Below are 576,716 nucleotides of genomic sequence, written 5' to 3' on the forward strand. Positions count from 1 at the left end.
TCACAGCATCATCGTTGTATAATCACCAAGTTACCTAGTAACTTTGCAGAGGGTCATATGTGAATCACACAAAAATCAAACAGATTCTAAATCACTTCAGAATTACTATGCCTCATGCCTTTTTTTTTTTTTTGTCTCTGATAAAGTGGAGGCACAGGGTGCTATTTTGGGTTATAATTTTGTGACAAATTAAATGGATGGTATTTCCCGTAGGGTATGGAGCTCTCTTTTTTCCCTTTGGATACTGGTGGATTTATCTATCTCATCTAATTTACTACTAACACTTCAGGATCTTTATTGTGTATTGATTTGTTGAATATAAAATATACATTTTGTTTGAGCCACACCACACTTCTGTGACAATTCAGAGAATTTGATTAATAAAGTTGAGTGAGGTTAAGAAACTGTTTCATGTCATTGAGAAAGCAAAGAGCCAGCACTGAAACTGTCTGTCTTCCCCTACCGCATAGCTTCTTAAGGGGTGGAGGAAGATTGAATAATACTAAAACACACAGGCAGCTTTTAAAATGTGAAAAACTCATTACCAAGGAGGAAAAAGGAGCCACCAAAAACAGGAAATCCTGCTGAATGCCTCAGCTATAATCTTCCTCACCCTGAACTCTTTTTCAAATTGAACAATATAGTAGTTAAAAATGTGTCCTGCAGAAAAGCTATTGAGGGACACTGTAAAAATGAAGAGCATTCCTTAAAAATCTATAATTTCGTTTAATATTCAGTGCCAATTTGAGTACCTGTCTATGTCCTATGGCATCTTCTGACTCAAAATTAAAAATTGGTTGTAATGGAGATTTTAAAAAATATATAAGATTAATCTACCCCCTAACCACAACATTTACGAGATTTCCCCCCCTAAGATCAGTATCTGTAAAAATGTGGGTAGGGTTTGGGGAGTAGGAAATCTGGGAGGGTGTAGAATAGAAAATGTAAGTGATCTTTTCATACCATTTGAATTTAATATATGGATGTATGGAGGGAGGTGGTTTAACCATAAGTGGGAAAGTGCAGACCACCAATGGGTCCTTTTCCACAATGCTGTCTGATTCCTTTAAAGTTAAAATTTTATTAGAATACCATGAATCCAATCAGGAGTTTCAGGGAATAATTCTGTTTTTGTTTTTTACTGGAGATTTGAAGTTCTGACTACACAATGCTGAAGACTTGGTTTAAATTGAACATAAAATTGTTTTAGCAACTCCAGTTGCAGGACATTCTCTTTCTTTGGCTCACCTGGCATCAGTGTGAATGTTTGACGAGCTTTGTCCAAATTCTGACTCTTCTCACATTGACTCAGTTTCTATCCGCTAGAACAAGGTGACCTGCCAAGATAGAAAGGACAAAATGCAGTGACTCACAGACATGTTTTCTCTTTTATTTCTAAACAAGTGCAAAGACCATCGATAAGAGTGAGTTAACCCTGTTATCGGTTTATTGTGAGGCAGTCCTTCTTCCTTCCTACTATACCCACCCACCCCCAATCATAAACTCTCACCCGAGAGAAACAATCTACAAAACTTTTAAAGATATACTTGCTGTTTTTTTGTTTTGTTTTTTAAGATTTTATTCATTGGGACGCCTGTGTGGCTCAGTCAGTTAAGCGTCTGCATTTGGCTCAGGTAATGATTCCAGGGTCCTGGGATTGAGTCCCGCATCAGGCTCTTTGCTCAGTGGGGAGCCTGCTTCTTTCTCTGTCTGCCGCTCCCGGTTTGTGCTCTCTCTCTCTCAAACAAACAAATAAATAAATTTTTTAAAAATTAAAAAAAATCCTTTAAATATTTTATTTATTTGACAGAGAGAGAGAGAGCAAGAGAGGGAACACAAGCAGGGGGAGTGGGAGAGGGAGAAGCAGGCTTCCCACTGAGCAGGTAGCCCAATGCGTGGCTTAATCCCAGGACCCTGGGATCATGACCTGGACCAAAGGCAGACGCTTAATGACTGAGCCACCTATGTGCCCCTTACTTGCTGGTTTGAGTATAGATATTTAATCTTGGAATTATTTTGGTTTTCGGATGTTCAGTGAAATTGTTACTGAAGTATACACTTTTCTTGACAATTACCTTTAAGACAATATAAAGTGTTTCATGGTACCTAGCCATAAACAATTCAAATATGTTTTAACTTAAAGCCTTCACTGACTGTTTTCATCTCAATGACACAGAGAAATGTATTTGGATCAGAGAATAATTTAAATTAATAATGTTTAATTAGCATGATAAGATATGTGTAATCAAGAATTATATCTTTCATTGCATCCACATTTATTAAATACAAATGAAAATAATGAAGCTTATCTCTTCCATAGATAAAAATGTCTTTGAGAAAAATGGTCAGTCCATAGCTGCTGTGATATAATAGTATGATTCTATTATTTTCAAAAGTCTGGAGTGAGATTACCTGTCAAGATGGCTAAAATTAAAAAAAAATAAATAACAAATGTCAGCAAGGATGTGGAGAAAAAGGAATTCTCCTGTACTATTGGTGGGAATGTCAATTGGTACAGCTACTGTGGAAAACAGTATGGAGGTTCCTCAAAAAATTAAGAATAGAAATACCATATGATCCAGTAATTCTACCACTGGTTATTTACCCAAAGAAAGCAAAAACACTAATTTGAAAAGATGTATGTATCCCTATGTTTATTTCAGCATTATTTACAATAGCCAAGATATGGAAGCAACCTAAGTGTCTATTGATAGATGAATGGATAAAGAAGATGTGGCATAACACACACACACACACACACACACGCACGCACGCACACACGAGGAATACTACACAGCCATAAAAAAATTAAGATCTTACCATTTGCAACAACATGGATGAACCTAGAGGGTATTATGATAAGTGAAATAAGTCAGAATGAGAAAGACAAATACCATGTGATTTCACATATATGTGGAATCTAAAAAACAGTACAAATGACCAAACAAACAAAAAGCAGAATTAGACCTATAAGTACAGAGAACAAATGGATGGTTGCCAGATGGAATGGGGATAGGGGAATGGGTAAAATGGGTGAAGGGGAGTGAAAGATACAGACTTCCAGTTATGGAATAAATAAGTCACAGGAATATAAGGTACAGCATAGGGAATATAGTCAATGGTATTATAATAGTGTCATGTGGTGACAAATGATAGCTACACTTGTGGTAAGCCTACTGTAACATACAGAGATGTTGAATCACCATGTTGTACATCTGAAGCTAATGTAACACTGTGTCAACTATACCCCAAAAAAAGTCTTCATTGAGATTAATCTTTTGTAAAAGTCAGAATGTGCCTTTATTTTATTATTTATTTATGCAGTGGTTTCCCATTGCAAATGAAAAGCCCCAAGCTTAGTGAATTTGAATATTGTAATGGAAAGTAAGGAAACCTGCCTAACTTTTGCTCTGGAGGGAGATAATGTCTTATTCTATTAGACAATCAGCAAAGATGCCCTGGGACCCAAAGAGAGACTTATTTCTGTCTTCCAAAGCTGCTCACTATAAATCATTCTTGAAACGAAAAGGTCAGTCAGTGCCACTGCTGACAAGACATGCAGAAAATTGAGAGACTCATGGAGAATTGTCTCCCAGAACTGGTAACTGCCAACGTGGTATGATTTCATGGGCCTGGCTAATGTACGGACTTCTACCCATCTTAGCTTCATCCCTTCAGTAGATAATGTTCATAGACATCCTACATTTTCCTTGCAGCACCCTCCTTCCAACACATCACCTAGAGTTATGTGTTGTCACTATCAATGTCTCCTAAGTCACTGTTTTCAGCAACCATGGTGACTTGGCTCACTACTAAGTCTTATTCTTGCTCTCATTTTATTCCTATTGTCTTCATTCTGCAGAATATACTACACAATGAACTTCACAACATTTTGATACTTTACCAGATTTTCTTCTCTCTGGACATATGATTTGAGATTGTTGAAGACATGAGGCATATTTCTTTTTTTCTCTCTTTAAATAATGAAGTCTGTATTCATTTTGTGTTTCTTTTTGTATCAGAGTAAATTATAATAGAGGAAAAAGATCCAAGCATAGATTGAAAAGACAAAGTTGAGGGTATAGGCATAAAAGTAGGCACCTTGGAAATAGGAAAGAACCCAGCTGCATCTGTAGTTTCTTTTTCAATATACATTTTTCAGTCTCTCTCTCTCTCTCTCTACACACGCACACATACACGCGCGCGCACACACACACACACACACACACACACACTTATCTTACTGAGTTTACTTGATGACAAATATAGCAGGAATTAAATGTATTCTCTATACCCTGTATTGCAAAATACTTTGTAACTTCTTTTATTTTATTTAGCAGTTTTCATCTTGCTCACAAGATTCAAATCCAGGTAAAGATTCAGTTATGGTACAGCCTTTTCAAGCAAAGATAACTCAGTCTTTTGTGAGGAAATATTCTTATTTTCAACAATTTGGAACCCTGTTTTGTTTGTGTCTCCTGCTAACAAAAGCTCTCCCCTCCCATCCTCTTCCCAACATGCAGGCAGAGGTTGCACCCACCTTAACATGGCAGAAGTTGGGGCCACTCTCTTCTATGTTCTTGATGCTCTTTTCTACAGAGGTGTTGGTCTTATTGGTTGTTGCCTGCAGGTGTGAGGTTCCTTTACTATGCATGTGGTCTTTTTTCCCCAATTCAGAGTCCCTTCTAGGTCCTTGTGGCATCTCTATATTCCCCCACTGGTCACTCAGGAGCTCCTGGGCCTCTGGCACACCGTGCACAGGCTATGGGAGGACTGGGGCACCCTTTTGGATACATCACTGAATGCCTCCCTTCCCAATCCCCACTGTACAGTTTTTTGGCCTGTTGACAGAGCAGCAGAGCATGGAGCTCTCCCTTAACCTATTTCAGCTTTCTATGGGCATTTTGAAAGATCTTGTTCTCTTTCCCTTTGCCTGAGGCACAGGGATGGCAGTGTGGCTGTTCTAGTTCTGACAAGGAAACCAGGTACCTCTTCAGTTTTAAATGCATTACCTCTGAGACATATACCTTTTTTTGCCTGGCAAAAGACTTTTCTGCTCTTCCCTCTTCCCTTGCATCCTATCCTGTGCCCATCTCTCTAGAGCTCAGTAAAACTCTAGGACTGAAGTACATCAGGCCTATATCCTTATATGGGAATTGGAGTTTAGGGGATTTAGAAAAAACCTTATCCTTTTAAACAAAGCGTCAGTTTCAAGAATCTCACAGGGGATTTAAAAAATCTAATTTTGGAAATCAAAAGCTGAATGTAGACATCTCGCCATCTTGTATTTCTGTTTTAATTCAAAGCTTCCCCAAGATATTGGCCAAGGTTCCACTAGCTGAAGGGGGAACAGCATAATATACATGGAAATGTGAGAAAGGAAAACACCTATTAATATATTTTAAAATATTCCCATAAAATCAGATCTGGCTAATTTAATCAAAGGAAACATATTAGAAGGCTATTGGGGTCCCAGAAAAACAGTGGGAGGCTGAAGGATAAGCATGAGAATGAGCAGGAGCCCAGGGTGATGCAGAATACCAAGATGAAGAAGGCAAGGCAGTATGGATAGGATGCCACTATTTAAGATTCAAAGGCCAGGTGGGAGAACATCAGAGGGTGAGCTTAGTGGGAGTCTGCCCTCTGCTTTTGCAAGAAGTGGGAAGAGGTGGCATCTGTCAGTTTCAGCTTCTATAATGAATTACATGCAAATGGATTATCCTGTCACTAACACAGCACAGTTAGTGGTGGTTCTGGAGGTTGATCAACCTTCGAAGGAAGAATTAGGGTGTTGTTAGGAGTTTTTTTTCTTAGGAACCCCTAAATGATAAATATATATGACACCTAAATGAAAACCAAAAATAGGTGCGGAGGAAAGGCTAAGAAATAGAAGGCAAGGTCTCCAAAAATAAGATCCGTCTTTGCAATTCTATCAAGGAAATGTGTAATTCTGGGGTTTGACGCTTGACCTTGGCCCTAGCACACATACCACAGTACTTCTTTCCCTGCTCCTCTGCTTCATTCTTTAGTTTCTCTCCTTTTCTGTGTAAATGGCCCCTCCGCAGCAGCCAAGTTCACAGGTCTTCCACTTAAGTACAGTGCAGATTTACCAGAGCCTCTTAAATCCAATTCTAAACTGCCAGGAGAGAAAATTTATTTGGCTAGCTTTGTGTATCCACACCTAATTAGCTATGAATCCAGGTGGAGGGGGTGGATGCAAAGGACTACATGACACAAACCCTCTTGTGGGTAGTGTGAGGCTGGCTGTGGTTCTGAAAAAGCAGGGAATGGGACATAGAGTGGGAAAACAGGTTAGAGGTGTATCGCAGGCCAATGGTATTTCAAGGTGTGACTATATCGTAATTTATTTTACTAATCCTCTATTATTTCATCCCCATTTTCTCCTATTATAAGCAAACTGTGATAAAAATCCTTGTAACTAAGTCACATTCTTTTTTCCTCCTTAAGATTAATTCCTAGAAATAGAATTGCTGGTGCAAAGCATCATCACATTTTAGAACTTTCGAGGTATATTGAAATTATCTTCCAGAAAATTTGTGCCAATTTATGCCATCTCTAGGTACTTAAAAGTACTATTTTTTTTTCTTGTATTCCCACCTGGGTGTTTTAATTTGTTTATTAGATATATTAAAATAGTTAATGCTTTTAATTTATATGCCTTTCATTCCAAATAAGAATGAGATTTTTTTCAGAAGCATGTTAGCTATTGTGATTCTTCATATCTTTTACTTCTTCTTCTATTACTGTTTTAGTCTTTATTTTCCTATTTTAAAGACTCTTAAGGTATAAAAGATAGCAATCCTTGCCATATATGTCCCAAATATTTCTCCTGGTTATGGTGTACCTTTTGAGGTTTTATATCTATCTATCTATCTATCTATCTATCTATCTATCTATCTATCTATCTATCTTTTTTTTTTAAGATTTTATTTATTTATTTATTTGAGAGAGAGAAAGAAAAAGAGATATAGAGAGAAAGCACGAGCAGGGACAGAGGAAGTGGGGCTCAATCCCTTGACCCTGGGATCATGACCTGAGACAAAGGCAGATGTTTAACCAACTGAGCCACCCAGGTGTCCCTATATCTATCTTTTTTAAATGTATCTATGAAGTAGCTTTTTTAAACTCATGATTATGTGATGTAACTAATTCAAAATTTGGGCAGAAGGAAATTCTTTACAGAGTTATTGGATTTTGTTCTTTGTGGAATATGATCATCTGTTCTATATTTTTTAATTTAATTTTTTTTAAGTAGGCTCCATGCCAAGCATGGAGCCCAATGGAGAGCTTGAACTCATGACCCTGAGATCAAGACCTGAGTTGAGATCAAAAGTCAGATGCTCAACTGACTGAGCCACCCAGGCTCCCCTGTTCTATTTTCTGACTTTAAGGAATGGAGTGGCTCTTGGCCAAAGCCTCCAGACATTAAAAAACAAACAAACAAACAAACAAACAAACAAACAAAACCAGGGTGAGTAAGTAGGGGTGTAACTTTATGCACAAGTAATGTTGTTGATTTGTTTATAGATTTGGTCACATAAATCCAAGGTACAGTTGATCTATGCTCATTTTATTTAGTCACTTAGGGATAGGAGAAAAAGGGAACAAAGGGAGTAGCTGATAATGCAGTACCAATTTTTAGTGTATTGTCTCTGTTTCTAAATCTCCCTTCAATTTTCCAAATGATATTCAAAGGTCAAGATTTTGTTGAGAGCTGACTAGAATCAACTTCTGTGTGTTAGATGGAAATTGGCTCAGAAGCTAAAGTGTAGTGGGAGGTATTGCTTCTTTTTCCAAGAGATATTTGGCTGAGAGGCTGCCAATTTATGTGCTATGACGCTTTTCAGATAAGAAAATTAGATTATTTTATCTTTGGCTTTAAGGGATAAACATCCATCTCCATGCTTTCTAGTTCTGTCTGAGTGATGCCATAAAATATATCTTTCTATGTTTTATTTTCGTTGCCACCTGACAAATATAATTTCATTTTTTATTGTCACAATAAGGTTTACTCTTCTTGATTTTATAACTTATCTAGCACAAGCTGGATAAAGAAGTATGAGGATATAGTAGTTTAATTCAAATTGTTATTAAAGTTCACTAAGGACAGAACTTTCCAGTTGTACACTGTCCAGTTTATAACTGGTGATGACTTTTTCACCAGAAGGATCTTCTAATGCCTCAAATAGAGCACATCCGAACTGTGAGAGATAGACCCTAAGGTGAGCCTCATTGAGTCCTGCTCTCCTATGATCCTCTCCTTTAGAATGTCAGCAGGATCTGTGACTTACATTTTAACCAATGAAATATAGCAAAATTGATGGGATTCCACTCCCTTGATTAGGTTATATTGTATGGCAATGATGGGATGTTTGTCTTCATTAAATTATGTTATGCAAGACTATCTTAACATAGATTCTAACATTGACCTTGAAGAAACAAAAGGCCATGTTGTGAATTCCCTATGGAGAAGGCCACATGGCAAAGAACTACCTTTGAGACATGCAGGCGGCCTCCAGCCAACAATCAGTAAAAAGCTAGAACCTCAGTTATACAGCCACAAAAAAATGAATTTTGCCAGAAACTTGAAAAACCTTAGAAAAGTAGATCTTCCCCAGTCAGGCCTCCAGATGACAATGCAGCATAGTTAACACCTTGATTGCAGCCTTGTGAGCTCCTGAACAGAGGACTCAGCTAAGCAATGCCCAGACTGCTGATCTACAGAAACTTTGAGGTAATAAAGGTATATTGTTTTAAGCTTCTAAGTGTGCAGGAATTTGTTACAGAGCATATAAAACTCATACACAAATCTAAACTCAGTATCTTTTTCAAGCCTCTTGTATTTTCTTTTTATTAGCACAACTATTTTTCCAGTGAAATTCATCTTTGATTTCCAAAGTCAAGGACTTACAAAATCTTGCTGATTTCATGTCTAAACCATATCATGTGTGATTCCACTTTTCCATTTTTCTTTCTAATTTTCTAGTTTATACCATCTTTCCTTTCTACCTAGACCACTGAAAATCTTTTCCTTCCTTGGGCCTTCACTGTGTCTTTTTGGTACATACCCAAAGTTGTGCTTCCCAAAACACCTTCTACAGATACCAGTCCCATGAAATGTCCATTAAAGTGCAAGCTTTGAGAAGGGAAGAAAGGTGGCTGTTTTTCCCACCCCTGTGTGCCTGATGTAATAAGCATGTACTTTGGGAAATAATGAGTAACAGATCAGAACATTTCTGGCAGAAAATTGAGGGTGTTATAAGAAAAAAAGCCTGATAATTTTCTTGCTTCGGGTTACAGGAGGGGGTATAATAAATTATCTTGCCACTACAAGAGTTTTCAGAGCTGATTCGAGATGGAGAACAGATGTAGGATAGAAGTAGATAGACCATACATCCCAGCTTAGGCTCTCCTTTTAACTCAAAATCATCTTGGTTGAGATGATAAATTCAGGTGGTGGGTGGTGGATGAGGTGCTAGTGCCCTAGATCAGATAACCAGTCAGTTTCCCTAACTCTGGCCTCTAGCACATGCTTCTCTTTCAAATATAAATGAACTGGGAAGAAATTTAGAGAGTTGTGAGGCTGAATACCCTTGATTTTTTTGCTGTTCTTAAATCATTTGTCAATCCTTTCACCCAGATTGAAAATCTCAAAAGGAATCCAGACCCATGTGCTTCCGATTAGTATGCACGTGAATTATCCAAAAGTTGTGTAAGCACCATTAGAAGTACAAAAACCTTCCAAAAGTTTCTGTTTTATTTTTATTTATTTTTTTCTGCAGATGGTGTTGGGGAGAAGGCATTAGGGGCATGGTAAAGAAGAGTAAAGAGTATTTTGAGTTAGAATCAGGATCATGAGGAAATCTCCCTAAAATGGTAAAATTCATAAAATAATCAAATTAGTCTTAAGACATGAAATCCAGGTTGTTCATATTGATATTGTGTGTGGTGCCATATAATTGCCTCATTTTTTGAAACTAATCTCTGCCTACAATATATATCCACATATTTTCATAAATATAGCATTTCTCTATTTCTATATTTATATTAATTTGTATAATATTAGATTTCAAAATTCCTTCCAGATTAGAGTAGAAATTATTTTAAATGTTTGGTCATATATCGAATATTAATGTAATCTTTGCTCCATTAAATGAGTCATGGAAAACTTTCAAAAGCAGAGAGATCAAAGAGTGTTAAGCAATATATAGAATACCAAGGTTATCACTCTTTGTCTGAAGGACTGAAAGATTATATGTCAAGTTCTGATATGTGTGCAGTAATACCTAATGAGTAAATTTGAAATTTATGGCTGTATAAAAATAAAAGTTTATAAGCATTGTTACCTTTTAAGAAGCATTGCAGGTATATCATACCATACAGAAACACACACAGACTGATTAGTTGTGCTCAAAAACTCCCTTTTGTCCAATTCTTTGCTGAGTTCAGTGTTTCATCCCTGCCTAGAAGTACTTAGTATGCCAGTGTGCCTGGAACTCAGGGTGTGGTCTTCCCACCCAATGGCTGTCAGTTAAAGGGTGTGTTTGGTCCAGATTTAATTCATTGGATCTGTGTCTATTTAAGTATAATGGCAGATTTCATGTATAATGAGTACAATGACTTAAAATTATGCAATGAATTACCTTATGAAACATTATTTCTTAACGTTCTGAAATTTGATGCCAGGATACATCCAGGTTTGGAGCATACATGTCTCAGTTCATAGCTCTCTGTTCTAATTTCGAGCTCTCACTGACTACATTCAACATCTCTTATTCTGGCACAGAGAACCCACCACCATCATAGTAGAATTGCAATGAAATTCATGCTTACCACATTCCATGAACAGGCCAGGATTTTATAGAACATACTTCAGTCCTCTGGGAAACATGTTTATTTTTGGGTTTCTGAGCAGATGCATTTCTGCAGTTGAATAGCAGCTTGCCAAGAAATTTCTGAAATCTAGCTGTTTTAGTAAGAAAACCCAAAATAGTGGTATAAGTTGTTGACCATCTGTTAGTGTCCTTATAGAAAAGATTGCTGTCTTGGATGGAAGGAAGAATAAATAAATTCTTATATTCTGTCCAGTCCTATGATTCTATTATTCAAGTATCGTACTAATTCGTTACTTCATGCAATTTATTATAGTTTATTTTGGGACTAGCTATGAATAGATTTGTGTTCTTTGGGATGCATAAATAAGCTTCTCAAGGCTTGTTTTCTACCTTCACTAGTATGTCTTCATAATCTCTGATGTTCAAATGTCTTTAGAGGAGAAAGGAGATAATACTTCCCATGTCGTGTTATAAACAAGGCTTAAAATAAAAATCCTTCAAGGAGAGAGTATACAGAAGTTTTAATGTTCACTAAGGTAAAGATGGTTGGTTTCAGAGCCTATTTATTGAGCAAATTATGATAGCAGACACTAGACACCCCCTGAAGGTGTGAAGAGGGACACCTCAAAGGAGAAGAAGGGCCATTGAGAATAGAGGGTGGGGAACTTTACTGTTTGCTTTAGAATTGACATGTTCAGTCTCTCACCTCTATCAGGTGGGAAAGTATTACAATCCGTTCCCAACTTTAGACTTGTTAGTTAAGACAAAGTACAGGAAAGTACTCATAAGTGGTTAGAGGGCTGTATTATTTCTCTCTTCAAGTGTTGGAATTCTTTTCATTAGGTAAAAAGGGGCAATCAATCAACAAGTATTTAAGTTTAGTACTGAATTAAATGCTAAGGAATTACAAAAGGGTAACAGCCAGTTTTAAACAGCACAGAAGGAAAGGGAGAACAAAACCGGTATTAGTAAACTCTGATTTTTCAAGTAAAATAATACCATAGGCATAGGGGAAAATTAGTTTCTGTTCAACAGGCCATTTATGACCCTATTAGGAGATGTTTTAACATCGTTTCTTAGTATTTTGAACAAAATATTTGTACTCCTTACTGAAAATAGCTTGATATGAAGTCCCAAAGGAATCCTGTCTGCCTCAAAAGTTGCTTTAGGAGTTTTGAGTTTCTGGCTTCCTCCTTCCAAATGCACAGTGGATATATATTCTAATTCAAAACACAGATTTTTGAGAAATAAGCTATTTCTCTTCCTCAATAGTGAATTTTTGCCCAATTCTTTCAATAGGAGGTAATTTGCTAAATTTAAATACCCAGTCTCTTAATTCATAATTTTAAGTGGTGAAATATAAATTAATTACTTGACCTCTGATCCCTGATATACTTAATGTAACTTCCCTTTTCATAAGTGGAGGCATGAGTACATATATATACTGGCCTGCGAGGCTACCTCTAGCCTTGTGCTAGTCTAAAAGGCCATATACTATGACTGTTGAAAGTGTGACCTCAAACTCCAGCTCTACTACTCACCAGCTGTGTAACTTTCAGCAAGTTGTTTATATACTTTAATGATTTAATTTCCAGGTCTGTAAAACAGGATCATGGTGGCAACCACCAGATACAATTGCTATTGGGAGTAAAGAGTGAACGTAAAGTTGACTGCATAGCACCCTGCCTGTGGAGTACTCTCTATAACTGTTAGCAATTTTTCCCTATTATTAATTCAAACCCTTCCCAAATTTTGGTAACTACATCATTTTTTTCTAAAACCAATTCTCTGTTTTTGCTTAATAAAATGTAAATCTTGCGTACGTAAGAATTATAGACTGAATGTCAATTTGTGACCAAGTACAGGATATACTGGGGCTATTATGGGTGAATGCAGTGTGTGCAGGTAACCAATCTAAACAATTTAGAATTTAATGTGGGTGTTAATATTAATTTTTAAAAGTTCAAAAATAGAACTGGTATAATAGCAAATATTTTAATAAATGCATGCCTATTGCTCACAGTGGGTGCAAACACTTATCTTGATATGTTAACAATTTATTGAGATAAAGTAAATATATATAAAGAAACTCTGTGGGAAAGTATGTTTGATATTTTTTAAAAACCCTCAAACTAAGTCAATGATGTCATTAATTTCATTACATTGCATAAAATTCTGAAAAAGTGAACGAAGGATTGAAGAAATAAGGGTCATCAATTTTTTAATCTCTGGGCATTTCCATCATTATACAATATGCATTATTATCTCCTGTCTTAAACATACAAACTTTTAAAATTCTATGCACTCTTCTAATAATCACCCCCTTTCTCTGTTTTTCTTTTATGGTTAAACTCCTCTATAGAGCTTGTCCTAACAACTCCACTGAAAGCTAATAACCCCCCACATTGCTGAATTCAATGCCATTCTTCCTTCTTCATCTTTAACTCAGTTTATTACTTGGCTTCCACTTTGTCTCATCTTTCTGATTGCTAAACACTGAAATGCAGCAGGTTCTGGCTTTATGTATTCTCCTCTCTCATCCTTGTTCCCTAGGTGTCTTTAGCCAGCTCCCTGCTTTTAAAATCTCTGCATACAGATGACCCCAGATTTAGATCTCCAGTCCTATTAATCACAGGTTTGTCTATTCACCTACTTACTTCATGTTTCCACTTTAATAAAACATAGGAATTTCAAACTTATCTTGTCCATCATAGGACTCTCAGTTTACTTCAGACTTCCTCTTCCTATGGTTTTCTCCATCTCAGGAAAATGGCATCTATTCTTCTGATCACTTTAACAAAACAACTTTAGTGTTATCCTTGTATATCACTTTTCCCTCATGCTTCAGATCTAATTCATGAGTAACTCCTTTGGCTCCACCTTGGAAATATATCCAGAATTAACTACTTCTTACCACCTCTACCTACCACCTGAGTCTATGTCACCACCATTTCTCACCTGGATTATGAAAATAGCCTGTATGTCCTCCCTGAGTCTGCCTGACAGTTGCCAGGATGATCTATGTAAAATAAAAGTCAGATTATGTGACGCCTCGGCTAAAACTTTTCAGAGGCTTCTCATCTCACCCTGAAAAGCCAATTTTCTTAGGATACTGTCAGTCTTGTCTGCCAGCATCCCCACAGGGAGGGAGATCCTTCAACAAGCCTGATAGGAAAAGCAGATTCTCCAAGTTGAGTTAGTAGAAACAGAATGTGTTTTTGTTTTTTTTTTTTGAAACAGAATGTGTTAACCCAGTGATTTTAGATGGAGATGTATAAAGTTGCTGAGTCATTGTGAAACAGCAGAGGAGATACAGGAGAGGAAACTGCAAAAGGTTTATATTCTTGTAGGAATAAGATATGCTAATAACTCAATGATTTTGATTGAATTAAGTATATAGTAATTACTAAGATTGAAAGACATACTCATCATCCCTGATTACCTTCGTTATGGACCCCTAGTATTCATTATATCACAATGAGAAAGGCCATATGCAAGTAATCAGTAGCTGAATAACAAGAAGTCTAGATCATTGTACTTTGGGAAAAGGATATAGAAGGAGCTGGAGATGAATTCCGTGCATAGATAAAAGATGAGACCATAAGACGGTTTGGGGTCTTACTTTTATAATTTGTTAGGTAGGTACATGGCAGTGATCAGTGAGGGCTAATTATTTCCCACTATTGAGGCTCTGTTTTCCTGAGCACTCCACCAAATGGTCTGTGAATGATGAATTTTTCCAGTCTGGCTGGTGGGAACAGCACTGCTCTGGGCTCATCTGTTAGCATAGTATATATGGCATGTTTTTATTGTACATGTCCTCTTTAATTTCTATCAGAAAAGTTTTATATACATTTATTTTTGGATTTATTCCTTGGGACCTCACTCTTTTATATTCTCCGTGATAGCTTTTAAATTTAATTTCTAAATGTTTGTTGCTGGATAAAAATGGAGTTAATTTTTTAAATTGATTTTGCATCCAGTAATCTTTGTTTAAAGCTCTTATTAATTCTGATGATTTATCTGTAAGTTCTTTTGGGTTTTATATGAACATAATCATATCATCAGCATATGCTGAGAGTTATATTTCTTCATCCCATTTTTTTATATTTTCTATTTCTTCTAATACTTAAATGCTTTGGCTGGGACCTTCAGTACAATGTTAAATAAAAATATGAATAGTATTTGTTCCTGGTCTCTAAGGGAAAGCTTTGTAGAGCTTTTAATGTGAATGAGGACATTCTCTTTTATCCCAAAATTGTTAAGAGTTTTTTCTTTTGTTCTGTTTAATAATGAACCCATGATGAATTTTATGAAATTATTTTCCTGTATTTATTGAAACAAGTACATGGTTTTGTAATTGGGTGACTTACATGAACTAATTTTCTATTGTAAATCAACTTCACATGTCTGGGATAAACCAACTTGGTCATGATGTAGTATTCTTAATACATTGCAGGATTTACTTAGCTAATATTTGGTTTGGGATTTTTGCATGTATGTTCATGAGTGAATTGACCTGTCACTGTCTTTCCCATTCTATCATCAGATTTTAACATCAATGTCATATTGGCTTCATAAAATGAGTTAGAGAGTATTTCTTATTTTAATATTCTTTGGAAGAATTTATGTCATATTGCTAATATTTGTTCCCTCAATGTTTAGTTAGAATTCAGTGCTGAAGCCACCTTTATCTTGTGTTTCCATTTTGGAAAGAATTTTGCGAAAAATGATGTAATTTCCTTAACCATTTTAGAGAAATCTGGGTTTTCTATTTCTTTTTCAGTTAGTTTTAAGATACATTGTGTTAGGAATTTGTCAATTTTATTTAAATTTCAAATTTATTGGAATAAAGTTGCTTTTAATGTCTTACCTTTTTCTGTATGTGCAACGATGCATCTGTACCTCCTTTTTATTCCTAATATTCCTAATATTGACTGCTTTTGCCTTTGCTTACTTTTATCAGTCTCATTAGAGGTTTATCAATTTTATTAGTCTCCACAAAGAGCTATAATTTGGTTCTTTTGATTCTCTCTCATATATGTTTTTCTCTATTCTTTTTAAAAATAATTTATGCTGCTCTCTTTATTTTCCTTTAGTTTATCTCTTCTTAGATGGCTGCTTAGCATTTATTCTGAACTTTTGTTCTTTTCTAATATCCTGGAAATTGAAACTTAAGGACTAATTTAGTCTTGTCAAATAAGTCTTGATGTGTAGTGCTTTCATAATCATTCTGTTCCAAATATTTTATAATATTTATTATGATTTCATCTGACTCATGGGTTATTTAGAGGTGATTTTCTTTCAAACATTTTTTTCTAGTTATCTTTTTGTTTTGATTTTTAACAAAATTTCATCATATACAAAGAACATGATCTACATTCCTCAGTTCTGTGAACTTTTTTGAAACTACTTTTGAACCAGAATATGGTCGGTTATACAATATGTTTTGTGTATGCTTTAAAAACTATAAGTTCACAGTTGGTGAGTATAGTGTTCTATATATGTCCATCGATTGACATTTATTAATTATGTTTTTCAAATCATCAGTATCATGTTAATTTTATTTCATCAGCTGTTCCTTTAGCTGTGAGAGCAATACATTAAACTCCTCCATTATTATTGTGATTTTATTTTTCCTGTTTTTTTCCTCAATTTTTGATTGCCTATTTTGGGGCTTTGATGGTAGGTACATACAGGTTTAAAACTGTTATAACTTTTTGAGTGGTTGAATCTATTAACATTTTCTAGTGACCATTTTAATCTTTCTTAATGCTTTTGGTATTATTTTTATTTAGAGTGACATTACTACCTTTCTACCTTCCTTTTGCTTAGATTTTTAAGTAGTGTATATTGTTTTTTAGAAAGCATTTTACTTCCAAGTTTTCTGAATCTTTAGGTTTCAAAGGTGTCTTTTTGTTTCTTTCACCTCATGAGGCTAAAGCATTTTATATCAAATGCAACCTAATTGCCAAATGCCAATAGCAATGAAAACAGGATGTAGAATTCTACTTTCCTCTCTGGATCCCAGCTTTTTACTCAGTGCTGAGAATGCCTTTTAATTTTACCAGTTCATTAATGATTCTTAAGAATATGTATTTATTCAGGATTATTAACTGGTTTTGTTACCCATGGGAGAGTCTGCATTGTGTGAATAGAGGTCTCAGTCCTTGGATTCCCCACAAAAAGATTTATGTGAGGATCAGAGCTCAGAATAAAGATGCCAGAAGGAAAGTAGCAAGCACAAAGCAGCTTATTAAAGTGAAAGTACACTCTCCAGGTGGGAGAGCAGGCAGGTTCCAGGATGTGGAACTGGCCTTAGGTTGTTTTGAGATTGGATTTGTCTCTCTGGGCTGGGAGCAGCTGTGACATACAGTGGGGTAGTCTCTAATGGAGGGTGCTTCCAGTCATTTGGGGGACTCCTCCCACAGGTTGGGAGAGGAAGTTTTTGGCCCTACAAGGTTTGTAGGGAACTGTCATGGCAGCCTTTCTCCATGGGGGGACTGAAACCACAATGCAAATGCATTTTACTGAGTCTAAGGGTTACCCTGGGGCAGAGGTAGAAGAGCAGAGTGCAAGCTCCACATCTGTGGCTCTTGATCACTCAGCCCCAAGGTCTTGGAAGCCACAAGGTCAGGATGTTGTGTTTCTGGACTTTTCATGTGTAGCTTATTTATCACCATCCTACCATCCCTATCATTCCACTTCAAGACCTTGGGACTCTGCCTGGGGGAGTTCCTCCCACTGCTTATGTCTACCTACCAGTTTCAGAGGGATGATCCAGATAGCTTGCCATGTTATAACAAATTAAAATGTAAAATAGTAAAATTTTAATCCGCTATTAAATCCAAAATTAAAATCTACCATTTTATGATTTATAACTCATGAGTTATAGGATGTGGTTATTTATATGTTAAATAATTACATTATTGCTTATTGATGGTATTTTAATTTTTCTTTATTTTTTATTAAGATGTACTTTACATTCAATAAAATTTACCTATTTTAGTGAATAGTTTGTGGTTTTGACAAATACACAATTTTGTATTTTTTGGCGTAGTTTTTTTAGTGTGACCACCACTGTCATAAAGATATATAACAGTTCCATCACCCCAAAATATTCCTCTTATCCCTTTGTAACCAACTCCCTGCCCTGCCTCAAACTTATGATAACCATTGACCTGTTTTCTATACCTGTAGTTTCACTTTTCTCAGAATTTCATATAAATTGGCTCATCCAGTATGCAACTTTTTAAGTCTGGCTTCTTTTTACTTCATGTAATGCAGTTGAGGCTTGTCTGTATTGTGTGTATTGTTTTTACTCCCAAATATTATCTTGTTGTACAGATATACCACTGTTTATTTATCCAGTCACCAGTGAAAGGACATTTGGGGAGTTCCAGTTTTGAGAAATTAGAAACAAAGCTGTTACAAGCTTTCGTATGCATATTTTTATGTAAATAAGACTTTCATCCTTGGAGTGGGAGTGCTGGATTGCATTATAAGTGAATACTTCACTTTCTAAGTACTGTTAAGCTATTTTCTGGAGCAGCTATGCCATTTTGCAGTCCCACCAATCATATATGAGAGTTTTGGTTTCTCAATACGATCATCAGCATTTGGTACTTATTGTAAGTGCTTCTGTGTTTTTTTTAAGTTCTTATTTAAATTCTAGTTAGTTAACGCACAGTGTAATATTAGTTTTAAAGGTACAATATAGTGATTTAGCACTTCAGTACAACACCCCATGCTCATCACAAGGGCACTCCTTAATCTCCATCACCTATTTTACCTATCCCCCACCAACCTCCCTTCTGGTAACAATCAGTTTGTTCTCTATAGTTGAGTCTCTTTCTTGCTTTGCCTCGTCTTTCTTGCTCGTTTGTTTTGTTTCTTAAATTCCACGTATGAGTGAAATCATACGGTATTTGCCTTTGACTTATTTCACTTAGCATAATACTCTCTATTTCTATCTATGTCATTGCAAATGGCAAGATTTCATTCTTTTATGACTGAGTAATATTCCGTTGTATATGTGTACCACTTCTTCTTTATCCATTCATCAATCTATGGACACTTGGGCTGTTTCCATAATTTGGCTATTGTAGATAATGCTGCTATAAACATTGGAGTGCATGTATCCCTTTGAATTAATGTTTTTGTATACTTTAGGTAAATACCTAGTAGTGTAATTGCCCGGTTGTAGGGTACTTCTACTTTTAAATTTTAAGGAGCCTCCATACTGTTTTTCAGAGTAGCTGTGCCAGTTTGTATTCCTACCAAGAGTGCAAGAGGGTTCCCCTTTCTCCACATCCTCATTGACACTTGTTTCTTATGTTGTTGATTTTAGCCATTCTAAAATTTCATAGGTGTGAGGTGATATCTCATTGTAGTTTCGATTTGTATTTCTCTGATGATGAGTGATATTGAGCATCTTTTCTTGTGTCTGTTGGCCATCTGTTTGGAAAAATGTCTATTCCTGTCTTCTGCTCATTTTTTAATTGGATTATTTATTTTTGGGGTATTGAGTTTTGTAAGTTCTTTATAGATTTTGGATACTAACCCTTTATCAGATATGTCATTTACAAATATCTCTCCCCATTCCATAGGTTGCCTTTTAGTTTTGTTGTTTCCTTTGCTGTGCAGAAGCATTTTATTTTGATGTAGTCCCAAAAGTTTTCCCTTGCCTCATGAGACATATCTAGAAAGAAGATGCTATGGCTGATGCCAAAGAAATTTCTTGTCAGTGCCTTTGATTTCAGCCACTGTAATAGGCATATAATGGTATTTTATTATGGTTTTAATTTGTATTTCCATCATAAATGATGATGTTAAGCCTTTTTCATATAATTATTTGTCATATGAATATCTTCTCTGGTGAAATGTCAACTTGAAAATTTTTCCCATTTTGTGTTGGGTTCATTTTCTTACTGAGTTTTGAGGGTCCTTTATATAACCTTGGTGTAAGTTCTTATCAGATATGTGATCTGCACATACTTTCTCCCACTCTGTGGCTTGCCTTTCCAAAAAGCAGAATTAAATTCTGTTGAAGTCCAAATTATCAATTTTTCTTTTATAAATTATGGCTTTGGGGCCACAGCTAAAAAATATTTGCCTAACTCAAAGTCACACAGATTTCCTCCTGTGCTTATTATCTAGAAGTGTTTTAGCTTTAGATTTCACATTTACATATTAATTCATTTTGATTTCATTTTTGTCACATGAGGTGTAGTTTCTCCTTCCTTCCTTTTTCCCTTTCTTTCTCCATCCCTTTCTCTCTCTGGATATGGACATCAAATGGTTTCGGCACCAATTGTTTCTGCATTGAATTGCACTTGCATCTTTTTTGAAAATCAATTGTACATAAAAGTGTAGGTTTATTTCTGGAGTCTGATTCTGTTCCATTATCCTATAAATCTGTTCACTCACCAATACTGCATTGTCTGGTTTTATAAAAGGATCTTGCTATCAGGTGATATAAGTTCTCCAGTTTTGTTCTTCTTGTTCAGAATTGTTTGCCTATTCTAGTTCCTTTGCCTTTCCATATAATTTTAAAAACCAAAAAACCTGCTGGGATTTTGATTGGAATTGCATTAAATTTGTCAGTCTGGGGGGCAATTGACATCTTAATAATATTGAATCATATAATCCATGAAAACAGTGTCTCTTTCCAGTTATTTAGCTCTTCTTTTATTTTTTCATCACTTTTGTAGTTTTTATCTCTTAGATCTTAAACATATTTTGTTAGTTTTATGCCTAAGAGTTCATGTTATTTAGTGTCTTAGGTATAAATAGTACTGTTTTAAAATTTCAACTTTTAATTTTTCATTAATGAAGTATAAAATATGACTGATATATTTGTACATTGACCTTATATCCTCATTTATTAGTTCTAGTAGCTTTTTTGTAGATTCTTTGGTATTTCCTATGCAGCCAATCTAGAACCTTCAGTATGATGTCGAACAGAAGTAATGAGGGCAGATATCCTTATTTGGTTCCCGTCTTAGGGGGAAAGAGCTAGTCCTTTACCATTGTGTGATGTTACCTATTTTTTTCTTAAATAGATATGCTTATTAAATTAAGGAAGTTCCCTTCTATTCCTAAATTACCAAGAGGTGTTCTTTCTATCATGAATGGATATTGAATTTGTTTTGTCAGTTTGTTTTTCTGTACCTACTGAGAGGATCGTAAGATTTTTTAGATTTTATAATATGATGAATTACATTGACTGATTTTCAGATGTTTAACCTGCCTTGCAATCCCTTGCTAAACCCCAATGTATTCATGATTTTTTATTCTTTTTATATAGCATTGAATTTGATTTGCTAAAATTTTCTTAAGATTTTGCAGCTATGATCATGTGGGATATGGTGTGTAGTTATCTTTTCTTATACTGTCTGGATTTTGGATTTAGGGTAATGCAGGCCTCACAGATGAGTTGGGAAGTATTCCCTTGTCTTAAAATTTTGGGGAGTTTGTATAGAATTGGTATTATTTCTTTCTTAAATGTTTGTACAATTTAATGGTTAAGACGTGGGGCCAGGAGTTTTCTTTGTGGGGAGATTTGTTAATTAAATTAAATTAAATTAAATTAAATTAAATTAAATTAATAGATGTGAGGATATTCTGGTTGTATTTTTTCTTTAGTCAGGTTTGAGTGTGTCATTTAAGGAATTTGTTTATTTCATGTAAGGTTTTGAAACTAGTGCTATGAAATTGTTTATTATATTTTCTTATTATCTTTTCAATGTGTGTAGGAAATGTAATGATGTTCTTTCTCATATTCCTGATATTAGTAACTTGGTAACTCATGCCTTCTCCCTGTTTTTTTCTTAAACTAATTAGATTTTACATCTTTTACATCTTTTTACATCTTTTCAGAAATCTTTATACATCTTTTCAGAAAACTAGCATTTGGCTTTAGTGATTTTCTCCATTGTTTTTTTATTTTCAATTTTTATCAATTTCTCATCTATTCTTTGCCATTTCCTTTCTTTTTTTTATAATGATTTTTTTATTATGTTATGTTAGTCACCATACAGTATATCCTTAGTTTTTGATGTAGTGTTCCATGATTCATTATTTGCGTGTAACACCCAGTGCTCCATGCAATATGTGCCCTCCTTAATATCCATCACTGGCCTATCCCTGTCCCCAACTCCCCACCCCCGAAGCCCTCAGTTTGTTTCCCAGAGTCCACAGTCTCTCATGGTTCATTCCCCCTTCTGTTTACCCCCCCCTTCATTCTTCCCTTCCTTCTCCTATCAATCTTCCTACTTCTTATGTTCCATAAATGAGTGAAACTATATGATAATTGTCTTTCTCTGCTTGACTTTTTTCACTTAGCATAATCTCCTCCAGTCCCCTACATGTTGCAGCAAATGTTGGGTAATCGTTCTTTCTGATGGCTGAGTAATATTCCATTGTATATATGGACCACATCTCCTTAATCCAGTGATCTGTTGAAGGGCATCTCACTCCTTCCACAATTTAGCTATTGTGGACAATGCTGCTATGAACATTGGGGTTCATATGGCCCTTCTCTTCACTATGTCTGTATCTTTGGGGTAAATACCCAGTAGTGCAATTACTGGATCATAGGGTAGCTCAATTTTTAACTGTTTAAGGGACCTCCACACTGTCTTCCAAAGTGGCTGTACCAACTTGCATTCCCACCAACAGTGTAAGAGGGATCCCCTTTCTCCACATCCTCTCCAACATTTGTTGTTTCCTGCCTTGCCAATTTTTGCCATTCTAACTGGCGTAAGGTGGTATCTCAATGTGGTTTTCATTTGAATTTCCCTGATGTCTAATGATTTTGAACATTTTTTCATGTGTCTGTTAGCCATTTGTATGTCTTCATTGGAAAAGTGTCTGCCCATTTTTTGATTTGATTATTTGTTTCCTGTGTATTGAGTTTGAGAAGTTCTTTGTCGATCTTAGATACTAATCTTTTATCTGTAGTGTCATTTGCAAATATCTTCTCCCATTCCGTGGGCTGCCTCTTAGTTTTTTTGACTGTTTCCTTGGCTGTACAGAAGCTTTTTATCTTGATGAAGTCCCACAAGTTCATTTTTTCTTTTGTTTCTCTTGCCTTTGGAGATGTGTCATGAAAAAAGTTGCTGTGGCCGATGTCAAAGAGGTTGCTGTCTATGTTCTCCTCTATGATTTTGATGGATTCCTGTCTTACATAGAGGTCTTTCATCCATTTGGAGTTTATCCTTGTGTATGGTGTGAGAGAGTGGTCAAGTTTCATTCTTTTGCATATAGCTGTCCAATTTTCCCAGCACCATTTATTGAAGAGACTGTCTTTTTTCCACTGGATGTTTTTTCCTGCTTTATCAAAGATTAGTTGCCCATAGAGCTGAGGGTCCATTTCTGGGTTCTCTATTCTGTTCCATTGGTCTGTTTTTGTGCCAGTACCATGCTGTCTTTGTGATCACAGCTTTGTAGTATAGCTTGAAATCCGACAATGTGATGCCCCCAGCTTTGTTTTTCCTTTTCAACAATTCCTTGGCGATTCAGGGCCTTTTCTGGTTCCACACAAATTTAAGGGCTGTTTGTTCCAGCTCTTTGAAAAATGTCATCGGTATTTTGATCAGGATGACATTTAAAGTGTAGATTGCTCTGGGTAGCATAGACATTTTAACTATGTTTATTCTTCCGATCCATGAGCATGGAATGTTTTTCCATCTTTTTGTGTCTTCTTCAACGTCTTTCAAGAGTGATTTGTAGTGTCTAGAATATAGATCCTTTACCTCCCTGGTTAAGTTAATTCCGAGATAATGTATAATTTTTGGTGCCATTGTAAATGGAATGGATTCCCTAATTTCTCTTTCTTCAGTCTCATTGTTCGTGTATAGAAATGCAACTGATTTCTGAGCATTGATTTTGTATCCCACCACATTACTGAATTGCTCTATAAGTTCTAGTAATTTGGAGGTGGAGTCTTTTGGGTTTTCCATATAGAGTATCATGTCATCTGCGAAGAGTGACAGTTTGACTTCTTCTTTGCTGATTTGGATACGTTTTATCCCTTTTTGTTGTCTGATTGCTGTTGCAAGGACTTCTAGTACTATGTTGAATAATAATGGCGAGAGTGGGCATCCTTGTCGTGTTCCTGATCTTAAGGGAAAGGCTTCCAGCTTTTCCCCATTGAGAAGGATATTTGCTGTAGGCTTTTCATAGATGGTTTTTATGAGATTGAGGAATATACCCTCTATCCCTACACTCTGAAGGGTTTTAATCAGGAAAGGATGCTGTATTTTGTCAAATGCTTTTTCTGCATCAATTGAGAGGATCATATGGTTCTTGATTTTTTTCTTGTTGATATGATCTGTCACACTGATCGATTTGCAAATGTTGAACCACCCTTGCATCCCAGGGGTGAATCCCACTTGGTCATGATGGATAATCCTTTTAATGTACTGTTGGATCCTATTAGCTAGGATCTTTTTGAGAATTTTGGCGTCCATATTCATCAGGGATATCGGTCTGTAATTCTCCTTTTTGATGGGGTCTTTGTCTGGTTTGGGGATCAAGGTACTACTGGCCTCATAGAATGAGTTTGGTAGTTTTCCTTCTGTTTCTATTTTTTGAAACAGCTTCAGGAGAATAGGTATTATTTCTTCTTTGAATGTTTGGTAGAATTCCCCAGGGAATCCGTCAGGCCCTGGGCTCTTGTTTTTGTGGAGGTTTTTGATCACTGCTTCAATCTCTTCATAATTAATTGGTCTGTTTAAATAATCAATTTCTGCCTGTTTCAGTCTTGGTAGTTTATAGGTTTCCAGGAAAGCATCCATTTCTTCCAGGTTGTATAATTTATTGGGATAAAGCTGTTGATAAAAGTTTCTAATGATCCTTCGTATTTCATTGGTGTTGGTTGTGATCTCTCCCCTTTTATTCATAATTTTATTAGTTTGGGTCCTTTCTCTATTCTTTTGAATAAGTCTGGCCAGTGGCTTATCAATCTTATTTATTCTTTCAAAGAACCAGCTTCTAGTTCTGTTGATCTGCTCTACTGTGCTCCTGGTTTCTAATTCATTGATCTCTGCTCTAATCTTGATCACCTGCCTTCTCATGTGTGGGTTAGGCCTGATTTTCTGTTCCAGCTCCAGCTTCTTGAGGTGAGAATATAAAAACTGCATTTTAGATTTTTCTATTCTTTTGAGTGAGGCTTGGATGGCTCTGTATTTTCCCCTTAGGACTGCCTTTGCAGTGTCTCATAGGTTTTGGACCGATGTGTTTTCATTTTCGTTGGTCTCCAAAAATTGTTTAATCTCCTTCTTAATTCCCTGGTTTACCCAATCATTCTTGAGCAAGATGGTTCTTAGTTTCCAAGTGTTTGAGTTTCTTCCAAATTTTTCCTTGTGATTGAGTTCCCCTTTCAAAGCATTGTGGTTTGAGAATATGCAGGGAATAATCTCAGTCTTTTGGTATCGCTTGAGACCTGTTTTGTGACCCAGTATATGGTCTATTCTGGAGAAAGTTCCATGTGCATTTGAGAAGAATGAGTATTCTGTTGTTCTGGGATCTAGTGTTCTGTATATATCTATGAGGTCCAACTGGTCCAGTATGTCATTCAAAGCTCTTGTTTCTTTGTTGATTTTCTGCATAGGTGATCTGTCTATTGCTGACAGCGGAGTGTTGAGGACCCCTACTATTAATGTATTATTATCTATATGTCTCTTTATTCTGGTTAAGAGTTGGCTTGTGTATCTAGCTGCTCCCCTGTTGGGGCCATAGATATTTATAATTGTCCTATCCACCTGTTGGATACATCCTTTAAGAATAATATAGTGTCCTTCTGTATCTCTAATTACAGTCTTTAGTTTAAAATCTAATCTGTCTGATATGAGAATTGCTACCCCAGCTTTCTTTTGAGGTCCATTGGCATGAAAAATGGTTTTCCATCCCTTCACTTTCAGTCTGGATGTATCTTTAGGTTCAAAATGAGTCTCTTGTAGACAGCAAATGATGGGTCATGTCTTTTTATCCAGTCTGCAACCCTGTGGTGTTTTATGGGAGCATTTAGGCCATTCACATTGAGAGTGATTATTGAGAGATATGATTTTAATGATGGCATGTTGCCTGTGAAGTCTTTGTTTCTACAGATTGTAAATTTCTGTTCTGTATCACGCTTGGGGCCTTTTTACTTTTATAGAACCCCCCTTAATATCTCTTGTAGGGCTGGCTTGGTGGTCACAAATTCCTTCCGTTTCTGCCAGTCTTGGAAGGTCCTTGTCTCTCCATCAATTCTGAATGACAGCCTTGCTGGATAAAGGATCCTTGGCTGCATGTTCTTCTCAGTTAGAGCTTTGAAAATACCTTGCTAATCCTTCCTGGCCTGCCAGGTCTCTGTAGACAGGTCTGACGTTATTGTGATATTCTTCCCTCTGTATGTAAGGATTTTCTTCCTCCTGGCTGCTTTCAATATTGTATCCTTGGATCTAATATATGCAAATTGCATTATGATGTGACGTGGTGTAGGTCTGTTCTCATTGATCTTGGGAGGGGTCCTCTCTGCCTCTTGGACACGAATGCTTGTTTCCTTTGCCAGATTAGGGAAGTTCTCAGCTACAATTTTTTCAAATATCTCTTTTAGACCTCGCTCTTTCTCCACACCCTCGGGGATGCCGATAATTCTGACATTGGAACGTTTCATTGAGTCAGTAATCTCCCGTAATCTACGTTCTTGAGATTGGATTTTTTTGAGCCAAGTTTCTGTTTTTACTTTCTTTTCTAACATCCCATCTTCCAATTCACTGATTTGTTCTTCTGCCTCATTTACCCTGGCCATCAGGGCATCTAGTTTAGACTGCATTTTATTCATAGCATTTTTAATTTCTGTGAGATTCGCTCTCATTTCCACCCTTAGAGATTCTATATTCTCGTTAATATTTTTGTTAATATTTTTTTCAAGCCTTCACATCATCTTGACCATTGTTACTCTGAACTCCATTTCTGACCATTTGGTTATATCCATATCCATCAGTTCTGTGGCAGAGGCCACAGTCTCTGTCTCCTTGCTTTGCTGAGGGTATCTCCTCCTCGTCATTCTGATGAGGAGAGGTTGCAGGGATGCACAGAGCCCAAATTATTGACCAGGACCCAGGTAGTGTGCACTTGTTTTATAGGGACCTTAGGGATGTGGGCTTCTTGCTTTTTCAGCCTGCCTTCTGGGGGAGGGGCCTGCCACGCTGATACTCAGGCAACCCTGTTTGGGTAGAGTTGCCCAGTCCTCTGCAAAAGGGGATGGGGATGGGCACAATGTGAACCAGTATTTCCCAGTTTTTGTTCTCTGGTGGCTTTCCCTGGTGGTTTTCTGTGCCTCTTCTGAGAGTCAGAGCCATAGTGGCCATATCCTAGCCTCTGTCTCAGAACAAAGAGATAGCAGTCCTCTCTCCACTGAGCTCTCCTGGCCACTTTAACTCTGTTTCCGAAGGTGCTGCTAAAATACCCCGCAGCCAGTCTCCCAGCCCTCACTTCCAGGACTGGCAGGTCTCTGTCCTTTGTGCTTCTAACACCACCAGCCGCCCCCGGTTCCTGGGCGCTCCCGAGCTCCCTGTTTCAGTGTGGTTCGCGCGCTCTGGAGTGCAGGTTTTCCATCTGGTTGTACGCGCTCCCGAGCTTCTGGTTTCAGTCTAGTTCGAGTGTGTGCTCCAGAGCTCCAGTTATCAGTCTGGTCGCGCATGCTCCCGAGCTCCCGGTCTCAGTCTGATTTCTCACGGTGCCGGTCTGGGAGTCCACCCGCTACCCAGTGCAAGTGGCTACTGCTTCCCGGCGCCCAAGTGCGTCAGCTCCCTCCCCCTTCCGTTTATCTTCCGATATCTGTGCGCAGATTCACAGCTCCCCGCTTTGTACCTCAATACTCAGAGCTGGAGATGTTCATTTGTAGAGATCCAGATGTACCTTCCTACATCTCAGGCAGATTTTGTGGGTGTTCAGGTTGGTCTGGTAGATATCCAGCTTGATTCAGGGGACCAACTGAAAAAAGGGTCCCGTATCCTCTGCCATCTTTCCCCCCTCCTTTCTTATGCTTGTTTGGGTTTCATTTGTCTTTTCGTTTGTCAGTTAAGTCAAGTTGGTTAATAATGTTGTTCATGTTTTTTTTTAATCCTTACTGATTTTATGACTTATTCTTTTGATTATTGAGAGAGTTTTGTTGAAATCTTAGTAATTGTGAATTTGTTTATTACGGCTTTCAATTCTATCTGTTTTTGCTTCATATACTTTGAAGCTCTGTTATGAGGTGCATAAACATTTAAGATATTTTTTGATGAATTCACCTTTTTGTAAATGTAAGATGACCCTCTTTATTTATGGTATTATTTTTTACTTTGAATTTTATTTGGACTATTACTAATATAGTCACTGTAATCTTCTTTTGATTAGTATTAGCATGGCATATCTTTTTTTACTGTTAAGACTTAATTTCTTGGAGCAGTTTTAAGTTCACAGGAAAATTGAGGAGAAAGTACAGAGCTTATTCATATACCTCCTGTCCCCCACATACATACAGCTTACCCCATTATCAACATCACCCACCAGAGTGATGCATTTGTTACAGTTAATGAACCTATAGAGACACGTCATCATACTCAATGTCCATAGTTCACGTTATAGGCCGCTCTTGGTGTTGTACATTCTATGGGTTTGTACAAATATATAATGACAAGTATCCAACATTATGATGTACCGAGCATTTTCACTGCCCCCCAATTCCTCTGTGTTTCATCTATTCATTCCTTTCCCCCCTCCAATCTCTGATAGCCACTGATCTTTTCACTGCCTCCATAGTTTTGCCTTTTCCACAATGTCATACAGTTTGAAACATATATATATTTTCATCCTTTTACTTTTAATTTTTTGTGTCTTTACATTTTATATATTTTTTATAATAATTTTTTATTATATTATGTTAGTCACCATACAGTACATCCCTAGTTTTTGATGTAAAGTTCTATGATTCATTACTTGCTTATAACACCCAGTGCACCATGCAATATGTGCCCTCCTTAATAACCATTACATTTTAAATAGGTTTCTTATAGGCAGCATATAGATGACTACTGTTTTTTATCCAGTGTGTAAATTTCTGCTTTTTAATTAGGGTGTTTATATCATTTGCAATAACGTCTATCTGCTGGTCTTTTCATACCCTGTGCGCAGGCCTTTGCTGGCACCATGGGAGAGTAGACAGTGCCAAAACTTGCTGGAGTACTCTTCAATAGCAACATTTTGCAGCATAAAAAAAAGTCTGAGGCAGTAGTGGAGTCATTGTGCTTTCTAGTAATCTGTCATACTCACATTAGGAAGCAAATTCTTTTAGGAGTAAATAGTTCTGTAGGGTTCTTGGAAACATTTTATGGTGAGGAGGAAGTGGAAGGCCAAACTGTAGGAGGAAGAGAGGATATGGTTTTTCAAAAGTGTAATCCTGAACTTCTTTCTAATTAGAGTGATTGAGGTTTAGGTTATTAAAATGAAAAAGGAAAAGAGACATGACTGTATTTGTTCCCATGTAAGACTCTTAGAACATTTATCTAAATTTTGATAACAAAACTATCATTATGCTTTGAGTGCAGTTTTAACTTGTTACTTTTACTAATAAAATATAAATTACATTTGTACCATTAAATAATTTTTTATAATATAGTTTTCTGTGGATCCATAATTGTCTGTTGTATAGATATACCATGATGTATATAATAGTCTCTCTCTGATGGGCATTTTAGACATTTTTCCTATTTAACAACAACAACAACAAAAAGTCCCTGCTAAAGATGTTGTTGACCATATTTTTTAAAAAGATTTTATGTATTTATTTATTTACTTATTTATTGAAAGCACAAGCGGGGGGGGGGCAGCAAAGAGAGAGGGGGAGAGAGTGAATCACAAGCAGACTTCCCCACTGAGCACAGAGCCTGACCCTGCACTTGATCCCATGACCTTGAGACCACAGCCTGAGCCAAAATCAAGAGTGGGCCACTTATCCGACTGAGCCACCCAGGAGCCCTGATGACCCTATTTTTATATGCATTCAAGGTTATTTCTTTAGGATAACTTTCTAGAAGTAAAAGCTAAAGCTTCTGAAATATTTATTGAATACAGGTTAATTTTATCTGAATGTAAGAAGTCAAAAGAAACCAATGAAATTTAGTGCAAGAACTGTAGCAGATAGGTCTTAGAAGTTTTTTAGGTTTGGGTCTGTAATTTGCCTGACATTAGGGAGATTTTCCTTTTTAAAAATACATAATCCTGGGCTCATAACTCTTCTGTGTTCTTTCAAATTCTCTTTATCTTAGATGAGTTTCTGTTTTTCTGATCAACTCTTAAGCCTTGGTCTTTGAAACTTGACTTGTTGTTCTTACTTTATACTTTGTATTCTTTTGTCCTGTGGTAAATTGGAAACTACAGAAACCAAAACAGGCAGGCCTGCTAATGGCATAGACACTTCAGGAGTAAAGGTTTGGATTACCCATCAGGCAGAGACATACAAGCAGAAGTGTTTGCTGAAGGCAGAGGGAGGATGAAATGGGAAGTTAAGGAAGGAAGCTGTAAGTTCACCTGGGATCACACGACCAATTGCAGAATTTAGAACCAAGCAGTTATGTTTGTTTTCTGTATATTCTTTTCCTTTTCCCCTTTCATATTCCTCTCTATATAAGATAAATGTTACTAACAGTGAACTCTGTATCTTAGTATTTAAGTTACAGATTTATCAAGAAAAGAATATAACTACAAAGGAACAAACCTCATCCAGAGATGGACGAATTGGTTTTATGTCTTCACTTTTAGTGAGAGAGTAGGAATATCTTTGGTTTGGCAGAAGCATGATGCTATTATTTTTAGTCAGAAGGTAATGTAGGTTAAAGAGATGAACTGGAAGCTGAATCAACAATAGTGTATACATGGCTAGATTGTTTGTTGTCAGCTTTGCATTATTCCCAAGTTTAAGGAATTGTATTTCCCAGAGTCCCCTCTTCTGGTGTGCTGACCTCATGTGAGGTACTCGTGTAAGATTTGGAAGACAGGATGAAAAGTTCGTTATTCTAAAGAGGTGTGGTGGCCAGATGTAGTGCAGATCTTCCCATGAGCTCTTTGAGGTCATGGTGACCTGATAGGGCAGATTTATAGAACTCACTATGAGCAACCATTTCATAGTTGTCACAGCCAGATGTGGCTTCTCAGACTTCTCACTAAGCTCTAGCTTCTCCACTGTGTTCTAGGTCTTTGGGCTGAAATCATTAGTAACTGAGTCTGTGACTCTTTGGTTGCAATCTCCAGACCTTCGCTCCTCCAGCACCTCCCACACTTGTGCAAGCTCTGATTCCTATATTAAATTACTTTTATTATGGTAATTGCAGTGGTTCTGTGTTTCCTAATTTTTTCTGGATTGCTGCATATACTAAAATTCAGTTATTCAGTGGATTACTTATGCAGAAATGGGCAGATTAAAGCTGTAGAATCAACAATCCATAAACAAGTCTTAATAGGTGGAAGAATTTAGTATACAGCAAAGCTACCAATTCAAATAATAAAATAAAGACTATTATTTAATAAATGGTAATAGGTATTTGCTTAACTATTTGGAAAAATAGTAACAGACACTTAATAGTTTTCATAAAAGTAAACCTTAAATAAATTAAGGAGTTAAATAAAAAATTGAAGCTAGCAGAAATCAGGAATAAATACTTGTCTTTTGGGAAAGAAATGTTTGTGTAGCACCAAAGCAAAGGAAAATACATTAAGAAAAAGACTAATAAGTTTAACAATATGAAATTTTAAAATTTGAAGGTCAAAAATATATAAGTAAAAATAGAAGGAAATTTGAAAATGAAAAAATTTAAACATCTATATCAAGAATTATAGCTTTACAAATAAATAACCTGATGGGTGAGTGACATTAACTGTAAATTTAGAAAGAAAGATACATGGCCTAAAAATTCCTTAACATAATAAGGAGTATAAGAAATAAAAATCAAAATAGTAATATCTGATTTTTTTTGCCTCTTAAGCAAGGCTTTTATAACAATAGTACATATTAGTAACAAGGATGTGGTTAAATGCTGGTAGTAGAATTTTAAACTGACACTAATTTGGTGTCAATAAAAGGGCTACTTTTGGTGATTAGTAAAAAGAACTTCTAAATAATCATATAGTTTGATTCTCTATTCTTCAAGGATTTTATATCAATGAAGTAACTTCAAATATACAAAAATGTTTATGCACTAAAAAATAATCAAATAGTATTTGTAATAGGAAAAAGCGGAAACATACTAAATGATTAGCATTAAGACACTGGTTAAACACTTATGAATTATTGCATGATAAAATACTATGCAACAATTATATATAATGCTGTCAAATAATATTTAATGACATAAAATGTTCAAGGCATAATGTTAAAAACCATGATATAAAAAGATGATATACATTAAGATGAAAATTTTGTAAAAATTTGGGAGTGGGTTAGTGTGTGAATATGCATAGAAAAGAAAAAGATTGAAATTATTGCATCATATGGTATTTCTATCATTAATTTTTTGAGTAACCTCCGTACTGTTTTTCACAGTGGCTGTACCAATTTACATTCCCACCAACAGTGCAGGAGGGTTGCTTTTTTCTCTACAACCTTGGTAACACTTGTTATTTCTTGTCTTTTTGATTTTGGTTACTATGACAAGTGTAGGATGATATGCTGAAAATTTTAATACTACTAAGTAGTATTGAGTATGATTTTATTTTTATATGTTATGATTGCCTATATTTTCTTTTGTAAAACAACAAATCTTAACTATATAAAGCATGGGCCCTGGGTTCAGACAGATACACATTTGAATCTTGCATTTATTATTTATATGCCACTCTGTCTAAATTTTTGCCTTGCATTGATTATTGTTTTGTATTTTATGTAAGGATCAGCCAAATTTTTCTGAAAAAAGCAAGATAGTAAATGTTTTAGGCTTTGTGGGCCAAGAGGCAAAATTGAAGATATTGTGAAGATAAGTATGTAAAAAGGGAGAAAACAAATTTCCACAAATTTTTATTGGCAGAACTAAAAATACAATGATAATAATGAAGTACAGTTATTTTTTGAACTATTGGTCCACTTAGAAGGATAATGGCATTTTTTCCTATGAATAACATTTGTTTAATGGGGATTCAAAGTTAGTATTCTCTATCCATCAAAATTTATCGTAAAAGTACGTCTGTCAATGTTGATCTGTAATGAGACTTCCTGTGTTTCCCTTTGAAAATGTCTTTTTACACAGATAGGTATTGCCAAATGCTGATATCTATCTATGAGCATATAATTTTTTTTTAAAGATTTTATTTATTTATTCGACAGAGAGAGACAGCTAGCGAGAGAGGGAACACAAGCAGGGGGAGTAGGAAAGGAAGAAGCAGGCTCACAGCGGAAGAGCCTGATGTGGGACTTGATCCCGTACGCCCTGAGCCGAAGGCAGACGATTAACCACTGTGCCACCCAGGCGCCCCAATGAGCATATAATTTTAATTAAGCATCATTGTTGTCTGGAAAGCATTTATGGAATTCCAGTAAATTCTTCTCCACATTTGTTTTTTAACATGTCATTATATTGCCTATTAATCACTTCTAACTGAAGGCTAGGTAGAAGCTCCTCAATTGCACAGTTAAATGGATTTTGAAATATGGAAATTTCCTTCTCGCTTGCATTTAGGTCTGAAAAACACATCTGGAACCGTATGTAGTTTGAGGTCAGAACATTTATCTGTTGTGAATCTATATTGGACTGAATATTTCACTTCTCGTTTTAACTTTTGACAAAACAGATATATAAGAAAGCTTGACATTTCTTGTGATTCAAATAACAATAGTTGTCATTGAGTTTTACATATAAGTGCTGATTTTCCTTATAATTTAAATTAATTAGGAAATGTATTCAAGACTGCAGCAAAAGCTTATTTTCAAAACCATTTAGTGTTCAATAATAATGGCTTAGAGTGATTCTTTTTTTTTTTTTTTTAAGAAATACCTCAGTCTTGGCCCTGAGGTCAAAATATTTCAATTAAATATTAACCACTGTTAAGCCATTGAACTTCTGTATAGTAGGACAAGTCAGGTTATTCAGCTTCTACTTCAACAAAAATTCATTTGAATAATGGTCTAATAAGTCAGTGCAGCTCACCATTGATACTACTCAATCAATGAAGCATGTAGATTCAACTATTTTCTGCGAAGTACTTGCTGATGAATATTACAATGAGTAAACACTTCACAGTTTCATAAGATTTATGAATGTATCCAAATAGGCCTTTTCTGCTTCACATATATTTTTACTACTATCAGTTATAACACATCTTAGCAGATTCAACTTCAGGTTGTATTGAATTAGTGTTTTCCCAACTGCTTAGAAAATATTGTCATCTCTACCTGTTCCAATGCCAACAGTTCATAGAAGCTAATTCTTTAGTCACTTCAAACTCTGGATTAACTCTTGAGTCATCAAAAATCCAAGAAAACCATTTGAAATTATTTGCTTTTTTTTCAATTGACTATTGATATTGCTTCTAATGACCAACTTTGCAAGCAACCATTATCATGGAAAGGCTAATATTTTTGAACAAGTTTATTTTCTCTGGACACATTTCTTCACTTGCTACAATCAAATATGGTAAATGGCTTCCCAACAAATGAGCTGCTCAGAAGTTTAATTTGGTTGCAACTTCATTCTCAATTTTTAAATTTTTATGTAGGAATTCTGTTATGATGAGATACTCCATTTTAAGTTTTCTAATTTTTCTGATACTTTCCTATGAGTTGAGAATATTGTGAGAAGTTCTTAATATGGGAATATCAACTTATATGATATGATATGATATGATATGATATGATATTAGCATAGCTTTAGTGTCACTGCATTGTAAACACAATGTTTTGCCATATAACTCAATAACAAAGTAATCCACAGTCCATTGTGCCTTAAAAGCATGGCCCTATATTTGAAGTCCACTTTTCTCTTTTTGTTTTAACATGATAGGTATGCACTAGTAATAATAATAAAATAACATGTTGCAATATGGTGATATGCATGGCACTCAAAACAATGCTCCCTGTGATTTGTAGTACACCAAATAACACTGTAAAGCAAGGGGAGTACTACATTCAGTCTCTGTCACAACTGTTCAACTCTGCATTGTAGCAAGAAAGCAGGTATAGACCATACCTGAATGGATATGTCTGTATTTCAATAAAATTTTATTTGTGTACACTGAAATTTGAATTTCATAAAATTTTAATGTGAAATATATGAAATAATATTCTTGTTTAGATTTTTTAAAACCATTTTAAAAAGAAAAAAGCACTCTTAGATCATGGGCCATATAAAAACAAATGCTGGACTTGGCCAGAGACTTTTGTTTGCTTCTCCCTGATCTACTTGAGTCAAAATATTTTCATTCCCTATACATTCCTGTTTCTTTCCTAGTTGCCTTTTTTGACTTATGCTATCTCCTCTACCTGGAATGCCATCCATCCATTGCTCCTTGCCTCCCTTCATTTTTACGATATTAACTGTTACAAGTCCTTTAAGATCAGCTCATTTCTCACTTTCCTAAAACTTTCTCTGATATGCTCTCCTCCCTTAAGATTTCCTCTCTCATTTCCACAATAACCTGTGTATAGCTATTATCGATCTTTTATCACTGTATTAGAGTTTTCTGTTTATGTATTTTCTTCCCCAATAGACTAGACAACTGAGTACAGGAACTATGTGTTTTTTAAAAAATTACCATATTATTCATATCTGTACAAAGAAAACGGATTTACATGTATGTGTATATTAGACATATATATAACTCATATGTATATGTGTGTACATATATTTGTATGTATGTGTATCTGTATTATGTATATGTGTATATTTATATTACATATATTTGTACATACATATATGTAAAAGTCAGTCTGTTTTTATCATTTCTATAAAATGAAAATCTTCAGCATCATAATATTTTGAAGTCATTGCCCATGCTTAACCTTATGAAATTTAGAAAACATTTGGACATTTTTCTTTTTTTGAGCCTGTGAAGTTAACTCCTGTAAGGAAAGCCAGGTTAAGAGCAGTGCCAATTTCATATTTTCCAAGACTTAATTGAAAAACTGTATACAGATGTTTATCAAGCCAGTTATGATTATTGGGCCATTTACATATTCATTTAAAAGAGTGTGGTTTTCTTCCATATTTCTTTGTGTCTCCATTAATATTTTCCTTTCTAAAAAACAGGCTATATTACTGGGCACATTTTAACACCACAATTAGTCATGGATGTGGTGATTCATCAGGTTGGCTTAAAAAGCGAAAGTAGACTTGCCCTTCCTGAGCGCTGACTATTGGCAACTCTCTGTTTCCCACTCTGAATCAGACATGTATTTGTTTGAGTAATCAAGAAAGAACTGTCTGTCTTGTGACCTTAAAGGCTGGTGAAAGGGAGCAACTGAATGTTTTTGGTATAGTAAAGTTAGCAGAACAATGCAAATCTGTAGACCAGAGACTGCTCTGCTTGGCCACTTACACTGGGCAGACTTGAATGTCACACAATCCTCTGATTGCCGGCAGGATTTTTCACCCTCTGTAGAAAACCATTTTAATATAAGCAAAATGGACTTCAAGTCTTATAAAAAACAATTCTTAAACTCTGTGTGCATCTTGTTGAATTCTCTACCATCTATTAAGACCTGCAGTCTTTCCAAAATGAGCATTCTGAATCCTACTGAGATAAGAGCTGGTAACAGCTTTACAGGATGGATGCCATTAGGGGAAAAGCACATCAAATAACCCTGCTGGGGAATGAATGAGTCAGCCTAATGCAAATTTAGGTGAGGCAATCGGACCACACAGAGGGGATGTTGAAGGCATTTCAAAGATGTGAGAGAGGGGTGATAGCCGGTGAGGCCAAGAAAATTGAATGAAATGACAGATCTGATGACAGTAAAGCTGAATCTGGCGGAAGCAAAGGATTCACTTTCTCATAATGGATTAACTCATCCTATTTGCCTCTTCAACAATGGGTATTTTAAAGACAGCTGTTGGAGGAAGTCCAAGTATCCAGTTTTAAGGATGCCTATTAGAACAGTTACAAGAGAGTGTCTCTCTCTCTAATTTTTTTTCTCTTGGTAGGGGTATGCAGGAGGTCATTCAAAAGCCAGAGAGAGATACAAATTACAATGCACAAAAACATCCCAGCGGACTCCTCCCTGCCCTATGTTTGACATTCTTAAAATCTATGTCCCAGCTCTTGAAATCTTTAAACAATCTATAAGGTTTTTTTGCTTGCCCTGGGAAACCTATTTCATTAGCAGAGCTTTGTGAGTTACACACCTTTTCTGACTCATGTTCCCAAGTGATTATATTCGAGATATGATTTGGGGACAGTTATGTATGCTGTTCTGATATCTTCCTAAAAGGAAATTATTTTGGAAGTAAAGTCACTGATAAAATCAACTCAGGGAAATGCACTTTGTAAATATTAAAATATGAGCATTATTAAAAGCCATGCTGTAAAAATACCAATTATTTTTCCTGGATAGCAGTTACAATAGAACAATGATATATCTTTAAGGGGAGAGTGAAAGGACCTCAATTTGAGAAATGTAAGGCAGGAAAAGTTTTAAATTATTATATTCAAGAATATTACCTAAGTGGTTACTCAAAAGACCATTCTCTATGTAAAATAAAACACAGAAGGCCAATATGAAGGCAATGGAAGTTAATGTTATCAAAGGAGGCAAACATAAATCAGGTTTCTTTCCATATCCCATCATGGAGGAATCTCCTTTTCTCTTGGCTTCCTGTTTTCCATGTAGAGAAACTTCCTTGAATATGCCAGTCCCAGTTCTAGCCATCCTGACTCATTCCTTCCCAGAGGGGTGAGAAATTCAGGGCAGACTCAGCCCTGTGGGAATGGCCTGGCGAAGGCCTGCAATTCTCCAGCTCTGCCTTGGACTCTACTGGGTCCAGTGCTCTCATCAAGGGTCTAAAAGTTGGAGGATATTTATGACTACAGATCTAAAGCCAAGTTCTTAAATCCACCTTCTTTGAGACTGCTGGTCTGACTCACCCTCTATCTCTCAACTGGTTCTGAATTTAGGTAGGAAAGGGAGTAGTTATTTTTGGATCTTGATAAAGCTCCCATAATTGATTATGAAACACAATTATGTGAGATGTAAGAGGTGTATCTAAGTATCCATCAGAAAAATTAAATAGAATTTATCTTTCTGAGAAGAAGCAAAACCAGAAAAATAATACATACCAAATCCCTTCATGGTTATTTGTTTATAGTGATGTATGACATCAGATAGACGGATGCATGAAAGAAAACAGCAGAGGGAGCATAAGGCTCCACTTGGATGAGTACTAGTTAACCAGAAAAGACCTGCAACATCAAAAAAAGCCAGAGAGGAGAAAAGAATTATGAATCTCACTCCTCCCTCTCCCTTCCACAAAAGAGTAACTACAAATATTTGAGGGAAGCATGGCCATAGACACTGTGAGGCTATGGAGTGAAATCAGATATCAGACTAAGGATAACTGATTTCAGGATTTAAATTAGGATCAACCACAATAGAGTATATGAGATGCCATGAGGCTATGTGTCCCAGTGGGATAGAGGGGGGAATGTTTCGTGGGAAGGACAGAGCTTCCTTTCAGAGAAAAGGAGAAAGAACTGAAGGTTTAGTTACAAGAAAGCTGGAGGCTGGAGGGAAAGAAGGGCCAAATAATGGGAGCTGAAAATGTCTTGATCAAAGACAAATAGAGCAACAGAAATGCAGATCTCTGCTGAAGTAATATTTTTATTTGGACTAAGAAAGAAAATGTGACTCCTTACCTTTTCTTACTAAAAATTGAGCACTTCTGGGGCGCCTGGGTGGCACAGCGGTTAAGCGTCTGCCTTCGGCTCAGGGCGTGATCCCGGCGTTACGGGATCGAGCCCCACATCAGGCTCCTCCGCTGTGAGCCTGCTTCTTCCTCTCCCACTCCCCCTGCTTGTGTTCCCTCTCTCGCTGGCTGTCTCTATCTCTGTCGAATAAATAAATAAAATCTTTAAAAAAAAAAAAATTGAGCACTCCTCTTCAGAAACCCTGCTTTCATTATAAAAGCACTTGGTGAAGACTTCAGAATGACAAAATCTTTAACTAAAATATCCAGTCCTTCTGTAGCTGCTTTGTCTGACAAGCATGTCTTCTCTTCATTCTCCCTTTCTTCCACTTCTCATTCTCCACCTGTCACCATTCCACCATCTTCTATCGTCCACTTCCCACCCCTCCACCTTCCACCCCTTCACTGCCACCACCCCTATGGAGGTAGCTAACTCCTACTCATTCAATATTAAGTGTAATGGCATCTTCTCCAGAAGGCTTTCTTCAACCCTTTCAATTACCCATCAGCCTTACATTGCCTCCTCTCAGATTCAGACTTGCTGGCCCAGTGTTTAAGAACTTGAGCTGTACAGCCAGAGAGACCATATTTAAAAATAATCTCTGCAGTTTTTTTGTCTGTACAATCTTGGGCAAGTTATTTAACCTTTCCAAGTCTAGTTTCTTCATCAATAAAATCTGACAAATGATAGTATACATTCCATATAGTTGTGAGCACTAAACAAAATAATGCATACAGAGCCTGGCACACTGAAAGAACCCAGTAAAAGGTGGTTATTACTACTGACCAGTAATTCTCATTCTCTAGCATAGCACTTACCACATTGCATTTCCAGTTTCTGTGTGGACGTCTATCTGCATGTCTGTTTGCATGCAGACTGTGAACTGGAAGTTGAATCCCCAGTGCTTGGTACAAGTGAGACCCCATGAAAGTTTGTTGAATGAATTCAGAGTAAGCTTATCCCATTCTCTACCATAAATGATGCTGATATCAGTGGTTGTATTTCAGAAAGGGCATGCTAGGCAAAAATCTGTCCAAGTCAAACTATATCATTATCTACTCTTTCAAAATGTCTAAAAACAGAGATTCTCTAATCTCCTTTGGTAAGATTCTCTGGTCAATGTTTTCTCTAAGTCAAACACACACTTTAAAATGAAAGTTTATCACTTAATTTTTTACATCAGTGGAAAAAGAAAAGAGCTGCCTTCATTCCCAAGAGCTGCCTTCATTCCCTATAAAATAACCTCTCATACATGTAAACATTCACATTGGCTCTTTCTCCTCTTAGTAAAATAAACCTATTTCTTTAACCTTTTTAAATAGTCTTTTCCCTTCAAGCCCTTTAATAATTGTGTTCTGAAAAATACTGAGTCACAAAGCATAAAAACAGTGAAAAATTTTATGAAGCTTCAAAAAAGTGGTACATCTAACACCTGAAGAAAGGACACCCATTTAAAAATAGAAGAGCCACATTTATTTGGAAATAATGGTCTTCAAAACATTATTATACTGGTGAATAAAGTCTTAGTAGTTTTAGCCAGTTTTACTAATTAAATCCTTCTTTCTTTTATAAAATATATTTCCAAAGGATCAAAACATTGATGAATTTAATATATTAAGAATCTTAAACTATTTCATCCTTGGACACATTCACTACATTTCTAAAAATCTGGCCCAAAATCTAAATTGGTACATCCACTATGGAAAACAGTAATGAAAGGTCCACAAAACATTAAAAATAGAACTCCCAGATGATCCTGGGTATGTATCCAAAGGAAATGAAACCAGGATCTCAAAGAGATATCTACGCTCTCATGTTCATTGTAGCATTATTCATAATAACAAAGATATGGAAATAACCTAAATCTCTGTAAATGGATGAGTGGATAAAGAAGATGTGGTAAATGTATGCAATGGAATATTACTCAGCCAAGAGAAAATATATAAAATATTTAAATCTTGCCATTTGCCACAACATCGATGAAACTTGAAGGCATTAGTTAAATGAAATAAGTCAGACAGAGAACAACAAATATTGCATGATATCACTTCTATGTGGACTCTAACAAAGCTGAACTCATACAAACAGAGAGTAGAATGGTGGATACCTGGTCTGGGGGTGGGAGAGATGGAGAGATGTTGGTCAAAGGGTACAAACTTCCAGTCACAAAATAAGTAAGTTCTGGAAATATAATGCACAGCACAATGATTATAGTTAATAAACTGTATCATATGCAGATCTTCCTCAACTTACAGTGGGTTTATGTAAGAATAACCAATAAGCTCATCATAAGTTGAAAATATCATTAAGTCAAAAATGCATTTAACAAAACTAACCTACCAAACATCACAGCATAGCCTAGCCTACTTATATTCACCTATTAATTTGACAGAATCTGCTAACCTGAAGCCTATTGTGTAAGAAAGTGTTGAATAACATATGTAATTTATTAAATACTGCACCGAAAGTGAAAAGCAGAATGGTTGTATGAATGCAGAATGGTCATAAGTGTGTCTGTTGTTTACCTTGTTAACCATGTGGCTGACTGGAAGCTGTGGCTCACTGCCACTGCCCAGCATCACCAGAAAGTATTGTACTGTGTATTTCTAGCCCAAGAAAAGGTCTAAATTCAAAGTCTGAAGTACAGTTTTACTGAATGTGTATTGCTTTTGCACTATTGTAAAGTGGAAAAAGCGTAAGTTGACCCATTGTAGTTTGGGGACCATCTGTGCTTGAAAGTTGCTAAGAGAATAGTTCTTAAATGTTATTATTACAAAAACGAAATGGTAATGAGCACATGGGTGGTTCAGTCGATTAAGTGTCTGACTCTTGATTTCAGCTCAGGTCATGATCTCAAGGTCATGAGATCAAGCCCTGTGTCAGGCTCCACACTTAGGATTCTCTCTCTCTCTCTCCCTCTCTCAGCCCCTCCCCCACCTAACGGACACTCTCTCTCTCTCTCTCAAAAAAAAAAAGAAAAGGTAATTATGTGATGTGATGGAGGTGTTAGCTAACACTATGGTAATAATCATTTTGCAATATATAAGTGTGTGAATATCAATATGTTGTATACCTTAAACTTCCACAATGCTATATATCAATTATATCTCAATAGAGCTGGAAAAAAATTTTAATAATAAAGCCCTTGCCCAAGAAGAATTATCAGTAGGTTCATCATAACATGATTCAAACTGTGAAAAGTTAGAAACAAGCTAGGGAAAATATCATATAGGATAAGAAATAATTTGTTTCAGAAAAATTCTTATACAACACAACCTTTCCTATAGGATGAAAGGGACAGTGCCTTAAAAATGATTATGTATGCATTTAAAATAATATTTTAAGACTTATTTTTGACACTTGAAAATATTTGGGGCACTTGGCTGGCTCCATCAGAAGAGTATGTGACTCTTGATCTTAGGGTCTTGAGTTTGAGTCCCATGTTGGGTACAGAGATTACTAAAAAAATAAACTAGAAAAAAGAAAATATAATGATAATGTAAAAGCAAAAATGGCTTATCAGATTGCATATTCAATTTGAAAATTTTGTTTAGAATATTTTTTTCAATGTTTTAAAATAAATACATTGTGGTAGGCATTTGTCATATATATCTGTGGTTTAGGACTTGAAATTAAGCTTCAATATTATGCGCTATCTTGACATCTCGTAAAATGAGGAGAAACTTGAGTGATTGGCCTAACTTCAAGTTCGCCTCCCCATTCTGCTTTCATAGATAAGGTCCCCTAGCCAACGTTATCATGGATTAGCAATCCTTCTTATCACCAGGCACAGTTCCTGCTGATCCCTAAGTAGTGGGCTTCACTTCTTTGCCAGCCCACTACTCAGGGATTATTCAAATAAGCCAATCACATCCTTCTGCTGAAACTAGGAGTCACTCTGCCCTCTTGATACTACAAAGCCCGCCTTCCAGTGTCCTTGCTTATTCATTGTTCCTGAGTGCAACCCTCACGTAGACTTGTGGGCACGTGGAGTTCCCTCTCCCAGGCTGTGAGTGGATGTGATTAGTAAACTGTTGATCTCATGAGTCCAGTGTTGGGTACCAGTGTTCAGCCATCCCTGTAACTATAGGGAAGAAAACCCTCCCTTACTAACAATAGGGTGAGTAGTAGGTGATCAAAATACCACCCAAGAATTGTTAATTGAGCACCCTTTTTATATTTGGTGAAATTCTCACCAAAATACGAAGTGTCAAAGGCAGAAGCCCTTTCTCCAGCTTCTTTGTAGCTAGGACATATGTATATGAAAAGGTTTCCACCCATTTAGGTGCCTGAGAGTTTGACTTGGAACATGAGTCATTAGGCTTTCAAGGCAATGTTCTCTTGAAGAGTGTGGCAGTGGTGGTATCTGACAGTGTATGTACAATACTGATGAGGTTCTCCTATTTGGTACCAAACATCATTATGCAGAGTTGCAGTTTTTGTGAAGGTTGCAGTGTTACAGCCAAGATAATGGCAAGAGTGTCATGATTAGATACTGTTTCATGCTGGATGGCTTTTCACCTTGAGTCTCTGACCCTCACAAATCCTGTGAGGACCCAATATCATTTTATATGGTTCTTTACTATTCGTAGTAGCTCAAATTGGTTCTACTATTCACAACTTAGTACTCTGACCAAAATAATGAATGGCATCAGAAAAAGTTGCAGGCAGCCAGAATCCTTAAGGAAATGGAAATCTGAGATTATATGACCTACTTACATCTGAAGGTTTTGAGAATAAAAATGTTACCAGTTAATGGGATTCTACTATCCATAGTAAGCAGTGTTAAAACAAAAGAATTAGTAAATTCTTCACCTGGGATTACCTGCAATGACAGGCTTTAGGAAATAAATGTCCATTTATTCTTGTCTCGATGCATTCAAAAGTAGATAATTTCCTTGATGTTACAAAATTATCTTTTACTTTTTTCAATAATGGAGTAGTTGTAGTTGAAAGATACAAAATTTTATCCTGAGGGTCACCAAATTACAAAGTCAGTTTAACTTGTAGTCTTATTCTCATGTAAAATTTAGGATATTTCTAGGGGCGCCTGGGTGGCTCAGTCATTAAGTGTCTGCCTTCTGCTCAGGGCGTGATCCCAGAGTCCTGGGATAGAGCCCCACATCAGGCTTCTCCGCTGGGAGCCTGCTTCTTCCTCTCCCACTCCCCCTGCCTGTGTTCCCTCTCTTGCCGGCTGTCTCTCTCTCTGTGTCAAATACATAAATAAAAATCTTAAAAAAAAGTAAAATTTAGGATATTTCTTAAGCAAGATGGAAACCTTTGAATTAAAATAGGGCCAAATGAGAGTAATCAGACCATGAGAGTACAAAGACCCCCAAGTTCCACAGAATCTCCTCTGTAAGTAGAATCAGCCTCTTCCCTCCATCATGAGCATTTCCCTGGCTTGCTTGGAGACTTGTAATAAGCTTGCTGAAGGGAATCCACTTCTCCTCACATGTGCCTGTACCCCCTCCCACTGCTGTCATATAACTGGAGTCAGACATCAGCATGTCTGAAGGGGCCATTTTCCAATAATATAGGGAGGGGAAAGTTTATATACCAGATAATTAGAAATACTTTAGTAATTCGTGAAGGCAAAAGTTTAGGGAATGAATTCTGAAGGGCCTAGACTAAGGGAGGGAGTTAGTTTCATGTGTGTTCATTTTGCAAAAATTCATAGAGCTGTTTATTTTGTTATATATGCCCTTTCCTGTATGCATATTTCATTTGAACAAAGTTTGTAAACATCAGCAAATCGGCATGTTCAATCAAATCTGAACATAATAATGACCCAAGTAAAGCTTTGTCTTGCTTTTCTTTCTGCAAATTCCTCTCCAGTGACTTTTGAATTCACCTTTTGCACATATCTGAATTCTTTCTGACAAACATTAATGAAATGCATCTCCTTTTATAGGTGCTGGCCTCCGTAATTGAAACAAAGCAGTTCTTTCTAAGATTTGAGCAGAAAAGGGTTCCAGACGTACAAGCAGTCTCTGCCTCTCTCCTCAGGTGTCTTTTCCTCCTGGGACTCTAGTCCTTGGATTGCTGCTGCTGCTTTTACCTCTCGACTTTCTGCCACCCTGCCTCCAGCACACAGAAGCCCTTTCAGTTGCTTCCACTTAGAAAACCTAAGACAGGCTGATATTTTCAAAGTAAATTTTCCTAAATGGAATGAAGAAGTACAAATAGAAATCTGGAAAAAAAAAAATTAAGCCTGCATTGAAATAGTTAGGTTTCTAATACAGACCTCTAACTATTTGCTCTCTATTCCCCTCCACCTCACCTCCATCACTTCCATTTTCCTACTTTTTTATACGGAGAAGGGTTGCTAGTAGGTGACCTCAGTATTTAGCATATAGCTTACAACATATCAGGATAGGATCATGGTGGAGCTAGAGGGGGAGTGAATATTTCTGAGGGATCCTGACTTGAAATCAAATGTAATAACTAATGAGGTTTGGCTTATCTCATAGACTGAGAGTGTTGTATTCATATGATAAATAGTGGCATAATGTTGGGGGAGAAACTAGTGTTGTTGGAAGTGTAAATGAAGAAGAAGGGTATAAATGTTGACTTTGGGTAGCAAAGTATAGTTAATGGACACATTTCGTATCTGTGGCTGACCTATATGTTTTTGAATACCTTTTCAATATTATGGGAAGCTGTAACTGTATTTCCCATTCTCTTCTGCACCGAGGACTGAGGCATATGATTCATTCAGATGCATCCGTAAAAGTAATTAGGTAAATTAAAACCATCACTTTGGGGCAAAAAGTAGAGAAATGAGTCTTATTTTCTCATGAAATAGACTGGTTCTAATTTGAGAGTGTGTTCTCAGTGTGGGATCTTTATAAACCAAAAGACAGGTATGGAACTAGGTGAAAAGGAAGCTAGATTTTATCCATTTCTGAAGTTGGACAAGGTTATGAGAAAATTCATATGGGCACAAATTCAGCTTTATAGGTATCCCCTATAATACTTACTGCTTTACAGATCGTAGAGGTTCAATGAAGATTATTTATATGATTATTTTAAAAATCACTCAAGAACGTTGGCAGATACTCCTTGTCAATGTTAGTTTGACAGGATATACGTTAATGTATATTAAACCAGCATATACTGAAGGAGTTAGCAGCGTTTGTAGTTTTAATTCTGCAATGTGGGATAAGGAAAGGGAATGTAGGGAAAAAAAAAAAATCCCACCCCAGAGCTGGGAAATATTTTGAATCTGACATCACAATTAACAGGAGGAGAAAATGAAATTTTCCTTAAGCGTGAATTCAAAATTCCACAGGTTCTTGCCAGGCAGGGGCAGTCCATGGGCCAGCTACAATAGTTGTGTTAGAGCCAAACCCAGAGATAGAAGAGATAAGAGTAACATGGGAGCCAAATCTGTAGTTTAGAAAAAGCAGAGGCTTTTAAAAGGAAAAGTGTGAGGTGCCCAAGAAATCACATTTATTGTCAGAATAACATTTGGCACTTTGATAAATTAAAATATCACTTGACTCCATGTACTGAAAGATAACAGATTACTCCAACCTGTGCCCTTCATAGTAAGCCATTAATCAAAATCTCCAAAGGGACACTCAGAAAGTCAGAGATTTTTTTTTTTAATTTCAATTAAATTTTATGCTTAAATACTTGTGGATATCAGACTTTTAAAAAATGTGTACTCATTTCCCATATCTTTGTGAAGGACAATTTTTTCTTGTCAGCATAGAGATGGAGAGAAATTGTCGTTCTTGAAATAATGTTAAGGAGACCATTAGATAAATTTAAGTTAAAGTAAAATGTGGGGACTGAGGCTGACTGACTTAGCCATGTTTTCCCTTGCTTCCCTGACCCACTTCTTTTTCATCCATTTATTTTATTTTTTTTTAAAGATTTTATTTATTTATTCGACAGAGATAGAGACAGCCAGTGAGAGAGGGAACACAAGCAGGGGGAGTGGGAGAGGAAGAAGCAGGCTAATAGCAGAGGAGCCTGATGTGGGGCTCGATCCCAGAACGCCGGGATCACGCCCTGAGCCGAAGGCAGACGCTTAACTGCTGTGCCACCCAGGCGACCCCCTTTTCATCCATTTAAATGAGACTAGTCAACTAATAAAGATTTTGAAAAGAAAATCTATCTCTACCATTCATTTTGACTCTTTCACAGATCAAAGGGTGATATTTACCTCAGGTTGTTATAGGTTGGAGGAAAAGCTTCCTGTAAAATGGTGTATTTGATTGGATTCAACACACTTGGTGAAAAACATCATTGATCTCTAATTGGCCCACGCAGTCTCAGTATGTCCCCCATCAAAAAAATACCCCCCCCATCTTGGATGCTCAGTGATGGGAACCAACAGAAGGTGAAAGTGTGAGGCAGTTGTCTAAATGAAAAGAGTGAACTGTGCCATCCTTAGTCCTGCTTCCAGATTTTTCTGGAAGAATGCTTGAGTTTTGACCTATTCTGTTGTATTGAGGTAAACAATTTTATTCCCTTAGTTGCTTAAGCATACACCCAAGCATAGAAATCTATCTAGTCCCAGTTAGGGCCCTGCTATTATGGGTTTAGTAAGACTAAAGTCATGTTTGCCGTTGAATTTTATAATTCTGAAATTCTCACAGCCTGCTCTGATTGTCCAGTCACCTCTGCCCTTGATCTGGTCTGTTTCTGTTAACGTGACACCTGGCTTCCCCAGGGGTGGTCTGCTCCACATCTGAATCATTCAGCAAATATTTATTGATCAACTGCAAGAAGCCAGACTCTGTGCTGGTTTCTAAGGATGCAGAGTTAAATAACACTGCCTGTCCTCTTCAGTTACCCACAGTCTGGTGGTGTGGAAACAGTGATCTAGTCCTTTCTCGACAAATTCCTTGGTACCTAGAAGGCTTAAAATGGTAGTTTTAACAATGAACTGAAATACAGAAAAAGCGGAAGACACATCCTAAAAATGATTAATGAGATGGCATTACAAGTCACATGTGAATATTTCTGAGTTGGATTAGAAGACTTAAAAAAGACAAAATTTTAGCTTAAGTTAGATTTTGGTCAACAGTTTATAAGAACCTGTAGAATTCTCAGTTCCACCCAAAATCTGAGACTAGCTTTGTCACTTGGTAGAGATTTCCTACCTGGTCCACGTGATGATACATTTCATTCCCTATGGTTCTTGCCCTAGTCCCACCATAAGATAAATAAACATCATTCTCTTTTATCTCCAAGTATTCCTCCTTTGAGTTTTATTCTACATTGAAATGACCTTGTGATGTTTTCTCTCCCCTTCCAGTACCTTCCCCACCAACGACAGCTTCGTGCTCTTCATGCTTCTCATAGGTTGTCTCCTATTTTATTAAGCCCACCTAAGTGCCATGATGAAGACACTTAAAAAGTCTTTTACCCTCAGTTCCTCATGTTTAAATAGGGGCAGCATTATTTACTCATTGTGGTATTTTTATTAAGGTTTTCTGATTTTACTGTTAAAGACTGGCAAATACCATAGCAGTTAGCTGCCATTATTCAAGTAGTCAATTATCATAATATTGAAAGCCCACATGTTGGGTGACCAGAAGCTATGTGGTTTAATTTGTTGGTATTTCTATGAGTAGTTCACACGTAATGTCACTATATTTTACATTTTAAAATTCCAAGATGCTTGGTGATATTTGTGTCTAAAATAGTACGGGGAGTGTAACCTATAACCTATATTTAATAAGTGCTTGCTGATTTATAATTATTGACCTGATGACTTCTTCATTTGCCTGTAGCATCTATAGTCTGGCACTTGTGTTAATGGTAAAGAGATTCACTATAAAATTTTGGTGGCAATGAAAGAGAATAACGTTTTTAGTATTATATAATAAAATGGAAATGCAACATTTTTAAGCTTTATAATCCATACTGTGTTCAATTTAACTTTTTGGCTCTGTAGGTTACAAAAACCCAAATTTCCAAGTTGTAGAAGGGAAGATTTCCATATTTTTTTTATCATAGTCTTTTATACAACTAATACATAAGAGTATTCTCATTGTAAAGTTTCATCAGTTGAGAACTATATTTTCAGCATTTCTTCAGCACCCCAGCCCTACTTGCTTTCCCAAAGTATATTATTAATAGTTGATTGCATATCCTTCCAAAGCCCTTCCTAGGCATTTATGCAAAGTGACACAAACTTTCACAAATGGTATAAGACTTTATATATTATTTTTGCAAGTTCATTAAAAAAAATTTAGTGTCTTCTGGATCTTGCATGTAAGCATATACATTTTACTTATAATTATTGCATAGCAGTTCATGGTATGGGTGTATCATAATTTAATTAAGCCTCAGTTGATTAGCATTTGGATAATTGCCTATTTTTTGCTCTTAAAATAATATTTCATAAAAGTTGCTGTTCATACTTTTTTTTGCAACCTGTTTTATTTATTCAATTTTTATATACCACAAGTCTCAAAAAGGTAGAGTGGACCCAAATCTTTTTTTTTTTAAATTTATTTATTTGAGAGAGAGAGAGAGACAGAAAGTGAGTGTGAGCAAGCAGGGGGAGGGGCAGAGGAACACAGAGAGAGAGATCCCATGGAGCCCTATGCCGGGCTTGATCTCATGACCCTGAGATCATGACCTGAGCCGAAACCAAGAGTTGGATGCTTAACCATTTGGGTCATCCAGAAGCCCTTCAAGTCCTTTTTTAAAAACACCTTTATTGAGGTATAATTGATATGCAAAAAACTGTACATATTTAATGCATATAATTCAATGAATTAGAAAGTGAATAAACAGTTGTGATAACCATCACTATAATCATGATAATAGACACATGCAGCACCTCTCAGAGTTCCCATGTGTCCTTGTGGGATTTTTGTTGTAAGAACACTTAACATGAAATCTACCCTCTTAACAAATTGGAAAGAGCACAATACCATATTTTTGATGCACATGTACAAATGTTTTTCTAGAATAGATATTTATAAGTGGAGCTAATGGCCCAAAATGTGTAAGCATTTTTAATTTGCATAAATCCTGCCTTTAAAGTGCTGTTTTTTGTACTTCGACATCTGATTCTCTAATATATCTGAAATAATGTCTGATCTCCTCCCAGAATCCTTGACTGCCTTGCTGACCACATTCCTACTATAATCTGAACTTAGAAAAGTTCCAAAATGTTGCAAAGGATCTGGGAAGGGCATCTAGGGTCATCACTTTGAACAACTCTGCCATCTCCATTTTTTTGTGTTCATAGATGGATTCATAAGAACTGAAAAAAATCAAATGTGCTCCTTCTAATGCTAAACATAAGGAATTTCACACTGTTTCTTCTACTCCTTTTGGAACTTGCTATGGAATTCAAATATAAGGAAGTTACTTTCTCTTTTCTGACGGATAACGGTGGGGGAAAATCCTTTTATCTTATATTTGGCTGTAGATATAAATGTAGATATGTAGAAAAACTTACCTTTTAAAACCAGAGAATATAGATTTCTTTCATCACCATGGAACATTTATAAAAATGCCTAAGATCATTTTTAAGGTAACAGAAAATTTTTTAAATTCCAAAAAGTAGAAATTATACAGGCTGCATCCTCTTCTCTCAAAGCTAATTTTTTTTAGGTAGATGCTCAAGAAAGAAAGAAAGAAAGAAAGAAAGAAAGAAAGAAAGAAAGAAAGAAAGAAAGAAAGAAAGAAAGAAGAAAGAAAGGAAAGGAAAGGAAAGGAAAAGAAAAGAAAAGAAAAGAAAAGAAAAGAAAAGAAAAGAAAAGAAAAGGAGGGGGAAGGAAAGGAAAGGAAAGAGAAAAAAGAAAAGAAAAAAAAGGAAGCAAGCAGTGGATGCTATTTATATTGACATGTTTGTTGAGGTTAAAACTTTATATATTAGGTAACATAGCCTTGAAATACATTTTTTTAAATGGGTTAAAAATAGAAAAGAAAAAAAAATAGAAAAAAAAAAAAAAAACAAGGCAGGGTTTTACACAAATTTCCAAGTCCTTATTAGATTAAGATGGTTAAAGGTAAATGGATATAACATTTCTTGAATAAGTTGGGCTTATTAGGGTGTAATATAAAGCAACATTATTCTTTTCCCATAGTCTCTTCAAACTCAAGCTCAATTAAGCTTTGCCTCACTGTCGAATGATCTCTCAGGTGGGTCACTCAGCCACAAAGACAGTCACAGTTCAGTAGTGAAAATGCCCAGTCCAATGCAATAATCAGAACTCCAAATTTCATTTGAGGTAAGGCTTTCTCCCTTTCCTCAGACACAGGGTGGGTGGTGCGAGGTGGGGCAGAGCAGGGGACAGTTCACCCCACACAGCCTCTCCATATTGGGGTCTTTTAGGCAGCTGTCCTATGCAGGGGCCCTTTTAAAACTTCTCAAGTAGGCTCCTTCCCAGGGAACTACTTAGCTCTTGTCAGGCATCCTTGTCCTTGTGGTTTTTTGGCTTGAGGTGAGGGAATGCAAATGAATCTTCTCTTTAAACTCTTCAATACTTCATTCTTTAGTCACTGAAGGTGTAGGATCACAGAGGGTGTATGATCTAACTTTCATGGGGCCTGAAGTTGATTCAGTTTTTCGGGGGTGTTAAAGAATACAAAAGAACAAATGCAAAATTAGGAATGAATGTGAATATTTACTAAGAAGGTGTAAAGAAATCAGAACTAATGACAAATTTTAAAAAGCTTGCAAACACCCTAAACTTCACAAAATTAAAAGATAGCATTAACTGCCTCACACCAATTTTCTGGTGCAGTGAATTAATATTTAACACCCTTTTAATGGACAGTTTTTGTTGTCTTGGGAGGCACCTGTGCAAGTGAGGGGGCCCTGACGTTTAATCTTCATTATTTTGCAGTAATCCACTGTGACCTGTTAATGTTAGAATTGGTTTATAATCTGTTGGAATATATCATCTGGTCATCCAATCCCTTGATTTGGGATGCTAGAACTCTCAGCACCTAATCTATTGTTCTCAGCCTTTAGGATCTCTGTTGAAACAGACACTTTTAGTGGTAATATATAATAATATATGGGATCTGAATAAGAGGATTATGTTAGTTTAAAAGACTAAATCAAACTGTGCCCTACAGACAGAGAATAAATATCCACCTTTCAAACCATGGAAGCTATAAGATATTGTATGGGTCATAATCTCTGACAACAATGCAATAAAACTAGAAAGTCATTATACAGGAATGTTAAAAAGGTCAACCAGTCATACACCTAAGTTATTTTCCTCAATAACTGTTGAGCCGTGAAGGAAATAAAAATTTATAATTACTCAGAAAATGGTATTAATGAAATCATTACATATAAAGATCTATGGGATAATGTTAGAATTGTAACTAGAGATGAATTGAAATTATTAAATATTTTTATTATTAAACAAGAAGAATCAAAACCAAATGCCCATTAACTAATTAATTAATTAGTAGTGACTACTTCTCACAAGGATTTGATTTGTTTTCTGAACATGCATAAGCTTTGATATCTAGGCATGTTAAAGAATCATATAATCAAGCATATATATTAGCCTATTTATATGGCAATATTGGTTCACAGAAGAAGACTGAACTGAAAGTTAGGAGAAGCTGGGGGGAGCGGAAATGTTTGTATTTTGAACTTATTTTATTAGACATTTCCTGCTCATGACTTGGTGAGCCTGGCACATGCTTGTGTATCTGTAGTCAGTACAGAAGTTTCCTAACTTCATTATGTTTGGCTTACTTTATACTTACGTGTATATGGGATTGGGGGGTTTACAGTTGGAGAGGGAAATGTGTGAGCCCTTGGACACTTGACATAAAACTTCTCATGGAAATGTTTGCAATAGTTCTTGGTAGAAACTTCAAGAAATATTAAGTTACAAGAATACTGATTGATTTCCTGTGGTTATAGTATCTTATTTTCTAGGCTTTTATTTTAAAGGACAGGGGCGCCTGGGTGGCTCAGTCCATTAAGTGACCAACTCGTGATTTTGGCTCAGGTCATGATCTCATGGATTGTAAACTTGAGCCCCACATGGTGCCGCGTGCTCAGCAGGGAGTCTGCTTGAGATTCTTGCCCCATGCTCCTCCCTCCACTCGTGCATGCGCGGGCATACTCTCCCTCTCTCAAATAAATAAAGAAATCTTAAAAAAAATTAAAATGGATAGAGACAAGCTAGAGACAGAAATATTGACTATCTTTTGTTTTCTATTTTTGCTTTGCATGTATTTTTTAGTGCTTTTTTGTTGTTTTATAATTTTAAACAAAGGTCCTAGGTGGGTTTTGCTTGCACAGAGAAGAAAGTACATCAAATAGAGGTCTTTCATAGTATGATTCATTTTAATTTGGGGGACTTCATTTACTCATCACAAAAATGTTTTCGATAATAATGACACTTTCTTTTAAATTTAGACACAGCGTGGGGCGCCTGGATGGCACAGTCCGTTAAACGTCTGACTCTTGGTTTCGGCTCAGGTTGTGATCTCAGGGTCATGGGATCAAGCCTGGTGTTGGGTTCCCTGCTTAGTGGGGAGTCTGCTTATGACTCCCTCTCCCTCTCCACTGCCCCTTACCCCTCTAAAATAAATAAATAACCCTTTTTTATTTTTATTTTTATTTATTTTTTTAAAAGAGTTTATTTATTTATTTGACAGAGACAGAGACAGCCAGCGAGAGAGGGAACACAAGCAGGGGGAGTGGGAGAGGAAGAAGCAGGCTCATAGCGGAGGAGCCTGATGTGGGGCTCGATCCCATAACGCCAGGATCATGCCCTGAGCCGAAGGCAGACGCTTAACCGCTGTGCCACCCAGGCGCCCCAAATAACCCTTTTTTAAAAAAGTTAAAAAAATGAATTTAGACACAGTCTAAAAATACTGAAATAATTGTGTTCTGAAAAAGTATTATCCAAACATTACATTATTTAACAATGCTCCTCTAATTTCAGCCAAACCAGAGAATAATGATTTATGGATTTTGGAAAGTTCTCATACATAGTTGGTGAAAGTGAAAATTGGTACAGCTTTTGTGTAGTTGCCAGGATTTCTTCACCAAAATGTAGAACACATTTGATAAAAATCCTCTGACAAAAATAACCACGAAGACAATATACAATATATGGCATGAGAAGCTTATTGACATGATACTCAATATATATTACATGTAACCTTAATGGCTTAGGGTTTTTTCAATGTTTGTCCTTTAAAAATTCAGGTTGTCTTTACCATAGCCAAAAGTTTTATTTAAAATATATGTAGGTTCAAAGTTAACTTCTTATTCCCATAACACTTAACTGGTTTTGCCTACTACTCTATAAATAACCCACAAAATTGCACCTAATTTACATTTGGAACCAGAGTTTAATAAATCTAGTGCTATTGTTTCTACTGTGCTCAAATAATTATTTCCATTTACTCAAATACAGTAAACATCAGGCCCAAGACCTAGACTTTTGCATGAAGAGAATTTGGAGCCTCTTTTAATACACAACAAAATTTGAAAAACTCCAGTTTAAAAAAAAAAGCAAGATATGGTGAATTTTTATCAAAAATCCTATCTTTCAGATATTCAAGGACTCTTGTTATACATTTGGTATCAGAGATGATTTATTGATTATTTTAGTGGGTCAGTAGCATTTCCTTCATGCAAATTTAACATTATTTCTATAAGTATCCTTTTTCATAAGAAATTTAGAGTCATAATTACATTTTTATTTTTTTTAAGATTTTATTTATTTGAAAGAGGGAGGAAGAGAGCATGAGCAGAGGGAGGGGCAGAGGGGCAAGCAGACTCCCTGCTGAGTGAGGAGCCTGATGCTGGGCTCCATCCCAGGACCCTCAGATCATGACCTGAGCCTAAGGTCGATGCTTAACCAACCAACATCCCCAGGCACACCCCATAATTATGTTTTTAAAAATTCTTGATTTAAGGTAACAATCTTGAAAAATAAACCCACAACTATATTTTTTACAAACACTTCAAACTCTGAAAAAGATGAAGGCTAAACAAAGAACAATACTGTTATGAGTCATGTATTTATAAAAAAGGAACTATAAAGTACTATTACACAGGCACATGCTGTCTAATTACAAAGGAGACTCATTTAAGGCTAGAGCGGGCAAAAATGCTCACTGTGCCGTTCCCAGATTGCCTCAGGGTATAGCTTTCCTGTGTGACGTGGCAGGTGAGTGTGAATGAGACCCTTCCTCCAGGTCACCAGAGCACAGTGGGAACAAATTTCCTTGATCTGGACCGCAGAGGTAGAAATGGCTAAATGAAGTGGGTTCATAGCCTTTCCTCCCAACACCCAACCAAAAAAAAAAAAAAAAAAGTTAAAATTCAGCAGCAGCTTAACAAGAAAATTTGTACACCTTCTCTCCATAAATATGAAAAGTAGTTACCTGGAAGGGAGATAGGGAGAGACAGAAAGCTTCTTTCAAAATATCATGCCAGTCTTCCATGCAGAACCCTTCAGTGGCTTTCCATCTTCCTCAATGTAAAAGCCCAAGTCCTTAAAATGTCTTCCTGGCCTCTCTAGAGCCTGACTCCCACTAACCTTCTGACTTCATTGCCTACCAGTCTTGACGGACTCCTCATTCTGCTTCAAACATGCCAATCACTTTTCCAGTGCTGGGCCTTTGCATTTATAGTTCTTTGGCCTAGAGAGTTATTCCCTTGGATAGCATGGCTCATTCCTCTACTTTCTTCAAGTCCGTAGTTCATATGTCACCTTATCAGAGGTCCTTTCAGACCACCCTATTCACAATACTAAGCCCTGTCACTTTCTCTTATGCTTACTTCATTTTTCTTCATCATACTTATATCACCTAACTTATGTATGTTTTGTTATTTATTCATTGTTGTCTCATTCCCAGTAGAAGGTAATCTTCATGGGTTAGGTACTTTGTCTGTTTTGTTCACTGCTATAAACCAAAAAATGGGCTTGGCACAGAGTAGACACAAAAAGTTTTTGAATGAGTGAATTCTGGTGTGGACAGAGTTCTAGCCCTGCTTCCATTCTGCAGAAGCAATCCTCTGTTAATAGCGTGAATCCACAATGTAATGACATTCTCACCAACATCTTCCACAGGAAGAGAAATGGCCTGACCAGGCATCCTTGGAAGGCCAAGAGAAAAAATATAGGAAATACTTTTGAGTACATAAGCTCTCATTGTATGATCTCAGCAAAGGCAAAAAGGGCCCCAAGAACCTGCTCATTTCTAGGGATTCATGCTAAGGTGGATAGAGAAGGAGAAGTTTGCAAGAATGAATACATCCTTGGCTGGATACAGTGTGCCTTGCTATAGTTTCTTTTTTTTTTTTTTTTTTAAGATTTTTTTTTTTTATTTATTCGACAGAGAGAGAGAAAGCCAGCGAGAGAGAGAACACAAGCAGGGGGAATGGGAGAGGAAGAAGCAGGCTCATAGCGGAGGAGCCTGATGTGGGGCTCGATCCCATAACGCCGGGATCACGCCCTGAGCCGAAGGCAGACGCTTAACCGCTCTGCCACCCAGGCGCCCCGCCTTGCTATAGTTTCTTTAAAAGTATTTCAGAAGGAAATAAAATATGTGACTTTGAGCACTGCCTTTCCCCCTCTCTATAGCCTCAATATACAGAAAACAGAGATTTCAGATCTCAGAATTAGACTCAGAGTATCATACCAAGAGAGGAGGAGAGTGGCTATCAAATAGATTTTACCACACAATATCTATTGTCATGTTAAGAAAGAACAAGATGCAGAAATGTGATCCATCAATCAGTAGCTAGATAGAACTGTATATAAATGTGGAATATGGCCTAGAAGAGACAAAAATGATAAACTCCATCTGGAGGAAAATGCCAAAGAATAGAAGACATCCTAATGTGAGTGCTCTGAGTTTATTAAAAAATAACGAAAAAAAGGGTGCCTGGGTGGATCAGTTGGTTAAGCATCTGACTCATGATTTTGCCTCAGGTTATGATCTCATGGGTCATGAGATGGAGCCTCAGGTCTTGAGATCAAACCTTGCATAGGGCTCCGTGCTCAGCGGGGAGCCTGCTTTTCCCTCTGCCTGCCGCCACTCCCCCTCCTTGTGCACTCTCTCTCTCTGACAAATAAATAAATAAAATCTTAAAAAAACAAATAAAATAAAATTTAAAAAATATTTAGATCTCAACAGAGATTGAGATAGGAGGCTTAAGAGGCCAAGAAGGCCACTCTGCTCCTTTGCTTGACTTCAAGGCTGTCACCATGAGCCACACCTCGGAGAACAGCTTTGTGGGTGCCATAACAGAGTACTAGATGAGAGGAAGTCTCACAACTCATTTCATAAAAATTTTCTCATTTTACAGATGAGAAAAGTGAGGATCAAACTTTATAAAAAGTGACTTGCACAGTCCAGGACGGTGATTTCCAGGTCTGGTCAACTTCACCACCATGTGCCATGCCAACCGCTTGGCATCCTGTTGTCACACAACCAAATCTTTTATTCACCCCTGGTATTCAATATTGTTGTTGCTGTTGTTTTCCTTCTTAACTTGGTTTCTTCATCTGCTGATTCTTTAGCTGTGGGGTCCTGAGTCTCGTACACTGAGGAGCCAACTACATTAAATAAAAATATGGCCATAAACCGATTGCCTAACCCTACTCTTAGTCCAGCTCCCAAGGTGAATGACCTTGTCGGGTTTTACTCCCACTTTTTACTGGGGTGATCAGTATCACCTCAGCTATTTCTAAGCAAGTCTGATGTTCCAGAATGCAAGGAATATAGAATCTAAGGGAATGACTGATTCTCTGGGACATGTTTCTGTGTGCACAGCTTGTTCTTTTCAGTGACCTCCCCATGAGTTTCTGGAATGTGAAGACTGCTTTCTTCTGAAGAAACCACTGGCCTACATACTTCTAGTTCTTAAAAAATTGTTACAAGGGGCACTGCTGTAACCAGCAATATAAACTCTTGGACTCTTTCATAGTTAGCTTTCTGCCTGTTCTTTATCCACCAGCCTGAAAAGAGTGGTGCAATTTTGTGAGCTAGCTAAATAAATTGAATAAACGAACAAATAAGTACACTGAAGAATAAGCACTAAACTGTGAACCTAGTACTTCCATAATAGACTCCTTTCTGTCGCATGACTTTCATCAAAAATACCCTTTTTCTCCTAACCATTCCACATTTCTAACACTCTAGTCTTCTCTTAAACCTTCCTTACCTTTCCTTTACTTCCTCTACTTTCTCCCCTTTCCTTCTTCTCTCTTCCCACTCACATTTTCTTCTTTCAATCCTCAAACAAAAGAGCAATTTTAGTCATTGAAACATACTGATGCTGGGTTGCTATCAGTTAACAATCCATAAATAATATTTAGGTGTAAGCTTTGACATTTTGCTCGAATTTCCTCATGGCTATCATGAGGAATAAATCAAAAAGATTTTTTTTTGTAGTATTAACAATGAATGTAGAAAAGCAATGAATATGTTGGTGTTTGTGTATGTGTGAGAGTGACAGATACAGAAACAAAGGTAGAAAGAGACACAGAAATTTCAGATGAATATTATTTGGCAACATTTAAAAAAAAAACACAACAAAAACACCAAAAACCCAAAGGACGTTAGCAAGATCAAAGCTGTGTGATACATAGTGGAGTTCAAAGAAAGTAACAAAAGATACCAGAAAGTAATTTTTAAAATCATATAATTACATAACAATGATTCTTTTGTTTGTACCAACCTTTCTAGTTATGTTTTGATGTGAGTGACAAGTGATGATTTCCTTAAATTTACGCCCACCCTGTTCTCAGTATGTGTTATGTGAAATCTGTTTTCTGGCATGTTTTAGGAAGAGAGGTAGAGGAGTCAGCCTGGCCTCAGAAAGACGTGTGCCATTTCCCACTCCTGATCCATCAATTACACTGGTCAGGTGGCCTCTCCCCATCTCTGAGGAATGCTGGGGGATGGAGGGCGCATCACCAGCATCTGCCGAACCTGGGGTAGTTGAAAACTCATTGGTCTTGGAGTCCAGAAAAACTGTGTTCCAATCTACCTCAAACTCAGTAAAGGAGACAACGCTTTTTATTTTCCATCAAAAAGCATACTATACTTCCTCATATTTCCAATCACATTTACAATTATGCTATAACACCTAACTTTTAAATGGACACCTTTTGCTGAAGAACATGTAAGCCCTTGGTTTATCATTATTTTTGTTGAGAGCAGTGGTGTTCTATCCAATAAATAACATTTCCAACATGGATCTGAGGCAAAACCGATCATAGTTCTCTTCTTGTTTTCCTTGCTCATTCTTTCCTGAATTCCTCTGCTACTGCATGTATCTTATATATATGATCTATCTATCTATCTAATCTTTTGTATAACACACACACACACACACACATACTTTTTTCATGCTTATCTCATATGCCAGTTATTCTCAATTTTCTTACCCTGGACTAAACTGGAGGTAATTTGGAGACATTTATATAGGACTTGTTGAAAAAATTTATTATGTATTTTTTATTTATATAATTATAAAAATACAGCATATTAATGAAGAAATTGAATATTATCTTTATATAAAGATGACTAATATTGTTGTTTTTAAAATGAGAAACAAGTTTGCTTTAGTGAATCTGATTTTTTTGTGTCACATTTTTATAATTGAAGTGTTTCTAGATTTCCTATTCAAGTCTTATTAATGATGCAAACTCTTGATAATTACCATCGATGAGATACTTTTTTCGGTGCAAGTGTTAAAAGAATTAAAACCATTAAAATATTTTAACAGTTAAAATTATATTTGAAAAATTTAGCAATCTCTTTATTTCTCATTGACAACTGTAACATTGAAATTTCCTTTGCTAATGAGGATAGATTTTTTAATCCAATAGAATATTTTTTATATAAAGTATTTTGAGATAATGACAAAGCTCTATTTTGGGACAGGCCTACCTATATGTCAGAGAAGCTACCATGTAGCCAGCACATCAACTGAAAACAGAAAGAAACATTTAATATATGGGAAGCTAGAAATGTGGGGCCACTGCCCAGAGCTATCCCCTTCCCAACATCTCATCTGGCCCCCTTTCTCTTCCTCCTCTCTCCTAACCCTCTACCAGGTTCACCTTAAGCTATTTGGCATTGCAACCCTAACTCCTCCTCATAGCTCTTATAATGGGTTGAATGGTGGTTTCCCAAAAGATATGTCCATTTCTTAATTCCTAGCTCTGTAAATCTTACCTTATTTCGAGAAAGGGTCTTTGCAGATGTAATTAAATTAAGGATCTTGAGATGAAGTGATCATCCTGGATTATTTGGGTGGTCACTAAATCTAATGACAAATGCCTTTATAAGAAGCACACAGGAGAGATTTGACAGACAAAAGATGAGGAAGTAATGGGATCACATTTAGAAACTGGAGTGATGCAGCCACAAGGCCACAAGTCAAAGAATGCCACTCCTGGCCTTGGGAGCTGCCCGAGGGTTGAGACAGACAGGATAGTATAGCATGGCCCATGGACCCTCTTGACACATTGTCCTTGGGGTGGCCACATAGGGCTATTAGCATTCAACTCATGCTCTAGTAGTGATGCAGTTTCTTCTTACTAGGATTATTGACAATTTGTGTTAGAAAGAAAAATTATTTTCTATAGAAAATATCCATAGTTTTGGTAGGAAAAAATATAGGTTTATGGTAGATCAGTATCAGGAAAATCACCCAGCAGAAAATATTCCCAAATTTATTTTGATTTTTATTAAAGCACTCCTTTAGCATAATACCGAAAGACCCTGAAGAGGTGGTGGATGGTGGTGGAAACCCTTCTATGTTCGGGTTTAGAATTATCCTAAATTCTGGGGCACCTGGGTGCCTCAGTCGTTAAGCATCTGCCTTTGGCCCAGGGCCTGATCCCAGGGTTCTGGGATTGAGCCCTGCATCAGGTTCCCTGCTCCGCTGGGAGCCTGCTTCTTCTTCTCCCACCTGCCCTGCTTGTGTTCCTTCTCTTGCTGGCTGTCTCTCTCTCTCTATCAAATAAATAAATAAAATCTTAAAAAAAAAAAAAACTATCCTAAATTCATATGTTAGTCTATTTGAACTTCATTTTTATTAATTCTCTGACACATTACTTTTTGAGACATATCAAGTTTGAGAAATTTTCTTCAGCCCACTTCATATCACCATTTGCTCTTTGCAGTTTCTTTGCACTGACACTCTGTTTCTGCCTCCCGTTCCCCCCACCACGTGCTTCTCCTTAGGTAATACTCCTTCTGCCTCTCCTAACAGCCTTTGTGCCAACTTTTCTGAACTTTGTACTGGAATAAGGATATTTTCCCAAGGTGGCCTATTGTTCCAACTTATTGAAGAATTTTATAAAGAAAACACCAAAGTAGACTGCTTGGTAATTTAAAATTCGTGATTGGTTAGCTTTTGGGGTTCCTGCACTGCAGTGATCGTCTTGTAGATTCCACAGTTCTTGGGGCAGAGCAGTAGAGAGGAAAACAGATTCCCTTCTTCTAGGCCAAAACGTGGGAATGTTAAACACAAGCAGAACATTCCTGGGGTGGCTGCCTAGGGTGACAGAAGTGACAGCAGTCACAACAGCAGTGCAGAGGACATTCGTTTCTAAAATTACTGTTGTATGAACATTGCTGGTGGAGTCCTCTGGTCCCATAGAATACTGCCTGAATTGTAGTTGAGAAGTACTAGGACTGACCCTTTGGACATAAGTAAGCATTCTTGTAGCTTCTCGATAATATGAAGGATAAGCCCTTGGAGGAAGCTAGAACCTCTGTTCACCCTGGTGAGTGTGATTCATTTTACTTTGGTTAATTGACAAGACACATAGTGTGACCACAGCTCTAAGTACTGTCAGTGTTCCATTTTACAGATAGAAAAACAAGGCACTAAGAAATTTAACATCTTGTCCAAGGTCACAGTTAATAAGGCACAGTCAGAATCAAACCCAGGCAGTCTGGCTAGACAGTCTGTTTGAGAAGATTTGTTTAAGTCCAAGAATAAGTGCTCCAAGAAATGAAGAGACATTGTGAATAAGGTATTTACTTGTTAGTGTGAGTTGGTGTCATAGTGTGATGGAAAGGTATCTCTGGTGTCTCACAACAGGCAAAAGTCATACAAGAATATCTTGCATTCAGGGGCACCTGGGTGGCACAGCGGTTAAGCGTCTGCCTTCGGCTCAGGGCGTGATCCCAGCATTCTGGGATCGAGCCCCACATCAGGCTCCTCCGCTATGAGCCTGCCTCTTCCTCTCCCACTCCCCCTGCTTGTGTTCCCTCTCTCGCTGGCTATCTCTATCTCTGTCGAATAAATAAATAAAATCTTTAAAAAAAAAAAAAAAAGAATATCTTGCATTCAGTATTGGAAAAGTTGAAACTGCCTTATGTACACAAGATTGAGATAATATTTATTTCAGGAAAATATTTTGAGCCTGTTCATTTTTGTACCCTGAGGTCTGGAAAACCTGACATTCTCTTGCCTAGCTAACGTAATCTATTTTAGCATCAGTGTTCCCCATTTTCTAATAAAATTAGAGTTTTAGGTTAAAGAGAAGTATTTATCAAAGCAAATGTTGTTTTTACTGTAATATCGTTTAATTTTATCAGACTGGTATCCAAGTTGCCCCTGGCACATAAGCTCTGTAGATTGTGAAGTTTAGGAAGGATAAAACCTATGGCTGATGGGTATTCTTGAGAAATCTTAAATCTCAGCTAATATGTTAAATTTTCAATCAATTTTTGGGAACATATACAAAGTGCTCTTCATTGCCGTTAATGTCTAGGAAGCAAGGTTGTGGCTATTGATCCCTAATATAAAATTGAGAATCAATTATTTAAAGATTGATTAATGCATTTATTGGGGGGGAGAGAAGGAGCATGTGCATAGTGGGGGGAGGGGCAGTGGGAGAGGGAGAGAGAATCCTCAAGCAGACTCCCCACTGAGCGTAGAGCTGATGCAGGGCTTGATCCCAGAACCCTGAGATCATGACCTGAGCTGAAATCTAGAGTCAGACGCTTAACCTACTGAGCCACCCAGGCACTCCGAGAATCAATTATTTAATACAATATACATGAATTTTTCTTTAAAACTTAATTGTAAGTAAGTGATTTATGTCTGTATCCTCTTGGGGAGAGTCTAGCTCATCAAAAAGGTGGTAAAATTTTGTACGTTATTTTTAGAGATTAAGGATTAAGTCCAAGCTAAAATTGAGTTTGCTCTGGGTCAGCCAAAGTTGTTTGAAGAGAGAAGCTGCCATTTAATTAAAAGCACCAGCAGGTGGAGACACTCTAATGTAAGGATGTTCTCAAAATCTCACAGTGTCGCCTCTTTTCAGAACTTCAGGCACATCTTACCAGGAATTTCCCCCTGGATATGATACTGGCATTTTAAAGAAACGTACCCCAAACAAAACACCATATTTGTCAACCCAGAAACTCCCCAAACCTTGTCATTTGGGATTTTTATGGAGGCCTCACTACCTAGGTATGATTGACTGAATCATTGGCCATTCATGAATGATCTCAAATTCTAGCTCCTCTCCCCTTCCAGAGAGCTGAAAGTTCCAACCTTCTAATCAAATAGTTGGTTCCTCTGGCAAACTCAGGTGTGATTGAAAGGGGATTCTTATGAATAATTGAAGACACCTTTATCTCTTTCATCAGTTAGGAAATTGGAAGGGTTTTAGGAGCTCTGTGCCATGAACTGGATGAAGACCAAATATGTATTTCTTATTATAAATCACAATAAATATGACAACCTCCTGCTTCTTTTCCTCCTAAGTCACCTACACTCCTGTTAATGACCCAGTTCCAGTGTTGCCTTCCTCACTGAAATCTGCTCTGCTCTCAACTTGACTCCCTTCATGCATTCCCTCTATTAAGGGCTTAACACGCTACATGGTAATTACTTGTTTGCATGTCTGCCTGTCTACCCATCTGGTGAGCTTCTTGAGTTCGTTGGCTCCTTGTATACCTTGTAAACATCAGAGTCTTTTTAAAACTCTGAACGATTGATTGTTGAATGAATGAACACAAGTTTGATGTTTTCTGCATATTCCTGACACTATTATCTGGTGAATTTGCTGAATCAGCTCTACTTGGTGACCATATCAGATTATCGATAGTGAGGGGACTTTTGTATCAAGCCACAACTATAGGTATCTAACATAATTTATTTATTATTAATTTTCCTTTTCTCACATCACTCACTTATATTTGGAAATCTGTGTTACAAGGTATGTGAGCAAAATAGCTGAGGTGTATCTTTTAATATTAACCAAAATCACCAGGTATCAGACTTATTTCCATTTATAAGATTCATGAAGTAAGAAGGTATAATCATTTTATTGCCTTGTAACCAGAGAAAACTTTGGGGCATATGTACATGCTACATTTCTGAAACATGATTTATTCTTTATAGTTTGGGACAATATGTGAGTTTGATGCATTTAGCTTCTAGGGCAAATTCTAAGCTTATAACCACAAATCTTCCAGTTTTTCTATTCATTTAAAATGACTTCACCAGTCTTTTTTTTTTTTTTTTTCATTTAAGATATTTGGGTATTTTATGAGATTAAGAAGAAAAAAAGATTTGGTTAGGATCTCTAGTTTCTTTGAAATGAAATGAAACTTAGAATTTGATAGCTGGTCTTAATTCATCTTGCCAGATAAATGTGTGCTGCTGATAAGTAAGCCTATTTTCTTCAAGTGAGTGTAAACGAGTGAAGAAACATGGTGGGAAATAGTGTTCTCGTGTCTATTCTGACTTTTAAAAACACATCTCTCATAACATTCTTTAGCCTTCTTCTTGCCTTTAAAGATGTGATTCATCAGACTTTACGTTTGTTCAACAGAATTGATGGAAGTCCTTGCGGCAATTATGTATCTCAACTACGCATCTTTCCACTTTAGCTTACCAAAGCTAAAGCTTTCCACTTTTATTACCTGAACAGGAAAACTGAGTCATATAAAAGGGTCAAAAACCAGATTCTTTCCTAATCAGAGACCTCAGAGCCCGAACGTGTGCAACTTGGGTCCTGTCCTTCTGGAGACAAACTAATGGGAATAAACTTTTCCATAGCAGAAGAGACATCATGATTTTTCCGTATTGCTCTCCAGTTTCTTGAGAATGTGCTTGAAGAAGGATGTTGAACTAAACTCTAGATTTCTGTCTTCTATTTCAGATACATTCCATGCAGATTATGGCATAGTGTAGGGTATACCACTCAGCCTCCCACACACTGTGATTCATACGGAAACCCCTTTTACTGGCTGCCAACAAATCAAGAGCTTGGGCTAGCAGGGTTTGAGAGGGCACAGATTCAGCGTGAGCTGGGGCTGGGCAGGAACACAGTGTGCATTCCAGGTTGGCAGAAGTGCACGGTTTACACGGTTTACAATTGCAAAGGAAGGCAGAACCACTGGTGCTGAAAAACAGTCCAGGAGCCTAGTAAATACTTGGTAAATGAGGCCCCAAAAGCACACAGTCTCTCTCTCTCTCTCTTTCTCTCTGTCTCTACGCATTTCTTTTTTTCTTTCTCTCTTATTTCCCTAATATGTTTTCGAAGTTGAGACATTAACTGTACAATTTCTGAAGTCCATTATTCATTGTGTAATGGGCAAGCTCCTGTGTTATCCTTAGCTATGTCTGCAGATACATACTGATCCACGCTTAAACTTGTAATGCTGAAGCGTGCGCTCGTTTGAATCGGCATTGCCATACAAGGCAGCTTTGAATTCCTCGTGGTAACCTTTTATTACTCTTTTTAAGTTTCCCAAGCACTGCCAAACATCTTGAACTTTGTGGAATGATTATAAACTTTATAAACATAAACCTCTGATTCCACTTTGAAATCTGTTAAAGAATGCCGAAATTATATTCACAATGAACATTTCAAAATCAAAGACCTCGAACACTATTTTGATTACCTCAAGCCTAGAAAATATTTGTTGATATCGTTGGAGATCTGATAAATGGGCCTTGCAACAGCTGTACTGGTTTTCAGGACGATTATACAACCCAGAAACAAAGACTGGGCTGCAAAGCTAGCCTGGGTGTCTGGGTTGTTTGTACATGCCTCAGATATTTAGAAAGCTGTCCCTTTAAAATCTCCAAAACATTTGTTAGAAAACTTCATAATATAAGTATGTTTCCCTTGGCATCTCAGTAGGGCAGTTCTTGTTTTCAGCTCAAAATATGAGGGATTTGGTTCAGAAACAGAAAGGGTTTTGTCTTTAATGGGCTGACATGGGGCTGCTGCTGGTTGCGTGACCCAGAATCAATCCAATGTGGAGCAACTCTGTAACGTGAGAAGTTTCTCTACAAGATGGGCTAAAGCAAATGTGCATGGAAGAAATCTCTGGAAGGGCAAACAAGCAAAAGAAAACTATTTTTATGTGGTCCTGCTACAATTTATATGAAAGGGAAAAGACATGGATTCAGTATGGCAATATGGGGAGGCTGGATTGACAAAGTTCAAATGCCAGTTCCCCTTCCTAGTTTTGTGGCCTTGGTCAAATTACACAATCTCATTGTCCTCAGTTTCCTTATCTATAAAATGATATAATAAAACCTACTTCTGAGGGAGTGAGTGCATATATACAAAGCATTCAGAACAGTGACTAGCTCGGCTGTTCAAAAGAATGATAACGCAACTTTAAAAAGAGACTAAGAATGAACTTTGTTTGAAACAATGTTTCAGCTAAAATTTGCTCTCACATAATAATGTTTGCCCCAACACACACACTTAGGAAAGGTCATTCTAAAGCTATTAACTCTTCCTTTGGTAAAATGTAGATTAAATACTCTGAAAAAGGCTCTCTGATCGTCCCCCAAAGACCTTTTGCCTAGAGATAAGTAATAGAAATTCCTATGTTCGTTCTATAAGAAGCAAGAATTATCCTCAGCCTTCAGTAAGGATACTGAACCGTCCCTCCGGGATGTAACCCCTTGCAGCAGGGGCTTAGCTGGATGTGCTTACTCTGTCTTACGCCACTATAGGGCAGAGGGGAATCCTTAATAAATATTAAATGGTGATGATGATTTCACAATAGTGCCTTACAGTTACCTCATAGATTTTGCAAAACTGTACAGGGAATTTCCTGATATTGGAAAATACTGGGTAGAGTGCCATTGGGTAGAAAATGAGGTGGGGGTGTGGAAAATCAATTCAGAATGAAAGTACTTTAAGTCGCTGTGGTCCTATATGGTCCTCCAGCTTCTCTTTCCAGACCCTGTGATAAGCCCATGAGCAGAATTTCGTTTGGAACAAGGAAAGAAAGGGAAAATGTGTGTGTTTGGGGGGGAGGGGGATAATGTACTATATGACTTGGTTAAGCAGGACTGCCAAAACTTTCACACACCCCCTTACAATTCACGCTTCCCCCCCCTTTTTATGATTTCATTTAATTTATTTGAGAGAAAGAGAAAAATCACTAGCAGGTGTGTGTGGGGGGGTGAGGGACAAAGGGAGAGGAAGAAGCAGACTCCCCACTGAGCAAGGAGCCAGACGTGGGGCTGGGTCATGACCTGAGCCAAAGGCAGACTCTTAACCGACTGAGCCACCCAGGCACCCCCAATTCACTCATATATGCTTAATTACATTGAAGGTTTGATCTCTAAATTTTATAAATTGCAATTCAGAGGAAGTAACTCATTTTTAAATGTGAGAAAAAAATTGTAAGAAATTGGGTAAATAACTGATTGTGAATAGTATCGCATACCACTGTTCTCTGATAAACTGTAAGTATTGACAAACTCTCAGGCTAATCTTCAGATTTTGTCTCTACATTTACCACAATGGATCAAACACCTATCTCCTTTATAAGATACGAGATTATGAACTTCTTGAAGGCAAAGCCTATGTTGTACATAGTTTTACATCCATAGTACTTGGGAGCTTGTGGATGTTTAATCAACCCCCTCTCAATCTTCCTTAAATAAGTGATTTTTTGTTTCATAACACTTGGAGGATAAACAAGCCTTTGTGTTCTAAATTCTTTCCCACTAAAACCTTAGCAACACTAAAGGTGTTTCTTACCTTGGCAACTGGAGTGCTGAGGATTCCATTTGTCCAGCATAGGAATTCAAGAACTGAAGTCTCCCAATAGGAATACAGGCCTTCCATTTGCTCCAGGACTGTGATCCTAAACTCCAGAATGTACTGTCTTGAAAACAGTACTCACCAGGTTTTTTGAGTCAGGATTATTATGAGTGTTCCTTATGTTTATAAACTCTACAGATAGAGTTTATGGACTTATGTTTATTAAGACTGCACATTTATACAAATCTTTGAGCAAAGGGAGAGGAAAGGCAGATAAAAGGATGAGTTAATAAGTATGGTATTTGTAAAAATAACATTTTGTAGTATATGGAGTAAACTTACATGTTTTGCAGGATTTCTCCTTTATGGATCATCTAATTCTGATCAACAGGTCTTACAGATACCAGGGCTGCATAATGAATTACCCCCGAATTTTGTGGCATAAAATACCTGTTCATTATATTCATGGCCTCTATGGTTGGGAATATGGACAGGACATAATCGGTTCAGCTTGTTTCTGCTGACATCGGGGGCTTTTGCTGGTAGACTTGAGGCTGGGGAATGGAATCATTTGAAGATTCATTCACTCGTGTTTGGAAGTTGACGCTGCCATTGGACAGGGAGCCTCAGTTCCTCTCCATATGGACCTCCCCACATGGAAATCTCCAAGTGGGCTACTTTGGGCCTCCTCACAGTATGATAACTGGGCCCCATCCCTTGAGATAGGCTAGAGAGGTCATAGCAAATTCAGTTTTCTCTCAACCTAACTCCTTCATAAGGAGATTTTCCCATTTTTGTCACTGCCATTCTTCCAGTTGGCAGGAATGGGGTTTTGGGCTTGTCCTTGACTCCTGTCCTTCAATCCCATTGTGACCAGGTATTTCAGACTTTGTTTTTGCAATGCTTCTTTTTATCTATCCACTACTCTAGGAAAATAATGAAAATAACCTGTTATTACAGAAGACTTTTCAATGTCTCAGTCACTTTAGGATCATTTCTATTGTCTTCTTTCAAGAATAGGTTTTCATTACTTTAATCTTCTGTTCACCTGTTTGTCTTCTCCATGAGAGTATGAGGAATTGAGAGCAGAAGTCTTATTCATCTCCAGTTTCCCAATATCCTAGTCAAGGTATGTTTGTAGAATTAGCAAATGGTCTGCTTTATTTATCTGTACTAGTTAGAAAAGGGTAACTCTCATGAAAAACAATCTTAATCTCAGTGGCTTAAAACAATAAATGCTTACTTCTTGCTCACATTATGTTCCATCTGTAAGACTGTGGAGAAGAGGGCCTCCTTTATCCTTTGGCTCCAACATCTTCTAAGGAATCTTGAGTTTTAATGGCCAAGCTAGAGGGCTCTTACAGTAGATGCTAGGAAATACAGTCCCACTGGAGATAAGTTTGGTTATCATCTAGCCAATGTCACACTATCCTTTCAACTATATACTTATTTAAACCATAATAGTTATCTTGTAGAAATGCTGGCCCTACCCCCACCCATTTTATTTCCATTCTGTTCTCTGCCTCCCCCCCGCCGCAGACCTCATGTGGGGAGATTTTTAACTTTTTTGTGTATGTTGCATGACTCTGACCTCTAGGTATAAACTGGTTTGCCCAGTGTGAGACAATTGGGGTCAGACTTTCTTTTGGGGGAATTTGGAATCAGAACCTGGTAGCACTATTAGGGAGGAAAAAAATTTTCTCTACCCTTTTATGTTCTTTGGCTGATAAATCGGTATAAGACAGATTAATGGGAAAAACAAACTCAAATACAGACATGTGGGAGCCCCATAAGAATATGAGACCCCACAGTCAGCCAGGCAGTTGAGGTTCATATACCACCCAGAACTAGGAAAGGCGTAGGGAGTCTGAGACTTCAAAGAGGAGGAAGACAAATTACAGGAGAATGGGAAGAACAAATGCTTTGGTAAACGAATGTTTGCTGTAACGTTCAGAGACAATGGGAAACAGAGAGGAATTTGATCTCCAGACCATGCTGAGCTTACCCCCAGCTTACCACCTGGGGGGTATTCTTTGTAGTTATCTCTGGTAGTAGCTCTCTTCTGGAACCAGGCACTCTATCTAAATTCTTTTAGGCAGATAAGGGGAAGGTAAAGCTTTTCCCAAGTCTTTGGGTTTTGATTAACTTCAGCTCAAAGTAATCCACATGCCAAAGTGGCATTTGAGGGGAGGCTCATTCTGAACCCCTTCAGCACTAGGCTCTAATAGTAATTTCTTAGGCAGTGGGGTATAAGTGATTCATGTGGGAGATTTCACAGCCTCACTTCAATCCACTCAGGCTTTTGAAGAGGATCCCAATTCTCACATGTTATGATAAAGGCCAGTGCTTAGAATCTTAGAACAATTAGAACCTCATTATAGCTATTATGCAGGCCCTTATTATCTAATATTTTTAATGGCTTTGACCTCCGCTTGCTATTTATACATTCTCTGATCTTGAATCTTATTTTCCCCATTTGGCCACATTTAATTTTATGTGTTAGAATTCTTCTATTCTCTGTAGAACATAAAGCACCATGAGAACAGGGATTTTGTCTTGTTCACTACTTTGTTCCCAGTGTGTGCAGCCATTCCAGACATATAGCAGATGTTAAATAAATATTGATTGGCTGTGAGTGAGTGAGTGCATGAATAAATGAATGAAGTAATAGAGAGAAATGGACAGGACAGAAGAGAAGAGAAGAGAAATTGGGTAAGATTGAGGCTTGGGGGCCTTGTGGAGAGAGAGCAGCTGGAGGAGTAAAGAAAAGAAGCAGGAGGGAAGAGGGAATTTTAATAGGTATTGCTGAGGGCAGTGTACTATGATCCTTGTTATCACTTTTTAAAAATTCAAATAAATTCTTCTTTAACTTACTGAGCTGTATTTTTTCTACTGATCCATTTTTCAAAAAGATGACCAAATGAATTCCATATCAACTAGTAAAACTCTTATCTAGTTTTCATGACCTGTTCACATGTCACTTAATTCATTTTGTTATTCATCGTTTTGGAGGCATATATCATGTGTTAAGTGCTCTATTGGGTTCCAGGGAAAAGAACATGAATAATATTATATTCCTGCATCCAATTAGGGCAATGATATAAGTAAACTAGTACTATAGATCAAAACCTTTGTGGGAGCACAGAGGATGGGTCACAAACTTAGTAGGGTGTGAGAGTGTCATAGATCAGCTTCTTAGCAGTAGCTACCTTTGCAGTTATGGATGTATGAAAGAAGTTGCTAACTTAAAGAAACTATAAGCATTTGGGTATGGCTGAATAACAATGTGTATGTGTGGACAGTTAGAAAAAGAGGCTGGATCACTGTTAGATTTTTAAGTAGGAGAATAGAAACTCCATCTTTGTATTACACTCTGAGAGAAGAATAGAGAATGGATCAGAACAATGTTTCTCAACGTGTGGACCCAGATATGAGCATCAGCATCACCTGGGAACTTTTCAGGAATGCAGATAATCAGGCCCCAAACAAGACCTACTAATTCAGAAACTCTGGAGAGTGGGGTTCAGTAATATGTATTGAGCAAGCCCTCCAGGTGATTTTGCTGCATACTAAAGTTTGAGGACCACTGAGTGAGCATGAGGGTGAGTGGGTGAGACTATAGGCAGGAAGGCACGATAGGAACTCACAATAGCCCTGGTGAGAAACAGTGAGATCATCAACTACAGTGTCAGTTATGATATTAGAGAGGCAGGCATAGACAGATTCAAATAAGTGTTTCAGATGGTCAGATAAGTCAGCATGTTAGGGGAATCAAGGAATAAGATATAAGGGGGGAGAGAGAGAGACTGATAGAGAAGGTAACAAAGACCTGTGACTTGAAATGGATCAGATATATAGAATGAGATGGAGTGGGGAGCAAGCCAAGCAAAAATTTAGTAACCAGTCACTGCAAGAACAAGAACTTCACAGTATCTTTTGCTGTGACTCCACATCATCTTGACCATTCTCTGGCATTCTGCCTAAGAAAGATACCCCAAAGGATGCCCCTGCCTCATCTCACAAGCCAACAGAAACCCCAAGCTTCAGAACCAAACAGCTGCCCAGCAACCCTGTACCCTATAGCTAAAGAATTTGAACTCTAAATAATCATTCATCATAGTGGCCCATAGATTCTGAACTCTAAATAATTATTCACCATAGTGTTGAGTCATTTGCCAATTCAACAGCCATTACCCCTCTTCCTATATCAGCAAATTAATTTTGTTCTGGGTGACCATGTGCCCAGCCCTTTGGGTATGAATTATTATGGGATAAGTCAACCATACCTAAAGCTTCCCTTTTTCTCTGAGCAGGTGACCTAGTTCTAGCCAAGAAATGGAAGGGTAGGTAAGTCTGCTGGGGGATCTTGGTTAAGATGTTTCTCCTTGTTAAGAGAGTATACTACCCTTTTGTCCCACCTCTGCTTTACACTTTGGGTGCTGTTATGTGAAGGATTGGCATTTGAAAGAAAGGACAAACTTGAGAATGGAAGGCAATGCATATGGAATGGCAGAGCAGAGAGATTAAAAAGAGCCAAATTTGGACTAGCCTATGTCTTGTCTTTAAGCCACTCTTAACTGTGCTTTTAGTTACTTATAGCCAAAAGCATCCCTAATTGATTATTCATTCTTTTCTAGCAAACTATCGGAACTAACTGTGGTATGTCTCTCAGCTCTGTTTACTCCAGGCATCTAGATTTTTTGGCCTCATTTGGAAATCTGATATCCATTCTGCTTTGTAAATCCCTTAATCTGGCCCTATCCCTTCCCACACTCCCTAACTTTACATTTGTGTCCTGTGAGCTCCAACTTCTGTGAACTGCAGACTTGCTGTATTTTCAACTGCTTCATCTCCTTGTTCCAACTGACAGCCAGTTATCCCTCAAGCTGTTTCTTCTGTAGTATTCTCTAGTAGAGGCCAGTTATTTTTACTCTCATATGGGCATTCCAGAGTGCCTGTGGTGTCATTGTCTTCCTCGTTCTCTGTTGGCATTTCCACTAATTCTGTTTTTTCCCCCTAACAAAATCACAGCTCTTTGAAGTATATATAGTGAATGGCCTTGGACTTTACCACCTATTTCTACCCTTAGTTGTCGTCTTGAATCACATTCCAGGATACCCCTTCACATTTTTTGATAACTTTTGGCCTCTGGCTTATTCTTCTCTCAACCATTTTCCCTATTGTTATTCTTGGTGACTTCAACATATTTATAGATGTCTGACCTACACTTGGGCCCATTATTTCCTAGACTCCTCAAATCCAACAATCTTGTCCTCCATCCTGCTCAGCTATAACTGTGAGGAGACGAGAAACAATCAATGGGACTTGGCCAGAAGGTCTCTAGACTCCTAAACCCAGCCCTCCTTTAAACTATACCGTGAGGCCTTCACAGTCAGTATTTGTGGGGGCATCAACTCTAACTTCTCTGCATTCAATAATGGCAGACTCTAGTAAAGGTAACTGGGTGCAAGTTGTTTTGTTATTGTCTGAAGGTCAAGATATTCTGGGGTGAGAAGAGAAATCAATAGCAGCCTTCATAAATGTCAGCGTAAAATGCCATTCAAAACAAGTATAAAAGGTTAATGATATCTTGTTTTGAGTGTTTCAAAATACATTATCAGATTAAATAGAAGCTACAATGACATGTTGTTCCCCATGAAGAGACAAAATAATTAGCTAAAGCTATTTAAATATTTGATAAATATATGAAAAAAAGATTCAATTAATCAAGCAAGTATGTGTTCAGGTTATGTGCTCAAAACACACCCATATACCCCAGCACAGTGGGTCCTTTTCATATCTGTGAGTATTCAGTGCAATCATCAAAGTTGTCATTGAGCATTTAAATCAGGAGAGGTCCGGAAAGGGCAGAGCATATCTAGTAAGAATCTGTGGTAAAATGCTATTTTATGGAGACATTGATGGAGTCATATGTTTTCTGAGGAATTAAGTGAATGCCCAGAAGACAAGTTCAGATATGCCAGGGCATCTTGAGACAAAGGCTTAATACTGATCTTGGGTTATAGTGTCTCTTTGGTAACCATGGTGAAGCTGGATGAGCTTAAACACTGCATGTTGGAAATTCCTTAAGAATGAGTCAATAATGAATCTCTTGCGGGTAAAATTGTGCCGAAATACTTCAAAGTCAGATTTGGAAATCTATGCTCGAAGATTTCAGAGTAACAGATGAGATTGGGTGCATTCAGGGTGGTATGAGTAACAGAAGTTTCAGCTAGAGTTCATTAAAGAAAAAACCTCACAGGGCCTCACTTCAGAAAAAAAAAGAAGAAGATACTCTACAACAAATAGAAAGGCTAGTGTGTCTCTTAAGCAACTCATATTTCTTAATGGGATCAAATAATTGAAATCCACTGATTTGTTAAAATTATTACTGTATCCAAGGGTTACAAGCAAAATTCTGCTTGGAGATGAACAGGATGTGTCTAGTTTCTGTGAATGAGTTCATGATTAATCATTCTAACATGTCAGATTCTTCCAATAAGGATGATAAATATATTACCTCACCTCACCTCAATATTCTTCAACTACTGATGTGTCAAAATCTTTTGAACTTCCTGAATCGGAAAAGAAACCCCTCTGTTCTCAAGTACCCACTGCAGAGTAGGGACTAAGAGAATTAGAAGTCCCCACCATACCTTTTAATATCCAAGATGGTGGCTTCTGCAGAAGGGAAAAAGACATCTTATTCTCTGTGGTGCCTTTATCGTGGTTCATATTCTGGTATTCTCTTCCTCCCAGTCTAGTCTTTCCAGAGCGAGTGTCTCTACTGCTAACTGCATAGACATGGTTGTTAATGCCTTCTATATTGACTACAGAAAGGATAAGCTATATCTCTGAAAATTAGAACTTAAATGGTATTTGGATGACAGAGATTTCCATTTATTGAGCCTTGAGAAATTAGGAAACAAAAGCCTTTTCTTCATTATCTACTTTTGAAGAAAAACAATGCATGAATCCAGATAAAAGCATTTATTACTTCCCTATCTTTTCTTATTGCAAGGAGAGGATTTAACTTTGGTCCCTGTACCAAGTAAACCATTATTTAGAATTGAGGACAATGCAGAATATAAAATGATAGTGGAGAGTGAGCAGGGGAGCATAACCTAAATGCTAGAGAAAAAATAAATCTTAGAGACTCTAGTAACCATCTTACTCTCTTGTTATAGGCCAAAGTATTTAAAAGACTTTTTTTCCCCAAAAAACCAAAACCTGATTAAAAATTAAAAATAGCAATCATTCTCTTGTATTACATACATTTCATTACAGTTCAGTTTCTTGTATTATAAGACCAAACTGAAAATAAGTCAGGGTAAAGAGTCAAACCCAGTGTATTTCCCAGGCAAAGTACTTCATTCTTTTAGGAAATGCCTAACATACATGCAGTCAGTATCTTGGGTAGTGAGTGATGGATTTGATCAATTTTTTTGGGCCTCTAACATCCACCGAACAGCTTGATTCTGCCTCAGGAGAATGAAGGCCGTGCAGGCAAACATGTAAAGAGTGGCCATGTTAATATGCAGGGAAGGTGTTTCAATTTATTCCCACTTAGCCATGCCTGGGAAAGTTAACTTGTTCAACTTTGTGGAAAAAATGATATAGAAAATATATTTGTTGCCATTTGAGATAAAGGTAAAAAGAGCAAGCATAAAGTGATATTTACAGATAATGATGGAAATTTGTGATATAAGCATTTAAAACTGTATGTAGGATTAGATTACCTCTTTAGATAAGGTGACATGTGTTCAAGATACTTTTTCAAGGCTGAGGAAGGCATAGTGTAGAAGGAATAAATGTGTCTATCTGTATGTTAGTGACAGTATGTGAGTGGTGGTATGGAATTTAGGAAAAGCACTATCAGCCAATCAATCACGAGCTGGGGAAAAAAAAAATCCAAAGCAAATTATTCTGAGTATGTGTCATAGAAAACCACTACTCCCACTATGACAGAAATACCTCAGACTGGGGAAAAAAAAAAAAGAAATCTCATGATCTGCTAAACTAGGAAGAATTAATCTACTACAATTCCACATTTGCTTCCTTTTTCAGAATAGATAGCCATGAAAAAATTGTTAGAAAATAAAAAAAAATTCAAGTATGAGCATAATATTTGTTAGATTCACCTCAAAAGAATATAGCTTACCCAAATTTCAGTTAAAATGACACTTCTCTTTTCTGAAAGATAAAACTCCTGCATGAATTGAAAACCAGCAACTTAAATTTGTTGTTTGCTTGATTTATTTAAAAGTGTCATAAAAGGGGCACCTTGATGGCTCAGTTGGTTAAGCATCTGACTCTTGATTACAGCTCAGGTCATGATCTTAACGGTCTTGAGATTGAGCCCTGCGTGGGGCTCTGTGCTGTGTGGAGCCTGCTTGAGATTCTCTTTCTCTCCTCTCTCTGCCCCTCCCTGCTCACGTGCTCTCTTTCTCTCTCTCTAAAAAAAAAAAAAAAAAAAAAAAAAAAAAATAAAAAGTTTCATAAAATGTATCCCTTAATTACAACGAAAAGCTTAGTTTCCTGTCTTGCCAGAAAAAGCTTTTATTTTTGTTTGAGGCTTTATTCGTGGAGACAGCGCCCCCTGCTGTGATAAATGCTCAACTGCAGACGGATTTTTTTTTTTTTTTTTTTTTTGCTCTCTCAGGGAAAGGATATGAAGAATAAAGGTACAAATGTTGAAGTGAAAGAGACTTTATTTTGAATATACGTATCATTCATTCAGTTTCATTTTTATAGTGCATAGGTGTATATGGAAGTATATAGGGAAAAATAAACATTAGAAGTATCTAAGGATGGAAGTGTACAGGCAAAGAAGACATTCTATATATACCCTTGAACAGGTTTAGAAGCACCATACGACAGTATCCATTAGAAAAGAATAGGTTCATGCAAAAAAATCTATCCAAACCATGGTAGGCAAGCGCAATCAGTACAAGTTATAGTTTCTTGGGTACAAAAAGTATACATGTTCTTTGGATTGAAAACATAAATGAGTGGCCTGGCTTTTATATCCAAGTCAGAAATCATCTATAGAAGTAAAAAGTGGATGCCACATGTGACAATAAAGTATTTAAGGCCACAGATAGAGGTCACCAGCTTACAAAGAGAATGCTGAGAGGTAGGGCAAGTTAAAAAAAAAAAAAAGATAGAGAAATGCAATAAAGCCACCTCTTCCTAAATAAGAGGAAATGCAAAGGCATTAGAATGATAACAGCTCTGTACTCTGCTGCGTTTCTCTTTTCTTTGTCAAAAGAATTCACTATCACTACAAAGTTCAGTGAATAAGATAAGGCAATAAACGCAGAGCCTTGGCATTAGGGCAAGTTTAATTTCCTTTCATTTTACACAAGAGGGGAAAAAGAATATAGAACCAGCAATGCACACCTTCCCACTCAGCACACTGATTTTTAAGTGTTCATATATACTGTTTGTTTGGCACAGGGGGATAGGCATATGAAGATTAATTAAACTCAAGCTTCCACCTCCAAGATTTTACATGAGGAAAGCCAAGGAAAGATAACATTCTTTACTGTTTTAAAGATCAAATGCTTAAAGCAGGTTTTAAAAATTGAGATGAAAAAAATTGATAAGGAAAAACAGCAAAGAAAGATACTGAACAAAATCTCCTGGTTTCCTTTACAGTTTCTTTTTTTCCATTTATTTTTCCAAATTGCATTTAAGAGTAGAAATGCAGACCATTTAGGATAGCTCTGGCTCAATATTGCTTGGTACTTTCCTCTTAAGACATCATCTTCTTACACTCCACTGAACAGAAAACCATCCCTTCTACTGGCATGAACTTCTGCCCGATGAGACACTTGCTGCAGCATGAACACAAAAAGCACTCTGTGGACGCATGCCAGCTGAAATTGTTATAGGTCACCCGCTGCACTTCAGGGTCAATGGCATTGTGGCATCCTTGACATACCTGTTAAGTTGATTACACAAATAAGAGAAGAGGATGAGTGATCAAACTGTGATGGTAATATTTTCATGTTAGAACAAACAATACCTTTCTTTCAGATGGCAAATTGAGAATGACCACCTCAAAAATATGTAACTGAGAGTGACCTTCTAGTTAATCTTTTAACAGTGGCCAACCACTGTTAATGGATGTCTATAGGCTGAGCACTATGAGAAATAACAGATGAAGACCAAACAGGTGATTTGGTGCTTGTAGGATATCCCCATGGTGTCCGAGGCAGAAAGTCTTGATGGCGAGTTTCAATGCAGTTTCATTCTAGTGAATTATAAAGAAGTTTTATGATTTTTCCTTTAATACCAAATGCTGGTGAAGATGTGAAACAACAGGAACTCTCATTCATTATTGGTGGGAAAGCAAAATGTACAGCCACTTGGGGAGACAGTTTAGCAGTTTCTTAGAAAACTAAACATACTTTCATCATACAATCCAAAATCGTGCTCCTCCTTGGTATTTACCTAAAGGAGTTGAAAACGTATGCCCACAGAACTTGCACATTGATATTTATAGAATCTTTATTCATAATTGCCAAAATTTGGAAGCAACCAAGATGTCCTTCAGTAGGTAAAGCGATAAATACGCTGTGATACATCCAGACCATAGAATATTAACCAGTGCTGAAAAAGATAGGAGCTACCAAAGCATGAAAAGACACGGAGGAACTTTAAATGCACATTGCTAAGAGAAAGAAGCCAATCTAAAAATCAACATACTGTATGATTCCAACTGTACGACATTCTGGCAAAGGCAAAGCTATAGAGAAAATACAAAGATTAGTGGTTGCCAGGGGTGGGATAGGGAGGTGGGAGAGAGGAACCGGTAGAGCACAGCAGACATTTAGTGCAGTGAAAATATTCTCTACGATATTATAATGATGGGTATATGTCATTTGCCCATTCTATACATTTGTCCAAACCCACAGGATGTACAACACCGAGAATGAACCCTAAGGTGAACTACGGGCTTTGGGTGATTATGATATGTGAGTGTAGATTCATCCTTGGTAAAAAAAAAATGTAGCATTCAGGTGAGTGATGTTACAGTGAGTGAGGTTATATAGAAGTGTAGGGGTAATATGGGAAATTGCTGTGTCTTCCTCCCAATTTTGTTGTAAACCTAATACTGCTCTTTAAAAAATAGTCCTAAAAAAGATTCTTCCTCACTCATTAAAGCTTTGAAGTGGTAATTTTACTAGTCTTACCTCTGACACATGAGATTATTAATATCACTAATTTCTAGACAGTATGAAATGAAAATCATATTCAAAATAATTAAGGACTCAATTTAAAATACTGACAGTGTTTGAGAATAATTAGTTTGCACTAAAAATATAACTTATAGTTAATTGGCTTCTGTTCTAAGTCATAATTTATGTATAATCTAATATTGTAAAACATTAATACTTATATTCTGTGGAATTCAGTGTATGTTGTGTACAAATAAGTATATGGCACACACACACATCCACAGACACACATAATTTTCTTTAGCTGAACATGTATATTAAGAAAATAAATGAATAGCCCTCAATATTTTAGCAGAAAAAAAAAACTACCCTATCAAGACTTCCAAAACACTAGATAGTCCATAGGCCTTCTTGTTTGTGCATTTTCTGAATGAATGTGACTATCTAAAGTTTTTGAGTATTTTTTATAACAAGTAAAGAAAGCAACACATTGTCCTGCATTACATAAAAATGCCTAAGCTTCAGCACTTTTGGTTTCTTAATGTGAATCCCTGAGAGAAGAGGGTAGGTCATTAAGCCTGAGCCTTCTTACTTGAAAAGACCTTCAAATGTGGCTGCTGTTCAGTGGGAAAACTGGTTTAGGATGTGAAGTGAGGCCTTGTTACAAATATCCACTTCAAACGTGCAATATACTTTCTATGCTTTTTTTTCTTTTAAGATTTTATTTATTTTTGAGAGAAAGAAAGAGAGAGGCAGAGGGAGAGGGAGAGAGAGAACCTTGAGCAGGCTCTGTGCCCAGCATGGAGCCTGACACAGGGCTTGATCCCAGGACCCTGAGATAATGACCTGAGCCAAAATCAAGTGTTGGACAGTTAACCAGCTGAGCCACCCAGGTGCCCTGATTTTCCCTACTTTTTAGAGCTACATGGCTTCTAGTTACAGAGATTATAGCTGCTTAAATCCCATGTCAACCTAGTGTTTAATGAGAAGCAAGGGAGATATTCTCTTTCCATGATCAATACGTGGCTATTCCTGAAAACAACAAAAATGGGTGTTTAAATTACAAATGTGCTCTTAATTTGTAGCTGTATCATGCAAGCAATTGCTTTTGCATATATTCATATTTTGTAGATTTATATTTAGAATGTTGTCCTTTGTAGTTTACTATGTTTCATATTAATTTTTCAATATTTTAAATTTGTTTGTGTAAAATAGAAGCATTTCCCAATTTTTTTTAGAAAAAATTGCTTTTAGACCATGCTTTTAGACCATGACCTATCTTCTTTATCTCAGCCCTCTAAAAATACTTGTGGGTCTTTTTATATCTTTTGAAACTCATATTTTTATTTGTAATTTTTAAAAAGGATGACTATTATTCAATTATATGTAAAATTAAGGAAATTGCTTAGGTTAAAAAAAACCCTAATGAACACACTGAATGGTATAGGAATTTAGGGTTTGTAGTTTCATAATAATTTGTCATTCATCCCAAAGTCTGACAGTCCCAGCTAAAACCTACTGCCCCTAATTCTTTATAAATCTGAAAGTTGCCTAGGCCTCCTTGAGGGTCTGGGAGATGATGTGCTTTACCACTTTCTGCCTGGCATTTGATTCTTTCTGGGTTCTTAAACTTCCAATATTTTAATTTGTTCTGATTTCCTTCAATTTCTCCTCCCTCTTTTAGTTTATTTGTATACACAACGTGAAAAAACTCACAACACTTATTGTAATCAGCTTTCTAGCAGGAGGTTCCTGTGAAGTCTCAGAGATGTGAATTCAGGGGGTGGCCATTTGAGACCAGAATTCCAGAGACCATTCAGAGACAAACTAAGTGTATTTCCCACTATCCTCTAAGGCATTTTTTTCCCCCACAGAAATGCCCTGTTTTGAGTTGAGTTCTTGCCGTCAGGTCTACAAATAATTTGTTTGAAGATTAAAAGATCTAAGCAGACTGATGCCCTGAACTAGACAATCTTCAAAATTTTATATCATTTAGTATGTGGCATGGGTAGCTCTTTTTGCCATTAGCTGACTTGTGCAGGCAATGGAGAGAGTTGTTCATTTTAATTTTATACAAAGGAGAATAGTACATCTTACTGAGAAAGTAAACTTTCTAAAAGAAATCATGCCACATTATAAAGCTGAATAATTTAGAGACTTTCTCTCTCTGTTTTAATAAAATCTCTGGTTATTCCTTTCTATTGGTTAGTTACAATGTAATGAAGAGAAGCTTGTAACAGTTATCTAAAGCCACTCCATCTGTTTAAAGCTTTATTCTGTAAGTGTTTATTAAGTATCTACTGTGCTGTTCTAGTGTTGGAAATAGAAAACAAAGCAGACAAAATTCCCTGCCTGCATGGAATTTGCATCCTAGTCCTTGAGAACAAGGTCACACAGCCCTACCATAAAATACACATTATGATAACCATCTACCTTTAAAGAAACTGTAGCAATAATATTCAGAGAAGCGGTTTTTAGCTAAATAATGTACCAGGTCACATGGTGATTCATTATCCTTTTCCCGGGTATAATTCATTATCCTTTTCCCATGTTGATCCCAAAGCAATAGAAGATAAAGAAGTCACTTGAACATTTCCTAAGGGCAGACACTGAGAGCATGGAAATAAAAAGGAAAGCTCTATCCACCAGCTGCTTATAGTCCAGGGGAAGAGACAGAGGGGTGGTACTATTTACACATGGATGTGCCCGATGGGAGCACAGAGAGGCATCCTAGCCAGAGAAAAAGGGGTGAGCTTGAGACAAAAAAAATCAAAAAAGGTATTCCAAAAAAGTTAGCCTCCACTGAGTCTGGGGGAACATATAGGCATAGTCAGGTAAAACAGGGAATGGGAGGGTGCATCAGACAAAGGAGTTAGTGAGTAGAAGACCAAGAACGGTGCATACTAGAAAACAAGTAACTTGTTAAATATAATTTGCGTTGGGTAACTAGTAGAAGAGGGTGAACAGGCAAGAAGGGGCTGGATCTGTTAAGCAAAGGCTTAATGATTAGGTTTGCATTTCAGAAAGATTATCTTCCATCATTATGGAAAGTGGCTTTGGACAAAAGGAAGAATGGAAGTGGGGAGACCAAATTTGAGGGCACTATAATAATCCAAATGACAAAAAATAAAGGTCTGAAGTAGAGTAGTTGTAACTGTGAGGATATGAGATTTACGGATGAGGCAGAATTGATAGAAAATGACAAATTATACTCAGGGAATGGATAAAGGTTGAAACCTGGCACTGGCATAAAAACTCGTTACCTTATTTCCTGTAGTACCACACTCCTAGAACAATAGAAACACGTCACTGTATTCCTTAGCCAGGAGCCTGCTTTATGTGATTGCTCTGGGGAACTTTAGTACATATTTTCTTGCTTATAAAGAAGTAAGTGTCTATCATTTTAATATCTCTTGGATTAAGATCTTTACTATATATGGTCAACTTTCTTTATCTACCCTTTATCTAGATTGCTTATCTCTTGGCCATCATGCAATAGCAGCTCTGTGTAAGCAGGGTAGAGTCAAGAAAAAAATATACTCTCACATTAAATATTTGAATGTTTGGCTGATGCAAATAAATCTAAATACACAGGTCAAATTTTGTTATAGTCAATTCGATGAGAGTTTAAGAAACAGGCATCGTACAATCTCCAGGTTAAAAAAAAAATGAAGCCACAGCGGGGGGCTCTAGGAATATGAACAGAAACCATAAACACTCAGAGCTAAAGAATACAAACAGCTCCTAAAAATCTTAATGTAAATGGATTAGATGAGAACCAATCACTCTCATTCCCATTAAAGCACTTTTTTTTAGTGGGGATTTGATGACTAAGTAGCACTTAAAATCTATAGTGTAAACTGTACAGATAGAAATCTTGAGGTGGCTCACGGTCAATGCATGTTATTGTTTTTGAATTACCTGGATTTTAACACCCTATGGTAGGAATCACAGGTTTCCTACTTAAGCGTAGTCCTTTCTGTTTCTCATTGGTTTAAATAAAGGCATAGTGTCAAGTCCTAAAGCAAGTCAAGGCAACCATACCCCCAGGATGCTTCTTACCACAGCATGATTCTTCACATAGCAGGGCTTGCACACGGGCTTGTCATTGACCATCACGTATATTTCCCCAGCGAGGATGTTGTCACAGTCAAAGCAGCAAAAGTGTTTCAAATGCCAATTTTGGTTTTCTGCCTGGGTGTACTCATTGCTGAATATCAGCTGGGAAGAGGGCAAAAATAAGATGAATCATGTATTTTCCTTTTTGCTACAAACAACAAAGCTAGGTTCTGTAGACCAATAAGGGATTTAGATCCACAAGTACAAATCAACCCACTTTCCTGGGCTCAAAGCCTGAAAATAATCTAATGCTTAAACTCGGGTTGTTATTTAGTTTAGTCCAAATCAATCTTCTAGGTTCCTGGACAGTTTTTCATTAGTCAACACAGTTAACACGGACACTCCAAATAACTGAAGTTAAAAGTTGTTTTTCCACTCAACTCCTCTGCATGTAAATAAAGAGACTGATGCTTGGTTAATTCATGTGGCCTTTCTGCTAAGGATGGCCTGGTTGAGGATGGTAAGGACTCTATGGGGGCACCAGAAGGAGCCTGCCTGCGGGAGCCGCAGAGAACGTACCTCATCACAGCCAGCACATCGTGGTTTCTCACTGTCACAGTAATGTCTGCCACAGTACAGCTTCCCATTCTTCCAGAAATAAATCATGTCAACCAGGAGTTCGTGGCAGGTACTGCAGGTGAAACAAGCTGGGTGCCACAGTTTATCATAGCCGGCCCTTTCAGCGTAGATGGCTGGGTCACCTTCCTTCATACTCTGTTTGCAGCAGTAGCAGGACTGAAAGGGAAGCCGTCCAAAACAATACGTCATCGTAAGACTGGCATTTCTCATCATCAGTGTTGTAGGAATTCAGAGAAACAACTTCCAAGAGAAAGAGTTCCTACTAAAATTAGTAATTTGGCCACAGAGACAATAAGATGTCAGTATTTCTGGGAAACGGAATTTCTTGGCTTTCTCCAGGCTCTTCAAACCTAATTCTTGTGCCCTGCTGGTAATGGAGCACTGTTTCCTGAATTAAAGTCACTTACAGAAAAAGGGCAACAACAATTTTCACCCTAATTTTAAGTGGTTCTCTCAAAATCATTACCTTAGAGCTTATTAGTACCTTTTCTCTCTCTTTTTTTTAAACAGGATTAACTAAGCCTTATTGGTTAATGTGCTAATTGTATCTATGAGAAATGTATCACACACTAAGTTTAGCTCTTATGTTTTTTTCATCTGTATCACAATTCTCTTTTTACTTTCAAGGCAAAAAAAGACTTCAATTTCCCTAAGAGAGATTTTTAAAAAATAAGATTTGATTATATAGTTGACCCTTGAACAACACAGGGGTCAGGGGTGCTGACCCCACACACAATAAAAAAATCTATGTATGACTTTTACTTCCTCAAAACTTAACTACTAATAGTCTACTACTGATCTGAAGCCTCACCAACAACATAGTTAACACATATTTTGTATGTTATATGTATTATATACTGAATTCTAATAATAAAGTAAGCTAGAAAAAAGAAATTATTAAGAAAATCATATGGAAGAGAAAATACATTTATATTAATACTATACTGTATCAAAAAAAAAATCTGTCCTTAAGTAGACCTGGACAGTTCAAACCCATGTTTTTCAGGGTCAACTGTATATCCACATAAATTTAAATCATGAATTTTAGGCATGTTCTCACAGAGCAAAACTGAATTAACCGAAGCGTATATTATTCTCGTTTATAGGGAAAAGATAAACAACACAAAAATTTTGTTTACATATTCTAGATGAGTATGTTGCTATTCTAGCACGACACTGATGCTGCCTACCATGCATTCATAAAACTCACAATTATCCTTGGCAACAGATAATCAGGAAACTTGGCTTTAGATAGAGGTTTCAAACATGATGATTCGCTAAAATAAACCTAAACTATTTCCTTCACTTACTCCTTTTGGAAACAGAGGAACAGCCCCCCCCCCCCCAAAAGTGTTCAAAGAAAGAGAAAGAACCTGTAAAAATAGACCAATGGGGCCAATGCCATGAGGTCTGTACTTACATACTGAGTTCTTCTGTGTTCGGCCGATGTGTCCTCCATGGCCCCCACGGCTGCTGTGGTGCTCCTGTCCCCACCAGGGATGTACATTCGGTTGGGGCCTTGAGCATCCATCTCACGGGGAAGTTTGACATCTCCTACTCCCAGAGCTTCGCTCTTATATTTCTTCACAAACTGTTCCATCTCCTTCACCTCTTTGGGAGACAACTCATGGCACTTTGAAGGGTCCTGGTCATGTGCGGGGAGCTGCTTGGCCAGCTGCTTCTTTCGGTACTGTGCCCCCTCTGAGCCTGCCACTGGCTGCTTCTCCTTGGGCAGCATCTGCATGTATTGCCTGGCCTGAACCAGAAGGAGACCACTGTTACCTGGGAGATGCACTGGCCATCAGACAAGCAATATTTTATAACACACATCAGAAGCAAGTTACTTAAGAAAGAAGGGGGTTTTATCCATTTGAAACAGACTTTATAACATAAATATCTTGAGATGTTAACACCATCAAAAAAGGTATTGTAAATAGATTTAGTTCAGTAAAAATAAATACATTTTTTTCTCCATGAAATTAAACCTTTGTTTTCAGTTTATAAGAAGATTTTGGTTACTAATGTTTACCCGTGCTATATCTATAAATGTATAATTGCAAGAGAACACAAATTTTTAGAAGGCATGTTTAAATGTTTAGAATTGCCTATGAATCAGCAGCATTTTTATCATTATATAGAAAAAGATATTATCACAAGATTCACTTGAATGATTTAACTGATCTTCTTAAAAGACTTCCAAATGTCGTATTTAGTTGTAACAGTAAAAAGAGTTTGACAAAAAATTACTTTTTTCCCCCTTACATAGTAAAGTATACAGTTCTACATTTTTGGAGTTCTAAAAAAATGACAGAAGTTCTATTCTTTCAGATATTCTTTGTTATCTTAAGAGAAATCTTGTCAATAGTAAGCTAGAAGTTACTAGATAGATACAAAACATGTTTTTCATATAATTATTAAGAATGTTGGACCATTCCCTCAAAAAGGTTAACATACCTCAGTAGTTAGGAAAATTCTATGAGGTATCTAATTTTACTTTCAAAAACTGATGGGAGTTGGAAGTCAAAGTAACGGGAACCCCCCAAAATAATAGACTTGAGGTTGATTAGGTCATTAAAGGAACTGCCCTAAATAAGTAGCTCCCCAACTTTAACAAAGAGACTGCCCATCCCCTTATTATTTACCAATGCCTGATTCTGGACAGGAGGAGCCCATTCATAGGTAACTGTATTGATGGAGACATTCTTCTTGGCAGCAACTGGATTGGTCAGTATCATAACATTGCGTTTATACATGGGAATTCCATCTGATTTTAGCTTTGCAATCAGGGTGGTATATTTGGTGTCTTCAAAAAGTTTTCCCACTTTTCGATCCTCTTCATTGCTCAAGAGGACATCATGTTCTTCTTGGCCACACTTGCAGTTACGACATATTTTTCTATAATTTTGGAAATAAGTTGGCAATAACTAATTATACCTAATCAATAAGTAAGTATACTCATACATTTATAGTTTATAAAATACTTTTATATACATTTCATATAATGGTATGGAAAGGCAAGCTATTGGGTGGTGGTATTCTAAGTAGCTATCCATAAATTTAAGCAAGGAAACATAAAAATGTACCTTCACATTATAAAACTTTAAAAAGTTAGATTTTGATTAAAAAGTATACGCTCAAGGGGGCATATGTGAGCAAAACCTCATCTGGTATTCCTCATTTTCTCAAATCGAGAAGTAAATAAAATCACCAAAACCCTATTACAGCAAGATTTTATTTTATTTTATTGCATGATAACATTTCATAGCCATTACCTAAGTTTTTTGTTTTGGGGTTTTTTCTAAGTTAGAGGGAGGTTGACATAATTTTTCCAATCAAGGACGATAATCCTAGATGCAGCTTTAGCTTTCCTCATTTCCTTTCCTGTCCCCTCGCTAATTTCCTTTCCTTTCCTTTCTCATTTCCTGTTTATTTTCTTTCTTTCCTTTCCCTTTATTTCTTCAAACATTTAGTGACCACCTACTATGTGCTTCCATATTATAAAAAACCAGATAGATGAAAGTCTCTGGACTTTCAGAGAAATGAAATGAAAGATACCACTAAATGAAAGATACTGCCCCCCTTCCCCAATCTGGTCTAGCAGGTAAGCATTCTTTCATGCAACATGTACGAATGTCCATGTGCTAAGCAATGTACTTAGCTAACATAGTTATAGTACTTAGCTTAGCTTATAGCAATGTATTTAGATTGATACACTCTATAATTGCATTTGTGATAGGAAAGAAAAGTACAGGATACTTTGAGAGGGTCTAATTTTGACTTGGAACTGGTAAGGAAAGGACTCCATAAAAATATTACTCCGTAAGAAACTAACATTTAGATGAGATCTGAAGGATGATGAAACAAGTATGAAGTATGTGTGTGTGTATACTTGAGATGGGGTAAAGAAAGGAGAAGAAAAGCCTCCAAACATTGGATAGAAAGAGTATCTGTGGTGGTCCTGAATTAGGAAAGAGCTTGTGCCCTTAGGTCCCATGATCAGAGAAGGCTGGCATGACTGCAGTGAGGTAAATAAATGGTGAATGACAAGGTTGGAGAGGTGGGCAGGCATTAGACCATGCAGGGACTTGTAGGATACATTAAAGGATTTGGCGTTTACTATAAGAATAAGCGGGAGGCACTGAAGGCTTTTAGGTAATGGAGTAACACAATTAGATCTATCATTCTCAAAAACTGTACTACCTATTATATGTGAATGGATTAGAGGGAGACATAATTGGAAGGAGGGAGACCGATTAACATGCCAGTGGTGCATCCAGTTTGCAAAGTAACATGGATCCTACTACTACTTCACAAGTGGAATTAATATTTTGGATGGTTATTGCTGTGGTCTAGGTAAGATGTATTATAGCTTGGACTAGAGTATTTAACAGTGGAGATAGAAAAAATAATAACAGATTTAAGATTCCTCAAAGGTAAAACTGACTAAACTTTGTGGTTGATTTGGACATAGTGATGGTAAAGGGAAGGCCCAATCTGTCAAAAAAATGAACCCAGGTTTCCAGGATGAATAAGCTGGTAGAAGGAACGTAACTTATTAAGAGAATAAATAGAAGAACAGATCTGAGGTAGCTGGGGGGAAGGCTGATCAAAGTTCTCCAAAATTCAGCTATTGAAAAATTTGAAATGCCTACAAAACAGTGTAAAGATATCACGGAGATTGTAGGATGTGTAGATCTGGTGTTAAAAACTGTAGCCTCGTAGAAAATATAAATTTGGGAGTAAGGGAATGACACATTTGCATATAAATTGAACAGATGACTTTCACCTCCTGGGCAAGATAACAGGGAAAAGGTGAGGACTCAGGAAGGAATCTGGCAGAGAAGCAGAAGCTGGAAAAGGTGACTGAGGAAAACAGAGAAGTAGAGAGACTTTGTGGTGTTAAAAACATAAGCTGGAAGGGCAATGACAGTATATAAACCAAAGGGAAGAGTCTGAGAGTTTAAAAAAACATTGTAATATCCTTACATTGTTCAGGAAGATACTGCAGATATAGATTAACATTAGATGTTGTTAAGCATGCATACTAAACTACCTGGATAACTAAAGAAGGAAATATTACATATAATTCCTAAACTTAGAAAATGGAATGATGATATAAAATGCAAGTAATTAAACAGAAGGCAGTAAGAGGAGAAAAAAGAAACTTAGAAGATTAGGACATGTGGAAAGCACAATTAAGATGGTTAACATAATCCAAATATACCAATAGTCACAATAAATAGACTCAATGCTCCAGTTAAAAGATAAAGGATTTCAGGTTGAATAATAAACAAAATCGAACTATATGCGACTTAGAAGAGACACTTAAAATTTAAGGACAAAGAAAGGATGAAAGCATAAGGATGCAAAAAGATACATCAGGCAAATTCAAACAAAAAGTAAGTTAGATACCTATATTAATATCATACACTTTAGACTTCAATGCTTTTTCCTTTAATAACTATTAAAGAGAATCACTGCATAGTGACAGTTTAAAATCACCTCTATGATGTAACAAGTCTAAAATTAATATAGCTTAATGACCTAACTTCAAAATATATAAGCAAAAATAACAGAACTTTAAGAAATAAATAGACAAACTCATTATAGTAACACTAAAAAATCAGAAATGAAGATTTGAATAACACAATAATCCTGATCAAGCAGACACATAAAAAACATCCTATCCACTGAGTGCAGAACACTTCTTTTTGTGAACAATTGAAACACTTCAGGAAACTGAACGTATACTAATAGACCAAGTCTCAAGAAATGCCCAAGGAATCACCATCAACCACATTATCTGAACAGAATATAATTATGTTAGAAATCAACAGCAAAAAAGGAAGAAATCAGAGAGGGAGACAAACCATGAGAGACTCTGGACTCCAGGAAACAAACTGAGGGTTACAGAAGGGAGAGTGGTTGGGGGTTGGGGTAGCCGGGTGATGGGTATTAAGGAGGGCACGTGATGTGATGAACACTGGGTATTATATGCAACTAATGAATCACTGAACCCTATATCAAAAACTAATGATGTACTGTATGTTGGCTAACTGAACATAATAATAATAAAAAAGTAGCTAGAAAGTACTTTTGAAAGACTCCTAAAAAATCCAATATTGAAACAATCACAATAGAAATTAAAACAAATAACATTTTAAGGAAAAAAGAAAACAAAACTATTACTTCCTGAAATGCAGAACACAACCGAGGGGGTGCTTAAGAGAAAAGGCATAGCTAACATGCTCAAGTTAAAAAGACAAGAGTAAGTTCAACTCAGGAAGTTAGGAAAAATGAAGAATAAGCCTAAAGAACGTGGAAGGAAAATAAAAATATCAGAAACTAATAAAACAAATGTTTGCTTCTTATAAGATGCAGGGGGGAAAAAAGCATTCAATACATTTTAACATCTCTTCTGACTACATTTTGCTTAGTAGTTTTAGCTCCAGAAGGAAACTAAACAGAATTTTAGGAAGGGTTTCTGGGAAAAGGCCCATACTCCACATACATTATACTTAGTGCATTTATTTTAGCAAGAAAGCAACCTTGCCATCACTTCACTCATACAGTTCTCTGGGTAGTAATCAGAGAAGTAAGAAAAATCAAAGAAATTGAAGTTATAAGGATTCATCAGAAAGGAAGAATCTAAACTGCTGTTAATCACAGACACTATGACTGATTGTATAAAAATGTATTAACAGTAAGACTTTAGTAAGTTTTCTGGATTTAAAATTAATAAATTTGGATTTCTCTACATTGCTATATTAGGAAAAAACTAAAAGTTCTTAAATGAATCTCTTTGCCAAATAACAAATTATTAAATAATTATCGATTTTTGTGTCTTGTTTTCTTAAAGTGAGGTATGCAAACTAAAAATATTAGGTTTGAGTCGTGCAATCCCAGAGAGAGAGAGAGAGAGAGAGAGAGAGTCAGAGAAATGGGAGGTGAGGAAGCAAACTCATTTCCTTGTGCACACATTGGTCAGAAATCTTTGGGGCGCCTGGGTGGCACAGCGGTTAAGCATCTGCCTTCGGCTCAGGGCGTGATCCCGGCGTTATGGGATCGAGCCCCACATCAGGCTCCTCCGCTATGAGCCTGCTTCTTCCTCTCCCACTCCCCCTGCTTGTGTTCCCTCTCTCGCTGGCTGTCTCTCTCTGTCAAATAAATAAATAAAATCTTTAAAAAAAAAAAAGAAATCTTTATTTGGTAAGAATGTTCAGGAGAGTTTGCATATTCTAGTTCAGCTATAAAAGCCTCTTGCATCTGGTTATCTCATACTCCCACCCAGTGGAAAGGAGCATATTATTCTACTACAGTATGTTCTTCATTCTTGTTCTTCAGTTAACAAAAACAATATAATTATCCATAAAACCATCACATTGCTTTTGGCTCAAGTTTAAAATCATACCTTCCTGAGGAGAATTTAGTTCTTTAGGGGTGGGAACTTAGTTCTTGATATAGATAAACAGATCCTTACATGGCTGTGAACTAGGCCCTGCATCCTAATAATTAGCAAATGATTGACTAAAGAAGGAAGTAATAAAGTTACAAGGATATGTGCTGAAGGACATAGACTTTGTTCATGTTAATTATCCAGTTCTCGCCAGAACAACATGTACACCATAAAATAAGGGGAGTTAGATTTTAGAATATGAAAGACAAAAAAGTATGTGAAATAAAGTCTGCTGGTTTCTAAAGCAAGAACTATGACAAGCTGTAGAATAAATAAGTTCTATTTACTATGAAAGTATTATACATAAAAAGGTGTATAACCAATGTTATAATAGCCATCTCTATACTTTTTCTTATGACTTGTCCTGGCTATTCTTGGAAGATTTACATTCCGAGAATATCTATTTTCCCCATCTACCCCTTCACCCACCTAACAGACCTTTATTAAGCAGGTAAAATCAGGTTAAAACAATTTACCAATATCAGCAGTGATGAGGGAAAAAGAAGTTTTCAGTTTTCTAAGTGGGGGAAAACCCATGATTGATTCATGATAGCTTTTGAAATCACAAATACATCATAAACCTCATCTGCATTCTCGCTGCAACATGGTGGCAAGCAGTAACAGAGCACTTGGCAGGAGTATGACTCGAGGGCTGCAAGGGTTCTTTCAGTTCGAGTTGCCATCACTAAGCAACTGGAGTGACCACGTCACTTCGAATCCCCTTACCTTAGAGCTCCATTTCTAAAATAAAAAGGGATAGCTACAAACCACAGCTCAAGAAAGAAGCCTATACAATCTGGGCCAGGTGCCAAGAGCTATCCATTAGAGAAATCTAGGCTATTTACTACTGAAATCTATGCTATGAACTAGTTCAAAAAAATTGTCTTAAATAATTTGGGGGGTACAGTGTTTTATATTTGAATCACCCGTATTAAGTTGGAAAATTATTTTTACGAATATCTTTTAAGAAATTTATATTTTAGTTTTATTTTTAAAAATATTTATTTGAGAGAGAGAGAGCGAGCATGTCAGCAGGGGAGGGACAGAGGGAGAGAGAATCTCCAGCAAACTGTGCTGAGTGTGGAGCCCTATGTGGGGTTCCATCTCACAACCCCAAAATCATGACCTGAGCCGAAATAAAGAGTTTGACACTTAACTGACTGAGCCACCCAGGCGCCCTCTTTTAAGAACTTTTTAAGTCATTAGGAAGATATCCAGTAAGTTTATTGAGAGGAAAATTTTGTTGAGGAATCGGGGGAAAAAAGGATATCATAATCTTGGTATCAAAGAAAAGGCATGAGAATAAGTAGGATGTTTATTATGTAATTAATTTCAACCTAAAATAAACCAGAGTCCGTCCTTCTTAAGAAAATGAAGAACTTTAAAAAAATTGATTTTATGTTAACCTAAAACAAAAATGGCATGGGTGAGCATAGTACCCATGTGCTGGGGCTATGTTTGTAAGGTTTGTTTAATAGCTTTCCTCAGATGCTACACCAGTAACTTTTGATGATATATGCAAATAGTTTGTTTATTACATTTAGATGAGCTATACCAATTTGATAGCCGTTTTTGAGGTAGTTATAAGTTAGTTGCCATACTTAGCACAGTTGCCAAATCTCTAAATCTTCTAACCTGTCCTTCCTATAGAGCACCTCTCAAATTCTCCACAGGATGTTAATAAAAGTTACATTGGGAAGAAAGAAGGGAAGTGAATTCAGAATTAAGTTTATTTTTTAAAGGGTCTTTTTTATGACTTTTTTTTAAAAGATGGAAATGTAATCTGATAGACTGGGAAGCTCTAAGTTTTGGGGGGGAATAGGGTTATTTGTACTAAAAAGTTTTTGTACAAAAAGTTTAGGGTGTTAACACATGTAAAGGTTAGAGTGCATGACAAATCGAAACTGTATACTCACATTTTTACATTACATTACAACTTTGGATTTCTTGAGTTAAATCCAGGAGAGGATGTATCAAAATTTACCAAAAGCACTGCCTCAGAAAAATACATAGATTTATAGTTTCAAGCTGAAAGCAGTCAAGAAACTATCTTTCATCCCCCCCAAAGGGAAATTATTTTTGTATCACCCTTTGTAAAAAATATTATTTTTACAAGGCAAGTAGTAGCAACTGGAGTGCTTTGACATGCTGCCAGCATTCACAGTGATTTAAAGGTATGGTCATGGCACTGCTACAAACCATATTTTAAAAGGGTTGGAAGCTGCTGTTTTATAACAGGGATATACTTATATGGACTTAAGCGTGGGCCTCTGTTACAGGATTCCACACAAGGATTAATCCATTTATGGTGGGAAATTTTTAGTTTTCAGCCAGCCCTAAACCAATCAGAAATTCTCTGGACAGAGAGGTATGCTATATTCAAATAACACTTTTCTTACAAAATGCTACTGTCTTATTAGAAGGATTTATCAAAGATAAAAAACTAATTGTATTACTTATATGATGAATAACTATTATTCTGATGATATTACTATACTTTCAGTATGAAATGATTGACTATAAACTCAAAATCGTGGGTTTGTGTCTTAACATCTCATAAATATTTGTTAGCTCTAGATATTATTTGGAACTGTGCCCAGAAGACAGTAGCTCTTATTTAGTAAGTATCAGGCATCCTCAACCTTTTATTTTTCTGTAGTCTTGCCATTACTGATACAGTGAAGAAAGAGAGTGCTCACAGTTAAAGCATCATTATCCACAAAGACGTGTATGTCACAAAAGCACCACACTGTAGAGAAGACAGTCTGATGCAGCCCCCAAAGTTCACTGATCATGAATGCGTGAACATGGGTTCTAGGTTCTGTTCTGCCATGTAGAAAGTGGTGATGAGGAGGGTTTTGGCAAGCTTTGGGTACAAATTCCAGCTCTGCCATCTATAAGCCATGTCTTTGGTAAATCATTTAACTTCCCTAAATCTTTGATTTCTCATATATAAAATGGAATACTATCACTTACCTCAAAGGGTGTTATGAAGATTAGTTACAATCAGGGACATAGAGTGCTGAGGTAAGCAGAATTCTTTTTTTTTTTTAATGTTTTTTATTATATTATGTTAGTCACCATACAGTACATCCCTGGTTTTTGATGTAAAGTTCGATGATTCATTAGTTGTGTATAACACCAGTGCACCATGCAATACGTGCCGTCCTTACTACCCATCACCAGCCTATCCCATTCCCCCACCCCCCTCCCCTCCGAAGCCCTCAGTTTGTTTCTCAGAGTCCATAGTCTCTCATGCTTCATTCCAGCAGAATTCTAAGATGGCCCCTCCGACCTGCACCCTCTGGTGTTAGCCCCATGATTATGTTATTATGTATGACAAAGGGAGATTATCCAGGTGTGCCAAATCTAATCACATGAGCACTTTAAAAACATAAATTTTCTCTGGCTGGGCACAGAAGAGGAAGTTGGAGAGATTTAAGGCAAAGAAAGGATTCTAAGCACTGTTAGTGATTTTGAAGACAGAGGTGGCCCTGTGCCAAGGAATGTGGGTGGCTTCTAGAAGCTGGGAACAGCCCCTGACTGACAGCCAACAAAAGAAACAGGGACAACCTACAACCACAAGGAAATGAAGGGAATTAATTCTACCAACATCACCAATGAGTCTAGAAGCAAATTCTAACCCCAGTTTCTAGATTAGAGCCCAACCTGGCCAAAACCTGACTTCATCCTTTTCAAATTATAAGCAGAGAATCCAGCTAAATCTGCCTTGATTTCTGGCCTAAAGCATAAATGGAATCCATTAATAAGTGTTGTTTTAACCTGCTAAATTTGTAATAATTTTGTTATGTAGTAATAGAAAATCATTACAAGTGCTTATTAGTGTGTGAGAGCCCAACCTGGCCAAAACCTGACTTCAGCCTTTTCAAATTATAAGCAGAGAATCCAGCTAAATCTGCCTTGATTTCTGGCCTAAAGCATAAATGGAATCCATTAATAAGTGTTGTTTTAACCTGCTAAATTTGTAATAATTTTGTTATGTAGTAATAGAAAATCATTACAAGTGCTTATTAGTGTGTGACACAGGAAACTTCCTAAATTATATTTCTTGTTAATATCTAATAGGCTCAAACAGTCATTTTAACTTCTTTGGGTTTTAGGTCTTTGATCTAAAAAATGAGGTCTGACTAGTTAAGTTCCAAGTTCTACTCTAAACTTCCATAAGTTTAAGAATTCATTATTTTTAGTTTTTTTTGTAACACACCTTGTGAACAGGCAATCATGCCTGCTGGATCTCTTCCATTCACTTTCCAGATCCATTCTGCAACCTTCTGCACAGTACCCTGGGCCATGCTCTCGGAGGCTGATCTGTAAGGACTGCAGCAGTGGGCTACCTTGTCCCCAGCAATGGAAGATGTAGCAGGAAATCCGAGTGATGAATAGTGAGGTCTCAGGATTTATTTCCTGACTTCCTAACAAGTGTACAAGGTGCTAAGGCCAAAAATGACCACTTACTTTACTTGGGGGGTGTGTAGAAGCAGGGAAGAGGGTGCCAAGGACTGAATTGTGCCCCCCTCCCCCAAATTCATATGTTGAACCCCTAACCTCTAGTGTGACTGTATTTGTAGATAGAGCTTCTGGGAGGTAAAGTCAAATGAGATCATAAGAACAGGGCCCTAATCTGATAGGACTGGTGGCCTTATAAGAAGGGGAAGAGAGAGATCTCTCTCTCCATATGCATGCACAGAGAATACATGAGAACACCGAGAGAAGGTGGCTGTCTGCAGACCAGGAAGAGGCTTCTCACCAGAACCCAACCGCGCTCTGGTACTGAACTTCTTGCACTTCCAGAACTAGAAGACATACATCTCTGTTGTTTCAACCACCCAGTCTATGGGATTTTGCTATGGGAGCCTGAGCTGACTATGACAGGGAGTAAGAAGAATTCTCAAAGGTAATGCTTGTACTGAGACTTAAAGAATAGGAAGAACTTTTTGTTTCATGAAGGTAAGATGTAGGGTTTTTCCAGCTAAAGGAAACATACCAAAAAACTACAGGAATTTCAGGGAAAGCATGTACCTCAGCGGTTGAGGCACAGCATGGAGGGGAAGTGGGAGAGGAGACTAGACAAGCAAGGAGGAGTAGATGTTGAGGTTTGAGGCCAAAGATTTTACCTAAAGGATCAAGCCCAGTGGAAAAGCAATGAAGGTTCTTAAGCTATTGGGAAGTACACAATAGTATCCATTTTCAAGACCATTCTATGGCTGGGTGGAAGTCAGATTGCTAAAACGTGTAGAATAATTTAGCTCTGATTTTCACAATGTGCCCCATGAAGCCCTAAGGGTCCTAGAAGTCAAGGGTTACCATGAAGATGGAAAAGAAAGCTAAGTGGACAGGATCCTGGGACTCTATGTCCACTTTAATCACAGCAGTTCTATGGCCCTAGACCAGACCTGGAATCTTCATTATACTGAGGACAACAAGCCTAGCATATTTTACTCCAGTGACTGTACTGAAAATGGCTCATCTGGAGGTCAAAGACACCTGCCCTCTAGGCTTCCAGTTACGGTAAAAAAGTCGGGAAATTATCAAGAATTCTGAGAGAGAAATGTGTCTGGGTTCATGCCAGAAAGAAGACAGAACTACTAAGTAATACCATCTGGATGAACTGTATAAACCCAAGTGAGGTTGGAGGCTGTGGCAAAACCCTAGTCTTTTATGGCTCCTAACAGAGTAGTCTCAGAGTATACCAAGGTAAATAAATGGAAACATTAAAATAAAAAAGTGATTTTCATGCCACAGAAATCAGCTCTTCTCTGACATTTTTATCTGAATTCTCAGATTATATTGATCTGCAACAGAAAAATAATATAGCACATACAAGAATTACTCTAAACTAACCTTCTGCTTTAGAGAAAAGAGGCTATTCACTTCGCAATGAGCTTTAAAAATCTCATTAGCAGTTTTTGGCAATTGTAGTCAACCTAAAAGATTATTTTGATTGTACAGTAAGAACCATGCCCAGCAGAGGGCAGTGCAACTCTCTACACAGCCCACTGAGAGCATAATTAAGTGGTGTGCACCTCAGGAGCTGAAATATTCTGATCCATGAAATCTATTTTGTGTCTAGTGACTTTACCTTTCAAAACCATGACAGACATGCTGCTATGTCCCTTGAAAAGGTGGCACAGGGAAGAGCCATGAAAGTCTTGTAATTAAAAACCTCCCTGGAAAATTTTAACTCCCTACAAATTAAGAACTGTACCATCATTTCTTGGCAGACTGAGGTTTTTGTTGCCTTCACTATTTAAAACAACTGTCTTTGTTTCCTAAAACTTAATATCTCAAATTTTATTTGTTTACATTCTCCTTTAACTTACATTGTACACAGTCCTAATAGTGGATGAAATTTTTTTATTCTAGAGAGTTTTATATGGAAATACGCCGTACAGAAGTGGTTCTCAAGTGAGATTTATTCTAACAAGGCATCTGCCATCCTAATAATGTATAGTTGATGACTAACTTTTTTCTTCTAACAATAAGGTGCTGATTCTAACTTTGAATAGATTTAGAAACTACCATTATAATCCTTGACAGGCATTGATGAACAACATTTATATTCTTCATAAGGAGAGGTTTAAAATACCAATTTTTAGGTTAATATGACATACTATTACTTTAAAATATGTAAATAAGATCTACACAAAATTCACCTTTTTTTTTTGTTTTCAAAATTCACATTTCTGATCCACTAACATTTGTCTGCCATATACATGCACTTGATTCAAGCCAAGACAATGGAAATGAATTATTATTTTTTTAATTTAAGTGTTTATCGATGTTTCTCAGTAGTAAATATATAGCTGAAAATTTCGAAGATCCCTTAGGTTCAAGTGTATGTCCTGACAACTAGCACATGAATGCTTAATTAACCATATTTATTGTTTATTGCAAATACACAGATAAGATGTGCAAAGTTACCAATTTTTAAGAAAAGAATAATAATTATAATAAACAGTGACAGATTACCATAAATTTATTTGCCACTCAGAAAAGAGACATATTCAGTATTCTAGACTCAAAGGAATTCTGAAGGATAGCAAATAAACAATCCAAATATAGTCACTATGGTACAATTAGCTCAGTCACACTTAGTAATAGGAAGGCAAAATAGATGTCTTTTTATTTATTTCTTAGAAAGGAGTATGACAGATCTACAACTTAGCAGCGATGCTAGAGACTTTGCAAGAGATCTCTGCTGCCTGAGGAAGCCTTGTCAAAGAGCAGAAATTATTCATGTGGTAGTAGTTTTTAGAACTTTACCTCCAGAAGTGTAGTTCGAATCCTTCACATTTTTCTTTGCATTTTAAACAGGGGGCTCCAAATCCTTGCTCATGACCTAAGCCCATCTGTTAAGGAGAAAACAATGTGTATTATAACAGTTTTAAAAAATCTTAAAATTCAATAAATTACACTTCTAATTCCACTTACCACTCCTGTTGATATAATTTCAAACAAATCTTTTATGAGTATCACATTGTTTGGTTAATGATGACACTTAGATATGGATATGGGGACTGGAAGTACCTACACAACATACCTTTAATTCTTATTGCTTTTTTTGAAAAGCACCAGAATACAACTGTGTAGAAGACTATAAATACTGCAAGTTGCAAAAAGTCAATGGATTTATTTCTTTGGCCACTACACATCCTGTATACAATAGGAACGGGGAGTAGAGAGGCAGAGCTTAGAAAGCAAGTCTGCCCCCAATTAATATATTTTACAGTAACCAAGCATATGAAAAAGATTTTAGGAATTATGATTAAAATAATATTATTTCATTTTATCATTTATTATTCATAATAATTACAGGTTACAGAACTTGTTTAAGTGCAAAGTGTAAATAAGTGGTAGAGAAGTGATCTGGGTCCAGGTTTTTCTGACTCTGAAGCCTGTGCTCTTATGCCTGAGGTGGGAAGAGAGGGGGTGTACTATTGCCCTTATTATAGCAGACTATTTTTTAATCATATTAAACAATAATCCTTGGGTGCTTGCTGAGACATGACTTAATAAACAGAAAAGGAGGGGGTGCAGATGAGGGAAAGACACAAGAAGGTAATGTAAGCTCTTTTACCCAACTATTGATATTAGAGTAAAAAAGATCAGCCCACTTCATATCAGCACATCGACAAATCACCAGTGACCAGGCTACTCTCTATTTTAAATATCACATCAGTGATTGCTGACAAATTTGTTACCATCTAGTGCCTGGTGTAGGAATTCAAGCTGGACAAATAATAGATTTTCTACCAGGGCACCCTTTTGTAACTTTACCAAGTTGTGTTTTTGCTATGCGATCTAAATAAACCACATTGTTACTTGTTCCTTGAAAGATCAGTCTGACCATGCCCTGAAGCCTTCCTTTTTTTCTCAAGAAAATGACCACATCCTCTTACCACAACTAAGGTCTACCCAGCTGCTCAGAGGAACCGACATTATTTTTAAGTCAGACCATCTCAAGCATATTCTCTAACGGTGATAAAAATCTGTCCAGCATTAACTAAACTTCATCACTTTTGCCATGTCCCCATTACCAATTTTAAAAAGGTTTTGAAGTTGTATATAAATACTAGGTGACACTTTTTCTTTTTTTCTTTTTTTCTTTCTTTCTTTCTTTCTTTCTTTCTTTCTTTCTTTCTTTCTCATCTTTCCTCCTTTCTTTCTCTCTTTCTTTCTTTTTTGGCATCAAATTGTTTGTCACTGATGATCACAGCTCACAGTACAGAAATAAAGTGGGTTAAGCAAAAAAAGAGAACTGGTTGAGTTTTCTGGTCTTTTTTTTTTTAAGATTTTATTTATTTATTTGAAAGAGAGAACATGAGCAGAGGAGAGGGGCAGAAGGAGAGGGAGAAGCAGGATCCCTGCTGGGTAGGCAGCCTGTTGCAGAACTCGATCCCAGGACCCTGGGATCATGACCTGAGCTGAAGGCAGATGCTTAACTGACTGAGCCACCCAGGCGCCCCTGAGTTTTCTGGTCTTAAAAGTAATGTAATTAAAGAGTTTTCTCCATTACGATATCCAGACTAAAATGAATGGCAAATCTAAAAAAGGGCATTCTTTTTAAAGCTCTTTCTAGTTTTCCATTAAAGGAGAGTTAACAATCCTGAATTCACCTGGTAAATGGATTTCCCTTCATAGGGTGTTCCATGTATTCCTACCAAACTCTGATCCCAAATGAAAATTAAGATGATATTATTAAGGCTTAATCATATAGCTCAACTTAAATCAGCTTTTTCTAAACTCTCTTGTATATAATTCACAGTAAGAAATACATTTTATCTCATGACAGAGATATGCATACACACATTAAATTAAATGTGCACAAATTCTTACCTGCCTTCAAATCTGAATCACCTGGACTGAGCAACACTGGCCTTAATAAAATACTGCAAGCATACTGGAAAAATATCATCTCATTCTCTAATTCTGAATGGAACTTGGAAGCTTAGCTAATATAACTAGAACCCCAATTAGTCAGCAGAATTTTACACTAAGGCCCAGTGCAGTTCATTGTTGATTTATGAAGTTAGCATTGGAAAGGGGCAAATTGTTTCTTTCCTACCTGCTTTTTATCTTCTTAAAATAGTGATCAGTTTACCTACTAGAATTATTAAAACTGGTGATGTTTCATGAACGTGTCTTCTAAAGTGGCCCACATATTCTTATTGTTGGACAGGTTTAGGTATCCCCCTGGTGTAAGAAACTAAACTAAAATCGGGAAACTAAAATCAAGAAGAGAGCTGTTCTGCTCCTGATCGCACAGCTAGTCCAAAGCCTGCTAACCTAACACTCCGCGTTAGGCTGGTGCCCCACTGTGCTGCGGGCAGACCTCCGTAGAGCATCAGCTGCAAGCCCTTCAGTCTTCTAAAGATTCCCTGGCCCACTTCTGCTTCAAGGAAAAGGACTACAAGCCTCTAAATGTAGATGACTGGGACCTTTAGAATGGGAAGACATGAATCTTGTCAGGAAGGCTTGGGGAGGCTCTTGTCAACAAATGATGCTCGAACTGAGCTGAAAAGATGAGCAGCACCTAACTCGGCAGAGAGAGGAGGAAGCACATTCAAGGCAGAGGGGACACCTGATGTCAAGGTCAGTGGCAGAAGAGGGCATTGTTAGAGCTGGGACACCTTAGAGCACTCGAAAGATGATAGGATCAGACTTGCAACAGCCTGAGTGGGTTTTTTCCCACCTTTTCTTTCCCTTTTCCCAAGGAAGAAATAATCTTCTGAGGATGAGACTGGTAAGGAAGAAGCATTAGAGAAAAGCCATGCAGGCAATGGAGGGGATGAGCGGGGAGTGGGGGAGGAGGAGCACCCCTCAAGCTCCACTAGCCACGCCACAAAGGGGGGACCCTTAGGGAGACTAGGAACCTGACTGAAAAAAGCAGTCATTTGAAGAAACGGCTCTGCAGCCTGTCCCAGAAGGCTCAGAACGCACTGCTCCAGTGTTCTTTCTGCAAACGAAATTTCCATCTAGGTTCCTTCCAGTACAGTTTATGACTACCTGAAGAAAGTGTACCTTCCACCTTTTCAAACACACTTTCATTTCCCCAAATGCTCAGACACAAGGAGTGAGGGGACTCTGAAAATATCACACACAGCAAACGAGTAAATGAAAGAGAGTGGAATGAGATCATGGCAATATGATACACCCTCCTGCCATAATTCAATGCAAGCAGTTCTAATTAAAAATAAACATACAAACGAAAAATACACCTAGTTTTCAAAACCATTGTTCGCAGCTAAAGTGATTAAGAGAGAGTTTCAGACTGGGAATGAACTTGTTCTCCTAGAGGAATTTCATTAAAGAAATTATTTTATAGCTATAAGTGTATAGCTATAAAGCTTAAACTTCCGTGAAATCCAGCAATGAAGATCTCTAACCTATGCCACTTCTTGGGTGAGAACTTCTTCATATTCTTACCCTCTTTATCCACCTCTGTTAGGATAAAAAAGCACAATGCCACTAATAACACAGATACGTGGTTCACACTCTGGTGTTTTCCCTAATGTTTGCCCAGGTCCACATCTAGAACTCAATGTGTTCTCTAATCCTGTTAAATCCAATTTATAGGATAAAATTGCACCAGAGCCTTCATATCCCTACTGGTGTGAGGCAAATTTCGTCTATAGCTGTTTCCACCACAACTTAGGCATTTAGGCATCTGCTACCCTTCCCTTCACAAGTCAAACATATATCAGATGAAGGAAAGTGTGCTCATACTGCTCACTAATAAAATGGGTTTCAGAGCCAGAGCTGCACCAGGCACAGTTTCTTGGGGCCTATTTCCAGGCCTTTTTGGGCAGAATTCACAGGAGCTGGGATTCCCCAACTCTTTCTTTTCTTTTTTTTTTTTTTTTTTTAATGATTTTTTATTGTATTATGTTAGTCACCATACAGTACATCTCCGGTCCCCAACTCTTTCTAGTCTTAGTTCAAGGGTCTGGAACGCCATCACCCTCAGCCAATTTCTCTTCCTCCTTCTCTTTTGTGTTCAGGATTCCCTGAAGCGCAGGACCCCAGATGCTTCTCCCTACACCTCTTCCAACCCCGTTCTCCTCAGCACAGGCTGCACCTTCTGGTTAGCATCCTCATTTCCTCAAGAGCCCTGGCTGGGACTCTTAGATATCCAGATCGTATAGGTTAGCTTCTGCCCAGGTGTCTGGGGTTAAGAATTCTTGGGGACGGGAAAGACAAGGAAGGTGTTATTTAATACCCAGGGTGTGTGCACGGGAATGTGGGAGGAAGTGGTGGAGGGGAAGGGGAACCCAGAAAGTACTAGCCCCTCAGCTTAGGCAAGTGAAGCTAAGTGAAGTCCAGGTCCCTGGACTAATACAAACACTAAGATATGTGCTTGTATGTACTAATATGTTGTGAGAATTAGCTACACCAGCTATTAAGGAAATAAAGAAGATCTACATGGCTAAATAGAGAACTGAAAATGCGGAAAGAGCATTGAAGGGAGTCAGGAAAACTGTGATCTGGTTCCAATGTGTCACTGCCAAGTCCAGTGATTTCAGAAGTCTTTTTTCTTCTCTGCGCTTCTTCGTGTAAATAATGAAGGAATTGAGTTAGATCAAATCTAACAAGCCTTTTAATTCTAAAATTATGACTGCAAATCAGGTTTCAGATTAACTTGATCTGAGTGTTACTTGGCATGGTCTTCTCAACATTTAAACACTAAATAGTCCTTTGAGAAAGCTAATAGATTATTGGCTCTTATAGGTCAGAATCATTTGGAATTCAGTTTGGAAGAGTAGTTTATAAAGGAAACAAAAAATTTAAGTTCTGAGGGATAAGACACATTTCTGTTGGGGCACCTGGGTGGCTCAGTCGTTAAGCATGTGCCTTCTGCTCAGGTCGTGATCCCAGGGTCCTGGGATCGAGTCCCACGTCAGACTCCCTGCACAGCGGGAAGCCTGCTTCTCCCTCTCCCACTCACCCTGCTTGTGTTCCCTCTCTCGCCGTGTCTCTTTCTGTCAAATAAATAAAATCTTAAAAAAAAAAAAGACACAGTTCTGTTGCATGTAATTATTTTAGCAGCAAATGTGATATGGTATTCCCTGCAGAGTCAACACTTGGTGCCTTAAAAACACATGTTTTTCATAAGCACACAGGTCCAAAAGCTCTCTACTTCACGTAATTTTAGTAACACATTCTGGCCAGCATCAATACAAGGATATGACAGATTAATTTTTCTTCTTCAGTGTCCAAAAAACCAGATCCTTTGGATTGACTATATTTGGAAAACTACAGTCAGACTTTAGGAATACCTATCAAAGTCCTTTGAAAAAATAAAAATGACTCTATAGTATTTATCCTGAAATACTAGTCCTAGACAAATAAGATTTTTTAAATATCCTTAACTATACGTTCCAGGTATTGAACTTACATTACCATGATCTATGTCTCAAAACACCCCTTGTCCCCTGTTTATTCTAGGGAAAGAAATGGGAATGGAATCAATTTCTCCATATTCATAATTTCAGGTAACCAGATAGGTTGGCAACATTTCAAGTGACCCTGCTGACCCAGGAAAGGGTATTCAATATCAGATACTTTAAAGAAAAAGGAAAGAAGGGTAGGGAACATCTGGTATTTCAAATACGGTCTGAGTTGATTTGGAGATAATTTGAGTCTGGAAGATATTATGTAGTATTCAGGGTGAGATCATCTGATTCATGCTGTTTTCATAACCAAATTTCCCTCTGGAGCAAAGAATCATATGTGGTTACTAAACAAGCAAGTGTTACTAAGACTTCTTTAATCATTTTGGAATGAAGCAGACCAAGGTAGATTATAGGAAATATACATATCTTCTCTCCCTCTCTCTGTACATGTGCATGTTATTTACCTACTTCACACATACGCAGACATACATATATTCATATTACACTCTTAAAGAAGCATTTAATCTTGTTCATACAAATGAATATTTTGAACAAAGGAAACATTTCCAAAAAAATAATTCCTCTCAGCACATGGCTCTTATAGAAACTTGGTGTGATCTGGGAAGTTCTCCCCACCTGAATCAATATATTTTGATTCATTGGTGACACAAAAGTTCAAATTGTTTTAGAATTTTTTGTTCATTGGCTGCTTCCCAATCTCTATTTGCAGTACCCACCCCCAACCCCCAGAAAAAGGTTAGGTTACACAGAAAGCCAGACTTAAATATAAAAACAGAGGGATCCTTCAACTTCTATGTAGTTTGGCAAATTTTTTAGATGAGAATACAAAGAAATAATTTATTATGATTAAGAGCTACTATTAAGTGTTTCTAATAAAACTGCTGTATCTTTTTTTTTTTATTGCTCATAAGAACAAAAACTTTCCATCTCATTTAAGTTCGAAATACATAAGAGGAAGAATGAAGAAAAAGTCGTCACCACCCACCTGGTCACACAAACTGGGGCCCAGAGTCCTTGTCCCTGTCTAGCCATGCTTACTGTGCTCCAATTCTTGCTGGTCTCTCCTCTAAAAACTCCATGGTTTGTTCCCCTCAACTCCACTCCACTGCTTAATGTTCACACTTCCATCATGTCAACCTGGGACCACTCTCCTTGCTGATCACTCCCTTTGATGGTGTCCTATTGCCAATCTCAAAATTATTTTAATAAAACCTAAAGATGATCAAAATATTCCCCTTGTTAGATGCTTTTACTGAGTTAAATGGATTCCACAAGTCTTAATATGGCAGAGAAGGCCCTGTTCAATCCACACCTCTCTTGTTCCTTCCATTCCCTTCCTCACAAAGCTCTGCTTCCCAGGGGAGCTCTTCCCCTTTGTTGGATCTCATTCCCCTTCTCCTCCATCTGGCAAAATCCTACTTTCTACAGACCCAACTCAAGCATTAGTTACTATGCGATGCCCTTTTTTCTCAGCCAAATGCTAAATCCCCGTCTGTCTATTATTTAGACCTTTTTTACTATGCTATGACTGTTTATACCTCAGTTTACCCCATTAGAGTACAAGTTTCTTGTTCATATTTGAATCCTGATGCTTGCCACGGAGTCCGAGCTTGACAGAAATGCCAGAAAGTTTTATGTATTTAATACTTGTCTTAATTATCTAAGGACCCTTAACATAGTACTTTTATCCTAGGAACTCACATAGTACTTTTACCCCAGGAACTCCTATTGCATTTCAAATAAGGAAAAAAAAAAAAAAAGAAGCAGCAGCAGATCTGGTAGGGATGGTTATTGCCTGGCATGGTTCTAAGGTGCATCATCTCATTTTATCCTCACAACAACCCTATGAAAGTCTCTGAGGTACTATTAATTATCATCTATCTGCATTTTCATCCAGATGAAGACACTGAAGCAGAGAATTTTTAACTTGCCCTGGGTCAGCTGCATTGCAGAATGCCCATTCTTAACCATTAGTGCCTAAATGTAGGTCATGGACATGGAAAGATCCGGGTTAGATAACTATTTCATAAGTTAGTTTTTTAAAAATAGAAAGAAATAGAATATTTAACTTGAGACCAAGGATTATAGCTCAAGAATAGAATAATCAATTAAGAGTCTTTAGTTGTCCATACCACTTATACAGAAGCAAATGGGAATAAAAGTCTTCATTGTAGATTCTAGGATTCATTTCCACATTCCTTCAGTTTTTCAGTGCCATAAGTACAAAGCCAGAGCCCTACATGAATCTGTATTACAAAATTCACTGCGAGCCAAATGGACCAACATTCTTTTTTTTTTTTTTCAAAGATTTTATTTATTTATTCAACAGAGATAGAGACAGCCAGCAAGAGAGGGAACACAAGCAGGAGGAGTGGGAGAGGAAGAAGCAGGCTCATAGCAGAGGAGCCTGATGTGGGGCTCAATCCCATAACGCCAGGATCACGCCCTGAGCCGAAGGCAGATGCTTAACCGCTGTGCCACCCAGGCGCCCCGACCAACATTCTTTTTGTTCACACAGTAGTAAACCGTCACATAGATTATTGTGTTAGGAAAGAAGGAAACAAGTGATCTTTCAATCTAAATAGTTTATAATAAATTCTATTCTGGAGGTACTGTGTCACTCTTCCTGGAACTTTAACAAATTAGATAACTCCCACTCAATCTGTCCCTACATTTCTTAAGGCAGTGCCAGTATCCGGTAAGCAACACAGGGACTGTCACCAAGGCAATTTGTCTACTTCAGTCTGAGATGTAATCAGGTGACAGCAGATTTCCTAAGACATCTATACAACTTCAATAAATGTGGTAAATTTTTGACAAAGATCAGAAGTAGATCCTGCTCCTTTTTTCTAGGAAAAAAGAATGAATTTTAGTTCTGGTAGGATACCTTGAAACATTTCTAATTAAGGTTTTTCTTAATGAGCACTGATGATTGTGATGGTGGAGGTAAAAGTACCTCAACGACCATTTGTCAAGCTGTTACCACTGCCAGACACAATACATACACCATCCCATTCAATTCTCCAGACAACCTATGCGAAAGTGTTATCTTCCTTATTTCACAAATAAGGAAACTGTGACTTGGACGGATTGAGTAATTTCTCCAAGACTGCCCAGCTAGCAAGTGGCAGAACTGAGATTTGAATCTTAGCAATTATAACTCTGAATTCTGAGCTCTTAATTCCAAAGTCATCATTTTTTCTTCTCCAAAATGAGAGTTTGAAGATAAATAATAATTTAAATAAGTAATATTCCTCATCTGTAACTTCTCTGGAACAATAGGTTTTGATCTGAAAGACTGCCTTTTCCTCTCTAGCCAGGAGCTCCTCCTTCCTGGACAAATGTGAGACTGATTATAAGGAACCTGAATGTCTGCACACCAGCTGCACGAACACTGAAAGCCCCAAGGTGATTATTCACACATGCAAGAGGGCCGCAAAAGAATGGGGTGTGAGTCAAGCAAGATCTCCAGGGTCCTGATGCAAAATAGATTTCTTCCAATGTTATATCAAGAGAAAAAATATTTTAAAAGAAACAATGAATCCAAAATATATTTATATCACCCCCTGGAAAAAATAAAATAACTAAGACAATGAAATACAGATGAACAAATTAAATCTCAAAGTTGGAAGACCCTTATTCAAAATATGTAGACTTGACATTAGTACTGAAAATTATTTGCTATGTTATATATCTACACATTATATAGAAGATACCATATAGTGGCCAGGGATAATATAATGAGGCAAAAATTGAAATAATACTTTTCATTTTTTTCAAATCACTGAATTTCTAGACTTATAATGGAAAATGTCTGTATTGGTTACAAATTACCCCTAAAACTTAGGGGCTGAAATAAACATTTATGATTTCACAGTTTCTGTGGGTCAGGCCAGCTCGGAGTGGCTTAATGAGGTGGACTGGCTCAAGGCCTCTTGCCACATTGCAATCAAGGGTCAGCTAGGGATGCAGTCACATCACAAGGTCTGAATGGGGCCAAGACTGACTTTAAGCATACCTATAAGGGTGCCTCACAATATAGCAGCTGGTTTTTCTCGGGGCAAGTGATCCCAGAGAGAATGAGAGCACCCAAGACAGAAGCTGTAGCCTTTAATGTTAGAAGGGACATACCATCATTTCTGCCATGTTATACTCTTTGGGAAGCAATTGACCACATCCAACTCACACTCAAGGGGAGGGAAATACACAAGGGTATGAATTCTAGGAGTTGTGAATCAACGGGAGCCATCTTAGAAGCTGCCTTGGGGCACCTGGGTAGCTCAGTTGAGTCAGTTAAGCATCCAACTCTTGGTTTTAGCTCAGGTCATGATCACAGGGTCGTGAGACTGAGCCCTGCATTGGGCTCTGTGCTCAATGCAGAGGCTGCCTGAGGTTCTCTCTCTCCCCCTGTCCCTCCCCCTGCTCCCTCTACCCCTCCCCCTGCCCTCTCTCAAATAAACAAATCTTTAAAAAAAAAAAAAGAAGAAGCTGTCTTCCACAACCTCTTTTCTGTTTTGATTTTAAATCCAAAGACTAAGTGATTTGTGATGATACAGACATATTACAAAGGGAGGGGATATATGGTGTGCTTATCTACCACTTGTCTTTACTTTTTTCCATTTCAAATGTTTAAATGTCTCTTCACCCAAACAGTCATAGTGAACAGAGCTTTGCTCCTTCCTTATAAATATTCTTATTCCTCTCAGTTTGTTAGCTGTTCACTTAGGCAGGAGCAGGGAACAGTCTTCCAGAAGATAGGGTAGAATATGATTTTTAGTCTCTAAGTCTTATTTTCCATTGCTCTAAGCATATATACATACTTCTGTAATACATAAATACACATACATACATACATGTGCTTTAGAACACAATCATAAATTAGAATACAAAATGTCAGGTTTGATTAGCAAGAAATTTTCAGAAATCTATTTAAGAGAAAAATTTCACTATTTTTACAGTATGCCATAGTCTTCCTTAATAAACACATTAAAAATGGAAAAAAGATTTATATAAACTTTATTTTATTACATAAATCTGATGATGGAATTAAGTAAAAGAAAAAAATTACAGCACTTCTTTGGGATGTCAGAATGCAAATTACTTGATTCCAATTAGGCAGTATTTATAGTCAGCAGTCCCTAACTACTTTTCCTGTACTGCTTACCTACTCAAAGCCTAATGTATCCTCACAGCATTATTAGGGAAAAAAATAACTTAGATTTTTAAAAATCTACGCTTATTTTAGGTAAGCAAATGATTAAAAAATGTATTGTGTGTTCAATTTATGCTAGTCCCTTATAAACATTTTTCAAACTGCCTATTATCAAATTATTTTTATACTATTGCTTAAAGGAAGTTGCTTGAAATGTTCACCGATAGAATACCTCCTCTGCAGACTCTACTCAAAAAAGGCGTTATCCTCAATCTGTTACTTTGAGAAGGACAATCCAGGCTATAAAAATGTCACAATTAACAGGTTATGATTGCTGCTGAAATGATTTCTTAATTAGGACTGGCTGAGCTCTGGCTCCATGGAAGGACTCTGCAGTGGCATGTGCTTTTATACGCAGCCTCAAAGCCTCCCAATTATTAGCTATAAAAGGGATTTTAAAAACCTGATTCCAAAAGGCATCTGTAGTAGTCTCTTAAAAGAATTTAGATCATAACAAGCAATCCTAATTTGGTCTTGTGTCACTACCTCAAGAGCTGACTCTAAAGAGTGTATCCCACACATGGCTGTATCTTGAGAGGCTTAAATTAAGACTCTGTATATTCTAAAACTTGAGTGTTGCCATCATTTTTGCCAGGCCTAAGGGCTATAATATTATTTCTCTAGGAGTAACTTGTTATAACAGATGAGTGAGGGCGTGGGGAGGGTGACTACATACTTGGGTTATTTATTGCCATAAACTGCTTATCTAATCAGAGCACATGCAGGAAGAGAGCAGTAGAGGTGTGTTTTCACAGAGCAGAGAATGAAGGGAAAGGGTTGTGGTACTGGCTGAGAGGGCCATCGAAGGGGCTGCCCAGGGGAGCAAGAGGATCCAAGGGAACCTGAAGAGTCAAGCCCAGTGGAGAGCAGACATAGAAAAGGAGGGGAGTGGGGAGAATAAAAAGTACAAAAAGTCTTCTCATTTTCTACTTTTGCCCCAGATTGGCATTCAGGGGCATTTAGAACAAAAACAAAGTCTAACAGCACAGACAGGGGTCTTGGGAAGTGGGAAAGGCAGGAAGAGACAAAGGAAACCCTACTTCCAGATGCTTCGTGCTTATTTACTTACTATCTAGTCTTTTCACACCATCCCTTAATCTGGAAAAAAAAAAAAAGAATTATGTTTACATGGTGTGCTGGGTGACCAAAAGAGCCTTAACTAATTTTTGACCCATTTTTTGATGTCTGATCTATTAGAGAAGTGGTTTGGATTTACATGGTTTTTGTTCTATATTTAGACTACAGGCCAAAGATTTCTGCACTACAAAAGGTACACAGACATCATTTTAAATTTGTCTAGGGTTCAGGGGAAAAACACATGCATATATCACTACCTTTTTACAACTAGGATCAAATGTCAGGCGCAGATAAACTTAAGTTTCCTTAATTTTGATAGAACGAGTAAAGAAATCAAAATTAGATTTGACTAGATTAGAAACAGGGACCATTCTCAAGTGACCAGTGACGTCAGGGAAGCTACAGTGTCCTGATTCTTTATTTTTTTCCCATGGACAGAGGACTACGAAGGTAATTCATTTTCCAAGTTAGAAAAGCCTTCTCTAAGGCCCTTCCCATAGCTTTCAGTGTGGGAGGCTGAGAAAACTTACATTCTAGCAACAGAGGGGGTGTAAATTATGATCGACTGCTCAACAAACTACCCTTAAATATACTGGCTTAAAGTAGCTTATGATCATGATACGCTGCTCATGGCTTTTCAGTTTGGCATCTTGGGCTGGGTTCAGCTGGATGGTTTTTCTAGTCTGAACTAGGCTCACTACAACTGCAGTCACTTTTCAAGTCAACTCAGGATAGCTGGTCTAGGGGAGCCTCAGCTGAGATATTTCATCTATTCCATGTGGTGTCTCATCCTCCATTGGGCAGGTGGGCGGGGCTAGGCTACTTCCATAGTAGCAGCAGGGTTCCGAGAAAGTCGTTAGAAGTGAACAAGGCCTCTTGAAGTCCACACACACAACATCACTTCTACCACACTCTATCGGCAGCCCAGAGTCAAAGGGCAGGGAAAAAGATTCTGTTTCTTAATGGGAGTTGTTGCAAAGAATTGTGAACATTTTTTCCAATTTACCAGAAAATCTCTGAGGAAGATTCTGTTTAGGAAAACATACCCATTCTACTGGACCAGAATACCTAGTAATGTTAAATCAAGTGCCGCCTCTAGAGAACCTCATTAATATAGCTTTGAATCCTTCCCATAGTGACTAACACATGGTACCTACTCAAACCAGTACTGGAAACGATTATTTAAAAATTTTTACTTTTATCATAAAAAATTAAGATCAAAACAATTTGAAAATTATGAACAGGAAACAAATTAAGTGCAATAATTTAATAGATCCCAATTATTGCACTTAAAGTACTTCTTTGTCCTGAACAAAGCACCAGGTATCAATAATATCCTGAAAACATGCTGTCACAAAATTCTTGATGATATATTCAGGTGTCTGTTAAAGGGTTTGAAGTTCTATGCAGAATTTTCTTCCTTCTAGGTTGGATTTCTTGATAACGATCATGATACATCTATTAATTGTCTATGTGCAGGCACCATACTTCGTGCTTTAAAATATTCATCTCAATCATCCTTACACCCTTGTGAGACAGATAGTTGTAACCCATTTTCTGATCAAGATCCCAAGGTTTAGAGTGTTAAGTAACTTTGCCAAATTCACCCAGCTTGTAAGCGCCAGGGAGAAGAAATGAACCCAGGATTCTATAGCTGATAACTGCTGTAATTCAACTTCTCCAAACATTTACTTATTGATGCCAAAGTCTAGTTAACTAAACAAAACTGATCAGGGAACATTAACAGCATTAATAATTAACACTGATTAAGCACTTGCTAACTGTGCTAAGTGTTTACATGCATTGCTTTATTTAATTACACAATAACCCAATAAGGAAGTATTATCCATGTTTTATAGATAAGCCTCCTGAAGCTAAGAAAGCTAAGAAACTTGTCCAAATTTCTAGGGGAGTATCAAACCTCTGTCTGGAGCCATCAAAGTCTGTTTTGCAGCCTCTAAAGTCCCTAACTGTGCTCCAGCAGAGTGGGCAACAGTGGGCCACAGGATGACCCTATTCTCTGGCTTGACTTCATCTGGTCCATGAGAAAGTACCAACAAACATCTCTATTGTTTTTACCTGTGACATCTTAAAAGCAATATGGATATTAAGCCATCAAAATCTGTCTTGCCTCTCTTTACCTTTAATTTCTGCTAATTTCTCTTGGGTTAATTTTCTGTTCTGCTTCCACTGGCACAGTCTAACACATAGCAACATTTGAATATTTGTGAAACCTATTTTCAATTTGTTGCAGTAATTAAAAGATCAGAATTTGTAACTCCTCTTAGAAACTTCTGGCAATTTGCCATTTGCCAGAAAAATGAGTCCTACATTTCTTCACATGGAGATCACACGACTTAGGTGGAATGAATTTGAAGAGGTTGGAGTCTAAAAGCTAATGACTTGAATGAGAAAAGGATCCTCTAAAAATCAAGTAAGGGATACTGCAAGGTTAATTTTCCTTTAAAATTTTTCAAAAGAGCCCTTGAAATATCAGCAGTCTGTGATACTGTGTAGAATATCTTCTGAGCATAGGCTCTGATACATGAGAGATCTTCAGGAAAGCATACTTCAGCCCACAAAATTCAACAATCCCACATTGGCATGTGGGCTAGACTGAAGTAATGACCCCAATTCTTCATGGTCAGATAGCAGTATTAAACATTCACACCCTTGCCATAGCTCACAGTCACTAGAATGGACTTCTTTTTGACTTTCAGTTTGAACACATGGCTGTGGCACAAGCAGAGGCTTAAAATGTGTTTCTACAGTTGGGCATGCCCTCTATTGCTCCAGCCTTTGCTTAAGGGATTCCACGATCTAGAGAGTATGAAAGGTATGTGGATCAGAGTGGTCCCAACCCACAACCTGGAGCCAAACACAGCCTACACAAACTAGACCCCAGTTTAAAATTTCCTCCTCTACTTCAAGAGATGATACAGTGTAATAAATAAGAATCAGGGTTGGGATAGAGAAATAGCTCCTTAACAGCAGGCTCCCTGACACCACTTCCTCAATTCAAACCTGTAACCAAGGAAAATTAGAAATCACTGAAGATCATGTACCTTGGCTTTATTTTAGAAACATCAAACCGAAAATGTTAATGGTGTGAATAACAAAGATTTACTGCCTTTTCCCTTTTCACTGACTTTCCCCCTGATTCATGCTATTTAATCTTCCTGCAGTGCCTTCTTTGCCTAATGAAACCTTATTTATTCTATAGGAGTTAGTTTGAACGTTGTTTCCTCCATAAAACACTCCCAAATTCACCCAAGTTTATTACTTCTGCTCTGGAGACTTCATAATAGTTGTCTGTATTCCTGTGATTGCAGTGCTACTCGGAAATGTGTCAGTCTGCAAACTATTGGTTATCAGTCTGTGATGAGACATATAAAGTGAGAGTAAGCTATGAGGAATTATTAGCAATTTGACAGTAATTTTATGGCTGATGGCAGTTAATAATTTTTTAATTGGCCTTGTCTTTGTCTTTTTTTTTCTTTTAGTAATTCATTTTTATTGTGTGTGTGTGTTTTTTTCTTTTAATATTGGTCCATGACAGATTCAGAATTAAAAAAAAAAAATGGTTCCTCACCACAGCTATTTTGAGCAACCCTATGTTACAGCACTTACTTCATTCTACCCAGCACTGCAGTTAACTTACGTATCTGCCCTACATGTCTGTTCAGTTTGTCTGCCTGCCTTCTTTTATAGACCAAAGCTGACATCACAGTGTTTTGGGGATACACACTCAACAGGTGATACTTATAGAAATGGAGTTTTTGTAATCCTTCATTTAAATTGCCCTTTTAATATTCTCTATGAAAAACAGAGGGTAACTTTGTTTTGGTTAGCCCCCAATTACTTTTATTGTAGTCTTGTACCTCATAAAGGAAGAAATATTCTTTACCTTTACTTTGTGACTCACTCTACCAAGACTTTCAGAGGTTATACTCATAGAAACTAAAATCCACCTGACGTATACAAGATCATTTTGCAATGAAACATGCTATCACTTATCTTCAAACAAAGCCAGGGCAAGTTCACTGTGGCTATAGACTTATTAATGGACTCAGCACTAAAGCATTTGTACTGGGCTTCTTTTGGCCTCTTTTTGGCTGGGCTTACTGCTTAGATAAGAAGCTATGCAACAGACCACCTGAAACCTCTTTTACAGTTTTGCATGGTGGTCAGCACGTCACAATAATAAACACAGGTTGAATCATTCATGATTTGAGGATGATCCAGTATTTCAGATATTAAATATATTTGTTAGCAGCAGACTCGCTGTCATGTGGTAGATGAGATCTCAGCAGCCCTCAACGCCTGGCTTCGCATACAGCTTCCCCTTCGTGCCTTGCTCAAACCCGAGAAGTCCTGCATTCTTAGCAGAATACCTAAGGACCAAACTGGGAATCTTAAACTATGCTCTTCTCCTTTTTAAAAGATGCCCAAAACAAAAGCAGAAATACCTGGAATCATTTATTTTAGCTATGAACTACTCAGTACTTCCATAGATGTTTTCAAAATATACCTCCTGAGTTTCTTGTGGTTCTTTTTTCTATCACCTTCTGTTCTTTCCTAATATTTTTGTGATAGGCAATGAGTAGTGATTATAGTAGTTGATTGAGAAGGAAGGAAGAGAAAAGCAATTAAGAAGTCATTTTAGGGGCACAGCATGAACTGACATTAGAAAATTATAGTCTTGCATACTCTTATATCTCTAATTCCAAATATGACTGGAGCTCTTTTATAGGAAAGTCAAAGACTGGAGCTGGATAGCTGAAAAGCATAACCTCTACATTTAATCCTCTAATAACAATGCTTAAAGCAAATTTTAATACATGGACATTTACTCAAAGGGCAGGGGTGAACTTATCAGTTACCAAGTTATTTTTCCTTAAAATCTTGAAAATCTATGATGTTTTGAAACCTGTTTTCAATGTGGTTAGTCTGTTTCCCTCTCCTCAAAAAAGTTGATTTCATAATTCATAATTTATATAATGTTCCCTGAATCTCACCACCTTGTAAAGAACAAAATAGTTTCCTGTAGGTACTGTATATTAATGATCTAATAAGCATATTTTAAAAAATCATAGTTTGATGGCAGGAGTTACCAAACAAAGACTAGTAATGACTGCAAACAAAACACAATCCAGGGATGCCTGGGTGGCTCAGTTGGTTAAGCGGCTGCCTTCGGCTCAGTCATGATCCCAGGGTCCTGGGATCAAACCCCACATCCCCACATCAGGCTCCTTGCTCAGCAGGGAGCCTGCTTCTCCCTCTGCCTGCTGCTCATTCAGCTTGTGCTCTCTTCTCTCTCTGACAAATAAATAAATAAAATCTTAAAAAAAGAAAGAAAAGGGGCGCGTGGGTGGCACAGCAGTTAAGCGTCTGCCTTCGGCTCAGGGCGTGATCCCGGAGTTCTGGGATTGAGGCCCACATCAGGCTCCTCTGTTGGGAGCCTGCTTCTTCCTCTCCCATTCCCCCTGCTTGTGTTCCCTCTCTCGCTGGCTGTCTCTATCTCTGTCAAATAAATAAATAAAATCTTTGAAAAAAAATAAAAAATAAAAAAAGAGAAAGAAAGAAAGAAAGAAAGAAAGAAAGAAAGAAAGAAAGAAAGAAAGAAAGAAAGAAAGAAAGAAAAGAAAACACAATCCAGGAATGACTCTTGTAGGGAAGGCATTTGTAACCAGGAAGAAGACTTAGTTTGTGTAACTTTATAGGTATAATGTAACTAACTATAGCCCTATCCATTTATGAGCTTTTTCACATTCTAATATATAAAAGCTGCTTTCTCATTCCTTTTACATTTGCCAATAAGATAAATAAATAAGAATTCCTAATTACAAAGTTTGCAAAACTAGGAACCAATACTATGAATTACTACTAAAAATGCCCCTTCTCTATGTTAGAATTCTAGTGTATTGCTGACTTGTAAGCAGTTTTATAATATATTATATTATATTAATGGGTATAATCCCAGTTGTGCTTTTGATCATTTATTTTGATATTTACTTTTTTGTTCTATCATTCCTTTTAAGAGTGTAAATTCTATGACACAAGGTACCTTACCTTTTCTTCCCAGACTACACTCACAAAGTCTAGAAAACTGTTTGGCACATGAAGTACTCATTATTTTTAAATAAATCATCTTACTTTGGGAGAGACAACTTTGAAAGACAATAAAAATTCCATTTTTTTTTCCTGTAATTAAATACCAAGGAAAGTGATATATCACACCTAGGATTATGTGACCTATGCTAATGGAGCAGTTTATTATGCATTTGAAACTTCATACTACACATTTAAAGTAATTAAACTTAATGTCTTCAAGTACATCACAAATCTTATAAAGGTAAATTAAGTAAAAACAAGTTGGAAATAGCTAAGATTTATTAAAAACTGTTTATAGGTTTCCTCATGGAATTCACAGAACTGCATAACATTACACACTATACTATTTTATTAAAATCACACATATTTATATATTCTTGGCTTGTGTGATTTTTAAGCACTTTGGGATTATTACACTTGTTAGACTACTATTAATATCTATCAAAGTCAAAGAGTCCCAGGGTTTGAAGAAATCTTAGAAATCACTTGGTTCTCTTATTGATTTTTATAGATATGGAAACTGAGAACCAAAGTGGCCAACATCACAAAAACTAGAGTGGACCAAGATCTACTAACTCAGCTCAGAGTGATGTCATCAACATCATACTGATAAATAGAAGTGAGAAAGTTGATATACTACAGATCTCTCCATACACGACAGGTCTTTACATATACTGGGGGCTTACTGACCTTTATATTTTCTGAACACACTGTGGTAATATGGTTTGTAAAAAACTTATATTCAAATTAGCATGGAGCCAAGCTGTATTACTACTTATAGTTCTCAGAACAAACAACATCAGAAGTAGTTCTCTTTTGCCAATTTATCATTCTCTTCCTACTAAGTAGGCCTCTCAGAGTAAACCTTGTTGCTCTCTGATGGTCCATGAAGTGAATTCCATGCTCACAAGGCTGGTATAATCCCAGAGCTCAGGGAGAGCCTTGCGAAATAGTCGATCAAACAGTAGTTTCCCACTGTTTCTTAATAGATCTTCTTACATCGAGAATGGGAAATTTAAAACAATAATGTCAACAACAAAAACCAGTTCTCCTCCCAGCACTGATGAATTTCTTTTTTAAACTGCGCTATTCTTAGCTATCTGGTCTGCTGTTCCAGTGGCACTCTGACCACTTTGGTACTGGGGGAAAGAAAGATTTAGCCTATCATGCGATGTATGAGGCTTTCTATCAACTCGGCTTCAGCAGGTAGACAGACTCTTCTACAGGCCAACCCACGAGTGCCTCAATACAGTTCCAGATGTCACTGATATCCCAAAGCACAGAGCCAATGCAGGGTCACTATTGTTCAAGGACCATATTAAGTAGCTAGGAGGCAGCAGTACCATTGTTCCCAACAAAAGTTGGAAAGTTGGAAGAATGCTAGAGGCTATGGTCCAGAATATTATTGGAGCTTGTAAAATGTCATTGCCTGTAAAAGACTCTGAGAGAAGTCCCTTTTCACAATACGTTTACTTTATTTAGACTTTGTTTCTGTCCAAAGAACGTCTGGGAACTTACACTAAAGGGCAATTATACAACACGGATAAAGTATAAATAAAATATAGAAAACCAGTAGGATGGTAATTTTATTGGAATAGAAACCACTTCCTCCAAATAATTACTTAAAACAAAAATTTTGAAATGCACTTTAGGTTATTTCTCTTTTTATATTAGGGTAATTCATTTAACATATATTTAGTAAACAAGGCAAGGATGTAAAAGGACTCAGGGGCTAGATGGCGTGATGGAGAAGCATGGTTCTGAAGACTATGGTTCAAGATCATAGTTAGGTTAATCTGAAACTGCCAGAACCTATCTAAGCCTGCTTCTTTTGTCCTTAAAATGAGGCTAAGGTCCACTTCATAAGATTGCTTTGGACAGCAAACAAAACTATACAAGTATAAATAGGATAGGAATTCACTGCTCAAGGAGCTTGCAATCTAGGTAAGAAGAAAATCATAATTTAGAGGGAGAAAGGAATGAATGTCCTAAGAGTTACAGATAACACAGTTTGGGAATTCAGAAGAAACAGATATTGCATCTAGCTAGGAACAAGAAGATTTCCTGGAGGACAGGGCATGGTGGGGAGGAGGGGAGTGTCTTGAAGGATGAGTAATATTTAGTATTGTAGATGAGAAAGCAAAGTCAAGGGTTGAGGTGATGGTACACAGTAACAGCCAGCAGAGAGATAAATCCCCAACTCTACTTCACAGGAGAGCATAAAGGAACAAAATCAATAGAAAACCTACTACAGTTCTATTCAAACCAATATTCAGGGCCAGTTAGAGAAAGTGACTTTTCATATCCAATTAATGTAATGAATCACCCCATGGGTTAGCAGAGATAAAAGCCCAGCTGAGGACCACTTCACTTTCTTCTGTACTTGTTCTGAGAGACAGAGTAACTGGCTCTAAGGCAGAGCCCTGGCAGTACCTTGCCCTCCCATTACCCCCCAGCTTTGCCAATGATTCTCGCAGCAAGAATGGCTTCAAGCCGAGAATCCAACTGTAGATTTGAACATCCAGGTCACCATTTACTTGCCTTTTCTGCTTCAATCAAGGGCCACCTAAGAGAAAAGTATCGTTCTAATTCCTAATGGAAATAATCTTTGTGGTTCAGTACTCTTGCCAACTGCAATCACGTGGTTTCACTGTGTTTCTCTGGCTAATGACAGAAGCTTTTAAAACAAGTTTGGATGCTGAGAAACGGGATTTTTCATGACCTGTAATTGTAAAAGTGCATCTCATCTTTTTAAAATAAAATTAAAGAAACAAGGAAGAGAGTCCTAGGAAAAATATGTAAGGCATTAGGAAGGATCAAAAGACAAAGGTTAGAAAGGAGGCGAGAAATGAATAAGGAGTAAAATTAAAAGCTCTGCAGCAATTCCAGGCAGCCTAAGGGAAATTATGGGACTTCTTTCTCTCTGGTATGTTTTTAAAGGGAAAAAAGTGATTCTCATGGGAGAGTAACACAGAAAGGAAAGAGGAAAATAGCTGGCTGTGGGCCATGATTTACCGTTCACCACAAAATGAGACTCTGTTTCTGCTTCTCAAAGGCCATTGTTTTTTCCAAGCAGACATGGGCTCTATTACACAAAGTCAATTATAACGAAGAGACATAAAACATAAGGAAGATATCTAGACAAATAACTCAGAAGACAGGGCACAGACATAAAAGTCAAATTCCACTCTAAAATATTATTAAAACAAAAACTCTGTATAACCAAACTAGCTTCACGTCCTAGCAACAGCTCGCCTGCTTCAAACAAAACAAAATATACCAAAATCTAATTATAAAAATCCCTTGTTTTTGTGATGGTGGGTTTTAACTGGTAATTACTCCAAATCTGTGCAAATGATATGGACACCCAAGTTCTCCTTTTATAAACCAAGAATCCTATAATAGTTTCATCTGCCTAAGTTGTTATGGAATAAGGACAATCCTCTTTAATTCTTTTTACACAAAATGTTAATGGGGAAAAAAGGTAACATTTTTCATCTGCCTGGGGAAATTCGTCATGAAATCAAGAATATAAGGGTTTTAGAAGGAAAAGAATGCCACGTATCTTAAAACTGATGCCAAAACAGTTTTATTTAAATGGTTATGTCTTTGTTCCAGCTTCTAACCTGGCTTTTTTTAAAGGTACATTCAAACTATTACTTTACTTGTATACCCAAGCCAAAAAGAAGGGAGACTTGAAAACTAGCTACCAAAATAAGGTGAGAAGGCTCTGTGAGTAGATCAGAGATAAAATCTTATAATGTTTTCTTCTTCCAGTGTGTTAGAAAACAATTTCCAAAAGGAATGCAAGTTTCTTTTTGAGATTATGGCTAAAACTATAAAATCTATTCCTGGAATCTCCAAACCTTTTGTACTGGGAAACTTTTTGTCAAACCTATAGAACATCAAGCCTGTCAAGGGTCCTACAAAGGCACAGACAGTGTTATGGTTGGCAGTCAAATTGGACATTTTGGAGGTCTTTTAGTAGTTTCCAATTTACTGGTTGAGGACTCTGCCCTGAGAATCAGCAGCAATGACAAGGTAGTGAAACAAGGATTTGTTACTGTCATGGGATTGTAAAAGCTTTAAATTTATTTTATAGAATCCTTTTTCTCTGGGGTAAAGGAAGGAGAGGAGGAGGATTAGAGAAAAGGATAAGATTCTTGGATGAAAAGATAAACTAAAGGGGAGATGAAGGAGAAAAATTATACCATATATCAAGGACATTTTTTTAAAATCATAACCCACATTTTAAAACTAAGGAAATTGTTTATAAATAATGTTGGAATTTTTCCCTTGTAAGGACATTAATTCTTAACTTTGGACTTTCTCCCTCAGAATTACTCCTTCTTTGTCTCAAATAATTTCAAAAATCACTTTTAAATGTTGAGTCTCCCCCCCCTTTAAGTACACTTCCTTTTTCAGAGCAGTTTTATGTTCACAGCAAAACTGAGCACAAGGTATGGAGTTCCCATATAACTCCCTGCCCCCCTATCTCCCACATATCCTCCCACAGTATCAATATCCCACACCAAAGTGGGACCTTTGTTACAACTGATGACCCTACATTGACACATCATTATCCCCCAAAGTCCAGAGTTTATTTTAGGGCTCATTCTTGGTGTTGTTCATTCTATGCATTTTTACAGATATATACTAACAAGTACCTACCATCATAGGTAGCATACAGAATAGTTTCACTGCCCTAAAAAATCCTCTGTCCTTCACCTTTCATCCTTTCCTCCCCCAAAGGGTGCTGACTCTTAAAAAGTAGTTTTTGCATCAATATTTATAAGCACAGTCAAGATCTCCCAAATTTTAGACAGGTATTAAATCAAGCAGCTCTTACCGACTGGAAAAAATAAGCAGTGTTCAGCAACAGAAGGCTAACTAAGCAGCAAAAAAAAAATGCTTTCCTAGTGGCAAGAAAGATTAACAAAAAATGTTGTGTCATTTAAAAGCTCAAGAATAAGAAACCAAAAGGGAAGAGAATAGAATGCAATCATGTTACTCTTATAATTTACATTATGTTTTCCTGTCCTTAGATTCCCTTTTGAGTGCCGGTTGTAGTCATAAATGATAAACTGTTTCTCTACTGCAAGTGTTTATGTTTCAACAGCTTCCTAACCTAATATTTTGCATTAGGCATCCATTTTCAAAAATCCTATTCTGGGCATGAAACAGAATTAATGCTCAAGTCAAGAACTCTGTCTCTATTAGAAGATGAAATAACAGCAATACTGGCAACCATAGTGGGCAAGAGAAGAAAATTAGGTTCTATTTTTTTTCTTCTTTCTCTCTCTCTGCAAAACTTCCTTCCCTATTTGATAAGGGACAGCTAGCTCAAATTTACCGCAAAGTAAATAGGAGCAATTCCCTGGAATGAGACCTTTCACAAAGAATGTTAACACTGGAATGTGACATCAGCATTCCTTCTGAGTCACAGTCTGGTGCCCACCCCTTTCTCCCAGGAGACGTGAGGCTCCCATACGAGGGAGCAGCTCAGGTAGGGCTGTGGGTCCTGAAGCCCGGGGGGGGGGGGGGGAGGCGGCAGAGGGGGTGCGGGGGGGCAGCCAGGAGGGAAACGTCTCCTGACGCTAAACCACTAGTGACAATCGCCGCTTTGGGGCTAGCCGCCGAAGAGGAAGAACGTTTTCTTTGAGAGATAAAGCACTAAGAGGGAGATAGTGCATGGAAAGTCAATAATGAATTACCAAAAAGAAAAAAAAAATCACATTTCACGTTATCACCAGCCGCGAGTACGGAGGAAGTGCATTAAATCAGCACTCACTTTTGAGAGCCATAGGCAGCCAGGGTGGGAGGGGAGGAGGTCTGAGCTGTCAAAGTCACATCAGTGCTCCTAAACCACAAAGGCTTAATAAAGTTGAACTTCCTGAGACAGGAAGAAGAAGTGTCACGATCTCGCCCGAACTCGCCCTGCCCTCATCCTTTTCTTTTGGGGAGGCACAGGCGCAGCTGAAACGTACTAAGGCAAGTTTCAAACACCCCAACCGTTGGACGTGGTTAGACAGGGAGAAATGTCCCGCGCCCGCTCTCGCTCTCGCTCTCGCGCCCGACACTCCGTCGCTCCCGGATTTCAGGAATTAGCGGGGCTGCCAGGTACCCTCTCTACCGGGAGAGGCGGGTACCTGGGTCAGCGGGACCGGAGACCCGGAGCCGGCTCGCGCCGGGCGTCCCGTGCGCCCCACCGGCCGCCAGCAGCCAGGGGGCGGCGTCCCGCGCAGGTGAAGCGGCTGCTGCCCGCCGCCCGCGCCCTCCTACCTTCTTCACTTTGGCCTCCAGGTCCATGTTTGTGTGTCAAAGGAGTTCCTCCTCCCGTCCAGGATCTCACGCCCAGGATCGCCTGGCCTCCGGCTTCGCTGCGGGTACTGGGGGAGGACCTGCGGGGACTCCAGCGCCGCTGCCGGAGCCACTCGTCCGGCGCCGTCAAACTTCCGCCGCCCAGTCCTCCGCAGCCAGCCTGCAGCGGGGACCCGGGAACAAAGAGGCCCAGGCAGCCAATGGCAGCGGGGCAGCGCCGGCCAGCCGCCAATCACTGAGCGCCGCACGCACCTTCGCGGCCCCAGCTGGCCGCAGGCAAGGTGAGGGGTGGAGTCTCGTTCCGGTAACCCAGACCTGGTCTCGGTAGATGGACTGTGCTTCTGCAGATCCTCTAGAGAAGAAATTGAGGCCCACCCAGCCTCCAGCTGAAGATGAGGAAGACCCCATTTCATTCTGGCAGCTTGTACCTGTGTTTGCCTGGGACCTTAGATATGTGTGCTAGAGAGTACTTATCTCACTACTTAGCTTCTTGGCTTATTTTCAGAGCAAAGAGAAAGACATGAGATTGTGAAGACTGAGGAATTTCTATGATGGGCATTGCACCCCAGTTTCACTATTGCGTTGTAGAGGCGGCCGTTTCTCAGATGCTTTTCTACATAATCCCAAACATTGGCAAAGAACCTCATCTCATAGACTTAATGTCTATAAACAAGATTATACATGTTTTCTGAGCATTTAGTTGTTCAAAAACAGGCATGATGTGAATCCCTTCAGAGACAGGTTGTATCATTCCTTAGGAAGTAGAGGCTTGTCCTTTGTCCGTGCTACATGAAATGGTGTCCCTGCTGCTCTCTTGCCTTGATGAAGTTTCATAGATATAACAAGCAGCACTAGCGCACCAGAGCTAGGATTCATTTCATGGCCTCATTCCAGAGTGATTACAATGAATACCATCAGATTGGTGGGTCTGGAAGGGATCCTAGAGATTACTGAGTCTAGCTTTCTCATTTTCCTGGGAACTGAGGACCCCAGAGGTGTGGGGATCTGTCCAATTTCTTAGTGTCTTGGGGGCAGAGCTAGTGCTCATGAATCTAAGCAATGCCTCCAGCATGTTTGGAAACACAGACACAATATATTGACTAAGTAAAAGAGAAGAAAGAAAAGAGTCCATTCCTTTTTCAGTTTGTGGTAATGACAAAAAATTATAATGCACAGACGAGGTGACCTAATCTGGCATCTATTTTTAAAAAGAAATTCCCCACAAATGTGGATATCTGGGTACAGATGTCTCTTCCTTTACCTCTGAAAATTTAGTAACTGAAAGCAGCCAAAACTCATGCTAGTCAACACTTTCAACCCTTTGCTCACTTGGCTCTTTGTTAACATCATTCAACAGAGCATTGATTTATAATGTGCATGTTTTCATCATCCTATTAATAAACTAAAAATGGAATGACCAAAATGGATCATGACTTTTTTGTTCTAACTCAGTTGAAGTAAAACTTTCCCATCCCATTTTCCCAAATCATCCTAAAATATTTGGGCCCCTACAAAGTGAACAGAAGGCTTAACTATGACAAGGGAATTTGTCTCTTTCAGGGAGCTTAAGAGATGGAAAATGTCCAATAAAACAGTTTAAATAAGGCATCAAACAAATGTCATGACATAAATTTTGGCTTATTTGGTGGGATTTTGGAGATGACACTAAGAAAAAGATCTGGAGACTTTTTTTTTTCCAACCACCAAATGCTGCCTTCTCCCTCTCTTCCCAGCCCTCCCAGCCTCATTTTATCTTTGTATCATTAGCAAGGATGGAAGTTGATTTCTACCTGGAATCTACTGTACCAATATTATGGAAGCTAAAACAGAAGTGGATAAGCAGTAAGTTAGGAGGATTAAATTATGAGTCTTCATTTAGCAAATCAAGTGTTAAGCTAGAGAGATATTAAAGAGTTAGAACTGGCACTCTTGACTAAATGTAATTGATGACAGAAAAAAAATGAGTAGAAAACAGCACACATGTTTCTGGTTTGATCAACTTATGTAGATGGTTCAGGAAAAGACAATATATGATGAAGGGCAGGGTTTTGTTTCCTTGTGCTTTCTTTGGGGGCTGGTGGAGATAAAGGGTTCAGTTCTGAATATATTGGGGTTTGAGGTTGGGATATGAAGCAAAGTATCCAAATAGAAATCTTAGAGATGAGAGCTGGACTGAAATGGTGATTTAGGACTCTACAGCTTACATAGTTAAATCACTGAAAGCCATGGATAGAGTAAGATCAGCATGGGAGATGGCAAAATAAAAGAGAGTATCAATGACTACAATTGAGCAAAGCTGAGTAAGAGAAGTACAGAAGGGAGATGAGAGCCAATTAGAGTGTAAGAAAAAAATTTCAAGTAGAGTTCTAGCAACCAGGAGAGGAAATTCAAGAAGGAATTAGTCAGCAATGTCAAATTGTAGAGGAGGGTTGAATCCCTATTAGATTTAATAAAAAGAAAATCATTGGCAAACTTGGGAAATGCTTGAAATAGGATGAGGGCCAAAGCAAGGCAGTAGCAAAAGGTATGGAGAATTAGAAAGGGTAATCAATGATATTAAGGAGGTAGAGAATATTGGAATTGATTGGTTTGAAAGGAGGGAAGATAAGGAGTCTAGAATGACTCTTAGGAATCCATTTGGGGTGAATGGTATGGTAGGGTAGATCTAACTCACTCAATAAGGTAAGGAAGAGTAGAAAAGGAAGATTGAGGAAGATAATGGGAATTTTGTATGTGGATTTTTTGAGGGCAGTTGGAGTGTCTGGTGATCCAAAGAAAGATGTGGGGTAGAGATTCAGATGGCTGATTATAAAGACATAGGCATACATACATACACACATATACATATAAACAAGTACACCTAGTAAACATACTATAACCACTAGGGAAAGGAAAGTTTTCTACACAAGTGAGGTAAAATTTCAAGACACAGATGATTACACCTCTCTCCTCAATTAGTGATGTTGTCCCAGAAGTTCTCTTTAGAAATGTTAATCATTTATTAACACATGTTAGAGGAATTCCTGTGCTGCTGATATAGCTATTATTGCTCATAAGCAGCTTGTATAGGATTACACATTGTTCTGTAGGGATAAACCAGCATATATACCAACATATATACCAACACGTATCAGAGCAAACTCTTACCTGTAAAATTTTTTAAATTGACCAAACATTGAGCATTGGCTAAGTTAATAATGGATGATCCATATGATAGATTTATTATAGTTTCTAAATGATAATACTTAAGAATTTTTGTAATAGTGAACAATTATTATGATATGGTAACAAAATAAAATATAGAATTATATATACACTATGCTCACAACTATGCAAAAATACTTTGCACAGAAAAGGAACACGAGGAAAATACACTAAAATGTCAGTAGTGGTTTGTCTTTGATTGGTGGGTCCATGGGGATTCCTTCCTTCCTTTAAAAAAAATTCCATGATGAGCATGACATATTTCTTAATGGAAAAACCTTATTTAAAAATGTTATTCAAAGCATTTTAGGAAGATGGGACAGTGACAGTGTAATTTTCAATCTTTCTGAAAACCACATTAAAAAATAAAACAAAACAAAAAACAAATTAACTAGTTAGCAAAACCAAAAGCCCATGGGCAAACTTTGCAATGAAACTAGGTGTTAAGGTATCTGCATAAATCCCCAAAATACAGGCCATGAGGACAAACCACCAAGAGCCACAAGACATGTATGTGTAAACAATTTTCTTGGGGGAGTGAGGGAAGCAATAGGGTGGTGTCTGATGGACAGAAGAACTCAAGGTTTTCTCCACTTATTCATTTTATTTTATTTTTTTACAATTATTCATTTTAAAACGTGGCTGGCCTTTTATAACAGCAATTGACACAGTAAGAATGATTAAAGGGGCTGAAGCAATCTCACCCTCATGATATTTCAACACTGACCCTCTAGGACTCCCTTGTAGAAAGACCTACAATAAGAAACTGTACTGGGGAAAATCAAAATTGAGTAGGATGGGGCAGATCAGATATTGAAAAGTGAAAGGCTAAAGGAGCACTCTCTAACATGGTAGCCTCATGACCACATGTCATTATCTAAATGTCAATTAATGTAATTAGCATAAATTAAAATTTAAAATTCAGCTCCTCAGTCACACTAGCCATATTTTAAGTGCTCAACAGCTGGGGAGGGAACAGCATCAGGAAATCCCAAAAGCACTGCTGTATTTTTAACACTTCATAAAAACAAGGAAAGATGGAGCTCTCTGAATTGGGGCACAATTTTCTGAAAATTGTCTGTTTGTAAAAGTTTGGGAAAATAAATATCACATAAAAAGGAGCAATAGTAAATTATCAAGGTCAAATTAAATACAAAGTTATTATAAGAAAAAAGAGAAAATGGAGCAGAATGATTTCCCTATAGACAATGAAAGAACATCAGAAAGATGTGTCCACAAAACAAAACAAAACTGTAAGCGATTATTTCAAAACAAATTAAAGACTTTAAAAAGTTAACACGTCAGGAGAAAAAAACCACACAAAGCAGAATTAGAAAAACTCAGAAAAGAGGTGATAGAACTCAGAAAGGAATTAGAAATGAAGAAAACAATATTACAAAAATGAGGACTAAATGAAAAGGAATATAAGGGCAAAACTGATGGTGCCTGAGAAAAATAGGTAAAAAAAGAAGTTTTTTGTCCTAAAAAATCAAAAGGAAATAAAGGAAAAAAGAGAAAATATTCTAGAGACAGTATCAAATATTAAAAATAGGATAAAACGATGGACATATGAAAGGAAGGAGTCCCTGACGAAGAAAATCAAATCAGAGGAACAAATACTAAAAACTATAATTCAAGAAAACTTTCTTGAGTTCAAAAATATATATTTGGAACTAGATACTGAGATCATACTACATCCCTAAATTGAGTCAAAATAACCAAAACCAGGACATATTTTTGTTAAATTACTGGACTTTGAACACGAGGGGGAAAAAGTCCTTTGGATATCTAGTTTTAAAAAATACACGACTTATAAGAAGAAGAAAATATATTATCATCAGAATTCTTCTACAGTAATCTAGATCAGAAGAAAGAGTAACATATTAAAGATATTCAAGAAAGATAGTGTGAGCCAAGGATTTTATATGAAGTGAGTTTCAAGTTTAAAGAGCACAAACTGTATCAACATAGAACTCAGGAAATAGAGTTCTCGTGAGCACTTCCTGAGGAATGTTCTGTGTGTGTATCTAAGTCTGAATCTCCCTTTTCTTTCTCTTATGAAGAGACCAGTCATTGAAGTTAGGGCCCACCCTAATCCAGTATGACTTCATGCTAACTAATTATAGCTGCAAAAATCCCATTTCCAAATAAGGTCATATTCTGAGGTTTCAGGTGGATATGAATTTTGGAGGGACACTATTTGACCTAGTAAAGTGGGGCAACAAAAGCAACATGGCCACAATAAAACTCCTACTTGGAAAACACGTAGATGTTCTTGCTGATAGTCCTGGTCAACAGCTATCACTAACCAGACATGGTGAATACACTTCAGAGGATTTGATCCCAAGTCACTTTGTAATCCCCAATCTTCAAGACTTCCAGCTAAAGCCCCAGGTATTATGGAACAAGACTCTCCCACTATGATCCGTCCAAATGCCTGGTCCCCACAGTTTCTAAGCCTACTAAAGAGACTGTTTTATGCAACTAGCTTCGAGGTGGTTTGTTATAAAAGAATAAATACTACAGTAGCTTTTGAGTAGGGTGCTGCCAAAACAAAAACAACAACAAAAATCTAAAACGTGGCATGAGCTTTGGGCAGAAGTGAGAAGAAACTCAAAGGGACTGGAAGATACTAGTTGAAAATCTTATGTGAGTCCTTTCCCATCTATGTGGTTGACAACTATTTTCTTCCCAGTTTGTCTTTTAATTCCCATTATAGGATTTTTCACAGTTATGATAAAGTCTAATTAAATGATTTCTTTTTCTTTTATGGATTGAGCTTTTGGTGACAGGTCTAAGACATTTTACCAGGCCTTAAGGTCTGAAAATTTCCTTCTATTTAATTTCTTAACATTTTATAATTTTATTTTTACATTTAAGTCTATAATACATTTTAAATTAATTTTGTATAAGATGTGAAGTTGGGGGAAAAAAAGAAAATCTAAAGGGCTTCTAGGAAGCAGCTGAATTTGAAGGACTTTGAGGAGGCCATCAGCAAGGGCTCAAAGAAAACTATGCACATGTTACTAGAAGATGGAGAAGAAGAAGCAATTGTTAAGCAGTAGCAGATAGTTTGCCAAGACTATTGTCTGAAGTGAGGCAGAAAACGCTAAATCCCTAGAACTTGATGACTGTGGAATATTGAAAATGCCACCTGGCTTCTTTTTACTGCCTATGATAAAATGTGAGAGGAGAGATGAACTAAAGAATTCTGGCACTGTTACATTAAAAAGGACTGGTACTTTCTGGGTTGAAAAGTAAAACTGTTTCTTGTACCCAGCATTTCCATAAGGCAAATGACTTTTAAATTAAGAATTAAAAGAAGACTTCTAGAAAAAGATCAAATCTAGAGTGGTGTGTAGGAGCCTTTGTTAAGACTTCAGAAAGATCTAGAAGAGTGACTCATATGTAACCTTTTACAGACAGAAGGCCCCTAAGGATCTTAAGATTATGCTTCATAAATCTTCTCCTCCATTATGTCTGGAGCTTTTGCTGGAAGACCTGAAACCTAGGGGTAGCTCAATGGTTGGGAGCTAAAATCATCTCAGGTTACCTTCATGTGTCTGGTTGGTGATGGCTGTTAACCAGGACTACTGCAAGAACATCTACAAATGGCTTCTCCATGTATTCTTTCAACATGGGTTAGTTTGTACGCTTCACATATGGGTTCCAAGCTGGGTTCCAAGAATAAGTATCCCAAGAAAGCAAGGTGGCAGTGAATGGCATTTTCTGAACTAGCCTCCTAAGTCTTATGGCATAATTATCATCAAATTCTATCAGTTAAGGTAGTCACAGAGGTCCAAGGGGACATAGACCTCACATATTAGGGCCAGGGGGACATAAACCTCACTATGCAATAGGAAAAAGTCAATATCACATAGTAAGAATGTGGTATAGAAGATATTTTTGTGGCCATCTTTGGAAAATACAATCTACCATAGGCATAGATTTTAATACATAGGAACCGGTTTGGGTCTTTACCTCATCTATCCTCAATTTAATTGCCTGCTGTGGGCCACTGTATTAAAATAGCCAGAGATAGTAAAACCTTCCCCCTGCCATTGGGCTGATCCCAAGTTACTGTATTTTGAAATGAGGGGTTTGGAGAGGCAGTCAGGCAGGGAGTACACAGCAGATAATTTGGTGAATCACAGGAGATTATACCTCCCCCATTTCTCTGACTCCGTCTGAAAGCACCAGTCCAAGCCAACATATTACATTTAGTAAAAGACAAAGTGTTTAGTCTTCATAATCAGCAGACCTTCTACTACTTTTTATTTCTGGCTACTGGTGGAAAGGGCTTCTCTTAACAAAACTGTTGATTGATCCCAATGGACCCTTTTCCTCTCAGATGAACCAGCTTGGATCCTAGCTTGTTTCTCTCTTATAACTTATTGGAGGCTGTAAGGAGTCACCAACACCTCCAATACCCTGACATTTGCTGTGGAATCTTCCCAAGTTATAGCTTTGGTGTACATGCCCTGTGTCCTAACAGAAAACTGAAAAGAAATTTAACCAAGTCTCTTAATATCATTTTCAAAGGATTACTATCTCATCGTAGCCTCCCTCATCCAACAGAATCACATTTTTAGGTCTTTCCTTTACAATATACACTTTCAGATAGTAACTTCTCAATGTCTTGTCATTATCTAGTTGCATGTGATAGAAACACAGTCTGAACTAGTTCAAACCTGTTGGGTTTATTGACTCTATTAGAATTCTCTCTTCTCTCTCTCCTCTCCTTTTTTTCCCTCTCCTCCTCTCCTCTCCTTTCTCTCTCTCTTTCTGGCAGCACTTCAGATTCATTCTCTCAGGGGTGCGTGGGTGGCCTAGCGTCTGCCTTCAGCTCAGGTCATGATCCCTGGGTCCTGGGATCAAGCCCTCCATCAGGCTCCCTGCTTGGCAGAGAGCCTGCTTCTCTCTCTCCCTCCCTCTGCTACTCCCCCTGCTTGTGTGCTTGCTCACTCGCTCTCTCTGCCTCTCTGTCAAATAAATAAATAAAATCTTAAAAAAAAATTAATTCTCTTAGTTTCTCCATATCATGGAGGATGTGCCTACAGACGTTTCCAGGTCACATCTTTCATAACCAAATAAACGAAGATGGTTCTTTACAAGTTCAAGTTTGAAAAACCCTGGGAGTGATCTATGATCAATCAAATTTTCTCTTTTTACTAAAATGAGAGTCGTAAGTATCATTATTTATTTCTGTCCCTTATAATCTTAAAGCAAATACTGGCACAAAATACTCATTTTTATACCCTAGGAACAAAACTTTTGTTGTTGTTGTCATTTTGATTGAGAAAACTCCATAATATTGTACCAAAATGTAGTTAGATTTATTTTCAACCTAAACCTAGAGCACTGAATAATCCCATTTGAATTGCTGGATGAATTTAGAAATGACGTAAACCGCAGAAAGGAAAGATATCGTCTGTTTCTCGCACAAGTCACTGTGAAATGTTAACAATAATGCTAAGTATATGCTCACTACTTTCCTAGGCAAACAAGGAAAATGTGATGTAAAAGATAGGATTGTAAAATAAAAATATGAGACTTTATAGCATTGCAGTTTATTGAGGTAATTGGCTAGGAATCCCTGTGTGTCTTGGAATGGAGAGTCTCACATCATTTCTAAAACAAATATTTCCTTGTGGGCAAATGCAGGGAGTGCTGAGTGATATTTGTGGAATTATTGTCTACGCAACATGCTCCCTGGGTAGAACAATACCTTTAGGAATAAGCAATTAGGGCTTTTTTGGTTTTGCTCAGTAATCGAAACAGCTGTGGAAACATTCTGTGAATAAAGAACCATGAGCATTGCCATAGACTGAATGTTTGTGTCTCCCTAAAATTCGGTTGCTGAAACCTAACCCCCAGTGTGATAGTATTAGGGGGTGGGGTCTTTGGGAGGTGATTAGGCCCTGAGGGCCGAGCCCTCATGAATGGGGTTAGTGTCCTTACAAAAGAGATCCCAGAGAGCTGCCTTGCTCCTTCCACCATGTGAGGAGGACACAGGAGAAAACTGTCAACTATAAACCAGAAAGCAAGTTCTCACCAGATACCTAATCTGCCAATATCTTGATGTTAGACTTCCCAGTATCCAGAACTGTGAGAAATAAATTGTTTAAGCCACCTAGTCTATGGTATTTTTGTTATAGCAGCTGAAAGGACTAAGATAAACACTGTGCAAAGTTTAAGTAAATATCACTGTCTTACATTCTTTTAGCAATTGTAGCAATTTGTTTTCTAAACAATGTGATTATCGTTTTCCAGTAAGTAGTTCATACAGTGCTATAGTATAGAAAAAGAGAAGTTAACTTGTGAGACAGAGTGCTATGTGTAGTTGCTACAAACTCAAAGCTCATAGACATTTTAATTGCACATTAATTATAACAGAACACCTAGCTTTGATTACTACTTAATAGTGAAACTGTAATTTTATTTTATAGTAAAACATTCTTCTATACATCATATTGTCATTTAATAAATTTTCTTACTTTAACAATTTAAACAAGATCTCATTTTTTAAACTGCTTTTTTCTTGGGTATACCATTTCCTGAGAGCCCAATATGTTACTGCTAATGGAAATGTTGTACTTTTGAGATTGCCTCTTAACTGTAATATAAATATGAGTCTCTGGTAAGTCTCAGTGTGGACAAAAGCTACTAATTTATTTTTCATAAGTTGAATCAGTCCTAAAAAGGGATGGCACCAGCCTTTTGGTGACTATTTTAGTGTAGTGCTTACTATAATAGCTGGGTAAAGAGGAAAATCAATTATAGTTTTGAAAGAGATACAGATTTTGTTCACTTAAAACTCAGGTTTTTAATCCCTGGATAAAAACCTAGCCTGGAAATCATCTGAAAGGCCTTTGCTTCTACCATAAGAGGATGTAGTAACTCTAGGCACCTATCATTTAAACAAATGGATTAGTCAAAATAATGATGTGAGAGATTCTCCAAATAAGGCCAACATGTTCTTTTTGGATATGTGGAAAGTAAATTGTGCAATAAAATTTCCATCATATTTTATCTGTTCTTGCTAGGTCGCAGAAGTTGTATAAGTATTCATATGCATATGAGAAATTCCAAGAATATCTAAGGCAAATGAATTTATACTTGTTAAGACTTAATTTCTCTGTAACCTTAAAAAGTGAAGACCTATACATATCTAAAATATGTATACAGTTAATTTTATCCTGTTCCTTCTGCATTTGGTGAATTAACAGAAAATAAACTGTGTATTTCATGTTACATTTCACTGCCCACAGCAGACTAATAACTCCATTCAATTTAATTCAACTCAATTTATTTCATACTGAGAGCTCTTATCTCTCTTAGTTAATATTATACATAGCCCAAAGATGTAAAATTACTTTCTTTCTCTCAGGTCCTAGTAGGAAATAGTTAAATAACAATTTATTTATTCAGTTAATGCGAGTTATAAATGATAGTGCTATAGACTTAAAAAACAAGACTTGTATAAACATGTCTACAATAGCTCTCTTCATAACTGCAAAACACTGGAAATAACCAGAATGCTCATTTTCATTGAGGAAGATAAGTTGTTTATATTCACACAATGGAATGCAACGTTTAAGAGGAATGGACTATAGCTGGATGCATCAACATTGATGGATCTTATATACAATGTTGGGTTGGACAGTTAGGTAGCTGCATTTTAAAAAAAGGTACAGTTTGGTCTAGTCATACTATACACTGATATAAACTCAAAGATGTAAATAAAATCATTTGAGTACTGGAAAAAAACATAGAAGAATTTCTTATGAAATTAGATTAGGAAAGTACTTTTGTAACTTTGATTAAAAATCTGAAGCTATTTTAAAACAGACAAAACTAATTATAGTAAAAAAAAATTTTTTTTGTGGCCCAACTGCCATACTCAAAGTCAAAAAGATAAATGGCAAATAAGAAGAAAATTTGTTACATAATTTTAGGAATTAATATGCTAGGAATTGATTTTTTAAATGTCAATAATCTAAGTGAAAAAAATATGCTCACAGAGAAGGCAAATGACCTTAAACAGAAGAAAAATATATACAACTTCATTCAATGAGACAGTTCCAAATGTAAATAGAATGATGTACATTTTTCAATAATTAGATTAGCAAGAATCTAAGTTTAATGAGACAGGGATACAGGAATTTATATGTCATTGGTATGAATATAAAATAGTGCATCCTTTCTGAAGGGCAATTTAGTAATGCCTGTCAAAATTACAATCATATTTCCCCTTTAACCCAGAAGTCCCACTCACAGGAATTTATCCTGCAGGAATGCATGCACACAGAAAAATAACATGTTATAATCTGCAACATTGTATTTGTAAAAAGTTAGAGAATAACCCATTATCCATTAAAAGAGGACTGGCTATAGAAACTATGATCGATGCACACCATGGGATGTTATACAGTTTTCAAAAAGAATGAGAATGTGCTCTCTGTACAGAAAGATCTATATGTGGTATTAGGCATTTTTTGAATGAAAAGGGGGGATTAAGAGTACATAATACAATTATGTTTACTTATATTGGAAAGATCCAAAAGCAACTAATGAGTGATTAACCATGGGAAGAAGGTAGAGGGGGACATAGGATGGTTACAACAGGGGAAGAAGTAAGATTTTTCAGTATATTGTATTATACTGTTGTATTGTTTTGATTTTGGAACTGTGCACATTAATACCTACTCAAATTAACAGACCCATGAAAGTAAGCAGGAACACAGTACAGAAGAACAAATACAGTGTGATTGCTTTTATGTGAAGTTTAGAAAAAGACAAAACATAAGTTTATTATTTTAGCGTATATACATGGATGATAAATACTGTGAAACAAACCAGGAAATGATAATACAAAATTCAGAATAGCTATTGCCAGGTATTGGGAGTGGGGAAGGAAGGTATACAGCAAGGTAGATGCAACTTTAGACAGAGGGAAGGAAGGGAGGGAGGGTGGGAGTTTGGGAAGGAGGGAGACAGGCAGGCAGGAATACGAAAAGGAAAAAGAAAAAAGAAATCAGTGAAGGCTACAGGAATTCAGTAAACCTTCCTGGAAGGGGGGGGACTTAAACTGATTCTTAGGATGTGGATTCCAGTAAATGTAGTTCACACCGATGTATTGTTTTATAGCTTACAGAATGTTGCATATACATGATGTCCTATTGAGTCTGGACAGGCAGAGAGAGATGAGAGCAGGGATCCAAAATGAGGAAAATAGCATAGCCAAGGCACAGAGAGTGAGAGGGCCCATTTTGTGTTACAAGACCTTGGGGCATCAACCTAGCTGGGCAGTGGGATTGGGCCTTAATGAGTAATAGACCAATAGATTCATAAAGTTTGATTATAATGGGATTGGTAGTTTATCTGAGAAGCCATCAAATGTGTGTTTGTTTGTTTACAAAGAGAGATCCAAGAAATATTTGACAGTTGAACACAGTAGCACTTTTTAGGCCCTGCCAAACATTGGCACTACCTTTGAGACTCATCACTGACAGTCATCTACAGGACTAACACTGCCCATTCCGGCTGCCCAGGCAGGTTTGTTTTTGATTACTTAGGAGGGTGTTGTTTAATTTCTACATATTTATGAATTTCCCAACTTTCCTTCTGTTTTCATTATTTTCTAACTTCATTCCTTTGAAGTTGTCTCTTTGACATCTATATCATAGAGGAAAAAGGAAGAGGGAGTGGGAATTGCTTCAGATTAAGGGAGACATGACAACCAAAAACAATGCATGGTCCTTGATTAGATCTTGCTTTGAAAATTAAAAACAGGGGCTCCTGGGTGGCTCAGTTGGTTAAACATCTGCCTTCGGCTCAGGTCATGATCTTAGGGTCCTGGGATCGAGTCCCGCATCAGACTCCTTAGCATCAGGCTCCTTGCTCGGAGGGGAGCCTGCTTCTCCCTCTGCCTGCAGCTCCCCCTGCTTGTGCTCTTTCTCTCTCTCTCTCACACACACAAATAAATAAATAAAATCTTATATATATATATATATATGTGTGTGTGTGTGTGTGTGTGTGTGTGTGCATATACACACACACACAGCTATAAAATATGTTTTGGTGACAAGTAACAATATTTAAATATAGATTGGGAAATAGATGACACTAAGAAGTTTTCTAAATTTGTTTGGATGTGTTGACAGTACTGTCAACATATAGGAGATGCTCTTATTTTCTGGAAATGCAAACTAAGGTAGCTGGGTGGAAGCAAATAATGTTTATTATTTATTTTATAATGGCTTAGGAAAAACATATTAAGGAAACAAATATGGCAAAATGTTAATTATGTAGGGGTCTATGGGTGGTATTGTGCTATCTCTACTTTTCTGTATTTGAAGATTTTCATGTTAGTAAAAATTTAAAAAACCAAATTATATATACACATATATATTATATACACATAACTTAATTGCAGTAGAACCTGTTGGAGATAACGAAGTCATTACAGAAAGAATATCTGCAGAAATAATTAGAAGAAGGCAAAAGTTTAAGAAATAGACATTTTCCCCCAGCTTTATCTAGTTTCATCTTTTCTCATTCTAGGGACAGAAATTTTTTCTCTAATTTTTTTTTTTAGAAGAAAGATAGTTTCTAGAATCAGAATAACATGATGGAATTTTTTAAAAGAATATTCCGTTCTTGGGGCGCCTGAGTGACTCAGTCGGTTAAGTGTCTGCCTTCGGCTCAGGTCATGATCCCAGGGTCCTGGGATGGAGCCCCAGTCGGGCTCCCTGCTCAGTGGGGAGCCTGCTTCTCTCTCTCTCTCTGCTGCTACCCCCCTGCATGTGCTCTCTCTCTCACTCTCGCTCTGGCTTTCTCTCTTTCTCAAGTAAATAAAATCTTTAGAAAAAGAAAGAATATTCAGCTCTTTCCAGTCTGCTTGAGAGTCTTACTAAACCTTATATGATCTATGTATTGGGCTCTAGTGTGTCCTAGGCAGATACCTGGTCCCAATTCTTGAAATAGGGAATATGTGTCATTCATGTATCATGTGACAATGTTGCCAATTCAAGAGACTACACAGAGGTCAATAAACCACAGACTGGGAATTATTTGAAGGACTAGTCTGAACTTCAGCTCAATCAAGAGTGTCAGGCATCCAATAAACCACTGCTGTCATGAGGCATCTGTCTTCTTGCTCAATGGATGTCAGGGCTGGAAAAACTCTTGTAATGGCAGCTAAAAGATACTTGAAGGCACTGCCTGACAGACATTGCAGAAGATATTGGAGAACCCTGGTGGCAACATGAAGGAAAAACAGCTCAGCACAAAGTTAGGGTCTTCGAGTATGCAAAACAAAGTAAATGGAAACAGCTATTAAAAAAGAATGAAATCTTGCCATTTGCAGCAACACGGATGGAGCTAGAGAGTATAATTCTAAATGAAATAAATAAAGACAAATACCGTATTGTTTCATTCATATGTGGAATTTAAGAAACAAACAAGCAAAGGGAAAAAAATAAACGAGAGAGAGAAATAAAAAAACAAACTCTTTTTTTTAAAAAATTTTATTTATTTATTCGACAGAGATAGAGACAGCCAGCGAGAGAGGGAACACAAGCAGGGGGAGTGGGAGAGGAAGAAGCAGGCTCATAGCAGAGGCTCGATCCCATAACGTCGGGATCACGCCCTGAGCCAAAGGCAGACGCTTAACCGCTGTGCCACCCAGGCGCCACTAAAAAAACAAACTCTTAATTGTAGAGAGCAAACTGATGGTTACCAGAGGGGAGGTGGGTGGGAGGGGGGATGGGTGAAACAGGTGATGGGGATTAAGGAGGACACTTGTGATGAGCACGGGGGTCTTGTATAGAAGTGCTGAATCACGATATTATACACCTGAAACTAATATCGCATAGTATGTTAACTAACTGGAATAGTAACTTAGCAACAACAACCAAAAAGAAACTAAACTAGTCCTCTCTGAGTCCCCTTTATTTCTCTGACCTTTCCACTTAATTTTTCTTTTCCTGGTCTTTAAAAATATTGCCATTCCTTAAAGGTTTTTCCATGCTACCTTTTCACTTACATGGTCTCCCTAAATGACCACTTGCATTCACCAAATCATACTTTTAGCATGGTTTTCTCTATGGAGCCCATGCTCATATTTCTAACTCCCTGCTGGCTATTTCCATTTAGAGTGCTCTTAAACTCAACACGTGAAAAGAATTATTGCCAAAATCTGTTCATCCTGTATTTCTTATCTTAGGAAGTGGTGTCGCAATACAGTCAAGCCAAAGGACTTATACTTCAATAAAGTATAGAGGTACAAAGAGTCTTGCACACTTAGCATGTAAAAGAAACAGGGAGGGATAGGTGCTGGCATAGGAAAATAAAGACACATCTTAGAGTAGAGTGAGGAAAACAGACCCTTCATTGTTTTTTTAAGATTTTATGTGTTTATATGAGAGAGAGAGCATGAGTAGGGGGAGGAGCTGAAGGAGAGGGAGAAGCAGACTCCCCGCTGAGCAGGGAGCAGGATTGCTCCACGTGCAAGGCTCCACCTGCTGGACTTCACGGGCTTCACGAGGGGCTTGATCCCAGGACGCTGAGCCGGAGGCAGACGCTTAACAGACTGAGCCACCCCAGGAGTCCCCAAAACAGGCGCTTTAATGTGACAGAGGAATGTATATTCTGCTTTGGGAGTTTTGAGGAAGGAGATTTCACCCAGCCTGAGTGGGAAAGATTCAAGATGAAGGATTTATAGAAAAATTACTATCAAGCTATGTATTATAAACACTAAGAATTTGTCTGTGTTAAGCGCTGAATTGTGTCCCCACCAACACTTGTAAGTTGAAGTCCAACCAGTACTTCAGAATGTGACTGTATTTGGAGATGGTCTTTAAAAACCTAATTAAGTTAAAATGTGGTCATTTGGGTCAGCTCTAATCCATTATGACTGGCATCCTTGCAAGAAGAGGAAATTTGGACACGGATACAGAGGAAAGATGATGTGAAGACACAGAGAGAAGAGAACCCTCTATAAGCCATCGACCCTGTCAGTACCTTGATTGCGGATTTCCAGCCTCCAAAACTGTAAGGCCATAAATTTGTGTTGTTTAATCTACCCAATATACCTAGTCTGTAGTACGTTGTTACAGAAGCCCTAGCAAACATATATTCTGATTTCTTTTTCAGGATAAAGCTAAGACCTTTCTAAGTAGAGGGAAGAAAATGTGCAAAACAACTAACAGTGCAAGATCATAGTTTAGTTGGGAAACTGTAAGTAGGACCAGATTACTGGGCCTGCTGTGGGGAAGAGACTTGGGGAATTTTGAGGAGTGAGGCTAGGGAGACAGGAAGCGGCCAGCTCATGAGAAAAAGCTTGTGTGCCAAATTAAATAATGGAGATTGGGGTGAAGACATTATGGAACTGAGGGAAATAGCATTAGAAGAGATCTCGTATTGTAGTTAGCTCCCTCAAATCAAAGTTAATCATTGGCGTACCACTTAGTGCTTCATCTAATCCAGTTTTCCATGTTAATAACTACTATTTCATGATGACACTTACCAAGTGTCCACTAGATAAATATTTTTAAGAACTACATTGATCCTTTTCTCTTACAAGATGTTTATCCCCCAGTGCAATCTAAATATTTCTTTACTGAATTTTATGTCAATATTCTTTCCTCCACTCCTTCATTCCAAGATTCAATGCTTTACTATCTCCAGGGTTTATGTTTTAACAATACGTGGAATTTGGGGTCGCCTGGATGACTCAGTCGATTAAGTGTCTCTTTGTTTCGGTTCAGGTACTGATCTCAGGGTCTGAGACTGAGCCCTGCATGGGGCTTCATGTTCAGTGCAGCGTCCACTTGAGACTCTCTCGCTCTTTCCCTCCCCCCACTCACTTGTGCACGCACTCTCTCCCTCTCTCTCTCTAAAATAAAAAAATCTTTAAAAAAAATATCTGCAATTTGTTACAGCAAGTCTGGTGTGTTGGTGCTTGTATAAACTGGATTTAGCTGGAATATTATTACTTTTTAAATTTAGTATCTCTGCTTCTCAAGTCTTAGTATTTATTTTGCTTCTTTGTAATTAAGATTAATTTTCCTGATATCTAAGGCATGGGTGGCAATTTATTTTTGTTGTTCTATCTGCAATCTCCCTATTAGCTTTTAATTCTTTACTCTCCCATGGATAGAACAGAATTGTTGTGCTGTAGTAAAATAAGGTGTAGGCTCCGTGAAGGCGGTAGCTGATAGAGTACCTGATCACATAGTTGACGATAAATGTATTTTGGAGGGAAAAATACAATTTGCTCTTAGCCATCGTTCAACAAATCCTTACGAGGCAGTTGTTCTTGAATTAGAGCATTACCTCAGAATCCCCTGGGGAACTTTTCCAATACATACATGTGCTAGTTCCTCCCAATACCAAGTCTGGATTTGGGAGAAGGGGAATGGAGTGATCCGGGCATAAGTATGGTGAAAAACTTCCAATGTTATTTTGATAAACACTGCTAACTGATGAGGGCAGAAGCTGTTATTCCTTTTGTCTCAGTTAAATCCCTCCGACCTGAGTATGACGATGAGGAAATATGTTAGGTAGTGGGAGATATATTTTGGAAAAGGGGATTTTGCCCAGAGCTTTTCAATACATGCTTTAGTTGCTTGTGTTTCTAAGAATGGTCTCCAATGAGATCAATGTGCTCTGTAGACTTATCTTAAAAATGGTGGTTCTGGAAGGATGGGAAAACCACTAGACTTAGAATCAGAAACCCAGGATTTTATTGCTAGCTTATTAGGGTTTTATTGATAACTTATTGTACAATTATTAGGTTTGAGATCTCAAGCAAAATAGATAACTCTCTGAGCTTTAGTTTCCTCACCTGTAAAGTAAGAGTAATAATGTCTGTTTGAAAAATATAAGCATTCAAGGCCTGTTTTGACTAACTGTTGTACTTGAAGAGTACCACTTACCACTCCGACCTTGAAGGCATGTGTTTTCCTTTAAAGTAAAGTACTATTTATGGGGGAAAGGAGTGTGAAGCTCTTGGTAACAGACTTTCAGAGTTAGCTGTCTTCATAACTAAAATTACTGCAAATTGATTTCTCTCTCTGTAACTCAAATCAAGGTCAGTTGCAATGGCTTTTGGAAATGGCAAACTGCCCCTTTACTACCCCTTTAGGACATGGCAAGTCTCTACTATCTTTTAAAGCCTTCATGCTAGCAATCTGATAGGTTTGTAACCACTAGAGATTTTTTTTTTCTATGTCTTTCTCCGGGAACATTTTTATTCCAGACAACAGAAACCTAGAAGCTAGTTTGCTCTAAACATGAGAAAATGATAGAGATTACAGGGAATATCATGGGCCCTAAGATAAAAAGGTACTGTTGGGCTTCATTAGGGTCCTGGATCAAGAGCTGGAAAGCCACAGGAGCTGAGACATGCCATAAAACATGAATATCCTACATGTTTGGGGTGCTTTGCAATGATGACTCCCACATAAAATAAGGAATATGACACAGAAGGACAGAGAAGTTGATCCATTGAAAAACAAGGACATCCAAAGTCTTCAATATTTGGCTGTCAAGCCATGAACATTAATATTCTTTAAAATTTTATTTTAAAATTTACTTTGAATTTTTTATTTATTTTAAAATTAACGAATACATTACTTAAATATTGAAAAATAGGAACAAGTAAATAAAATCTCTCATTTTCCTATCATCATAACACAGAACTAACTGTTTTTTGGAGCATGTTTTCTGATGCATTCCCCCCCTCCGGCTGACAAATACCAACATGAGGGTAGGTAACCTTGGTTAGGGATTGGAGTTGGGGTACCCACAGGAACTCCTTCCTTATAAAGACCTATGTCTTTGAATTCCTTCCTTTGTGGCATTCAAGGGAAGCTGCTATAATTTAAACCTTATTTGTTTGTGAGGCTGCTCTGATCTATCAGTGAAGAAAGACATTGATGTTTGACTGGAGTGGTGTGAATTCTTATAGAAGATGAAGGGAATGCTCTCTTAGGATCCAAGGTAGAAAGAGTGTCAGCCTACTGGGACAAAGACTCTAGGATCCCAGCCGGCACTAGGCAGTGCCAGAGAGTGTCCACAGGACAGTTGGCAATGAGACTTCCCAGGGCCTTAGAGAAATATGCAGGGGAAACAGTTCCACCAACTATTAAAGAGACATAGGGTGAACTCTTTAGATGGATATTTACGTAAAAAATCAGAGAAAAAAACCCGAGATAGAAAGGGCAAATCCAGCAGGATAGAAGTTCTAAGAAAACCAAAAAGATATGTCAGGAAGAAAACTATCAGACACAATAGAAGTAAACATCTCAAATTAGAAGAAGAGACATAAGAATTCAGATGGAAAGAATATGTAGGGTTCAAAAGAGGATGTAAGAAAAAATGACCCACACCTACACACATTCCAGGGGGATCAGTTACTCCCAGAAAGAGAAAAAAAAAATCCTGGTATCAATAGTTCTAGAATATACATCTGCAATACCTGGAAAATTCGAGTCACAAAAAATAATTTATCTAAGCTACAATAATAGATGGAAACAAAATTAAGGGATGTCTTTCTGATCTTTGAATCATGTTCTGTGTGGTAGAAATGATTCATGCTTGCTTCTCTGATATAATGGATGAACCTCTGTCACTTCGTCTGCCTCTCCTAAGGCCGGTGGTAAGGGAGGTGGGGTGCTTTTCATTTTACACAATTGAAACAGAAAGATCCTCACCATCAAGGTAGAAAATAAATGGGACTTTATTGAAAAAAAATGCAAATAAACCCTTTTGACTAATATTTCTCTCTTAGAGTTGCAGATCTTTCTGCACTGTCCTGCAAAAAGAAAGTAATTAAGAGCTCAAGAAGAGGCCCTAAAAACAATAAACAGGTAGTTAAATAAACACTTGCACACACATGTTCATAGCAGTGTTATTTGTAAATAGCCCAAAGGGAAAAATAGTACCAATGTCCATCAGATAAATGGATAAACAAATCACACACACACACACACACACGCACCCCGGAATGTTATTCAGCCATAAAAAGGAAGGAAATACTGATACATGCCACAGAGTGGATGAAACTTGAAAACATTATGCTAAGTGAAAGAAGCTAGATACCTAAAGTCACATATTGTGTGATTCTATTCATATAAAATATCCAGAATGGATAACAGAATGCAGATTTCCAGAGGCTGGTGAGAGAGGGGAAACAGGGAGAAATTGCTCAATGGGCATGGGGTTTTACTTTGAAATGATGGAAATGTTTGGAACTACATGAAATGGTTGCACAGCATTGTGAATGAACTAAATGTCACCGAGTTGTCCCTTCAAACAGTTAATTTTATGTTTACATGAATTGCACTTCAGTAAATTATTAAGAAAACAAACGAATCAAAGAAACACTTGAGACAGACTCTAGGCAAATTTCCTTCAATCTCAGAAAGCTACGTTTCATCAGACAATTTCACAGGAAAGTTTAATCCATTTTTGCCTGATGTTTCATGAGAACAAAACTTCTTTCTCCAAGGACAAATGCATTACCTGTTCTAATCACTTTGCACTAAATGTTATCTCTGTGGTAGTAGAAATCCTATCGGTGGTTGGCTGGAAGGTAGAGGTTTGATTGGATATAGCATGAGAAAAATTTCAGGAGATGGAATGTCTTGTATCTTGAATAAGATAGTGGAAACATGGATGTACACAATTGTCAAAAATGCATCAAGCTGTACACTTAAAATCAGTGCATTTTATTAGATGAAAATTATATTTCAGTAACTTTGATAAAAAATCTAAAGGAAATAAAATAACCATGCAATGCATTATTATGGTGACACTTATCAGGAAAAATAAAACTCAGAGATACTAAAACATGCTACCTCTGATGACTGGGATTTGGGGAGCAGTGTTGGGTGGGAAACAATTGAGTTTCACTTTATATACTAGTTATTATATTTATTGTGTACAAATATCAGGGTTGGCTTTTGTTTGTTTTGGTATTTTAAAGCCAAGAGAGGGAATCAGGGTGAGAGTGGGGTGGGAGGAGGAAGGGCTTGGATACAGAACTTAGATGGCTGAGCATCATCCGTGGTTCTTGCTATTGAACTGACAGAGCATTTGGGAAGGACACAATTTAAGAGGCTAGGAGCTATCGTTGTTCATGACGGGGCAGCCTGCTCCTCAAGTCAACAGTTCTTACCTGCTTTATACATTAAGTCCAGCCACTGTGGGAGGGAGCCCATCACACTGCCTGTGTTTGAGGATCTCTCCCACTACACAGGCAACAATCACTCCATAGGTACTTTGAATCCTTGCACTTGGCATAATTCTGCCCCTATTTGGGCATTTTGCTGCTACACTCCAAGATACCGATGAAGGTAGGGGCAAGCTGAACTTTTGCGATGGGCATGGGACCTCTAGAACAGCTGAATTTGGGGATTAGGGAAGTCAATATTCTTGGTTTATTTAGGAAATTTTAGACAACCAGGGTAATTTTAATGATGTGTGAATTTCTAGTCAAGAAGTGACTTCTTCTTCTTCTTCTTCTTTTTTTTCAGAGAGAGGGCCTGTGCACAAGCAGGGTTGAGGGGGCAGAAGGAGAGGGAGGGAGAGAGAATCTTAAGCAGGCTCCGTGCCCAGCCCAGCATGGAGCCAGAGGTGGGGCTCAATCTCACCACCCTGAGATCATTACCTGAGCCGAAATCAAGAGTCAGATGCTTAACTGACTGAGCAACTCAGGGACCCCAAGAAGTAACTTTTTCAAAAAGGGCAGCTTTTACCCAGGTGGCAGGAAACCAGTGAGGGAGGAGGTGAAGGTTATAACCTAATGTTTTTGATGTTGCTGGTGTTTATTGATTCCATGTCGAGCTCTATTCATTGGAGCCAACATCATAGAAATAAAAAAAAAACAAAACCCAGAACTCCTAGAGTATTATTGGCACATGTATTTCACACTAATTCTTTGGATTGAAGTATAAAATAAAATAATTGTTTGCTTTTTTTTAAATTCAAAGATAATTTACTCTAACCACTAAATCTTTAAATTCGATACACCATGTATCTTGATGTTTATGGAGCCCCTTTCTCTGAGACGTAACAATTGAACAGTTTTATTTCTGTGTGTAGTATAACCTGTCAAACCTGGCATGGAAGTTCTAAAGACAGACTGTAACTTTAACGGTATGAAAGAGTTTTGCTGCCACCTAATGGAAAAGTATCATATTTTTCATTATTCTGCAATAGACAATTTTCTTTTTACCTCATTGAATATTCATATAAAACTGTATTCATTATTTTATCAAATATATTTCAGCTGTAAGTGGTTTTCATTTCTATTAATTTTATTGTTTTTGGGGTGTGCGTGCTGTGTATGTATGTTGTGGTGGCAATGCAGGGGGTATGATAGACTATAAAATTAATTTAAGTTTTAATCTAAGCATCATGATTCATTTTCTATAATTTTGTTTAAGCAAAATTTGCTAAAGGTTTAAAGATATAATAGATGGGTTATGAATATTGAGCTTTTCTGCTCGGTGAACTTAGGCAATTTGGATAATTCTATGAGTGAAAAGAATTATTATCCATAATATGAAAGAATGCTAAGGAAATAAACAGGAAAAACATATATGTATAGATAGATAGATAGATAGATGATAGATAGATAGATAGATAGATAGACAGACATATTTACCTAGTGAGTTAAGCTATTCAAAGTTGCTTTTTTCTTTTTATAATCTTTTACATTGTACTCATTTAAAATACTTGCAGGAATTGCTTTTTGCCTCTTTTGTTCACTGATGAATGCCTGGTGCATTCTAAGTGTTAATAAATGTTTGCTGGATGAATAGTATTATGTGATTACATAAATTCTGGAAAATACAGGAAAGAAAAACAAATGACCACAACCTTAACCTATGAAGGTTGTAAAGGTTTGATTGCAGAATATCTCGTCTACATATCATTCTGGAATATTCCTCAAATCCTAAGGATTTTCTCCCATTTCCAGTTTCCCTTTGGGCTCTATTATTTCTTTCCACTCCCTGGAATATAGTTGCCTGATATATCAACACCCTTTCCCCAATAGACCCATAGAGCCTCCTGGCCACCATATTCCTTTATCTTCCTCAAATCTATCATACCTAAATTTTCAAAAAATACATGACTTTGAAAAAATATCTTTTCTTCTCATTTTGAAGAGACAGATGCTGAGATTTATGGTTCCTGAAAGACGTTGACTAGGAAGGTTACCTTAGTTTTTAGTTTTTAGTCTGCCACTGTCCCTGGAAATTCTTTACACTTTAAAAAAATGCATTCTTTCCTTTATTTGTTTTTAATTAAACTAAAAGGAAGGAAGCATGGGGTATATCTCAGGAGTGATATTTTTATGTCAAAAATACATTAGCTTTAGACATTGGTGAAAAACTGAGACCGTCATAAATACGTGTGATCATTACCTATTTTGAAAATTCTGATTTCCATATAACAAGAATTTTCTTTTCTTTATTGAGATGTAGTTGACATATAATATTTTAGTTTCAGGTATGTGACTTCTTTACTTTATGTTGAGGGCAATTTTATAAAGGAATTACAAGGTGGAAGGACCAAAGTTCTAGTTACCTTGACATTTCTCTTGAATCCCACATGTTGCAGAACCTAAATACTTAGGGCTTCCCTGGGATGGACCTTTATGAATGCCCTCCATTCCACCTTCTAAAGATGCCTGGCCAGTCATGTCTCCTCTCCCACTCTGCACTCCCTTCCTCAACACTTTCCATTCGAAACTCTACTATATTCTCTTGGGATAACTCTACCACTTCCCACAGGAAAGGGCTATTAGAGCCTGGATCCACCTGAATCTGATACCCTGGGGCTCAGTCTAATGGACATTGACATTCATCACTGCTCAATTTCATAAGAGACAGTGAATACAGGTCCATCTATGAAAGTTTCCTTTTTAATTCGTTCACAGCAAGAACTGTGGGTCTGCTGGCCTCTTTAATAGCGGGCTTATTATCCTACGTATCTTTTGCTAAAACAAATGGCTAGGAGTAGTTATGGGAGGTTAAAATATAGGCTTTACCATTCAGCTGTGCAAGAAAATTTTCTTTATTTTGATATATTTCTACACGCCTGCTATTTTTGTGCTGGGAAATTTGAGGGATGAACATAAACATCAATTATAAGTAGCTCATACTCTTCTGTCTTAAAATGGTCTCTTTGGTTTAAATTTAGCATCTCCTACATTTAATCTCAGTCTTTCATATATTCTCTTCTTCCTTTCACAGAACTTACCTCAGGGTCAAAGAGGAACATCAGCTTTGCACTTTCCCTTTATCTGTGGTTCCCATGGACCTTGGGTTGGGTTCTTTAAACATCAAACCCCACTCTCATAACTTTAACCACGTTAGTCTTTTGATGACACATAACTTGCAGTTCACTGGGGCCTTTCATGAGGACTCCATGTCCACTGCTACCACTTCTAATGTGTCCTCAGGTGGTGTAACTTGTGTTTTGTTCTCTTGGTATTGACATGGTATGGAGATTGCTGCTCGTGAACTTGGTCACCTCTTCCATCTGACCAGGTCCTGTCTTGACTCTTTCTGGCTATATGTATCCCCTAAGGTCCAGCTATGACTCCAATTTAATCTCTTAACATGGGACATTGACCTCAAAGCGCTGTGCTAGAAGTTAATTTCCTACTCATCCAAACCCCTCTGGTAAGCTCACACATGGGAACTACTGGATATCTTCTCTGTTATTCAGGAAACAAAGGGGAGATGTGGAAACACCCTTTCCCATGTATGTAGATCCCTTTCTCCACCTTTGCTACACTACTGTTTCCCAAGTGTGAGGTGAAATACTAACTTAGTTGTTCTTAACTTATTTGGAATTTCAGAATTCTTGTCAATCACTGGATTGAGGCCTTTTCAGGTACCTACAGCTTTCTTATCTTGGACTTATCTAAATTTCTCTTCTTTTTCCCTCCACTTCCCATCCCACTTCTCTACCCCATCCCCAACACTCTTCTTCCCAATCATCTATTCAAAACCAATAGGCCCATATGAGCTTCAGGATATTATGTGATAACCTTCTCTGCCTGTATCTTATAGGAAAATTTTATATTCAGACCTCTGAGCTTGATATGCATACGCAGACTTTAGATTTTAGACCATTCTTTACTCTTGCAGTAAAGCCTGACTTTCAAGAGTATTTTATTGCTGTGGACTCAAAAATTTAAACTTCAAGCTTTAGAAAGAAACAATGACTTCTTTCCTCTAAGCTCTTACCACTCTCTCTTTTTTTAGGACATTGAACCTTATGCCTTAGCCTTAGTAGTAGAAAGAATGGTCTTTAAAGAAAGGAGAGAAATAGATTAATACAAGAGAAAAATATGAGGTATTTCAAAATGCTTTCATTTTCAAACTTTTATTTATGTATTTCTTAGGGCACAGAAGAAACCATATTGGGGAAGGATATGTTCCACATTACCAAGGCTTTGGGGTGCCCTTGATATTATAGGTCCCTAGTAATATGGTGAAGAGATGGGCAAAATCACAGAAAAAGATCTGTTTGCAGTGGTTGCTACTGCTGTTACATGGAGAATGGCAAGGCCTGGATTTTATTGTTTTGCTTTTGAATAACATTCAGATAGAAGATACGGATGGGTGATATAAGAGTATGGATGTATAGCTAATTCTGTTTATATTATATCTTATATACAGCTTCTGTTATAATCATAAACACAATTTTGAATTGAAATATAAATAAAATTTAGTGATAATAACAACAATTTTTCTTTGTATAATAGTTGACAAAATATTTTCATTCATTATGTCATTTAGAAGCTTCAAAACCTTTTGAGTTCAAAAAATAAGTCCTATTTCACAGATGAGGAACAGAATCCAGGGGGGATGAAGTGCCTTTTTCACATGTGTTACTAATCAGTGTCAGCTCATGAATGGTGTTAATCCATATGCAGTTGTCGCTATTGTTGTTTAAATCATTCCATAATACTTCTACTAATAAATAATATAGTTAATAATCATAATAATAGCTTTATCTCTTTCCTACATGACAATCCTTTACCTATTTGAAGGTTCTTATTATGTGTCTCTGTCTTCTCTGGTTGTCATATCTATCTTAATTTTGAAAAGAATGAAAGGAGGTAAAGAAATCCGGTAGGGAGGGGATATCCAATATGGGTGAAAGAGTCATTATCAAAGGAAGAAGAGTAACAGGAGAGTGCAGAATCAGGAAGCTGAATCCAGAAGTTCTACTTTGAGGGCATTATAACTGGACTTAGAGTTATTTTTCTTGATTTTTCCCTCCATTAGAACAAGCCAAATAGAATCCTAGAACTGGGAGTAAAATGGCAAAGGTAGAAATATTCAGTGCTGGAAATCGATAACACCCAGTGGTGTGATGGTAAATATTTAACCACCAGTTCTCAGTGGGTAACAAAGGCCCTTGTTTTTAGTGTTTGCTGATTTTTGTGGTGTAAATACTCCCATGATGGCCAGTTTCAACCTACTGAAATGATGTCAGTGAACATGGAGTTTGGAAGGGATGCTAACAATTGTCTGTGAGCTGGTATAAGCCAGTTTAACAAACCATTGGTAGGTTGATCACAACCCTAAAATGCTACCTAGCCTTAGCTTTGAATATTTTTAGTGTCCAACATTACCATTCCACTATTCGACAGTTCTAATTATTGTAATTCTTTTCCTGATCTTGTTTCTAAAATTACCTTTGCTCCACTTTAACTCACTGCCCTAGTTCTCCTTGTTTACTCTCATCTTAAGTCTTTTCTTCTTCAGGATATGTATTCTTTGCTCATTAAGTCAATACATATATGACATTTCACAGAGGCCAAATCACCCTGATAACTTGCTTTGCCAATATTCTTCATCGTTACTCTTCTTTATGAATTTAATATTTATACCTGACCGCATAACACAGCTCAGCAGAACTCATTTCTCTTTAAATAGATATTCCTAATATAGACTAAGTCTGTATTTTTTTCTTTCTTTTAAATTAATTAAATAATTAATTTTTAGCAGTCACATGATATAATTTGGTTTTACTTTTGAGCTTGTGATCAACTGTCAAAAATCCCCTTGGTGTTTTTCATGAGGATAGCTGTTTTTACATATCTTCCCTGTCCTAATCAACTGAACTATGGAAAGTTAGCCTGTAGATTATCTAGCCCAAGCTCCTCATTTTAGAGATGAGGGAACTAGAGATCACAGAGGTTAATTTCTTTAAATAAGACTATAGCTTTTTGGTGATAAAGTCAGGTTTAGACCCAGATCTTATGGTTCCTAAATCTATACTCATTTCCTTGTATTCTATTATTTCCTCTTACTCTTAGAATACTGTGTGGTAGGAAGACCAAGGTCTATTAATTCTATTTGACACATGATGAAACTTGGAGTCAGGAATACCAAGTGATTTGTCTAAGACACATGGGCAATAATGGCAACTGAATTTTTGAACCTAAATGCAAAGCTGTTAAATATCATATTTTTCAAGTATGGCCCTTTACATTAGAGTATAGGATAATTTTAATTTTGACCCTGTGATCCAGTTTTAACTATCCCTCCCATTTTCCTATCATTTACCACAGTATAAAGCATAGGCCTCTGTCAGCCAGGGTCCTGGCAAAAAATAGAAGCCAACTCAGATGGTTCAAGAGACTTTAACAAAGGTATTACATTGGTTTTCCTGGGCAGCTATAGCAAATTACCACAAACTCAGGGGCTCAAAACAAAAAAAAATTCATTCTTTCACAGTTAAGGATGCCAGAAGTCCAACATCAAGAGTTGGTTCCTTCTAGAGGCTCTGTAGGAAAAAACTGTCCATGCTTCTCCCCTAGCTTCTAGTGTTTGCCAGCAGTTCTTGGCACTCACTGGTTTATAAAGACATCTTCACATAATCTTTGTGTATCTTTCTGTGTCCTCTCCTCTTCTTATAAGGACATCAATAATTGGCCTCAAGGCTCACTCTAAATCCAGGATGATTTCTTCTCCAGATCTTTAATTAATTACATCTGCAAAAATCCTATTTCCAAATAAGGTCACATTCTGAGGTGCTGGGTGAACATGAATTTTTGAGCAACACTATTTGACCCGTTATTGGTACCATTTATGAAATTGTGGGTAGAATAAGGAAAGAAGCAAGAATGAGAAGTCGTTACCAGTCCTAGGCTTGAAGGGGCAAGAAGAGAAAATTGTGTCCCAGGACCTCAGTGAGTAGGAGCAATGAAGAAGGGGACTACTGTGGGAATTCTAACTGTAGAGGGATGTAGCCCCTGGACTCAGAACAGGTAGAGAACACGGTAAGGAAACACTCCAACCACTTATTTCTTTCAGTCTCCTATCTCCTTCAAATGATTCCCATTAGCCACATCCAACCAGAAGCCAGATATATTAGTTTTCTCTTATTGCTGTAAAAGTGGCACAAACTTGGTGGCTTAAAACAATTCAAACTTCTCATCTTAGAGTTCTATAGGTCAGAATTTTATAGACGGCTCACTGGTTTAAAATCAGGATGTCACCAGGGATTGTTTCTTTTTCTTTCTCGAGGCTCTAAGAGAGAATCCACTCCCTTGCCTTTTCCAGCTTCTAGATGGCGTTTATATTCCTTTGTTCATAGCTCCCTTCCTCCATCTTCAAAGCCTACAATGACAGATTGAGTGTTCCCATAGCATCACTCTGATCTCTTTTGCTACCTAAGGTAACCTATTCACAGGATCCAGGAGTTAGGATGTGGACATCATTGGCAGGGGCCATTCCTTTGTCTATCATATCAGTGGACAGTCAGTAGCATTCAATCTCCTGGGCACAGTTGAATCAAGATTATGGGGGAATGAAGCTTATACAATTAGGAGGCCATCTGTAGGAAAAATAATTCAAAATTGACTTAGGCACAAGGCTTAAAAGTGGTAACAGCTGAGTGTCCCTGAAGCTGAAACTTCATTAGCTTCCAAGTAAATCAGCCTCTGCTCCTGGGCACAGAGCAGGGCAAAGCAGGGCAGAGAACGACCTGGGGTGGGGGTGAGGGAAATGGGCAAGAATCAGAACAGCATGCCTTATAATTTCCTCCAAATAGCTGGCTTAAAGTTTGACTTGCTTGGAATCTCCTGGCATTCCGCCGGTGCTTGTACTTCAGAGTGATATCAATCTTCTCCAACCAGTCATAAATAGCTAATATTTGATCATTTTGTTCAGGAGGATGGCACGAGAGAGGGTCAAGAGCCCCCTGAAATTGACTTTTCCCATGCCTTCATAGAGCTTGGTTTTCACCCATTTTTTCCTCTTCCTGCATTTAGGCAAATGTGTGGTAATGTTATTGGGCTTGGGGCATTCCCACTCAATACTGTTCTTTACCTTTCTCTCCAGTCTTCCCCCCAGATAACCTGTAGGTAAGTTGGTCACTCAATAATCCAGAGAAGGTACCACTGAACTTTAGACTTTATAATCAGAAGTTCAGGCTTATTGTGTCGCCAATGGAAATCCCATTTAGCCACAGTCTATTCAATTCTGAATTTGCTTTTTTTTTTTCTTGTGACTGTGTAGTGAATTTGACACAGAATTTTCCTTCTAGACCCCCTTAGTTCTAGGATTTTACAGTGTAGTCATATGACAGCGTGTCAGCAGTTCAATTCCAATATCTGCCCCAACACTACCCAGGGACTTTCTAACAAGAACTAGCACTGTTATTAGTTGTATTATTACCCAAGTAGAATAAAGAGGAACTACATGAATAAGAACAGAGAAGTGAAGAATACCAATTGCCCATGTCTTGGTAGTTTAAAAAAAAAAAAAGGAGTAAACTCCACTGTAGAGTTTACTCTATGAAAATAGATCTACTTCCTGAAGAAAGTTTTGTTTTCAGGGTATTTTCTTACTTTATTTATCTCTGTAAGTCAGATGAACCCCCTAATTGCCAGAATTGTACCAACCTTCCAATGGGAGTTGCACTGAAAACAGAAAAAGTAAGAGAATCAATCATACTGATAGATTGAAAATGTTAACATATACAATCTAATGATGGACATTCTGGCTGATGTTCTTTTTTCTTTCTTTCTTTTTTTTTTTTAAGATTTTTATTTATTTGTTTGACAGAGAGAGAGACAGCCAGCGAGAGAGGGAACATAAGCAGAGGGAGTGGGAAAGGAAGAAGCAGGCTTCCAGTGGAGGAGCCTGATGCGGGGGCTCTATCCCAGAAGGCCAGGATCCCGCCCTGAGCTGAAGGCAGATGCTTAACGACTGAGCCACCGAGGCGCCCCATGGCTAATGTTCTTTATCAGTTTAGGTCTGTTGAAAGGGCAAGTCATAAATACCAATAATGAAGTTAGGTGTGGGTCATTTCTAAATTCACAGTATGGGTTCTGTTTCTTATAATCTATCAACCAATATCTTCACTTGATATTAATATCTTAAAAAAGAGAAATTTCTAATTTTATGTAGAACATTTCTTAGATCATTTTCTCCAGATACCTAAACAAATATGAAAGGAAATGGTTAGCAATGTAGTAAAAATCAAAGGAAACTCAGGGAAAGGGAACTTAAAATGAAAGTAAGGTTTATTTGAAGTGCTGGAACTTTCCAGAAGTTCATTGCTTGACTTAATCTTGTCCATGGAGCACAATTTAATCTTTGATTCAATAGCGACACCAACATAAAATGCTTCTTTAACATGTCCTATGCAAATCTTAAATACTGAAAGACCTGCCTTATGACTCTGTCATTTACTAGCTGTGTGATCTTGGGCAAGATACTCAAATTCTTTAAGCCTCTAATTTCTAAGATTTAAAATGGGGATCATATTGTCTTAAAGTGCTGTAAGAATTAGTGGTAATGTGTGTAAAATGCCTATTACTACAGGCAATTACGGTGTAGTATTAAAATATTACATATTGCATAGAAATTCATAATTATTTTGTGTAACTCTTTGCTCACATATTTACTTTTGAATAAGAATTAGGAGGATGCCTGGGTGGCTCAGTTGGTTAAGCGTCTGCCTTTGGCTCAAATCATGATCCCAGGGTCCTGGGATCGAGTCCTATATCGGGCTCCTTGCTCAGTGAGAAGCCTGCTTCTCCCTCTGCCTGCTGATCCCCCCGCTTGTGCGCTGTCTCTCTGTTTCTCTCTCTTTGACAAATAAATAAATAAAATCTTAAAAAAAATAATAAAAAAATAAGTAAGAATTAGGATTTAAAACTAAACTCTGGCAGGGGAATTATATACATTTGTTTGTTAATGGAGGTGATCATTTGGGGTGAAATAGACAACATACATCTTTCTCAATCTTTCTCAGTCAAAGGGGTTTTCCTTTGAGGATATGGTCTGCAGGTGTTTATTAAAATGTGTTGAAGGAGAAGAAGACAAGAAGGGCTCAATTATAGCTACATTTTACATGGCATATCCTATAATTCTTAGTCTTCTAACTCCTGGACCACTGATAATTTTTAAAGTACTATGTGGAAGGATAAAACTATTTCCAGCAATATTTGGTGTAAATTGGAAGTGTATAAATACTTAAGGGAAACAAGTGTATGAATATAGAATCATTTAGTGAATGATAGCAAAGAAAGTCACTCATTGATTTTCCAGATTTTTCTGAATAAGGAGATGTCATAAAGCTATATTTTAGTTTCTTCATCTATAAAATGTTGGGCGGGGGTCACAAATCTCTTCTTTTCAGGTTCCACATTTATAATACTTTGTGAAGTTCCTTGTGGCAGAGTCTCCTGGATGTCACCGAGATCAATTCTTTCCTCTTTTATTAAAAGGACTCCTGAATTTCAGCAGGGTGCCTTGTTGCCTGGCTAGCCATTGTTTCCCAGGTTCCTTCACAGACTTCATTCTGACCAGAAGGATGGGAGAGAAAGTGATGTGTGCCACCAGAATCTGACTGAACAGGGACAGGAACAGGCACATTGGCCCCGAGATGGAAGCCCTCTTTTGAAAGTGGCAGATGGTTCACACCTGTTCTGAGACCTCTTCTCTCTGTACGACTCTAAGAGCACAAGATAAATACCCTCAGTTAAGCCACTGTATTTTAGGTCTCTGTTGAAGAAGCTTAGCCTATGCCCTACTCATTCAACCCATCAGAGGAACACAGCATAGCCCAGAGAAAAAGTAGGCAGTTTCTAGATGAACGTTGCATGGGGTCTTGACCACGCTGAGTGCACACTACTGACAGCCAGTGGTGGCAGCGGAAAGGTCAGAGATCTCTAAACATTACAGAAATTTTTGAGCAGCAGTTTCTAGATCTGAGCTGTGCCAACACTAACTGTCTTAGGTCTCAGCAGCTATTGGAGCAACTGCTCCCTCCTGTTGCTGTGACTTCAAGATGTAGACTGACAGCAGTATTAATATCTCTTTAGTCCCAGACTTTGCCCTGTGGCTTCTTTGGCATGGACCGCCCAGAATTATGCCTCTCTGCTCCTGATGCATGATCCCCCAACCGACTTGAACTGCTGACTTTGTAATTGTCCTTGGGAACTGGCTGGGAGTGCAGGTCCTTGTCTGTTTTCTCTGGCATTAAATATTAGGCTATATTTAAGGGGGTTACTTTTGATTGGCTCAAATTTCATTGAAATTTAGGGAAACTTCTGTAGAAAGTTTGAGATTAGTGAACCCAGACACTGGTAATAGTCCTGCTGATCATGTGCACCAAAGGGAAATTTTCTTGAAACAATGGAAACCAGCAACATTAAGTATTTTGCCAAATGACATGTCACAGGAATCCCATGATGTTTCAGTTTATTTCCACCTGTTCGTTACAAGTCTTACGGAGGATTTGATTGATTTACAAGCTCATCTTACACTTCTGGGCTGATGTGCTGGTTGTACCTCAAATACTTCTTCCTGGCTGTTCTTTCCAAATAGCTCTTCTGATCTCTCCAAAAATAGGTCCTCAGGGTTTTTTTGTGTGTTTGTTTGTTTTAGTCAGATGGGTTGCCTCCATGACCCACTGTTTTCTATCTAGATTATTTGATACCCAAACTTCTATCAAAGAAAGCTTTTTGAAAATAATCAACCTTTAGCAAGTGAAATCTTTCCTCCTCCTTGACCTTCTTCTTCTTCTTCTTTTTCTACAGATGTTCTTGTGCATCTCTTAAGGCAAATTCTTCCTTTCTTCCCTCCTCATAGCAAGAGACTTTGGTCCTGGCATATATACACCCCTGCATATGCAACAAATTCCCTGTCTTCACTTGATGTGAGGAGCACTGGGTAATGTATGGAATTGCTGAATCACTATAATGAACCAATATAATGCAGTATGTTAACTACACTGGAATTAAGAAAAAATTCTCTGGCTCTCCAGTTTGACTTTTGTCATAGTATCTCTGAGAATGGATACAGAAAGAAACTCTGATACACACACACATGGGATAAATATAATAATTATGTAAATATAAAAATTATATAAATATATATATCAAACTACTTGGAACCAATTATCTCAACTGGACTATTTCAATAACCTTCCAATTTATCTTCCGGCGTTCATAGTTGGCTCTCCTACAATCTATTCAAAGCAGCCTGGGTAATCCTTTGGAAATGTAAGTCGCATCGTGTTTCTCTTCTGCTCAAAACCTTCTAATACTCCCAGCCACAAGAGCAATGCAGATATTTGAAGTACAATAGACACATCAGCCTAGAAATGTAAGATGAGCTTGTAAACCAATCAAATCCTCCGTAAGACTTATAACTGGTGGAAAACAAACTGAAAAATTGTGGGATTATTGTAACATGTCATTTTGCAAAATACTCAATAGTTGCTAGTTTCAACTGTTGCTTCTAACCAGCTTTCTTATTATTCTTCAAACACACTAAGAACACTCCTGCTTCAGGGCCCTTACATGTGCTGTGCTCACTGCCTGGAATGCTAGTCCTTCAATAATCTACATGGTTTATATTTCTTCACTGAATTCTCTGCTTAAATGTCTTTTAGTTTTTAAACTTCTGTTCTTTGAAGATTTTATTTAATTTTTTATTTGAGAAAGAGAGAGGGCACACATGCAAATGTGCATGTGTGGGGATTGGGGAAGGAGCAGAGGAGGGGTAAGAGGGAGAGAATCTCAAGCTGACTCCTCCCTGAGTGTGGAGCCCAACATGGGGCTCGATCTCACAACTCTGAGATCATGACCTGAGCTGAAACCAAGAAAGAATTAGAGGCTTAATCGATTGAGCCATCCAGGTGCCCCTCTGCTTAAATGTCTTAACAAGGAAGCCTATGCAAGGAGGCCTTTCCTGACCACTTTTTCAAGACCCTCTTCTTTCTTTGTCCCCCCCCCCACACACACAGCCTTTGCTTGTCACTCTTTCTCTCCATCACAGCAGAGAATTTATCTAATTTGTTCAATTATCCACTCTTCTAGTGCCTAGAACAGTACCTGACATGTGGTTAATGATTAATAGATATTTAACTCATTAAAAATAATTGAAGACTAGCAAAGTAGTTCCTGAAAGACATATTCTTACTTAGTCTACCAACCAGAGTTAGACATTAATTAAAGGCTTAAATAATTATTGGAAAAGAATTTTCCTTCAATTACTAAACTTTTGTTTAGTACCCATTGTGACATAAGAGTCTTTACTAACTGGGGATTTAAAGTAGAATAGAATATATTTCTGTCCTCTAGGAAGGGCAACACATAAAACTTGTGTATTATTTTATTTGATACTCAACATTGTTATAGAGATAGATAAGCTATTATTGACCCCATTTTTCAAAGAGGTAACATAAATGTAGAGTGCTTAAGTGACTTGCCTGAAGTAATACAAATTAGTGAGAGGTCCAAGCTTGGCTAGTAACTAGTTTGCATTCCTTGGACAACTGTTCAGAGTTCCAAGCCTTGTCTTCTTTGCGCTCTACCACTCTGCTCTTCTGCACATCCACTATAGAGGCAAGATGGCTCACAGGAGTGAGGAGAGGTTTATTCTTCCAGATATGGATAGTTAATGATACACTTTTGAAAATAGAACAACTAAAATTTCAGCCCCTAAGCCAGTAAGCATTGGCGGGGTTAAACACATAACTTCTAGATCTAAGTAGTTACTAAAATTGTTTATTTTCCATTTATGCTATAAGCTCAACATAGGTTATAGGAGGGTTTTGTCCATTGAAGTCACTTGGGACCCTGGGTTAACGGAAGCTCTGTTTGGACACCTGCTTCCGTGATCCAGAGGCAGACGAAAAGGAAGTCTATAGAGCCGAGCACCAGCAAGTAGATGTTTCAAATCCTCCCATTTTGCTGACCAGAAGTAGTCTCATGGCCACTCCAAACTTCAGGTGAGCCAGAAGTGTAGGAGAATGGAATATGAGTGAAAATGGTGAACGTTGGTACTGATTATCACACCCACCCACTGACAAATACACACACACACACACACAGATGCTTGGTATGTCACTTTTTTTTATGGGAAGATGACTCACTTGTCCTCCCAAATCTTTGTGGTGAGACTGGTGTTTCCTACTTGTGTTTATTTGTTGACTTCTCTGGAAAGGGGTTGTAAAATCCAGGGAAACTGAACCCAGACAACAATGACAGAGAAACCATTTATCTTTTCCCAGGAGCCTTCACCCATCAGTAGTAATTTTGTCCTCTTATTGCACATTGAAATTTGTGCTTGCTTTTCAGTTTTTTAACTGATCCCTTCTAACTTTTATTTCTATTCAGATAGTTGTTGATAAAATAATAAAGTGTTTGATAGAAGGGGAAAAAAAGAATTGGACTGTTTTTTTGTAACTGAAAATTGTTCAAATCGTGATCTGTTAAATATTACTCATTCTCTTTAACATTATAGTTAGGAATATGAGAAAAGAATGTAATGCCAAAAAGAGGAACTAAATCATGGTTTATGTAGCTCGGCCTCACTTAGAAGGAGAACACGTAGAGAAGTCGGAGTACACAGAACAGTGATGCTTACAGTACATAAAAAGCAAATGGAGAGACTGACTCTTACAGATTATGTTGCCGAGCCATTACCAAAGGTAAATTTTTTCCTCTACATTATTTAATTAGAACAATAAAATGTAAAATTACTTATATTCAGGGCTTGAAAACACATAACTATAAATTTCAACTTAATTTTACATGTTTAAGTATTATAAACATTCAAGCTTTAACTTACATTTTGTTCTATAAGTTAGAAATAGATAAAATTTTTAATGCTGTTTTTTAAATTATTGGTCACATTTTATTATAAGGCTTCATTCAGTATGAATTTGATAGAAGAAAAAGGAAATGGGGAATTGAAGAACTGATATGTGAGACTTCTAAACATTATTGCTTTCTGACCGTGCAGAAATGGTTTCAAATTTTGCCAAAATTCATAGAGAACTAGTATTAGTATGTTTTCTCATTTTATAAAATATATGTTACAAAGAATTGGTTGAAGACATTATTATATATAAAATGTAAGAAATGTTTATATATCCATCATCTATCAATCATCTACTTTAAAAAAAGCAGGAAGTTATTTTATTGATATATTTTTGATAAAAATGTATGCATTATAAATTTGAAATTTTGAAAATTATATTTCCCTAAAGTGAGGCATAGATTTGAATTTTATAATTTAATATGAGTAATTTATTTCTCATTATCCACTGCAGTAAATATACTTGCAATTTAGTGCTCATTTCATTTATCACATTGAATAGCATTCAGGTAGCCCTTGCATGGAGAGAAATGAGTTATTTACAAACAAAACTGTTAAAATAAATAAATCACTTGAATTAGATATAAATGATATTAAATACAAATTATTCAAATCATATTTGTAAGGATGACTTTCATTATTGTTAAAGCACGATAAATAATATAATAAATAAATAAACACAACATTTTATAATGTTTAAAGGGCAAAAAAGAAAGAATATTTGATTATAACTTTTTGCTACTTCGTATTTTTAATATGAAAGTTAAAGCAAGTACAGTTAAACAAAGACCGTCAACTCACATAATATTAATAGAGATTTGTGAAACACTCTAGAAGAGAATTTATGTTGTTATAATGGAATTAATATTACATTTTTATAGGTGTATACTGTCATAAAAGAAAGAACAAATGTAACTGCTTATCCATTATTGCCCATTTTAAACAAAGACAGCACAGAACCTCACAAAATATTTTTACAGCTCAAAACTCAATTTTTTTTCCCTTTGGATATCATTAAAATTTCCTTTAGCATACCTTTCACTTTTGGGGGGAATTGTGTCAGAATTTGAAAAAAATAGAAAATAAATTGCATAGAGAGCATTATTAATGTGAATTTATTAAACTCAGCTAGAGATATATTTAGTTGCTTAAATTACATAAGGCCAACAAGAAGGAATACATACTTTAGAGGTTTGCATAAATTTCATACAACTAAATAATTTGACTTACTCATTTTAGATATTTCTTGTCCATAATGCTCATTTAAAGCTGCAGAGTTTTAGCTACTATTTCTTGTTGAAAATACAGAGCAAAGTAAATACATAATCGTTTAAAAAATACTCTATAGGCTGTGAAATGGGTCAGAAATATCTTTTCTTTTTCTTTTTCTTAAATTTTATTTATTTATTTATTTGAGAAAGAGAGAGAGAGGCCACGTGCATGCGCACAGAGGAGTGGTGGGGGCGGGCAGAGGGAGCGGGACAAGCAGACTCCCTACTGAGCAGGGAGCCTGGACCTGGGACTCGATCCTGGGACCCTGAGATCATGACCTGAGCTGAAGGCAGACACTTAACCTACTGAGCCACCCAGGTGCCCCCAGAAATATCCTTTCATAAAAGCATGGTTTCGGAGAAGCTCAGGTGACAGATACAGGATTGAATTTTAGAAATATTTTTCCGTTGATTTGCTTATGACCTTTACCCAGGTATTCATAGACTTCATAGAATTTTCTTTTTTTGTATTTATAGTCAAACCCCGAAATTCCAATGGCACTGTTGTTATTTCTTAGAAGAATGTTGTATAACACATGCAAGGGGGGGAAATGGTAATGAGTGTGAGACATGCTCATTATTAGAAAGATAAATATGAATGTGGAAAACGCAGAAGGATTTTAAGTGTGTGTGGAAAAGCAGAGGAAGAGGGAACAGACTGAAACCACTTCAGTAACTGAATGATAAATACTTTCTGAGATCTGCCATGGGTAGTTTAACACAGACAGCACTCCTTCTAGAGAATACGTTTTAAAAAGCTTTGGAAATTATTTCCAACATGTTAGCTGTTGACTAAAATCCTCCCCAAACAGTCTTCTGGTGAGATTAGTTTATTCTTCCCCAGCTCAGAATAGCAATCACAGAGCTATTTTTCTAGTGAGAACCAGCCACTCTTCTGAAAAAGCACCTCCTATGCGGCTTCCTCCCAACAGCCCCGGCTGTCTGTACTGTGTGCTCCAGCTCACACTGACCAGAAATCTCAGATGATTAGCTTTTGTGAGACCATACGAATTGCTTGAAAACGCAGGAAAGACAAGGGCTATCATATTTCTCTGCGGGGGAGGGGGAATGAAACTAAATTTAGATCCTCACTCACCAAATCTAGTATCAGTTGTTTCGTGGCTTCTTCATCATTCCTTGGGCTGTTTTTGGATTTGCACAGTTCAGGGACAACATTGTGAGACTTTGTTAGTCTGCAGTGCTCCATTTGAAGGAAGTTGCTCTCAGTGCTCAGCTGTTTCCGGTCCCTGTGGGAGGCCTGTCACCTCTGAGATTCAGTCTCTCACGCTGTACAACTTGCTGCCCTCTTGTCTCACCAAACCTCAAGAATCCAGCTGCCAGGGATCAAGCCATTTGCTTCTTCATCAACCTGCAGAGACTTTTCCTTCTTACAGAATCCAGTTTAATAGCTTTTGAAACTTGAGGCATTAAGAACAAAACTTTTGTTAATTTACCAGGGCTTAAGGAAAGTTCAACCTTACCTATTTCATTTTAATCCTGAGGTACTATTTTCCTAATTTTATAAATGAGGAGATTGTGGCTCAGGAAAAAACTTTAAAAACGTGTGTGTTTACATCAACAAACAGGGGAAATAGAACTTAAAACTAGGTACCTGATATGTGTCAGACAAAGAATTCAGAGTTTGATAATACAGACATGTCCTCAAGGAGACTGGTATTTAGGGGAAGGGGGACAACAGATATGCAAATGAATTAATGTCTTTCAGTGTGATAGAAGTTAGTGTGTAATTATATTAGAATCTAAGTGAGAAAACAGGAGGGAATGGACAGTTCAATATGGGGTGCTCAGGTAAGGCTTCTAAGAGGAAGCAACAGTCTTGTCAGTTAGGAAGAGCCATACTTTCAAACAGAGGGGAGAGGCCAGGAGAGGTATTTTGAGTATTCTTGCATTTGTCATCTCCTAGCTACTCCCAGCCCCACACTTACCATCTTAATTCTTGTTTTCCCTCTGTATTGATCGCCCCCCCCCCCAAAAAAATAACACTGGCCAATCCCTACTAAACATATTTTATCACCACATATTTTATGTGGTCACTAACCCATTTGAGTTATGGAATATGTTTTCCTTACTGTGCTATTCCATATGCACTGAATATAGTCGGTATATATGTATACTATTGAATAAAATTCAATGTCTAATGTTACTTGTATTTCCTTGTTTCTTCTGAACATCTAGGATCTTCTCAACTGTCATTAGGGAAATTAATGAGAGGAAAAAGAGGAGATAATGGGAAAAGTGAGCTAAGGAAGAAAAAAGAAGAGAACGGAGAGAAAAAAATTAGAGTAGAGAGAAAAAGGAATGTTTGTTAACAAATGTGGGCAGCATGATGCTAGCTTTTCCACCTGCTTGTGAATCTTGTGCATGCGAAAGGAAAGCATTTCGAGATAGGGAATTTTAGGGAAAATGACTAAAGAAGAATACGATTTAAAAATAGGACATGAGAAAGTATAGGAAAACTCATCAGAGACATGGTGGAGGCCTAATATATGAAATCAAACTCATCTTTGATTGGAAGTCCCCAAATTATTTTCTAAGTGAGCAATATTCAAGATATTTCAAAATAAATTTTGGTATTACATGCAAATGTGGAGATGAAAAGAGGAGTCCAGTAAGGTCAACAGAAGCCAAGTCTTCCATATTGTATAACATGTGTATGTAGAGGAGAATTACTTGATCACAGAATGTGAAAATGGCAAAATGTGTTAATGACCTTTTAGGCTCAAACCTTCATTTTGGAGATGAGGAGATGGAGACTTATATGCCTTTTCCAAGCACAAACAAGGAGTCGTTAAGAGACCTGACTAGATTCTACATCCTGGATTCCTTTCTTAGTGCACTGAAGCCTATTAACATGGATATAGAAGATGTCAGATTTGTGGGCTACAGGCAGGAGATGGAAAATTAAACGCTTGAGAAATCAAGCAGAAATTCTAAAGAATCACAATAAAGAGAGAGCCACAAAAAATGTTACCCATTTCTATGTGGGCCAAACTAGTTAGAAGATTCAAGGCTGAGGGTGGGTGCAGTTGTGGGGAAGCACACATGAAATTAAATATTTCTCTGGCTTATAATATCTCGTTTTCTGTCTTTTAAGTGTCTTTTTCTAATTGTGGGTTGATTGTAATCTTAGAATTGTAATCTTAGGACTGAGAAAAAGTTGGTGTAATTTTTAAAACAGATTCTTCCTCTTGAAATTCATCTTATCAGATACCCATTTTTTAAAAAAGATTTATTAATTTATTTTAAAAAGAGAGGGAGGGAAAGAAAGAATGGGGGAGAGGCAGAAGGAGAAGGAGAAAGAGAGAGAGAGAGAATCTTAAGCAGGCTCCACCCCTACTGCTAAGCCCAACTCAGGGCTTGATCTCATGACCCTGAGATCATGACCTAAGCTGAAATCAAGAGTTGGACGCTTAACTGACGGAGCCACCCAGGTGCCCCAGTTACCAGTTTTTATAAATAAATAATGAGTTTCAGAAATGATAATATCTAATATTCAAACTTGTTAATACAAATGTGGGCAATGGCCTGTCGTTGTACTGTAAGAGAATTAATTCTCTCTCTTCTCTTGGCAGTTCTTGTCAACCCACTGAAGGGGAGCCTCAGGGGCAGTGTAGACAGAGATGTCCCACTCTGCCTGAAGCATTGGCTAAAATTCCTTCAGGGAGCAACAAGAGCTATAGGGTCTGGACTAGGGCGAGGAGAGGAAGGCACTTGCCTCAGGTTCAAAATTTAAGAGGGCACCAAAAAATTCAGAAACCAAGACAAATAATATTTTAATGAAAATTTTTAAAAAAAACTGAATCCTTTAACACAAAAACTGCATAATGAACAAAGTATGACAGAATCAGTAACAGCATGGTGCCAGGCCATATCAGAGCCTGAGGCAAAAGAAAAAAACCCAATTACTGATCTAAGAGTTGGGGAGAACAGGGAGTTTTATTTTACTGGTAAGCTACATTTTAATTAGACAGCCACGTCACAAGGAATGTTATACAAAAGATGGAAAGATAGAAGCATTTATTCAGTCAACCAACCTAATCTTTTTGACATTTTAAGACTTCTGATTAAATGTGTGGCCTGAAGGTGGCGAGGTGGGGAGCATGCTTGGGAGATGCTGGGAATGGCAAATGGTAAGTTTTCAAAAGCTGGACGTTTCTCATCAGAAATGTTTTTCCAATACTGAGAAGACGTTAGAGTTGGTAAGAAACAAAATAGTGTTGAGTTTAATAGAATCACATAAAAAACAAAATAAAACAAATGTTTGAATTAGCCCTGTGAGGTAGACCCTGGCTTGCTATAGATTCAATGACACAGTAAGAAGTACAACATGGAAATATGTCAGCCGTAGAGCAAGCAATTGCATTTTGTAGAATATAGTCCTTCTTCGATACCTTAATGTGATGTTTGAGTATGGCTGCGGCTGCTTCCCTTCACTTGGTTAACTTCTATTCATACTCCAGTTCTTAATTTGAATATTAATTGTTCAAGGAAACTGTCTGATTCAGTATAGATTAGATCTCCAATTATATATGTTCATTCAACCATGTACTTAGCATTAATCAAAATAAGCATATCGTTCAAAGAAAGAGAAATCATACTAGGTCTTTCAAAAAGAGTGACTTTAATAGAAGAAATTGGTTATACAAATGGTGAAAGGGTTGATTCCACACCATGGCATCTTTTTCTATTGAACAGGGGCCTATTAACATTGATATTAGAGATGTCAGATTTGTGGGCCACCCTCCGGAAATGTAAAAACAGGGTGAGGTAACTCAGACGGAGTGTGTTTGTGAGTCCTCAGAATGCCTAGCAGGGCACCGGAACTGCCAAAGAGGACAATGTGGCATGGGCTAGTATAGCTAAAGTGGGGAAATCTAGCCAAGGATGGGACCCTGAAGGGTCACAGGCACCTTGAGAGACACCACCACAAGGCAAAAAGAGAGGAATAAATAGCCAAGAGAGAGGAAGAGCCATGACTTCTCCTCTCCTACCACCTTTCAGTATTGCATTAATGCCTCTCATTGGCCAAACAAAACTGGAGGTCAATTGACAAGGGATTCTGGGTAATATAGTTTGTAGAGGTCCCTGGACCCCTATGAGACAGCGCTGAATATGGAAGAAAGACATGGAGCTCAGGCAAACAATGTTAGTGTACTAAATAATTATATATTAATTAACGCTGTTATCAGGGTAATGCTAATCTTTCTAGGCAGTGTGTAACTTCTAGGGGTCAGGGTTGTAACTGCCTTATTAACTAATATATTCCCAGTATATTTCATAGTGCCTGGCTCATTGAAGATTTTGAATGAATGAAAAAATATATGAATCAATATTTTCATTTCCATTATACTTTCAAGAGTCATGATTTAAACCAAGAGTTAGCTATGTGCTCCTTCCAATAGCAATGTGAATAGGAACTCCATGATTTACCAAAAGAAATAAGCCCTCTATCTTAAAAAAGTGGGGGATAGAGATGAGAGACAGGAAGGAAAGGAAGTGTGCTCATGATGGTTTCAGAGCTTACAAAACTTTGTTCTGCCTGAGTCTTAACTGCTTTATCCATCTAGCTCTTCTACCTCATAGGATGCTCTAGTATATATTAACTTGGGAAGATTTTTTCAGAAGTGGGAATACAGGCATTATATGAAAAATGGCCACTGTAGCTCAATACTCATAACTAAGATTAAAGGACAATCTTTCTATATGGGGCGCCTGGGTGGCACAGCGGTTAAGCGTCTGCCTTCGGCTCAGGGCATGATCCCAGCGTTATGGGATCGAGCCCCACATCAGGCTCCTCCTCTATGAGCCTGCTTCTTCCTCTCCCACTCCCCCTGCTTGTGTTCCCTCTCTCGCTGGCTGTCTCTCTCTGTCAAATAAATAAGTAAAATCCTTTAAAAAAAATAAAGGACAATCTTTCTAATGTCTGTTTCAAGGCAATGTTTAGTGGGCACTGTGCTTTTACCATTATGTAGGGCAGGATCATTCTTCTCTCCTTACGGTTTCATCTAATTCTCTGTGTCAAGGGATGGGCCACCAACCCAAGATTTTAAAACCTAGGGACACTTCTCTGTTTCCTCTTTCCTACTGTGACTCCAATTACATGTATATTAATTCACTTGAAGTTGTGTCACAGCTCATTGGTGTTCTCTTAATTTTTTCATGCTTTTTCCATTAGTTTAATTTTGAATATTTTCTACTCTTGTGTCTTTAAATTCACTAACGTTTTCTTATGTAGTGTTGAATCTGCTGTTAATCCTGTCTAGTGCATTTTTCCCCTTCATTATAAATTTTGTTTGGTTTGCTGAAACAGTAAAGAAACAGAGGGCTTCGGTTTTTTCTTTGCCCAATTGTTACTAATCACTATTGTCAAAGCAAAAGATCAGAGTAAAAATGCAAAACACAAAATGAGTAACCACAATTGCGATATAAAGAAAGAAAATAACCAGATCATCATCGTTTACTTGAACAATAAGGGGTATCTGTGCTATTTATCCAGCCTGTTAGTGTTTACTGGTTTGAAAGCTTCTGCAGTTCCCTGGCTAGGATTTATATTATCCAGTGAAATTTTCATTTTAGACATTATATTTTTCTTTTCTAGAATTTAGATTTAGGTCTTGTAAAATATCTTTCATGTCTCTCCTTAGGAGGTTTATGCTTTCCTCTACCTTCTTGAACATTCAGTGTATGGTTATAGCAGCTGGGTTTCTTTTTTTTTTTTTTTTTTTTTAAGATTTTTTAGAAATCTTAAAGAGAGAAAGAGAGAGAGAGCATGTGAGCGAGCAGGGGGGAGGAGCAGAAGGAGAGGGAGAAGCCAACTCCCCGCTAAGCAGGGAGCCAGACGCAGGGCTTAATCCCAAGACTCTAGGATTGTGACCTGAGCCGAAGGCATACGCTCAACCGCTCAACCGACTGAGCCACCCAGGCACCCTATAGCAGCTGTTTTAATGTGCTTTTTCCTGTTGCTGTCCTTTGTGGCATTTGTTGGTCAGTTCTTATTGAATGATTTTTTTTTCTGTGTTATTGGTCATATTTTCCTACTTCTTTGTATTCCTGGTGATTTTTGATTGGATACCAAGCCTCATGAGTTTTGGCACTCTTAGTAATTTTAAAAACATTTTTGAGCTTTGCTTTGAGATGCAGTTAAGTTGCTTGGAACCATTTTGATTCTTTCACAACTAGCTTTAATCTTTGCCAAATGGAATTAGAGTAGTCTTGAGTCTAAGACTGACTTGTCCCTGTAAGTCAGGCAATACCGTCTGAGTATTATACTTGATATATGCCCTATGCATTATGATGTTTCTCATCTTAGGTTCTTGGAAGTGTGAACCATTCCCAGCTTTGTGTGATTGCTGAAAATTGTTCCTCTACTCCTTTCCAGTAGTTCATTGCCCAGCCAAAAGGTAGTTTGCTTACACTCATGCTCCAATCAGCATTCAGTTGAGGACTCTGGGGGAAACCTCTGCAGATTTCAGGAGCTCCTTTTCTTTGTAGCTCTCTCTGCTCCGATATTCTGTCCTGCAAATTCTAATTGCTTTGGCCCTCCCAAATCCTCATCTCTGTCTCTTCAATTCAGAGAGAACTCTGGGCTGGTTGAGTTCCCTCTCTCTGTGCCTGAAGTTTGTAAATTCTTCCCAGGTAGTGAACTGAAGCAATCATAGAACTTACCTAGTTCATTTCCCTTCTCTCAGGGAGCATTGCTCTTTGCTGCCTCTTTTTCAATGTTTGAAAATATTTTGTTTGACTTTTTAGTTGTTTAAGATATGAGTGTAAATCTGGTTCTTGGTCCTCTGTCTTGGCTGGCAATGGAACTGGCTAACATTTTTTACCAAATTTAAAGCTCCTGCACACATTGTTCCTAAATGCCTTTTTTAAAAAAGATTTTTTTATTATTGTAGAGAGTGTGCACACAAGGGACAGGGGGAGGGCAGAGGGAGAAGGAGAGGGAGAGAATCTTAAGCAGACTCCCCACTGAGCATGGAGTCTGCCGTGGGGCTCAATCTCATGATCCTGAGATCATGACCTGAGCCGACACCAAGAGTTGGACGCTCAACAAATTGAGCCACCCAGGTGCCCCTTAAATGTCATCTTTTAAATTCAAAATTTAATCTAGGTGTACTTAGAGATCTGAATATTACTCTGTACCATCATTTGGAAAGGTTTTAATACGTGTTTTTGAGAAAATGACCATAGAGAGAGCTATATTTATGTTTGAATTATTCTACTTCCTACATTGGGAAAGAACGAAAAAAATTCCAGGGCGTCTGGGTGGCTCAGTTGTTAAGCTTCTGCCTTGGGCTCAGGTCCTGATCCCAGGGTCCTGAGATGGATTGGGGTTCCTGCTCAGCAGGAAGCCTCCTTCTCCCTACCCCACTCCCTCTGCTTGTGTTCCCTCTCTCGCTGTGTCTTTTTCTGTCAAATAAATAAAAAAAATCTTAAAAAGAATGAAAAATATTTCAGGAATTTAATCTTTGTTGAAGTCCAAGGTGCTTACCAAATTAGCATGGATGTCTCAGTGAACAAAAATGTTAAAATCCAGTGAAACAAGTCAATTCAGATTTTGTCATTATCTTATGAACCAATTAAATTGGCCATTTGATATTATCTTACACTAGAGGTGTTCATTCACTATTACATCCATTAAAAAGGCAAATCTTCCAATTATGAAAAGTTATATAATAATATAAGAAATAAGTATATTTGTCCTGCTGAATAAAGGAAAATTTCATTGTAACAAGTTTTCATTCTCAGGAAAAACAACAACAACAACAACAACAACAACAACAACACCAACAACACTATTAGAATAAGAAGAAAAATTTAACTGGAGAATAAAAATTTCAAAAGCTAATATCAAAGGAGAATACTCTCTCTTCAGATTAATGTTAGAGAAATCTATTTTGAATTTAACTAAGATTGATCAATCAACCTTTCAAAAGAAATTCAGACTTATACATTTATTCATTTTCATATGCTACTGATGGAGTATTATGAAATGCTACCTGCAACTTGCTCAAATAATGCAGTCCACTGCATTATTTTCAAAAATTTCAAAGGAGATTAATGAAAATATTGGTTTGAATAAAATTATATTTAGAATTTATAATTTTAAAACCTCAAATTTTGATTTGTATCATTAAGTATACTCATCTAAAAGTGATGCATATCAAAATGAATGTTTAGCAAATTAAGTTTTGAGTCAAAACAAAGCCATATATCACAAGGGCTTTATTTCTGTATGAACAAATATAATTTGAGTTTGAGTCACACTCACATGTCTTCCAATCACCCTTACTTTGCCTCTGAATGCTAATATAAGAACACAAAAACTCTTCTCATGAATTTTTAAATGTTAGTTTCACTTCCACTTAGCAAAGTATTAAAATAGTATTCCTCTAACTATACACTTTACAAGAAAACACTATTACAATAAAAATGCAAACATATTCTATAAGCATATAGATGCCATAGTTGTTGTTGTTGTGGTTGTGGTGGTTTTATTTAATATCCTTAACCATGTCATATATTGCCACGTGATTGTGATGGTTTCGTTTTTGAGGAAGAAAATGGGCTGTGGATTTTTTTTTCTTTAAGGCCACTGAATCTAGTTCTAGTGACTCTAAAATAAAGTTGAAAGACAAGCAGCCCGGAATCATTACTTATATTCAATATTATATTAGACATCCCAGAAGGTAAAATATAATTTATTCCCCAACTTTTAATTTAAAACAAATTTAATTTTTTATTATAAAAATAATTCGTGCGTAGTATTGGAAATCTTGAAAATAGAATGAAATTGAGAATGGCTAATCATAGTTCCACTACCCAAGGAAGAGGAGCTTTAATAGAAGTAAGGTCTTCTGATTAAAAACATTAAGCAATTTTAAGTAACAGGCAGAAGACTAGTAGTACAATATAAAAGTAAACAAAGTATAACAAGAAAGAAATTATAGATTAAGCATGAAAAACATTTTGGTATGTTGAAATGTGTAATAATTTAGACTTTAAAAGCCAATAGAAACAAACTTGTACTTTCCAGAATTAATTTACCTGATGGGGAATCAAGATAGGGAGGAGGAAATTTTTCAGTTTGGTTTGATTTCTGTTTGGTTGCACACTGGCTGTCGTAAAGGAGATTACATTATGGATGCCCATTAGGATGCCTAGAGGCAAGGCAAAATGCTTGAGGAGGTCATGATGAATTGCCAAGTTTGGTAGTGTTCCTTGGAGTTCTCTATTGGCTACAAGCTGAAAAGTTGTCTGAATCTTTGTTTCATTTAGTTGGATGTAGAATGCAAGGATTGGGATCATTAGAGAAAAAAGTGCATTTTTTTTCTGTTGAAATATGAAGGTATCACCAAATATTACATGGAATGAAATATTTAGAAATAATTCTGAAAGTCTATGTTGACCTCTGCAATTTGAGAAATGATGTTCAAACTTCTCTCTCTCTCTCTCTCTCTCTCACACACACACACACACACTAATCATATGCACTCCTCCCTTGTATGCTATTCTTACACAGTATTATAATTAAACATTATTTGTACTCCCCCAAATTAGGATTATTGTTTTTGATTTATTTAGATGCTTGTTTAGATTTAACTGCTTGTTAACTACTTCTGTGCTCACCATTCATTTTTAGCCCTTCAGACCTTGCTTCTCAGATCATTTTCTTCCTAATCCCTTTAGTGAGGATATGTTGATAGTAAACTTTCAATTTCTATGTGTTTGTCTGAAAAATGTGTTTATTTCATCCTCATTCTGGAAAAATGCTTGAGAGCATTTTTTTTTTTTGGAGGGGGGCCTCTTTTCCAACCTCCTACACTCTCTTTTCCGGTTTAACTCTCAGCTGATGATCTTGCTTTCTATTTCAATGAAAAAATTGAAGTCATTGGAAGAGAACATGCAGAGACTCCCAGCACCACCCTCCCTACCCAGCATCGTCTGCATCTACACTCTGCTGTCCTGACTGGAACTTGAGATGGACTTGCCATGTCACACCTAAAATCAAGTTTTCCAGTGTGTGCTCGTTCCCATACTTTTTGCCATCTCCTCCAGCAATTCTCTCCTCTCTCTTCTGCACAATCACTTTTTCTCTTCTAGTGGACTTTCTCATCAGCATACAGCGTCTTCTTATTTCTCCCATGTATTTCTAAAATGTTTTTGCCTTTATTTGCATGGTCAGCTACCACAATATTTCTCTGCTTCCCTTTGCAGCAAACCTCCTTGAAATAATTATTATTTAAAGCCCATTTCCACTTCTCAGTTATTCCATTCAACTATCCAATCAGGTTTGTGCACTACCAATCCATGAAATCACTTTCTTCAAGGTTCAATGGCTAAATCCGATGCTGAATTCTCAGTTTCCATCATATTCCACTATCAGCAGCATTGGACACAATCACTCCTTTAATATATTTTCTTTTTTTTTTTTTTTAAGATTTTATTTATTTATTTGACAGAGAGAGAGAGACAGCCAGAGAGAGAGGGAACACAAGCAGGGGGAGTGGGAGAGGAAGAAGCAGGCTTCCCAGCAGAGCAGGGAGCCCGATGCGGGGTTCGATCCCAGGACTCTGGGATCACACCCTGAGCCGAAGGCAGACATTTAATGACTGAGCCACCCAGGCGCCCCTCCTTTAATATATTTTCTTGACGTGGGCACACAATACCTCTTTTGGTTTTCCTTCTCACATGGATCGGATTACTCTTTCTCAGTATTTTGTGCCCATTATCCCCTCATTTCCCTAACCAGTTGAAATTTCCCTGGTCAACCTTTGGTCCATTCTTTTTTATATTCACACTCCATCTCTTGGTCATCTCGTCCAGTGTTTTGCCTTTAATTGCCATCCATATGACAGTGACTCCCAAGTTTGCATCTCTAGTGAAGACCTTTCTCCTGAACTCTGGATGAAATTATCTAATTTCCTATTCAACAGCTCCACATTGATATTAATAGATGTTTCAAACTCAACATGTCCAAACCTAATTTCCAGTATCCTCCCTCTTTCTATCAAGCTACCACAACCATAGCCACAATGCAGATTCATGACTTCTTCTTCTTCTTCTTCTTCTTCTTCTTCTTCTTCTTCTTCTTCTTCTTCTCCTTCTCCTTCTCCTTCTCCTTCTCCTTCTCCTTCTCCTTCTTCTTCTTCTTCTTCTTCTTCTTCTTCTTCTTCTTCTTCTTCTTCTTCTTCTTCTTTAGTAGCTCAGATAGAATGTTTTAATCATCTCGGTTCCTCTCACCCACTCTATCAGGAAATTATGTTGATTCTATATTCACAATAAATCCAGAGTCTCACCACTTCTTACCACTCCCCTGCTCTCACTCTGGTCTGAATCATCTTTATCTTGAGCCTGGTTTACTTCAAAGTCTCCTAACTGATTTTTTTCTTTGCCACCACCCTTACCCCTATCCCCACCTCCCACCACAGTATATTCTCATATAGTAGTTAGTAGTCAGTGTGATCCTGTTAAAAAATCCAATGTGCCACTCTACACACACTCCTTGCCCTCCATTCCCTATTTCACTGAGTAAAAATAAAAAAAAATTTTAATTAACATATAACATATTATTTGTTTCAGGGGTACAGGTCTGTGATTCATCAGTCTTATATACCACCCAGTGCTCATTACAACACATACCCTCTCCAGTGTCAATCAACCAGTTACCCATCCCCCCACAGCCCACCCTTCTAGCAACCCTCCGTTTGTTTCCTAAGATCAAGAGTCTCTTATGGTTTGTCTCCCTCTCTGGTTTCATCTTGTTTCATTTTTTTCCTCTCTTCCCCAATGATCCTCTGCCTCATTTCTTAAATTCCACATATCAGTGAGATCATATGATAATTGTCTTTCTCTAATTGACTTATTTCACTTAGCATAATACCCTGTAGTTCCACCCACATCAATGCAAATGGAAAGATTTCATTTTTGATGGCTGCATAATATTCCATTGTATGGAATTCATCTGGGCTCTTTCCATAGTTTAGCTGTTGTGAACATTGCTGTTATAAACATTGGGGTGCAGGTGCCCCTTTGGATCACTACATTTGTATCTTTGGGATAAATATCCATTAGTGCAATTCCTGAGTTGTAGGGTAGCTCTATTTTCAACTTTTTGAGGAACCTCCATACTGTTTTCCAGAGTGGCTGCACCAGCTTGCATTCCCAGAAAATCAGAGTTCTTTAGGTGGCCCTCACTCACTGGGTTCCAGCCATATTGGCTTTCTATTTCTGGAATTCTCCTACCATAGGGTTTTGTACAGTCTGTTCTCATTCTTTGAAACTCTCCCATGCCAGAGATCCCTTACCTCTTTCAAGTTTGCTTAAATCTCACCTTTTTACTGAATTCTATTCTTATAGTCCATTTAAATTTATAAACCTCTGCCTTTTCAGTCCCAATCACCTTACCCTGGTCCACTGTTTTCACAGCATACTTTTCTTATTTATAATGGTCATTATTTTTTGACTGTTTCTCTCCATTGGAATATAAATTCTAGGAAAGTAAGAATTTTTTTGCCCATTTTATTCAATGATGGATTCTAATCACTGTTTAACACAGTATATGCACAATACATTTTGTTGAATGAATGTTTGAATGGGACATAATATCATGGGGTATAGAATCCTACATTGACAGCTATTTTTTTCTCAGTACTTTGGAGTTACCATTTACCAATCTTTTGGCTTCCATTATTGTCATAAGAAATCAGCCACCAGTCAAGTTGTTCCTTTTAACAAATCTGTCTTTTTCTTCTTCATGTTTTAAGAACCTCTTTTTGTCTCCAGTGTTTTGCAGTTTCATTATGATATGTCTGAGTATGGATTTTTTTTTTTCATTAATTCTGATTGAGACTTACTGAGGTTCCTCAATTTGAAGCTCTGTGTCTCATCATATCGGGAAAGAGCTCAACCATTATCACATCAAATATTTCTTCTATATCCTTTCTCTCTTTCATTTCTGGAACTCCAATTAGTAGACATATGTTAGACTCTATTTTCATGTCTCAACTTTATTGATTTTCACTCTTGAATCTCTGAGCTCCATTTTGAGTAGTTTATCCATATATGTCTCAGAATTCACAAATCTCTCTTTACTTTTGTCTAATCTGTTGTTTAATCCAAACTTTGCATCTTTAATTCTAATTACTATATTCCTTCATTTTAAAAATTTTAATTTTTTCTTTTTCAAATCTCTCTGGTCATTTTCCAGAATCTCTTCTTCCACCATTGTACTTCACAATAGTCTTTTTTAGTTACTTAAGTCTATCAAGTAAACTCGTTTTGCAACCTTCTTATGAGTATTAAAAGAACGACCATCTGAAAACTTACTGGGCAGTTTCCTGATTTATATCTTGACTCTCATGTCTAGTTGCTTAATCCTTCAGTGTTTGGTGATTTTTCACTGTAAGTCAGTTCTGAAGCGTTAACTGATACTTTTTTGAGGAATATGTTAAAGTGAATTGGTCTCACTTTTGTCAGAAACTTATGTTTACTACCAACCTTGGATCACTTTAATCTATATTTTAATTTGTAAGCGACCTGAGAAATTGTGCCTACTCTAGTATTACCTTGTTTTAGTAAGTTGTCTTGGGTATTTCTGAGATGATGTGAATAAGGAATTCAGGTCTATTTATGTTTCAGGATTTCTTTTCCTTATGTGCCCATGGTTCTTGGTCACACTGCTTTGAAGAATGAAAAGGTAGACCAGATGAAGAGTGGTGGGCAGCAAAGTAAAGTTTATTGAACGATAGTTAATTTTTGAGCAATAGTACAAAGCTCCAGAAGAGAGAGGGGACCAGTGAGGGTTGCCGCAGGAATTTCTAAGTCTAGGAGTTTTTATGAGACTGTTGGCTGGCTGTTTTAATCTGATTAACCCTCTGTGAGCCTGTCACCCAATCAGGTTTTTGTCCACGTGCTTATCTACCTATCAGGTAGTTGTTCATGTGGGACAGAGTGGAGGGCTCCTTCCACGGTGGTTTAAAATCCTTTCAAGGGTAGTTTCCTTTTAGAGTGGGGGAGGGGGTCTTGTCCCTGCCTGCCTTTTCTCTGACTATCCTTCATTATTTGAGTATGGATTCAACCAATCATCTGGATCTAAATTAATCCAAAGTAACTTTGTTTCCTGAGAGTGTTTCGGAACTGAAACTATATGATACCTAACAAGAGCTCCTGGGTCCTTTAACAAATCAAAACTTTATTTTTGGATTCTAATCTTGGTATCTCTGATTGGAAATATTTTGGTTTCTAAGAATTACCTGTAATTCATTGAGCTCAGGGCATTTGCTGGATGTGAGTCTAGTAATTATGATCCTCTACATAGGTGCAGAAAAGGAAGTGGCCTCTGTGGTGCAATTTGATGGGTGCTGCCAAGCCCCTTTTGACCAAATGATTTCCTTTTCTTTTTAGCTGTGGCTCAGAGATGACTGTTTTAGCCATTTCATAATTAGACAGCAAAAGCAGGAGTCACAGTCTTCAGATAGCTTAGGGAAAGAGTGGGATTTACAGATACCCCACTTCTCTGACTGCTTTCTCCTTAGTATGGATTTGATTATAAGAGAAGCTGAGTGTCACTTTGGAAGGTTAAGAGCCTAAGGAGAAGACATTTAGGACTGATAAATTTCCAAGGAAAGAAGAGGAATCAGTCTGAAGTTATTTGGACAATTTACTGTTGTGAAAGAATAAACATCAAGAATTTTCTAAGATCAGGGAAAAAAGTTGGGGTGATTATTATTATTATTTTTAAGATTTATTTATTTATTTGAGAGAGAAATCAAATTCAAGTGGGGGGGAGATGCAGAAGGAGAGGGAGAAAGAGAGAATCCCAAGCAGACTCCCCGCTCAGGGGTGGAGTCTAACTTGGGGCTCAATCTCATGACCCTGAGATCATGAGCTGAGCCGAAACCAAGAGTTGGATGCTTAACTGACTGAGTCACCCAGGCACCCCTGGGGTGATTATTGTTAGAATACAGTTTTATTTTTATTTATTTATTTATTTATTTATTTATTTATTTATTTATTGCTACAGTTAGCCAGGATTGCATACAATGTCTATTAATCAGATTTCTCCAGAGAAAGAGAGATTGATTTTTAAGCAACTGGCTTACATGACTATGGGGGCTGGCAAGTCTAAAGTCAGTATGGTGCACCAGTAGACTGGACATTAAGTTAAGGCTTGATGTTGCAGTCTTGAGTCTGAATTCTGCAGAGTAGGCCAGCAGATGGGAAACTCAGGCAGGGTTCCTATGTTGTAATTTTAAGGCAGAATTGAATTTTCTTTGGGGAAACCTATCTTTTTTCTTTAAGCCTGTAACTGATTAGATGAGGCCCCCTACATTATGGAGGCAATCCGCTTTGCTCAAGGTCTACTAATTTAAATACTAATCACATCTAAAATATACCTTCATAGCAACATCTAGGCTGGTATTTGACCAAATGACAGAGCACTATGGCCTAGCCAACTTGACACAAGAATTAATCATCACACAATCCTATAAAATTTTAGTGGACTGCCTGTGAATTTCATTTAACATGATTATAATTGCTTATGCCTCATAACTTTTGCATCATGCCTTTTGTATATCCAAATTTAGTAATCCAAATATCCACACAAGTGATATTCATGGAGTTTTTGTGCTGAGGTGCTGACCTTATCAGTGAATCAGGATGTTTACAAAATACCAGGCAAAGGAAAAGTGTCTCAGAGTCCTTCATCTCCAGTTTTCTCTCGGCCTCTTCCTTCTCCATAATCCTGTGCTAAAGCTTATAATTAGAGGCATTGTGATGTGTTTGTAGAAAAGGTAGAGACAGAGATAATATGTTGGAAGAATGTAGAAGGTAGGTTTCCCCACCTCTCTGACTACTCCCAGATCTCATTTCAATGGTCAAGATTGCACAATTCCCTAACAGAAACATCAATAACATACACAGCAAGGGATGATGTACATGATTCAGTTTGGCAAGGTATCGATTCATTTCTTGATTTAGACTCAGCAATTTCAGTTCATTAAACATGTTTTCTGTGTCTGCTTCCATCTGGGAAACTCTAGACTGATGTTTTTCTCTTTCATGTTGTACTTCATTGATTATCATAAAGGGTAGCCTTCAGGTTTTGAAATTCTCACACTCAACAAAGAATTCTCCTATAACATCATCACATTTGGTGGGAATGTCATTTGAATTCCCAGAGACTACAGGTGGGAATTTAACCAACCACTTCAGTATCACAAAAACATGGACAGTCAGCTTTTCATTCTGAAATGAGAATTACTACCCCATGTATCTTCTGCTCAGCTAGTTCTGCATTTTCTCTGAAGGTCTGTTATGGCAACCTCTCTGTATTCATCTGGTCTTCTGTAGCAAAAGAAGCTCATGAGACAGAGGTATAAATGAGATAGAAGTTTATTTCTCTGACATGTTGATCGTCCAAAGTTTGGCAGGTGGTCTGAAGATAATGGTAGAATGTTTTCTCCTAAAGGTCAATGAGGTACCTTGGTTGGTGGGTTGGCTTTGTCATCAGAAATTTCTCTTTCTGGTCCAAGGCAGTTGTTCCAGTGGTCATCATATTCCAACCAGTGAGAAAAGAAGCTAGCTCAGGACAGGCTGCTTATCTAAGAGAGATAAAGTTACATGCATCACATTCACTCATCTCCTATTTAGGTGAACTCTGTCATACGGTTACTGCTGGCTGCAAAGGAAGCTGGGAAATTTAGTCTTTAGCTTGATAGCCATCTACCCAGCTAAAACCCAGAGGGTTTTATAAAAGAAAAAAAGAGGAGAAGAATAAATACGGGGTGACAATCAGTGGTCTGTGCTACACTTACACTTGGCATTAAAGTGTTTGCTATTCTTAGTTAAGAGGGTTTTTTTTTTTTGTTAATATAAATAATAGACATGTTTGAGCTGACTTTAATGAAAATAGAGAATGTACTATAAAGACAGGGAACTTGAGGGTGGGAATGCAGCTGGACCTCAGGAAGAGACTAGAAACAGGAACTGAAAAATTATGAGGACCCTCCTTCTGTTCACATCTCTGCTTCTCTCTTCAGTTCTGATTCATTCTCTCTCCATTGCCTGGCTTTCTGCGATTCTAGGCCACCTAAGAAAAACAGCATCTGCAGAGCTCCTGAACTAACCTGAGGCAATTCAAGCTGCACGCAGAATTTGCTTGGCTTCTCTGAATCCCAATTCCAAGTTTCTGGGTGGGGAGATCTGATTGATCCAGCTAGGATCAAGTATCTACTTTTGTCCACTTACTTGTGGCAAAGGGTCAGGTAGTGTAATTATAGCAGGTAGGGGCTAACAATGTGTGGGAGTACATTCAGAAAAATGGAGAGGGTTTCTCTAAAAGGTGTTACTACCTCCAGTCTTACCAGTATTCTTAGAAATACATCACTTCAGATATGATCCTGACCTTTTGTGTCCAGCTTTTCCAGTTTTCTGCTAAATCAAACATTCCTAGAGACCAACAGAGTTCATAGCAGATTCTTATTGATTTTGAGTTGTGGAGAATTCCTTCCGAAGATTTATATTTTTCTTACAGTATGGACAATCTTCATCACAGAAGATTGTACTTGGGAAAGAACAACTTGGACAGCTGTCAGCTGGTAGCTGGCCTGACACAACTAATGGTGTTCTGCTTTTCCTAAATAGCACCAGCATCTCTGAGGTCACCTCTGATCACAATAGAAAGGCAAGGACAAATCTCTGTACAAACCACACAAACGACCGGGCACCTTCCTCTCCTGGCTAACATGAGTGACTGCTGCCTGTTTACCAATTACAGGTTTAGACTCATTGTGTTTTTCCTGATGCTGAGAAAATTGATACCCAACTACTGAATTACCTGTACTTTCTGATAACATCCAATCTAGTGCTGGGCTAGTTCTTCGTACCCTCCCTAAAAATACCTAATAGAAGCCCAATTCCTATAAACAACTCCCTGTAGCACCCTTGAACTGAGGCACTCTGTAGTTCTTTATGGGATACGTTCTCCTTGACAGTGGCAAGTAATCAATCCAGCTTTGTTTGACTTCCATGGTACATCCATAGGCCCTGGATGATGATACTTCTCTGAGGGATCTGACTGAAAGAAAAACAAAGCAAAATCGATAAAACAAAACACTCTAAATACACATGTGCATACACACAGAGACTCTCTTTGTCCTTTGTATCTTTTGTCCAGTTGTACTGAGCATGTTTTTAGGCTAGTGAACTGGTTCGTTCAGATGATTAAAGATACTTGTTATAACTTGAGGAGCTCAATAGCTTGTTGCAAGCGAATGTTGTTATAGAAACCAATTTTTTTTAACTTAGCTCTTAAAACTTATTAAAATATGGAAAAATCCCCAATGAAACATTATTATTCATTGCATTAACATAAGGATGAAAATAGAATAGTTTGAACTGCTCCAGCTTCTTTTCACAGTTCCAGATATTTAAAACTACTCAAGTAATCTAAGTTTGGAAATGGCAATTAGCCTTTTAATTTTTACTTTTTTTGGCCACATCCTGCCTAACCAACATATCCTTCCGGTGAACTCCTGAACAACTCCTATAGCACTTTCCTTAGTTAGCTTGTAATATAAATGCTTATCTTAAGGTATTTCTGTAATTTATTGATTATAAATTTCCAGAGGGTGTTGACCATGTAATAGAGGTGTTTGTTTGTTCGCTTGTTTTTTCCAAGTGTCCAACAGGACTTGGTACTTTATTTAGAGTAATTGTTTTATAAATAAGTGGCTGATATCTGGGTGGTGGGGGAAATTTGGTGACAGCCCAGAAAGATTCAAGTAGATTGATTCAAGTACTTTGATTCAAGTACTTTGGAGGCATAGATTGTGTCATATTCAACATTATGTCTCCAGAGGGTAGTACAGTGTTAGTGCATTATGGGTGCCCTATAAATATTTGTTGAAAGATGAAAAGACTGCAATGCTATGGCCTCCAGAACATGGAGAGTCTGGTGAAGGTCACAAGTGGGAAGAGAGAAATTGAAGATGGCTTTCACCTGACATATCATTTTGCCTCTAAGCCTGGGTCTGTGGACTACAATATCCCTTTAGGCAATACATTTAGAATAGTAATTGACAAAAATAAAATAAAATAAAATAAAATAAAATAAAATAAAATAAAATAAAATAAAATAAAATAGTAATTGATATTCATATGTTGTATGCTGCCATAGTACACTGCCAACATACCATTGCTTTCATGTATATTGTATATATATTCTTTTGTTATTATTTTTTTAATGATATAATACCTTGAAATTTTATAAAAGGTGTCTTCTACAGAAATTCAGGTTATTTTGGGGATCCACTACTTATTCTAACCTCTCAAAGATGCTGAGATAATGTTTTAGGACATAAAATGTCTCCTTATGGGATGAAATTACTAAAAAAAAAGGCACATATATTGAAATGTGTTGTTCATTCTCTCCAATACTAAACAGAAAGTACAGATTCAATTGACTCAACTCTTTGGTGAAGAATGTTAAATTTTAAGATTTAAACAAAGAGTAGGTTTTCTTCCTGTCTATCATTTATCTCATTTTCCACCAAGCTTTATTTCTCAGATTTGCCTTTTTTTTTTTCTATATTCAACAACCCATCTTGGCCCTTATTACCAAAAGCCCAGATTGTTTTAATGTGCTTCCTGACAGTCCTTCACTTCTCTTGGTAAACTTTTCCACTCCTGTCTTAACAATCTAATCTGCCAACTGTATTTCTTGAACATTCCTTCTATTACCTCATGCCCCAGCATAAGACACTATAATCGCCCCCCTTTGCTTTTCAAACCCATTGTCCTGTCTCTCCTGAACCTCTACAAAACAGCCTACTAGTCGTTATGTCTATTTCTGTTCAAGTGTCTCTGGGTCCCCAGTCTAGCTGGCTTCTCTGTTTTCTGCTTATGTGATGGCCTTTTTTGTATCTGTGTTCTTTCACTTGGTGATTTCTACCTTGGTCTCTCCTTTTCCTCCCTTCTTTCTCCCAGTTCCTTGAATTTTTTAGATTCAGTTCAAGCTCCCACCCCTCTGTAAACCTGTTTTTCCAGGACACAAATATAATCTGTGAACTACCATAGTAATTCTTCCCAGGATCCCATAGTTTATTACTAAGTTGTTTTCCAGTTGTTTCTTATGATTTGGTTGACTTTCCTAACCTTAATCATAAACTAAATAAATTCAAGGCTCGGTGGTTTTAACTTTTTTTGACATTACCTCCATTCTTGGCACACTCCATAAATAATAACAATAAAATACTAAAGAGATGAAAGGTGAGCTTTAATCAAAGAAAGCACGATCAAGAAGTGGCTCTTGAATGGAGAAGGTTTGTTGAAAGGCTGGGGACGGGTTGGGAAGCGGTGAGAATGGCCCATTGTTCCAAGCGGTGCAGGATGGAGTGCTGGGCAGAGAATGGAGGCTGTCAACTCTGGTTATACTTGGCCATTGTTCCTGGGAAGCCCGCGTTAGCTCTGAGTAAGAGATAATTCATCAGAACGCTCTTGTACTTTTTTTCTCTCTTGCTCCGGGCCAGAAACTGCTCTACTTCACAGGCTGAACTTTTTACCTCTTGCCCTGCGAGGCAGAAACACGCTGCCTGAGTGCTTCCATTTTGAGACACCTTGTAGGAATCCTTATTGAATTGCTTTAGAAGAGTAGATTCTCAGCCCTCTAGTGCAGCAATCTGCCACAGCAACCCCAGAGGGTGTTATGTTTCAGTCAGAGGCAGAAGCCTCCTGTAATATGGGCTCACTGGGCTTTTGGGGAAAAAAAGAGCATTTTGCAAGCCTAGTTCTAATTGAACATCCCCACGTTGCAATTATTATTGTATTTCAGTCGCGTAGCCTTTGTTACGGAGGTTTTTGTGTGAGTTAGGAGGGGACGCTTTGGGTGACCGTTCAGGCTTTTACTTTTTTTCTTTAATTTATTAAAGTTCAAATTAAACAAGGCTCCTGCTGTTACCAAAGTTTTCTGAACTATTTTGTGTAAATGTTATTCACTCTTTGAAATCAATACAATTAAAAGTTACGTTAAGAATCCTCCTTTTCAAGGCTGTGAACTTTTTCTCTAAGGATTTTGAACTTGTTTTAGGTCTTTGATTTCTTAAACGCATTTCAGAAAGAAGATATACATGTTCTTTAATTGCTTCTTAAATTGGCAAAGTTATAGTCTGTCTCAGACAAAAAAAACTTTAAATGATTGCATTTCTCTGTAGATTAGTAGCTTGTTAATTTTGAGGATGAAATGAACACAGGAATAAAAATCATTTGACAAGGTATCTCAGGAACTCACTTCAAAAAGAAACAGTAGATGCAGATTCTGTCTAACAAGGCCCCATCTGAGATCAGAGCTTCTGTATGTCGTACTGGAGACATCTAGTGGACAAAAGTCAGAATGGAACATAAAACTGCACCCAGGCAGGATCCTAACTTTCAGATATTCATTATGCTTTAAAAAAATCGGAAGGTATTTCCCTCCTCTACAAAAATCAGCATACTTTCTCTGAAAATAAATTGTCCTGTACGTTTTAAATCTGATTTTAACTTTGTTGTTTTGAACTCATTATGAATATAATGGCCTATCTTGCTTAACTTGGTACGGTTATCCGTGGCAGTATCAGATTTTAATTTAATATATCCAGTATGTAGAGGGAGAGATCTCACTACCAACCTTGGAGAGATGGATTTACATAAAACAAAGAAATGTTGTATTTGGCTAGTTATGTAATCTTGGGAAAACCTGTCTGAATCTCTTCTTTCACGTGTAAAGTGTGGGGTTAAACAAATTTTTTTTTTTCTGGTTTGGACATCTAAAATCCTATTTGTATAGTATTATTTTTGTTTTTTATACACTTTGACACTTTCGAGAGGGTTTTCACAACTGTCATCTAAACTGACTCTTAATAAAAGTGTCCTAGTTATTTAGTTCAAAGTTTGTTCAGCGATGCTCAGAAAGGTGAGGGGACGTGTGACCTGATGACAGAGTCCAAATTCCTTGACATTCATTCTGACACACTCCTAGTAGATCCCACTGCTGATGCAGTTCGAGTAAATTTCTTAATGTTTGGGAGAACTCGGGCCAACTGTCAACAGCTAGTAACTACCAGTTAGCATCTAGAGTTACCGTATTCTTTACACACATTGTTTGTAATCATCTTAGTAACCCTGTAGAAAAGGGTTATTAAACCCAATTTAAAGTTGAGAAAGTTAAGACTCAAACAGGTAAAGACTCAAGCTTACCAGGGGATCTGTGACAGGGCCTATGTGGATATTCAGGTCTCTGGCTTTGTTACACGAAGCTGAAGAGCATCCCTTGACCAAGCAAAGGAACCCCTGAAAGCTGGTGCTGTGTGTGTTTATTTCCCCTGAGGGTTGAGAAGCCTGTGGTAGGTGTTCCCAAAGTCTCAAACTGGACCTCTTAAACAAAAAACCCAGAAAATACAAGTATACATTAAATATCTCAGAAGATCTCTTAAAAATTATTTTAAAAGACAAATTAAAACAACTTGGTGAGTCTTTTATCTTGGGGGGATAAGATCATCAAGAAAATTCATGAGAATTGCTGGTCACTATGAGTTATATATTTATGAAAAAATGTTTAAGACACAGCAGAGACACGATAGGACATGTAAGTTTTAAGATTAAATTAGCCAAAGACAAATGTATAGAATAATTCTAAGCAGCAAAGCTGATTAAATTTGGAGAAATAGTACATGGAATTAATAATTTACACTTTCTAGTTTGCCATTGGTATGGATAAGGCAATGAAAAATATTCATTAGGAAGCTTTTTGGAATAGGGAGAAGGATCGATTAATTAGATATGGTGACTTAAAACTCACAAAATTTATTCTGATAACATTGATCTGATTACTTTTAGTTGGATAAAATTATTTTTAAAATATCACTAAAATTAAACGCTGACTGTATCATTAGAAACACTTTTTTTTAGTATTTCATTTATTTCCATAAAAAATGTTTAGTTTTATAAACAATTTGAAAAACTATTTGGATGAATTGCATAGTTACATAAAACAGTACTCAGGAATAAATTGATATTTGAAAACTTGAAAGTCAATGAGTCAACATTTTAAATAACTTAATATTAATATTCAAATATCTATTGAGTTTGGAAATATGCTATGATTCATTAATGGTGAAACGTTTACATTATTATCTTTGATATGTTTAAGAGAAATCCAGTGTGTTCAGTAATTACGTTTTGAAAGAATAAATCTTTCATGACGAAAAAAGAATCCATTTATTAGCATGTAATTGTAGATTTTGTGTCAACTGTATCTGTAATCCTAGCAGCATGCCCTATTTACAGCTAAACCACTGGCTTGATGAACTCTGCCATAATTTATTCAGTTGTTAGCTTTTATCCATGTTTGAGTTTTATGTAACTCAAATTAATATACTTTTTAAAACAATGCTTTGAATTATTAAGGTATTTGGACTTGTTTTCATTAATAAAGCTCAATATGTTACTGCTTACAAATTTGTATCCATTAACAAAGTCATTTAATCTTGGTCCCCCCACCCCTGCTGTTTTTTCCTGAGTAAATTAAATGCATAGCTTCAAACCAGTTTCCTACACAATGCATACAGTAATTGCAACCCCTGATTGGTATATATATAAAAAAACATATAGAAAATTGATGTAATTGAGCCAAAAGGGTATGGGTATGCAAAATAAACAAACACGTCACAGACATACTAATAAGCTTTAAGTAAAGCCCTCTTTTATTTACTGTGAGGAACCAATCAGTCCTCGCTGAGAACCCTAAAAACTAATTTTCTAAAGCAATTTTTTTCATGTTAGTTTTAGTGATCGTGCACATCATAGAAAGGTAGTAACTAAATAAATATTATTTTAGTTTAATTGGATTAAAAATTAGAAATGCAAATTCTCCTTGTACTATATCTACAAGCCCTCATCTCTGTTTTTATGGTAATACCCTTTTAATGGTTTAAGCCTATGAAGAAAAAACACTGAAGATTTTTAACTAGCCGCTTTGCAGGGGGCAGAAAGGAGCAAAGAAGATTTAGTGGTGAAAAGAGCAAATAAATAGGTGCTCCAAGATTAAAAAGAGGGTAGAAGTGCATGCTGAGCTGTTGAAAGACCTCTCTGTGTTTAAAGAAAAATATTGTTTGGTGCTTTCACCAGTGCATGATCAAAATAAGAGGTACAAATTAGTTCATGGCCGCCGAAGCTACAAAACATCATGCAGAGCGCTGTCTTTGGGAACGTTTTAATGAGGAGAAGAGGTCATCAGACTGTGACATTGCTTTTCAGAATTCTTCAAGAACAACACAGACTTCCTGTTCCAAATGTGGTAGAGAATAAAACAACCTTAGTAGTAATCGTACAACTTTTGAACCGTGTTCCTTGGAAATGCTGTACAGTGCTCATTTTGTAGCTTTAGTTAGCCCTCTCAAAGGAAACGCTTCCATATTTTCCATGTGCCCTTATTTCAAAAGTACAGTGAAACGGTGGAGCTTTAACATGGATTATATTTATAAAATAAAGTTTTATTCAGGCTTCTAAAGAGATTTTAATGTTTTCATTGCTCCAGGTGAAATGGTACACGGTGGCTCTGTTCATTAACATTTAGCATCAGTGCAAAAAATCAAGGATTACCACATACAGCATAAAAGGAGGGATAGTATGACTTTGAAATTAAATTCACTACAATCTTAGTTTCGCCGCATTTCAAAACGTGATTTTAAAATGTATAAGTTGTTAATGACATTCTAGGTCAAATATTCATAGTCCAATATCAATCCTACAGAGACTGGCATTATTCAAATGTGTAACGTATTTGAACAGAAGCTGAAGAGGTTTTCCTGACGCTTAATAAATAAGACATTTATTTTGGTTTCAAAGACCAGTATTATAATATTATTTAATACTTCGGGTATGGGTTGGTACATTTTTGCCACTCCACCATGAAGCTACAACATTCTTTTTGTTTTTCATGGACATGAGTACAGTTATAAGATGTGTATAGATAAAGAAAATATTTATGTCCATATATTTAATTCAGATATCAAAAATAAGAGACAAAAAAGGATGACTAATCTTTTATATGGTAATGCTTACAATCTTATTAGTCTCCAAGTTTTCTCATAATATTTTTTTCTTCCAAAAATAACGGATTCACAAATAATCACATTTCCTCTTGATGTGTAAAATTAATTGTCAAATGCGTGAAAATAATGTCAGACCTACAGGGAACAGTTTGAACTTGAGTTGAGATGGAAGACAGGCCATTTCTGCACATAGCAATGTTTCTGATTAACTTGTAAGAGGTGATTCAATTTGTGTTCAATTAATTGATTTAGAGGTAGCATTTTTTCCTTCCCTCTTCCTTTTTTTATCTTATTTTCTTTTTCATTTTCAGCATAGAACAGAAGTCAAGCATAAACTCTCTGCTTAACATACGATAAAGAAGAAAACTGTCATAGCTTTTCAACTGTTTCATCAAAAAGTTTCTTAGCTTACATAGATTATTTACTGGACTCAGTCTTTTATGTTAATTTTATTTCTTTTAATGTATGCAGCCTTTGTTCTTAAATGTTCTTATTCATAAACCAGACACATTTATGTTGACATCCTTAGCATGTAGAATTTTCTACAAAGATCTAGTATGGTAGTTATTTGTAGCCTCTCAGTCTGTTTTGTCTGGCCTGCTCTATTTTGCTTGATTTGTAGGCTTCTGTCAATGATTTACACATAAGGAGCTCGTGTCAATCTATATTTTTTTTTTGTTATTTTTTGCATTATTAGCTTTCTGGACCTATTCTCCTTCATCTGCGCTACGAATTCAACAATACTCTACTTCATAAACATTGTTTTTAAATCTTAAAGATGTCTTGGGCATCTAATAAGCTGCTGTTCAGGAGGTTTTAGTTAGCACTTACTATGGTAACCTAGGGGAAGCCCTGGAAAATAACACAAAAAAATGAGAAATAAATAAAAATCTAAAATTTTCTCCCAATTATTTCAAAATGCAATTCAGTCAGGAAAGAAAAAGGTAAATTTTGAGGGCATCAAAAAGAGTGGCATGAAAATCTTTAATTAAAATATGTTATATTTTCCACAAAACATTTTTTAGCAAAGGAAATTTCTAATAAAGGAAGGGTTTTTTTTTTCTTGCTAAATAAGATATGTTTGCACTTTTTGTTACTAGGAATTTAAACATAAGGCATTGTGACATAAAAATTAAATCACTATTAATCACTATATAAATCGCAGTATAATTTTTGAAAATCAATGAAAACTTAGACTGTAAGTCCTTCAAAGTTTATGATAGCTATTATTATTGCATACATTTATTTCTCTTTAAGGTACTGTATTAATGGATTTCTTTATCTCCTAATCTAGGAGAAAGCTATTTTGAAGAAAAATTTAAAAAGTAACTGGGCAAAGCTATAAAATTGACATTGTTCTGGAAAAGGGACAAATAAGTAATGAGATAAAAGTCAAAAATAAAAGTGATTTAAAATTGGCACATATTACGTTGGTTAAATTTTGATATAAATACTCATTTTATAAATATTCTCAATAAAATTTAGAGATATTTTTCCATTTTGAGAAAAGAATTCTCATCTTTTTTCAGCTACTAATATTCTATAGTTTGTTTAAATGTTGACTAAATGTTATAGTTCTCAGAGTATTCCACAATCCCCAGGCCATCTCCAAGACCCTTTCAGGAGGCCTGCAATGTCAAAATTATTTTCAGATTAATTGTGAGATGTTTGCCATTTTCATGGTTTTGATATTTGTACCAATGGTGCAAAAACAATGGTGAGTAAAATTGCTGGTGCCTTTTCATGCCTCAATGCCTCAGGGCCGTGGCACCAAACTGCTCGTAGTACTTACTGTGTTATTTTGGCTGTGTACCCACGGTTAGAGACTAAAGATGCCAGTTTTACTTAAAAATACACTTGATCAGGGGTGCCTGGGTGGCTCAGTCATTAAGCGTCTGCCTTCAGCTCAGGGTGTAATCCTGGCATTCTGGAATCAAGCCCCGCATCGGGCTCCTCCACTGGGAGCCTGCTTCTTCCTCTCTCACTCCTCCTGCTTGTGTTCCCTCTCCTGCTGGTTGTCTCTCTCTCTCTCTGTCAAGTAAATAAATAAAATCTTTAAAAAAAAATACACTTGATCAGGCAGTAAATATTAAGTTACTAAATTCTGACCCTTAAGCACATTCAGTTTTTCAAAAGCTGTACTTAATTGCTAATATTCTAAGCATCTCCTGAATGTGGAGCTTTGATCTTTCTTGCATTTGTATTTTTTATTCAGTGTATACCTAAAAGGCCAAGCACTTCATCTGATGTACAACCAAAGAAGCAGCAATTTGTTCAAATCCCTAAGAAAACATCAAGAAATGGTATTTTTAAACCGTGTTGTGGAAACAACACTAAAGGATACAGCTTATGGTTGAATGAAGGGATTTCCATGAGTAATATTGATTATGTACATTTTTGGGGACTCATAGGTCAACTGTAGGCACGAACTTTTCAAAACAATGCTGCCAGCTGCTCTGCAGTACATCTCATCACCTGGTATGCATGTGGTGATGGAACATCATCCAGATCTAGAGGGAACAGCATACTTTCTGATTTAAAAAAAAAAGGCAATCATTCCTATCTTTCCATCAGATAATCTCTACTTTGGAGCATATACGGAAGCATAATAACCTGATATGATTACAGGCAACAGTAATTAAGTGCCTGTAATCTACCATTTATTGCTATGCAAAGAAAGCTCTTCTGAAGCCACTTTACATTCAATATATGTTAACATCTCAAGGGTACTAAATACTGTATATCATCATTTGCAGTGGGTCCTTCTAGAGCAGAGGCTCCTCTTAATTTTTACCACTGCTTAGCAAACTCTTTATGGGTGGTGGAAATGATATAAAAGATAGGAAACAACATATTTAAGGAAACAATTTTTTTAAAGTACCCTCAATGAAGAGTTTTACAAAGGTTAAGCCTGATGTGTCTGTGGTTCATAGGTGAAGCTGTCCATTAGTTGGTTGGAAATATGGCTTAATGGAGTCATAGTTACCGCTGGTATGAAAATTTTATAAATTGCATATATTCCTTCATTTGACATTCACAACAAACCTGTGACTCAGTTACCATTCTCATTTTATAAATATTCATTCACTTACTGATTTATGCAACTGGTATTTATTAAGTGCCTACCTCTGCCAAAGCTATTTTAAGTAGTGGGATGTAACAATTAACAAAACATGAAAAAATCCGTACTACTTCCATTCTAGGATGAGGGGGAAAAAAAAAGAAATTTAAAGACCATTAACTAACCTAAGCTAGTAAGTGGTAGAGTCCAAACTTAAACTCGGGTTGTTATTTATTTTAAATCTCAAGTCTTTGATCTTTTCTTTTCTTAAATAGGACTCAGTATAAATCAACCATGTCATGTCACAGAAAAGAGAGACTGGGGAGAGCGAGAAAAAGAAAGAGAGAGAGGGAAAGAGAGTAATGATAAAACACTAATAGTGGTTATATTAATAGATGTACACAGAATGAGGAGAGGTCCATTTCCACCACAGTTGGATTGGTCATCTTATTCCTGGGGTATTATATTCCGTTTCTGGCACTTCAGTAATTTTTATGTACTGGAATTTTTCAGAATATTATCATAAGCTGTGCTATATGGAGAAACTGAGTACACTTTGTATGAAGAAATGAAGACTTAGAGAAGACTTGGTGATTGTTTTATGATTATAAACAATTGTGAAATGATAGAGACTTGATTGGTCTGAGAGCCGTGTGAGAGTAGATAAGGTTGCCCAATGCTGACAGTTTTCAAGCACTTTGGGGAAATTTTTTATTGTATGAAATGAGATGGACAACAAAGGTCCTTTCTAATATATGGAATATTGGATGGATAACATAGAAATTTATGATTCTATTCTGGGATTCAAATGTCTTCTGCATGGTTTCCATTCCTTTCTTCTAAATTAGTAGGTTTTTTTCTGTAAATTAAAATATAGACTACACACTTTTCATAGCAAAGATTTTCTTTTTTAAAGATTTTATTTATTTATTTGAGAGAGCGGGCATGAGTGGGGGGGTGGGCAGGAACAGAGGGAGAAGAGAGAGAAGCAGACTCCCTGCTGAGCAAGGAGTCTAAGCAGGGCTCGATCCCAGGACCCTGAGACAATGACCTGAGCCGAAGGCAGACACTTAACTGACTGAGCCACCCAGGTGCCCCCACAGCAAAGATTTTTACAATCTTTCTATTTGCTTCTATTTGTACAAGTTTGATAAAAACTTTACCAACTAATGTTTCCTGTCCTAGTCTCCTATATTTGGGGAATTTATCAATTCCTAATTTCTTTTTTTTTTTTTTTATCATTTAGTATCTTAGACAGGGAATTAAATAATAATATGAGATAAATTTAGAACAGTTTCCTGGAAGTTTACATATCTTTTAAACTCAGTATTTGGACAACATGTCCCTTGTCAGTCTCTTCACTGGACTTTCTCCAAGTCTTAGATGGATAGTATTAGTTTTTCTTATGGGTCACCGTATTATCATTTTCATTCCCTTTTCTCTGCATTTGATAAAATTCATTTCATATACTTACATATTTGTCATGCTGTCCTAGATGGGCAACAGTGAAAAAGACAGATTAGGTTTTAGCTTTCATGGACTTCATAGTCTAGCTAGTAAATGGGTAAGAAAACAAACTGCTAGCACTCTGTGGTAAGAGCAATGGTAGTAGTGAAAGTGTAGCAAACTAACAAAAGAAAACAATACACATAACCTGCACTCGATTAGTCTGAGGAGATTCCTAGTGAATAAGGCTTCAGATTTGTAAGAGAGCAGAAAGGAGTTTGCCAAGCAAATGTGTGTGTGTGTGTGTGTGTGTGTGTGCACGTGCACATGCATGCGCACAGCCACATGCACGCTCATCTATGTGTTCTTGCATTTATGCTGGCAGGACTAGGTAATATAGACAAGAATGCAGACAAAAATATTGAATCACTAAGATTATAGTGTGAGTCCAAGGAGAGCACTGGTGTTGAAGGTGGCAGGGAACCACCATCAAAGACGAAAGAGTGCAACAGGGAAAAACATCTGGGGGAATGATAGTAGCCTCTCCTTCTTCACAATTCAGCTAAAAACTAGTTTTAGAAAATATTAAAATGTAAGACTATTAGGAACCAGAAAGGTAACAAGAGAAACACCATATAAAAAGGTTAATGCTCTAGATCTCTTTTACCACTTTGTTGGTGAGTCTTAGGAATCAATTATATTACCTTTAATCCACAAGTGATATTTAATGTTTTCCATATGCTTATTGAAATATGGTGTGCCAATGTAAAGCCACATATGAAAAAGAAAATATAAATTTGTATTTCCCTTATGTCTCTCAGTAACAACTCTTCCCCTACATTATACATCCTTATCATGTTGCAGCTTATCTACGTTGCCCTCTCTAGTGCAGTCACACTCACACACTGCTGCTATATCACTCTTCACCTACTTGTCTTTAAATAACACTTTGTCAAGTTACTTTGTATTTTTTTTAACCAATCTGAATATTTGTATAGTCTTTGGTTTCATAAGGCTTTCCTAAATTTAAAACCAAAGTCAGTAGCCCCCTCAAAAAAGACTGATAGATGAACTACTAAAAAAGAAGTAATCCAAAGGATATATAGCTTCTTTAAAGCACAAACTAAACGTGCTCTGAAGTAAAATTCAAAACAGTCAATAGAACTGAAGCTGTGAGCATAGTAGTTTGAAGTTACACTCTCCATATCTAGAAAGAGAAACCAAGTTAAATCCATATCAAACAGAACATCAAATATGAAGCAGAAATATTTAAAGGTAGTAGAGAGAAAAGAATGGTTATCTTAAAGTAGGGGAGAATAAGTTAATTGAAGATTTCTCACCAGCAGCAACGGAGGCCAGAAGATATTGGAGTAGTGGAGGGAAATAACTATAATCTAAAATTTTATACCTAGCTAAACTATTACTCTAGGGTCAGGGCAAAATAAATCTAGTTTTAGAAATACAATTATTTTTAGAAAAGAATTATTCACCAAGAGTAAAACTGGTGCCAGGAGTAAAACTGGTGTCATTATAAGAAACAATGATGAACAAACAAATGATAAAAAAATGTCAAAGTATCTATTTAACTATTGGCTGTATGAAACAACTAATTTTTATTTTTATTATTATTTTTATTTATTTATTTGAGAGACAGAGCGAGTGAGTAGGAGGAGGGCAAAGGGAGAGGGAGAGAGAGTTTCAAGCAGACTTTGTGCTAAGCACAGAGCCTGATGCGGGGCTCCATCTCACAACCCTGAGATCACACCCTGAGCCAAATCCAAGAGACTGTTGCTCAACTGACTGTGTCACCCAGGAACCCCCCCCCTAATTTTTATTTTTATATCAAAGCTAAACTAAAATTAATAGGCCAGTACTACCCAAATTATGGTCATCAGATCTGTGCTTGTGCCTGAACTGCTTGTTATTGATCTGCAGTAAGTATAAGAATTGAGAGTAATTGCTTGCAACTTTTTTTAGACATTTGACTGGGCCTCAACATTATTGATTGGGAAGATTACTCTCACCTACTAAAAGCAGAGATTATTACATTGGATAAAAAAAAAACAAAGTTCAGACATGAACCATTTTTAAGAGCTCCATCTAAAACAAAACCTCTTGGAAAGGTTGGTATTAAAACAAAGAACAATAAGCCAGGAACCTAACATTAAAAAATCTGTAGCAATATTTGAAACAGATAAAACTTTCCATCTGACCTGTTCCAAGCTCCTAAAATTACCATTTCTCTACAGAGAAACACTCCCCCTTCCCCACCATCTCAAGAGTTCTCCTTTCAGGTGTCCTCTGTTCTCTTGCTCCACTCTGGACTGATTGCTGTGTAGACCCAGGACATAGTGATCCTTCAGGTGTCCTTTGTCTGCTTTTCTGTTGGAGTCCCAGTTTTTAGTTTTTTGAACTCTACTCTCTTTCTTTTTTTGTTTACTTTCACAAATGACCAACATTCATTTTTCAGTAGTGGATCAAATGAATATGCAAGGGAATTGAAATTTCAAGATTTTACATGTTTGTGAGATTTTTTTCCACCCTCACACCTGCCTAATAATTAGGTTATTCGAATAAAGACCAAAAATCATATTCCCTCAGATTTTGAAGGTTTATCTCCATTGTGTTATAGCTTTCCCAGTTACTGATGTCAATTCCATCTCAAGTTCTGATCCTAGGTTCCTTTCTCACTAAAATTTCTTGATCATGAGATTTTTGTTATTCCTTAGGCTAGTTGCTTGATGCCCTTTTCAATCTTTAAATTAATGATCTAGGAAATTTTATTTATCAATTTATTAATTCTTTGATCATTTCATTCCCCCCTCTTTTTTTTTTTTCTTTATGGATTACTTGGTTGTTCACCTAATTACTTATTTCCTCTTTTTGTCCTATCTAATTCCATCACATTTTTGTTTCTGCATCTTTGGATAGTCTCTTATGTTTATTTAGTTAATCAAAATTGATTTTTTCCATTTTTAGTGCATCCCAATTTTTATTTCATAAGATACATTCTTTTGTCGTTCTGAGGCTATTAACTTTAAGCTTTATTTTTTTTCTCATTGTCTCATTTTTTTTTTAAAGCTTTATTGAGAGAGAGAGAGCAGAGTGAGAGAGAGCATGAGTGGGGGCAAGGGGTAAAGGGAGAGGGACAAGCAGATTCCCTGATGAGCAGGGAGCCCGATGCAGGGTTTGATCCCAGGACCCTGAGATCATGACTTGAGCTGAAGGCAGATGCTTAATCAACTGAGCCACCAAGTTGCCCCTCATTGTCTCATTTTCTTTAAGTTTCTTTCCTTTTTTTTTTTTTTTAAAGATTTTATTTATTTATTTGACAGAGACAGCCATCCAGCGAGAGAGAGAGAACACAAACAGGGGAGTGGGAGAGGAAGAAGCAGGCTCCCAGTGGAGGAGCCTGATGTGGGGCTCAATCCTGGAATGCCGGGATCACGCCCTGAGCCGAAGGCAGACGCTTAACGACTGCGCCACCCAGGCACCCCATCTTTCCTATAATGATCTTTCTGGGGGAATTGTTTCATATTGCTTGGTTTAATTTCTCTGATGTATAAATCTCCCACCTTCCAACATGTTGGAAGAGGACTAAATGTAGGCTGAGGACATGGAGAGCTAACTGTTCCTAGGTCATCAAACTGGTTTCCCTTGCTGCCATCTGTACAAGCTTTGAGATTTCAGTTTGCTCAGTTCTTATACACTCATTCTAGATGGTTTCCAAATCTACAACTTTAGCTATGATCTCAATTGTCCTATATTGTAATTCACAACCAGATATTTCCTTTTGAAAGGCACTTCAAGCTGAAAAATATGTCTTAAAGAAGTAATCAACTCTCCATAGATACCAGCCTTACTCCTCTTTTATTCTTAGTTTCTTTAAGTGAAGTCATCTTTGAGTTCATTCTCTCGGTTACCCTTCATATTTAATGGATTCAACCAAATTTCAGTCAATTTTGTGTCTGTAGGATCTCTTGGAATTATCTTTTCCGTTTTGTCCTGGTCTCTACAATACATACCACCAGCTTTACTTTGTCCCTAAACTAATGTAATATAGCCTCTAAATGAATCCCCCATGCTTCCACATTCATGGCCATTACATGCATTGTCATCTGGTTAATTGCTCCAAAGCACAACAGTAATTGTGTCATTCAGCTGCTCAAAATTTCAATGACTTCTTGTTTGCTAGATTAAAGCCAAATTCCTCAGCCTAGAATTGAATGGCTTCCATATTCTAATTCCAATCTAGCTTTCCAACTTCATTTCTCATTGTTCCATGTCAATTTTCTATATATTCCAGTTAAAGAAATTAATGTTCTCATATCCATCCTAGCTTTACCAGCTCTGTGCCTTTGCACATGATCGAACCCCTGCCTGAAATGTTTTCTTTGATATCCCTCAACCCTGCGTATTTGAACTATTCATGTGCGTTAAGACAAATCACTGTCTACCTCTTCTATTGAGTAATCTCTTGTCCCTATTTTGCTGGACTTGCCATATACTTCTTATTAGACATACTGCTCTTGAGGGTCAATTGAGTAGCTGTTTTACTTTTTACTCCCCAAATGCCTAGCATAGCATCTTGCCAACTGTGGACCTTTAATATCTGTTGAGGCATGAAAACATAGAGTTTATGCATAATACATGGTATACATACTTAAAAGCTACCATGAAATTATTGACTATCTGTTGAATATATGTGGGCCTTCTTATCCCAGGAAGACACTTGAGGACAGGGTCTCTGGCATTTTATTCTTTGTTTCCCTCTACCATGTCTTGCATGATGCCTTGCATATGTATTCCTCTTTTGTGGTAATATAGCAATATATACAGCATATAAGTAATTGTCCTTCTGTGATGCCTTTGAAATGTCAGTTTGAGGAATTGGGGGGAAAATTTACATAGGAGAAGCATTTTTTTTTTCTCTCCTCAAGATAGAATCAGCTGCTACCCCTTAAAATAGTCTAATTATTTTACTGGAGGCCTAGTTATGAAACTACTTGCAGTTGCACTAGAAATAGAATTCTGGTGTCACTTAATGAGATTTTTCAAGTTCACATTACGTATTCTGCAGACTTCTTCATTTGAGTGGATTGTTTAATATTTTATTTGTTTTATTATTCACATTTTGGGGGTAAAATATTTCCATTCACATTCGAAGTTGGTTGAATTGTCTGCCAGAGTTTGAGTGCAGAGAACTTTCTCTTGGTCCTGTTATTTCCCGGTGTGCTGCCATCTCGTGTGTCTGTAATTCACATCCCTGGAGCACATTTGCTGCTGTTGTCCGAGAAGCGAAACTTTGTCTTACCCGAGAATGCAAGTTAACATTTCCTTACCTGCTTCACAACTTGCTTTTCCTCCTTGTTTCCCTGCTTTTCATCTGTGAAGTGAGCTTCTCTCACTGCACCCAAACCAACTATATTCTGCAGCAAACTTTTCTGATTAAATTGTATTATATATTTTGAAATATATTTAAATGTATCCTTGCGTTTTGGGGGGTGGTACTTTTCTATTTAATTTGTCACTGCTATTTTACATGATAATGGTGAATAGAATTCATTTTTTTCCATTCATAGACTATGATTCCAGCAATCTTACCCTATTCTATGCTCTCTGTTCTTCCCTCCCCCCCCCACCAGAACCCTGTCCTTTTCTAAGTCAGTCATTTAATTTTTTGCACTCTTATATTATGTTTAATATCATGCTGAGACTTGTGGGAGGCATATTGAAGCCATGAAACTTCCTTTGCAGACATAATACCTAGAAAACAATTAGAAAACAGTTAAAATAGTAAACTCTGTGATAATGACCATGAATATCAGAAAGTAGAGGAAAAAGAAGTGAGCTTGGCAGGAGTAGTGGAATTTGGATTGGCTCAGAGAACTTGGAGGTGGGTAAAAGGGTGGTTGTGTTTGAGATCTGGAAGTGGCAAAGCAACAGTGAGGAAAGTAGCCTAATGCACAGGGAATATGTGTGCTGAGTGGAGTGTGGGGTTATGCAGGTTAGACCAGGCTTGTGAAAGATCACATCGTGGGTCCACGTAAGCATTGAAGCTTGTAATAGGGAAGTGGGATGACAAAAATGATGTTTATAGAGATTGGCTTCAGTTAAGATGCACAGGGGCTCATGGCATATAGTAAAAGGAGAGGAACTAAAAATGTGACAAAGTAGACGGCTCATTATAAAGATTAAAATAATGGTAACTGTAAATAAAATACTTTAGAGACAATTTTGAATTATAAACTAGGAGGAACAAGGCCAGAGTGAAAGGAAATGGGAGGTTGAAATCCAAGGGATGAAAGAAGAAGCTTCAATGTTACCTTACATTCTTGTAACAAACCCCAGTAATTTTGAATTTTGCTGTACTTTATTCAAGTGCAATTATCCTGCTGGGGCCACTAGGTGGTGATCTTTGTTAGTTGGTAACGTGATTCTTTAAAGAGTTCAGCAGTTGCAAGAAAACCAGTGTTTTTGTTTCGTACAATTCCTGATATATAGCATTCACAGCTATGGATATACATCCATAAATGTTTTTCTTCCTCCTTTATTCTTTTTAGTCTGTGCTGCCAGGTGAGATAAGGGAGATGGGAAGGAAGTAAATATGAGATCTGAGTCCTCATATCTGTTTGGTTTTAACACTGTTCTGGCATTTCCCAATCTTGGTCACTGCCCTATGGAACAAGGGAGCGGGCAAAGGCCTCATTTATCTTGTTGGCCTTATCGGGATCCTCTGGCAGGGGTGCTCTAGGATAAAGCCAGTGTTGGCTATGGTATGGCGAATGGGGAGAGGTGGCTAGGTGGCTTGCCTGATGCATAATTCCCACACCATCACCCTGTTTTACTGGTCCCCAGGCTTCATTATGTTTACTTTCCATAGAACCCCATCTTCTGCCCCTATAGAGAACCCACCGTGATGGAGTTTATAAGCTAAACCACAAGGTACTTATGTCAAGTTGCAGAGAGCCTGCTACCTGGCAGGTGGAAAGGGAGACAGCTTGTCCCAGGGCCTGGCACCTAGCAGGCTCTGCCAGGGCTTGTTGAATGAGGGATCAAATGATGAAGGAATGAATGGGCATCAGTAATACTGTGGAGGGAGGGGGCGGTCCCCAAATGCTGAAACCAATGTTTCCACGGAAATCTTTTTACATATGTGTTGTGCTCTTTAGTGCTATTGATGTGGGTGTTACGGATTACCTGGCCCATAATACGCTGCTGACATGGAGCTCGACCACCATGGTTAACATTGTTCTGTGGGGAAATGCTTTCTGAGTTCCAAACATTTAACTTACTAATGAACTTTTGTTAACCTGTGACTTTATAAGAAGTTCTTATTAAATTAAATAATAGCACAGTTCATAAAAGTCACTTTTGAAGTGCTTAGTCACAGCAACATGTAATTAACAGTAAAGGCTTAAAGTGCAAACACTTTTCTAATGCCAAGCTTCCTGATGATCTTTAATAAACCCTTGCAAGTGTAACAACAATTACAACTTCAATGGCTTCAGTAAGTCTGAAGGCTCTTCCTAAATTTATTTCCAACTTCTCCCTGTAGAGAAGAAATTCTGGGCACCTAGCTACAGCTGTACATCTGTTACCTGTTCTGAAAATTAGGTTGTCAATTTTATCTGTAGTGAAAGAAAGGAAGGTTATTTTCTTTCCTCCCAATAGCTAAATTTTAATGAATTTTTTATTTCACTGATTTAGTCCTGACTGCTTTTTCCTTTCCATTTGACCTTTTGGGCCAATCAGGGCTTTTAGCCAAGAATCAAAGAAATCTGGGTCCTGGCTTAGGCAAATCCCAGACTCATTTCTTATACCTTATTTCCCTGCCTTATCTCTGTCTGACAGAGATAATCACCACATAATATTAACGATTTAGAACTCTGACTCGGGAATAGTGCGTCTGTAACACAAAATTTCTTGATAGCAAGTCAATACATTTAAATGGTGCTACATTTTAAAATAGTCATTTACTTTTTATTTACTTTTTGAGGTGAAATTCACATAACATGAAATTCACCATTTTAACCACTTTGAAGTGTACAAGTCACATGTTATGTGAAATTCACATAACATGAAATTCATTTTAACCACTTTGAAGTGTACAATTCACCATTTTAACCACTTTGAAGTGTACAATTCAGTGTCTTCCAGTACATTCACAGTAATGTGCAAACATGACCACTATCTAATTCTGGAACATTTTCATCACCCCAAAAATAAACCCATACCCATTAAGCAGGCAGTCCCCATTCTTCCTTCCCTCTAGCCCCTGACCACCACTAATCTGCTTTTTCTCTGTATGGATTTGCCTATTCTGGACATTTCACATAAATGGAATTAAGCAGTATATGGCTTTTTTGTGTCTGGCTTCTTTTAATTAACATATTTTTGAGGTTCATCCATGTCATAATATGTATCATTCCTTTTTATGGCTGAATAGTATTCCATCGCATGTATGCAATACATTTGTTTATCCATTTGGGCTGTTTCCACTTTATTGGCTATAATGAAAAATGATGCTATTAATATTCATGTCCAGGTTTTTGTCTGAAAACCTGTTTTCAATTCTCTTGAGTATATACCTAGGAGTGGAATTACTGATTCATATGGTAATTACATTTAACTTTTTTAGGAACATACTTTTATTTTTATATATGCTAATATTTGTTATTCTTCAGAAGGTTATTAGATAGGATTTATTATTGCAACCACAGGTATTATTTACACATCACGTCTTGGGCTGTAATATTAATCTGTTAACCTACTAATTCTTGTCTCTATATTCAATAGTAAAACTTCAAAGACAGAGTAACTTTGACAGTTAAGGAAACATGAAATGGTATGTCTTCAATCAACATCACTGAGGCATTCTGCTCCCCATCCCGTGCTTCATTCAATAAACATGCACTGTGTTTCAACTGTGCATCAAGAATGATTTTAGGAAATTGGGATACAGACAGAAAGACAAAAAGATTTTTACCATCATCGAACAGGGATGTAAGAATGTTAAGAAGGGAGAGAGAATTTTATATATGGATAAGAGCTATGAAGACAATTATGTAGGGAATTGGTATGAAGTTTCTATGCTAGAGTATAAAACCGGTGCTCCTCAAATTTAGGGTGCTTCAGAACACCTTGGGATATTGTTGAAATACAGATTTGAATTCAGTGGATCCTGGGTGAAGCGTGAGAGTCTGTCTTTCCATCATATTCCCAGGTGATGCCCATGCTGCTTTGGGCCAGGCAGAGAAGGCCTTACTGTTTCAATGACTTTTCAGCAGGGACATGAATATGGAGTATGCATCAAGAGCCAGCCTAGTCAAATGTGGGAGAAGAAAATTCTGGGGAGACGGAACAGCTTTTGCAAAGGCTCCATGGAGGGAGTAGGCTTGGCATATCTGAGGGAAAGTGCTGTAGAATAGTAGTCCCTCCCTGACACATAGTAGGTTCGACAACCAGAACAAGCCAGAACTCCTTGACCCCCTTACACCAGTTATAGCCTGTTCCCCAACGACCAATGAATGAATTTGTTCTTAGATCCAAGTGCATCTTTCAATCACTTCCTTTATCTTGTCCAATCTATTTTTGCAAAAATATCTTCTTCTTGCACACCACTTACTGCAGCTCTAATTTCTTTCTAACCTTTGATTTCTTTTTTCTTTTTCTTTTTTGTATCTTGCCCTTTTTACTTAACATAGTGAGCGTGTCCAATGAAATAAACTATTCTGAAACATGATTTTACATGGATATATCAAGGTATATTTAGGAGTTCCTGGAGTTCTGTAGTTTTTGTTGGTTTTAACTTTTTTTGGGGGGACTATTATAAATAAGACTATAATAAATATTATTATATATAAATCCAATGGTGTATCTCCAATTAGTTTCTTAGAATAAATTTTTTAAAATGTAATAACTGGACTTTTGATAAACAAGGCTTAATTGCCCTCCAGAAAAAATGTTCTAATTTCTATTTGTACTGTCAGCAAATAGTCCTTATTTCACCTCCTTTTCCCCTAAATTAACTGACAGAATAATCTTTTTTTTACTTTTTATTGAGATACAATTTACATTCCATAAAACTCATTCTCTTAAAGTGTACAATTCAGTGATTTTTTAAATGTATAGTCATTAGTTTGTGCATGTAATTTTATTTTTTTATATTTTATTTTTTTAAAGATTTATTTAATTGAGAGAGAGAGAGCATGCATACGCAAGCAAGGGCAGAGGGGGCAGAGGGAGAGGGAGAGAGAATCTCAAGCAGACTCCTCACTGAGCGTGGAGCCCAATATGGGGCTTAATCTCAAGACCCTGAGTCATGACCTGAGCTGAAATCACAAGTCAGATGCTTACCCGACTGAGCCACCCAGGAGCCCCTTGTGCATGTGATTTTAAAAATTTTGTTAAATTTATTTTGTTTAAAGTCTTGTTATTTACAAGTGCTTTTTGTTGTTGTTTCTCTTAGGTTTCCTATATAGTTATTTGGATCATTACAAATAATAATGGTGTATTATTTCTAGTAGTTTTAACTCCCTTCTCTTTCCTGGCCTATTTTGTTGGCTGGATCCATACTTTTCTCAATTACTGGTAGGACTGTTTTGCTCTATAACATAGGAGTTTGGAAAGTCAGACTGATCTGGATTTAGTATTCCACTTATTAAATGCATTGTGTGGGACAAATTACTTGTGATTGTTGACTTTCAATTTCTCCATTTGATAACAATAAGGAGCACTCATAAATAGGTTTATTGAAAATGTTGAAGGAGATAACAGATATAAAGTGTTTAACCAAGTGCTTCATATATGGTGATATTGATTCCTTTTTCATGAATTTCTAAAGATAAATGCTGCCCAGGAAATAAAACCATGTGACAATAATACACAAAAGAACACTAGTGTTACTATTAAATCACGTTCATACAAATACAGTTGTCGTTGAACAATATCTTTTAGACACTCTTGAAAGAGACTATCTCTACCTTTTCTACATATAGTTATTTTATTTTATTATGCTGCCTACCTATAACCAGGATCCTATTTGTGCCAGCTCAGAAATATAGCTGTTTATATCATTACAAATCTCCAGAAAATCTGCATTCTCCCTTGGATAACTCACAGAGGTGCCTCACAGCCCTTACAGCCATATATTCTTAATCTCCAAATTAGATACTTCCTACTGTACTTTGGACTTTCCTCTTTAGTATAGTAATCTTTCATAACATGCAGCTATTGAGTTTGTTTTTGTTAGAGAAAGACTGTTAGACTATACTAATCATGTCTAAATCCTTTACATATACCTCATTTATTACGTTCAAAAATAATGGGATAGCCCTGAACAATTGTATATAGGTGCAGGGCTTATCTAGGGGGTAAAAGAGGCACCAGAATGCCTTAAAGTTAATTTCCCCATTAGGAAAAGATTCCAGCAGGCAGTCAATTGATCAAAAGAAACTGTTTAAACTTAATAATGCAGACACAATCAGCTGGTTATTTTTAATATATAATTGAGCACAAACATTTTAGTGAAGAGCTTAATAATAACTCTGAATAATAATGCCTATTATTTTGGAACTTGCAAATATTTTACAGTTGTGAGTGTATTTGAAATGGAGGAAATAAATAATGGAAGAGAAAGTTTTAGTGTTTTGTAAATGCTGAGAAATGTTTTTTCTTTGTTACACTGACCATTAGCAGTGGTATGAAATGATGATTTAGAGACAGGGTGAGTGAAATGTCTATTCTTGTCCCAAGTCAAGGCATTCACTGAAAAAATCGCTTCAGGCCATAACTTTGGCATGCCATGGGTTAAATAAAGGTCAACTCCAAGGGAAAAATAAAAATCAGTTGATCTTTTGGTGTTAAAGGGGCAAAATAGTTATCATTTTAGATGCTTTTAGTGCTCTTATAATTCAAGGATTTTGGATTTCTTTTTCCCTCAACTGAGAATTTTTAGGCTAGTGGTGTCCATAATGCATACGAGTGCCTGGGGGCATTTTGAAGGGGAAGAGAAGAAAATTTACCATATTTTAAAAAATGTTCTCACCTATACAGGCTCTCTCATGATATTTAATAACTCAGTGATGTGGCTAGCCCTCAGGGGTTTGCAGTGCTTTTTGTATTTAAATTAATCATAACCATTTGGAACACAGGTTATCTGGAAAACTATGTTCTAAGTCCATCTTTGGCTCACTGTTTACTTCTGTAAAAGATACCTAAATACAGACTTATAATTACTTTTCAGTATTTCTTCTCACTTATTTGTCCCTGTTAAGAAGGTTGTGGTGGCAGTTTGTCAATCAATGGGAGCTCAGGAGCTCCATGTCCCTTTGATTTTTAATCTTGGGCCCCATCCCATTATTTAGAGAAGGGAAGGGTGGTACCTGCCCAGCCGGATATTGAAAAGATTGCCCAGGATGTTTCATATGATGTAACCATCACATAGCAAGAGCTCCTTAAAGGTCAGCTAGGGTTATTCTTATCCCTGCTTCGTAGCTTCTACAAAGAAAATATTGAAAACAGCAAAAATAGAGGACTATCCAATTATGTGGTTAATTCTGACACATACTAACAGCTGTGTAATTAATTAGCACATGGCGCGATGTGTCGCGTGGGTGATACAGATACCGGACACATTCCGCCCAGTGGTTGGAGACTTTCTTGGATTACCTGTGCAATTCAGATAATTCTCTAAAAACAATCTCCATAGCCAGGGGAATTTGGTAAGAGGCAAGTAGACAGCATCTTAATAATTCCCAGGGCTTGAGAGATTTCTGCCATAATTAGTTTGTTTGTGAGCTCAAAGGAATGGGTGAAGTTTCTGAATACCTTTGCCAGAGACAATGGCAAAGCACAGACTCTGCCAAAAGTGGCACATGGTCCAGATTAAATAACGTTGAGTCCCATCTTTTCCCTTTCTCTTGGTTAAAAGATGTGGATTGTTATCGTATTTGTTTGCACAGGCCAAAAAGAAAAACACCTGAGCTTGTGGGGTAGAATTCGTTTCTCTTCTTTTAAGAAAACCCTTCCTCTTGGAACATAAAACTGGTTGATTTTTTTTTCCTATTAAAAACTGCTATTTTCTGGTAGGAAAAATCTTCCTGTGACTGGTGATAAATGATTGTGAAAATAAAGGCTTATTGCAGATTACACTAGACCAGCCAGAGAGCCTTGGAGTTAAAGAATTAGTAGACCTTTCCAATGAGAATCAGCCTGAAATTATGTCCATTTATGCGACACGTGTTCTTATTTGCTCATTCATAGAATAGTAGATTCTATTATTTTTAGAGTTGTAAGGGACCTTCCAAGCGCTGCACACAGAAGGTGGTCAGTCAATATTTGCTGAATAAATGCATGAATGTATTTTAATGTCCCTCTCATTGTTGAAACCTTTTCCATTTTTTATATACTACAGAGAGTCATTCAGCCTGTGCTTGAACATTCCAACGGACTAAAAGCTTACAAAATTCAGAAGCAGTCCTTTTCATTGGTGGATCACTCTAATTATTAGATCTTTTTCTTTCTTTCTTTCCTTTTTTTTTTTTTTGAGCCAGATTTTATCACCATGTAATTTCCACCATTAGGTTTTAGTTTGGTTTTATGGGAGAACATTAAAATAAATCTACTTCCCCTTTCACATGAAAGTTCATCACATATTTCAAGACAGCTATCATGTCCCCATAATTCTTTTCTTCTCCAAACTGAACTACCATTTTTCAGTTGATAGTGTTTCCAGTTCCCTAACCATCCCTATTCTTCTTTTCATTTTTTTGGGGGGTCAATATTTCTAATATATTTATTTTATCATCTGCTGTATAATAAGTACTATTTGAATCAGCAACTGTGATAGCTATTTTATTTACATTATTTTATTTAATTCCCACGCCAGCCATACAGAATTGGTTTTTCCCAGTGAAAACACTGTGTCAAGGCCATCCAGCTAAGAGACATGACTTGGATTCATACTGACTGTAGATAACCACCAAATCATGTGCAAGAATCTTAGCCTTTCTCTGCCTCCGTTTTCTCATCAGTGAAACTCCTAGAGTTGTCATGAAGATTAAATGAATTCATATTTGTAAAGCACTTAAAAAAGTATCTGGCCAATAAAAAGCACTGTAAGTGTTTATGAAACAAACAAACCTAGTTTGTGCTTCCACACTATACCATACTCTCTCCCTATAATTTTTTTTAAGTGGGTTTGGTATGCTGTGCCAAGGTCCCCCAAATATATCCACGTCTTAATTCCTATAATCTGTGGATATTACGTTATACAGCAAAAGGGACCTTGCAGATCTGATTAAGGATCTTGAGATGGGTAGATTTTCCAGGTGGACCCAATGTAATCATAATAGTCCTTATAAAAGGAATGCAGACATTAGAGTCAGGGAGAAAAACATGTGACCCTTGAAGCAGAGATAAGAATGATGTACTCCGAAGATGGAGGAAAGAGCCACAAGCCAAGAAATATAGACAATTTCTAGAATATGAAAAGGCAAGGAAATGGATTCTCCCCTATTGCCTCCAGAAGGAACCAGCCCTGACAACACCTTGACTTTAGCTCAGGGAAACTGATTTCAGACCTTTGTCCTACAACAACAAGATAAAAAATTTGTGTTGTTTAAGCCACCAAATTTTTTATATATTTTTTTTTACGGCATTCATGGGAAACTAATACAGCAAGTGTCCCAAATTGTCTGATACCTTGCATTAGAAAGATCTCAAGTATAAAGAACCTGAGTTACATCTGTGATGAGTATCAAAGGTGTTGTGTACTAATCAACACCCAGGAAAATACATTTTACATCCAGAACATTCCTAGTTGCACTTCATATTCCTAATTAGCAAAAAGCCACACTAACAATATTAAGTCTGCCCCACTTTTCCCCATTTCTTGGGTATCAGCCATGCTCATGACAACCAGTGTGGGGGAAATTTATCTCATTGGTGCTTTTGTTTTTATCCTGTCAAATGTCTTCTCTGCCCCCTTTCTTTTAGGGCCTTCTTTGCATCTTTGAGAGTGAGTTGTTCCAATGTCTCTTTCTAGGTGCTATCTTTCTTTAAGCCTCTCAAATGTCTGTGGTCATTCTCTGCACTTCAGTCTTAACAGAGGGAGTCTCTGAGATTTCTGACTGCTGGCCACAGTACATCTTGGATGGAGCTTTTGTGAAGCTTCAGTTGTTTCTAGGAGGCAGAAGAAATGTCTTCCATTGAGACTGACTTCCTGTGGCACAGATTTGCATGTCATGGAACCCTGCACCCTTTTATCTTCCTGAAGTTTGGATGAGACTATGCAGAAATCTCTCATCTTTTTTAAAATTCCATCTCCCTCTTTGCACCATGTAGACCATTGTTAAACTTAAAGAGGAAAATCCCTGCTTTTAGAAAAACAGACCTCTTACCTTTCCTCTCCATAAGTTATCACAGGCTTGCATATACCTATTAATTCATCCCAAGTCCTCACCTTTGATGTTTGCTTTGTTTTGTTTTTGTTTTAAAGGCCCCCAAAAATACTGTTCGCACGCACTGAGTCTTTGGTCAACTGAAATCTCCAAATCTATCCCATATAAATTGATGGGGAGCTGGATATTTCCCAATTTACATCTATTTAAATTTTGAACCCAAATGAAATATTGTGTATTTTCCACGTAAGTGGGTTTGGCCCACTATTTTAGGCTATTGCACTATTAATAATAATAGTAATTTATTGAGTATTATGCATCCAATACTATTAGGGGTTTAAAGTATTAAACTGCTATTAATAGTTATTACTAAATCATATTATTATAGTAATAATCAAAAGATAATAATAACTTTATTTTTAAATGCTGATTTTGCCATTCAGTCAATGTTATTTCTCCCAAGTTAGCTTTTTTCCCCAGTTTTGAGCAGCATCCATACTATGAGTCCTGTCAAATATGTTAAACAGCAATGCAGAAATGATAGGTTCTAGGGGTGCCTGGGTGGCTCAGTCATTAAGCGTCTGCCTTCGGCTCAGGGCGTGATCCCGGTGTTCTGGGATCGAGCCCCACATCAGGCTCCTCTGCTATGAGCCTGCTTCTTCCTCTCCCATTCCCCCTGCTTGTGTTCTCTCTCTCGCTGGCTGTCTCTCTCTGTCAAATAAATAAATAAAATCTTTAAAAAAAAAAAAAAGAAATGATAGGTTCTGTGTTGGGGTGCCTGGGTGGCTCAGTTGATTAAGTGTCTGCCTTCAGCTCAGGTGTGATCCTGGAGTCCCTGAATTGAGCCCCCACCCCGACCCCAATTTGGGCTCCCTGCTCAGCAGGGAATCTGCTTCTCCCTCTCCCTTTGCCCCTCCCCCAGTCATGCGCACTCTGTTGCTTACTCTCTCTCAAATAAATAAATAATCTTAAAAAAAAAAAAAAAGAAAGATTCTGTGTCCACAATTATAAATGTTACTCAAGGTCAGTTTCCCAAACTTCTGTGCATTTATCTTCAAAGGGCCCTAGAATAAAGATATCCGAGGACTGAGAGCTATTTTTAATATATCAATAAGTGAAAATTTTGGGAAAAATTAGGCTCATGTTGAAATATTAATCAGCTCTCTTTGGGATTGATAGTTTTAACAACTTTGCTTCACTAATAACTGAGCTCGCGTAGATTTATTTTATCAGTGAACACATTATAAAAGACTTTGTAAGATGCTTTGCTGAAATTAAGAACTGATATTATATTATAATCCTCCTGACAATCATCTTAGGAAGATACATCACTAATTTTATTTTATAGAGCACTGTATTAGTTTCCTAGGGCTTTCATAACAAATTTAAGCCACAGACTGGTGGCTTAAAACAACAAAAATGTGTTCTCTCACAGTTTTGGAGGCTTGAAGTTCAAAATCGAGGTATCAACAAGAGTGGTCCCTTCTTGGGGACTCAGAGGGAGATTTCCGTGCTTCTTCTCTCCTGGCACAACTCCTATCTCTGCCTCTGTCATCACATGGAATTCTTCCCTCTGTGTCTGTCTTGTTGGTGTCTCTTTCCCTCTTTCTGTAAGGACTCCAGACGTATGGATCAGGGCCTCGCCATACTCCAAGATGACCTCATCTTAATGTGCAATTTAATTACATCTGCAAATACCTTATTTCCAAATTAGGTCATATTTACAGGTACCAGGGGTTAAGACTTCAACATTTTTTGGGGAGTGAGGAAGGACACAACTCAACTCATAACAAATAGCGAAAAGGAGAAATCAACTAAAGTGACCAGAGAATGCATACAGAATATGAACCCAGTACTTTTGTCATCATACAATACCCTCTTGCTTCCAGTTCCCTGTCTCCTAGTGAATTCCACTTTATTTTCCGTGTCTTGTTAGACTAGCTGCTTAATAATTTGCTATAGAATTTCATGGGTGCTAAAAATCTCACTAATTCTTGGTGTCCAAATCTATTATTTCCCATTTTTATTAAGTCGTTCTTACCATTAACTCAGGTTCCTCAAGTACTTTTCTTGTTTCCAAGCTCTCATAATTGCTCTGGACAATTTATTTAGATTGGTTTACTGATTCCTTATCACCCATACTCCTGTATTGGGCTTCAATTTCATTTTAATGATTATTCTCTACATTCTAGTTTAAAGCATAATGAGTTCTGCTTTTCCATGTGCCTATCCATTGTTCCTGCGTTGTGATTTGTCATAGAAATCATTGGTCTTTTCCTACATCCACCTTCCCTTTACAGTTCTTTGCCTTCCCCTAAGGGTTGGCAGTTCAAAGCAGGGCTCAGCCAAATTCAGTCAGTTAACCAACCAATTGATGATTATTGGATTCCTATTATGTGCAAGGACTGTGTGAGATGGGGGGTGGGTTCTAACAATGTAAGAAACAACACATAAGAAATCTTGCTGCTGAGGAGCTTGTGTTCTAGCATGGGGAACACAATAGAGTAAGCAGGTAATTGCAATAGTATATGGTAACTGCTATGAAAATAATTGAGCAAAGATGCCTGTGTGCAAGAGGAATACCTTACCCACCTTTGAAATAATTGCTAGTACCACACTTTTGTAATTAGTTATGTTTTTTTCATATATTGTTCCCTTACTATTCTATCTTAATATCTGCTTTTTGAAGACACAATCATCCTTTTATAGATCTGGTGGTGCCTAGGACCAGAGCTCCCACATTCTGCAGCCAATGTATTTTTTTGCCTTATAATAATGTGCAACATATTAATCAAATAAGAATAATAATATTAACCTCTTCTTTTTTTTTGCAGATTCATATCAGTGATATAGTTCTCTAGAAAAAAATCAGAAAAGCAAAGGTTGGTATGATATCTTACAAACGCTTAAACCAGAGTTTATCTAAGAGAGGTTATTTAAAGATATGTTAGAGCATTAATTCTAAATTCCCTGGGGCACATTTGTTTAATCCAGACACTTCACATTATTACAATGTCTTATGTGGTGGGAGATTTTATAGAGACTAGAAAGAAAAAGATATTTTTCCAGATACATTGAACAGTAATATGGATGGCCATTAGCTACACATTCAGTTCCTCTAGCAGCTTCCTTGTTTTACTTTCATGGCTTTTTAAGAGGTTACTTCTAGGACAGCACTGCTCTTCAGTCTGCAGTAGCTCAAGTCAGAAACTGAGTGGGGGGAATGCGGTATCCATTGTGGTCTGTTTTTCTCTGTGACAGTTGTTCCTATTTTGTGTTTGTTTCTCCTTTAATGAGGATACAACTTTCATCTAGGGAGATGTATGGATCACTTGTTAGTGCACTTAAATGCACTAAGGCACTCCATCAGCTGGAAATTGTGACTTGTAGCTGAATTATTTTTGCACAGTGAATGGTTTTCCTTTTGACATATTTTAATATACTTGCACACTGAGAGCAAGAGTGGGTGAACAGAAAACAGACTGTTTTATTAACCCAGCAGTCACCTTTGAGGTTTGTACATGTCCACTTTTTTTCTTGCCTTTGTACATAATCCCAAGAGGCTGGTACCTGGCTTTGCTCAGAATAACAAAGTCAGGCACAAATCTCCAAACACAATTGTTAGCTGAATGCCAACTGTTTCTTCTCATCTTTTTTTTTTTTAAACTTGAGCATTAAGAATTGTATCTTTATGGGTGAACCAGAACCATTAAAGAATGAGTTTGTTTTTCTATTTCAGATGCTTCCCCTATCATTTACTAGATTTATTTCATAATATGTAATCTTAGGTGATAAAAGAAAATAATTTTTTGCATGTTTTTTGCAGAGCTCCTCTTTTTCAAATCCATTAATAGTGAGAAGAAAAGAAGACAAATATGTTACAAGCTCTAACCGGACTCCAGTTTCAACAGAAAGAACAATTAGGAGAAAAGGAGAGGAGACTTCATCTCAGCCAGGAAGCCAGGGCCCAGCATACACAGTTCCACATGCAATTTTCATACAAACCAATGTTTCAGAGACTTTTCCCAGTAAGACCAGAAATTTCTTCAAGTCAATTACCATCCTTTTCTAAGGTATATATCTGTATATCTATATATATATATAACCATAATTTTTAAGTAAATATAGTAAGTAATCACCTCTGAAATCCATATATTTTAATTTTACTCAAAAGTTGAAGAGCAAATAATAAAAATCCAGAGTCTTCTCCCAGCCCCCAGTAAGTGGCTCCTTTAAAAGGATGTAAGTTGTCAGAGTGACCAAACATCCAAAGTACATAATTTTCTCTTCCATATCATCATCATTATCAACATCATCATCAGGATAATAACACCAGTTGATATTTGGGAGGCTTTTATTCATTACAAAGAAGTTACGTATCATCTCATTTGATTATCCAAACCAATCAGTGAAGTGTACCTTATGAACAGAAACATTATTTAGAGTGAAAAGCCTTTTAAAAGCATTCCAAGACTTCTAAAACACAAGTAAGTGGTGTGGTATATAGAAAGCATGACATCTTTGAGTTAGAATTCTGAGTCTGCTTTGCTGATTCTAAGATATCGGGCCTTTTAAAACATCACTTTGTTGAATTGTTCAATATGAGAGATAATAATTATGCCAAAAGTGATTATGGAGTTTGAAGATTACCTTTTGTAGAGGGTCTGTTCTGGTGTGTAAAGGTAGCAAATGTATTTTAGATGGGATTTTTGCAGGGGAGTAAGTTAGAGGATGTAACTTTGAAGACTGACACAATGAGTGTATGATCCTAAAGCTAGGGGAACACAACCTATTCAAGGGAACACACCTAGTAGAGGAAGAGGCAAGATTAGAATTCATTTTTTTCTGCCTCCCAGTGTACGTCTAGAATTCAGTTTAATTTCAACACTATGTTTTGAGTCTTTGACCAAGTTCTTGGTCTATAATTATAAGATACAAATATGGAAAAGAGAGACCTTACTATTAAGATTTTGTAATGTAGAAGGGTAAATAAATAAATACACTAAAAGAAAGACTGTACCATACGTGTGGTACATAGTAATTGTACGTGGGTTCGGTGATGTCATGGGAGGCTTTATTATTGTGAGGCATTGGAGTTGGACCTAAAAGTATTGCTACATCTATTTTCAGGGAATAGGTATATCAATCATATTTGCTTTAGCTTTCGTATTAAGCCTATTCTTAAAAATAAGACCATTCCATTAACCTCTTGTAAACTTTCAACCACAAATGCTTATTTATCGTAAATTAAGCTTTCAAAAATCATTGCTCCTTAAGGTCATGGATATCTTTTGTTTATAATTATTTTTGACTTTATTACATTTTTTTAAGTCCTTCTAACTTTATTTACTAAAATGTGTTTAGGCAGGAATGCTTTAAAAAAAATTTTTTAATCTTGAATTTTTAAATTGAAATGAAGTTGCCACACAGTGTTACAGTAGTTTCAGGGGTACAGCATAGTGATTCACAATGTTTGTATGTTGTGCTGTGCTCCCCACAAGTGTAGCTGCCACCTGTCACCATGAATGCTATTATAACACCATTGACTATATTCCCTCTGCTGTACCTTTTATCCCCGTGACTTATTCATTCCCTAACTGGAAGCCTGTATTTTCTGCTCACCTTTACTCATTTTGCCCAACTCCCCATCCTCTCCCCTCTGTCTTCCTAAGTAGCCATGCTTTTCATGGAAAAATCACCTAAGATTGAGTGCTATAATCTTTGTCTTCTTAGGGTCATCATCATCTTCCTCCTCACATCCTCATTATCAAAACAATAAAATTTTAGCACTTTTTAAGCGAGTGCTGTAGGAAAGCCATCATACTAAGCACTTTGTGTACATTATTCCTAATTTCTTAATAATCCAGTAGAGTATTTGTAAGCCCCATTTTGCAGATACTGAAGTGAGGCTCAGAGATTTTAAGAAATTAGTTCAAAATTACACAATTAGCAAAAATGGCGATGTCGGCACTTATTATTTTTCTACCTAGTTGGAGTTTATCACTCTCTTACTAGGTTTGTTAGTGAGAACTCAGATGATTTCCAATAAAAATAACCCATTTGGAAGCAGATTGAGTCCCCAAGAGAATTTGCTGGTTTCTATTCCTAGGAAGGACAGCTGATACCAGGGGTGACTGGAACTAGGGCTTCAAATATGTTAAGAATGTGTTTATCTCTCATCTGTGCTTTTCCCTGCATACTGTCTTTGTTCTCAGACCAGCTCCTCCTAGCAGCAAACCGTGTAAGCTTCATTCCCTCCAGGCTCACATTCTCACAACTTGCCATCTAGGAAAATGCGGGCTTGTGTTACCTAGCTCCAGTGTGAAAATTTTCAGATTAAGATTTGCTCGGGATCACAGTTTCATCTTCTGGTCTGGTCATTAAAATGATGGTGAGTGCTATGCTTGGTTTTTATTGGTCAGGTGTTCACTTCTGAGACCGTAGGGGCAGATAGAAGGGATAGTGTGTTACTTGAATTGGGTGGGGGGTACTCTACAGACATACCCTCCGGGAAACTATTAGGCAGTAGTCCCAATCTGTGACTCCTAACACAGGCCATTATGATACCTATTCTCATCACCTTGGTAAATGTTCTACCAGTAACGCCCCTGATAAGATCTATTAAATTATATCTGCAGGATGGAAAGGTTTTCTCTACTTTTACCCATTAAGCTAAAGTATGTCAAGTTTGTTACAAACATTTTTTTAGGGGGTAGGGGCAGGGAGAGAGGAAGTCATAAGCAGACTCCCACTGAGAGCGGAGCACCAATTGGGGCTCTATCTCATGACCCAGAGATCACGACCGGAGCTGAAACCAAAAGTCAGAAGCTTAACTGATTGTGTCACCCAGGTGCCCTGATATATTTTGAGATTTCTTAATGCATTGTAATATAAGTTTCAATAAATATTTATTAATTTATTTTGAAGAATGAAATTTGGCTGTTTTAGAGTATGTAAAATAGGCGTCTTCTTTAAAATGGAACATTTCCTTCTAAGCACGATCATGTGCTACCCCTGGGTGGAATGTTAATGGACAGACTCTATGTGGGAAGTTCTATCCTCTGGAAGTATCTAATTTCATTCTGTTGATAACATATAGAGGGAGTAAAAATTATGAGAAAAATGTAGTCTCTTTCTTTTCTATAATAATTTCAAACTTTTCTTGAATTTGCCACTGCCCTTCGAATACTCATATCTTACTGGGGGATGGGTAGGGTATAAGAGATGGGGAAGAGGAGATGGCTAATTGGGAAGAGAATAATGGGATAACAATTTAACTTTCTAGTTAAATGTATTTCAAACCTTGCAGTTTAAAGTGTTTGCTTTCAGGTTAAATCTGTCTCTTTCTTGCAAATGCTGTCTTTCATGGGTATGAGGTAAATCTTACGTGTCTATGTGTCCTCCAACCAGGCTTCTTGTTGGCTTCCACTGCTAGGTCTGTGGCTAATGGGATTCATGTCCTGTCCTCTTGGCTGAGGCAGCATCAATGGTCAATGCCGGTAGACCTTGAACCTCAATCACAGAGCCCAGGCTGGACCTCCTCAAGCTACCCCTTAACCACTGGGGGCCTGAAGGAATATTTGTCAAGTCACCGTTTCTGATATGCTGAGGTTACTCAACACTATCAGAGTTCTAAATGGAAAACAGACCAAAGGCTCCTCTTGTTCATGTTTCTTCTTCTTCCCATTGGCATTTCTGTCCTTTCCCAAACTCCCCAGTAAATACACACTAATGACCTTGCCCCAGACAGGGAGTTAGGACCCTCATGTCTGTGTTCTTGTTTCCCTTTGCCTTCTTTCTACAATTTTTTCCCCCAGAGGAAACATATTACTTCTCCTCGGCCTGTTAAGAACTTCCTACATTTCCTTTTTCTAGTGTTGACATCCACCTTTTTCTCTGGGGCCATGAGCAGAAGGGCAGGGAGTTGGAATACAGAAAGGAAGATATATAAGAGGTGTATATCAAGGAGATTAATCCTAATATTGGGGTAAAATTTACAGAACAAGAGGTAATTAAAAAAAAAAACCCAATCACAGAATAATTGCTAAACGTTCCATGCTTCCAATTTTCTAGTTGTACTTTGGGTGTTCTAAATTTGTCAAATAACCTGTAGAATTTTGTTATCTCCTCCAGATAAATCTCATTTACATTTATACTGAAAAACCTTTTGAAGTTATCTATTTCAAAGACCTCTTAACAACCCTAACGTTTTAGAAAAATAGAATAAAACTCAGACTTTAAAAAGACATTAAGTGTCTTGTGTATTACCACTTACATACTTTAAAAGTCCCTCTTCTCCTAGTGTTGATAAAAGGGAAATTACAGAGACTATAGAGCTAAAAAACAAAGTGACAACTATGCATTGTCTATAAAAGTTTTTTTAAAAATCAGAATAAGGAAGTTCCCCCCCAAAGTTCCATTTGTTCTAAATATGAGGAATGCATGATTCAGACCTGAGCAAATGTAGCTGCTACTATCCAATACCAAGTGATGGGTGAACTGAAATGGTAGCAGCGGCTTAGGCTAAGTTCATCCAAGTTATGATCATCTTCATAATCAAGAAGCCTAAGGAAGTCACCTAATCCCCATTGTGTTTTCTGAATAATACATTATTCATTATTATACATCTGAGACTCGAAGCATCTAATACCCTGTAAAATAGCTTTATAGCCCAAGAGTTTACTAATGGAGGAAAATGGCTTGCTGAAGCCAAGGGGTACAAGAGTGGGAGTTATCTGTTTCCTACAGTCTTCAAGTATAAGATAGTCTGGCATTGAGATTCATATTAATCAATACCTGCTTTTCAGGAGCTGTCTTGATTTTCGGTAATGATGCAGAGAGAATTATACACCTTTTGGGTAATATATTGTGGCATCCAAAGATGTTATAATATTAATGTTCTTCTTCTCTATGATTGGCCTATAATTTTAGCATAATTTCCTTTTACTTATCTTGAAACATAGAAAATTGGTCACCTTTAACTTTATAATCTCCCTCCATAAACGTGAAGACTGTTGTCCATTTTCAATTTTTCCTTGTATGTCTCTTTTTTTGAGGCTTTTAATAAATTATTTTGACTAAGAGTCACCTCTTCAAATTTCTCACGGTTACGTGAAACTGCATCATGGGGCTTGACCAAAAAAAAAAAGAAAAATCATTAAAGTTTTAAAATAACAAGTACTCAACATACAACTTTGTTTTGCGAATTTTTAGTGACAATGCTACTATCTTCATTTTCAATTACTTTTTAAATGTGTAAGTCCAGATATATACATGCTAATTATTTCTATTAGCTTCCAGTAGATGAATAATGATATCTGTATGTGCTACCTGACCCTGTGGGTGAAATCTCAAACACAAATAACTGAGAAAATCAGAAATAGTATATATTTCAACTCCAAATTACATTTTTAATATTAATCTATAACTATACAAGTGAAGAGATTCAGTTCAAGATTTAAAGAGGTTCTTGGTGTTTTGTGACTTGTTTTAGCTCCCTCGATTCAACAGTTCCCAATCTCTTTGGCTTTCCTTTCGACTTTCTCCTGTTTAGGTTCAAGGGATTGCATGTCTACAACTTTGCTGAGACCTCTCCAGTCTGATTACACACTGTGTAAGCAGCAGTTTCGGCAGATACTTTTTACTTGCTAGCGGAAAGGAAACTAGCTTTCCGTATTCCTATTCTTGTTTCGCTCCTAGTTACAACACTTTCCCTTTGTCCATCAGAGGCCATCTATACCCTTGGGGCTCCAGACATTCCCTCCTGCTTTTCTACACATGCTCCATCTTGTCACCTTCCCTTAAAGTGTTCCACCACATTCCAGGCACTTGTTCTCACCATATTCGGTTTTATTTTCTACGCAGCTTTTCAAAGTATCTGAAAATAGCTAATCTTATCATCTTGGGGGCTTTTGGCATTGTTTATTTGTTTACTGATTGTTTGGCTCAACCACTCAAAATGTAAGCTGCTTAGGAGAATGGATCTTGTCTGTCTTGTAGATGCAGCTCTGGGGACTAGAACAGAGTAGGTGCTTACAAAATATTTGTTTAACAAAGGATTTTCCTTAAACTCTGCTTTGGGGATACTTTATTTTTTTTGAGGGGGTGGCTTCTCACACTATCCACAGGCAAATTAATACGTTATCATGGCTTCAATAAATGTAAATGCTCTAACCTACAAAGGTTAGCACTGACATCCTCTGAGTTGACATCCACATATCCAGCTTCTTCTACCTAGATTCAATATGGCCAAGCTAGATTAGTAATCTAGTGTCTTCCAGTGTCTTCTCAAATAAAACAATACAAACAATGAAACACTGCTCATCATTCAGTGTTTTGTACTTCATAACCGGAATACTTATCCATGCATTTGCTCAAGCTTTAAGACTGGACTCATCCTTTCATCCTCTCTCTGTTGTTGCAAATTCTCTTTGAGTCTCTCTCATACTGCTGAATCTGCCTCATAAATAGTTCTCAAATCTACCTACTTTCCTCTACTGCTGCTACCATGACCCTAGTCAAGGTTATTATCATTTTTCATGTATTTAACTACAATGCTCCCTATTGATGATGTCCTTGCTTTCTGTCTCGTTCCCATCCAAACTTTCACCACCATGTATCCCCAAGGATCTTTCACCAGGTAAATATGACTGTAGTACCCTTTTCCCAAAGAAGCAAACACATCAACAAAAGCTCTTCAGTGACTTCCCATTCCCTTTCAGATAAAGTTCAACTTCCTCAAGTTGCTTAGAGCGGGGATGTATCCTCACTCCTCTTACCCTTCTTGCTTTGAGTACTCATAAGAGTGAACGATTTATCTTTAGGCAACTTCCCCTACATTATACTTTTCTCAGCTGGATTATAGCTAGAAGCAAATTTGAGATTATATTCTCCAATAAATACCTGGTATTCTGTTTCTAGATATTAACAATTGAGAATGGAATATTAAACTTTGAAAACAGAGGAGTGTGGTAGGATTAATATTTTACTATAAAAAATACATTTCTTAAGATTACAATACACAAAAATGGTTACTAGCAGCAAAGCTTAGAATTTTCCTTAAGAATCATCTTTGGATCTACTCTAACACATGAACAAATGTTCCATTCAATCTCAGTTTTCAGACATAGCTGAATGGCCAAATTATTTTGGTCAAGAAAATTTTCAAAGCACTTATTACTTGTGTCCAATTATAGCCATAGAAATGTATCAATAACACCCTCACACATTTTCTAATTCTGGGATATCATCTAATGCCTTTTAATAATTTACAATATATTTATCATTGTCCCGCATCCCCACCCCCAAGCTTTTTTCTGCAATCAATGCTATTTTAAAAGTAAGAATTCCTTCACTGGTTCTTGTGAACAAAAACACTCCTCCTCTTTCTTCAGCCAATTAGTTATATAGTCAATCAGGTCTGCCATTGGGGCAAATAGCTTAAATATTTTAAAAATTTTAACCCTTGAATTGTGTAAAATGTGAAAGGTACATATATGTTAAACTTATTTAAAATGGTTACTTTCTAATTCTACCTTCATCTTCTTTCCTTCTATTACAGTTGGAGCAAATTGCAATTGTCTCCCTTCACTGTTATTAACTTTTCCCCTTTCATCAGAAAAAGGATCTTGCTTTCTTTGATTCTCTTACTGATATTTTAAAGAACTTTTTTTCCCTCTCTCCCTATCTCTCAGGCAAGTCCCATCTCAATTGTACTTTGTCATTCACTGTCAGTCTTTGTGTCCATCCTTTTATCCCAGCCTAGTTTTCTTCTTTTTCTTTTTTTGGGGGGAGTGGGGGGAAGCAGTGGAAGTAGGGGGCATTGGTGTTGAGAGCCTCACATCCATTTCAGGCCTTAAGCAAAATGAATTCATTTCAAATGGAAATCACTGTTTACATCAAAAAAGGTAAGGTTTCTTTGTTTTAATAAGTTAGAGCTTATGTAACACATACTCATCTAAAGAAATTTTAGAATAGGACCTCCAAAAAACTAAGTGGAAAATAGGACCTCCAAAAAACTAGTAACTGGAAAATCTTGGGCTGTAGTCACTGAAGATAAGGAAAGACATCTGCTTCAGTACCCCATCTGGCTTTTCCACAGGCATTTCAGACTCAGTATGCTCTTGCTCTTCCTTTTATCTATGCCCATCTGCTTGTATGGTGTGTTCCCAACCTAACATATTTTCAGACCCTTGCCATAGGGCAGAAGTGCCAAGCAATTATTTGTTGAGATAGATAGCCCACATAATACTGTAAGTGACATCTGTTCTGTAGGAAATCCCTCCCTTGTGGCAGCTGTGTCATATTGGCAGCTCATAGGAATATCAAAATTGACATACAGGAACAATTGAATGTTTCATCTTATCCTGAATTCTCACTCAGAAAGCATCCAATACCAGATGCTTTAGAGGGCCCTGTAACCCCCTGACTCTTTCTCTTGTTCTCTCTACACCTATGGTAATTGGCAATACTACACTATGGGGAAAATTTCTTCCTGACCCCAGCTGGTAACCAAATTATGCCCTAAAGCATGAAGATTGGCGTATTTTAAGTTTATTGTAGCTAAGATGGTGAAAAAAGGGATGTTTTTCATATTAATGTGCTTACCAGATTGTTTGACCTAAATAAATAGCTTGAATAGTAAATTCCACAAATTGCTCTTCCTACCTTATTATTTGGCAAAATTACAATGACAGATGAACATTTTAATCTTTTAAGAGTGCTGATCCCCATGTTTGGCAATTGTTTCTTCTTCTTTAAACTATTTCAAATGGATGATAAGAAAAATGGCTCACAGTCCATAATGGTTCAAGATTTGAATCTTTGAATAAAAGTGTTTGGTAAGACATATTAATTCATCCTGAGTAAACTCTGAATTTGTTGATTTTTAGCCATTTGATATTAAAAAGGCAAGCAGAATTTAGAGCCAAAATCATTATTGGCAAATTAACGATATAATATGCAAGGTGGGTTCTGAATAAATTCAAAACTAATTAAGTTTCCCCAAACATCTACATTGGTGGTGTTACCCTGTTTAGTGATCCTCAGTACACCATAAACAAACTCAGACTGAAAAAAGTTAGAATGGAATAATTGTGAAAGGTTTTTAAAATTGGAATTAAAATTAAACTACTCAATTACATAATCGGATCAACCCATTTACTTAAGTTTATGTTTGAGTAAGATTTAAACATTTGGTACGACGAGCTGTATTTTATAATACCTACTAACATGAGAATTAGTGACCTAAAACAACTTTTACCTCTTTATGATTCTCTAGGCTAGCAATATGGACTGGATTCATTTTAGTGGTTCTCTCTCTCTCTCTCTCTCTCTGTTTTTGTTTGTTTGTTTGTTTGTTTTTGCTGTTCCATCGGCATACTATCTGGGGATTGATGGTCTAAGACAGCCGCACTCAAAAGTCTGGTTTTGGTGTTGGCTGTTTGCTGGGCCATTTGTCTCTAGTAGGATAAGTTGGCTTCTTCCTCTGTTGCAGAGTTCTAAAAGCAAGAAGAAAGGAGAGGCCAGCTTTAATGTGGAAATTACTTTATACTTCTGCTTGCATGCTGCCCCATGGGGCCAAACTCACGCTAAGCCCAAAGTCAATGTGGGAGAAGACTATAAAATAGAGCAGGTACAGAAAGGTATGATTTTTGTGGGTGCTTTAACTGTAATAATCTACTACATCTTCTTGCTATATTGCTGGCAGGAACTTATGGTACTGCCATTACTGGAATATTGTGCAAAATTCTGTAAATCTACAAGAGAATTGTGTAAATAATGTAAAGATCAGTAAAACTAATTCCTCTTTCTATATATTTTAGATACAAGTCCTTTGTCAAATATGTAGTTTGCAAATATTTTCTCCCAGCCTATAGTTTTTCTTTTTATCTTTTTAATAAGATCTTTCATTTTCATAAGAACAAACATTTTTAATTTGGATAATATCCAATTTATTAATTATTTCTTTCATGGATTGTGTTTTTGCTGTCATGTTTAAGAACTGTTTATACATTGCCATATATACTGTGTTTATTCAATTTGTTAATATGTTGAGGATTTTTGCATTTAAGCCCATGAAAGATATTGGCTGTGGTTTTCTTTTTTTCCTATTTTTGTATTGCTTTTGTGCAACTTTGGTATTAGGATAACACTGACCTCATAAAATGAGTTGGAAAATGTTAGTTCCTCTCCTGTTTTCTGGGAAAGATTATGTAGAGTTGGTGTCAGTTCTTATTTAATGTTTGGCAGATTCCACCATTGAAGCCATCTGGGCCTAGAGATTTCTTTTTTGTAAATTTTAAGTTACAGATTTAATTAAACAGTTATAGAGTATTGAAATCCTCAGTTAAAACTGTGAGTTTGTCTATTTTTCCTTTCAGTTCTATCAGTTCTTGTTTCATGTACTTTGATGTTCTGTTGCTTGGTGTATATACATGTAAGATCACTATGCCTTCTTGGTACACTGACCCTTTTATTATTATGTAATATTCTTCTTTGCTGCTGGTAAATTTCTTCTCAGAAGTTTATTTTACATGATACTGAAAGAGCTACTCTTTTTTTTTTTTTAAATTCAGGTTTGCATGGTATATCTTTTATAATCCTTTCAGTCTGTTTATATCATTTTTTGAAATAAGTTTCTTATAGACAACATATAATTTGATCATGTTTTTTATCCATCCTGTTTTTCTTTTGATATAGCTGAAACAGTTAAAATTAATACAATTATTGATATGTTGGTGGATAAGTCTTATATTTTATTTGTTTTCTATTTGTTCCTTCTGTTTCTTATTCATCTGTTTTCCTTTCCTTCCTTTGGATTACTGAAAGTTTTTTTTAAGAGTTTCATTTGGCTTATTTACAGTGTTTTTGAGTATACATCAATGTATCATTTTTGGTGATTGCTCTAGGTATTACAGTATACATATATTTACTGTCACAGTCTACATGTGTCACAATCTACATGTGTCACAGTCTACTAGAATTGACATTTTACTGCTTTGAGTAAAGTGTAGAAAGTTGACTTCCCTTTTGGTCCTTTTACCTGGTCAACTTTTAAAATATAATTTTCTTAATTTTTTTTTTTTACGTACTTTGAGCTCACATCACGTGGTATTATAATTTTTGCTTCAACTAACAAGCATAATTTTAAAACTCAAAAACTCATAAAACAATTAAAAATGACCCAATTAAAAATTGGGCAAAAGATCTGAGCAGATACCTCACTAAGGAAGATATACAGATGTCAATTCAGTGTATGGAAAGATGTTCAATATCATATGTCAATAGGGAATTTCAAATTAAAACCAAAAAGAAATACTACTACACACATATCATAATGGCCACAATCTAAAGCACTAATAAAATGCCAAATGCTGGCAAGGATGTGAAGCAACATAAACTCTTATTTACTGCTGGTGGGAATGCAAAATGGGACAGTTCCTGGGGCAGACAGTTTGGTGTATTTTTACAAAACTGCACACGCTCTTTCTTTCTTTCAGATTTTCTACATAGAGGATCATGTCATCTATGAACAAAGACAGTTTTATTTATTCCTTTCCAATATGTATATTTTTATTACCTTTTTTTGTTGTTTGTTTTATTGCATTAGCTAGGACTTTCAGGAAGATGCTGGAAAGCATTGGTGAGAGTCAGTATCTTTGCTTTCTTCTTGATCTTAGTGAGAAAGCTTCATTTCTCACAATTAAGTATGATGTTGGATGTTGGATTTTTGTAGATGTTCTTTATCAAGCTGAGGAACTTCCCCTCTATTTCTAGTTTGCTGAGAGTTTTTATCATAAAGGGGTGTCGGATTTTGTTAAATGCTTTTTTGTATCTATTGATAGGATTATGTGATTTTTCTTCTTTAGCCTGTTGAGGTAATGGATTACATTAATTGATTTTTAAGTGTTGAGCTAGTCTTAATACCTGAATTAAATCCGGTTGGTCATGGTGTATAATTGTTTTTATACGTTACTGGAGTCAGTTTGCTAATACTTCAATTTGTTGAAAATTTTTGCATCTATGTTCATGAGAAATATTGGTGTGTGGTTTTCTTTCCTTGTAATGTCTTTGTCTGGGTAATGCTGACCTCATAGGATGAGTTAGGAAATATTCCCTCTGCTTCTGTCTTCTGGAAGATATTGTAGAGAATTGGGATCATTTCTTCCTTAAATATTTAGTAGAATTCACCAGTGAGTCCATCTGGGCCTAGTGCTTTTTGTTTTGGAAGTCTATCAATTATTGATTCAATTACTTTAATAGATATAAAGGTCTCTTCAGATTGTCTACTTCTTGTATGAGTTTTAGCAAATTGTGTCTTTCAAGAAATTGGTCCACTTAGTCTAGGTATCAAGGGTATAGAGTTGTTCATAATATGCTTTATTATCTTTTTAATGTCCATGGTATCTGTTGTAATGTCCCTCTTTCATTTCTGATATTGATAATTTGTTTCTTCTTTCTTTTTTTCTTAGTTCCACTAGAGGCTTATTGATTTTATTGATATTTTCAAAGAACTAACTTTTGGCTTTGTTGATTTTCTATTAATTTCCTGTTTTCAATTTCATTGATTTCTGCTATAATTTTTATTATTTGTTTTCTTTTGCTTACTTTGGATTTAATTAGCTCTTCTTTTTCTAACTTTCTAATGTGGAAACTTCAATTATTGCTTTTAGACCTTTTTTCTTTTCTAATATATGCATTCAGTGCTACAAATATCCCTCTAAGTGCTGCTTTCACTGCATCTCACAAATTTTAAAAAGTTGTATGCTCATTTTCATTAGTTCGAAATATTTTAAAATTTCTCTTGAATTTTTTCTTTCACCCATGTGTTATTTGACCCCTGTATGTTGTTGACTCTCCAAATATTTTGAGATTTCATGCTATTATTGATTTCTAGTTTAAATTTGTGGTCTGAGAGCATACAGTGTATATTTGCTATTCTTTTACATTTATTAAGATGTGTTTTATGGCCTGGAATGTGATCTGTCTTGGTGAATGTTCCATGAAAGCTTGAGAAAAATGTGCATTCTGCTGTTGGATGAAACAGCCTATAGATGTCAGTTAATTAATGGTGTTGAATTCGAGTGTGTCCTTAGTGATTTTCTGCTTGCTGGATCTGTCCGTTTTTTTTTTTTTTTTTTTTTTTAAGATTTTATTTTATTTATTTGACAGAGACAGAGACAGCCAGCGAGAGAGGGAACACAAGCAGGGGGAGTAGGAGAGGAAGAAGCAGGCTCATAGCAGAGGAGCCTGATGTGGGGCTAGATCCCATAACGCCAGGATCACGCCCTGAGCCGAAGGCAGACGCTTAACCACTGTGCCACCCAGGCGCCCCAGGATCTGTCCGTTTTTGATATATGGGTGTTGAAGTCCCTAACTATAATAGTGGATTCATCTATTTCTCCTTGAAATTGTATCACTTTTTACTTTATGTATTCTATAGTTAGATGCATACATATTTAGAATTATTATGTCTTCTTGGAGAATTGACCTCTTTAACATTATGTAATGCCTCTCTTTATTCCTCATAACTTTCTTTGTTCATAGGTCCCCATGTCTGAAATTAATGTAGCTATTCCCACTTTCTATTGGTTAGTGTTAGTATGGTATATCTTATATTTTTCACCATTTACTTTTCATCCATATATTATATAATATATAAATATATGTATATAATTGTAACCTTTATATTTAAGGTGGGTTTCTTGTAAACAACATAAAATTGGGTCTTGTTTTTGATCCACTGTGACAATCTCTGTCTTTCAATCGGTGCGTATAAACTATTGATGTTCAAAATAATTACTGATATGGTTGGATTAATATCTACCATATTTGTTAGTGTTTTCTCTTTGTCATCCTTGTTCTTTGTTTCTATCTTTGTCTTCCACTCTTCTTCTGCCTTTTGTGGTTTTCACTGAACATCTTGTGTGACTCCATTTTCTCTTCTTTCTTAGCATATCCATTATACTTTGAAAAACTTTTTAGTGTTTACCCTAGAGTTTACAATATACATTTACCACAAATCCAAGACCACTCTCAAATAACACTATATCACTTCATGGTAGGTCAAGTACCTTATAATAACAAAATAATCTTAATTTTCTCCTTCTTGTTCTTTGTATCATTGCTATCATCCATTTCATTTATACATAAGCACACACACACACACACACACACACACAAACAAGTATGCATAATCAAGTACATTGTTGCTATTATTATTTTGAATAGACTATTTTCGGTTAGATCAATTAAGAAAAAGAAAACTAAAAGCTTTTATTTTTACCATCAGCTATATCATTTTCCTTCTCTCTAAAGAACTTTTTTTTTAAGCGTTTATTTATTTGAGAGAGAGTGTACAAGCAGAGGGAAGGGGCAGAGAGAGAGGGAGAAGCAGACTCCCAGCTGAGCAGGAAGCCCAAGGGGCTTGATCCCAGGACATTGGGATAATGACTTGAGCCAAAGGCTGATGCTTAAATGACTGAGCAACCCAGGCATTCCAAGAACTTGTTTTAATAATCCTTTCAAGGCAGGTCTACTAGCAACAAATTCCCTTAATTTTTGCTTGTCTGAGAAAGTCTTTATTTCTCCTCACTTTTCAAGGGTCATTTTGCAGGGTTCTAGGTTGATGTTTGTTTGTTTTCCTCTCAACACTTAAAATATTTCATTACTCTCTTTTTGCTTGCATGTTTGCTTTTGCCCCTAGATAGATAAGGTTGTTTTTTTCCCCCCTCCCTCTGGCTCCTTTCAACATTTTTTCTTTATCTTGGATTTTTTTTAAAGTTTGAATATAATATGCCTAAATGTAATCCTTTAAGCATTTTTCCTGCTTGGTGTTCTCTAAGCTTCCTGTATCTATGGTTTGATGTCTGACATTAATTTGGGGAAATTTTCAGTTATTATTGCTTCAAAAAAATTTTTTTCTGTTCCTCTCTCTCTTCCTTCTTCTTCTTCTGATATTCCCATTATGTGTATGTTATACCTCATGTGGCTGTTCCACAGTTCTTGAATATTCTCTTCTCCTTTTTTCAGTCTTTTTTTTCTTTCTGTTTCAGCTTTGGAAGTTTCTATTGTCATATCGTTAAACGCAGAGTTTCTTTCCTCAATCACACCCAGTCTACCAATGAGCCTATCAAAAACATTCTTCGATACTATTATAGTGTTTTTGGTCTCTAGCATTTCTTTTTAATTCTATTTTAGGGTTCCATCTCTCTGCTTATATTAGCCATCTATTCTTGCATGTTGTATACTTTTTCTACTAAAGCCCTTAGCATGTCAATCATAGGTTACATATTTTTAAAATTCCTGGTCTTATAGTTTCAATGTCCCTGCTATATCTGACTCTGGTCTTATGCTTCAATCTCCTCAAACTATGTTTTATTGCCTTTTAGTACGACTTGTAATCTTTTTGTTGAAAAGTGGACATTATGTATTGGATGAAAAAATCTGCTATAAATAGGCCTTGGTAATATAGTGGTTAATTATAGGGGGAAGGGAAACATTCTATAAGTCCTGGTCTTTTGGTGAGCCCATGCTTCTAGACTGTGAACATCACACCTTCTCAATTCCCACTTCCACATACCTTAGGTGGGACAAGATGTCTGAGTGGGGCTGACATTGGGTATTTCCTTCTTCCAGGTAGGTTAAGATCTGGTAGTTTCTCCTGAGGGAAGGTCTTGTTAAGAAAAACAGTGCTTTGGTATATTTTGAAATGGTTATTTTCCCCTACCTTTTGTCAGAAATAGAGGGGAATTTTTCTCTGATTATTTATTGTGAGAACCTGGTAGAGCTCCTGGAGATAAAACTGATAAAAGTGGGAGGTCTCATATGTCTGGGTATTTCTAGATCTGTTAAATTTTAGTCTTGTCCTCACTGGGCCTCCAGCAATTTGTCATTACAGCTTAGGTTTTCCTACCGTGCTACTGGTTCTCAAGAAGTTTTCTGCTTCTGTATTTCTACTTGGGTAAGTTTGATTCTCTATACCTGCTTCTCTGTCCCTCCAGTTTGGGAGGGGGCAATGGTTTGCTCTGTGACCTCACTACTCTGACAGATCTAAGAAGAGTTGTTGATTTTTCAGTTTGTTCAGTTTTTATTTTGGGTGTAGGGTGGAGTGGCTACTTTTAAGTTCCTTACATTTTGGACCAGAAACCAGAAGTCACACACTTACTTTTGTTTTATTTTTGTAGTTGGTATAGTAGAATGAGTGAAATGTTTTCCATTTTCACTAAAACAGCAACACTTCACAGAGAAAATAGGTTTTAAGGTGAGCTAAGGCAACAAAGTTTTGAAAATTCAGTGGTTTTATGGCCAAATATTAGACTGCATTTTAAAAAGGTCAAACTCTAAAAGGAATATTAAGTAACCAACTCTGTATTATAAATTCTGTAAATCTTGGATACCATTTTAATGATATCTTTGCAAGTGGGTATTACACCTGTTAATTAAAGTTGAAAAAATAACCAACATCCTCATTATTAGTATCTATAAGTAGCAATTCATCTGCTGGGTATCTCAGGCATATATATTTAAAGCACAATGTGCTACATAAAATCAGTGATAGTCAGTTTAATTAGCATCTGATGGGAGTTAGCAATTTAACTTCAATTTACAGCATAAAGGTTAGGTGTGGTGAGCTCATTCTATAATCCTGGTGCTATTATAATAATGAACAGTAAATTGACCACAGAATAAAAAAATAAGAGTAGAGGAAAATCATCCATAAGTTTGGTAATCTGTAAAGGTACTATATCCCAATAAAAAATGTACTCTAATTTTTAATTTTTAAATACATTTGTCATTACATGGTAGTGCTTATGGGAGGCTAAAACCTGAAGTCTAGTCTAGACCTAGACATAATGAGAAAAAGTAATCACATTAACAGCAGTTGGTCTTACCCATCTGACTTCAAACCAGTTCTGATTTTTATAAAACTTTTCAGGTTACCAGATGCTGGGGGCAAATTCTTTGTAGTGTTTATGATTTCACACTCAGGAATCAAGATTATTTATGTCCTTTTCTACCTTCTTAATGTATTTAAAACTATCTCATATATTATTTTGTTGGTTTTCAACCTGTCTCAGTGGTTTCTATATTTGTCCGTATGCTTTTAAATTATTCTTGTGGTGTTTGTTTTCATAAACTCATCTGACTTTTATAATAAAGTCTATCAATTTGTACAGCCTGGGGAAAAATGGAAAATGAAACAAAACAAAAGCAAAACACTGTGTAAAAAAAGTTTGCAAACTGCCTTTGAAAAGTTGGTAACTCAGGAAGACAAAAAAAAGTGAACAAAACCAAATTTCTGATAATTGACTTTTTCTGGGTGGGGTTATATCTATACAAACTTTTAAAGCTTGTATTTCCTCTAAGGTATGACACCTATGAATATATTTTCCTAACAATCCGCTTAGATCTTTTTTCACTATGAGGGCATCAGAAATCAATGAACTCACTCATATAGTTGGAAAAGAAGCAGGGATATTTCTACAAAGGCAAGAGATTATTTTAGCCATAAATAGATGAGACAAAAAGCCTATGGTCCATGAAGTTACACAGAGAATATGCATTTGGTAACAGCATAATGACAGAGCAATAAAATTAAGCACAAAAAAAAAAAAGAAAAGAAAGAAAGAAAAAAAGAAGAAAAACAAAAGTAAATCCACTCTAAAACCACCTTAACAAGGTAAGTCATTTATTATACTGTAAATTAGGTAAATTTAATCTTCATAATTGAAAACCTCAATTCTGCATTTTTAATTTTTTTTTCCTAAAACACTTTCTGCCCATCTTGTTCCTTTGTTCCTTTATAATCTCTCTTCCTTACATGTATGTCCCTGGGAAATTTTCTTTTGCTTTAAAACACAAAAGTGATGGCCTTTTCTATGCACTGTACCTGTAGATTTTTCTTTTACTTTCCATTTTTCAAACATATAATTCTATAGACGACACAGCAGAGTTCATGTGTCTTACCATGGTTTCATGGATGTCACGTCTTGCCTCTTACTAGGAAACCTTCCCTTGAGGACAAGGCCCAAGACTACTGCTTTCTTTGAAACTTCAAAGTATTCAGTCTGCTGATGTGTTAACTCAATAGGTACTCAGTAAATGTTAATTGGTTGAATATAGGAGCCAATGAAAGGAATGCAAATTATTTTACATTTGTTAAGAATGGTTTAAATCTATTCTTAAGACTGGTTCAAATTGCTGTAAGGGCATTCGTTGGAGTTGTTTATTAATTTAACTTGTTTTTGTTGTTGTTGTTGTTGTAGAGCTTAAAGACATTGGTTAGTTTTCTGGTAATGATCATATTCACTTCTGTAGTATAATTCTTGGACACAGGATTAGAGATCCAATCTGGCAATTACTCACTGACTCCTGAGGTGACTTACATTTTCTACATTAAAAAAAAAGGGGGGGGGGGTAAGAGAGTAGTAGTGACAATCTTATTTATTTGGTAGAGATTGTCCAACTTAAACAAACTAATTCAATTTATTAATGTGGTGAGTCTTTCCTTTAGCCATAGCCCTGATTTTAAGTCCGTGAGATGAATACTACCAAGGAAGAATGTATATTGAGTAAAACTTTAATTTATACATACACATATCAATCTTTCTTTTTAAACTTTGGGTTTTAAAACTTTACCATATGGGAAAAAATCTTTAGTTGAAAAATAAAATGCTAAAATATCTGATTATGCTTATTTTGCCTCAGGTAACATATTTATTTTAGAATTGATAGAATACATGAAAGATGTATTTGCCAAGATTTTTGTCTATTTAAATCTGCAGTTCCAAGGCAGCGTTTTAATCCTATTAAAGCTAATTGAATGGATTCTGCAGGCTTTGTCAGTTAGGTGAAGTTCAAGTTGTAACTACTATTAAGGAAAGAAAAATATAAGAACCAAACAGTAATGTCTAACTTCTGCCATTTATTCTTTCCTCTTGAACCTTAGGGCAATGTGAAAGAATACTTTCTGTTAACAGGGCAATTCATTGGAGACATTGGGGTGAGATGTGATCTCTGAAAGGACAATTAGTAGGTAAAAAAAAAGGCCCCTGTGTTTGGAAGTTTAAATTATGTCTTTATGGGGGATCCAGTAGCTCTACTAGAGATAAAGTTCTGACTGTTTCTTTCCATTAAAACACCACTTTCCAGAGCAAACACTGTCAATGTAAAAATTTGCTCCAGGCTAAAGTTGGCATCAAGATTCTAGCCTAGGAGCTATTTTGTTTTAGAAATTTATTTGGGCCAGTTTAGCTTAATGGTTAAGGGGATGAATATATGTGTCCAATTGCTTTTTTTGTTTTTTTTAATGTAGTTATAAAATTCTTTTTTCAATCGTATTTGTAACTGGACAATTTTTTCTTTATACAACTAAAACAGACACGTTTATAAAAAGAGCAGTTTGGAACTTAGCACATTTTCAACTTTGGATGATTTTGTAAATTGGGTTAAGTGATTATAGTTCCTGTTTATTATTATTTCAAAATTTCATGTTGAAAATGTTTCTCCGTTTAGAATGCAACTTAATTTTGATATCCATTGAAAGCCAAAAATCTTTATTTATGTAGGGTCTTGAATCTGTGTTCTTATTCTGCCATAGAAAGATTTTATAAATAAAGAATGATGTTTTTTAATGATAGTGAAATTATAAATGTTTATGAATTGCTTATATTAAAAATTTCCTATTTGTGATGACCTAACTGAGGGAAAAACAAATGGAGGAAAATACAATCTTAATTTTTTATGTGAAAGACAGGGCCAATAACTTATTTTGCCATTTACATGGTATTTCCTTTTATTTAGGATCTTACATTATTTAATAAGTTTTTCAATAATTAAAAGTTTTATGTAGTCTAACCATGAGATTTCAGGAAAGCGATCATTCTTGATGCCAGTTTAGATTTCCAGAACAGCTTCTCCAAACTTTTAACATTGCATGATTCTATTGGTAAAACATTTTTGAGCACCTGCTAATTATGTATGTCTATTACATTTAGAAATTTATACTCATGATATTACTAATACATTTTCTAGACAAAAAATAGTTTTATCTTTGGGAAACTAAAATAATTATAAAAGTCTAGTATTTCCTACTTTCACCCCAGGGGTGAGACCTTACTGTGGAGACCAGTATCCTACATATCAGCTGCCAGTCTGTGTTGATGGTTTGACACAACTGGGAAAAGTCATGCTGGACTTCTGCTGTTAGGGAACTCGTCCCAAACTTTGACACCCTAGGCCTCTGGATAGAAGAGAAATTCCAGGGATACTGGCTAGGACAGAGCTTACCCTCTTTGTTTTAAAATCAGCTTCTTCATATTTTCCTATTTGTGTGCATTTTTCTTCCATAGTTAATGGTTGACATCTACCTGTTCTCAAGGCCCAACTTCAATGATCCCTCTTCAGAGATGCTTCTCTTAGTCTCTTCCACCTCAGTGGGAATTAGTATCTCTTCTTCTAAATCATTATTCAAATTTAACTTTAAGAGTAGCTGTAGCTGGGGCGCCTGGGTGGCACAGTCGTTAAGCGTCTGCCTTCGGCTCAGGGCGTGATCCTGGCGTTCCGGGATCGGGATCAAGCCCCACATCAGGCTCCTCCACTGGAAGCCTGCTTCTTCCTCTCCCACTCCCCCTGCTTGTGTTCCCTCTCTCGCTGGCTGTTTCTCTCTGTCAAATTAATAAATAAAATCTTTAAAAAAAAAAAAGAGTAGCTGTAGCTGCCTTTATCAGAGTTTAAAAATATATATTTATATTTTTTAATGCACTTATTTATGTTTTTTTAGCCTATAAGGCTAATAATGTATTTTTATCATTGTATCCCCATCAGTGTCAGTGGCTGTGATTTGTGCATGATGGTCATTCAGTAAACGATTTTGTCTAACCTCTTGTTCAGGCCACTATAAAACTTTTTAAATGGTCTCCTTGCTTAAGGGTCAACCCCTTCCCATCATTTTGCATATTCTAACACATTACATTCCTGAAGCGGAGCTCCACTTGTTTCATTCTTTCACTAAAAAGCTTTCATTGGCTACTTTTCCAATTAAATGTATACTCTTCATCTTTGTATTCAAAGCCTTAAATAATCTGGCCCATTTCCACTTTTTCTATGTTAATTATTTACTACTTTTTTACCATATTTTCAAGTCCAGGCATTATGCTTACTATTCATAAAATATGTTCCAAGCTTCTTGTGATAAATACTGTGGAGTAATTATATGTCACAGGGTAGGTATTGTTTCCACTTACGATAGATTTAAGCAAATACATGCCAAAGTCATAATGAAATATTGATCCAGTGATAATGCACTGTGGTGAATTTATAGTTGGCTGAATATTTATACATGAAGAGATTTTTTAAAAAATATACAATGTTCTATTACGTTCATGTGTATAACATATTGATTCAACTATTCTATACATTGCTCAGTGCTCACCATGATAAGTGTAGTCACCATACCGTGTTATTATATTATTGACTGTATTTCCTATGCTGTACTTTTCATCTCTGTGACTTATTTGTTTTGTAACTGGAATTTTGCTCCTTTTAATCCCCTTTACCTATTTCATCCATCCCCTTACTCATCTCCCCACTAGCAATCACCAGTTCTCTGTATTTAAGAGTCTGTTTGTTTGTTTTGTTTTTTAGATTCCACATATAAGTATATATGAAGAGATTAATAATAGAAGAGAGTAAACAACTTTTTCAAATTTGTACAATCATCAGGTGCAAGAACTGAGACTTGGACTAAAGATTATGTCCAAAGTCCTTGTACTTAATTAATAAATTTCCCTCTCTATGTATCCTGTTTTGTCCCTCTTTTTCCACCCCCATCTCTGTCTGTTTCCGTGTATGTATGTGTATAATATTTATATAAATATATACTTCACTATATATGTAGTTTATATATAATATATGTATACATTATATATACATATATGTGTGTGTCTATTATTAGTATCTTCAGTGATGATGTTAAATGTATTTGTATTTCAGTTATCTGGAACAATTGTCTAAGATGAAATGTAGCAAATATAAATGTTAAGCTCTTCATTTGTATTTGAAAAATCAACACTGTAAGTACAAAATTGTGTAGACATAGTTTAGCATTAGCTTATGTGAAAAAGGAAGGGTTTTAGTTGACCACAAAAAATAATGACCAAGGGGGCGCCTGGGTGGCACAGCGGTTGAGCATCTGCCTTCGGCTCAGGGCATGATCCCGGTGTTCTGGGATCGAGCCCCACATCAGGCTCCTCTGCTATGAGCCTGCTTCTTCCTCTCCCACTCCCCCTGCTTGTTTCCCTCTCTCGCTGGCTGTCTCTATCTCTGTCGAATAAATAAAATCAAATCTTTAAAAAAAAAAATAATGACCAAGATTTATGGAGACCTTCCTATGTCATAGGGACTTTTCTTAGATTTTCATATATATTGACTCGATATTTATAGTAACCACAAAAGGTGGATACTATTCTTGTTTCCATTTTATATATAAAGAAACTGAGGAACACAGATGTTCATCATCCTGCCACATTCTTTGGTTTTCCAATTATTTCACAAATATTTAGCTGACATCTACCACGTGCTCAGTTTTGGAGATGAGTAAGGCAGTTCCTGTTGAAAGAGAGCTGGCAGTCTAATTGGAAACATGGAGGGGAAAAACAGACAGAATTACAATATGCTATGAAAAGTTCCATAATGGGTCAGCACACATTTCTACAGCTACACTAAGGGTGGAGGTGGGGGTGGTTAAGCCAATCTTTGGGAATGTTAGCGAAAGCTCCCCAAAGAAAGTTATTCCTAGGTTAAGATCTGATGAATGAGAAATAGGTAGCCTGGATCAGTAAGGGGCCAGGAAATAGTGGTCCAAGCACAGGCAACAGCAGGTGCAAGAACTCTGAAATGTCAGACATGGTGAAGAACTTGACAACAAAGTCATACAAAGAAGGATAAAGAAATATGTTACATATTTATCTCAGAAATTGAATTTAAGGGAATTGTGATATCAAGTGTTTTCTGAAGGATTGTTATATGGAGAAAATAATCTTAGTCCACATTATTCCAGAAGGAAGAATGACTTACAGAAATTAACATGTAGGAGTTAAAATGTGGTGATTTACAGTTTAAGATAAAAAATAAGCACTTAATCTACTAGATTGATCCAACAGCAGAATGGGCTTGAAATTTCTGTTACTGGAGGCATTTAATTATAGGTTGAAAGATCTTTTCTCATGAATATTGAAGGGCTTTATTTTTCATTGAGAAGGAAGTTAAATTGTTCTCAAAGATACTTTCTACCTCATTTACCCCTGAAATCATAACTAGATTTTATTTTATTTATTATTAATTTTTTTAAAGATTTTATTTATTTGACAGAGATAGAGACAGCCAGCAAGAGAGGGAACACAATCAGGGGGAGTGGGAGAGGAAGAAGCAGGCTCACAGCGGAGGAGCCTGATGTGGGGCTCGATCCCATAACGCTGGGATCACGCCCTGAGCCGAAGGCAGACGCTTAACCACTGTGCCACCCAGGTGCCCCCATAACTAGATTTTAAAGAGAGATGTTAAGAAAAGATGAACAATGGAATATAGCATTCCAATTTGCTGACTACAGAATTTGTAGAAAAGGAGATATATTTGATAATATTTGAAGTTCAGTTTGTGAGCAATCTTAATAGTTATTTAGTCAACACCCTATGTACTTTGGAAAAATAATAAAGAAATATAAAATGTCGGTCTTTTATTATATACATTTTCAGTTTGTATATGGAAAGTAGGATAGATCTATCCCAGTCAATATGTCTTAGTATCCTAGACATTCTATTTTGGTAGGTTACATATTTTGGCAGGCCCAGGTATTAAATACAGCAATTTTTATTTTTTGATTTTCACCTGAAACACTTTCTTAAAAGAGAAATAATTTTGTTGAATCTATGAAGTAGTGTAGTAAAATATTTAACACCATTTTAAATATTGTTTATCCAAAATAAATATATTTTAAGCAGAGTTTCTTTGGAATAAAATTCTGGACCCAAGGTTGTGAATTGGTGGCATCTAGGCTTAGTGGGAAGTTTTTAACATTGGCTGAAATATCTTTTCTTCCTTGACCTCTTACTGAAGTGGGTCATGTACCAAAGAGTTTTGCCATAAAATTTCCAGTAATGGTCCAAATAGTGGCAGATGAAGCCAGTGAGTTAATGAATTTACCAAAGGAAAATAGCTCACTTATTACTGTTGCTGCTCTAAGGATGTCACTTCACTACTTTTGGCAGATTCATTTGGCATCTGGCAGATTCAGAACTATCTCACCTATAGATCCAGAAGGGAATATATTGGAAGAATAATCTTGTGAGACATGAGGAAACAACTGTGGGAGCAGAAATTATATAATTTTATAATTTCCATTCCATTTTAGTGCAAGCAGTTTACTAGTAGCACCAATAGGGGAGGGAAGTTTAAAATCATGACCTGGCAGAACATTCTACTTTCTCTCTTTCCTGTTAAATGCCAAGTAACCATTCTTCTAGGATCTCATTCCTAAAAGTAAGATCAGCTTTCTCAAAGTATGGATATTGTCACTTTGCATTTGGTGGGAACAAACAATTCATTGGGAGAAATGCAGTGTCTTATAGCATTACCATTTGGGAAACAGTGGGGGAAGGTAATGGTAAAGAAATATTCAAGATTCTAAAAAAATGAGTACAAGAACAATTGAATGGTAATTTGGAATTGGCTCTTTTCTAATTCCCTGGTCCTTAATACGGTATCATTATTTTAGGAAAGTGCCCATTATCTGATAACCAGAAATAGAGACAGATAAATATTTAGTTTGAAAAAACTGGGCTGGGGGGATGAAGGGGATTGTAATAGAGCAAATAAATCGTTTGAATTCTGGGGCAGGGGCTAACTTCAATTCAGAGCACCCCTTTTTAAATATGGAACTTTGAGTTAAGAGAGGAAAATCATTAGAATCAAACTACTTTTTAAAACTATCATTTACCTTTAATTTTTATTAAGGAAAATAGCTTAATATCTTACTAAATCATGTGTGAAAGAAGTTAAATTTAAAAGAGAATCGTTGGCATTCTAAAAATGAGGAATAGTCAAGCTACAGGCTCTGAAAGATGTATTTTTGCAGATGTTATGTAAGAGTCAATTAATTCATAGAACTATTTTTGCCACCCGAATGTTAATGTTAGAGCATCTTATGAAAGAGAGGTTAAAAGGATACATTTAATAACTTTGGAATCATGGTTGGTTATTTTTGTGTTAGCTTTATCAAAAGGTCAATCTGGAAAGTTCTGTCATCGATAACACTGTGAATGAACTAACCAAATACATTTAATACATAGCTTCAGCTAAAGGTGATATCTATGTAACTTTGAATGAATGATTGGTCTAACCTCACTGGAGTTAATAATTTCATTTTAACTTCACCTTGGGCTTATTTTATTCTTGTGACATTTAATGAAATCTATAAACAAACTTCTAAAAAATCTTATTCAACAATTACATACTTTGGACTTTGGAACATATTTTTATTTAAACCAAGAAGTTATTGGCCTGTTCTTTTGACATAATTACTTTGTGGAGCATGGCATTCTATCATCTGCTAATGGAAATTAACAAATGCAATCCATGTGGTCAAACTAGTTCTATAAATTAGACTTTTAAGTAAAGTTTTATCAGTAAAGCAAAAAACCCTCTCTACCACAGAAGTAATTAGAAGATTTATGACATTTCTACTTAAAAAAGGATCCCCTGTTTTACTGCTTAGTTTAAAAACTCTTTTATTCTTCTCAGCAGTACAAAAATCAATCACATTATATGCATTGTTCCTTGAATAAAACATAACTTCTTGTCACAATCTAAAACACCCTGTGTGATCTGATTGTTACCTCTCTTCCTAATCTAGTTCTAAGCCATTCTTTTCTTTCTCCTTATACTACAAATTGGCCTTAAGTTAGTTCCTCAAATTCTACAAGCTTACTTCTGATGAGGAACTTTTGCATATGCTCTTCCTTCTCCTACTCTTTGAATGCCTGCCTCCTTTTTATTCTTTAAGTTAATGGTCCTCTTTGTTAATGAGTCTCCTCCTTCTACTTAGCCTCTGTTAATTAGTATTTATAATAGTGTTTATCCGTTGATCTTTTGACAACACCATTAGTGGAAACTTCCGTGAGGGCAGAGACCCTGTATGACTAATTCACCCTTTATCCACAGCAGCCAGAAAAATGCTTGTTATTTAGTAGCTGCTCAATAATTACTAATCAATGAAAACACAATTGCAATACTTGAAAAGAAATCAAGTACTTAATTATTGCAAAGCTCTGATATACGTGCTTTCAAACAATTGTCAGATAATTATTAAAACTGAAATATATTGAAAGCCATGGATTCTTGGAGATTTTGAAAAATATAAAGTATGAGGCATGATATACCTTATACATCCCAGGAAGCACTGTAAGGCATGATTATTTTTGGAATTATATTTCAGAATTATAACAATAGTCAAAAATGGAAAATTTCCATTAAGTCTGTAGATTTACCAGTTGATTCCATTAAATATCCTGATACTTTTGAAGTACTACTTAGGTCATATATTATGGAAACCTCACAAACATGCCATAATAAAAACTGAATCTTCTCATTTCAGATCTTGGCTGACAAATGGGCAGAAAAGTCATTTTAAAATGGGTTCTGACTCAGAAAGGTAGAAGAACAATTTAATATTACTAAATGTTCAGCAATTAGTTAAAATAATTTTATTTGTTATAAGTAATATTGTGTTTATGGCATAATTAATACAGAAGAAAATTTAACTGTACCATTATTAGAAGTTTAGGAAAGATTCTATCATGAAGTAAAGTTTTAATCACATCTTGAAGTTGTGTTGGTTTATTTTGTAGGCAACCCAGTGAAAATATTTTAGGCAAAACTTGAAAAGATGCTGGAAGGACAAGCAAAAATGCCAAGAATTGGGTTAATTGGCATAATACAAGGTGGCTGGGCACAGTTGGGGAAAGTGTCAGAGTAGGGAGAATCCCTACCAAGAAAGACGGTTTGTGCAATTAGCTCTCTGAACTTTAACCCTTCGAGAATAATTAATGAGTAACAGAGGGGATCAAGACAAAGACACAAAGTGATATGGTGGGTGCTAGCAAGTAATACATCAAAGAATGTTCGTAATTGGCCCTGTGGCTTTCATTCTTTGCCCTATTTCTTTCAATTCATTGACTCAAAATAATGGGTTCAGGTTCATTATCAACAGGTTTTTAGCTGTAAAACTACAACATTACAACAAAGCTTGGATTGTGGCAGTGTTGATGGCCAAGTAAGAAGTTGTAGTTGGTAACCACTCCTTGCAGAGGGAAAATAACAGATTCTTTCTGAATGGATCAACAGCATTTACACACATACTCAGAATCTTGAAAGCCTTATATTTTTCAACACTACAATGCTGGAATATGGTTGGTGTGGGCAGGTATGTATATTTCCATTTGAATGATGTATATAAGCTGTGGTGAAAGGTTTATATTCCCTGTATTATTTTAAATGAAACTAAATTATTGGCATATGACACATAAAGATACTAAGGATTTTGTCTCTCCAAGCATGTAACTGTAGATTCTTTCTTATATTTTTGAAATATATAGTAGGCAGAAGTTTTGATTCCTTTTATTTACCTTAGATCATAATGAGGGAAAAAATGGAAAGTTACCCAAGAAATTCCTAAAACAAGTGTTCTGAATTCTTCTAATTTAGTAAGCCAAATTTATTTCATATACAGATATGTTTTAATAACAACTTATATTTTTGTGCACAAGACATGCAAGTATTTTTAAGATTTATCCTTTGTTATTTAATTTTGTGTGTTCATTATGTAAGGCAAGGTAAATTTTATTTTTTGCACTTGGATACTTGAAAAATATCTTTCTTTGCTAATTGCTCCTAAGTTTTTAGAGGAAGTTAGCATTGTAGTTATTAATTTACCTTATCATGTTAGTAAAACTGATTCCAATTTTAGAAATTAGGTATCATGATGTAATTGAAATATTATAATTGCAAATATCAGTCTAAAACTAATTAATGCATATGATTATTTAAAACATTATATATTTTCAGGTACTTAATATTATAATTTTATCTAAAAACATTTTAAACTAGAATTTTATTAAAAGCTTCTATATTTTTAGCTATTTATTATATTATAAAAAAGCATACTGTGTATTGATAAATACACCATATATTTGTTGATAACATTTCAATCAAATTTATCTCAAACTTTAGAGACAAATGAAAGTCAGATATCAAATATGAGATTGAGTTAGATATTTAGTTTTGTGATTTCCATTAATTTAACATCTATTAAAATGTATTGGAAATGATTGATGGATAGGAGGCTGACTAGAAACATATAATTTCGTTATCTCACAATAATGAAATCTGTACTAATTGCCTAGGATGTATCTGCCAACAAAAGAATTTATGACATCATCACTAATTAATAAGAGCATATTGTTGGAAAATTATTATGATTCACTATAATTAATCCATGAATCTACAAATTTAGCTTTTACATTTCCTGGTGGACAGTTTTTAGCTCAGCATATTTTCTTTTGTTTTAGATCATATAATGTATTAGATTTTAAATGAAGAAGATACTCATTTTTTTTCCTCATCAGTAACAGAAAGCACCTTTTTATTTTAGTTAATAAATGATTTATTAATACACAACATTAGCCAAGTATTTTCTGTGGTGAGTTAAAATTTTTCTGGATTTATAATTTTAGAGATTTAAGAGTACTTAGAGAACATCTTTTGACTTTGGTTTACCAAGTTAAACTAGCAAAAGTCCTCCTAGCTCTAATATGCCCTGCTGAAGTCTGGGTGAAGTAGTAAATTTAAGAGTGGGGCTTTTGGATGATTTGCCTCTCAGTGTTAATGTCTCCACTTATCCTGAAGCAAATGGGTATGTGCATATATTTATTATTTCTGTATACATTCCATGCATTAATAAATATTAATGAAGCATTTCCTGGTATAACAAGCATTGCAATAGAAGCACTGGAATATCAAGGACAAATAAAAGCACCATCACTAATCTCACAGTCTCTTGGAGGAGACAGATGTGTAAACAAATAACAGCACAATAGTGTTCAATACCATAATGAGGATATGAATGCAATTCTTTCCAAGCAGAAGAAAGGAGTCACTAAATATGCCTGAGGGGTCTCCTAAAGGACCTCACAGAAAAGGTAGCATTTAAACTTGGGCCTTAATTGATAAACAGTGATCAGTCAGGAAAGGTGAAAGGTAGAGGGGATGTATTACATGAAGTTACCTGGACACAAAGAGCATATGTGTTGAAAATTACCAAGTTAAGTTACTTGGAAGATTATCTTGAGTCTTGAGTACTTGTTGGAAGGTTGCAGGGTATTTGGTTAGTTTTTTTGTGTGGGGTCAGGCTGAAAAGTACCTCGTATCTATGCTAAAGGTTTTGGACTTAATTTTGGGAGCTATGGGGGAATTTGGAATATCTATAAGAACATGTACTTTAGGAAGACAAGAGTGTAGTCAGTGAGTAGCTAGTCTGGAAAGAGTAGAGACTAGTCGCTTGCAGAAATAAATTTTGGCAAGATGCTGTGATTATTTAGACTATAAATGATGACATAACTGAGGCAGGGACAAGTGAGCATGGAAGAGAATAGAACTGATTAAAAGATTGTTGAGATAGATTCCACAGGATTTGAGACTGCCAAGTAAAGAAGTTGGTACAGTTGAGGGAAATGTCCCATATTTAATTTTTTTTTATATTTGAGACAATATAAGTGTATTATTTCTTTGTAAGAAGATAATGAGATGAACATTTAAAAAATAGCATCGAGATGTAATTTATATACCATTTAGTTCACTCACTTAAAATGTAGAATTCAGTGGTTTTTAGCATATTCAGAGTTGTGCAAACATCACCACAATCTAATTTTAGAATGTTTTCATCATTCCCCTGAAAAAAACATCATACCTATTAGCCATCACTCCCTCTTATTCACATTTTCTCAACTCTGGGCAACCACTACTATGCATTCTATTTTTGCCTATTCTGACCATTTCATATAAATGGAATTATACATTATACAGTTTTTTGTGACTGGCTTCTTTTGCTTAGTGTAATGTTTTCAAGGTCCATCCGTATTGTTGCATGCAAAAGAACTTCATTCTTCAGTCATTTTTATTGGTAAATAATATTTCATTGCGTGGATATATTTTATTCATCCATTAATTAATTGGACATTTGAGTTGCTTTTACTTTTTGGCTATTGTAAATAATGCTGCTATAATATACATGTGTATGATTTTGTATAGATGTAAGATTTCATTTCACTTGGGTGTATATACCTAGGTGCGGAATTACTGGGTCATACAGTAATTCTATGTTTAACATTTTAAGGAACTACCAAATTATTTTCCGAAGTAGCTGTGCAATCTTACATTCCCAACAGAAATATATAAAGGTTCCAATTTCCTCACATCCTTCCCAACACTTGTTATTATTTTGTTGTGGTCATCCAAGTATGGCTGAAGTAATCGTGGTTTTGATTTATATTTCCCTAATGAATAATGGTGCTTAGCATCTTTTCAAGTTTTAATTGGCTATTTTTTTATATCTTTTTTTAGAGAAATATCTACTTATATCCTTTGCCTATTTTTAAATTGAATTCTTTGTATTTTTTTATTTTTGAGTTATAAGAATTCCTTATATACTTTAGATATAAATTCTTTGTCAAGTATGTAGTTTGCAAGTATTTTCTCCCATTATGTGGGTTATCTTTTCACACTCTTGATGGTGTCCTCTGAAGGACAAACATTTTTAATTTTGAAAGTCTAGTTTATATATATTTTTCTTTCATCCTTTGAGCTTTCACTGTCATTTCCAATAAACCATTGCTTAACCTAAAGACACAAATATTTTCTCCTATGTTTTCTTTTGGGAATTGTATACTTTTAACTCTTATGTTTAAGTCTATGATCCATTTTAGGCCAACTTTGTGTTTGGTGTGAGGAAGGGGTTCAACTTCATTCTTGTGTGTGTGTATATCCAGTTTTCTCAGCACCATTCATTAAAAAGATTTTCTTTCCTGTTTTATTGTCTGAGCAACTTTGTTGAAAATCAATTGACCATAAAGGAAAGGGTTTATTTCTGGACTTTCAATTCTAATCCATTAATCTATGTCTGTCCTTGGCCAGTGCCACTCGTATTGATTACTGTACTTTTTAAATAAGTTTTGACATTGGTAATTATGTCTTCCAACTTAGCTTTTTTTTTTTTAAAGACTTGTTTTGGCTATTATGGATCTATTGAATTTCCATATGAATTTAAGGATCAGCTTCTCAATTTCTGCAAAAAACAGCATGCTGGGATTTTGATAGGGATTTCATTGAATCTGCAGATCAATTCGATTTTATTGAATCTGTATTGCAATCTTAACAGAATTGAATATTCCTACCCATAACCATGGCATATCTCATCAAATATTTAGATCATTATTTCCTTTCAATGATATTTTATAGGTTAGGATAAATGTCTTGCATTTTGTTAAATTTATTCTTAAAAATTTTCTTCTTTTTGATGCAGTTGTAAATAGAGTTGTTTTCTTAATTTCATTTCTTGGATTGCTCATTTTAGTTTATGGAAATATAAAGTTTTGTTTGTCGAACTTGTATTCTGCAACCTCGCTGAATTCATTCATTCATTTTAATAGTTTTTCAGTGGATTTCTTAGAATGTTCTATGTACAAGATTGTGTCATTTGCAAATAGATAGTTTTTCTTTCCAATCTGGATGCCTTTTATTTATTTTTATTGCCTAATTGCCTTGACTGGGCTCTCTAGGACAATGTTGAATAGAGGTGGTAAGAGTGGACATCCTTGTCTTGTTCCCAATCTTAAAAGGAAATTATCCAGGTGTTCTTCATTAATATCAACTTGTGTGTGTGTGTGTGTGTGTGTGTGTGTGTGTGTGTGTGTGTGTTTTCAAAGATACTCTGTATCAAGTTGAGGAAGTGCCCTTCTCTTCCTAGTTTGTTGACTGTTTTGTGTTGGATTTTGTCAGATGCTTTCTCTACATTTTTTTGAGATGATCATATGGTTTGATGAAATGGAATTTTAATTTTAAATTTAACAGTCCATGGATACATACCAAAACATTTATATGTCTGCTTAAACATTTTTGTAACAAATCTTATTTTTAAAAATATTTTTTTAGGAAAAAACTTTAGGCCCAACTACAAAAGCATGATCTGTATATCCCATACTTCAGTATCCCATACTGAATATATTTTTTGTGTAAGATTATAAGTATATTCTGTCTATAAAATAAAAATAACTGAAATTATTTCATGAAACACATAGGTATGCAGCCTCAGCTATATTTTTATGCATTTTCAACAAAGACGAGAATAGGGGCTAATCTTTGAGAAAGAAATAAACAATGAATAAATTCACTTCTTAGAATCTTGTATATATTTTTATTATGAGAAATACACATTTTCTAGTTTAAGTAGTACTACATAGTTTACTTAAAATTGTGACATACAGAACTAAAAATGGATTTCTCATTTGATATGTGGTATTAAAACTTGAGAAAATCCAAGCACATTATCATAGACAGTGAAGAATCATAAGCAGATATTTAGATCAGAATAGGAAGTTATTAGCATTCATAAGAGAAATTTTTAAAGTAAGATTTGTGTATTATGTGGCAACTGCAGAATTTCTCTCATTGTATCCTTTACATAAATCAATATAAAGAAACTAAAGAAATCTCTTTATATCTAGTTAAGTAGACTTTTTAGGAAAAGGAAGTAGGGATATTTTTCAAATTTAGCAGTTATTCTTAAAATAATGTCATTTCTTAAAAATACCTTTGATTATATAGTATATTTTAAATCTCAGTTCAAGATAAATATTTCTGTATTGCTGCATACCTGAGTTGCCATTTAAATGTCTCATAACTTGATTCATATTCAGTTTTTTTTTAACTTTAGTCTGCCTGCTGTGATGAAAGAGTCATCTCATCTTGTATTAATTTCATTTGATATATAGAATATCATTATGTCACAGCTGTTGGGAAGCTTAAATTTCTGAAAATCTCTAAACTCTCAAAGTAATATTTTAAACTTTTTTTTGTGTTAGGAGTGTTCTTCTTTTCATTAAATTGACTATTTAAGCATCACCTAAATATAGTAAAAATGTTAACTTGTTGATCAGAAAATAATATTATATTTTAAAAATTCCCTTTCTTATATAATAACCAAATAAAGTAGCTTAAAATGTCTGTGAATGTATTTTGTCATTTGAATCCTTGCCTTTTTTTCTTTAGACATTTTGCATAGATAATTGAGATCATGCTCAGGTCTCAGCTTAGAGGAAATTTTAAGTCAATTTCATTGTGCATTACTTGAGTATGTGTGTGTCTATGTGTTATTTTGGGACTTGTGCCTTTACTTTTTTGTTCTGTCTTGCTCTTCTCTGGGGACTATTTCTTCAAATATACTTCTGAAAAAAAATTTATTTTCGGGGCGCCTGGGTGGCACAGCGGTTAAGTGTCTGCCTTCGGCTCAGGGCGTGATCCCGGCGTTCTGGGATCGAGCCCCACATCAGGCTCTTCCACTGTGATCCTGCTTTTTCCTCTCCCACTCCCCCTGCTTCTGTTCCCTCTCTCGCTGGCTGTCTCTATCTCTGTCGAATAAATAAATAAAATCTTTAAAAAAAAAAAGAAAATTGAAAAAAAATTTATTTTCATGCTTCTATGATAAAGGTAATATCAATAGTTACATTATTAAATTTGATTTAACTATGTGATAAAAATATCTAAGAGTGTTCCATAATTTGGTCATAGAGGCACCTTATTACTTTAAAACTAAAATTTTGTCATTGAAACGTCAATTTAGAGCTAATAGACCCTGGTATTTATTGTGATATGCATTAAAAGATGACATTCTAATCAACTGCCAGAAAGAATGTGTACATCGAATGTGCTTTTTTTCCACTTCCACTGTGTTTATATTTTCTTCAGATTTATAGTATAATTAAATGATATTCCTTTCTAAGGGTATAATAGTAGATTCTTAAGTACCAAAATATTAAAATACCTAAAACTATAGTTTTGCATTAGATGACCTGAGAGAATTTATTAGTTCAATATATGTTCATAAATATTAGATTTATAATTAATCTTATTTTTTCAGATAAAGACATGGTAGGTATTTTTGTATAAATAAACAAAAATGATCCATTTGTTTGCATTAGGGATTAATTTGATCTCTTGCTTTGGTGACAGAGAAATAACAAATGAATATACTTGACATTTTAATATAAGAAACTATATTGAATTTTAAAAATTCTGCTAAGAATTAACAAGGTTGGGTTTCTTTGGGGATTTTGAAAACAGCTGTATACACACATATTTATATTGCTTTATATGCATATTTTTATGTATATACAAAATATATATATTGTTTTAACATTATTATATATGTTTATATACATATATTTATTTATATTATTTTAAAAGAAGCAGATCTGAGAGAATCAGAGTACATATGGTCATGGAAGGCTAAAAATGGTCAAATATCTTAATAGATTAAAATTACTCTAGACTATTAATTTGAAGTGATATATATATATATATTTAAAGATTTATTTATTTATTTATTTTAGAGAAAGATAGAGCATGAGTGGGGAGAGGGGAAGAGGGAAAGGGAGAGAGAGAGAATCCCAAGCAGACACTCCGCTGAGGATAGAGACAGATGCAGGGCTTGATCCATGACCCTCAGATCACAACCTAAGCCAAAACCAAGAGTCAGATTCTCAACCCACTGAGCCACCCAGGTGACCCATCTAAAAATATTTTAAAGTTGATTAGTAGAAAGATTAATTAATTGTGCCTGGCAAAAAAGAAAAAAAAATTGGAAGCTTTTGTAATTTTTGATACAAGAAATCATGAACCTATCAACTAAGGCAGGGCAGTGAGAAGGAGAAAAGTGGGGAGATTTTTTTAACTACTGACTAACACATTAGTGGTATAGGATTAATCATTAATTATGACCTCTTTGGAAAAGGAAGCAGTGCTCACTAAAAACCTACATGAATAAATCATGTCAATCTAAAATTGTAGCTAAGAATCATGACAGACATCTATTACATTGTTGATTAATAGTTCTCTCTTAATCTGAAGATAAGGCTCTAGCAGTATTTCAGAGGATACTTTATTTGAACTTTTCCTCTTCAATATTTTTATAATTAAAATGAAGAGGGAATATGTATCAAATATGTGTTTAGGATTACTCAAGATCTTTGTTTCTTACTGAGTCAATTCTGATGAGATGTATTCTTTTTGGCAATTGTAAATTTTGCTTTCAAAATCTTTGCCATATGGATATTGATTATATTCTTTTATCATTTTAGTCTCTTCTTTATCTCTTTTATTATATTCTTTATGTCTTCTCTATTTTTTAATCAATTTTTCCAGAGATTTTGTTTTGTTAGGCTTTTTTTCCTCAAAGAACCAACTTCTGCTCTGTTGATGGTTTCTATTTCATTGAACTTGAAGAATAATTACTCTTTCTGTGTATGTGAGCTCAGCATGTTAGCCAAGAATCAAGTGTGGAGAAATATAATGTTGACAAACCCCAAATTTAACACATCTTAACAAATTACAGTTATCTGTTTTTCCTATTTCTAGAAGTTTTTCTCTTATTTCTGTTATTTCTTTGTGTTCAGCATTTGCATTCATTTTTATTATTTTGGAGTATTCAAGTTCAGTATATTCTATTCTTGGAAATATCTTTGGAAAATATAAACGTTATAGTAAAAATGAGAGTGTGGGTCTTTGTAAAATAGCCTGCTTATACATTGAAGAACTAGATATATCTAATAGATTTTCTGCAATTGCTTTATGACTTTGGGATATATTTTTTGTCTTTTACTTTTAGATTTATTACTTATTATTAAGACGTGTGAAGGCAAAGCATTTTTTTCTGGTAGTGTTAAAAATTATTAAAATTTTATTTCATTGATAAACTATTCACAAGTCAACTTTTCTCCCACTTGTTAATTATTTCAAAAATCTCCAGTCAAATTATTCAAATAAATATAACTAAAATGTTTTGTACATGTTGTTTGGACTATTAGAACTTTTTAATGTCAGGAACTCAGTTTCATCATTTTTCAGACATAGATACATATTTTTCAGCTTTTTGTTTTCTTATTTACTTAACTCCCACAAATCTAACTCTGGTCACCCACAATTTACTCTCCTCTCCTTTTAGGTTTTTAAAGTCAGATTCTCTGGATGCTTGTTTTCAAGTAGCACTTAATGTAATACTTAAACTATTTCTAGGCTTAGCAAAGTTGAAATAGTTATTTGCCCAGGTTCAGAGAGATCAGGGTCAGGCTATAGAAAAATAAGTAATCATCCTGTCATGCAATGTAAGGGAAACAGGGACCTTCAGATCTCCTCAACCTCTTAAAAAATACAAAAAAGAAATTGCTTCATTTTGCTTGAAATCCTTATTTTATATTGCAACACTCCCTGAAATTCTACCTATTAGACATTCACTCAAGATACTAACTATTCCATTTTAAAACAAACAAGGAAAAAAAATCTTCATCTGATGAACATTTATATGGATTTGTTCTTTTTAAAATATTTAAGATAAATTGAAGAGATAGAGTGGAACTTCTGAGGAGAAAATTATGAGAAGATTTTCAAGGTTTTCAGTGAAGGACAGGCTTTGGTGACATACTGTACTTTAGGTTAGAAATGAGACAGAAGCTCCTCCTTTTCCCTCCCTCTCAGGAAATTTGATTTACTGAAGAGCAGCTTGGCAGCACTGAATGCTGCAAGTTGATGGCCAAACACATTACTAGACAGAGAAGGAATGTAGAGTAAGTCGAAGAAAGACTTTAGTTAAGGACACTGTCCGTTTTGACTAAATATGGATTATTTAAAAGTGATTTTTGGGAGTAATAGCTACAATTAGCAGACAGATATTAATAAATGTTTGCTAAATTCACAAATAAATGAATGATCAAAAAGGGCAGAAGTAGGTGTCAACATTCAAAGCAATTGAGATGGGATGATATGCCATTAATTGCACTGTGCACCTGGTCTAAGCAAAACAAAGTGAAAATCAGTCAGACTGAGTGCTTATAGAAAATGGATATCCAAAATTCTTGGTCAATTGCCTACAGGTTTCTCCATATTTCTCTTGTCTTCATTTCTTGTTTCACCTTCTATTCCATGATTCAGAGCCAAGAATGATCAACATCTGACTGGAGGTGCCATTTTGTTTTTGCTGAAATCAGAGGCATCGTAGACATTCTCATATTAGCACTTGAAAATTATTGATTCATTCTGTCCTATACATGAAATATCCATGAATAATAAGTCTTCCCTAAGCATCTGAAATAAGTAAATCAAAGTTTGTAAAAAATCGGGGAATCTTTAGTATAAGCTATGAAAAATAAAGAGTTTTTCCTAGCTCCTGCCTCATGTTGTATGACCTTATCCTTCTGGGCTAGTGGGGTTGTTCCAAGGATCCTTCTAACTCTCCCCTTTATAAAACTCCATATGCAGTAATTTGAATCTAAGAAATTTTAGTAGAAAAATCAAAATTTAAATGTTAATTTAAAATGTGCTTTACAATTTATACAAACTGGTCTCAAAGATCATGACACCATTTTTAAAATTTTTCACTGTATTTTTTCAAATACAAGTAATTCTTCGGTGAGAGAATGATTGAATCCCCAATATTTAACTTGAAATCATCTCTGGTCAAGACGAATTATAGTCTTTACATAAATTATACTTTGGCTTTAATAGATCATATACTCCTGTGTAAACTGCTTAGGGAATAATTTAGTAAATTGTAAATTGCAGTATCTTCTCAAGACTACGAGGGTACTATTGAGCTACTGAAGATGCAATTTATACAGTAGACATAATCTATGATATATATTCAGCTCCAGAGATTTTTTTTTATTTGTAAGTGAATTTTTTTTAAACATCACACAAAACAATTACAATTTGGCTAAATTGCTTTATCTGAACTAGTTTAACACTTCACCAGTTAAATTCAAAAGCTCTCAAGCATTTTAAACGTTTCCCAGGATCATTACAACTCAGAGAAAGAAAATTTTTATTCCCAAATGTAATTTGGTATTTTAAAATTAGAATATATGTTGCTCTTCAGCTTTATCTCAGACACATTTTCCCCGATGGTTTTAAAAATATTATCCTCTATTTAATCTCCACTAACTCAGAATTACAAACTAAAAAACTATGTATTTTCCAGCATATTAAATGTTGACTAATATCTTAGGGAGGAACCCACTTTAACCTAGACAAAAATAAACATATTTTATAATAATTTCCAATAAGAAATGCAGCTACAAAGGTTTCCACATATTTGTGTTCTCTGATGATTATATCTGTTTTATAGCTTTGTGATGGGCTTGGAATCAGAATAAAGAAGAATTGGTTAAGTGACTCAACATTTAATGGCAGCAGGTAATGAAAGATGGGTGAATTTATTTCTTCATTAGGGACAGAAAAGCCACCGGGACCATCAGGCTATGTTATGTAAGCAGGGAACCTTCTTCCTTGGGCGGGGCTTGAATGAACATTGCCAGCATTAACCAGGAAGATTCTAATTTTACTTTACTTTGCTGACCAAGGCTCCTTCTGTTTGATATATTCTTTCTCGAGGTAAGATAATAACCTCAATCAGGTTGCATTTAATTTTTTTAACGGTCTGGGAAGCCCTTTTCTCACTTTAGGATGACATTGTGTAAATTTGATGTGATGCTATGTCTCAATTCTGCTGCAGAGGGCCTTCTGATATTGTTTAGGGGAACATCATCCACATCAAATCCATACATAAATGTGCACATATATATAGACACCTATATATTAGCCACCACCATACAATAGGTCATGAAGACTGTCGCAAGTTCAAATGGTGAAATATTCTTTGCTTTAAGAATCAATTTATAATCAATTTAAAAGTCATGCCATCATTAGTTAATGAGCTATAATTAAAAGTCTGTACTGAATATAAATCCTTTTGTTGATATCCATTTTTATCACTGCTATACATAGTCAAAGAGTTCAACACGGCTCTTATAAAAATCAGTATTCTACAACCCCCTCCACCCCACCTCTTCCCTCCATTTTCTCTGTCCCAGAAGCATCTCCATTCATGACTTTAGCTGATTTGTTCGGTACTAGTCAAGTCTCTAAATAACGTATTTGTGGGATGAACTCCAATAAGTCATGTTATTTTTTCCATGTGATATGTTGCTGGATTCAATTTGTAATTTTTTTCTTTAATATTCTTGCATTTATGTTCATAAAAAATATTTGTACGTAGTTTTCTTGTTTTATAAACTCTGGTTTTGGTTCAGGGTAATACTGACTTTCTAGAAAGAATAGGAAAGGATTCCATCTTCAATTTTCTGGAAGAGTTTGTATAGAATTAATATTTTATCCTTATCAGTGAAGCCATCTGTGCTTGGAATTTCCTTTTTGGGAAAATTTTTAACTTCTTTTTCTTTAATATGTAGGCTATTCAGGTTATCTGTTTCTTCTTAGAATCTTGTTTATGTCTTTTAAAAATTTTGTCCATTTAATTTTTTATAAGTTTTTATTCTTTTGGCATAAAGTTGTTTGTAATATGCACTGATCACCATTTTACTATTTTTAGTATATACAGTGATGCCACTTCTTTCATTTCTTACTGGGTGGCTTTTATTTTCTCTAAATTCTGTTCTGCCTAGCTAGAATTTTGTCAGTTTTATTGATTTTCTCAAATAACCAGTTTTTGGTTTCATTAATTTATTTCTATTTCATTAATTTTCACTCTGATCTTTAATATTTCCTTTCTTTTACTTTGAGTTTTATCTGTCTTCTTTTTCTAGTTTCTAAAGGTAGAATCTGAGGTTTTTTGATCTGAGGTTTTCTCCTTTTTAATATTGGAATGTGCTGGTAAAAATTCCTCTCTAAGCACAGCTTTACCAGCATCTCATAAATTTAGCTGTTTTATTTTCATTCAGTTCAAAATACCCAATTTCTCTTTTGATTTCTTTTTTGACCATGGGTTAATTAGAAATATATTATTTTGTTCCAAATGTTTGGTGACTTTCCAGAGATCTTTCTGTTTTGATTCCGCTTTGATTACAGAGAACATATGTGGTATGACATGTTTTTTAAAATGTTTCAATATATGTTTTTTGCCAATACTATGTTCTAGCTTGGTAAATTTTTCATCTACACATGAAAACAATGTGAATTTGTTGTGTTTGGGTGGAATCCCTAAGATTTCAGGGGAGCCTGGGTGGCTTAGTTTATTGAACATCCGACTCTTGATTTTGGCTCAGGTCATGATCTTGGGGTGCTGGGATCGAGCCCTGTATCTGGCTTGTGCTCAGCATGGAGTATGATGCAGATTCTCTCTCCTCTCTCTTCCTGTGCCCTTACTCCCCACACCGTGTTTGCGTGCACATGCGAGAGTGCTCTCTCTCTCTAAATAAATAAAACCTTTTAAAAGAATCCCTAAGATTTCAAGATCTTCTGTTTCTTATTGGAGTTCTATCAGTTTTTGCTTCATATATTTTGAATTTCTGTCATTACTTGCATGACTGTTTAAAATCATTATGTCCTCAACACTTTCATTATTATGAAATGGAATTCTTTATCGCTGCTAATATTCTTTGCTCAAAAACCAACTTCAACCAATATTAATGTTCTTTTGACTAGTGTTAGTATAATATAGCTTTTTCCATTCTTTCATTTTTAAAGTATTACTTTATATTTAAAATATATTTCTTGTAGGGACCATACAGTTGGATCTTACATTTTTTAAAAATACAATTTTACAATCTTTGCCTTTGAATCCAGGTAATAAGACCATTTACATTGAATGTAGATTATTAATTTGGGTCATTTAAATCTATCATCTTAATATTTGTTTTTTACTTTTCCATCCATTTTTTCTTCTCCTTTTCCTCTTTTTCTGCCTGTTTTTAGATTAGTAAAATTAAACAAATATTGTTTATGATTCCATTTTATCTCCTTTGTTGGCTTATTGATTGTAATTCTGTTTAATTATTTAAATCATTACTTTAGGGTTTATAGTTTATATCTTTGACTTACCACAGTTTACTTTCAATTGATACTATACCTCCTAATGTGTACTATTAGAACCTTACAATAGTAGACTTTGATTTCTCCTCTCCCCACTCTTGTGCTATTTTTCATTAATTTTACTTTTATAAATATTATAAACTTCACAGTTCTTTTGTTATAATTTTTGTTTAATCAATTATCGTTTAGAAAAATTTAACTAGAAAAAAAATCTTATGTGTTTGCTCAGAAATTACTATTTGTAGTCACTTTCTTCCTTTAAATTTATAGTATGGATCTTCTGGTGATGAATTCTTTCAGATTTTGTATGTCTGGAAAAGTATTTCACCTTCATTTTCAAAGATATTTTTGTTGAGTTTAGAAATCTAGGTTTATCATTTTTATCTTTTAGTACCATAATGATGCTCTTTCACTGACTTCAGTGACAGAAATCTACTGTCATCTTTATCTTTGTTCCTCCATACATAACATGTTTTCTCCCCTCTGGCTACTTTTAAGATTTTGTCTTTATCATAGGCTTTGAACAATTTAGTAATATATGCTATGATGTTTAGGGCTTGGGGTTAATTGAGCTTCTTGGATATATGGGTTTATAGTTTTTATCATATTTGAAAAGTTTTTGGCCACTATTTCTCCCAATATTTTTTTCTGTTCTGTTTCTCTTCCTAACTCTGGGGACTACAATTGCACTTATTTTAGGCTACTTGAAGTTGTCCCACAGCTAACTGACATTGTGTTCATTTTTATTGTTGTTATTCTTGTTTACTCCGTGTTTCTTTTTGGACTGTTTATTTTGTTATGACTTTACGTTTCCTAACCTTTTTTTCTCAGCAGTATCTAATCTGCTGTTATTCCAATCTAGCATACTTTGCATCTCACAGATTGTTATTTTCATCTCTGGAAGTTTATTTTGAGTCTTTTTTATATCTTATATAACTTTCCAAAATTTCTCAAACACACAGTACAGTTATCATGGTGTTTTAATGGCACTTTCTGCTTATTCTTAAAGATTGATTTTTCTTTTTTTTCTTTTTTAAGGATTTTACTTATTTATTTGACAGAGAGAGCATGAGAGTACAGTCAGGGGAGAGACAGAGTGAGAGGGAGAAGCAAACTACTCGCCAAGCAGAGAGCCCGATGTGGGGCTCAGTCCCAAGGTCCTGGTATCATGACCTGAGCTGAAGGCAGACGCTTAACTGACTGAGCCACCCAGGCACCCCAAGATTTATTTTTCTTGATAGATTTTTCTCCTCATTTTAGGTTATGTTTTCCATTTCTTTGCATCTTTGATGATTTTTTTTAATAGATGACAGACATTGTAAATTTTACCTTATTGGATGCTGAATATTTTTGTATTCTTATAAATATTTTTGAACTGTGTCCTGGAACACAATTTGGTGACTTGGAAAGAATTTGAAAATTTTGGGTTATGTTTTTAAGTTTTGTTTTGTTTTGTTTAAGATAGGAGCAGAGCAATGCTAGATATAGGGTTAAGTATCCTTATAATTGAGGCAAGATCCTTCTGAGTTCTCAACCCAGTGCCTGTGAATCATGCTTTCCAGAATGTCTGCTGTCTCTAATCATTTCAGGTGGTCCTTTTTTTGGTTTGGGTTATTTTCCTCACATAAATGCACAGATCAGTATGTAGCTGAATACTTTGAAAGGGATACATGCAGATGTCTGGAGTTCTTTCTCTGTGCAGCTCTTTCCTCCTCAGTATACTCTCTTGAGAGCTCTAGCCACCTTAGGCTCTCTATATTCTCATTTCTGCTTTCCCCACTCATAGAATCTGGCAGCTTCTGCATAGGTTGACTTTCTCCGTAACACAGGCTGGCAACTCTCATGGCAGTAAAATTGGGAAATCATTGAACTTACTTTTTTCTTGAATGTCTCCTGTCTCTCAGGTATCATTCTCTTATTGACTCATGTCCAGTATCTTGAAAATTGTTTTTTCAAATTTTTTGTCATTTTTTAGTTGTTTCTATTAGGAGGGTAAGTCCGGTCCCTGTTAGTCTTTGTCAGCTGTAGTAACATTCAGTTTATGCTTTCTTAACAATATTTTTACTACTGTTTTAGTGAGGTTTAACAACAGTTGTAATCTTTAATAGCTGTTAATTATAATATCAATGAAAACAGAAATAATATAGTACAGTATATAACAAATAGGAGCACCTGGGAATGTAGGTTATTGTACTAAAAAGATTATAGAAACATAATAGAAATATCTGGTCCTTGAATGAAACTTGCAATTGATTAGCTTGTCATATTTTAAGCTTTCTGCTTATTCTTGATTTTCTTATTTGCAAAACAGATATTACTACAGCTATCCTATATTCTTCACAGAATTGTGAAATCATTGGGATGATGTGTAAATATTAATTTGAAAAATTGACATTTTACGTATAAGATCTCTTTAAAAGTTTTACATTTTAATTTCATAAAATATTTATGACAAATCTTTTCACAATATATAATCCATGTATATTTCTTATGTTACTTATATAATTTGTAGGGAAAGCCCATAACACAAAAACACTACAAAGTCCAAATAGACTATAAAATCACCATATAACAAATATTACAAAATATTTGTATCTTTAATTCATTTGGAATTATTTAGATTTCTATTCTTTTTTATACACATATATTTCTATCTTTTTTGATTTTGTCTACATAATTCAATAAGGATTTAAATTAAAGATGAAATAGGATGAAATAACATCGGAAAAAGAAAAAAAGCTGTATTTAAATGACAGACATTACTATAGCATTGATTCCAAACTGTGGCGCCTATTGCTTTTAAAAGCATAACTTCAAACACAATGCTAAATTTGTTTTAAATATAACTATGGAATTACTGAGAGGGATCTTTTCCCATTTATGTCAGAGATGAAAGATGATTTGCGATAATGCATAGCTATTTTCCTGTCATCATAATTGGACTTATTCGCTAAACTGAATTAACAACACAGATGATCAGGGAGCCTGCCCATTGATATCTAATTACACATATAACTAGTGATAAAAATTTTAGATCGCAGTTTGTGCTTTTAAAATACTTTTGCTTTTATAAAATGTCATATACATTTATATAGTCAGATGAATATAATATTGTAAGATCATAGAATGAAATTTACTCTAATTTAGCAGACTAGGAGTATAATTCTGACTTCGTAAAACTCCTTTATTAATTTGCTTAAATCAATACTAATGACAAAGATATATCAAGTTTAGGAACTTAATCTGTGAGTAGGACAAGTCTGAATTCAGATGCTGGCTCCATTAGATAAAACATACGTTGCCCAGCTGTATCTGAGTGTCAGGCGAACAATACTTTGTGTGTGTGTGTGTGTGTGTGTGTGTGTGTGTGTATGTATGACCCACACAATATTTGGGACATACTCTCACTAAAAAAAACCACAGTTTTATCTGAAATTAAAATATATCTAGGCATCCTACATTTTTATTTGCTAAATCAGGCAGCTCCGTCCATCCATCATCATCATCATCTAAGTATTGATCCTCTTCATCATTCTCTGATCTGGGTCTGTGTTATTCTCTGGATCTGGGTCATTCTCTCTAAAACTGGTTTTGTCTCGGTCATTTCAATACCTCTATAGATAATATCTTTAATACTTTGGTCTTTTAATCCCTTGATCTTTTTTCCTCCTAGGGATCTTGGACTCTATTACATTAACCATCCTTTTACGTGATTATATTCTAGACTTCATCATTCCAGATATAGGCTCATCTTTCATGATTTTTAATTCCATGAATTTCATCACTAACTAACACATCTTATTTTTTATTTCATATCATTGAAGACTCACAACTGCAGCATTAATTCTTTTTTACTCCACTGGGACCTACAACTCATTGATCCTTCCACCATTTCATTACCTTTATCCTTCATGACTGTAATTCTCTCCTTATTCAATAGATTCCATAGTTCTTCATGGCAGTATAGAATTACTGTTATATGCAGCCAGGCTGCCTGGAATAAAAAGGCTTAAACCCTGCCTTCACCATTTACTAGCTATAACCTTCAATAATTTACTTAATCTTTCTGCTTGAGTTTACTAATCTATAAAATGGAAATGATAACAGTTATACATGCCACATAAGATTATTGTGAAGAAAAAGTAATTTATATAATGTGCTCAGAAGAGTTTCCTCTTGCACACAGTATACACTACAGTGTTAGCTTTTATTATTATTGTCCTCATTATGAACATTATCATCACTGGAAATGTCAAGATGACTTTGTTCACACTCTCAAATTCTTTGTCCCTCTCTTCCTTCACGTTTCTTGTCTACCAAAACCTCAATCCTATATAAGTCCAACTGTACTCTGGACATACCCACACAAAGTACAGGGGAGAAAACCCAAAACAAACAGGCTGTTTGGTTTCACTTTAAATTAATAATTGTGAATTTCAAATTGGTTTTTACTGTTGCCCAGAAATCCAATTACATGTCCAAATGCATTCTATCTCTTTCAAATCTCTCCTTTCTCACCAACCTTGAATGCCTCTCCCTGGTCTTACATTCTGCTTCACCTGGGAAATGGGAGCCATCAGCGGAGAACTTTTCAAAACTCTCACCCCTACAGTTCACATTTCTCAGCTTTCTGAGTCTGTCCCCACTCCCTGATTTCCTTCCTTTCACTCTGAATGGACTCTTTGTGCCCCCACCTTGACCAGTCTCCCCATCTGTGCACTCCTGTATGTTTGCATTTTGTTATCTAATAGATATCTCAAAGTTAACATGTTGCAAACCACTTTGCTAATTTCTCCAGCAGCCCCATTCTCAGAACAGTTCCTCAGGACACGGCATTTGGCTCCTCTCTTCTCATGCACAAATCCTTTGTATAAGGCTTCAAAGAGCACCTGACATACCAGAAAGTTAATTTAACTAGTCCTTAGTTTGACAATATGGATTAAGTAAATGATATAGTAGCACCTATCAAAAATTTTTGGAAGACTTAAACCAATAATGCACAGAAAGTGCTGACCACAGTGTGTAGTAAATATTCAATAAATGTTTGCAGCTATTTTGACTTATTAATACTGTTCCATTTTCTGTTCCTCCTCCTCCACCTCCAGAGTATATTAACGTGGATAAATATACATACATATGCACCTGAATATAAGATACCATGGGCATAAATGTTATTAGATGTATATTCATACAAAATAATACTATTTGTTCCGGTTCTGTAGAAGAGCAATTCCTTTTGCACTACTTCTATGAGTTTAGCTTGAGAGGTACCTGAAGAATCTCATCACTAGAAATCATGTTTTATGATGTTAAGAATTCAACTTGAGGGGCACCTGACTGGCTCAGTTGAAGGAGCACACGACTCTTGATTTGGGGGTCATGAGTTCCAGCCCCACATTGGGTATAGAGATTACTAAAATAAATAAATCAACTTAAAAAAAATTCAACTGGAGCCAGAATTTCTGAGCTTGAATTTTGCCTTCAATATGACTTTGTGTCTTGAACTCTATGCCTCAATTTTCTCATCTGTAATATGGGAATTATTAGTACCCCCTCATAGGATCATTCAATTTTTCCATATTTGTGTAGTTTTTAGTATGATTACTGAGATATTACTAACTCTTTGTAAGTGTTCACGCTTGTTTTTATTGTAATGAAGGGGTCTTCTCCATAAGAAGGCTCCAAGGCACAAATTCAAAAGATTACATAATAGCTCATCTTCCTTGCAGGTGTTACGGTCTATGCATATGGGAATAGTTTTTTACAACTTCAAAATGTAAATCACTGTGTGAGTTTTTTTTTCCCCCAGATCCTTTGCCTTTTTTCTTTATTTACTTCTTTCTGGAATGAGACAGGATGATTTTAGCTGCACTTAAAGTGCAGAGAATATCATCAATATGTTTGTCAATTTCATTTATTCATTAGAGAAATCTTAAGCACTGATTATATGTTGTACACTAAGTTTTGTGGTGGGGTTCAGTGGTAATTAAGCTGAAAAACATGTCTGTTCTCTTTGAGCTCATGAAACAAGGAAGAGATATTTTTCACAGAAGTTACTAGAAGCCCAACTATTCCTTTTCTTTTGGATTATACCTGTGTTCGATTAAGGATCCAGCTGATTTCCCAGCATCAGATGGGTTTTAGGCAGCACGGCAATAACACTGGGATACATGGGCTCTGGAGTGCTAATTTGTTCCCGTTTCCTCCATGCAATTCCTTGCATAACTGGGAAAATCTAATTTGGTTTTCTTTTCACTAAAGTAGACACTGCTGCTCAGTGGAAATAAATTTGAAAAAGAGAAAACCTTCCTGGATGCTGGCCTGTCCCAGTTGGGTATTTTGCACCTTACATAGGCAGGTTCCAAGGGGAACTACAGATATGCCTCCAAGCCTGAGACCAGTCAGCTGTCAAATGCCTGAAGCCAGCGTGTAGGCCATCAAAATGCTGAAGGAAAGAATGACACTCAGCATCTGGCTGTTTACCAGGAACCAGCCGTTCGCTTTATTATCTAACTTTAAATATGCTTCCCAAATGGTTGTTGCTCAAAAAAACCTGAGGAAAACAGCAGAACTAAAGAAATTGAAGAACATTTTGTTGATATGGTAGCCAGAAGAAAATAAACTTACATTCTGATACGAGTTTATAACAAAATAAGTGTAGATTAGTTACATCTATTCTTAGTGACTATAGCACTGTGAAAGGAAAGAATATTCCAAACAATTTAGTTTTCTATTCAGAACATGTAATAAATCTCTTATTTTTAGTATAAAGAGGCATAATGTTAGTACTAATTAAGAGAAAATTCTTATTAAACAGATTTTGTACAAATACCTTAAAATATCAGTTAGGAAGGGGTAACACATTACTGGCCTGCGGGGTAACCCATCAGACTTGCTCTGGCCATGATGGAGAATATGTATAGAAAAACTTTAGAATATGAAATAAATCTCACCCTTGTCTTCTTTAGGGCAACTCGCTACTGTGTTTAATATTAAGAGGGCCGAGTTCTCAACTTCTTAGGAAAACTTTACCATGCTCCTATTGGAAGACTTAGGTGCTAATTCTGCCATAAATTTAAATGATTTTATTTTATTTTATTTTATTTTATTTTATTTTATTTTTTTAAAGATTTTATTTATTTATTTGACAGAGATAGAGACAGCCAGCGAAAGAGGGAACACAAGCAGGGGGAGTGGGAGAGGAAGAAACTGGCTCATAGCGGAGGAGCCTGATGTGGGGCTCGATCCCGTAACGCCGGCATCACACCCTGAGCCGAAGGCAGACGCTTTAACCGCTGTGCCACCCAGGCGCCCCGAAATGATTGCATTTTAGAAATTGTAGATGACCTTTTTATTTTTGAGCAAATAATTATACATCATGTAGCAGCTGAAAGTCCCAGAAATTGGATAGTAGTGGCTTTGTAGTTCACATTCACAGGAAGACCCCATATAGCAGCCACAAGAGTTCTTTCATAGCATTAGCATTCCCACCCATACGTTCTCCTTCAGTAATCAAAGAGCTCAGTAGTGTTTGGTTTATTTTTATGACCCTCAAATAGACCAGTTATGCATGAGAAGTTGACCTTGGATTCGTCAGTGTCTGATTAAGCCCACTGGTGACTTCCCATGACATTTCAAAGTAGCAGCATCTCAAATGGTCACAGTCTCAAATACTTAGACATGCATTTTTGTATGGGTGTCCTTTCCTTTTTCTACTTAACTATTATTTGCAGGTAAAACAATGTTGTTTTTAATACATTTTCTTCGAAAATAAGGAACGTTTTATTCTTAACACATTTTTATAAATGTAAATAGATATCTTGAATTTGATCATAGCTTGCTTGGCCAGATTTGCTAGATGAGAACTGCCTATTTTTACTTAAATCCTCCTGTACTGTGACTCAGTTTTAACAATTCATGTTTTAGCCTGCCATGTTCTCCTAAGGATTCGATGAGAGATTTTTTTAATGACTTTTCCATTCATAAGCTTATTCCCCTTTGTATAACCTTCACTTACAGTGCATATAGTTTTTCAAAAACTTTGGTCCTCTGTTTGTAGAGTGTGAGGCATCTATTATTAATAAAATATTGGTACATTTTTTTTCTGAATTGTCTTGAGAGAATAATGTTCTATTACTCAGGAAAAAAAGTCTTTCAGAATGAGGTATTCTTACAGAAAAATCATTATATACACATATGTTCATAAGATACACTATTAAATTTAGTAGTCCCATCACATGTAAGCTTCAGATATTGTTGCTTTAATGCATTCCCTCACTACTTTGATAAAAGCCTTAAGATGTTGCCACTAGTTCTTTGATGATTTCCTCTGATGTTACAGTACCTTTCTTTTTTTCTCCAAAAAAATCTGTTTTGCATAAACATGAGAAGTCAAGGCAGTTTGAGTTAACGAGTAAAGAGATTCAAGTTTTAGCAACAAATGTACATATATTTGTGATCAGCTCTCGCGCATGTTATGGCCCTCTCTTTCAATGTAAGAGAAGTTTATTTTTATTTCTGGAAAATATAACCATTATCTTTAAAAGAAGTCCAAATAAGTTATTCAAGTTTATAGTTTTAAAGTTTATTCAGCCTTTTCCCCATTGAATTAATGAGAGTTATTAATAAAATTTAGAGGGAGAAGAGTCATATTGATCTAGATATTGACTTATTCTTATTCATTTCTTCCATCATTCCTGCTTGACTTCTGAATGTGTCCTGAATTCTGTTGGATTCAGGAATGGATGTTTTTTTTTTTTAAATGTTTAGTTCTAGTTTCCAAATCAGTTTGTGGTAATTACCTTTAATAAAAAGCCATTATGTCCCTAGTTAGGTTTTATATTCCTATAGAGATGAACTATTAGCAAATTAATAATGAACTTAACTCCATTTAATTATGAAGTTCTGCTTTCAATTAGACTACAGTTAATAATACAGTATTGTATAGTTGAAATTTGCTGAGAGTATGTCTTAAGTGTTTTCACTATAAAAAAAGTTGACTGTGTGAGTTGATGGATGTGTTAACTATCTTGATCGTGGTAATTATTTCACTATATAAGCATATCAAATAATTACCTTGTACATTTTAAATATATGCAATTATATTATTCCATTATTCCTCAATAAAGCTGGAAAAATTTTTTTTAAAAATCTAATATTCAGAATTAAATAATATTAGTTAAATAACTCCAAATTTATTTTTGGTATCAGGTGGTATCCCTCTCATATCACTTCTTTTTATCAATATCTGGTCAAGTTGTCTACAATGTGAATGTTTCCCTGAGCCCATGTAACCCATTTAGTTGTTCCTTCTCCATATGCTATGCAATCCTTCTAGTGCTTATGCTGTATTACATATATATATTTTTGTAACCAAGCATGTTCATCTGTGGCTCTATTCTAGAAAAGAATGCCATTCTACCAACTCCCAGTGGTACCTGTGGGATTGCATTTATCTCATTGTGCTAAAACGTCATTTTCACTTTGCTACCTATACTCTGTGAATTGATAATATAGACATCTAAAACCTAACTATTGTGCTTGATACTTTTACCTGTTTTTTCTTTTCTTTAAAATTAAGGTCAGTAGGCACCACTTTCACTATTGTTTCTTCTAGTAACCCTATTGTGTCTCTCTAATACCTGATTTATAGCTTCATATCAGATTGCCAGTTCAAGGTAACAGTTGTAAGTCTGCATATTGTGTGAGAGATACGTCTCTTGCCCCTTGTTTTGTGAAATGTCTGATCATGAATCTCTATCTTGTAGGAGTGAGAGTCACCAACAGCCATGTTACTTGTGTGTGTGTGTGTGTGTTCTCTTTGTTTCAGAGCTGTTATCCAAAACAGGGGAGCATAACAGAGAACACAAAACCTGTGAAATCCCTGGGTTTTTAGAAGCTCAGCTTTGCCTGCTTTGAACTGAAACCAGACAATGAAGTACAGTTTTCTACATGATTAGCATTATCATATGGGGACTGTAACCCATAGAAATGTTCTATGGAAAGACAAGGCAATTCACAGAGCTCACACCCAGTGCAATTGATATGTTTACATGCTGGTCTAGACACACCCAGTTTTTTGCAGTTTGAGAAATATTTCAGTTAGCAGGTTTAACAGATCCTTCTTGTTTAAATCTCACAATAGGAGATAGATACTCAAGCTATACAAACTGAGTATCTTGGGAAATTAAGTATTAACCTTCCCTTGAGGGAAACCTCTACATAATAAGAACATACTCCATTCTAAATTTCCGAAGCCATAGAAGTCTATCTAATCTATCTCTCTGTCAAAATAAAAGTGAATGATCCAAGGTTAATTCTTTAACCATTTGGCATAAAAATATTCTCACAAACATGGAGTATGGCAAATTGGGGTTAAATCATATTGCATGGGTTCCAAATGGCAAGAGTGCTGTTGGGAAGGTGGTTTGGAACGTGTAGGATGGTTTTCATTCACTGTGATATTAGTGGCTAGATGTTGTGAATGTGTGACTCCATGATGTATTTGCTGGGTTCAGTGTCGTTGACCCAGGCATTCAAAGCTGACCACCACAACACTGTGCAATTTCAGCATTATAATCGATTTTTAATCTGGGATGAGAAAATAAATAAAAATGGAATGCTTGAAATGCTATTGTAAAACAAAACTAATATTAAAATATCAGTCTTTCTATTTATAATTTCCAATTTACATGTCCTTGTAAAAATTTAACGAAAAGATACTTCAAATGCTGATTTGAGTATTTATTTTGGCTTCTCTCTTCTGAATCCATATGAACAAATAAATAGGTATTTATTTTTTATTTTTTAAATTAGGAAATAAGAACAAATCATGTTGGCTACTTCCTAAAATACTGCCTATTAAAAAAATACTATTCCTGCCAATGCAATCATTTTCCTTGGGATTTGTTAACACCCTTATTGAAATCCTACGAGCCTCATTTTACTTTGCCTTATTCCCTACTGACCAAAGTGAACTTAGATACCATTGACATTTCTGGTCACCAAGAGTAGGGGTTATCTCTAACAGAACATTTATACCTTGCTTCATTCTACTCTTTTTGTTCAGTTCACATCTAGATCTCTCCCCCCTTCCATTTCTTCTTATTTTACTTTGTCAGAATATAGTTTTATTGTAGGTAAAAATGTCAATGAAAAAATATAAATTAAAACAAGAGATGTGCATTGATGATTCTTTTGTATGCATGGGCATTTTTTTAAACCTCTATAGGAATTTAAAAAAGATACCTCAAAATGGAAACACGGAAAAGTATTTCTACATTTTCTTCTTCCAAATCTCTGCTCTTATTACCCATTCCAGATTTTCTTCCTTCAAACATAAGTGTTTTGTTACAATTATTATACTTTCTTCAGGAAAGCTTTATGTTTGCTTATAGCAAAATATGTATTTGTAAAATGTCTCTCTCATATTTTTATGCTTCTCTGAAAGGTGACAATTTCCCCCATGTAGATAGATCCTGGAAGGTGTTTTTGAAATAGATCTTGAGAACAAACATCATAATAATGACAAACATACATAACTTATACATAGTTTGTTTTTATTTTATTTCTTATCTCTCCAAATCACGATGATCAAAATTACCATCTTCAGCTATTTGTCTGTTTCTCTTCCTCTTCCTGTACCAAGTCTTTCTTCTTATTTGTATTTATAGTGAAATAGCTCAGAATAAAGCTCACAGCTTCTTATTGGGTGGACTGAACTTCTTAGGTGACATTATGGAAAAACACACCTTCACTGAAGAGTAATTCCCTGGGAGAAGTTGATGTATTAAATGCTATTAGGAGAATGTTATAGTCGTTGGCCCTAATAACAAATATCCCTGTTCTCTTTTATCAACACACGGGAGGATTGCAAGTTAATTTCCTTTGAACTAGGCATGGCCCTTGATAGCTTCAGCCAATGAATGATAAACTGAAGTGAGTCACTTCCTGAAGAAACTTTAAGAACCTGTATATGGTTCTCGACATCTTCTTTCCCTGCGTCGGTGGTATTGAAAGCATATATGGACTTGGGGTCTCCATTATGCTGGGTCCTTTATAACTGTGGTAAAGAACTGTCCACTATTCCACACTGGACATGTAGAGTATGAAAGAGCATTTTGTTTTTAACATTCTGGTTTTTTGGAGTTGTTTCAACAACATATCCTATCCTTCCCTGTCTGACAGAGAGCAACTGTATGATTTTGGCAGATGTAGAGGATTTGTCATTTTTCCAATCTCTAGGGAGCTGCAATGTCAGTCATGGGACATGCCATCTCATTTGAAACATCCTAACATTACAAAGGAAGAAGCTTTATGCTTTTATTTACTTTATGGATAATACATTGTCTAGTCTAACAGTGCTCAGATTAGATGGCAGCCTCCATGGAATATTTTTGATTTCTGGAATTTTATAAATAATAATTCCTTCACAAATTTAAATATATCTTCCCTCCTTACCTTAAAGATTCATTACCTTCCAAATGCAAATGCTTTTAGGGGGGAGAATATTTTAAATCTTATCAGTCATTTATACCTTTGTGAATAAAGTGTATAACGAATTAATTAGAGTGTCTTCTAAAAATAGTTTTAGATAACAGCAAAATGGGCAAATGATAAGGAATCATGGTGCCTATCTGGCAGAAGGGAAAAGGACATAGAGATTTCATGTTAAAGACAAATGTTGCCTACTTCATAATTTTCAGAAGGGCTGGTTCTTGTTTAATACCCTAGTGTATGCCAAGATCAAGATCAAACATCAACTCTAGGGAAATCTTAAAGCCTTTGGCATCATAGAAGAATTAAATTATATTAATGGCTTAAGGCTTCCAGAGACTTCTTATTCTTCAAAACTGAATTGTTGGGGACAGAAAAACTTGGAAAAGTCATTTGATTCTCTTGATAGAATTTACCCATTTATCATGGGACAATGATAAGTCCATGCACTACTGCTGATACTGGTGGATTTAAGAGCTGATGTTTCTGAAGTTCACTGAGGTAGATGAAGAGTATTTTAAAAGTAAAAAACAATGACTACTGCAATTATATAATGATATGCACATTTTACTGCTGTTCCACAGCCCTTTTGCCTGGTTGCTTCTTGTTAAGGACATAATAACTTTGATAGGATAAAACTTAAGAGCAATTTTATGTTTTGAATGTTTACAAAAATTATACTAACTAGTGTGCTAATGAAATAGTAGAAATCTAGATAAGTTTCAATGTTTATATCTTAGTAGGATTAACTCCTGTCTGTTGAATGGTCTGTAGTTCTTAAATATCAGAATTCAAGATCAGATTTGAGCTTGGTGTTTATTAAAGTGTTATTAAGAGAAATTCTGGAGTTATGACATAAAAACATGGGATACTAACTTTCTAACTTTTGCACTTCCCCAAACTGATAATGAAATCAGAATTTTAAATAATCGATGCCAGTTATTTGCCAAGTGACTGAATTAAATATTAATCTTTCCAAAAGCATGATTCCTATTTATGAGTGACATATAAATTTCAGTTTTGCATACTCACAACTGATTTTGTTTGTTTGTTTTCTATGGTAATATTGATCTTGGAGTTTTTTCCCAAACTTCTTGGAAGAGATATATCATTTCCTTTGATTTATTTGATTTCATTTTAAGAGAGAAGTTAGGTTTCTTCAGTGTTGATCAAATTGAAAATTTTCTAAAAAGTAATGATTGTCTTTAATTAAGCTACTTGTTGGTAAGAAAAAGTCGTATTTATGGACATAAATACCCTCAACATCCCAGGTGTATAGTTATAAAATCAATTTCCATTAAAAAGATTTTTACCTTTTATCTTCGAGACTTCTATGAAAGCAATCTGAATTAACAACAGATGTGTTGTTTTTCCTTGTTGAAGGGTTAATATGCTCCCTTCTCTGCTTTTTACAGATCTGTAGAGTTACTCTCTGAGTCCTTTCCAAAATGTGTTAGCTGCCATTTGGCAAGCAGTAATTTTTTCCTTTATGATCTGTTAATATTTTTAATGCAAACATTATTTAACTTAGACATTATATATTATTGATTACCTTAATGCCCCCAAATATGTTTTACTTTAGAAACCCACCATCCTCTACTTTCATCCCATTTCTTAGTTCAATATCTTATTTCCTATGAAAATCAGATATAAGAAAACAATCCTTTCATTCCTTATATCATTTTTGTTTGTTATTTTAAATCTTATCCCATTAAATTACTGTTTTTCTGTCTTTTAACTATTTTAAACCATGGGTGATTTATCTTTCAAATTCTTTAGATTTTAATCTCCTTGAGGGTAAGAACTGTGTGTTTCTCTTTGTATCCTAGTACCTGATAAATGGTAGGCATTCAATAGGAACTTATTAGCAAATGAGTAAATAAACAAATATGGTATTAGTTTAGATGGGAAAGTTAATGTAAAGAGCATGAAGGTTTAGTATTTAATATAGACTGTCTACAGCATGGCGGCACCAATTCTAAATCCTTGGAGCAGAGACTGTTGGTGTTGTCTCTACTTCCACATCCCCCTTACTGTTTCAGTGAATGACAGCTTGTCTTCCAACAGTCTGCAATGGGAGTTTTGTCAGAGGGCTGCCCTCATTGTGACAGAATCCACTTTGCTTGTGTGTAACTTGGGCAGGACTTGTCTGGGAATTTTCCTTGGAGGCAGCCTGAAAACAGTGATTGATAGATTTGGGGAGGATGAGTATCCTAGATTCTTTACTCCCTGCCTAGGATAAGTGAGAGATGTGTAGTTTACATAATTTTCAATGTCATAAGACTAAGACAGAATCACCACTAATAAAAGAAGAAAATGTTATAATCCTATCCAGCAATAAACATGTTTCCAGGTAAGAAGACAAAAAAAGAAAATAATGAAACATTTATAATGCAGTGGTGACAATTAACTACATATTATGTTCTGTAGCTACAGACAAAAAAGCATTTTCCCAGTTTTTGTTTTGTCAAATTATAAAAAAATACTTCTTTTCTTAGTGAGTTTTTGATATTTATGTAATCAAATATGTTGGAGATTTCTTTATTGTTATAACCCTTACTCTGTGGGTTATAAAATAATCACTCACATTTTTCTAAATGATGTTTTGAAATTTTTATATTTAAATCTTTAAGATTTTAAAATTAGATTTTTGGTGTAGTAGAGGTCTGGGTTTCTCTCTCTCTCTCTACTTCTCTTTCCTTTTCTCTCAATAAATTGTTAGTCATTTACCCATAGAGTATTTATTGAAGAATATATCAATTTCCTACTAATATAACATACAACCTTCAATATATACTAAATTTCCAAAAATGCAGAAGATTTTAGTTTTCTATTATATACCAGTGGTAAACTGTTTTAGTTAGTGTAGTTTCATAATGTGTTCAATATCTTATTTTTCAAGTGTACTTACTATTTTTATTTTAAAAATATTTTGCCTGTTTTTTATTTATTATTCTTAGTTAAGTAATAATAGAAATACCCATAGAATGCAACTAGAATTTTGATGGATATTATATTGAATTTATAAATGTATTTGGTATTAAAATATATTGATATTAACACCATAGAAATATGTGTAAAGTTCCATCTGTTCACACATACACATAAGTACATTTAGTTAGTTAGTTTGTTTCTTTCTTTCTTCTTTCTTTCAGTTCTTATCAGACAGAAGGTCAGATATGATCTAGACTTTGGAAAAAGGAGATTCTTGTGGCAAGACCTTCTAAGCAGAAGGAAAGGAGGATGTTTCTAATAAAGCTTGAAGCCCAGACTCAGATTTGGTTATAAAAACTTTTATAAGCTCTTTTAGAGAATTTGGATTCAAAGTTTAAGCAGTAGGAAGTTTCTGATGGTTATAGATAAGGACAATAAAAATGATCAAATCTCTGACTTAGAAAGATAACCCTCTAATCACATGGTTGTTTCCTCTGGCAACCAGCCCCCAACCTGAAGCTATTTAGGGGCCCAGCAAGTTACCTCATTAACATAAAGCCATACATGTTTGAAAGGGACTTATTATGAACTTAAAAAGTTGCTCCTCTCACCATATCAGGAACCAAGGGAGAAGACCAAACATGTATTTTTTTTTAAAGGATTTTATTTATTTATGAGAAAGAGAGAGAATGAGAGCAGGGGGAGGAGCAGAGGGAGAGGGACAAGCAGGCTCTGTGCTGAGCACAGCGGTGGAGCCCTATGGGATTTGACTGCATGACCCTGAGGTCATGACCTGAGGAGAAATCAAGAGTTGGAGGCTTAACCACTGAGCCACCCCTGTGCCCCCATGTATTTCTATGAATGCAGTATCACACAAGTAGTATACTATCCCTAAGAGTTTTGATGTATAGCCTACTTTTTACATTAACACTGTATTTTAGTCCAAAAACATACATGTTTATTATATAAAGTATAGAAACTATAGGTAAAAAAAATTTTTTTTAACTTAACTATTCTGTTGGACCACTTTAAGAGATAAACACTGTTAACACATAGGTGCCTATTTCTTCAGGTGTATATACCATGTGTGCATTTACAACTTTTCAAAACCAAAATGTATGCCCATATAGTAATACTACTTCAAACCTTACCTTCTGAGTCACAAAAATGTATTTTAAACTGTAATTCAATCTAAACTAGTTTCTAATATGAGTTAAAGTCCCAAGTGTTTCTCTTTCTTAACAAGTTTCATATCAATCTTATTTTTTATTTCTAATATTAATCTGAGTTTTACTCTAAATTAAGTATTTACTCCTTCCCATCACCTCAGAGATTTAAATGTATGATAACATCATCAGGAAATGTAAGATGACTCAAAACTTTGCTATTGACAATGAGAGAATTTTTCTTAATAATTTTGTGATTCTTCAAGCAAGATATAAAATGCTGAGATATTTTCACATAACTTCCACTCCTTGAAAAACATAAATGTCAATTTAATTGCATGAATTTTTAAAGCACAAAGGCAAGAGAAATTTGAATGTAACCTTTGCATTAAACTTCAGTAATTAATGGGAATGTTTTGCTTCATATATTGTTTTAAAATATAGATTTAGATAAAGGAAGCAAATGGTGTTAGTGTTATAGAATAAATGTAGTTTTCTCAGTATTTTTTTATAATTTTATAATTTTTTATAATTTTATAATTATAGTGTGGGAACAAAATTGCATCTTTAGATTTTTAAGTTCATGCAGATAACTAATACATAAAATGAAACCTTTTAAAAAGTTTCATTTGTAAAGGCAGTGAGTATCCAGTGCTCATGTTCCTTAAAAATATAGATTACACTAGAATATGAAAAAAAAATTACTTGAAATCTTATAAGCTGAATTATAGATCTTCCATCTACATAGGAAGATAAAATATTCTTGGACAAGATGAAAATTATCCTGGAATCACTTTGAGTGTAAAATCACATGTAAGGTAAATGTGACTATATGAAATATGGGAAATTTGATGGTCTGAAGCAAAAACTCAAAATCTATTAACACTCTAAACAAAACTGCAATTCTTAAAACCTGAAAATTGGTGCGGGGCAGTTTGTTGAAGAACTGTTAAATGTGAGACTTAACATGTTGCAATAGATGTGGGATCTTAGTCCATTTTGATAACAACCACACACTGCTTGTGTATATTCTGGGAAGAAATGTTAATTACAGGGCAATAACGGGATCAACAAGAGCTTTTACTGTGGCCACATTACTGTGGACTAGTTTTGTTGGAGTGCTGTTTCTCAAATTGGTAGCATATTTCAGATAAAGAAAGGAAGTCTCCCCTAGTTGAAACTGCTGTGTCATTTCTTCTTCCTTAACTGAAATTCCAACCAAGTTTCAGGAAATGCCCTAATGAGCCACTTCTCTTTTCTCTTTCCTCAACTAAGTGGATTCCAACCAGCCCTAACTATTCATTATTCATGATCAGATCATTTACTCTGGTTGTCTCTTTTGGCATGGTGCTTATGTTATGGGAAGAGGGATTATGATTTGGTGCTGTTTATAGAGGTGATAACACTGATAGAATCCAATCATTGCTGGTAGGTAACTAAACTGGCAGGTTAATTTTCTGTCTTTAAACAAACTATGAAGACAAGTCTAATCAATATTTATTTTATTTTGATATGTGTGGCTTGCTTATAATTATTGTTTCATCTTGCATGATCATTAGGTATCATGATATTAGAGTAGTTGAGCTGTGATTCGCTATAATTTAGGTAAAATATATCTGAAACTTTATTAATGTCTTATTTTTAATCAAGATGTAGAAATCACTGTTTTAATACATGATGAGCAAAGCAAATTCTTTTTCCGGTTTAATATTCTTGGATATTTACTAAATTGTACCAATTTAACATTTTATTGCATCTTATATGTTATGAGTAAATGTTAATTTCTGTTTACATTTTAGCAATATATATCTTATTGGCTTTTAACAGTAAGAAAATATGAGTTCTGTTCATAGCTGAATTAACATCACATAGTACTTTAGTGTATGTTATTTTTCTGGTGTTAAAAATTATTCTGGTTTTTTAAATGAAGATTTGGATCTGAAAAATTTGTATAGGAGATGTCAAATATCTGAAAGCAATAACTTTTTGTAGTAATAGTTTTCAGTTGTTATAATTAGTAGAGTTGTGGTAGGGACTTGAAGATTATGTATATATCTGTACACATACAAACATGTACACATCCATTTCTTACATATTTGTTTCTGTGAATTATAATCCCATACTTTCAATATTGCCTTAAAATGTCTCATTGGGAATAGACATTTTAAGAAAAAAATAAATCTGAAGTAATCTTTAATTCATTTCAGGTAGCTTAATTAGTAACTTATTTACTGGAAACTTCATTTAACATTGACACTAAAATAACCTTCACAGTTAGTTCTTCCCTATTCAGAGACTGTGTCAACAAAGCAAACTGAAACAGAATGGGAGTTTCTTATCAAAATTATTCAGACCATTCTGCTTCACTTCTATTTTAGCTGAATCTAAGCATAGCTTTACATTTTCAAGTCACTTTTGAATGAATACTAAATCTTTTACTTTTTTGGTGGAAACTACCTTAAATAGGCCAAATCTGTGATCTCCATTTTGAGAATAAAATGGTTTTTTTCACTATTAAAACTAATGAAATATGTATAATTTCCATGTTGTCTATTTTTTTTGTTTTTGATTATTGTTAATATTATTTTTAAAATTTTCAGTTTCATTACAAAGCAGTAGAACAGCTAAATGAGTATATTTTGTTGAACTGAAACTTGGAGCTGATGTCAAAAATGAAACAAGTTGAAAAATGTTTCTTAAGCGTCAGCTTAATTTTAATGACTGTGGCACAGGGTTTGTTATAAGGTCTAGATAACCAAAATAATTATGAGACATTTAAATATGATGTAAGTATCTAGCATAAGTTAAATTTTCAGAAACTGTAGTAATTAACACAGTGGAAGTAGAAAACAATTTTGAAAACAGGTTTGAATAGTCAAAAAGGAGAAACAGGAAAGGAGAAACCGAAAGAAATGAAATATTCTTAAACAATCATTTCAAATAATCTAATGAAATACGATTCAAAGGGGATAACGATGGATACTGATAAAATAATAATCATAATTATACATGTGGAAATGGGATCATTCAACTCTTTGGAAATCAATGTACAAATCAAATTTTCTGAAGTCAGTTAGACATGCCAGATTCTCATGGAGATAAATTTAACTCTTTTAGTAAGAAATACTGGATTAAGCAGCAGAGTGATAGCAGATCTAAAGAGGTGGTGTTTACTGTTAGCAGATTGCAACTTTTATGCTAATTGGCAAACAAAACAAATGTAGAGTGCAGCATATAGTTCCCCGCTTAGGTTTTACTGATTGTGTTTACTAAGATCAGGAAAAAGAGTCTGTGAAGCATAGAGCTGAGGATGTATGAGGAAAGCTTGAAGAACCACAAGTGTCCTCAAAAACATGAGCTCTGAGGGGAGAGCTTAACAGTAGTTTCATAGAAAGAATGAGTAGCAAGAAACTAATGTATAAAAATAGTCCTTATTTTATAGAGTTGTGAATTAGGAGCTAGTTAAGGAGTCTGTGGGTTGGGGTGCAGGTGTTTGGAGACAGAGCAAAGATTTGGCAGACATCGCTTTGCCTGTGAGGGCTTAGTGGATACAACATTATGTGATTCCATTAAGTTGTATTCATTGGAGCATGGGAAGTGTGGCCACTTACTCATCAGCAAAAAAAAAGAATGGTATGAGAATGTATTATAGGTAGTTTATGTTAAACGTCAGAAAAATTGGGGGAATCTGTATTATTGAAAAGTGAAATAGTAAGGTAGGTTGTAGAATTTCATCAGGTGACCAGTTTAAGGAATGGATTTGTCAAGGAGAGAAAACCCTTGTTATGGATGTTGTAATTGCTCTCAGGATACAATGGGAGATTGGGCCTAATGATCCTAGCCATTAGGTTGCTGTTTTTCTTTTTAACTCTTCAGGTTTGAAAGAATAAGTGAGATTTCAAAAATAGAACTAAAAAAAAGCAATTGAAGGGAATGAGTCTAGTAAGTAGAGATTGAGTTTTAATAAGGATTCCCATGCTCCCTGATGTTCATTCCTAAGAGTTACCATGGAAGAGTATCTACAAATCATTTCTTGCCTTTCCTGAAAGACTCTTACTCCATCTGCGTACTAGAATACAATGTGATTCACTCTCTGGGTTTTTCTACCCTGCCAGAGAATCCTTCATCCCTCCCTTTTGTTCCTTTCTTTATTTCTTATTTTGTGAACATATTTCCAATACAGAAGTTCATATGCACATGAACAAATTAAGTTCTGAAAGATATTCAGGGGCGCCTGGGTGGCACAGCGGTTAAGCGTCTGCCTTCGGCTCAGGGCGTGATCCCGGCGTTCTGGGATCGAGCCCCACATCAGGCTCCTCTGCTGGGAGCCTGCTTCTTCCTCTCCCATTCCCCCTGCTTGTGTTCCCTCTCTCGCTGGCTGTCTCTCTCTCTGTCAAATAAATAAATAAAATCTTTAAAAAAAAAAAAAGAAAGATATTCAGCTTGCTTAGATGTATTTCCATCCAAATAAGAATTTGAGCCAGGACTCTCTATCTCTTCAATCAGATATTTTGCTGTGTCCTTTTATCTTCCCTTTGCCAAAAACTTATTCTATCCACCATCTTTCCCCACTGCCCCCAAAATCTAGACCAGTATCTACTACTTTGAAAATCTGCCTATAAACAGGTAATGATCTCAGCTAGTGTCTGCAAGAAATATCTCAGCAGCTAAGATGTTTATAATCTCTGTTGCCTTTGATCCTGTACAGACTTGAAAGGATTTGAACCTACCAAACAATCTGAGGTCTGCAATAGAAATTTTATCAGCAGCATTTTTACCATCAGACTTTAAGCTCTGGTAAACTTTTAGACTTCTTCTTAATTATTCTTAGGCCAAAAGGGCATTGATCCTTTAGTCATACTTGCAAATGTTTCTCTCCAATTAGACAATTGCTTTTTCCTTCTATAGCTTATGATTGTCCTTCACGTATGCAAGGCTCTTTTCACATGATGGATGATTTGCTCTTTCCATCATAATTATACCTATCATTCAAGATTTTTCCCATAAGTATATTCAACTTTCTTTACTTTCTCTCTGCTCTCCAATTATAAACCATCTATTGTTGTTTTTATTGCAAACAACCATTTTTTTTTCTTATTAGACTTTTGACATATTGTGGACATGTAGGGATATAGTGTTTGGAAAAATCTGAGTGTATCAACTCTTAGAGTAGGAGCAAATCAGTGGGTGAGTCTGCCCAGTAAGATGACTGATGACACCATCTTCTGGAGAAGGTAGGGAATGTGCAATTTTGTCTTGAACAATAACTTAGTTAATATCTATGTAAGTTGGTTAAGTTGAAGGTGTATAAGTAGAGGAGTGTACCAGGTGCAACATCAGTTTTTAAGGATGCTAACTAAGATGCCTAAGATAGGGAACCTGCCAATGAGCATTTGAGGTTTTTCAACAATTAATCTCACTGACAAGTTTTAAAAGTATGTATCAATTCCCTGAGTCTGGGGGTTTGGGAAGGGTTCAAAGAACCCTTGAAAAATAATTAGCTATTCTTTAGGCAGGCAAAGGATAGGAGAAAGGCATCAGACAAAAAGACTAGCATGTGCAGAGTTGTGAAAAGCATGGCACATCCAGGGGTCTTTGATTAGAGCCTGCGATCATTGTGGGGAATAACATAAAGTAGGGCTGGAGAGTTAAGATGGGGGCAGACCATAACTATGCTTTTAAGGGTTTTAGGATTTTAACAAGAGGAGTAGCTTGATCTGATTGTGTTTTAGCTGGATATCTCTGGCCATTTGGAACACAGTTTGGGGGGATAAAAGACTAGAGCCATTAGTTTTAGATTTTGTTTATATGGTGCTCCTGTATCTGCTTTAAGAGAACAAGGACAAGTATGTGCCTCTGGGTAATACTTTGCAAAGTGGTTACACCTCTGGCAAGAACAGAAGGCAAGTGCTTTGCTAAAAATACGATAGAACCTACTTCATAAGAAAATCAAAGGTGGTGGACCGTGTCATTTTCCACTATAGAAATAACCACTGAAATCGAACATGGATTAGCTCCCAAACCAGTGGGCCAAGAAAATATTTGCAAGTGATTCCGTGATTTCTTTGTGGTTGCTTGGTTTAGTGCTGATAGAATACACTGAAATGGGAAGTCAGAGTTCAGCATTTTTAGCTTGCTACTAACTTGCCATGTGACTTTGAGTAAGTCTGTGTGTGTGTGCGTGTGTGTGTGTGTGTGTGTGTGTGTGTGTGCTGAATATTCTAAGTTGAATTAATATTTGTTGTGGAGAGTGAAGGGCAAGGGCTGGGACTGAGTGTGAAGGACAAGGGGTCTGGTGGTGTTAAAGTTTGGTCTCATATGCCTGAAGAGTAGTTCTGAATTCACTCCTGGGATATCAAACTTAGATTGGATGTGGGAACTCCAAGATTGGAAATCTAGGTCGAAGCCCAAAGGGAGGACCTCTCTCCTTTTCCCTGTGGGGTCCTTGATCTCACATTTCTGACAGATTTTCAGAGCATGAAACATAACCATGGGCTACTATCTCATATATCTGGCCTTTTTTTTTTTCTCAATATCCTTTCCTGAATACAGGCTCAGAGGACTCTGCCTTAGGACAGAGCTCTCAGACCAAAATGAAGTACCGAACGAAGCAACTCTACATAATTCGGGAGGTAACTTTTAATTTGCCTTTCTTCACAGGTCATCTGTACTTTTCCATATTTTCTGAGGATGTAGTGTCAATTCATTCACATTTCTATTAGTTTCAACATGAAGTACTGGTTATACTAAATAGTATCTAAATTCACTTATATTCAGCCTTACTGAGCACACCCAGAGAAATGTATGACAAAACTTTTGACCATTTGCTTAAGATGTATTTGTCTGAAGACAAAACAAACAAACAACAACAAAATAGCAAGCAAAAATATTCCAGAATATGCTAGAAGGAAAGAATTTATGAAATAATGCCTAAGCTAAAATAGTAAGTTCTCTACTTTGGGATAAAAAGGAGATGGTGGCTGTTTACTACTCCTGCTTGAGTAGCAGTCATCTTAGAAGAATTTTCATGAATATCAAAAGCAGCTCTATTACCTGTAGTCTTCTCTTCTCCAGTTGATAAGAGTTAACACTGATTGGGCTCTCATCAGGTGTGAAAGGCTTTGCACGTATCACCTCATTTGAACCTGAAAATACCCTTGAGGCAAGTGCTCTTATCTCCATTTTTGAAAGATTGGTAACTTGTCCAAGGTAACCAGTGAGTAAGTGATGGGGCAGTGACTTGGTTCTAGATCTGCATGGTGCTTAGACCTAGGTAAACTATATAATTTTTTTTCCCCTTTGGTCACTTTTAGATTTAAACTTTATCTTTGTTGTTCTATTTCATTCATTTTGAAGAAGATCCTAACTTTATTGTAGAGAAGGGGAAACAGTTCAAGGGAGAAAGGTTGGGGGAAATCAGAAACCATGCTATGCTAAAAATGGTTTCCAGGCTTACACATGGATAACGAGGTCTTTGACTGTATTAGATTTGCAAAAATAGCAGTTGCAGAAGTAACAAGGGACCAGAATAGATGGCTCTATTTCATAAAAGAAAGGGGCAAAGTGAAAAGACTCATTAATGTTGAAGCAGTAGATGGATAACCAGTGACAAATATCAAGTAGATTTCCTTCAGTTTGGTCAGAGAAAGGTCATTGATTATTTTTGGTTAAACTCGTTCACAGAGGCCAGGTCTCCACTAAAAAAGGGAATTAATTGCTTCCATTTCCTACTAATTGCCTCAACATTTCCCTTTGCTTTGTCATTGGAGATTTGGTCAGAGAGGCAAAAAGTCAAAAGTCAGAGTGTGATGGAATCTACATAAAAAGGGAATCTGAGGAGACCAAATTATGGCATTTGGTGTAATAATTATAATGATATTTAGCATTTTTCCCTGGGAGTACTGTGGATTTTTAGAGACCTTTTCAATCTTTAATCAGACCATAGGGCACGTTTAAGGGAGTTCACTGTTTTTATTTCCATCTAGAGGATAAGGCATCACAGAGAGATGAACTGACCTCGGGCAAGTCTCCTGAGATGTTAATCCTGTATGTTGGATTGCACCCTCCTATGTTGAGTTTTAGTTAGAAGCCTGGGCTCTTCCCAGAAGTATCATTCATTCATGTTCCTTCAGAGTCTAAAGACTTTTGTGCACATTATCATCTGAAATTACTACTTCTATTAATGACAGAAAAATCACCCAAGAAAACAGCATGAAATGGTCTTGATGTCACAACTATTGCTTAGTTTTCAGCTTATTAATTGACACTCCAGCCATTTTCAATTAACAAGGCATTCTACTTTGTATTTGATGACTCAGCCAGTCTTTGAAATCCTGCCCAGCTCTAAGTCCTCTGGAATATGTGAATTTTGTATTCCAGTTATTTTGTTTTATTGTTCTGAAACTCAAAGTGGCAATATAGAAAGGGGAAAGAACATGAACTCTGGATATGATAGGTCAGTGGTTACTTGTACTACCTTTAGAGGCCCAATAGACAAATGTTTCTCTTTAGGAAGTCCCAAATCTTCAATATCAACTATTCTTTGCTGGAGGAACCAGACGTTCGTTATTCTTAATTAGATATTTATTGCATTGTAGGTCACTTAGAAACATGACATATTAGAATGAGTGTAGGTTTTAAAGATGGTTAGTTTTCAAAACCAGCTCTGTCATAACCAGTTGTTTGGTTCCAGACAGTTCATGTAATTTGATTTTCTTCATGTGGAAACCTGATATACCTCATTGGGTTTCAAGGTTATAAATGAGAATGTGGTGGTAAAGCACCTTGCTTAATGCCAGCATAGAGTGAAGACCTAGAGACCTTAGCCATATGCTTATTAGTGTTGTTATTAGAAATTATAAGGATATTAAATGATAAAACTATTAATTGGGGCAAGACTTAAAAAAACATAAGACATTGGTGTAAAAGCAGTCTAGTACTCTATAGAAATACTTTATTTGAAAAAATGCTCTCACAGTTATGGTGAACTTGAGCTGGACCTTCTTCCTCTGGTCAGATGCCTTTCCATGGCTAGTCTTCCTTACTCTATCCTATTGAAAGTGCTTTGTTCCCATTGCCATTTGGTAATTAGAACAATTCTGGGAATTGAGTAGTATTATTGTGCCTACTGTACAGACAAGGGTATTTACACGCTGGGAAGAAACTGGCCCAAAGACACACAGCTTGTCAGTAAGGAGCCCAGGTTTGAAGCAGGTAGGCTGATTCCAAAACCTGTAATCCCAACTGCTACTCTAACTTCTAAAAGCACTCTAACAGTGCTTTTGAAACATCAGACTGCAATTTAAAGTTGTCATTTATGCAAGCTGAGAAATTAAATTGCCTTCACCTCCGTTTTTAAATTAATTAAGGGGATTCTTAAAGCTATCCTTCTTCTGACAAAAGTGGCTATTCACATTAAAATGGAAAACCAGTCAACAGTGACATCTCTGTCACTAATCCTACATTGGTTTCTTTCTAAGTGTTTTAATTTAGTCTTAAAAAGTACAACTAGCCCAATCCCTTGTCAGGATACATGTCTCAGTCCCCTAACCAAAAAATATTAGGACCTGGGCATATGGATCCTTCCTGCTTCCATGGTGCTTTTCTCTCATCTGCATTTCCCTCTGTCTTCTTCTGTAGCTCTCGGGCAGGCCCAATGAGCCTTTTCTCCCCAGTGCCGAAGCTGACAGCCAACTCAGAAGAGAGCCCTCATTGTCAAACTAGTTGCTCACAACATTTTTGACTTGTTTCTCTTAAACAGTGTAACCTAATAAAACTCCTTTAAAATATATAAACAAGGCCTACCTACTAACACCGGAAGAGCTAAGACTATGTATACATGGGAAACTTGGTTTGACTGTTTTGATTAACTTGACTGCTCAAGTCAGTCAAAAAGTAATCACCAGTGAAGCAAACCATTCTGACAGATTTTTGGCCCACTGTGACTGCTTATTTGACTGGCTTGCCTGTCAGGTTGAAGTGGTCAGATTGACTGGAGACAGTCTAACTGGGAAATTTAACTTTGGAGGACGTGGGTGTCTGTATACCAGAATCTACTTTAAATAACTTTATTTGAAATCTGTACCTATTTTCCTGGGACCAGCAAGAGAAGTTTGAAAGTGACACACTGCAGCATTTGACTTTCTAGAGTGAGATGTCTTGTCGCTTGCTAGAGCTGGCAATATATTTATAGGCTACAAAACAATCACATTTTTCCCTATGCACATACAGACTTGAATAGGATTGAAACTCCACCCTAACTTGGCCAAGTCTTAATAAGGCATCATACTCTCTTACTCTTCTGAAGGGTTGTTGATAGATATGTGACAGCAAATGACCAATTCAGTCATTAGTGACTTGTGGTAAGGGCCAAGTTGACCTTGCCACTAATAGTAGTTTTTCTAAGAAGTAGAATTTATAGGAGAAAGAAAAAAAATCAAAATAAAACACCAAACAAAACCCTTGGTGAGATGCAAGAGAATCTGGTTGACATTATTACTTGAGCTGCTTTTTGAAAGCAAGCCCCTCTATATATTTATGCTTGTGTTCCTTTTGGAAATTTACCTTGAAATGAGCTCCCAGGTTTGGGCAAGACAACACTATAAGGATGGAAAGAATAATTTATTCTCACATGATAGTGTTGGATTTTATGGGGAGAACACATTGAGGTTATTGTCTGCTGTAAGCACATTTTTATATGGTCTGGTTTATGTTCGTTGAGTATCCTAATGTGTTTACATTGAGAATCTGAAATATCCTGTTATTGTTTGAAAGACTTATTCATGTGCTGCTCTTTAACCCTCCTAAAATTCTAGCTTTACTCATGGACATGGAAATGTTTAGTAAATGTTCAGAACCGTGATGCTACCTCATGTATTTCTATTAAATATATTTAATAATAAGATTAGATAGAAGTTAGGACTACAGTGTTAGTAAGGACTCTAAAGTTATGACACTTTTCTTAAAACAGCTTGCTTAATAGTCATATTTTCCCTTGCTTTGGAGTCATTCGATGTATCATTCTATTTTTTAAAATTTTATGATTAATAGAGGGAAAGGAAGCTTAATTTAGTTTTGCTTTGAAAGTTTATACTTTCTAGTCATTTTATGATTAAATGTTTTTAGCAATAAAGCTCTTTGGTCTGAGTAAAAGAGAACAAAATCAAATCTCACAGTTTAAAGAATGCTATCGAGAGGCCATTGGGATATATACTTAAATTTTATATGTTCTCTACATTATAGAATCATTATTAATTATGTTTCAATGATCATCTTGATGCTTCAGAGTTTTTACACATTTAAGATTATTTCCTTAGGCTATGCAAATGTATTGCACAAATTTACTTCCTTGATAGTGAGTCATGTGGGTACCTGTTGCCTTGTTCCCTCCTCAGCACTAGGTATTAAGAATTAAGACATATTTGTTAAGTTGAAAGGCAAAAAGCTTTGTTTTAATAATTACTTCGATGAGAAACAGAGACTCAGTAGTGAGACCATTGAGGATTTGAACTTTTGCTTTGCTTCAAAGTTCCTTAACCTAGCCTCTATCTTCACTTTCTCTTATGGAGAGAATAGGCTGCTCACCTCAGTGGCTTGCTATGAGGATTACCTGAGACAAGGTAATCCAAGCTCTGCTCCTGACACAAAGCAGTACTTACTGACTCACTATATTTATTACCAATTTATGCCATTGTTGTTATTATGATTATTAGTATAATTTTTAACTTTGAAGAGAGTACAATGTAAGCATATGTGGATTAATTTTTTAACTGTGCCACTTCTATAACTTGGTTAACCTCTCTGATCCTTAGTTCCTCAATAACATGCATAAAATAAGGGATTGGAATCATAAGGGACCAAATATGAGATCATAAAAGGGATCAACGGATAAGAAAGTGCTCTGTATAAAATACAGTTTACTGTGTCCTATTCATTCTATTTATTATTGTCTTTTGATTCCATGGCAGTTGTCTGCTTACCCTATAATTTTGCGGCTGCATATTTAAACATTCAGTTTCAATGACAGAGAAGACTTAAATAAAATATGACAATGATGGTGATTATTAAATGGTGGAAACACTTAGAAACCAAATTATCTATGCAATATATCACTGTTTTTTGTTTAATCTCATGGAAACATCATATTCAAAGTTAATAAATGTCAACCATTTTGTCATTGTAAGATAGTCTACAAGCAGTAAGGAAGAAAATTAAGACCATGTTTGATGCTGCAATTTTTGGAGATAATTTCCCATTGAGAAGAGGAAGCATGGTTAATAGTATACTTTACTGATAAATCTTTTGTGGTAGAATTTTTGCCACCACCAAGCAAGTGGTCCATGTTAAGAAGCAGGGACATTTATGGGGAAGTCGGCTAGTTTCCTTAAGCCGAGAGGTAGTGAGCAACTGACAGGAAAAATGAAAATGTAAAAGTTGACAGGGGCAGATTGTGGAGTACCTTGTTCAGGGGATTTTAGAGGATGGGCCAGTGTCCTAAACTGGGGCCTCAGCCTTCCAGCTTTCTTGCTCTCTTACTCTTTATACTATGTCTTTGGTCTGATTGAGTCTTAATCCACTGACTACTCCATCTTCTCACCTTTGGGCCTTTGTTTCCTCCCTGTCCAGGCTTTACTTATTTCAGTCAGTTCTCACTGGTAGAAGCACTTCTTGCCCCATTGTCCTGTTATAACTGATGATCCTTGACCAGCACAGCCTCTCATCTGCACCTTAATCCTTAATTTTATCACACCTTCAAAATCCCTTTGTAATGTAAGGTTACATATCCACAGGTTCTGGAGATTAGGACATGGACGCCTTTGGTGAGGGAAGCATTATTTTACCTACCATGGAATAATTGAAAATAATTGGTAAAAGCTTAAAAAGACTAAAACAATATATTTTCTAAATATATATATATATATATATATATATATATATATATATATATATATATATATATATTCTTTTTAAATTTCAATGAAAAAGTTTTAATTGGTTTGTCTGCTCAAATTAGAATGGAAGTAGAATCCTGGATCTTCATCTCTGAAGTTACAGTAAATATTTTCCACATATTTCCAAGCTACAATATTAACTAGCATTTTGAGTTTTTTGTTATTTTTCAAAAGCAATTGACACACAAAAAAAGATCTTACGAAGAAGTTTTCTGTTATTTCAACTCTTGCCAACTTTTTTATGCATTTGTTTATTTCTTAAATTTATCCCTCAGAGCAAGAAGTTTAAAGAGATTAAATAGTCATGATATTTATTTAGAATGAGCCAAGCTGAAAATAATATTTTCTGCCTTCCTCACCTCCTCCCTCCTCATCCACCTGTTCTCTATCATGAAAAGGAGTTGGATGTTTTCAGGAAAGAAACGTTTAGGTAACAGTAAAGATGATATAAGGAAACTTCCTGGGGAGGAGGACCAGGACTCTTCAGAACAGTGTACATTTAATACACAGATCTAAAGACAAAAGTGAAACAAAACATCTTAAAAAAAAAAAAAGAAGCACTCATCTAAAGTTAATATTTCCTGATGGTAGATTTGAATTGTAGCATTGTCCCATACTATATGAAGCCAGATCCTCCACCATGTGATGGTTACAAGACAGACAAAGTGAAACACAAAAACAAAATCATGAGTGAGCCAAGTCAAACTTAAATAATCATGGGGAAGCAACTCTAAAGGCTTTTCCACCAGAGTGGAGTCAGCCGATGGATACTTGTATACAGGTAGAGGACACCTCTTTTTCTAATAATGGAGGCTGGAGTTAATTTTTATTATCCTTGCCAGCTGGTAAAAAAATACCTTATAGTTGAAAGAATATCCTACTTGCAATCAAAAGACAAAAAGTGGAGTTCACTTTTTTGCCTATGTGATTGTGAGCAAGTCCAATAACCCATTTGAGTTTCAATTTCTTCATCAGTGGAATGAAGACAAAAGTCCTTCCTCAAACCATTGGAATGTTGGATTCCACATGTGACGGTGGCTACAATTAACGGTATTCTGGGGCTTTCATTTAGTCCATGAGGTCCTATGATTAGTTTTCTTGATAAATTAATGTTTTATGGCTATGTACTTTCCGTAACTATAAAAAATTTGCAATGGAAGTATGTTTCTTTGATTAGAAAGGACCATTGTTCTTCAGTGATGAGGGGAAGGTGAAACAACTCTGTAACCGAAGGCCTTTCCTACATGAAGGCAGGATGACTGGAGGAATTTGATTAATGTAGATAAAGTAATAACAGATGCATTTGAAACACAGAGAGCCAGAAATCATCCTATTTACTAGTGAAGTAAAACAGAGACAATGTAGATTTTACCCTTTTTTTCTAGAAATACTAGTAATAACTATAAAAATTGAGTGATAGAAATGTACTTATGAAACAAAGCCATTTTCTGCAGTTTGTCAATCAAAATGAATAATTTCAAAGTCTCATTTTCAATTAGATTATTTTAATATTTAACTACCTAAAATGCCCCAATCGTATTCTTTAGAAAATGGTTAGACTAGAATACCACAGTTCTAATGATGACATTTTATTATCATAAAAATGACTTCATTAATTGATGATCATATATCAACTCATAAAGCAGATAAAGGACATAAAAAGTTTTCAAGCCTGAGATAGTATAAAACCATTTGAATTGTTTAGAATTTTTTTCAGGAATAAACCTTTGTGATTCTTTTATTCTCACAAAAAAATGTATGAATTTCTTTGTTATAAGTTCAACTACCTTAAGTAGCCTGTGAGTTTCTTTTACAACATGGTCTATATAAGTTGACAATATATTGATATTATCCCAAATCTAACCATTAAGATATATTAAAAATGTAAAATATAATGCATTTGTAACAGAATGATGCAAACGATGGCAAGTATTACAGGGAGGTTTGGATTTTGTCCCAGGTGTTTCCATTGCTGGTTTTGGATCTATTTTAGAACATGTAAAATTAAAAATAAATGCACTGATGATTTTCCAAGGTATTTGAAACAAGACCTCTAAAAGAAGTCAGTCTTGTTTCTCCTTTATTCTCTGAATCCTTGAAAGAACATTTACAACTTCACAATGAAAATTATTTAAGGTCACTATACTGAGGATGAAAAAAAGTAGGTTTAACTATTACATGAGAGTTTTGTTTAAGTTGAAAGTAACTGTGAAGTATAAAGTATCATCTAAACACAATTGTTGATTTCTGAAGCAAAGAAAACTTATAAAACTCCTCCTAATAAATATTAATGTTTAAGATTTAATGCAGTCAAACTTTTTAAAAAATAAAAAGTTTAAGACATTTTACTGAATCTAGCTTAAGTAACTAACTTGTATATTTCTACATTTACAGAAGACAATTTAATTGTATGAGAAACTTCTTAAAGCTTCAGAGAATAGTATAAACTCATTTAAACACAGCTAAATGCACTACATACAAATATGTCTAATATCAAAATATAATGTTACACCTGAACCATTCCTTCTTATTAAAGGAAAAACACATCTTTCATTCATTCAGTTGGTCTGTTGAATCAGTAAGGACATTTCCTCGTGCCATTATTTCCCCAAGAGATAACATATTGCTCAATTTGAATTTTGATTTTTGATACATTGTAAGTTCTGAAAATAAAACAAAGTTAAATATTTGCTGAAGTTTTTAAAAATAATTGCGGAGGCCCAATCAAGTTTTTTTTATTTATGATATTTAAGATTAAATAATATTATTTATGCAAGACATATAGCATAGTCCTTTCTGCAGGCTGTTCACTCAATAAACAAAAAGAATACAAAATCTATTATCCAAAAACCTAGGGCTAGATGTGTTTTAGAATTCTCAGTATTTCAGATTATTGAAAGGTAATGTAGTACATATAGAGAGGCCCAAGATGGCAAAACACATTATTGTATCTGCAGCAATGCCTATGAATATCTGCTATAAGTGAGATAAAGAAAGATTATAAATAGCCTTACTTTATTTCAGATCTGATTTTGCCACCGAATGGGTTTGCACCAAACTTAAAACAAAAACAAAAACAAACTTCTGATTTTCAGAGCTTTTTGAATTCTGGAATTGCAGTTAAATGTTGAGATCTGATAATGAAAGTTGTAATGCACTTGGATTAGGAAAATAAGTCTACATCTATATCAAAGGGTTGAATACATAACTTTGGAAATAGGAAAAACTAATTAATTAAGGAGGATTTACTCCACTGGGTAACACATACAAACTTCAAGTGAACACTTTGCAAAATGTGTGAAAAAAAATCAATAGGATCTGGGGGAAAAACAGAGTTTAGAATCAGAAATGATTGCCAGATGTGAAATTAGAGCTTGGAAGTCCACCATCTTCAGTCTTAGGCCCTCTAATCTTCTAATTCTCTACATCTTCCCCAAATCATCTCATCAGTTACCATCTAAGTGTAAATGTCAAGTTAGTTTTATCCATAGTCCATACTTCACTTCTGAGTTCCAGACCCATGTATCTCGTTGCCTACTTCACATCTTCAAAACATTGCAAACTCAAAGTGTTCAAAACCAAACTTAGGATTTTCTGTCCCTTCCGAAACTCCAGTCTTCTCTGCAAAGGGCATCACTGTCCATTCAGTCACATAAGCCAGAAACTCAGGTGGCATTTCTTGATCAATTTCTAAACATCTCTGAAATTCGGCTACTTGCTTCCATGTGATTACCTCACCCTTATCACATGATCCTAGTTCAAGCAACCCATTTTTCTTTCCTGGACTCTCCTTTTACCCCTCTAGAACTCATCCAACTGAACTACTGTGTCCCCTTCCCTGTGATAAAGAAAATAAGACACCTTTATACAACTAAAAACATTTCATGGAGTGGCCCGACTGGCCTCCTTAGTCCCAGACCACACTGTAATCTCTCTGCTCCAGTCCTTTCATTCCTCTCAAACATTTTTCTCATCTTCCTTCCTCCTATCAAGGTCTTCGCACATGCTGTTCCATCTCCCTGGAATGCATCCTCTATACTCTTGCTCTAGTTACTTCCTTTTCATCTTCCAGATCCAGCCCTACCATTCCTTCCTCAGGTAAACCATCCCAAACTTCTGTCTGGATAATTTCTGTCCACATGCTCATAGTCTTGTGTATCTCTCCTTCTGATTCTTACAGCACTTGAGAATTTACAGTCATTCATGTGATTGTTTGACTAAAGTCAATCTCTTCTGCCTGTCCATAAGCTGCATAAGGAGAGGGACTGTGTTTCACTTTGCTCACCACTGTTACCCACATAAATGGCTATTGTGTAGAGGGACACATATTCATTTGAATAACTTGCTTCCCTCTTATCTAGGTCTGTCTGCATGCTTTTGTGATACCTTTTACTTTCACAAAATGTATCATATTGTGTTACAACAATATGTTTAGTTATCTGTCTCTCTTAATAGACTGCGAACCCTTTGAAGACTGGGTTATATCTGTTTTGTTCAGAATTATATCCCCAGAACTTATTATAATAGCATAAAATCTGATGTGTAGTAGGCACTCAAAAATATTTGTAAAATCAATGAATGTTAAACCTGTGAGTTCAGGGTCAAATGTATTTTAAAGTATCATGGCTTAAGTAATCTCCATGTTTCATATTAACTTATGTTGGTCATTGATAATATTGCCAGTTGACTTTAGTGTGTGCATGGCCTGTTGTGTTGTTTTAAAGCCAACATGAGGTAGTTAGTCTCTGACGTGATTCTTAATTGATGTTTATGGCTCAAAAATTCCAAATACACATACTTTTAAGAAACAGATCAGAATAAGTAAACCACAATTATTGCTGATATTTGTTCTAATTCTTTCAAAGGTATAATACAGTAATTTTTTCCTGAGATAAACATAAACAAAACAAATCAACAAAGTATAGATGGAGCTAGACTGAGTTGTAAGAGAAGACTTCATGTTATAAATATGAGTGCTCATGGAGTGCAAGCATTTTTATTGCTAGAATACTACTGAATTAAAAAAAAAACTCTGCTTAATAATATTCATGCCTCTTTAAAGTCTCTTAAGTGTGGGTCTCTCCTCAAAGACATACCATTGGAATTATCCAAATTCAAATGATTGGGACTGAAGGAATATGTTACAATCACACTTTACATTATTATCCATTAAATAGCTTTGGATTATATAATACTCAGCTGAAATATGCTGACAGTTATTCAGAAATCTAAGTAAAACTTTTGATGAACCGGGCCCTACTTTGTTCAGTAGTTATATCTCAATCAGACAAGCTCGACTGTATAATTTTAGGTTTAGTCAGGATGAGATTTATGGGTATATCATATCCAAAGACCGCTGTGAAAATGTAAGATTTGAAGAAATGAGTTATTAATCTTTACTATATAACATTAACAAATGTCGTGTGACTTTTATGAGTAGGTACCTAGAAGTAGTTGATTCATAAGCCCCCCAAAATAGAATTCTTCTTATATATCTCTGATGCTTGGAACATAATGAATAGTCACCTATTACTCACTCATGAAGTCCAAGCTTTTACTTCATTTATTAAATTCAAGTTTAGTACAAAATTAACAAAATTAAATAAGGACTGTCATGTTGTAGTGTATGGGATTGCCTGTCTTGCTTTTCGATAGGGATATGTGAGTGTATACATACATGCAAGTGTGTGTGTGTGTGTGTGTGTGTGTGTTTGGTGACAGTGTACGAGTTTTTCTTTACTATCATGAGGTACTATATTTCCTATAAATCTATTTCTTGCTGAATATATTTCTGTTTCTATTCTTTCAAATAGTCTGAACATGCTTATTAAGTAGGTGCTCATGTTTGCTTGATTGATTAGTTTGGCTAGTCAAATTAATGGTGATAAAGTCTTGTTATTGAGATAATTGCTTGTGTGATGTTTGCCATCACTTTTTAGTTTTGAGTTTCAAAAGGCCAGTACCCAGAAGGTGTTTTATCTCCTCCCAGGTCCTGTGCCCTCAGTTTAGATAAGTGGTCTCCAGGTGGATAGTGACATGTGGGTCATAGACCTGCTTTCTAGAGAGGAATGACTTTCCCTTGGGACTAGCTTTAACAAAGAGCAAACTCTCATTAAATGTTAAACTCTCAGTAAATGTTGAAAGAATTAGCTGAGGGCTTTTATCATCATCTTATGGTTTCTCTATAAAAAGATAACATTTTAAAAGAAGCTTATATATATGTGGGAATCATGTTTATAAGTTTTTATATGATGTACAACAGTATTAAGGAGATATGATACAAGCAGACAATCTTATAGATAGAGAATCACAGGGTTTGTTGGAGTCCTTCAAAGATTTTTTTGGTGCAACTACCTACTTGCTTCTAAAATTTCTTTGTACATTATACTCTCTCTGTTGTTATCCACTGGATGGGATATGAAACCCATACAAGAACTAGGTCAAAAGACTACAGTATAGAACACTGAAAAGTAAATTGGAGGAATGAACTCATGTATCTAGGAGCATAATTTGAAAGCCACTGTGTGAAAATAAGAATGACTCCACGTGGGGGCATAAAGAGTCCTTCTAGCCAGCACTGCATGGCTGGCCCACATTACTCCACAGTCTTCTACCTACTGGGAGATTTTATACCCAAATGTAAATAGGGTCACTTAATAACATTTTGTTAATCTTAATTAATTTCTAACAAAACTTTGCTGATGTGTAAAATTGAACCCCCCTCAAGCTTGATCTAAATTCTGAGACTTCAAAAAATTTTATCAGACATCGGTTACCTTAAATCATTTCCTGTTGTTTCACCTGCTATTGTCAGAGAATGATAGCTGACTCTTTTCTATGACATTTGGCTGTTTCTCCTGGACCTCCATCAATTCTCTCAATTGTCAGGATTCCTGCATCTTTTCTAGTCTGAAAACAAATAGAAAAAAGAAAAAAACACACACACAGATACGTACATTTTGCATTTGTGATATGATTCCCCAATCATTATGTTTCCTGTAACCAGGAAAATGCATTTTTTTGCTTCCTGACCAACTCCTTCCCTTTAGCTTATTGTATTTGCAAGAGTTTGTGTGATTTTAATATTTTAAAAATAGTTCACCCATTAAACACATTGTCCTAGTTCTCTTATTAGTGGATCTAAACATTTTTAGAGCTTATTAATACGTTATTTCTAATTTCTTAAAAGACCACATCTTTTTATTAGAACATGGGAATCTAAACTACACTTGAAACATTAAAAATAGAGTTTTTAGGCTAAGTTTCTCATTTTTTTAAAACTCCAAATAATGGAACTTTTTTTTTTAACACCATAATTTCTATCTAAAGTTTAATTTGAGACAATAGTGTTGGAGTGATGATTGTACCAGGTCAGCCTCTGGGTTAGTCTATCTGAAGATGGAGTCTGCAGTGTAAATTGCTCTGGAGGCTGTGAGTGCCATCTCAGAGTCCAGTCAGATTTGTACAAGGTAATGTACTTGGGCTTTTCACTGGAGCTGATTCATATTATGCTTTGGGCCTTTAATCAGAAATAAACATAGTGGATGTTATGGTGCATTGCCTAGATGATCCCCTTCACAACTGAGCCACTCTTCCCTTTGCCTTCCCCCCTGCTCTCCTCACCCTACTGTGGTTGAGGTTCTGAAATCACCCCCTCCCCCACCTCCAACAAACCTCCTGTAGTCACGTCTCAGAGTTTATTTCCCGGGTAACCCAACTTAAGATAATTTTTTTTTTAAAATATGGGCATATGAAGAATTTCATCGCATATTTTACAAAAATTGCTATTGGGGTTTTGTTCAATATTTTGTTCAAGTCCTCCATGAAAAAAATCCAGCTTACAAATTCTCAGATATTATTTGTAAAAAATATTTGTCTTTCCTCAGAACTGGTATGATCTAATTACTTAATAAGAAATATATATTAGGTTGACCTATATGGAACCAACACTTTATAGATCAAAAATACTCAAATGTCTGCAATATCACAAGGTTTCACCATATATATATATATATATATATATATATATATATATATATATATATATATATATATATATATAATTTTCCCTTTTCCTCGGCTGCTAGGATGCTCATTGGTAAGTTTTTGTACTCAATTGAAATATTAATCTTCAGCCTACACTTCCTGGTGTAAATATCTCTTACCACATTTATACTTCATATTTATTTATTTATAACGTTATGAAAATAGAGAGACGATAACTACATTCTTTTAAGTGAAATAAAACAGATTTCTGCATATAGATATTAGACTTAACATGACCATTGTTACATTAGGTTTGCAATAGCAGTTTATCAGAGTGATAATGTTCAAGCATAGTAGTGAGTTCTGGGGATACGATCTACTTATTTGTTTTCATAAGCAAAATGTCCTTACATTTGGATGGTCTCAATCTCTTTGACAGTCCAGTGAACCAAATCACAGTCTATAGCTGCTCCAGCTTCCTAGGTGAAGACTTTGACATTCTGGTTATGGTTTACCAACACTTCTAATAGATTCCCAAAGCTCTCTGTGGTCACCATAGTAATTCAAACACCATACTTCAGTGACGCATTCATTCATTCATTGAACACATGTGGACACATTTTTAGTCACCTGCTGGGTGCCATTCTCTGAGTTATGTATAGGATGTATGGCAGGAAAGCAGTCAGCAAGAGAAACACAGTCCTTGCCCTTAGGGATCTCGTATTTTTCTTCCCTGTCCAAACTCTGACTAGAGCGCAACTCTATGAAGGCAGGCACTGTGCTGATTTCCCTTCTACCTTTGGTGTACCACTCAGTGCACATATGCTTGGCACTCAAAAAATATTTCTTGAATAAGTGGATAAATGAACAATGGCAACCTATCATTTCATTTATTTTATCTCATAAAATACTGGGACCTTCAGTAAGAGAAATAGTTTCATGGCTGTGTCTTCAGATGCCAGCCAATTTAGAAGTATTTTAAAATAGGCTGCACAAGGGGTGTGTGGGTGGCTCAGTCGGTTGACACCTGCCTTCGGGTCAGGTCATGATCCCAGAGTCCTGAGATCGAGCCCCATGGGCGCCCTGCTCAGGGGGAGCCTGCTTCTCCCTCTGCCACTCCCCCTACTTGTACTCTCTCTCTGTCAAATAAATAAAATCTTTTAAAAATGGCTGCACATGGTTTAGCTGCTGCTTCACACTTGGTTGTCTCATTGTTCTGATAATCAGTTCATGATTGGAGACTATGGAGGTTTTCTGGGGAGTAGTTTTTTCACATTCCATTGAATCTTTCCTACTCCGCTAAGCTTTTAGTCCCTTATGCCTACTCTACAGATGTTCTATAGATGGGGGTCCCAGACGGTCCTCACTTTTGCCTGCTAACCCATTGTAATTCTCTGTAAAAAACAAAAACAAACAAACAAACAAAAACCTCAATAATTTAGGCAGAATTAGAATTGATCCCATTTTATATTTTACTCCAACTCTGTATAGAGTGGTCTACAGAGGAGATGGTCATCTTGTTTTGAGAAAGGAGAAGTATTCATGTGAGTTCTTTTTCACAACTAACATTTATGACGGTCTCCCAACTTTTTTTTTTAACAACTATCATTTTATTTGGCTGAAGATGTAGAGGCTTTTTTTAAAAAAAATATTTATTTATTTGACAGAGAGAGAGTGCACAAGCAGGGGGAACAGCAGAGGGAGGGGGAGAAGCAGGCTCCCCGCTGAGCAGAGAGTCCATGGGGCTCCATCCCAGGACCCTGGGATCATGACCTGAGCCAAAGGCAGATGCTTAATCTTAATAGACTGAGCCACCCAGGCGCCCCTGCCTCCCAACTTCTTGTCTTCTTTCTTGTTTTCTTTGATCTTTTGCACTTGAGATTTCCTTCCCTTTGCCCCTCTGCAAGGCCATTTCCTTCCAACACCTGATTTATAATCACTATCTCTTATAATTCATTTTAAAAATCCACTGCTTTTTGTGGCATTTTTAATTCATTGTATACACCACTGAGCTTTTCCTCTGCACTCCAGTCATTTCAATTATTAACTCAAGAGCCAATATTGCATAGTGTTTAGGAGACCAGTCTCTGCATTCCAGCTGTATCCCTTACTAGCACAGTGATAAGACGTGTGTTATTAAGCCTCTCTGTCTCTGTGGCTTCATCTATATGGTGCAATGGGGATACTAATGATACTTCCTTCCTAAGGTTGCAACAAAGATTAAAGGAAATAATGAATGTAAATATCTTAAAACAGTTCCTGGTACTTGTTGCATATTATTATTATCATTATTGTTTTTACTGTAGTTGATATTAATACTGCCCAACTAGATCATAAGCCTGTAGAGCCCTGAGATTTATGACTTCTCTTGATGTAACACCGAATGCAATAAGTACTCTAATGAAAGCTCTTAGAGTCAATGGATGAAAAGTAAAAAATGAATTAGTTAATGAATGTTGTAAATTCTGATTCAACATACTTTTCTTAGAACAAGAGGCATTTTTCGTTTGTAGGAATACCATGCTCTTTAGTCTTCAATTACACTGTGTGATTTGTAAATCTGAAGATGCTATTTATAATGTATATTTCGTAAATGTATACAGATTAAGAAGGATTAACTAAAACTGTAAGATAATCTAAATAGCTACCCTAGAAAAATTATCACTGGCATTTTAATGAAATGTTATTTTACAACTTTAAAGCTCATAGCAATATAATTAGTAATATGTGTAATCTTTATTACCAATCTTAATCTTTTTTATATGACTGAAAAATTATTTTATGGTAGTACAATTAAAATAATGCTAAAAATGTCAGCATAACAGAATTAAACTAAAGTAACTACTACAATATTGTACCCCAAACCAGCTAATTTAAATGCAAAATACTTTGTAAAGGCTATTTATCTGGGTTAATGCATGTTAAGGGATTTAAGGAGTAGTTTGTGTGGCTGAAATAAAAGGAAAAATAAGCACTGTACAGCAATCTTTACTATTGTTTAACATGAGGGAAATATTAAATAGGTTTATATATAGGCCACTTGAGGAAAATGTGTTAGAAGCCACATCACAGCATAGTAAATATAAAGAGGACTGGCAAGCAATACTACTGTCAGTCTTTTAAAGGAAAAGCTTGACATGCTTCAAATTGCACTTATGCACTTAATATTATATGGTTAACTGTGATAACTAACCAGAATTTTAAGGCTATGTTTTAAAAAGGGATTTCAAAATACTGGACAGTTGTTTAGTTGGCACATGACACCGGTTAGATTTTTCTCTGAATGCTTCCTTCAATTCGTAATAATCTACACAATTATTATTGAGAATATGGTAAGGCTTAAAAGTAAGATTATGTATTTATGTAATCTCTAGACCTAACCTGGGACTCAAACTCACAACCCTAAGATCAAGATCAAGCCAGGTGTCCCTAAAAATAAGATTTTTAAAAATAAAAATAGGGTGTGCCTGGGTGGCTCAGTTGGTTAAACATCTGACTCTTGATTTTGTCTCAGGTCATGAACTCAGGGTCATGGGGTGGAGCCTGGAGTGGACTCCATGCTCTGCAGGGAGTCTGCTTGAGATTTTCTCCCTCCCCCTCTCATTCTGCCCCTCTCCCCCACTGGCGCACTTGTGCACAGGCACACACGCTCTGTCTCTCTCTAATAAATAATCTTTTTTAAGAATAAGTCTAGAAGAGAAATTTTTTTAATTATGGAAAAAAATTACTTAGATTTTCACCACCCATAAAATATCATACTTAAAATTTAGTATATATATTTCTAGTTTCTGCTCATCATGGATAATTTTTAAAGATATTTAATAAATAGTAGTTGTGATTATGTCCCATGGAATATTTATATGTAATATAAAAAATCCAAGAAATACATATTATACGAAAATTACTTTATTTTCCTTACATTATTTTAGGCTTCCTTTTCTAGAACCTCAAAAAGTATTGCCTCTTATATATTTATTCCAAATTTTGGTTCAGTTACATGTTATTTTGAGATCTCATCTTAAAAACTTGGTTAGCATTGAAAATGTTTTAGTAAGTTTAAATTACTTCTAAAACACTATCACCCATTAGTATCATACATAAATTATGATAGAAGCATAAACCATAAATTTGAGAGAAGTAGATGTTGTAGTGTGTTTATTGTCATAATTCAGTTGTTGAAAATGGAACTCTGATTCACCAGATAGTACTACAATTGTATTTGTTTGGTTTTTATTCTGTAGGTCTCACCACATCTGGAAAGCCCTGCGAAGTCCCAGCTACAAAAAGTCCAGAGACAGCAAGTAAAACCCTTCATGACCCTTGACTACCAGATTGTCAACCAGACTCTTAAACGGTCACACCCTCCAACGCCAAGCAGTGCGCTTCTGGTACAGCATGGACACCTATCTCCCGAGAGTGATGCTAGCCTGACTGGAAATCCACTCACCAAGTTACTAACTCTTGGGAAAGAAGATGACAATGTGGAATGGCATGTATGTCTAATAGCTACTTATGAAAATATATAATCAGCTTTTGAAAAAAAAAGTAAAGAGATTAAAATCTACATTTTTATAGTAAACATTCCAAATTGAAATGCATTTAACAAAAGGGATGTCTTAATGTATTCATTTATAATAGTTCTTTTTGCACATATTGATTATTATGCATAACAAAATATAACAATTCATTTCTCAATACCTCATTCCAGTTATGTATCAGTGTGAGTCAAAATGGGCTCTAACAGTAATTTATGTTAGGAAGATTTAGCTTTGTAAAGATTTTCTGGTATCTTTAGTTAAAATATTTATCGATAGTTATATTTTCTTAAATACCTATTAAAATGAAACAGGAAGAAGTTGTTTAAATAGCAGTCAATATGTGCTCTAACATAACACTGAAAATGTTATTGCACTTAATGTTTTATGGAATTACATTTGGATTTCTTACTATTAATTATTATTCATTCATTTCTATTTTCAACAAATACTTGTCAACCACTAACTAAATAACAGGAATTTAGAGGTGCCAGGGATACAAAATGAGTAAGAATGTGTACCTTCATGGAGTTTATATTTATCATGACTTGCTTGTGAATGAACCTTTGAAAACTACTGAAGAATGAATTGAACTGGTAAACCACCAGACCTGGGAAAAATACTTCCTTTAATATCTCAGTGTAGAAAAACAACATACATAGCTGAGCTTTCTATTTGTTTCCTCTTCTTCTTCTTTTTGTTTCCATTTGATTTGTTAGATGGAGCCAGGGTCCTATGATCTCCCACTTTTAATCTCCCAATCTACATTCTTGTTGAATATTACTGATTTCAGGTCGCTGCTTTTTAGCTATGAAGTCTGAAGCTTCCAGTCACCAAAGAGTAATGCTCAGTATCCCATTATGTGAATTCCAAGTGGTAGAGGAAGATTTCGGTTTTTTTGCAAATTTTACATTCCTCTGGAAAAGGGAAAATAATAAGTATCTGGTAGACGGTTTAATAAAATATGAAACAATCACAAAACAAGACTCATTGTAATCCAAAACTGAGTGTAAATCTCTACATGGATATTTACTGATACTTCTCAATAGTGACTATATAAAGAATTTTTTAAAAAATGAATGTAGAACTAGTTTCTCTATTCACTCTATGAAGAGCATACGAATATATGTAGGATGAAAATCATCTGTATAGTAAATATTAGAACTCAACCAATACCATTTATCTTACAACCACTTTCTTCCAAAGTTCATTTCATTGTGTGGAAGATTGATTTCTAAAAGAAAAAACAAATCCCAAAGGATATGCATATGCCAGTCAGTTCCAGGCAAAACCCAGAAAATGATCTTATTATGTAGCTTATGAAATATGTTTTCTAAAAAATAAGAAAGGATAAGTAACATATATCAGTGTTCTCAGTTTTTCTTAGTAAATGTTTTTATTCCCTAGGCACACAGCTTACCTTTTCTTTTATACTAATTTTTTACATTATAAAGGAAATTTGTGTGATTTTAGTGGTCTTTAAGGTGGTGCCCATCAAAGGGAGTTGCTGAGAAGGGTTGAAAACCCCAAAAGGTGCAGAGCTCTAGGGATTATGTACACATTGGCTACAGAATTTTTTTTCTATTTTTTAAACTATTGTACCTTTGACTATGTATATAAAATTTCTTCTATCATTATGTCTATTTAATCATAATTTTATTCAGTGTGTTGTAGTTTTAATCAGTGTGTGTTCTCTTTGAAGTCCACTTATCGTGTGCACATTTTCACATACTGCCACCCTTCAGTCTTGTTATCTTTCACAGCTAAGATGTATCCTATGTCGTTGCAATTTCCTAATATTCTTTGATTCATGCTAGGAGTCCATGTCACAAAGCAGCAAATGTGCAACCTTCAGAGTCAGACCATATGGGGTTAGAACCACCACTTACTAGCTGTGTGGTCTCAGTCCTTAACCTCTCTTCCCAGCATTCCTATGACTGGAGAAGTTTTTATGCTTGCATTTTTAAAGTCCTTAACACAAAGGCAGAGTGGGGGCTCAGAAGATGGTGGCTGTTGCCATTCTTTGGTATTTCTTTCTCCTAAGCTTGTCTTCCTGTGACATCAGAGAACATTTCATTAATTCAAAGAAGACCTCAGATATCTTAGCTACTACAGAATAAGTCCGTGAAAGCAACCTTAGATTCGGGATTTGGGGGTTGGTATTTAGAGTAACCTGGTGATTAATGGTCTCTGAGACAGTGAAATATAAAATCAAAAGAAGCATTTTAAAGCCTGGGCCTTTCCAGGATAAAATTTGTACTCATGGCTCACAGGACCCTTCCATACTTAACCGTTGCCTTCTGACACAGACTTATCATTCAGCTGCCCTATGGCACTCCGTGCTTCACCATGTGGGTTCACTAGTAGTTCTCACGGTGGCCACGTTCTCTATTCTTATGTCCTTTCTTTCCTATCTATTCATTCAGTCTCTACCATTTGTCGAGATAATTCTAACTCACTCTTCAAAATTCATCTCAGGCTTCTTCTCTAAGGTGCTTTTACTAGTGGTTCCCTGTGCAGATGAATGCTTATTCTCTGACTTTTCATAGTAACACCTGTATCATGTAGATAAAAATTGCATTTATCGCAGCATTTTCACAGCACATGCTATGTTTTAATTATTCATTGTCTTGTGTTCTTATCTGCTGTATTTCCTAGGAGCTATAAGTTGAAGGGAAGAGAACAGAAGTTAGCAAATAATTATAATATTATGTAAAAAGGACAATGGAATAGATAGGAGCATGAAAGTGCTCTTCTTCTTCAGAAATGTCAATAGTAGAACTTAGAGAAAGTGGCTAGTGGGGCATTTACACAGATGAGGTAGCATGAGTGGAGAATAAAGATGGGGAACAGCAGAAAATGAAGTGAACAGAAAAAGAGAGGCAGGTGGTAGCAAAAGGTGACACCAAAGATCTAGGTAATAGACAAATCACAGAAAGGCTGGCACTCCATGTTAAGCAATTTCAAATCCTGGAAAGGTTTATATGTGGGGGCTGGAGTGACATAATCAGATTTGACTGTAATAGTGTCTGCTGTGGAGGAGAGGAAGTCTGGAGGGAGAGGGCCAGTTGGGAGGTTATTTCTATAATGCAGTGAAAGATGAAGAGACCCTCTATTAGAACATGCTAGAGTTGAGGTATCTGGGAGACCACCATGTGGAGATGCCCGTGACAGCTAGAGATCCAAGTTTGCCTTGAGGAGAGTAATCTAGACTGGAAGAAGAGATTTGAGAGTTGTCAGCATGAGGGGACGGGGGGATACTTAAAAGTTCACATGAGAAAAAGAGCTCCTGGAGATCATGAATATAGTAAGGAGAGCCATGAACAAAGGATGGGATTGAGCCATCAGCAATATTTAGGGGGTGGTCAGAGAGGAGGGACTATAAAGGTAAAATAAAAAGATAGCCAGTGTGGTGTCATTGAAGCAAAAGAGTTAGTTTAAAGAAAGAGGGAATGAACTATACGCTTAAGTGTAGCAGCCAAGTCTAGTAAAATAAGGGCTGATAGGGATGCCTGGGTGGCTCAGTAGGTTGCATCTGCCTTCGGCTCAGTTCATGATCCCAGTGTCCTGGGATTGAGTCCCGTGTGGGGGGTCCCTGCTCAGTGGGGAGTCTGCCTCTCCTTCTCCCTGCTGCTCCCCCTGCTTGCACGTGAGCTCTCTCTCCGACAAATAAGTAAAATCTTAAAAAAATAAAACGATTTGCTTTTTAAAAAGGTGGGGATGGGGCGCCTGGGTGGCGCAGTCGTTAAGCGTCTGCCTTCGGTTCAGGGCGTGATCCCAACGTTCTGGGATCGAGCCCCACATCAGGCTCCTCCGCTATGAGCCTGCTTCTTCCTCTCCCACTCCCCCTGCTTGTGTTCCCTCTCTCGCTGGCTGTCTCTGTCAAATAAATAAATAGAATCTTTTAAAAAAATAAAATAAAAATAAAAAAGGCAGGGATGATAAATATCAACTGAATTTGGCTGATAAGCAGTCAAGGAAAATAACAACAAAAGGGATTTCAGTAGGATAGTTGGCAGAAACCACTCTTCCACCTTGAATTCAGAGTTGACGACAGGTAGAGAAGTTGAAACCTGAGGTATTTGGGATGACCAGGCCGCATGCTAATAAGGCAAAGACAGAGTCATAAACTGAAAATTGTTTAGTTGATTTGCAACAGGGTCTAGATTGGACCTAAAAGGAAGATTGTGTTTTGATGAGATCATGGAATTTAAGATTTTAGAGATGGAGTGGTTTAGAGGATGACAAGACTCAAGGCCTGGCCTAAAGAACAGATGAAGAGAAGGCTAAATTCAGATTTATGATTTTGAGAGAGGCGAGTTAAAATATTCAACTACAATTGTTGATTTACGTTTCTGTAGAATTCTGACAAGTTGTTGCTGTAGATATTTTTAAGTGCATATCAATTTATGATCATTTGGTATTATTTTTCCTTTAAAATTTTATCTTGAATCTTTATGGCCTAATATTAACATTGCTGCTGTAATTTCCATTTGGTCAGATTTGTGGTACATCTTTTCAATTTATTTTCAGCTTTCTCTCTTTTTTTTAATTGACTATTACAATGCCTCTTAAAAATCCAATTTAAGAGAGAGTTTCTTGAGCAGTGTATTAGCTCATGCACATTCTTGTTATTACTGTTAGGATTTATTACTTTTTTAATGTTTTAAAATTACTGTACTTTGTTTCATTATTTGTCATTTTTTTTCTATCCTCCATTGAACAGGTTGTTATCTTTTTTCTTTTTTTGTTACTCTAACTCTTTAAGATGCAACAGTTATATCTTTTTCTATATCTATATCATTATTCAGCAAGATCTATGTCATACCCTTAAGTAAAAATCTTCCTGAGTATGGTCTTATCTTTTTGTTCTCACCTATCTTCCTGTGTTGGGATTTATAGTATCTCTCTTCCTCTCTCTCTCTCTCTCTCTCTCCCCTCTCTATTTATATTCTTGTTTAGGCCACAAAAATTTTACTTTTATGTACTCATTTTTCTTTTTCTTTTTTTAAAGATTTATTTATTTATTTTAAAGAGAGAGAAAGAGAGAGGGAGAGAGCATGCACGCAGGGTGGGGGGCAGAGGGAGAGGGAGAAAGAGAGAAGCAGACTCCCCGCTGAGCAGGGAGCCCCACATGGGGCTTGATCTCAAGACCCTGAGATCATGACCTGAGCTGAAATTAAGAGGTGGACCCTTAACCAAATGAGCCACCCAGGTGCCCCTATTAACTTATTTTTCTTATATTTTGTGTAGATTTCATAGTTTTATTTTTCATCTAACTGCAGTACCTCCTGGAAAAGTGTTTTTCAAAGGACTTTTTGCCTTAAAACCTCTGAGTTTTTATGCCTTAGAACAATTTTATTTCACCCACAACTTAAAGAATGTTTTATTGATTATAAATATCTAGGTTCAAAGTTTTGCCTTTACTACTTCAATTATTATCCCAGTGTCTTCTTGCACCCAGTGTTGTTGAAAAGTTTATTGTTGGTCTTTTGTGGATCTTTATCTTTAAACTTTTCAAATCTTTTAAGTGTTCTTCCTTTACCCTCGAGCCTCATACTTTACATACCTATTATCTCCATTTTGATTTTAGTCAAAATAATTTGCTCTTTCTTATATTTCATTATCTTCGTTTATCATTTTGAAGATACTTATTCTGCTGATTTGTAATTCTTCTTTTGTCTAACATGTTATTTCTGTTTCATCTGATATAAAATGTTGTGGTTATTATCTTTTTAAAAATAACAACTGGATTCTTAATGAGTAGTTTTGAAGATTCCTGGAAGTTGTGAAGCAAGATTTTGTATGGATTTTATATCTTAATATCAATTTAGGGTAATGGAGGAACTGATGTCTTCAATAAATTAGGGGCAAAGACAGTCATGTAGGTGGATGACAAAAATGAGGGATAGAGGTGTTAGAGAAGCAAAAAAGAGCCTCCAAGGATGTTGAGCTTTCACACGTAGGAAAGAAAGGTTTCTTACTGAAATAGGAGAAACCTAAGCATATTTGTTGACAACAGGGAAAAATCAAAGTTGCAGTAGGGTCATTAATGGTGCAAGTTTCCAGGAAGAAAGGGGATAAATGATATATATATAATTTTTGCTGAAACTATTAGAAGTACCCCCAAAGAAAAGCATTTATCATAAATTGTGTTTAACATCCTTCTTTCCTCAGGCCTTCTTTACATCTGTTCAGTACAAATTTGTTGTCCGTGGAAGGATAAATGTGAATGAGAGAAATATCATGAAATTAAATTTTCAGTTTAATAACAATCAAAAATATGTTTTAAAACTTTCATAGACTGTACTAAACCAAAGAAAACAAAATATGCATACTTATTATCCTAGATTCTTTAAGGATCTTTCAATGCACTTGGAATAACATCTAATGTCCAGACCATATGTGAAATCTAAAAAACAAAACAAATGAACAAACAAACAGAAAAGCAGAACCAGACCTATAAATACAGAGAACAAACTGATGGTTGCCAGAGGGAATAAGGGTGGAGAATGGGCAAAACAGATGAAGGGGAGTGTGAAGTACAGGCTTTCAGTTATGGAAATAATGAGTCATGGAAATACAAGGCACTGCATAGGGAATGCAGTCAATGGTGTTGTCATAGTGTTGTATAGTGACAGATGGTAACTACACTTGTGTTGAACATAGCATAACATATAGACTCATCAAATCACTACGTTGTACACCTGAAACTATATAACATTGTGTGTCAACTACACTCAGATTTAAAAATTAATTAATTAATTTAAAAAATCCAGACTATTGTCAAGAGCTGCACTCTTGAAGATGGTACTCACTAGCCACATGTGGCTGTTTAAAATTTAATTTTAAATTCATTGAAATTCAATAAAATCTTTAAAAATTCAATGAGATCAAAAATTTAATTCCTGATCCCAGGAATTTAAATAAAAACTTGAACAGAAAAGATCTAATTCTTCAGTTAAACTCACTACACTTCAAGTGCTCAGTAGTCGTTAAGTGTTTGGTTGCTACTGTATTGGACAGTGCAGATATAGGACATTCCTATGCTTCCAGAAATTTTTGTTGGACACCACTGGCCAAGAGGGTTTTACAACCTAGAGGGCATAATTTTCAACTTCATCTCAAACCTGTCTCTTGCTCCATTTCCATTGACCAACATTCTTTCTCCAACATTCATGTTCCTACCTTAGGGTCTTTGTAATTTTTGCTTCCTTTCCAAGGACTCTTCTTCGCCATGTTATTCATGTCTTTGTTCAAATATCAGTAAGTCCTTCTCTGACAATTTTCTAAAACAACGCTTATTCCCATCAAGCTCTCTCCCTCCCTGCTTTAATTTCTTTAGACCACTGTTTGTTATTAAGCTGTTTATTGTCTGTTTCCTCATTAGCATTAGAGCCCCAAGAGGGCAGAGACTTTGTGCTGTTTGCTTTTATAGCTCCAGTACTTACAACAAGGTCTTGCAATAAATATTGCTCAACAAATATTTGTTAAATTAATATTAAAAGGTGTTCCAATTTTTTGGCATATCAACTTTAGGAGTATCTTAATAGAAATCTGAATATTTGATTCTCTAAAGTTCTCAGAAATTTTGGTTAGAAGATAAAATTAACAGAATCATAAAATATTTTCATATGTTTCTCTGAGTTTACTCCTAGTTGTTTCTGCATATGTTATAGGAAATTCAGTACTACAGCTGTATAAATTCAGCATTCTCATTATCTTTGAGTTTACACCATATTTTAAAATTTCACCAAAGAGAATATAATGGGAGAGAGGAGAGCTAGACCAGAGAGAAAAAGAGGGGGCAAGCACAGTATTTTAAAAATATAAGCCTTTATTTTATTTATTTATTCATTTATTTTTGGTTTGATGAGAAACTTTTTTTTGTTGTTTCAAGTTTTTATTTAAATTCTAGTTAGTTAGCATATAGTATAATATTGGTTTCAGGAATAGAATTTACTGATTCATCACTTACATATAACACCAAGTGCTCATCACAAGTGCCTTCCTTAATCCCCATGCCCCATTTAGCCCATCCTCTCACCCACCTCCCTCCAGCAACCCTCAGTTTGTTCTCTATAGTTATGAGTCTCTTATGGTTTACCTCCTTTTTTTTTTTTTTTTTTTTTTACATACAAGCTTTTAAAATTTTCTCCAGCTGAAGTACAGGAGGGAAGGAAGGCTATTTTAGAAAGGAATTGAGAAAGGGAGTAAAAAACTGACTTAAGTTAGGACTTCAGGGCCAGATTTCCAGAATTTCAATCCTGCCTTTGTCACTCACCAGTTTTGTAATCTGGAATGAGCTATTGAGCAATTTTTTCCCTCTCAGTTTCCTCATCTGTACAATGGAGGTAATGATAGTATCCCTTCATAGAGTTATTGTGAAGATTAAATGAGCTGATGTATGCAAAGCACAGAGAAAGTGCCTGGCATGTCCCCCCAACTCCCCGCACTATATGTTTGCTATTGTTACTATTTAAGGTGTCAGTGATTATTGTTGCTGTTGATATTGCTATTATTATTATTAGCCATTAGGGAAAGTTGGATAATATGTTTCCATGTAGTTTGTATCCATGTGGACCAATTTGCTGGTTTGACCACTGCTATTTGAATATCCAACTGTAAGATGCAATCAAAACATTTCAAAAGGAAAGTAAAGTTTGTAGGAAGTCATCTCTCTACATGTTAAGTACATGGGCTCTGGCTTGAGGCACTTCATGATAACCACTCTATTTATATAGATACTGATTTCCAACGGACTAGCCCAGGGTGATTTGCCCAGCCATCACCTGCCAGCTGGTGGAAGCAAATGCATGGAAAAGCAACACAGATCAAAGAGTGGCAGGATTTCTTCATTTTAAGTTCTAAAGTATTCTGGGTTTTGATATACATATAATCTTAATTTAAATATTCTTTAAAACTTTTAAAGATTGCTAAATTTTTTCTCTCTGAATTCAGGCTGAAGCACAACCCTTATCATTATGCACAGTATTCTAAATGTATTATATTTTGCTAGATGGAAGACGTAATTGACGATATGATCGGTATGGAGTCAAGTTTTAAAGAGGAAGGAACAGACTCTCCTCTGCTAATGCAAAGAACAGTAAGTGTTTCCAGACCCGAGGAGGTCAATGAGATTGAAATAAATAATGGCATCTGATGATAAAAAAAAGAAATTTAATTTGATTAGTAAATGGTGTCTTCTCCTACATTTTGAAACAGGCACAAGATAACAAATGAATATTAGGAAATATTATTGATGCAGAAAAAGATTATGTAATGTTACTGAGGAAGATGATAGGGCTTATGATAGTCCATCTATCTATCATCTATCTATCTATCTACCTATCTATCTATCTATATATCTATCTATCATCTATCTATCATCTATCTATCTATCATCTATCCATCTAATCCCTATAAACAGCCATCTAATTAAATATCTGCTATAGCATTTTCTATGAGTGATTTAATCTTCAGATTTTTGAAACACACCATATAATCAAAACATCCTCATGAGCTAATGGCTAAGTTTTGACTATTTTATCACAACTACAACTATCAGATTCAGAGGCTCTACATCTCGTAGAGACAAGAAAAAGATTATAACAACATAAAATATGACTTGACTTTCGAACCAATAACCAGAGATCAAAGATGAACTTAAGAAATGCAAAACAGGCCTCACCCTACTTTAAGGCATGCAGACAGACATCTATGTTGCAATCAGCACAAATTCCTGAAACGAAATGCAACGAAAGGATGGTATCTTTGAACCTCCTGTTTAATTGCGGTTACCTTCTCATTGTTCATTTATTAATCACTAAAAATGTTATTTGTAAAGCAGGTGCAAGGTCTTTTCACCTACTTTGAAGGGTTATTGTTGGGTGGCTTGTTTATGATTTTAGACCTTTTAGAAAAATAAGAAAAAATATGAAAGATTGTGATTGAGTTGTTATTTTAAACATTTCATTTAAAGAAAATGAATTCTGACTATATTGTGTAGGTAATGTGGATATTTTTCATCAGTAAATCAATGATCTGGTATATGTTAATGATGAACATTTAAATTTAAGACCTTAAGAAAAAATTGAAGAAAGTACCCCTTTATTTCTTTTCTGTTTCTTTTTTCCCAGACAGAATATTTAGAGAGAAGTATCTTTTTCCTCCTTTTCTCTGGTATGCAGGACCTCCTAGAACAGGTCACTAATACTGGCATTATCTGACAAAGGTCAAGTGAGGTTTAAAACCTAGTCTTTTTGCAGGCTTTATTTTTATTTTATTTTATTTTTTAGGATGGACTGACAATTCTTTCTACCTCCTCTCTTTTCAAATTTCAAGCAGCATAGTTACATGAAGTCTAATTAATATATTATTAATGATAATTTCTCCCTGTCTAATTTCACAGCATGAAGTTACTATTTTCTTAACTAATATTCAACTTCTGGGTTAGAGGAAATGATATTAATTTCCAGTAATATTTTCTTTGTATGTGGTGCTCATTAAAATTGTATACCTAAACATTCTTTTTGTCAAATCATCTTACTTGTTTTGTAGAGGCTGCATAGAATGGCTTACTCAGTGCAAATTGGTGGCAATACTATCTGGAATTTGTTTTTGTTAGCTAGATCTGTGAAGACTTTGAACTACTTTTAAAAAGAAAAAGATAGATACTACTGGCCTACCTGCACTTATGCAAAGAAATATCTGTGTTGACCAATCAGCAATCATTGATAAATCTACATCTACACATAAAACCAAAGAGTTCAATTAACCAAATATGTTTATTCAGTATGTATTATGTACAAGGCATAATAAATGTACCATAGGAAACTAAAGTTAAGACACAATTCACAAGTCAAGAGGTCACATGATAGTGGGGCAGTAAGTGAGGTGCACCTGAGGGGCAGGGAGGGAGAGTGTGGATCTCGGTGTTAAACCCAGGTTCTAAACTAGATGTTGTACAAGTCACTTAACCTCCCTGCTTTCTTCTACATTACAAGAATAATTTAAAATTTTTAGCTCCAAGGCTGTTTTTATATGAAATCTTAGTATACTACCTATGTACATTTGAAATACCAGTCAGAGAGTTGCTCTGCGGTTCAAGTGAAGGAGAAACCATATTACATTGAGATTTTTTGGAAGTGCTTTGGGAAAAGATGATGTTTGAAATATAGTTATGAGGGATAGTTAAGATTTTAAGAGGTAGCCATGAACACAGAAAAGTAGCAAGTTAAGAGAACAACGTAAGAAAAGGCAAGAGGTGAGAAAAAAAGAGAATGTTTAAGAATGGCTGGTAGAACAGAGATAGGAAACTCTGAAGGATTTTTATAGTTTATGTGGATAAAAATAAAGACCTGTTGGATTCAGAGGAATGCTTTGAGTGAGCATATTAGCGAGTGAAGCTTTTGGTGCAGATGGTAGAATCTGGCTCATCTAGGGCTTAAGTATGAAAGAAATTTGTTGGTTCATGTCATGTGTAAATTCCTAAGTACTATCGCATGTGGGCAGCCCTCCGTAACTTTGCCTTTGTTTTCTTCTGTGCTGGCTTTATTCCCAGCTTTTGAGCAAACACTATCATAGCCTATTCCTAGCTATGCACATAGTTCCTTCTTCCAAGCCCAGTTTTTTTGTTTTGTTTTGTTTTGTTTTTTCTAGACATCTACTTCTTCACAAGGAAGAGAAGTTTCTGATTAATTTAAGCCAATCTTGGTGGTCTCACTTCCCCTGGCAGAGAAAGTTTTAAGAATGGGCTTGTGTTGCAATTTTGACATGTTGAGCAGCTCCCTGGGAATTTTCTTAAGTCTTTAAAGTAGACCCAAGAAAGAGAAGGGTTTTGCCTCTCTGTGATGTTGTAGGTCAATGTGACTGATGTAGTCATTTTATTGCCCAGAAGCTAAATAAACTAAGGAAAACCAAAAGAAACAAAGGGAGAAGAAAAGCCGAAAGAAGTGCTGCTCATATGCCCCTGGAGAATTCTTTACCTGTGGATTTCACATTATGTAAGATTTTTTCCCCCTTTAAGCTAAGTGTGTCAGGATTTTCTGAGTGTTATAGCTAAATTCATCCTAATGGATCCATTCAGTCAGGCTTGGCAACCTAAGGAAAGGAGAGCATCTTGTCCCCCTTAGTTCCCTGGGATGATTCTTTTTAGAGAAATGTCTGTCGTATGTCTATCCCTAAGTCAATTTCTCTGGGTCTTGGGCCCACCCTAGAGCTGTGGACTGAGCAACCACACACAACAAATTACCTAGACTAAGAGTGAGAATGAGAACAGGAGTTGTTACAAAAATAAAATGAGTTCTAATGAGGCTAAACCAACAGATGTCCATTATGGTAAACTTCAAAAGTGAGATATTTATCAATTAACAGTAATCATTATTAATTTCGCACCTATTATTTGAAACTTTTCTACATATTTTACATATAAGTTCTCTAGTTCTCCTAGAAATCTGTTGAATCTCAGGGGCCGTCTATTGAGTGTGCTGTTAGTCACTTTAGCTGTCTCTTGCTGTGGCATAAGCAGAAAACCTTGGATCTCACTTAGCTAAGATTTATCTCAGGACTACTGCATATAGGCTTAACTAAAAGTCCTGTTATAACTTCTGATGATGAGAAACTTGGAAGCTGCTGAGGGGAATCTTGGACTGCTTGTGTTGGTCCTTCACATTTATCCAGGTTGAATGAAGTAGTTCAAAGTCTTCACAGATCAATTTAGCCCAGGTATTTCTGACCCAGAAATGAATGTTGAGTGATCAGTGAGTAGAGTCAGAATAATTAAGAAGTTACCTCTCGATTTCTATTAGCTACCTGTCAGCTACTTCTTACCGCAACAACTATGTAAACTAGATTGCAAAGAGCCAAAGGGCAAGAAACATTCAGCCAAATCAGTCATGCTTTTGACAAAACCCTAACCTGTCAGTTTTTCAGTCTCTTTAGTGTCAATGTATTTTTCTCTTCCCCATTTAGCCATCCCTTCACATGATAGCCTAGATCTTGTTATTCCCATAACATTTTTATTTCACACTTTTTGACCGTGACATTCTATTTGTTCAGTGCCTCTACTGTAGTGTTCTTATTTCGCCAATTGTTCAAGCTCCAAATCAATGGACTCTATCACTAATTTCAATAGCTATGACTTTGCATTCACAACATTTTGAAAATTTCCTTAACCTGTCTAGAGTCCTTGGTCAAGCCCTCCAACCAATCCTCTTGCAAACATTCCGAACATCTCCCCATTTTTCTTCATTTTACTTCCCTGGCAAAACCCCTTCCCTGATTACACTTCTCTCATCTTACTCCACATTTCAACCTGAGCAGCTTAATGGGTAAAATTTCACCACATTGCTCATAGTACTCACCTCAAATACATCACCGAAATTTCGCAGGGCCTTTCATCACCTACTCTACTGGTATACACAGCTATGCCCTGGTAAAAATTCTCATTAATTGAGATCAGTTTTTAATACCTTCTCTTCTCTCCTCAAAACTCCACAATTCATAGCCCATTCTTCATTTTGCAGCCAATTTCTCTTCTACAATGTATTTCAAAGAGCAAATGTATGCAACGCTATTGGAATTCATTCATTAGCTTAGCATCACCAATTCTACTAAACCACCTGCATCTGTTTTCATTTCTTCTGCCATCTCTTCTATTAGAATAATTGCTCCAGCTCATAATCTAAACCAGCCCACCACTTGTGCCCTGGATCTCACTCCTTCTTACCTTCTTCTTTTTTTTTTTTAAGATTTTATTTATTTATTTGACAGAGAGAGACAGGCAGCGAGCGAGGGAACACAAGCAGGGGGAGTGGGAGAGGAAGAAGCAGGCTCATAGCAGACGCCCCACCCAGACGCCCCACACTCCTTCTTACCTTCTTAAGGACTTTCCTTCTCTAAATAGTGAGTCCTTCTTCTACATAATCAGTCTATTCCAATCTATGGGATTATACATATCAGCATTACACTGGTCTTTAACAACACTCCCTAAAAAAACCAAACCCTCAAAACTCCCTTTGAACACATTTTCTCTCCAGCTGCCACACTATTTCATGACTTAGTTACACACAGAAGAACTTCTTGCTTCCATCTTCACCCTGCCACCCTTTACTCCCCTCCTGTTTTCTAGTCTCCAACAGAACCATTGTCTTCACAATTCTAAAGGAGCTCTTAAAACCAACCAAAGTAGAAGCCAGTAGTAAGTTCATTCTCACCTCACTTGGCTTCTCAGTGGTATTTGCCATGGTTGAACAGTTTTCCTTCTTGAAGTATGATCTGGGATTCTCTGGCACCACATTTTCTGGTTTTCTACCCACCTTGTTGGTTCTTTCTCTTTTAACAGATGTTTAAATGCTCACCTGCTCCAAGGCTCAGACTTCAGCCCTCTTTTCTCATGTATTTATGTGTTTATGTATTTGTCATTTATTTATACATGTATCTCATGTGTTTATGTATTTATTACCTACAGGTAATCTCCATCCTTCTCCAGCCTAGATCTCTCCCCTATATGTTAGGCTTCTATATCCTACTGCTTGACATCTTTTGTGCTTCTAACAGACATCTCAAACTTAATATGACCAACAGAAAGCTTTTGTCCCCCCCCCCACCCAAATCTACTTATGGTTCATCTAGAACCCCTCATCCAAAAGAGTCATCTTTCTTCCCTCTCACCCCCACACCTCCACATCTACCAGTATGTTCTAACGAGCATCCAAGATTTCCCGAATCTCACAGCTTCTTATCAGCTCCTCTACTAAAACACTTTTCCAGTCTGCTATCATCTCTCACTTGAACTTCAGAAACAGAATCCAGCCTAACTTCCCTGCTACTTCTTGCCTCCTTACAGCTGTTCACACAGTAGCCAGAATGATCTGCACAAAGCAAAAATCAGATCCTGTTTCTCCTTGCCTAAAATTCTGTTAACTTCCTAAAATCCTCGGAATATAATCCAGACATTTTACCATTGTCAGCATTTCCCTTTAACTTTAGGCTCTGTCCTCAGTAGCCTTCTTCCTGCTCCTTGAACAGGACACGCATATTATCATCTTAGGACCATTGAACTTCCTTTTTAGTCCCAGATCTTCACATGGCTGCCCCTTTATGTTTCCAATCTTTAGTCAAAATCACCTTGTCAGAGAGGCCTTCCACAATCAGCCTAGCTAAAAGACCCCATCTCATCACTCCCTAAATCACTATCTTATTTTGATGACCTCTGATACTTATGATTAGAATTATTATTTTATTTACCTATTGTGTGCCCCCACCCCTAGAATGTAAACTGCTTGAAGATAACAGTTTTGTCTGTCTTGTTCATGGCTGTGTCCCTGTAAGGTAAAGCTGTGACCTGTTCATTATTTTATCCTCAGCACCTAGCACAATGCCTAGCACATCATAGGTGTTCAGCAAATGCATGTTAAAGAAACACTTCAAAATCCACATGTAGTATTGAAAAAATTATTCCCACTATACATTAGTATTTAATAATTTTTTAACGGAAAAAGACAGTAGCAACAAGAATAACAACCATAATCATAGCTACTGTGCCTCCGGTTCTTGCTATGTGACAAGGATTGTACAGAATGCTTTTTGTGAAAAATTGCATTGATTATCACACCGAACCTATGGGAGAGGGACTAGTATTACCTGTTATCACTTCATAAATGAGGAAAGAGGCTTAGAGAAGTTCAGTAATTTGTTCCAGTTCCTGCACTTAGTGAATGGCAGGGGAGGGTTTGAATCTAGTCCTGTAGGATACCAGATGCAACAGCAATCTTACCCACCTCCTGTGCCAGCAGCCTCAGAAGGAAGCTGTTTCCTAGAACTGTAGAATCCTAAGATTTGAAGGGACCTCAGACTGATCAGATTCTCTGCCACACTCTTGCGGGTTGATTGCTTCGCCTGTGAGTTTAGCTGTCTCCCTATAAATTCCACCTGTTGGTCTTGGTTTCACCCCTTCCTTTCCGAGACGTGGTGGTCCATAGTAACTCATTTCTTTTATCATATATAGCTATTTTTCCAATCAGGTGTCTGTAAATGCTGGTGGCATTTGGCAATCTCAGTAAACTGTAATAGTTCAAGACCATTCCAGAGATGAGGACTGAGTAAATATTAACAACCCCTTGCGCTTGGTTGGAACTTGAGAGGACTGCATAACATCAACAAGCAAGCTTTTGTCAATCACAATCTAGACCAGATTAGTCTTAAAGTCCAAGGAAGAGCCAAAGTTCACCTTCACGCAGAGTTTTCTGCCCAGTCCTCTCAGCTATTGTTTGCCAGTTTTTAAAGAAAGAAAATGATGAAGTAGAAAGAGAAAAACGTTTCTCTCGGGGAGGTTAAAGACACTGCAGAGTTAAAACTGGTGAGCAAGTGCATTTTGGAATTCCTTCAATGTTTGGAGATGAAACCACCTTAAATACTGAACGTAAACTTTATAAACTAATACTCAATAAAACAAGGTATGTAGAAATTGAGCTTTGAAATGCATAATGTATAATCTGCTGTACTGACAAGCTTGTTTACTTGCAAGATAGTTTTTGGTGCTCTGGATACAGTAAGAATACTGTTATAGTCTCTTTGATAAAAAAAATTGTTAAAAATGTTTTATTGGGTTGTTTCTATCAAAAGGTGAGGATTCCACTGGTTATTTACTTCAGCATTTACATTAAATCAATAGCTGTTTTTATTAATTTAGTACTGAATAGGTCATATGCATATAAAGTGTATGATGCAAAAGTCTTTATAAGTTACCATCTCTATTTTGTGTTTTCTCTTTACTACCTAAGTTATAAGCCAGCTGGCCAAGGACAAGGGAACTTCTACTCCCGCCCAACACATTATTTTTATTCACTCACAATAGAACAAAAATAATAATAACTCAGTGGGACTTCCCTATTCAATGTTTGTCATTCAAACCTCTTAGCCCTGCTTTTGCAAATAAAATAAAAAGGGAGATCACTGGTGTGTGCCTTAGAACTGGAAAAATCTAGTTTACTACATTTAAATGAACAAATACCCCAAAGGAAAGAAAATAATCTTTTCAATTCCAGTTTTTTATGTATGCATACATTGTGTGGTATATGCTCCCCTACAGTGCTCTCTCTTTATGCCTGATGTTTCTCTTCTTTTTATGTCTACAGTTATTCTAATAATCTCATGCTCACTTTTACCATTTTAGTTCCACAGTGAATGTCTTCACAGAAAAGAAAAATAGAAGATCCAAACAACTCAAAGTTTTCCCTCAGTTTCCCATGAAACTTACACTAAATGTGATATAAATAGAGATCCATGATTATCACACATATATATATGTAAGGGTATATGAATTTTTTTTGCTTTCAGTGTTTATACTGAAAAATTATCTGAATATGTATAATTATATGTATTTTTTTCCTCTTTTGTATTTATAATGAGATTATCTGAGTGAAGGACATATCACACACACAGACCACACATATGCATAGACATACATATATAATATATATATATATATTTATACATATACATTATACATATATATATGTATACACACACACACACACACACACACACACGTCTCCGGAAAATTCTCAGGGTTTTAGATAAGTAATTAATTTTCATGAACATGGTAAGTAGTATATACTATTGTACTCTCTTCGTTGAGTGAATATAAATGAAGAAGGGTAAAACAATAAATATAAGCTAAATTATTAAATTTATGTTTGAGTTTATTAGTCCTATAGTGTTTTGGTGAAGAGAAAAATAAACCAGGCTGCCGTGAAAGATAGTGTTGGAGAAGGTTTGGACTTTAAGTTGAGCCTTAGAGAGTAGGTTGGATTTTGATACTAGAATAAAACTGAGAAAAAATTAGTCCAATGGCATCCACCTTTTTTGCATATTCAATCACTTCTTACCATTAAAAGTGTTAAGGCAAGGACCTTTTCAGAATAGGGTAGGTAGTAAAGAATCCAGCCTTTATTTCAGATAGACCCAGGATTAAATCCCAGGCCCACTTTTTATATAACTGCATGATCTTGAGATAATTACTTAATTTTTCAGTTTAAATTATTTTACATTTAAAATGGGAAACATGATACCTCATAGAGCTGTTATAAAGATTACTTGAGATACTGTTATTTGTTATTATTATAGAATATACTAGCTTAATATCTGGCACATAATAAATACTCAACTATCTATAACATATTATACATGTTAGTATAATGGTTATATTTTACTATCTTTTTTTTAAAAAAATTACCAATATATAGACTCATAGATTCCTTGCAGCAACACGCTTTTCCTTCCTCCCATTGGAGTCTGAAATCTATTTTGGGAGCCATGCCATGGTATATGTGTACATGATGACAAGAAATCTTTTATAACTTGAGAGTAGAGGCAAATAATGTTAACTAGATAATGAGGGGCCATTTAATGAAATTTTTGAATACTACACATAAGAGTTTGACCTTAACTTGGGAGTTAGAGAGGGAGAGATTTTTTTATTTTTGGGGTGGGGGGGTTCAAAAGGAAGTTGTATTTTTAAAACATTAGTTGGTCTGAGAGGGGCAGTTGAGAATTAATTGAGAGGGATGGAGAGATACTAAATGGAGGGACATAATTTAGATTTAGGACCCTGAAGAATTGATACATGAGAACAGAGAAGAAAATATCAACCGACACATGATTTAAAAGAAAAAAAAATCATACTGGGTGATAGATTGAACATAGTATATCAAGAGGGAAGAGGCCCAAACAATCAGGAAAACATAAGTGAAATTTAGGTTCCTGATGATGTCCTTTATTATATTTAGTCTGATAAGAATAAATGGATATCTAAGAGCATTTTCATAGTTTATTTAGATGTTTCTACAATATATTTGGGCCCAGATTTTATTTTCTCCTAGGGCAGCATGATTTTAACAATAAGCAAATCTATATTTTTTAGGGTTATGGAAATTTATTATCTTATCAAACACTAAGAATTTTTATCATAAATGGAATTGAATTTTATCAGACTTTTTCTGAATCTATTGATCTGATCATAGATGTCTTTTTCTCTTCTAACGTCATAAAATATATTTATGGAAAACCCAACATTGTTATGGCAAAATATCTTGTTTATATTCTCTTGGATTCATTTTGCTAATACTATTTTTTTATTGAGGTAAAGTTGACACACAATGTTACATTAGTTTCATAGTGATTGGACAACTCTATCTTATGCTATGCTCACTGCAAGTGTAGCTACCATCATCACCATACAATGCCATTACAAATACCATTGACTGTATTCCCTACGCTGTGCCTTTCATCCCCATGATTTACTCATTCCATGACTGGAAGCCTGTACTTCTCTTCATTTAGCTAATAATGTTTTGCTTCTGATTTATAGTCATGAGTGAAATGGGCCTATAATTTTCCTTTCTCATAATGTCTTTGTATGGTTTCAGACTCAATGAATTAGACATATTCTCTCTTGTCTTTTTTGTCTGAATATGTTTGCACAACATTAACATGATATATTTCTTGAAAATGTAACACTTTTGCCCATAAAGCCATCTAGTCCAGATATTTTCTTGTGCAACATGTTCGGTTTGTTTTTATTTCTTCAGTAATCATAAGACTGTTCAAACTATCAATTACTTCTTCAGTCAGTTCTACTAAATAATACTTTTCTAGAAATTCATGTTTTTTGTCCAAGTATTCACAATCATTGGAAGATTATTGTGGGTAATATAGCTTATTATCTTCTTATTGTGGTGAAATGTATGTAGCATAAAATTTGCCATTATAAACATTTTAAAGTGTACAATTCAGTAGCATTTAGGCAGAGTCATAATGCTGTGCAGCCATCATGCTATCCATATCCAGAGCTTTTTCATCATCTGCAACAGAAACTCTACATATATTAAGAAATTGCTATTCCTTTCCTCCTGCCCTGAGCCCCTAGTAACTTCTACTTTTTGTCTGTATGAATTTGACTATTAAAAGGTAACTTATAAATGGAATCATACAAAATTTGTCATTTTCTGTCTGATGTATGTCACTTAGCATAATATTTTCAAGATTCATCCATGTTGTAGTATGTTATCAAACTTCTTTCCTTCTTAAGGTTTTGTAATATTCCAGTATATTATTTTTGTTTTTTCCTTCATATGTTGATGGTCATTTTGTTTGTTTTTTCCTTCATCTGTTGATGGTCATTTAGGTCGTTTCCACCTTTTGGCTTTTATGAGTAATGCTGCAAGGAACATTCATGTCTTAAGTATCTGTTTAAGTCTCTGCTTTTTTTTTTGGCGAAAACTTAGAGGTGGAGATTCTGGCCATAGGGTAAATTTATGTTCAACATTTTGAGTAACTGTCATACTGTCTTCCACAACAACTGCATCCCTTCACATTCCCAGCAGTAATGCATCAAGGTTCCAATTTTCACATTCCTACCAACACTTGTTATTTTCCTGTCTCTTGATAATAGTCATCTTAATGAATGTGAAGTGGTATCATGTTGTGGTTTTGATTTATATTTCCCTAATGACTAGTGATGTTGAACATGTTTTCATGTGCTTATTGACCTTTTGTAGATCTTCTTTGGAGAAATGTCTATTCAAATCCTTTGCCCATTTTTAATTGGATGGTTTGTTGTTCCTGCAGTGGTTGAGTTGTTGGAATTTAAAAAAAAATATAGTCTGGATATTAATATCTTAGTTATATGATTTGCAAATAGTTTCAATATTCTGCTTATGGATTAGCTTTTCTCTCTCTTGATAGTGTGCTTTGATGTACAAAGCTTTAAATTTTGATGAACTCTAAATTCTATTTTTTTGGTTTCCTGTGATTTTAGTGTCATATTCAAAAAAAATCATCACTGAACTCATTATCAAGATTTTCGCCTATCTTTTTTCCTAGAACTTTCATAGTTTTAGCTCTTATGTTTAGATCTTTGATCCATTTCTAATTTTTTTTAAAGATTATTTATTTATTTATTTGACAGAGATAGAGACAGCCAGCGAGAGAGGGAACACAAGCAGGGGGAGTGGGAGAGGAAGAAGCAGGCTCATAGCGGAGGAGCCTGATGTGGGGCTCGATCCCATAACGCCAGGATCACGCCCTGAGCCGAAGGCAGACGCTTAACCGCTGTGCCACCCAGGTGCCCCTAGATCTTTGATCCATTTCAATCAATTTTTGTATATCATATAAAATAAGGCTTCCAACTTTGTTCTTTTGCATGTGTAATCTACTTTCCCCAACACCATTTTCTGAAAAGAGTGTCCTTTCCCTATTGAATGATCTTGGTACACTTGTCAAAATCATTTGACAATATATTTGAGGGTTTATTTCTGCACCATGTCTGAAATAGTGCAGAAAGTCCACTCCATTGGTCTATGTCTGCTATTATGCATACACCCACTGTTTTGATTATTGTCTCTTTGTCATAAGTTTTAAAATCTGGAAGTGTGAGTCCTCCACCTTTGTTCTTTTTCAAGATTGTTTTGCTATTTGGGGACCCTCGAAATTCTAAATGAATTTTAGAATGGGTTTTTCTTTTTCTGCAAAAAGTGCCTTTGAGAATCAGTTGAATCTGTAGATCACTTTGGGTACTGTTGTCATCTTAACAATATTAAGTCTTCTGATCAATGAATATGTGATGTCTTTCCATTTATTCATGTCTTCTTTAATTTCCTTTAGCAATATTTTTTAGTTTTCAGTGTATAAGTCTTTTGGCTTCTTGGGTAAATGTATTACTAAATATTTTATTCTTTTTGAGGTTATTGTAAATAGGATTGGTTTCTTAATTTCTTTCTCAGATTCTTTATTGTTAGTGTATAAAGATGCAACTGACTTTTCCATGTTGATTTTGTATCTGGCAACTTTGCTGAATTCTTTTATTGGCTCTAATAGCTGTGTGTGTGTATATATGTGTGCGTAATTTCAGGTTTTTCTAAATATAAGATCATGCCGTCTATGAACATGATCATTTTACTCATTCTTCTCTAATTTGAATGACTTCTGTTTCTTTTTCTTGCCTAATTGTTCTAGCTAGAATTTCTTTCTTTCTTTTTTTTTTAAAAGATTTATTTATTTGACAGAGACAGCCAGCGAGAGAGGGAACACAAGCAGGGGGAGTGGGAGAGGTAGAAGCAGGCTCCCAGCGGAGAAGCCCGATGTGGGGCTCGATCCCAGAATGCCAGGATCATGCCCTGAGCCAAATGCAGACGCTTAAGGACTGCACCACCAGGCACCCCTATAGCTAGAATTTCTAATACTATGTTGAATGGAAGTGGTGAAAGCAGACATCCTTGTCTTACTTGTTTTTAAATCTCAACTTGTACTCTTAGTATGACCTTCCTTTCTCTTGAAATAGTATTTATTTATTCTTAATTCTTTTTACTAAATCTTGCCAGGAATGTGTCATTCTTGTTCACTAAAATAAAAAAATAAAAAACTTTTGCCTTGTGGATCTACTTTTATATTTTTTTTCAATACTTTATGCTCTTATTATCTGTTCTACTTTCTTTGGGCTTAATTGGTTATTTTTCTAGCTTCTTGAAAATGATACTTAATTTGTCAAATCTCAAATTTTTGTCTATTTCTCTCATATTACTTTTTAAAGGTATAAATTTCCTTGAAAGAATTGTTTTGCCATATCCCAGAAGTTTCTTTATGTGTATTTTTAGTATCTTTTACTTATTTCTAAATTCCAGCATGATTTTGTCCTTACCCTTGAATTATTTAAAAATTTCCAAGCTATTTAGAAATCAAGTCTCTATTGAATACATTGAAGGTGGTTTTTTTTGACAGAGTTCATAATCCATATTTGTGTATGTACCGTATGTACTCAAGAAAATTGTATATTCTCTAATTTTTGGATATGGAAGTATACAGTGTCTATTGGGCCAGTTTTTAGTTTTATTACTCAAACATTCTATAACATTACCAATTATTGTTGTCTGCTTGACTTTTCGAAAATGAGGAGAAATGTCAAAATTTCCCACTACATTGATGGATTATTAATTTTGCCTTATAGTTCAAAACATTTTGTTTCAAATATTTTGAGGTTATTTTATTACATGAATGCGTGCTTGAAATTATAATGCATTATTGGAGAATTTAACTCTTTGTTATTATATAGAGACTCTGTCTATCCCTAATATACTTTCTAATTTTAAAATCTATTTTCTCTGATATTTATATAGACACATCAGTTTTCAGTGGTTATCATTTGCATATCTTTTTCCATCCTTTAATTTTCAATCTTTGTGTGTCCTTTTACTATGTGGGTGTGTCTCTTGTACTGTCTTATCCAAACGGATAGCCTTTTTGCTGAGAGGTTTGACCTATTTACATTGATACATTTACACCTGTCTTCATCTTACTTTATTATTTAAGTGTGTTCATATTTCTTCTAAGTACTTTTTAACTATTTTTACACCCTTTGGTTTCCTTCTACTCCACCTCAATCATACTAATATTATCTAGACTTTAATACTGAGTTATATCATTATATATTTCACTTTATTTTTTACCTTGGTTTCCCTCATCGTTTTAGACTACAACCACTTACTAAGATATTTGATCATTTTTATTTCATATTTTTGAAGCATATCCTTTAAATATCTACTTCTATTTAGGTACTTCATCCACAATTGTTTTCAATGTTAGTTTTTCCGGGTAAACATCCTTAAGTATTCTATGGCTCTAGGAATATTTTTATCACGGCCTCATTTGTGAATGACACTTGGGTTGGATATAAAACCCATGTTTTAAATTCTTTTCTTTCAACATTTAAAAAATACTGATTCACTTTCCTCTTTCATTCAATTTTGCTATCAAAAACTCTTACGTTAATCAGATTCTTATTCCTTTGGACATAATCTTACCTTTTTCTCTTTAGGCTTTTAGATTTTCCTCTTTGTCATTGTATAGTCTAAAATTTCACTATAATATGTCTAGGTGTAGGCTTTTCCTATCTATTTTCTGTCACATTCTATAGGCCCTTTGATTTTTGAATCAAAATAAAATCATAATAAAATAAGATGAAATAAAATAATAGACTTTAGTTAGTTAATTCTCAGAAATGTATCTCCATTATTTCTTAAAATATTTTCTTTCTTCTAATTTTATTTCTCTTTCTCTCTGTAACTCCTTATATCTCTATTGTAGTTCTAATAACTCTGTCCTCCATACTGATTAGATTTTCTTTCATATGTTCTATTCCTGGGTCCTTTTCTTCATCCTCCTGAAAGATTACTTCAATTTGGTTTTATAGTTTACTAATTCCATTATTCCTTCTCACTGTGCTCATGACGCTACTTTTCCATTTTATGTTTTTTATAGTACTTTTTTTTTCAAACACTTTATTTTCAAACCTCTTGTTTCTGCTTATTCACTTTGGCCATTTATATGTTTATTTGTCCTCATTTTATATTATAAATTATTACAAACATCTTTTATGTTTTTTAGAATGAACATTAGACTAATTTAAGAATTTAGTTTCATGTGATACTCTTTTTTTTTTAAATTTTTGCTTCTGATGTTATTTCTCACATTGCATGTTGTTTTACTTTTGAAATAGTCATTTTCCTCAAATGTTTTGACATGTTGTCTAGTTTGCTTGTTCTCTTCATGGAATATTGGCTACTGTGAAAGACAGTACATATGAGAGAAGGTCAGAGCCTAGTCTCATTCAGTCTCTATAGTCTCAGTAGTGGAGCTGTAACTAAAATCTAGGGTGGAGAACCCTAGACAACAGAAACCACCGATGAGCATTCCTCACCTCAAGGTAACTTCTGAGATCAGGAGTTCATGCCTTTTACCAGAAAGAAATATTGTCTTGAGGAGTATGTCTACCTTTTGAAAAGATTTTATGATAAATTCTTTATTTTATGTCTTTAAAATTTGTGATTTTGTTGTTAATATTGATATGTTTCCCTATTGTCATGTCAAAGGTTTTGCTTTACTGAAAAAGTGATGTTTTTAAAACCAGAATAATAAATATTTCTTCATAAAATATCTACCCAGTTTCCTACTAATCTACCAAATAAAGTTAACATGACCTAGGTAACTCATAACTTTGAGAAAAGTATATACAATTTTGTTTTGTAAGCCTTTTCAAGGGTGTATGTAATCTTTAAATTTTCACTAACATTGGATTCACATATTTTATTGGAGGAAAGGCACTATAGATAGCAGGAAGTGTAGTACATACTTTGAAATTGAAACCAATTGTCTAATAATATTCAAAAAGTGATAGCCATTTACATGAAATAGAGTAGTACCTACAGCATAAAATTAAATAGGATATTAATCATTATCCTTTAGGGCATAAATTAAACAATAATCAAGGTCAGAAGAAAATGTAATATACCTATAGTTAAGCAGGATTAGATTCATTATCAGCATTCCAGCACCATTTCTATATTAGGTATGGTCTGACCAAGTAATATGGATCCAGAGTAATGTTATAGTTAGGAACCTATCACTTTATTGTTACAGTATGTATGTAATATAACTCCTTTCTTCTTAAACATTTTTGCAATTTGTCACTGCTGCATTGAAATCCATCTGAATTCAAGCTCTTCAGAGAAGAGTGCCCTTTCTCTAGTTTTTCCCTCTTCCTTCCCCCTCACTCCTTATCTTTTTGTTCAGCACACCCATTATGTTTCTCAAAGACACAGAGGAAATGTACAATTCAGGTTGGTGATGCCTCAGCTTATAACCAACGGGATTTTCAAAAAAGGTCTTGGAAACTTTTTACTTTTACAGTATGACTAAATGACTCACATGTTAGGGAAATATCTGCTTTTAGGATTTCTTCTTAATTGTGTTGTTCCGATATAAGCACTCATCGTCTATCCAATTTGATCAACTTTGTCCTTATTTTCAGATGAGGAAATTGAAAAAGAATAAATAGCCAACTTAAGTGTTCCCTTCCAAGATTTATGAAGTAAAAATACATTTTAAAACAATGAGTTTATTTTTTTTACAGAATAATCAACATTCATTATGCTAATCTTTTTTTGTTTTTCTTTGTTTTATCTGCAATGAGCCTAAGGCTGCATTGTTTTTATTATAATAAGGGAGAAAAGGCAAAAAAATAAACTTAATCAATGAAAGAAATGAGAAAATAAGGCACCTGGGTGTCTCAGTCCTTATGTCTGCCTTCAGCTCAGGTCATGATCCCAGCATTCTGGGATCAGCCCCGCATCTGACTCCCTGCTCCACAGGAAGCCTGCTTCTCCCTCCCCCACTCCCCCTGCTTGTGTTCCCTCTCTAGCTGTCTCTCTCTGTCAAATAAATAAATAAAATCTTAAAAAAAAAAGAAATGAAAAAAGAAAAGAGTTTGTAATTAAAAAAATAAAATAAAACAATGAGTTTATATAAAATAAAGATCAGTCTTAATAGAGTAAATAATGAAAAGAACCAATATATAAAAATATATATCAGAATAACATATTCAGTCTATCATGTCCTTATTGATATGCATATTCACATATATTAGCCTGATTTCCACTGTGTTTTTCAAGTTCTTTTCCCTCTGAAATAGACAATATTTATTACCTGTTGTTTAATAGATTGTCAGATTAATTTTGGTCTTAAAATGTTCTTTCTTCACATTTATTTTCAGTCTGATTTTATAAGTATCAAAAATTTCCCTCAGTTTGGAGTTTTACAAAAAATAGAAATAAGAAATTAAGAATCTCCTTAATAATCTGGTTATGACTTTGATTATTTGTATTGTTTCTAGTCCTTAAGAAAAGAAAAAAGTTACTACTTATTCAGTTCTTATTTTACTGCCCAGAAATGAAATAAAGATACATAGAATGGAAATATTTTAAATGTTCAAATCCTACATTTTAAATGTGGCTTGCTGTGGAATAATGAATATTAACTTGAATTATGAATATTATTTAAATTAAATTTTCTTGGGAAGTCAAATCAATAAGCATATTTTAAATAATAAATTTGTACAATTTTGAATTGTGTTATAAAGTATCTTAGTTTTCTGAAAAATTGTTCTCAAGAAGCACATTAGGAATTGCAGTGTTTCTATAATTAGATGTACTCTATATCCACTAGAGGCAAAAGTAGTTTTCAACTACTTTTGGTTACCAGCTGGGATATTTATAATAATCTAGAACATTAAGAGTGCTATGAGAAAAAGTATGCCTTCCAGGAAGGAAAGAAAGTTTCTCACTTAATTAACAGTGTAAAACACCTCTTGACTGTGAGTTGCTGGTAGCACTGATGGTATTAAGAAGGCTTCCAAAATGTTCAGCCATTATACCTAATTTATGATATGCAATGAGCTTTCCAGCTTTGCTAATATGTATATTGATTTTGTCCAAATGATTTTTTAAATTTTACGCATTTATAACCAGGTAATGTGCAGATCAAACTTCCATAACTTTGTAAATATTAATCAGAATTTTCTTTCATGAGTGAACTAATTTCTCTTTTTGCTTAAATATAAATAGCTTTTTTCAACGTATCTATAAACATCCCATAATGATTTTAAAAAGTCAATGCATACTCACTCTTGTTTAAAATTAAAATGCTGTATATAACAAATTATTATTAATAAAATGGCAAATTTAAAATACGCATCTAAATATATCAGTGTCTACAGAAGGTTTGATTCATCTTTTCTTCCTTTTATTTCTGAAGATATCTGGAAGTATTTTGGATGTGTATAGTGGTGAGCAGGGAATTTCACCAGTTAATATGGGCCTTACAAGTGCTTCCTGTCCAAGTAGTCTGCCAATGAAAAGAGAAATTACAGGTAATGTTGCTTTTATAGTTTTATCCCTTTTTAAGTCAACTGCTTAAGTTATGAGTGACATATATTACCAAGCTAAATAGAATTTTAAAAATATTATCAAGATTGTTGGTTAAAATGGGAGAAATGTGGATAGTAAATCCATACTTTTTTCTCCTATGACAACTAAGCAGCAAATTAATATAATTTACAATTCAACTGAATTGATTATTTTAGGAACTGGGCAAATATACACATATGCTCTACACATATATATGACAACTTGTCTAAGTTTTTCACTTAACGTTGGTTTATTTTGATAGTGAACTGATGCAATTTATTAACATACTTGCAAAATAACAGAGTAATTGATTAGGGAAAAATAGTCATTTCTGTATGTGGAATTTGATATAAAACAGATTATCCCCCTTTTTAGCTTGTTTTATGAATTTCATGATAGACTCACATTTAACTTGCTCAAGTAGGTAAAAAAAAAAAAAACCAAAACCCTCAATTTTCAATAGTTCATTGCAAAGTTCCTACAACTCAAAAGAATTACAGGGGCACTGTCAAGTTCCTCTAGTATATAGATGAAGAAATCAAGGATCAGAGGAGTTACTTTCACAATGTTCAGCTGATTTGAAGAGGATCTGCATCAAAATAAGGATTTCCTAATTTACAAAGTCCAGTGTTAGTTCCTCCATAAGAATAAAATAAAATTTAGTTGAAATTTCTGTAACAAGTTTTTAGTTTGAGGGCCAAACATTGATCTTTTATAATTTTTACACAATTGATATGAACATTTTTAGTAAGTGCAATATGTCCATTCTTACTCACAGTCTAGCCAATAGCTCAAAAATGTCTATGCATACAAATTATTTAGACTACAATGAATTAATATAGTTTTAAATAAACGAATTTAAATAAATATATTCCTATATTACTTATTTTAAAAACTAGAACAATGCAAAAAACACTGCATTAATTATTTATTGCTATATAACAAATTATCCCAAAACTTAACAACTCATATCATCTTTATGGGTCAGAAATCCAGAGATGGCTTAGAAAATTGGTTCTCTCTCAGTCTTTCATAAGATTGCAGTTGAGGTGTTGTCCAGAGGTACAAACATTTGACACAAGGCAGGCTAGAGGATATGCTCCCCAAACAGTTCACTCACAGGTCCTGCAAGTTAGTGCTGCTTGTTGGCAAGAGACTTTGGTTCTTTACCACGTGAACCTCTCTATGGGACTGATCAAATGTCCTCATGACATGACAGCTGGTGATCCAAGAGACACTAAAGTGGTAGCTGAACATGTCTTTTATGACCTAGTCTTAGAAGCCACACTAGAGTCATTTTCACAGTATTCTTTTGGTGTCCCAGGTCAGCCCTGTTTAATGTGCAAAGAAACTACCAAGGGTGTAAATATCATGAGGATCATGGTAAGCCATGTTGGAGACTATCACAAATACTTGCAACCATGTAGAACATAAAGTGCCATTTCCTGAAAGTGTTTGATAGGAATACCTGAGAAGTATAGCTAGTTCCAACTCCAGGGATGTAGAAATCATAGTTATTTATGAAAAATGTTGGTTGTAAAAATTAGGCTGAAATAGTTTTGAATAATCCTAAAATTCTTAAAATAATAATAATGATTGAGCAGTGTAATATTTGCTATGCACTGTAGCTCTTTTCACCATCACAATGATTATCCGATAAGTATTATATCATGCCAATTTTACAGATGAGGAGCTGAGACACAGAGAACTTAGGTAATAGATCACATGGTTATTAAATAGGAGGCCAGAATACAAATCCAGGTTTTACTATTCAAAACCTAAAAGGTTCACCATTGCCTCTTACTTAAAGAGTGCTCTGCTCCAAATTTCTAAATATTTGCATAAAAATATGATTATGCCATTTGGATTAAGTAATACTATATTTTCACCAAATATTTCTGAATTATGTTGACTAGAGAGGTTGTAAAGTAGAACTAAGTACTATTTAAATTATCTTCCTTTTGGTCAGAAACAGATACACGAGCTTTGGCAAAAGAGAGACAAAAAAAGGACAACCACAACCTCAGTGAGTATATTTTCCTTTTTTCTAAAAAAAAAAAGAAAAAAGAAAAAAATTAATGCAGAAGGAAATGCATGGTGGTTAAAATATGTGGTCTTTTATTGTCACTTCATAAGTATTATGAGGTCACATAACCAAAATAACCAAAATGAATAGTATATGTTGAATAGTTGAGCTATTTTGGGAAATTGAAATGATGCGAACTCTCAGAAGAGCTACATATTTTTAGGAAGTGAAACATCTCAAATTGTCTCCTTGATCACTCTGTCTCTCTCAAGCAGACTGGGTGTGACAGAGATGAGTGCATTTAGTTACATTTGAACTGTGTTGTGACTCATTGACTCAAAGGTTTAAAGAGATAAAAGTGGCTTTAGAAAATGTACACCACTTATAAAGCAAGAAACAATTCCATGTTCTCATCCTTCTGTGTCAATCTGTTCCTCCCTTCCTAATGATAAGTTATCTGAAAGGTATTGCTTACATTGTACTGCTGAATTCTATCTCTGCAAAAAAGAATCTCTGATGCCTTTCTAGGGGTCAGTTTGACTCTGATAACAGGTCACATGAGATGGAGAAATACAAGCAAGGGAAGTAGGTTAGCAGCAATATTGAGCTTGATAGTATTTGGTCACATCTTAACTGCCTCAAGTGAACTTGACTAATTGAGTGTGAAGCCTTTGTGTTTTGGAGTCCTAACCGAAAAATGAGGCAAGAATAAAGAATAAGCATAAATAAAAACTTTAAATCTGTAAAACAAACCAAGAATTTTCTTACACATGGTTAGCTGAAATTCATTGTACATGGACCTGTGGACCCTACTTCTGTCTGTTCATATTGCACCTGCCTGCTTCACAGACTGATCAGAGTTTGCTGACTATGAGATTGTGAGGGAAGAGCTGACAAGTGATTCTAACTCTCTGCAGGGTTGTCGTGGAGAGGGAAATGATCTCATTCTGCTAGCCCTTAGCGGTAGAGTGGATCAGCTTTGGTCCAGATTGTGAGACAAGTAGAAGATCAGTAGGGGAAGCTAGTTGTTGATAGAAGGGATTAATACAGCCAGGAACTATGGGCTTCTCTCTTCATTTTAAACCTGTTAACTCATTATGCCTCTCCTTGCTCTTTGCTCCCCTTCTCTACAACTGCAGTTTAAATAACAGGTCATTTAGCATAAAGTATGATAGGTGCCTGGTATGTCCATTGTCAAGTGTTTTCTAATCTGGATTCCCTTACTGGAAGATGTTGCTTTTTAGAGATCTCAATGTTAAAAACATTTTAATACCCTATTTTAAATACGATGAATCTAGGACCACCCCTAAAATTTGTGAGGATCATGGCAAGAGGACAAATGGAGACCCACTTACCAAAAGTCTAAATATTTAAAAGTTGTAACTCAAGCTAGAGAGTGCTACATTAAGTATTCTCTATTCTTTCTAAAGACTGGAAGGCCAGGTGTGAATTAAGAATTCTCAGATCATCAGAGCTCTGAGTGGGGATGTCAGGGTAAGGCAAAGCCAGCCTTCAGCCCGTCTCACTGCTCTCCCCATTCCTTGTTTCATTCTGTACTGCCAGTGGTCTCGGACACGAGTGTGAACACTCGTCTTGTACGTTTTAACTCCACACCCATCTGTGTAAATAACTTCCCTTGTCCGCATCTTGAGCCTAGGGGTGAGCACACTGGTATCATGGTCCTCACTCTGGAGGATGGATCCAGGAAGTGGCCTGCACAGGCTCTGGAAGTGGGCTCAGGGCATTTGGGAGGATATGCCTGGTGCGAGTTACTCAGACTGTAGTTTGACTCTATGACTGACTTGCTCAGTGGGGGAGGAAGGGTATGGTGAGAGAAGGCAAAAGTGGCTCTTAAGTATGGGTCCAGGATAGTGGCCTCTCTCACCCTGATCTAAGGACAGGAATGAATGAATATATCAAAACTGTGGAGAGTGAAACTACACATGGCATACAATAATTTGGTAATTTCTTGAAACTTGACTCCTTTACAAATAACTAGTACTGGATATGAAAACATTGAGGATGAAAGTTCTCATTATAATTAGCCATTAAAAATTTATCAAGCACAATCTAAGAAGAGTAGAGTAAGAACTTCTGATATTTTACATAAGGTACATTTAAATAATAGATTTTGAAGAAATATTATAGGACTAAACCAGTTCCCTGTTTTGAGGTAAAACTGTAAACATCCTTCATAGCTATTCTTCATCTTATATTTAAAAGTCTGTTTTATAATATAGGAGTGACTATGTGTGAACATAGAATTATTAATAATTCTTACTGTGAAATATGTATGTATTTCCCTAGGCTTTACCTTTGTTTATTTTCTTTTCAGTTTTTTAATGTGGTGTCATTTTTTTTTAATTACATGCATAGGGAAAACAGGATTGGCAAAGAGGGAAAATAAACTCCCTCGAGAATCAATTATATTCTAATTTTAGAGTAATCCCAATATATTATTACAGAAGGTCAAATCCATTCATGGTAAATTGCTTTGTAGAGTCAATTGTTATTCTTTCATGACTTTCCTTGTTTCTGGTAGCAGATCTTAATTTTTAGCATGCATAAGTATTTTAAAATATTTTTGATATATGATTTTCTTCTTCTTCATGACCTTTTTCTTCCTTCGTTTCTCTGAAAAGCTGTAAAGATATTACCTATTGAAAAAAATACTGTATAGAAGCATATGTTGTGGTTATTGACTCTAGGAATATAGAATAGACTGTAATACTACACTATACTCTATAAGACTGCTTTCTCATAGGGGTCAACATAGGAAACTCTACTTGTTTGTATATCTGACATTTATTGAACATTTATTAGATGCATAAAATATCCAAAAGCCATTAATTCATGGAAATGCAAACAGAGAAAACAGTCTCTGAACAAGAACTTATGCCAGTAGTTCTTAAAATGTAGGCCCTAAATAAACAGCATCAACATGAGCTGGGAATTTGTCAGAAATGCAAATCCTCGGGTCCCAACCCAGACCTACTAAGAGGTTTGGGGTACACATCTATTTTAACAATCCCTCCATGTATGCCTGATGTATGCCAAAGTTTGAAAGCCACTACTCTATATATTATTGAAAAATTTTAAATTAGAAAAATATATTTATAGTCTAATCAACATTTATTTAATACCTCCTATATGCCAAGCCCTCTGAGGATAGAAAAATGAGGAATAAATGGCCCCTGCCATCAAGGAAGTCACAGTCTAGTTGGGTACACACACCTGTATTCTGCCAAATGTTGTGTTAGGCCTTTGGGGATTGTATGAGAAGAGTAAAGCATGGTGCAGACCTCGAAAGATTATGATCCTGATGGGCAAAATGCATATATGTGAAATGATGATCCAATAGGATAATATATATAAAAACATATGTATTTCAGTATGAATAAATATTATAACATTTCAAAAAGTGAAAAAAGTTGTTTCGAGAGAAAACATTTTAAACCATTGTCAATAATAGAGTCACAATTCTGGGGTGCCTGGGTGACTCAGTGTGTTAGACGGCCGCCTTCAGCTCAGGTCATGACCCCAGGGTCCTGGGGTAGAACATTGCATTGGGCTCTCTGCTCAGCAGGGAGCCTGCCTCTCCCTCTCCCTCTGCCGCTCCTCCAGCTTGTGCTCTCTCTCTCTCTGGCTTGCTCACTTTCTATCTCTCAAATAAATAAATAAAATCTTAAAAAAAAAGAATCACAATTCTAATTTGTCATTTTTACTTTTAGATTGAAATATATTTGAATTTTTATTTGATTTTTGAGTACTCTTGATTATATGGAAATTTTTTCACTCACCGTTTTTTAAAGATTATTAAGAAAGTTTACAGCTGACCAAAAGTGAATTGTGCTTTAATGAGAATAATCAATAACATTTCTCTTTTAATAGTTGAAAGAAGAAGAAGGTATAATATTAATTACCGAATCAAGGAGCTTGGCACTCTTATTCCAAAGTCTAATGATCCGTGAGTTCAACAATCATTTCTATAATAATGTTATGGTTTGAATACCCTCCAACATGGGTGGGAGGGGAAGGAGGAGAGAAGAACCAATTGCTAAGAAACTAAGAAGCTTATGGTAAAGGCTAAGGCTACTGCTGGTCTTACGGTTAAGTATGTATTCAAGACTGATAATTATTAAGCATCAAGATTGTTACTAATATTGCTTTTCTGAGATATAGGAAGTAAGGAAATTATTGTTGCTCAGTTCATAGCAGGCCTTTCTATATGGCACCAGTATTGGCAAATTTAGTGGTAGTTTCAAATGTTGTCTATGACACTTACTGGTATACTCAATTTATGGTTATAGCAGTTCTTCCAATGTGAGATTTATGTGTACGTGAACATTGAATTGTTGGGTTTTCAGAGGTCTCCAAATTCTGGAGACATGTAAGTAAAAAAATGGGACTTTAAAAACATGCCGATTGATGCCAACCAATAATCAGTTATTGTAATTAAATTTTCAGCCATGTTTTGGTGTCATACACACTCAAAGTCAGTTAAACAAGATGTTTGAGGTTGTAAATTTCAGAAAAGTATTGATTAATCAAGGTATCAAGTGAGAATGTTGAATGTTTCTCCAAAACATAAAAATAAGATATGTTGCATTAATAATGACTTGAAAAATGTTTTATTCAGACTGAGAATTGGCCTCTCCAAATACTAGTGATCATCCATTATTCAGAAACAGTGATGTTTGATAAAATGATATTAGTGAAATTTGGAAATACTCTTTACCTGAATCCAAATGTGCCAATTCACTTGGACAATTCAATAATTTGTAATAGAAGAGAATGTAGTATTTATCCTCATGGGCATATTAGATGGAATGGCAGAAAGAGCTCTGGGTGGAGAGTGGGAAGAGTTCAGTCATAGTGTAGTAGTCATTTGATAACTCTTCAAATCTTTTGAAGTCTCTAAGCATGCAACTCTTTCCATTAGCAAAAGAGAATACCCATTTTCCTCAGAGGACTTTTGTTTTCTTTAGCACTTAACATATACACATGCACATTTATTCACCAAACATTTGATGTAAAGCCAAGGCTTTTTGGTTTGAATATGTGTCTCAACTTTTCTTTCTACATAAACTGCACTAAAATGTATAGTCTATTTTAATTTCTTTAAAATAAAACAAAAACGTACACAACCTAAATATAGATAAATTTTTTAAATGTTTATACCCTTATTTGTGACAGCATATTTTTTAGCAACCTACCTTTACTGACATTTTAATTGAGTTTTTCCAAAGCTTTTAATATAATCTTCCTAAAAACAGTAACTGTTTTTATAAATGCTTTCTTTTTTGGCATTCATATTTCATTAGCTAATGTACCTATAATTTAATTATATTATCATCATAGTAATTACAATGGGTATTAATTTAACCTCTCAGTAAGTACATGGCACCACATTGGCAAAAGAAATACCTAGATGTATCAGAGGGTAGCCCATTGCTCTCTATTACCTATTTTGTCCTCACAACAGTCAGTGAGCGTCACAAAGGGAATGGAGAACACTAACTGACCTTGAAAGTGATTGGATGAAGGTCAGTTAAGAGAGGTTCTCTTGTAACTGGTGGAGTTAACAGTGCCAGGGCATGGTTATATGCAGAAAGCAGATGAGACTTCAAGACTGGACTCAGAAGCCTCACTGACCATCTTCAGATGTCACTATGCCTGTAGGGCACCAATTGTATGGTTGGGTTTTTTATCAACATAAAACCAAATACTATATGTGAGAATACTGTACAAATTATAAAGCTTATGTGAGGGATTATTGTTCTATATTTTACAGAAACTTTGGTTATAAAAAGGCTCGTTTCTACTTCTAACTCACTGTCTGGAACAGAGAATGGCAACCATTTCCTGTAAGGGACCAGAGAGTAAATATTTCGAGCTTTGTGGGCCATATAGTCTGTGGCAATTTTCTAACTGTGTTATTGTAGCTTGAAAGCAGACATAGACAATATGCACATGAATGAACATGGCTGTGTCCACTGAAACTTTATTGACAAAAATAGACTGCAGGTCATAGTTTGCCCCTAATCTAGAATATAGAAAATCAATTTATCGCAGAATCATATCCAAAAGAGACTATCATTGGGAAAAGTTTATGGTAAACATTTTTTAAGAGTTTTTTTCTTCTTTATGGATCTCAAAAAAGCAGTAATATTATTTGTCTTTTTTTTAAAGATGTTATTTATTTATTTGACAGAGAGAAAGACAGCCAGCGAGAGAGGGAACACAGCAGGGAGAGTGGGAGAGGAAGAAGCAGGCTTCTCATCAGAGGAGCCCGATGTGGGGCTCAATCCTGATCACGCCCTGAGCTGAAGGCAGATGCTTAAGGACTGAGCCACCCAGGCGCCCCTATTATTTGTCTTAATTGTATTATGTTATATGTATGGAAATGATATTTATTTTGGGTCTAATTGAAAACACATTAATTCATTAGATGTTGACGATATCTGTATGTGGCCCTGTGCACCTAGCACAGACAGAAGACACTTGACTGCCAGCTGCACATCCAATACCAATTCTGTTTCAATACATCTTATCCCTTGGCTTGCTGTGGCCTCACCTTTTACCCTAATGCTTCTCTTTAGGGTCCACCAATGTGAGTCCCATGGGTAAATTCAGAACACAGGCTCTTTAAAAACTTGGATCCATGGGGAGTGCCTGGGTGGTTCAGTCTGTTGAGCATCTGACTTTTGATTTTAGCTCAAGAAATTGGTTAAGAGGAAACCTCATATACTAAAATGGCTTTAAAATAGAATGAACTTTAAAAAATTTAGTGCAAATGATGTCAGATAGAAATGGTCAGAAGACCCATTTTGTGGTCTCTACCACCATTTTGAAGGTTTATTTTAATAAACAGCACCTTAAACTTCAAAGTTGACCAGAGGTTATCCTTTCCATATTATTTCTTCTGTCCTTCAAGTTTTTCTCCCCATGAGAAGAAATGAAACAAAATTAGGGCCAAAGGCTCCTGTGGCAGCTTAGAGTTTTAATTCAGGAGTTCAATACCTTTTTGAGTTACAAGTACCTTCTTAGTTAAATGACAAAAGTAGCCTCTTTTTCCATAGCCTTCCCATCACCCAAGAAGTCACTGTGAGTGGTGAGACCAGCAGCTATGATGGCCCTAGAGGAGCTGACAAAGCATTTGCACACTTTAGACAGACCCTAGTAATGGGTTGGTGCCTTTCAGTAGAAAATGGTGTAGCCAGGCCCTAGTAAGCGTTTTCATCTGCCAGCAGAAAAATGTATCTTCCTTTAATTTGTTATGGCTAATGGAAGTATCATCTAACTTGAACTTCCAGCGAGGCATATGCAAGTCAGATTTTTCATAAATTATATTTTCCCACTTCTGATCACTTAATAAATACACATTTATTTCAATGTATCTCACACAGATCATATAAACCAAAAGTACATTAAATGTAATTTAAAAAAATTTTTCCTACATGCTGGGGCGCCTGGGTGGCTCAGCTGGTTATGTGTCAGACTCTTGATTTCTGCTCAGGTCATGATCTCAGTGTCCTGGGCTCCAGCCCCACAGTGGGCTCCATGCTTAGTGGGGAGTCTGCTTGATGATTCTCTCTCACCCTCTCCTTCTGCCCCTCCCTCACCCCGCTCATGCTCTTTCTCTCTTTCTCTAAAATAAATACATCTTGATTAAAAAATTCCCTACATGCTTACTGTATGCTGTATTTAAAAAAAAAAAAATCTCATGACTCTAAACTAAAAATTCATCAAGGTTTTCTGCAACTCTGATTAACTTTTAGCAATTAGCTTGGCTGCATTCTCCACATGTATTATTAATTCTCATATAGGATTAAATTCTTTGATGTAGTTTTCCAGATTTTACAGTCGGTAGCTTGTTTCATAATTCCAGATTTATCATTTCTCTTGACTTAAAAATAAATTTTAATAAAATATTTTTTCTATGCTCTAGAAAGGTTATCAGGTAATGTTTAATTGTATTTATTTGTCTTAAACTTATTTAAAAAATAGGCATCCAGCTTTTAAAACAAGTATTGATGTTTTTTTGTGCAGAATAATTTGCCTAATGATTCTAGAAAGTTTTGCTCTATTGCTTAAAGTGATGTTGCTGAACTCTGATTTGTTTCACAATCACTCAGGATTACCACTCAGAAGGGACCTTATTTTTTTTTCTTAGAAGCATAAAAGCAACCTTATTAGAAAGTAGGTTAAAAGACTAGTACATTTGAAATGATCTTAAAAAATTTAGGCTTAAGTCCTCAGTAATGTACATTTCCTAGTTCATTAATGCAGAAATACCGCACATAGATTTTAATCTCAGAGTTAATAATAAAAGCAATTTTCACTAAAAATATAAAAACTGTAATGGTAGAATCATGATATTGCATTTAGCTCTCCCACAAAAAGTCACTTTATTACTTTCTTTTGACACTTATTTTCATTCTGGGATTAATTTTACTATATAAGGGCTTCTTAACTATTCTATTAAAATTTCTATTCAGAAGCAATAATATCTAAGAGTGAATAATAGTCATGTAAATCATTATTTCATATTAATGTAAAAGATTTTGTAAGTTCTTATGAATTCTGCTGACATGCACAATTGTGAAAAGGTTATCTCTCCGTTCTATAGTGATATGCGCTGGAACAAAGGAACCATTCTAAAAGCATCAGTGGAGTACATCAAGTGGCTACAAAAAGAACAACAGAGAGCTCGAGAATTAGAGCACAGACAGAAGAAATTAGAGCAGGCTAACAGGCGACTTCTACTCCGGATTCAGGTTTTTATAAAAATGTTGCCATGGACCACGTCGCTTATATATGACTTACCCATCATCGTTTTATTCATTGTTTCATTTATTTTTTTCTTATTAACAATTATGTTCCTTCCAAAGGATAATTTTATTGCCTTTTAGAAGCTCACGAATTGGGTTGTTTCAGTTAGACTTTGATTAGAAGTCCAGGATCATGGTGGCTTTAAAAATAGAATGAATGACACCAGCTAATTGCAAAATGTGGAAAATAGAACCAATTTGATAAACACACAATGTTATCCCAGTCAAAAAATAATAAGTAAAACATTTGTTTTTCTATATACTATTGGACACTAAATTCTTCTCTCTCCCTTTTATTTCTTTAGTAACATTGCTATGGATTTCATTGCCTGAGCATATTATGCCAGTATATATTAAGTCACTCCTCATCTGTTCATGTGACACAAAATATCAAAATATGGGTTTTCATAACTCTCAAGATTTTTTTTTATGTGAGCATGCTTATTGCCAGGTAAAGCACTACTCTGTTCCATGAAATGGTCCTACAGTGAGAAATCAATCAGGAAGAATAAATGAAATATTTTCCACTATCTCCAAATGGCTATATTGTAATCTGAGCCACTATGGAACCATTATATTATGTATTCCTTTAAACAGCAATGAGAAGAGAATTTTTTTTTAAATCTGTATAGTTTTCTCAGGGTTATTTTTCAGGCATTAGAAATATACCAGGTTCCATTATTTGCAAAGAATATTATAATATGTATTACTCTTCATTTTGAATGCTTGTTAATATTTTGTTTCTATTTCTGGTTTATTTTCTAGAATTAAATCCACTTGTAAAGTCATTATTTAATTACTCTTGTTTGAAATTGCAGGAACTAGAACTACAGGCTCGTGCTCATGGTCTGCCAGCCCTGGCTTCACTTGGCACAGTTGATTTAAGTGCTCATGTCACCAAACAACAGACCCATCTTGAGCAGAATTCAGTGGACTATTGCCAACAACTGACTTTGTCTCAGGGGACCAGCCCAGAGCTCTGTGATCAAGCTATGGCCTTCTCTGATCCTTTGTCACATTTCACAGATTTATCATTTAGTGCCTCTTTAAAAGAGGAACAAAGATTGAATGACATGCTACTGGATGACACAATATCTCCATTCGGAACAGATCCTCTGCTATCTGCCACATCCCCTGCAGTTTCCAAAGAAAGCAGTAGGAGAAGTAGTTTTAGCTCAGATGATGGTAATGAGTTATAAAAAACAAACAGGCTCAATTCATCAACTGGGAAGAAATTCTGTGGTGGTGCTATGCAAGTATGTTCTGTTTCATATATTGCTTTGGCTTAATTTTTCCAAAAGGAATTGACTGTTCATGAAAAACTGATTAGAAACAACAGAAGAATTCACAGGAAGAAGAAACATGGTGTTGAAGAATTATTGAGAACTAAAAAGGATTTTTTTTCCTCTTTGGCTAAGGCATCCAAATCTACTTAAATTATATTTTCCTGGAAAGAGGTCCAACAGAAGAAGTATCTCTCTACTAATGTTGTAAAAGTAGTGATGCGGTGATGTACCATTGGAACCAACAGACTGCAAGGAGTAAACCTACTGAAATACACAAACTTTTTTTCACTAATTCACTTTCAACTCTTCTATTCAAGTCCTACCTTAGTCATCAAGTATCAAGATCAACAAATCTGATAGTCCATTGACTTTCTCCACTGTCTGGGGGACATGTTGTTGAAAGTTCCAACTTGATAGAGGAAGTAGTTAAAAGATACAGTATCTCTCACTTCTAACTGAAAGGTCAATCTGCAGTAAATATTAGAATTTTCCACAATAAAATACCAAAAATTCATAAAAACTTTGCTTTCTAAAATGAGACCCTAATCCCTTTTGTCATTTCAATTACACTAATTCTAAGAGTGTCTTTGCATATTTATGGAGACATGCCATGTTCAAAAAAGGAACACGTTGAATACTTTCCTCAAGAATATGTGCTCAAATTTTACTCCTTCACACAATACACTTACACACAGGCACACAATGTAGGTAGTATGAGTCCTTCTTATTTTCCTTCACTTTCATGATTTTTCTAATCAGCATCAGAAATAGTATTCCAAATCCTCTTTTCTTCATCCAAAAGAGATATTGGATAATAAATTTTAATAAGTAAAAACCAAAAAAACGCTACTAGGACAATTTCTCAGCTAGCTAAAATTTATCACTGTCTCTAAAAATGGGTGTAAATTAATTAGGTGATACAGTTTTGCTCCAAATTGACAAAATATGGGAACTTTGTCAGCTGACGAAATCATTAGTAAAACAGAAACTCTTTCTTATTATATTGAGCTCTGAGTGGAGGATAAATCTTCATTCCCATAAGCACTTAGAGTACCCTGTGACCTTTGCTAGCTCTGTTAGCATTTATTACAAATATTTCTATCTATAATGCTCTACTCAAAATTTTCTTTCTCAAGAAAGAAAGCTCAAGGTTGGGATTAGGAATTGACTTACCAAGCAGGTTGCTCTGTGCTAGACCTCCATGAGTGATCATCTGATCAATGAGTATTTATGGAGGGATACTCAAACTTCAATGGATCCTGTGAAAATGTAGAACAGATGAGCAAGATATGGTCTTACTTCTCCGGGAGTAACAAGACTACATAAGAAACAACAACAAAAGATAGAAGACACATAGAATTAAACTCTACATGGTACAGTATAAACTGTAAATACAGAAGGTCAGAGAAAATGAAAATGAATGAAGAAGGTTGGAGAATTGCAAAAGTCTATGGGAAGGCAGAATGTAACTTCTTTTAAAAGCATAAGTTTGGTGAAAGGGAGGACATATTAGGGAATAATATCAACCAAATGATAAAAGCAAGAATAAATTGAGGAGATATCTTCATGGAACATTCATTATAAAGATCTGGCTACCCTAGAAGATACCAGGTTGGAAGTCCTGGAAAATAATATTGGCAACAGGTTGTGGAAGACCTTGAATAGTAGGATGAAATGATATGGTATAAATTGAATTTTTTTTTTTACTAGGAGGGAGAAGCCTAAAAATTAAAATGGTACTGTACATTACTAAAGCAATTCAGAGGTAATCTTTCTTGAATATTAACTTTGGGATAAATTTTTGAAAGGGTGCTTTGGGTATTACTCATAGGGAAATACGTCACCACAAAATTTGAGACATAATGCTAATAAAAGTGAGAAAATATTAAATTCTTATGGTCTAGTAATTATCTCAGGCTTAGCTTACAGCATTAGCTCAGAGTTTGGAGAATTAAAATAATTTTTATTGTTTGACATGGAAAATATAATTCTAAATTTATAGGAATAGTCATTAAAGCCAGATGGATAAATTCATCTGAAATATGCCATGTGAAAAAGAGCAATAAAATACACTTCAAGAATTTTCAAGAGAACATTATATACTTTTAACTTTATGATAAAATTTCACTTTATTATCTGGTTTGATAGCTCAATATAACAATACAAATCATTGAGAAGGAATATATTTTTGAATCCATGCAAAACACATTCTACATAGAGGCTAATTTCTGTTTTCATTTTATCCATTATTCTCATTTCTTCATATTTTGAGAAGACTTACACTGATGATGTCATTACTCTGTCATTCTTTTCCATTTTGTTAAAATACTACTACTCAGCCCTGAAACTCATTCCTCACAATCTTAGCTAATGTAAGGCCTTGACACAGGTGGTAGAGTCTGGACAAAAGAGGTCTGAGAAGGATACTACTAATATTTGCTGCTACTTTCAGATTATAATAGCTATCAGGGGATTGTAAAATATGTAATGGATTTTTAAAGACAGAATAGGGTGGTGCTGTGTCACAGTCAACCGAAACAGATTAAAAAATTAATTTTAGTCAGTAGTTCTTAACTTTTTAAGGCATTGAGAATCTAGTGAAAATTTTAGACTTCGCAGAAAAATACAGAGTTGTATATACAGTCCAAAATTTGCATGGACCGAGAAGTTTTAGGGACCTCCTAAATGTCTTGTTGGATGCTAGGTGAAGAATTCCTCTATCAGGTCTGTTACATTAATGGAAAGCACTGTAGCTATGTATCAGTTAAGAGCTCAGTGGGTAGTTAATGTCATACACAGTGATGGAGGAGGGAGCACTGTTTATCTGTGTATCACTCTCCCAACCCTAAGAGTGATGAGGTTGCTTAGGAAAATGAGAGTATACCAAACACTAGACTATTCACAAAGGAAACTGTTTACTTATAATGTAGTCCCCCTGTTGTTTATATAACTCCTGCTATACATTCATGGGTCAGTTTCTCTACAGTTATTGGATATTGTAAACATTTGACTGAAACAGTTTAAAATAATGCATATAAATATCAAGGTAAAAATATGTAAATTCAGAAGCAAATTATGTATATAAGAATCGAGATAGATCCTTGAGAAAATTGATGAATGTCTAGAATATTTTTATAGAAATGAGACATAATAGTAAGAGAGGTATATTGTTTATCAAACAATTTTGTCACAAAAGCATCAGCTATCACTGGATTATTAATACGTAATTAACCAAGCTTTCTTCATTCAAAGGATTAATGCATAATTGTAATTATAATAAACTTTGTTTAAAATAAGGTAAAAGTTTTATTTTACTTTTAGTTATCTTTTCAACAGAATATCCCATCCAATCTTTTATCTCTATTTATTATAAAATATTGGCTTTTTGTGGATTCACATTAAGTAGCCTTTCCAATTCCAAATTATCTTGAAATAACAAGTACCTCCTTTGAGTACCTCTTCATATTTTTTTTCTTTTTAGTGTCCTTTCCCATCACTGGAAAATTTATATATACAGAACAAATTTCCTCAGTTTACAGACACGGTATCAGTAACTATAGCCTTCTTTTTGTGGGTACAAAAGCTCTAAATAATAAATACCCAGATGAGCTGGGGACGTTGAGAAATAGCCTTCCTCCTTTTTTTTAACTCATTTTTTCCCACTCACATGACTGTAAATAAAATATTTAATAGCTCTTACTTAAAAAAAATTAGGTGCGAGTTTCGTGATTTGGCATGCTCATTTACCTTTATGTCAGGGGATAAGTTAGATTTCCCAAAGTTAAGAAAGATGTATTTTTTTTCTTTGTTTTGATAGATTGAGTCATATTGGAATTTTCTTATACTTCAAGGTATCTTGAAAATATTTTTTTGCTGTTCTGATACTGTGGAATTTTGATGTTTAAATAAATAAATGTCATAACTAGAAGTGTTTCAGTGTTTTTACAATATCTCTAGGCTGATATTTACTGATCTTATAATACCTAAGATGTAGATGGAAACTGGAATCAATTAATCATTTTGCTGTGTTATCAGCACTAGATCAACCATCTGGGGTTCTTGAAAACACCTGAAGGATTGAATTTTACTTCAGTATTGATAATGGCACAGCCTATTTATGCTACATGGAATGACATCATTTGCCCTTCCAGTACCCTGCATGTTGATACGTATAGGATGTCAACTTGAGTTAGTGTAAGTTACATATACGGAGATTTCATTAAATATACTTAACAAATACTAAACACATTTAGAGTGTTGCTGATCTAATGTGTCAGATGACTTTCCTGTAATCATTATTCATTGCATATACCAACATTTTATCATTTGTATGGTATTTAATTTGTAAATAAGGAACCTATTCAAAAACCGATAAAAATAGTTTTCTTAAATTTTTTCTGTTACTTCTTTTTCTGTGACATTCATAGAGAATTTGAGTAAATAGATTATCAGAAAATAGTTCTTTTGATTTAAAAAAAAAAAACCTCCCACTGGATTCAACCAATTTAATGAGGAAATACTACTCTCTGCTGCTGTATACATAAAAGGGAACATTTTTTCTTCTTTTTGTGAACGGATTTATGCATGTATTTCTATATATCCAAATTATTTCTCTTAACCCTCAGTAAAATGTCTTTTTCCTACATTTATTCAACAGGCTTCAAGAATAAAGTTAAAGACTTTTGTGTTTGCAACGCTACCTCTCCCATTCCTGCACTACCATTTTATTGCAACAATTCTATGTTTTCAACTTTGCTCTTTCCACAGAAATAAACTTTATCTCTGTGCTCCTTAAAGCTGGTGGTTATATAAAACAAACAAGTGACAAAATATGCAAAAGAAATGGCAGACTATCATTTTGCTGAAAGAATTATATACGATCAGAAAGTTACACATTATATTATTCTTTAATACATGACTAGTAAAGTTTAAAAACTAACTGAATTCAAGGATTTTACCTAAAAGCATTGCAGTTGCATATGGCATACAAGGGTAAAATTAATTCAGCTATTTAATCTTAATAATAACAACGTAGTTAAAAATCTTTGACTTTAATGGTGTTTTATATATATGAATAACTAAAGTAACGTTCCTATAATTTTAATCTAACATTGCTTAGATCAAGAAAACATTGCTAGTCTAATAAGACCATAGAATTTGTAATTATTGCTATTTTTCACTTCTATATAACAAAGTAATGTGTCTTATTTTCCAGGAAAATGAAGAAAACTGCGTACTCTAATACATACATAAATCTTTGTGCACATTCTTCAAAAAATGTACCGATATTTTCTTTGTATATATTAAATGAAAGCACAGACTTATTAAATGCTTTAATATACTTTTTATTCTGCCTTTGTCTACAGACTGCCCTGGAAAATACAAAATGTGGGTTAATCATCTGAAAGGATACTTAACAGCCCCAATACTTCACAACTGACGACTGCTCACTACACAGTCATGCTGAAAACAGTGATCCAATATTTCCCTATTAATGAAAATAATAGTTACATTCTTTATTATAGTCTCCTGCCATCTGCTTTTCCATGCTGTTATGGTTTTGACTTATGGAAAATATTTATCAAACTGTTGCAAATTTGCTAACAGGCATAATTGTAGCAGTGTAATCACTAAGAAATGCTGCAAAATCTTTTAATATACTAGATGGTCCCCAGATAATCTAGGGTAAATAGAATACTGTATTTTAATATGTAAAACATTTTAAAGCTGCTAATTGGTATTGACTAGACCTATCCCTTGATGATGAAATTAATAAGGATTTCAGTTAAATGTTAAGACACTCTAATATTTAATACCATGTTTATGAATTTTCATCTACATACCTGCTTCAAAAATAATCAAACAGAATAGTTCTGAGTTGACTATAGAAAACAATATTGTATGTTCAAATATAGGTTCATTTCTTTTTTAAGGCTATACTATATGAATATTTTTAAAGCATTAATCAATGCCAAAAAATACTGATCAGTATAATAATTTCTGTGTGGAAAGAAATAACCAATATAATATAGATCAAAAATCAGGATGATTTTTTTGGTCCTATACAGACTGAAAAGATGGATGACTGAATGGATTTTATACCTGTTTATCGTGTATATACATACATGTGTGATGTGTTTGGGAATGGATACATGTGTGCCCATGTGGGAACTTACACAAAAGTTTTCTAATGTCTTGATATTAGAAAGGACTCTACTATAAGAATATGTTATTCTTATGTTGTTATTTATTGGAACCTACACATAGGCAACACTTGGAGTTGTCCTCAAATCTGTTCCATTAGACACACACACACACACACACACACACACACACACACACTCACACACATCTTGCTCTTAATTGAGTCCAAAAGGTGGGAAATATGAGGACAGCTGTAACAGGTTTTACTATTTTTGCTAAAATAAGTGAAATATGTAGATATCAACCATTTAGATATAAGCATTGAGTTTATCGACCACCAATATTATCACTTACAGTGTTCTAGCTTTGGGGTAGTTAAGTGGTAAAATATAATAAGGCTTATTGGTTCAGTAGTGGATACCCATCATGTAAAATATATATCAGTTTCATTAATTGGCAACCGTAAGACAAGAGTACAACATTCTAGAAGGTGATGATTTTGATAGGACCGACCACATTGCGGTTAAGTATATGATTCACGTAATAAGAAAAAGGTGCCTGCAGGCTATTGTTCCTAGCATAGATTAAAATTTACATATTGCTTCTCCTTATGTCAAAACATCTGGTGCCTGCAAATGCTAACATTTCGTTAAAAAGTTTCACAAGCCAGGAAAAGTGGATTGGAAACACTGCATGTGAATCATTCAAGCATTATAATAGAATAAGAGCTATGTTCGGAAAAAATTAAATTGCTGCAAACAATACTATAGTCAAGATTGTAATTTATTTGCTTATGCAAGTGAAAGGTGATGCTGTGTATCTGTGGAGAAAAATAGTGTTTGAGTTATATGGTTATCTCTTCAAAAATACTTATTTCATATAATTACACACAGCAAGTAGGTTTCTAAGTTCTTCAAGATTTTACAATGACTCTTAACAATTTTAGAAGCAGTTTATAGTTCTATAAAAGCCATTCTAATATATCTAAGAATGGGAAGAGGGGGATATCTGAGACTTTATTCATTCTGGCATTAAATTTTTATTTACTTGGTAAATATAAGAAGTATATTTGAGGTGTAGATGAATTCCCTTTCCTATGCAGGTCCCCAGATCAATAAAGATAGTCATTCTTGCACTTTCCATCCTAGTCCAGCCTTCTGTTCTATAATCTAACAAGACCACTTCAAGATTTCCTTGCTTTTAAAGCCTTTTTCACCACCCCACTCCACAGTTATCATTATTATCATGGTTCCTGCTGGCTATACCAGCTAGCTGCTACTTAAAATCTTTGCATTGGTATTTATTATAACTAAGCATAGATTACCTGCCTTGTCAAAATGGACGGGCATTGCAAGCAAAAATTATGCCTTAGCTTTCTCTGTATCCCACATCACTTAACACAGTGTCTTGCTTGACATGTTATTTCCTTAATAAATCAATAAGTGATGGTTAATTTTAGGTAAGGAAAGTGTGCAAGTGTTAAATAATTCAGATAATGAAATGGTCCTCACTCAAGGCTGTGACAATTCATTGGAATGAATCTCTTCCAAGTTCTCTTTCAATTCTTGCAATTGCAGTGAGATAAGTGTTTGTGTTTCTTTTGGGTTATCTAAAATATGAGTTTGGGATATGAAAATAATATCAAATGTTGCAATAATGGATTTAGAAATATCTGCTCTAGAGTTCATCCATTTATTCATTCACTCTTCCTTTAATAAGCATCCCCCAAGGAATAATGGTGGTTGCTAAGGGGAATATAGAAGATGAAAGTAACTGAGATCTTTCAGTAAAGTGCAGTAAAGTCTGCGCTGGCAGAATGAAGGATGCTGTGGAGGCCCAAATCAGGGCATCTGTGCAGTATCAGGGAAACTGAGACCTAGGGGCAGAGTGGGGGCTGAGCGTGGCGCAAGAGCGGTAGGTGAGGCCCGGGGAAGTGCTCTTTAAGCAGAGGCAACCAGCCCGGTGACTATTAACTGATTCAGAGGGCTCATCAGTGTTTTCACTACGTAGAATATAACTGTTTGGGGTCAGAAATTTTAGACTTATTTGTAGTAATTAATCTTAATTTATTCTTATTTATCGTGCAGGATCGAGGTTTTTCAGATATTTGGTCAGAGGACCCTTGTGTTACTTCTCCCAGTCCTGGAGTAAGAAGGCATATATTATCTATTTCGGTGTTTGTGCGTGTGTGTGCGCGCGCGCGCACGTAGGAAGAGCAGGACGAAGTATACGGATATGGTGAACCAAGGTGTACTCTTCTCAAATTATTACTCCCCCCCCCAAAGATTTATTTATTTATTTGAAAGAGAGAGAAAGAGAAAGAATGAGCATGAGTGGGGGGAGGGGCAGAGGGAGAGATAGAGAGGGAGAGAAGCTGACTCCCTGCTGAGCAGGGAGCCCCACACTGGGCTTGATCTCAGGACCCTGAGATCAAGACCTGAGCCAAAATCAAGTCAGTCCCCCAACGAACTGAGCCACCCAGGCGCACCTATTCTCAAACAGATTTACCACTGCTCACCTCTCCTCCCAAGACAGTTGATGAGCTGGTTCTTTTTTTTTTTTTTTTTTAAGTATTAAGCGTGTAGTAAACCCTATGCTTCCAATAGTAGTTCCGCCTTGAAGTACCTCTCCCACACTGTCTATGAATGCCCAGCAGTATTCAGTAACACTTGCCCCTTTTCATTAATATTCTACATATGTTATTTCAGAAACCTCATGTGAAGAGAAGACTGCATAAATAGAAAGGTATACCATATCCTTGGATGAGAAAACTCAACATAATGAAGATTTTAATTCTCCTTAAATTAATGTATAAATGTTATCAATACCAATAGGTTTTTGTAAACCAGACAAGTTGATATTAAACTGTATAAAACAAATAAGAAAAAAAGAGAAATATCTGAAAAAGAAGAACAATGAGGAAAGACAGGGGCTACCAGATATTAAAACATATCCTGAAGTCTCGTCTCTCATGAATTAAAAATCTGTGGTATGGGACATGAATAAACAGACTGTCAAAGGACAGAAATAAGCCTAAGTATAATTGAAATTAAAAGGAACCATTGCAAATCAATAGAAATAAAACTATTCTATAAATGGTGTTAGAATTATACCAAATGTCCATCTATATGAAAATTACAGTATGTCCATGTAATGGAATATTATGCCCCTGCAATAAGAAACAACAACAAAAATCACTCTGTGTTCTGCTATGGAAAGTTCTCTATAAAAAGCTTTTTAGTTAGTAATATATTGTACTGAGTTGCATGTATGTGATAGTCTCTTTTGGGTGATGAGAAAGGAACATGCATTTATATTTGCTGTGTATGCAAAAATAAACTTGGCACATACACAAGAAACTCTGTTAAAGAGGGAGTAGACATGGAAATATTTTCACTAGCTTTTAAAAAATTTTTTTGAAGCAGCTGTGTGATTTTTGGAAGGGTTGATTCCATTCTGAGTTTCAAGGGTGCGTTCTTGCCATACGGATTGGTTCAGATAACCCAGGTGTACAATTGGTTCCTGGCTTTTCCTTGGCACATAATTGGTTCAAGGGTGGTAAAGTTCGGGAAGCTTGGAACTTCTGTTTAATGGTTTTGCAAAGTGATTTGCTTGCTATCTTTCCATGTTTGCGAATAGGGCAGCATGTGGGACCAGTTAATGCTGGCAGCCATCACGTCTTCTGGAGGAAAGTCAGCATGAGGACAAAGCAGACATCTGTGGGGAGGGAGAAGCTTTGAGAATCCCAGAGGATCAACTGGAGCACTAATTGAATCCCACCCAAATCCTGCCCCATCACATGTCTTTTTAAGTTCTGTGGTTAAAAAAAAAAAAAAAGGCTCCTTTGATGTTTTAGCCAGTTTGGGTGGGAATTTCTGTTACTGGCAAATGAAAACATGCTAATAGATACACCAAAACTAAGACAACATTGCCTAATCTTCTGACAGACTTGGCCATGTGTGAGACACGGTCACCTGCAGAGCATTAGAGCATGACTCCCATGTGTTGATGTTTAAGACGGGAGCAGGAGATTGGGAGACCCTCCATCTGAGCTCTTCGCAGACAGCATGGAGCTGTTCACATATTGAAACTCCCTATGGCCAGGTTTAGGGACCTGGATCTAATGTGCTCAGTTCCTCTAACCTGAAATGTGTGTGCAAGGAAATTTAGGTGTCAGAAAGACAGCTCTTTCCCTTTTCAAACTCAGCAGGACTCGGTCACAATTCTTTTTGTCTTCCCCCGTAACATAACTAGTCTTTCTTATTGATGAAAATAAGTTAGCTTACATCGTTTGAAAAGTTTCTTTATATTTACAGAAATGCAAGTAATTCTGAATGCAAGATGGACAGGATCACCATGAAAATGTAGCTGCTTCCTTTCACCAATCTATTCATTTATCAAACATTTCTTGATTTCCTGCCAGGTGTCCGATATTTTACATCTGTCAGTGGTTGACAGAGATTAGGTTTCCCGAGTTCCCATCCTTAAGAAACTCATTGGTGGAGGAGAGGAACCAGTATGCCCATGATTCAACACAGAATCACGTAAGAGGCCCAAGTAACCAGACTTACGGGTCAGGAAAGGATTCCTGAAAGAAAACACTTCTGCCCTGATTTTATGGTGAGTGTCGCTATTCCAAGTCACTGCAAGCAGATTTCTTACATTTTTTAAGTAAATTATTTCTCTTGTTTTTTAAAGTAAATCAGTATTACTTTTTAAAGAAATAGTTAATCGCTAAAAAGTCCAAACAGTATAAAATAGTATGATAAACTATACAATTGCATATAATAGTCCAAACTTCTAAAATAACATACAAGTATGATCTGTTCATCAAAATATATAAAATAAAATTTATATATGACCACTCCGATTCCCACATTGTAAAGAAAGATTCCTATTGATCTTTTCTTATACTCTTCAAGCCTGTCGATGTGTTTTTGTGCATGTGTGTGAATGTGTGTGTATGTGTCTCACGGCACGCAACACGTATAAGGTTTGTTTAAAATCGTACTGAGGTTACTTTTTGTATTATTTTCTTAGGGATATCTTTCCTGTCATGGGATATTTTCTACATTGTTATAAATGCTTTATTGCAAAGATGTAACTGATTTGACTTAACCATTCCCTGTTGGTAGATATCAACTTTTCACTTTTACAGAAGATGCATGAATCTGCATGTGCATGTCTCCCATTACACACTCAGAACTTTTTCTCGAGAGCACATATCGTGAAAATTAATAGCTAGAGTATGGGGTAGTGTCTTTGAAAGTAGGAGTTTATTTTGTATCCCTACTTAAAGCACTTGCTCATTCCCTATGGCCACAACTCAACAACACTTGATTTTTGTCTTCTGCTTTATTTTTATCAATTTTATGGGATAAAATGTTTGTTTTGCCTTACTTTAGATTTCACTGATTCTAAGAATAAATTTTAAAAGTACATTTTTGGCCATTTGGGGTTTTTGCATGTGTGTGTGAGAGAATTCTCTTTTATCCTTTGCCTCTTTTCCTTTTTACTGTTTGTTGTCTAAAACTATGTCTTAGTGGATTTTAAGAATTCTAAATGTATTCTGGATGCCAATTCTTTGTTGCTTATACCTTTGTAGATTTGTTTTGATAGCATGTGGCTTTATTTTTTTTTATTTTAATTTTGTTGATGTTATATGCTTCAAAACGGAAATTTAAACTTCGATGTAGTCAAATTTTTCAATCACCCTTTCTGAGTTGTATTTCATATACTTATCTAGGAAATTTTTTATACCCTCGTTAATTGAGGATACTGCATATATTACCTTATAATAGTTTAAAAATTTTATTTTGCATATTTAACTCAAAGTTTTCGGGAGCTTATTAACTAAAAAAACAATTTTTTAATTCCAACATTCCAATATCATTTATTCAGTCATCTCTCCCTTATAAAATGTATGTTTATCATATACTATGTTATATGTGGGTATTTTCTTGTGTTCTCTTTTCTGTTTTGCCTTTCTGTTACAGTTCCATACTACTTTAATATTGTTTTAAAGTAATCGGTAACATATGGGAGAATATGTTCCTATGCCCTTCCTTCAGAACTGTCTTTGCTGTTTACAGGTCTGAATGTGAATATGAAAAATATTTTTCTAACTTTGTAAATCATGTATCTATTTTAAAATTGCATTTCATTTAAAGAATAATTTGTGGAAATTTACATCTTTAATATGTCACATCTTTCCCCCTCTGGCAAGTTTTGTGTGCCTAAAGTGTTTTGTAATTTTTTTCTAAGGTCTTGCATATCTTTAATTACATTTTTACCTCTGTTTTTAATTTTTCTTCTTTGATGCAATTTTTTACATTAAAATTTTTCTGTGCTTATTTTTATTTGGGGTAGGAAAGCTATTGACTTTTATGTTTCTAGGAATTTGTCCATTTCATCTAAACTTTCTCATTTGTTAGCACACAGTTAGTCATAGTAGTCTTTTATAATCCGTTTCATTTTTGTAAGCTTGGTGGAGAAATTCTCTCTTTTATTCCTGATTTTAGCAATTTGAGTCTTCTCTCTCTCCCTTTCTCTCTCTTTTTTTTTTTTTTTTTTTTTTTGGTCAGCCTAAGCTACTGTTCTTTGTATGTTGACATTTAATCCAGAATTTTTGCTGGATTTTTTGTTAGTTATAATAATACATTTGTAGATGTCTTTGAATTTTCTATATAGACAGTCTCTCAAAAACTTTTTTTCTTCCTTTGTAATTCTTGTATCTTTTAGATCATTTTACAAGTATTAATTTATCAACTTCTATTACTACTTCAGTGTTAAATTAGCAATGCTAGGGGCTTCCCAACTTCAGTGATGTCAATACAAGTTATCCTTTCAAGAAAAATTATTCAAAATTGGAAAAATGTAAAGGAGAACATGGAGCGCTTTTTTGAGTGCTTGTGACTTTGACTTTTTATTTACTAAATGATTTTACAACTCTGAAAGGGTAGGTGTGAACTTGCAGAAAATTGATTGCAATGTAAATTATTCTCATATTAGAGAAAAGCAAATCATCCTGTCCATGGCAACACAAAAGAGTTTTGTCTGATAGTCATACAATTGATTTTAATACAAGTTCACTTTGTGTTTGTACGAAAGTTATGTTTTAACTTTTTAAAACTATGCTTCAGCAGTGAAAATGTTTATATGTATTTTTAGCAATAAATATGAAGTTTGCTGTAAGTTTTTACTAAATTGTTTTTATCAGGCTAAAGAAGTTCAATCTACTCATAATTGTGTGTGGACAGGAGTTTAGGGGCTATTTGTCTTTAGTTAGATTTTTTGTTTGTTTAGCTTTTTCTTTCTTCTCTTTATTTTTATTTTTTTCTACCTTTTATTTTATTTCTATGGATATCCAATTTTTCCAGTAACACTTGTTGAAAAGACTGTCTTCTTCCTCTGAATTGTCTTTGTACCTTTATTGAAAATCAGTTGTCCATATAATTGTAGGTGAATTTCTGACTCTATTCTGTTTTATTGACTTTGACTAATTTATGTCAATAGCACATTGTCTGGATTACTGTACATTTATAACATAACTTGAAAGCACATAGTATAGGTTCAGGAATTTTTTTTTTCTTTTTTGGGTTTCTTTTCATTTCCATATGAATTGTAGAATCAGCTTGTCAGTTTTTGCAAATAGCTGAAATTTTAATTGGGATTGTTTTGACTCTATAAATCAACTTTGGGAGAAATGGCTTCTTAAGAATATTGAGCCTTCCAATCCATGAAGATGGCATCTCTATTTACTTAGGTCCTCTTTAATTTCTCTCAGTTTTATAGTTTTCAATGTATAAATTTTACACATTTTTTGTCCTACTTATCTGTAAGTGTTTTATATTTTGGATGCTGTTGGTAAATGGTATTTTTTAATTTCAACTTCTAATTTTTTGTTTCCAATACATGGAAATATAATGTTTACAAATTTATCTTATGCAATCTTGCTAGTCTCACTTATTAGTCCTCGTAGCTTATTCTGTAGAGTCCATCATATTTTCTACATAGATGATCATATTGTCTGTGAGTAAAGATGGTTTTATTAATTCTTTTCCATTGTGGATCCCTTTATTTCTTTGCCTTGCCTTACTGGTTCAATGGCTAGAACCAAAGATACAAATTGAACAAAGGTAATGTGAGCAGAGATTCTTATATGTTTCTAACCTTTTGGGAAGAAAATATTCAGTATTTCATCATTAAGTATGTTTGCTGTAGGTGTTAAATAGATGCCCTTTATCTGGTTACAGAAGTTCCCTTTTGTAAGGTATCTGTTGCTACATTAAAAATTACACCAAAACTGGGGTGCCTGGGTGGCCCAGTCGACCAAGCATCTGACTTTTGTTTTTAGCTCAGGTCATGATCTCCCAATGGTGGGTTCCAGCCCTGCCTGGGGCCCTAGGCTCAGTGGGGAGTCTGCTCCAGATTCTCTCTCCTTCCCTCTCTGCTCCTCGCCCTACTTGCACTCTCTCTGTCTCTCTAAAATAAATAAAAATAAGATCTTTTTAAAAAAATTACACCAAAGCTTAATGGTTTGAAACAATCATATGTATTATCCTATAGTTTCCATGGCTCAGACCCCACTGAGGCAAGGCCTTGTAAGTACTCTACACAAACCCTGCGACAAATGAGTTTTTTCTAATCTGCTTCAGAAGGCAGGAAATGCCATAAAGAAATTGAAGTTCAGACCCTATTAAAGTGGAGAGTCCTTGGTAAACATCTTAGCCTTTTAGTTGAGAAAGTCTCTGCCCTAGGAATAAAGATTATGCCCTAAGAGTGATGAATCTGCCCTTGGAGTAACAACGAAACTGTGTAAGGATGATACACACTTACATAAATTCGTATTCACTTTAACAGAGTCTAAAATTGAGTCTTGACAGCTGCAATTCACCCTCCAGTAACTTAACATTTTGCCAAAAGAAAATTTTATACTCTCTAGAAGAAAATAACATGATCCAGAGTTTCTTTACTGTAATTTTTACGATGCTTAGAATGTAATATAATAATATCACTAGACATATGAAGAAGCAGGAAAAAGTTACTGATACTGATAAACAAGACAGTTTTTTTGGGGTTTGTTTTGTTTTATTTTAAAGATTTTATTTATTTATTTGACAGAGAGAGAGTACAAGCAAGGGGAGCAGCAGAAAGAGGGAGAAGCAGGCTCCCACTGAGTAGAGAGCCTGACATGGGGCTTGATCCCAGGACCCTAGGATCATGACCTGAGCCAAAGGCGGATGTTTAACTGAACACCCAGGTACCTTGACAGTTTTTTTTTTTTTAAGTTAACAGGAGTAAATCTAAGGATAATCCAGATTTGGAAGTTAGCAGAAAATTGCTTCAAAAATAACTTCATTTTCCAAATATTTTTACTTTGCAAAAAAAAAAATCTTCATTTGGATTTGGAAGCTAATTAAAAACCATTGTTTCTCTTTTAATTTCTGTGGTAACAATTCTACCATTCTCATAAGTAAATGAATGGCCTTGTGAGAGTCAGAAGATCAGTGTAAGGAAATAAAAAGGAGAAACTTCATAAATAAAGTTAAAAAATGCATTATCCTTCTTAAAATTGCAAATTTAAGGATAAATGAAATATAATTTTGTACCTATCAAATTAAGAAAAATAAAATGAGTATCAGTATAACACTTTATTACTACTTGGAGGGCTTAAATTGTATATACTCAATTGAATATACTCAAGCAACAGGAGTATATCAGGAAACTTAAAATCCTTAACATATTTGATACTAATTTTATTTCTAGGAATATATCTTAAGAACAAAATTTCAAGTATAGGCAAAGATTTCCATGTAAGTGTGTTTATTCTAACCTTATTAACAATACCAAAGTGTCAGCAGCATACATATTTCTTATAAAGTTGAATAATTAGTTAATTATTCACCCTTTTGAAAAAGCATGCAGTCATTTAAATATTAATTTAATTAATTTAATTATTTAAAAATAATATGTAATCATACATGTATATGATATATACCCACATATGCATATATGTATGTAATAACATGTAATCATATGCATCATATGTACAGTACTTTCTCAATTAAACAAAATTATATGCATAAAACAACTAGAAAATATACAATAATAATTTATTATTTTTGGCTGCAAAACTATCATTCAAAATTATTTTCTTCTATACATGCTTCAGTATTTCCCAACATTCCCACAGTGAGTGTCTCATCCATCCCTTTCATATACTCCAAATTACTCACTTTCCTGCCCTTGCACCTTAAATAAGCTCCTCAGAACGGTCATCCTTTTTATCTCTGCATGCTGATTAATCTTCATGGATGAGTTCAAATTTTATCTTCTCCCAGGAACTTTCTGTAGAACCGGTAGCTGGAAGTCATTTTTACCATGTCTGAAGTGTCATAGCACATTACCTCTACCTTCTTTAGGGCCTTACCACTTTCCATCTTGGATTATAGCTACTTATGTATATATTATGATTCAGTGGGTGACAGAATTTAAGTTCATTGAGAAAAAGACTCTTAAAACTTTTTTGTGTATTTCATAGCATCTAGTTTAGTGCATAGCATATGGATGTTTAAAAATCTGTTGAATGAGGGACACCTGTGTGGATCAGTTGGTTAAGTGTCTGCCTTCGATTCAGGTCATGATCCCAGGGTCCTGGAATCGAGTCCTGCATCTGACTCCCTGCCCAGCAGGGAGCCTGCTTCTCCCTGTGCCTGCCGCTCCCCCTGCCTGTGCTCTCTCTCTCTGACAAAGAAATGAATAAATAAAATAATTTTAAAAATCTGTTGAATGAATACATTTATGAAAAAAATAGATAACAATCACAAAGGACAATTCAATAGATCAGAATTTACTATGTAAACATTTGTGTACACATTTGAGATATAACTAAAGAAATTCTGTCTTCAAGATAATTTACTATATTAACGAGAAACATACATATTCTGCTTTTCACTGGTTAGTTATTGCTGTGGGTCTTTAATAGAAATTAAATTACTAAATCTTAATTACCTTATGAGGATAGTTAGGGAGATGCTAAGAAACTTGACTGAAGTCATTCGGCTAGTAAGGATTGGAACTCAGGTAATCTGATTCACAAAATCTTGCTCTTAGTCATACTACAGTGTTCTGAGTTTTCGTTAAGTCTTCTGATATGTATCATGCCTCTGCAAAGCAGTGGTTATGAAAATCCTTTCATCTGAGTGGCATTAAGGTTTGTGGATAAATTACATACATATACACCTTTATATTTATTTGTATTTATATGGATATGTGTGTATATGTATATATGGATATAAGTGTGTGTGTGTGTATACACAGGATGAATATATTTCAATGCTCAACCAATTCAAATTAAATGCTAACCCTGGCTTGCCACAGTATCAATGGCCCGTTCTACTTGCCTTTATTTTATTCCTTGGATTAACTGAGTTTGTCCCAGAAAGTCACTTAAAAATAATCTATATATAGCAATCTCTGCCTTTACAAATGAATGCAGATAATTCATTAGGCAATTAATTATTAACTTTGTCCTGAAGGAATAAGGTTAGAATAAATTTTTTTTGTGGAAAGGGAAATATGGCAGCAACAAGTCTAAAATGATGAGACATAACTCTGACAGGTGATAATACATAAGAATAATTCAGGAGTGCCCTATTTGATTCTTGGGAAACTGGGGGTAAACTTGGGGGTCGGTGGCCACGCTGGCCAATGCCTGGGTAAGAAAGGTAGGAGATACTTGAGTCTTAACCTACTTTAGAATATTGCTTGGGATTGACCTCATTTGGGAAAATTAATCTGAAGAACCCAAAGACCTATCTAGAATATTCTAAAATTACTTATGATCTCCCACTATATGTTATTTTAGTTTCTTTGAGGAAAAAAAATTTGAAAAGCAGATGGAAGAATTGTTTGGCATCCATCCAGGCCATCTGGTTTAGCCACAGAGACACATCTACTAGGACAATTTACTCATAATAACAGAAGGATATAGCTAAACAGGATAGAAGACTGGAATTCCTCTTCATCATCAAAGATGTGCCCAGAATATTTGAAGAACTGCCATTGTCATTCTATCTTCCCAGAAAAGAAACTTGTAAATACAGATCATTTGAGGGCTGACAATGGCTATGTGTCTACCAAAGCCAGTTGGTTCGATGAAAAAAATAAGTCCATCATTGTAATTTTCCTGTAGAGAGCACTAACAGACCTTTTATACTCTTCAACTCCTTTTTAGAGCATCACCCTGTCATGGTCATTGTGGTGTTATGTGTCTTTGATTGTGTACTAATGAACCTTATCAAGTTTTCTGGGAGCCCATATGCAGATGGTCTTTTGTGCTTCTAGCAATTGGGTTATGTATGACCTGTCAGAATATGTTCTAACTGTTATGACCCACTCTGAGAGCGTACAAATGCTTTCTCCAGAATGACAGAGATTCTACAACCTCAGATTTCTTATTTTATCCAAAAACATATCTTGTGTAAAAGAAGCCAGTAAATACCACGAGGAACGACATTTCCATATATGTGTTTTCTAAAACTTTATCCCCAATTACAAATAATAATACCTGTATGGGGTACATAATTCCAATGATATAATCCAGTCTTAGTGTTTTACTGCCATTCATAAACTGCTTCAGCAGAACTACTTGTGATTTACAGCATCAATAGAACCCTTTAAATTACATCCTATATTATGTCGTAGGGCATGTATTGCCCTATGGTCTCACACGCAATGTCAGAGACGGAACAAGAAGTGGAGAATTGTGATTTCACTGTAAATCAAAAGCTAAGTGTTGTTTATGAGCACTGGGGTTTTAGAACATGATATCATTTCACTTTTTTTTTTCTTATAGCAGTTAACCTAATGTGGGACAAAAACCTAATTCAATCAACAATCATTTATACTTTAATGTCTTTGGCATCTATAAGTAAAGGTAAATACTAACCATATAATTAATTCTCCTAAAATTACTTTGTTATTTTAAAAATTGGCTGGATTTTTACTGTATGAATGGAAAGAATATCGAAAGGGGTGCATGCTTATCCCAGTGCTTAGGTATATATTATTAGACAGTCTACAAACATTTGTTGACTTTTCCATTAGTTATAAAAAAATGAAATTTACAAATTAAATTGATTTATTAATTTGTATGTAACTGATAATATAAAATGATGAACGTTGCACTTGAGAACCCATCTACAGATACCAATAAGTTTTTTTTTTTTAATTTAGATGATATGTTTTAACGACCGAAGTCTCAGTCTACCAAACACAAAAGTTGGATTCAGAGGAGACACTAAATTCATTTCATGGCCTAAATACTTGAAGTTTCATATCATCTTTAGTGATTTATTTTAAGACTTATGATGACAACTGTGATTTTTCAAAGCACTTTAGGGTAGTTTGACTTTGAATTTTTGCAGAAAATATGTCTTTTGACCTCAGATTTCCCCACAAAATCTGAGCCTAGTAATAAGTAGTTAGAGATAAAAGCAGTAACAATTTGTGATTAAAATGCAAGCATTTCATCTGAGCATAACCAGATTCACTTACCTGGGAGTAAAATAGTGTAAGAGGCAGACAAAATCTAGGTGAAAAGGCAGAAAAACAAACAAACAAACACACTTTTCAACTTACAACCATTACTTACCCTTGCACATACATGGGGAGGTATGCCTGCTTCCAAATGAATACATCTTGTCTCTTCCATTTGTGATTTGATGTCTCCAAATCCTGTTTAAACCATGAGCAGCAACTCCGAAATTCTGTCAACAAGAGATAAGTATACAGATCAACAAGAGTCACTTAAAAAAATAGATTCTCAAGCCCGTTTGGATTCAGTTAATCTCTAAAGAGGCTGGTTTAGAAATCAAAGAAGTGGATGAGGTTATTTCTACATTCTGTGTGTCTAATATTTACCTGCAGGCATATATGAAATAATTCTTAAATAACTGTGGCTACTTAAAATTTACAGAATTGAACCTATGCAGGGAGTAGTTGATCTTAAACTGACACAAACCAGATAGTGTCTTAATGTTACTCTAAGGAATTTTAAACTGACTCTGTTAAAGCTGAGGTTATTTGCCTTGGGGATGCCTAATGGAAGGGTTATTATAACACTGTCCACAAATAGGGGCCTTGAGAGAGTCAGGCCACAGCACTCCACTGACAGCTAATACATTGGACCATTGCCCTGTCACAGGGATCTCCAAGGCCAAAGGTCGTATCTCTTCCTTAATATTTAAATAAAGATACTCGACAAAAGCAAAAAACACCTTATTGCCAGTGATGGCTGCTCAATGTATAAGAACCTTTACAAAGTCATGCTAATTCTCGGCCTTCTTAGAATGCATGGTAACCTTTCATAAATCCATCTTTTCCAGATGTCCTTGGAAATGACAGTTATAAAACTACAAATGATTTGTAATGCAAAATGGGACTGACAGACTTGAAGATTAGGGCTCCGTGTACTAAAATGACTAAGATTATAGCTAACAAAAGGCATAAAATGCATCGATAACTAGCTGCTGAAGGAGCTCAAGATTATTTTAAACATCCTTAGTAAATGCTAGAGAAAAACAAAAAGGAAAACTTGCGCTTTTAATGTTAGAAGGAGCAGTTTACTTCATGAAAATAAAGGAACATAGTTCTGTGCGGGTCAGCGGGGAGACAGCAAACCAGCTACACTTTTTTTTTTTTTTTTCTAGGCAGTAGAATTTTTTTTCTCTTATGTCACCTTTTAACTTGTAAACATATGAACTTGATTTTTAAAATCTTTCAGGAATATTGTACTAGTTGAACTTCATTATATATTCTCTTTTCCTTAACTTTTAAAAAACGAGTCAACCAAATGCTTATCCCTTTAACATATCTACGATGAATCACAAATTAAAACCTAATGAAAAACAATTTTCATACTTCATCTTTACTGTTGAGATGACTTCCATTAACAGGATAAGTTGGGGCTCTGTATTTAAGCCACACATATCAATGGATGTTTTCAATTGCCTGTTTTCAGGGAAACTGAAAGTCAGGAAATAATTTGAAGCAAAACTAAAATGCTGTAATCTGAGCTTTTGAAAAATATTTGAGGAAATGACTAAATACTACTTTTTTGTATAATTTTGAATAACCTACATGATAAGCCACCTGCCCTGTTGTACTTTCAAATATCAAGCGTAAAGTCTGCCTCCAAAATCATCAGGACAGTATTAGGAGCTTGGACCCAACATGACCTCCGACCTTCTGCTGGAGAGGAAGCTCACAGCCGACCCATTTTCAATATTTTGGTTCTGTGTGATTCTTATCCCTCTTACCTCCATACTTGAATTTAATTCCTTCCACATTATTCTCACTTCTCTTCGTAATGGCTGTTCAATGAAAATGAGACCAGGTCCATGGCTGTGATTCTGCTAAGGGAGGGGAGAAAAAAACAACTTAAAAATCAGTTGAAACCTTCAGAATTCAGTCTTTTATTTGCATTCAGAGAGCTTGAAAGTGAGCAACAGCCTTCCAGTATTTAGTGACCTAGAACTAGAATTCTAGTGAAGACATTTTTGTAGAGGAGCTAATATATCTTTGAAACAGGAAATAATACATTTTCAAGGAATCTGTGTTTCTCTATGAATAGTTGCATTCATTAGTCAAATTTACTCAAAGTAGTAAGTTCATTTCTAAACATTTCTGGAAACCGTATGTGTGCTAAGTTTAGTTAACTATAAAATAGATTTGACCAAAGCATGGAGAAAGGATATTTCCTTTTCTTGCTTATTTTTCCAGTGCCATAAAATACGCTATCATGTTTACAGTATGTCAGAGTGATGTCATACGCAGAACACTAAAACAGATGATGTTTTCAGTATGCGGATGAAAAAAAAAACTCTCAGAGCTCACTAGGAGCCCTAAAACCAAAACATTATATTGACACTAAGAGGACTGTACTGGGGAGGCTAGGCCCCTGTGAAAACCAAGGCATGCATTAACCCATCACATGGTCGACTTATTCTCCTTTCTCACCCAGTCCATCTTATGAAATGATTAGGTTGTTGGGTGGAAAAAGCAATGCACTGTGGGGTCCAGCTACGGAGTCAAGAAAACGGGCCTCTTCTAGATATTTTTGAGCATCAGACCTGCAATATTAATATCATTCTTTCACTATTAGCTTGACATGTATTTATTCACTGGAGCCAAGAAAACTCACTTTTTTGGCTTCTTTGAGAATTTGACCTGTAATTTTCATTTCACTCATTTATTCATTCACTCATTCATTCACTTATCACTCAACATTTATTGTCTTCCATGTATCAGCAACTCTTCTGGACACTGCAGGGCATGAAGATGAACCATGGAGTATCTCCTTTAAAGTCCTGATAATCACCTTAGTGTTATACCCTCTTCGAATGACTTGACCTTCTTCATCTTCATTTTGACTGTCTCTTCAATATTAACTGATGCATTTTCACTGAAAGAAATCAATGCATTTGTCTTTCTTACCTCACTAAGATGTGGATTTCTACAGGGAAAGAGCTAGGCCTCGTCATTTTTAGAACCCCAGGGTCCATGTTCAATTAAAAAAAAAATAGAACAAATGAATGAAAGCACAGAATACACAGCAGCAGAATTATACTTGCTTTGTGATCTTCAGCTAGGTAGTCTTCGTTCTAAGATACTCAAACACTCCTATGACACAATCATCTTCAATACTATTTTATCCCAAATCTTGGTTTGGGAAAATTTAAAAGAAAAAAGCAGAGGGGGAAGCTTATGATTCAAACATGGGCCAGAGGTGCCCCTGCTTACTGTGTGGTTATACTTGAGAATAAAATAGACCCAAAGTCAAGATGAGACCTATGGAACTTTCTACATCTATTACCAACCAAGAAGTGTCATATTTTTAAAAATATTTTGTTTATTTATTTGAGAGCAAGAGAGAGACAGAGATAGCAGGAGAGAGTATGAGAGGGGATGAGAGGAAGAAGGAGGCTCCCTGCTGAGCAGGGAGCCCAATGCAAAGCTCCATCCCAGGACCTTGGGATCATGACCTGAGCCAAAGGCAGATGCTTCACCAACTGAGCCACCCAGGTGCCCCAAGACATGTCATATTGATATTGATGACATTTTACATTGTTTAAATGATTCCCTAATTGATAATTCCTCGTGCAATGTTGATTTGGTTTGATCTACGTTTACCCTAACATGCATATCATATGGTCTGATTGTCTTAAATGATTCTTTATAACATTTTTTAAATACACACAGGATGCCATCATCACCTACCCCCTGCCCTCCCACCACCTCTCTGTTTGCAACACAGAAGACTTTTTTTTTTTTGAGTAACATATTATTCTTTTTTCTCTTTTAAATATAAATCCAGGCTGGCAGGCACAGTGCTATGTGTAGACTGGATTGAATCAAAGCAGCATTCTCCAACTTTTCCTGTGCATAGGAAGTGATACTAACAAGAATCAGATTTTCCTGGACCCGTAACAGAGTAACAGAGGAAACAACTTCTGGCACAGTAATTCTTTGAACTGGAACCATGAGGGCAAGTACTAACGTATCCTTCTATTGCATGCAATGCCTTATGCACAAAAGCGTTTTTTTTGGCTGTTGAAATGGACTGAATCAGATTTGCGGTACTAAATTTTTAAGGGTATGTGAATATTTTGATATATTTTGAAAGATTCTATGTTCACAATTCATCTGGTCAGATGAGGAGTTTCAGTTTTGATTCCATGTAACTTACTCATGGAATGGATTTGAGACAGATGTTTAGGAAGATGTTTTATAAATATTTTCACTTGATCAGAAGAAGCAAGACAACTCGTAATCCAATGATATTAATGCAATTAATACAAGCTTGTATTGTTAGATTATTAGTAGTATTTATTAAGCACTCATAGGATTTGGAATAAGAAGCCTGGAGCCCCTGATCTGCCATTGATTAGCTGAGTGACCTGAAGCAACACAATTAACCTCTGTGAAACTCACTGTAAAAATGGAGCTAATTATACCAACCTCACATGGTTGTTAGGTTCAAAGGATATCACGGAAGTAAATGTGTTTTTCAAACTGTATTGTTACTAAAATTACATAAGTATTTATTACCCTTAGAATATGAGCTGTCTTAGGGCTAGGATCATTTTCATAAAAATTCCTACACTTAACACGAGTTCTGGCACGTAGCAGATGCTCAATAAATGTTGAATGTATACACGAACGAATTGACTCAGGATATTAGAGCTACAAGGATTAATATGATCCCTCTCCTCCTAAAACTTATAATCTAGTAGAGGAGAAAGATGTATGTGCCATATACTCTGACACAATTTAAAATTATACCTGTTCAACCTCAGCAGCGTGAGAGTGATCACCAATTTGGTAATTTCTCCATTCCTTCTTTTTGTGTGGAAACATCTGCAGAACAATATGCAAGAACAAATTCAGGTTCGTGCTGATATATGCTACCTTTGAATTCCTGTGAATTTTACTGTATTAACAAAGAAAAATAAAACCAGAGTTTTTAGTGTTGGAAGGGGTACTTTAGATAACATATCTAGTAAGGAAAATAAGCCCATATTATACAGATGTCCTTTTAGAGATGATAGGTGAACACTCCCATTTCCTATTTCCCTGTATTTGATGTAGGAACAGTGGACTTCCAGAAAATCCATAATAACTGAACTTGGTGATTTTTCATGAGGAAGGGAAAATAAGCCTAATGTTTCACTCTAGTGAAAAAGATGTTGAATTAAAATGTTGGTTATAATAACTTACATCTCAAAGATATTTCCTACCAGAAATATATTTGTTGACAAACCAGAGAAAGCTCTACTTACTTAGTAGGTACTTAAGTAATTCCTGTTGTAAGAATGGACCAGATGACCTTACAGCTCCTTTTTCCCTCTGAAATTCCACGAGGATGAAAAGCCTGGAACGATCAGGGGTTAGCCACTCTAGCCCTCTTTGGTGCACTTGCACCTGGAACGTGAAATCACTTATAGGCTGGAAGATAGTGTTGAACACTAATTGGCCACAGCTGCTCTGTTGGCAAAGGGAAGGAAACACCACAGGTCAGTTCAAAGTTGGGCTTAGTCTCACCCATAATTTACTTCAGTCTGTGTGGCTATAGTCAGGTCTCAAAACAATGAATGCAGGATTGAAGCTAGGGGGATTTCAAGTATGCTCATCAATTCTGTTAAGCAGAATTCTTCTAATGGTATCCTACAGATACTGTCTTCATTTTCCCATGCATAATGTTCCTTTTTACTTCTTTAAAGCATTTTATCTTTATAGCAACATTTGGTTGGGGAAATAGTGATACGTACCTGTTGCACGTAGAGAAAACAAAGCACAACAGAGTTAGGGACCTTCTAAGGTGACCTATTTACTGGCAGAGCAGAGACAATAATCCAGTGTTGCCGAAATTAAGAATACTCTCGTCAGTGGAGCACTCACTGGTCCACTGGTGCATGTTTGGTTTTTGCCAGAATGCTTCTTTGTACCAGCACATCTTGTGCCGATTTGGTGGTTCATGCTGTTGGAATGGGAATAAGGGTGAGGATGACATCGAATGGTGAGAAGTGATACATTTTGAATTAATTTGTTGCAGCCTGAAAGAAGAGTATATAAGAACACAGCCCAAACCAAAAGTGAAATTAAAAATAATGCGCACATTTAGTGCAGAAAGGGCTCCTATTCTCTTTCTTCCTCCCTTTCTTTATTTCTTTATTATTTTATCCCCATCATTTGCATGCAAAAGAGAAGCAAAAGGGGCGGTAGTCGATGTATATACATTCATAATTAAGACAGGGGTCTGCAACATACCTAAAATAAGAATGAAATTATACTTGCAGAGTTCTTTCCTCTTGCTAGTGTGTGCGTGTGCGTGCGTGTGTGTGTTTGTTTGTGAATGAGGCCCTAAAGCAAGACGCAAGGTGGTGAGTGGGGTGCGCTGTTCACATTTCAGCCCTTTGGTCAAACCCAATTGTGACTTTTCCACTGAGAATTCTGGCACACTCTGAAGACTTTTGTCTCCATCTTTACTCTGTCTCAAAACATCCTAAGATGTTTATGGAAATTCGTTTTTTGTAGAGCATGAATGGGGAGACCTATGAAGAACAGGAAGAGTGCAAGGAAACCATTTAAGAAGTGCATATGCCTATAGAGACAGGGTTCAACATTGTTAGGGGAAATAGTTACAAACTGAAATGTCCAAGTTTTATTTAAAGAAGACATGACATCCTAAAAATGTGGTTCCTTTTATTTTAAAGAAGAAAGAATCTGAAAGGAAGTCATATAATAAATATGTTGCTTTATGCTTTTCTATCTTTCAAATTTCTCTTTTAGCCATTAGAATGATTTTTAAACACAAACAAAAAAATCTCTCTCAAAACCTCCAAATTTTGATGCTATTTTTCTTTCAAGCTCCATTCTAAACTGGAAACAAAGTCAGGGAAATAACATTTGTGTGACACTCTCTGACAACACCTCCCCCCTCCGTCCGCCCCCCACTACTGATTTTCATTTAGCTGGCTGCCAGCCACCAGCCCAAATTTGAAGAGATTCATGGCCCCCGCTTCCTCGGAATTATGATGTCCTGTTTTATGGGATGTTCAGACTTTGGTAAGAATGGAAAGATAGCTCCTCTTCAGTATTAACTGAGATGTATTAGTATGAGGAATATAAGAGCTGTGAATTACCTGCCTCGAAAACAGGCTCTAAAATTTCATCATCCTGAGGAAAAATTGAAGAGGGCTTATTAAAGACAATAGGCAGAATTAAAGCTGGTGAAGAAAACTAGGGGCTGACACAGAAACTAAAAATAGCCACATGAAATTCTCCTAACCAATTTGGGTGAACATCTGAACAATAATAAAAACTAAAGTTCTATTGTGGTTATTTTTTTTAAAAGGCATATGTAACAATTGTCATTATAGAAGAGAATTTCAGAAATTGTTACTGTACCCAATGGTTTCCACAGCTATAATACTTTTCTTAAAAATTGTGACAGTATTTCAGTGCCAAGTTAAAACTACACCATTGAATTATCAACTTCTTTCACTTTCTCCCTTATTCCTGGGGCACTTTCTTAAATTCTGTAGCTATGGGTCACAGAGTCTAAAGAGGATGCCCCAATTTAAATTAGAAGTTATATTACCACCCAGTTGCTAACCACAGTGAGTAGACCCAGACTTCTCTGGGATTTAATGCTAAATCTCTAATCAGAAAACATACCCTAATTCTTATTTTTATCATTAATATTGTTTAAAGTAGAAAATTTTTGTAAGTAGTCAAATTAGTTATACATCAGAGGCTGAATTAAGTGCAACTGTGTGGAGAACAGAGGAAAAATAGGAGCATTGAATTAGTAGAATGAGATACTCTAATCTAGACGCAACTATTTTCTTCAAATAACTTGTACTTGGGTGCCTCCCTACTCTGCATATGACCGACTTTTGAATTTTTCCTAAAAACTAACTTTCAGTTATTTATTGTTAAAAGTTATGATTTGTGAAAAACTGGAAAATCCCCCAAGCCCCGGCTCGCCCTCCACACATAGCAAAGTGCTTTGATATTTTTTTATAGGTCAAAATATTACCTACAGATAAAATATTAATTCAACAAACAAATAAAGCCATAGTTCCTCTATTCTGCAGTGCCTCCAAATTCTGGTTGCCCACTCCCAAATCTTGTCTTTCTGCATAGATACCTGTAACTTGTTTTTCAAAATCTTAGGTCTAAGAAGTTAAGTCTCCTTCAAGCACTGCATTGACTCCGCTCTGAAAAGTATTATTTGCTCGAGCAGATCGCAGATCCTATGTCTTAAAGAGGAATGCAGTTTGCTCTTGTGGACACTGCCTTGACCAACAGAGGCAAGCTCCGTTTTTTAGATGAAGCATAAACAATAAAACCCTTCTCCAAAGCACTTGCATTTTCTTCCACTAGAGGTCTCTCTCGTAACAGCTTTCCTTTTGTTGGTATCATTAATTATTTTACTCAAAGGAACAATTCTACCTTTTAGATTGGAATGCTGCACTTAACATGTTATGCTAGAGAAAGATATAATACCTCCTTACCTTCTTCTCCCCCTTGATGGGTAGATATTAGGTTGACTGAATGAATCATCTTGGGTATTTTATTACACAACTGGCTACACTTTAGTAAAGAAGTTGGAACTTTCACCTATGCCTCCAAAAGTCTCAAAATTTGACTGGTTAAAACAATATGCTACAGTAAATACGCCTTATCAGTGAGCGCTAAGCAGTCAGGCTTTGAATTCTCCTAGGAACATCTAAGATCTGGTGCCAACTTAGGTCACAAAATCGCAAACCTGAAATCAGTTTACATTCATTACTTCTACTTTGGCAAGGAAAAAAAAATGTTTTCTCATTTGTGTAGGGATAATTTTTGCTGATTCCTTGTATCTTCTTTTTACAGAAAATAAGCTATTAACTTCAAAAAATCCATATTACATTATGGTGGGGTTTTTCTTGTTTTTAAAAGATGTTTTTTGGGGAAATACTAATTAGGAACTATGTTTTTACAAAAAAAAAAAGTCTCCTACCATTAACTAATGCAAAAAGACCAGTAAGTTTCAATAATGTTCAAACAGAAAGAATCTAAAATGAAAACAAGCACTGAAGACTCTCAAGGAAAATTGCATTGAACGAAGTACTATAGAATAAAAAACACACTGACATGAGTCACAAAGCCATTTAAATATTCAGAAAACCCAAAGAGTGTGCAGATTTCCGAGGATGGAAGTAGAAAGACAGTGCTGTGCTCCTGACACAAGAAATTCAATGGGAAGATGTGAAATGTGAAGAAGCAAAGGAGCGCCTAGCAAATCAATTTTAGTGTTAGACTGAAGGTAGAGTATGTCTGCGTGAACGGATACAGTGGCTAAGCACAGAGCAATACTGTATAATGAAAAAGGGCGCAAGGAAATTTGACAAGCTGCAAAATGTACCACCACCTGGCCAGGAGAACACAGACCTGTCAGACAACAGTTTTGAGAATCAGAAACTGTACAATAACAGAAGCAGAAAATAGATAATGCATTATTTACATTATTGAAATTTTATTCTGCTACCCAAAGGGTTTGCTCAATACCTCTTCCTCCAACTGTAATTTATTAAGCAGTTAAGTACCTGCTCTCTTTCAACACCAGTTCAAACATACCCGTGTATCTGGTGACAGAGGCTAAATCCACACCTGCAGCGTCTTCCACTGTAACTGAATTACTGGTCGGGTAACAACAACAACAACCCATCCATGGAATTAAATACGGACTGGCACATTTTTAAACTCGAGCGACTAGATGAAGCAGACATTGTGACAAACTTTTGGGACCCCTGCGTGAGTGACCTGCACCCCCCAGCCGCACCCCCCACTGCCGAGAAAGCACATGCCGGCATCTGGCTGGGCTGTTCAGATCGCAGAAATAACAGCACAGACATGACAGACTCCTGGGATTTTCGTCCAGGAAGGAGTCTGGGAGACCAGTTTTTTCACTTTACAGTTGAAGAGACTGTTCAAGGAGATTAGTAACGACTGCAGGACCCCATACGACTGAGTTATTCTGAGAAAATGGTTGAGAAAGAGACCCAATTGTTGAAAAACAAACAGCAGCTTGGTAGCATCAGACAGTCAAATACACAACAGTGATATATAGATTCTAAAAGCTTTGAGAGTTAAGGGCATGTTAACAGCATATTATTATGGAAAAAACATATTTTTGAATATTAATTGGCTCATTTTAATGGAATGCAAAATAAGCTCTATCTTTAAGAAAGATGATTTTTCAGGATAGGCATTCAGTGCAGGAGTTTTTTTTATCTATCAGAGGACACTATGCCCCTAAAGGTATGTTTCCTTCATGTTTCTGTTCCTAAGTTATGAACTATTATCTCTGGTTTCAGGCTGTTCTTATTATTTTTTATTTAATCTGGAATATTCTAATTAATAAGAGGGTAGATTGACCCAGTCAGCCATACCCAATTGGAGCAACAACAAAATTATCCAAATGAGAGCAATGAATAAAGGTTTTGGTTAAGTGGTAGGTTTTTTTTTTTTTTTCTTTCTTTCTTTCTTTCTAAGGCAGTTTGTTGCTGAAATTAGTCCATAGACAAACTTGTGCATTTCAAAGTACATTTTGGGAAAAAGGAGGGCAAAATGTCATTAAAATACGGAAGGTAAAAATCTCTACAAGTGAAATTAGAGATGAAGGAACAAAGCTGGCTTTTTCCTTGAAAAAAATGTAGTATTGCATCTTTATGATATCTCTTTCCTACATACTTACATGAGCAGGGTAGTTGATAACTACGTTTCTGTGTGTTTATCACCTCACCTTTATTCAGACAAATTATTGATATTCTGATGTTGAGCATATTTTGGGAAAAAAGTATTCTATGCAGTTTCCAAACTTCAAAAAGTCATTACACTTTCTTTCTTAGTAACCCTTTAGGTAAAAAACTAATGTGTTTATTCTATTAGTTACCAGGGAATTATAAAGGAATGCAATACGTTTGAGTCAGATTGGTTCAGACTTGTGTGCAGTCTTAATAACTAGAAGGCTTTACTTTTAATATATTTTGGAGTGAGGGGGAAACAACCTAGAACCCTCAAAAAGTTTTTCTCATTTTTCCCCCCTTTTCATTTGTTCTCCCTTTGTCTTCTAATCCTTTTTCTTAAAAAACCCTTTTCGCCTTCATTCTCCAGTGACATTTTAGAAACTTATTTGCTTAGCTTTTGTTCCCACTTCCACTTTTGGCCCTGGATGCTTTTCCTGAGGTCAGTGAAAACCGTTTGGAAGACAATGTAAATTCGTCTTAGTGATTTTTCTTTTTAAAGGTATGCTTCTTAATTCATATGTATATAAATTCGTTCTTCCCTTTTTTTTTTTTAGTCCACCATGGGAATAGAAGTATTCAGGTATCCCCTCCCAGTATTAAATTATAGATTGTAATAATCCCCAATCAGAGATAAAAATGCCAAGATGATAGGGATCAAGTGTGTTCTCCTTCCACTGAGAAGATTGGGTTTATTGTCTAAGCAAAAGCTGAGCCTTCTCCTTGTGTGGCCAAGCAGGGTGTGGGCACAATTTATGAGACAAACCCTGAAATAGGCTCTTGTTTTCCTTCTGGAAATTTGCATTTTTTTTTCCTCTGACCATTAAGCTTTTAACAAGTGTTTCCCTAGATGGAGTGTTTTACAGCTGGTTGTTAAGGCAAAATAGCACATTACCCTACCTGTGCAACGACTGTTCACCAATTAGATCATGCAGAAGTTTGTGCATGAAAGAGCAACAGGCACTTGGCTTGGGCTCTGACTTGGGTGAACTTAAAAAACAATCGGCTTTTCTTTCTTTAAAGGAGTTTTCCTTAATGGAGAAAGATTATTTCCCTGGAGCAAACGTTCAAACCATGTTGTTGACAGTTCTTTCGTTTTGGCAGATAACTGAAATGGCACAGGAAACACGGAAGGGAATGTCACTGGCTTTATTTTACTTTTAAAAGGGCCTACTTTATTTTCATAGGACTTTGACATATTTATGTGATTGTTTTTCCTTTAAAGTACAAGTGAGTAGCTTTTAAAACGTCTTTGTCAGTAGCCATCTGATAGATCATTTCGATCGGCTTTGTTTACAACAAAATTTTGACATAAATAAATATGAATATTGAACCAGTACAAACGCCTTGAGCAGTCAGCGCCGCGGATCGTACATCAGCTGTCATCATGAGTCGAAACACGTCCACATACTGAGTAGCATGTTATGGTATGCCTAATCAGAACAGCATGTCATCTGTGAGTGTTAGGAGGACTTGCCAGGCCAGAATTATTTACAAGTTGCATTTGGTGTCCTAGAAAGTTGTATAAATGAAGAAAAAGGTATTTGAAAAAAAAAAACTTAAAAAATGGAATGCAACATGTTGGTTTCATACAAGCAAATAATAATTTTTAAAAATTGCAAGCATGGTATGCAGGAGATGTTACCAAATAGCCAGAGAGTTTTATAGCTCAATCCTTTTTTTTTTTTTTTTTTTTTGAGTATACCGGACACACAATGTTCCATTAGTTTCAGGTATCCAACATAGTGATTTGACAAGTTTATACATTGTGCTATGTTCACCACAAGGGTAACTATATAGCTCAATTCTCATAAAAATGTTTTCGTTAAAATTGTTTGTATTATTGTTTCTACCGATCGTCTCTTCCTGGGTCACTGTGGATCTGGCATCAGAGAATCACTTTTTGGTTAGTTGTCTTTTTTCCAGTTTCCAACTCAAAATGCGACAGCATGAGAGGTTGACAAGGGATCTGTGTAAGAGGATCCGCTTGTGGTTGTGTGCTTTGTGCATGTTGAGATAGGCCGTGTTTGTGGAAGGTAAATGGGCATGTGCAATGTCAAGACAGGTAATTGGATTCTTGAAGGAGAAGGAAGGAGACAGTCAAATCTAGGAAGCCCTTGGAATGAGCAAAACTTTATTTTCAAGGACCTCAGATTCCTCTTCTATACCCTTCTTTCAACTTCAAACCCTAAGTGTTCTTATGTTTTCTTTCCCTCCTTACATAATTTTCCCCCGCCCTGCTACTCTTTCCACCTTGTTCTCAAAGCATTTTAATGGCTATTAAACTGGTAAATGAAATGAGACAAAGATGTACCATTCACACTTTAGAAAAATTTTATCTATCTCATGTTCCTAAATTCATACCTCAGATAATTTGCAGACATTAGTCTGGCTTTCATCTCGCTCTGCAGGGTTTTCCTTCAAATAAATATGGTACAAAACTAGACCTCTATTTGAGTAATTGGATTCCAAGTTTCTTAAATAATCAATAATAATGATAAGTTGTATAGTATCTGTCAATGCAACTTTGAACGAAAAGAGCTAATCACTGATAAATAAGTAATAATTTCATAATTAGAGTTCAAGTCACTTTTTCTTCTATTAATGATTATAGGTAGTTGACATACTTAGGTACCAAAATGTTATATTTTGAGTATCTTTTTTTCTTAGAAGAAAAGATTTTTACTTGTGATAGATTTACACTGAGTCACTATTTACTGTTTTTTACCTCGTGATAAATTGTGAACACACAAGAAACAGCTAGATGGAAGAGATGGGGATCAGGACATTTTGTGGTAAAATACTTAATTGGTTTTTTATCATATGAATATGAGGTTTTCTTTTTAGTTTAATAACTTACCTAAAATAGTTTTTCCTTTAAAAAAGACTTACTATTTTCTCAGTCCCACACTACTTATCACCTAAAAAAATGTCAGTAAATAAGTCTATGTGAACTTTAAGATCTTTGGCTATTAGCCCTTTCTTAACTTTCTGATATTTCAATCTGTTAAAACCTAAAATATTAGTGCTTTTTATGTTCATAAGGGTAAAAGACTCCAAAGATTTTCATGTAATTTTTAAAGAAAGCCTTAAAATCTGTACTTGTAGAGGAAAAAAAGCAGAAATAGATCTCTTTCCTGCCCAGTAGGGATGTTAATTTATAGAAGTGAGGGCAACAATACTGGATAGTGATGTTCTTTGTAGGAAATTACTAAGAAACTGCTATATCTATATGATACTTGATGATATCAGTAAAAAAAAAAAAAAACAGGGGAGCTTGATAATTAGAAATTTTAAGATGTAAGGCATTACATAGGAAATAATCTGGATTTGGAAATGCTGTTGATTTGGTTTTATTTTATCTAAATGCTTACTTTTGTATATACTGTACATTGACCATAATATTTCAGTCTGTTATAGTGAAAATGGATGTATGTTCTCAAACAGCTCCTTATTTTTTGCCATGAAAGTGGCTGAGATTTAAATTTTTATAATAAACAAGGGACAATACATAAAGGCACAAATGTATAGTAACAGTTATATATTTTTAAAACTCAATGTGTTCATTCCATAGGAAAGTTACTATATCAGTTCTTGTTTTCAAGTATTTCTAGTAATCCACAGTTTTGCTTATAATAGGTGCTGATCCTAGGAAACATAGAGGAAAAATTATTTTGAAAATAAATGGCCATTTTCCAGAAAATATGTGATATCTATGAAACCAGAAATTTTGTGACTTATTTAAAGATGTAAGGAACTTAAAAACATAAACCTTTCAAATAAAAGGAAATTACAAAATATATAGTCCACATTGCAATAAATAAGAGCAAATGAAAAATGACTATACCAATATTAGTTATTCCATTTGGAGATGGGCATATTTCTTGTCACAGTCTGTTCCACAAGCATTTTTCTAGTGGTCACTGAGATTGTGAATCAGATCTAATTGGTCCTTCTTAACCATGTTAACACTGAGGCTTTTCAAGTACTCAGGCAGAATTAGTACTATTATAATAAGAGAATTATTTTGAATGCTATGTAGGGAAAAAGTTTTTCATGTAGAAAAAAAAAAAAAAAGAATCAGTTGCCATAATAGGTAAACAATGTATTGTCTGGTGCTGTGCTTTAATGTGTCATTAAGTATGGAAGTCTAACGACATTCCTAACACTGTGGGGGCGGGGGGTGGAAAGCCATGACATGGGCCTCTGGAATATAAGGGCTCACCTGGAGCTGGAGAGGCTTTGCAGCCTTGCACAAGGAGTCAGGTAACTTACAAAACAGTCCTGGGCAGGGAACCAAGTACGTGGCACCAACTCTGGGGGCGTAGCAGGGCTGCTGTGCATGCAGCCGTCTGGACTCTGGAATCTTAGAGAATGAGGATAATGTTGGAGAAGAGGGGGGAACGTCTTTAGGAGAAACCCATTGGGAGAGCGATATGCAAAAGATTGGAATATTTGTTGTTGTTCATTGTCACTGGTAATGCATTTACCGCTATGTTTAAAAAATTCAGCGTCCTGCTATATCAAGTATTTCTCATTGCTCACTGAAGTAGCATCCTTCCCAGTCAGGTAAACATATCAAAGCTGATGATGTCTGTTGTGGTAAGAGCTTACCACAGTAATTTTAATTTTGAAATTTGTCTACTGAACCACTCAGTGATAACTATATAATTACTAATAATTCTGAAGGCTGACAAATTAAATACGGAAAACAAGTAAGTGGGTGAAATTTTATTTGAAAATATACCTTAGATGAATTTTCATTTTGAGACACATGTTTTGGTGTTGCATAAGCACAGATTAGACATAGTGTGTGAGTTATAAACTTAACTTAGGGGGCACTTGGGTGGCGCAGTCCATTAAGCATCTGACTCTTGGTTTCTGCTCAGGTCATAATCTCAGGGTCGTGAAATTGAGCCCTGCGTTGGGCTCTGTGCTCAGTACAGTATCTGCTTTAGTTTCTCTTTCCCTCTCCCTCTGACCCTCCCGCTCATGTGCTCTCTCTCTGAAATAAATAAATCTTTTGAAAAAACTTAGTTTATCGTATATTAGTATTATGCAAGATTTAGCCTAGGTGCTGTCTTAGCTGCAATAAAACTTACTTTCACCTTGTATTTGAAATATAATGTATAGTTACTAAAGAGTTTTTCAAGAAAACTATGATTCTCAAAATAATCATGGTCATGTGCATATCTAATAGGTCTCATTTTATAAACAGGGAAATCAAGGCTCAGAGAGATGAAATGACATTTCCAAGGCTAAATTGCTATTTAAAAAATAGAACTAGGGTTAGACATTTGGATATCTTGGACCAGTACTCTTTTCTGTCACCAATAGTGCCTCTTACATCAGAAGGTATATTTGAATTGCCTACCGTCACCTTCATTTAAATATACATATACTTAAAATTAAGTCATTAAAAATAATTGAACTCTGTACTTTTAGGGAAAGAGGGAATAGGAAATGTATTGGCACCTAGCAGGGGGTTGTCCCAAGTGAAAGAGCCAGGAGGTACTCTGTCAGAAACTCCAGAAAGTATATGTAAAATTTGTCACTGGAAAAACACCACTAGATTCAGATAGTATCTTTATCACTTCTAGTCCAGAATTCACTCATAGGAAACAAAAAAATGAAAGAGAAAAATAAAAGGCATCCACCTAAATGCCTATAAGAGAGGCTGTGTTACTCTGAAAAAAAAATACACATTTGATTCTTTCAGAGGGATGCTGTTCAACGTTTGTACAACACACTTAATAATGTATCCAAAAAGAGAGTTGCCTCAGTGCTTATTTAGAAGTATTCATTAAAATGCTTGAGATTTCAAAAATGACTTGATAAAAATTTCAAAGTATTCTTCAGAACTTTACATGAATGCTAAAAACTAAAGAATGCTTAAACTTTAGAATACAAAAAATTACCCTAATGGTGATTGGTCTTCAATGTTTTTTTTAGAGATCCTGAGTTTCTATTATACTATTTGCCTTGTCTAAAAAAATATGGTGAGGTTTTGGTTTCCATGGTGACACAACTCTTTCATACATATTTATCATCGAAATGCCAGAAACCCACCCCGTTTTATCAAAGAATGCTACTTTAGCACTTAATAATTGAAGTTAAAGCTGATTTATTTTTTATGTCAGAGTGTTTTAAACAGATCCCTCTATCACTGAAAACTGAGGAGGCATTACAGTCATTTTCTCATAAGCAGTTTATTTCATACATGACTTCTGAAAAATACTTCTGGTTTTTAAAAACTGGAGAAGACTTTGCTTCCTTTTTTCCTTCAGTCAGCACCACAGGGATTCCCAGCTAAGCTTTCAAAATGTTGCAGAACATACATTGCATACAGCACACAACCTTCAATTTCATTAATACAGTGCTCAAAAGGAGAACATGCCCATCTTGCCTTTGCCAATAATCAGAGAGCAATAAAGTTATTACCCATTGCTAAATTAATATTTTGGAAAGTGAAATGCTTAACTTCTCCTCCAGTTACTCTCTTTTTAGAGTTGCCTAATTTTCCTTGAGGTCTAATAGAGATTCCGGTTTTTCTTCTACCAAGGTCCTTTTCCTTAAAAATAGAGCCCCAAATTGAGTATATGCTTATGTCATCTTAAATCGTTCCCCCATTGTTATTATACCATATATTAGCCTCTCCCCTAACAGTGCTCTCATTTTGAAGTCTACGTATCATATTTAACTGATTTTGCATATTAAAACCACCAAGACAGGGAAGAAATATAATTAAAGCAGTTCATTGTTATTCACCGTTTTTTGTTGAAACACAACTACAGCAATATGTTTAAAAACGAAAGAAAACATGATGAGTTAAATAAGTTTCATCCACAAATAAGACCTGCTTAAAAGCCCTTACGGTACATCAAAACAGTATAGATAAAAATGGACTGCGACCTCAAAGAATGGAAGTTGAATGAAAGGTAAAGGTCTAAGTTGTCACTCAAGAAATAAATTGGACATAGAGGTGTTCAAATACTTCTATCCCTTATTAGGGTCCGATGTTCAGTTGTGTTTATTCATCTTCCTAAGAGGAGAGGTAAGGGAGCTTCTGAGGGTGGCACAGTGAAGTGGTTTGGGTCAGGTTCCTCAGCATCACCTTAGGCATTTACCCACAGGAATGCCAGCTCAACTGTCACAACATGTTTTGATTTTTGTTTTATATGAATAAGCCCTCTTTATGACTAAAAATTCAAGGATGAAAGGAAAAAAATTTCAAAATTCTCCTTCTATGAGAGGGTATCTTATACCAATTTAGATTGTTCTCTCATTATCACATTCTTTGGAGAACATTTTCTTCTTGACAAGATGCAGCAGTTCTCTTTTAGGAAAGTAAATTCTTTGGGATGATTACAAATGATGACATTTTTGTGCTGTCCTGTGCACATTCCACTATGGTCCAGAGACATTGCAGCTTCTACCATTATTCCTGATGTTAAGTGAGTAGAATGTGATATTCAGAGAAAACATAGAAGGCATTAAAAAAAAAAAAAGAATGTACCACCTTAGAATCTGTATGTTAAAGCACACTTATTTATTATAAAATAATGTATATTCATTTTATAGAAATCAGAAAAAAACATTAAAGTAAAATAGATGTGATTAAAAAGACCTTGAGATTCTTATAACTTAGAAATAACAGTGATTGACATTTTGACACATTTTATTCCAAATTATCTTATTCATAAGTACAATAACATTAAATGCATTAAATATTCAGTCAAAAGGCAGAAATGGTCAGTCTGGATTAAAAAACAAAAACATCATTTAACTACACGCTATCTCCACAAGACATACTAGCTTCAAAAATACAAATGGGATGAATGTAAAAGGATGAAAATATATATATACCATGCAAACAAAGACCATAGTAGAGCTGAGGTGGCTACCCTAGTATCAGAAAAAATGACTTTAAAAACCAAAATTAATGTTACTAGAGATAAATAGAAGTAATTCATAATGATAAAAGTATCAATCTATCAGGAAGCTATAACAGTTATAAACATATATGCACTGGATGACAGAGCCCCAAATACATGAACCTAAGACTGACAGAATAGAGAGGAAAAAGAGGCAACTTAACAGTAATAGTTGGAGACTTCAGTACCCCTTTTTAAATTACGGATAGAACGGATAGGTAGAAATCAGTAAGAATAGAGTAGACATGAAGAACATTGTCAGTCAACTAGACCTAACAGACATTTATTGAACACTCCATTCAAGTACAGTAAAATACACATTCTTCTCAAGCACACATGGAACATTCTCCATAACGGATCATATGTTAGGTCATACACAAGCCTCAATATATTTAAAAGGATGGCAATCACAAAAGGCATGTTCTTAGAAAGCAATGGAATTAAGTCAGAAATCAATAACATAAGGAAAATTGAGAATTTCACAAATATGTAGAAATTAAGCAACATGCTCCTAAATCATTGATGGGTCAAAGAAGAAATCAAAAGGAAAATTTGAAAACACTTTGAGATGAATGAAATGAAAACATATCTCAAAACATTTGGCATGCAACTAAAGCCATGCTTGGAAGGAAATTTAAAACTGGAAAAGCCTATATTAAAGAAGAAAGATCTCAAATTAAAAAAAAATCTTACCTTCTATCTTAAAAAACAGAAAAAGAAGAACTAAACTCAAAGCAAATAGAAGAAAGGAAAAAACAAACATTAGATATAAATGTAGAATAGAAACAGATAAACAATAGAGGAAATCAATGAAACTAAGCGTTGATTCTTTTAAAAAGATTAACAAAATTGACAAATTCTTGACTAGACTGATGAAGAACAATAGAAGACTCAAATTACTAAAATCAGAAGTGAAAGAGGCATGAGCCATCACTACTGACTTTACAGAAATAAAAAAATAATTATTAAGTAACTGCAGTAAACAAATGTCCTCCAAATTAGGAAAATTAGATAAGATGGATAAATTCCTAAAAAGACACAAACTATTGACTCAAAACTGACTCAAGAAAAATTACAAAAATCTAAATTACTTAAAACAAGCAAATGGGACCAGGTCCAGAGGGCTTTCCTTTTAAATTCTACCAAATACTTAAATAATTAGTTCTAATCATTCACAAACTCTTCTATAAAAATATATAACAGAAGGGCCTTCCCAAATCATTCTGTGAAGACTATATTATTCTGATACCAAAAGAATACATGGGCATAAGACAAAAATAAAACTACTAACCAACATATCTTATGAATATGCATTAAAAAATTAACAACACACTAGCAAATTGAATCCAGCAATATATAAAAAATATTATTTACCGTGACTATGTGGAATTTATCCCAGGAATGCCCAGTTAGTTTAACATCTGGAAATCAATTTATATAATGCATTATTTTAGTAGAATAAAGGGTAAAAGACAAGGCCATCTCACTGGGTGCAGAGTAGAGCATTTAACAAAATCCAACACCCTTTCATGATAAAAACACACAACAAATTAGAAGTGGAAGGGACCTTCCTCAAGACCATCTACAAAAAACCCACAGTTAATGGTTAAAGACAATGCTGTCTGCTTTTCCCACTTCTATTCCACATTGCACTGATGCCTCTAACCAGGACAATTCAGCAAGAAAAAGAATTAAAAAGGGCATCAAGATTGGAAAAGAAGAAGTCATACAATTTCTATTTGCAGATGACATGATCTTGTATAAAAAATCCTAAAGAATACACGCACACACACACACACACACACAAACACACACAAACTATTAAAACAAATGGTAAGTTAAGCAACTTCGTGGAATGTAAGATTAATGTGTAAAATCAATTCTAGTTAAAAAATTAGTAATGAACAATCCAAAAATGAAATTGAGAAAAACCATTCAGTGCTGCCTGGGTGGCTCAGTCGGTTAAGCGTCTTGCCTTGGGCTCAGGTCACGATCCCAGGGTCCTGGAATAGAGCCTCACATCAGGCTCCATGCTCAGCGGGGAGTCTGCTTCTCCCCCTCCCTTTGCTTCTCCCCCTGCTTCTGCTCTTCTGTTCGCTCACTCTCTCTCAGATAAATAAAATCTTTAAAAAAAAGAAAGAAAAAAGAAAACAATTCCATTTAAAATAATATCCATGAGAATACAGTTTTTGGAATAAATCTAACAAAATAGTGTAACACCGATACACAGAAACCTACAAAACATTTTTGGAAGAAAGTAAAGATCTAAAAATTGAAATATACCCCATGTTCATGGAACCAAACATTGACATTGTAGGCAAATAGCTTCCCAAATACATCTACAAATTCAACACAATTTCTATAAAATTCTAGGTGGCCTTTTTTGGTGAAAATTCAGAAGCTAATCTGAAAATTGATATTGAAATGCAGGGGACCTAGAATGGACAAAAAAATCATGAAACAGAAGAATAAAATTAAAGGATTTACACTTCCCAATTTCAAAACTTACTGCAAAGCCACAATAATCAAGACAATATGGAACCTGTCCAAGAATTGACATACAGATCAATGTAATAGGATTGAGAGTCCAGAAATAAACCATGATATTTATGGCCAGTTGATATTTGACAAGGATACCAAGACAATAAAATGGAGAAAAAACAGTCTTTTCAACAAATAGTGCGAGTACATCTGGATATCTACATGCAAAAGTGTAAAGTTGAGGGGCGCCTGGGTGGCACAGTCGTTAAGCGTCTGCCTTCGGCTCAGGGTGTGATACCGGCGTTCTGGGATCGAGCCCCACATCAGGATCCTCTGCTAGGGGCCTGCTTCTTCCTCTCCCACTCCCCCTGCTTTGTTCCCTCTCGCGCTGGCTGTCTCTCTCTGTCAAAATAAATAAATAAAATCTTTAAAAAAAAAAGTGTAAAGTTGAATCTCTTCTTCAAAGCATACACCAAATTGTTTAAACTAGATCATGGACCTAAGTGTAAGAGCTGAAATTATAAAACTCCTAGAAGAAAACATAGGAATAAACCTTTCTGACCTTAGGTTAGGCAGTGGTTTCTTAGATATGATACCTAAAACATAAGTGACGAAAGAAAAATAAACAAATTGGATATCATCAAAATTAAAAACTGCTGCAGATGGTATCATTAAGAGAGTGAGAAGACAGTCCACAGAATGGGAGAATATATCTGCAAATCATATATCTGAAAGGAGACTCGTATCCAAAATGTACAAAATCTGTTAAAACTAAATAATAAAAAAGACAACCCAATTTTAAAATGGGCAAAAGGCCTGAATAGTCATTTCTCCAAAGAAGATGTATATATGACCAATAACCACATGAAAATATGCTTAATCATTAGTTCATTAAAGAAATGCAAATCAAAACTACAATGAGATTCACTTCATACCCACTAGGATGACTATAAAGAAAAAGAAGGAGAGGAAGAGGGAAAGGTACTAAAAGATAGAGAAGGAGAAGAAGAAGAAGAAAGTAGGAAGAAGAGTAGGATGGGGTTAGGAGAAGGGAGAGGAGGAGGAGGAGAAAGAAAACAAGTATTGGCAAGAGTATGAGAACTTGGAACACAGAGTTAGTATATGACCCAGAAATTTTGCTCCTAGGTATAAACCCAACAGAAATGAAACCTATTTCTACATAAAAGCTTGTGCATGAATGTTTACTTGTAATAGCAAAAAGGTGGAAAAACCCAAATATCTATCAATAGATGAATGAACAAATAAAAAGTGGTCTATCCACACAATGGAAGATTATTCAGTGATGGAAAGGAATAAACTGCTGATACATGCTACAACATGGATCAATTGTGAGAATATGATACTAAGTGAAAGAAACCAGACACAAGGGTCACAAATGATATTATTTAATTTATATGAAATGTCCAAAATAGTCAAATTAATAGTGACAGACAGTAATTTAGTGGTTTTTTAGGAGACTTGGAGTAGGGAATGATTGCTAATGGATACAGACTTCTTTTTGAGGTGACAAAATGTCAAATGAGATAGTAGTGATGATTGCACCACTCTGTGAATATACTAGAAACCTGCACATTTTAAAAGGGTGAATTTTATGGTATGTGAATTTTGTGTCAATAAAACCATTAAAAATAGTATATGAGGGTGTTTTCTTATATTATTATAGATATAGATATGTTCCATATCCATATGGAATATAGATATATTCCATAATTTAATTAGTTGAACATTTTAGTTGTTTTCATTTCTGTTTTTTGAGTAACACTGAAATGAATACTTAATCACACAAGTATTGTACAAATATCTAATCACTTATCAAATTTCATTTCTAGATATAAATTTACTGGACAAAAGTGTATAGATATTTTTTAGGCTTTGTATTTAGTCTGCCAAATTGCATTCCAGAAAGCCTTGCTATTCTCACAAAGAATATTTGAGAATCCCTGATCCAGGTAGAAGTTATCTGTGTCTGGGTGTTCTAGTATGTGTATTAATCTCTATTTCTTTAATATCTGTAAAACACTATTTGGAAAATCAAAGTTTTATAATATTTACATAAAGGAGTTATTTAAAAATTTTTAATAAATGCAACACGCACACACGTTGAAAATATCAGATAGTAACTTCTATTATAGCCCACTCAAGAGGCATAAGATATAAAGAGTTAGAATTGTCTCATTCTAATACACTTTCATGCCTATGCCACATATAATAGATATAATATTGTTTTTTAATGTACACATGGAATCACTCTCAAATATTTTTCTGAACTTTGCTGGTTTCAACTTCATAATATATATTAAAGATTTTTTCTTAGCAGAGAGTTCAGCTTCATTTTTTTACATGGCTATATTATACTCCTTTGTATGAATAAATTAAAATTTATTTAAACAGTTCTGTACAAATTTATTTTATATTACTTATTTCCCTTGTATTTTACTTATATTTATATTACTTATTTTCTTATAATTTTGCCATTGCTAATGACATAGTAATAATCAACTTTGTATATCACATGCATTGGTATAATTATAAAATATTCCATTAAGAAAATTTCTGGGCATAAAATTTCTGAAATAAATACAACACATAATTTTTAAATAAATATTTTTGTTAAATATTCCTCAAACATGTTGTACCAGTTCACAGTCCCATTCAGTGTATGCTCATGCTTATTTCTCCACTCACTTAATGCTTGGTTTTATAAAATGCTTTTATCTATAATATATGTTATGCATCATACTTACACATATTGTGCCTACAATGCACTTTATAACTTTTATTAGTGTTCATTTTAAAATCTTGTATAGTTTTAATTGAATTTCTTGACAAAATGTTAGAATCATACACAAAAAAAGATTCTATTTGAATATAATTGACGCACGGTGTTAACATTAGTTTCAGGTGAACAACATAGTAATTTGACAAGTTTATACCTTATGCCATGTTCATCATGAGTGTAGCTTCCACCTGTCTCCATATGTCACTATTACAATATCATTAACTATATTCCTAATGCTGTGCCTTTTACTCCTGAGACTTATTCATTCCATAAGTGGAGGCCTGTATCTCCCACTCTCCTTCACCCATTTCGCTGAACTCCCCATCCATCTCCCCTCTGGCAACCAATAAGTTTGTTCTCTATATTTGTAAGTCTTAATCTGCTTTTGGTTTGTTTATTCTTTTTTTTTTTTTTTTAGATTCCTCTTATGAGTGGAATCATATGGTATTTATCTTTCTCAGTCTGACTTATTTCACTTAGTGTAATCCCCTTTAGATCCACCCATGTTTTCTCAAATGGTACAATCTCATCCTTTTTATGGCAATGCAATATTCCTTTGCACTTGCATGTGTTTGTATGTGTGTATACCATATATGTGCATATATATATGTGTGTGTGTGTGTGCCACCTCTTCCTTATTTGTCTATTGATGGACACTTAAGTTGCTTCCATAGCTTGGCTACTATAAATAATATTGCAATGAACAGGGCTACATATATCTTTTTGAATTAGTGTTTTCATTTTTGAGGTAAATACCCAATAGTGGAATTATTAGATTATATGGCATTTATATTTTTAATTTTTTGAGGTGCCTCCATCCTGTTTTCCACAGTGGCTGGACCAATTTACATTCCAACCAACAATGTATGAGGGTTCCTGTTCTCCACATCCTTGTCAATACTTGAATCATATGTCAACAAATTGGACAACCTAGAAGAAATGGATAAATTCCTAGAAACATACAATCTTCTAAAACTGAACCAGGAAGAAATAGAAAATTTGAACAGATCAATTACACATAATGAAATTGAACTGGTAACCAAAAACTACCAAAAAACAAAAGTCCAGTACCAGATGTATTTACAGATGAATTCTACCAAAAATTTAAAGAAGAGTTAATACCTATCCTCCTCAAACTATTCCAAAAAATGGAAGATGAAGGAAAACTTCCAAATACATTTTATGAGGGCAGCATTACCCTGATACCAAAACCAGACAAAGAGACCACAAAAGGAGAAAACCACAGGTCAATATCCCTGATGAACACAGATACAAAGCTCTCTACCAAAATATTAGCAAATGGCATACAACAATACGTTAAAAAGATCATTCACCACAATCAATTGTGATTTATTTCAGTGATGCAAGGATGGTTCAATATTTATAAGTCAATCAACATAATAAAACACATCAACAAAATGAAGGACAAAAATCATATGATCATCTTAATAGATGCAGAAAAAGCATTTGACAAAATTCAACATTTATTCATGATAAAAACTCAACAAAGTGGGTTTAGAGGTAATATACCTGAACATAACAAAGGCCACATATGAAAAACCCACAGCTAACATCACATCAATGAAAAACTGAGAGGATTTCCTTTAAGATCAGGAAAAAGACAAGGATTTCCCCTCTTATCACTTCTATTCACCATAGTACTGGAAGTCCTAGCCATAGCAATCAGATAAGAAGAAGAAATAAGAGTGGCGCCTGGGTGGCACAGTCGTTAAGCGTCTGCCTTAGGCTCAGGGCGTGATCCCAGCATTCTGGGATCGAGCCCCACATCAGGCTCCTCTGCTAGGAGCCTGCTTCTTCCTCTCCACTCTCCCTGCTTGTGTTCCTTCTCTCGCTGGCTGTCTCTCTCTGTCAAATAAATAAATAAATAAAATCTTTAAAAAAAAGAAGAAGAAGAAATAAGAGGCATCCATATTGTTAAAGAAGTTAAACTGCCAATATTTGCAGATGACATGATACCATACATAGAAAATCCTTAAGACTCAACCAAAAAGCTACTAGACGTAATAAATTCAGTAAATTTGCAGGACATAAAATGACTACCTGGAAATTAGTAGTGTTTCTATACATTAATAGCAAAGTAACAGAAAGAGACATTAAGAAAACAGCACCATTTACAATTGCACCAAAAAGAATAAAATAACTGGTAATAAACTTAACCAAAGAGGTGAAATACCTGTACTCTGAAAACTATAAAACACTGACGAAAGAAATTAAAGATGATACAAACAAATGGAAAGATAATGCATGTTCATGGATTGGAATAATTAGTTAAAATGTACATATTACTCAAAGCAATCTACAGATTCAATGCAATTCCTACCAAAATACCAACAGCATTTTTCACAGAACTAGAATAAATAATACTAAAATCTGTACAGAACCACAAAAGACCCCAGACAGCCAAAACAATCTTAAGAAAGAAAACATGCACACACAAAAAATGATGTTCTGTTTTTAATTAAGCTAAGTTAATTAATTAATTTGAGGAAGAGTGTAATTTTTCCAGTTGTGTGTCTTTCTACCAAGAAATATGGTTTATCTTTCCATTTATCACAATCTTTTAAAATGCAATTCATTAAAGCTCAAAAATTTTTTGTCACATTTCATGTATCTTCACAATTTTATTTTAGTGTCAGTGTAGTGGTTAGTGATTGATTTTTAAAATAAATTAAATAAGAGGCACCTGGATAGCTCAGTCCATTAAGCATCTGCCATGTTAAGCTCAGGTCATGATTTCAGGGTCTTGGAATGGAGCTCCACAATCGAGCCCCACATCAGGCTCCCTGCTCAATGGGGAGTCTGCTTCTCCTCTGCCTGTCTCCCTTCCCCGCTCTTGCTTTCTCTCTTTAAAATAAATAAATAAAAATCTTTTTAAAAAATGGATGAAATAAAAAATATGTTAACATCGCTTTTTAAATATATTATTTTTAAAATAAAACCTGAACATTTTGATCATAGAAAAGATTCTATGAAGAATCTTCACAGAAGAATGTATTTATATTTTACACATAGATATAAAAAGATAAAAATCGAGAATCAATAAACACTTTTTGATAAGTACATGATAAAAGTGATGAAATGCTTGATAATGCACTGACTGCTTAATTCTACTAGGATTTATGTATTTCTATCCACAATTAGATTAGTCTATAGTTTTTGTTATATGTACTATCTCAGGTCTTGATATCAAGAGTATGCTAGATTGTCAGTGAATTGGTATGTTTCCATTTCAAATAATTTTTAAATTAATTTTTAAATAATTAATGCAATTTTAGAATTTTTGTCAGTCCCCTGAAAATTACAGAAATAATTTTTTTAAATAATGCAATTTTAGAATTTTTATCAGTCCCCTGAAAATTACAGAAAATTCAGCCATATAGATTTATGTCAACATTTCTAGAGGTTTTTAAATTATTTCTTACTCTTTCACAACTATTTACTTGTTCAGATATTCTTTGGTGTCCATTTGGGTGGGAGGTTCTTGAAAATCATTCACTTAGAAATTTCTACATTTGTTAGAATAGGATTATACTTTTTTTAATCCAAGGTTTTTGTTTTTCTGATCTCTAGACCTGTGATTTACACATTCCTATTCTTCTATTGTGTCATCTTATTTGTTTACAATAAACGTATTTTATTGTATGTATATTATTTTTAGAGCCAATTTATGGATAACAATTCTGTTTTTTCATTTGTGACTTTGTAACTGTGCTTTTATACTTTTTAACTCAATTTTTGTGTTTTTTTTAGTTTTGATTATATTTCATCAAACCTCTGGAAAAATATTTGTTTAGTTTATTTTTCTTGCTAAAAAATTAAACTTTTCAAAGTGATGAATTTACTTCTATTCATATTATTGGCCACATATGTTTTAGTTTGCAATGTTTTCATTACTTTTTTTTCTGAATATTCTGTGATTGAAGCTTTAACTTTTTTCTCTGTACAAGTAGTCATTTAAGAGTGTTTTTCCCACTTTTCACATCAAAGTACTTAGTTTTTTACTTATGGCAATGTGGTCTAACAAAGGGTGTTTTTTGGAACATATCGAACCAAACTTTATATGCTAATATATGATCTATTTGAAAAATACTCTGCAGACCCATAAAAACCAAATTTATTAAAATTAAACAATAATTTTACATTATTTATCTTTACTTTCAAGAAGACTTTACAACTTTCATTTCTCTTTTGCAGTCAGGGTTTTGATGCTCACTACCTATCCTTTTGTATTATACCTACCATAGTCTTCATTTATTTATTTTGACTCATCTTGGTTGATTGTCATTGATTATTGAATAATTGCTTTCAGGAAGGGTCTGTGGGTGGCATACATACTCCCTGAGTTCTTACATATCACAAGCTCCTTTATTGACTTCACAAAAATTGGCTAGGTTTATAGTCCTTAGCTCATAAAAACCTTCCCATCGTAGTTTTGTACACATTATTTCTTCATGTGTTATTACTGGATATTATAGAGCAAAGATTTTTTTTTTTCCATCTTCTTGTGTAAACTAGTGTTTATTCCTTTTTGTTGTGTCTGGAAGATTGGTGGTGTTTGAGCTTGGATGTTTGCATAATGTTTTTTCATCTTTAAATTCAAACTTGTCATCAGAAAATTTACCTGAACCTCTGGAAAAGACTTGGTGTTCTCTATAACCAGATCCATAGATTTCTGAATTAAATATGCTTTTTTGATTATTTCCCCCCCTCATCCCATTAACAATAATTACTACCTCTCTTTGGTTATGATTTCTCTTTATGTAATATCTTATATCCATATATTTAATATCTCCTCACAACCATGTCTACAACATTGTTTTATTGTTTTCATGTCTCCGTCTTCTCCCTGTTCTCAGGAGGACTTCTTAAGTTTGTCATATCCCTATTCTGTTTCCTGGAGTGTCTGTTCTAATCTTTCCTGCATTAATGAAAATTTTAAATTTTAAGTTTCATTTTTAACCTTGCAATCCTAATGTCCTCTACATGTCTTTTTTCAGCCTGTTTTTGTGCCTCCTTACTTTTCATTTCAACCTCCATGGTCAAGCCTTTTGTATGTTAAGGCTCTGTCATAGAAAACAGAATCCACTTTACTTATCTTGCGTCAAAATGGATGCATTGCAGGGTCCATGGCTTACAGAATTGCTAGAATAGCTGAAGAAACAAACTGTAGGTTGAGATTTCAGGAATGACTCCTACAGCCACACTGAAGAACCTGATCGCCATGGGAGATGATACTTCCTCTTTGATCAGAAAGCTGTCTTCTTTCAATGTGCAACATGGCTGCCGCAGCTCCAGAACTATACTGCCACTTCAACAATCCACATACCATTGTGGTCAGTCCGTCAGGCACCACTATCCAGAAGTCACCTTGATACTTGATACCAGCTTCAAACCAACACTATCCATGTTATTATCTGTAAATCAGAGTAGGTGCTACGCTACACATTCCTGCTTTGACATCCACAAATCTAGTGACCAGGCACTGTGACCTTCGCTAATCGTGCAATAGAAAAAAAAAAAAAAAGCACATACCTCTTGGAGCATGATTACCAGTAGAAATAGAGACCTCTTTTGTTTCACTTCCACCTTCCAAATCTCATTAGGGTGTATCAAGTGGTGGAAACTTATCACATCCAGAAACTTAGCTGGAATGGGATCTGGAAAAAAAAATGTGGTTTTAGTTTTCTAGCATCTGCTTTATCAGAAACTACCTTGAGAGGAATTTTGCCAGATGTTGAGTACTGAGCCACACTATCTACCTCAATTTACTGCTCTGGATACTCAACTTTGAACAAGTCCTTCTTTCCAACCTTAACCTTCCAGATGACAGCAATAGAGCAGCAAAATACATCCTGCAATAATGCGGCTTTCAATGTGCAAATGACAATGCTTTTAACTTCTCTCTAAAAAAAGGAGGTCTAAAACTCCATTAATCACCATATCCACAAGTTGATGATATTCGTTTCTTATGTGCTTTAACTTATGGACTCAATTACAAAGTAAACTAACACCAACATGCCTCATGTAAAATGACAGGAGAAATGAGGAATATAAAATTGCTTAGCAAAAATTCGGTAACTATAACACACAGGAAGACAGTATGAGTATCATGAGGTGATTATTATTCACAACTTCCTTCCAAAACCCTTCCTTGGGTCTTTTTCTCCTTGGGCAACATATCAAATGAGCTGGGATTTTTACCTGGTGGAATGACCCAAACCATTTACTGATCCTGCATGTTATTCCATTAAGATTTTTTTTTTTAAGATTTTATGGGGGGAGGGGCAGAGGGACAAGCAGACTCCCTGCTAAGCAGGGAGCCCAACATGGGGCCGAATCCCAGGACCCTGAGATCACAACCTCAGCTGAATGAAGTCAGATGCTTAACTGACTGAGCCATCCAGGCACCCCTCCATTAAGTTTTATACTTGGACATGCAAAGCCAGGATGTGTCCTAGAGGATTTCCTGAGTCATAGATATGTTTCTCCCTGCCCCACATGACAGCTGCAATCCTATTTCTCCTTTGTAATCAGGATCACTCAGTCCAGGAAACACAATAATCCCCTTTCTGTCCATTGGTCCGGTGGTATGAGTATCTCAATACTGAAAAGCAGCAGTCTCAACTTGCAGTTCTAAGAACCATTGATGTGTTCCTGGTGGAAACATTCATTTCTTGAGTGCCAAGTTCTCTAAATCATCAGAAACAAAGTCACAGAAATGAGAAACAAAAATATTATTAGTGGATCAGTGAATGTACTGCTGCAGAGTGCCATTAGTGTATCCATCCCGTAGTGCCTAGACTAGTGTATTCCAACTATGAGAGAAAAAGGACTATCCATCATTTGCTGACTGAAAGCATATATCATCCTGTAGGGAAACATTCTATCTTAGCAAGATATCGACTTACAGTTTTCAATAGTCTAATCTGTCTTTACAAAAGGCCATTGTTTCTGAGTGTATGCTGAAAATAGTGAATCTCTTGTGAGTCAGCCCACTTTTTCTCTTGTTTCTTCTATATAATGAATTTCATGGTCAGTCAGTAGTTGTGTTGTGTGGTAATACCATGGTAAAAAAGTAAACTATTCAGAAAGTCCAAAACATATTGCTTTACAAAATAGGCAGTAAAGGCAAATCCGTATCTGTGATAAGCCAGTACACTCATTAGTCAGTATACTCACTTCCGCTTCCATACAGGACTCCAATGGAATCAACCTGTCCCAACTGTTCGCTGGTCTCTCCTGGCAGTGGTGCTGTAGGTTGCTGAATGCCCATAACCAACAACAGAAATTCATGTTTTCGCTTGCCGACAGTGATGACTTAAGAAACTCTTTGCCACCATGTGTCTACCTTCTAAGGCTAACAAAATCATTGCTTCCTTTAAATGCAACTAATTCAGGAAATCAGTTACACATTTTCGCCTCCTGAGTGTTTCCTGTACTGGTGACTATACACTGTACAGGCCATCACAATAGAGCGTGGAGAATGGAATAGCACGGCAGATAGTTAGAGCCAAAGGGATTATCGCAGGATCTTAAGTGGCTCATAGAACTGTTGAAAGACCTAAAGAAATGGATGTACCTGTCTCTCGACATCCACAAAGACATTATCCAGACATTAGGGTACCTACTAATGCTATTGCCAAAACCCCAAATATCTCTATTATGAACCTGCCTGTAGTAGAATTGAGGCAACTGCCACATTTTTGCCTTTAAATCTAACCCAGTGCCATTCAATTGTTGAAGCCTAAATCATCTCCAGAATTTATGCCACAGAAGAGTCTGGAAAATGTTTTCAGCTTTCTAGATACAGTAGAGGAGTTGAAAATGGATAGAAAATGCCAATTGATCCTATTGATAGCCCCTTCCTACATAAAGTCACTCCTGCTTTCCGTTGTTGGATTGGTTGACTGACTGATTAGATTGATCGATTCATTCATTCCACAGCACTTATCAGTACCCGACATTTCATTTATTTTACTAGAATTTTTTTTTAATTTCTTCGATGGCAGGGCCTTTGTTTCAGTTTATATCACCAGAGCATGTCATGATCATAGTGGGAGATCAACTAATACTAGGTCTTATTGAATTTTCATTAGTTCAAAGTAGACACTGTCAAACATTTACTTCTACTTAACTCTAGTTTTTTATTTTTACTTTTTAAAATGTATTTATTAATTTGAGAGAGAGAGAGAGAGCAAGTGCAGGGGAGAGGAGGGGCAGAGGGAAAGGGAGAGTGAATTTCAGACTCCCCACTGAGCACGGAGCCCCACTCAGAGCTCAATCTCATGACCCTGAGATCATGACCTGAGCTGAAATCAAGAGTCAGATGCTTACCTGACTGAGCCATCCAGGCACCCCTTAACTCTATTTTTAAAAAACAAAAGTAGACATTTCCTAATGGATGCTCTCTTTCGCGGCAAACTCTCTTGACAACCTTCGTTTGGGCTTTCATTTATTCACATATTCTTGACAAAAGAGAGATCAATCCAGCTGGAAGTCTGCCCATAAACACAGTTTTGCCTTTTGGGTCCCCATGTCGTTTTCTTAGTTGTTCTCAGATTTCCACTTTGAGCTCTTCAGCTGGAGGACTGGTAAATGTCCATTAGTGGTGTAAAACCTCGTTTCCTGGGAGGAGGTCAGGCTCAGACACAGAACCTTCCAGCAGAAGGAGTAGTTCTTTCTGTGATTTCTTCTCTACTTGGCAGAGCTACTGCAGCAGATCAAGAGCTCTGGTCTTTCTGCCCCACCTTCAGACCAGGTGCATTGTGAAGCTGCTTTTGTGCCTCCTGCGGCCATGGCTGCCTCTTTGTCACCAAGGAGCCAGGGCCATGCCTAGGGTTAGCAGATAAAACACAGAAGACCCAATTAATTTTAATGTCAGACAGCAGATATATTTTTCATTTAAATACATACCAAAGCGCATAGGATAATGCAATTGCAATACAGAAAATTTTCATTGGCCACCTGAAATACAAATATTCCCAGGCAACACTTATTTTTATTTGCTGCATCTACCAAGCCTAGCTGTACTATACTCAGTGGAATCCCCGGGTATTACTGAGAAGCCAAGATAGCTGGTGGTGTTGCTGACTTTCTGGGAGGCCATATAATCTGAGGGTGTCATCTCGAGTTAGATTGCCACAGTGTACGTCTTGGTTCTGTTGCTTATTTTTTGAACTTGGATAAGTTACTTAAGCCTTCTGTGCTTTACTTACCTGTGAAACTGATCTATTCAGCGTACCTACTTCAGGGGTCAATAGGAGCATTAAGTATGATAATTCATGTTAAGTGTTTAGGAAAGTATCTGGCACGTAATAAACTCTGCACATAAATTAGTATTGTTATTATTTCTGCTGGGAAAACAAGGAAATGCTGGAGACTCCCCTAAACAACTAGTTGGAAATGCTCATCTGCAACAGAAAAGTGATCCCAGATTTAAACTCCCCATCTTCCCCATAGATTTTCCTTGCCTTCAGTGTTCATGTTTCCAATTAAAAAGGTGTCAGGGTTGCCAGCCCATCCTTTGATTGCTTCCGGAAAGTCTGAACTGCTTTCTCCAGAGGGGAATTTTGAACTAGCCTTTGGTGCCTTGTCATTTAATGTGCACTAAATCTAGCAGAAATACTTGCTATTTCTGACAATGGAAATCATAACCCTTCTCTGGTCCTTTAACTGATGCAGATTAGTGTCTATTTTTATATTTCTTTGGTCATTTCAGATGTGTAACAGGAATGGAAATTAGACCCCTGGACTCAAGTCATCAGCTTTCTCAGGATTCCAAGGCATAAGCAGAACCATCATTTTGTTTTAATCACTTGACCGTATTGATATTTAATAACTGGTATGATACTTAAAATTCAGAGAGCCAATAGTGGAGAAAAGATCTTTCAACACGAGCTTCATTGACTGGCTCACTTCTGTGTTGTTTATAAATTTCGCCCAAACCTCCTCACTAGTTCTCTATATGTTAATATATGAAATTCCCTCTTTTTGCAGTTAATGTAATACAGATCTAATCCTTATGCAATGATTCTAGCTCAGGCTTCTTTCCAGTCCTCTGGAGTTATTTATATGCAATTTTTAAACAGAGATGATCTTTCCTATATGCACTAATAATATTTACATTTTTAAATGGAACACAGACTCAAAGTTGAGGTAAAAGGTTATGAGGTCAAAGAAACATAGAGATTAGATCTTTAACCATGGCAGACTGTAACATATTGAAAATAGCGATATCATATTTTTTTCAAATTTCATGCTCTCATTGGAGACATATATACCTAATAGAAGGAGGATTTCTTTTTAAAAAGAACAACTGTGTTCATTAATAGCTATTAAGTTAGCCCATATGAAGATTAGTGGCTATTAGGATAAAAATGTGTCTGAACAATTCCAAACAGTGATGTCTAAAATGTTGCATGAAAAGGGGTGAAATAATGGAATATTTCAAACAGTCAGTGTTAGCAAAGCAAATGTAAAGTCCTAATTATGGAGCTGGTTTTTCAAGGGGTGAAGTCGCTACTTGCAGGGGAGCTAAACACTGAAAGATCATTTAAGAGGTGCTATATACAACTATTGATGAATTTAAACATTTTTTATAAAGCACCACAGCATGAATACAGAACCAAAGCAAGGTACGGATGCAAAACACAGGCTAACTGAAAAACATCCTCCCTTTTCCCTGGTTGCCTGGACTCATCCCTCCAGAAAATGAGTTGAATGAAAAGAACAGTCCTCTTTATTTTTTTTAAAAAAGATTTATTTATTTATTTATTTATTTATTTATTTAGAGCATGCACAAGTGAGGGGAAGGGAAGAGCAGAGGGGGAAGAAGAGAAAGAGGGAAAGAATGCCAAGTACACTGTGCTGAGCTTGGAGTCAGATGTGGGACTGCATCTCAAGACCCTGATATCATGACCTGAGCCAAAACCAAGAGTCAGACACTCAACCTACTGAGCTACCCAGGCACCCTCTTATTGCCTCTTTTATGTGAGAATAAGATTCTTGGTGTCATCACTGGAAGTTTGTGCACTCCACTGTATGAAGTTACATCTTTTGTCAAGATGCTGAATAGCTCTTTCAGTGTCTGATACAAAGTTTCCTATAGTGTATCTCAAGTGGTAGAGGTTTATGCCATGGACGTTGAGCATCTTGAGAAAGAACATTCCTTTCTTTTATACATCTGCCCTAGTTGCTGAGTCTCAGGCCTTGTTATCTGATCATAAAATAGATCTATAATAGAAAAGTGACAGTTCCACATTCAACCTCTAAATTTGGGGAATATCAGTTTTTCAAAATATGTGTAGATCAGAGGTCAGCAAACTTTTTTCTTTAAGAAGCCAGACAGTAAATACTTTAGGGTTTACACGTGTAGCCTTTGGGTGTCTGTTGCAACTCCTCTGTTCTGTCATTGGAGGGGACACGGCCATAGGGGATGCATAAACTAAGGGACATGACTGGGTTCTGATAAAAGTGCATTTACAAAAACAGCTAACAAGCCTGTGGACCTTAGTTTGCCCACCCCAGTACTAGATAACACCATTTTCATGTAATGAAGTGAAATCCTTTATCGTTTGCATTAAAAAGTTAATTAGGGGCGCATTATTTTGCCTCTTACTTCTCTAAAGTAACTATGTGATATATAATTCCTATACCTTTATTGTGCCTGTGTGTTGCTTCTATGTATGAAACATAACTTACAGTTAAACTTTTAAAAATGAATTTTCCAGAATCAAAAAAGATGTTTTATAAATGTTTTCTTTCTGACACCATAACTATTTTATTTCAAGGAACTCATGTCTGTGTCTTATTTTTATGAACTTTACATGAATTAACAACACAAAGGAAAAGGCAAAAATCCTTTTTTTAACCTTAAAAGGTATGGCCTAGGATGAATATAGTAGTTCATCCTGAAACCAGCCCTAATATGAAAAAGAAAACAAAAGTTATGAATTAGAACTGCTTTGATCAGACATCATCCAATACAGCCTAAGCATTAAAGCTCTCAGAAGAATGGGCAGAAGAGTAATGAAGAATATATAACTTTTCAAAACGAGAATAGTCCAATCCCATAATCTGACATATGAATAAATTCCATTTGCAGCCCTCAATAGAAGTACTGTATGTTAAAGAACAAAAGAGGCAGCTCCAGGCTGTTTTTCATAATTTTTCTAATTCATTGTTTTAATGGAATAGATGAGTTTTGTGGGACTGAAAGAAAGAAAAAAAAAAAGAAGAAGAAGCAGGCCTCTCTGATGAGCTCTGCATTTGCAAATAGTATCTGCCACCTGAATGAGTACAGTACTTTGAATGATGGTGATATTGTCAATGATGCATTTTAAATCAATGTAACTCTAAAAGAAGGCAAGATCTTTTCTTCATTTCACATTACTGTATTTACCATTCTTTCTGGCTTTTTCCAAGGTAATAAATAATAAAAGAACGTATCCTAGGAAAAAAGTGGCAATGAAAGAGGAAATCCTGAACCCTTGTTTTAACAAAAATAATAATTGTAGTATTCTATAAATAACTCTAACAAACATTTGACAAGAAATGGTGGTTTTGTGAAGATGAATAAGCATTCTGATTTGCAGCTGTAAGTAATGCTTCTGAAATTGCAACAATCCATAAAGGGAAAGAAGAGGGGCAAGGTGGGCCCAAGTACTATTTCTTTTACAGATGTGTGGTCCCTACCAATTTCAAAAGGAGCTCCCCATTCACAAGAAATGTATAGTTCTGAATTTGGAGAAATATATTATACAAGATCATTTTTTTTTATATCACCAACAATGAGCTAAATCCACTATAGGAGAGGAAAAGTTACCTGAGATATCTAGTGGCATCTGTTGTCAGAAAAAAAAGCAGAAGAAAGCCCCTGGACGTGGTGGTGAAAGGGGACTATGACACATGACTTCTAAGCCATGTGAGTTACAACATAGAAAAAGAGTCAGAGAAGACAAAGAGAGCACCTCTGCGTCTGGCAAGGGTGTATTAACAAGAAGAGTCTGAGCTTGAACTGTGAGGCTCGTGAAGAGGAGCAGCGTGATTGATGGTAAGAAGAGCACCCGAGGGTTGCTGTTTTCACTGTAGCTGTAAGTCCTTGCCCTTGGACCTCTAGTGTCGCATCAGCTGGGCAATGTCATTGTCAAACCTAGGCTCTATGTTCTAGTAATTAAAAGAGACCAGAAAGGACTACTTACCCTGGATTCACTCATTCCTCTGTTATAAACATAGAGAACATAGGGAAATAGGGGAACTCCTTTTCGGGGAGCTCAGTGTGTTTTCTGATGAACCAGAAACCACAATGGGATTTTGATACTCAATTTTAGCCCTAGGTTAAGTCAGGGAGTGCAGTGCCTCAAAATGAGAATAAAATAAGAAAACTCATTAAAAAGACATGTTATAACCAGGAGCATTTAGTCTTAGTTAGATAAGACTTTGAAAGAAGGTGATACTAAATAACACTTCCATTGTATGAAGAAAAATATAAGGTTTTTGACCTAAGAGAGCATCATATAAGTAAATCCTAGGACCATCTGTGTGGAGAAATTAGCAGTCACTCTATTTATTTATTTTTGCTACCCAAACTGGAGCGTTTGTTTCTTGGTCGGGAATGCTTTCTCAGATTCTTGGCAACTGCAACAGCACATGCCTTGCAGATATTAGAGACATTTGTCCAGGTATCAGTTGATAAATTTGGAAATTTTATTTAGATGCACCAACAACAGGAAGGCAACTGCTTAATAATAAGAAAAATTTGAGAAGAACATTAAAATGTAGTCTCTCTCTGTATGACAGAAGTTTCTTAGTTGTAGGTGAAGGAAATTAACTATAGCTGATTTAAGAGCAAACAAATTCTTGATTGGATGGCTCTCAAAGTCTCTGGGATGGTCAAAGACGTAAGTGTGGAATTTGTACAGCCAAGGACAAAACTGAAATCGTCCTATGAAAGCTGCCCATGAGGATACCACCGCCTGCCACAGATGAGTCCAGCTGTCAGCACCAGCACCCCAAAGCGGAACCCAGGGTACTTGCTGCTGGCAATGCTCCCCCGTGGCCTCTGCGAGGTGGAGATGTCCATGGCTGGTCCCCTTTCCTTCAGTCGATGTACTTCCTCGTAGTTCCTGCTTTTTCATGTCACTGGCTCCCATCACAATGTAGGGCAGTGTGTAGCTTGTGTTCCCATGCCTGAACTGCAAGTCAAAATGGGGAACTGAGCATCTCGCAACTTGTGTTTTCTGATGTACAGCTGGCTGTACCCAACAAGGAGGAGGATGTCCTTGCATACGGGATTGAAACATCGCGTAGCCAAACGGAAAGGCAAATATCTACTGTACTCACAGATTCAAAAGTCCAGTGGTTGAGCAGTGCTAGGTCGATAATTTATTAGCCCAGTGCTGTCAGTAAGAACCTAGATTCTTCCTATCTCTTCCTTCTGCAGTCCTCAGTAAATTCACTTTTGGTTTTCACTTTCTTTTTTAATTGTCTTTCTGCATGTGCCCATATGTGTCCTAAAGCAGCTATAGAATTTCTAAATTATCCCATATTCCAGGCCCAGAGGATATAGCCAGGAAGAAAACAGTCTGGGATTAAAGGCATGAGGTTTTCTAGATAATGTGTAGCCTGTAGCATCAAGAAAGACATTTGATATACTTGAAAGATATTCACTTAAAAGTGTCAGCTCTGGGAGTGAGCAAGATGTAAAATCTCTGAGGATAAAATTGTGCTTTTTACTACCACTTTAACCCCAGGGGAACAATGACAATAGGCCTGTAGAAACCCCTAGGACTGCTTATTGACATGAAGAAATTCTTGAAAAATGGTTCTGACCAAAAGGAAGATGGAGAAAGGGATCAATAATTTTATTATCTATCATTGCTACCTACACAGTTCTCCCATAGGTCCCCAACATGCATCCCATCAAAACTATCAAACCCACGACTCCTATACCAATATTATAATTTCATCCTTTGGAGTCTTAATATTCTGTTAAAGCATAAAGAAACTGTCTCAAAACTCTTTCAGTTGTAAGTGAAAGAAAGCTTAACCCAACTGGCTTAAGCCAAAGGAGAACTTGCTAGATGACATAATGAAAATGTCTATAGGAGAGCTGACTCTAAGCATAGCCTGTGGCAGGGGCTTGAATGACACCACCAGGACCCAGTTTCTCTCTCCCTACTACTGTGCTGACTCCAGTGTCAGGACAGCCCTTCTCTGGGGGTGGCACAGGGCACACCAGTTCCAGATTTTGCATCCTCACAACTTAAAGGCCAATAGAATAGAAAAACAAATTTATTTGTTCCCGGATATCCCAACAACATCTCTTTGGCTGAGATTAGCTCGCATACCAATGCCTGACTTCCTCCTTGGCCCAAGTAACACGTCTGCTCTTATGAGTCATGTAGCTCCCCCTGGAGCCTGGAGGATAATCATCCCAACCTGAGAAAGCCCAGAACCTGAGGAGGGGAGAGGATAGCTCTCAGGAGGAAATTTGGTCAAGGTTTACCAAAAAAAGGTGAGTGAATTCAGCTGGAGATAAAAATAAACAGAGCGCTGTAACACTTTATCAAAAATGATCTGATATCTGGCCAAAGGCAAAGATTATAAAGAAGGTAGATATTTAGGGGAGAAAGAAGCCTAGAGGGGCTCCTGGGTGGCACAGTTGTTAAGCGTCTGCCTTCGGCTCAGGGCGTGATCCCGGCGTTCTGGGATCGAGCCCCACATCAGGCTCCTCTGCTAGGAGCCTGATTCTTCCTCTCCCACTCACCCTTCTTGTGTTCCCTCTCTCGCTGGCTGTCTCTGTCAAATAAATAAATAAAATCTTTAAAAAAAAAAAAAAAAGCCTGGAAGGAAGAGGTGGATACTGATGGAGATGGGTAAGAGCCCCTACTTATAAATTAGCCCACAGTAAGCACTGAAAGCAGAGAAGACTTTGGACTGCTCTCCAGGTTCCCAGCTCACAGAAACAAGCTACTGTTTTAAGGCTAGGGATGATACTCCTTTTCTTTAAATCTAAAAGTAAGAAGAGTCCTGGAATTGGGGGAATTTATCATTTACATTTGTTAGCATTCAGTATCATTTATTAAGAGCTTACTATGTGCTGGTTTCTGTGCTACATGTTTTGCAAGTTTTAATGATCAGGAAGGTAGGCTCTGAAATGAGACTATTTGTATTTGAGTCCTCACTTGATAGTTTACCACCTTGTGACTTTTGGCAGGGAACTTTACATTGTCTATGGCTATTTCCTTGTCCATAAAATGGGAAGAAAAAGAGTGTAACTCACAGGGTTGTTGGGAGTATTAAATAATTTAAAGTATTCAGAGCATTCCTTATCTATAGTAATTGCTGAATAAATATAGAATTATAAATATTAAGGGTTGTTGTTAAGTATTAGTTTCCTTAAGCCTCCCAAACTATGAGGTGGGTCCTATTATTATGCACAAGCAAACTAGAGAAAAATGGACTAGATAGGTAGCAAATGGAGTTGGCTGGGATCTGGATCCAGATCTCACCAGTCCATAACCTGTGCCATAAAACAAATTAAACAGCTTTTAGGATTCTAGATCTTCTGCCAGAATTCAGGACTCCCTGGACATAGAGAAAAGAAAGAGAGAAACACACCGTTGGGCTCTCTACCCTTTTCCCTTCAGTTTATTTCATGACTCATGTTCTTCAGAGGCAGTATAGACCATTGCACATTAAATAATATAGAATGTATTCTGGAAAATATTTAGTTTCATGTAGGTAAGAAACAACCCACATTCTCATTTCTAATTCAAATTTGGTCATAGCCTGAAAATAATAGTAACTTGAAATTCCACTCGAAAATGTAATAGATCAATCAACCAGGTAGCCTGCATACCATTAAAGACTTAATTTGCTGGGACCGGGAGTCCACCTTTTTCAGTTAAAATAAGACTAATGCTTAGCATATCAATATTTAAGCTGAATCTATTTTTATTAATTAGGACTTGAAGGTTGTCAGAAACTCACTGCAAATCGTCAATTACCTTGTACCTGGGATATCCCTTATAAGAGTATCACATTACACAGCCATAAAAAATTCAGAAATAAAGTAGAATGTGCAGGAAAATCCTCATTTAAAATTGAAAGAATGAAAATTAACCCTTATTCTTTAAGAGGCCTGTGTCTTTCTAGGTTTTAAAAGTATTAAAGAATACTGTAGATAACCAGTTCTTTTTTGTTCTACCTTATCCAATTCAATCTACTTTAAATAGCCATAATTGGTGATTTTTCAGATCAAAGGTCTTCCTCAGATCAATAAGCAGAGCTTGTCTATATTGATTACTAGCCATGCCTATGAAAATATTCGTTACATCGGAAATGTAGTGGAATGAAGAGGCTAACACCAAATTGGAAGGAAATCAATGAGTTTCATGTAGATAAAAATAAGCATGTTACCTGAGAAGAGAACATCAATTTTTTATGGACCCTGGACCAAACAGCAAAGGAAAAAATTATCTAGTAGGTCAGTCCTCCGAATGCTCAGTATGTCTTCTTATTCATAGTGGAACTTCCTCTAACCCAGCAGAATTTCATCAAAGAGAAGAGGAAGGAAAAGGGTTGAGAATTCTTAATTTCTATCGATTGCTATAAAAACATCCCTACATTTTGCTTTTTAAAGTCCAAGCCCCACATTCTCTACATATTTAAGAAAAACAATCAAAATACTTGATTTTTCTGCAGAACTTAGTCTCCTGTAACTATTTCATATCCTGGCAGCTATGGCTTCTGCTGCATTAAAATAATGTGGTAGACGAAGAGAATTATTAATTTGAAAAAACTTCAACTAAGAAATCATCTGAACAAAATGCTAGCTTAAAAAAACTAAGATTTTTGACAGAATTTTATTTTCCCTCTAATAGGCTTACTGCCATTGGTAGGTTACACTACCTCTGGGTACCCACTCTGAACCTTGTAGCTCCTTCCCACTGGCAACAGGGATCTGAACTTGTGTCCAGAATGTTTGAGTGGGCTGCAGGTTGCATCCTTCCTTCTGGTCCAGGACCACTGATGGCTAGACCTCCTGACCTAGTCCCTAGTCCCTAGACAGCCAGGATTATTAATACATCCCTACTGCCGTGAATGCCCAGGAAGTTTTGGCCAAGTCAGAGTTGGTATGAGGGGCATAGCCAAGGTTCACTGTAGGTGTTACAAGTATACAGTCAGAAACAGTAGGTTAGGTTAGCTTAGCCAGGCAACCAGAGGTAGAAAATGTATTTTTAGCTGTGTGGCTAGGCAGAGGTGACTCACAAAAGAAAAAGTAATAAACAGAATTTGTTGAAATGAGATAAAATAGAAAATCAGGGATAGAACACAGAGAACAGTGATGTTGGTCTGACTGAGCATGGTACCTAAGAAGAAGAAGGGAAGAAAGGTTAAGGATCAAACTAGAACAAAGGCTAAGACAGTTCCCAATGGGCTAACTATGCTGACAGTGACTTTTTGGCTAATGTCATTTTAAGTAAAATGGTTGAAGAATTACTTTAGCAACCCCTTAACTGTCCTCTTGAATTTGTTTTTCTGATTTACAGAGGTCTCTGATGTGTATTCTTTAGTCCAGGAGTTTTATGCCACTGTGCCCAGAGGGCACTCCACTTCCCCTGCAAACAAGGAACTTCCCTGGAGGCTAGATTCTAAACTCTGGAATTGTCCCTTGGGATATAGCTCCAGAATGGGGGGCATTTGCACCATGTATATCCCAGAGTAATCCCCAAATTAGAATTACTAGCTCCCAGCATTAGAATAAAAAGATTACCTGGGATGCATATAGGTAGTGCTTAGTTTCTGGGATAGATTCCATGCCTGATCAATGTGGGAGTCTATGGGCCACAGCTATAAATATCTAGGCAGGGACCTTGATGCTTACTTGTACTTTTTGCCGCCATGCTCACCATGCTTCTTAAAAAGATCCTATCCAAATGGAAGTTGTATAAGGCTCTTAAGACCAGGCACTGGGGGAAATCCAACAAACACAAAAGGTTGAGAAAGTTCATATCACAATTCAAAATTAATGCAAAAAAGTTCAAGTTCAAAGTAGGCTCATATCAAAGAGTCTTGGCAATCCAAGATCAGCTGGTAAGGCATGGTGTGTGATTTCTAGGCAATAGCAAGAAGTCTCAACATCAGGTGAGTGAACTAGTCACAGAACAATGATGTCCATGCAAGGTTATGTGAAGGATTTTAAAGGTGGGCTCCAGACCCAAAACTTAGGGAAATGGCAAGGGCCTGAGGCCCAGCTGAAGAATCTATAGCTCCAGCAGACAATTGGAATAGACTCACAACCAGGGACTATGTCAGGAGGTCCAGCCACAACGGGTCCTGGACCAGAAGGAAGGATGTAGCTTGCAGCCCACTCAAATGTTTTGGACACAAGCTCAAATCCCTCTCACTGGTGGGAGGAGCTATGAGATTCAGAGTAGGTACCTGGTGGTACAGCATGAGCTTTCAGACAGTGGAAGCCTAGAGATATACCACGATATTCACAGACTGCTCAGTAGCGGCTGGGATGAGTAGGGTTGCATGGGATTTATACTGTCTTTGTTCATGTCTATGTTTCTTAAAATATCTGCAGTGACCATTTATTACCATTATAAGAAGAAGAAGATCTGATTTCAAAGTGTACATGTTTTGAAAATAGTATCTTCATTACACTAACTGGATAAGGGCTGATAAGACAATTAACTAATTATTCAGCATGTAAACTGCGTACTTATTCCCTTTTCTGCATTTTTTCCATATGTATAGACCAATTTGACTAGAGAAACATCTTAGAATAAACTCTTATAAACAGTTTTGTGTATACTGACAGACTTAACTGACCAAATGTTGGTTCAAATTTATTCACTAAATCAACAAATATATCTTATTCATATTCAACAAACATTATTGTTCCATATGGAGCTAAAGAAGTATTCAGAACAAAAGAATTATTAGGGGGCATCTGTTGGTTAAGTGTCCAACTCATGGTCTCAGCTAAGGTCTTGATCTCAGGTCATGAGTTCAAGCCCTGCATTGAAAAAAAAAAATAGTAAAGATGGTAAATTTGGGGGCACCTGGATGGCTCAGCCAGTTGAGTGTCCAACTCTTGATTTTGGCTCAGGTCATGATCCCAGGGTTGTGAGATTGAGCCCTGTGTCAGGCTCCACACTTGGTGGGGAGCCTGCTGGAGATTCCTTCTCTCCATCTCCCTCTGCCCAGCCCCCACTCTCTCTCTCTCTCAAATAAATAAATAAATTTTATAAAAAAAAGAATTATTTAAAAAATTAATTGTTTAGAACTTAATTTATATTTTCCTTGGGGGGAAAACAGTAAGTAGTTGTGTAAGTTTCTATTAGTTGATTGCAGTTATCAATATATAATAATATATGGACTGTGACATTAAACTACATTAAGAAAACCTATAACACTTGTAGATATTCCAACAGGTTACCTTTAGCAGCAGGAATTGTAACAGTAAAACTGATGATGTAAAGAGTCTTCCAATTAATGATGTTTCCATTTTTTTTCATGTTATTAGCCAACTTGAATCTTTAGTCACTGAGATGTTGTTTTGGTAAGCCCGTAAGAAATTATATAATTGATAAAACATGATGTCACCTACTTGAAAACTCTAAAATAATCCTGAATGATTAAGTAATATTTGAAATCTGGACTTTGTTGGTTATCAACCTGTGATACTTCAACCCTTCCTGACTCATATTTTCAGTGCTATTTCTCCCTACATGTAAATTATTGATCTAAAATTTACTGACCAAAGCTCATTGCACCCTTTGACCATCTTATGGCTGTTTTATCATTTCTACCTTTTTTTTTTTTTACCATTAAAAATTCAGAGAAGTAGTGTTTTTTTCTGGTTACTTTATTCCAATTTCACCTCTGTGATTTGACTATCTTTAATTTAATTAATAAAGTAGTGGCTACCACTTAATCCTTTAGGAACTAACTCTACTATGGAGAGGGGAAATGCACTAAAATTGTTGATGGGAATGTTTATTGGGAAGAACCTTTATTGGGAAGGCATTATGACAATTTCTATCAAAGTTTTAAATGTTCTTACCTTGGGACTCAGGATTTTGACCTTTAAGAATTTCTGCTACAGGTATACACACTTATCTTCACATTGTCATATGTAAAAGATTATTGTCCCTTATTTTAGTAGCAATATCATTTTTTTGAGATTTATTTATTTATTTGAGAGAGAGAGAGAGAAAGGGGGGGCATAAGAAGGGGCTGAGGGGGGAGGGTGAGAGAGAGAATCTCAAGCATACTCCACAGAGTGTGGAGCCCAGTGCCCGGCTGGATCTCATGACCCTGAGATCATGACTTGAGTCAAAACCAAGAGCTGGAGACTTAACTGACTGAGACACCCAGGTGCCCCATTAGCAATATCATTAGTAAGAGCAAGATTTTAGAAATAACCAGGGGCTCCTGGGTGGTTCAGTGGGTTAAGCTACTGACTCTTGATTTCAGCTCAGGTCATTTTCTCTGGGTCCTGAAATTGAGTCCCGCATCAGCCTCTCACCTATCAGCAGGGAGTCTGCTTCTCTCCTGCTCCCTCTTCCTCTGCCCCTCACCCCATTTGCATGTTCTCTCTCTCTTTCTTTCAAATAAATAAATCTCAAAAAAAAAGTTTTTAGAAACAACCTATAAAATCGAATTATTTCCAAAATACAACATCCAGTAAAAAAGTAAGGTATAGACTATTATGCACAAACTGTGACAATTATTATTTAAAAGGACAGAAAATAATATACATACATATTGGTTCATATATGCATAAAATAACACAAACCTTAATAGCCTTGGCTGCTTTCAGGACAGGGAGCTGAATAAAGAGGCAGCTGGAATAAGAGGAGACTTTTCACCACATGTCTTTAATACATATTGAATATTGAATATAAGAATGTATTGCTTATTTAGTACATAGATACATAAAATTTAAACAAAATTTGAAGTAACTCACCTTGTCAGTAACTAGGAAGCTAAAATAATACTTGGATAATGAAGTGATTTAAAGGCAGAATGCACTGTGTATGCCTGAATATAAGAAAAGAGTCTCATCCCCCCATTATCTTTTAAAAGGAGAGAATTCATTGATTTGCATTCGAATACTTACAAAATCTCACATTATAGGGGCTTTCCCAGTTATTTTGAACACCAACATTCTGTTTGGCAAGTCACTTTATTAATTTTAGGATCAGTGCTAGTTTTGCATGACCTTAGGTGTTAAATGATAGGATTGTTATAAAAGAAGAAACAGAAATTTAAAAGCTTTATTCCTCAATAAGTGTTGATTTGATTAAAAAATAACATTGTACTTTATGATTTGGAAATCAAAACAACAATGAGGATTATGTCCTAATGTTAAGTGCAGGGGTTATCTTTTGGGATGTACTTTCCAGGGACAGTTCATACAATAATTTAAAAAGTGCTGTATTATAAACAGTTGTAAATGAATATAAAAATTATATTCCTGGAAAAATTTGTTTAAAAACTTTACAACTTTCTCTAGTGATGGCCAGGAATCTGAGGTCAAAGATGTACATGTAGAATTGGAAAAAAAAAATTTGTATGAAATTAGAGTGGAATATAGCAATATTCATAATTACTCCCTTAATTTATATAATGTTTAACTATATGTAATTATTTTAAATATGGTAAGTAGGCATTTGACTACAACACCTGCATCCATAAGTATTATTCAAATTTATGAGGAAAAAAATCTTTCCTTGGTTTCTCATTGGAAAACTGGGGAGTTGCCTTATTGCATGCATACCTTATATTTGGTATTGTCAAGTATTTTAAACTTTCCCAAATAAATTTATTTTCAACATTTGCCAAAACCGAAGGTGAGATTCCTTTTATTTTTGTGCTTTTCTAACCATATGCCCTTTTTAGGTATTGTTTAGTAAGGCTTTCCGATTCGGACAACTTTCATTCCCCAGCACTGTAAAAAGTATCTTGTAACTGCACAGATAGCATAAAAATAGGTAAAACTGCCTTTGAATCACATTATTTTGGAGGCATTACGGCCCAAGGAGTAGATAGAAATCAAAACTAAGATCATTTTAATAAAAGCTTAGGTCTCTGAGCTTTTATTTCCTGCAACGTCAGGGAGACTACAGAATAAAAGCCTTTCTGTTTCATTAATAAAGACCACTGTATTATCATAGAGTTTGCAAATTATCCACAGCTACTTCAAATAAATACTTCTCCACAGTGCAGTACTCTTAAAATATTTGGGGTAGTTGAAACAAATCAAATGAACTCATGCACCCATAAAAAAAAATGCAGGAAAGTTGAAAACACAAACACTACTGTGGCTTATGGAATTTGTAGTTTAATGTAAACAGGGTGGCTGAAATGCTAATCTTTTATTTATTTAAAACAACGAGGAAGGTCATGAAAATAATTCACCATACTGATTCTGGCATGTAAAGGGAAAGTGAAGGCCTGTCAGTAAAGAAAGGAATGTTAATGCAAAATTAGTGTGCTGGATCCAACTCACGCTGTTTACTGTAGTTTTGACTGTGAGATCACTCTCTTTCGTGAAAGCTAAAAAGCAATTTGTAAGCTTTGTTTTACGAGTGATGCCTATATAGAGGATAAGGTTTTAACATCATTTTTAAGCCTAAAATTAAAGTTCATGATGAGCTAAAATCATAAATTTTAATGAATTTGATTTTAAAGAACATGTGTTACCTCTATGTTATAAAATGGCCATTTACATGTAAATAAAAATTAAATTAAGCTGCTCATTAATTTGATTAGGAATTTCCATCAAAATTTCCCTATGACTTTGGTGGAATTCCCATATTAAAGGCTTTTGAACGAAGGTCGCATGAGCAGATCTTGTTTTGTCAGGTGGATGGTCTCTGGTATACAGAGACTTGATAGAAACCAGCTGCGATGACCTGACATTGGTTAAGGCTGAAAACTCAGACAGTGCAAACAAATACTATATCTTGGCTCAAAATACTGGCCACATCTGCCAACAATTAGTTCTATATCAGACCTAGAAAGGGGCACCGAAAAACAGGATCAGATTACAGAGAAAGCAAATAAACAAGGGGCCCTGCATCATTAGTCATCAAGTGGATACAGAGGTAGCTGATTTCTAGACTAAAGCTCAGATTGTCCATCGTAGGGTTCAGCAGATAGTGTGAGTTGAGAGGTGCAGGGACAGTGCATGTTAATAGTCTGATCAGGCCACTGGCTTGTGGGTGCCACCCAACAACTGTTTATTATTTCAGATAGCAGAGATCATCCGGGGAGGGTAGAGCACGAACCTTCAGAAATGGCAGGTTTTAAAAGCATTCAGATGTCATCTAGTGCCATTTCTGGTCAAGATTTATGACACAGTTTCAGGTGGCGAGAGATAAGAAAAAGGCTGATTTTCCCTGCTGTGCCTTCTTTCCCCCAGAAATTCACTTTCCTAATTCCCTTTTTAGACTTTTTTCAACTTTTTAAGACAATGGGTCTATTCAGGATGATTTTTAACTCCTTGGCCCTGAAATGTGGCTTCCTGGATGGTTATTCCTAGTGTCATGATTGTTTGGCTTTTGTGTTCACTTTTTAACCCAACAATTGTCAGTTTCCCTTAGTTGATTGGTCTCTCAGTGGACTGAGGTGGTCCTAACAGTTGCAAACTATTCTGGGTTGGCAACATTGTTGCCATGTCACAGAAATACTCTATGCCCCTCTACTTGGCTTTCACCGTTGGCTTTCCATGCCTTAGCACATTGCGGGAGCAGATTCTGCTCCAGATACTGAGTTTTAGGCTCTCCTTCCAACCAGAGCCACTGACCTTCAGCCCTCCCTCCCTCACAGTGGATACCCATCTTAGAGAGTTGAACTGTGGGATGAAATGTGCCCATCTTCCTACCCAGAGCAATGGCCTTTCCCTATAGAATTTCTGCTCCTTCCAATAAACTTGTTCCTTCCCCTTTCCCTGACTTTTTGTTAGTCACTTTTTCTGGAGTGTTAACAGAATCACAATTAAGACTTATCTCTCTTGGTTCTCTTGTGTGTTTTGCTGGGTGTCAGAGATGTCTGAAAATCAAGGACAAGTTAGAGGGGGTATATATATATATATATATAGAGAGAGAGAGAGAGAGAGAGAGAGATGGAGAGAGTCATGTGGGATTACATTACCTGCAGAATGTCAGTAATTGAATTGGGTGGGGGAAAAGATTTATTAAACAAATAATTCTTTTAGATCCAATCAACATTTATTCAAGAACATTATTTTAAATATTCATTAGTAATAAAGCAGAAAAGTTTGGCTATAGAGTCTCTTCAATATAAAAAGAAGATGGACTTTTCTACTCCTATATTCCACTTGAAAGAATAATTTAATTAAAAGGCAAAGCCGGCAGGAACTTTATAATCTGCATGCAATGCAGGATATTATATAATGACCTTCATTTAAAACCCAAATCATTAAAACTAGTAAGTCTAACTGGTGACAAGGGAGATTTCAACATCAGGCCCAACAGCTTAAAAATATGAATAAAAATCATAGCTTAAATGAATCAGTCCATTGAGAACTTATCGCAAAGTAAAATGAGAAAAGAAAAAAGTTACCTAGGCAATGAATCCTTCTGCTGCACTATTTTATCTTTTGACATGTGCTTCTTTTTTCTTTTCTTTTTTTTTTCAGAATTTCCTCCTCTGTATAAAATAAACCCAAATCTATTTCCTAGAAAAAAAATTATTTTAGACAATTTGGATGCACCAGAGAAAATAATCTTTAGTGGTGGCTAAATCACTTTTCATCCACCTCAACCTCATTTGTCACATAATCTCCAGAGAAATGAGCATTTGAAATAAAGTGTGTGGGAGGGGGGGAGTTTCAGCCCTTGGAAAAGCGTGGAGAACTGACTACTCACTATTTTTGGACATTTTTCAGCAGTTAAACACTAGCTAGAAGCTGTGTTTAGTTTCTGTAACACATATCTTTGTTTTGGCATCAACTTCTTCAAAAGATGGCCATCCTTAACACAGATAGGAAGAGATCAACATTTACATGGGAGCAAAATTATCTTTATTTGTTGAAATTGCTTCTAAGCTTTGGAGGAAAGCAGCGTAAGGAAGTGAAATTTTTGTTAAAACTATAGAGTGGTAATACTTCACATTCGCCAAATTCTCTTTCCTTTCTTTTTTTCTCATGATTTTTGTATCTGTTCTTTGTCTGTTTACTTTTTCATGTAAGCTATTACCCCAATTTCCCTCTGTCTCCTCCCGCCCTGAGTTCCCAGGTGGTATTGTTTACCAACTTGCCTTCTTCATGATGACTTCCAGAAGTGAACAAAGGAAATCCAGAACACACTGTCTTCTTTGGAAACATGATGCCAGAGTTTCTAGGAGAGAGATGAAAATTAAGTCAAAGTGGTCATTTGATGTCACATTAAAAAAACAAAAACCAAAACTGTCTTGAGTTTATTACAACGTCCTTAGCAGTTGACTATGGTTTCATTCAGAAGCTGAATCTGCACCAAATCAATAGAATGAAGGATAAAATATTTTCTCAACCAGTGAATGTGTTTATTTATATCCAAACAAACAGTTTGATCAGTTATTTTAACATGAATTCACTAGTCACTCTGTTAACCAATAATTTAGTCATATATTTAGTCAAACTAATTGCATAAGCAAATTTGACTAAACAAATCAATTTATAGATATGTATGGGGCATTAATGTAGTAAAGACTAGTAAGTAACCTTACAAAAGAAAACAAGACTATCGATCCCTTATCTGGGTTAGAGTGAACGGTCTTTATCAAATCATTGTTCTATCACTTCATTATCGAAAATAGACTTTAATTGGAGGAGGAAAAAAATATTGCTGGTTTAGGAGTCTGAAGACTGAGTTTTGGTTCTCTCTTATCCTCCTGGCATGGTCATGTTGGACAAAGGATGCATGTACTTTCTCGTACTTTCTGGTCCTCATTTTCTTTGTCACGAAAGCAATAGGCTAGCTAGATGATCTTATTTTCACTATCTGTAACTGAATGTGATGTTAGGTCTGGAATATGTGTCCCAAAGGACAACACAAATATGAAGCTAGATAGGTCTTTAAGTCACTAATTTCAATGAATATGTATTACTAATTAATGGTATTATTATTAGCATTTCATAATGCAGCTAAAAATGGAATATGCTTGTAACTATGTGAAATATGAAATGATTATCAAAAATGCATTTGATACTACACCGTATATTAATAGAGTTTCTCTTGTTAAAAGTAATCCCCATAAAGTGTTTTTAGTAATCACTTGGATTTTTAATGACCCTGTTTTACAACAAATAATTAAAATTTAAATTAAGCTTGTAACAATAACGTTAAGAGACACATAGAACAGCAATCAAAAACCTTTGCATTACTTGATATTAATTTTTAAATTGGGTTATTTTACATTTAATTTCATGACATTAAAATGTGTACATACGAAACTTTGCGTGTGATTAAAGAAACAGGATGAGACATGTTGTTCAATAAGCAAACTTCAGATAATTTTTGGAAAGTAATATCTGGGATGTTGTTTATTTATTTTGGCAGAATAAAGGATATTAAATTTAATTAGATGTAGTGATGAATTAATGCTAAAACATCTTATACTTTTAAAGAATATTATAGTGCATATTATCCTAATAGTTAACTATGTAAAAATGGGCAGAGATTTACTGATGTCTTATATTGGCTTATTGAGTCGTTCACTACTTCCACAAACCTTTACTGAAGAAACTATAAGATATATTTATTAGATACAGCATAGAATTTGAAAACTGATATCCTAGTTCTACCATTTACAAATGTTAACCCAATAACTTCACTGAACCTCATGTTTCTCTAATTAATAGCTGCTAACTGATACGGTTGTTGTGGAGATTGAGAGGAGTAACACACAGTCAGGACAGAATAAAGTTTTGTTGAACTAAATTACCATGACCTCTGCTAGCTACCATACTACAGGTACTGTACTTGCAAAGTCTATCTAATTGTATATGAAAGTCATCAGTGGTTTTAGTTCCATATAATACATTCATATGTTAGTCTTACCAGAATACAGTTCACCCAAGATTTGGAGGCCATTCAGAAAATATTCTGTTTGTCTGGATGACTCAGCTATAACCAAACCTGAATCTAGCAGCCACTGGGTGGTTGGAATGTCATCAGAGTTTCCGTTATGTTTCCTTTATTCTGGTAAGTCATGTTGAAATGGAAATGCATAACTAGTCAAAGCTTTCCCACACTCTGCACAGTGAAAGACTTCTGGGATACCTAAGGAAAAACATATATTAAAACAGTTGAAATGTAAGCTTGACATTTCTCAAAACTTTTTCCAATATAGGTAATAAAAAGCTACCTTCTGAATATATTATACAAGATAGCACCAAAAGAAAATTAATAAAATGTTTTTCTCATCTTCTACATGCATACCATGTGCTGTATGCTGGAAACACAGGGGTTCAATTCACTATTATCTTTCCCTAGTACTTAAATAGTAGAAAAAGCACAGATCAGAACAGAACATTCTCTGAATCTTGTCACTTGCATACAAATGTATTCAGATGACATAGCACTACTTAGAGTAAATCTGGAGCAGAAATAACTCTGGCTTCTGACTGATTTCAGTTTCACTTGTCCCTGGTTTAGAGATAATAGATTAGTATTAAATGGAAATAAGTCAAGGTCATGGTTTTTTGGTCATAAGTGAAATTCATCAGCCTCAGCCTTTTTTCCTATATCTCCTCTGACTTCTACTGAAACTTTTCCTGTTCAGATGACTTATGTGAAGAATTCAAGTAGTATTTCTGTAGTAGGCTTCAATATGATATTCACGGTCCTTAGTAAGAAAATTACACTACCTGTCAAATTGATGTTCAAATGCTACCATGCCTTTATGGGACAGCTTTCCTCTCCTTTGATATTATATGTTTCCAATAGAGCAGACAGATTTGTTTCAAGTTGAGATGAGACATTCATTATTAACTCAAAAGAGTTTCATTGGCTGATTAGTTTGCTCTCCAGTCAAGTTCTGAACACTCACCTTTCTTTAAACTATTTTTGATCCACTAATAATTTCTTTTCTAATAGCCTCAATTTTTCCATCTTCCTATGTCTGGAAAGCATTTATTATTTCCTTATTTAGCAGAGAGAAAATAGCACTCCCTGACTTCACCTTCCCTTTATCAATGTGGTGATAACAATTACAGACTAAGGCAGATACATAGATTTTTGGCCAAAGACACCATTTGTGCTCAGCATAAAACATGACTGCAGATGCCTTTCCCATAACCTGGAGAAAGACCATGATAGAGATGGTGGGGGAGGGGTGTGTGGACAACACAATGCCGTGCTGTCAGGAAGGGTTGCACAGGCATCCTTGCAGTACCTGGCGGCGGTGTGGTGATGACTCATGTACGGCGTGCAGACCTATGGCCATCTGAATTGATCAGTGAGGGGCACCTGGGTGCTCAGTCGGTTAAGTGTCTGCCTTCAGCTCAGGTCATGATCCTGAGGTCCTGGGATCGAGTGTCCCATCTGCTCAGTGGGGAGTCTGCTTCTCCTTCTCCCTCCCCACTCTCCCTCTCTTTCTGAAATAAATAAATAAAATCTTTCAAACTAAATAAATAAATCGATCAGTGTGTGAGCTCCGGTAAAGGAGAAGCTGCAGGGCAGAGCACCCAAAAGAATCACAAGTAGTGAGTACAGAAATGAGGCAAGACCAGTCCGGTGAGCTGCAGCTCTGGCAGGATTCTCCTCTCTGTCCCTTATTGGCTGTGTGACATGAAAACATTACTTACATTCTATGACTCAGTTTCCTAATTTGCATAATGATAGTGTTTCTCATAGGAAGTCATGATAAGGGTAATGGAGAGAAACAAGATGTTATTTAAATTCACAAATATCTACAGAGGTTGCTAGCTTCTAGGGGGATCAGTTTTTGGCCCTTAAAATAGTTTCCCCTTTTGCCATTTGGTTGTAGAAGACGAGTTTTGGGATATGTGTGGAAGGGCCAAAGTTCTGTAGAGAGGGGCCAAGAATGCTAAATTGCTTTGTTCAATACAGTAAAAATTGTGAAATTTCTGGGAGCAAGAGAGAGACCTGGAGGTACCCAAAGCATGAAGATCCCAGCCACTGGGGTGGGAAGGGGGTGGGATCTGGGGGATCTTGGTTAATGAAAAGGACAGAGAATAAAAAATATGTGCTCAGATTTAGACTCTGACCCTGCACCGCCTCATTTTTACTTTTTACTAGTGCTGTGACCTTTGGGCAGGTTGATTAGCTTTTCTGTAGCTGTTTCCTCTCCTGCGAAATAAGGGTTATAAAAAAACCTACCTCACAAAATTTCTCTAAGAATTAAATGAACTGACAGTTGTAAAGGGTTGAGACCTATGCCTAGCACATAGTGTTGGATGTGATGCACAGTATATTTTCCCGAAGTCTAAATTATGACATTTAGGGTGCTACCATAGTGACTGGGGGTGGGGAAGAGGGTGGGGGTGGGGTAGGACACAAGAGGAGGTTTCACCAAGACAAGTACAGGAGAGAGTGACTCCCAGTCTGGATAAACTCAAAGACCTGTGTTATTCCCAGTTATTTAGCAGGTAGTGGTAAGAAAAAATACATTTGTGAAAGTATTTAGGTTTGCCAAAGATAATGTCTTGTTAAAGTAAAACAGTTTATGCCATGCCCAATTATTTCTTACATGATTTCTGTGCAAATCTTTATAATTGAACAAAGCCCCAATCCTAAAATGTCTCTCTTTAAATGCATCCAAACTCCATCAAAAGTGTCCATTTGTATTCGTTGTTTTGCATAAATGACATTAGAATCTATGTCTAAATATCAATACATCTCTTAATTCATTTGTGTGATGGCGTATATGTGCAAACTGATCGTAAAAAAATTTGTAAACATTTTACTGCGTTCCTAGGATATTTGCTTAGAAGAAGTGACATATTGAAGTAGAAAAATTGGCTTATTTATTGTTAGAACCCATCTAAGTTTCCTCAGAACTCTGTACCTATGCACTTGCTTTGTTTGATTTTTCTTTTAGCCTCACAGCCAATGTAGTTCCTGGGAAAGTGTCCTTACCTGGATGTGGCATTTGTGACAGTAAGTATATAACTCTAAGTAACTGAAGGATGAGTTGAATGTTTTTAAACAGTTTAGGCAGAAATTATATTTTAAGAGAACACTGAAGTATAAGTATAGGTTATATTATAGAAGATTGGACAGCCCCCCACATACCTAATAAATCGAAGTGAGAAACAGGAATATGTAGCGAGAGTACTTTCAGGGCTGATCTAAACCCAAAAGTGAAGTATAGTGGCATTAAAGTCTCACGATTACTACCAGAATCAAGAAAACCTAGAGTTCTTACCTAGTCTCTCTAGTGATTTTTCCAGTACATTATTACTGCTCAAATGAGAGTGACTAATTTTGAGCAAAGGAATTGATCATATGGAAAATAAGGAGAAAGAGCTGTCAACAGTCTCTGTTCAAAACAAACGCGACTTTTTGGACATTGATGGTTTCTGTTTATTTCTGCTCTTATGCAAATGCCTGTTAAATGAGATAATGCATACAGAGGACTTAGCGAAATGCCCGGTCCATAGATCACACTTGATAAACCATTATTTCTATCTTTGTTAGCCATGCACTGGATTTTTTCTACATCAGAGATGTATGAATGATAATACTTATATGCATGGATCTTCAATCTTGAAGGACAACAGCATATCTATTTGTGAAATAACCTAAAGCACTGTAATGGGTGTCATTAAATCTTGTCTACCTGAGGCAGTATAAATCATTCGGGTAAATGAACCAATTAAAAACCAATTACCAACACGGTCTGACAATGGAAGATTGAAGAATGGAAGGAAAGGCTGATGTGGCCTCCCTGAAGCTGGGAGGAAGGCTCTACCCCTGAGGTTCCAGGGAATGGATTTGACAAGATGGTTAGATTGTGGCTGTTCTTCTTAGAGGCATTAACTCTTGCATTTCTTGTAAAAAACAGATGCTTGCTGGCTAGATACAAAAGTGAATTGCATTGAGCAAATTATCATGTGGTGATGGCTCTTCATTTGATTTTTTTTTTATTCATTTAGTTTCTAATTTACTTGAAACAAATAGTTTTCCTCTGAAAATTGTCTTGATTTGGGTCTGATTTAAGATCCTTCAAATCAGTAAAAGCCGGAAAATTATGAGGGTGTTTTTGAGGTGAGAAAATTTGGTTGCATCAGATGGGCCATCCTAAAGAAATCTGAAATCACCATTTTAGTAACAAATTTATTTTGATATGATTGAGAGGAAATTGAGCAGACGTTTTGGGGTGGTCGTTTTACAATAGGCCACTAATGTGTTGATTCAAATGGATTTTTCATTTCTCATGAATATATGTTTGTTATTTGCAATGGCATAAACATTCATATACCAGCAAGAGTGAATGTAGAAATCATCTTTGTTATCACATCGAAGAAAACCAGGTCAATATTTTCCCTTTACAAAAAAGCTTCTGGCTTACTTCATTATTGATATGTAGTTTTAAGGTCCTATGTTTCTATCCCTACTTTTTCCATTTCCAGAATTTATAACACAATGGCAATAGAAAAACACTGTCTAGATTTTTCTCCTAATATTGTTTATCATCACTCAACACGATTGGGTCCCTAAGGTAAATGCATTGCCTCTAAAAGTTACATTTTATCAGCAGCATCCTAATGAAGGTTCCTAATAACTGTTCCTCAAAGGCAATGACTCTCAACCTCTAACCCACATTAGAATCACCTGAGGTGCTGTTTAAGGAGGACCCCCTCACTCCCCAGAGATCCTCATGTGCTGGGTCCAGGCTGGAGCCCAGGAATGGGCGCATTTGCTGTCACCCTCAGCCATTATGATGCAGGTGTCTGATAGCTGCGTATTGAGAAATACTGTCCCTAAAGAATTCCATCTTGGATTTCTTTCCGTTAAATTAATAAATCTACTAGGTGTTTTTTCTCTCCCTGCTCACACAGTTTAGATGGTATTCCTGTCTAAATTGATCACACCAATCATTCACTGACTGTTATATTGCTTCAGTGGAATTGGTCTGTTGAAACCATGCATTCTGCTATTACAATGTATTCGCCAGAGCTCTTGTTCTTAAGTATAAGAAATCTATTTGAATACACTTAAATGCAACAGGAAATTTAGTAGAAAGGCACTAAAATGTTTTATATTACCAAATCCAAGAAAGTGCAGTACAGTCAGGCAATCATTGTCTTTGCTTTTCTCTTTCTGTTGGCCTTACCTTCTATGGATGCAAACTGACATTCTGATGTTTGGGAACATGGTAATGAGTCATAACAGAGCTATAGTTCTCACGTATGTCGAAAGTACTGGTTTGCATTATCTATGGTCCAAAAAAAAAAAAAATCCATAGGAGGGCTCTGACTGACCTACCTTGTGTCAGGTGTCCATATCTGCTTTAGGGTATGAAGACTGTGAGAGTATATCATGTTCCATTCAAAGCACAAGGGCGAAACCAGGGGTGGGTCAAGTGTTTCCCAGAACAACGGTTCTGCAGTCTGAAGAGATAATGGATCATGAAGAGTAGTAGATAATCACTGTATTTTCTGATATGTAGGTATCATAAAACAGATTCATTATATTTTTCCTCAACACTTATTATGTGAATGAAGACTAGTATCTAGAGAAAAATCAGACTCTCTGACTCAGTCAATAAATAGACATCATTCCCTATGTTTTTCTACCTCAAAATTCTCTTATCTTGGTCCACTCCTAACTCCCTCACAAAAACACACCCTCACACACAAAATAAATTCATTGATGAATTCCAAAATTTTCAACACTCTAACTCCTTAACTCGTTTTTATCTACCACATTTCACTTACATTTTCATTAAAGATGTGATTAACTCAATGAGGAATCTAATAACAATTTTTGATAAAAAATGTTTCTCATTTTCTGTTTCAAAAATATCTTGAGAGTGATAATTTTTATAAGCTTCCATCTTTTTATTTCATTTTTCCAGCTTTATTGACATATAATTGACATATAACATGGTATAAGATTATTGTGTACAGCATCATGATTTCATATACAGTACTAAATATTATAAAATTATTACCACCATAAGTTTAGTTCATACATCCATCACCTCATATGGCTATCATTTTTTGCATGCATGCTGAGAACTTTTAAAATCTACTCTCATGGCAACTTTGAAGTACACAACAGAGTATTGTTCATGATAGTAACCATGGTGTGCAGTGTACCCCCCTAGAACTTACTCATCTTATAACTGGGAGTTCGTACCCTTTGACCACCTTTGCTTGTTTCTCCCATTCAATCTCCCACCCTTGGCAAATACCAATCTACTCTCTGTTTTTATGAATTCAGGGTATTTTTTTTTTTTTTAGATTCCATGTATATGGGAGATCATATAGTATTTATATTTCTCTAAGCATAATGCCCTCGAAGTCCATTCATTTGACACAAATGGCAGGATTTCCTTCTTCTTATGGCTAAACAATATTCATATATATGGATAGTGTGTGTATAAAATTCATCTGTAGATAGATACTTAGATTGTTTCCATGCCTGGCTATTGTAAATAATGCTGCAAAGAATATAAGGATTTGTACACATATTTGAGATAGTGATTTCATTCCCTACAAATATATACTCCAAAGTACAATTGCCGGATCATATGGTAGTTCTATTTTTAATTTTTAAAGACACCCCATACTGTTTTCCATAATGGCTGTACCAATTTACATTCCCACCAACAGTGCACAGAGGTTCCCTTTTTTTCCACATCCTTGCCAGCACTTACCTCTTTTCTTTTTGATAATAACCATTCTGACAGGTGTGAGATGATATCTCATTGTGGTTTTGATTTGCATTTCCCTGATGATCAGTGATGTTGAGCACATTTTTGTGTATTTGTTGGCTATTTGTATAATGTCCTTGGAAAAATGTCTATTCAGGTCCTTTGTCCATTTTTTAAATCAGATTTTTTTTGCTCTTGAATTGTATGTTTTTTAAAAATATTTTTGATATTAGCCCCTGACCAGATATATGATTTGAAAATATTTTCTCTCATTCCATAGGATGCCTTTCATTTTGTTGATCATTTATTTTGCTGTTCAGAGTCTCTCAAGATTGATATAGTCCCACATATTTATTTTTGCTTCTGTCGTTTGAGCTTTTGACGTAATATCCAAAAAATCACTGCCAAAACCAAATGTCAAGAAGATTTTTCTCCATGTTTTCTACTAGGAGCTGTATAGTTTAAAGTCTTACATTTAAGTCTTTAATCCATTTCAAGTTAATTTTTGTAAATGATGTAAGCCAGAAACCAAGTTTCATTCTTTTGTATGTGGATATCCATTTTTCCTAGCACTTTTTCTTAGAAAAACTGTGTTTTCCCCATTGAGTATTCTTGGTTCTCTTGTCAAATATTACTTGGTCATATATGTGTGGGTTTGTTTCTGGGCTCTCAATTCTGTTCCTTTGGTCTATGTTTCTGTTCTCATGCCTGTCCGTACTGTTTGATTACTATAGCTTTGTGGTATAGTTTGAAATCAAGAAGTGTAATGCCTCCAGCTTTGTTCTTCTTGTTCAAGATTGCTTTGGGTATTTGAGGTCCTGTGAATTTTATGAATATGAATTTTAGGAATTTTTTCTATTTCTGTAAAAAGTGCCATTGGAATCTTGATAAGAATTGAATCTATAGATGGTTGTGGGTAGTATGACATTTTAGCAATAATTAATTATTCTAATTCATGAGCATGAGAGATCTTTCCATTATTTGTGTTTTCCTCAGTTTCTCTTATCAATGTCTTATAATTTGCAGTATATAAATCCTTCACCTCCTTGGTGAAATTTATTCCTAAGTATTTTATTGTTTTGATGTTATTAAAAATGGAATTATTTTCTTTACTTCTTTTTCAGATGGTTTGTTATAAGTGTATAGAAATATAACTGAGGGGCGCCTGGGTGGCACAGCGGTTAAGCGTCTGCCTTCGGCTCAGGGCGTGATCCTGGCATTATGGGATCGAGCCCCACATCAGGCTCCTCCGCTATGAGCCTGCTTCTTCCTCTCCCACTCCCCCTGCTTGTGTTCCCTCTCTCGCTGGCTGTCTCTCTCTGTCAAATAAATAAATAAAATCTTTAAAAAAAAAAAAAAAGAAATATAACTGAAGTTTGCATGTTGATTTTGTATCCTGCAACTTACTAAATTAGTTTATTAGTCCTAACCATTTTGGTGAAATCTTCAGGGATCTTTATGTATCATATCATATCACCTGCAAACAGAGACAATTTTATTTCTTCCTTTCTGATTTGGATGACTTTTATTTCTTTTTCTTGCCTGGTTGCTCTGCTAGGACTTCCAATGTTATGATTAATAGGAATGATGAGAGTGGACACCACTGTCTTGTTCTTATCTTAAAGGAAAAACTTAATTTTTCACCATTGAGTATAATGTTAGCTGTGGGCTTGCCATATGGCCTTTAGTATGTTGAGGTACATTCCTTCTATTCCCAATTTGTTGAGTTTTTATCATAATAGATTTTAAATATTATTCAATGCTTTTTCTGTATCTATTGAGATAATCATATGATTTTTATATTTCATTCTAGTAATGTGATCTATCACATTTATTGGTTTGCAATTTGAACTATCCTTCATCCCAGGGATGAGTCCTACTTGATCATCACGTAATATACTTTTAACGTACTGCCAAATTTGGTTTGTTAGTGTTTTGTTGAGAGTTTTTGCATTTATATTCATCAGGGATATTGGCCTACAGTTTTCTTTTCTTGTAGTGTCCTTATCTGTTTTTGGTATCAGGATAATGCTCGCCTCATCAATGAGTTTGGGAGTATTCCCTCCTCTTCAATTTTTTGGAAGAGTTTGGGAAGGATTGGAATTCATTCTTCTTTAAATGTTTGGTAGAATTTGCCAGTAAAACCATCTGGTCCTGAGCTTTTCTTTGTGGGAGGATTTTGATTACTGATTTAATCTTCTGTATTGGTCTATTCATAATTGATCTGTTCAGATTTTCTATTTCCTCATAATTCAGTCTTGGTAAGTTTTATATTTCTAGGAATTTATCCATCTCTTCTAGATTGTCCAATTTGTTGGCCCATAACTGCACACAGTTGTTTCTTATAATCCCTTGTGTTTCTGGGATATCCATTATAATCTCTCCTTTTTCATTTATAATTTTATTTATTTGGGTCTTCTCTCTTTTTCCTTGACTAGCTAAAAGTCTGTCAGTTTTGTTTATGTCTTCAAATAATTAACTCTTAGTTTTATAATCTTTTCTATCATTTTCCTATTCTCTATTTCATTTATTTCTGCTCTAATATTTATTATTTCCTTCCTTCTGCTAACTTCAGGCTTAGTTTGTCTTTCTTTTTCTAATTCCTTGAAGTGTAAAGTTAGGTTGTTTATTTAAGATCTTTCCTTTTTCTTTTTTTTTAATTTTATTTTTTTTAAAGATTTTATTTATTCATTTGACAGAGACAGAGACAGCCAGCGAGAGAGGGAACACAAGCAGGGGGAGTGGGAGAGGAAGAAGCAGGCTCCCAGGGGAGGAGGCTGATGTGGGGCTCGATCCCAGGACTCTGGGATCACGCCCTGAGCTGAAGGCAGACGCTTAATGACTGACCCACCCAGGCGCCCCCAAATCTTTCTTTTTTCTTAATGCATGTATTCATCAGTATACACTTCCCTCTTGGAACTGCATCCTAAAAGTTTTGGTATGTTCTGCTTCCGTTTTCATTTTTCTCAAGATAATTTTTTATTTCCACCTTGATTTCTTCTTTGATCCATTGGTTATTCAGGCTCTGCTTTGTAATTGCATGGATTCACTGTCTGGAGTCCCTGCTTGGGCAAGGCTGCAAGCTGTGTTCAGCAATCAGGCCAGGCTGTACTGCTGGTGGGATTATAGGCTGGCCTCCATGGTTGCTCACTGTTCAGGCTCCCTAATTAAGTGGGGCCAGAGGCTATGCTCAATAGTTGGGTAGGGCTGCTGGCTTGGTTCCCTACCTGGAAATGCTATAGGATGTGCTCCATGGTTGCCAGGCATCTGTGGCCATGCTTCATGGAAGGGTTTGGACACTATGCTCAGCAGTTGGGTGGAGGTCCACCTTGCGTTCCCTTTTACCCACAGGAGATACTGTAGGTTCGTAGGGACTCTCTTGGTTTGACACTGCTGGCCTACGGAAGGGACAATGAGGTCAAAGTAAAACCACTCCTCCCACCCTTCTAATATGGTCCTTCTTGGTCTCTGTTGTCTAGCGGGGTACTTCAGCCTCACCCCTTCAGCCTCACCCCTCCCCTGGGTTCTGGAATTTTCACAGTGTTGTCTTGTCTATGGATGGTTTCTCGTTGGTTTTCTTGTGAAGGGGACTGAAGTCAAGAGCAGTCTGTCACCATCTTGATGACCTCACTCCTGAGAGTGGTAAGTTTTTACTGTTTAGCCTTTTCTTCATAGAAATAGCAAAGAAAAAAGTATGTACTGCCAGTGTTCTGGTGAGTTTGTAGTTCTTGCTTGCTTATGTTGTAATTGATTCTGTGAAAAGTCCTTAAACCCAGAGATCCCATTTTTCTGTTCAATACTAACAATTTTTATTCTATTTAAACATTTTAATTTACTTTCCAGTACTTGAAAGATCCAAATATCACTTGCTAAATTTATTTGCCAAATTCAAATTTTAAAACTACTTCATAAAATAATTTAGAATAAAAAAAAGCAATTCTTTCCCCCATTGAATTGCCTTGAAATATTGTCCCAAAAAAATCAAAGAATTGTAATCATAATTTAGAGCTATAAACTAAAGAATTTCCCAGAGAATCAACAAACTAAAAATAACTCCACAGAGTGGCATATTTGAATTAATAAACCAGGCCCCCTACTGGTACTAGGAATATAAAAATAATCAAGATAGTGCATCTGCCCTTGTATTCAGTAAGGGAAGCCCTCACCCAGGTTTCTGTCTGTACCTGGAGCTAGAACTAAGTCTCATGGCGATATCCAGATTTGAGAGGAGATAGAAATTGAAACATTTCTCTTTATAGTACCAAAATCAAAGAATGGCAGAAAGAGAGGAGTTGAAGTGGATATTTAGTAAGCCTCCCCACAGTATCCACTGCATGGAGTTTCCTTGGAGGAGAGATTTTCAGTCTGTATATATGGGTTCTCTATTTGATAGTGTTCCAATTGCTCTGTTTTCTTTTTGGAGATACATATAATTCCTAGAAGTGGTACTGTACCTGTTCTCTATATCAGTCATCTTCTCTAGTACCTTTTCCAGCCCTGTACATGTTTTCTGCATTTTAGTAAAGTTTTTCAAGTTTGTACTTCTCCTTAACTAATTTTAAATGTTTGCAGCATTAATGTACATTTTAATTCTGGTTGTGCATTCTTAGTTTCCTAGTTTTTTTTATTAATAAAAACTCAAGTTCAAAGCTCTCAGCCAACTTCCTCAGTATTTGAAGGTACTCATCTTGCACAGCACTGATATATTAATGTGCAATCATCTACTTCCATTTTTTGGTCCCCTTACAATTGAAAGCAATGATTTAAGTGAATAGATATGGTTCCCAGAATGTAGTATGCCAAGATTTTTTTTAGTTTCTGATTCTACCAAGAATACTTTGCTTATAGGAACTAAATGTTCCCGAACTGTAATTCTACTCTATCCTTCCCATCCATTCTTGCTCTGTGGTTTCCGAAGACTCATCAGTTCTGAATAAATGTAAAAGTAAGAATGGGAATAGGAACATAGAATAGTGATGTGACCATCCTCACTCACAAAGAATTAAAAGTGCATGGAAAGCTTTTGTGTTGGTGCAGCCCATGATTCAAAGATTAGACAATGAATGAGCAGAAAACATATTCCTGCCATTTAAATACATGGGCTCCATTTCATAAAACAGCTATGTCACAAAGTCGAGACAGGTATTTCTCCCCATTTCTGGCAGTAGTTTGCTAAGCAGTCTTAGTTTTCATTGTTTTCTGGTGCTCCTGGATATTTCGGTATAGGGCTGGAAAGGGCTGTATTGGAGAGTGCTGGTCAAATGAGGTTTTATGGCAGAAATCTGAAAGATGATCAGAAAGAATCTCAGAGCTAACAGGAAAAGGGGGACAATAGAAAGCTCTGTACTGATCCTGCATCTCCTGTGAAATCCTTCAATAATGTATATTTTAAAGTGTGATTTATATGTTTTTAGAATTTCAGTAATTCAATTAAGTATATCCAATACAGTGCTCAGATGTTTGCCTGTGTTTGGTCCAGTGTTTTCTTTATAAGGATCCCATAACCTACTTTAGATCCCCTGAATCACTATTCTCTATTTTGCAATGTATTCCACATTTCCCTTCTCAACATTTTTATTAGCAATTTTCATTGTCTTCATTACTTTCCCCTTATTTAAATTTTCCTTCTTCATTCTTTTTTAAAGACAATTTTTAAATGAGCTCAATATATCAGCCTTCTTAGTGCAATAATTAATTCTTTGCTTCCTCTCATTTATTAGTTGCCCTATTTTCTCTTCTGTTTCTGTCTTCCCCCCTGATATGTCTGTTACACACTTTTTAACTCTTTTTCTTCCTATAATGTACAAAGTCAGTATTTTTAGTTGCTTATTTCTAACTGATTTGTTTTGTTCTCTTTATAGACATCTTTTTTTTTTTTTTTGGAAGGAGGATGAATGGAAATACATGGTAAAACTAACTATGTTACTCTAATGTGGCCTTTTATCTTATTTTTCAGTTTTCCCCCTCTTATAAAATTGGTTCTTCATTTTCTTTTATTTTGTAATTTTTTTATTAGACCCCTGAGACGCTTTAGGACACCAGTTAACCCTATCTATAACTGCAGAAAAGGGACACATCCATATATTAAGAAAGGTTGATTATTAATTATGGTATTGTTTGTTTTAAGTGAGTCTGCCTCTTTGCCTCCACCCCAATACCCAACTTTGTTCTTTACTTGTTAGGTCCTTAATTTATTTAACCTTAGATTATTTTAGAAGATAAGGCAAACATGTTTTTCAAATTTGCATAGTAATACTAATAAATGATAAAATATTGAGAAATGGAGTTTTACACCAGATTTTCTTTGGATCATTTTAAATTAGCTAACGCATTTTTTGTTTGCAAATAGATCTTTAAACTAATTGAAATTTACTCTGAGGAATGAAATCACTAGATTTTATGAGTGCGGATAACACTAGGGGGCAGCATGGTATCTGGAAAGAGGACTAGGTTTAGCTTCAAGGAGCCTGGGTTCTAATCTTGATTTATTTATTGACAAAGAGAATAATCCTCTGAACTTTTCTTTTACTTCATCTACAAAATGAGGGCTATTGACCATGCAATCTAATGGGGACTTTCAAACCCCAAGCATTTATGGGTAATTCACCTCTTTTTACAAACAGTTTGTGCAAAGGTAAAAATTAAAGCCAAATCCAAATTCACATTAGTAGGATTTATGTTATACCAATATGTTCTTTCTGTCACTGCAGTTTTCATTCTTTCTAAGTTGCGTTGGGGGAGATCCATATCATGAAACCCTCCCCCTAGAAGAGCACATTGAATTTTGTGACAGTAAGCTGACTATGAACCAAGGAGGATTTTGAGAAATGGCTCATGTCCAATTGCAGTATTAGGGCGCTATAAAAAAATAACCTTGAAAAAACTGTGCCTCAGCAGTGTCTCAGTTGTAAGTTATGCTGAGAGAGCAATTATGAACTCTTCATACTCCAAGGGGCTTGCAAGCTGTTGGCAAGACACACAGGGCGCTGTCAAAAAGAAAAATTCATGGGAGACCCTATCATTGTTGGTCAGCACAGTCAACAGAAGCAACTGATGGTGCTGACAGAAAGTGATAAAAGCCACTGTTGGGAACCATTGACTAGAACTTCTTTAGGGAACTCCTTTTAATCGGAATTTTTAGATTGAGTGTGGTACTAGGGAGGGCCTTTCAAAGTCTCTGGTGAACTCCACCATTCAAATATCCCTTTCATGTGGACAGTACTTTGCTGAGAAAAGCAGCTCTATGTGATTTCTAACATAGAGGTGGTGACCATATTCTCTACCGTGTAAATTCACATCCCAGATTATAGCTGATTATTTCAAGGTTTGACCATTAACTCAATGACATCCAATCTATAAGATGACCAGGTTCTTATGAGGTGGCTTAAAATTTAGTCACTTCCAAAAAGAGATATTACTAATTGGCCAAACCAATCAAAGTCTATTTCTTTGTAATTTGAACTAGCAATATGGGGGAAACATCAACATGTTAGTAGCAGAAACAGAAGCTAAAAGACCTACAAAGAAAAGGCAAAATGCCGATGCTAGAAGGGGCAAGAAACCATAGTAAATGTTAAATTCTAAATTTGAATATACTGTGAAGTTGGAAAAATCATTACAAAAGGTAAAAATAGGATACTTGGTAGGTGCAGAAGAAAAGATAGAGATCAGCTGAGGGACTGTATTGTGAAAGAATTGTCAATTACCCCCGTTAAGGGGACAGTGAGATAATACAACCTGTAGTTCAACATTGGCTTCTTCTACTACCTGACGCTGTGTTCTGATTTCAGAGACAACTAACTGCATGAATCTTTTTCCTACATATTTATGAAGACTGATCACATGGCTAAGATCACTATTCCTGTACTACTTATTCTCATGTACTTCCTTGAAATAATTTCGATGTTAATTGAGGTAACAAGAACTGTACTATGCAGCATGACTATAAACTGGTCTCATAAGGTGCAAAAGTCAATTATAAAAAACCATGTGAGTTAACCAAAATTCAATCAGACAGCGTTTTAAATGCATTTGGCATTATATAATGCTAGAAGTTGAAATTGTGCAGAAGTCTGTCAATTTCAAAGGTCTTTAAAGCTTACAATTAGGCAGGTATAATTAGCAAAAGAAATAGAGCATCGAATCAAATGATACACCTAGTGTGCCAGTAATCAATTATTTTCTTTCCTTTCCAAATCTGTCTCTTTCCCATGCCTTGTGATAATAAAACTGGACCCTGTTAGAATATTTACTTTGCCAACTGGCAAAAATGCTAGGCATCATCAGTAGAGGGCACTGTCCAGTACTACAAGCCTGTAACAAAGGAAGATACCTCCCTTTGGGGTTCGGGTCTTCCATCAGTATTCAATTCGAGAGATCAGGAGCCTCCTACAGAAGCAGTCCACCTGAGCCCTTTGTTTATGATCTCCCTACCAGTGGTCACTTCTGAGCAGCCCTCTTGTGGCCACACCTTCTAGCAACCAGAGACCATTTCTACAGATTCTCATTTCCAGTCTCTGGGAAGTTTCTCTGCCACCATTGGTCTCCATGTTCCCCTTATTGATAGAGGTCTGAATCTGAACCTTGGGGACAGTGCTTTCCTAATCCTTCATTTTTTGTTTGTTGGGTTTGGGTTTGTTTTTGTTTTATTGTCCACACTCCCTCATCTTAGAGATAGTAGTTTCTTTCTTGTATCTGCTACTTCTAAGTGGTCTTTTACCCTTTTTATCTACCTTCTACTAGTTAACAATTCTTTTTATTACTATGGTTACTGTCTCCTGACTGGACCCTGAATGACATACCTGCACAGCTTTTGCAGACTTCTATAAATCCCGAATCAAAGAATTTGAGCTACATGATCATCTCCTTTGAGTTATAAAATTATTGACACAGTAAAAAAGAATAGGGTTTAGTATGTCACATCAAGATAGTCAAAAAGAATCCAGTCAGTCTCTCATTTAAAAGCTTACATAGTTGTCTTCACTAGTGAGAGTACGTTTTTAACTCTGGGAAGATTTTAAATTAAATATGCAAAAGCAGCTCAGGTTGGAATCCAGGGGAACAGATGAGATAGAGATTTGTGTTTAAGAGCTCTATTGGAGAGTGCTCTCCGAATCAACACTTACAGGGGAGTGAAGAAAGCAGCACTGAGGAAAGAGAGGAGTCCATGCATGATGCCCCCATAGAAGATCTTACAGGATCTCACAGAGAACTCAGGAACTGGGGAAAACAGTTCAAACTGTTTCACCCTGATGATGTTTAGGACAAAGGCATGTTAGTTAACACTCCTACATTAGCCAGTCATTTGATGTGAGCTGGCTCCAGGAGGTCAAGTTACCTAGGGCATTGTGTGGCGAATCTCTTTGGGTAAAGGCAATTTCTAGAGACTGACTCTGCTGACTACCTACCCATCAGCTGCCCACACTCCCACCAGCTGGGGAAACGGGTGTCACAGTACTAAAGGGGGTTTCTGAGTAGATGTATTACTTATCTACTCCTGCTTAACAAACCTACCCAAAATTTAGTGGCTTAAAACAATGACTACTTGCATTCTGCTCACAAATTTGCAATTTGGGTAGGGTCAGTAGGGATAACTCTTTTCTGTACCACTCAACATCAACTGCAATAATTTAAAGGCTAGGGGGCTGAAATTATCGGAAGACTTGCTCATTCACATGTATGGTGCTTGATGCTGGCTTTCAAGCAGGACATGAGCTTGGGCTGTCAGCCTCTCTATGTGGCCTGGGCTTACAGCATGGTGGCCGTATCACTTCCTCTGCATTCTAGTTTTGAGGCAATGGCGAAATCTTGCCTAAGTTTAGGAAGCAGGGAAATAGACTCTGCCACTTGATGGTATGACCAGAAATATTGTTGTCACCATTTTTGGAGAATATAGTCTGCCACGGCAGCACATCATAAAATGAAAATCATAGTATAAATATTTTGTTAGGAAGAAATTTGTGTATGACTGACATTTTATTTACTCTGATATTTAAGAGAATCTTGGCATTTAAAGTAAAGCCTTATAATTTCAATTTAGGATGTGTAATTGAGTAGTTTATTTAGAGATGATTTGTAGTTGAAATCTTACTGTGTTTCCTTACAGAACTAGAACTTTCAAGAAAATGTCAACCTCACTACATTTTTATGTTAAAGTTTTAGATTAATGAAATCATTTTAGTATTTGGAAAGATCTGGTTTATTAATTGAGTTATTAAAGTATTTTAAAACAAAAAAGAATATCCAAATTTGAATGCCATTTAAAGTATGTCAGAAGATATATATATGTATATATGTACATATGTGTGTATATATATACATAAATGAAGCCAAACATTATCCAGAGCTCTCTCAAAAATATTCATTATAATCTGCACAATCATAAATACAATATTAAAATTTTCTGAACTTAAAACTTCGCTCATCTTTAAAAGTTGAACTAAAAGATTAGGGGGAAATTAGAGCTTTGAATACATAACTTTATTAACTTGAATAACAGCTCTTAGTTCCCAAAATAAAATTCCTAATAGTCTTTTGTGTGTACAAAACCCATCTCCTGCATATCCCTTCTTTCTCTCCACCAAAACCTCTCATGCTCTCAGGAATGTAATCAAGAGGGTCAACTATTATAGAGATATTGGGTCAAAATCTGTATTAAAGTTGTAATTCTCAAATCTTAATACAGATTTTGACCTTGGAGAATAGGTTTATAGAAATTTACAATATCAGCATGGATCAAGTCAACAACATGTAGAATGCAATAGACACAGGACAATGGTACACGAACTACTCCTTTTCTTTCCAAGATCATCTTGTAGAGGTATATATTTTCAAGAGCCTACAATGTACAGCAGACAAAAGCAGTGTTGTTTTGTTTATAGATCCTGGGTTGAATATGGCCATGACCAATGTATTTTTACCTCTTCTCACAGCATATTTTGAAAACCATTGGTTGGTCTAGCAGATAAAAAATTCAATTTTTTCAAGCTCAAGATATTATTAGCAATTTTACTGTCAGGATCTACTGATTAACTGGAAGTGAAATATTTTTCTTTTGCTTGAACTGAGAGACTTCACAGGCTCAGTTCTGTAGGTTAAAGCTTATACAACATTCTTTATTTTGGAAACTCTTGACTTTAAAATTGTGTCTTGGAGTTACGATATTTTCTAGAGATAATATAATGAAGCTTTCAATGACTGTCTTTTATTCTGTAAATACTTCTTTTGCAGCACATGAATTTTAGAGCAAAATAGCATTATGCTAAATAAATTGAATAGAGATGTAATTAAAGATTGGTAGTTTTCCATCCAGAAAAGATATGAAACATGTCGAGATAGAAGCTCCAACTTCTAGAGCCCTCTTTCTACATTGGTCATACGACATGAATGAATGCTCAGTGATGGAATCTTTCTGATAAAGAAAAACAGGATAATATTCTTTTGAGGTGTATTATATTAATTTTATATTTGACTTACTAAGTTTTTTTATCTTCTTGTCTTGTAAAAGAAATAATGGGTTTTTTGTTGCATGTCTATTATTTTAAAACTTGTTGAAAAGATGGAAGACATTAGAGACCTGTTGCGGTTGGGCTCTTTAGAAAGCAGCCTTTGAGATGGGGATCACGGGCTTTGGTTGTAGATATATCTGTGATTGAAAAAGAAGCCATGTAGAATTTATAGCAAGCCCTACGAGGATAATCACAACATAGACCCTTTGATTTCTGGAGTAGAACTGTATCACTTTTAGCAGAAAATTGTACAGCACTCAAAAGATAGCAGCTGATATGTTCCTGGGTTTTAGTAGAGAATGAGCATCTATTACGGGACATGAATTGATTATGCAGCAGAGCTGACCATCATGAACTGGGCTCTGTTAGGCTTCCCAAAGCATAAGGTTCAGCAATTATTGTAAGATGGAAGTGGCACATTGGGATCAGGCAAAGGCAGGGCCAAACAGTGCACTGTCGTGTCATCCACCGATGTTGTACTTGTGCCCCGTTGTTCATATTTATTGTTCATACCTATGGCTTCTCAGGGTCCTATATGACCAGGTGATAGAGGAGGAAAAATTTCACACTTAATTTATGAATGGACTGCTGCTAAACTCAGGGGTGACCCTGAAAGACAGTGTTGAGGAGAACTGCTCCCAATGGGCAAAGCTTTGGGAATGAAGCACCTGGTCATCCACTTTGTATGGAAAATGGAGTGATTCAGATGAGAACATACAGACTCATAGGCTGTGGTTGTTTAGGACCTAGAAGGACCTGGAAGGAGAAAGAGGATTAGGAACAGGAGGGTCTGGGAATAGGCATGTAGATAAGCCTGTGAGAGTATAAATGAAATGTGAAAACCTTTCCGGCAAAACTCATAAGAGTTGTGTATACTTTGTGTCTCCATTTCCTCACCTCCCATGTTCTCTTATACTTCCTTCCTTCAGGCTTTCAATCTCACCATTTCACTTTCAATCTCACCATTTCACTTTCAATCTCGCCATTTCACGAGTGGTTCCTGTCTTGACAAATCCAAGGTCTGTTCTTAGCTTGATTTACTTGATCTCAACAGCATTTGACATTCATTAATGGTCACTTCTTTGTTCCTGAAACAAGTTTTTTTCACATGTGTTCTCGGGTACTGGTTTTCTGTCATTTCTTCAGGATTCTCATCTTCTTTCTGTCCTTGTGCCCCAAAGCTAAATTTTGGAGTGCCCCAATGCTATCTTCCACCTTCTTCGCTTATCTATGTATGTTTACTCATTAGCTGATGTTACACAATCCCATAGCTTTAGATGCCACCTGTAGTCCCGACTCTTCCCCGAGCTCCAGATTGGTATATTTACTGTCTTCATGCTTCCTCCACTAGAATGAATAATGAGTGTGCCTAACTTAAAATGTCTAAACCAAAACTATGTATTTTCCTCTGGAAACCTGCTTCTCCATGGTGTCATACTAAAATCCTCTTCATTATAAATCACATCTGCTTCATGAGCATCAGATCTCACATTTACACTCAAAATACAGTGTGAACTCAACCCCTTCCCACAATTTCCAGCAGCCTTCTGAGCCTAATGCTCTTCAACTGCTCTAAAAGCCAACTTGTCAACATGCCACTGGTCTAGTCTTATTCTTTTGCAGCCAGTTCTCAACAGAACCATCCTAGTGATCTTTTTTAAAAATGGAATTAAAGTCATGTCACAATTCAAAGCCCACCGGTGATTTCCATTCCATTCAGAATAAAGCCTTAATCCCTATCATAGGCAAAAAGGGTCTACTTCATTTAGCACCAGCCTATGTTTCTGACCCCTTCTCTTAGTCCACGCTTCTCTTCAGTTGTTCTTTTTTGTCCAGCTAGCATTTTTATCATTACCCAACTCTATTATTTTTATTTTTACTTCAAGGACATTGTTCTTGCCATTCCTTCTTGCAGAAATCTTCCTTCCCTGGATCTTTATGTGTTTCTCTCCTTGCTTCATTCAAGTCTCTAATCAAATGCCACCTTCTTAAAGAGTTTTTACCTGAGCAGTTTATTCAAAACACACACACCTTTCCATCTTCCCCTTAGCTCCCACTATTTTTCTTCAAAGCACTTACCATTATCTGGCATGCTATAATCTTTTCATTTGTTCATTTTCTCCCTTTTCCTGTAGAGCATAAACTCATGATACTAGACACTTATTGTTTGGTTCACTGCTTATCTTCAGTACTCAGAACTGTGCCTGAAATACTAGTAACTTAGTAAACATTTGTTGAATGAAAAATCAATTTTGTAATTGATTGTTTCACCAACATTGGAAGATATATAAGATGTACAATATTTAAGCCATTTTGCAGATGAACATAAGGCAGGAAAGTTTAATTACTTGGTGAAAATCACATACTTAGATTACTTAATGTTCTTATATCATAGTTTAAAGGGGAAATTTCATTTAGATTTTAACACCAGGAGAAAAATGCCTGTTTGGGGAATATAATGAAAGGGATTTTTTTTTTTTTAAAGTTCATGTTTCCTTCTGAAAAGTTGCTTCTGGGAACTTACAGCCAGATTTTCATGTAAATCACTGTATTTTGTCGTTGATCTTAATGCTTTGCTTATTTTATTTCACATTTTTCACGCTGTACCCATTAACAAAATCTTATCTCATTCTGCTTATGGTCAAATTGTGCTTTATTTTAAGTTTTAAAATTCAGCTGAATAAATTTGGCAAATTAGGTCAACTCCAGGCAAAAATAACTAAGAAAGAATAAACTGTAATGTACGTATTTGTTGTGATTTTAGGTAAAGGGGTTAGCAAGGTCAAGTCAGAGCAAAATGATTTTTAACAGTCTACTAGGCTTTACAGATTTATCAAAGAAAGAAGAGCTCAGGAAAAAAAGACCAAGTAATAAATGAGGGTGTACGTATTATTAATAATTCTGTTAAAAAGGCAGATATATTGAGCTCATTTAAAAAATCTCTCTTTAACAAGAAAAATGAAGAAGGTAACGTGGGCAATTAGCTACTGACATGACCACTGCATATCTAGGTAATGATCAAAGCATGTGGGTGGTATGACCAGCCAACCTCCAGAAGGGGGATGCACTCGCTGAAATAAGGCACAGTCTAGGCATGATTAACTATTTAAAGTTCACAGAGAATGCAACTAAATTATTAATTTGTTTTAAGATTTTCATTCATTTTCCACATAGTCATTTAACTTTACAACACACTAACCTGCTTAAAGTTTACTATGAAATAGTTTAATTAAATATGAAATAATATTTACGAATGTCAATTTTTTAAAGGAGGTAAATCATATAGAATCAGCAACAGGAATATACTTCCAGAATTTTCTTTGCCTCAGAAAGAATCTTTTCTATTTTAAAAAATAGCATCCCTGACATTTTTAGGAGCCAAATGGATCCATGGACACATTTAATTATCATGCTACCTGACACTATGTTTTGTTATGTTACATTATGTCACCTCCTGCCATATATCTTATCATACTATATTGCATTGTATTATATATTCGTTTTTTTTTTCTTGTCTATATCCCATAGAAGAATGTAAGTTCTATGAAGCCAGAAATTGTATTCCCCCCCAACCCTTTTTTTAAGGCTTATATGTCTGGAATGTAATCGATTCTCAATAAGTATTGATGAATGAGTGGATGAATGAATGATTTATACTTTAGAGCTTAATGAGAGACTTACTTACCGTAATTACTTAATTTCTAACTGTTTCACAATTCTTCATAAGTCTCACACAGTTAGTATCTGGGAAAATACTTATTTTTTCTATTTTTATTGTTGTTCATTTATCCAACAAATATTAAAAATTAGGGGTAACCTGGGTGACCCAGCCAGTTAAGCATCTGCCTTCAGCACAGGTGATGATCCTGGGGTCCTGGGATCCAACCCCTGTTGTAACTGGTCTCCCTGCTCAGCAGTGAGTCTTCTTTTCCCTCTCTCTCTTCCCCTCCCCACCTCGTGGTCTCTCTTGTACTCTCCCTCTTTCTCTCAAATAAATAAATCTTTAAAAATAAAATTAACTGTGTTCCATGTACTATGCTTGGTACCAGGGTTATAGTGTTGAACACAGTGGATCAACTTGTTACTCACCCCTTGCAGTAGAATGAGGGAGACCTATAACACACATAACAAATGAGAAGTTCAAAATAAGGGAAATGGAGGCAGGCAAAAATTTCTGAGCTAGAGAATAATGGAGTTAGTCATTTAGTGAAAGTGACCCAAATATTCCTTGACTTCATAGAGAAAATGAAATGTTAGAAGGATATAAATGAACCAATCATGCAAAAATTCAGAAGAACATGGAAAAGGGCCCTGGAATGGGAAAGAGCTTGATCTGTTTTCAAACTGAAAGTAGGGTCTAGTTGTTGTAATGTAATAACTAAGAACTTGAGTAGCTTTAAATAAGATGGGAGCAATAGGGGACATTTAAAAGTTCACATTCCTTCCGTTAAATTAGGGATCTTGAAGAGACATGCAATTGGAGATACCTGGTAGACAATTAGATATACTAAAGATAGCTCTAATAGCATACTGAGCTGGACATAAGGAATTGTGAAAAATGAACAAGATTGTCTGGAGAAGAAGAAATGATCGCCTGAGATGGAGGCCCGTGAAACTTTTGTTATTTGCTGGTCAACAGAGGAAAGTAAGACAGCACTGGAGAATGAAAAGGATGAATTTTGGAGGTGAGGGGAAACCTGAAATAATGGTATCATGTAACTCAGGAAAGGATGAGTTTTCAAAAAGAAGGGTAGGATCCTCAACTCAAATTCTGAGAAAGACAGAAAGGTCCTTGTGGCAAATATGCTGGACCGACTTGGCTCAGCATCTAGTGTATCCTTCTGTGCAATAGAGAAGGTAGTGATAAATGCTCTCTGTCCCAGAATTCCATGCAGATTGGTTTCTGGAGTTATTTAGACTTTACGAATTATGTTCTAGCACACTGAGATGTTTTTTAAATTGAGGTGAGTAGAGAGAGGTAGCAGCCAGACAGAAATGTTATTTTCTCATACAAATGTTGCAAATGTAGTATAATTCTGGAGGCTAAAATTATGGCAGCAACTTCCAATCAGTTCATCCATCACATCCAAGGTATCGTCCTTCCAGTAAAAACAGAGTAGGAGCAACTTTCTGTTTCATGGCTTGCAATTAATGCAGTAACATCTTGAAGCTAGTAACTGATAGAGTTGAGGTATCTCAACTTCCAGATTATGTCACAAGTTAATGTTTCTTCATTTGGTTCATTCTGTGGTGTTTTTCAGGTAATAATTCCTAGAGAGCTAGCCCAGAACATTCTCTTCAACACTTTCACCTGTTTTATAAATGCTAATTTCTCACAAACCCTTATAAGTGAAAAAAAAAAAGATTGTAGGTTGTTTTTGATTTTTGCAGCTGAGCTCGGACTGATATAATATTTAGTATGTTAGAGTCAAGAGACTTTTTTAAAAAAGATTTTCTTTCTTTTTTTTCTATATCTATTAATTTATCTATTTATTTTAGACGGTGAGAGCAGGGGGAGGGGCAGAGAGAGAATCTCAAGCAGACACAGAGCTAAGCACGGAGCTCAACGCACAACTCGATCTCACTGCCCTGAGATCATGACCCTGAGATCATGACCTGAGCCAAAACCAGGAGTCAGACACTTAACCAACTGAGCCACCAGGCACCCCGCAGAGTCAAGAGACTTTCAAACAAGGAATCAGTAGAATCTGGAATGGGTCATGTGACCTGACTGGATTTGAAGGCATGAAGATCTGGTTAGAGTGGAGTATAGAATACTCGTAGTCTTTGTCAATCAGTGGCAAAATGGTTTCTTAAGAAGAAATGTCTGACCGGAATAAAGTGCCTGTTAAAAGCATGGCTTTGGCTGACCATGTGGCAGCTATTATATCATAGAATAATGCATAAGAAGAATACAAAATTTGGGATGGCTTGGCTGCGTTGAGAGTTAAAGAAAGAATATGACAAACTCAAGGCTCTACAGTCTCAACTTAAGGCAGTGTCAGAGGAAAAAACTCTCATCTCTTGTATCTCAGATTTACACACAGAATCTGTGTCTATAAACTGGAGAATCTACAGCATAGACCGGATTACAGTTACATTTTTTTGTGTGTGAACATAAGAGCTTCAATTTGGGGAAAAAATTAGGGCTTTGGGGTTTGGAATAATGACATTTGGAAGAATTCAGGTGAGTGAGTACCTCAACCCCAAACAGCACTGAGCAGAAGCAGCCCCACCTTCCAGTCTGCAGAGTCTGGTTTACCTAGTTTGAAAGTCCTTTAATAACATCACCAAGGGTTATTGCTCTACCACGATAAGGCCTCCACAATCACCAATCTGTTAGCTAGAATCAGATTTCAACATGCCCAATGGGGCCATTTGCCAAGTAAAACCAAGAAAAGAAATTTTACATGTCAAAAGAATTCATATCTGAGCAATTTGTATTGGCAAAAACCTGGGGAATATGTATATGGATTCTTCAGTGAATGGTACACCATGGTAAAAATAACAAATTCTTAGATAAGGCAAAATTTATCAATAGAGGGCATTTACCAGAGTTTCTGGATTTGGTGTTATACCTTGAGCAGTTATGAGTGGTTCCTTAGTCGGTTAACTAAAAGTAGAATTCACCTGTGGTCTATGCCGAATGAAGTTAAAATTCTTTGCTGTTATATACAAGAAGGACACCAATATATAGGTAAATGGGCATGTTGGAATAAATATATTCTGTGCAATCTACTCACTCACCCTCTAATTATGGTTCCCCTACCCCTACCCCCGTTTTCAGTGAGTCATGAAATCCTCACAGTAGTGTTTCACTGACAGAGACAATGACAGCAGAGTTCCTACGATGTAGGAACAAGAGAAAGAACAGTTTTACATGGGGATCTTTGCTAGTGGCCAGTGGATCATGGGGTCTCCAAGACTAAAATAAATGAAAAGCACACTAAAACACTACTTAGTCTCTTTAGTGAATATAACTTTAGGTTTGGTGAAAAATACCCTGACATCAGTTCCATGAAAGAGAGTTACATTGGCCATGCAATTGTCAGAATTAACTTACTGGGAAAGTGGATATAGGTGGCAGAAGATTTTGTAATGATATATATAATATATCTTTACTATAAATCTTCTATACCATAGTACTATAAATCTTCCTCCACTTGCAACTATTTATTAGAGTTACTAAGCACTAGGAAAAGGAAAATACCCAGTCCTATCAAAATTATAGGACATTGGCTCTGAAGTAGCACAAATCCTTGGACATGAAGAGCATCACTGGTCAGATGAAAATGGAATTTTGCTCTGTGTTTTGCTCTTGCAGTTGTTTCAGTGGGTCCGTAACACCATCCGTGGTCACTTTTGTACCCAACGATAACACTTAAGTAAGTACAATTAGAAATTGGCAGAAGCCCCACTCTGACTCCTTGACCCATGGCATCAGAAGCATCATCAGAGGAAGTCAAAGCTGCTGGAGCTTCTTAATCATGCTGAAATAGTAAAGCAAAAACAATAGCATTCTTGGATAAATCAAAGATATTAGTACTGCCCTCAAGAACTTGAAAAATATAGGGGTGGTAATTCCTATCACCTTATTTAATTCATCTGGATGAATCATAGTGAATGACAGTGGATTATTGGAAGCTTAATCAGATGGTAATTCCAAATGTAGCTGCTATTTCAGAAGTGGGTTCTTTAGAGGAGAAAATCAATATTGACCTTTGCCACTGGTGTACATCTAGTAATTTTGACAGATAATGCATTCTTCTTTCTGTCAATGAGCAAAGAACATCAGAAACAATTTGAATTTACCTGATGGGGACCGAAGTACATCTTCCCTGTCTTACTGTAGGCTTATGCTAGCTCTTCAGCTTTCCTTCAGAAGTTAGTACAGAGGCACCGTAACCTTGTTACCTTACCACAAGGCAGTATGTTGCTCTGTTACCTGATGACACCGTGGAAGTCCCACAGTTTCAAGGGAAATACCATTAGGCAGAAACCTTGATCTATAAGAAAGAATAAGAGTACCAGAAATATATGAGTATATATAAGAGATTTTTTATTAATTTTTAAAAAGAATATTGAGTCTCTAAAATACTAGCAATGGATGGTGGGGTTTATAATATATTCAGAAGCAAACACATGACAATAGTAGCAAAAATAACAGTAGGTATTGTAAGTTTCTTACATGATATGTGAATTAGCATAAATGTAATAATAATTAAATAAAACAAGGATTTATTGCTAAAAATCCAAAATAGGAGATAAATGGAATACTAAAACACACTCAATAAACACAAAAGGAACTAGGAAAAGGAGCTAGAAAAAGAGAAACAAAAAAGTTGGGGAAAATAACAAAGAGTAAGATAAAAGCACAATAATTGTCAGAAGTAGAAGGAAAAATTAAGAACCCAAAATCATAGTTGGAGAACTTAATACTACATTCTCAGTAATATATAGGACATGCAGGGAAAAAATGTCATTGAGAGTATAGATGATTTGAACAAATATTAACAAATTTGACCAATGACATTTAGAGAACGCTATACACAAACTCAGAATAAATATTTTTTCAAGTGTTGCAGAATCATCACCAACGTAAACCACGTGCTGATCATGCAACAAGTCTCAATACATTTCAAAGAACTGAAACAGAAACAACAGAAGTCAGAAAAAATAAGTGTCACTACTTAGCCTATGTCACTCTTGTCACTCTATCAAAATCAGTGGGTTCATTTCAAATATTCCTTTTCTCATCGGTATCCCTCACCTACAGAAAACAATCACCTGTGTACTTCTCAGATATGTTCTCTGACCACAGCAGAATTATGCTAGGAATCAATAACAATAAGATACCTGCAAATCCCTTAATATTTGGGAATTAAGCTGCACACATCTAAATATTGAATTGATTTTAAAATTCACTTAGGAAACTAGAATATAATTTGATATAAATGAAAATAAAGAACACAACATACCAAAATTCATGGTATGAAGTTAGAGCAACGCTAGATAGGAATGTTGTAACTTCAAGTACATATATTGGACAGAATAAAGGTTTAAAAATCAATTATCTAATATCCCAGCTCAAAAAGCTTAGAAAAGGAGAGCAAATCAAACAAAAAAGTGGAAGGAAGAAAATAATAAGATAAAAAAAATCAATGGAACAGAAAACAGAAAAATAAGAAACTTGATAAAGCTGAGTGTTGGTTTTTAAAAAGATTTTTTAGAAAAGAATTGATGAAGTTGTAAGAAGGGAAACATTGAAGAGTCTGCAGACAATGAAAGGGTAATAAAGAAAAATTATGAACGACTTTATGCCTATATTCCACGCGTCCATTCACATGAAGCTCAAGAAAAGGCAACACTAATCCATGGTAATAGAAGTCAGAATATTCATTGACTCTGGGTGGGGGAATTAACTAAAAAACATGAGAGAAATTGTGAAGGTGCTAGAAAGAGTCTCCATTTTGATTTGAATGGTGGTTATAGTATACTTACATAAAAATTCGTATGAAGTTAATGTTAGTTTCCTTTAAATACTTTCTTGTGTATGTGTGTTGTGTGTGTGTGTGTGTGTGTGTGTGTGTGTGTGTTACCTCAAAAACAAATGATGTATATTTATGGGTCCTGTCTATAGGACAACTTAAAACAGTAGTTAAATCGTATACCAAGTATCTTTACTGAGTTCCTATACTTCCTGACTATTTATTTACTTACATAGGTTCAGTGAGACTCTATTCTTCTTTTCAAAGAAAAAAAAGTTTAAAAAATTTACAACCCTACCATGACAAAGATTTGTTTAGTTAGGTGTGACAATCTCTGTAAGATGTAAGAGCTATGCTTCATGTGCTATAATTATGCCTTTAATATTCTCCCAGGAAAATGGTCTGGTTTTGTTCTGTGACGCATATAATCCCATATCTACAAATAATCAAGAATGTTACTTCCAGACAGATAGGTCAGGAATATCAGCAAACAAGGGAATCTCTAAGAAAGAACTGGTCATAGGTTTCATAGGTTATAGATTTCATAGACAAAATGTGGTCGGTGTTAAGTTCAGTTATTCTTGGTTCCTGATCTGAGTAGATAAGCTTATAGAGACAGAAAAATATTTCTGATCCATAACAGTAAATTATAAACCTCCAGGTTTTACAAATCCTCCACATGGATATTAACTTGTAAGCCTTAGAATACTGTGGTTTGTTTTGTTTTGTTTTTAATTTTAAGTTTTTATTTAAATTCAAATTAGTTAACATATATTTTATCATTAATTTCAGGGAGTAGAATTTAGTGATTCATCAGTTGCATATAACACCCAGTGCTCATTACATCAAGTGCCCTCCTTAAAGCCCATCACCCAATCATCACACCCCCCCACCCAACCCACTTCCCCTCCAGCAACCCTCAGTTTGTTCCCTATAGTTAAGAGTCTCTATGGTTGGCCCCCTCTCTGTTTTTACCTTATTTTATTTTTCCTTCCCTTCCCCTATGTTTATCTGTTTTGTTTCTTAAATTCCACGTATGAGTGAAATCATATGGTAACTTCTCTGACTGACTTGTTTTGCTTAGCATGATACCCTGTAGTTCCATTCTCATCATTGCAAATGACAAGATTTCATTCTCTTCGATGCCTGAGTAGTATTCCATTGTATATATATATCACATCTTCTTTATCCATTCATCTGTCAATGGACATCTGGACTCTTTCCATAGCTTGGCTACTGTGGAGGTTGCTGCTATAAATATTGGGGTGCATGTGCCCCTTTGAGTCACTATTTCTGTATCTTTCAAGTAGATACCTAGTAGTGCAATTGCTGGGTCATAGGGTAGTTCTATTTTTAACCTTTTGATGAACCTCCATACTGTTTTCCAGAGTCTCCCACCAACAGTGTGAGAGAGCTGCCCTTTCTCTGCATCCTTGCCAGCATCTGTGGTTTCCTGAATTGTCAATTTTAGCCATTCTGACCTGTGTGAGGTGTTATCTCATTGTGGTTTTGATTTGTATTTCCCTGATGCCAAGTGTTGTTGAATATTTTTTCATGTGTCTGTTAGCCATTTGTATGTCTTCTTTGGTGAAATGTCTGTTCATATCTTCTGCCCATTTCTTGACTGGATTTTTTTGTTTTTTGGGGTATTGAGTTTGATCGGTTCTTTGTAGATTTTGGATTCTAGCCCTTTATCTGCTATGTCATTTGTAAATATCTTCTCCCATTGTGTAAGTTGCCTTTTCGTTTTGTTAATTGTTTCCTTTGTTGTGCAAAAGCTTTTTATCCTGATGAAGTCCCAATAGTTCATTTTTGCTTTTGTTTCCCTTGCCTCTGGAGACGTGTCTGGCAAGAAGTTGCTCTGGCTGAGGTCAAAGAGGTTGCTGCTTGTGTTCTCCTCTAGGATTTTGATGAAGTCCTGCTGTGGTTCTTTTTAAAGCCAGATATTATGGAACTTTGTATGTATTAATTAATACCTCTTCTAGCTCCCATAAGTAAAACTGATCAAATATGAAATTAATGATATTACTTTTTTTAAATGCATGTGGTCAAACCATGCCTTAGGGACAAAGGTCTGCCCACAGTGAGAGACCTTGGAACAAAAGCAGACCCTCAGTCCTACTGCAGTGTGCACAGACATGCACACCATGTCCCACAGTGCCATGGTCAGAAAAAAATATACACTTTGCACCTTTAGATAACAAAAAATAATAATAATAAAAAGATAATCCTGTTTAGTTCTAGTTCCCAAAGTAAATAAACCTTGAGCTTTCCCTGCAAATTACTGCTACCATGGTGAAAAGAATATCACTGACTTTCACAATGCTGTTGTTAGAGGATCTGTCATTATTTTTTATGCATAATAATGAGAAGAAAATATGGCTCTTTTTGCACCATAAATTCATGTAAACTTGTTAACCGTGCTTATTTCCTTTAAATGTCTATTATGTCTTTTATTTCGTAAACTGGACCTTCTCAAGTCTGTACAAACCAACTTCTTTCCTTTCAACTTGATATCGTTTCTGAATCTTCCTTCCACATGTGAAATAGTCTCGGGGTGCCTGGGTGGTTCAGTTAGTTAAGTGTCTGACTCTTGATTTTGGCTCAGGTCATGATCTCAGGGCTGTGGGATCAAGCCATGCATCAGGCTCCATGCTCAGGATGGAGTCTGCTTGAGATTCTCTCTCCCTCTGTCCCTGCCACTCGTGCTCTCTCTATCTCTCTAAAATAAAATAAATCTTTTTTAAAAGTGAAATAGTCACATCATTATTAGTGTCTCAGATGCCTTCCAAATCCTAGAAAGAGAAGGTCTTTTGAAGGCAAAAGGGATTCATGTACAACAGAAAAAAATAGGTTAATATAGATATATATTCACAGAATAGCTGATCTCTTTCAAGGCCGATAGCTAAACACATTAATTTCAGTAAAAGATACTATTTCAAAAAGCAAAAAAGCAGTTTCACAATCATCTGATTGATTGTATTTTAATCAATAATTTTATGTTACATGTTGACCATAACTTAGCTATCGTAATAATTCAATTAAATTACAATGTAGTTTGGCTTGATTCTTTGTCAGTGGAATCCATAATTGAATCACATACTCTCATTACTGTGGTTTTTGGGAACTATGTGGATTTTAGAGATGAATGCCTGCTTGAATAGGGTATGACAAAAACGCATGAAATCTACAATGAGTATAAACATTGAGGAGTCAAACAATATTTAAAATCTCCTTGGAAATAATCTGCTCTATAACAAACAAAATCAGAACATATAGAGCTTTATGAAACCCAAAAGTCATAAATTCCAATCTTGTAATCAAAGGAGAAAAACTTTTAACTATTAAACAATATTACTGAAAGCTTTGAAACACGGTACAATCATCCTAATTGGCATGGTCCTATAGAAATAGAAATGTGCTGGGGCACCTGGGTGGTTTAGTCGGTTAAGCATCTGCCTTTGGCTCAGTTCATAATCCCAGGGTCTTGGGACTGCTCAGCAGGGAGTCTGCTTCTCCCTCTCCTTTTGTCCCTCCCCACTGCTCATGCTCTCTCTCTCTCAAATAAATAGATAAAATCTTAAAAAAAATAGATATGCGTCAATTAAAAAATACTAATGTTAATTGGCAGCTCAGAAAAATACATAATTCTTCAATAATCTCATTTTTATTACATTATTTTAATTTCTAAAGAAAATACATTTAAAAATTTCCAACATTTTATAGAGTATATCAAGGTATAGAACAAAAGGGAAGACGTGCCCCAAAGAAAGTAACTGAAACCAAGAGTAGCTGGCTGGGCAGAGAAGTAAAAGACTTTCTAATTAGCCCTCTGATGGATCTACAATCACCCTTTTTTATAGTTCAGACGGCAGGATCTAGCCTACACTAGTGTCAGGGTTTATGTGTGATCTTCAGGTGTCATTGAATATAAATCTCAGTGAAAATCATGGTGATAGTCAAGAAATGAGCCCTTTCTTCATTTCTGAGCAACATACTGAAAAAACATCATAAGAGTTTGAAAAGGAGAGTTTTTTTCTCTCTGCTAGATGGAGAGTGTTTTTTTTCATTCTTTCTTCTTACCAAACTGACAATGATATAAAATTTTCTAACTTAAAAGATTTCACTTTCATTTTTAGCCAGCTTATTTGATCCGGGGGTTAAGAATAGCTTCCTCTAATGATGTCAATCTGGAAAAAGAGAATGACTTTCTCAGAGGAAGTAACTAGTCAGTTGCTGTCTGGGCAAAGTGTAATGTAAAGAGTTGGGATCATCCAGAACCCTCCTCCTCTGTCTCCTGTTCCTTCCACCACGTCCAGCTGCTTTTTCCTCAAACTATGGCTTGAAACTGGAAAAAAAAAAAAAATGGACCTGGCAGAAGCATGTGACAAAAGCTCTATGGAAAAGTACCTTTCCTACAACACTGACTCTGTAGCTCACAGCTAATTAATCCCACAATAGAATGTGAGTTGGCTAGTTGTATTTTGAATGTCCTCATGTGGCCTCTCTTGACGGGACTTGCCACCAAGGGTTTTAAGCTTTCACCCTATTTAATATTCATGTCTAAAGAAGCAAAGTGCCTTGGGATATTAAGAATTTTTTAAAAATTGGTCCTTTAGGTTTAGATTATAATGGAAAATTCAACAGCTATAGCTACTGGAGACAAAAGGTGAAAAATTCACATTCTGGAAGTAAACTATCAACTATATACTGAATAGGAAAAGCCATAATTATCGGACAGTGAAGTGACAGTTTTTGCAATTGAATGGTTTAGTAAATGGTACCCACAAGAAGTTAATATCCCACATGCTATGATTCCGGAGAACACCGTTCTTCACAGTGGGAACAATATTTCAGCGAAAGACTGAGTTTGGAAGGAGGGAGTAGAATCAGATTTCAAAAATAAATTTTTAAAATTCGCGATACTTTATTTGGTGAAGCACCAATGCTTATGTATAACTCATTGCCTGTGGTCATTCGGGTCTTTGACATTTATATTGTGACTTAAACCGTATTCAATCCGTGGAAAGCAGATCAAAGTTTGCTAAGAAATTCCTCACTGAAATTCCACATTGCTGCCAATACTGGTCTAGTCTCATGACCTATGAATACAGCATGAAACTGGTACTACTGAAGACAAATACCCTACAACAACTCTCGAGTTAATACTTGTGAGGTGCCCCATGGCTGTTCCTCTCCAGGGTTCACATTTTGGAAAAACTCCCAGGTGACGCTGAGCAGCACCCTGGGTTAAGGAACACCATAATGAGAAGTTAGAGTGAGAAGGTGGACGCTTTTCTACTCTTATTTTAGGAAAAATAAATTTGGAAACCTTTTTTTGCACTTCCCTGTAACATTTTCCTGTCCCCCACCCCCATACTCTATGTTTTTATCCTCCAAATTTCTTCCTCTTAGTAATAACCAGTTTTGTTTCTAAATTTTACTGATGAGAGAAATGGGAGAAGGGTAAAAACAAATAATATTTAAGGCATGTTGGTCACGAATGGTGTTTGTTGATGTTATTTTGCAAATTCCATGCTATCCATGTTCTACTCTAGCACATTGCCTGGATTTATGGTTGCCTATAATTAAATAGGATTCATTCTGCCTCTTAAAATGAATGCCAGTCCCAGCAAAGTCTACTTGGTAGAGGGAATCATCAGCTCAGGATGACTCAATCCTGGACATAGAGACAGCTGCCTTTACACTGTGAAGTCCAAATGTGTCTTTTCTTTACCTTGTTATAGCGGGAATTTAACAAAATTTCCCTTACATTCAGATAGTTGATAATAATGGATGAAGGGACTCATATTCCCTTGGATTTAGGAAGTGTATTCCCTAAAACCCATCATTAAAATAAGAATTCCTCTGGGAAGTATATATAAATTCCATATTAGGTATTAAAACTTAAAAGCTGGACTATTTTTTTTCATAATCTTTCTCCACTTTGGCAATTAGAAGGCAAAATATTCAACGTATAGAAAAACTTGAAATTTAAAATTTTAATAATCAACTGTGGGGAAGCCTGGGTGGCTCAGTTGGTTAAGTGTCTGCTTCGGCTCAGGTCATGATCCCAGGGTCCTGGGATTGAGTCCCACATCGGGCTCCCTGTTCAGTGCGGAGCCTGCTTCTCCCTCTCCTTCTGCTGCTCCCCCTGCTTGTGCTCTCTCTCTCTCTCTGTCTCTCTATGGGGGAGAACAATGGGCAGATGGAAGGGTACTAAATAAAAACACTAATGACTTCATACAATTTGGACGGACTAATATGGCACCTAAGGTCAGGTCAGGTACATACCTGGGGGCAAAGAACCCAAGACTTGGAAGAAACATAGCATCCTTTTTCTGATTTGAATTCTATAGACAAGGTAACTGAATTTCAGTGATAGTGAAACACAAGGTAATATCTTTCATACATGGTAAATAGTTTTTGTTCAGCTCCTTGCATAGTACCTACAACCTACTAGCTCTTGCTAAATATATATATTGATTGATTGTTCAGCTGCTAGCACATGTACTTTTATTTGAATGAGTCACTGACAGTGTTTCCATTTTTACAGAGTCCTTCTTTGATAAGTAGTATGCCTAAATGTAATTTAAAAACATTTTTACTGTGGTTAAAAGGTTTCAGATTTCAACAGATTTTGAAGGGTAGAAGCTCTTATTTTGGAAAATGTATAGATAACTAATACTATATATCAAATATAACAGCCAGGCTATTTCTTTTCTCTGTGTTGGTATCAAACACATGTGGAACCTGAATTCACATCAGTATGTGAACACCCAGCACAATAATTGGCATCACTGAGAGAAGATCCTCAAAAAGGTACATGGGATTATTTCAAGTTACTATTGGTGGACATTTCGAAATGTGTATTTTTATTGCTGGATTACGTTGTTCACATCAGGCCATAGAAAGAAAGGGATTTCTGCAATCCTTTGACCTAGGGACATTTTCCACGAAGAATCATGACTACTGACTTCTTTTGTTATTATAAATATTGTAATTTTTATCCTATAAAAATTAACTAGGATTTTAAGTGATTCAATCTCCATAGTAAACTGTTCATTCAACAGACCATGTGTTCTTATTTGAGTTATGAACCTAAAAGTCAAGAGTTTGGCTCCTGTTTAGCTACATATTGAAAATGTGTAGCCTTATGGGGCGCCTGGGTGGCTCAGTCGTTAAGCATCTGCCTTTGGCTCAGGGCGTGATCCCGGCGTTATGGGATCGAGCCCCACATCAGGCTCCTCTGCTATGAGCCTGCTTCTTCCTCTCCCACTCCCCCTGCCTGTGTTCCCTCTCTCACTGGCTGTCTCTCTCTCTGTCAAATAAATAAATAAAATCTTTTAAAAAAAATGAAAATGTGTAGCCTTTAAAAACTGAAATAAGCAATTTCGAAAGATGGTCTTTATAGTGAGAGAAAACAAAAACTTGTTCTCCTTACCAAGGTTTTGGGTTTTTTTCCACATTGTCCCACTTTTTCCCTCATTAAAAAAACTGACTTCTAAAACTCTAAAACAATCTTTCAAAAATCATTCTCATTTCATTAAAACTATAAATATAATGACTATTTGAACTACTTTTTTAGGGGCGCCTGGATGGCTCCATTGGTTAAGTGTCTGCCTCCGGCTCAGGTCATGATCCCAGAGTCCTGGGATGTAGTCCCACATGGGGCTCCCTGCTCAGTGGGGAGCCTACTCCTCCCTCTCCCTCTGCCTGCTGCTCCCCCTGCTTGTGCTTTATTTCTCTGTCAAATTATTAATTAAAAAAATTTTAAACTACTTTTTTAGAAGTGTTTTTACAAACACTTCTTTTCCATTAAACACACTAAGAGTGAATCTGAAAAGGCTTTGAATCAAGATGCTGATGCTTTTGGTGGGATCCACGTCCTTCTTTCAGATTATGACCTATCACGTATCTTTCATGTGTAAATCCTTCTTGGGAGACAGTTCTCCAGTGATCTCTCTGCAACACTTGTGAGCAGACTCCCTGATGGCCTTTGTTCTGGAATATCTTTTCAAGGATGTTTGTGTAACGAACAACCTTGGAAGAATAGAAATAGTGTCTATCACTGCAAATAGGTAGATTTGTTTACTGCCTCATATAATAAATATAATGCTGCCCTTGGAAAAAGGTCAGTTATGTTTCCTTGCAGACTATCATGAAAGGTTGTGATCCCATGAAAGTTAGTTATACAAATATTTGAAAATACAAATCTTGAACATCTTCTTAGATTTTCAAACTGTGTCTTTCTTTCTCATGGTTAACACCTTACCTAGTCTGGGTTGCCCCTCCACACCACAGGGTGTGTCACCTGTCTTTCCAAGCATCTGCCAGAAACCCAGATGATGAAAACTTCAAGTTTGGTTAAGGTAGCTCCCCTGGCAATGGAAAAACCTTGGCCATATTTCTTCAAATATTTCTTCTGCCCTGTTCTCTCTATCTCCTCCTTCTGGTGTCCCAACTATGATGAGGTTATATGACTTGACATTGTATCAGAGTTTTTGAAGATATGTTCTCTTGTTTCTATTTTCTGTTTTTCTCTTTGTGTTTCTGTTTGGGTAATTTCCATTGAAATTAAAGCTCACCGATGTTTTTCTTTATATATATTTATATATATAGAGAGAGTGTGTAGGAGTGGGGATGGAGGGAAGAGGGAGAGGGAGAGAATCTTTTTTTTTTTAAGGATTTTATTTTTTATTATTTATATGACAGAGATAGAGACAGCCAGTGAGAGAGGGAACACAAGCAGAGGGAGTGGGAGAGGAAGAAGCAGGCTCACAGCAGAGGAGCCTGATGTGGGGCTCGATCCCATAACGCCGGGATCACGCCCTGAGCCGAAGGCAGACGCTTAACCGCTGTGCCACCCAGGTGCCCCAGGGAGAGAGAGAATCTTAAGCAGGCTCCATGCCCAGCATAGAGCCCAATGTGGGGCTTGATCTCACGACCCTGAGATCAGACCCTGAGATCTTGACCTGAGCCAAAATCAAGAGTCAGATGCTTAAGTGACTGAGCCACCCCACACCCCTAAAGCTCCCTGATTCTTTCCTCATCTGTGTTGAGTCTCTGTGTGCCCAACCCCAGCATTCTTCATTTCTGCTTCTGTATTTTTGATTTCTGGCATTTACTTTTGACCCTTTGTTATGGCTTCCATCTCTTTATTGATATTACCCAACTAGTCTTACTTGTTCTCTACCTTTTCCTGTTAAATTACTTAAACAAGGGGGCTTTTCCAAATAAGGCAAACATAGCCAATAGAATAATTTCCGTGCTTGGCTGATGCCTTTTCTCTTTAAAATTCTCTCCCTGAGCTCCTGGCAGTGGAGCACTCCTTACCACTTCCGGTTTGGCGCTGCCTGATTGGAATTGATTATTACTCAAATAAACTCTTAAACATTTTAATATGCCTCAGTTAATCTTTTCACATTCCTTTAGAACTTTTAACATAATATTCATAATCATGTTTAAATCCCTGTCTGATTATTCTAACATCTCTGTCATATCTGCATGTGGTTCTGATGATTGCCCTATCTCTTCAGCCTTTGTTTTTCTTGTCTTTTGGCGTGCCTTGTAATTTATTGTTAAGAGCAAAGCACTTTGTACAGAGCAGTAGAAACTAAGGTAAACCTGTGTTCAGTGTGAAGATTTATGTTTACCTGGCCAATAGTTGGGCTATATTTTATATTCGTTGTAACTGTGGGCATCAGAGGCTTCAAATTCTTTCCATCGCTTTGTCACTTAATTGTTGTCTCCCTGCTTGGTTTTGGTGCTTCCTTTTGTGCTGATTCTCAGAAAAAGTCTGCCTCTCACAGGTCTCCAGGCTATACTCTGCTGTTTTTGTTACTGAGGTCTTATTAGCTTGGTGGCAGGATGTGGGGAAAGGACGCATTTTCTCATCTTCTCATAAGTCTCAGTCTTTGGGCTGCACAAGGGGTCTGTGTCTCTGGGGTGTGCCTTCCCACCACCCCCACTTCCTCCCCTCTCCCCCCGCCCTCTAACCCCTTCCCCAGGACCAGCAGGTACCTCCTAGTCTTCTTGGTCTATATCCTTAAAGCCCTCTTTCCCTTGTGGACTGCCAAGCCATGCTTTATCGGCATGTTTGATTATGCTGTAATGTCATTTCTTCCATCAAGCTCTCTGCTGTTATAAAACATTCTAGCGATTTTTCTTCCAAACTTGAAGATCCCTTAAAAGAGAAATGCTTCAGGGCAGTTATTGTTCAGGATAGTTTCATGTGAAAAAGACCAAAGTTTCAACCTTTTAGCCTCAGAATCATGAAATACACACTTTAAATAGGTGTCTAGGTATATCCTATATCTTTTTAAATGGAAGTGACTCTTTACCATTGATAAATTAATTATTATTGGGGCGAGTTAACCTCATCTTCATTATCACGTTCATTGTTAGGAGCCTAGAAGAGAGCATCTGATCTGACATAACCCTGGATTTCCCATTGTTTGGAATTTCTCTTATTCTTTTGTTTTATATTTTAATAAACTGGGCATAGCATATATTCTGTCTGATTTTATGAACTCATATATGTTCATTGTTGGAAATTTAATTTAGGCATAATCACACCTTTTATAGGGTAAGTAAAGACTGATATAAGTACATTTATATAAACAGGATTATTGGTGCTATTAAAATTATATGGAGCCTTGGATACTCTATTCCTATATGTTCAGAACAATTGTGCCAGAAGTTAAACTAAATTAGGGGAGGCAATAATTGTGTGTAGTGTGTGTATTCATTTATGTGTGTAAACAAAATGAGTGAAACCACCAGTTTATTAAGTTATAAACTCAGTTATCAAAAACCAGATTCTCAGCCCGATCTAGCTTCCAGCTCCCAGGGTGAAGAAGATCTTGAAAAGTTTACATCAGCATGTGAATTTACCTCCATTTTGATGCCCCCTTCACTTTGATATGACTACAATACTGTATTATTGGTTTCTACCATGAGCGATCATTTCATTCATATGATTATTTTAGATTTTTTAAATTATTTTACTAAAGTTCTTTAGACTGGCCTGCCTGACTAGAATTCTGTAGATTTTGCTTTTGTAGAAATGCGATTACAGCTTTTAAAAATACAAAAATATCCCTCCTGCCAAGTCATTGATAAAATTAGTTCCCTATAATGGTTGGCCACATAAAGCTTACTTTGCAGAAATGTGTGCTCAGGTTTTGGAAACACAAATCTAGAAGTTCTTTTAGAAGTTCACTACTGGGAATCTGGGAAAGTTCAATCCCTGAGTGAGGACCGCACCGAAAGCTTTCAAGGTCCCTGGACATTGGTAGGATCTGTCAAATAAAAAACAAATCCAGACTTACCAAGGCAAGACTTTATTAAAAATGTTTATTGCAAGAGGAGGGAAAGGGGCTACTAGTCAGGGAGAACACTGTGACTGTGAGACCCTCAAGGATTTGGCAAAAAAAGTTTTATTTTATATTGAGTTAAACAACTGGTTGGGGCAGAGTGGGATAGGAGAGGGGCATGATCTGAGAGCTGATCAGAGAATGTTTCCCACGCAGACCATCTGTTCTCATGAGGAGTGGTATGCTGGTACAGGATGAGAGTGGGTCAAAATTCAGGGCCCCAGAAGCTTAATCAAATGTTGATTAAACCATCATTTTTTCCTGATTGGTCCATGGGAACAAGCAGCTTAGCTAATGCCTTATGAGGTGAAACAATGGAATTTGGAGGGTTGGTGTCTGACCCCGTTCTAGGTAAACAGGGGATGGGGCGGGTGCGGCGAGTCCTAGCTAAATCTCCAGAACGCAAGTGGGAGGGGCTTGCCTAACCTTCGCTATCTTCCAGGAGTATTGGGCTTGGGTAAATTTCAACACTGAGTAAAATTCAACATCAGAAGTGGTTCCCTTGAGCTGGATTTGAGATTCTTCGACTCTGCTGCACTTGCGCTGGTATCTCCTGGGCCTCCTAGGTCTTTAGAACCTGTAGTGTTGTGTATCACAGCCCTGGGGTGTGGGGCCTGAAGGGACTAGACCTGGGCTGCAACAGGGTGAAAAGTGCCCCCTGTTTGCTCTCCTGACTGCCACGTGGCAAATAGCATGGAACTTGTTTAATACTTTTCTTCCTGGGGAAGACTGCAGTGAATGCCAGGAATAGCTTTCCCTTAAAGACTGTCCTCTGACCCTTTGAGGGTTGAGATGTTTGGACACTAGGAGCTAAGGCTTTCTTCGACTTTGTTGCCAACTGAATATTCAGTTTGAATAGTTTTCTATTTTTTTAACTGACTTTTAAATCCTTCTATAATTCTAATTAAGCTCATCTTCATCTCCGGAGGTTGGCTAGCTCTGAGGCAAGAAATAAAGGAAGCTTGCTCGCCAGGCCAGGCTTCCTAAGCTCTCACATCTCTACTTGAATTGATTTGCATTATAATGCACATGGGCAGGAAGATAGGTAAATTGAATGTGTGATTAACTGAGCAAAGAATAAAGCCCATATAGAGTTAACATTATTGCTCGACGACTCGCAGGTCATTTCTGAAGGATGGAAACAGGCACTCTCTAAGAATGAATGTATGAAATATGATGATTATCTTATTGAATATAAAACATTTATTACATCATCCAGTTCCTTTTTATTTAACTTGCAATGTGTTAAACAATTTCTAAGATGAGAGCTAATCATGCCATGTAGAGGTAGCCCAGTGCTGGCAAAATGGGAAACCCACTGGATCTGGAAATGATCCTTTTAGTTCTAACCAGGAGATACGGTAAAATAATACAACCCTACCTGGGACGTTAGGATTTTTATGCAGTTCTGCAAAAACTGAATTAATGTGGGTTTTATATTTGGTAAAAATATATTTCCTATTCTTAATTGCCTTTTGGGGAGTATAAGTACAGCCCCGAACATCTATCTTAAAAATAATGAACCATAGATGATAAGAAGTAGCTTTTGAAGATATGTTTTCAAACATCACCCTGTTCATAGGCGATTTTTTTTTACCCATGTGCTAGCCATGGCACATGGCCTAATATCACCCAGAGTAAACATTCTTTTGACATTCATCACGATTTCTGGTTCTCACATTCTTGACATTTTGTATAATGCTTTGATAATTTCAATATCACCTTTAGACTTTCACAATACAATTGCTCAGATAAAGTTTATATTAATCCTAATAATACATAGATAAACACTTTTATTTCATTGTCTCTTTCTACATAAGAGTGTCCATGGACAGATTTTGCATAATCAAGTTAATAGTATTCGTGAATCTGCATGATACTTCTGGTTTATTCTCAGTCTTGGTTCTTTCCACTTTATTAAAACCAATCATAATAAGAAAATGTTTATTTCAGAGGGAAAAAATCCTATTTATAATTATTAGCATACCATAGAGCGTGAGATTAAGCAGTACTTTGTAACTGAATTGTGTACAATAAAAATGTGCTGGAAATAATGTTTCCATCTGTTTAGAAGAAAATAATATTTCCAAAAAATGACTAGTATTTTTTAAGAAGTGAATTAAAGTTCATCTTAAGTCATTTCTGAAAATCATTGTTGTTAATGTTATACATGCTAAAGACAACATAAGTATAAGAAAATGATAGCAAAGAATGTTTTTGCTTGTCAAAGAATTTCCAGACTTCTGGTAGAAAAAGCATAAAAATGGTCAATTCTGACACCTAATTTAGCATTCAGCTGTGATTTAAGGAATATACAATTAATGTATGGAATTCAAAATCTTAAGGTTGATAATACTCCTTTCTTTTTGCAAAAGTAATTTTTAATTACTTGCTAGATAATTCAGAATATTAACTTTAACATGTCAGTGAAAACTTACAAGGTATATCACTACCCCTACTTTAATATGTGGAATTTTTACTTAGATCAAATTCTACTTTTTTTAAGTAAGTGTTCGTAGTTATCAAGGGTAGAAATAAACTTTCAGCCAATCCAAATCCAAATCCAGCACATTAGTAGTTGAGGTAGTATGGTTCAACAATGCAATTCACTGACTCCATGAGATCCCCCTGTTAATTCCACATTCCCAGGACCATTAATAAGAATATGAAATAGTACAAAATAAAATCAATCATGTGGTAATAATTCCAATAATAATTTTAAATTTTACAACAAACTTAACCAATCTTTTTCATTTCTTTTCCTTTTTTCTTTTCTTTTCTTTTCTTTTTCTTTTTTTGTTTCTTTTGGTTTTAGAATCAAATTTAGAATCTCTGTGTCCTCCTGCTTTGACTTTGACAAAGTAGTGAGTGTATTCACCTTGTTAAAGAGAATTATTCACAAATTTGGAAATAGAAAAATAATTGTGTTTCCTTAATGTCATGCTAGAGAATTATCCAACAAGATTGCCTGAGGCTGAGCGAGGATCATCTGATTTTTCTCTGGGAATGTAACTTTGTTTTATTTAGAATCCACACTTGACTAGAGCCAGGCATCTTGTAACTCTGAAAAGTAAGAAGTTGACTTTTAGGAAACTAAGGTGTGGTAATTTTCTTTTCTGTCCAGTGGAAAATTTAAGTCTAAAGGTTACATATTCCTTGATCCATGGGAATAATCCATTTTGTAATTTCCTAATCTTATTTCACCGTCCTTATTTCAACAACTGTATGCAAGCCCAGTTCCTCATCTTTCCTGATCTAGCTTTGCCATCCTGTTGCTTCCCTCACTGCTAAATTAAATAAAACATGGACAGGTGCTTGCTATTTATTGGTGAGAATTATGTTTCTTTTAATTTGAAAATCATGTTTTAGTAACCTAAAGACTTTTAAAGAGAAAATAAAGAAAAAGATAAGTAGAAATAGAAGCAGAGAAAGAAGCGAATAAAGGAGAAGAGGGTAAGGGGGGGGACAGAATTAGGCACTGATCTGTGAGACTATGCTGGTTGTTGCATTCATTCCGGGGGTCATGATAAAATATTATAAATCTTTTAATGAATAAACTGAAATCGTGCTGTCCAAGAATAACTGCCTGCTTTTTAAAAAATGTATAATGCACAATCGGAGCATATAATTAAACATACAGAGAGGAGACTTGTGTTAAATCAAGTAATATTTGATATACGACTTTTATTCCTGTTCAACCTAGCTATTACTACGTTGGGCAGCTTCTGTTGAACACTTTCCTGTCATCAATTTTAGTGAGTTTTATCTATGATGTTTGTACATTCATGTGTACTTTGTTATTAAATTTAAGATGTTGATTGCCCACATAGAGCCTTAATGGATGAGGAGAAAAGTTTTCAAATGATGTGTAAAATCGCATTGCTCCTCAGTTCAAAAGAAAAAAAGACACCAAATGTTGGAGTTTAAAGACAGGAATGCTTTGATATAAACCTAGAGAACTTTGGTTAAATTCTTTCTACACCAGTATGAAAGATACCATACCTCCCTGAAAATAATATTGGAAAAAAAAAAAAGCACAAATACCCACACATATGTATCTCCTCATTGAGGATCTCTTGTATAAAAAAGGTCTGCATATAAAAGACAGTCCACAGACATCTTTGAAGGTTCTCTTTCAAAGCAGCTCCACTTTCCCATGTGTCTGGGGATTTCTGTTATTAATTGAAGTTAATTTTCTAGGATATCAGTTTGCCGTGCACGTGGGAAAGATTGATAGCCTCTTCGATTCTCAAGAGTGTTGAAAATGACACTGTTCCATCACCGGGTGCCTTCACTTTTATCATCACAAATCAAATTATAAACATCGGGGCAACCTTGCTGGAATCTGGCTTCGGGAGATTTCCATAAGATTAATTAGGCGGCCAAAGCAAAGATGGTAAAATAGAAAGGGGGAGGGGGGAGGGAGGAGGGAGAGTGGAACCATTCATTCCTCACAGAATGGAAAGTCAATTCAACAATGGGTAATTAGCGTGGGCCACGGATTCTCAAAGGCACTGAGGACACTGGACTCTTTCTCGCACTCTGATGTTTAGTGCCGTATTGTGGACCCCTCATTTAATTAGTGCACTTTGATACCCACAGGAGTTTGAGGCTCCAGGGCATGCTAAACACAGACTGACACCAGCAAGCTTCTGCCTCCTTCCACTCTAATTAGAGACACAATGAGCTGCAAAGACAATGTTTTACTCCAAGATTTCTTCTGCAGATACCTCTGGCAGGAAACAATCGTTTATTTTGTGTCTATATTGGTATTCAGATGAAATTGTTAGCATGCAAAAGATGAGTTAAGGGCACATATCTATTAAAAATGCTTAGCAGGGTTCAAAAATGATGAAAGCAACTTGGGGGGGAATGTATTTTTCCTCTTGGAAACTATCTATTTTGCTGTGCTCTAATTAGAAATAAACTTTAAACCATAATGCACATTGCATTCTAAAGTAAATATCAGTACTTTCTTAAAATAGCGATAAGTTTCTGTGCCTCAAATAAATGGTTCTAAAATTATCCAAAAGCGAGAGGAAGAATAAGAGGGGAAACCCCACTCCTCCTCTGAATTCAACTGCATTGAAATAACTAGCCAGCACTGGGGAAAATGACAGAGGTCATTTCTACAGGATGATTGCTAATCTGTCTAGAGCTCTTTAAAGAAAGCCCTGAAACATTCTCAGTGCCAAGTTAAAAAAAAAATTTATAATGTTAGTTTTGATGGACAGTTCCATGCTGATTGGAAGAATATAAATATCCCAAGGGAGACTGCATATTGAAAATTAATCTCAGCATCCACAAAATACTCGTATGTGTTGCTTTAACTATACCCTGTAAATCGTGTGCCCCTAAAATTAAAACACAGGGCAAATGTTTTTCCATGGTATTGTTGTCTATGTATTTCTGCAGCACATAATCAGCTTGCAAAATAAAATGTCTCAAAGCATTATCAACTAAATGAATCAGCACTATTATATGGACCTGTATGTCCGCCCAGCTACTTACCTGCCTACCAATCTATATCTAACTTTTGAGAAAATGTGACCAAAAAGCCCCGACTAAATAAACTCCGTTCTGAGATTACATCTCCACAAAACAAATCTGTCTTGACTACTTGTGCCTTTAGACATTCAAAAGCTTTCCTTCCACACACCCTTTGCTATTCATTATGAAATAGGTCAGAAGAGAAAGATTGGGTTATCTAGGAAAGTGGCTTGTTCTTCTGCTCAGAGTTTCCCTGACACTTTCGATGGACGTTATTTTGTCGAGCCCCATTCTGAATTCACATCTATGTAAGGATCTGTGCGAGGATTGTTAAATAGGTTTCATCTCCAGTACCAAACCCCATAGATTGTGAGGATCTCCTGGGAGGACAGTTTTTAGAAAGACTATTAATTCAGTGGGAAAGAATGCCCTGATTATTTTGCCATGCCTTTCATTGGTTTGCCTGGAGGTGAGGTGAGAGAAAACACTGGGAGTGATGCAACATGATTTTGTCAACTTTGTCCACAACTGGACTGAAGTGCTGGATGTTTAGACTTAATTGACCCACTGTGCCAGTTACCTGTCATTCTTCTATAGTTTAGAGACTCCTGTCACTCTTTTATGGTTTAGAGATTCTGTGCCCAAATCTAGGAATCTAGCGGAGCCTGTCTTACCTGTTTACTTATCTACTTCTATGGATGAACTCATTATGGCATTTTAGATTCTGTTTCTTAAAACTGCAATCTTCTTCGGGCATTTTGGCAGGTTGTGATTGGCTATTAATGTACCTTACACTAAGCTTGCCTGTGAATAGTGAACATGTCCCACATCTGACTTGAATCTCAAAGTCTGATGTCCAGGCCAACAAACTTTGATAATGGTCTTAGTGTGTTATTGATGAACTTTCTCATCAGGAAATGCCGCCTTATGATTGAGCAGTTTAAAAAGTTCTGGGTTAGTCATTAATAAACCACTGTCCAGTTCTGTGTCCTCTTGTGTTCTTCATTGGTATTAAAATGATTTTTTTTTTAAAAAGTGTACTATTCAAGCGTCTGGAAGAGACTATACCTATGAATGGGATATTTAAAATATGAAATTAAGCCTAAATTAGAGAAAACTCCCCTTTCTTGTCTGTTTTAACCAAATAGATATTTCTAAGCACTTGATGACTATGCCTGTAGTAAGCTCTTTATATTTTGGACCAGAAAGCTATGTATCTGGACCTTTTGGGAGACGGTTAGCAGTAATGTGTACTATATGACTTCTAGTGATAATACTTTAGCACTGCTTGAAAGCAGAATCCTGTCTCCCAAAGGTAACCTATTCCCCATCCAAGTCACTGAACTAACCACTGAATAATTAGCTAGCAATACCTTACATATTAATGTTTCAAATCATTCATCACTTGAAATCCTGCATTCAGCCTCAGCGCCCTTTCCTAAAAAAAGATTCATGCTTCCAGCTAGGAAGGCAGGGGGTTCTTTTCAGATATGAGAGAAGACAGTGTGCTCAAGGAGAGACAGTCCCATTATGAATAGTTTACAAATGGTTAATATGCCTTCATATTTTCTGCATGTCCTATTGAAAATCATCTCATCTATTATTAAGACATGCACTAGATTATAGGTGCTTATGGGCAGTACTTAATTTATTTTTTTAAAGCAACAGACCAAGGAAAAATTCCCTGAATCTGTAACACCCCTAGAAAAGCTGACTTCATTGGTCACAAAGGTGGGTAATGTTTCCAAATCACCTATTTGCAGAATAGAATTACATTACATAGATTTGTATTTAGACGTTCCTGAGGATAGATGAATGTTACGTGCCATGTAGTATTTGGTTAAATGTGACAGCAGGGAGCACCAAGCTATGACATTATTTCAGATTACAGGCTATGCCAAAAGCCATTTAACAGCGCTAGGAGAAAGAAGTGAAGGGACCCCAATGAAAGGTTTCTCTGCTCGTCACACCTGCTTTTTTAAAGTTTCCCTTATTTCCACTAGCCTATTTTCTTCCTGTTCTTCTTGATCTTCCCTTTTTATTTAGAAATTCATTTCATTCCCTCCTGTATTCAATGATGCTCCTTGCTTCAGGGGCCTTTATAGTGATTTATTTCATATGCTTATTATCCTTTGTGTAAAAGAGTTTTGCCTTCTTTTTCGCCTTGTTCCCAACTTTCTTATTTTCAGATCATATCTACTCACTTCTCTGGTCTTCAAGCATAAAGACTTTGCTTGGATCAATTTTATCAATCCACCTTATAATTTTTAAAACTTCAGTTGGGTTACATGAAGTCTTTTCTTTTCCACTGAGGATTTGCTCAACTTTCCCCGTCTTTTCACATAACTTAATCGTTGAGATCTGGTATCATTCATATAATTGCTCTTCACTGTTCCCCCAAAGAGCAATTAAACCTTGCAAAGGTTTGGTGACCAGCACTGTTTAAATTATATAAGGCGAGGTCTAGAAAAGTTCTATCAATAGCAATACTATCGTGCCTGCAATTGATAAAAGAACTGACTGCGTCAGTTTAAAGTTGTCGTTACTAAAAAGAAAACAAAACTGCATTACATACTCAATAAACATCTATTATCTATAATTTGACAATTAGAGGAGGGGTGTGTGTGTGTGTGTGTGTGTGTGTGTGTGTGTGCATGTATTTTAAATATCCAGTCAAGCCAGGTAAAGACGTACCTTTTCTTTCCAAAGCACACCAATGCTCAGATTTCCATTAGGTTCATTCCCATACAGTCTGGAGGACTGTTGTTTTTTTTTTTTTAATGATATTAAGCCATCTTACAGGAGGTTTACTCAAGCTTCCCCTGCTTGAATGTAGTACTGGTACATTTTATTTTATTTTTAGTATGTGTGCATTTTAAGTAAATAGATATTTCTTTTTCCACAAAACCTCCCACCTGTACCTATGAGTCTTTTTATTTCCAAGTGGTAAAAAAGTGGGATATTTATGCACAAGGCAGCCAAGTAAACAAGAAATATGCCCTCAAAAAGCTATAATTTAGATAAGGCATTCCTAATTTTTTTTTATCATTTACTACTTACACATTTAATTGAAAATCAGTTTTGATTTATAATAAGTATTGAAATAAAGTTTTAAAGGTATTAGATGACAGAAGCTTTAAAAACATCTTTGTTAACAGTGGGTTCTTTCTCAAAAAGAAGAATAATGCTTATTTTTAAAAGCCTTGCTATGACCTTTACTTATATGAATTAGGTGACTTGGGAAAAACTAGTTCTCTGATGACTGCACTTACTTAAAAATTGTTCAAATGAAGTTAAATTATAAAATGATTATTTTTAAAGACAATGAAAAAAGCCTTTTAGAGGTTTTTCTATACCTTTTAGAGGTTTTTTTCTACAAATTGCTTGTACGTAATATCCAGTTTTATAGCTCTGAATGAATACGGATGGAGGGCAGTGTGCAAACTGCCCAGATCCTCATATTATCTTAATGACTCAGAGCCACAATTCTCAACCGACTCACTGGCCTCTACTTTCTGAAATACCACTTTGATGTACACTGGTACGCCATATAGAGACAAAGGCCCCTAAATAAGAAATTTCAGCATAGACATTCTTTTGACTAATACCCACCACTGAGATGACTTTATTTTTTAATTGAGAACAAAATGATGGGTAGTTTTGGCAACAGGGTCAAGGGAACGCTGTTATTTCTCTTAGAAGAGTAGGTCTCAACTCATGCTGCACATTGATATTACTTGGGAAGCTTTAAAACGTGCCAGTGCCAACGTCTAACCCCAGGCCAATTAAATCAGTCTTCAAGGGTGGGCTTTGGAAATTGATGTTTTTGAGCCTGAGTGATACTAACGTGCAATCTGAGCTGAGAAGCATTTACTTAAACCACGAGTTTTCACCTGGGTAGGGTGGCTATTGTAATCACTAGAAGATATCTTTCAGAATGCACAGAATATGATGAAGTGGGGGCCAAGGACAGTATTCCTGAAAGATCCTAGAGTTTATATTACTATTCTTGTTTCTCCAAAGAATCTGAATGACAAATCAATGTGTATTTTTACAAAATTCACCACGTGTTTCTGATAGGCCCTTCCCTCACATTTGAGAATTATTTGGGTTATTTGTCCAAACACATACGTATTTATTGGGTCAATGCATCAAATTAATTGGTTCTAAGAGTCGTAGTCATATCCTGAACACTTATCCTGAACTTAACATTTCTAGAATGTGCCAGAGGATACCCAAAAATTTTATTCAAAAATTGAGAGATTTGCTACACTTATATTTCTCAAGGTGCTTTCTTTGAACAAAGTCTTGCAATAAGATAATAATTGTGTCTTGCCTTTCCTCCAAATACATATTTAGGGGAGAAGTTCTTTGATCTAATAAGATTGGAAGATGTAGCTTCAAGCTGTGCTAAATCAATGTATTTAATGCATAATTTATCAACCCTTGAATATGTTGACATACACTGGAAATCTCCTAGAACAGTGCTCCTCAACACATTGAACAGCATATGATGAACAGCACTGAACAGCATTCATTTGGTTGCATAGTAAGTAGAAAGAATACTAGCGGAATAATGCTGCTAATAATTAGTCAAAACAGGGAAGAAGGGGACATGAAAGGAATTAATATTTATGGATGAATTACAAGTATGTAATTTAATCTGGTTAATATACCTATGAGGTAGGTGGTATTTCCCTATTTTACAGATGAGAAAACTAAGGTTGAAAAAGATTAAGTAAGTTCAAAATCATAGTTATTAAATGAGAGCTTAGATTATGAATCCAGAATTTTTATTTCCAAACTTGTACTCTTTCACTATATCTTCTTTTATTCATTCCCTTTTGCTTTTTAAATAGAGTATACTTTTTCTACAATAAAATGCATAAGTCTGAAGGGTGTAGCTTAGAAAATTTTAAAGGATGTTTACACTCAAGTATCCATCACGCAGAGCAAACTAGTATATTTCCATTGTCCAGAAAATGTCTTCATACTCCTTCCCAGACAATAATCCCCCTCCAAGAGTAGGCTCTATCCTGATCTCTATCACCATTGACTAGTTTTTGCCTATTCCTGAACTTCATGCAAATGGAAACATATACTCATTCATGTCTGGCTTTTGGCACTTAATACAGCACAATCATTTTGAGATCCATCCATTTGGTGTGTGTATCTGTGGTCTATTCATTCTCCTATTGGTAGACATTCAGGTTGTTGCTAGTCTTTTGCCTATGATGAATAGATCTTTTATGAATATTCTTGTACAAATCATTTTTGGAGACATAACATTCATTCCTTTGGGAAAAATACCTACCAATGGAATTGCTGTATCATAGAGTGGGCATATATTGAACTTTATTAAAACCTCTTGAGCCGTTTTCCAAAGTCGTAGTATCATTTTACAAAGTCTTTGTACCATAAGCAATGAGTGGCAGCTCCAGTTATTCCATTTATTTTTTCCTGTAACTGAATTCCACCCCACTCTTATAAGGGCTAATTTGCTTCAAGTTTATGCACTTTTTGCTTGCTGACCTAAACCCCATCATTTGTAGATTTCCCTTAAGATTTTGCAGACCACTGGCTTTGAGGAATAAAGGACCAGAATTTCCTGGAAGATAAGGCCTGATCACACATGATAATAGTCACCATTGACCGTGCTGTCCTTTACTAGGAGATGCCTGGGAGGCTTGATTATTGACAGAGCAGAGGAATCTGGAAGCCTTGCAAGGACAAATTAACTGCTGAGCACCAGCTTCTCCTGCATCTAGCCCCCTCAGCATTTCCTGAGACTTCCTCCTAAAAATCTTCCACTTCGCCTGGATAGGGAGATGGTCTTTGAGACGTTAGTCTGCCATCTTCCCAAGATGCCAGCCTCCTGAAGAAAGTAACCACCCTTACCACCAATGCTTATCTCTTGAGAGTATTGGCTATCAAACAGCGAGCAGCCAAACCTGAATTTGGAATCTGTCCTCTGTGTGGTAACATTACCTCCTTTTAATTCCTAACTTTTTATCCATTTCATCCTAGCTATGCAAAATCAAGAAGGTTGAGTGTAACCATTCTAAGAGACTATCTTGGAATAGTGTGCAAAATTTCCCCTAACAACTGGATGTGTGCCCACCCTACCCAATTTTAATAGGGTGATTTGTCAAACCAAAGAAATAAACACATGGTGAAATGGTTATCACAGGACCCATATTAAGGGCTGAATACAGCTGTTGATAAGGAAAAGATGAAAAGGAATATGGACAGACGCGATGCCTTAGAAGGAAATGGAAGGATAGGCATGGGGGAATTAGAGGTAGCAGAGACAAATACAAATGTGGATAGAACAAGGCAGGCGTGGGGGCGCCTGGATGGCTCAGAGAGTTAAGTGTCTGCCTTTGGCTCTGGTTGTGATCTCCAGGTCCTGGGATCAAGCCCCATGTTGGGCTCCCAGCTCAGCAGGGAGTCTACTGCTCCCTCTCCCTTTGCCTCTCCCCCTGCTTATGCTCTCTCTGCCTCTCCCCCTCTCTTTCTCAGATGAATAAATAAAATCTTAAAAAAAAAGAAAAAAAAAAGAACAAGGCATGCATGTTGCAAGGTGACTGGGATCCATGGTGGGTGGGTGAGCTCCCAGAAAACCTTGGTTGGCAGGGCCCACACTGAGCAAAGGATGAGTGGCAGCCAGGGAGCAGGCAGGAATTGCCTACTTTGAATGTGTTCTGTTTATAAATCAAGCATGGAATCATACTTTTACACAACTATTTCCCAAACGAGTCACATTTACCCTCTTGCTTGCTAATAGACGAATGTGAATTTAGCCCCCACTTTGTTTACCAACCACTCCCATGCATCATCCTGGCTTTGGCTTAGGTGCTTCATTTACTTGTTTCTTTCCTCCCGAGTGTGCTGAACTCCTCAAAGGCAGACTCGTTTTGGTTTCGCCCTCTGCAATGCTACCTCAGGGCTGCGGCCTCTCTTTATATAACACGATTCTGTTTCTAGGCCAAATATTCAACAACTTCCCTCAGTCAATTTCAAGAGCTCAGCAGTATCACCTAAATCTGGAGCTCTAAATCAGTCTCCCCAGGCTAAAATTAATCACAAATCTCCCCCCCGAAAAGCATTTTAAAGACACTCACAGCATGAGCTTAAAAGTGACTCTTTGAACAACTAAAAAATAAATAATACTCAGAAGCAGTTACTGACTTCGTATTCTTACCCATTGGCTCAATTTGGTCATGGATGTTATTTTACACTTTTGGAGAGTTTGCCATATGAGGTGGTATGGAATTTAGACACAGCTTGTTAGGATCAGCTATGCCCCTAGCCCAGAGAATTTCTTACAAGCCATAGATAAGACTGGAGTGTATGGGGAAGCGATATGTTAAACTTTTCTCTAGCCATCGCCACATTAGATGTCATCCTTCCTGCAATGGTACATAGAAAGAAAATAGGCCTTGTCAGCTCAATCACCTTCTTGGTGTAGTCACCGTTTGGTGATGCCTAACCAAGAGATACATATGATCTGCAAATAGCGTCATTTATTTAATGTGTTCATCTCTCTTAGGTTTCATACATTACTGACTAGCAGACTTCAGATGAATACACTACATACGTGAAAGTATAAACCAATGGCCCAGATCCCATCTGATTGTGTAGTTCTAGGTTGCCATCCATACCAGGTAATTAAAATTTTCTCAAAGGATTGATTTTTGAAAAATATGTGTAATCCAGAAGCTTATCTTGCTCAAAGTTGCTAAATTGTTGTCTTTTTTATTCCCATTAAAGGTTGTACAGAGTTTCTACCATCTTAGATAAAAGTTTAAAGTTTCAACTTCTTTGTTTAAAATTAACTTTAATTATTTAAAGTTAACCCAGTAAGAATACAATGCCTCAGACAGGTTTGCTGTTTCCATGGGGATTAAAATAAGAAATTTACTCCCCCCCCCAAATATCAAGCTAGGGTAAATAAAACAGAAAGTAATCTAGAAAAGCTATATGTGGAATATAATTATATGACAAAGAATATCAACAAACTTTTGAAGAAATCACCTAAATTTTTTTCAAGTTTTAAAAAAATATGCAACCACTCTTAAAGGAAAAATAAAAACATTAAAACTATAAAGGAAAAAGCAGTACCTGCCTTTTACCTCTGAACTAATTCCCACAGCTTCATAAAATATACAATGGTGTCACAATCCCCACATACTATTTATCTGAGTTTTATATTTAAAAACTCACTTATATAAGAACTAAGAAAAGATCGATTATCACCTACTGCATAATACTTTTTAAAACCTTCAACATATCTTTACCTTTTCTCTTTTACATGTGTGTCCACTTGTTACAATTTATGACCGCCAATTAATATGTGATGCAGGGGGCGCCTGGGTGGCTCAGTCATTAAGCGTCTGCCTTTGGCTCAGGGCGTGATCCCGGTGTTCTGGGATCAAGCCCCACATCGGGCTCCTCCGCTGGGAGCCTGCTTCTTCCTCTCCCACTCCCCCTGCTTGTGTTCCCTCTCTCGCTGGCTGTCTCTCTCTCTGTCAAATAAATAAATAAAATCTTAAAAAAAAAAATACGGGATCAGGAAATGCATATATTGTCAAAATTACTGACTTCTTAACTTTTTTCTCCCCAATTTTCTATTTGATATAAGTGAATCAAAGACCTTTTCTTCACCCTATTGTTTTTACTCTAAAAGCCACTCAGCTCTTAATGAAAAGGAATAATAAGTACTAGTTGTAAAATAATCTGTCAATCAATCAGGCAATTATACTTTGGGTAGACCACTCATGGAGCTTTAGAAAAGATTTTTAAAAACACAAATAAAGGAAAATTGCAATTAAATTATATACAGATTGGAAAATTCCATTTTATGGTGATTTTATAACTCAAGTTTGGAGAGAGGCCTGGTGACTCTATTAAGCAAATGTTGAAATGGGTGCACAGAAAAAGACGAGTAGAACCCCGGCCACTGGTTATGCAGTAAGTGTTCTCCTGTGCTGTGCATTCAAGCACCTGGGAGGAGGAGAGTATCTCCTTCTACTTATTTGATCCCTGTAAATCTCTTGGTTAGTTTTGGTATTTTACTGTATTATCTGTAATGGGGAAGATGAGATAAGGGAATTAAATCCCCAGAAATAAGATAGAAAATAACATGATAACTTCCTTCTTTCATGAAACTAATTATAAAATAACAATGACTTGAGGAAAGATTTGAGGCCATCTGATGTATACTATAAACTATTTCTAAATTGCATTCTGCTTTTTCCCTTTTTTAGATAAAAACTTCGTGGATATGACTAAACATCCAGGTTTTCAAGGATATTTGGGTGGGGGGACTACTCTACCTTCCTTCAGCATGACCTCTAAAATGATGTGCATCAAATAATACCCTCAAACATTGCATTTTTATCTAACTACCAGGAATATTTGCCCAAATAATTTGTGTTTGCAAATTTAGAGGTTGGGTTAAGACCATTTGCAAAAATTGGCTCTAGAAATGTCGAGTACATACAGCCTTTATATAGCATCATAAATATTAAAGGGTAGAAAAGCTAGATCATTAATTTCCAGAGAAGTAGTACATCATATCTCTTTAACACTCAAAATGGCAAGAGGCTTCAAAGTTGGGGGGTGTTGATACTTAGAACTTCAATTTTAAAACCCCCCACTTTAAGTACAGTTTATAACATACTAACATTCTTGGTTTCAAAGATAAACTGGGTGAACTTTTTTCTTTTCTTTCTTTTCTTTTCTTTTCTTTTTTTTTTCTTTTCTTTTCTTTTCTTTTCTTTTCTTTTCTTTTCTTTTCTTTTCTTTTCTTTTTTTCTTTTTTAAATGGACATTTCATGTCCTGTTGACCTGTTGGGGTGTTTCATTGGACACACCTTGAGAGGGAGCCTGATCTTCAGAGCTCCCTTGAATTGGCCTGTGAGGGACGGGTGTGACAAACATCTACTCTGCAGTACAGTTCCGGCTGCAGGTAGAGAAAATGGCCATTGCTTCTTATTCTTGCTCATTTAAGAAATACACAGTGAGAGGTCAAACATGGACAGTCTGAAGTATTGGAAATAAAGAACATTAGGTTTCATGACATTTTTCTATAAACTGTGTTTAGAACATAAGTGACAAAGTTCACAGTGGCCAACCCATAAGATTCTAGATGAGACTAGATTCTAGATGGTAGAGAGATGTTTTGTCAAACAATTTCAAAAAGAAAAATTCCTTAAGGCCACTTTTTTGCTCACTCAAAAGTAAATTTAAAAAAATAATAGCAAGGATAATATTCCTAATAGCATGCCTTACAGTTAACAAAATGATTTTTTATAAGCTATCATTTTGATTTTTATAACATCATGGATGGTTTGCATTTTTATTCTTGCACATCGAGAACACTGGAAACCAGAGAAGTAAAGTATTTCACAAAATGTTACACTACTGATAAGTTACATGTTCATGATTCAAACATGTTGAGATTTAATTCCAAAGCCTAGGACAGTTTAGTATCTAAAACCTACCATTTTCATTTATTTTAACTATGAAAGCTAACCTCAAGTGTATCTGAAATTATTGGAAATCTCACAAGGCTTGTGTAAAAGGTAAACTTATATTTTTAGACTTTAATGTTTCTGAACAAATAGCTTTTTTGATTTTGGTTTTACTTTTCTTTCTTTTTTTTTTTTTAAAGATTTTATTTATTTATTTGACAGAGATAGAGACAGCCAGCGAGAGAGGGAACACAAGCAGGGGCAGTGGGAGAGGAAGAAGCAGGCTCATAGCGGAGGAGCCTGATGTGGGGCTCGATCCCATAACGCCGGGATCACACCCTGAGCCAAAGGCAGACGCTTAACCTCTGTGCCACCCAGGCGCCCCGATTTTACTTTTCTAATAGCTTTTACTTACACGATATTTTATATTTCTCTGGGACAACTGGGAGGAAGGTCTACCCTCTGTGGACTTGAATTTCTTTGACAGCATCAGTTATTAACTTTGAGTTCTTAGTAGTAGCATGGGGACATTATTTTCCAACCCGAGAATTTAACAATTGTTTTTGTTATTTCAGCAACATTATGATCTAAGCAGAACAAACTCTATCTGATGCGCTGGGTTGCATAACATTTCTGAATACAACTCAAGACTAAGAAATAGAGCAAGAGTTAATCTCCAATATGATGGAGAGAATGACTCCACATTTACTTCTTTCTGGAATTTCAGCGTCAGCCTCTCTGATCTACTGATCTAAATCTCTGATCTGATCTCCAGCCTGACCATGAGCTTGGCTGCAATGTCCTATCACATCTTAAATTAAATAAATAAATAAATAAATAAATAAATAAATAAATAAAAATGGGAATTTAGGAAGGGAATGAGTTCAGGATTCCATCTTTTCATCCTACACTTCTGTGTTGGTTTGCTAGAGCTGTGATAACAAAGTGCCACAGCCTGGGTAGCTTAGACCACAGAAAAATATTTTTTTTCTCGCAATTCTAGAAGCTGGAAACCTGAGATAAGTTGTTCTCGGGGTTGGTTTCTTCTGTGGCTTCTCTCCCTGCCTTGCAGATTCACATCTCCTTGTGTCCTCACATGGTCTTCCCTTTGTGTATGTTGGTCTCCTAATCTCTTATAAAAACACCAGGCATATTAGACTAGGTCCCATACTAATGACCTCATTTTAACTTACCTCTTTGAACACCTTCTCTCCCAATACAGTCACATTCTGAGATACCAGGGATTAGGACTTCAACGTAGGAATTTTTGAAAAGTACACAATTAGCCCTTAACAACCTCGTGCTTACTCCTTTACCATCTGTTCCCTTGAAAGAGAAGTTGCTTGTCTGGAGCCAGTTTGTCAGGTAGCATCACAGGGCGGTAGGAGGCCATAGCATGTAAGCATGGTTCTCCAACATCTTCTCGACTTTCTCGCCTGCATTCACACTAACAAAGCAGCGCATGACCCAAGGCTTGACTCTAAAGAGTTTCTTTTTCTGAAAAGCGTCATTTTCATGTTACATATTGCCAAACAAAAGTCACAAAAATCTAAGCTTTTGTTCAAAACATGTCCGAGTCAAAAAAGAAAAAATAAGCCTCTTGGTCCCATGTACCTTTCCAGCTTCTGTAATAACTCTCCCTCTCCTGTCCCAGACATAGTTCTGAAGTTTCCACTTTCTTACCTCCCCATTCTTCCTCTTACTGCAATCTGGTTCACTCTTCAATCAGCTCAAGGACATTACTCTTTTGAAGACCACCACTGAATTCCCTAACACCACACCCAACTGACAATCTTTTTTTCCTTATCTTCCTCATCAAACTTCACACAGCAGTCTTTTCCTTCTCCTGTCCGTGCCCGAATCTGCTTAGTGAATTCTATAGTTTTGAGATTTTTGTAACTTCCTGGTGAATTTTTAAAAATTATTAGTATGTGTTGACATTGTATATCCTCTTTTTCTTAAATTGTTTTGTCTGATATTAAAATTATTAAACCAATTTATTTGGTTAGTGTTTGGCTGGCATATGTTTTCCCAAGACTTTAATATAAACTGTTTCCTATAGTTCTGTTTGTTATTACTTTGAACATAATCTATCTTTTCTCCCTAGGTGATTTTCTTTAGTTTCTGCCATTTCACTATTATGAATTATAATTTGTGGGTTTTTTTTCTAATTCACTCTCCTTGGAATTTGCTGGGCTATCTGCATTTCTGTATATCTGCATATACACATATATACACATTTCTGTATATCTGCATATATACATATATATGGTATTTATATATTTATATATGCCAATTTTATATATATTTATGTAAATAAATGCATACCTATTTCTCACTTCATCCTTGTGTCTCTTAACCATTCCTTAACATTTATTTTCTTTCTTTCTTTCTTTCTTTCTTTCTTTCTTTCTTTCTTTCTTTCTTTCTTTCTTTTTTTAAGATTTTATTTATTTTTTGAGAGAGAGCGCGCGCACAAGCAGGGGGAACGGCAGGCAGAAGGAGAAGGAGAAGCAGGCTCCCTGCTGCGCAGAGACCCTGAGATCATGACCTGAGCTGAAGGCAGACACTTAACCAACTGAGTCACCCATGGGTCCCTCCTTAACATTTTCTACATCTGTCTGTCTGTGCCATATTCTGGGTAATTTCATCTGTGTCTTCAATTCAGTAATTTTCTTTGTATCTAGCTATGCCTAAATTGCTGTTAATCATGCCCACTAGTTTTTGCATTTAAATAATTATGTGTTTCCCTCTTTAGAAGTTCTGTTTGTTTGTTTGTTTTTTGTCAGATAATTTTTCTTGTGCTTGAGCTTTGTTTGTATTTCTAATGCCTTTTACACATTTAAAGATTTTATTTATTTATTTGACAGAGATAGAGACAGCCAGCGAGAGAGGGAACACAAGCAGGGGGAGTGGGAGAGGAAGAAGCAGGCTCATAGCAGAAGAGCCTGATGTGGGGCTCGATCCCAGAACGCCGGGATCACGCCCTGAGCAGAAGGCAGACGCTTAACCGCTGTGCCACCCAGGCGCCCCCCTTTTACACATTTAAGCATAGTAAACATGCGAATGCTCCGTTTCCCAGTCACTCCTATAGCTGAAGACTTGGAATTTTATTCATTTGCTTCTTCGTTTCTGCTCTCTCTTGCTCATGGTATCTTATTTCCTTGTTTGTTTTGTAGATTTTGATAGTGACTTTATTTTTCTTGAAACTTCTTCTGTGGTAGATCAGTGAGAATGGAGATGGGTTTCTCCCCAAAGATTGGAACTTGCTTTTGATACCATCTGGGGGCGCCATCAGTCCAGCACCACTTTATAATTCTGGAATACGTATTAGTTGTTTATTGGAGATTCCCCATTTATCTATCCTCCATGTCCTGCAGTATTCTTTCCTCCCCCTTTTTAAAAAAATATCTTTTTCTCTTTTCTTCTTATATTCTGAGTTAATCCCTCAGAAATCTTTTGTTTCACCTTTTTTTTCCCCCTCTGCATTCGATCTGGAGTTTATTCTAGGTATAGATCTTTGCATTTTAATAACTATGTTTCATATAGAATTTGTTCTTGTCATATCCTCATGCCAGTTATTTTTGTATGGATGTTAATGAGGATTTTTAGCATCCTAAACTTATTTTGTAAAACATGCTTTTCATACTGTTCTACTATTTTAATCTCATTTGAGATTGACTTTTGGTTGTATATGTCGGGCAATCTTTTAAATGTTTTTCTCCCATCTCTCTCCCTTTCTCCTCTTGTCTTCCTCTTATTCCACTACTTTTCTCTTTCTCCCCCCCTTCCTCCTTCTCCCCACTCCTCCCTTTTCTTCTTTGCCCTCCCACTGTCCTTGCTTTTCACGCTCACTCTTTCTCTCATTATCCCTGTCTAATGGTTTTCCATTTACTGCAGTTCAAATCTATAACCAAATCCTGAAATGTCTTCTGCACCAAAGTACTGCTGGAGCTTTTGCATACCAGTCCTCAAATTCTTTCCTGTTTCCTTGTGATGCTGTTTGTGTTTTCACATGGTTCTTTACACTTGACATTTTCCTTGTATTATCAGCATCTTGGAATCCACAATATCCTCTCATTTCAAGGAATCCTCCTACCAAATGTAAAGCATTTTAACCCCATGCCTCTGCATGAGCTGAATCCCAGTTACATCTGTTTTTTCTATATCTTGCCTTCAGCAGACCAATTGGTTCTGCCTACTTTTTACTTCGTTTGTATGGTCTATGGTGAAGATGATCTTATTTTTGTGCCAGTTTGGGTCTTTATTCTTTTGTTTTTTTTTTAAAACTTTGTATACCATCAGTATGTGGTTGGAACCATGGAGTTACCCAAAAACATGAATTTACAGAGTCATCTTGACTGAAGTCCAAATTGTTTACTATATTGCTACGTCTTATGTTTCTAAAACACAAATTTGAGCATTTACTCTCTTTTCTAAGAGCATTTATTGACCTCTGAAAGTATTGACCTGGTAGGATAGTGAAGTCTCTGGTTCAGAGATTTAAAAATGAAAGGAATTTTTTTATTCAAAAAGTGTTATTTGAATCCTTGATGACAACAAATTTCCATATGAAATCTCAAAGTTATAGCTCTTTAGATGAACTATTCTTACCTTGTTTTAAAAGGCTCATGTCCAATTTAACCAGCAGCAACCTATTTAAGATGTTCCCATGAGAATTAGCTTGAAAAATGATATTTTCCTGACCAGATTTTCATATGGAAAGAGAGTGTAGGTAGTAATTTATGGATCAAACATAAAAATAATACTTAATGTCAAATAAATTTGGTAGGAATGTAGAAAGTTAATGCCCCCATTATATATAAATTTATCAATTTTAAGTGTCTTTAATTATAACTTCTTCAGATGGAATATACCAGCTGTTTTTTAATAAGATATCTTAATGCATTTGAAGAAGTTTAATTATATTAGTTTCCTATGGCTACTGTAACAATTGATCACAATTTGGTGGCTTACAAAATACAAATTTATTGTTATATAGTTAGATCAGAAGTCTGAAATGGGTATCACTGGGCTAAAATCAAGCTATAAGCAAGACTGCATTCCTTCTGAGGGCTATAGGGGAGATTCATTTTCTTCACATTCTACATTCCAGAGCCTACCAACTTTCCTTGGCTCCTGGCACCTTTCTCCATTTTCTTTTCTTTCTTTTTTTAATAATAATTTTTTATTATGTTATGTTAGTCACCATACAGTATATCCTTAGTTTTTGGTGTAATGTTCCATGATTCATTATTTGCGTATTAACACCCAGTGCACCATGCAACCTTTCTCCATTTTCAAAGCCAGCAGCCTAGCGTCTTCAAGTCTTCCTCTGATTTTGGTCCCTTTTCTGATTTCGTCTACTGTGTTTTCAAGACCTCAGTTATTATAATAGCTTCACCCAGATTATCCAGGATGATCTCTCTCTTTAAAGGTCATTTGATTAAAAACCTTAATGCCATTTATAATCTTAATTCACCTTTGCCATATAACCTAATATAGTTAGTCACAGGTTCCATAGATTAGGATGTAGATACCTTTGGGGGACAATTATTTTGACTACCACAGGAATATTTAAGAAATGTGCAAACCCTATTGCCGGAAAAGTTTTATAGTTAACGCTGGACAGTTTTTAATCTTTTTAAAAAATATTCTTTTATCTTTTAAATCTTATTTGAATATTTTATGTATTAAAAAGGGCTTCTGACCCTAAAGATCCTGATACTTATAATTTGGAAATGTGAGGTATTACTCATGACATTTGAGGGTTAGATACTTTATTTAATTCAGTTTCATTTGGTATGTTCTATCTGGTAACGTTGGAATTTATTACATCATAAAATAGAACTGTATAATGTCAGAATATCAATTTTTCAAAATATTTTCTCTCATACCTGAGTGTTATTAATGTATCTTGTCACTTTTCTGAATGTTAATTTTAAATGAAACAAAAATTAATGTTTCATTATTTTCTATTTTGTTCTCTGTGGGTTTTTTTTTTTAATTTAATTTAAGAGGGATTTGGTTTTACAAGACTAGTGCTCCAACCTCTGAGCTATGGAGACTCCTGGGATTTGTTTTTAATATTAAGCATACCATCGATCTTAAAAATGATCCCAAACATTTTGAAAAATCCATTTTCTGAAGCTTTAAGACCTATATTCCTCATAAAGATTTTATATTTAAACAGATTTATTTTTGAAGATATTTATTTTTCTGTTACAATGGACAACCTTTTGTTTAAAGCTAACAAGTCACTGGAATAACCAATCAAAGGGGATCCTGAAAATGTCTATCATTAATTAGACAATGAGAATTAAAATTTTTTTTCTTATTTCCTTCAAACTAAATGTCTTATTTTTATGGAAAAATAATAAAATAAAGCAACAGCACTAACAAACTAAGCCAGTACCTTATCACAAAACACACACCTTACACACAAAATAATTTAAAAATATTAAAGTATCTACTACCACAAAATAAGAAATGTATAATCTGATTGGCTATCCCTTTGAAAACAACCTAAAATACTGGATAAAAAATATTGTGAGGTGTGCTTGGGTGGCTTATTTGGTTAAGTATCTGACTCTTGATTTTGGATCAGGTCAGGATTTCAGGGTTGTGAAATCAAGCCCTGTATTGGCTCCTTGCTAGGCGTGGAGACTGCCTAAGTTTCTCTCTCTACCCTGCCCTCTGCCCCCTCTTTTCTAAAAGAAAGAAAGAAAGAAAGAAAGAAAGAAAGAAAGAAAGAAAGAAGAAAGAAAGAAAGAAGAAAGAAAGAAAGAAAGAAAGAAAGAAAGAAAGAAAGAAAGAAAGAAAGAAAGAAATTTTGAAGAATTATCTTGGGTGTTCTAATGAGCTGGCAAGGAAGAAAGGAAAAATCAGGTAAAAAATTGAGGGAAGGTAGAAAACCAGAAAGTTAAGCAAAGCATGGAAACTGGCTTTGTGTATGTTAAAAAAGATAATTTAATAGTTGCAATAATATTATGAAAGTAAAAAGTACATATCTAAATAAATCATAGATCAAAGGCAATATCATGTTGGAAATTAGAAAATATTTAGAAAATACCACTTATCAAAGCTTATAGAATGCAGGTAAGCAGTAGTCAGAGGGACATTCATAGCTTTAAAATACTTAAATTAGAAAAAAATAAGGGCTGATAATTAATGAGCAAATTATCTATTTAAGTTAGAGAAGGAAGAGCAAAATAAACCTGAAGGAAGAAAAACCTCAAGGAAGGAAAAAAATAAAGATAAGAGAAAAATTAATGAGGGGGGGGCGCCTGGGTGGCACAGCGGTTTAGCGTCTGCCTTTGGCTCAGGGCGTGATCCCAGCGTTATGGGATCGAGCCCCACATCAGGCTCCTCCACTATGAGCCTGCTTCTTCCTCTCCCACTCCCCCTGCTTGTGTTCCCTCTCTCGCTGGCTGTCTCTATCTCTGTCGAATAAATAAATAAAATCTTTAAAAAAAAAAAAAGAGAGAAAAATTAATGAAACCAAACAAACACGGAAAGGATCAACCAAGCCATATATTGCCTCCCCAAACCCCTCCAAAACAAACAACCAGCCAAAAACCAAACAAACTGATAAAATTCATGCTCAGGAAAATCTCTAGATAAAAAGAAGGAAGCAAAAACAATTTTAGTAATGTAAAAAAGGACATACATACAAAATATAGGGTGATAAAAAGATAATAGAAAATAGTAAAAACATTTTCATGACAGAAAACTTGAAAACTTAAAGGACAATTTTTTTTTAAAAGATTTTATTTATTTATTTGACAGAGAGAGAGACAGCCATTGAGAGAGGTGACACAGGCAGGGGGAGTGGGAGAGGAAGAAGCAGGCTTCCAGCAGAGGAGCCTGATGTGGGGCTCGATCCCAGAACACCGGGATCACGCCCTGAGCCGAAGTCAGATGCTTAACGACTGAGCCACCCAGGCACCCCAGGACAAATTTCTATACAAATATAACTCACTGAGGTAAACGACGAAAGTGTATATGAGAATGGATAGAGATGGATATGTGAAAAGTTTTATAGCCTTAACAGGATTAAATATGTAGTTTAAAATTATTCCACAAAGATATTAGCAAATGACATTACAGATGAAGGGCTGGTATCCAAGATCTATAAAGAAGTTCTTAAACTCAACACCCAAAAACAAATAACAAGCCAAAAAATGAGCAGAAGACATGAACAGACACTTCTTCAAAGAAGACACACAAATGGCTAACAGACACATTTAAAAAATGTTCAACATTGTTAGCCATTGGGGAAATTCAAATCAAAACCACATTGAGATACTACCTTACACCAGTTAGAATGGCAAAATATAACAAGGCAGGAAACAACAAATGTTGGAGAGGATGTGGAGAAAGGGGAACCCTCTTACACTGTTGGCGGGAATGCAAGTTGGTACAGCCACTTTGGAAAATAGTGTGGAGGTTCCTCAAAAAGTTAAAAATAGAGCTACCTTATGACCCAGCAATTGCACTACTGGGTATTTACCCCAAAGATACAGATGTAGTGAAAAGAAGGGGGACATGCACCCTAATGTTCATGACAGCAATGTCCACAATAGCCAAACTGTGGAAGGAGCCTAGATGCCCTTCAACAGATGAATGGATAAAGAGGATGTGGTTCATATATGCAGTGGAATATTATTCAGCCATCAGAAAGGATGACTACCTGACATTTGCATTGACATGGATGGAACTGGAGGGGATTATGCCAAAGTGAAATAAGTCAAGCAGAGAAAGATAATTATCATATGGTTTCACTCATATGTGGAACATAAGGAATAACCTGGAGCATATTAGGGGAAGGAAGGGAAAATTGAAGGGGGGGAAATTAGAGGGGGAGACAAACCTGGACAGACTGTGGACTCTGGGAAATAATCTGAAGCTTTCAGGGTGGGGGGAGAGGGGATGGGTTAGCCTGGGTATTAAGGAGGGCACGTGTTGTAATGAGCACTGGGTATTATACGCAAATAATGAATCATGGAACACTACAACAAAAACTAATGATGTACTGTTTGGTAACTATGCTTTGGTACCATAATTTAAAAAAAAGAAAAAAAATTATTCCACAAAGAAAACTTCAGCCTAAACAATTTTACTAATAAGTTTTTCCAAAAATGGAATGAATTGATTTAGAATTTTATACCAACTCTTTTAAGAGTTAAAAAAGAGTATATTTCCTAATTCATTTTATAAGGCTGACTTAACCTTGATAGCAAAGTTCAGTGAAGATGAGAAAGAAAATTATAAGCTGATTTCACACATAAACATAAATGCAAGACTCCTAAAGAAAATAGTAGGCATTAAACTCAAGTGTAACCAAACAGCAGGAGAGAGGGATGAGGGGTGGAGAGAGAGAGAGAGAGAGAGAGAAGGAGAGACAGAGATAGAGAAAGACAAAGTTGAGTTTGTCCAAGCAATGGATGGTTGCTTTAATATTTTTTTAAAAAATCAATTTTTGTAATATATCACATTAAAAGTTAAAAGGAGGGAAGCCATATGTTAACTTCAGGAGATGTGAAGCAAGTAGTTGATAAGTACTTTTGTGAGAGAAATCTGTTGTAACCTAAACATAAAAGGGAATTTCCTTCCCCTGATAAAGAATATAGATTCCTGGTAGATTACCTACAGCAAACATCACACTTAATGTTAAATATTGTGTTTTAATGTTCCAATATTGCAGAATGACCTTTCAGGTCAATGGGGAAAGGATGAGTTTTCAATAAATAATTCTGTGACAATTGGTTTATTCACCTGAAAAGAATAAAATTTGACCATTACTTCACTGATACATGCAAATACATTTCAAGTGAATTAAATACTAAAATACAGGTATAAATGTATAAAAATTATGGCAATAGGGCAACATAACTGATGATCTTAGGATATTGAAGCATTGCTTAAGCAAGATCTAAAAAGCATGAACCATTAAAGAAAAGATGATATCAAACTACATTAGAATTCTGGTTATTTTCACCAGATTATACAATGAAGAGAGTAAAAAAACAAGTCACAAACAAAGAGAAGATATTTCCAATCTATATCCCTGAGAAATGATTAGCATCCAGAATATTTATATAATCCTTATAAATTAATAAGAACAAGATAATCAGTTCGGTAGAAAAGGTAGCAATAGACTTGAACATTCATTTCACAGAGAAGGAGCACTAATAACCAAATAGCAAAAACTCTTAGAGAAAACTTTATGTTAAACACTATACTTAAATGTTCCAATGTTGCAGAATTATGTTTGATGTTCAGAAAAAGATAATGGTGTCCACCATCACCGTTTATTCAACAAACACTAGAGATAGGAGGAGTATTGAGGGGATGGGGAGAGGGAGAGAGAGAATCCCAAGCAGGCTCCACACTCAGCATGGAATCACAGGCGGGGTTTGATCCCAGGAAACTCAGATCACGACCTGAGCCAAAATCAAGAATCCGATGCTTAATCCATTGAGCCACCCAGGCACCCAAAATAAGAATATTTGACAAAGCTAAGAATTGAGCAGTCTTTCACAAATCTAATAAAGAGGCAAAACCCAAATACAAAAAAACGAGAATGCTTCGAGAGATGTAACACCAGATGTGAGCAACTTGAGTTTCCCAACACGAGGCTATCTCCAAGCTTTCCCACTTGGTCTTCGTCTTCGGAGACCAAAGTGGCAGGCACAAGCCGGGCAGGCGCAGGCGGGGCAGGTGCAAGCGGGGCCTGCGCAAGCGGGACAGCCCGGCGCCGGAAGCCGGAGGAAGCCAGCGCCACCGGGGTGGAGCCAGGCCCCCGGCCCTCCACCATCCCGGCATGCTGCGGGGTGCAAGCTTGGCAGCGCCTGAGGGACGAACTCCACAGTGGTGGCTGCGCTCGGAGCACTTGGTAAGGCTCTCATATTACTTATTTTCCTCACTTTTACTTCTTTCCTCATCTGAAATTGCTATCTTGGGGTTTTCTTCATCTCATTAATTTGGTTTTCTGCTGTATTCAACGTGAGTCTCAAGCCTTCCTTTATATTTTTTAATCGAACAGATCGTGGTCTTGTGTTTTAAAATCTCTATCGAGTCTTCACAAAGCTTAGCTTCTTTCTTTTTTGTAAGCACGTGCTATCGTTTTATAGACGCAATAGCCTCTTGAGAATCGCTTAAGAATATTTAATCTCAAGTTTTTAAGAAAAAAGAAATATATGTATGTATGGTTTTTTTTTGTTTTGTTTTTTTTTCCCCTGAGAGAAAGCTTAGCGTGAGTCTTCAAAGCAATGCCCCCTTTTCTGGCTGCATTTTCTCTACGTATATTGAGTACTATTCCTCTGTTCTGTTGCTTGGTACAATATAAAACTCCTCTGTGCTGGCCTTATGCTTACACTGACCACCTAGGAAGAAAACTCGTCAAGCAGATTCTCTGTTTATCATGTCTCCTGACAGAAAGCGTACCCTTATATATTAGATTAGAGACTATTTAATGGAGTTTTTCAGTTTTCCTTAATAATTTGATACATAAACACAGCTGTGTCTCTGTATAATATGTCATTTTTGTGGAAGTATTTGGTGTGAGAGAATAAAAGAGTTACATACCTATATTCTTGTTGACATTTTACCTGAAAGACCTTCTTGAGAAAAAACTGAATCTCTACATTGCCTTAAAGTACTTCGTATTATGTGGCCTGATAATTCCATTTCTAGACCTTTGTCCTAAGAAATTATTAGGGGCATATCCAGGTTTCAATATAAATATTCTTGTTATATAAAAGTAGTAAGAAATCTGTCAATAAGTGAAGAGTTACAAAAATTTTAAAATACATATATGTGTATGTAGATTTTATAAATCCTATATTCAAGGTTTTTTTTTTTTTTTAACATTGGAATACTCACATATAATGTTAAATGGAAATGGCAGGATGTAAGAATGTGTATAAATTTTAATCCCACTTTGGTTTTATATATTTATGTGTGAGGGGGGAGAAAAGCTTGGAAGGAAATATATCAAAATGTTAACAAGGTTATTTTAAATGTCTTCCTTCCATTTTTCCCTGTATTCAAAATTATCTACAAAGCCAGGCATTACTTTTACAATAAAAAAAGAAATAATAAGTATTATTTTAAATTAAATCTCATTATCTAAAATTGAATTCTTCATCTTCCTTCCCAATGCTCTTCACTTACTGACATTTCTATCACTACAAATGGAATCATTTTTTTTTCTGGTTTCCTAGACTTGAACTACAGATAGTGTTTTCTTCCCTTCCAGTATATTTGACCTACAGGGCGACACTTCAAGTTCTATGACAAAAGGCATATATACTCTTTTTGCCAGAGTTGGGAGAAGGGTGAAGATGATGGCTGGAAACAATAGTGTAGTCTATTACATGTGCTTTATTTGGCTGGGCCTGTATCTCATGCTTACCCTGGAACAATGGTATAGCTTAACTTGAACCACATACATGGAAAATGGGGGAAATTTGTGGTGCTGTCAACAGAAGGAAAATGTATACCAGAAAGTTAAAAAAACAAACAAACAACTCACTGTGAGGCTTCTGCTTAGGTTTGGGGATATACATGCTACAGACTATCAAAAGTATATTCTTTGGTCCCACTCATTTTGATCTGAAACAGGGCTTACAGTTGGTTTAGACCGTGGGTTTCCTTAAGGCAAGGATTAAGCCATTCATATTTTTATTCCTAGGACATGGATAGTGCCTGGCTATGACAGTGAATTGCTTTCATTTGTTAATAATGTACCCTTTCATGTGATATTTACTTTATTGTCTTCTTAAGCAGTTAAACATTGTATGTTCTGAAGCCTCTATGCTTGTTTCCTCATCTTACAGAATTAAGATGCTCAGAATTCAAATGCTAATGCTCCTTATAGTTTTCATACTTTAAAATCCGAATATATTTACTGTACTAACAGAAAAGTGATTATAAATAGGTTTAAGCCTCTTCCATTCAAAAACTATCCCTCTGTATCAATGCGTTTACATTAAGCAGCAAGTAATAAAAAACCCAATGGGAATACATTTTCCTTAAGAACTTAATAAGCTTTCAGTCTATTTTCTTCTTGTCAATTCCATGTGCTAATAACTGCATCCAAAATTTTGTCTTAAAAAATGTTTCTCAAAATTTAATGTGCTTATGAATCACTTGGGAATCTTGTTAAAATGCAAGATTCTGATTAAGTTGAACTTAATGGGGGGGTATGAGATTCGGTAATTCTAGTAAACTCCCAGATGATGCCAATGCTGCAGTGGTGGCAAAGAATCTGTAGAGTTCCTCTTATATTTAGGCAATCCTTGGTGTTTAGACTCGATATTCTGCTCAACCCCACGATTCTCGGTTTTAATGGCCTCTACATGAGAGCTTAAAAAATATATGTGTGTAGAAAGAACCACCCATAATCCTACATTTGTTCCAGCGTTGGTCCCTTAATCTTTTAGAAAACATTGATTAAGAGGCTCCAATTTTATTAATTTTATATTCTAATTATCTTCCCCTTCCCTGCCTCTTCAAAGTTCTCAAAATTGTATATTAGAAAGGTGAGATCCTCACTGCCCTTGCCCTACCTCTTTCATTCAGTCATTTCCATATTTTTGAATCTGTTGTCTTGCAAACAAGAAGGCTTTCCATGTTTATCTTGTAGACAGGCAAAGCATTTCCAAGGAAGGTTAACTCAGTGGCTCAACAATATTATGTGGGAACTAGATCTTTCTGTCTTTCCTTTGTGCCACCCTCAGTTCTTAAGCTACAGTCTGTCACTTCATTTTCCCAAGATGTTTGCTTTAGATTCAGATGTGCATGCATACAGCAATATTCAGGAAAAAAGGTCTGTTCCTTTTACCTGTAACTTTTTAGGAGAAGGCCTCATTTCCAAGAAGTCCCTAAACATAATTCTCTTGAGCTTCATTAATTAAAATTTCATTACTTATTCTGGCAAGGAAAACACAATTCCATGACTGACTTAGAATATTCTAGTACTTTGACATTTTATTTGTATTATTAATGTCTGGTGACTGGGTAATGGGCAGTCCCTCTTGTTCTGATGCACAGGGACACCAACTTCCAGAGCAAGAAAAATGGAAGGAAATGGCTGGGTATTGAACTCCAGTCCTACTGAAAGTGAAAAGAAAACATTTTAGTATGGCCATCTAGTTGTCCACTGCCTGTGTAAAGAAAGATGACTTGAGAAGCAGATCTCCACTGGTAGTGTGGGTAGTGGCTAACAAGTTAGTTGGATTATCAGAGAGTTGGAAAGAAAAGTTTTCAATGAAAAATTGAAAAATTAAAAAAAGTAGATCTGGGGGACAGGTATGTGGGATGACAAATTTGAAGAGGTGCAGAGTATGACAATATTTGTATTTCATGTAGTGCTCAGCCTTGCAGAAGAGGGTCTCAGTAAGTTGTTAGGTAAGATGGCCTACCCAGCAGATGACACCCATCTTTCTTTAGATACTCAGTGCTTGCTCAGTGTATCGTGTATAAAATGACTATAGCATCAGGGATAGAGGCTATGTATGGATTTTCTGTGAAGGCTGATTTGGCTCTTGCCACTGCTGAGTGTCGGGCTTATTCTGGGTAGCAACTTGCCTTCAATGCCTGCAGTGCTTCTGCCAGCAACAGAATCATGAGTACCTCTCAATACTTCTTAGCTTGCAGTCCTTAGGAAATTGTGCTGACCCAAGGAAGACATGACCACCAATGGCTTAGAATTTATGGGAATGAAGATACTCATTACACTACCAGATCCAAACCCTGTTTAAAGGGGCTGGCAGAGGGGAGCACCGAATTATAGCAGATTTGCTATGGTTATCAGCATAGGCCTTGTGACCTGCTACAGAAATGAAGAGTGTAGCAGCTACAATTTATATTATTAGGTGATTTTTTCCCTCCATTTTTCATTGCTACATTATCTGAACAGTATTAGTTGTAGCTAACATTTTCGATTTTCAATTAACAATTGGCCAATTAAGAATCTCAAGATGCCCTTGGATTCCTGTTGGGATCCTGATTGATTCATCTACCTTAGATAATCTCATCTCTTCCCACGAGTTTATTTTTTACCACCATGCGAGGAAATCTCTGGCTATAACTCTGCCATGAGCTCTAAACATTGATATTTCATTGCCTATTGCTTATCTTCAGGGTAGGTTATTGTTTTTCTTCCCCAGTCCCCATAGTTGTTGGCAGTCTCACCGAACCAATCAACTAAGCCTGGTAAACATCCTAGCCCACTTCTCCCTCTTTTCCTTTTAATGTCTAAGGTGATTTTCCTGTTGATTCTATATTCTAAATATTTCTTCATTCTGTCCTATTCTCAAAATCACCAAGGCTACAGCCTAGTTTAGGCCCATATTTTATCTTACTTATATTATGAAAAAAATAACCCACATAAAATTGGGGCCTTAACCCTCACATGAATCACATTTGAAGAAACAATAGTCCAATGAAAGCTATAATCAAAAGAAATTCTAGTCTCTAATGTAATCTGTCTTTTCGAAAACACCCAGAAGGAGGAAGTATATAGGTAATAAATGGCAATTGCACTTTAAACCTCCCCACCTCATTATTGGCTCTTTGCTTCACCCTCCATGTGGATGACAGCTGCTTCTCCCAGACAGTGCATCCCTTTGCGAAGCTCATCCTGGTATATCTTTTTCCTCTGCTTGTGATTTTTCTTTTTTCCAACATAAACCTCTAGTTTATTTTATCGGGCAAGTCCTTCTCCCAGTAACCTGAATGTCCTTTGGAAGGTTTTAGTTTTGTGCAGGAAGACATTTCCTTAGGAGTTGGAGAAAGAACAAATCAGGGAAGTGGAGCAGAGCAAAAAAGGTATTAGTTTGTCAAGACTCCTCCCTACGTTTTCCCCTAGAGAACTAATGAAGGGCCACACACCTATTCCTGCTATTTGGAAGCTCCCGTCATTCTCCAGCCATCAGCATCCTGTCATTCCCCACATAAACTCTGTTTACTCCCTTCAAATGGGTCGAATGGGATTACTTTTGCTCTCTATGGGGGTATTGCCTAAATCTGCCTGTTTGTATTTTTCCAAATTCCTGTCAGTATGTGGTCAGCAAGCATCCAGTGTTTTGACGTAATAGATCTCTGCTACGGATAAGATGATAGCTCATTGCTTGAGTTTTTGTTGTTGTTGTTTCCCTAAAAGTTCAGTTCGCCATGAAATGTGCCTCTGCCATAGCTAGTATAAATGTGGGGCATCTCTGTAGGCCTTCTAATGTGTGGGAAGGACCAGAATTAGATCCATAGTGAATGTCATCCTGCCTATGACCTATCCTGCCACACTAAAAGAAAATTGCTAGGCTTATTCTCAAACCTGGTATAGTTTGGTTTGGGGGGTTGTTTCTGGTAGAAAATATAAAAATCTGATGCAATGGACTGAATGTTTATTGAAATTCATAAATTGAAATCTTAATCCCCAGTGATGGTATTAGGAGATGAGGCCTTTGGGAGGTAATTAGGGCACAAGGGTGGAGCCCTCATGAATGTGATGAGTGCCATTATAAAAAGATTCCAGAAAGCTCCATTGCTGTCTTTCTTCCATGTTAGGATACAAGAAGTCAGCAGTCTGCAGTCTGGAAGAAGGTTCTCACTAGAACCAGACCATGCTGGTACCCTGATCTTAGACTTCCAGCCTCCAGAACTGTGAGAAATAAATTTTTGTTGTTTATGAATCCACTCAGTTGATTGCATTTTGCTATAGTAGCCTGAAAGGACTAAGACACTTGATTCTATCTCCTATAAAACTCTCCTCCTGAGGGGCTTATTCTAAGAGGCTGAAACATACCTGAAGCACTTCGTTGTTCCCATTTCCATTCTGGAGGGCAGCTGTGGTTGTCTTTTATCCAACTTAATGCTGATTAACAAACTTCACCAGTAGCACAAAGTAGAGGTTGCTCAAATTTAAGATGAAAGACAAGACTGTTCAATTTTTTACTACAGATCCTCGCAGAAGGACCTGCTCCAAACTATTTTGACTTCCTGGTGTGTGGTCTGTCAAAACCGATTTTTTAAAAGAAATTTAAGCATTTTTCCTGCTGATTTGTACCTGGTTAGAAATTTAACACAGGAGTTTCAGGCATTCTCTACTCTGATTTATAATTACCACATGACAGTCGGCCACCATAATGGAGATCCTGGTGGCCTTGAGTCCATAAATAATCTCCAGTTCTGGGTCCTTTGGGTGCTTACTTCAGGTGCCAACATTTCCTCTGCCTCTGATGACTGCTGTTTCTATGGAATTACAAGAGTATGTTCTAATCATGAAGTACATTGTTTTTTCTCTGGTCCTTGGCATGGTGATCCCTGTGAATTCCTCACCCCATGTTTATGTTAACAATTAATCTGTTGCAGTTCTGCAGCCTTCCTGGCCCTCATAGTGGATACAAAGTCTCCAGCGCATCATGTTACTGCCCTCCTTCTAGGGATAACTGTAGTCTTTTGATACATTTTTGATACATTTGGTGTAGATTATAAACAGTTTTCATTTTATAATTTGGATGTGAATAAAAGCAGAAAATTTGGGCAGTGACTATAACGGGGAGGTAGGATTAAGGGAAATATTTTAAGATTGGTGAAAATTAAGCCATATTATGCTAATAAGGTTTAATTATAACAGTGAGAAGCTAAGCTTCTAGGAGTAAAAGGGCAATATTATAGGGATAAAGTACAAGAGAAGATGAGAGCAGATGGCATCCAGGGCACATATGAGTGGAAGAATTTCTCTCTCAATGGAATCAAACCCCTTTTAGAAAGAGAATGGCAGGCAAGGAGCCTATATTCAGTGTCACTACTCCTGCTGTTCACTCAGTCCTCCTCAGTCATTCCCATTACAATACTAAGTGAATTTTATCAAAGTCACCAATTTTACTCATCTTGCAAAACTAATAATACATTTTAAAAAAATTTTTATTGACCTCTCATCAGTTATTAACTATTTGACTACTTCTTTACTCTTAATACTTTTTCTGTTCAGGGTGGTTTTTCCTCAATTTTCTTTTCTCGTTTCTCTTGCTATGCCAGACTTTTAAATGTTAAAATTGTGCAGGGCTCAATTCTTCACCTTTTCTTTTTATATAGGCTTGCTTCAAGTAACATCTCTGTGCTGATTATGTTCAGATTTATTTCTCTTTTCCAGACCTTTCTTTCCCTTTAGTTGTGATTTCTTCGTATTAAGTGTCTAATAGGTGTTTCAGTTTATCATGGCCAACACAAAACTCTTGATTTCCCATTTCACACCTCCACTTTGTCTTGGCTAACACAAAATTCTTGATTTTCCATTTCACACCTCCATATTCCTCCCCTGAGTCACTAGCTTGTACTGTTCAAATGGCCTCTAAACAGTCTGCTCTGTTTTTACAACCCCTACGCCCAACCCCAACCACCACCGCCAGAAGCTTATCCACATAGCAGCCAGAGTTATCTTTCTAAAACAAAATCGATGTCATTTCTCACCTAAAACACACCAGTGATTCACAGTATAGCCAGAAGGAAATCTAAACTCTTTCCTGTGACCTCTAAGATTGTACTATCTAGCTTTTGCCTACGTCTTTGACCTTATTTCCTTTATTTAATACATTCTGGCCACACAGGCCTTCCTGGTGTTCCTCAAATATTCACTATCGCAGGGATTTTGTATCTCAGCCTTGTGTCCTCCTGTTTTTCTGTGTGGGATGATTTTCTCTCATCTCATTATTTAACACTCAGTTCAGAGAGTATGTCTTCAGAGAAGTCTTCTCCAACTACTTTAGCTAGAAGAGACTCCATATTTTTCAGTTTTGTTTACTTAATAGTACTTTTTATATTTTTCCAAAAATGTTAGATCTGTCAGTCTTGTTAAAATTTAGGCTCCTTGGGTCCCCTGGGTGGTTCAGTCGATTAAGTGTCTACCTTCAGCCCAGGTCATGGTCTTGGGTCCTGGGATCGAGCCCAGTGTCCATCCAGCTCCCTGCTCAGCTGGGAGTCTACTCCTCCCTCTCCCTCTGCCTCTTCCCCCTTCCCACTCATGGTCTTGCACTCTCTCAAATAAATAAATGAAAATCTTTAATTAAAAAAAATGTAGGCTCCTTGACAGTAGGATCTCTTTTTGTATCTCTAAAGTACCTCAGTATTTATTTGTATTTGTAAGGACTTTTTTTTTTTTTATACCTCTTTTGATTATAGTGAACACATGTGTCTGGGTCTCAGTCTGAAATCCCAATTTCTGAGCTGTGCATTCTCCCGCAAATCACATTTCCAATTTCAACATCACCTCCACCATGCTTGTTTGTTTTTCTGGTAAAAATTTAAAGATAATCAGGACTACTGTTTTCATCTCTTTAAACCATTTAAATATTTATTTTTCATCACTTCTACTCTCAATATTCTTTGTATGGATGGCAGCTATACATCCCCAAATTTCTGCCTTGCCTATCTCTCAATTTCTAACTTAAACTTTTCAAAATATAATGCAGTGGTTCTTAACTCCTTTGTTCTCCTCTGATTCCTGTAGAACTACCTAATAGTTTTACCCATTTCCAAACTAAATTTGTTGTCTTCATGACATCCACTATGGCAGATTTGTCTCCTTATTATTCTTATTAAGATAATCAAAGGCTTAGGAACCAGGTAGGAAGGGGGCAAGGAGGAACCAGAGGCACTGGACAGAAAGGCCCATGCACTAACATAAATCTCCACTTTTTATTCCCTGGAACCTACCCAGTACACTGATGGCAGAGTAGTCTCTATATAATGTGAATTACACCTTGCCAGTTTCCTGCTTAGTCAGGTCCAAGATCTCTTACTCTGGACTATTAGTACAGTGAAGTTAGAGCCTATCCTATTGGCCTCTCTGTGTCACCTCTGTTTACTGAGTGACCAGTATAGTTCCTATCTCATGACAGGCATGAATAAGTATTTGTTGAATGAACAAGTGAATGACAATCTTTTACATTGTTTCTTTCCATATTGTAAGCCAAACACATTTGTTTCTGTTCACCAATTGATCCTCATATTGCAGTGCTGGATCATTTGAAGTTCTAGAAACACTGCTGTTTCCTGCCCTCATTTTGTTTCTCAAATTGTTCTCTCTGAACCAAATGGCTCTCTAGCCCAACTGCATCCCATTTTCTACTTTCCTCTAATTCATTCTTCAAAATTTTCACAAGGATAAGATTCGTAACTTTCATATTTATTTATTCTCTCCCATGCATTGTGGATGAGAACTAATCAGTACTCAGTAGACGCTTGTTGAATTAAATGGAATGAAATAATTTTGCCTTCCAGTATGAAGATTTTTCACATACAGTATTTTATGAGCTTGTCCCAATAGTCTTTCTACTTTGGCGGAGTAAATAATACTATTTCCACTTTGCAGATAGGTTTGTTAAGTTTCAGAGAAGTTTTCGTGTTTTTTTGGATGCAATATGATTTATGGCAGAGGTGATACCAAAATTCATGTCTTCTGGTACGTACCTCCCAGTTCATTATAGTGACCTTTAATTATATTTTCTTGGTTTCATGGGATCCAGCTGGGAATTCAGCAGCCTTCTAGAGTTCTGGTGGCAGAAAATGCCAATTTTGTTTTTGCTCTTCCTTCTTTTGTTATGTTTCCTTTTTCCAAACAGGGAAATGGCAAAAGGTCCATTTCTATACAGATTCGAGGATGGATGAAGAAGAGATGTTCCCTCCTTTTGAGTTTCAGAAGTTCTTCTAGAGAAATGATGGGAGAGAATGAGAGTTGTTTTGTTATGAGGATTTTTTTTTTTAAATAATAAAAATGCAGTATTACATTTGCAATTTTATCCCACTTCACAGTATTAAGCACAATTTCTAAAAAACTTAAAACATGCCATTTTTATTAATGGTCCATTTAAAACCACCAAACATTTTGATGTCAATTACTAAAACAAGGTTTAACGCTGTCAGAAAGCATTAGTGCTAAAAACAGTCATCCTTTCTGTATTTTCATCTGTAAAGCATTACAGTTTATAAAACAATTTTAACTCTGAATACGTAAGGCCCTATATGAAGGTTTCCATATGTTAAGAATTTTATTTGTGTGTTTGATTTTAAATTGCTTTGAAAAACAGACAGTTGAGGTTTATAGAATGGAATCTTTCTTTTAGGAAATAAATGTCTCAAAAGTGCAGGGCACCAGCAGTAAAAACATTCTGACCACAAATCAGAAACACATTGGGAAGTGTTTGTTGAGTACACCTTCTGAAACTAGTATTTCGTTTCTATTTGCTGGAAAATTGAAAAATCTGTTGTATCTTGGCATGGCTTAACCAAACCCCTGGTCTACCCCCAGATTCTTTGTGCAGTAGATGGCATTATTGTATACACAGCTAGGCTGCCTAGCTCTCTGTTTTCATCACATATATTTTACATATAGTATGTACCTGATAACAGTACCATTATTCAGCTGTAATTCTTCTCCACATCATATTTGCTTGCATGTTCTTTCTTTCTTCTTAAAAATTGTGTCTAAGACAAAAAGAGAGAGAGAGAGAGAGAGAGAGAGAGAGAGAGAGAGAGAGAGAAAGAGAAGATGACAATTAATCAGTGTTTCAGCTGCTGAGTGGCATCTGGCCAAAAGCCACCAGGCTGACAACTGGAGTTTGGAGTGTGTTTTTGCAAGGCTAATTTAAGGTGAATTTAGATGGATTCAAGATTTATAAGCCCGAAAATGTCCTGACTGGAGCAAAGTTCAAGTAAAGTAATTCGCTGCTCACCATGCAGATGGGGCTAAGCCCACACTGCCCTATGATTTAGTCTATAGTCAAGGAGAATTTTAAAAACAGGCAGAAGGGCTGAGTTTCTGTGTTTCACTTCAAAGGTCTTCTAATAACTGAGAGGATTATACTCTTTTAACCAGCTAAGAAGGTTAGGTGGTTTTGAGCGAGTGCTTTTATAGCTATCGATAATTCTAAGTTTAAATTTTAAGGATCAACTCTAGTGTGCATCTCCTTTAACACATTAATAACTCTGAGAAACTCATACTCCTACCTTATGACTTCATAGAAGCTTCAGAATAAATTGCAGAAATTTTTTAAGGATTGTAAATACCCCAGAGTGGTGGGATTAGGGTTGAGAAACCATCTGGAAAATCATTTAATTAAACATACTTAGCCTATTTGAAAAAAAAATTTTAACTATCCCAAATATAAGAGCATGACAATATAGAATAAGTGCCACCAAAAATAGGAAGCAAGCTTCAATGTTAGTTTGTGCTATACTAGCGTGTTATAAGCCAGTATTATCAAATTAGGAGGAAGTTCAAATCCTCACTCCCTAGTGGCAAAACAACAAAACAAAAAAAACCCTTTTCTCTCTATAAAATGCTGAAGATTATTTAATTGAAATGAAAAGGACAAACAGAAAATGGCTATTTTTCTTAATGAGGGGAGAAAACGTTAATCATATTGTGAAGGAATGCCTTTATGAAAGGAGTCTCATTTTCGTAATCCTGTTCATCGGTATTAGTATGAGAGTTAAAATATCCTTCCATATCCATCTCTCTCTAATAGATACTTAAAAGGTAAACACTCAAAAGGTTAAAGTGCAGCATAGATTGTTTAAAAATAAATGACATTATCACATTAAAAACTTTGTGTTTCTTTTTAATGAATTTCCTTTTTATAGGGGCTCAGAAAGAGACACCTATAATGGTGCAGGCAATTGCAAATTACCTCTTTTAAATATAATAAAATAGCATTTCTAAAGTAGTAAGTTACATCTGGTAAACAACAGTTGATGTTTACAGTGGCTCTGAGTGGGATTTTAAGTAACATTGGCCTTTATTAAGGAAGAAACAAGATGATTAAACAGTTGTTGCTACTTTCATTTTTAAAAATTATTCATAAGCTTTACTAGGATATTTCTTCCTGGCGGGAGCAGAGAAAAATATGGATTTTTGCACTTCAGATGAGAAAATAATTGTGTAGGGCCTTATAAACTGTCAGGCACCAAGCCAGGGCTTACTCATTCCCTCAGCACTCTTAACTTAAACAGTCTCAATTTTCCCCCTAAACACACCTTTTATTTTCTACAAACGTGCATATGTCGTGGGCGGAAGCTTGGCAAGTTCTTTGTCTGCTTCTTTTAAGGTCTATTTTCCACCTGCATTGGAATGGGGGCAGCAAGACATAAAACAGTCTAGCCAGGCTGTGGGGACATGCCCTCCCTGGGAGAGAAGTCTGATCTATGTTTTCTTCTGTAAAATGAAAGGGGCTCTCTTGACAGAGAATCACATCTTTTCCCGTGGAACTTATTTCCTAACAAATGCAGCACCTGCTTTGAAAACAGGATTTGTTCTGATCTTTATTTCATTGGCTTGGTCACTGAGAGCACCTAGTTGTTTCATTAAGTTACCTGCTGGTTGCATCCTTACATAAATTTGTTTGTTATGGTTAGACTCATTTGATTAATTTTCACATTCTTTAGCTTTACTCACACCAGAAATCTTCCATTGACTTGGCTGTTTGCTCTGAGGGTTCCTAACCCTGGGAGCAAGAGTGGATTGAGGTCCTCAGCTGAGGATGCCCAGTTGGTGCAACTCATTGAGTGAGCATGGGGGAAACTACAGTCTCCATGAGCTCCGCTCCCAGACGTTGCCCACCAGAGGAGAGGATTGATGTGGGCTTTCCTCTCATAGTTTATATGTACTCTAAAGGCTGGATTTTTTTTTTTTTTTTTTTGTAACTAGAATGTATTGAATTCCTGTTAGAAAACACCAGGTGTTTCATTAACTAATGCCTGACCAGTTTAAAGTGGGCATTCTTCTCTAGAAAGAAGTACAATGAGGTTGATTCTAAAGGGGATCTTAACCTTTTCACTCCTCTTTCCAATCAGACAGGGATTGGAATCTGAGCAATTCCAAGGCTATACCTTTAGTGTCACCTCTGGCCAGTCAGAAATATGTTTTATTAGACTCTCCATTGATGTAGTAATCTTGAACTTTGATTATCTTAGTCAGAATCTTAAATTTTGATTTTTAATCAAAATGGGAAAGAAGTAAATCTTTTCCACTTATGGCTTCTACAGAATTAACGATGTTCCATTTCTTTGACACATCTCAATTTTGTTATGGACTGCCATTTTTTCTGTTCTTTAAAAGTGTGTGGACATTGACTTTAAAAATGTGTATGTTTATTATTGATTTTTAAGATTCTCAGTTAATATCAATATGGCAGCATTAAAATATATTTTCCCCTGAAGATATGGCAACCCTCCTGTGTTTGGAGTAATTTTATGTTGAAATTTCTTCTCTATGTACTTTCTTCACTCCACGCAGCAGTTGCAGAACAATTTGTTTTCCAACTTTTACTACAGTGGCAGTTATTATAAAAACAATCGTGGAAGAGAAATATAGTGCTTTTCTGCCCAGACATCCTCCTATCTACAAAAAAGAGTCCTGAATCATAAACTGTTAAGTTATGCTCTCTCTAAGAATGATATTTTTAGATGGCCTTGGGGATCCAAAAGATTTCATTAATGTTTTTATCAACTTAATATTAGATGCAAGGATATGAAGTCATTTAGTCAATTAGCTATGCATAGCTGAATGTGACATAGGGCTTGTATTTGTATGCACATGTACACAGACACACCCCAAGCCTAGCAAAGCAGGTAATGGTGTCTTCAGCTATGTTTCTTACACTAGAAAATCAAAACAAAACCAAATCTAGCCAAACAAAACTGAACAAAAGTAAGCTTGTCTTATAAGATGCTCTTGCTAATTTTCTTTTCTGAAGCTGGGGGCAGGGAGAGTAAAGATTTTGAATTTGTGCTTTTAATTCTTTGGAGTATGAACTTTGCTTTTACTGAAGCTACAGTCTCCAACTACAGCCTCCAAGATCTCCAAGCTACAATCTCCAACTACAGTGCTCCAAGCTACAGTCTGTCTAGTGCTGTAGAACTAGAGGGAGATCTAGAGCCCAGTCAGAACTATTTCACATCCAGCTTACCTTTTTGGTAGATACCTTCTTGGGGTATCATTTGGAAATATGAGGACTGCTTGATAAGTAGACAAGTAATTATGGTTCAGTTTTTAAATATGAGTGTAAGAGGCACAGAAAGTCTGAGACTATTTCTTTTTTTCTTTTCTCTTTTTTAAAGGTTTTATTTATTTGAGAGAGAGAGCCTGAGCTGGGGATGGGAGGCACCAAGGGAGAGGGAAAAGCAGACTCCCCGCTGAGCAGAAAACCCAACACAGGGCTCCATCCCAGGACCCTGAGATCATGACTTGAGCCAAAGGCAGATGCTTAACCAGCTGAGCCATCCAGGCCCCCTAAGCCTGAGACTATTACTTAACCCCACCATTACGCATTAGTCTGTTGAAAGAAATGTAAGTAGGTTTTTTTTTTTTTAAAGGTCTTGCTTTCGGTTGAAGGGTCTTTGAATTCCTTTGCTACTAAGCACTTTATTTCCCCCCCATAATGAGAAATGATGAGCGAAATTTACAAGGAGCCTTTAGGAAATTCACTCTCCTTGTTTGAAACATTAGTTAATGTTTTAAGTAATGCAGACATTCATCTAAAATCTTTACAGGGTTTAAATAAATAAATAAATAAATAAATAAATTAATTAATTAAAAAAATCTTTATAGGGTTTATCACATTTTGTATAGCATTTCTTTCACTTTCAGCTATTATTTGACCTTGTTTGCAGTTTTTCTAGCCCAAGGTAAGTCTGAGAACACAGTGGAAGTCAAGTGCTGCTCAGATTGGTAGACTGGCATAGCTTCCCATCTCTAAAAACAATCCATACAAATTTAAAACAGAAATGAAGCCTATTGCTGCGTGAAGCTAAAAGTCTATTCAGAATCCCTAGGTGGCATGGAAAGCATTTAGACTCATTTCATTCACATGTCAGGTAAAGACTTTCATTTAGCAGTGAGATGAATGCTGAATAATGGGTCTTTTGAATAATGTAATTAAGAATTCATTAAAGAGGACTTAAAAAAAAAAAAGAATGCAATGTGTGTGTACTCCCTGCACTGAACTCCCAAAATGTATCTTAGAGTTGATGATTAAAAAAAATCAGCTGAGAACCAATTAGAAAAATACTGTTGTTTCATTTACAAAATACTGACATTGAAATTCAATGAGGAACAAATATATGTTTGAATTTATTAGAAATTATGTTAAATCAGGATTAAAGATCATTTTTATTATTTTAAAATGTGCTCATAATATAACAAAGGACTTAACCAACACTGTTTCCCTGAAAAGATCTCTTAGTGTTCACCATGTGAACCTTAAAATATTGAAGAAACTCACTTTGTTCTCGGATAACTGATCAAATGAGAAATGGCAAACTTCCTTTTTTATTCTTTGCTTTATATGAATTGAAGTGATGAAAAGTTTTAAAACAAACCCAGAAGTGGCAACAGCAGGTCAGAGATTTGCCTGTAACAAAAGCTAATATTGCCATTATCCTTGTGTGTCTGTTATCTACACAAGAGGAAGGAGGTAAAGAATTTCACTGTTTTCTCACTGATCAGCACCTACTAGTAGTATTCATACTATCCCTATGTTCCCACAGCCTAGCTTTTATCATGCTGCTTGCATACAACAGAGAGACCACCTGCTGGAGTAGAGGCAGATGTTTGTGGATATGAGTTCAGTGTTGGGGACCTAGAATCTTCTACAGAGACAACGATAGAACTTTTACCATTTTTCTTGAGTAATGTGGACATTTTACTGAAGCCTCAGAAATATGTTCTCATACCATTTGCAGTCATCTATTTTTGTCCTGGGAAAGGGATCATATTCAATAAATTGTGCATTCTTTGCCTTCAAGTGTTACGAGCCATGCCTGTCTGTGGCATACAATTTATTATTTTTTCATCATATTTCCCCCCCCCAAGTAATATAAAGGAAAAAGGTCAAGAAATTGATGGAATAGAATTAATTCATTGGATTTTATTGTCAAACAAATTGAGTCATATTGGATTAATTATAGATCAAATTGCATTAATACATAAACTAAAATTTATTTTTTAACTTGTTGAGACTGTACTGAAAACAAATAATGAATCAACTTGAAAGAGTTTCTTCTGAGGCTTAGGCAACTACATAGAACTGACTTGTAAACTAAGCTTGGTTTCCTATTCTCTTGAGAATTCTGGTCCAGGGGAGCTTGTGTCTTTAATGCACAGTTGTACAAAGGCAAGTGATCTAATGACCTGCCCTGAAAATTTAAAAATGAAAAAAGCCCCACCTCTCCAGATGGAATTATTCATCCAGATGGTACATTGGAAGCTTTTAGTGCTGACTGCATTCTTAAGGCTTTCATTTTTATTTTGAAGATCATTTCTTCCTTTAAAGATTTCTTCTAGTTAATTGGAAACAGTAAGACCTAATGGAATGAACAAAGGATAAAAGATTGCAAACATTGAGGGCTAATCCTTACTCTGTCAGTGACTACTGCTTTGTGTTTCAGCCACATTACATTGCTCCTTTGTCTCAGTTTGGTCTATGATGCAAAATGTGGAATTACCATTTTTTTGGACTGGGAGTTTGTTAGTGAGCACAGGAAGGGAGGATGAAAAATGTTTCCCTCTCTGACAATATTATTTTTAAGAGAAATAGACATTCATGTGTTTAAGCTTTGTATATATTAGAGACCCGGAACTTCATAAACACACTTGTTAGGATTCATTAACTAGTACAATGTAATATAGTCTGAACATAGGACATAATTGTTGAAGAAATCCAATGTAGGAAATGATAAGAGTTGAGTTGGGTTGATGAAATAAATTTTCCAGGGGGAAGACATATTTTACTTAGGTTTTTAAAAACATTAAAATTAACTTTAGTGTTCTGAAGCTAAAAACACCTTTAGATATCCTTTGGAAGAATGGTCTTTGTGGAAGACATACCCTAATGGACCCCTAATGAGCCATACCCTTAAATAGTCTTCTTCCCTTGAATGCCCTTGGAATCTGTAACTTTTGCTCCTAAACAATACAATATAACAAAGATGATGGGGTATCACTCTTGTGATAACATTTTATCATGTAAGACTTTGCCTTTGTAGGGTAGAGCCAGAGAAATTCTCCTTTTGGCTATGCTGGGGAGGAAGAAATTTTTTTTTTTTTTTTTTTTTTTTTTTTACCTTTCAAGGTTCTTTTGGCTGGTTTAAGAATTAAATTGACATGAGAGAGACTAAGGAGAAAATCAAATTTGATATGTACATACAGGGAATCCACAAAATTTGAGAGATTCCAAAGACAGGCAAAATGAAGTATACATGTCATTCTGGACCGAGGAGAAAGGGATAGGGATTGTGGGACTTCAGAGGGAAGGAAAGTAGTTCATGGGAAGATGAAAATGAGTAAATGCTTGGTAAACAAATGTTTGCTGGGCCATTACAGAAATAATAAGACATGAACTAGTAATTTTGACAAACTGTTAAATTCTTCTCATCAACCATACCTTATTCATATTATAGTGTCTATGGTGATAGCTCCCATCCTGCCAGGCCCTCTATCTAAATTCTTCTAGGCAGTAGGGGAAGGACAGAGGAAAAACTTGTCTCCTCTTTCTTAAAAATAGCCTGGTTGCCTAGTTGGCTCAATCGGTAGAGCATATAACTCTTGATCTCGGGGTCATGAGTTCAAGGCTCACATCGGGTGTAAAGCTTACATTAAAAAAAAAAACAAAACTGTATGCCTAAGAGACACATTTTGGGGTAGTAAATTTTGCTTCCCTAAAGCTATGAAGAAGCAAACAGCCATATTGTGAACTGCCTGTGGAAAGGGCCACATGTTAAGAAGACTTCTAGGATCTGAGACCCTCAGTCTCATAATTGTAAGGAAATAAACTCTTCCAGTAGCTTTAAATGAGCTTGGAAGCAGATTCTTTTTTAGTTGAGGCTTCAGATGAGGACACAGCTTTAAACCATTTCAGTACTCATGACCCATGGAATCTATATGATTATGTGTGTTGTTTTAAGCTGTGAAGTTTGTGGTAATCTTTTACTCAGAAAAAGGGAATATAGTTGAATCTGTTCTAATCCTGGAATGATATAAGTAAAATAATTTTACCTTATACTTAAATATAATGTATGTTTATTTATGAATTATATACATTCCTATAAAACCATGATTAATTATCATTGAAGCTTAGTTTCTTTTTTATTAGACAAAAATAAAAAAAACATAGTAGTTCAAATATTTACTTCTTGTCTACCCAGTGTATTAACCTATACCAAACTTAGGAGTTCTGCATACATATAAGCGATCCATTGCTTTAATCTGGGGTTTCCAAGGTTGTAGATCAGTACTAATACAAAACAAATTTAGTTTTACTTTATGAAATTCCTTGTGTATTAAAACCCACATATTGTTAATATCTCTATAAAGTTGCAGATGTCATAGGTTGCTGAACTTGACTAGACCCATTAAACACTCAGAGTGGATGAAGGAAGAAGTGGGATACTAAGGAAGAGGGCTGAACTGGAAATATTGTCCTGGTTTGGGGCATATAATTTTGTTTAAACTTTAAGTCAGGCCAAGGGAATTTGAAGTTTGCCTGTTCAAATAATAGCAACCTATACTTGGTAGATTCTGTTTGTATTGTATATATGTGAGATATATGGGATATTTATATGTGGGACATTCTATCTGTATTGTGTCTTGATGTGTTCTGTATCTTTTATTCCCTCTCTATCTTTTTTTTATTCTGAATTTCAGAAGGGAAGTCAAGTTGGCCACAGGGTCAGGAGGGGAGAGACACTATATGTATATTGTGGAAAACAACTGATAGAGGCCAAGTTTCACTCAAATTTGGGGGGCAGTCACATCATTTATCTTCTATGCCAAATACCAGGTAAATTTCAAGTTAAATGTTTAGGCAGTCAATGACTATTGAGAGATTTCATCTTTTTTTATGAGGGTGTTGAAGTTGAAAATCTTGGTGATAAAAAGTTTTTTTGTCATTTATTTAGTAATTACTATGTATCAAATGCAATAATGGAAAATTGACCTAAATGATGTCTTTTAAGCATTACAATAGCTTTTTTAGGATCAGTAGGGCAGAGTGGTTAAGAGGATCTGGAATCAAAGTGCTGGGTTCGTATGCCTACTCTACCACTTGATGTGACCTTACTTCAAGCTCCTAAATCATTTATTCTTTCATTTAACAAATACATATTGCCACATTCTATGAGCCACTCATTCTTTTAGGAACTGGGGATTCAGTAGTGAAGAAAGTAGGCTAAATCCCTCACGGAGCTTAGGTTCTAGTGGTTGGACCCAGAGGTCGATAAAATAAATAGTTGACAAACAAATACATAAAATGTTAGGTGGTGGAATGTGAGCTTAAGAGAAGTAAGTCACAATAATTTGGATGAAGGAAAGCAGAAGGCAAGTGCTATTTCTGCAGAATGGTCAGGAAAAGCCTTTTGGAGAAAGAAGGTGTCCTTTGAGTAGAGATTGAAAAGAAGTATGGACAAGAACATGTACATATCTGGGGGAAGAAATTTCAGAGAGAGTGAGGAAAAAGTACCAAGCCCTATGTGGGGAGCTTGTTTGGTGTGCTGCAAGGAGAGAAAGGAAGGCAGTGTGTCTAGAAGAGAATGAGCCAGGCAGGATTTGGTAAGGGAAGCCTAGAGATAAGCCCAGATAAACAAGGGTGGGAATAGAGAGCCAAGTTAGGAGGTTATAGCAATAATCCAGGTAAGAGAGGATGGTAGTTTTGACTGTTGTAATAAGTATTGTAATAAGAAGTGGACAGGTGGTAGCTACACTTGTCAGCATAGCATAAGGTATAGAGAAGTTGAATTGTTATGCTATATACCTGAAACTCATAAAATTGTGTTATACTCAACGTTATACCTACCTATACTAAAAGAAAAAAAAAGTAGTAGTAGATTCTGGGTACATTTTAAAAGTGCAGCTTTTGGGGTCCTTGGATGGCTTAGTTGGTTAAGTGTCCAACTCTTGATTTCAGCTCAGGTCATGATCTCGGGGTTGTGGGATGGAGCCCGCCATTGGGCACCCCATTTAGCATAGAGTCTGCTTGAGATTCTCTCTCTCCCTCTGCCCCTCCCCCTGCTCTCTCTCTTTTTAAGTGAATAAATAAAATCTTTTAAAAAAGGTGCAGCTATTTGGATTTGTTGATGGATTGAAGTGGCATATAAGAAAAAGGAGTGAAGAATGACTCTAAGGTTTTATAGTTTCGGCAAATGAAAGAATGGAGTTGCCATATACCATGTTGGAGGAAACTGGAGGTAGAACAGATATGAAGAGTTTGTATATCATTGTGTTTTGACCATGACAAAATTTGTTATGCTATCAAGGATTCAAAGGGAAATACTGAGTGAGATGTTGAATACACCCGGAATTCAGAGTAGTGGTTGGGTTGTCAGTTTTTAGTAGTATTGAAAACCATAATACTAGGATGATGGTCATCAGGGGAACACTATGTCCTCTCCATTTTCTCCCCAGTCTTACTTACATGGTAGGATCTTGACTGTTTCAGAGTCTATACTGATGTTTCCAATTTTAATAAAAGTTCAGGAGATTTCAGGAAAATAAATACCTGTTCAAATATTATTCCCAGAAATATATCAAATAGTATATTACTCATCTATCACTCTATAACTCAATCAAAAGAGTTGATTTAAATTAAAAATATTTAACTTATAGACCAAGAGAATTAAATATTATCAACGAAATAGACACATTTCTGTGTATTTTTGGCACAAATTTCTACTCTTCAGTCCTACTCTGTTTTATGATGAATCATTTCCTTTTCTGTAGTTTTCAATATTCCCTTTGCTTATTTTTCTAATATTCCTTACTTTTACATGTACATCTTTATTTGTATAATAATTCACTTTACATTTTCTCTTCAACTTTCTTTAGAGTTCTATCCAATTCCCACTTAGGTTCTCAAATGTTTTCATGCCCTTAACACTTCCTCTTCTGTCTTCTTTTCTGTTCAATTTCAACCTTCAGCAAGTCGTGACATTTAGCTTGGAGAAGGGCAGGACAAAGTTGTGACTTAAAGCTCTCAATTCACTGTACAAGCATTTGTGGAATAAGGCTCTTGGTATAATATGCGTTTAATACAGAGATCATTAATTTACTGTCTTTTTGAAGACTCAGGTCTACTTGGGAAAACATAATGTTCCTAGATGAAAAAAAGAAAAAAACAACAGAGGAAAACTACATGGCAATGTGGAAATAATGGCAAAATTTTATAGTAAATCTATATACACAAATACTGAGGTGCTACTGAGTTCTGTGGTGGGGTATTTGTTTATCTAACAAAGGTTTACATAATCTTAATATATTTTCCATTACCTCCAATTATGAGAAGGCATGAAGGTGTGATGTGAAAAACATTAAACAACTGAGGCGCTGACCAATCAGGCTCATTTATGGTGGGTGTAATTTATGAAATGCAAATTAATACCATCATGTGATACCACTCTCCACCTGTTAGAATGTCTCTTTTTAAAAAACACTGTTGAGGATATGAAACAACTGAAATTCTCATATATTGCTGGTGCAAATGCAAAATTGTGCAGCCACTATAGAAAGCAGTTTGACAGTTTCTCATAAAGTTAAATCTACATTTACCATACCGTCTGGTAGTTCCAGTCCTAGATATTTACCTAAGAGATGAAAACTTTGTATTCATACAAATTCTTTTTTTCTTAATTTAAATTCAATTAGCCAACATATAGTACATCGTTAGTTTTTGATGTCATGTTCAGTGATTCATTAGTTGTGTATAACACCCAGTGCTCATCACATCACATGTCCTCCTTAATGCCCATCACCTAGTTACCCCATTCCCCCCCACCCACCTCCCTTTCTGCAACCCTCAGTTTGTTTCCTGGCGTCAAGAGTCTCTCATGGTTTGTCTCCCTCTCTGATTTCTTCCCATTCAGTTTTCCCTCCCTCCCCCTATGATCCTCTGCGCTATTCCTTATTTTCCACATATGAGTGAAACCATATGATAATTGTCTTTCTCTGATTGACTTATTTCACTTAGCATAATCCCCTCCAGTTCCACCCATGTTGATGGAAATGGTAAGTATTCATCCTTTCTGATGGCTGAGTAATATTCCATTGTATATATGAACCACATCTTCTTTATTCATTCATCTGTTGAAGGGCATCTCAGCTCCTTCCATAGTTTGGCTATTGTGGACATTGCTGCTATGAACATTGGGATGCATGTGCCCCTTCTTTTCACTATATCTGTATCTTTGGGGTAAATACCAGTAGTGCAATTGCTGAGTCATAGGGTAGCTCTATTTTTAACTTCTTGAGGACCCTCTGTACTGTTTTCCAGAGTGGTTGTCACACAAATTCTTGTAAGTGAAAGTGTATGGTGCCTTTATTTATAAGTGCCCCAAATTGTGAAAATCAAAATGTCCTTTAATTGGCTGAACTCTCGTGGATCTATGCAATGAAATATAAAATAAAAGAACTACTGGTACATACAACTGTACGGATGAATCTCAGTGCATTATGCTTAGTGAAATAAGTCAGATTCGAAAAGCTACTTTATATCATGTGGTGATTCTGCTCTGACATTCTGAGAAGGCAAAACTATAGGCACAAAAAACATCAGAATTGCCAGGAGCTTTGGGTATGGTGAGAGATAAATAGGCATGTGAAATTTGGGAGGGTGATGAAATTATTTTTATTTTGGTTTTAGTGATTACATGACTTTATGTGTTTATCAACATTCATAGAATTATACATTAAAAAGAGGTAAATTTTATTGTATAATAAATTATACCTCAAAAAATCTATTTTAAAAAATATAAAAAGAGGAAAAGCTATTTTCCAAATATGTTAATCAGGTGTTTTGGAGTTACTTTTAGTTTGAACGTTTCTTGGCAGAATAATAGCTCATGTACCCTGGAATTAATTCTATTTCATTTTTATCATAAAAAAGTTGTTTTGTTTGACCTAGTATGTAGTTTCAGGAGGAATTCACCTACAGCAATGGGGGAAGTCAAGGATACCTACCTATATGTGCTGATATTCCTAAAGATAATAGGATATAAGATTAAGCAGTGCTAAACTATATACTATGTACTGAGTATCTCCTTCATGTAAAATGTTTAATATATGATCTCAGTTATCTTGAAACGGTACTATAAGATGGGTATCATTATTATCATGTCTAGTTTACTGATGTGAGCACAGTTTTAGAGAATTTAAGTATTTTCCTACAACATGGATGAGCCAGGATTCAAACAAATGTTTTTGACTCCACAGTTGATGTTCTTTCTCTGACACTATCCTGTCTCCTAGGTAATTCCCACAAAGGTCTACAGAAAGAGAAAATAGTCTAAGTTTGAATTATTGTATACTTTTGCTTGAGTGATTAAATAGTGAATTTTCCTTCTCAAAAACTGAAGCTACTCCATAAAATATTGAGCACTTATCCAGCCGTTCAGGGCATGTACAATTTGATTCCAAGTTAATCCCTCACTTCCCCTTTGCACCTATGCTCAAAATGATACTTTGTGTGTGTGTGTGTGTGATCTTTGGCAGTCTTTCTGTATCTCTTTCAAGATGTATTTGGAAAGTGGAAAAAAAACCTGAATTATTATACAACCCAGGATAATTATATAATTATTTACATATGTTTCTTACATACTCTGAGTCCTTTAAAGACCATATACCCTCTAAATAACTATAAACTCCTGAAAGACAAGAGCTGTCTTTATAATTTCTGATATACATTATAAGATCAGCTCCAAAACCCTCCACCTAGAGATGTTCAATAAACATTTTTTGAAAGAATAAAGGACTGACTGACTGAATGAATGAATGAATAAAAATGGCAATAGAGAAGAGGTAAAAAGCTTTGGATTTGAACAGAGACCAGTATCCAAGACCCAACTATACTTTTCTTTACTATAAAATGAAGATAATAATAATACTTACAAGTTGTTAGTTGTGAGGATTAAATGAGAAAAAGTAGTTAATGTGTTTTTAACAGTGGCAAATGTAAGTGGTCAAGGTACAATGCTTATTAATATTAGTATAATTCTGTTCTATTCTCTATTGTGTCATTAAATACAAAAATTATAAATTAATAATATTTAGGTGCCTCCCTGAACTTTATTTATTCTCTTAATTCTCCTGTGTCCTGACACTCATGCATAACTTAGGGTATGTGACTCTATGAGTAGAATGATTCAGTTCAGTTTTTAAATCGTTTTCCTTGAATTGAAGGTGGGGGTGGTTCCAAGGGAAAGAATAAGTTGGGTTGATGGCTCTGGGTTTTTCAAAATACATCTCTGTCTCTGCTGTCATCAGTTTTATGTAGTGAGAAATTTAAAAAAGGATTATTTTGAAGTATAAATAGTATTAAATGCTGTAAAATAAGTCACAGGAAAATTATTGTCAGTTATTTCTAAGATTAATGATTGGTGGCTCCAAGTACAGGTCAAGTGTGAGCTGAAGCAACTTCTGGGTTTATGCCTATTAAATTAGTGTCAGAGGAGTGGGCATATAAGGAACCAGTTTTCAAGAGAGGCTGAAGAGGCTCTGAGGGGCAGAACTTGTTCTGATGGAAGGGAAAGCTAGCCAGCAAGCTTTTGCCAGAAACAAGGTCTTTGTGTCCAAAAGGAGAGACTGTCTTTGAGTAAGCATTGTAAGTATTCTTTGGATTTGCCTTTCAGTTTAATCAGTAAGTCTGAGTCCATCTGAGGAAACAGGGACGGAGGCAGAGTGGCTGTAATTAACAACAGAAAGAATTGTTTCATGTAAAGTGAAAACACCACCAAGCTTCATTGCATTGGCTTGAGACAGTTCAGTTTCATTTTATGTTCTCAAAACTTCCAGCAGATCAATAGCAGTCGGACTGCTAGATAAAAGTGGCAGGCTATGGCTAATGGGAAGTGAGAATTAGAAGAGCAAAGTGCTGAATGTATCACATGCTGAATGTGAGGGTGTGCTCTGGAATAGATTGTCTTGGAGAGATTCTCTTAGGACTCCATCCTTGAGGAAGGGGACACTTTCTCAAGGGACTTGATAGGAAGCATAAATATAACACAGGTCCACACATTACATTGGGAGTTTTGTTTAAGAGAATGTCATAATGTTACCGGTGAGCTGTTATATAAAAAAAATGGCACTACCTGTTAGTCTTTGGGTGAACATACCTTCTGAGGTGCACTAGTTTTGATCTTTCTCTTAACTAGTGAATGTTTTCCCCAGTGTCAGAGTGATTTCTGTTTCCCCGGAACAAAGAGTAACTTAGCCCATACGAATTGTGACTCCAGCCATTTTGCACTTGAACCAAGTCTGCTAACTGATCACAGCCAAGGCAGCAACCCAGTCAGTAAAATAAAGGCAATGCTTGAAAGTTGCGGTAAGAAATTGTAATGATCCTATATAGTTGGGTGTCCATTCAGTCTGTACAGAAAAGGCAAGGAGACAAAATATTGTTGAAAAAAGCCTAAAGCAAGTAATTAGTAGCAGGGGAAGGCAATGGCACATTTAGATTATTACACTTCACTTTGTATTGGTATCAGCTTCTGAATATTTCAGCAGCATTCATTTACATACCCACTGAGGATTGCTGAGCAGAAATTACCCTTTGTTCTCAGGCATAGAATTCCATGGGGTTACAAGTTATATCTAGAATTTGGCCCCTTCAAATAGAAAGAGCTTTGTGATGATATGTTGAATGATATGTAATCTTCACTTTTGTTAAGTAAAACCACAGGATTTTCCTGCAGAATCATTTGTAAGTGTCCACATCATGAGATTCAAAAAAATTGTCTACTGTGAAGATGCTATTTGATGAGAATATTTTAAAAGTAGTTGTGAAATGTAATTTGTGGCATCTGTATTTAAATATTTGTCACACTCATCTCTTCCTGTCCTTTTCTAGTACTACACCTCAAGCTCAGAGAAGGTAAATGTCCTTCCCAAGGTCACACAGTTAGTAACTGAGGAACAGCAAACCAGGTCTGGCTGAGCCCACTGCATCTCCCTACTCAGGCCTGGTCAGACAGTGGCTTGTGAGGGACAACCAGATGAAGTCCAGGTGTCTCAGTCAAGTTGTTCTTAGGTGACTAAATGGGTATTTATTGCAAAGTATGTGATCTACTGTTAATAACCATCTAGACTTTAAACTTGGTTATTTGGAGAGGGAAAAAAAGCTAAAAAGCAAGTTTTAAACTTCATACACAGATACTAAATAAAACTGAGTTGATAAAGAATGGAAAGACTGAATAGAGAGGGATAATATTCCCCTAGAGAACTTTCTAAATCACTAAAGTGTCTTTTTCAAGCCATATTCTTACCTCTTTCGACCCTTGCTCCACAGTCTCCTCAAAGACCCTCTGCCAGGCAATTTCAGATGTATTATAAACATACTCTTGTGAACAAGAGCAATAATTCTCCTCGATGTGGGGCCCTGCTGCTGATGACAATCAGCCCCAGGTAGCCTTTCACTTACCAATCGCTGTTGGCTCCAAAATAAGTTTTGAAAAAAGTGAATTGGGGCTTAGGATCCAAATGATAAGTAAAATGAAGGAATGCTTGTGTTTTCACAGCTTGTATTTTTGAGGTGGTCAAAAGTCACTGAGCTGACCCACCCCCAAGAGCCCTCATCATTGCATTCATCTATTAACAACCATTCCTGTTTGAGTTCAAGCTGCTGACCTTTTCTCTAGAGTCATGTTTGAAGATTAGCCTTGTAGTGAGGCTAATAGCAATTCCTCCAAAATAAACCACAACCTATATTTCCTTGTTATAATGTTTTAAGGTTTTGGCTAGTTTATTAAAGTTTTGACATCTGGAAGAGGGCATAACTTAAACTTCACGTTGGAAGCATCTATTAAATGAATACAATAGGGGCATTATGATTTTTTTAGAGATGTGAGTTGGAAAGAAGATTTTTCCCTAGCTGAAGCATGTTTTGGTCGTTGATGTAATCTTAGGTGGTTACTAGTAATCAAACATAATAAAGACTTTAGTCTGACACCAGAATTAAATTAACAAAGTTTGAAGCCATCTAGTATCAGGCCAGGGTAGCTAGAATTTACTCAAGAAGTTTGGGTGAGTCTCTGTGCACTGTACCATCCTTGCAAGCAATGGATTAGATCCTAAATTGTGCTAGACTCTTCCTACCTTTCAAAATTTTTCATTCTTATTGATAGAAAATATGAGGGCCCAGAAAACTACAGTATAAAACAGTGGGAACAACAAATGAGTTATATGTGTAACGGAGAACTCAGAGAGGAAAAGACACTTTGGCTTGGGTTGTAAAGTGAGTTTCATAGAGGGGTGTCATAAGATAGAGCTTAGCTTTCAATGAGTGGAAATTTTCATTTAAAAATAATTAGTTAACATTTCTATTTTGTGTGCTCAGTATGTTCAGAAGTACATACTGTATACTGTGCATGACCACAAAGTTCGATATCGAGGTTTAGGAAACACTGCTTTGAAAACATAGAAAATTATAGAAGAGTACCTAAATGTGATTGGTGAGTCAGTGAAAGTTTCAAAGTAAAATATTGTTTCTGCTGAGTCTTGAAAGGTTGGTAGGCCTTTAGCAACTGGGCAAGAATGCAAAACCATTTTAAGCTACTTTGACATCAATAAAATAGACTAAGTTCATGAACTAAACATATGCCCAGGAGAAACTTAGATAATCCATTCACTGGAGGGAAAAATGTTAAAGTCCTCTCTTACTTTCATAGGCTTTCTTTGAAGTGCCCACCCACCTATTCCCATATTTCTCCAGAATACAAGCATACATGTTCTTTGTTGGAACATTCACACTTTGGTTGCAAATTTAAAGTTGAATTATCCGTTTCCCTTTTTGATTGATTACTTGTGCTAGTAAGTAGTAAAGGTGGGAATAAAGGATCACCACCAAAGAAGCTTTTATTTTGGTTTGAAATACAATCTGGGCTTTTCTGTAGCAGACTGAATGGACTAGAAATCACATCCTTCTAGAAGCCACTGTTCCTCTGAGTCTGTGTATCTAGAGCTCCTGCTGACTGACAGCAGTTGGAGAGTGGCTACATAGAGGGGAAAAGTCAGTTTGTGTTAAAGTTTAACGGAATATAATACATGAAGTAAGCCCACAAATGTATTTAGACTTTAAGCACATTTTCAAAGATTAAAACAAACCCTAACTACCTGGATTTGAATGTGAGGAACGTTTGGAATAGGTGTTTTTGTACTAACCAACAACCTCCAAAATCTGTGTGTGCTTATATATATAATATGTTCATATAGTGTAGCACAAGGATACAAACAGCTTTTTGCTGTTGACTGTCAGAGTGTTTTATTGAAAGCTTGTACTCTACTAAAGAAAGCAAGGTCAGTGCTAGGGTAAATTTCTGGCATATTATTTAAACTTCTGAGAGGGTGAATGCCATTTAGAAATAATGTGGTTTTTATTAAATAAATCTGTCTAATAATATTAAGGCGCTATTTCAATGTTAAGAACGGACAAAGCCAATCTTAGGTACTAAGAGTTGGGGGCAGAAGGTTGGGGTCATGACAGGGAAGGAGTTGGGCACTGGGTAAGGCTAACACAGAGCACAGGAAAAAATGAAACATAAAACTCCCATCTGTTTCTGTATTGGAGGATTTTGTTGTTGTTGTTTAAATTACCCTTTGCTTTACTGAGTTTTCAACAAAGTGAGGTATACAATTTGAATATATTTCTAGTATGGAATGGAAACAGATTTGCTTTAAACAGATACGAAAGTAAGGCTTTGTTTTTAATAAGTTAGTGAAGATTGATAATAAAAGTTATAAAGGCAAAAACGGGATAATTGTTATTATAATTTAGTATGTCAGGAAATTCTAATGTAGATTTTGAAATGTTTAAGTAAATTTATCTGTATTTTCTTAAATTATCATAAGCTAGTGAACAAATTGTCATCTTTTTAATCAATCTAAAATTCACAACCATGGAGAAACCCACTAAAGACTAGAGTTTTTATGTATTTACCTTATTTGATAAAATTCTTTATCCTGAGAGAAAACATTTGAAATCTTACTGATATTATCCCCACAGCACCTTTTTCTATTCAGTAGCTCTAAATTATAATAGTTGCATAATTTAGCTTTAAACACACAATTAATAATAGCTCTCTTCTACCAAAAAATGTTTTAGGTATATTTAATTGAAACCAAAATTCTAATTTTGAGAGCCTTGCCAACTGAAATTACATAGGATTGATGTTTACATCCCAACATACATTGAGGTCCTTACAAGAGAACTTTGACTTACCCATTCGATATTTGTTATCAGTATGGTTTTGGTAACCAGAAGGAATAATTTTGCTTTTTTGAGGCTAGTTGGATACCAAAGACCAGGGACACCTGGTAAGACAAAAGTTTCATAATAACTAAAAGAAAATAATAAATAGTGAGAATCTTTATTCCTGGCAAAGGGGTATAGCTGATTCAAACTGTGTTATGGAATTCTGAAGTAACACATGTGGGAAGTTTAGACATTGAAAAGCAGTATGTTGTTCTTAGACATTTTCTATAAGCAAATTGACCTTGGAGGGAGGAAAGGAGGAAAAAAGAAAGGAAGAAAAAAAATGTATATATTGATGTAGAATTTCTTACATTGAATGTTTATAATTTCTAAAAGTCTTGGAAAACATCTTGGGGTGTTCTGGGGAAGGAAACAATGTGATTCGACCATGGACAGATGGAAGAATCATTGGTAATTCTCCATGTAATTGTAACTGTGACCTGATCTTTATTTATTCACGCTTTCCCCACTTAATTTCTATAGGTTTCTCGTCATTCCTCATCCATTCCTCATAGTACCTCACTTCTGAGCTAAAAAAGAGAAATACTATTTTTATTCTCTTCTTTTAAATCCTGGCATTTTTTTTTTTTCCTTTCTTGATACTCTTCCTCTGAAATGATCCTTGACATGGCTGGTGCACCACTTTACAGGTAACTCACATCTCTGGGTCTTTGCAGCATGCTAGACATGTTACGGTAATAACATTTTCCATTAGAATGTTTAGAATATTTTTAAGTTACATTATTTATTATTTAATTTTTATTTGCTCTTTTAATAGTGAAAGAAATAGAAACATTTTAGCTCTATTTAATCTTTACTTAACCTTGTGCTTTGTTTCTTTAATTTTCTTAATATCTTTTTCTTTAAAAAAACAACAAAAACCTGTGGCTCTTATTTATGTTTCCTTTCTTCAAAAGTGGAGCTCCAGTTCTCAGGTAGTTTGGATTTTCTTTTCTAAATTATTCCTACCCTTTCTTCACTCTTCCTCCACTCCACATACAATCAGTCAGCAAGAACTTTTCTGTTTCATCAGTAGAGTCTCTCATCTCTGTCTTGTTCTTTTCCTTTTCACTGTCACTGCCTGAGGAGAGCCCCTCATTAATTCTTCTAGGCATTTTCCAAATGTTTCCTAATGCATCTTTACAAGTAACACCCCTCCACCAAAAAGAGATAAACAACAACAAAAAACTCAAAACTGGTCAGTGAATTATTTCAGAATTTCCTATTGAATTGTCTGTTGCATCACTGTATATCCTCTATTCCAGTGATCTCTAAACATTAAAAAAATTTGATAGTAAGCATTTTCTCATTGTGATTCAATGTATCTATGAATATAGATTTTTATGCATCTATATTAATATCTATATTAATAGGTTATGTCTGAAAAATCATTCGTGAAATAAGATTTATCCTTACTGTCTGGGATGAACTCTAATTTTTGTTTTCTGCTTTATTCCTCTTCATTCTCTTCTAATATATAATTAATTTTCATTATTAGTGGATTCTGTACTTGGAGATTTGCTTAAACCCTAAAATTTGTTTGTAAGCCCAAAATCAATACTCATAGTGCTTTCATAGTCCTTTGTGGACATGTGTATGCACAGCATGGTGAAAAATTTGCGTCAGCAGATAGACACATATCAGCTGAGGTTAGAGGAGATGTACTGCTGCCTTGTTTTAACTCTCATACTATAATAGTTGTTCACACTTTTGCGCTGTTTGTCAGTGGTTTTGCTGTTTTGTTATCCATCTATCTATCTATTTATTTATTTATTTATTTCATCTGTGTGTAGTTGACATACCATTACATTAGTTTTAGTTTCAAGTGTGTATAACATAGTGATTCAACCTCTCTATACATTATGCTATGCTCATTGTAAGTGTAGCTACCATCTGTCACTGTACGACACTATTGCAATATCATTGAGTATATTCCCTATACTCCCTCTTTTATTTTCTGTTTTAAATGGCCCCAGCATAGTTGTGAAGCACTGTCTAGTGTTCCTAAGTACAAGAAGATTCTGATGTGCCTTACTGTGATGTGAGAAAATGTTAGATAAATATAGTTCAGGCATGAGTTATAGTTCTGATGGCTATGAGTTCAATGTTAATGAATGAGTAATGTGTTTTAAGTAAGGTGTGTTTAAAGAGAAGCACACATAAAACAAGGTTATGTATTGATAGGTTTATGAAAATGTGGTCAGAGGCTCATAGGTACCTAATCCTGTGTGTCCCCTAGGAGCAGCGATTCAGTATTTGCTAATTCCTTGCTTTCAGGAACTCTATAGAACATAACTACTGCGAATAACAAAAAATTGACTGTATTGTATTTCAAGGTAAGATATTCTGGTCAGGACCCAGGGAAGTTATTTCATGGGCTGATCTACAATTTGTAAAACACTGTCTCACATGAATCATCTCTCTCAAAGTTTACCACTAGGGACAGGTTTGTTTTTCAGGAGCAAATTGTAACCATGTTTTCTTCTCCAGAGATTTGTAACTTGCTGCTTTGTACTTTTTACCTTGCCTGCTAGGAAACTTAATGAGGATTTTATGCCCAGTTATAGCAACAATATTCTTGATGTTGGAATGCATGCTTTTCTGTTTTAGCCCTGGTTTCTTTCTTTATTTCTACTGCATTATTTTTGTTTGATTTATCCTTTTTGTATAGAGTCTTGAAACCTCTTGGGGAAAAGATAGAAATGAATAAAAGAATTAATGAATAAGTAAATAATTGAAACAAGTAATCCTGGAACAAAGATATACAGATAAGAGGTTATCTTTTTAGTAGAGGCTTTAAAATATAACATTATCATCAAATGCTTTGATAGTATGTGTCCTCCTTATTAAGTTGATTTTTTAAATGTGTTGTGTGTTAACTTAAAAATGTTCTTTATGAAGATGAAGTAGAGGGTTTTCTGAAATGTCAGGATAATTAAGTAAAGCTTAACAACTTATGATAACAGTGTAAGAAAATTACAAATGTATGTTAACATGCTCCCTTCTAGGTTCATCTGTCTTTTCATTATTATGTGAATAGTCACCAATATAGATGCTATAAAAAATTCTTGCTATTCCTTAGTAATAGCAAAGCCAGTGTAGTATGGATAATTAAATCATCAATAGTGAGCATCTAGTCATAACCAATAATTTTAATATTTTTACTTAATTTACTCACTGGAGTCGTTTAGCCTTCCTTCCTACATCTCTATGTCTATTAATGAAGATAATCCTAAATAATCAAGAATTGCTATACCAAATTTCAAACTAAGTGAAAGTTTGTGTACTTTTGTCACTTAACCAAATTTAATGTGTTTTATGGATTGTTTCAGTGAAAAAAAAAAAAAAGGATAATAGATTCATGAATCCAAAACCCTAAGATTGCATTTTGTTACAATTTGTGAAAAAGGTTATAACAATTTGTGGAAAAAAGTGGTACAGGACATGCTGTGTGAGTATATTCTCCTAACATGCATTTAATATCACAATTGAGGAAACCTCTGCTGTTAAAAATAATTGGCATGTCTTCTGATACTGTAACTTTGGTTTGTTGTGTTATAAAAAACTATAGTTTTTATTATAAAAAATAATAATTGGCAGTGTTCAAAATCTGCTAAAGGACGTATCTCCTAAGAGATCCACAATTTAAAAGGGCCTCTCAAAGTAATCTTTTTATACTTTATCTCTAGTTTTTTTTTTTTACAATGGAATTAGATTTTTTAAAATTTTAATTTACTAAAGAATTGAGGAGGTTACAATTCAATTCACTATTTTTAAGGCTTATACCAATATTTCCCAAAATATAATCTTCAACATTTTCAGAAAACTTGGTAAACATCAGTTTGACGAGTACCTCATGTTTTTTGTATCAGTCTGTTAGTGAATTGTCCTAAGACAAAATACATATACATATTTACTAGCAGGAGGATGGTTCATCATTTTGTATCTGTTCACCTCCTTCTATAGTTATATTTGTATATAAAAAACCCACCTACAAATCATAAGCATATACTACAAAATGCCTTAAGAATCAAATATGGTGAATTTTGGATTGAAAAACTGGAATAAGAATTAATAAACATTACTTATTACCAGTGAATCTCATTTTCTGTGCTGATGAAAAGTATGTTTTGGGTTAATTACTAAGAATAGTTTGTGGTTATTAGCAGCAGCTTCTGATCCATGCTTAAAGTAGAAATCTTTTTTAAAAGTGATTCATATAAATAATATGAATATTTACTTATGTTAATCTGACATGAGAGCATCAAACTGTAATGATGCTTATATTCTTGTAGTTGACAGTTCTACAAAGACCTTGTTTCATTATTTTATATTGGAAAAATCTAATTTTACTATTTGGGGGAAGAGATAAAAAGCTCTGTTTTATTATTAAAGACTTGTTAAAGAATATTAATTGGCAATCCACATTTGTATCAGTAGTGTATCAGTAATGCATCTGAAATAATGAGAGGCACACAATGGATTCTAGAGCCAGCAGCTTGGGTTCAAGTCCCAGTTCCACAAGTCCCTGTGATGCTGGACAGGTAGCTTAACCTGTTTCTAAGTTTAACTCCTTTGCAAAATAGGGATCTTTATAGTATACCTGTCTTGCAGGGTTGTTATGAAGAGTAAATGAGTTAGTATTTAAAAGTAGTCAAAACAGAACCAGGTGACATGGGAATCCCCATAGATGTGTTTGAATAAATAAATAACTGGATAAGAGTATTTATAACTGTTCAGATAAGTGATGCTTGTTGCAATGTTAAAAAATGCGTGACATTTTAAAACTGTGACTGAAACTCAGAGATCATGTAGAAACAATGGTTTTGATTTTTTAAACAGCATTACCACTCCCCTATCTTTTTTTAAATTTATAAATGAAATCATATGGGGCAGCACAAAATAGAAAACAAATAGAAATTATTGAAATGGGGCAGATGCCTGGGTCTTTGCCTATGCTGCTTTTCGTTACCTTTCTTACATGCCTCTGAATTATGGTATGGACTCCTGAGTTTCTAAGGATGAACGCTTAAAATTCCCTGATTTTTTATTATAGCCACCTTTTATAGATGAAGTAACTGAGGCTTGAAGTTGGTAAATGATTCACTTTCAAGTTAATACAGCTTACTGGTCTTAAGCAAACATTAAAAACCAAGGATTTTTTGTCCATAGCACACTCACTCTGTCCCATGGCTCTCTCAAAGCCCCAGATGGTTTGAGTCCTTACTGAGCAAAATAAAAACATATTTTACTCTTAAATTGCCAGGTGATCCCAGTGTCTTACTTTAGAGACATGTCTTCTGACATATTCCTACAGCTAAAAGCCTCTCTCTCCCAGTCTATCGTTATGGCCCATATGAAAGGAAGAATAATTTTTAACTTTCTTATTTGCTTGTCACTTGAGTAAGGCTTTCCATGAGCAAACTGATTAAGACCAAGTCAACACAGTGTTAAAAATATATTAAATGTGAATTTTACCAGTGATAGAGAATGACACTAGCATTTAGGAAAGGGGTGGACATTCAGATTATAGCTTATATCTACGCAGCACTTCATGCTATACGAAATGTCTGCACAACCACAATAATGTGACTCAAATATTCTAGTGAAGAGAACAGAGGCTTCCAAAGATTGCAGGAGTTAATATAGGAAGCAGATAAGAGCCAAGATTTGAGTTGGGCTCAGATCTAGTTGAGCTCAATTATCATGCCCTTTTCAAAGACTTCAACAATTGATGTGTCTGTGTCTGTTTTTGACTGCTAAGCAATTATATAAAAATCAACTTGTATAAGTGATTGGAGATAAGGTAAAATATTAGTTATAGCACAGGCCAATATTAAGGCTTAGAGAAGAACCTAAATTTTATAGTACCGAGAAAGTGGTTTTGAATGGAAAGAGATTGTTAAATATTTCTTATTCTTGATATGTACAGTTAAGATTGTTTTATAATATATTTCTCCACTTTGGGCCTCATACAACTTAATGTATCACACAACAGTCTCAGGGCCAAAAAAAATATGGTTGCCACTAATACCTATTTCACACATTTACTATTAAGTGAGATATTTAATGATATGATGAATTTTTGATTATTAGAATTTCTGAAGTTGGAGAAGAACAAAACAATACTAATAGGACCGTTGAACCATTAGTTACACCTTATTTGAATAAGCCTTAATCTTGGATTGTGAATAAGGTTAAGGATTGTGGCAGTATATCTGTAAGTTACTAGTCTCTGTGTGGTCATAAAAATTTGGCTGAATACTGCTTTTTAAATAGAACAAAGTGACATGAGGAAAAAAAAATGTGTACTATCAGCTGCTCTTCCCTTAATAGGATTCTCTGGTGTGCAAACCACTATAGTGGAATGATGCAATGGGGCTTACGGACAATGAATCAGGTAATAAATTGAGTGTAACACTAATTATATTCACTATGAACTGAAATATATACATTTGATGACCATGATGGCACACCAGTGTTCAAAGCCCAAGGTGAAAAATGCATTTCAACTTCTCTTTGTAAAAACTCAACAGCCTGCTATGGGCTGTGTCTGGCATCAAATTCTATATATCTACCTGTGTTTTCAGTGTAGAAACCCAATTCCTAAAGGAAAGGTCATTATCATTATTAAGTTTTATAAGAAAATCAGTACGTACTAGTATCTATTTAATAACGGAAACATCATGAATGTCAGACTTAACACAAGTTGCAGAGTGCTAATAACTCCTAAAGTGTATCCTTGTCTCAAGTTGAAGTCAGTATTGGAAATTTTATATTACCTTCTCTGCCTGAAAGCATTAAAAAGTATTTCTGTAATAGCTAGGCAAAAAAAAAAAAAAAAAGTGACTTTTTTACAACTTTGCCCAATTTTTGGTTCAGTTTCAAAGCTGATAATAGTTGTCATGTGACATTAGCATTGGCCTAAATTAAGCAAAGGGATTATTATTATTATTATTCTTAGATTTTATTTATTTATTTGTCAGAGAGAGAAGAGAGCACAAGCAGGGGGAGCAGCAGGCAGTGGAGAAGCAGGCTCCCTGCTGAGCAAAGAGCCCCATGCGGGACTCGATACTAGGACCCTGGGATGATGACCAGAGCCGAAGGCACACACTCAACTGAGCCACCCAGGTGTCCTGCAAGGGATTATTTTAACCACAAACATTTTGTATTGCCTTCAGGATGAAATAAAGTATTTATGTATATCTGCTTGCAAGTTTGTAAGGTATATGTGGTTTAGATACATTATTAGCTGTATCAAATATATATCAGTTCTTTTAGTTCTGGAATTGCATGGCTATAAAATATGTATTTATTCAGAAACTAAACAAAAAATTTTTAGTAATTTCTGCATTACAATGACCCTAATTCAAGTCCAGTGATAGATTGAAAGAGGTTGTTTCTTTTTCTATTATATATTTAAATTAAAAATAGGAAGATGTAGTTTCTACTAATGAGTTTTGTAGGGCTGTTTTAATATGATGTCCCTTAGGAGATTTCCTCACTCGGTGTGAAGGCTCCTAAGAGGTGCTTGTGCACCTGATTAATTCATAAATGGCGCTGAGGGCTGCACATTTGCCCAATCCTAGTTAAATCATAGTAGGCGGCTATTCCTCTGTAGGATGCACTGCAAATTGTGATGCTCTTATTATACACCTAATTACAGCATTCTACACCAGTCTGATTCTTTTCATAAATTCGTATAAATGTGATGGCCATTTTAGAAGTTAGAGGTGAGGTTCATTAAAATGACTTCAATCCATATGATTGAGATGAAGCAATGACTTGTCATTCAATAGAAGAATACTCTGAAATTCTAAGTATATATGTAATATATGGAGAAATTAAAATACAATGATTTACAAACTTAATTTTGTATTATGAATAATAAGTAAGCAGCTACTATGTAGATATGAGAGGAAAAAAATGGAAAACATTAGAAAGTTTAGATGTAGTAGTTTTGGGATGAGTAACCAATTAAAAAAATTGTGTGTTTTGGAGCACAGTACCTAACCCTTCTGTGCCCCTGTGCCTCATGTGGAGTAGTAATCTAACCTCTTATAGAGTGTGGGAACTAATTGAGTTAATATATATGAAGTGCTTAGAACAGATCCTGACATGTAGTAAGCTCCATATAAGCTCTTATATAGAGCTTTTGTTCTCAAGCTCTACCCAATTTAATTCTCACTTAAGTAAGATATACTGTTTTCCACTATTCTGTTTCAGCTCAAAATAGTATTTGCCCTGCTGCTTCTCCTCCTATCCTTTGACATTTGCATCTTTTTGATGTTATTCTAGTTGGGAGGAGAGGAGTTTCCCCTTTAAAATTAGGGACAAGATGGATTAGAGTTTCGTCAAACACAAATTTGAACAGGTAATAACGTATTTTTTCCTAGTTTTATAGTTGAAAAAAATTGGCCCAACGTATAAACAACATGTAATTCAAACTATTATACTTCAAATATGCCTTTTATAATTTCTCCCATTATATGAAGCAACAGTGTTTATTAAGATACAGTGCTTATTGCTGTGTCTAAATAAACATTCAATTATCTTCTGAATCCCATTGTTTCTGGCGATACACAGTTCTATTTTCTTGAGTTGGGAACCATTCTACTGAGTTGAATCCATCACTTAGTCAGCTAAGAAATCAGGTTTATTGTTACTGTTTATCTGCTCCTGTGATATAGATACCAGGTCCAGGAACAATCTGAACATTTCTCTAAACCTGAGACAACCCCTTCAGTATGGTCCTTTTTTATTCAGGACCTCAGCTATGTCAAGTATATTAAATAAAGGAAAGGAATATGCATATTATTAATGTTTTAAATGAAACACAAAGAAAAATGAAGCTGGGAGAAGTTAATAGGCTTATCACAAATTTGACAACTAGTTAATGGTGTGGGTAGAACACATGGCTGGTGATTCATAGTCATTTTTCTTTCCATTCTGCATTTTATCATAAAGCACGAGAGACAGAAAAAGGAACTATGAAAAGGCAAAAATATAAATGTGAAAACATATTGTGAATGTCAGTCTAACACTTTTCTCTTTTAATTCACCAATCACATAGTCACCCAGAATTTGAAACTCTTTTGTGACCTTTCCATCTGACACAGCTGACTTGTTTCAAATCAGTTAGAAAAAAATTAAAAAATAAAAACACAACCCTTAGACATACTGTGCTGACTTACATGGTCTAATGGGTATAACAGAAAATGTTTTTTTTTTTTTCCCCTAGATAAAGGTGTTCTAAGTTTTAATAATACAGAGCCTTTCACTTATAAAATTATCCAATTTATAAAGCACAGTTATCAACATTTTAAAGTGCTTTGGATGTGTGCCATTTGACCATTTTTTTTTCTTCACATTTTAGACCAAAGCATAGAGAAACTGGATCACTTAGTAAAGCTGTTCCGACCCTAGTCAAAATAAGGTAAAGAATTAAGTGGTTACATGTATTGGTAGGATAAAATTTCCGTTAAGATTGAATCAGCAGGATGATGCTCTGATCTCTTATTGGACAAAGAAGTACATTGCATTTAGAACAAATAGCATACCTGAGATCCTGCTCCCTTACCATTCGTGGCAGTGGTAGTCTTATTGGTGGGGAGAAAGATTGCAGATGAATCCCACCACACCCTAAAAAGGAAATAGAGAAGTTGCTTCTGTTGGTGTTCTTTCTGTACCATTAACTAGTTGTAATAGAATGATATCTTGCTCTACATTAGCTTGTTATCTAACATTAGCCTGAGAAGTGGATTAATATTCAAATTCATCATAAATAGAGTAAATAGAATTGTAAAATGTTTAACTTATCAAGTGAGTCTGAGCAAATACAATTATAAAATAAAAATTACTTATTTACTTCTCAAAATGTTTAAGTAGTAGGATACACTAGAAATTAGTCAAACATCATACAGTAAGGTTATCATAATTTTTATAAATATTACTTCTGAATTATATCCCTAACAGTCGTAGAGCCTTTTATAAAGACCTTAGGATATGATCTCTTTAGATTTTAACTGTGTCTATGAATGAATAGCACATACCGCCTTGAGATGAAAATATTAGAGGAGTTTTTCTCTTTTTAGTGGGCAATGGATAGAAGGGGTGATTGAAACTCTAATAAATTGACAAACCATGTAATTTTTTTTTAAAAGTGTATCAAGCCTTGTAGAGGTCATTTTTAAAGCTGGAATAAATATACTAAAAAAATTTCTTTGGGATTTCATAAAACTTCTCTCGGATCTGGGATTTTTTTCCCAAAATTAAAGCAGATATTCTGTTAGTATTTGAATATATGAGTTAAATACAGTATAGTAGTGATTACCTGTTTCTTTTACTCCTTAAAATTTCTTTTTTACTTTTAAATTGGCCTTAGGTAGCCATACAAAATCTCTTGGATTCAATACAGCGCATGGGAGGTTATGGTAAAGATTGTAGGCTTCTCATGAGGTGAGGAAGGACCAATACGTAGCTGAGCACTGGTCAATGAACCTGAAGTGGTTTCAGATTGAGACTTAAAGAGAATTCATGACCCTTGTTACTAGAGGTCATTGATGCAGTAGGATTGGGTGCCGTAAATGAATGCTTCTAAGGGAATTGTACAAGTTACTGGAAGTTGGAGAATGGTGATGGACTAGTTAGCTCCTCCCAACTTTCCTGAATTTCGATTGCTTATAGAGAGATAAGAGGAAACATGGGAAAAGGCAATATTATCTCAAATTGTCAAATTTAAGCTAAAAGTGGCTGAGTGTACCTAAAATGGACGGGATTATATAAAAATGGAGGGTCATGAGCTAAGAAAGTTATAGAGAAATAGTAATATAATTTTGCACATTTGCGGCTGTGATTATAAAATCATACCTTGTCTCTGATATAAAAATTTAAAAGAAATTCTTAAAGAATTCTCTGACTCTCAAAGTGTCTGGTTTATATTTTGAATTCATTGTGAAAGAAGAATATTATCCTGTCTGAACCTGTTATTTGTCCTAGCAAATTAAAACAAGTGAATTACTTTTTTTTGTTTATTGTCCAGCTCCAGTTTTTTAATCTAAATAATACTTATTATGAATAAATCAAGAGACAAAGGTTCAGATAAAGTGGTGCAATCTGAGATCACACAAATTATATGCAGGAAGGGATTATGAACCTTGAATTTAGCAGATTGTATGGCAGTAATGAGCTGGGAATAAATGTTATGATTTTCTTTATTATTGTTATTACCCCCCACATAGCATTTAAGAGAGACTCTTTTGTCTCACCCATATCCCCCTCTGTGATAATGTTATAGAAAAAGTTGGAAGCAGGTTTTGAGAGCATAACTTAAACTTGCCAGATGATCTCTTATACTGGAGTTTCTGATTCCCTTGTTGACTGCCGATCTCAAAGCCACAGCATAATCCCTTTGCAGTAGTGGTAAGGGGGGGAAAGGGGCAGCTCATGGACACACACATTGTATAAGCCCTAAGGTGCCTGAACTTATCCTGTGGTAAAGCCAGCCCTTTGCTTCTATTTACAATCATGGTTAAAACTGTTAATATAAAAGTAAATTTCATGGACAGGAAGATTACAGTAATATCTTCATTCTTTCCTAAAACAACTAAGTTTCTGTCTATTCCTGTTGGTATTTATACAAGTATTTCTGACAATTTAATACCCTAAATATGACCTAATAGTTCTATTGAATTTTAGACTGAATGCTACCATAAAGGTCTACTATATTAAAAATATTTGCATATGGCATTTTCCTATTCTGAAAATTTATGAATTTTAATAAAGTTGCTTAGATTTTATAGCCCATAGTTATAATTATTCATAATCCAGGAATATTATTTAAAGGGGACTGGAATTACATGAAAATACTTAAGAGCAGAATTATATCTTCTGCTTTTCCATTACTTTTTATATGTAGATTATTAATTTCACTATAATAAATGAAAGAATACTTGATTGTTTAAGATAAAAACTACACTTAGCTTTGAAAATATGTTTGTAAATTAGCATGTGTACAAATCTGTCCTCATGATGACTTACAGTTTGTCAAAAACAAACTGACTAACCTGTGAAGTAATATGTACTTTGATTTCACATTGTAACTATTAAATATTTATTTTTCTAAGGCAAAACAACAACAACAAAAAGAATACTATTTGATTTTAATGAATGGTGTTAATAACAATGCTCCAAATCAGTAAAGTACATCCAGTTTTATGTAACAAAAAGGAATAACTTTATATGTTAAAAATATAAAATGGAAAATAAAGTTTTAGGTATTTATTTTAGAGCACTTTGTAAATCGGATAATTCCAGCAAGCTCTCACTGTCCTTCTCCTTCTATGGTAAACAATTTACCAATCACTCTTTTAAATTTTATTTGTTTTCTCAGTTCAGTTGAAGATTGCTTTATTGCTGAGTGTACACGAGTCAACAGGAGGCATTAGCTGCCTGAAGAGTTTCACAGTTTAAGGAAGATTGTTAGTTCACTTATACTTGCTCCAAAAATGTACCAAAAGTAATTTAAGGCAGTCCTGAAAAAATACAAGTGGTAATAGTAATTGTAATAACAGTAATTGTAATAACAGTAAAACATGATTAAAAAAACAGGTGAGAGAGAATAAGGAAGGGGAGAATAAACAAGAGTAGGGAAGTAAAATGTAATTAGAAAAAAGATTCGTACCTTATATTCAGTGAAATTACATTCAGTGAAATTTTAAATGCTTTAGGTCAGATATGTGTCAACTGACAAAATCACAATGTGTGATTAAGTATAACGATAAAAACTGCAAAGTAGAGCTGTAAGAGAAAAGATGGGTTGCATAACTAGCCATTTTTTTGAGGTTTTAGCTAAATCAGAGGTTTTTGGAAGAAATGATACACTTACGAAGGAACAAGAGGAAGAGTAGACACATGGAGAATGGGATGAAGTAATACATGCAGAGTTGTGTGGGCATGAAATGTCATAGTATAAAACAGAGTAGTTTACTTGGGGAGTCAAATGCTACTCATAAAGTACAAGAAAGGACAGTTAGGGTCATTGGTGAGCATGAAACTGACCAGGTCTACAGTGTGTAACTTTTTGTGTTAGAAGAGTATGGATAGAGAACAACCTCAGTGACCCAGGTTTGAGTTGATGGTTCAGTTGAATGATTGTGAAGATAAGGTACGAATCAATTACTATTATCTTCAAGTTTTTATTGGAAAAAGTCATATAAATAGAATACTATAGTATACCTCCAAGTATTCACCCCCTAGATTATTAAAGACACTGTTGTTTCATCTGTATATTCACCAACCACTCCTTGCCCCATCCCAACATTACCACTGGAATATTTTGAAGCAAATTCCAGACATTGTGTATTTCATCAGGAAACAGTTCACTTGTATCTGTAACATAGAACTTACCAGAAACGTAACTGGAACACACACGAAACATTAATAGTAATTCCTTAAGATTCTCAATAACATAGTCACTATTAAAATTTTCCCGATTTTTCTTTTAAGAATTCTTAAGGATAATATATTAAGGATACTTATTTTGCCCTGGTTTTGTCTGTATATTTAATATAAAAGTACATTTTTGGCTAAACTAATCAAATATTGTTAACATGTATGTTTCAAGTGATAGTCTTATGATGAGTCTTAGACTGTTTAAATACTGGGACACAGGATTCAGTTGTCAACAACTAGGATGAGATGAGCTACTAGAGTCAGTATCATCTGGAGTTTTGTAAATGGAGAGAAGGTGGCAGAACATAGGACAGTTCAGTTTTCAAAGGTGCATTAGTGAAAGTTCATTATAAATGATTTCACTACTTTATGGAGAGCTGGAAACTGCTTGAATATCTCTTATATCTATTTAAGAAAACAGTTTGGGTAGCTATAGGAAATAGATGAAATAGTTACTAAAATCAGTAAGTGCAAAGAAAGCAAAGGAAAACATAAACCAGACAAAAATACATTTCCAGGACCAAATTTTTAAGTATCCTGTATTTTGTCATTTGTTAAACCACAAATAGGCATACACAGAGCTGCAGTTCAACATGCTTTTGTTGCTAACATAAATAAAGTTTGGGGCACTGCTCTGCAAATCAACCAGAGTGGACTATGAGTTACAAATGATATATATATGTATAAAAGAAGTGTCAGAGACTAATTGGAAAGTTATAGTTGGGCATGAACAAATGTTGGAAACAAATTACAGAGGGGTAAAAAGACTTAAGCTAGAAAGAACAGACTGGTTCTTTATAGGTAATGTACAATTCTACTTGATAAAATTGAATTCAGCATAGATAACTTCAGAAAACTTATTTACTATTTGTAGTATTTATATCAGAATTCATAGATAGTCTTCTTTGAGCTTCAGTAAGTCTGCCAAGTGGTTCCCTAACTTGCAAGTGGGAAGTGTTTATTAAGTAGTAACAGATGGAAAAATAGAACCAAACTGCACACAGGAGAACATCAGAGTCAACATATTTTATTTGCAAAGGAACAATTTTCAACGAAAATCTTTGTAACTGCTAACCCACCAATAATCTTTTCCTATGTTAAAGATGAAAATGATTTTTAAATGTTCATTTTAAAGGGAGATTTTTCAGCTTAAACAGGCAAGAAATTCATTTAGTAATAAAGAATGACCAAGACTGCTTTTGAAATCATTCTTCAAAACATGTTTATATAATATACACAAAGCTCTTTATCAAAGATAGAATAAAAACAAATCTTAGTTTATCAGTAATTTGAAGTGTGCAAGTCCTTGGTGACAATAAACTCCTTCATTTTAATCCACAATGGCCGACAGCGCTATGCACAAAAGTAGACAATTGTTCCCAACTTCAGAAGCCTGCAGAGGTCAGTATAGCAACAGCAACAAGACATCACATAGATAAGTTGATCAATACTGAGGGTGGTCCATTAGATCACATACTAACTTACACATACCAGCATCTTAAACATTAAAATGAAATTTGTAATAATTGGGATAGAATACCCTTTGAGTAATTTGTCTTTATAACTGAAGAAAATCAACATTTGGAAAATCATTCTGCTCAAAAAAGTGGGGGATGCAGTAAGAATTGAAATTTAAAATTAAAGTGATGACCACTTTATATAAAAATAAATGTCTTTTATGTATGCTGAAGGATTTGAAAATGTTCTGTTCCTTTGAAATAGGAGTTGTATTCCTCATACTTGATTCAGCAGCCTAATTCAGTATCTAATAGTAACGCTCACTATTAAACTGGGCAAAGCCATGATTTTTTTGACATTGATATATATGTGAAGCTTTCTTATTTGTGGTAATATTTCATACAATTCAGAGTAAAATTGCTTCCAAATACAACAGTAGTTCAATTTACAATTTACAATATAACAAATATAAAATTTACAATTTATATTTGTACAATTTATAATTTATACTTTTCTATATACATATATCAAAGATAAATATCTTAAACTTGAATATGTAAATGTGCACAAATACATGTGTGTGTTCTTTTTCTTACGAAAATACTTCTACAGTTTGTTTTTTGTAAAAGTGAAGAATTGACAAGTTTTAGAAACTGTATTCTGATATCCAGAAGCTGTCTTCTCCATGGTGACCTATCAGTGACCTTTGTCATGACATTGAAGGACTACCCTCTCCAGGGGTGAGAAGTATTTCAACTTCAATAGTTCCTTTGCTCCAGACATGTATAAAACAGAGACTATAAACATATACTGTAGGCTTATTTTGGCTCCGGTTAAGCTGACACCATCAAACTCATTTAGTTTAGAACTTGCAGACATGGTTTCAGTATCAGCTTTCTGCTGCAGTCCAGAAGACTAAAGAAAAACTAGCTAAAACCAACATTGGGCTTTTGCTGGGACAGCAGTTATCTATTGAAAAGTAAGTTCCTCATACTTTATAATACTTAATTCTGTAAGTGCCACTGTTTGTCTCTTTGGTGTTTCTAAATGCCACTATGGATAAGCAAAGTCAAAAGCTTTTTCAAATATCAGGGGATAGAAAGCAAGGCAGATTAAGTAGGCATATTGTTAAGAAGAATATCTATTTACTTTTCTAAATTCAAGCCTTGCTTTTCTCTAAATGTGCTTTGGTAGGCACATATGCAAAAAAGTCAGTGAGGTACACATGCAAGCAATGAATTATTACTGTCCACAAATAATTATACTTTTATTTTTTCTACTTTTATTTTTATTGCAATTTTTAATCTAAAATTTTAGAAAGTATTCTGAGAATAGCATCTCAGTATTCCTATAGTATGACCATGTTTTCCAATCCATGGCAGTATAATGGACTTTTAAAAGCCTACAAGATAGGCTTAGAGAAATAACCCTGCAGTGGACATAAAATTAATAATGCTGATTCATATCTAGACATCACATCCTGTATCCTTCCAAAAAGTAATTATTAAATTTATATAAACTGGTTACTTATTAAGCCACAAGAAAAACTTATTAGACTCAAAATGCATAAAGTATTTAGGATGTTATCTTAACACAGCAGTAAATCCAGAAATTAATAACTAAGTACAAATTTAAAATGTTACCTGCAATTTAAAAAATTTATAATGCTCAGATCAAGGAGACTGTCAAGCCTGAAATTATGATTGTTAATAATGACAATAATGAGAGCATCACAAAACAAAATATGTGGTGTGCATCCGAAGTCTAGTCAGATAAAAGTTCAGAGATGTTGTAGATGCTTAAATTTAAAAATAAGAATAAGCAAATGACTCTTAACTTAAACAGTTAGACAAATGAAAATAACCAGCTCAACTGAAGAAAGCAGAAAAACATAAAAGAAAAAATAATTAAAAAAATAGCAAAATTAACACATCACTCCAAGATAATGTTCTTTGAAGAAAACCAAAATATGCAAATCTGTAATATAGCTAATCTCATATGATTTGGTAGACCTCCCAAAGATGTGACATTCTCACCCCAGGAACCTGTGAATATGTTTTATGCAGTAAAAGTGACTTTGGAGATGTGATTAAGTTGAAGATCTTTAAAAGGGAAGATTATTCTGAATTATCCAGGTGAGCGCATTGTAATCACAAGATTCCCAATAAGAGGGGTGCAGTAGACTTTGAGTCACAGAGATGTAAGGACTGAAATGGAAGTTAGAGAGGAGAAAAGATGTTAACACTGCTGGCTTTGAAGATGGAAGAAGGGAACGTGAGGTGAGCCAAGGAATAAGAGCAGGATCTTGAAGTGTGAAGCAAGGAAGTAGATCTTCCCTAGAGCTTGCAAAAAGAGCATAGCCCTGTGGACACATTTTTGACTTCTGACATAATTATATCTCCTATATATGCATACATGTTATATATAGAATAATTTATATATTACATATAATAAAATAATAGATTATATGATTTATGAAAATCATGTTTACATATATAATAAAATTATTATATAATTAAATTGTATTGCTTTAAGGCACTAAACTTGTGGTAATTTATTACAGTGGCAGTAGGAAACCAACACAGCTAATAAAAGGAATAAAACTTATAAGGAGAATTAAAAAATTAGGCTGAACATAAAACAGTATGTATGGCTGAAATTAAAATTAGTAGATCACTAAATACAATTTAATCATAATTACTTTGAAAACGTGAGAGAGTATAAGGATCTCCTTAAATGACTTCAAAATCTGGCCAGTGAAGTATGCAAAAACATATAGTACAGTGTGTTTTTATTTATTTATTTTTGAGAGAGAGAGAGAGAGAGAGAAAGCAGAGGTGGGGGAGGTGCAGAGGGAGAGGGAGAAAGAGAATCTTAAGCAGGCTCCTTGCTCAATGAGGAGCCTGAAGTGGGGCTTGAACTCACGACCCTGGGATCATGACCTGAGCCAAAATCAAGAGTCAGATGCTTAACTGACTGAACCACCAGGCGCTCCTCCCATGCACTTTTAAATGTAGATACAAACAAAATAATTTCAGAGAAAACCCAAAAGAATGTTAAAAATAAACTTCCATGATATGTATTAACACTTTTAAGTTTCAAAACAATTCCCTGAGGAAAGCAACCTTATTATCCCCATTTTATAGATGGAGAAGCTGAGGTTAATAGGTCCTAAATTATGTATTTAAGTTTCAGAGCCAGTATGGAAACATAGGAGTCTGGTTTCAGTGCTTATGCTATAACATTTTTAATCCAGGAATGCAAGGATGGATCAAAATAGAGAATTTATTTTAGTAAATCATTGAACCAATAATTTAGAAAAAAAAGTCATCATTTTGTCAGATTTCAAAAACGAGTTAGATGAAATGCAACATCTCTTTTTTAAAAAACTATTAAAAACAAAAAAATACTGTGATCAAATTTACTTCAACAATAACCAGCATTTTACTTGATATTGAGACGTTGAATTTCCTTTTTATTAAAATTAGGAACCAAAACAATATAAGGATGTGAATTATCACTATTATTCAAGATGGTTCTGGAAATTCTATAGAATGCAGTAAAAGAAGAAAAAAGTGAGCTGTTAATGTTGGAAAGGAGAGATTAAAATTATCATTGCTAGAAATCACAATTGTTTAGACAAATTAATTGATAAAGAGTGTTAGACCTAATAAGCAGGATCAATAATGTGATTATTAGTTATAAAAATCAATGTTTCCAATATATCACTATAAAAATTTAGTTAATACAATAGCAAATATTTTCATTCACAAAGCAATGAAAAATATGTAATAACTATAGATGACTTTAAGATGAAAATATGTTCCAAACTTGTCTGAAATATGTTTGTGAAGATTTGGAAAGGAAAAAAAAAATGACTTCAATAGTTGTTTTCCTGAATTAGAAACATAGTAAATCTAAGATACTAATTATTCACTTAAATAATTTGTAAATTCATTTAATATTTCTAAACACTACATAGCTTTTCTTAAATGCTTTACTCTGGGGTAGACATTGTGTTGAGTAATATGTGTTAGGTGTATCCATGCTTTTTAGAGACTTACAGTATCTTACTGGTTAAGATATTCAATTATTGGGGCTCCTGGGTGGCACAGCGGTTAAAGCGTCTGCCTTCGGCTCAGGGCGTGATCCCGACCTTACGGGATCGAGCCCCACATCAGGCTCCTCCGCTATGAGCCTGTTTCTTCCTCTCCTACTCCCCCTGCTTGTGTTCCCTCTCTTGCTGGCTGTCTCTGTCGAATAAATAAATAAAATCTTAAAAAAAAAAAGATATTCAATTATTATGATTTGCAGATGAAGAACTCAGGTTTTGAGAAGTGAATGACACAATTAAATATTGTCTCAGGCTGTATAATTAGAGACCCTCTCTCTTAAACAGTGTGTACCATGACTCATAATCCCTACAAAAAGTTTTGGGAAACTTTATCAAATAAATATAAAGTTCATATTTAAGATTAAATTTATGATAATAGCCAAGATAATTCTTTAAAAATATAGCTTATTTAATATACTTGGATTTTAAATGTTAAAATACACTGTAAAAAGTACAGTAAATAGGGAAATACCAGTACATGAAGAGAGAACTTATCATCAAACCTAAGTATCAATTAAAAAAAAAACTAGTATATGTGATAAAAATGATGTTTTAGATCAGTGCAAATTGATTAAATGTTTTCTAAATAGTGCTAAAAAATTATTTTTTAACCATAATTACATTCCCCAAAACATATCATACTTTGAAATATAATCCAGATTGATTAAAAAATTAAATACAACAGATCTGGAAAGAGCAAGACAAAAATAAGCAAATATTTGTGATATCACAACAGCAGGATCTTTCTAAAAATGAAATAAATTGTAAAAAAGAAATAAATGGATTTTAGTATATGGAATTTTGAAGTTTTGTATGTAAATCAATACTAGAAACTAAAAATTAAGCCTTGAATTAGGAAAGTATTTTCAATTTATTTGATCACTGACTGATATTATTAAGTAGATAATTCTTATACATTAATTATAATAAAATTAAAAGAAATCAAATCACTAAACAGATGAAATAAGTGCAAATGTCTAATAAACACTTATAAAATTATTCAGCCTCACTTTTAATCAGTGAACACTAAATTGATAAAACAGCATCCCCTCCCTCTCAAAAGAGGTTGATTGAATGCCTAATTTCTGACTATAAATAAAATCTGTTAATTTGCTTTTTTAAGTAACCGCTTTATTGAGACAGGATTTACAGATAATAAAATGTCTCCTTTCATAGTATACAGTTCAGTTTATAGCATAGTCACAAGTTATGCAACCATAACCACTATCTAAATGTAGAACATTTTTATCATCCCAAAGAGAAAAACTGTACCTATTAGCATTATTCTCCATTTTTCCCCTTGGGACTGCTAATGTATTTTCTGTCTCTTCATGTTTACCTGTTCTGGACATTTCATATAAATGGAATCACCCATTTGTGGTCTTTGTGATTGGCTTCTTTCATTTAGCATAAGTTTTTTAAGGGTCACCCATGTTGCAGCATGAATCAGACCTTCTTCATTCCTATTTTTGGCCAAATAATATTCCATTTTATGGATCTACATTTTATTTGTGAATCAGTTGATGGAGATTTGTTCTGTTCCCACTTTTTGCAATATTAATAATAATGCTACTGTGTGCATTCATGTACCAGTTTTTGTGTGGACATGTTTTCAGTTCTCTTGGATATATATCTAGGACTGGAATTGCTGAGTTATACAGCAATTTTATGTTTAATATTTTGAGGAACTGCTGAAGTGTTTTTTAAAGAGGTTGTATCTTTGACAGTCTCACTAGCAGTGTAGGAGCATGCCAATTTCTTCGTATTTTTAACAAAATTTATTTCTCTTCATTTTAGTTATTCTAGTAGGTATAAAATATTTCATTATAGTTTTGATTTTCATTTTCCTAATGACTAATGATACTGAGTATCATTTCATGTGCTTATTGGCCATTTGTATATCTTCTGTAGAGAAATGTCTATTTAAATCCTGTGTCCATTTTTTAATTGGGTTATTTGTCTTTTTATTGTTGACCTGTTAGAGTTCTTTTGTGTTCTATATACAAGTCCTTTATTAAATAGAAAAACAATTTGCAAATATATTCTCCTATTCTGTGAGTTGTATTTTTATTTTCTTGATGGTGTCTTATGAAGCACTAAAGGTTTAGTGCTTATATTTAGGTTGTGATATATTTTGAGTTATTTTTTTGTATTTTTTGTGGTTTAGGGGTATAGTTTCATGCTTTTGCATGTAGATATCCACTTGCTTAGCACCAGTTGTTAAAGGACTGTTCTTTACTCATCGAATTTACTTGGCACCCTGTTTTTTGTTGTTGTTGTTTAGTGATTTCACTGGACTAAGTTTGTGAAGTCTGTATTTTGTTGTGTGCACGCACTGAAATCTCTGCTTAGTGAGCTGAGTGGTCAGTTAATAATGGGACAGATATTACCCTATATGTCTTTAATTAATCTCCCAGCCTTTGCCAAGTGGTTCCCTGGGTTTGAAGGCATACTTCAGTGCTCCAGCAGGCAGTCTACTCTGCCTTAGCCTTCTGTTCCTACGTGTGAAGATCTTCAAGGTCATCTGGAGGTGAACAATTAGGACATTCACAGTTTTTTTTGAGATGTGCATAGCTCTGTACATGTGCTTGGTATTATAGATTCTTAGGAATATATCTTTACAGCTGGAAATATCATTCTCCAGATTTTCCTTTAAGATTTTTTTAAGTCTATTTAATTTTTTTTTTTTTAAGATTTTTATTTATTTGAGAGAGAGATAGAGAGAACCCATGAGTGGGGAGGAGAGGGAGAAGCAGGCTCCGCAGTGAGCAGGGAGCCTGACATGGGGCTCAATCCCAGGACCTCGGGATAATGACCTGAGCTGAAGGCAGATGCTTAACTGACTGAGCCACCCAGGTGCCCCTAAATTTATTTATTTGAGTAATCTATACACCTCACATGGGGCTGAAACTCAAGACCCCAGGATCAAGAGTCACATGCTCTACCAACTGAGCGGGCCAGGCACCCCTTCCTTTTAAGATTTCTATTCAGCCTCTTATTAGCACTGACTAGTACTCCACCTCAGGCTGCTTTAATGGTAAATAATTGCCAGTAATCACTTTCAACAAATGCTCTAGGAATATGGCTTTTCACACAGGGCAAGATCTGAGTCGGATCACATAAAGGCAAACCTTGAGAATGGAGCTTTTTCAGAGAACCTTCGAAATTGTGATATTTTTCTGGGAATGGGATTTTTGAGGATCTCCAAGCCCGTCTATTTCTTCCAGTGGCTACTAGGTTGCTAATTTTTACAGCCACCTTAGTTTTGAGGCTGCTCGTTTTCAAGAGTGTTCTGGACCTGGGGAGAGGGGAATGGGAATAAGGAAAACTAAAATGACACAAAGCTTGTGTTCTTACTGAGATTTAGCCATTTTTCTTGATAAATGCTCCTTGGATTGTTGTAAGCCTTTCGCTAAATTTCTAAGGTTCTGGAAAAGTTGACTTTGATTATCTTTGCCAGTGTCTCACTGCTTCTGTGGAGGAGTAGATTTTTCAGAAGACCTTTTTCCACCATTCCTAATGTGTTTCTCATTGTACTTTTAACATCAGTTATTTATTCTAAATTTAAATTGATTTAAACTCTACTTAAACTGTGATATTTAGGATATACTAGAAATTGTAATATTTACAACTGTTTAAGCTTATGAAAATTATGAAAAGTTTCAGATGAAAAAACATTTCCAAGGTGGTACATGATTTTTTACTATTGATTTCCAGGGGAAGTCACCAAAACATTTGAAGTGTTTCTTAATAGGAAATGAGTTAGAGGGGCCCATTTGAAAAGAAATGAAAAGACCTTGTGCAGTCATTACCCAGATTGGGATAGCAAAACACAAAGTTGTTTTAACTTCTATGTTTAAGAATATGACAATGTTGATATGAGACAGGATGGAAAAAAAAATGTGAAGAAAGCAAAGAAGAGAATAAGGAGGAAAGAACCATGGTTGGAGATTGGAGCTTGTGGAAAGGGGCAAGTGGGAAGTTCATTTATGGCATATGGTCAAATATCTTTTAAAGAAGGGATTTCAAAAAGTCAAATTAAAATTTTTTTATATGTGGGACACCTGGGTGGCTCAGTTGGTTAACCATCTGCCTCTGGCTCAGGTCATGTTCCCAGGGTCCTGTGATCAAGTCCCGCAGGAGCTACATTGGGCTTCTTGCTCAGTGGGGAGTCTGCTTCTCCCTCTCCCTGCCGCTTCCCCTGCTTGTGCTCTCCCTCTCTATCTCAGACAAATAAATAAATAAAATCTTTTTAAAAATTTTGTTGTATGTGGATACCCCAGCTCTCAAGTCATTACCAAAAAATTACACCTGCAAAATAAACAAAAATAAAATTGGAAAGTGATGGCCAGGGCGAACAAACTTCTAGTATTCTCCAGAGGGTGTTTCCAACCCGGAATCCCTGGTATAGTATTATCTTCCAGTATTACCATACAACTGGATCACCAAATCAGATGGAAAGCTTGTATCCTCTCTCTTGGGAGAATGTGATATTTCTACAATGTATTTTGAAACCCCATCACTGGAGCCCTCTGATTGATCGAGGATTCCAAAGAATGCCAACTTGAAATCTAAGAACAATTATGATGAATTTGAGAAACTTCAGTGTTAATTTAGCATTGAGTCCCATGAGCTGGATGCTACTTACTCAAAATAGTTTGGCAGAGAGTATAAGTAGTATGATCTTTGTGGTTGGAAACTTCTTCTCAACAAGCAACACACACAGATGAAAGAAATGCTTTGATGGACTTTTTGAGAGGGATTCTGTTTCATTTCCATCTATGACTACATGCCCAGAATCATATCAACAAAGACTTAAGACTTCATAACTAGTTAATGTTCCAAGATTTAAATTAGTTGCCTTCATTCTCCTCTTTGAATCCCAGAAGGTAGACTGAATCCTGGAAGCACTGTGCCTTTGCTTTGCTGAAGTGTGGTTTCAGTGTGTCCAGCAAAATTGTCCCAGAATACCAACAGAGCCACAGAATTGGAAAACACTTTGGGTGTCGTAACTGAGAACCCTTAAGGATTCCTCCCTGAAGTTTTTAGTCATGGGAAATCCATTTTCTGATCCTTACTGACAAAAAGAATAATGGGTAGTGCCATCTCTACCTATTTTTGGTGGGATAATATTTTTCTCCCTTCTCTTTAGATATAAAACCCCTAAGTTTTAGCACATATATGTTTCTGCAGCTAAAAATTTCTTAATTAAAAAAAAATTCTTCAAAAATTTTTGAAATTTTTCTTTAAAATTTTTAGAAATTTCTTAAATTTTTTTTCACTATTATGTGAGTCAGATAAACTTGACTTCCCAGTGAGTGATTTACAGCATGCAAATACTTGGCTATACCTAAGAGTGAAATTAAATTGACTAGTAACACACTAATAGCTTTAAACTTAGAATTTTTGTTAAAAAAAGATGTTAAGATATCTTGTTTCAGAGCCTATTGTAAATAATTTCAGGTAAAATCAATTTATGCATTGTCCCCTTTGAGGCTCTGAACTATCCACTGTGTCTCTCCACACAATCTACACTAGAACAGAGACTCAATTGCTCATAAGTCAATATTTTACTCATCTTATTCCTTTATTCTAAATGCCCTTCCCCCGAATTTTAAATCTCATCCCTTAAATCTGGGCACTGGTGCTTAATCTTCCAAAAACTCTTTCCTCATGGTCTTTGTACTTTTCTCAAAATGTTGCTTGTATTCTGAATTAATTTCCTTTAAAACAGTATTTGTTATTAAGTCAGTTGGAGGCAGTCTCCCCCACTAATGCAAAGCTCCTTGAAAGCAGAGATTGTTTCTTGTTTATCTACATTTCTCAGTATTAGCTCCTAAATATTTGGTGATTTGCATAGAGAAAAGAGCCCCAAATTTAGACTTCAGTGAGAAACTTGTAGAGAAAAAATTCCAATTACTTTGCATTTTTGTATTTTGTATTTGGATTTTATGGAGAAAACTCCTAAGAAAATTACAGAGGAAGAAGCACTAGACTGAGGCCTATGTAGTACTGAACTTATATTTATAAAGTTCAGAGGCTCTAACTATGTGTAGATTTGCTATAATTTTTGATTAGCAAAAGACTTTAACAATGTGCACAGAGGTTTTGACTAATTGGACTAAATTGACAAGTTACTTTAACTGAAAAAGTGAGTATATTGTTTAGAGTTAAACTCTTATTTGGTGCCTGCAAAGCCACTAACACAGGGAATTGACTGAACTTTTCAACTTTTCACTGTTTATTTGGACACTGTATAGACATAGCCAAAAAGAAATCTCTCCAAAAACACCTCAAAGAATTTTTTCTTCAACTGCATAAGATCATGAGAAAATAAAATCCCTCTGTTCTCAAATGACACTTTAAAGTTGTAGGAGTATAGTGTGGGGGAAATCAGTTCAGCCATGGATTATCAAAACAACAGAAATATAAACCAGGTATCAATTTATAATATTTGCTGAAATAAATTGACTCTGATTCAAAGTGTCAGCTTAGTTCTTTGACACTGAAAATAAAATACCAAATGTACTAATGTAGAAAACTTTAGCAATGAAAAGCATGACCCTCTATTTTATAATATTATCTTACTGTGAATCAAACCGATTGATAAATGAAGTTCAAATTGGCTCTTTTTGCATGAATTCAATCACAAGTCAAAAGTGGTTTCAAAGTTTTCACACACCTTTTCTACTGGCACATACATTTTATCCTTTGAAGAAACCATTTTGCAGTCCTTCCTAATTTCACTAGAAAGTGCCATAGCACTGGAATTTTTTTACTGTCTGTTCCCTTTTAAGAGAGTGGTTCCTCTGACATTATCTGGATCTCTGGTGAAATGAGGACATCTCTTTTTATTTGTTGTTTTCCCACAAAGGTCTCAGTTGCATGGCTAGGGTAGTACTAAAATTAAAAACTTACATAGCAAATGTACTGGAGGTGGTTCAGGTGCAACAAGTTAAAAAGGAAAAAAAAAAGTAGGTTTTAAGAGTGTATGCAGTGTAGAGCAGTGCGCCAGGATAGGGTTGTGCACCTCAGTGACCTGACGCAAAAAGACTCGTTCCCTGGGAGGCTTCCATCCTATTGGCCTAAGTAAGCTGTGTTGAGACACTTTTCAGTTGAAGTGTTCTGCCTGGGGTGGTGACTGCAGTCCCCAAGGTTCTGAGTTGTCCTATGGATAGGAATCCATTTCCTGCTTCCAGTATCCCCCATCTCCCCACCCATGTATCAGGGATTGGTTTGAAAGAATGAAGCAGAGACCTTACAAATGCCTGAAGACCAGAAATTCTGTCAAGGGGAAGAAGAAATGGAAAAGAGAAGAAAGAGACTAAATCCCCAAATCCCTGCACATGTAAAAGCTTTCTTATTTTTTTTCCACTTCTAAAGAAGATGAGTCAAATAAGAGCCCATTCAAAACCACATGAGTAAAAATGAAGTTGTGTGTTTTTCACATACTTCAGAACAGGGTAAGGGATGAAAATGAGGGCAAGTTCCCTATAGTCAAACATGCCCAGAAGTAGCAAACTTTGACTTAGCCACCAGCCAAATAAGCTGCTCCTGAATAATCGAGTCTTGGTTTAAATCTGTAGAGATGTCCTTTCCATGTATGTGAGGTGGACTTTTGATTTCATCTCTGGGACAAAGTTTGAAGTTAGTTTGTGACTCTGGCATAGAAAATGAAGGACACTCTTGTAATGGACGGCTCATGTAGGCTTATTGTAAGTGTGTGTTTAACTCCCTCATGAATTATATTTTGAATCATTACCACTCAAGAGTCACAAGGTTTCATCTACTTAAGCTGAAGATATGATGTGGATAAGCATTCTAAAGTCAACTTGCCGGGCAAATATCACTTTAATACTTGAGTACTTAAATACAGATATTAAACCAGAAATTAGAGCTTTCTGGTCCTTTTTTTTTTATTCTATCCATTTAAATTAACAGACATGGTAACAGACCTGTATTATATATCAAAAGAATAATGTTTTTAGAATCGTAGCGGAGGAAAAGAGCCAAAATTTAGCTCTTATATGTCTTTTTGCAATGGAAAGAAAGATCCATGAGACGGATAAGATCACCTCTTATCCACCTCTTATGTTGTAAAGTGGATCAGAGGTAGCAAAAGCAAATGCTCAGTGAACACTGAAAGCATAAATGACACCGGGATGTTCAGTCCAGTTCATCCTTTTCCTTTTCCCTGGACTTACATATTGGGCTGATAAATTTATATGAATTTTTTCTTAAGTCTTCTTTCAAAATAATAGTTCTCCAGGGGCTCCTGGGTGGCAGTTAAGTGTCTGTCTCTTGGATTCAGCTCAGGTTGTGATCTCAGGGTTGTGACATCGAGCCCCACATTGGGCTCCACACTCAGCACGGAGGAGTCTGTTTAAGACTATCTCTCCCTCTCCCTCTGCTCCTCTCTCTCCCCATGCACTCTCTCTCAAATAAATAGTAATCAATTTCAATAAAAATGGATAGTTCTCCATAGCTAATTCCATCCAAAATGCTCCATTACAAATGGATTCTAAGCATTTAAACTTTCCATTGTCCCCTGAACTGTTTTCAGTACTACATTTGGCAGAGTGATAAATCTTTCTGGGTGACTGTCCTGAAGGAAACCAGGGAACTTCAGAATTTACGTTAATCCCCTTGTGTTCTGCAATAAGGTTCTAAAATGGGAATAACAATATATCAGGTCAATTCAGGAATGAAAATTTTAAAAAACCCAAATTCCAGCATGCACATTCAGTGTAAACCTGAGTGACCAAACCAGGACTACATTCGTTTCTAGCCCAAATGAGTTCCAATAATGAAACTTATTGAAATATAGAAAAAGAGACTTTGTTGTGGAAGCAGAATGAAAGAAAGTTTATCATTCTGTAGAAATTTCTCCCTAAAATATTTGTCTATATTTGGCCATGTAAGCGTGTGAATTTGACCATTCCTTAAAAAGAGTGCAGATTGGCTAATTTGAAGCAAAAGCAAGTGTAGCAGTACTGTTATTAATAAGGGGATTTTATTTATTATGCAAATTATATCTTGCAGAATACACAGATGACTGCTAAGGTCATTGCAGAACTAATAAATTCCAACCCAAAATATGCATGGGAGGGTCTTTTGTTTGATTGTCTGATGCTCTTAATTGAATAGCCTGACCTCAGCAATGGAAATAATAATGCTTACTCTGCTATAGGAATATAGTAAAGCCACAGAGGCAGTTGTCATGTTTTTTGAAAGGCAAAAATAACATATCATTACTAATTGTATCTTTTTGCTTGAAGGTATTTTGCCTCTAATTAAAAAAAATAGCTCTAATTTTTCAGAAGAGAATTCCCTAATTAATTCATTGCTAAAACAATATATATATAACAAATATATAACAAATATATATATATAGCAGTGTAATAGTGGGAGTTATTCTTAAATGGTCTTATCTTTCCCCCTTTATTCCTTTGTATCAGAAAGTAGGAGTATCCATTAAGTATGTCACTCTTAGTTCTAGAAGTAATAACACTGTCCTTGTTGACTACAGTAAGACCTCTGTGGGTAAGAGTGCTAATCTTAACTACCACCCAATACAAGAATGCCACCCTCTGTCTAGGAGCATACCTTCTGTCCAAGTATACATAAGATTAAATGAAACAATAACCAACAAAAGATCAATATAATAATGACCCAAGCTAAAGTCTATGGCAGAATCATTTTTTGTAACAGTAAAAGTACAATTATTCTTTGTGGTTAAAATTATGCAGCCCTTAAATAACTCTGAGTAAATGAATTATGTGCCATTAAGAGATTTCTTGAAAGTTTTCATTAGCTGTAAAATAAAATAGCTTTAAGCGTTAGAATGTTCTACTCAGTTGGAGACTCTCGTGTCTTTGTGATATTCTGGTGACAATTTCTATTCTAAGTGTCAAAAACAACTCTGCTATCTGGAACAAGTCATATAGTATTCTCTCCTTTTAATATTCTAATCGTGAGGTGTGAAGTGAAATGGTTGCACAGTGTAATGGTGGTAAAGAAGTGGAGTGTCAATGAGACGGGGAAGGTGACAGACTCGGAATAGGTCCCTGAGGTGCTCTCCAAGTGCACTGGATAAAGATTCCCCTGGGAAAATTTTCTCATTAGTTCTCAGACACAGTTCAGTAATTCAATAGCACTAGGTTACCATTAGTCACAAGACCAAAATATGTTACTTTCCATGCTTTAGTTCCTTTATTTGTATATGTCGTTTTCAGACTGAAAATTATGAGCCCTACTCTCATGCAAAGCCAGTCAGTAAATTGTTTACATACCGAAGTATGATACATGACAAGTAGATTCTGTAGAGTCTTTTTATTATTTATATGGTAGGATACAAATTCAAAGGGAAATAGACATTTTAAATGATTCTGATACTTCCCTATAAACTCTCGATTTCTTTACACCAGAATTACTAAAGATGTACATGTGTGCACACATGTACATGCATACACATATATTTTCATAAGAGAAACAGGAAGGATTCAGAAATAGGTGTTAAAGAACAGACCACATTTTTAAAAAGCTTTCTCTTATTTGTGCTACTTCTAAAGTAAACTTTTCTCACTGCTTAAAGGGAGTCTATTTTTAAAACCAGTGTACCTTCCAGTGACTATATTCTCTGTTTCAGAAATTATAATGTTCTTTCTAAAATCAGGATGTATTGAATGATGTATACACATGTGAATATAAAATATTCATGTTTTTTGCTATAATAGAGAGGAAACTCTTAAAGATCCTGGTTGTTAATTTTCTGTGTAATTACTGAGTAAAGATGTTAAAATGCATAGATTATAATTCCACATATTTTATATTTCATTATCATAAACGATATGTACCTTTTTTCTATGCTGTGAAAGTTAACTGCACTCCCACTCCACAACTGAAGGCATAATGAGTCAGGGGGTTGTCTACCTCATTACTCACCAGGTCAGAAAGAAAGGAGTATCCACCCCCATTGGTCATTTAAATCCTCCTGGTTACATCAGGGAAGCAATAATGAAATCTGTGAAAATGAAAATTAGATGCAACACTAACAGATTATTGTAGATTTTTGTACTTCATAAAATAATTCACAGTATTTTACTTTACAGATTTTGCAATGATGGTAATTCTTATGTTTAAAAGATAGCTAGTGTATGGTATTGCAAAAAAAAAAAAGTACTAAATTTGCTTTGTAATATATTCTAGTGGAAGTATAATTTATATGCATCCACCTAAATAAACATCATGACAGACTGGAAGAGGAAGTTATTAATCTTTGGTCATGCAAACTATGTTTCTTACAAAAATAAAATGTGATAGGTAAACTGCAAGAGGAAGGTATCTATTAGAAATAATGAGACCTACAAAAGAATAGTCTTTTGCAAATGAATTGGTTAAAAACAGTTCCTAATAGAAAGACACTCTTTTCAAAACAGTAATGATCAGGAATCCAAACAAACCATCACATGCTTCTGTTTATGTGCTACCCATAGAGTTATTGTTGAATTATGAATTGTAAATATTTATAAGTGATTCATATTAAAGAAGTTGTCAGCTGCAGCTACAGTTCTTCACCTTCTGTCATCCCAACTATCAAGGGGGCTGACTCAATCACTTTCTTGTCAGGCTACCTTTCTTCCCCAGAATACTCAATTCCCAAAACACAACAAAATATAAATGAATGGAAAGTGCTAATGACCCATGATTGCCAAGAGGTATTAAGTTTTTAAAGGTCCTTTGCTGACTAAATTTTAAACGAGCAAAATCATGAGATTCATTTCCCAAGGCAAATCTTTATATTTTTAGTAGATGTCCACTGAAAAGAAATACATATTATTGTCTTCTGGTCTGTCTGCTTTCCTGTGATAGGAGTCATAATCAGCTTTTAAAGACTCAAGTATATGTAGCTTATTCCATGTTTATGTATAAGACTGATGCTCATAAAAGCTAGAAAATGAAAAAAATTACATTTTCGATTAAGGGGAAAATGGCTTGAGATTGTAAGATTTGGAAATGTTTATATTATTTAGAAGTTTAAAGGTATATTTTAAATCTTTAAGATTGGGTTGATAATCATTTTCAACAATTAAGTTAAAATATATTTAGGGAATAATATGGATCAGTTCCCAAGTCTTATAATTTCATCCTATTTCCCCTTTACATTGTCTTAAAAATGCCACCAATGAGAAAAACTGTTGTTTCTAATGACTTTGATACAGTCTAAACTTGCAGTTTCGCTATCATTTTTATCTTGGGTTGGCTCTATCTTGTTTGGGCTGACATCATGTTTTATGGTATGTTTTCATATTGGAGAAGAATCTTTTCTAAGTAAGAGAGGTGGATGGTCCCTGAAGTCATAGCTTATAGGTTCAAATGTTTGGATACAAGTGAATTTTAAAAAGTTCTCATTGCGTTTGTTAATTTGTTCATTATTTTAGGAAAATAAAGCTTTTGCTTGAATTTTATGTTGTGAAGAATTGCTTATATCTGTATATGATTAGTATACTACAAAAGTCAAAATCAATAATTAAAACTTAGCAAAATAGTTAAGGAGTACTTTTTGATCAAATCATTAGAACTTCTTACTGAAAGGAGGCCCTATAAATAGGAAATTAGTGGTTTTCCCAGATTCTGGTATAAGTAAACTAACGGCAGTGTGTTAATCTTTTTTCTCTCATTTTTTAATTTCTGTATGAAATCGCTCTTAAGAATCTTTGAGCATTTTCCTGTGATGTCCTTTATTATTATTCTAGCACTGTGACTTACATGTGCTTTCACAGACACTCACATGCAAGCAGACTCTATACACACACACACACACACACACACACACACACACACACACACACACAGTCAGGGCCCGCTCAACAGATGTGCTCTTGTGTGGGAATCATATCACTTTTTCTGAAACAGTGAAGGCATGACTTTCAAGTAGTTTTAAATTTCAAATCAGCTTAGTCCATATTTAATCTAGACATGTTGGTTTAACACCAAGCCACACCAGACCTTTTAAAGTTCAGTGGCTGTGATATAAAATTCTTCACTGTGTTGCACCAATAAATTGAGAAGTGCAGTATAATTCTCCACTATCGCTGGAACCATTGTGAAGTAAAATAAAGACTTTGATATAGGTCCTCACTCAGGTGCACACTCTTTCAAAGTTGTATTCAAAGTGTGTGTTCACAAAAATTAATAAAAACTCACACAGATGGTGTATAGTTTATGGAAGTAAGTAGTAAAAAAAAAAGTTAACTCTACCATTTTTTTTCCTATTGGTCACTTTACATGCCAGTAGATTAAAAGATGCTGAATTCCTTTTCTCTGAGGACCACCTTTATAACTGAGTTATTTAGTTTTTTATTTTTTTAAACTAAGCAGCCAAAAGAAAGAGCCTCTTGACACTTCCAGCAAGTATCTCAGTTCTTTTCATATTGTCAATAGCTCCACTGATAGCACTGTTCTTTTGACAGCTAAAAGCAGATGTGGGGGTTAAGTATGGGAGCAATTCAAATGTCCATAGTAAACTGCAGGGGGGCAGAGAGAGCTCAGAGAGCAGCAGCTTTAAAGTAATTGACTAATACAGTAAGGATATTAAAGTCATTTAGTGCCAAAAGGGAACACACTGATCCCTGACCCTCAGCCACTTTGGAGTAATCTAGTATTCAATCCAGCGTGTAATGACTGCCAGGCCTGTCAATCCTCCAGGCTCTCCAGTCAAATGCCTGTGGCTACTATTGGCTTATGGTAAAAGGACAGAAATGCAAGGAAATGCCTCTCAATCAGCCTATGATGTGATAATGTTATTGCTCCAATGTATTCTGTATTGTCCCTGCATAGTTTAATCTGTTGAGACCCATGTCAAAAATTGCCCTTGTTCCCCAGAGGTCTTTACTCAACCTTTTAGTAATACAAGTGGATTTGAAAGGAAAGGGGGTAACTTACTTGATGAATTGTTTCCAGCTAGTGTGTGTGTGTGTGTGTGTGTGTGTGTGTGTGTGTGTGTGTATGTATATGTATATGTATATATGTATAGTCAACTGTGGCTTAAAGGCTATCCATGCAAGGTATAAATTAGAAGTGTGCTAGTAATCTGACTTGTAAACCCTTCTTTTTCTTTTAATCCAATGGGCAATATATTTTACCCTAAGAAAATGTTGTTGTTTTTTTTAAGTATCGACAAATTTATTTGCACGGTGGCTGATTCACATTCAATGCATGTGCCAAAAGGAGTTTTAACAGGGGAAGATGTCAGAAAAAAAGATTTACTTGTTTCTGCTACTTTGAGACATAAGAGTTGGCAAACTTCTGGGAAGCTTCCATTTTAAATGAGGTGTTTTGCATTTGGAAAATATAATTATTGCTAGAGGCTGCAAATGAAAAAAAAAAACCCACCTAAGACAGTGCAGGAAATTGCCATTATTTGTTATTTTGATTTTGCTAATTGAGGCCTAGAAATTGACCCAAAGTTGAAGAATCAAAATGTAATAATAATTATTCAAATCATGTTTTATTATCTTACAAAGAATCTTTGCATTTCTTAGTCATTCCCCCATTTACTTTTTCAAACCTACTACATAGAGTCTTTGGAAAGAGAAGGCTCCAGTGATGATAGTGCGCTATTATTTTTAGAGGACATTAAGGTTACATAGGGGAGGCATTCTGCCGATTTCTGTTCTGTCGGACTCTGCCCAACTCTCCACAGGGAAGGTGCTACACAAAACGAGAAACAAAGAGGAATGTCTATTTGCTCATAAGTTTGAAATAACTTTGGTGTCAAAAACAAATGACTTTCCCTTCCATCAACATGTCTTCCAGCCATTCAGCACTCTAAAATGATTACTCAATATATGATTGTATTTTAAAAACTATTCTGCTTGTGTTATTTATTTTTCCCACTCGAAGTATGCTGAATGTGTATACAGTTATTGCCAAAATAGAAGAGACAGGAAAATCTTACTTTTGTGTTCAGTGAATTCCCAGACCTTAAGGGCAGAATGAATGCAGGAGGAAACCCATCAGGATGTCTCAGGCAATTTTTCATTAGTATCCATGACAAGCTGTTTCACCACAGGCTATTGTTTTCATGGAAAGTTCAAATACAGTAAGATGGAATATGGTGTGCTATTAGCACATAATGGTATGATTATTACCTATCATATATATAGGTGACCTTTGTCACCTAGAACATTGATACTCTTCATTATGATGTACCATTGCAGAATAAGAGGAATAGTTGGACAGCTTTAGAGTTCTTTCTATAGTTGTCTAATTATCTGTTTAAAGTTTTCAAAGCTTTCCTAAGAGGTGAACTAGAAGGGAAAACCAAATAGGTCAGAGAATCATAGGGCTTCAAAGGACCTCGGCATTAATTTGTCTATTCCTTTTACGTCCTGGCATCAAATAGCTAAGCTATTTCTGGTGAGGGTATATTTTATACAAAATTCCAAAATTTAGCATCATGTGTATCTGCAAAAAGCATTATGACTATAAAGAAATAACTTGATTCTACAAGCAGCACAAAAAATCAGTCTTTATACCTACACATTGTATTTAAAAACTGCTTGAATGAGTTGAAACTTATTTTTTCCTACCATCTCCTTATGAAATTCAGTGAGTCACTTTTCACTCTTTGTATAATAACTTCATGTTCCTAACGACAATTGTTAAATATATATTTAGTTTTCTGTAGAATGAATGTGAGTAAAGCATCATTCGGTTTGGGTTAATTGAGTAAGTTCTCCTTTAGCTTCAACAGAATTAAGGGCACATATCTTATCTTCATTTCTCATAGTCAATATGTGGTTGAAAAAATTTCATTCCTTCAGCAAATATGGAATTTCAGCTCTGCACATGGCATTATGCCAAGCTCTGTAAGGGGTATAAAGAAGAATAAGATGTGATCCCTAATTTCAGAAAGCTTACAGACCAATATGGGAGGTTAGACACTAGACAAATAACTATAGCACACAGTTGAAAGGGGAGAAGGTAACTAAAGTTTATTAAGCACCTAGAGCTAGCCAGTCAGTCTGTATAACTCCAATTAATGGACAGAGAATTGTGAGATGATCATTTTCATTTGTTAAGCTGTCTTTACCGAGACTCAGTAAAGCCAGTACTGTATTTGAAACAAGTTCTTTCTGGCTCAGAGACCCATGCTCTCCCAGCAAGACTGCATCTTTTCCATAACAGGAGTGATGATGATGCTATGATTTCCCCATGTGAGGAAAGCCACTTGATGCTCTTCCAAATTGAAATTCGTTTTTCATTTTAAGGAAAGACAAGACTCCAAAGGTCAACCATGTAGTATGGTGTAAACAAAGTGATCTTTATGTGGGCCCATCTCCTATTAAGTTGATCTCTAAGGCCATGGGATCAAACACTATGTCTTATTTCTATGTAATCAGAATATATTAGGAGTTTAATAAACATTGCATTGGTTAAGTGAGTGTACAGAATACCTTTATTCTCTTCAGGCCTGGACTTTTCATCAGGGATTAACACCCAGAACAACTCCCAGAGAATGAAGATAATCCCACCAAGGTACACAGTTGTGAAAAGTCATTAAGTTTATTAGCCATAAAAATGTTTAGTTTGTTTATGTTCATCAGAGTTTCTTCCATATTCTTAATTAAAATGAGGGTAAAAAGGCAGAAAACTTGTGTGTTGTATAAAAAATTATCTGTGAATTTTATAATTTTATATTTAATAGCAGATTTGTATCAACAAGTCAAAATCAGTGGATGATTAACTTACTATACAGTTGTATCTGTGTTTATATTTCTTTTCTTAAATTACTGGCTTAGAAGTTACTGTTATTATTAAGGGCCATTATGACAACCTACAGGTTTTTTTTTTTTGAGTATTAAAAATTATAACTAGTATCTCTTTATTTTTTTCTCTTTAACCTGCTCTTTCTTGTTTTATAAACTTTTTATTGTAAAGTGTAAGACACATTTAGATCATTTGCACAAAACATAAAGCTCACAGAATAATCACAAATGACTGACTTCTAGGCAGGTCAGGAAATACGAAATGAGCAGCAATCCAGAAGCATCCTTTGAACCATTGCCAATTGCTACTCCTACCTTTTTTTCTTTCCTCTTCCTTGCTCTCCACTATTCTGACTTCTGACTTTAAAGTTAAATTTTGTTTGGTCTTTATATACATGGAATCGATTTCGTTTCTCGCTTCTTTTACTTACCATGATATTTGACAAATTCTTCATTGTGGCTGTGTGTATCAGTCACTGATACACATTTTCATCATTGTACAGTGCTCATTTTGTGAATACTACTTGAATAATCTATCCATACTATGACAGGTGAATATTTGGGTTTCCATTTTGGGGATATTACAAATAATGGTCTCAACACAGTGCACATATGCAAGTTTTTTGGTCATGTGTATGATTAATTGAATTGCTGGGTCATAAATTATGCATATATTCAGTTAAGAAGATGATACAATTTTCCAAAGTGGTCGTACCAATTTATTTCCCCACTAACAGTATAAGAAAGTGTCTGCTGTTTTATATCTTACTAGTAGTTGGTATTAAATGTCTTACTAATTTTAGTCATTCTTTGGTGCATATAACAGAATCTCGTTTTAATTTGTATTTGCATGATTGCTATGAAGTTAAGCATGTTTTCATGTTTATTGGATAATTTTTTGCAAATTGCCTTAAAAATTTCATTGATACCAACAATGATATTTAGAATCCATGTTTCCTCACACTCTTGACAACATTGGGAACTGTCAAACTTTAAGTGGGAAAAAAAAATCACATTATTACTATAATGCGTTTCTTTTGTTATGTCTCACTTTCAGCATAGTTCTGTTTATTTTTTTACTATTTTGCCATTTTTTTGTGCTACAAATTACTCCTGTCCTCTGATCATTTTCTTTCTATCTGGTTGAACATTTTATTGATTTCTAAAAATTCTTACATATTTACTAAGGTTTTTGTGGCAAATATTTCCTCTACTTTGCTCTTTGATTTAGTTTATACTTTCTTTGGCCATACAAAAGTTTTCCATTTTATGTGATCAAATTTACCATCTTTTTTCTTTATGGTTTTAGTGTTTTATCTATATTTATGATGGCCTTCTATACTCAGATCACCCCAAATTATTTTGTTTTTAATTAGCTGATGATCTCATTTAGATCTCTTATGGTTTTAATTTTTACAATGAAATCTTTGATTACTGGGTATTTATTTTGTAGTAAAAATTGCTGCAACCATTTTTCTTCCATTTTTTCCCCAAATTGCTGGCTAGTTGTCCAAATACCATTTCTCAGTGAAAAACATCTATTCTCTACAGATTTCAGTTGCCACCTTTGTCATTCACTAAATTCCAGTGTTTCCTTGAACTTATTTCTGTATTTTCCACATTGTTAAATCTTTCTGTTTATTCCAATGCTAGTTATGAGCCATTGTAATTAAATTTGTTTTTAAATGTGTTTTAATAGTAGTTTTTTTTTTCTTTCCTTTGTAATAAATTAACTGTAGAATTTGGGAATATATTTCCTCTAAGAAAAAAGCTCTTATCTTAATCAAGTTGTTATTTTTTTGTTGAAGTAATCCAATGTCTGAAAGGCCTCATTCCCAACCAGTATAATGTGGTAGCCTCCTTTTCCATAAGAAGGCGTAGTCTGCTTGGCTAGCAGTAGAGTTGGATGAAGTTGTATGGAATCACATTAATCTGCCTATTAACTAGAAAGTATACAATGAGTGCTTATCACGTGTTTACTTAAAATATACTTATGTGACAACAAATGACTGAATTAGATATGAACTGACTATAAAAAGGATCGGAAACATGAAAATAGCTGTGGGTTGGAAAGGAAGAGATAATTTCATAAGCAGGATTTATAGAAAGTCTTTTATATTTCTGAAGAAATGATTGCTACCTGGGAAAGGGGGAAGTAATACATTTCAAAGAAAGAGAACAAACTGATCAGATTATTAAGAAGTAGGATCAAATAGAGGCACCTGGCTGGCTCAGTGAGTAGAGCATGCTACTCTTGATCTCAGGGTCATGAGTTTGAGCCCCACATTGGGCGTAAAATTTCTTTTAGGGGCACTTGGGCACTATCCTACTCTTGATTTCGGCTCAGGTCATGATCTCAGGGTCATGAGATGGAGCCCTGAGTCAAGCTCCACATTAAGCGGGAAGTCTGCTTGAGATTCTCTCTCTCCCTGTCCCTCTGTTCTTTCCACCCCCCCCCCACACACTCTCTCTCTCTCTCTCCAATAAATACATAATTTTACAAATTTTATTTTAAAATAGGATCAAATGTTTGAGAGATAGAATATGGAGGCTCTTGAAAACCCTCCCTCTTTCCCCTTTATCTACAGCCCTCCAGTTCTACAACTTTCAACAAATAATAGGCTTAAAATTTGCAGTGTTGTCTACCTTCTGTTTAAGTTCATGGTATGCCTCAGTACTTAAAAGATCAAACGTTGTTGTGAGGCTTACGAGCTGCAAGAGCATAATGATGCCTCACTTCTCTTTCAAATAATTCTAGTCTCCTTTTACTCAGAAATCTAAGAGCTCACATGACAGCTACTCAGTAGTTTTTTTCTTTTTTTTTTAGTGAGCTAGTACTAAATCCGTAGCCTTTTGCTTCACAGTTCAAACCAGATAATTTTATTTTATGTAATAAAACTATGATTTCTTCCGTAATGTTCCTTCAGGTGCATTTTAATCTATCAGAACCATTTTGTAAATGTATTATAAAATGACAGTGCGGTCTTCTCCAAGTTGGATTTCAAATACTTATGTATACTATACAGTGCATAAATACACACACACAAGTGTACACACATGCATACTTCTTTATTATCGCAGAATAAAAATGCAAATGAATTTATTAGCCTAAGAGTGGCACCAAATGGAAATTTATGCACATACATTTAAAAAACAGAACCCTTGAAAATAAAGCAGTTGCAGCCTATTAATTTTCCTCTTTGACAGTTTTTTAAATTCCCCTAAAAAAATGAAGCAGCATGAATACTGTCAATATATCACAACAGCCACATTAGGTTTTGTGATATACATCATAATATAAAGAGCACTATTAGAGCACAACCTGGGAACCATTAAATCATTCTAAATCACTGTTACATTCCATTAGTGTCAATGGTGAAACCACATAATAGGCTTTATTACAAACTTCACCTTGGTAGGCCATTGTCTCTAATAACCACTTCTCTATGATGTGGTATCATACCCAGAAATCCAGGGAGATAATAAAGGCTCCCTTATTTCTTTTTTATTGGATGGGTAAAGTTAAATTTAGCTGTAAGTAAAAAAAAAATCCTGAAGCTTTGTTCACTAACTGCAAGTTGCTGCTATTTGGACAAAAAAAAAATTAGGCAGACTTGGGAAGAACAGTTTGAAATAAATTTAAAACCTGGCAATGCTGAGGCCAGGGTAGGCTGGGCAGTGCCAGCAATTACGATGTCATTTTTGAAATGTGGTTTAGTACATTTGTGCACCTCTTTACACGTTTGTTCAGGAGCAGAGTATTGATTATAGAAACACTGTAAGTTTCAAACCTGCCCTTTCTCTCATTCTCCCCCGGTTTGAGCTGTACCCTTTTAAAAAGTCATTTGGGCACTTTGTTGAGGTGAGGCTGGTGAGGACTTCAGCTCAAACTGAGATCAATTTTCAGATGTTTCAGGGAGAATTGTTGTACAATGTTCTGTGCCCCTCCTCTTTACAAATAGAACAATTTATTCCCCTACCCCTACTATGAATTTAGACTCAATCCCTTCACTATTTCTTAGATAGACTTATAAATCTAATGCTCCCCACAAAGATTTCTATTATACAGTAGACACCTTTGTTATTGGTTAAGCACATTTTAAGATAGAATGAAATAAGCGAAAATCAGATGCAGTTGCGTGAGTGGTAATCTCATAAATGACTGAAATAATATATTATTTAATACATGACCATATCAAAGTCAAAATGCTTTATATTCTCTCTGTATTAGTCTTGATGAATCGTAAAGTATTTAAACAATTATTGATTATGAATAAGTGCACTTGTTTCTGTAAAACAATAGTCTGCGACCTTTGGAAGTGAGCTTTGAATAAGGTTAATTCAGGTAATTGAAATAGATTAATATCCTAATGACTCAACTTTGCTTTTGGTTCATTCTTTAAGACTGGACTTAAGACAAACAGTAATATTACCACATGTATTCCTATAATAAGATGATGTCTTAACTTAGGAAGAGAAAGGGATAAGGCAAAGAGGAACAAGTAACAAATACATTAGGGAAGGTAGAAATAAATCACAAGGAGTTGAACACTTCTGAAGGATAAACAAAATTAGTAATGAAAAATATGGTAGATGTACTTTTATAAGAATTATCTAATAAAAGGGACAAAAGAATAATGAATTTGGAAGTCATAAAGTAGATGAAAGATAAAAATAGGTATATCTGATCTCGAACCCAGTAAAATCATTTAGGGTGGCTTTATGCCATGAAACTTCTTTAGATTTATCTTATAATAGTGAGGGTTGCTTACCCCAAATGAGATTTACCAGATTGAGAGGAAAACATGTCTCTCCCTCCTGTCAGTTGTTCTTCCCTTCCCTTCATTTCCGTTTTTTTTCTTCCTCTCTTGTCTCTGTCTCTCTATCCTCTTCTCTCCCTCTGCTTGCCATATCTTTTCCCCTTCTGTCTCCCTCCCTCCCCTTCCCTCTTCTGTCCTGCCTCCCTCCCTTTAGCCCTCTTGCCCTCTCTTCCTCCTTCCCTTCTTTTTGTTTATTAATAGTCTTTTCAGTGCTGGTTGATGCATAATATAACAAAGCAGGAAAGTGTTAATATAGCACTCCATGGAAGGAAAATTAAAAATAAAAACCTGAGGTATTAGGCTTTTTTATGAGGATTTGAACCGAAAGAAAGCATAAGTTTGATTTGCTGTCGTCTCTGTCGTCTAAAGAAAGTCTTTTAGCTAAAGCCTCACCTCCGACCTTGTTTTCTACTTTCAGGGTATATTGTATTTCTCTTTTTTTGTTATATGTCTGGTTTGCAATGCTATTGATGTTCATAGGGAAGTGAGAGAATTGCTGTTTGAAAAGTCCATGCTCTACTTTATGAAGGCTAGCTTTATTTTCTATTTTTGTGATATTTTCTCTTTTTGCTCTTGAAAAAAAATCATGATAGAGGTCAGCTCTTAAATACATTGGAAAACTTACCTGAGTAAAAATAACACCGTTTTGGAATGATAGATGTTCACCTGCTTTTGGTTTTAATCTTCTGATGCCAAATTGGCACATCTGACATTGTCATCTCAGAGTTGCAATTAAAATGTCGTGAATAAACTGGTATCAGAATTAAATAAAGGAAACCATTAATTGTTTGTTTGTTTTGAAGCAATCACTTTAGGCTTCAAATGGTGGACACACTAGGTTTGGTTTGCTTGACAGTTACTAGACAGTGTAGATGTGTCTTCCAGATCAAAGATTAAAAAAAATCAACAAGTCAAGCCAAACGTTATTGCTTCTTAATTTGATTTACCTTTTTGATACCAGAGAAGATTTTGCTGAAGGCTTAGTAGGGTTAAAAATCTACAGGGACTGCTTATGAGAGGCTTTGCCTAGTTCAGCTAGGTGGCAATGGTGCGTATTGGAAGATGTGGGAAAAACTTTGCCATAGGATTACATTATGGCTAATAATGACAGGAACAAAGAAACCACTAATTTCTGAATATGTGAATATAGTTTTTGTATTCTGTATGGAGATTCCAGGTTTAAGAAACAATGCCTAAGTAACCTAGATTAATATATAATTATAAATCCTGCATGAAAAACCAAGAAAAGCAATGGTATTAAATACGCTTTCATCAACCTGTTTTGTATTTTTGTACAATTTTTTCTTGAATACATATACATTAAGCAAACTTTCCAGATTGGGCATTGGTAGAGCAAATATAATTTTTATAGTGACTGGCTTCGAGTGTAGTTTTGATATTAATGTATTTCTGAAGGTGGTATAAATATCACTTATTTATGAAAGTAATTTCTTTTTCTGTGGGTGATTTTCTTTAAACTGTCAGATAAATATACATGGATTTTCTTCACGGGAATGATTTGTTCACATGATTTCCTTTACAAACCCTTATACATCAATGTGTAGAATATTTAAAAGTCTGTAACTTTTTCGAAATTATAACTATAGGCTGAAAGATTCTTTCTTAGAAGAAGACAGCCTGTAGTATTTCATTCAGTCCATTTATGACAGTATGTTAGAAAGCTGCCTGCGAAACCACAAATCTCATCCTGTTAACTCACTAAGTCCTATAACCTTGAGCTATTCGCTTTTCAGATGGCCAGGTGAAATGTCCCTCTTTTGCATTTATTAGTAAATACTGAGGCAGTTTAAAAAAACAGAATTGTTGGAGTGCCACGATTATTATAAACATGTGGACAAATGAGACTTATTTGGTTTTAAATGAATGAGGTAAAAAAAAAAAAAACACAGCTATGTCATGTTTAGACTAAATACTAAATATATTTTTTCCTGTCCTCTACTTTCTTCCCGGTGATCATTGCATGAGAAGTTCCATTCTTCTCTAATAAGTTATTTGGAAATGTAGTTTTAAATGAGTTCAGTTGAAAAGTGGAGAAGGAAGCAACATGAAGCAAACATTTCTTGAAGGCTTGCTAAACATTAGGCACTTTATTTTATGTAAATATCTTATTTAATTACCTAATGACTTTATGAGCAATGGAGTTAAGTGATTAAACTAAGAAGCGGAGTTTCTTTCTCAAAGTAATGTAACTAGGTCTTGAATTTAGATGTTATAATTGTACTCTTACATATAATACAATGGTTCCTGCTCAGGGAGTGATTCATTCGTTCATTCATTCATTCACTCAATTTTATTAAGGGTCTATAATGCCGAATACTCTACCAGTCTCAGAAGACAGGACCATGAATAGAACTCAGTGCCAATCCTGGGGATTAACATATTCTATTGGGGGGAGAGGCACACAAATAAAAAAATTCAATTTTGTAGAACACATGCTGTGATAGAGGTTCATGTATAGCACTGTGCTACAGTATATGTGGGGGGGGTGTTATGTATGTTGGAAAAAGGAATAAACTTTTTCTCAGAAGGAATACCTGTGTTGAGCACTAAATGAGAAGTTAGTTTGGTAAAATTATGGATCAGACAAAAAACCAACCACGTAATAGTAAGAATGCCAAAGGAGCAGGGACTATCAAGAATTTTAGTGTGATTTGATCTTTCTACTGTGAATATCAAGTCAGTTAGGACCTTTGACTGTATTTTAACATAAGTGTAATGGGAGCAAGTGAAATGATCATGGCTGATTTTTATTTTAAAAAGATGCATTCAGCTGCATGTGAAGAGTAAATTGTAGAAGAGGCCATAGTGAATGCAGGGAGACTAGTTAGAGTTATTACAGTGATCCAGGTGACAGAAGTAGAAAGATTCTAGAATAGATTTTGAAAGTAGTATAGTAAGAGTTAATTTACATAAATTACATGTGGACAGTAAGGAAAAGAAAAAAAAGATGAGTACATCCATCAGTGTACATTTAGAGGCATAAACATTAAAATGACTCTAAGTTGTAGCAGTCTTTTGAAATTAGAGTTTTCAGGAGCATCCCAGTTTTTACTTACCAAAAGACTAAGAAAATGTAGAAACTTATGTGATAACAATTTGAAGAGCTGAATTATACTAAGGTTCATTTCTAAGGCTGTCATGTTGATTTAATTTTCTGTGGATTGAGATCTGATTCAAAAAAGTCTGTATTGATCTGTTGACCACACATGAAGGGAGGATGGTCTCTTCAACAAATGGTGCAGGGAATACTGGATATCCATATGCAAAAGATATGAATTTGGACCCTTATCTTACTCCATATACACAAATCAACTCAAAATAGATTAAATATTTAAATGTAAGACTTGCAACTATAAAACTCCTGGAGGAAAACATTGGGGGAGAGCTTTTTGATAAATGATTTCTTAGATTTAACACCAAAGCCAGGCAACCAAATCAGAAATAGACAAGTGGAACTACATAAGGCAAGTAAACAATCAATAAGTCAGTCTATAATTTTTTATCTCTGCTAATTGGCAAAGCAAGTTTCAAAGCCAGCTCACATGTAACAGGAACTTCAGGTACACTTATAATGAAGTCATGTGACTGCTACTGTTCTTTCCCATAGCAGCCTTGTTGCTGGTTAGGAAGGGAAGATAAACATGCAGAAAAGAAATTGTCGAGCAGGTCAATATACAATAATTGGTTCAATTTATTGAACATCTACTATGTAGGACTATATCAAACTAAAAAGCAAGAGAAACAATCAACAAAATGAAAAGGCAATCTTAGAATGGGAGGAAATATTTGCAATCCTTAAAATCTGATAAGGGTTAATATTCAAAATATATAAAGAACTCATACAACTCAATACCAGAAAATACAAATAACCCAATTAAAAAATCGACGAAGAAACTCCATAGACATTTCTTCAAAGAAGCTATACAAATGGACAATAGGCATATGAAGAAATGCTCAGCCACTAATCATCAAATGCACATCAAAACCAAAATGAGATATCATCACCTCACACCTGTCAGAATGGCTTAAAAAAAAAAAAAAGACAAGTGTTGGCTAGTGTCTGGAAAACTTGGAACTCTTACATGCTATTGGTGGGAATGCAGAATGGTGCAATGCTATGGAAAATAGGAGATTCCTCAAAAAAAAAGAAACTATTATTTGATCCTGTGATTCCACCTTTGGGTATTTTTATAAAGGAATTGAAATATTGATCTCAAAGGTGTATTAACACTCCCATGTTCATTGCAACACTATTCATAAGAGCCAATATATGGAAACAATTTAAGTGTCCATCAGTGGATGAATGGATTAAAAAATGTGGTATATATGTGGCAGCGGAATGTTATTCATCCCTGAAAAAGAAAGAAATCTTGAAATACGCAACCAAGTGGATGAACCTGAAAGACACTATGCTAAGTGAAATATCCAGTCATGGAAGGACAAATACTGCATGCTTCCACTTAAATGGCATATCTAAAATAGACTCATAGAAACAAAAAGTAGAATGATGGTTGCCAGGGGGCTGGATGTGGGGGGTCATGGGTAAAGGAGAGTTGCTAACTAATGGGTATAAAATTTCAGTTATGCAAAATGAGTAACTTCTAGAGATATGCTGTATAACATTGTGCCTATAGATACTAATACTATGTTGTACACTTTAAAAAACCTGTTAAGAGAATAAATTTCATATTTTTACCACAATAAAATAAAAGAAAATTCTGATGAGGTGATTATTTAATGTTCAATTAAAGAGCATGATGGGAGTTGTAGTTTTTAAGATTATTCAAATGTGGTTTGTGTGGTGTTATCTAGCCTTGCAAAATTCCACTCACCTGTCAAAAGTATTATTTGCTCCAGGCAAATGGTTGAATGCAATTCTGTAAGACTGATCCATGTAGAGCAGTGGGTGACAACCAGTTGCAATTTATAATTTCTAGGAAATAGCGCTACAACCACAGGTCTCCTACCCTCTCCCTATACAAAACGTCCAGGCATATTCATAAGGGTTTTGGTAATATAGTGAAGTTACCAGCAGGTAAATAATCACCACACACTGAGCATCATTGTAGGTGTAATAGTGGTTGTCAGGGCACTTCCAGTTTGCACAAAATATACCCAGAGAAATTATATACACAGGCTATGTTCTGAATCAAACTCAGAAGCAGATAGTTCTGGAGATATGGATATTTAAGGAGATTTAAAAAATACTTTGGATGAAAGAATTCAATACTGGATCATTGTTTATGCTTTTATTCTTTCTGAGAATAAGCAATGATAAATGGAAAAATCTCAGACCAAAGCAAACTCATCTTTAAATGATGAAGTAAAAAGAACAATGATGATCAAAAGCCTTGGTGACCACTGAGCAAGTTATAGTTTGTCCCCCTGAGAGAGGCTGTGATGGGCTTTACTTACCATTAGGGGAAAGATTAAGTGCCAGTGGTTTGGACTTACTTAATTATCCACTCAAATCCTTTCAGTATATCACAAACCAGGCTTTTGACTTTGAATATCTGTATCGTGACTCTTTGGATTGCTTATTGGTTATTTCTCTTGACAACCCAAACCTGAACATTAAATCCCATTGGCAACAACTATCTGTTGAGAGCAAAAGATAAGTAAATAAAAAATAAAAAAAATAAGATTTGTGTATTTAGTTTTCATTATAGAAGTGCTTGTAGTTGAAAAAATATGTACCTGTCAAGTTTTCAACATCTCGCTGGGGATGCAATGCTGTTGTGATTTCAGAACCTGGCTGACAAATTCACATTTCAGTAGTAAAGACAAATCAAGGGTTTTTCTCCCCCCCCAACCCCTTTTTTAATTCTTTTTTCTTGCCGCTTTGACAGTCCTACATAACAATTTGAGACCTAAGTGCCACTTTGATGCACTATTCCATTATTAAGTGGCACAGTCACTATAGAATAGATGACGGGCCTGTACTCAAGGCATTGTGAATTAAACAGCTTTCTGCAACGGGGAAACTGAATGGTCCAAGGAATTCTGAAATATTAAAAAAATAACTTAAAAATGTGTTTCAGAAACATCAAAGTATATAATTTAAAATAATCTCAGGTGGTAGATGGTAAACTGTGGAAAACAAAATATTTTTTAGCAGCATTGTTAAAGTTTAGAGGAAACGTTAAATACATCAGCAAACATCCAAAAACCCATAATTAGTCATTTCAAGTATGAGTGTTTGATGGGTCTCAGGGGAGAAAAAAGCAGTGTGAACCAATGCAGACTTTCAGATAGGAAGAAATGAACGTTTATTATGGGACAGTAATTTTATACCATATTAATAAGGGAGTGTTCTTAAGAATATTTCTTTAAACCTAAAAGGTGGAGTTTCCACTAAAGTAATATTGACTTAAAGTACTTAAATTAATTCTTTTGTCAATATCTCTTCAGTAAATCAATACACCTAGAATTAAACAACAGTTTTTGCCAGAAGACAGGCTAATCTTGGTTGTTTTTAGCTACAATTCATTAATCAGTTGGTCACCATTAGGGGAAAAAGAAGCAGCAAGAATTTCGTAATAATGCCAAAAAATGGAAGTTTTAATATTTCCTCAGAGCTTCTTTTTTAACCCAGGAAATAAAAAAAAGTCAAAAGCTACACTGTTACGACTCCCTATTATATTTTAGCTAACAAAATTAAGCCATCACTTTTTCTAAAAACATAGAAAAAATAAAATTTTAATACTTATTGCACTCCAGAATATAATGGGTCACAAAATATATTTTTGCATAAGGTTATTAAAGGCAAGATAATTATTTTGCAAACACTGATCCTGTGATATGTCCCAGAGGAAAAAGACAACAAGAATTGAAAATTCTGTTAATCCATATAGTTCTGAAATATTTGCTATAATACTTACCTCTTTATAGTTAAGACAACTCAATCAAACTGATGAGTATCTCAGGATGTGAATTATAATTTCAGTGCTTAGTACTCCGAATCTGTTTTTTTTTTTTTTCCTTTCTTATTCTTCGGCATTAGAGAGACAAAATTGAATTATTCCTTCATCCTCTTTAACTAGTAATCCCACAAAGCAAGGAAAAAATACATCAGGGATAAAGGGGTGTTTCATACCTCTTATGGGGTGATGGTAGAGAGGTATGGCCCTGTGAAACAATAGTCAAAAGTAAATATATTGTTTCTGATGTACTTGAGACTGAGTTGTTTAAGAAAGAAAGAAAAAAATCAATTTCATCAGTTTCCCACTTTACACTTCTGAAGTGCTAAAGGAGTTAAAAAAAAAAGAGAGAGGAAAAGTAATTATGGGAAATAAAATAAGAATTTTCTTAGTTACAAGTCCTGGCCCTTTGCTGATTGCAGTAAATTATAAATTATGCAGTCAATGTAGGCCAACAAAAGAAGACATCTTCAAATCTCAGTCAAAGGTAATTACTTAAGTCGGCTGAATGTTCCCTTTTCATAGAGTGTGATCTCTCTCTGACAGCTCACACTGACAGATGACCTTCTCGGCAACGTTCTTATCCTTCGGATCATGAGCAGTGTGCCTCTCTCCCTGAATATCTCTATATATTTGTGACACTAAGCTTTCAAATACAGCTATTGACAAATCAGAACATCAGTCTAAGTGCTGGTCTTCCTATCACTCACAATAAAGTAGCTATCACTTGTGGTGGTGTAGAGCAAGCACATCTCTGAAAAATGAGTTCTCACCAAGTGCTAATTTGACACAGCTCGCTTGCCTTCCCATAATTGCTCTGTCATTGTCAGTTGGCAGTTCGGGCTCATTCCTGGAAGCTGTGCCGTACAATTGGATACAATTACTCCCATTTACCACCACTATTATGCCACTGATGTTGCCCAGTCCGCATATTGACATGCCTCATTAAACCTGGATGCGGGCCATTAATGAACATTGTTAGCATTTCTCTTAAACTTTTTTGCCTCTAATAAACAGTCAGTGTTCCATGAAGGAGCACTGCCATCCTTGTGATATGATATTTATTATCTTATGGGGGAAGGGAACTCTGCAAATGGAAACTATCCAGATGCTGAGAGAGAGATATACAGTTAGATCAGTGGAGAATAGCGCTGATCAGTGGGACCTTTCTCTGCCAGGAGCATCCTAACCATTAACCAAGTGACCTCTTCTATCCAAAAGAAGACAGGCAGGATAAACATGAACACCCCAGAAGTACCCACGTCACAGCAGGCTTCTCAAGGTTGCATCATTGACAACACCTCTCCTTAGCCCTCTCCTACCCGCAGGTGGTGCTATGTGCCATGATAAAGATAATTTTGCCCTGGGTCTTCAATCCATTATGTCCAGCTAACTTCAATGTGCATTTTTATTCAGAGATAATTATGTGTTGATCAGAGAAGTCAGCGGCTGTCACCCATATAGCAGGTGCACCTGCAGTGTGACATAGGTGGTAACGATGGCATGCTCTTGAGCTGTCATGACACGGACAGGGACTTTATTATGTATATGTCATCATTTCTCTTAAGAAAATTATACTTTCCCCCACAATGACAATAATGAACCTTTACAACACTCCCATAAACCTCATTTGCAGTTTTATTCTTGACCTTCATTAAATATATACTAAATATATTGAAACACCTATAAATACACAATATGCTTTGTGTCTCTATAAGTAAGTTTATATCTGAAGCTAAGTGTGAGATATCAAATTGGAAATACAGAGCTTTACTTAAAAACTTAAGATCTCTTAAATGGAAAGTAATTGAGCCACTTCAGCATTGTTAACTTTTCCAATATTATGATAAGAAAATAAATATGTATACAGGTGAAGGTATTTGTTGAACAGTTATATGAGTGCTACTAAAATGGACTTTACTGGATTAACTGGTGCTAAGTTGTCATATATATTCTATAATTAAATTTACATAATAAAACTAAAGAGAAAATCTTCATGTAGACAATATTGACTTCTAAACCTTTATGCATATATGTTTTAAATAAAATCTATCAAGTCAGTTAGTGTGTAATAATGAGCTGACATCTATATGACTCTGAGGCATATAGAAAACAGGCAATTTCATTGTAGTTGAAAATCTTGCTCATAACACATAGATTTGATGTATATATTTTTAACCGATGATGTGAAATTAACCTGAGCTAACTTTTGGATAGGATGATCCATTACATTGAAGATCTAAAAGTAATGGTTAAGGGATAATTTAAAAAATGTTTTCCTTCTAACTCCATAATCCATTACTCTTACAGACCTGTGGAGTTTGGAGGAGGACAATGCATACAGCCTCCATGATCCTGGATAATTGGGGGTTTTTAACCCTTAACACCTGGCCTAAGATCACCTTTGTACTGATTTCTTTTAATAAAAACAGGGGTTTCCCTCTCTTTTTAGCTAAAAAATGTAATCTGTAGCAATTTCCAGGATATGCTGAGCCCTAACTCTCACCCCCAACCCCCCACCCCAGTCTGTTTGGCTAAAACAGATATTTGTTTACTAAACAGTTAATATTTCCCAGACATCATCACAAGACTTCTTTGTATTTCATTTAATCCTCAGTTAACTTGACAAATTAGAGACTATTGTTATCCTCATATGAGAGAGTATATTGAGGAATGGAGATGTTAAGTAATTCTCACAAGGTCACAGAGCTCTCCGCAGAAGCAGGATTTAAACCCAGGGAAGATGGCTCTAAATACCATATCCTTAACAGATATTCAACATTGCCTCTCAAATGACTGATGTTTCTGTGTTTAAAATGGCAAACCAGGGGCGCCTGGGTAGCGCAGTCGTTAAGCTTCCGCCTTCGGCTCAGGGCGTGATCCCGGCGTTCTGGGATCAAGTCCCACATCAGGCTCCTCCTCTGGGAGCCTGCTTCTTCCTCTCCCACTCCCCTGCTGTGTTCCCTCTCTCGCTGGCTGTCTCTCTGTCACATAAATAAATAAAATCTTTAAAAAAAAAAATAAAATAAAATGGCAAGCCAGTTTGACTCATTTACTTCCACAGGATTAATTTTGAGATTCACTGTTTTGGCATTGTGAAAGAATTCTTAAATCATAGACTTAATTAGATTATGTTCTATAACTTTTAATATTGGGGTTATTCTGTATTTTGGTTGGCACATACAAATATAAGGTAAAATAATTAAACTTATTTCAATTTGGATGGATTCCATTTCAGAAATGGAAATACATCATATTTGTCTTAAAATATAGGTCTAATTTCTTCTGATGTAGTTTTTGATGTTATTTGCAAAAAGGAGATAATATATGTTCATATATACTCCACGTTTTTCTTATTTCAATGTCTAGTTTAATCTCAGAGTTGGTTGACCTTTTGTTTTTTGCTGAGCCTTTCAAAATGTTTCAAGAGCAGTGACTTTTCCTGTGATGTGGACACCTATCTGTTACATGGAACAGGGCTATGATCTCCAACTCATCTTCTAATTTGCTAGTTTGCAAGTGGGAATAGTTGCTTGTAAAACTAGTGAGCCCTATTTTCCCCCTACATTTGATCTTTTTTTGTGGGTTAACTAAAGCCAATATATAATCTTATACTTGAATGAAAAAGGAAATGTTTCAGAATTTCTTTGGCTAGGTTTTGTTTTTTGGCAAGAGGAGGCTATGTGACTTTAATTGCCTTCAGTATGGATCTGTCAGCATAACCCTTGAAGTATTACTGTAGGAAATTCCTGGGCTTGTATATCATTTTAATTAATAGTAAGCTTAATATTGTCCTGCTTTTGTCTGCTTCCTGATGTTCAAGGAGTGTGGGAATAGAACGAGGGATATGATATGTGGCCAGTCAGGTAAACACAGGCTAGTGATTTAATTTTGTAAAAGTGAAGGATTACATTGCCTGCTTGTATTCTTTTCCCTCGTATGTGTCCCTTAAAACTATGGAAGTGAGAGATGAGCTCTAGTTGGCAACCGGAGTAGTTGATGTGCAGGATAAATGGAACTGGAACAGAAGAGTACAAGATCAGCACATAGAGAAAAATGTATCTGACTGAGTCAGTGATAGAAATGACTTAGGAGTTTGGCTTTGCTTGCTTACTTAGACCTAAGTAGTTACAAAGGAGGTGTGTTTTATAATCATGCTGTTATTTGGGGAGAAAAATTTGCTCCTCTTTCCTTCAATGAGATATTTTAATGATTTACATTCATTCACTCAAAAGATGTTTTACCTGCATGCACGTAAGTACCAGGCAATGTTCTAGGATTGGGGATACATCAATACACAGAAGAGATAAAACCCCTGTTTGCAGGGAACTTACATCCCTGTGGTTAGAGATAGTTAGAGATAGACAATAAATAAAACAAATAAGAGAAATGAAAGCAGGCAAGGAGCATAGGAAGGATTGGAGAAGGATTGCAGTTTTAAGCAGGGGGAAGGTCTCACTGGGAGATTGACATTTCATCAACGATCTGAAGGAGGTAAAGGAGGGAACATGCACATATCCAGGAAACAAGTATTCCATGAAGAAGCAACAGCCCTGAAGGCCATGAGGCAGGAGGGACATGGTGGTGTGTGCAGGGATAGAGAGAAAACCAATGAGACGAGGGCGGAGGAATGATGATAGTAAGTGAAGTGGGAGAGGTGGTGGTTTGAAAGTATACCGACCTGTAGCAGCATGCTGTTCTTATAATTGAGTCATTGGTTTTCCATTTCCCTTATAGAAGTGCTAACGTCATGCCCCTCTTATCTCAGACAGAATTGGAGATCATCACGCCTGAAACAAGCAGCGCAGATTCTTATTTGGGTTCTAGAAGCAGGAATCTCGATATTGGATAATGAATCCAGCAAATTTTTTTTCTTGCTGCAAATACTGTGTTAGAGAAGGACTGCCTTGTGGACCTGTTCAGCCTGTTACTGCGTTTGTTGCCCAAGTCCCTAAACAACATTTGCAGATTGGCAATGGTTTATGAATTTACATTTTCCTTCAGAGATTAATTTAGCTGGCAGAGTTAAAGACATTGGAGACTAATTTTGCATAATTTTTGTTTTCTTATAGTATATTGAGCAGAAATTTTCTGTGAAGCAGAGAAAAAATATTAATAAACATATTATGTCCATGGATCTCCCATCATTCACTTACAGTATATATACATGAAGCACATTCTGCCCTATATGTCTTGTCTTAAGATTTAGTTACTAATTTTCTTGCTTTTCTCACTCTATAAGATTATTATTACAAACTAGTTCTAAAACATGTTACATGTATTTAACTTACTTAATATGTATATGTTATACTATGATTTTACACGCCGATTATTTATTTTATACGTATGTATTTTTTGAAATACGCTCTGACTCATTATTTAAATGGGTGCTTGCTGCATTATTTTTTCATCTGTGATTTCTCATAATTTCCTACATGGTGCTGCCAATTTTATACTTTTTATAATGTTTGAACATTTGATTCAGTAAATAAGAGCTCAAAAACATGAAAAAATAATTAGTTCAATATATAAGCAATTCTTATGAACATATTTATATGCTGTATAATGGTTCAAATAGGTGACTCATATGGTTCAGTGCAAAGAAATTCCGTGTTTTATGGCACTACCTGCCAGTCATTTTGTGTTAAATTTATAAATTAACTGGATGATCTTGATATTTCAACTGGATGTTTGCCTATTCATTAACTAGAGTAATCACATAAAAATAATAAAACTTGAATTCTAAGTAAATGTACAAATTGGTTATAAATAAAAAAAGATAACACAAAACAATAGATCTTTATATATGTATAATGCTTTATAATCTGTAAGTTTTTTCTATTGGGTTCTTAACAGAAATGATTTGTGATTGTTAAGGTTGTAGTCTTCAATCAAAACTTGTCTCTGTGAAGAATGAAACACTAAGAAACCTAGTTTTACTCCAGCAGCGAAGACAGTATGAAGCTGTTTATAAAAACTTAGCACATGGCTATAAAAACATAGCACATGGCTCTCTGCTTCTCCCAATTCAACAGACAGCTGCATCTTCTGGTGCAGTGCCAGCCGAGTCCCCAGGACACAGTGGTGAAGGTTGGATTGAACGGATTTGACTGTATTGGGTGCCTGGACACCAGGGCTGCTTTTAACTTTGGCAAAGTGGATATTGTCACCATAAATAACCCCTTCATTCACCTCAACTACATGGTCTACATGTTCCAGTATGATTCCACCTGTGACAAATTCCAGGGCACCATCAAGGCTGAGAATAGGAAACTTGTCATCAGTGGTAAGCCCATCTCCGTCTTTCAGGAGCAAGGTCCCACCAACATCAAATGGGGTGATGCTGCTGCTGAGTATATTGTGGAGTCTCCTGGGGTCTTCACCACCGTGGAGAAGGCTGGGGCTCACTTGAAGGCTGGGGTCTAGAAGGTCATCATTTCTGCCCCTTCTGCTGATGCCCCATGTGTTTGTGATGGGTGTGAACCACGAGAAGTATGACAACTCCCTCAAGATTGTTGGCAGTGCCTCTGGCACCACGAACTGCTTGGCCCCTCTGGCCAGGCTCATCCATGACAATGTCAACATGTGGAGGAACTCATCACAGTCCATGCCATCACTGCCACCCAGAAGACCGTGGATGGCCCCTCTGGGAAGCTGTGACGTGATAGCCAAGGGGCTGCCCAGAACATTATCCTTGTTTCTGCTGGCACTGCCAAGTCCCTAGGCAGGGTCATCCCTGAGTTGAATGGGAAGCTCACTGGCATGGCCTTCCATGTCCCCACCCCCATTGTGTCAGTCGAAGATCTGACCTGCTGCCTAGAGAAAGCTACCAAATATGATGACATCAAGAAGGTGGTGAAGCAGGCATTCGAGGGCCCCCTCAAGGGCATCCTCAACTACACTGAGGACCAGGTTGTCTCCTGTAACTTGAACAGTGACACCCACTCGGATGCTGGGGCTGGCATTGCTCTCAGTGATTACTTTGGCAAGCTTGTTTCCTGGTAAGACAGTAAATTTGGCTACAGCAACCAGGTGGTGGGCCTTGTGGTCCACATGGCCTCCAAGGAGTAAGAGCCCCCTGAACCACCAGGCCCAGCAAGCGAAAGCAGCCCTCAGCTGCTGGGGAGTCCTTGCCCCAACTCATCCCAACACGCTTAGAATCTCCTGACCTCCACAGTTTGCATCCCAGATCCCCGAAGAAGGGGAGGGGTTTGGGGAGCCCTACCTTGTCATGTACCATCAATAAAGTATACTGTACTTGGCCAACCCCCTCACCCCCCAAAAAAACTTAGCACATTTTGGCATTCATTTGACCATCTCCCTTTCTAACCAAAAAGTCAAAAAGAAGGAATTTCCATTACTCAGTGTACTCTATTTACTTCTGCTCAGTTATAGTAAACTTCCTACAATTTATAGTATGGGTTAAATTATTTTATTTTTCTCTACCAAGAATTTCAATTATTGTTAAAGAGAGTTATCTGAATCAAGTGGATCTAAGTAACATTATCACAAAGAATTTTAATGCCAAGGGAAAAAAAAGGTGAACAACTTACCTTACAAAATTGTGCTTTCCTAATTTGACATATTTTTCATAGCAAAGGAGAAGAACAGCCAGTATTTGTGTTTGTGAAATGGATATGAATATGAATTTTTGAATGAACATTTGAAAATATTTAAAACAGAAGTCAGCATTTCTAAACTGAAAGGATTTATTTGTTTGTTTGTTTGATTGTTCATCTATTGAGCCTTTATACTCATCATTTTAAAGCTTGGAAAATTGAGAATCAGAAAACTAGGATATAATAACAAAGTTGTACACGTAACTAAAATGTAAAGGCAGGGGAAAAAACATTTAAAAGAAGAGTGAGGGAAGGTTTTAGAGCAGTAAAGATGAAAACATGACAGCAAGTAAGTTGTGAAAGTAAGATTGCACCCCTCTTCCAACTTCTCACAGTCCCTGTTTAAAAGATCCTCTTGAAATTTTATTTTCAGATCTTTTCCACCTATTTCCTTCTTATTTAACATCTGATTAACAGCTTGTGGGGAAATAAATGCTTCTACATTTATCTGTTAGCAGAAGTTTGAAAAATTATGGATGTGGAATATAGAGTTTACCTTTAAAAAATTTTTTATTTAAATTCAATTAGTTAACATATAGTGTATTATTAGTTTCAGAGGTAGAGTTAGTGATTCATCAGTTGCATATAACACCCATGCTCATTTTATCAAGTGTCCTCCTTAATGCCCACCACCCAGTACCCCATTACGCCACCCATCCCCCCTCCAGCAGTCCTCAGTTTGTTTTCCAATAGAGTATACTTTTTAAAAAGAAGATTCAATAGTTCAGTTATTTGTAGTTTCTTCATGACATATTTGTATCATTGAATCATTGAATAATTTTGCAAAACTAATAGTTTGTAGCTTTTTACGTAGACTGGATGCATTATCAGTATAAATACCGTAAGGTACACTGATTCATTTTCTTTCCTTATTTTGGTAACAGTATTTGCTACATTGCTTTAGTATTTATGATGTCAAGATGCAAGAGACATAATTGAAGTGAGGACACAATAGTCATTATACATTATACCTTATACTAGGAGAACCCTGCTGCAAAATTGAAATTGAACAGGTATTTCCATACATATATCCATTCATAAAAATTAAGATACTCTCAGTATAAGCCATAGTATATTCCCAGTGCAATTTATAAGACCTACTACTTACAATAAAATTTCACAAAAGATTTAAATCTACCAAAAACATGAATGCTGCTGTTTTCAGCAAGTTGTAAGTGGCTGGGAGCCAAGCTACAGCAATTCATGCCAGAAAATCTGTACACCAGAGCCTTATAGAGAATGATTAGTTAACATCATTTTAATGATGAATTAATGAGCAGTAAAAGCATTCTAATTCCAATATGTACAAAACCTTCTATTTGAAGACACAGGACTAGAGAGAACAGATCCATGACCTTTGTGGTACTGGCAAAGGTTGGGTTCACTACAGTTAACGCCCAATCCGTCTTTCAAGGTTAACTACACATGCCATGCTGGGAAATGAAACAATTACTAACGAATTTTATAGGTATATTCTGTCAAATTTAAAAGGCAATCAGAAGTCTAAATGAAAATTATGCCTGGGGAAAGCATATAAAAAGAGAGACTAGAAAGGTGTGTGTAGGTACTGCTATGTGCTTATTTCCTTAAAAAGATGCCTTCAGAAGAAGGCAACATAAACTTTTCAAGTACACAAATGAAAATCCTTATACTGAATGAAGGGAATACTCAGCTTATGGGAATGGAAGTGTATTCAGGAAGGACAGCATCTAATCATCTGGGCAACACTAGCACAGCAAGGGTAGATGATTCATTATTCTGTAATTAACTTTTAATTAACTTTACTCTGCTTTACTTATTTTAGAAAATTAAATAAACTTCATTTTATTGCTCATGCTAAACCAATGAGCAGAAGCTAGAGTTCTGCTCTAATTAAAATAAGCAGTTGAGCAAAATTGTGTGTAAAGCATAATGAAGAACTGTTTCTGTCCCATTGATATATTTCTTATGTTCTGAAACACTTTGATAGGTTTTTCAAGAATTCCATTAGTTAGGCACTGAAGTCTTCTAAAGTGTGTGATTTAAGAAATAATATTATAGGCCAGTCTTAAGTATAGGGCACATAATTGATTTAAACTTATTAAGTAACATTCCAAATTAGATGATTAAGAGAAATGAGAGAGAGAGAGGGAGGGAGAAGGAGGGAAGGGGAGAAGGAAGAAAGGAGACAGAGACAGGAAAAATTTGAAATTGTGGTAGTTCATCAGTCATCAGAGTAATATAGATAGATTTTCGTGGCAACAAAAAAAGGGAAGTCATAGAGCTAATACAGTAAGATTACATATTCAGCACCCTTTTTTATATCCTTGCTCTTTTATTCATTTTTAGACATTTGTCACATGTTTTGGTGTTAAGCCTAAGACAGCGAAATTTAATAATCAAGTGTTCTAATTGTTCTAATCATATGCTACAAAAGAATATTTGACAGAAGAATGAATTACATTTAATTTGGTGAACTTGATCTATAATGTTCTTAATATAAAAGTCAAATGAAATTACTTCATTTGAACATCTAAATTATTAATGTATTTTCTATTTTGTTTATAATTCTTATAATTCTTAAAGTACATAAAAAAATCCACATAACTCTAAGATATCAATTATTAAAATACTTTATCTCACCAGTTAAGAGCTTTTGGCTTCCTTGCTGACAATCACTAGCATTTCCTTTCCAGAATAATAATCCAGTGACCACTTTATTCTGATTTCAGTTTTGAACTTCTGAAATCTTTCTTCTGATTATTATCTCTCTGATTTCTACCTTCTCCAGTTTTTAATGCCTTCTGAATCTGTTTTTTTCCTTATTATGTGCTCTTGTTAAATATTCTGTGTTCTCTAAGGATGTCATCCCCTTCTGGTTTCACTTACTTTTCTCCCCAGCCTTTTTATATGGTCAACCTTGTCAAAAGTATAAGGACTAGCATCCTATAGATTCCTCACCCTATCATAAATTCCTAGACAACCAGTTTTCACTTGTGAAAAGCTTCCTCTTTCTCCATTGAAAAGTATCGATTGTTGCAAAGTAATGTGTACAAGAAACTAGGGAAGTGAAACAAATCAGGCCAAATGCCTTGATTGGATCAAAATCATCTTTAGCTAGAACTTTACCATACTGTTAAGTCTACTTAGTTCATCTCGATACAGAGAAGGTGATCAGAATTAAAAAAAAAAAAACATACTGTTTCTTTTTTTGTCTGTCTTAAAGTGAGGGAATTAATGAATTGGGTCCACAGCAAATTCTTTTCCTTTAACTTCAACTAAAAACTTCCTTGTTTGCAATAATTCCTTTATTCATCTTCAACTACACCCTGTACCGAGAGAACAGCAAGCTTCTTCTTACTCTTTAAAGCACCTCTCTTAAAACAAAAAATCCAGAGCTTTTGAGAATGTGATAGAAGGTTCACTCATAGGAGGAAAGAATGAAAGAAAGTAAAATCTGAAGTTTGAACAATGAAAAAGACAAATGATTGAAAGCAACAATGGATTTTTAAAATTTAGAGAATTAACATTTATTTTTCTAGTATCTTTTTAAGAAAAGGAAATATATGTTAGCATTAGGTTTTCCTTTTTTCTCAGGTGGAAAAGTATTATAGAAATAAAATTGTTTTTAGTGATCTCTATTATTATTATTATTATTATTATTATTATTATTATTATTATTAAACTTCCTTTAGTAGAGGTTCTAAACCTGTATATTTAAGGCAATTATAAATAGTATGCTCTGTGTATCTCTGTATGTGTCAAAAGTATATGTAAATCTATTATAAACTCTAGCTATCAGCACTTAAATGTATTGCTCTTTATCAAATGCAAGAACATAGCCAAAAACTGGAAATCATTGGGTGTCGTAGTAGAATAGTTGATCAAAGTATAGGCTAAAATTTTTCATTTATTTAAACTGCTTTCCCAGTTTTGGTATAGTTTCCGAGGATGAGACTTAATGGAGAATCATACATACCAGACTGGCAGCTAGCACATTTCACACATCCTGAACAAGTGTATCTTCTGATCCTGTGAGCCTCACTGTTTTCCATTCTTTCCTTCATCATTTCTGATTTATTCTCTGTACTTGTACATACATCATTTTCAGGCGTTCTCTAAACTTTATGTATTGTCCTTGGTTTTTATTTCTAATGCCAAATCCTCTTACTGTTGCAGAGTATTTCTTAATATCATATAAGGCTGAAACATTTTCTTCTTTAGTTTCAGATCAGTGCTCCTTGTACTCCCATCTTCTGATGCTTTGAATAATCACATTCTTTCATTTATACAGATACTTGTAAGGTATTTATAGACTGTGATCAAATCCCCTTCAATCTTCTCCTCTCTTGACTATATAAATGTCTAGGACCCTATATCTCATCCAACACACTACTTCTATCATTTTTGCCCTTCTTTTTTATTATTAATTTTCCATTAACTCTCTCAGTTCTTGTACAACTTTTCCATTGCCAATAAATAGAAATGCAGTAACTCATTTATTTTTGTCATTAGGCCAAGTAAGATTTAATCCTTGACAAGAAGTTTTCGTTAGTGTGTCAAGTTATATATTCATTATATGGACTGTACTTACTCTTCACTTATTATATATTCAATTGTTTCTGGGTTGTAGTGCTTATTGCTCCTTTAATTTCTATGTATTACTTCTCTGAAAGACCCTCAGTTCTCTGAGTCACTAGAAATGCCTGTATTGACTCTGGAAAGAGTATTCTATCCACAGTAATTTGCTGAGTACAACTGCAGAAATGTGGAATTGAGCTTGTATTCATTCATCATAAACTTAACTAATTTCAAATGTGATTATTACTTCTGAACTTTCTATATCTGTCCATTTAGTGGGAGTTTTTCTAAATAAATAGCAATGCTAATTAGCTTGGCTATTTCTATGCTTGTGTGGGTGTATGTATGAATATATTTACATATATATATTTGCAAAAGTAGTTATAGGTGTCCTGTACATCCATATTTATGAAAAAAATAGTTATAGGTGTTCTACTGAATTTTTAAATGAATTGGTAATAGAGATCGTGAAGAATTTACTTGAGATACTTATTTGGCTCTCTGATAAAAATGAACCCAAATACAATAATAAAAAAATACATAAAGACCCCTGATTGAAGAATTGAGAAAAAAAAATAGGGCAGTAGGGTATGTGTCTATTAGTTGGGGTGTTATTAAGTTCACAGGTCTTAGAAATAGTGCCTTCTTGTGAAATCATGTGCTAACTAACTATCCCGTGCCTCATATTTTGGTTCAAAGAAAATTTATATTATGGCAAAAAAATTGTCTCTAAAATGCAGTTTGTTATCTGTCAGTTCATACCTACGTGGAGGCATAGGAGGTTAATGTTCACTTATCACCTACTTTTCAATAACAGGTTTTGGATGAACTCTTCTGCTTTGGGTAATTTCTGCAGTGATGGTTAGTATAGCAAATTAAATCTGTTTCATGTTTATGTATTTTAATGGGGCTTTCAAAGTATTTTTCTAAAGTAATATTATTGAATATTCCCTAAGAATACCAACTTTGCAAATTCTTTTTTTTTATAATTTTTTATTATGTTATGTTAGTCACCATACAGTACATCCTCAGTTTTTGGTGTAGTGTTCCATGATTCATTGTTTGTGTATAACACCCAGTGCTCCATGCAATATGTGCCCTCCTTAATACCCATCACCGGCCTATCCCAATCCCCCCTCCCCCAAAGCCCTCAGTTTGTTTCCCAGAGTCCATAGTCTCTCATGGCTCATTCCCCCTTCTGTTTACCCCCCCCTTCCTTCTTCCCTTCCTTCTCCTACCGATCTGCCTGCTATTTCTTATGTTCCATAAATGAGTGACACCATATGATAATTGTCTTTCTCTGTTTGACTTATTTCACTTAGCATAATCTCCTCTAGTCCCGACCACGTTGCTGCAAATGTTGGGTAATCATTCTTTTTGATGGCTGAGTAATATTCCATTGTATATATGGACCACATCTTCTTTATCCATTCGTCTATTGAAGGGCATCTTGGCTCCATCCACAATTTAGCTATTGTGGACAATGCTGCTATGAATATTAGGGTACATATGGCCTTCTCTTCACTACGTCTGTATCTTTGGGGTAAATATCCAGTAGTGCAATGGCTGGATCATAGGGTAGCTCTATTTTTAACTTTTTAAGGGACCTCCACACTGTTTTCCAAAGTGGCTGTACCAACTTGCATTCCCACCAACAGTGTAAGAGGGTTCCCCTTTCTCCACATCCTCTCCAACATTTGTCGTTTCTTGCCTTGTCAATTTTTGCCATTTTGGCGTAAGGTGGTATCTCAATGTGGTTTTGATTTTAATTTCCCTGATGACTAATGATGTTGAACATTTTTTCATGTGTCTGTTAGCCATTTGTATGTCTTCATTGGAAGAGTGTCTGTTCATATCTTCTGCCCATTTTTTGATTTGATTATTTGTTTCTCGTGTATTTAGTTTGAGAAGTTCTTTGTAGATCTTGGATACCAGTCTTTTATCTGTAGTGTCATTTGCAAATATCTTCTCCCATTCCGTGGGCTGCCTCTTAGTTTTTTTGACTGTTTCCTTGGCTGTGCAGAGCTTTTTATCTTGATGAAGTCCCACAAGTTCATTTTTTCTTTTCTTTCTCTTGCCTTTGGAGATGTGTCATGAAAAAAGTTGCTGTGGCCGATGTCAAAGAGGTTACAGCCTATGATCTCCTCTATGATTTTGATGGATTCCTGTCTCACCTCGAGGTCTTTCATCCATTTGGAGTTTATCTTTGTGTATGGTGTGAGAGAGTGGTCAAGTTTCATTCTTTTGCATATAGCTGTCCAGTTTTCCCAGCACCATTTATTGAAGAGACTGTCTTTTTTCCACTGGATGTTTTTTCCTACTTTGTCAAAGATTAGTTTCCCAAAGAGCTGAGGGTCCATTTCTGGGTTCTCTATTCTGTTCCATTGGTCTGTGTGTCTGTACCATGCCAGTGCCATGCTGTCTTCGTGATCACAGCTTTGTAGTATAGCTTGAAATCTGGCAACATGATGCCCGCTTTGTTTTTCCTTTTCAACAGTTCCTTGGCGATTCTGGGCCTTTTCTGATTCCGCACAAATTTAAGGGCCGTTTGTTCCAGTTCTTTGAAAAATGTCATTGGTATTTTGATTGGGATGGCATTGAAAGTGTAGATTGCTCTGGATAGCATAGACATTTTAACTATGTTTATCCTTCTGATCCATGAGCATGGAATGTTTTTCCATCTTTTTGTGTCTTCTTCAGTGTCTTTCAAGAGTGATCTGTAGTTTGTGGAATATAGATCCTTTACCTCTCTGGTTAAGTTAATTCCGATATCATATGATTTTTGGTGCTATTGTAAATGGAATTGAATTCCCTAATTTCTCTTCAGTCTCATTGTTCTGATTGTCAATGTATCTTCAGTACATACTGCCTAATTTTTTTGGCATTGCCCTAAAGTTCTTCATGATAAAAATAAATGTATAAACTAAACATAGTAGAAGACAGCCCAGGCCACTTTTCCAAGGAGTCCTTGTCTCCAAAAGTTAGAGGATAATGTATAAAGAAAATAATAATGATAGTAGAAATGCTTTTGCAGGAGAACAGATATACAACTCTTCTCCTTTTTTTATATTTTCTTGGACCAAGGGAGCCAGCTTTGCAATATTGCTACAGGTAATTGCAATCCTAAGGCAAAAGGATCTATGCAAACAACTCATTTTCTGTCTCATTGTCCCTATGATGAAATACCAAATGTGTGTACTCTCTTTTAGTCATATATTATTGTGCATTTTATCCTCTTAGAACTCCCTCACAGGATCAATGCACAAATTCCTATTCCTCTATTGATGAGAATAGAAATTTCTTCAGTGGATATTTAATATTCCCTTTTTGCATTCATTGTGGGGCTTTGCCCTCAGTTTGTCTCGATCTTCAGTATCTTCTTACATATCATGATTATGTTTGGCTCCATATGTTTTTGCCATTCCTTTGCCAGGTTTCCAGCCTTTTAGAACTTTAGCTTAGGTTTATAAACTTGGGTACATAGTCTCAGATATAAAGGAATAGGTAAACCCAGAGAAAGGTGACAAGGGACTTCACTGTGGCTCATAATTAGAATTGATTAAGTTGGAGAATATTCTGAAATGTTACTGGACAGAGGTTGTAAGTCACAGCTAAGATAGGGAATTTGAATTTTTCCTATCGGTAACAGTCATCAAACAAATTATTAGGTAACAATTTTCTTTTTAAATATTTTTTAAAATGAAAAAGAAATTTGAGGACAATAATTCTGAGAGCATTGTAGTTGATTGTCTGGATTAGAGAAACATTGGTGGCTTGTTAGGTACTCATTCCACTTGTTCAGCTTAATAGCAGAGATGATGAATGTTGAGAAAAGAAGGCAGTATTCAATAAATTTTTTTGAGCTACAATGGGGGAAACACCTGTGGTGAGTAATGTTGGTGAAAGTGGAGAGAAATGGATGGATTCTAAAGACAGATAGGAGATAAAGTTGGCAAATCTTGAAGATTTTTTTGGATTTGGATGTGGAGAGAGGAGGAGTCAAGGCTTACTCCTAACTTTCTGGTTTGCCCAACTGAAAGGAGGCTGGGGCCATACACTGAGATGGAGGAGATGGACCATGATATGTGGGTTATTTTTAGACCTGTTTTGCCTAAACTTCCCTTTGAGATGTGGAGGAGGCAATATCGGTAGACAGTGGGCTATCTTAGTCTACAGCTCAGAGGAGAAGCCTAGGCTAGAGATGTATAAATTATGTTACTGTAGATATTAACTGAAGCCAGAGTAATGGATCAGGATACCTTTGAGAGAAATGCAGCATCAGCAGATGAAAGAGTCTAGAGGAGAGCTTTGAGAAGTCCCGACCTTTAAAGCCTGAATGATGAGCTGAAGGAGTAGTTCCACTGTGGTATAAGTAAAACAAACAAATTGTGATGTCACAGGAGCTAAGGAAATGTATTAAGAAGAAGGGAATAATCAACAGTGCTAAAACTGAGAGTTCAAGAAATTGAAAGGACCAAAACTTAACACAGAAGTAATTCATGACTAAACCAAAGTTATCTTTCAAAACTGTTTTGAGGAGAAGCCAGTTTGGAGTGTTTTAAGGAATGGTTGTGTAGCAAATTAATAGAGCTGGTGAGGGATAGGTAAGACATTCAAAAAGTTTGACTGTGAAAGAGAAGAAAGCTAGGACAGTAACTAGAGTGAGAAATGGGGTTGAGTTATATGTTCTAGAATGGACACTATTAGAGTGTGTGGTTGAGGGAAATTGTAGATAAAGTGAAGTGATAATTGGCTACCATTGCCTTCGTGTTTACACAAAATGTTCTCCTTCCCAAATTAAAGATATCCTATGGTAAAACAAAATGACATCGAATTTTGGGGTCCTGAAGGTCACAGAGATTGTGTAATCAGGAGTGTTAGTAGGTAGTTCATTGAAGGAAACAAAATTAATTTCGGGCCCTAAACTTGGGAGAGGAAAAGGGAAACCCATGTATTGCTCGTGTTTTTCATCTTGAATTATAAAAAAGTAACTGAGTAATTTTAATTGTCTCCTCTTTCGTTCTGTAATCCGCATATGGATAAAACAGGATTCCCTCAGCAGGTTGCAAGCTTGTGCCTCTAAACATATTTAGTTGAGCAAGAATGCAGAAAATGGAACCATATGTGTTTTCTTTCAAGGTAATCTGCTTCAGTAGTATTGTCAGCACATCTTGCCATACTTTAAAAAAATACTTTTTGTTGAATCATTTTGATGTCATCTATTAAACCTTCCTTGCAAATATGTATTCATTGTTTTATAGGATTTATGAAAATAATGGCCTCCATAGTAAGATATATTATAAGAAAGTTAAATCACAAACAGATCTTACAAAGATGTATTTCAAATATTCAGTACCACTTAGGAACGGCCATTTGAAACGGATAAGCCTTATATCAAGGTTTGACAGTCAATAAACATAGGTGAGTTTGGGACACAAATGAGATTCCTATAATAGTGATCCTTTAGGGAAAATCTCATGTTTCGAGGCGACTGGGTGGCACAGCGGTTAAGTGTTTGCCTTCGGCTCAGGGCGTGATCCCGGCGTTATGGGATTGAGCCCCACGTCAGGCTCCTCCGCTATGAGCCTGCTTCTTCCTCTCCCACTCCCCCTGCTTGTGTTCCCTCTTTCGCTGGCTGTCTCTATCTCTAATAAATAAATAAAATCTTTAAAAAAAAAAAAAAAGAAAATCTCATGTTTCTTGTTCATAGAATCCAAATCCTAGGGCTATTACTAATAACCCCCAGAGCTGCTTTACTTTCTTTGCTTTGTAATGATACTTTCAAACAGCATTTATGGATATTTTTGGCAATATTAACCTTGATGTGGCATTTAACATTTGCAAAACTGATGTATTTCTGTTGACATTGAGAGATCTGTTTACGTTGGGCCACTACACATATATTCAATGCAGTGCATCTTCCTCAGTGTTCTGTGCATTGAGTTTAGGCCTTATTTAAACTAGAACCTTGTTCCTTCTAATCAGATTCACCTCTGCTGCACCTCTCTCTCCCCACTAAATCCTTCACATGTGCTCTATGCATGGAGCTCATTCAGTAAATGCTCTTTATTTAATAACAGCCACACTATTAGGAAATAAATAAACAAACAGTGAAATAAGCAAATGACAAAGTTTTCCCCACTATAAACTTTTGTAACTTATTCATTAGCTTTCTAAAACACTTTTTTCCCTAACATAAATGAAAGATTGTAGTACAAATCTATTGAATTGAAATGCTGTGCTACTCACTTCTGTCTCAGAATATATTTCTTTTTTTCCTTTTTCAGACTTACTGCCTGGTTTCCAAAGAGATTATAGCTTGATTTTGTACCCATACAGTTTTCCCTTAGTCAGTTGCATGGCAGCCAGATATTCTAGTTAGTTTATTCCCTATCACATGCTGCTCTGTCAAAACTGTTCACTTACATTTTTCACAGATCACTACTAGCCATGAACAACATTATTCTGCAGAAAACCTGCTGTCCGTGCTCTCTACACTAGCTGCTGTTACACCCAGCACTTTCCTTCTTTCTCCAGGACATGTCACTCATCTCATGTGTTTCAGGAAATGCCAGCTGTCCCTTATATCTAGCACACTATCCCTCCATCAGGGACATTTTACACGTATTCTGTATTCATTTTACTGGGCACTTTCTTCTATTTAGCAAATACCATTCATTCATTCACTCCTTCGGTCTTCTCTCATCAAATGCTGTATTTCCTATCGTAGGGATAAAGTTTTCTAATATATTTCTCTTTTCCCCTCATGACAATATTTTTTTATTCAGCCATTTCTTTTTTTTTTTTTTAAGATTTTATTTATTTATTTGACAAAGAGAGACAGCCAGTGAGAGAGGGAACACAAGTAGGGGGAGTGGGAGAGGAAGAAGCAGCTCCCAGCAGAGCAGGGAGCCCCATGTGGGCCTCCGTCCCAGGACCCTGGGATCATGCCCTGAGCTTAACGACTGAGCCACCCAGGCGCCCCAATTCAGCCATTTCTTTTACTCTGAAAAAATGTATCTCCCATCTTCTGTCAGGAGCATTTGCAAAAAGAACACTTTCCAATAACAAAATGTATGTTTGAAAGTATATATCATTATCTGTTTTTCTGAGTGGATCAGAACAGTTGAGGCTATACACAATCTAAATAGGTAGTGAAGGGCCATCACTGGACTCTTGCAACTGTGTATTTCTTTTTTCGTGGAAGGATATGGGATATTATACAAATAGGAAAGATATTTCCCTGTAATAAAAGCTATAATGTTAAAAAGAGAGTAACATTCATAGCTTTAATCTATGGCAATGAGTTTTATCAGTAAGAATGTCAGAGAACATAAGCAGTTAAGATTCCTGGAGGCAAAACGTACCCAATTAAGGTGATTTACCACATTCCAAAATGACTTGACAAGTACATTTAACTCTCTGAAATGATATCTGTTTTTATATCTGTCATGGATTAGAAAATTATGGGAATTCAAGATATCATCATCACCATCACCGTCATCATCATCATCAAAGACATTTATTAAGTATATTTCTATGATGGATCAGCTACTTAAACCTTTTAGATATATAGTTCATGCCATCAAAGAAGTTCTAGTCCGCTGCAGTGATATTAAATACCTATGTTGAATATATGCATACATTAAGTCAATGAATGCCCAGATTAAATAACACTTTGCTGTTCTATTAAATTCAACATATTTATTGTAAGATAAATCAGTTGCTGATGATTTAGATCAGGGGTCAGAAAACCTTCTCTGTAAAAGGCAGACAGTAAATATTTTCAGCTCTGTGGGTCAGATGGTGTCTGTGACAACTATTCAACTTTGATGTTATAGCACAAAAGTAGCCATGGAAATACATAAATGAATGATCATGGCTGTGTTCCTATAAAATTTTATTTACAAAAATAGGCAGTGGGATTTATTTGACTCACAAGCCATTGTTCGCTGTCTCTGATTTAGATGATAGAAGAAACTAACATTATTTATAGTCTTATTTCTTTATAAGAAGCAAAATTAAACAGACTTTATGATAAAGGGAGAACAATATGAGCTATCAAGCCAACCCAAGCTTTCAAGACAGAAAAGAAAATTCTTAGAGACCAAAAACAATAAGAAATGACAAATCCAGGGAGGCAAATTAGTACTAAAACCTATAAGTGGTGTGGAATATTTCCCACTCTCCAGGAGCCTAAAGGTTTTGATTGAATGATTCACGGGAGAAGGACTGAAAGCAAAGACTAGGGTCTCTGTGAGGTAGAAAGTCAGACTTAAAATCTCTATGTAAGGTTCTAACTCTGATAGATATCAGTGGGTAGTCTTAAAATATAAATAAAGGTTACCTATATTTATCTTTTTAGATAGATAGGCAGACAGACTTAGGTTATAGGGATTGATAGTTTTACATACTGAAAATTCCAAGATACATGGGCTTAGATTTTCAATTTTCATTATCTTTGTATCATCAAAAGTATAAAGTCATAATTTCATTAAAAGTGGTTGTACTTGTAGGCGTCTAGAGTAAGCAAAACCCCAGACGTAGCAAATTTTTTCACACAGAGTTTCAAGAAATATGAACTCATAGGAAAAAAAAAACGTAAAGCATGTGCAGAAAGAACTAAGCTACTGTGAGTGAGATCTATAGAACCATTAACCGGAACCATATCAGGCCAGCAAAACTTGTACATATTAGAATTATATGTAAAACATAAAATTAATAAATGTTTAAATAAAAGAGAATCAGAAGTGTGAGTAAAGAGCAAGACATCACAGCTGTCAAGGCAGTTTTTAAAAGATCATAGAAATAAAAATATAAAAACTGAAATTAGAAACCAATTGGGACAATTAAATAGCAGATTAATCACAAGTGAAGAGAGAATGAATAAATTGGAGGATGGAACTGGAGAAATTGTCCAGAAATCAATACAATGAAATAAAGAAATGGGAAATATAAAAGACATTTTAAAAGACATGAAGAATAGAGTAAGAATAGTGTTAGAAGTTATAAGGTATACGTAATTTGATTTCTGTAAGTAGAGAATAGAATAGAATGAACAGGCAATATTCAAGGTGGTAATTAATGGCTATGAAATTACCATATTTGAAGCCCCACCAATCATAAGAAAGATACATCAAAAGGCATCCCCACCATGGCTCACTATAATGAAATATTGACTGAGAACAAAGATGGATTACAGAGGAATAACAATTAGATTGATACCTGATTTTGCGAAAGACTGACAATGGAATCCAGATAGCTAAGGAATAATATCTTCAAAATTCTGAGAAAATACAATTTCCAACATAGAATTATATATCCTATAAAATTATTTTTCAAGAATAAGAGTAAAATACTTTTCTTAGGTAGGGCAAATTTGAGAGAGCTTACTACCAACAGATCTCTAAAGAATTTCTGAAAGATGAGCTTCATGAAGAACTTAAAAATCATTAAGAAGGAAAGACTGAGAGCAATTGAAGAATGGTAATCAGAGAAACTAGCAAGCATAAGGTTAATCCAAATAAAACTTGATGGTATAAGACAGTAGTAACAATATCCGATTTGTGAATACTGAATGTTAGAATTTAAATATTATGTATGAAAATATGTTTAGAGATAAAACACTCTAAGGTTTTCATAATGTTTGAGATGAGAAAATGGATATTTAACTCTGGACATGTAAATTTAAATATGCATGCTAACATTTTTGGAATGACCACTATTAGAATAGATATAGTGTGTAACTTCCAAACTAATGGAATATAAATATGTGGGAGTTGGGAAGGGAATAAAGAAGCAAGCAGGCAATAAAAACAAAAATATTCTATATCAATTTTTTAAAAAAAAGCAAGTAAAGATAAAAACGATAGAAGAAGAGAGCAAGTAGAAAGCCCAACATAATAGGGTAGAAACAATTTCAAACCTATTATAATAAACATAAACAGACTAGATTCTGACTTTAAAACACAAAAGTGGCAGAACAATTGAAAGATACAACTCTGTTAATAGTAAGCAAAAGAATACTAACCAACAGACACTAATGCTAACCTAAAGAAAGTTAGCATCCTATATTATCCCACAAAGTAGACTTTAGGGCAGAGGGTGTTGCTAGCAATAAAGAGAAGCAATAACTAATGATAAGAGATTCAGTTTGCCAGGAAGATATAACAATTCAAACCTTTTTGATTGCTAATAAAATGGCTTCAAAATATAAAACGAAAAAAATTGAAAAACTTCAAGGAGCATAGATTTTAAATGCTATGTATATTTTTAAAAAAGGGACCTGACAAGATTTTGAGGATCTTCAGTAACATTAAAAAACTGATGAAAAATCAGCTGTGATGCAGTTTTTAAAAGGAAGTGTGTAACCTGTGGAACTTTCAAATAGGCAGCTTAAAAATAAGCTAATAAAATAAGTGATTTAAGAATAAGGAAACTGAGATCCCAACAGGTTTGGTAATCCACCGAATGTCAGACAACATATACTGGCAAAGCCAGCACTAGAAGCAAAGTAATGGATTGCCAGCCCAGAATGCTGTCTACTTAAGTAGTGTTCTCATACAGTCAGTCACATTTCTCTTATAGCATAAATGTATTGGTTTTATTATTTTGGTTTTCCGTGCTTGTAGATAGCAAGTACAGAAGTGATAGCAAAATCCATTTGGAAGAAGATAGAGAATTACATTGTGGTATAGAATCCTTTTCCCTACCAAGTTAAATGTAATACCCATATCCAGTCCCGGGAATAGAAAGAATCTGAATTATAGCAAAAGTTTGGAGAATCCTGTATTCTCCTTTGCCATTCATATGATTTGATGAAGTTTATAGGGCTGGTTGGGGAAAAAAAGATATTGACAGTAATAGAGGTAGTGTTCCAACAACTGTCACATACGTGAACAGATAAATGCCTGTGGGGAGTTTCATTTTTCTATCACACACTTTTTAAAAGCAAACCCTACTTTGTTCACAATCTTTTGTCGTAAGGTTACTCTGTATTCATTGCATCATGCCAATAGTATCTTTTGTTTGTCCTTATTATTATTTCTAAGCTTCAACTCCTTTTAATGCTTCTAGTTTATGAATTAAATTCTTCTGATTTAATTTTTTCTTTCTATCCATTGATATATTTCCAGTCACTTTAAATTTTTTTTTAAGATGTATTTATCCATTTTAGGGCAAGAGAGAGAGCAAGAGCAAGAGGGGCAGAGGGAGAGGGAGGGAGAATCCCAAGCAGACTCTACCGTGAGCGCAGAGCATGATGCGGGGCTCGATCCCTCAACCCTGAGATCATGACCTGAGCAGAAAGCAAGAATTGGATGCCTGACTGTGCCACCCAGGCACCCCTTGTCAGGCACTTTAACTGTCATCTCATCTATACCCTTAACTTCTCTGAAAGTACTCTTACCTGTAGTGATATGTACTCTTTTACCTTCTGTACTCCTGTACGTGGGCTGCTGAGGACATTACAAAGAAATCAGAGGGCAGGTATAGATAAGTCCCAGTACAATACAGGATTTCCACTTTCATCTGCATCTTCAGGAACTTCTTTATTTCTTTAAAGATACCAAAATTTCTAATCCCCTTAGAGACTATCTCAAACATTTATTACTGTCCTCAAGTTTGTTACCATGACTCTATTGCTTTTCTCAGCATATTATCTTGAACGTATGACCACTGCAAGAAAAAAATGGAGAAAATGCCTTCAATTTACCATTACTCCCAGATTTGCTAACATTCATTCAAGACATAATTATAAATGCCTAGCATGCATGTACCAGACACTTTCCTTATCTCTGTTGTTTAAGATAAACCTTTATCTAAGGTCGATACAAGATGAACTTTTACCTTTGCTCTTGATTCTCTGCCTATATATACTAAGAGTCTTCAGCTCTTCAAGACATTTTAAAAATAAATTATATTTTCTTTTATTTTCAACACTTTCCCCCAATTTCTTTTACTTTGTCTTACTTGTATTTCCATGTTAAAAAATCATCTCCCTTAGGTTCACATGTCCTTGGGTAGTCAGTCACTACCATTCTGCTACCCATGACTTCAGAGCATCTTGAAAGGGTGGTCCCTGCTTGAAGCTTCCACTCTTTACTTCCCGTTGATTATTAGGCCCTCCAAAATTTGGATTGTTTTTGACTACTCCCCAAAAATCAGTCTGGAAAATGATTACCAAAAAACCTCGTTTTAGAAAAATCCGATGACCAGTTTTAGTTCTAAGCTGATTGATCTTCAGTCTTTGATGTTATTTACTGCTTACTCCTTCTTAAAGATGCTTTTTCTCTTGGTCACTGTGCCATTATTTTTACCTTTCCTCTTCTTTTTCCATTTTTTCCCCCAAATGGCCCTTCAAGTGCTTTTACAGTGCTCTTTTTCCCAGTTGTGCCTTATATGTATGTTGAAGTTACCAAGAATCAGTGTTCAGACTTCTTGTTGCCTTACTCTATAAAGTCTTCCTTTGAAAGATAAACTTACTGTGAGTCCTGGTTTGTGCGGATTGGGATTGGATTATTGGCATTCATTTGGATTAATTAGTAATCGAATCCTCTCTTGATTTAATTACATAATAGTGCTTCACTGATCTCTCCTATTTATTTTTACATTCAATCCTTTTTTCATAACGTGGCTCAATATGTTTTTAATATAAAATACAATCATCACACCTTTACCTAAAAATATTTAATTCCCTACTTCTTACAGGGATTTAAAAAAATTCCCTCCTTAGCACAGCACACAAAGCCCTCTATGATTTGGTCCCAACTAAACTTTCCAGGCTTTTCTCCAAGATTCTACACCATATATATTATGCTTGAGCTGCACAAGACTTTTTATTAGTCTCCAAACATGCTCTTCTCTTTCATGCTTCCATAATTTTGGTTCTCCTTTCTTTCTTTTTTTTTTTAGATTTTTTTTTTTTTAATTTATTTGACAGAGAGAGACAGCCAGCGAGAGAGGGAACACAAGCAGGGGGAGTGGGAGAGGAAGAAGCAGGCTCCCAGCGGAGGAGCCCGATGTGGGGCTCGATCCCAGAGCACCAGGATCACGCCCCGAGCCGAAGGCAGACGCTCAACGACTGCACCACCCAGGCGCACCTGGTTCTCCTTTCTTGATGTATTAAAAAAAAAAAAACAAAACACAACCTTTTTTGTTTGTTTGTTTTTATGAAATTCTCTTCCTGGTAGACTGCTGTTCAACCTTCCAGGACTGGTGCATGTGTTATTTCCTCAGTGGAGTCCTTCCAGATTTTCTCAGGTAGAGTTGGTATTCTCTTCTTTGGTGTAGCCATGACACTTTATTCCTCTGTTACAGATTTCTCACATTCTATCATTGTGCTTTGCTAACTGCTTCTTTTCCCCAGAGGACAGTGTGCTCCTTGAGGAGAAGTCAATCAAAGCAAAGCAAAGTGCCTGGAACATAGTAAATGCTGGATAATTTTGTTATTGGCTGAATAAATGGCCTGCTCTGACAACTGATGCCTTAATAGTATTGATGAATGCTTGAGAGTTTCCAGAATTGAAGTTTAGTCTTTTTTTTTTAAAGATTTTATTTATTTTTGTTAGAGAGAGAGCACACACACACATTAATTGGGGGAAAGGGAGAAGCAGACTCCCTGAAGAGCAGGGAGCCTGATGTGGGACTCGATCCCAGGACCCTGGGATCACAACCTGAGCCAAAGGCAGATGCTTAACTGACATAAGAACTAGGAAGATCGGTAGGGGAGGAAAGGGATAAAGAAAGGGGGATAATCAGAAGGGGGAATGAAGCATGAGAGACTATGGACTATGAGAAACAAACTGAGGGCTTCAGAGGGGAGGGGGTGGGGGAATGGGATAGACCGGTGATGGGTAGTAAGGAGGGCACGTATTGCATGGTGCACTGGGTGTTATACGAAACTAATGAATCGTCAAACTTTACATCAGAAACCAGGGATGTACTGTATGGCGACTAACATAATATAATAAAAAAACATTAAAATAAAGAAAAATAAATAAAAAAAATAAAATATGCAATTTTTTAAACATAATTCTTCAAATTCTTCTGTAGTTGGCATGGATAGGGTAGGATAAGAGGAGACAAGGATGGGTAAGTGTATAGTGTATAGGAGAAGTGACTGGCTGGTATGGCTGGGCTCTAGTGCCTACTTGCACTTTAACCAGAGAAACTCAACTTACTTTGTATTTCCAGTTTTCGTGGAAAAAGCATGAGTTTTAAATCAGATGGACCATTAGTTTTAATATGGAACAGTGTATGAGCTTTGGAAAAAGATCCATTTATCTAAGCTTTATGAATGAGGCAAGTGAGGTGACAGGGCACAAAGTTTAAGGGGGTACTCATTTTGAGAGTTGTGCTTTTGACTTACCCTAGCCAAACTGGACTTCAGACCTTTCTCCAACATCTTGTTTATTCTTTATCAAAGCTATTCTCCCTTCCAGCTAAACCTCAGGAAAGCCTGATTGGAATACAAGCCTTTCTGTAGTCACTCACCAAGAGTCTCTCTCTGTCTCTGTCTCTCTCTCTCCCCCCTCTGAACTCCAGTGGATCTTTGATTTACACTTTTCAGACTTAACCCTTTCTGTTAATAGTAATAATAATCCTGCCTGGCTGCCCATTTTAGCTCATGCATGTCTTAGCTCACTTACTTGATACAAGTTCTCTCTGGGAGGGGATTCTATTTAATTCAAATTTAAATAATCCTCTAAATCTAATATGGTGATTTGCATATAGTAGTTTTGCCATAAAACAGTTGAAGATTTAAGGTATATTCTTCCTATTTGTAGGGAATGGCGTAGTTCTTATATTTGGCTCTGGAGAGGTAGTTACTTCTGCATATGGATTGAATCTGTTTTCAAATCTCCAGTAAATCATTGAATTTGTGTGTGTGTGTGTGTTTGTGTATTTTTTTCCCTTAACATAGAAGCTTTTATTCATTTTGACCAGTTTTACTCAAAATACCTTAGGAAGCCATAGTTCTCTTTCTACTTAGTGGAGCACTAAGTAGACCCCCTTTAACACCATGCAACTGTCTCAGTGTCCTGGCCTGTTCTACTCTTTCTGTCCCCATGGCCTATTCTAATTGGTCTCACACATTCGTTGATCCTTGGTTTTTTTCTTCCTGGCAATGGCTGCCCATAATCTGATTTGTATTTGCTGTCTTGCTGGAATGAGGATGAGAAGTCTGTCTTCACCCCCTCCCCCAAGCTAAGTTCTGCCTTGTAAATTAAAATACTCCTCCTATTGCTCAGTCCTGGGATTTGGTGCTAGGCAGCCCCTGCTGCTTACAGTAATTAATGGATTCTTAAGGCCTATACCTGTTTCTGTGCTTACTACAATACAAGACAGGCCTTTCATTACCAGCTGAACATAACTAGCGGAAATGGAGGCAGGGAGCTCTGTAGGAGCAAGCTGCTTCCAAGTGAGGAGCACATTAGCACCAGGAAGCACCATTCCCATTGAGCTGCCCTGTCTACCACTCCCTTTTCAGAGATATGTACTCTTTCTCATTCATGTCTGGATATCTACCCATGAGAGTAATTCAAAACCTAATAAGATTGGTATGTCTCATGTGGGTCCTTCCACATCTGTTCCTTCTCTTGCCATAGATCTCTAGTACTCTCAGAGTAATGAGTTTAGATGCCAGTTTAAAATTCACACACTCATGCCATCTGAGAATGAGTCTTTAAAAAAAAAAGAAAACAACCAAAACAAACAAAAAACCCTGAAAAATCGTGGCTGCGTAGCCAATGATAAAATAACTGACTTGGCAAAAAGACAAGTGATTCAGTTAACTCAAAATTGTTTCCTTTCAGAGTAAAAGACATGTAACCAATATCCAGCTACTCTAACTGTAAGCACTTGATAGCTTTAATTGTATCATGGTAGTGTACTTTAATAAACTTCAAATTGCAATGCTTAGAAAGGGTTATTTTTATTGTATATTTTGCGGATTGATATTGATAGCTAATCCGCTGTGTTTTTGCTTCAGCCCACTATGAAAATTGGATATTGAATCAGCTGGAGAAATGAATTCCTTACTGAGCATTTCAACTTAAACTTGGGTTCCAAGTGGATTAAACATATGATGTTGTAACACTG

At 35.8% G+C, this 576,716-nt stretch overlaps 2 protein-coding genes and 1 pseudogene across 7 annotated transcripts; 2 read left to right on the top strand and 1 right to left on the bottom strand.

Annotated features, from left to right (window-relative positions):
• Positions 1–76,452: 76,452 nt before the first annotated feature.
• On the bottom strand, positions 76,453–122,936 carry TES (testin LIM domain protein). Its single transcript, XM_045792798.2, has 7 exons — positions 122,720–122,936; positions 98,384–98,469; positions 86,286–86,538; positions 85,064–85,399; positions 83,584–83,799; positions 83,008–83,166; positions 76,453–77,705 (listed from the first exon to the last, which is right to left on the bottom strand). The coding sequence occupies exons 1-7, from the start codon at positions 122,744–122,746 to the stop codon at positions 77,517–77,519; spliced, it is 1,266 nt and encodes a 421-aa protein (XP_045648754.1). The 5' UTR covers positions 122,747–122,936; the 3' UTR covers positions 76,453–77,516.
• Positions 122,937–138,506: 15,570 nt separating this feature from the next.
• TFEC (transcription factor EC) lies at positions 138,507–368,221 on the top strand. 5 transcript variants are annotated; one of them, XR_015723893.1, is made up of 12 exons: positions 138,513–139,018; positions 209,260–209,307; positions 210,252–210,498; positions 293,402–293,653; positions 302,715–302,801; positions 321,341–321,455; positions 323,462–323,518; positions 327,410–327,485; positions 332,151–332,298; positions 333,171–344,402; positions 348,906–349,044; positions 357,163–368,221. XR_015723893.1 is itself a non-coding variant. In XM_087860874.1 (10 exons), exons 3-10 carry the CDS (start codon positions 210,301–210,303, stop codon positions 332,658–332,660), a joined length of 936 nt encoding a protein of 311 aa, XP_087717000.1. In that variant the 5' UTR covers positions 138,507–139,018; positions 209,260–209,307; positions 210,252–210,300; the 3' UTR covers positions 332,661–333,164. The 5 variants fall into 5 exon arrangements, 4 of the variants coding, with proteins under 4 accessions (XP_087717000.1, XP_045648756.1, XP_045648758.1 ...); XM_087860874.1 differs by lacking the exons at positions 333,171–344,402; positions 348,906–349,044; positions 357,163–368,221 and adding an exon at positions 332,658–333,164 and having other exon boundaries at positions 138,507–139,018; XM_045792800.2 differs by lacking the exons at positions 348,906–349,044; positions 357,163–368,221 and having other exon boundaries at positions 138,508–139,018; positions 323,468–323,518; positions 333,171–335,343.
• A 165,658-nt stretch (positions 368,222–533,879) lies between these two features.
• On the top strand, positions 533,880–557,867 carry LOC123789040 (glyceraldehyde-3-phosphate dehydrogenase pseudogene; annotated as a pseudogene). Its single transcript, XR_015723894.1, has 2 exons — positions 533,880–536,445; positions 554,314–557,867. The product of XR_015723894.1 is annotated as a glyceraldehyde-3-phosphate dehydrogenase pseudogene (transcript).
• The last annotated feature ends 18,849 nt before the right edge of the window (positions 557,868–576,716 follow it).

This window comes from Ursus americanus, chromosome 3 (genome assembly GCF_024610735.1).
Source record: "Ursus americanus isolate L20-20 chromosome 3, mUrsAme1.1.p, whole genome shotgun sequence".
NCBI lineage: Eukaryota > Metazoa > Chordata > Mammalia > Carnivora > Ursidae > Ursus > Ursus americanus.

Bases quoted from the DNA above. Each gene is read 5' to 3' on its own strand.
- TES (XM_045792798.2), bottom strand. From the start codon at position 122,746: ATGGACCTGGAGGCCAAAGTGAAGAAG. The intron at 98,470-122,719 runs GTAGGAGGGCGC...TCTCCTTAACAG, and splicing joins TGGAGGCCAAAGTGAAGAAG to ATGGGCTTAGGTCATGAGCA. The intron at 83,167-83,583 runs GTACGTTCTCTG...CCCTCTTCCCAG, and splicing joins GATGTGCTGGCTGTGATGAG to CTGATATTCAGCAATGAGTA.
- TFEC (XM_045792800.2), top strand. From the start codon at position 210,301: ATGTTACAAGCTCTAACCGGACTCCAGTTTCAACAGAAAGAACAATTA. The intron at 293,654-302,714 runs GTATGTCTAATA...ATATTTTGCTAG, and splicing joins ATGACAATGTGGAATGGCAT to ATGGAAGACGTAATTGACGA. The intron at 321,456-323,467 runs GTAATGTTGCTT...GGTCAGAAACAG, and splicing joins AATGAAAAGAGAAATTACAG to ATACACGAGCTTTGGCAAAA.